We start from the raw sequence: 560,376 nt of genomic DNA on the forward strand, positions 1-560,376 counted from the left end.
ATTTGGGCCATCCTCCACTGCTTACCCGGCGCATTAGCAGGGAGCTGGATTGGAAGTGGAGCAGCCGAGATTCAAACTGGCACCCATATTGGATACTGGCACTGCATGAGAGGCTTAACCTTCTACACCACAGTGCTGGCCCCCAGCTTTTATTTTTTTAAAGAATTTTATTTTCAGAGGTATGTAGCAGGTAAAGTTGCTGCCTGCAGTGCTGGCATCACACATGGCCACCGGTTTGAGCTCCAGCTGCTCTACTTCCGATCCAGCTCTCTGATAATGCATCTGGGAAAGCAGTGAAGGATGGCCCAAGTCCTTCAGCCCCTGCATGTGGGAAACCCAGATGAAGCTCCTGGCTTTGGCCTGGCCCAGCTCTGGCTGTTGCAGCCATTTGGGGAGTAAACCAGCAGATGGAAGATCTTTCTCTTCCTCTCTCTCTCCCTCCTTCCCTCTCTTCCTCCCTCCCTCCCACCTTCCCTCCTTGCCTCTGCCTCTCCTCTTTCTCTGTAACTCTGACTTTCAAATACATAATAAATCATTTTTAAAAAATAACCACAAAACAATTTCTTGTTCAAATCTTTAAAAAAATATTTATTTATTTGAAAGCCAGAATGACAGAGAGAGGGAGACATAAAGAGAGATCTTCTATCCACTGGTTCACTCCCCAAATGTCCACAGCAGCCAGGGGTGAGCTAAGCTGAAGCCAGGACCCTGGAACCTGGAACTCCATCCGGGTCTGCTACATGGATAGCAGAGGTCCAAGCACTTGGGCTATCATCTGCTGCTTTCCCAGGAACATTAGCAGGGACGTGTATTGTATTTGGGACACTTTGCCATCATCCAGCATATATTAGCATGTTAGTATATTATTTGTTTTGTTCTCTGATTTTGTTTATTTGAGAGGCAGAGAGAGCTCGCCTCAGACATTCTGCATAAGCTTACAACAGGGCTAGGTCAGGGCTATAGCAAGGAGCTGGTGACTCAATCCAGGCCTGCCAGGTCTGCATTGGTGGGGAGCTGGAGTCAGGAGCGAGAGCCAGTCCACTGTGGGATGCAGATGTCTTAACCCCCAGACAAAATGCCCACTCCTCAGTTGAGTCCTCTCCATTTCTGTATTTCCTCTCAACTTTTATCCTACAGAGTTGCTCTCTAGAACACAATGGCTTTGAGTAGAAGTTTTGCCCGGCGTATGTGTCTGGACATTCCACACTGAGGAGGGAATGGGCCCACAGCGTGTATAGTCCCCACACTCTAAGGAGTTTTTTATATATTCAAGGATTTCAAAAAATAAAAATAAATTAAGGTGAGAATGTGACACCTATATCCTTCAAAGGCTAAAATGTTTACCATCTGGCCTTTATAGAGTTTGTAGACCCCTACTGGATATAGATTTGGGATTTAACTTAAAAAAATCGTGGCAGTCTTGTATTTTTTTCATTTTACAGGTTAATAATGCTTTAGGCAAAATGCTTGGGACCAGGCTTTTCAGATTTTTTTCTTTTTTTTTTTTTTTTTTTTTTTTAAGATTTACTTATCTTTATTTGAACGGCAAAGTTAGATCTACAGATCTGCTGTTTGCTCGTTCATGCTCCAGATGGCCACAATGGCTAGGGCTGAGCCAGGCCAAAGCCAGAAGTTTCTTCCAGGTCTCCCATGTGGGTGGCAGGGGCCCAGCTGCTTGGACCATCTTCTGCTGCTTTCTCAGGTGCATTAACAGGGAGCTTGGTTGGAAGTGGAGCAGCCGGGACTCGAACCAGCATCCATATGGGATGGCAGTGTCACAGGTGGTGGCTTAACCTGCTGTGCCACAATGCTGACCCCATGAAGGTAATTTTTTAAAGTTTTATTTATTTTCATTTTATTTGAAAGGCAGAGAAAAAGATCTTCTATTTGCTGGTTTATTCCCCAAATGTCAGCAATAGCTGGGGCTGGGCCAGACCAAAGCCAGGAGCTGGAACCACAATCCAGATTGTCCTTGTAGGTGTCAGGGACCCAAGTCCTTGAGCTGCTGTCTCCTAGGGTGCACATTAGCAGGTAGCTGGGTCTGAAGCAGATGCCCAGACTCAAACAAGGCACTCTGACGTAGGATGCAGGCTTCCCAGGTGGCATCCTAACTGCTGTGCCAAAGCCCACTCCCTGAAAGTAATTTTTTTGATTATTTATTTACTTGAAAGGCAGTGTGACACAGAGAGCTTCTGTCTCCTAACTTACTTCCAAAATGCAACAGCTATGTCTGGGCTAAGCCAAAGCCAGGAGCCTAGAACTCCATGCAGGTCTCCTACATGAATGGTATAGGTCCAACTACTAGCCATCTTCTGCTTCCATGGCACATTGGCAAGAAGCTGGATTAGAAGCAGAGCAACTGGGACTTGAACCGGGCACTCTGATGTGGGTGTGGGTGTCGGTGTCTCAAACAGCAGCCTAACCCACTGTGCCACAAAACCCACCGCCTGATGGTAACTTCATATGGTATTCTCAGTGCACATGTATGTGCAACCTCTCACATGAGGTCAGTGTAGAATTTCCCACTTGTAGCATCATGTCATGTCTATACTCAAAAAGCTTTGAAATTTTGGAACATTTTGAATTTAAGATTTTTGTACTAAGGATTACACATTCTCTAAGGGTACTTCAAAATATGGGAACATGGAATTTTGGCACAGAAAATGAAATCCAGAGAGCTTTTTAATATACATTTCCCATGAATGTTTTGAAGCCCCCTCATATTGTATACGTTTTAGTTTTCATGGATAAAGCAGATTTCCCTGGTCATGTTTTAGGGTAGGGGACAGTGCTGTGCCAGCCACAGATCTTACTCCCCAGTCTCTGAGCTGCCCACGTCCTGCACGCAGACGCCCCCTCAGATGGCCTCACTCCTCATCTCTGCTCCTCCTTTGCCGGCTGTGAAATCGTAGGTGACTGATCTCACGCCCCGAGTCCTCCGTGTCCCCATTTAGAAGATAACGATGGCTGTTGTGAGGATTAAACTAGGACCCAGCTCTCCCTGCTTCCCTCTGCTCCGTGGAAGACAAGAGAAGAGGCGAGCACATTCTAGTGACGTATGACCTTTTATTAGTGAAGGTGTCCGGAAGTACAATTGGGTGCACATAAGACAGTGGACCGTCCCTGTTCTCATCCATGGAACAGTGTCTCCTTTTTTACTTCTTGTGACTACAGAAGGCACTTGGGCGGGGTGAACTGTGCATGTCTGAGGTGTGGTAGCCAGGAGAGGGAGAAGGGATTCTCAAACCAGGGCCTTACTCAGGGGCTTGGAAGGGCACAGAGGTTAGGGAATGAACTGGGAGTGGGAGTGGGGCAGCGGCACCCATCGTGGTGAACTTCACCCCATGTCATGTAAACGAAGTTACCAGTGACCGGTTACTGTGGCTGTATCTTCCCAAAAAAACTTAACATCTCTGCCTGATCGGTAGAGCAGGAGGGTGTTTTTGTTCCTGTTGGGCTTTTTCCTCTGCCACATCATAAAAACTTGGAATTCTGTACCCTGACTCAGGGCAGTGGTTTTTATGTTCTGGGGTTGTCCGTGATGTTTGAAACTTGAAGACAGGGTTGGACGATGCTAAGTAGGGTTTGCTGGGTTGGGTTTGGTTGATCTGTTCTTTGGTGGGATCTTCTGCTGTGGTGCAAAACTCGAAGTCGTTCATTCACTGGATTTGGTTCCATTGAAGTCTGCGTCGCGAGCGTCCACTTCCTCCTCAGAGCCATCTGCGTTTTCAATAACTCTACGCCCTCCAGACCTTCTGGTAGGAACGAACGAGGTCTCGTTTCCTCGCCTGTGGGGTTTAATAAGAAAGCACGTATTTCTTTAGTAAAGAAGCATCTGTGGAGTTGCAACGGCTTTGTATTGGGGCAGTGGGGGCAGACAACATGGACACCCTAGGCACAAATGAGACGCAGACATGGGCTGGCATCAACAAATCCTGGCGGTCTTAGGGTTGGGTCTGGTTGGTTACATCTCAGCTGCAATGGGGGCAGAGCAGGGATTTTTCAGAACAATATTGCTTTAAAAAAAAAATGCCTAGCTTGGTCCTTGGATGACCCACGGGGTCTACTGCAGTCTTTGGTTTAGGAGAAAGACCCCAGTGGGGCAGGAAGGAGAGAGAACATAGTGTGTTCTCCAAATGTTCTCACCTCCCCATCCAGAAGGAAAAAGGGGGAGGGGTTTAGGGTTTCCAGTGGGAAGGAGGTGAAAATGGATGCCCAGGACAGCTTTGACACAGAAACGGGCTCCCTGGTGAAAGGGTGAGACAGCGCCCTCTGCTGGTATGGGGGCTTCCTGGGCCGGGTCTTCCCCCTCCCTGCCCTCATGCATGTTTTTTGATCCCCATGTGTGGCATGAAATAAATGTACAAGGCTTGCTTGTGAGGAAAGTCAATAACGCGTGTTGATCCAATGTGGGTTTTGGCCCCAGCAGGCAGGGCACTCCTCACTTCTCTGGTGCTGCCATGTACTCTTTACAGTTATCACTGGGGGTGGCCCTGATGGCACAGGAAGGGCAGGTCTTGGGTGCGAGAGAAGGGCGGGCAGAAGGACAAGGAGCCACCTGCAGTTGGCCTCCAGTGTCTGGAGGAAGCGCTTCTCTGTACTGTGACAAATCATCAGGTTGGCCCTGGAAGACCTGAGTCAGAGCACAGGTCTTCAGGGGACACCTGAGAAGAATTTGCAGACTTTTGGTAGTAAAATCGGCCGGCTCACCCTACAGAGACTGGAGGGATCCATGAGTGCGAGCCCGCCCCAGTTTCCCAGTCTTTAATCAAAAGGAACAACTCAGGTGAGACGGGAGGCAGCATTGAGGCCCAGAGGTTCAGGATCGCTGGGAAGGGGAATCCAACCTGAGCCTTTTGAGGCTCAGAGGATGGGACTTCCCAACAAGCAGGGATCAGAAGTACTCGGGGTCGCTAACGCCTCCCAGGCCATCTTCCACTCCCTTAGAACTGACTCTTCATCCCTCTCCGTGTAGAAGAGGCCTCCCCGTGGTGTCTTCTCCCTCGTATCGCTGTATTGTCCAGGTACCAGGGTCACAGAGGAGGCCCCAGAGTATCCGCAGCCACTGTGGCTGTCACCATGGGTCCCTGACCAGCCTTCCGTGGAACAGGATGACCTGGGGCCAAGGGGTGGCCTCTAAGCTCCACTTGGAGGCGCCACTCTCCTTGCCTCCTGGAGGAATCTGCATTTGCCAACCGGCAGATAAATGTGCTCCTGTATGTAGATCGAGCCCTGGGCCATTTGTAAGAGCCCTGCCAGAGAGTCTGTTCCGACCCAGGCACCGTTCTTGAAGGAACTGGTTTCAAAATCCTGACCTAGACAGAGGTTGATACCAACCATATCTGTACAGGAAGAAAAGGAACCTTGCTAAAGATCTTAAAGAGTCTGACCCTGGGGAGTTTGGATTCTTCTCATGAGCTCCAAGGACTAATCCAAGCCACTGTGGGCAGACCAGAGCCAGCGCGCGGGCGGAAGCCCCTGCTGCTGTGCCGTTGCCCCGGGGAGCAGCTTCTAGAGATCAGCAGGGAGAGGCTGCAGGCGTCCTGCATGCTCACCTGCTCCCCTGCGAAAGCCCCTGCCAAGACCTCACCCAGCTTCAGGTATTCGGGTAGCGGCAGCGAAGCCGAGGTTCACCAAAAGAGCAGGCAGACTCGAGCCAGGGCTTGTCTGGCCTCTTAGCGGGGGCTAGAGAGAACGGTCAGGCCCCCTCGTACGGAAAGGTTGCTGAAGTCCCAGGAGGCCTCTTCGCTCTCTTGGGAAGGGCCCTGTGTATTTCCTCAAGTCTTGGCTGTCCACTCCCCGGTCCTTGAACGCGCACATGCCCTTGAGGCCTCCGGAAAAGGCCCCTGGCAGGACCACGCGTGGCTCTGCAGTGGCCACGTTCCACCCCCATGCACCAGAAACGCAGTTAGCAGCCAGCCCGTGCTCAAGCCACGTGCAGCCCTGGCATGGGTGAGACACGGCGCTGACAGCACACGCCCTTCGCAGCCAAGTCTGTGGAAGCTCCGTCGTGCGAAGACGAGCGGCTGCGCTGCGGCCGCCGTGAACCTGTGCTTGGTTATCTCCGATTTGTGACCCAGACCAGCTAGATGGTAGCCAAGTGCACTCTCGAGGAGTGAACCAGCCCGTGGGATGGTGGTGGTCACGCAGAGGGGAGGGGAGGGCAGCTCTGCCTGCCGCACCTCCTCACAGTGCAGAGTGGCCCTCAGCACACAGGTAAGAGAACTCTCAGCCCCTAACACACAGCCTCTCAGCTGTCATCAAACACGCGGTGATGAGGCTGCGTGGCAGGTGCACGCGTGGCATCTCCCATAGCACCGCCGGAAGGAGGGAAGGGAACCGGGTCAGGAGCTGGGGTCTACTCGAGTTGGTCTTTTTTTTTTTTTTTTTTTTTGACAGGCAGAGTGGACAGTGAGAGAGAGAGAGAGAGAGAGAAAGGTCTTCCTTTTGCTGTTGGTTCACCCTCCAATGGCCGCCACGGCTGGCGCGCTGTGGCTGGCGCACTGCACTGATCTGAAGGCAGGAGCCAGGTGCTTCTCCTGGTCTCCCATGGGGTGCAGGGCCCAAGCACTTGGGCCATCCTCCACTGCACTCCCGGGCCACAGCAGAGAGCTGGACTGGAAGAGGGGCAACCGGGACAGAATCCGGCGCCCCGACCGGGACTAGAACCCGGTGTGCTGGCGCCACAAGGTGGAGGATTAGCCTAGTGAGCCGTGGCGCCGGCCTCCTGGTTTTTCATATGAGAGCATTTGGAACTAAGACATCCAAGCCTTCCAATTTCGTAGGAATCTCACGGGAATTTGCGGGGGGCGTGGGGGGTGGAGGGCGCTGGGCAGAAACGGGGACTGAGCATGACACACAGGAGTGGCGAAGCCGGAGGCATGATACCTGCTGAGTCACTGCGAAGTTTCCTGTGGGGGGGGCCCTCTGAAACAGAGAGAGAGAGGCCCCGGTGGTTACGCGGGAAGGAGCCAGGTCAAGTACCTTTTTAATCCTTTAAAGGCAATAATTGCTTCAATTAAGTTGTTAAAGGCACTTTACAGTGCTCTCAGAAGCTGACACCCTCAAGGACCAGCAGGGTCATAAATGGCAGAGAAAACTTCTGTCCTCCTGTGAAGGACTTTGTACGAATCCCAGCATCGCACACCTGTTCTGGAAGGTACAGGCCTTGGAGGAAGCCGAGTCTACAAGCTCAGTGCTGGAACAGAAGCAGAGGCGCCCCAGGCAGGGACCCCCACAGCCACATCGCACGTGATGACTGGGATGGGGGAGCCTTCGTGGCTTTTCTCGGGGCTGACCAGTGATGTGGCAGACGCCAGGGATGCGGGTCAGGCCCAGAAGGGCTGCATTGAGATTGATGCAGCCCAGAAAACCACGTGGGACCAACTGGGCCATTCCTTGGTCAGTGAGGTTGGGTTTGCCGGCCTTGTGCAACACTGCGGGAGCCAAATGTGCTTCTGCTCATCTGGGAGAGGCAGAAGAGGGCTGACATGCGGTCAGCCTGTGCAAGGGGTAGGGTGGGGTGTGTGTGTGCATGTGCACACACCAGCCTGTGCTGCCTAGAGAGGGCCAGGTGCCTGGGGCAGCACCCCCGGGGCATGCCCAGCGTGGGATAAAGGAATCACTGGGCCTGAGAAAAAGGGAGCAGAGAGCTGCAGTAGCTGGGACCCCAGTCCTCTGCCCAGCCTCACAGCTGGGGCATGCTGTCCGGTCACAGCAGGGCACATTTGAGGGTCTCTAGTGACCTCTCAACCTCAGGACTGGTTGGGTGGGTTTGGTTTCCATTCCACCAAGGGGGGACCCATAGGTCCCTTACCTTGCAGGGATCTGGGTATCCTCCAAGCCTGGGTACCCTGAACCAGCCACCATCTTCCCCCTTCTCAGAGGGCTTTGGGCTTGGTTCATACAGTGGCTCCCAGAGAGTGGATTGGAGACGTCAGTGACTGACACAGCTGCTGAGTAACCTAACTGCACAGTGAGGAAGGCATGCCCTCGGCAACTCGTCGGAGGGTCTGTGTGGTGCTCATGTCTGCCGTCACTTCTTCCCTTTTTAACTAAGAAGTAGGCCTTCCTGCCGTCGGCACCAGTTTGTGATCACAGTGACTAGAACCCAACGCACTGTACTGAATTTCATTCTGATCTGTTAATGCAGGTGATCTGGTTTAGAGGTTCAGGGGTTGTAATAAGTTTTATTTGCAAATAAATACAGGTGTGATTAAAATTAATTTCAAAGACAAGACCCCATGAGCTAAGAGGCTGATGCAGACGACAGGGGTGGCGTGAGAATTACTGAGGGTGGAGAAATGTCCCCTAGGACTCAATGTTGCAGAGTTTCCACGAGCCCAGCACTGGCCCGGACACTGGGGATGAGTAGACAGATATGGGACTTGCAGGATGAGATACATTCCAGAGTTGAGTAAGCGAAGTAAGTACCAGGCAACGTGTCAGTGAAAGGAAATAAAGAGGTGGGGTTGGAGATCTCACAGAGGGTGACTGTGGAGTAAGGATCTGAAGGAAAAGAGTGTAGGCACCAGCTCTGCAGAGCCTGGGGGGAAGCCTTCCTGGCAGAGGGAGCAGCCGGTGCAAAGGCCCAGTGTGTGACGAGGTCAAAGGGTAAGTTAGGGGCAGCAGACGGCAGTCATAGAGGGCCTGGCCACACCAACCCTGATAAAGGCTTTGGCTCTGAATGAGGCAGAAGCCATCCCAGCTTCTGAGCGAGAGGAACAACAGGTTCTCTCTGGTTGCTGTGTTGAGCACTGGCTAGCGGGGGGCCCATCCTAGAAGCAGGGAGCCAAGAAAGTTGTCTTGATGAGGAGCACGGGTGGCTTGGACGAGGGTGGCAAGTATTCTTAAGGTAAAGGTGACCAGGTTTTCTAACAGCTGAGATGTGGAGTGTAAGGGGGCAAAAAGAATGACCACAAGGTTTGTGGTCTGAGTTGATGGCAACTCCATGCTTCCAGGGGCTGAGCTGGGGGAGGAGCGTGAGAAGAGGTTTGAGGGTAAAGGGGTTTGATCGGGGCTCAGGGTGGGGCACGTGAGATGTGAGCCACCTGCCCATGTCTGAGCAGGACGGTCAAGCAGACGTGGAATTCCAGAAGTTTGGGCCATAGGTATAAGCCAGGGAGTGGTTGGGCAGAGAGGGACTTTTAAAGCTCCAAGACTGGTCGAGATCCCCCAGGGAGTGAGAGAGAGATGAAAAGAGGACGTTGACGGGCTGGGGAACCAGCCGAGGTGGTGGTAGGAGGACATGCAGATGAGGGCAAGGCCCGGGAAGCCCAGGGAAGGAAGCTCATGGAGCATGGGGAGGGAGACACAAAAGACATCGTGCAAAGGACGCTGAGGATTTTGGGAGGAAGGGCTAGAGCCAGAGGAGGGTGGGTGTGGTAGAGACATTGGCCGTGGCCAGGACAGGAGAAAAAATGGGTACAGGTGGAGGGAGGTGGGCAGTGGGGTGGGGGTGGGGTGGGGGCAGCATGTCCGCATGCCCTGACATCACCTTTCAGGTAAACAGGAAGTGGGGCGTGGTGGAGGCTTGCGGAGCTGCAGACCAGACCTAGCGCTCAGAGTGGGCAGCAAGGCCTGGGTGAGCGCTGTCTAGCTTCTGAGTGACGAGGAGCCGTGACTGACGATGGTGGCACGTTTGGGCTGTGCTTTAACTGCATGAGTACAGCCAAGCAAGAGGCAGACCGGGGGCCAGGGGAGGACCTGAAGCTGGGTCAGTCAGAGCGAGGACTCCGGGGAGACAGAGGTAAAGGCAGAATGCCCGGTGGAGGCTCAGAGGTTCTGCTTGTGCCTGAGGAAGTGGACGAGCCTTCCAAATCTCCCCAGAGAAGAACATGGCGTGGTGTGGGGACAACTAAAACCTCCAGGCAGTGGAGGGGAGTCGCTGCCCCCCCACTTCAGGCCCCCCGCTGGGAGGGGAGAGGAGGAAAGACAGTGAGCCCACAGTGTCAGCGGCGCTGAGGCGGAGAAACCCAGAGCAGGGCACGAAGGGACAGAGAAGGTTTGGGAAGGAAAATAAGGGGAGAGGGGGCCTCTGCAGTTGTCAGCGATGCAACAGAGGGAGGGGGGACATCGCTCTCTTCTCCTCAGCGGGGCGGGCCGGGAAGTTGTGAGAGCAACAGGACACATCCCGGCCGGCCGCCCTGCTGGGCCACCCTAGTGCTTGCCGCACACCCTGGGGCAGGGAGCAGTCACAGGCGGCCGCCTGGCCCGGCGCGGACTCTCACCTGAGCTTGCTCTTGAGCGCGTTCACCTCGCGGCCCATGGCCTCGTTGCTCTCCGTGGCCTCATCCAGCTCCCGCTGCAGCTTCCTGCGGTTGGCGTTGATGCGCTGCGACTCCTCCTCGGCCTCCTCCAGCTGCCTCTTGAGCTGCTTGACCTTGGCGTTTCCTTTCTCTGCCTGTCAAGGAGAGGGCGGTGGGTGCGGGGCGCGGGGCCCGGGGCCCGGGAGCTGGGGTCCTGGGGCAGGCCGGGGGCTGGGGCTACCTGCTCTTTGTACTGCTCAGCCATCTTGCGCTCGTCTTCCACCTGCAGCAGCATCTCCTTCAGCTTCTTGTCCCTCTGCTTCAGCGCCTTGGCGGCCGCCTGCTTCTCTCTGCAGGGAGGGAAGCCAGAGGTGGGTTCAGACACAGCTGGCTGCCCTGACAGTGTGTCAGCCGGACATGCATCCCGCCCCCGAAGCCCCTGGTCGGCAAGGAAGGGTCAGGTGGGAGAGGGGGAACCCTGACAGCAGCGCTAAGTCAAAGCCGGACACAGGTTGGGCGCTTCCATTTCTGTGTCCAGACGCTGTTCTGGGGAAACAGCAAATCCATTAATCCATTTGTGCTTCTGTAAGGGTGGGGTGTCAGGAGCAGTTGATGGTTAAAGTGCTGGATTTCTTGAGGTGTGGAGCATGTCCTCAGCTGGACGCTGGTGACCATTTCACACGTGAAAGCCACTGAAGTGGCCGCTTTTGAGGGGTGAACTGCAGGGTGTGTGAGTTATTAGTTGAGCTGGTACTAAGGAATCTAATGGACCCGATGTCTCGGCGGACCCCTAACTTTTTGAAAGTATTTATATATTTGAAAGGCAGAGTTACAGAGAGATCTTCCTTCCGCTGGTTCTCTCCCCAGATGGATGCAGGGGCCCAGGCACATGGGCCATCATCTGCTGCCTTCCCAGGCACACTAGCAGGGAGCTGGATCGGCGGTCGAGCAGCGGGGACTAGAACTGCCATTCATGTGGGATGCTGGCGTTGTAGGCAGGGGCTTATCCCGTTGTGCCACAGCTCTGACCTGGACCCCTACTTGGCCGTTTTCACTCACTTCCCACAACCCCTGCAGTGTGGGCACCACCGAGCCAGCTCCTCAGTTCAGAGCGGATGCTCAGAGGCTCCTCAACCCCCTTCCCATGCCCCTCCAGTCACCTGCAAGCAAGCTGGGGTTGGAACTCCAGGTCCCCCATACCTGGCCTCCTGCTCAACCTGCTCCTCCAGCTGCGCAATCTTGGCCTCCAGCGCCGCGATAGTGGACTTGAACTTGGACTTGACTGCCCCCTCCATCTCCTGCAGCTTGCTCTTGAGCTCCTTGTTCTGCCGCTCGAGCTGCTGCCGTGCGCTCTCATTCTTCTGGGCTGTGCTGCGCTCTGTGGCCAGCTCGTTGCTGAGCTGCTCGGCCTGGGGTGGAGGGTGACAGGTCGTGGGGTAGAAGGCAAGGAAGCCAGGGTGGTGCCCGAGACACAAACCTTGCTGTCTCCAGCCGTGGTCGACTTCTGCACAAGGCCCTGGGGCCCAGGCACCCAGCCAGTCAACTCCAGATCAGCCCCAGACTCAGCGCCTGAGCCGTCCTTCCCAGAAGCACCCCAAGCCAAGTGAGGGCCTGTCCTCGGCTGCTATATGCTATCCGTATACTGGGGCCCAGTCCCATGTCTTTTCTTTTTTTTTTTTTTTTTGGACAGAGTGGACAGTGAGAGACAGAAAGAAAGGTCTTCCTTTGCCACTGGTTTACCCTCCAATGGCTGCCACGGCTGGCGCACCACGCTGTTCCGATGGCAGGAGCCAGGTGCTTCTCCTGGTCTCCCATGGGGTGCAGGGCCCAAGCACTTGGGCCATCCTCCACTGCACACCCCGGCCACAGCACAGCTGGCCTGGAAGAGGGGCAACCGGGACAGAATCCGGCACCCCGACCGGGACTAGAACCCGGTGTGCTGGCGCCACAAGGCGGAGGATTAGCCTATTGAGCCACACCGCCGGCCCCATGTCTGTTTTCTACACAGACTGTGAGGGGCTTTGGGTCACATCCTGGGCCCCAGTGCTCATCAGAAAGTAGATGCATTTTCACTGTAACACTGCTCAGGACGTGCCACCCAGTGGAGGGAACCACACACGCACTGGCCACAACAGACCCTGCAGCGTGGCTCTCCATGTTCCAAAGGCAGCAGGCAGGTCCCAGCCTGGTGACACCCACCAGAAGAGGAGACCAAAGTCCCTACACTCAGGTCTTCCAGTGTCCTCCTTTGCCACTCAGGGCGTGCACACAGCAGGCCTGTGATGCTTGTCACAGAACCAGTGCTGGACCTCAGAACTATTTACAAGAGACATGCAGAGCGACATGACACTCTGACACCAGTGGCCTTGCCCGCCCTGCTATGGCCGTCTTGTGCTCTGAGGGCAGTGGCCCAATGTCTGACAACAGAGCCCTGCCCAGGGCAGAGGACAGCCATGGATGGCTCAGTGTGGGTGGGAAGCACCCAAGGGCCCAAATAGGCCTGCTTCCTGGAGCCTTCCGCCACTGGCTCGCCCGGCCGGGGACAGACCCGGGGCTGGGCGCCCACCCACCTGCTGCGTAGCCTTGCGGACGCGGTCGCTCATTGCCTCCATGTTGCCCTGTTCCTCCTCCAGCTCCTCCTCCAGCTGTGCGATCCGGGCCTCCAGGCGGCGCTTCTCATCCTGCAGCGCGTTCCTGAGGGCGACGTACCCGTGTTGGGGGGCTCTACCCTCCCCCAGATCCCCTCACTGTGTAACTGAGGCTTGGGAAAGAGTTAGAGGCCCCAGACCCACACCCTGGGCCTGTGTCAGCACAGCCGGGATGGGGTAGGGACAGCTCTCCTCCATGACCCTTCCCAGCAACCCCTTATCCACACCTCACTACTCCCTCAGGATGAATGCAACTCGCCACGCACCCAAATAAAGTCCTGAAACCCCGGAGGGTAAAACCTCTCGTCCCATGGATCTGGCCCCCTCACAGGCCCAGACCATGCGCTCATGGCCTCCCCTTTCCTCAGGCAGCTCCGTACCTTCCGGACAAGCTGCTGGCCAGCTCCTCGGCCAGCTCCTCCTTCTCCAGGTCTGCCTGTTTGCGAGCCCTCTCTGCCGCGGCCAGATCCTGGAGGCGGGAGGGGAGCTGCTGTCTGCCCCGGAGAAGGCCGAGTCCCAGCCCAGAGCCCACCCTGCTCCTGGCCCCAGGCCCCTGCGGTGTCTAGGGTGACGTTTTACATGAACACCGCTCCTCTGAGCTTGGGGAACACCCCACACACGTAAAAGCTCCTGTCTTCCCATGTTTAAATGAATCTGGGCTGTGGAACAAGGGACAGATTGTGGGGACCCAGGGCTGCCACCCCAAGGTCCTCGTGCGAGGCTCTCGTGGCCAAAAGAAGGCTTCACCTCTTGTAGCTGCATGAGGTCTGCCTCCAGACTCTTGGCTTTCTTCTCGTTCTCCTTGGCTGTGGCAAAGATCTCGTCTCTGGAGGCACGGGCATCTTCCAGTTCTCTCTGGAAGTCCTTCATCTGAGCCTGCATGATGTGACAGGGAGAGCAAACTAAGAAGCCCTTAATCACCCAGGTTCCGCCACCCAGCTCATCTCTGCCTGCCAGCCCCACTTAACCACACGGGCTCTGCCCTGGGCCCCAGGTGGACGTGTGGCTGTTTGGGACACCCCCCCACACACACACCGTGCTGGCTGGGCTCAGCAGACCTAAGCCACTGAGACTCTGATGTAGTCTGAGGGGAGGGGCTGAGTTCCTGATGACTGCTCCCTCCACGCAGAGTGGGGAAAGCAGCCACCGGAGACTAAATGGAAAACTGAACTGGCGCCGACAGCCTCTGCTGTTAACCTCTGAGGCAGGGGACTGGGGCGGGGGCAGGGGGAGGGATGGGGAGCTGCCCTCTCCCTCCACCTGCGCCCTGACCTCGAGGCATCACCCACCTGCAGTTTTCGAAGCTGCTTGATGGCTTCCTCCCGCCCTTTGATGGCGGAGTCTGCCTGAAGCTCCAGGTCTTTCAGGTCCCCCTCCAGCTTCTTCTTGGCTGCCGCCGCCAGGGCCCGCTGCTTGCGCTCGTCTTCCAGTTCCGTCTCGTACTCGTGCAGCTGAGCGAGAAGCAGAGACAGCGTGCTGCCCGGCTGCCTCCCCTCCCCGGCTCCCTGGCACAGCAGGCGATCCCGCCCTGGCACAGCCACCCGCGGGGCGGCCTTCTCCTCCCGCCTTCCCCTAGGGGACGCACCTGCCTCTGCAGCTGCCTCCTCTTCTCCTCGTTCTGCTCATCCCGGGCCTGGAGATCCCGCTCGAACTGGACTTTGAGGGCCTGCATGTTGACCTCCAGCCGCAGCTTGGCGTCCTCGGTGGCCTGCAGCTCGTCCTCTAGCTCTTCCAGCTGCGTCTTCATCTCCTCCATCTGTGTCTCCAGGGCCCGCTTGGACTTCTCCAGCTCATGGACCTGGAGGCAGAGCGGCCCCTCTGACCTGAGATTGCACTCCATGAAGATGGCCCAGAAACCCACCCGGGGAGGCAGCGCGTTAGGCTGCAGAGCCAGCTCCAGCCCCCCCTCAAGGAGCAGGAGCAAGAACAGGGACAGCCCCTGAGAGTGCAGACCCCACCTGCCCATACCAGCCCGAGGGCCCGCCCTCCATTCCTGACGAGCACCAGAGACTAAAGAAGCCCAGAGCCCGCCCCCGCCCCCACAGGCTGGTAAACCCTAGAGAGCCGGGTGGGCAGGGATGGTCACCGGCCACTCACGTTCTTGCCCACGTCGTCCTTGGAGCTGACGAGGTCTTCCATCTCGGCCTTGAGCATTTTGTTGGTTCTCTCGAGCTCCTCTTTGGCCTCCAAGGCCTCCTCGAGGGCCCGAGCCAGGGACAAGGCCTTGGTTTCCTTTTCCCTGGCTTCAGCCTCGGCTCGGTCCCTTTCATCCGCATACTTGGAAGAGATGTTCTTTTCCTCGGCTAACAACTAGAACACAACAGAAGACTCAGGCTCACCGAGCTTCCAGAATGGGGCAGAACCGTCTGACAGCCCAGTCATTTAGGAGTCTACAAGGGAGCAGATCATGCTCTTGCTCCGGCTTGTAGATCAGTCTCACATATAACCCGAAGTCAGCTGGATCCTTGGGCTCTGAAACACTTAAGGCTGCCCGTGTTGGCTAGAACATAACCGCTACTGAGACCACAGTGACGTTCATCCTGCCAGGAGCCAATTACTCTCTGGTTGTTTCTCTGCCACATATACTTATCTCACAAAAGGGCCCCAGGAGCCTTAGTAGGAAAATGTTAAGTGCAGATGGACCTGTCCATGCTTAGCCCTTTGCTCAGAGAACCAAAGAACATTCCATGCTGGCATGACTCTGAGCTTCAGTGCTTCATACATTGTCACCTCCAAAGACCAGAACTCCAACCAGAGTGAAACAGGGACCACAGCACAGTCAACACAAAAAACTCACGCAGAGTTTGATAATAATGACAGCAACCTCAGACCTGGGACAGGTAAGGGAGCAATAATGACATTGACAGCACAGAGAAGGGAAGGCTGATGGGTGAGGGGAAAAAGCGAGATATCATCTGGAAGCCTTTGACTTGGGGGCCAACTGGGGCACCCCTCCATCTGTGGCACACGATCCCACGGTAGAGTTCCCAGGTGACTTTCAGAATAGCATGGGAACGGAACCATCTTTATTCAATGCAGGTGACACATTCAAAGTTGGTACAAGTTGGACATGCCTCATCTGAAATGCTTTGAAATCCAGATGTTCTTGAGGACCAGCGTGAGGTTCAAAAAGTTTCAGGCTTTGGAACATTGCAGATTTCAGATGAGAGATGCTCAGCTGGTAAAGTGCATGCATGGGTTCAAAAAAAAAAAAAAAAAACTGGAAAACCAAAATGCTTCTGGTCCCAACCATTTCAGAAAAGGGGTGTTCAACCTGTATTTAGGAATTTCAATTATATAAGTGCACACACTTAACTCAGCGAGTCTATGCTTAAAGTGATATATGATGAAATGCACAAATCTTATCTAAAAAGCAACAAAATTGTTTATGAATGAGCTCGAGTTAATATGCAAGGCTGGGTGTCGCAGGTGAAGTGTATGGATGCCCCGACCTTGCTCTGAACTGCATGTGAAAGATAAGCTATGACTAATAGATATGATTCACCCTTACAAATAAGTGTGTGACAAAAGTGAATCCATCTGTATGTTTGGAATGCTTTCCACTTTGCTGTGTGCTTGGGATTTTACATAATCAAGCGGCAAGGAGCCGTGGTATTTCAAGGGTAGCAACTCTGAATTACTTGGAATACTCAATAGGCACTGAGTAAATGGTGAGTGAATAAAACAGATAAGCCTGGCCTCTTAGCAGGGCTGGAATCGCAAGCGGAGCTGTGTTTGCACATGGCCCTTGCAGCGCTGGTACCCGCCGGTGTCCTCGCTCTGACCTAGCAGCTCTCCTGCTTGTGGTCTCCCAAAGCCAGGGAGGACGGCTTTCCAGAGGTCGGCATTTTGGCGCAGCAGTGAGGATGCTGCTTGCGACACCCACATCCCGTATCGGCGTGCCAGGGTTGGAGTCCCATCTTCCTACTAATGGGCACCTTAGGAGGCAGCAGTGATGGCTCAAGGAGTCCCAGGTAGAGTTCCTGGCTCCTGACTGCTTCTCTCTGCCTTCTAGAAGAAGCTTCCCCATGCTTCCCATGAAGTAGGGATGGGACACTGCCACACCCAGTGCCACGCAACCCTGGCTCCCACACCAGTGTCCCAGCATGGAGTAGAGGCCACTGCAGCCCCTACCTGATCGAACTTCTTCTGCTTCTTTTCCAGGTTGGACACCAGTTGCCGCTGGTTATCCAAGTCTACGACCAGGTCGTCCAGCTCCTGCTGAAGCCTGTTCTTGGTCTTTTCCAGTTTATCGTAAGCAGCTGCTTTCTCTTCGTACTGCTGGGTGAGGCTCTCAATTTCCTTCTGGAACCTCTTCTTGCCTTCCTCCAAGGACTCCACGGTGCTGGCAAAGTCCTGCAGCTTCTTCTTTGAGTCGGAGAGCTGCAATGGAACCAGACGAGGGCCTTGAGCGACCCACCCTGTCTACGTCCCCCAGACCCTGAGAAGCAAGGACCACCTTGAGCGCATTGAAAAATTCCAAACAGCAGGGGGAGGCAGTGAGCAAAGCAAAATGGCCCTAGTGCTCAACCGTTCACAAAGCCCCAGAAGCAAAGGCGGGAGGCGGCACCTGGATGTTCAGGGTGGAGATGTGGCGCTCCAGGTTCTGCTTGGCCTCCATCTCCTCGTCCAGCTGCTCCTGCAGGCTGTTCCTCTCGTCCTCCAGCTGCCGCAGCTTGGTGGACACGTTGAGCTTCTGCCGGGTTTCTTCTTGGAGCAGCTCCTGCACGGAGGACAGGTGGAGGTCCAGGGACCCACCCCCAGGAAGGCCACACCCATGCCCCCCCTGGACACCGTGGCAGGCAGGATCCTCACCTGGGTATCCTGGAGCTGGGACCCGAGGGACGCCACCTCCTTGGCCAGCTTGATGGCCTTCCCCTCGGCCTCGCTGAGCATGCCCGTGACGCTCTCCACTTCATTCTGAGGGAGGCCAGAGCCTGGTTAGCAGAAACCTCTGGAACCATAAGGAGGAACTGCCCGTTTTACTCAGCACACTTCATACACCCTCCTGGGGTCGTGTCCAGGGACGGAGAAAGTCCCCACGAAGAGTGGACCCGATGAGAGTAACTGTGGCTCCGAGGGCAAAGCTGTCACCTACAAGTTGGGATCCTTGGCCCAAGACTCTGTGGCTCTCAGAGTCTGTTAGGGCCCCAACTGTATGGACTTGGCCCTGATCCCACAGGTGGACCCTGGCTCCCCGCCGAGGTTAGCAATGAGAAGCAGCAGATCTGGGAGTCCAGGTGCCGGGGGCTGGCCTAGGCTGATCCACTTCCTGGAGCTGGAGAGGAGCATGGAGGAAGGCACTTGAACTTCCGAGGGGTCTTGTCCCACCTCTACCCTTTGCCCTTTCACTGACCCCCATGGCTAAAACCAGGGACACAGAGCCTAATTGTAAAAGCCCATTCCAGCAATGTTTGCCTTTCCCCACAGCTCCTGGGGACTGAGCGGCAGGGCCCTTAGGAGAGGGAGACCTGAGCCTGCCCCCGTCTCTCCCCATCGACAGTGAGGATGCGCGTGACCCTGACTCCACCCTTCCAGGACCTCGCCGTTACTAGGGCGGCAGAACTCCTGCTCTCAAGCACCTGTGGAAAAGAGTGTCACACTAAGTGCTTCCCCGTTGTCCCAGGCTGTAAGCACACTAAGTATTTATCAGAAGTCTGGCCGTGTCCTTGGAGGGGAAGGTCAGACCACACATCTCTGCAAAGTGAAATAAGACCAAAGAGAAGCAGCCCATGGCGTTCCTCAGCCTAAAACCCTCACAGGGCTTCCCATCACCCCGAGGAAAGACCAGCACACATGCAGCGGCGTCTCAGAGGCCCTGGGGTCCCCCGGCCATCGCCTGCCTCTGCAGTCCCACCCTGTACCGTGCTGCTCCTCCCAGCTCAGCACTCCTGCTCTGCTGGCCTAATCCAGTCACTTCCAGTTTTTCCTGCTTGCCCCTTGGGCCTCTGCACATGCCATCCCCTCTGCCTGGTAGACTGTAGGTCCTCCAAGGGCAGCCTTCCCTGACTCCTCCCCCTGGCGGGCCCATTGTGATTGACAGGGCATCAGGGCCTCCCCTGTCCTGTATAACCTCCATGCGTGGGATCCACTAGGGAGGAGTTCTGCAAGCACAGCATCTGGCCTCTTCCTTGCTGTCGCACCTTGGGACTAAGCTGCACCTGCACACAGCAGGGGCTCAGTGCGTGCTTGCCGGGTGAGCGGAGGGCAGCTTCCTCTGAAGGACTGAGCTGGACGGGAGGCCTGCGGGCCGGGGAGGCTGGCTCACCTGCAGCTTGTGGACCTTGTCGTTGAGCTCCGCCCGGGCCCGCTCCCCATCGCTGCACTTGGACTGCAGCTCCTGCAGCTGCACCTCCAGCTTCTTCTTCTTGTGCTCCACTTCCTGCTTGGCCTGGCCCAGGACCCGCAGCTCGCCGGCCAGGTCTGCGTTCTCCTTCTCTAGCGTCTGCTTGGTCTTGTCGAGGTTCGCCTTGGCCTGGGCAAGCAAGCAGAACGGGGAGAGGGGGTGTGAGCACCGTGGCTGCAAAGGCACCTGCAGGCGGGACCACAACTGCCTCTCCCCCTCCCCCTCCCCCAGGCAGGGCCAGGGACCCGTGCCCATCACCTCAGGGGAGGGCCACGCAGGGTGGGGGACACAGGCTCACCACAAGGACTCTGGGGAAAGTGGCACGGCACCCACAGGCTGCGCCCACCCTGCTGGCAGGTCCCAGCTGACCCTTTTAATACTTCTTTAAAAATAAGTTGCCAACGTTTTAATAAATTTTACATAAAAATCTGGAGTCTCAGCTTCTCTTTTAAACAAATCAAATGTTGGGGCTGGCGTTGTGGTGCAGCAGGTAAAACCACCACCTGCGACACCGGCATCCCAAATGGGCACGGTTTGAGTCCTGGCCGCTCCGCCTCCCATCCTGCTCCCTGCTAATGTGCCTGAGAAAGCAGTGGAGGATGGCACAACTGTTTGGGTCCCTATACCCATGTAGGAGGCAGATGAAACTCCCGGCTCCGGCTTAGCCCAATGCTGGGCATTGCAGCCATCTGGGGAGTGAACCAGTGGATGGAAGACCTCTCTCTAACTGTGACTTTTTTTTTTTTTTTTTTTTTTTTTGACAGGCAGAGTGGACAGTGAGAGAGAGAGACAGAGAGAAAGGTCTTCCTTTGCCGTTGGTTCACCCTCCAATGGCCGCCGCTGCAGCCGGCGCACCGCGCTGATCCGATGGCAGGAGCCAGGATCCAGGTGCTTTTCCTGGTCTCCCATGGGGTGCAGGGCCCAAGCACCTGGGCCATCCTCCACTGCACTCCCTGGCCATAGCAGAGAGCTGGCCTGGAAGAGGGGCAACCGGGACAGAATCCGGCGCCCCGACCGGGACTAGAACCCGGTGTGCCGGCACCGCAAGGTGGAGGATTAGCCTATTGAGCCACGGCGCCGGCCCTAACTGTGACTTTTAAAATAAATAAATCTTTTTTAAAAATCAAGCATTCTTGATCATGACTGGTGGTAGTTACACCAAGGTGGACATTTGTTAAAATTCACAAAGCATATTTCATTTCACTGGGCATATCTCAGTCATTCTTTCAGAAAACAAACTGAAGAGCTGGGAACCAGGGTCTTGCCTTCCTTTAAGGCAGTAATCAGTTGGATCAAAGTAGGGTGTGGCCCTGGAGATGGGGCAGTTGTACCCAGCTGGGCACCAGTCCCTACCACTCCCTAATATACTTCATTTTTATCATCAACTGTACCCTAACCAGCTCCTACAGACCTGTGAGTTGCTCTCAAGAAAAAAAAAAAAAGTGTTTTGGGCAAAAGCAGGGATGCAGAGGGGACTTCTGCCAGGGCTGCAGGGGAGGGGAAGGAGCACAGGGAGAAACATGTGGGGCCCAAGAATAGGCACGGGGAAGAGCAGTGTAGCACCCAGACAGCCTCAGAGGCGGCCCTGTGCCCCAGGCCTGACTGACAGCTGCTGCACCCCAGTGAGGACAGGGTAAGCAAGGACCCCAGGGGACCTCAGAGCGCAGCAAAGCTGCACAGGTATAAGGGCACCCAGGTGGAACAGGTCCCCCAGGGAGCTGATGGAACTGGGCTCCGAGCTGTGAAAGGTCAGATAGAGTCGTCAACTTTTCCTCTGCTCCTGAGCCGGGCAGAGGTCCCCGGCCTCCACCTGCTCCCTGCAGGCCAGCAGTGGACACCGTCTGCTGGAGCCATCCACGGCAGAGTCTTTCCAAAGAGGCCTGATGCGAATGCGGCGCGTGGCTTCCAGAACATTCTCTCCCCTGATGACCATCCAGCTTGAGGACTGTCCACACCCCATCTGGGACCCTGCTCTTCCACCATCCACATAAATGAAATGTAGACACTTCATTATTGCCTCAAGGGACAGTTATTTCAGATGGCAGGGGCAGCCCAGTTGGGTCCAATAAAAAAAAAAAAAAGCTAAAAGAGGCCAGTGCTGTGGCACATGGGGTTAACACCCTGGTCTGAAGCACCGGCATCCCCTATGGGAGCCAGTTCAAGACCCGGCTGCTCCACTTCCAGTCCAGCTCTCTGCTATGGCCTGGGAAAGCAGTAGAAGATGGCCCAAGTCCTTGGGCCCCTGCACCCACATGGGAGACCTGGAAGAAGCTCCTGGCTCCTGGCTTTGGATCGGCACAGCTCCGGCGGTTGTGACCATTTGGGGAGTGAACCATTGGATGGAAGACCTCTCTCTCTCTCTACCTCTCCTCTGTGTAACTCTGACTTTCGAATAAATAAATAAATAATAAAATAAAGTATTTTTAAAAAGCTAAAAAATAACTTTGGAACATAAAGAAGACCATGTTTTTGGGAAAATGTATATGTTACAGTCATAACTAGCAGTTGTCCTAAATAAGGTGAAGAACTGACGAGTGTTTCAGGCGAGTCTTTAAATCCCACTTGACAAGTAATCAGGGGACTTGACCAGTGCCAGCTTGTTGGTGTGGAGAGCAAGGGTCAGCCCAGCCTGGCACAGCGGTTTGCCATGTGTGCTCCCAGGTCCACCGTGACCAGGATCGGAGTGGGCCTGGGACTTTGCAGCCTTTTTTTTTTTTTTTTTAAGATTTATTTATTTTTATTTGAAAGGCAGAGTAACAGAGAGGTAGAGGCAGAGAGAGAGAGAGAGGTCTTCTGTCCGCTGGTTAATCACCCAGATGGATGCAATGGTCAGAGCTGGGCTGATACAAAGCCAGGAGCTGCTTGCAAGTCTCCCACACAGGTCCAGGGTCCAAGGACTTGGGCCATCTTCTGCTGCTTTCTCAGGTGCATTAGCAGAGTACTGGATTGGAGGTGGAGCAGCTGGGACTCAAACCAGCGCTCATATGGGATGCCAGCACTGCAGGTGGCGGCTTTACCCACTGTGCCACAGCGCTGGCCCCAGGACTTTGCATCTTTACAAGGGCCACGGGTGAAACGTGTCTGACACACACTAAACGTGACACAAGGGATGGTCACGGTTTGAAGACAACATGTTTTCGTGTGTAAAAGGGGTTCCATTGGGCCTGTCGGAGGGCGGTACTGAGGACCTGATGTAACACACAGCAAACAGTGAGCGTGAGCTGCTGTGGCTGCCATCAGCATCTTGTGCGACTTGTCACAGGGGGGAGGGCTTCTAAGATTCACGGAAAATGTGCAGTCTGAGGAAACTACGCAGGAATTTCAGTGGTGCACCCAAATGAGCATCCTTTTGTGTTCCACTTTGCACAGACATGTTGAAGAACCCCAGTGGGGTAGGCATTTGTTGTCATGGTTAAGATGCCACTTGGGGGCTGGCACTGTGGCATAGTAGGCTAAGTCTCTGCGGTGCTGGCATCCCATATGGGCACCAGTTCAAGTCCCAGCTGCTTCTCTTCTGATCCAGCTCTCTGCTTACGGCCTGGGAAGGCAGTGGAAGATGGCTCAGGTACTTGGGCCCCTGCACCCACGTGGAAGACCCAGAAGAAGCTCCAGGCTCCTGGCTTTGGATTGGCACAGCTCTGGCCGTTGCAACCATTTGGAGAAAGACCAAGTGGAAGACCTTTCTTTGTCTCTCCTTCTCTCTGTCTATAACTCTACCTCTCAAATAAATTTTTTTAAAAATTCTTAAAAAAAAAAAAAAAGATAACATTTGGAATGCCTGCATTCCATATCAGAGTGCCTGGGTTTGAGGACGAGCCCCACTGCAATTCCAGCTTCCTGCTAATGCACACCCCAGGAGGCAGCAGGTGAGGGCTCAAGGACTTGGGTCCCTGCCACCCACACAGCAGACGTGAATAGAGTTCTTGGCCCCTGGCTTCAGTCTAGCCCTGCCCCAGATGTTGCAGGCTTTGGGAGTGAATCAGAGGATGCAAGAGCGCTCTCTCAGCTGGCGCTGCGGCTCACTAGGCTAATCCTCCGCCTGTGGCACCAGCACCCCGGGTTCTAGTCCCGGTTGGGGTGCCGGATTCTGTCCCGGTTGCTCTTCTTCCAGTCGAGCTCTCTGCTGTGGCCTGGGAGTGCAGTGGAGGATGGCCCAGGTCTTTGGGCCTGGCACCCTCATGGGAGACCAAGAGGAAGCACCTGGCTCCTGGCTTCGGATTGGCACAGTGTGCTGGCCACAGCGCCACTTGGGGGATAAACCAATGGAAGGAAGACCTTTCTCTCTCTCTCTCTCACTGTCTAACTCTGCCTGTCAAAAAAAAAAAAAAAAATCTCTCTCTTTGACCTCCACCTCTCAAATAAATGAAATGAAAAATGTTAAAAGGAGCCTGATTTTGTCTTCACACAGACCCTGCCATGGATGGGCTGAGTGTCTGAAATGCTTGAAATCAGAAGTGAGTGAGAGTTCAGGTTATACTGGATTTTGGCATATTTGCATCTGCACAATGAGATACCCGAAATTCATTCCCATTTCACACACACCTTATCCGCAGAGCTTGAAGGGAAGTGCGCCCCGTGTTTTCAGCGCACCTGCACTTTGATGGGGGATTTTCCACTCACGGCATCACACTGCACAGTCAACATTTTTGATTTGGCGCATTATGATTTCAGTCTCCCGGATGAGGGATGCTTAACCCATCGCTACGTGAGGCTGCTGCTACAGCGTTATCGCCACGCGATCACAGGAAAGCAGCCACGTACCCTCTTGAACTGTTCCAGCTGCTCCGTGAGCTCCTCCACCACCTGTGTGTGTTTCTGCCTCATCTCCTGGACCTGGGCTTCATGGGACCGGGTCTCCTCGTCCAGGGCCTTCTTCAGCACCGTCACCTCCTGCTCCCGCTTGGCCCTGGGGGGAGGGACATAGTAGATGGCCAGTTGCAGACAGAGGTTCACACTGCATTCTTGCTGTGTTATCTTGGGTGATTCACCGAACCTCTCTGGACCTGGCATCTCCCCAGCTGCAAATATTAACACTGGCTCAGATTTGTGGAGCACTTACTATATGCCAGACCCTGCGCTAAGTCACACACTGCCCCCATGCAATCCGCAAGGCATCCCTTTTAAGAGGTCTATATGGTATTATTTACATTTTACATATGAACAAACTCAGGATGAAATGGAAATCCGTGGTGTCACAACCATTGTGTGATGGAGCCAGAACCTGAGCCCACACAGTCTGTCGTCAAGCCCACACTTTTAACCCGTGCACTGGGCTTACCTGGCCAGGTGGGACAGGAGAATACCCCCACTGGCCTCTAGGTACGTGTCAGTGAGGTAGCACAGACCCAAAGCCCGGGGAATGAGCCTCTGGGTTTGCAGTGTCAACACAGCTCCTGACAGAGACCCGCTCAAACAACAGCGTGTGGGCATTCGGCCCGACGGCTAAGATGCTGGTGAGGACGCCACGTCCCATAGAGTGCCTGGGTTTGATTCCCAGCTCTGCACCCTGACCCCAGCTTCCTGCTAATGCAGACCCTGGGAGGCAGCAGGGGGAGACCTGGATGGAGTTCCCAGCTCCTGGTTCCAGCCCAGTCCTGGACACTGCAGGCATTTGGGGAGTGAACCAGCGGATGGAAGATCTCTCTCTCTCTCTCCCTTTATTTCAAAGAAATAATTTTCGAAAGCTGAACGTTCGTTGAGTGTACAAATGACCCAGTTTCACTGGAGTCGGCACTCTTGATCCATAGGTCATTTACTGCGTCTGTTCACTTGCAGTGAACCTTAAACTGAGACCAATCCAATCCATATGATCTTAAAAATTTAACACGAAACTTATAAACACGCACTTGGAAACTGAAACTTGGGGATTTACTTACACACACATGAGGGCACATCAGAAAGTTCATGGGAAATAGAATTAAAAGAGAAGCTTACGGTGATGCAAAAACCCTTAGAAATCCAAACAGCATTTTCACATTTCCACGTTCCGTGAGCTTTTTGAAGGCCCTCGTGCCAGGGAGCACGTACGCACAAATGTTTACTGTGGTCAGGACTAGGGGTCATTTTTGTTCAGGGTCTACGTCCATAGTTCTCAAAGGTCTCTGGGTCTTACTACTGTCATGACACAAAATGATGCCAAGTACCATTGGCCCCCGAGTGTAAGGGCTCCACATCCACAGATTCAATCTGCCAGGATCAAAGATATTCCCACAAAACACTGGGTCTACACTGCACACAAACGGACTTCTTCCCTCATCCTTAGCCCCTAAATCGCATGGGGGCACGTCCGGCCCATGGACCAAATGAGGCCCCAAAGAATCACTTGGTCCGGCCCTGCCAAGGCAACCGCAGGTGGGACTTGGAATCCAACATGTCTACCCAGGCTGATCTTGAAGCGGATGATTTTACATGGCCTGGGAAAGATGTGAATATCCAGGTGGCCCTGGGCGTAATTAAAGTTGCCCAGCTGTGCCAAGAGGATACTGACCAGCCACATGGCATTTATGCTGTGTTCGCTACTGCAGGTCATCTAGGATCACTTAGGCAATTGGGAGGGCCTGGGTGGGTTACCTGGGCACCTGGGGCTCATGGTGTGCACGGGGCCGGGGCGACCTGGTACCAAGCACTCTCGGGTGCAGAGGGGTGACTGTATGCTATCAGCCATGGCAGAGCGACCGGGAAGGTAACCCTGAGTGATCCCGGACTGCCGGTCAGCTTGGCTCCGCCCCCTGGGGCGGCCCCTCCCCGCAGCGCGGTGGGCTGCTCACCGGAGCTCCTGCTGGGTGGCCGTGGTGTCCAGCGTGTCCTCCAGCTCCGTCTTCAGCGCCTCCAGCTCCTCCCCCAGGTCTCGCTTCTGCTTCTCGGCCTTGTTCCTGGCGGCCCGCTCCGAGTCCAGGTCCTCCTGCAGGTCGGAGATGTGCCCCTCCAGCTCCCGGATCTTCTTCAGGGCGTTGTTCTTCTGAGACGTTTCGTCCTCCAGCCTGCAGGGAATGGGCGGCGCCACCAGACGTGAGGGCCCAGGGCGCCTGGCTCTCCGCTTTCTGGGCCCAGGCACTGGTGCGCCGTGGGGATTGAGACACGTCCCACCCACACCCCAAGACCTGGGTTGCTGCTCCTCACTGGGCTGCACAGCTTGGCACTTCCATAGGATGTGAAGGCCAAGGTCACGTGTAAGCGTGCGTGCGTGTGTGTGCAAGAATGCAAAGTGCTGGGTCCAACATTGCAGTGCACTGGGTTAAGCCCCTGTCTATGATGCTGGTGTCCCCTGTGAGCACCAGCTAGAGACCCATGATGCTCCACTTATGATCCAACGCTCTGCTAATGCACCTGGGAAGGCAGTGGAGGACGGCCTGAGTGTATGTATGGACCCCTGCCACCCACGTGGAAAACCCAGATAGAGTTCCAGGCTCCGGGCTCCAGCCTGACCCAGCCCCTGTCTCTCCACTCAAGCAGTGATGCAAAGCCTGATGGGTGCAATGTACTTAGCCAGGCCCTGCTAGGGGACCCCCCCGGCCAGCGGAGGCAATGATCATGGATCAAGGAGACGTGACAAGCACCGTTCTGGGGGCGGAGCTCTGTACGGACTTCATGGACAGAGAGCTCCCTGCCAGCACTGATGTCTGGGACAGCAAGGAACAGCACACGGGGGAACGGAAGGGCTCTGACTTAACACCTCTTGTGCATGGGCACCAACAAGAGAGAAGTGAAACGGGCGAGTGAGGGCGAGATTGTGGAGAGCAAGTGGGCTCTGAGGTCAGGCTAAGGGACTCAGCTTTGCTCCATAAGCCAGCGACATCTCTGGAGCAGGTCCATGGATTCCCCTAACAACACTGCAGCCCACAGTTGAAGCCAAAAGAACTGGACTGGGGGGTTGGCCAGGAGGCTACAGCTTTCATGAGCAGTGGGACAGGCACCTGCTCCTACCCGTCCAGGAGACTCAGTCCTCCACGGTGCCGTGCAGAGGACAGCGTGCACCTGGCCAGGTACTGGGGAAGAGGATGCCCGAGAAGAACCCGGCAGAGTGGGCAGCTCAGCCACCAAGGGTCCCCAGAGCGAGGCCTCCAGTGTGAAGCCAGCCCAGAGCCAGGAAGTGGGAAAAACAGGGACGGGGTAGGGCCAGGATCAGGGCTGCCATGTGCTGCAGGAGGCGCACAAAGCCAGGCAGGAGACTGACGTTTATGAAAGGAAGGAACTCCGAGAGAGGGGCCCTGGGGGGAGGAAGGGTGTCCCAGCCTTGGATGTGTGACATCTGAGAAGCCAACGGAAGTGAGCTCAGGGGGCAACCGGAAGTTCAGCACAGGAGCATGGGTGATAAAGGCCCAGGCGCCAGAGAGCTGGCAGCAGCATAGAGGGGAGACTGCAGGAAGAGGAAGCTAACAAGCCAAAGGTGAGGCTGCAGGGGTGTGGGCAGGATCGTGGAGGCCTGTAGGAGGCCCGGCCTGGGAGACAGTCTATGCCAAGGGCCTGGGGCCGCCTGGGCCAAGGTAGCTGCTGCAGACGGGCAGGGGCCCACAGGAACCCGTGCGCCAGAGCCCACTCTGGTCCTGCTACCTGGCCAGGGCCGCCTGCAGCTCCTCTTCCTTCTTGGCCAGCTGCATCTTGAGCTCTGCGATCTGTGCCTGGAGGTCGGCGATCTGCTCGTGGAGGTCACTGGCCTCGCCGTCCATCTTCCGCTTCAGCTTCTCCAGCTCCTGCCGGCTCTTCTCCTCCTTCTTCAGCCGCACTGCAGTGAGGCAGGAAGACGCCGGAAGTGAGCCCTGTGCTTGGGCATTTTACACGGTGGGAACTCACACACACACGCACACACACACACATGCACACACATACTGTGTGTGCTTGGGCATTTCACAGGGTGGAAACTCATGTATGCACACAAACATGCATACACACACATGCACAGACACACACACACACACACTGAGCCCCTGTGCTTAGGCATTTTGCAGGGGGGAAACTCACATACACACAAACATGTACGCACAGACACACACACACACACGTATGCACGTGCACCAGGAATCACTGCCTGGGTCCTGATCTTGCAGCAGGAAAATCAGTCCTGACAAAAAGCTCCGTTTACTCCTGGTGTGTTTGTTGACTGACTGAGGGTGACGTGGGGCGCAGGGACAGAGCTGCCCCTCTCAGAAAAACCTGTCAAACCTCCCGTCTGCAGTTCCGGCTTTCCGAGCAGCCGCCGGAAGCCCCTGCCGTGGCCGCCTTACCTTCCAGTTCTGAGATCATGGATTCATGCTTGTTCTTCAGCTTGGTCAGGTTCTTGGCCTTCTCTTCCTCCTCGGCAAGATTTGTTGTTAAATCACTAATCCTCTCTTCCAGGAGTTTTCGCTCCTTTTGGGCAAAGAGAAAGACACACGGTGAGCTTTTCTCCTCCCCCGGGAATTGGCATCTTCACTTTTAGTGGCTGTGTGTGAAGAATTGCAAAGAAAAGCCATGTGATGACCAAATACAACCTACAGTCCTAACTGGCAGAGGGCGGCTTGCTGATCACGTCCAGCAGGTGGCGCTGTGGTGCAGCCGGTGAAGCCGCTGCCCGCGCTGCCCACACCCCGTATGGGAGTGGCTCACTTCCCATTCAGCTCCCAGCTCCTGTGCCTGGGAGAGCCGCGGAAGATGACCCAGGTGTTTGAGCCCCTGACCCCCATGTGGGAGACCCAGAGGAAGGTCCTGGTTTCAGCCTGGCCCAGCCCCGCCCAGTGCGGCCATTTGGGGAATGATCCAGCCAGTGAGAGAGCTCTTTATCTCTGTCTCCTATTTTCTGTCACTTTGCCTTTCAAATAAATAAAAATAAATACATCTTAAGATTTCCAACATTGGCCCGGTCTCACCTCAGTCTGTCCCTCACTCTTCATGCTTAAGGCGAAACCCTTCCCTGCCTCAGGGCCCTTGCACAGTGGGCCAAGCAGCTGGGCTGCTCTCCTGCTCCCCTGTTTCTAAGTGCACCCCACTCTACAGGTTTCCCCTCAAATGTCGCCTCCTCTAGGAAGCCTGCCCTGAACACCCCGCCTTCCTGCTTCACTCTTAGAGCCTTGTTCACGGTGGCCATTGGCTGACGCACGAGAGAATAAACCCCACGAGGGGGCAGGGTCTTTCCCACCGCACACGCCTTGCAGCCAGCATGGGACCTGGCGACAATTAGCTCCAAGAACTACAAGGAGCCCAGGCTCAGTGGGGCTGGCTAGCGACCACTAGCTAGGCTGCCCAGCGTGTCCATACTGTGGCTCTAGAAGCCTCTGGAGACCCTGGGCCCCCACCAGCCCGTGGACTCTGACGCCCAGGCCCAAGCCCACGCTCACTTTTGAGAGCTTGTTGTTCTGATCGTCCATGACCAGGATGTCGTCCTCCAGCTTCTTGATCTTGGCCTCGGCCGTGACCTTTTCGAGCTGTAGCTTCTGCCTGGCAGCTTCCTCCTCCTCCAGTTGCTCTTCCAGGTCCTTGGTGGGGGAGGGAGAAGAACCAGAGTCACGGACCTCAGGGACTAACGGCTACACGGACTGAGCCCGCCGGTGCCCTGCGCGCTGCAGCCTCCTTCCCGGAGGAGGAGGAAATCAAAGGCTTGGGGAGCCTCAGTACCCTCATCTGCAAAACGGAGACAGCAGGCACCCTGGTGGCTTTCAAATGCACCTACAAAATCTTTGAGATGCTTCGTGTCACAAGGCAGAGGCCGATCCCCTGTCCTGGAGTGCTGGCTGAGCCTTGTGACTCCCTTCTCATCAATGGGATCGGGAGAAGTGTGGCTGTGTGAGCTCGGGGGCCAGGCTATGGAGGGCACCCAGGCACCGGCACTGTGCATCCCATCCGGCACTAGTCCGTGTCCCGGCTGCTCCACTTCCAAACCAGCTCCCTGCCAATGGACTGGGGGAAAGGAGTGGAAAGACAGCCTAAGTCCCTGGGCCCCTGCACCCGCATGGGAGACCTGGAGGAAGCACCTGGCTCCTGGCTTCAGTTTGGCCCAACCCTGGCCGTTGTTGCCATCTGGGGAGTGACCCAGTGGGTGGAAGATCTCATTCTCCTTCTCTCCCTCTCTCTCTCTCTCTCTCTCTCTCTCGGATCATCCGTCTTGGTGACAGCCACCACGCTGTGGTGAGGACACTCAAGCAGCCCCTGGAGTGGAACTGAGGCCTCCACCAGCATCCACGTGAGCGTGCCACAGGAAGTGGGCTACAGCCCGGGCCACGCCCCTGGACGCAGCCCCAACCGCCATTTGACTACAACCTCACGGGATCCCTGAGCCGGAGCCTGGCAAAGCCACTCTGAAAATCTCGACCACGTGAGACAGGTGTTTACTGTCACACGCTGCTGAGCTTGGGACATCTTGTTACCCGGCCACAGCTAGCTGACACAATCACCCTGCACACAGAAAAGGCGTCACCACACGGAAGCCGGGGCAGGAGCACAGAGCGGGCTCCCCAGGACACCCATGTGCAAACCCCAGCTCTCGCTCTGTGGCCTGGGGCAGAAGGCCGCGCCCCTCCAAACCTCGCTCTTCACCTGTGCAGCCGGGACGCGCACCATTGGATGCACCTCACAGGTGGGCAGTGAGGCTCAGTGACCTGCTACCCTCCACGGCGGCCCCTTACCAGCATCTGCTGGGCCATCTTCTTCCTCTCGGCCTGCAGCTGCTGGCCCCGGTCTTCCTCCTCCTCCAGGCGGGCCTCCATCTCATGCAGGATTTCCTCCAGCTCCTGCTTCTTGGCCGCCAGCCGGACGCGCATCTCCTCGGCCTCCGCGTACAGCTCCGTCTCCGCCTGCAGCTGCTCCTGCAGCAGGTTCTTCTCCTCGGACAGCTGCGTGCAGCGTGGGGAGCGGGCCAGTGAGCCACCCGGGGGCCCTGGCTGCCAGGGACACCCCTGCCACCCGGGGCACCGTCCCCAGCCCGCACCTGCGTGTGCTTCTGCTGCAGCTCCTGGAGCTCGCTCTCCGCCTTCTGCTGTCGCTCCTTGATCTTCTGCAGCTCATCCTCCTTGGCCTGCATCTCCTCCTCCTGCCGTGTCACCTGCAGCAGCGGCTTCACCTGTGTACACACAGTTAGCCCGTCAGCCACTTATTTCATTTGAGACACAAAGGAGGAGGGCTTCCATCTGCTGGCTCACTCCCAATTCGCCCACCAGGTCCAGGCCAGGAGCTGGGAGCTCAATGCAGGTCTCCCAGATGGGTGGCAAGAACCCAACTACGTGAGCCATCCCCTGTTGCCTCCCAGGGTCCGCATCAGCAGGAAGCTGGAATTGGGAGTGGTGTCGGGTATCGAACCCAGGCGCTCTCATGTGAAACGCAGGTCTCCCAATCAGAGTCTTAGCCACTGGGCCAAATCCCCACCAGCACCATTTGCTTTTGTGGCAAAGAAGAGACGTTCTTGTCCCAGATTAGATCGGCGGCTCTAAGCCAGGGCGATTTTGACCCTTGAACTCCACCCTGGGGGACATGGGGTGACATCCAGAGACACTGTTGGTTGTCACAGCTGGGGTGAGGGGTGCTACCAGCAGGTGCAGGCCAGGGATGGTGTTCATCATTCTGGAATGCACGGGATGAGCCCCCCAGTCTCCAGTGCAGAATTAACCAGCTCCAAATATTAATAGTGGCAAGTTGGAGAAACTCAAGGACAACAGAAACAGGTGCAAAGCCAAGGAGAAAGATGCCTGCCCCAGCACCACTTCACCACTTCAGAACCATCCCGGGGGACAGCTCCCGCTGTCCTGATGCTGCCTGCTAAGGAGAACAGGAAAGCAAATCCCTCCCTATCGAAATCACTTCGAGCGTGGTTTCCCCTTCTTTCTCATCTTTTGTCCTAAATATACACCCGAGATCACACTGCCTGCGTGCATACATTGCTTTTCTACTTTAAAACGACAAGATATTTCTTGTTCCACGTCGTCACATCATTTTTGCAACTTATTTTTAGATGACCATGGTCTTTAATCATTCACAAAAATATTTCACCGGTGGACAAACCCACGCTTGGAAGTATCTGCCCGCGAGGGCTGGATGTGGAGATTTTGCTACTATAAGTGAGGCCACAAGGGCCGCCCTTAATTCCTGATTTTTCCTTTATTGAACGTGGTCTCCTCAGCCTCCTTAAGGTAGCTTTTTAGAATTTGGGTAAATGGGGACAGACATTTCCTCCCCATGGTCCTTTCACTGGCTGACTCCCCTCACTGCTTCTTCCCAAGCCCGTTCCTGGCAACTGGAGCACCTGCCTTGCATACGTGTGAAGTACCGCGGTTTGCCACCAGGGGGCGGGAACCTGTGTTCCTTCCCAGGGCTACGTGCCTATCTATCAACTTAAAGTTCGCCTGTCATAGGTGCACTGAATTTTGATTCCCACCTGCAATTGCCTTGGCAAGGCCAGACCACATGACTTCCCAGGCCTTATAAGGCCGGCAGGCTGGACATGCCCCGCCCTGACCCTGTGTTTCTTGTCTGCTGCCCTACTGGACTAGAATGCTTGTATTAGTGAGGACATGGGCCCTGACGGATGGCTGTGTCCACTGGCAGGCAGTAGACACACAGCAAATGCTGTTGGGTGAAAAGGGCTCGTGCCAACTGACCCAAGTTCAAGGGCACTAAGAGGAAGCCCAGTCGACGGCAGCAACCCAGGTCTTTGTGCAAACAGCGACAGTGCAGGAACCCATGGCTTTCCTCTACCAGCCAGAAAAAAAGAACCGGCGCTGATGTGTGCCATGATCGGGAGGTCTCTCCCGACAACGATATCAGCCAGTCCCAAAGAGGTACTGTGGGCTCCGTACCCTCGGCCTCCGGGGGATGACAACATTGTAGAAACGGAGAACAGGTTAGCGGTTGCCAGGGGCTGCCACGGGGAACTGGGCGTGGTTTTAAAAGGGCAGGGGAGGTCTTCGTCCCAAGGAGACGCCCTCCCTCTGTGGGAAGGTCACAGCTACGGCCCAAGTGCCAAAGAAGGAGGGGGCTTTTCAGGCCGGAGGCCCACGTGGGCAATGCTGCAGCGTGGGCCCTCGGTTCCAGGGGCCTCCAGCCGCACACCTGCAGCGAGCGGCGGGGGAGGAGCGGGCGTGGCCGGCGCTCACCTTGGTGAAGAGGCGCCACCACTGCCAGTTCCGCAGCTTCAGGTAGGCGGCGCAGTTCCTCTGGATCACCTTCATGGCGGTCAGCTGCTGCTGCCTCTTGGCGAAGGCCCTGGGGAGAAGGAGCGGGGCTGTGAGCAGGCAGGACCGGCCCAAGACGCTCCCATCCCAGTGGTCCCCACACCCTGAGCCCTGTTCTCCAGCCCAGGTTATGCCTGAAACTCTGAGAGTTGGCACAAGGTACTTTGAAAAGCTCGTGGGAAACAAGGTGGGTAAGGGTCGGTGCTGTCACAGAGGGCTAAGCCGCCCCTCCATCCCACAGGAGCACCAACTTGCGTTCTGGCTGCTCCACTTCCAATCCAGATCCCTGCTAATGCGCCTGGGAAAGCAGCAGAAGACGGCCCAAGTACTAGGGTCCCTGCACCCATGTGGGAGACCCAGAGGGAGTTCCTGGCTCTTTCCTGGCTTCAACCTGGCCCAGATCCAGCTGTTGCAGCCATTTAGGAAGTGACCCAGCAGATGGGAGAGCTCTCTCTGTCTCTCCCTCTAATTCTGCCTTTCAAATAAATAAATAAATAAATAAATCTTTTTTAAAAAATAAAAGTGTTATTTTGGAGACAGGGGATGGTGACTAAGAACGGATGGAGGAGACCTGGCAGGCGAGGTCTGTTGCTGCAACAAGAGCTCTGGATCCAGCCTTAACCCTGCACTTGGCCGTGACTCAGACACTGCTCGGAAGACCACCCTGTGGTCTACACCAACCATAAGAACTCCACGAGGAAGACATGATTGCACTCGTTTTCCAGGGGAGAACTCGGAGGCTCAGAGGGGCAGAGTAACTTGCCCAAGACTCATCAGCAGGTAAGTAGGGCAGCCAGGAAGAGAAGCCAGGTCTACACCCGCAGCGGGTAATGGCTTTAACATGCTCCCTCCCTGCACTCACACTGGCGCTTAGATTTCAGGTGCCAGCATTTTTTCCCCTTAAAGAAAAAGCTGTCATTCACCCAGTGGTGCCTCTTAGAACGCTGCTACCTCAGAATCAAGGCATCCAAGCGTGGGACCAGAAGGCCCCCTGGCCGTGTGTGTTCCTGGTCTGTGCCGTGGGCGGGAAACCGTGCTTACTTGCGGGCGAGGTAGCCACGACACATGGCCTGGAAGGCCATGATGACGTCGGTGATCTTCAAGTCCCGCTCCTCCTCCAGGTGGGCCAGCACGCCGGTGCGGAAGAAGATTTTGCTCTGCCCGATCCTGTACAAGTTGGGGTCCAGTTCCAGAGCTTTGATCTGCAGGAGGAGACAGAAGGACAAGGGCTCCCAGTTTCAGGCAGGTGGGAAGTGTGTTTAAAGAAAGGCAAGAGCCGGGGCAGCAACTGCAGCGTGACCCGAGGTTGCAAGGCCACGTGCGGACGGGCGGGTGGCGAGGGTCGGGGGGCTGGGCTCACCATGAGAATGCAGGCTTGCTTCCCATCCATGAAGCCCTTGGGGATGGCGTTGGCTGCCAGGATCTCGTAGCTTGAAACAGGGCACAAGTCACCTCACGTCCCCATCTTCTGTCCGCGACCCAGCCTCGCTCCCCCCCCCCCCGCCCCCCGGCGCCAGCCCCCGGGGGCTCACCGTTGGCGGAACTCCTGGAAGACGATCCTGTTGGGGAAGCCCTGGCGGCAGATTCGGATGCCTTCTAGCACCCCGTTGCACCGCAGCTGCTCCAGCACCAGGAACGCGTCCAGCTTGCCGGACTGCAGGGGCGGAAGAGGGCGGGGACTGCTGGGGTGGGACCGGGGCAGGGAGCGCTCACAGAGGCACAGGGGAGGGCCCAGCCAAGCGGCCAGGTGCAACACGGTGCACTCTCTCTGACCTTTCGGCCCCTAGCTCAGGTCCTGTTAGTCCCATGACCTCGCCTGGCACGGCCCCTACCTCCCAGTTCATTGCCACCACCTCCTGCCTGCACAGCCGCGCCAACCGTCCACCTGCTCATCAGCCTCCAACCCTGCCTCTCCCCTCCACCCCCTCATTTCACCGGAAATGTCCATCTGATCACAAGCTACCCCTTAAATACGCACGATGACCTCGTAGAGAGGGCCACGCTCCAGCCAACACACTGGATCTGATTCCACGCCTCACACGCAGCCTCACCCTTCCCCAACCCCTGCCCCACACCATCACGTGCCAGCAATATGAAACAGCCTACTGTGCGCGTGCCCGGACCGTTCCTCACCTCTACACTTTGGCCCACCGTGGGCCCTCTGCCTAGGAGGTCCTTCCCACCCCATCCCCACCCACTAAATGGATGCCTATTCGTTCTTCAAGTTCATGGTCTTGAAGAAGTTTGCTGTGAGCTCAGAGGCTGGGGAGGAGCCCTGGGTCTTTGGTGTTCTGCTACCAACCACATCCTCTCATTGGATCGCCCACATCAGCACTACAACGTCAGCTCCCACTGACACCTGGGCTGGACCAGCAGCCCTGGTCTCCCCCTAACAGATGCCAACAGCACACCTCACTCTCAGCTGTGACAACCAAGACCCGGCCCGGTGTCCCCAGCTGAGAACACCTGCACTAGGGCGCAAGACTACAGACGAGACCCGTTCTGTATTCAGCGCTGCATCGCGAGCACTGGGCACAGACGGGAGCGGGGTACACGTTCAGAGGCATCGTGCAGGCACAGTGGCTTTGTGCCCCGTCCACTGCTCGGTGTCTGGCAAGCCCAAGGACGTTCTCCCTTCCTCCCTTCCTTTCTTGGCCTCCGGAGATGGGGAACGGAACGGGTCCGGGTCCGGGGCTGACGGAGCCCGCGGGGTTGCTTCCCGCCCAGCCTCACCCGCTTCTCGTGGTTGGGGATGATGCAGCGCACGAAGTTGGGCGTGGTGTTGCGCAGTGTGGTCATCAGCTTCCCCAGCTGCTCCTTGTACAGCTGCCCCACCGTGCGGAACATGCCCTTCTTGGTCTTGGAGGCACTGGGCAGTGAGCTCTCTGTCATCTTGGCCATCTGGTCCAGCCCCACGATGCGGTCCACTGCGGGGCACATGCACGGTGGTGTCAGGCTCCGGCCCACCCACTGGCCCCACGACAGGCCAGGGGCCCCCATGCCGAGGGTCGTGGGTGAGGACGGGCTTTTGTGAGGGGTCTCTGGCAGCCCCAGGTCCCTCTGATGGGCACCGCCTTTGCCCACAGCAGTGGGTAAGCACGTGGGCCTCCACGTCCCATCTATCCGGGGACTCCGGACAATGCCTGGGTGACAATGAACCAATTCCTTCTGCTGCTGCCACAGTGCCCTGGGAATCAGACCTGCTCTTGCTGCTATCTCGCTGAGGAGTCTTAGCCTGGTGCCATAGTGTGCCTCAGTTTCTCTTTCTCCAAAATGGGGGCAACCAGAGCATCTACCTCCTAGGACAGGAATAGTAAGCGAGGCTTCATGCTTATCTCCCCCACCAGCCCTCAACGCTTCCTCCACCGACAAACACTCATGAAAACCTACTATGTTGGGGGACAGGTCATGAGTGCACTGAGCTTTGCATCGGATGCAAGGAGACAGGCCGCGATCGCATCAGTATGGAATATTCCAGGAGAGGAGGTGTGCTCAGAGAAGCAAAGCGGAGTTAAGGGGAGGAAGGGTTGTACTCTAGGCTAAAGTGGGGGCAGGGGCCTGTCTGATGAGCAGGGACCAGAAACAAACCCCCCAAGGCAGGAGCCCAGACGTTAGAACGTGCTGGGCAGAGTAGGCGGCAGTGGTGGTGGTATGCTCATCATCATTATTATTATTAAGACTTTTTCTTTCAGGACAGAGCGACAGATCTCACCAGCCCAGCAGGTGCACCATGTACCTATGCCCACCCTCCTGGCCGCGGGCTGCACCATGTCTGCCCTCGGACTCTCTCAGGTCCCATGTCGTCATCTCTTGGCTTGCCTATCTCTCCCACAAGCCCTGTGGACTCCTCACGAGTCCCAGGGGTGAAGTAGACCCAGGCACTCAGTAAACCCTGGCACAGCTGGCCTCTCCATGGAGTACTCTGCACCATGCTCAAAACAAAGGAGACTCTGTGCCAAGAGGCAGGAATGGAAGCAGCAGAGCCCACACCAGGCACCAGCCTGTCACATGCCTCACCTATGCACTGGCTTGCAAAGGAACCAAGCAAGGCTCCCAGCCCAGCAGCCCAGCAGCCCCTGGGAGCTTGTTGGAAACGCAGCTTCTCAGGCCCTCCCAGGCCTACTGACCTAGGATGTCAGGGAGTTGGGCCAGACACACAACCCACCACCACCGCCACCCCCAGGGCCTCCCCGCCAGGGGCAGGTGTGCAGTCATGGGCAGCTGGAAGAGGTGGCAGACTTGGGTGTTCAGTCCTCCAGCTCAGAGCAGCTCCAGGACAGGGAGGGCCTTACCGTCCTTCCATAGGTCGGCCACGAACTTGTCCGAGGAGGCGTTGAGGAGGGAGGTCACGTTGTCATTCAGGGGGTCCATGTTCTTGGTCAGCCAGGCACTCGCGTTGTAGTCCACCTGCCGAAGATGAGCCCACCGGTCAGTTTCCCTCCTTTCAATTAGAAACCAAGGCCAGGGCCATGCTTGCCCACTCCCCTCCCAGGTTTCTGACATCAAGAGAGGAAGTGACATTGGTGGCTGCTGTGATGGGACCCCACAGCCACCAAGGAAAAGACCAGCAGGGCAGTCTTAGAAGAGGGGCCAAGGAAGGGACTTGATGGCAGCTAACACCCTCCCCTCGGCGGGCGCTTGGCCTGGTGGTTAAGGCCCACTTTGGAGTGCCCGAGTTTGACGTCCAGCTCTGGCTCCTGATTCCAGCTTTCTGCTAGTGTGCACTTGGGTGGCTCAGCAGGTTAAACCCCCAGCCCGCAGTGCCAGCATCCATATGGGTGCCAGTTCTAGTGCTGGCTGTTCCTCTTCCAATCCAGCTCTTTGTTATGGCCTGGGAAAGCAGTAGAGGATGGCTCAAGTCCTTGGGCCCCTGCACCTGCGTGGGAGACCAGGAAAAAGCTCTTGGCTTTGGATTGGTGCAGCTCCAGCCATTGTGACCAATTTGGGAGTGAACCAGAGGATGGAAGACCTCTCTCTCTCTCTCTACCTTTCCTTCTCTCTCTGTATAACTCTGACTTTCAAATAAATCTTTAAAAGAAAAACAAGTGAAACTTAACTAATTGGCTTCCTGCCACCCACCAGGGAGACCTGAATTGTGTCCTTGGCTCCCAGATTCAGCTGAGTTCCTGAGGCATTTGGGGAGTGGACCAGAGGAAGGGAGCACTCTATCCCACAAATACATAAAACTTTTTACAAAATTTAAAATTCTTCCCTCATATAGAAAAGGCTTGACGACGGTCCCAGTCTAACTTAAGAGTAGGTTCCTACTCACTGATGAACATACTTCTTGTAACTTGCAGATCTTGATATGTGACTGCACGGAAAATGACATATAAAGTTTCTTTTCTTTTCTTTTTTTTTCTTTTTTTTTTTTTTTGACAGGCAGAGTGGACAGTGAGAGAGAAAGACAGAGAGAAAGGTCTTCCTTTGCCGTTGGTTCACCCTCCAATGGCAGCTGCTGCCGGCGCACCGCGCTGATCCGATGGCAGGAGCCAGGTGCTTCTCCTGGTCTCCCATGGGGTGCAGGGCCCAAGCACCTGGGCCATCCTCCACTGCACTCCCTGGCCACAGCAGAGGGCTGGCCTGGAAGAGGGGCAACCGGGACAGAATCCGGCGCCCTGACTGGGACTAGAACCCAGTGTGCTGGCACCGCAAGGCAGAGGATTAGCCTAGTGAGCCACGGCGCCGGCCATAAAGTTTCTTAAATCCAGCTGGCCAGAATGTTGACCACACCCAAAGCCTTAATTTTATTATTATTATGAGTGTAAAGTGAAAAGAACCAATAGTTTGGCTCTGGTGGCTTACTATGGGATGTGGGTTTTAATAATGGCTAGGCCTGATCTGAGAGGGGACTGAAAACAATAAAACACAAATAAAGTGGGGAAAATAAAAGTGCTACCACTGTATGGTTAAAGGAACATATACTCCCTTGAGTATAGGTTAGAAGCTGGGAAACACTTTGGGTGAAGGGCCCAGGTAACAATTCCAGCTTGGCGAGCCGTGCAGGAGTCTCTATCATGGCATTCGCTTCTGCCACTGTAATGCAAAAGCGGCCACAGGCAATGGGTAGACAGATGGGCATGACTGTGTTCCAATAAAGCTTTATTTACAAAAAAATAAAAAAAGCTCTGGGCCAGATTTGGCCCATGGGCTGTCGTTTGCCAACCCCTAGTGTGGGGCATTCCCTGTTCCCAGGATGAAATGAGGAGATGGAGGAGTTGGCAGAACACTCTAGCTTTGCAAGGCAGTCTGAGTATGTCTTTTCTGTGTCTCCTAGGACCCCTGGGAGACAGAGGTGGGTTCTGCACATCACAGCCAAGACATGGTGATGGGGACAATGATAAAGATGACAATTGGTATAGATTTCAACTGGAGCAGTCTGGGACTGGCAAACCCAAGGCCATGATAAGAAAGACTTTTGTTGAACCCAAGAGTGTGTTTATTGGCCACCCCACCCCAGTTTTTCTTTCATGTTGGGTTGACCTTGTAGCAGGAAGGGTTTGGAGCCTGTGTAAGAAAGAAGAGCCTGGGTACCAGGGCTGGGAAGCATCATAGAGATGAGGGCTCATCCCTACAGATACTGTGATGAGTCATTCCCAGGACGTGGTTGGGGTTTGATGTACCAGGTACTCTGGGGCCCAGCCAGTCCAAGGATTTGGCCACACCCAAACAGTTCCTGCTCTGAGCATCCAGGTCCCCTGGGGACAGAGGGCACTGGGACTGTGGCTGATACCTTCCCAGCGTAATGGATGATGGAGAACTCCGTTTTGTCCTTGAGCTGCTTGGGCTTCTGGAACTTGGGGTGGTTGCCTTGCTCTGTGCACAGCTTCTCCACAAAAGACTTATCTGTGGCTTTGGGGAACCAGCACTCCTCATCCAGCAGGGCCAGCACACCTGGAGGGTTGTTCTGTGGAAGACAAGCGGGGCAGAGTCACAGGGAGGCAGGAATGTTCTCAGGCTTCAGCCCTGCACCCCGCTACTGTAACCACCTACATAAAGGTGAACTTGAACTCCCAAGCCCCCTGCCCAATCTATCCTCAAATTACCCACATGCAAAGTAGGCACCAACAACACAACACCTGTGTGTTGCTGCACCCTAGTCAGCAACATACACCCAACAGCTCACAGATTTTCCCATTCTTGCCAGAGAATCCTTTGCTTATTTATTAAATTTTTAAATTTACTTGAAAGGCAGAGAAAGAATGATCCCAACTACTGGTTCCTTCTCCAGGTGCCCACAATTCCCAGGGATGGGCCAGGCTGAAGCCCAGGAACTGGGAACTCAATCCAGGTGTCCCAGGTGGGAGGCAGGAACCCAGTCGCTTGATGGGGAAGTGTGCACATGGAGAGAGGGCGGGACCCACCGGCCGCTCAATGAGCTCAATGCAGGGCTGCAGGTCGAGCCCGAAGTCGATGAAGTTCCACTCGATGCCCTCGCGCTGGTACTCCTCCTGCTCCAGGATGAACATGGTGTGGTTGAACAGCTGCTGCAGCTTCTCGTTGGTGTAGTTGATGCACAGCTGCTCGAAGGAGTTCACCTGAGCACACAACACGGGGCACACACTGAGCACCTTCGGAGGAAGTCCCAGGACCGGGAGCCCTGGGGGAGCTCCACCCACGGAGCTTGGGAAGAAGGTGCCTCCCTCGGGCTATGTGGGTCCCATGGCCTGGACATCCTATCCACAAGAACCTGTTCTGCCACCTTGGCAACCAACCATGGTTTAGACCTCAGCAAACGCTGTCTAGAGTTCACTAGGGCTGGTGAGGGCCACACACTCCCATCTCACGTGCCTGCACACATCTTGTTAGAAGGACGCTTGCTTCTTGCATCTACACAGTCTCTGTGCACAACCTTAGAAGGCACGTTCCCATGCCCGATAACAGATACAGAGACTGAGGCTGAGAGCAGCAGTAATACTGCAGCAGACATCTTTTGGAACATTTGCCAATCTCAAGACCTACTCCTTCTCTAAGAACTTTTCTCCAATGCTGGGGGATGGGAGCCAGGGTGCAGGTTTATAGTACCCGCAGTGCTGGCAGATCCTGAAAACACTTCTTGGCTTGAAAGGGACCACGTGGCCCAACTCAGGCGAGTAGGAGCCAGGGAGACTCAGTCCCAAGATTTTGGTTAGGATTATTAGAAAGAGCTATGCTCTTTTCTGCCAGTGTTTCTGAGAGCTCTGGCAGCCACTTTGCCCCCAGGAGGGAGAGCCCCATTTGAGAACAGAGCTGACACATAGGAAGGTGGAGAGAGAGTTGGCAGGGGATCAGGTCCTACCTATTGGATGCAGATGTATCTCTGGTCTGTTTCACAAACTGAAAGGTCTCTGATGGATTTACCGTTTCTCATGTGCTAAAGGACGTAACCTTACCCAGGCAAATTCCCACCCTGCAGTGGCCATCCACACGCCTTCCCCCACAACCATGATGAGGGGAAGCCTCATTGCAAAGAAGTAAGAGCACAGTTGCGCGGTCCCAGCAGCCCGCACCTCAAAGATCTCAAATCCAGCGATGTCCAGGATCCCCAGGAAGGAAGCCCCCTGCCGATGGGTCTTGTCCAGGGCTTTGTTCACACGGCTGAGGATCCAGCGGAAAAGGCGTTCATACGTGGCCTTGGCCAAAGCCTCGACAGCGAAGTCTGCCTGCGGGGCGGAACATGGGGGAACATGGTTATTCCCGAAGCACTGCATCCACCCCATATTTTTGCACCCCCACCTCCATCACCTATCATCAGTCCTTAAACAATAAACAGAGAGAGAGAGAGAGAGAGAGGAAATTTGCCACCTCTACAACCAACAGGAACGTGTAGTCAGAGCTAGAGAGGTCAGACCTAAGGAGTGACTGCATGGATAATTAAAGACTTCCCGTTCCACTCCCGAGCTCATTTTGACATAGTCAGCTCTGCCTCTAGGAAAGGAGACCATCATTTCCACAGATGAGTCTCTCAGATCAACCCCTGAACCTGCAACTCAGGGATCAAGATAAGGTCACAGGGACGAGAAGTCGCTGCTCCTGTTTAGGCGTTGTGTCTTCAGAACCTAACATAGCACTGGATGGATAAGGGATAAAGAGATGGATAGGCAGGTGGGTGGGCAGATGGATAGGTTGAGTGGGTGGGTGAGTGGGGAGGTGGGTGATGGATGGATGGATGAGTGGGTGACTAGACAGTTGGCTGGACAAGTGAGTGTGGGTGAATAGATGGTTGGGTGGGTAGACAGGTGGATGGATAGATAGATGGATAGATGGTTGGGTGGATGGATAGATGAGTGTGTGGGCAGACAGATGGATGGATAGCTAAGTAGATGAATGGATGATTGGTTGGTTGGATGGATGAATGTGTGGGTGGATAGATGGTTGAGTGGATAGGTAGATGGTTAGGTAAGTAAGTGTATGGATGGCTGGTTAGGTGGGTAAGTAACATATGGAAGATTCTTCAGGAATAAATAGCAAATACATAATTACCTGTTCTTTTGTCTGAGCTTTCTGCACTACGTCCCGTCCAACTTTGATACGCGGGGTCAGGATGGATCTGGTGAAATCTGTCACGTTAATTCCCATGAGGTGGCAAACTTTCTGGGCAGCTGGAGAAAAGAGGCGTCTTGAGTGCATTGAAAGAGAGGAGGCTGGGAAGGGGAGGTGCGTCCACGGGAACGCGGTCTGTGTGCACACAGGCTTCTCAGGGAGAAAGGCAGGCTGATGGTCATAACCACAGCATGCATGAGCCCTAACAAGGGCCACCACTGCTGACCTCACCCCTAGCGTTTTGCTCAGAGGCAGTGATGGGGGGCGGGGCTCAGGGTCAGGTGGTTCTGGGCTCAGGTCCTCGCCTCTCTTCCACTTCTAAGTCATATGACTTTGCACAAGCTATGTAACCACCCAGCCTTGCTTTCCACGGCTTCCAAAAGGATCAACCCTTGGGTACCTTGTTGGGTTACCAACAAGATTAAGTGAGGTAAAAGACAAAGGCCTGACATGCAGTAAACAGTACGTACTGGCTCCCCCATTCCAGGACACGTGTCGCAGCACGGTCTGCCGTAGCAAAATGTTGGAAACAGCCTAAACGTCCACTCGTATGGGAGCAAACACACTGTGGCATTTTCAGAAGATGAGATATCATCCCATAAAGTTCTTTCTCTTTCTCTCTAGACCAGTGGTTCTCAGCCAGGGATACTTGGCCTCATCTGGAGACACCCTTGGCTGTCACACTAGAGGGCGCTACTACCTAGAAATGGTCTAGACAATGGCGAGTACCGGATGGAAAAACCCTCAGGTGCACAGTGACGCCTAGAGTGTGATGTGATTTACATAATGACACATGCACGCACAAAGCCACACCCCCAGAGTATGCTGTTGGGACACACGTGTGATCGTGTAGAAGTTGACTGGCAGGGGAGGTACACGGGAGCCAGCTGGGAGAATGAAGGACTCTCTGCTGCTTTACTTCCTCTTCGAGACAAAGAAATACAATATGTCCACGGACATCAATTCCAGATAGGAACGCTGTGGGTTGTTCTATCCTCGTGTGTATTTCTGCATTTAAATCTATCTAAGTTTTAAATCTATCATTAGCTGTTTCCTTAACAGGCAGACTGGTGCCACCCAGTGGTTTGCATGTGCAAGATGCAGGATAGGTGCAATGATTTTTGGATTCTTTCTCTCAACTCTTTGTAAGGAAGCTTCGTGTCTTCTTTCCCTGATGGTTGGTGCTGGGAACGAGGATTCCATGAACTTGCCCTGTGTGATGAGTGGGGTACGGGTTCCAGGGAGCTGGGAAAACAGCTCAGTATCAGAGCAGTCTTAGCTTGTACACGGCCACACTCTGCGATGTTCACATGACAATGAAACCGACTAACAGCCCAATTCTCAGTCCATGTCCCCGTCACTTAGACACCGAAGTGCCCAAACTGGGGTGGGGCTGCTCAGGAGCAGGTGGACCCGAGCTGGAGAACTGGAAAGCAAAGTTGTGCTCTCAGGGCAGGCACAGCAAGCAGGCATGGTGGCAGCCGGGTTACCCCCTTGAGAATCGAAATCCTGAGGTGGATGATGGGCCCAACAGCCACGATGCTGCTTGGGCATCCCTTCTCAGAGCGGCTGGATCAAGTCCCAGCTTCACTTCCGATTCCAGCTCCCTGCTCAAGTGCACCAGGAGGCTGCAGGACATAGCTCTAGAATTTGGGTTCCTGCCACCCACATGGGAGACCTGAATTCAGAGTTCGGGGTCCCTGGGTTCAGCCCGGCACAGCCTTGGCTGTTGAGGGCTTTTGAGGGGTGAACCAGCAGATTAAGCCTCTTTTTTAATCTCTCTGCCTCTCAAATAAATAAAAATAAATACTTTAAAACAAACAAAATACTGCTTCTCTAGGGGTAGGATTGTCTAATTGAAGGGGAAAATCCCAGAATATCCAGTTTACCTGAATATCAGATCTACAAGGACACTTCTTAGTATAGTTATGTTCAAATATTCTATCAAACTTACTTATCATAAAAGTGTTCACTGTTTATCTGAAATTCACATTTAGTTCTTTTATCTGACACTTGGCAGTGAAACTTGGGCTCTGTCTCCCAAGCAAGACCTTCCATGTCATGAGAAGGGCTACTCCTGTTTTGTTTCCTGTGGCGTCCCAGTGCCTCGCACACAGCAGGTGCTCAAGAAATAACTACTTAACAAAACAGGTAAGCAGAGGGTTTTAGAAGAGAGGACCCCAGGGTCCTTTCTGATCTAAAACTATGGGATCCATCCCCACCCGCCATCCACAAATACTCTGATTTGAGAGCTTTCCTCCTTAGGGTCTTCCGCATTGAAGCTTAAAAAAAAAAAAAAAAAAGAGGAAAGCCAGGATAATAACGAGCTGCTGTTAAATCCTAGAAGTGCGATTACCCCCACTTATCCATGCATCCCAAGACCACCAGCAGGGAGCACCAAGTGCTCTATGTACCACGTCTTTTCCGACACATCCACGCCTAGGGTAAGGTTTAATTTCTAAGTTGGGCCCAGTGAGAGGTCAACAGTAACCAAGAAGAAAGTAATGATAAATGTACCTGCGATAAAGTTACACTCCCTCTCTCAAATACCTTATTTTGTGCACCTGTTGTGATTCGGGGCTGTGGGTGACTATAGTAACTGGATCCATAGAAAGCAAAGCCACAGACAAGGGAGATTCCTGCACCACCAATGCCTGACAGTGACCCCCCCACCCCCCCCAAGCTGCCAGTCCCTGGAGAAGGGGCAGGTACCTGTGTTGTCCGGCATGGACGCCTGGTCTGTGTTTCTTTCCTTCTTGAAGACGATGTTTCCAAGCTGCAGGACTGAAGACACCACCTTCAACACAGCTGCGGTGAACAGAGAAGCGCGGATCAGACAGATGTCAACACCCAGGTGCTCGGGGACCCACAGCCACCCTATGTGTCTCCTCTGGGAAGACTCAGCTCTGAGCTTCTGAATGCAGGAGGGAGCCCCACCCTCTAACTCTCTGCTGAAGACTGCAGAATTACAGTCCATGGACCACATCTGGCCACTGACTGCTGTTACAAATAAAGTTTTATTGGAACACAGCCACACCCACTCATTTACATACAATCTCTGGATATCAGCATGCCACAATAGAAGAGTTGAACAGTTTCAACAGAGATCATGTGGCCCCCGGAGGCTAAAATACTTACTATCTGACCCTTCCAGGAAATGTTAGTCTATCTCTGCTACAGAGCAGTGGGAATGTCTAATCTGCATCCATAAACTCCGAAACTGATGGATCTCAGACATGGATGAACAGAAGATGCCAGATGCAAATGAGAGCATACGGGATAAGTCCATTTATAGAAAGTTCAAGACCAGGAGAAACTAACCCATGTGTCTAGAAGCCAGGATAATGTTGTCTTTAGGGAAGCTATATACAGGGTGTGTCTGGGGGTGCTGATTGGTGTTCCTTTACTTACAACAGGTACTACTCACATAGGTGTGTTCAGTTTATAAAAACTCATCACACTGAACCCTTATGACTGATACAATTTTCTAAATGTAAATAATGTCAATAAAAAATTAAAAAAACCTCATGCTGTTCAATATATTCTGCTGCGTGTTGGGTGTACAAGATGCTCAGGTTAGGGGAAAGAAAGTGGAAGTATTTTCTCCTTGCTGTCCAGGAGTCTCCAAACTAAAACAGTGTGTGTTCCCAGACAACCTGGAACCCTCCTGACTCCATATTCAGCCTGTATTATTGTTAACATAGCTTCTGGATCTGAAAGGAGGGTGGGACTTGCCCAACTAATCTTTGAGTTCCCAAAGCCTGGTCTAGAAACACTGGAGATGGAGAGAAGCACAGACAGATGATGGGTAGATGCAGGGTGGATGGATGGAGTAGGGTAGGTAGACAGATGAATGGAGAATAGGTGGATGGAGGATGGATGGATAAATGGATGGATAGATGGATAAATGTATTTATGTATGTGTATAGGGATGGATAGGGTTGGATGGATGGACAGATAAGAATGGACAGTGATGGATGGAGAATGAATGGGTGGAAGATGGAGGGTAGATGGATAAATGGGTGGTGGATGAATAAATGTATGTATGTATATGTATAGGGATGGGTAGAGATGGATAATGATGGGTGGAAGATGGATGGGTAGATGGGTGGAGGATGGATGGAGGATGCATGAGTGGAGGTGGATAGGGATGGATAATGATGGATGGAGGATGATGGATAGAGGTGGATGGGTAGATACATGGATGACTTATTAACACAAAGGCTTGACTCAGTTTCACTCAGACACAAGTTGCCAAGAGTTTGACTTCTCAGAAGTCACCATGGGGCTGGCACTGTGACGTAGTGGGTTAAAGTCCTGGCCTGAAGCACCGGCATCCCATATGGGCGCTGGTTTGAGACCCAGCTGCTCCATTTCCAATCCAGCTCTCTGCTATGGCCTGGGAAAGCAGTAGAAGACGGCCCAAGTCCTTGGGCCCCTGTACCCACATGGGAGACCCGGAAGAAGCTCCTGGCTCCCGGCCAGCTGGGGAGTGAACCAGCGAATGGAAGACTCCCCTCTCTCTTTCTGCCTCTCCTTCTCTCTCTGCAACTCTGACTTTCAAGTAAATAAATAAATCTTTTTTTTTTTTTTAAAAAGAAGTCATCATGTTCCAGGAACAAAGCCTCAAGAAGCCTTACAGAGAGAACATGGGCGTGGCATTGAGGGGTGGAACATGAATCTAGGCAATCCCTGGGAGAGTTTGAGTGTGTGGGTGCTGGAGCTAGACACAGGGCTCGCACTACGATGCTGTCCTTAACAGCTGTGTGACTTCATAGAAGGGATTAGCCTCTCTTGCACCATCTGAAGACCCACAGAAACATTCACACCAGAGGGCTGTCATGAGGACTAAAGAACATAGCACCTAAACACAGCAGGTGCTCAATAAACCTGAGTTGCCACTGTTATTACTCCAGTCCCACATGGAGAGGGGCTCTCTGTGTGACCGACCCAGGGTGAGTCCTGTTTTCTAGATGAGCTCCAGGAGATGCAGGAGGCTGGACTGACCATCTCTGAGGACCTTTTTGGCTGCTTCTCTCTTGGACTTGGGTGATCTGCAGTTCCTCCAAGCGAGTAGAACTCAATGTAGTGGGGACAACCCTGGCCATCCGGAGTCTCATGAAGCCCTAGCCTGGGGTCCGACTCCTTTTCCTCTGGCCCCTTGCCAGAAAGTTTGGGAGTTAGCTCTGGACTCAGCCAGGGCGCACACGCTGGTCCATGTCTGCGTCCTGTGCCCACTGACCATTTGCACACCAGCATCTTTTTTTTTTTTTTATTTTATTTTATTTTTTTTTATTTTTTGACAGGCAGAGTGGACAGTGAGAGAGAGAGAGACAGAGAGAAAGGTCTTCCTTTTTGCCGTTGGTTCACCCTCCAATGGCCGCCGCGGCCGGCGCGCTGCGGCCGGCGCACCGCGCTGATCCGATGGCAGGAGCCAGGTGCTTTTCCTGGTCTCCCATGGGGTGCAGGGCCCAAGCACCTGGGCCATCCTCCACTGCACTCCCTGGCCACAGCAGAGAGCTGGCCTGGAAGAGGGGCAACCGGGACAGAATCCGGAGCCCCGACCGGGACTAGAACCCGGTGTGCCGGCGCCGCTAGGCGGAGGATTAGCCTAGTGAGCCGCGGCGCCGGCCTGCACACCAGCATCTTAATGCTTGCTCTGTGGACTGTCTGCTCAATTATTTACTTTGCTTTTTCTTTAAATTCACTTTCTTCTCTTGCCTCCAATTGATTTTATGGGAAACTTTATCTTAAGTGAAAAACCAGCTACACTGGCCATAAATTGGTGATAACTACAAAAATAAATACAAGGAAACCAGTATTATTAAATTCTAGCTAGATGCTTGGGCCTGCCCTCTGCATTTAAAATGGGGATGTGCAAGGACCAGAGAGGAGATGAAGACTTACTAAGTACCAAACTGCCACTTTCTGTTTTTGCAGTCAGCAGAAGAACTGAAGGAGAGCAGAGAGGGGAACAATGGCCCAAGGGCGGGTGTGGTGGAATGAGAAGGCCATGCCAAGATGGCTGCTGGCAAGCAAGTGTCAGTTATTCAGGAATGGCTTTGAAACCTACCTGGCAACAGATACTGCTTGGCAACAGTCTGTGATTGATTAGGGCATAGACCGCCCCTTGACTGGATTGGTTGCCTCCCTATATAAGCTGCTGTACCAACTGAAATAAACGAGTCTGCAGGCTGCTCGCCTCTGGCCCGCTTTCACCTGACTCCCAGGGTCTGTGTGGTGACTCCGTACCTCTTGCCCCCACCACGCTCCTCCTCTCAGAACAAATCCACAGCAACAGGCGGGATTTGGCATCGTCTACTGCCCAGCGACATGAGGCCTCAGTCTCGGCTCTTTCTTGCCTTAGTTTCAGTCTGAGGCTTTATACAGATTTTTAAAGAATTTTAAAGGCAAAAAATACCCCCCATCCCGACAATAGAGGGGCTTGGGAGATCCCTGGGACTTCAGAGTGAGTCCCGTCCTTGCTGTGTATCCTGGGGTCAAGTCCTCACTTTTCTGCACCCCTGTTTCCCCGTCTGCAAGCTGAGGATAGCAACAGCTAACACATACGGTGGCTGTGATGTTAAATAATGCATATAAAGCACTTATTTTGCTTTGTTGCTGATGTCTTCACTTTACATATACTCTAAGAATTTCCACATGTCAGTATTTTTCTAAAACACAATTTCAACAGCTTATTTGGTTTTTTCCCCCGACAAGGATGATAATTAATCCTCTACCAATCAAATTTTAGTCTGTTGCAATTTTTAAATATTCAAAATAAAACTACCCTGAACATCTTGGTATATTTGAAGGGAAAATAATTTATCAAGTGCCTGGCACACAGCAACCACTTAATCATTATTTGTACTTTTTTAAAAGCAAGATTAGAAGCAAAACTGACCTACGTCCAAACTACAGTGAATCAGTCTTGGAGAGCCCAGGTTACTCAGGCAGGGACCCTGAGGTGGGGCCCTTTGCCAAAACCCACAGACCCACCGGCCTGTCCTCCTACCCGCACAACCTTTCCTGGACACCATGGTCTCTGCAGAGGAGTCGCTGCTCGCTGCATACCGCCAGTTGGCGACCTGAGTGCTATTCTCCCGTTCCACCAGGGCGTGGGTGTGGGCCCCAGGGGAAATTTTCCACAGCGTGGCCCTTGTGTTCCCAAAAGAGATTAACCTGGAACCCGGGGCACGTCCAACCCAGGACAGGAAGTGTTTCCAGAAGCCCAGCACCGAGAGCAGAGCATCCCTCCGAGCCGTCCTCTGTGTGGCCCAGGACCACAGGTGTCTTGGCCATTGGCTGGTCCATCGCCAGGGCTGCCCTTCCAGGAGGAGCCCCAGTAGTCCCAGTAGTCTCTACCCCTTCCCTCCCCACATCCTGCCCACATGGTCCTGATGAGGGTGGCCCCTCTGCCTCAAGCTCCCAGAATCTGTTTTTGGAGACCGCAACCTCACCTGTCCAGAGTTAGGCTATCAAGGTCAAGGTCAGGGGTACACACATCAACCTCAGCCAGCCAGCCAGACCCAGGGAGACCCTAGATACCACCTGACTCCAGAATCCTTGGACTTTTCAACATTTGGGAGTCGATCACTGTCCTTTTGGCTTAGGCCAATCTGGGCCAGTTGGCCCTGATACAGCCCCATCTTCCACACCTACTAAACCAATACACCATCTGCAGCAAAATCCACTGTCCTTCCTTTTCTAGGAGGTGGAGAGTTCAGAAATGCAGCCTGACAGAGAAGGCACCCCACTGAGCCCCAGTGGTACCAGGACCACGAGCCCAGCCCTGGTGCTCAAGGTACGGAAACTCACACAGCTGCTCCTCTTCACTGAAGCCCATGATGGACATGGCCTCCACCGTTTCCTGGAACATCTCGTCATCCTGGGCGGCTGGGATGGGCACAAAGCCATTGGAGAGGAATGTGTAGTTGTTGAAGCCCTCCAAGAGCAAGTCATCTGGAAAGAGAAGAAGAGGGGCTGGTGCTCGAGACTGGGCCATCAGAACGGACAGTTTAAAACCTTCTCCTGCGTCGTCATGCAAATGGCCTCAACAGCTACCACTGGCCATAGACAGTGGCACAGGCTGTGCACTGCTCCAGAGTGCCCAGCCACCGATATCCAGCATAGGCTCTGCTGGCTAAGCCACAGCTCCTCACTCGGGATTGCCACCTACCAGGAAGACAGGGCACCTTTATCTCAAGTGCCCAAGAACAGCCTGCCCTCAGCCACAAAGCTGCCTGAAGAGGTAGCTCGCTCTTCATTTACCCGCTTGGTCCATCTTATCCATGCATATGAATTTTAAATATCAATCGCTACCATAAGGTTTATAATGCAAAATATCATTGCCTGTCATTCGCCTTCTCCAACTCCTACCTTAATTCTGTAACTCTTTATTTCTTTTAGCTAATTCTTCTAGTAGTTACCAGTATGTCTACATACACCATGGCATATACACTAATATAAATACATATTATAACATTACAATGTAATGATAAATATGTAAGCTATTTCTGAATGTCAAGTTTAGGTAGTAGTAGCTATAGACTTCCTGATATAGTAGAAGAAAACTTAGCTCTCTCACATCATCTTCCCTGTCCTTCGATTACCGCTAGTTAATCAATAGATAGGACTTATATCAGGGGTTGGTGAATCTGGCGCTCTGGTTGTCTCTGTAAATAAAGTTTTACTGAAACAGCCGCCCCGATTTCCTTTTCTGTTTTCTATGTTGCTAGAATGGCAGAGCTGAGTCACTGCCACAGACACTGTATGGGCCCCAAAATCTAAAATGCTTATTATCTGGTCTTTGAGCAAAAATATTTGTCACCCGCTTGTTCATATGGCTGCATCTATTAAAGATTGGTTTCTGTAAAGCCATATTCTGCAGTATATTTCCTCCGTTATTATTCACTCTCTTTCCTCCCCTAAATTTGTAATTTCTTTTCTTTCTCTTGCCCTCTTTGCTTTTATTTATTTTTTTAGTCTTTTTTTTTTTTTTTTTTTTTTTTGACAGGCAGAGTGGACAGTGAGAGAGAGAGACAGAGAGAAAGGTTTTCCTTTGCCGTTGGTTCACCCTCCAATGGCCGCCGCAGTCGACGCGCTATGGCCAGCGCACCACGCTGATCCGATGGCAGGAGCCAGGTGCTTCTCCTGGTCTCCCATGGGGTGCAGGGCCCAAGCACTTGGGCCACCCTCCACTGCACTCCCTGGCCATAGCAGAGAGCTGGCCTGGAAGAGGGGCAACCAGGACAGAATCTGGCGCCCCGACCGGGACTAGAACCCGGTGTGCCGGCGCCACAAGGCAGAGGATTAGCCTAGTGAGCCGCGGCGCCAGCCTCTTTGCTTTTAAAACACCCTCCAGTGTATCAAGTGTGCGCTTCCAAACCAACCTCTAATTGGGCTGGAGCTGCTTAGCTTTTTGGAAAGACTTCAGGGTGATACTTTTCTTTAGAAACAAAGTTCTTTCATGGGTCAAATCCCTTGGAAGCTACTTGACAAACTCGAGGTTAAATCGCCTCAAGACACCATTTAACTCGAGCTTTGGGATTAAATGAAATGCCCAATGAAAGTCACAAGGATATAGGCCTTTGCCAAGACCTCACCAGGGTAGGATAAATGGACGGATGTCTGATTTTCTCTAAGCCTGACTTCTTCTCAGCTCTATCATCAAGAATATAAATGATCCCAAGGAATTTTAGTAGTCAGCCTTCTCCACGTGCAATTTTTGGAGGGCCAGAGACACAACACAAAACCAGAACCCATTGCCAGAGCACCAAGCAGGTGACCGTGGGAGAACATAGGGACGAGGGATGTTAACATTTTGTCCTGGGCTTCTACACGGCAGAGCGCCCCACCCTCTAACTGCCAAGGTACCGTATTCACGGGGTGCACCATCCACTGGGCATCCCTTGCTGCAGTCCAAGCACCATGGAGATTTAAATAGCGAACAGTGCCCCCCAGTGGCAGAGTCCTGCAATACACCCCATCACAGCCATCATAGTAACCCAAACAAATGCAGAATCACAACAGTGCGTCCCGTCTGCATTGGGATTAGAGCACAATCTCTACCTGTATTCCCTGACACGTCCCTTCTTTCATTTATGAGATTTGTATTTTTAATGAAGACTCAGTAGATGATTGCGTGGAGAACCAGTTACTCACTACTGAGTCTGCTCCACAGAACACTGGATCCGCATGAAAAAATGTCTTCCCTACAGGAGCGCTCAGAGAACTCCAGCTGCTGCCTGTTCATGTAAACACAGTTTTCTGGGGACGTGGTGGTAGCGCAGTTGGCTGACGCAGCGGCAGAGTTGAGTGTTTGCCACCCAGAACAGGTGGGCCACAAGTCTAAATGGTTCACTCTCTGGCCTCTTGTCAACCTCACAAAGTGTCCTACAAAGACCACCAGAGTCACTTTCAGCACCTGTGCTGGTGCAGGGGCTTAAACTGTCACTTGGGACACCAGCATCCCATATCAGAATGCCTGGTTCAAGTCCCAGCCGCGGATCTGCTTCTGATCCAGCTCCCTGCTAATGTGCCTGGGGAGGCAGCAGAAGATGGTCCTTCCAGGGCTTGTGTCCTTGCCACCCACGTGGGAGACCTGGGTAGAGTTCCAGGTTCCTGGCTTCAGCCTGGCCCAGCCCCAGCCATTGTGGCCATCTGGGGAGTAACCAGTAGATGGAAGATCTCTGTCCCTCTCTGTAACTCTGCCTTTCAAATAAATAAAACAAATATTTTTCTAAAAAAGAAAGTGCAATGAGAAGTGCTTAGCCCAACTGCCTCTCCAAATCCCAGAATGCATCTTATACATGTGCAAGTTGGATACACTGATACCGAAGGCAAGGATCTTTCTACCATCTACCTGGACATGACTCACGAGTGACCTAATGTCTCCTTGGAGCTGATGTGCACAAGGTAACATGGTGGGCACGCAACAAATGAGATGATGGAACCAAAGCCACACTCACTCACTGAAGATGAGAACTTGTACGTGTGCCGCCCAAAGACATCTCCCGGTCTCTGCTCCGGTCACCCATCACTCTCAAGCGCCAACACTGGACCCCAGGCAGCCAACCTCACCAGTCACTTACTTCTCATCTTCTCCTTGGCCCCAGCAATCAGGTAGTAAAAGATGTGGAAGGTCCTCTCCTCTCGGGCTTGGCGGATGGCTCGTGACTTTTCCAGCAGATCTGGTTTGGGAGGAGTTAAGGACTTTGGGGTTGCTCCAGGTGTCTGCTCACAAAATCCGTCTTCCCCTGTGTCCCCAGCCCCAATGCCTGTCAAAGCAGCTGCTGGTGGAGGAATCTCCAGGGCCTGGGAGAGACTCCTTGGAGAGTTCTGGAGAGCTGAAGAGCTTCACCCAGGCTCATGGTCCAAGTCTGTCCCAAGGACCAGGGATCTCAGACTTTGGTCATCACCCCTATGGACAGATGGGAACACTGGGTGTTGCTGGCAGACCCCAGTCATAGAAGGAAAGGAGGTGAACAGAGCCAAGAGGAAAAGCACAGACAGGACTACAGGGCACTGTGGGAGGAAGGGTGGTAGTGGGGTCACAGCCATTGCTATGCCCCCAGTGTCATCACCAGATCCTATTCCTGAAAACGAGCTGTCACCTGCTCTGACTTGTTCATCCTGAGGCTGAGTACCTGGCACGCACTTTCTCACAGACCAGCTGGGAGCCCAATGCCAATGTTGTGTGCATTTCCAAGATAGGGAAATGGAGGCTTGGATCACATAGCCAAGAAGTAGCCCCCATTCCAAAAGAGGTTCTGGGGGACTGAGGGGAGGGAGACCCCACACACAACCCAGGAAATAAACAGCAGAGTGCCACAGCACGGGCGAGGGCAAGAGCCTGGGCAAGGGCAGGAGCCTGGGCGGCTGCAGCAGGTGCATCTCCCCCAGCCCAGGCGGGATGTGGCAGGATGGCAGGCAGGCCCGCCTGTGCCTTATTGGGCTAGCTGACTTTGTCCTCTCTGAGCCCCCAAACCAGCTAAGAGCTTGGGCCATCTGCAGCCATCAGACCCCGGTTCTCAGGGGTTCCCGCGGGGCCTCTCTGGAGAGAGCTTGCCGCAGCTCTGCCCCCTAGTACAGGACCCCACAGGTCTGGGATGGGGCCAGAGAACGGCTTTTCTTAGGAGCCTGGCGAGACCTGGGAAGACACGCGGGGGAGCATGCAGTGGAGGCCCCAGGCTCGGCGCCATGCCTAGGACGTGCTGTCTACCCAGGAAAGGAAGCATGGAGGAGCCAGCCCAGCTCTGGGACAGGAAGGCAGGTTGGGTGGGCTCTGCAGCCCCAGGATGGGGGTCTCAGCCAGCACAGGGTACCTGGCCTCGCGGGGCATCAGGAGCCTGCCCGTGCTGAGCAAGCTAAGCCTCTACGTCTCAAGTCAGCTTTTACCTACTCACCATGCAGCCCCCAACCCTGGCTCTGCAGCAGCTCCGGAGGGGCTTGGGACGCAGCTGGAGCCACTGAGAAGGAGCCATCTGCACCTCCCAGAGCCCAGACCCGAATTAGCTGAGATAGTGTGTGCCAAGGGCGCACAGGGCGCCCCCTACAGACGCCTCATCAAGTGCTAGTGGTTACTAAAGAGCAGCAAGGCTTCTCCAAGTCTCCCTCCCAACCCTTGGGCCAGAGTTGTTCCAGAACTTTCCAGATTTTGGAGACGGCACTGTGCTTGGATTGCAAACGAGGGTGCCTCCCCTAGGGAGCAGAAACAGAGTTAAGAGGGAAGTGCATTTTGGTGCCAAAAGAGTTTTGAAATCTACATCAACAAGGGATCTTGAAAATGTTCATTAAAAATGTGTATTGAGCGAAAAAGAAGGTTTTAAAAAAATTTTAGCACCAAAGTATTCATTGCCTTTAATTCCACTTTCCATGAATTTTCTGAAGCGCCTGGCGGCACCCTCAGGGTGTCTGGGGCAGCCCTTGAGCCTCACTCGGCCATCAGAGTCTCAGAAGAGGGCTCTGCCAGTTCTCTGGGGCTGCTCTGGGAGAGTGCTGCTTCCGCCGACTTCCCAGCTACAAAGTGCTGCTGCTCACAGACTCGCCATTTGGCCTTGGACAGCGGCTCCATAAGAATGGGGTGATGGGGCCGGTGCTGTGGCACAGTGGGGAAAGCCGCCTTCTGCAGTGCCCGCATCCCATATGGGCACTGGTTCAAGTCCTGGCTGCTCCACTTCTGATCCAGCTCTCTGCTAAAGCCTGGGAAAGCAGTGGAAGATGGCCCAAGTCCTTGGGCCCTTGCACCCATGTGGGAGACCCAGATGAACCTCCTGGCTTTGGTCTGGTCCAAGCCTGTCCATTGTGGTCATTTGGGGAGTGAACCAGCAGATGGAAGACGTGTCTCTCTCTAACTTTGTCTTTCTCATTTAAAAAAATTATTTTATTTATTTGAAGGGCAGAGTTATAGAGAAGGGGAGAGAGAGAGAGAGAGATCTTTCATCCACTGGTTCGCTCCTCAAATGGCCACAATGGCCAGGGCTGGGTCAGGTTGAAGCCAGGAGCCAGGAGGTTCATCCGAGTCTCCTACATGGGGGTGTAGGGGACAGGGACTTGAGCCATCTTCTGCTGCTTTCCCAGGTGCATTAGCAGGGAGCAGAAGTAGAGCAGCTGGGATTCACCCATATGGGATGCCAGCATTGCAGGTGGCAGCTTAACCTGTTATGCCACAGCGCTGGCTCCTAACTTTGCCTTTCAAATAAAAATATACACTTTAAAAAAAAATAATGAGCTCACAAAGACCCTATCACAGCCAATGCTCATCCAGTCCTTACTCTATCCCTGGTGTGGCACTAAGAGCTTATGTGAATAAATTCAATTTATTCTCACAACATCTAATGAGGTACTGTTATCATGCCCATTTAACTGAGGAAACAGAGAGGCTGAGTTACCGGCATGTGGTCACTCAGCTGGGGACAGTCAATCCAGAATCAAACACAGACAGTTGGGGGGTGCTGGCCGGGGACCCCACAAGGCCTGCTGGAGAGGGTCAGCCAGCACAAGGACAGTTTGTTTGGAAGGAACCCAAGGGCCTAGGCAGGGGGTGCAGGGGGTTGGCCCAAGTGGCCCAGGCCCAGGCAAAGGATACAGGTCTCAATGTTGGCGCCCACGATGTAACCAGTGACGTCAAAGTTGATGCGGATGAACTTGCCCTGGCAATGGGAAAACAGAAGTTGCAATGCGCCACCCCGCCCCAGACCCCAGACCCCGGCCCCACACCGCGGGGCATGCTGGCCGGGGGGAGCAAGGTTCTCGCAGGCCAGCTTGACAGAGGAAACCCAGACTGCTCGTCTCAGATGCCCCCAGGCCTCGGAGCAACATGAGTACTTGTAAAGCACTTTGGTAGGGCAACTCCATTTGGGTCTTGCAACGGCTCTGCGTCCCATGTGGCCATGCCCATTTTCAAGGTGGGAATACTGAGTCTGAGAGAGACCTTCCCAGGGATCTACGGCTCCTAAGAGGTAGAGCTATAACTAGAAGGCTGGGGGGTCGCTCCCTGCCCCTGGCTGCTTCGCTTCTGACCCCGCTCTCTGCTAAAGCACCTGGGAGTCCTTGGGCTCCTGGCACCTGCGTGAGCAACCCAGATGGAATTCCTGGCTCCTGACTTCTGTCTTTGGCCTAGTGTAGACCTGGCCATTGTTGGGGGGTAAGCCAGGGAATAGATCTGTCACTCTTTAAAATAAATCTTTTTAAAAAAAGAAAAAAGAATGTCACCCCCCGCCCCCATCACAACTCTGAGCTTCACCGAGTCGGCCCCTAAGCTGGCAGCCAGCCTCCTGGTGGCACCGGGCCCCCAGTTCCCGGCCCCTTGTATCTGTGACAGTCACAGAATTCTGGGCACAGACCCAAGTGACCAACTCTGCTATTGTGTCCTCCGGCCTAAGCACCTATGTGCTGAAAAGCGCATTTATAGCCCGAATTATTTTCTTTCTCCTTCCTGTTCTAACGAGGGCGTTAGGCTGATTTGCAATAATCCGGTAAGCGTAGTAGGCGACACCATCTGTGACCTAACTTCACTGGGGTTCCCAGGGCAGTGTGAAGACCCTCGGCCCCCAGCGCTGAAGATGGGATGCACACCTTGGTTCCCCTGCATGCCTGGGCAGGCCCGGGGGTTGGTGGGAGACGCCAGGGGGCCCTCAGCTGCGCCAGAACCCGCCACGGCTTTGCTACTTACGAATCGCGAGGAGTTGTCATTCTTGACCGTCTTGGCGTTGCCAAAGGCCTCCAGGATGGGGTTTGCTTGCAGAAGCTGCTTCTCCAGCTCCCCCTAAAACCCATCCACATCTCGTTATTGGAGAAAGCAACCCGGGTTCTGCCCTGGACGATGTGGCTACGAGACTCTGCCCTTAACCCGGGTATTCTCTCCTGCCTCCATCCCTCTCCTTAGACTGACGGCAGCTTCCAGACTGACTGGGGAATTTCAGAAGAGAAGAAAGTGGCCAAGCTTTCGGAGAGTCCGGCTGTCTGTCTCCTGGGAAGACTCCTTTTTCAAAAAGCAAGACCTGCTCATCTATGTAACGTCACTGCCACTTAGAGTCGCCACACTGCGCATCTCCAAGGTCAGCATTCACCTCGCGGCAAATGCAGCCCCAAGGCGTTGCACAGTGCACGACCCGCCCTGCTGTCCTTGGGGGTCCTGCTATAGGAATCATCACAACGCTTCTCCTGATTGTACAGTTTTTAAGTCATCCCTTGTCCTTGGTTTTCTGAAGTCTCCTATGGAAGACAAGTAAGGGAGACACAAAATCCACCCGGAATTCTTCCTCCCCTCCCCCCACCCAACTGCAGAACAAAGCTTCGAAGCATTTGCCTGAGCTCCATTCATCAGGTTAAATGCAGCTGAGGCTGCACACAGCCCGCCAGCCCCGTCTGCAGGGGCTCCTGCGCACGAGGGCAGTCACGTGATTAATGGTGGCAGGGAAGGCCCAACAGGTAAGGCATGCCGGGAAAGCCATGAGCCGCGCCGAGCTCAGCCCTGGGCATGGCAGCTGCAGCCTGGCCCCAAGCCCGCCCCCGGGAAGCTCCTCCTTCTCCCTTCTGCCTGCCTGTGCTTTTCCGTGTTTCCAGGCGGCGGGGCGGGGTGGGCGAAGCGTCTAGGAGGGAAGACGGGGGGGGGGGGGGGGGGGGGGTGCGCCCAGCTCTCTCCTTCTTGCCCTGGACCCCAGGTGGGCAGTGAGCACAGCTGCCCCCAGAGGGAAGGCAGGAGGCCACAATTCCTTCCTGGTTTTATGACACTGTCCTCCTCCTCCACGGCTCCCAGAGCATGATGAAGCCAAGGCCAAGGCCAAGGCGGAGCTCAAGTGCCAGCCATGGCTGGAATTTGTGGAAATTTACAGCAGGAGCCATGGATTTCCCTGGCCACGGGGAGGATGAATGAAGCTTTCAGCACACCCTGGGGTCCTCACGTCTCCCCCAAAAGGCTCTTTTCCTGGCCTGGGATTCTAGCAGATGGAGTCTACAGGTCCTCTCGGGAGAGCTTTAACCATGAGGACCTGGTCCAAACTCTTCACTTTATGGGTGCCTGTGGCCCAGGCAGGCTAAGTGACTTAGCCAACATCACACAGGAATAGATCCCAAGCAGGAATCCAGACTCTCCTTCTGACCCACAATGCTGCTGCCCTGAACCTAAGGAAGACGGACTGAGTGGGACTCTTCTGTGGAAGAGTCAGGGTGTTTACTGGGCTGGGACCCATACACTAGCCCTGCCCGTCCCCTCCCGCCCGGCCCCAAGCTCTGTGTTAGAGAGGGCTTTCTGTATGCGGAGGTCCGAACAGGACCAGGTCGTGTGTCGCATAGCTGGGGCCTTACCGTGCCACCAAAGCTAGTGCACCACGAACCCCAAGACTGACTGGAGCCTTGGGCCAAGCCACCAGCATGCAGGAGACAGACACACACAGCACACGCATGCACAAGGACACACAGGTGCATGGGGGCAGGGAGGCATGCCACAGCTGTGCCCTTGACTGACTGGCCATCAAGCCGGCAAGCTCCTAACACGCTCAACCAGACAGGACGGACGTCTCCAGGTCGCTGTGGTCAGGGGCACCGCTAGGGGACACGTGTCGGAGGGCAAGGTGTGGGGGTTCATCTAGAGCTGCACGAACCCCTTCCGGGCCGGGGGGCAGAACCCTGGGCGTTCTCGCGGGAGCCCGGCCGGCCGGCGGCAAGTGCACCCCCACACCCTGCCCTGGCATCAGACACCACACATCTCAGTGCGATCATTGGTTTTGGCTCGTGGCCCTCGGGGTGGGGGTCTACCCCATTCGACCACGAGCTAGGGGAACGGGCGGGTGCAACAGGGACATGCAGATCTAATGACACTCCGTGCCGCCCGCACACACGGGGAAAACACTCTCAGTTACTCACGTAGGCAAGAGATGGACCTTGCTGTGGTTGAATGATACAGTACGAAACAAACGTCAGTGTCATTGCTGTCACACGTGCGCCAGAGGCAGGAGAACAAATGACGTCACCCCCCACCCCCAAACAGCCTGGATGCCCCGAGGTCACGGGGGCAGCAGCTCCGTTTCCTTCCTTTGCTTTCCTTTCCCTGGGCTCAGTTCTCTCCCTTTTCTCGTTTTTGGAGACTCAGGCATGGTGAAGGGTGTTTGTCACCACTGGCACCACAGAGCGCGCCGAGCCCGGGTCTGTGCTTGGTTACGCAGCGGCCCTTGCTGGCAATGCGTTGCTGTGGGTCAGGTGGCTCCTCCGTGTGACAGTGCAGGGACAGGGAGAGTGTGGAGAAGCCCCACAGACTTTGGGGCCACGTGGCCGGCTAGAAGCCAGTTGCCCAGGTCTCTTCGGAAAGGCTGGGCTCGGGGCCGTGGGGTAAGCCGCTGCCTGCGACACTGGCATCCCAGATGAATGCCAGTTTGAATCCCGGCTGCTCCACTTCTGAGCCAGCTCCCTGCTAACACGCCTGGGGAAGCAGTGGGGGCCAGCCCAAGTCCCTGGGCCCCTACATCCATGTGGGAGACCTGGATGGAGCTCCAGGCTCCTGGTTTCAGCATGGCCAAACCCTGGCTGTTGAGACCATTTGGGGAGTGAACCAGCGGATGGAAGACTTCTGTCTCTCCCTTTATGTAACTCTGCCTTTCAAACAAATACATATTAAAAACAGCTGCCACCTCCCCTCCATCCCCTAGAAAAAAAGAAACCAAGGAAATGCTGGGCCTGGGGTTTGAGGAAGGAAAGTTCCTTGTAGCTACGATGGGCGCCCACCCTGGGTCTCCGAGCACCCCCTGGGCAAGAGGGCCTTGGTGACACACCAGGTGCCCGAGGCCCTGAGGCCAGAGCTGGAATGTCAGGGTCCAGTGACAGCCGTCATCATCAGAGCTCCTGGTTCCTACCTGCCCCAACCCTTCAAGGCAGTGGTGCCAGCAACATCCGGTTGCCCACTGCTTGTCCCTCCCCCGGGACAGATGAGGTAGGGCTGCAGCAGAGCCAGAGGAAGAGGACAGACCCAGCAAGGGAAGATTCTAGAATATCGCCCTTCATCACGCCGTGCCGACATTTCCTTATGTGTGGGATGATGTGACGGCTCTCTCTCTTTTCCGTTTGTCTAGAAGCATCTCTTGGACTCATTACTGGAGCATTGTTCCAGTGGTGCGCGGCACATAGTAGGTGCTTGGCCACTAGGTGCTGGATGGCAGGCGTGGGACAAGAGGCCACAGGCCGAGCCAACTCCGCAGCCCCCAAGCGATGGGACACATGGAGGCAAGGGTGACTCAAGCCCGCTCTCAATGCGGGAGCAATCATGCTCTATCCCAGGGACGCCCAACAACGTCTGGGGACAATGGGGGTTGTCACAACCAGGGAGCAGAGTTTGCCATCAGCCTCTAGTGGACAGGAGCTAGGGACAGGGTGAAACTCGCCACAAAGCACGGAACAGCCCGAGATGCGGAACGGGCTCAACCGAACCGGCAGCTGGGCAGCACCTCCCACCCGCTCTGTGACACAGACCCCTGGGGACAGACCCCAACAGGTCCCCGCCTGGCGCCCCTGGGAGGCGGCACAAAACCCCGGGGCCCACGAGCTCCCGACACGGCTCCCATGTCCCACCCGTCACTCACCGTGATGCTCGTGTCCTTCTTGCCCTTGTGCGAGGAGGCCACCACGGCCAGGTACTGGATGACTTTCTTGGTGTTCTCCGTCTTCCCGGCTCCAGACTCGCCTCTGAAAAACACGGGGGGAACAGCGTTCACGGGGCTCCGTGGCTTGGGTGGGGAAACTGAGGCTTGCCCACGGTCACGTGGCTGCAAGGGGGAGCTGAGCGGGGCCTCAGGTGTGGCCGCTGATCCACGCCTCCAAAGGTGACGATGGCAAGGATTCAGATGAAAAGAGTGAGCGAGAGTTCTCCCCGGGAGGGTCCACGCACAGCGCTGTCTGGATTTGCTTGCATTGAGGATGTCTCCAGCACTGTTAGAAGCGGAAAGACAGGCAAGAGGCAGCCTCCAGGGACGGGTCTAAGCAGCTCTTGGAGGACCAAGGCCACCAGCAAAAGCTTTGAAGTTGGCTCCCTGGAAGGGGCCCCCTGAGGATCTAGTACCTAGCGAATGCCCTCAGGCAAGACCCAAAGGAGAACCCTGGCTGGAGTCACTCCTGCTAAGGTGTAAATGGCTGATAGGTTTCCACCCCGCAGGGCATTGCTTGTCGAGAGTCCTCCTAGGGGGCTGCGCTGTGGTATAGCAGGTAAAACCGCCCCCCCCCCCCCCCGCAGTGCCAGCATCCCATATGGATGCCGGTTCAAGTCCTGGCTGCTCTACTTTCAATCCAGCTCCCTGCTGTGGCCTGGGAAAGCAGTGGAAGATGGCCCAAGTCCTTGGGCCCCTATACCCGCGTGGGAGACCCAGGAGAAGCTCCTGGCTCCTGGCTTCGAATCTGCTCAGCTCCAGCCATTACGGCCAATTAGGGAGTGAACCAGCAGATGGAAGACCTCTCTCTCTCTCTCTCTCTCTCTCTCTCCTTCTCTCTGTGTGTAACTCTGACTTACAAATAAATAAATAAATAAATCTTTTTTAAAAATAAATAAAATAAAACAAAAGAGGCCTCCTAGATAGGCGGCTTCTGGCCCAGCTGCCTCTTGGAGCCCCCGGATGTCACCATCACCACGGTGGGACCGAGACTGTTCCTTCTGAGACTCCCAGACGCTGCCTCTGGCTCTCAGAGGAGGGCAAGGAGCCGGCCTCTCCCATCTCCCCCTTCTCTCCACGACACCTCCTCTAGGCTGCAGTTGCTCCTGCCTTCGCTGGACTCTCCCTCTCAGAGCTCCCTTCAGGTTCGAAAGTCTAGGAGCCTTATCTCCAGCCTGGAAAAGAAATCTCCCAGCCTGAGGTCGGTCAAGGTTCCCTGAGCTAGCACAGGCTCTGTTCTTCTTCCTAATTAGGAAATGCAGCAATTAATTTCCCCTGCCCAGAGCCCATGAATAACTTTGCTCATAGCTTTAAAAAAAAAAAAAAAAAGGAGGTGGAGTGTGGGGAGAAAGGAAGAGACAGGTGCCCTGGATTTCTGGAACCCACGCCGTGAGTCCCCGGGGCTGATGGCCGTGGGCAGGAAGCGTCTCACACCTCCTTTGCCACGTGATTTCAGCCAGCCACAGAGGCAGCTCTGCAAAATGGGAGCCTTGGAGGCACTGTACCCGTCTTCCCCCAGGAAGAAAAACTAAGCCCCCCCCAAAAGGGATGCTTCATTTTGAAGAGGAGACTTGTCCTTTGGGGAGTGGGAGGGGCCCCTTGGGGATTGTTCTACGTGTACCGTCCCCTTTCTCCTCTCCTGGCCCACGCTCCTGAACAGAGGACTGAAGAGGAAATCTAGCCCAGAGAGGGTCAGCCACGTGCCCCAGCTCACACAGCACAGCCAGGGCACAGCCAGAAGCCAACGTCAGGCCTCTGCTTCCACCACGCAGGGACCCCTTCCTCCCCGTTTGACCGAGTCGCTCCTGGAAGCGAGCCCAGCTCCCTGGGAACTCGCTCTCTGGGCGACAGGAAGATACGGGGAAAGGGAACAGGCCTGCTCTGTGCCAGGCACTGCGCACTGAGCGCATCCATCTTCTCATGAACTGTCCCTGTCACCCACTGGGGAAACAGAGGCGCAGAGAGATGGCAGTAAATCACTCCAGGTCACACAGGTGGGAAACGAGGAGGAGCGGGATTTGAATTCACAGCCACTGAACACCAGGGCCTGTGTGCTGCCTTCTGCACTACCGTTTGGTAAGAAAGAGGGAAGACAGAGAGAAATCCCAGCCCCAGTCCTTCAGAGTTCTCCGTGTTCTAGGAGTCTTCACTTGTCTTAGTAGGGCTCCTTGAAAACAGTCATTTACACCTTAGTATGAATCACCTCCGACAGGTGCCGAGCCCACATAGAGGAAGAAGCAGGAGAGCAAACTCTGAGCGTGGGAACCCATCGACATGGGTGGTCCTGAGCCAAGAGGGACCCCAGATAGGAGTCAGGACAGCAAGACCAGTACCCGCTCACACAGAACCACGACAGACCAGCGACAGCGGCAGTGCCGCCCCCTCCCTTCCCCACAGTTTCCCACCCTGGCCTCCCTGCCTCCTGCCTGTCCCCCTCCATGGCCCTGCTCAGCCTTGCCAGGGAGAGGAAGGGACACAGACGTTGGGAACCTGCTCCTCGCCTCCTTGGACTGCTCAGAACGGTTTCCAAGTTTTGTTGATAAAAATAAGCAGTCCCAGGAGTCCTGCCAAGGAAAACAGCCTGAGCTCCGGGACTGTGGGCGTCTGGGACGGATGTGCCCCCGGCTGCATCAGCACATTCGTAGCTCTGGCCTTCCAGATGTGCCAACTTGGGGGTGCCTTCCCGGCCCGAGCGCCCCAGTCCTCCATCCTGGCTCTTAGGGAAATGGGCGCCCAGCTCCAGCTTCCTGGAGGCTGACCTGGACACGAGCAGCGAGGGCCTCCTGGCTTTGGAATCATCCCAGTCGCTGGACGGGACCACCAGTGGTGGCTTAGTCCCCGGGCGTGCAACCTGCACAGACTTACAGGGACCACCCAGAAGGAGGCCCCTTCCCCGGGCTCAGGCTCTGATGCTGCTGTGTCGAGATTCCTAGCGGTTCCAGAACAAGGGGTACCTCCATTTGCATAATCGCATGCTCCATGCAGCTGGTCCCGCCTCCCAGGACTGAGCACATCTTCAAGTCCATCACAGCCCTCCGTCTCCCCTTGGCAGGAAAGCCAAACTGAACCTCAGAGCTCTCCAGCCCCAGGCCTCACTTGGCTCCCAGGCCTACAGCCAGCAAAGACCCCTGGCCTTTGTGCTGGCCAACTCCTACACATTCCACAAAGCCCAATCAGGCACTGCCTTTACTCTGAAGATTGCTCTCGGCAAGTCTCCCTCCCCTACAGCACCAGTTGGCAGAATAGCACAGGGGTTCCTGGGCTACACTGAGTCAAATCCCTGCTCTGCCAGTTACCTAAGTGTCCTTAGGCAAGTCATTTAACCACCTGGGCCTCAGTTTTCTGATCTATAAAATGGGCATAATAAAATCTTACCTTGTATCATTGTCATGAGGATTAAGTAAGTGACTATATTAAAAACACTTGGAACAACATCAGGTACACTAAAATACCAGCAATTATGATTTCTATGGCTCTACTTCCCTAGTGATTCTATATTTTTTGTATCATGATCGTCAACATTCCCATATCGTGAAAATATAATCATATCAGATGTTTCCAATTTGTTTTTCTTTTTATTTGACAGTCAGAGTTAGACAGTGAGAGAGAGAGAGAGAAAGGTCTTCCTTCCATTGGTTCACCCCCCAAATGGCCACTACAGCCGGAGCTATGCCGATCCAAAGCCAGGAGCCAGGTGCTTCCCCCTGGAATCCCATGCAGGTGCAGGGCCATGTACTTGGGCCATCCTTCACTGCCTTCCTGGGCCACAGCAGAGAGCTGGACTGGAAGAGGGGCAACCGGGACTAGAACCCAGCACCCATATGGGATACCAGCGCTGCAGGTAGAGGATTAACCAAGTGAGCCATGGTGCCGGCCCCGAGATGTTTCCAATTTGTAAGCTAGGAGTCAGCAAACCAATTCTGGAAAGAGCCAGAGAGTAAATATTGTCGGCTTTGTGGGTGATGCACTCTCTGTCACAAACACTCAGCTCTCCTGTTGTAGCACTAAAGCAAATGGCTGTGCACCACTAAAACTTTATTTATAAAAAGCAGACAGGAATTGGGCACGGCCCGCCAGCCATAGTTTGCCAATTCCTGGCTTCAGTTCTTTGTGTATTACCATCTGATTTTATTTTTCTAAAGATTAATTTGAAAGGCAGAATTACAAAGAGAGAGAGAGAGAGAGAGAGAGAGAGAGAGAGAGAGAGAGAGAAAGAGAAAGAGAGAAAGAGCGAGAGAGAGAGAGTGAGAGCGCAATCTTCTACTCACTCATTCACTCCCTAAATGGTCACACCAACCAGGGCTGATACAGGCTGAAGTCAGGAACTCCATCTGGGTCTCCCACTTGAGTGCAGGGGCCCAAGCTCTTGTGCCATCTTTCCTTGCTTTCCCAGGTGCATTAGCAGGGAGCTGGATTGGAAGTGGAGCAGCTGGGATGCACCCCTATGGATGCCAGCATTGCATCCGTGGAGCAGAACGGGAGGGAGCCGGCGGGGAGGGGACAGCAGGGAGCGAGGCTGGGTCAGACGGCGGACAGCTGTGCCAATGACCGTCACAGTAAGGTCTTCAGGTTTTACTGCAATGCCACAGGACACTGCTTCGGTAGGGGTTGGGAGTTCAGCATTGGAGGAGAGAATTTTCAAGGCGCCTGAACACAGGAGGGATTTTTAAAAGATAGCAGTGGTTGCTATAGCAACGTGCTTAACTTTGAGACAATGGCATTGTCCTGAGTCCTTGTAATGTAATAACTTGTCTAGTCCTGCCAACCACTCAACTGTGGGGTGCTGACTGGGCCCATCTCACAGATGGGGAAGCTGAGACTCAGAGAGGCTGAGTGACGAGTGGAGAGCAGATAGCTCGTCTGAGATGAAGGCGGAATCGAGGCCAGGAGGCCGCGCTCACCACACCACGCCACTTCTCATAGTGAACACGCAAGGAATAAACAGTCACAGGTGCAGGAGGCAGGGAGCCTCCCTGGGGCTGCTGCAGTGCCCAGAGAAGTGGTGACAGTACCCTGAGTGAGTGGACTGAACAGTGGACAGAGACAGATGAAAACAACGAAGCAGTAACAGGTCCCCTCTTGGTTGTACCAGCCACGTGTCAAGTACTCAACGGCCATGGTCACAGGAAGTCTGTACGAGAGAGAGCAGAACCTGCTCCTGGGGTGGGTGGTGGGGATGAAGGCGGAGGCAGGAGCAGCATCGTCCTCACAGCCTCGCTCAGACTCAGGTCAGAGAGGTCAAGTGCACGGTGCAGGGTCACAGAGCCTGGAGCCAGCTCCAAGGCACCTCCTGCCTGTTCCCCTCTGTTCCACGTAGAATCCACTCGCCCCACACACGCTCACTGAACAATAGTTTGGCTCTGTGCAGGTGACACGTGGCTCACACACGGCCTCCACGCATCCTGGGGTTGGCTGAAAAGTGCGGCCTGCAAAGACGCCCAGCTGTAGCGAATAGGTTCTCGTCCAGGGAGGGCCAGAGCAGGGCTTGCAGGTGTGATGAAGCAGAGGGTCTTGAGACGGAGGACTTCTTGGACCGTCCAGAAGGACCCAATAAAATCACAAGGGTCCTTACCAAAGGGAGGCAGAAGGGCCAGAGGAAGACAGAGGTTTGAAGATGCTATACTGCAGGCTTTGAAAATGGAGGATGGACCACGAGCCAAGGAATGTAGGCGGCTCTGGCAAGTGGCAGGGCTCAGAGTCTCCTCCGCAGGTGGCTTCACCTTTCACACCTGCACAGCAGGTGGCATTAGGTCACCAGCTCTTGACTGTTCACTGTGAAACAGCACATATATTCATCTTCCGCCACTGAAGATGGAGGTTCTGCTCCCATTCAGTCCTCACCCCTTTCCCCACAGAGCAAACTGCTGGTGCAGTTGTCCCTTGGTATCCACCAGGGATTGGTTCCCAGGTCGCCCTGGATACCAGAATCTGTGGATGCTCAATACATTACATAGGAGCCAGTGTTGTGGCACAGCGGGCTAAGCCGCCGCCTGCAACATCAGCATCTCTCCCTGGAGAGCCAGTTCCAGTCCTGGCTGCTCTGCTTCCAATCCAGCTCCCTGCTAATGGGCCCGGGAAGGCAGCAGATGACAACCCAAAAGCTTAGGCCCCTGCCACCTACGTGGGAGACCCGGATGGAGTTCCTGGCTCCTGACTTAAGCCTGGTCTAGTTCCAGCCATTGAGGTCATTTGGGGAGTGAACCAGTTGGTGGAAGATCTCTCTCTGCCACTCTTTCAAATATACAAAATAGGGGCCAGCATTGTGGCATAGAAAGTTAGGCCTCTGCCTGCAGTGCTGGCATCCCATGTGAGCACCAGTTCAACTCCCAGCTGCTCCACTTCTGATCCAGCTCCCTGCGAATGCGCCAGGGAAAGCAGTGGAAGATGGCCACATGAGTGCTTGGGCCTCTGCACCCACGTGGGAGACCTGGAAGAAGCTCCTGGTTCCTGGTTTTGGCCTGGCCCAGCCCCAGCTGTTGTGGCCATGTGGTTGAGTGAACCAGCAAATGGAAGATTTCTCTCTCTCCTCTCTGTAACTCTGCCTTTCAAATAAAATAAATCTTAAAAACCCAATAGACAAAATAAATCTCTTAAATTAAAAAAGTCCCTTATATAAAATGGCATAGTATTTACATAGAAACTACCCACATCCTCCCAGATATAATCTTCTCTAAATTATGTATAATATCAATGCAAATGTTATGTAGTTATTATTTCATATGGCTTAAACAATGGTGATTAAAAGAAGACTGTACGTGTTCAATACAGACAATTCTTCCCCAGGTATTTCTAAAATGTGATTGGCTATGGCCCCAGTGGATACAGAGGTCTAGGGTGGTTACCGTGCCTCCGGGTTTGCGTCATGGGGTGGATGAAGATGCCATGCACCGGGGTGAGCCCTTGGTGCAGCAGCTAAGATGCTGCCTGGGACGGCCCATATCCTGTATCAGAGCACCTGGGTTTGAGGTGCAGCTCCCTCCCGGCTCCAGCTTCCTGCTAACGCACACTGGGTGGCAGCAGGTAGTCAGGTCTCTGCCACTCATGTGGGAGTCCAGCACTGAGCTCCCGGCTCCTGGCTTCGGCCCCTTCTGGGCTCTCAGGGGCATTTGGGCACTTGGAATGATGAACATATAAAAAAAATGGCTGTTTCCTTTCATTGGTGAGACCTCAGATACAGATAAAACACAGCTCCACTTACGTGCACAGAATGGACTGGTCCTCCCGATCTGTAGACAGAAACAAAGCAGAAGCCGGAATCAGAATTCGCTTAGAACTGAGAGTGTGCACTCGGCTCTTCCCAGACCCTCCCCCTGTGGGGCTTCTGCACATGAGTTCCACTGTGGGTGGGCTGGGCTCACTGCCCAGGGGACAGGGGGCCAAGACAAAAGATCAGAGACAGCCCAGGTAGATGCGGGAGCCTGCCTCACCCTGGAGGCTGTGAGCAGCAGCCACACCAGCGCTGGGAGCTCCCAGGAGACCACCCTGCCCAGAGTGGAGCGATGGGCAGAGCACGGGCTTGGATCCAGACACACTGGCTGGCTACTTCCCAGCTCTGTGGCCTTGGACAAATGTTCTTAGACTTCTCCATGCCTCAGTTCCCTCTCCTGTAACATGGTGTGGGGACACTTTCGGGTTTTGGAAATCCAGGGTCCATTCCCTCTGCAGCTGAGTTCTTTTAGGAGACTTCCCCACGGTGGCACCCTGCCACTGTGTACATGGAAGGACTGCCCTCCAAGCTCTCCCGGTCCCCAGTGGAGAAGTAAGAATGTACCCTGGGCCACATCCATCAGATTCTCTGGCTTCCAACTCAGAGCTCAATCAAGGACGGGGAGCACAGCAGGTGGACAGAGTTCTGAGGGGCCTCACTTCCTGCCCCCAGAGCCTGAGCAGTTTCTGCTTGGATGGATGGATGGATGGATGGATGGGTGGGTGGATACCCAGGCAGATGTAAAGATGGATGGATAGTTGGATGGGTAGATGGATGGTTGGGAGGATGGATGGATGGGTGGGTAGGTAGATGGGTAGATGGGTGGATGGATGGATGGGTGGATACCCAGGCAGACGTAAAGATGGGTGGATGGTTGGATGGGTAGGTGGATGGTTGGGAGGATGGATGGGTGGGTGGGTAGATGGGTGGATGGGTGGGTGGGTGGAGAAGTTGGGTGTATGGGTGGACAGTTAAGTGGATAGGTGGGGCCTATGCCTCTCTGGCTCCCATAGAGGCCAGCAGTGACCACGCCTAGCAGTCAGGGGAGATTCAGGCCACACAGAGGAGGTCTGGCCTACCACAGAGCAATTCTTTCCGCCTTCAGACCACAGACGGATGTTCAGGGCGCCCGACTGAACCACATCCCTAGGACACAAAGCCGAAGAGCCAATAGGATATTTAATTCCCGTTTCTCGCTCTCTGCACACCCATATGGAAGCTAGGGCCAGGGCTGCCAGCAGGGCCACAGGCACGGGCTATGAGGAGGCTGCCACTCAGACTGGCCTCTGAGCAGAGGCAAAGTGAGACCTGTGGGAAGATGGGCTCCAGGACAGTCGGGGAAGAAGGCCCTCATGGTCCTACCCATGTCCTGTTCCATCTCTTCCCATGAGACCTACAACCTGCACCTTTGTGTGGCTTCCTGGGCTGTAACCTCTCAAGAATACTCTGGAAACACAAAGACTCAACCCACGTTCTTCTCCACAACAGTGCCTGCAAGAGCAAAAGACCAGAGGCTGGCGCTGTGGCAAAGGGGGTTAAAGCCACCACCTGCGGTGCTGGCGTCCCCAGTGGGCAGCAGTTCCAGTCCCAGCTGCTCCACTTCTGATCCAGCTGCCTGCTAGTGTGCCTGGGAAAGCAACAAGTGATAGGCAAGGTTCTTGGGCCCCTGTACCCATGTGGGAGACCCTGGCTTCAGCCTGGCCCAGCCCCAGTCATTTTGGTGGGTGAACCAGTGGATGGTTCCACACCAGCAAAGCCAACCACCCACAGAACGACAATATTCAGGAAAGAAGAGTACAGACTTTTGTCCTTGTCCCTCTCCCCTAAACAACCCTGTCTGGCCACTGTTCACCCCACATTTGCATTGCATTAGGGAGGAGAGGTCAGCTAGGGATGACCTCAGGTCTGCAGGAGGATGGGCGTGGCTCATATGCAGGCTCCTCCCTGTTTTACATAAGGGACCTGCAGGGGGTCTTGGAGCGGCTCTGCCTGGGATACCAGGGCTGGTTGTACAAGTGTACACTCCCTTCCACACTTGCACTTGCAATGAGAATACTGTCAAACCACTGAGAATACTGCCCACAATGGCTGTGGCCGGGGATCAGGTCCGAGGGACCACAGATGAGGACGGAGGCAATGTCCTCTCCCTCCGTCTCCTCCTTTTTGGTTTCCTGTGTGTGATAAACACAGAGAACCTTTCCTTGTCCCACCAAAAACAGTCAGGGGGAAGTCTGAAGCCAGCCTGACCACACAGCAAAGAGAAACGGTTGCCCAGCTGCTGCCCTGCGGCAGGGGCGTGGCTGGGGGGCCTCCATGCCCACGTGACCCCTTTTCATCCTGGGCGCTGGCTTCACCTCCATCTCACAGACTCGTGGAGCTCAGAGGGGAGGGGACACACGTCCAAGGTCACTGTGCAGGGGATCCCCATCGTGGCCCCCAAAAGATGTCTTCTTCGGACATCAGAACGTGGCATTATTTAGAATGAGGGTCTTGCAGATGAACTGTGGCACAAGGTGAGATCGCCCTGGGTTAGGGGGACAACTGCACCACTGACTGGTCTCCTTGCTTCCAAGAAAAAGGACAGGGAGATCAGAGACCGGAGAGAAGCCCAGTGAAGGAGGCAGAGGAGACTGGATTTGCCCACCAGCAGAACGGGGCCAGGCAGGGTGGGGATGGGAGTGAGGGGTAGGGAAGGTGTGGGCAGGGCCTCCCTCCCGGCTTCCTCCAGGATCCACCCTGATGACACCTTGATGTCACCTGATCACAGCCAAGAGGCTGAGAAGCAATCACACCCTGATTTCAGACCTCTGACCTCCAGAACTGCTCAAGGACTTCGTAAACCACCAAGTTCAGGGTCATTTGCTGCAGCAGCCACAGGAAACTAATAGGGTCACACAGCTGGTGCAGGGCAGGCGGGGACTCCAAGCCAGTGTCTGACTTCACACAGCTTGCATTTCACCCCTGCGCTATTTCACCTTCTCACAAAACCTCTCCCTGCACCGTGTCACCTTACAGGATGAAGATGGGGAGGACACAAGAGAACTTGTATATCGCCAGCACACCCCCCGAGACAGACACAAATCAGCAGCCCCCACTCCTGCGGATGGGAAACACATAGAGGGGGCATCCCGCCTTGGGGCAAGCAGCTGCTTGTGCCATCAACGTCCACCCAGAGGGGAAGACCGCGTGGAAATGGACTGCGCTTTCCCAGTGCTGCAGAGAGGCACACAATGCCCAGCCCCCACCCCCAGGAGAGGGAGCGGGCTCCAGAGGAGGGCTTGGGAGCTCGGGGTGGGGTGGGGAGCTCTGTGCTGGGGGCTGCTAGGAGACCTCTGGCCTGGGACGGTCCCAGCGGAGAGGCAATCGTGGGAAGCAGAGAGGGCTGGTGACGGGCAGAAGCTGGCTCCGTGACCCACATGGAGCACAGGGACCACCACCGCCTGGGGCCCTGGGATTCCTTCCCCTGCTCCCTGCATGTACAAAGCAGCCCAGTCCCTCCTACGTGAATAGTAGCTGTTTCTTCTGCCCTGAGCCCTGCCACCTCTTCTCCTGCCTCTTCCACACGCTCTCTTCTGAATGGAAATGAACCTCACCTAACATGAAAATCAGCCACTTTTGAAGCCCATCATTCAACACCACCATGGCTCAAGCACCACTTCTTGAGTTCCACACCACGCGCCCTTGGCAGTGACCCACTTGCTTTCCGTCTCTGTGGTGCCCCCCTTCCAGCTGGCTCTCATGAACAGGATCACGCAGTGCGTGGTTTTCTGGGTCCAGCTTCCTTCACTTAGCAGAATGTTTTCTTTGTAAGAGAGACTTTATTCCTGACATTTTTATTTGAAAGGCAAGGAGAGAGGAAAAAGAGAGAGCAAGTGCCCATCTGCTGGTTCATTCCCCAAATGGCCACAGTGGACAGGACGGCGCAGGCTAAAACCAGGAATTGAAAACTCAGTCTGGGGGCCTGCAGTGCCGGCATCCCATAGGGGTGCTGGTTCAAGTCCCAGCTGCTCCACTTCCAATCCAGCTCCCTGCTATGCCCTGGGACAGCCATAGAAGACGGTCCAAGTCCTTGGGCCCCTGCACCTGCGTGGGAGATCCAGAAGAAGCTCCTGGCTCCTGGCTTCGGATCAGCTCAGCTCTGGCCATTGTGGCCAACTGGGGAGTGAATGAGCTGAATGGAAGACCTCTCTCTCTCTCCCTCTCCGCTTCTCCTAACTCTTTCAAATAAATAAATAAATCTTTTTTTTTTTTTGACAGGCAGAGTGGACAGTGAGAGAGAGAGACAGAGAGAAAGGTCTTCCTTTGCCGTTGGTTCACCCTCCAATGGCCGCCGCGGCCGGCGCGCTGCGGCCGGCGCACCGCGCTGATCCGATGGCAGGAACCAGGAGTCAGGTGCTTTTCCTGGTCTCCCATGGGGTGCAGGGCCCAAGCACCTGGGCCATCCTCCACTGCACTCCCTGGCCACAGCAGAGAGCTGGCCTGGAAGAGGGGCAACCGGGACAGAATCCGGCGCCCCGACCGGGACTAGAACCCGGTGTGCCGGCGCCGCTAGGCGGAGGATTAGCCTAGTGAGCCGCGGCGCCGGCCCTATAAATCTTAAAAAAACACCTCTGTCTGGGTCTCCCTCCCATGTGGGCAGCAGGGACCCAACGACTTGAGCCCTCATCTGCTGCCTCCCAGGGTCAGTTTTGGCAGGAAGCTGTCATTGGGAGCAGAGCTGGGACCTGAACCCAAGCGCCCCGATATGGGGCTCAGGGATCCCAAGTGGAATCTTGAGCTCTGTGCCCAACTCCCACCCACAGCTGAAGGGGTCTGAGCCCCATCCGCTTTGAGGCAGGCACCAGACTTCATCCCGTCTATGGCTACAGAACATTCCACTGTATCAATGAACCACGCTTGACTGACACATTCGCCCACGGATTGTTGCTTCCACATTTAGCTATTGCAATCAGTACTGCCATGAACATTCACATGCAATGTTTTCTTAATACCTGTTTTCAACCTTTTGGGCATATACCCTAATCCATCCCTGAAATGTCACCTTGGGAGCCACCTCCTCCGTGATGCCTTCTCTGACGCTACAGCTCTCCAGAGCAGAATCAAAGACCTCTCCACTGCATTTTCTACCTGCAGGGCTTCCGTAGACAGTGGTACAGGTTGCACACTGCATAATTCTAGGAGGAGCTACTCCCTTTGGTTGGTCAGTGTAGGTTTTATTACAACAAACTTCCAGCAGATGGAGGAAAAATGTCTGGAGAAAGAGGTACATTTCTCTCATGCCTTAAAGATGCCACAAGGCCCAGTGGGAGCCCTGACTCCTGCAATCCAAATTAACCTCACTACGAGCGTAATCTAACTGTGTACATCTCAGTACTCTTAGGGAGAAAGATACAGGCACATGGAATGATAATGGGACCTCCCAGCGGTGATACAGCAGGTGGAGTCCACGATGATTCTCCTCCAGATTGGTATAAACTATGCAACCTCCCATTGTCAACAATAGCCCCAAAACACAAACAAGCAAAATGTCCATCAACTTATGAATGGACAGACGAATCCACAGGGTAGCACTGAGTCGCAAAGAGGCGTAAAGTAGCGACGCTCCAACATGGATGGGACCTTGAAAGCACCACGTGCCCAAGGCCACACAGCTGATTCCATCCCAGGACACGTCCGGCACGGGAAGACCAGGTAGTGAGAGGGGGCTGGGACTGGGACCGCGCAGTGACTGCAAACAGCACAGGGTACACGACACACTTAGAAACGGGTTAACTCACGACACCAAATTACAGCACACTAAAGCTTTTTTGTAAAAAATATAGTTAATTTTATACAACCTGACTTCTTACACTTCAGACAAGCCTGCAAGGTCCCAACAGTTAGGAAACCCTTTCTAATGCTACTCCCACCTGCCCGTGAACCCCTGAAGGTCAAGGCCTGTGGTGCCTGACTTGGCGCCACAATGAACTTGGGTGCACAGCAGGTGCTGAGCAAACCCTTGTTGCCCCCTTCCTCTCCATTCACCCCCTCCTTGTCTGTCTGTCTCTCTGAGAGACAGTCAAGGCAGAAGCCATGGTAAGTACAGGTTCATACACTCACAGATTCACTCAGCACCCGAGTCCTAGGCCCCTGCTATGTGCCAAGCACTACAAACACTCAAGTCGATCAGGATCCACCAAGCCTTGTCCCAGGATGGCAGTCAGGCCAGGAGAGGACCCACAGCTGGGGGGTGCAATGGACACCCCCCTCCCCCAAGAGACCAGGACACTGTCCCCACAGAGGGGGCACCTGAGCTGTCTTGGGAAGGACATGTAGGGGTCCCCGGGGGAAATCAAGGCAGAGCAGCCCCAGCAGGAAGCTTAAAGACCAGCAGGGCGCCCCCTGGCTGAGCTGCCCCAAGGCTCACGTTACGGGCAAAGGGTCCTGCCTTGCACAAGGGAGTTGGGTCTCTGGGGTGCGCTTTTGAGAACAAAAAGGGGCTTCCATGGTGCCCCCCCCTGCAGAGCAGCCGCCTGAGGCTCTCAGGAGGTGCCTGGCTCCCTGTAGACCAGCTATTTTGGCCCTGATTCCAAACACAAGCTCCTGGTTCCTGGCTGGGGAGCCGAAGGCCTGCAGGCTGACCATAAAAGGAGAAAACAGAGCTAGGCTGAGAACGGGGCAGGCTCGCTGCTTCTCCTCCTCCTGGTGCCAGGCTGCGGTGGGACTGGGGACAGGGAGGTGGCCATGTCCCTGCAGGGCCACCAACACCCTTGGGGCCAAACAAGAGGGAGGACACAGCCTCCAACGCACACAGAATGTGGCTCTCTACCTAACGCTCCACACGGAGGTGGCCAGAGGGTTCCAGACCCCCTGGGAGCCAAATGGGAGCATGACCAATTCGCGGTCCTTGACAGTGGCTGAACCTGTCCCCTCCAGGCACGGTGCTCCCATGCACTGTCCAGATCAAGCCTCACTACAGGTGCAGCCGGCACGGGACCAACAAGGAAGCTGAGGCCTGGGGAAATGGCACTGGCAGAAGCGGGTTTTGAATCCAGGTCCAGCACCCACACGCTAAACCATTGCTCTCTCTACCGGCCAGAGCCCTCCTCTCTGCCCAGCCTCCTCTCTGCACCATTCTTCCCCAGAGCTGGGGAGGGAGCGCTACTCTGGGGCTTGTGCTGGGCCCCAGGGGGCATGTTCCAGCCCTCTCCCTCACCCTGAAAAGAGATGGCAATTTAAAAGTAGAACCTGTGAGCAGATGGGCCTGCAGTACAGGAAAACCAGGCTTCTCCCTCTGGCACCTCAACTCCCACCTCCCACACTCTCTGCTCCAACCTGCCAGCCTCAAAGATCCAGGTCAAGTTCACGAGTCACCTCCCAAGGGGGCTGCCCCTGCCCTCCCAGCCTGCAGTAGGTCCCTGCGGCTGCACCTGGCAGCTCCCTGGATTCTGTCTCTGTCACACATTTGTTCCCGGAATGACTTGATTAATCACCTGTGCCTCCCTGGACACACAGTGCCCAGGGCAGCGCCGGGCACACAGTAGGGCCTCAGCAGGTGTTGTGGACTGAACTGGGGAACTGGCGTCAGGAACCCACGCCGAGGACCAGCAGCACTGTCCCCGTCACTCCTGCACGTGTCTGCGTCCTCAGCTCAATGCTCCCTGACGTTTTTCAGAATTTTTATAAAAATGTATTTGAAAGGGGGAGAGAGGGGGAGAGAGAGAGAGAGAGAGAGAGAGAGAGAGAGAGAGAGAGAAATCTTCCATCTGCTGATTCACTCCCCAAATGGCCACAATGGCTGGAGCTGGGCCAGCAGTCTCTTCTAGTCTCCCCTGTGGGTACAGGGGCCCAAGCACTTGGGCCATCTTCCACAGCTTTCCCAGGCATATTAGCAGAGAGCTGGATTGGAAGAGGAGCAGCCGGGACTTGAACTGGGGCCCATATGGGATGCTGGCCCTGCAGGTGAAAGCTTAGCCCACCATGCCACAGCACTGGCCCCTTCCTGATTATTTTTTAAGAATTTTCCTGTGCTCTCTCCCATTCCTGCAAGGAATCATGGACACCAAAGACAGGCTTGTGAGAGAAATCAGTGCAGCAGTGGTCAGGATGTCCGTCCATGTCCCACACACCTCCAAATTCACCAGTGGTCAGAAGGGGGGCGGGATTAGGGGAGTCGCTGGGCACAGAGGCCCCACCCTCCATGAACGAACGGAGTCAGTACTCTTACCAAAGAGGCTGCTGAAGGGGGGTGTTTGTGCACAGGTTGTTAAGCCACTGTTTGGGGTCCTGGGGGTCACCCACAAAACTCCTGAGTTCAAGTCCCAACTCCACCTCCATGCCAGCTTCCTGCTAGGGCACACCCTGGGAGGCAGTAGGCAATGGCTCCAGTACTTGGGTCCTGCCACCCACATGAGCGATCTGGATGGAGTTCTAGGCTCCTGGCTTTGGCCTGTCCAGCCCTGGCTGTTGTGGTCATTTGGAGAATGAACCAGCAGATCACTCTCTCCCTCTGTCTGTCACTCTGCCTTTCAAATAGGCAAATAACTTTTTAAAATTACTCAAGCCACCTGAGTGCTCAGAACCTGCTATTAACATCTTTTTGTCAGCACCAAACCTAACACGGGATCCAGGGCAGCGGTGATGGACAGCAGTGATTCCGGATGGGGAGCACCTGTGTCAGGCCAAGTCCAACCCTCTCTAATGGACACAAGCACTTCCGGAGGCGGGGCCAAGTGCAGGCACCACCTGCGGCTTCGTGCCTCCAGCAAACACAGAGGTTTGACATCCACACACCCAGGGCAATGCTACTGGGACTTGGAGTGTGTCCTGCACGAAGAGGTCCCAGGGAGCTTGCTCACCCCTCCCACCCCAGGAGAACGCAGAAGGTGCCGATCTGTAAACCAGGAACTGGGCCCTAACCAGGCACTCACTCTGACCTTGCACTTCCCAGCCCCCAGATTACAGGACTCTGTTATAGTAGCCTGTACAGACTGACACCTAAGGCCTAAGGCAGCCTCAGTTCTCTCTTCTGTGCGATGGCCCCAGCTGCCACACTGCCTCCAGGGAAGAGAAAATTGCTCCAAGGGCTGCAGAAGGTGGATCTCCAGATCAGACTCTTGGTCGCGGGGCCTTGTCACTTGGTGCGCTGAGCCTCGATGGGGAGGTGCCACCACTCTGCAGAGCACAAGTGAGGGCTACATGCGGTGTGGTTCATGGAGCAGCGAGTGTGGGGCCTGCCGGTGCCCTTCCTGCATGCCTGGCTCCCAGGGCGGCCTCTGTGGGATCAGGAGAGCAGGAACCAGTGCCCCAGGGCCTCCCAGCCACAGACAGAGGGGCCCAGCTAAGTGGCGCCTTTGCCAGTTCCAGGACACAATGTGGAGTCTCTGGTCAAAGCCTCTGGTCAAAGTCGCCCTCAGCCTGGAGCCAGTGCCAGTCAGGGCTGGCTGTGGTTCCCCCCCTCCTTTTTTTTTTTTTTTTTTTTTTGACAGGCAGAGTGGACAGTGAGAGAGAGAGACAGAGAGAAAGGTCTTCCTTTGCCGTTGGTTCACCCTCCAATGGCTGCCGTGGCCAGCGCATTGCGCTGATCCGAAGCCAGGAGCCAGGTGCTTTTTCCTGGTCTCCCATGGGGTGCAGGGCCCAAACATCTGGGCATCCTCCACTGCACTCCCTGGCCACAGCAGAGAGCTGGCCTGGAAGAGGGGCAACCGGGACTAGAACCCGGTGTGCCGGTGCCGCAAGGCGGAGGATTAGCCTAGTGAGCCACAGCGCCGGCCTGTGGTCTCCCTTTCAATCCTAGGGGTCACTTGGTGCTCACGAGCACTTCCGGAGGCGGGGCCAAGTGCAGGCACCACCTGCGGCTCCTCCCAGCAGGCTACAGTGACAGCCTATCATGCTCCTTCTCACCCTAGGGACCCGGTTCTTATCTGGCCAGCTTCAGTGGACCTGTCCTCACGTCCATCTTGTTAACTCACTAACTCACTGCAGACTGCCGGAGCAGGTGCCCACCCATGAGAGAGAGGGGTCCACAGAGCAGCTCAGCACCAAGGCTAAGGCTCCGGAGTAAGGAACCCAAATTCAAATCCAATCTGACACTTGCTGGACCTTCACCAATTCCTCAGGTTTCTGTGCCTCAGTTTCCCCTTCGTGTTGGATCACCCAGGAAGCCATGTAAGCGTGTGCTCAGGACACACGTGAAGGAAGAACTTGATGTTCATGATCCAGGTCAAGGTCATGGGAAAAACGCCAGCCCGGCATACTTTATCATTTAGTATCATTTTTATTTTAGGTCACATATGAGAGTCCTCCAAAATCTTCATGGAAAATGAAAAGTTAAGTTTATTTCTGTGTTAAAAAAATAGAAACCCGCATATAGTTTTTCACAATGCATGTTTTCCATGAACTTGTTGAAGACCCTTCAGATGTGGGCACTATCGTTGTTTCAGGTGAAAAGCTCTCGTATGATTCTGCCTACCTCGCAGGTTTGATCAGGATTCATTAATATTCTCAGAAAGCCCTGAACATATAGGACACACATAATAAAAGTCTATTACCAAACAAACAAAAAAACACCAAAGTCCTTTACCACCATTATTGCTTCTTTGGGAAAGAGGGTAGAGGAGGGGAGGAACTGCCCCCAGAGAGTGGTGGTGTGAACCCACAGACTTAGTTCTCCTCCCTCCCCACACCTCACTGGAGTGACCTTGAAGGGTTTTCAAAATCCCATGCCCAGTCTAAAAAGAACTGGAGAGGACAGAATAGCAACATGACCTTGGGAGGCAGAAAGCGGGAGGGGTGGCCCCAGCCCGGAGGAAGAAGAAAACGAAACAGGAGTGGAGGGAGCCGGGAAGCAGCCTAGCCTCACCCCAGAATCTCCTGTTCCTCCCCCAGACCCCAGAACCCGGCAGGGCCTGCACGAGGGGAGGTAGGAACGTAAGGATGTGGTGACCATCTGCCTGCTGGGAATTTCTTACACTCTCTGGAGTCCGTGACCACCCTGGCCACTCCCCCGCAGGGTTCCCGACTTAACGTCCAGGGAGGTCTGTAAGGAGAATACGCAAATCCCATCCTGAACTTCGAAACCTTCAATCTCTTTTCAACAGGGGCTCAAAATGATGAGAGACGGTTAACTCCCAGGCGGAAGCTCAGACAAGCCTTACTGAAGAATCAGATCAGCCTGAGAAAAACAGAAGGAACCATCAGCAGTGCCCCCAGTGCAACAGCACAGCTCCTTCCTGCTCTAGCCAGCTCATCCTCGGCGCAAGCCCCACCTACCAGCCCTGAGCACCCACCACGTCTTTGCTGCCCCGTGCGCTGAAGCAGCCCCTGGATGGATGGACAGGTAGGAATTGCCAGGCATCTATGGAGAGCCACCAGTGTGATGGCAGAAGTCAAACGAGACACATAGGAAATGCACATTGTGGAGGAGACAGAGACTATCAGTGAAGAAGTGGCCTCCAGAAATGAGCTCTCTCATCCACGGAAGAATCATTCTTCTATACAAAAGAAACAGAAGTGTATTTCTTATCAATTAAAAAAAAGTCAGTAATTAAAGACTCAATGGAAAGGTTAGCAAATAAAACTAAAAGGGCCGGCGCTGTGGCGCAGCGGGTTAACCTCCCTGACCTGAAGCGCCGGCATCCCATATGGGCACCAGTTGGAGACCTGGCTGCTCCACTTCTGATCCAGCTCTCTGCTATGGCCTGGGAGAGCAGTAGAAGATGACCCAAGTCCTTGGGCCCCTGCACCCACGTGAGAGACTGGGAAGAAGCTCCTGGCTCCTGGCTTCAGACTGGCGCAGCTCTGGCCATTGTGGCCATTTGGGGAGTGAACCAACACGTGGAAGACCTCTCTCTCTCTCTCTGCCTCTCCTCTCTGTGTGCAACTCTGACTTTCAAATAAATAAATAAATCTTTAAAAAAAAAAAAAGAAAACAAAACTGAAGATACAGAATGAAAAATATAAAAAAGCATGGGCATTATGGAACAGTGGGTTAAGCCATGGCTTAGGATGCCGGCATCCCATATCAGAGTGCTGCTCTGAGTTCTGGCTGCTCAACTTCCAATCCAGCTTCCTGCTAATGCAACTGGGAGGCAGAAGATTATGCTCAAGTACTTGGGCTCCTGTCACTCACATGGAATAACTGAATGGAGTCCCAGGCTCCTGGCTTCAGCCTGGCCCAGCGCTGGCCATTGCAGCCACCTGGGAAGTGAACCAGCAGATGGAAGATTCTCTCTCTCTCTCTCTCTCTCTTTGTAACTCCGTCAAAATAAATAAATCTTAAAAAAAATTAGATTGAGTTTTATCTTTTCAAAAATGAAACCAAAGCTAGAAAGTAATAAAGTAGTACCTTAAAAATGTTGAAATAAAACTACTTTGGGCCTAAAATTTTAAATTCAGCTCAACTATCCTTTAAGTGTCAGAAAAGCATCAAGTCTTTCATATATGCATCTTTTTTAAGATTTACTTTATTTATTTGAAAGACAGTTACAGAGGGAGGTAGAGACAGAGAAAAAGGTCTTCCATCCACTCATTCACTCCCCAGATGGCCGCAACAGCCGGAGCTGCACTGATCCAAAGCCAGGAGCCAGGAGCTTCTTTTGGGTCTCCCACATGGGTGCAGGGGCCCAAGGACTTGGGCCATCTTCTACTGCTTTCCCAGGCCACAGTAGAGAGCTGGATTGGAAAAGGAGCAGCCGGGACTAGAACCAGTGCCCATATGGGATGTTGGTGCTTCAGGCCAAGGCTTTAACCTACTGCGCCACAGCACTGGCCCCTCATATATGCATCTTAACACATCGAAATACATCCTTTCTTTAGAGCCTGCTAGAGAAGGTGCTCCATTTAAACAGGAACATAAAGGAAGCAGAAGACATGGAAAATGGTAAACAAGGACTCCACCATGAGGACTTTCAAGGATGAGGAGAAAGATTCCAGATCTACCAGTCATAGATTGGGCCAAGACATGTTAGAAGGTTCTAGTAGAAATTTCCTCAAGGAAAGAATAGCAATGTGATCCCTAGTACATGTCTGGACATATTAAGAGGAGATCAACAAAGTTAGAAGGGGAAAGGATAATGATGAAGTACATGGAGAACCAGGTTGGAAAAACAAAGGCAATTACTAACTCCAGGAAAAATAACAAGTCATACAGGAAAAGAAATCAAAAGACAGTGCAGAACTCAGCTTCGAATAACACCCGTATAGTCTTAGTAATGAAGACTCTAAATAGTATTTACATAGTCATAATAATATAAACTTTGCATGTGATCTTATCAAAATTAATGTAAAAGCTGTATTCAAAGTCTATGAATAGGCATATATGTTGAGATAATGCAGTACCAGCAATTCAAGGGAGTAAACTAAACCTTTAGCTTTCATGGTGAGAAGTCAATATGCAAGGCCTAAAATTGAAGAAAAAAATCAAATCAAGGTATCTGCAATATAATCAAGTTTTTTAGATATAGATGTAAATATTATAAAAATTCTGTTAAAGTAGTAGATAATGATTTCTCCTGGTGAAGAAGTAGAGGAGAGCTATTTGACAACAAGGAATTATTGATTTGATTCTGATATATTTGCATGTATAATTTTAATGATAATTAAAACTTTAAAAACAGGGAAGGGGGCAGGACTTCCTATACACACTGACATGTAACACTCAAGCAAAGTACAGTGCAGTGCATATTGGATGTTACCATTTGCAGGGAGTATCTGCTAACACAGGCAACCCCTCCCCCACCGCCGCCACACACGTAATAAACCAGAAACCATGATTATCTCGGGAGAGGCGAACTAGGGGACTGACATCCAGGGCTGAACGTTATCTTTTAATTCAGAATATATCATCTTCAAAAAAAAAAAGAAAAAACACAGAAATAGGGGAAAATCTTCAGAGTAATGTGACATAATTTATACTTACACGTGTATAAGGTGTAGTTTTTTTTTTTTTTTATTTGACAGGTAGAGTTACAGTGAAAGAGAGAGACAGAGAGAAAGGTCTTCCTTCCATTGGTTCACTCCCAATGGCCTCTACGGCCAGCGCTGTGCTGATCCAAAGCCAGGAGCCAGGTGCTTCCTCCTGGTCTCCCATGCAGGTGCAGGGGCCCAAGCACTTGGGCCATCCTCCACTGCCCTCCCAGGCCACAGCAGAGAGCTGGACTGGAAGAGGAGCAACCGGGACTAGAACCTGGTGCCCATATGGGATGCCAGCGCCGCAGGTGGAGGATTAACCAAGTGAGCCACGGCGCCGGCCCTGTAAGGTATGGTTTTTAAATTCCTATTTCTCTTGACCCCTCCCCCAAGGGGCTTGGCTTGAATGACATCTCAGACAGTCCCTTTCGTAGGCCCAAATAACACTGGGTTGAGCTCCAAGCTCCCCATCACAGTCTTCTGATGGTCTCTCTGGACTGGCTCCTCCCGTACTCCTGACACCTGCTCCCCCCTCCACACTAGCCCTTCAATGAATCAGCCACAGCAGGAGCCAGAAGCCCCTGAAACACCCTTCCATGGTCTGCCCTGCGGTCACCCTCCCACTCAGTGGCTTCCCCTTGCTGGTCATGGGGTGTCCACATCCACCATCGGGATATGAACTCAGAATGCAATGGTAGTTTTGAGAAACAAGGCAGGCAGCGCTTCCCAAAGCCAGTGACGCTGGAAACAGAGTTCGAGGGATTCAGAACTGAGTATCAGAGAGTGCTCATGAATGCTCAGACAATGGGGGCTCAAATGATATGAACACCATCACTTTGTGATTTGCAGCTTCCCATAGAGGTGAACAAACCCCTTTCTAAATACTTGGCCATGGTGGGAGACCACACAGGGGAGATATAGTTAGAAACAGACATATGCTTGTGGAAAATGAGTTTATTTTTGATGCAAAAAAAAAATTTTGGGGGTCCCATGTTGTGGCAGTAACCAGTTAAGCCACCTCTTGCAAAGCAAGTTTCCCATATGGGCGCCAGTTTGAGTCTCAGCTGCTCCACTTCCGATCTAGCTCCCTGCTAATGGATCTGGGAAAGCAGTAGAAGATGGCCTAACTGCTTGGGCCCCTGTACTCACATGAGAGACCTTGATGAAGCTCCTGGCTTCAGCCTGGCCCAGCCCTGGACGTTGAGGCCATTTAGAGAGTGAACTAGTGATGGAAGACTTCTCTCGTTCTCTGTATCTCTACCCCCTCTCTAATTCTTTCAAATAAATAAAGATAAATCTTTTTAAAAAATTTTGGTGTAACCTTTTCATAGTATATGGAAAATGTGCTTTCTGAAAAAATACATAATTAAAAAATGTTTTACACCAAAATAAACCCATACTTCTAGTTTCATTTTTTCTATGAACTCGTGTGTGTGTGTGTGTGTGTGTGTGTGTATGTATCTGAAAAATTTTTTAAGATTTTCATTTTACTTGAAAGGCAGAGAGAAAGACACAAAAAGAGATCTCCCATCTGCCGGTTCACTTCCCAAGCACCTACCACAGCCAGGGCCAGGCCAGGCCAATGTCAGGAGCCTGGAAATCATCTGGTCTCCTACCTGGGTGTAGGATCAAACTGCTGGAGCCTCCCAGGTGCACGTGAGCAGGGAGCTGGACTCGGAGCAGGGCTGGAACAGGAACCCAGGACTCTGCTACGGGGCACCTGAAGTGCTCTGCCAAGTGCCCACATGAAGACCATCGCTGTACAGCCAAGACCTCACCCCGTGGTCGTCCTCACACGTCTCCATCTGCTGCTCTGTGCGGGTCGTGGTAGCCCCACGCCTGGACTGATCCACGGCAGAGCCTCTCCGTGGAGTCTGACTGCCTCTGGTAGTAACTCAGGGCACGTCCGCTTGAGCCCCTCTACCCTAGTTGGAGTGGGAAACTCCTGGGCATACCTGGATTCCTGCCCTTAGAACCTTCTAGAACCTGGCGACTTCCAATTCCTACCCTACTCCAGGGCTCAGCCACCCCTGTATGGGAGGCTGTGTTTCCTTGTTCCCTGCCATCCCCACCTGGCCCGGTGGACTTGTTCTGACTGCCTGGTCCTGTGTCGGGCTTGGGGGTGGCCGTTTTGGGGGATCTGAAACACATCCTGATAGAAGCCAGGAAGCAGCCCCACACTAACCAACGTCTCACTCTCAAGCCTTATCACGCCAGGCCTTGCTCAAGGCACAGTAAGTACCCCACATTCCACACACCCTGGAAGTGTGACGAGGTCATTTTAGGAGTGTCTAGATTAATAGTTCTTATTTTAACAGTTAAGTATTCTTCTCATCGAACACAAGAAAAATGCATAACTGGTTTCATGCATGATAACATGGGTTGAATGTCCCCGATCTGAAATGCTCGGGACCAGAGGTGTTTCATATTTGGAATATTTGAGTCTGCATAATGAGATATCTTGAGACTGGGACCCAAGACTAAACATGAAATTCATTTATGTTTCTTGTATACCTTACACATATAGTTTGTGAGTAACTGTACACAGGGTTTTAAATAATAATGAAATACAACAGGTGTTTAGCCTAACGGTTAAGACACCCATGTCCTGTATCAGAGTGCTTGGGTGCAGTTCCCAACTCTGCTTCCAACTCCAGCTTCCTGCTAATGCACACCCCAGGAGGCAGCAGTGATGTTTCAAGTAGTTGGATTCCTGCCACTCACATGGGAGACCCAAGTTGAATTCCTAATCCTGGCTTAAGCTCTAGCCCACCCTGGCCATTGAAGGCATTTGGGGAGCAAAACAGCAGATGGAGTCTATCTCTTTATCTATCTATATCTATAGTTAATCTATCTACCTGGGGCTGTAGCACTGTGACGTAGTAGGTAAAGCCACCACCTGTAGTGCCGGCATCCCATATGGGTGCAGGTTTGAGTCCTGGCTGCTCTACTTACAATTGGCCCCTGCACCCACATGGGAGATCCGGAAGAAGCACCTGGCTCCTGGCTTCAGATTAGCTCAGCTCCAGCTGTTGCGGCCAACTGGGGAGTGAACCAGCAGATGGAGGGTCTCTGTCTCTCTGCCTCTCAGACAGGTAAAACAGTACATTTAAAATAGTTTTTAAACTTAATTTCAAGCTGTACACTTTAGAAATTATGAACACACATTTTATACTCTACTCCATGTATCTCTTGCTCGATCTCAATCAAAATGTTTACTAACAGGGCCAATGTTGTGGTCTAGTGAGTAAAGTCACTGCCTGCAACGCTGACATCCATACGGGCACCAGTTCGAGTCCTTGGCTGCTCCACTTGTGATCCAGCTCCCTGCTAATGTGCCTGGGAAAACAGCAGAGGACGGCCCGTGTCCTTGGGCCCTTGCACCCATGCGGGAGGCCCGGATGGAGCTCCTGGCTTCAGTCTGGTTCAGCCCTGGCTGCTGCAGCCATCTGGGGAGTGAACCAGTGGATGGATGATCTGTCTCTCTCTGTAACTCTTTCAATAAATAAATCTTTTTAAAAATGTTTACTAACAGCAGTGATGATGCAGGTTGGGCATCTCTAATCTGAAAACTGAAATCCGAAACCATTTAAGGATGGTCATGATGTAAGTGGAATTCCCACATGACAAAACCTTGTTTTGTGCACAAAATTACTAAGATTATCAAAGAAAATTCCCTGCTGTGTATAAGGCGTATGGGAAACATGAATGAATTTTGTATTTAGACCTGGGTCTCACCCCCCAGGTACCTCACTACACAAATGCAAATTTTCCCAAATCCCAAATCTCGAACACTTCTGGTCCCAAGCATTTCGGCTAAGGATACTCTGCCTGTAATGCAACATCTGTGCGAGTGACAATCAAGGGTCTTAAATTGGGGAACAGGCATCGGTGACCTTGACAACAAGCTGTGATAGAAAACAGGCATCGGTGACCTTGACAACAAGCTGTGATAGGCAACAGGCATCGGTGACCTTGACAACAAGCTGTGAGATGACACTGTCACCCCCTTTTAGAGATGAGCAAACTGAGGCTGGAGAAGACAAGACATCTGTCCACAGTCCCATGAGAGTCGGGCACAGATGGGTACAAACTCAGGTCCCGCTGGGCTGTGATTCAAGCCCGTCCCTTCCTTTCCCGACAGGGGCCCGGCCGGAGAGCCGAGAGCCCCAGAGCCGGAGCAGGCCCATGCCCGTATTTGCCCAGGCCGTCTGCCCTCCTCCCTCTCCCAGGCCAGCTCAGCTGTTCCGTTGCTTTTTCCCTTTTTCAGTCACAGGCCTTGTGTCCCCCAGCAGCGCCTGCCAAACTCCGCATTCCTGGCAAGAGGCACAGGCGGGCGGGCGGACAGGAGGGGCCAGGCACAGCAGGCAGCTCCTTGGAGGTGGCTGGGTGTGGGAGGAAGGCCTTCGCAGCGCCCCACCCCGCGGGCTCCCTGTCGCCCCCAGGCCCACTCACCCTGCAGCATGCTCCTGTAGGCCGTGTCGGCGATGGCGTAGATGTGTGGTGGCATCTCGTGCCTCTTCTTGCCCTTGTACATGTCCACGATCTTCTCCGAGTAGATGGGCAGCTGCTTGTAGGGGTTGACCACCACGCAGAAGAGGCCGGAGTACGTCTGCAAATGAGAGCCGTGCTTACTTCCAGGCCCCGGTAACACCCACCGCGGCGCGAGCCACGGGCTCCATCTGCTCCTCTGAGAGATGGGGAAACCGAGGCACAGCGTCACACTGGGAAGCCCTTGGCCTGCCTAGGGCTCCAGGTAGAGGGAAGGAGGAACGAGTGGCAAGACCCAGATTTCTAGGCCAACCTCATAGCTCCCAGCTATGCAGTTTGAAATAGCTCCGAGTTCAAATCTCAGTGCCAGACCTATAGCTGAGCCTCACGTCTTAAATGACAGCTACCATCCATTAAGCACCGACTGTGTACCCGGCACCTAAACCGAGCACCTGGCAGGCCTCTCCTCACTGCATCCTCACAACTACCCATGGCACGGGGCTGGAGACCGAGGCCTGGCGAGGGTGCTGCCTGCCCGTGTGGCCAGAGGCATCGTGAGAGCTGACAACTCTCCCAACTGCCCACCCCAGAGCTCCCCTTCTGAGCCCGTCCTCATCTGTAAAATAGGTATCTATGCAGCTGTGCTTAGAGGGAAACCAAGTTCAGACACCTGCCGCACCAAGGCTGGGCCTTGAAGACACGCAGTGGAGCCACAGAGGCAGGCACCGAGGCCACGGTCCCTGTAGCCCACCTCCAGGGCAGGACAAACCACGGAGACAGAAAAAAACAGACCCAGGGCTTCCAGGGGCTGGAGAGCGGGGATGGGCAGCGAAGCCTCACAGGCGAGGGGTTTCCCCTTCGGGTTATTAACATCCTGGAGCTTGGGACTGGGGAGGTGCACGCTTGGTGACTACCGCGGCACCGTGGCCTTTAAAATGCTCACAGCAGTCAGCCGTATGTGACACGTGTGTCCCCCGATCTTTTAAAGCCTGGAGGCTCTGCCCTAGCATCGGAGCAGGTGCAGCTGACAGCGGCGGGAACAGGGCCGGGCCACCACGCCGGGCACTGCGCGCCATGTGGCGCCATCACCCTTGCTCCTGCCCCTTCTGTACGGCTCACTTTCCCGGAGGCTGAGCTCACTGCTCGGGATGCAGGCTCCGACCTGTCCCACTGGAACTGCTTTTCCAAAAGATAAAGATCAGTACTGCCAGGGCTGCCAGGCTCTCTACCCTCCCACCCCGCAGAGACGCAACCGAGGGAGGAGGAGCCGAGACCCCATCGCCGAGTTACGCTCAGGGCAAACCAAGCAGCAGGGTGAAGCGACGGAGCCAAGACACCAAGCCAGACCCTGGCAGCGCCGAGCCCAGCTCAGCCCACCCTCAGGTGTGAGCGCTGCCTATGAAGACATCCAGCCGGTGCCTGGGGGTCACTCACTCCGTCCGTCTGTCCTGGACACTGTGCCAGGTGCCTGCCCTCAGACGGCTTTTAGTCAAGAGCTGGAGCTGATTAGAGAGGGCAGGACTTCCAGGGTTCAACTTACTGAGGGACAACGATGTGTGACAACGGTCACTGCAGGAGCCTGGACAGCATTCTGCACAGTACAGCGTTGCTGGAAAGAAGAATCGAGTAAACTTTCCAGCTTTGCACCATTCCCCTAAAAAGGGCATAACTGCAGTCAACACACAACCATTTATTGGGCACCTACTGTATACCCAGTCTCTGTTAGCGGCTGGATATAAGTCAGTGAGTGATTTCTCTGGCCCTCACAGTACTTGTCAGTCACAAAGGGTCACAGGTGCATCTGGGAACTTGATAGAAACAGGGCCACGAGAGCATGGAGGAGAAGGCTGTGACCCATGCTGGGGGTGGGCAGGGAAGCTGCGCCCCACGTGGAGTGTCACAGGCGAGAAGCTGTGCAGCAGCTCCAGAGGTAGGGCAAGCACTGGAGACAGGGGCAGGGGAGGACGCCGAGAGGGCCTGCGGGGGTGAATTGCCAGCAGCCTGGCATCACCGGGGCTTCAAGGAGGACAGAAGCAGTGGTGATAGGCGTTGAAGCTTGCACAGGCAGGCAGGGCCCAGCCGAAGGGGCTGGGCCTCCGAGATGCTACCCCTCCCCCACATCCTGCCAACACCTGCCCTGATTAGTGCCCTGGGAGCCGGGAGGCCCCTCACTTCTTCCTCTTCAGCACAGCACATGCCAGCGGCATACAGTAGGCGATGCCCAGTTGCTTGCTAAATGCCTGAGGGGCAAAGCAAGGACAAGGCTTCCCCAGAACTGGTGGGGAACAGGCAGCCTGTCTTCATCTCTTGGCTGGAGGTCTTGCTCTGCACATGGCAGGTGCTCACCCCATTGTTGATGAATCAGAGCAAGGCCAGGTCCTGTTCATCTGTGTCCCACCCCCAGAAGAGGCCTCTCAGAGTGAGTGCCCCATCAGGAGTCATGGCAAGCCCTCTTCTTCAGGTCTCCACTCCACCTGCGGCTCCTGCGGGACCACGCCCACTGCCACAGCCCTGTTAGACTGTGGGTACTGCTTTAGCCCAAGGACACCATAGCCAATCCCTTGGGAGGGGAAGTGCTGAAGGGAACAGAGCAGGACACGGGGGGCCTGGACTGAGCCCTCGCTCGGTGGCTGCAGAGCTGTGTGGCCCTGGGCCAGTCTCTTCATCTCGCTGAGCCTCAGTTATCCTTAGGTGCAGAACAGGTGCGGGGCCGGGGGGGGGGGGGACAGACCAAAGCCCCTGCACCTGCACAGATCTGCCATGAGCCCACTCAAAGCACTCGGCACGGTGCCTGGTATGCCGTCAGCAGTCAGCCAACATCAGAGTCTCTTCATTTCACCACGACCAAAAGCTTCATTCCCGGGAGCCTTCACATCTGCTGTTGCCCGCACCTGGAACACTTTTCCCCGATGTGCCCAGAGCCACTCCCGTCTCCTCATTCAGTGCTCGGTCTCAACGCCACCTTCCGGGCCACGAGGTGCAGGCTGCCACATCCCCCAGCACCCAGCACCCAGCACCCAGCACCCAGCACCCAGCACCCAGCACCGTGCTGGGCACAGGGCAGGCCTGCAGCAAATATTTGCTAAATCAAACAAACACAAGAAAGCAGGAAGAACACCTGCCCCTCCCAGCTCCAGCCGTCCTCCTGGTTACCTACAACACCTCACTGCTGCCACGCACACAGCAAGCACTTAATCCATGCTTCTAGGCAGACCCGAATCTCTGCTGCTTCCGGACCAAGGGGAAGGCCCCTCTCCGCAAGGCCAGGGCTCTAGCATCTGCCTGTTCCATCTCTAACGCTCCACCTCGGTTCCCTCTGACCCCGGCCCAGCCCAGCCCCAGCTGGCCGTGTTTCTGTGCCTCTCCAGCTGGTTGCGTTCAGAGGTTTTGACATCCCCCACCTCCTGTCCCAGCCGGCATCTTATGGGCCTGGTGCCACCAGCAGGCCCGTATTAGGAAACAACTCGGGCTGTTCTCTGATGCTTTATATGGCCAGCTGCAGGGCCTCGAGCTGGGACAAGACACAGGCAACAGGCAGAGAAGGTGGAAGAAAAGTGAGCTTTCAGACCCGCGGGCCTGGGATTATCCCGGCTCTGTCTCTCATCAGCACCCGACCCTGAGCCTCCTCCACAAAGGCTGGTTAACCACACCTTCGTGCCCAGGTTGGATGATGGGGCCGGAGCTTTCCGAACAGCCACCCCGGAGACAGCCACGACCCACAAAGAATGCGCTGTTGTCACAGCCTTGATTTGACTGGCAAAGAGACCATGAACAACCTAAATATCCATGAGCAGGGCACGGGCTCACTAAGTATGGTTCACTCGCATTGCATGAGATGGCACTGCCTGGTGGGCACAGCGGCCCACCTCTACCCCCAACCGTGGGTCGAATATACAGATGCAAAGAGCAAGATGCACACCAGTGTGTGGCAGATACTGTCACGCTGGGCCCAGGAAGGGCTCTGTACTGCCTGCTTGTGTATAAGGCCTCACTGGAGGGCCACCTAAGACACTGGGGCCAGAGCTTATCTAAGGAGGGGAAGGATTGGCAGGGGCTGGGACGAGAAGGGAAAGTCCTACATACTCTTACTATTTAATTCAGCATTTGTACATACTACCTCCTGAAAACTGTGTTCATAACTACCTGTTATGAACACAGAGACAGTCAAAAATAAGGTGTAGGGGCTGCCTGCAGTGCCAGCATCCCATAAGGGCACTTGTTCAAATCTCAGCTGCTCCACTTCTGATCCAGCTCTCTGCTGTGGCCTGGGAAAGCAGCAGAAGATGGCCCAAGTCCTTGGGCCCCTACACCCACGTGGGAGACCTGCAAGAAGCTCCTGGCTCCTGGCTTTAGATCGGCCCAGCTCCAGCCATCACGATCATTTGGGGAGTGAACCAGCAGGTGGAAGCTCTCTCTGTCTGCCTCTCTGTAACTCTGCCATTCAAATAAATAACTCTTTTAAAAAATAAAGTGTAACGGAAAAACTCAGGGAAGAAAGCCACGGGAGTGATTTTTTTCTTCTCGTCATTGCAAATGTCGTGCAATTGTCCACATGGGCATTTGTACCCGTGTCCCTGTAAATCATGTTCGCCTCCAGGGAGGGGCTGGGGCCCAGAGGCGGAGGCAGGAACTCTGATTTGTGCTATGCTGACTTATTTTTAGATGTCCTCTTGGGGTCTTTGGGTGGAGATGCTTGAACAGGGCACTTCAAAACGTCTGTGGGAAAATGGAATGAAAAGAGAAATGTATTTGGGTGCAAACAAATTTCAATTCCACGCATGGTTTTTTCACAAGATGTGTTTTCCATGAACTTTTTGCACCCAAAAAATAAATAAGCAAGCAAGCAAACAAACCCAACAAGACCTTAGCCTTGAATTCTATTTTCCAGGCATTCCTTGAAGCCTAACAACTTAACGACCTCGGGGCTAATTTGGGGCTCAGCAAGGAGCAGCCTGCAGCCCCGTTTTCTTTCTACCCTGCAGGGCCCTGTGCAGTGACCAGCACCTCTGGCCCCCAGGGGGCACACACTCCTTGCAGGGACAGGGAAGAGGGCTGGGCCAGGTCACTAAGAAGGAAAAAGTTATCACTTGCAGAAGTGTGGCAGGAAGAGTGCTCCTGAACCCTGTTCTTGTGAGAACCGGAATGGGCACCAGAAAAAAAATGGTCCTTAGGCTCCGTGGGGGGCGGGGCCTTGTACCTAGAAGAGGCCAAGTCCACCCTGCTCAGGACCATGCTGTTTGCAGCCCGAGGCGGGGCTCAGAGGCAGAAGGGCCCAGTGTATGGGAGACCAAGCAGGTGAGGCGTGAGCAAGGCAGGCCAGGCGTGGATGAGAACAGGTGCAGGAGTCGGTGATGTCCAGCACACACTCCCAGGGCCCGGGAGACAACAGGGATGGAGGGGACTTGTGGACAAAGACCACACGGCCCCCTGACAGGGACTGTCACTCACACCCTGGCTCCTGGAGCGGCAGGTCCTCTGCTGTTTCAAACAATGCCAGAAACTAAGATTTTCTTTTTTCTGTTTCTCTCTTGCCACTACACACCCTCCCTTCTTAAAAAAAAAAAAAAAAATAGATATAGAAAATTAACTCAGTTTAAAAAAAAAAAAAACACTCTGTCTGAGCCAGCAGCTCACAGTCTCCAGCCTAGCACCTAGTAGGTGCTCAGGAAACCTTCCTAAAAGCTTAGAGTCCTTCCTGCTGTGCGCTGAAAACTGGTCCAACTCAAAGCCAGCGGCATGCCCAGCACTGTCCCCAGCTGCCCGGCCCTCAGCCATGATAAAATGTCAGCCTAAACTCTTAGCTGAGTACATTCTGGACCAATCGTGGGCGCTGACCTGGTGGGGGAGGGCAGCACGTGCTTTTGAGGGTCTAACAGAGAGCAGTCCCGTGTCCGCCCAGCAAGACTGCATGGACTCCCACTGCCCCGAAATCCTCCTGAGGCTGTCAGGCTCCCTGGCACCTACCCACGTGTGCTGGATTCACAGACTGGCATCAGGTCAGCTGTGGCTTGACCATCCAGCAGGCTCAGGGCAGCCCACAGCAGGGGAGGGAACACACGCTTTCACAGGCAGAAAGACCAGAGTCTGAAGCCAGCTCCCTCCTCAAGTGTGTGCCCTCTCTGCATTGGTCACCCTGGTCTGCAGTGCAGGATACCAGCTTCCCTATTACTGGTGTCACCAAGGAGCAAGTGGGCTGGGCAGGGCTCGGGACCACACCCAGAAAGAGTCAGGCCCACACATTCATCCGCATTCCCCAGTAAAATGCCAGGGACAGAGGCGGTCCCTGAAAAATTCTAGGCAGAGAAAAGCGCAGTCTACGACAGCATACGCGGGGGCAGGGAGCCTCGAGCCTGGCCTGAGAGCTACACCCCCAGCCCGCGTGCAAACCCAAGGACCTGTGGCACCCAGGCAAGTCACGGATGCCCCAAGTGTGCCCGACTAAAACAAGCAGACAGGCCCTCTGGCTTCTATGGGCGCTTCCAGATCCAAGAGGACAAGCGGTCGGCCAGGGCTTTCTCAAGGCCCCAGCCATGCAGGGGGCCTGCGGAACACAGAGGAAAATTCCCTCCCACTCTCCAAGGTCAAAGCCAGGTGTGGCCGGTTGCCTCTGCTGGGGACTTGGCATCACCGGCCACCGACCTGCTAACAGGAGCCCGTCATTCTATCATGAGGGGCTTATAGAGTAACTTCCTGTCCCCTTCTGTTCTCCGTCTTCTCCACCAAGCCCAATGGCGGGCACTAAGTGATGAAATTGACCAGAAAAGAACATGGCAGGAGCAGGCGCGTGGTCACAAGGCTGCTAGGGGTTTAATCTGATCTGTCCAGAGAAGCGTAAGCAGGAATTTAAAGCTTTGATTCAGGATTTAACTCCCTGTCAGAAGATGTTTTGCATCTTGGGACCTACCTAAGCCCCTCATTTTTTTCCTAATTTCTATTTTGAGCTCCAACCCTGTGTCGGAGGGCAACAGGTGAACCGGATACATGAGCCTGGCCCCAGCTTCCCGTCTCGATGGGAGACCTCAGCCCCAAGGAGCCCAAACGTGTCCTCAGAAATGTCCCAGGTATCAACATCCCCCTGGGGTCCATAATATTCCCCAACAAGGAAGGCCACGGACAAAAGGGATTCCCCCAGCTCAGTTAGGGAAATGAAGATGGAGTTGACCCCTCTGGGTCTCGGCTTGCTGACCTGTAAAATGGGACAAGCCTATTTAACATGGTGTTGACTAAATGAGTTAACGGTATGGTAATCAGGGCACAGTAGCAGGCTCGGAGGAGTTATTTCATAGGTCTGAGTCACTCACCGACCTACTTGGCTCTTAAAAAGCCATACAGGGGTCGGTGCTGTGGCCCAGCAAGTAAGCTGCCCTTTGCGACACCAGCATCTCCTATTGGAGTGTCAGATCTAGTCCTAGCTACTTTGCTTCCAATCCAGCTTGCTGCTCAAGTGCCTAGCAAGGCAGCAGGAAATGGACCAAGTGCTTGAATCCCTACTACCCATGTCGGAGACTCGGATGGAGTTTCTGGCTTCAGCCTGGCCCAGCCCTGGCTGTTAGGGCCATTTAGAGATTAAATCAGCAGATGGAAGATCTGTCTCCTCATCACTCTGCCTTTCAAATATTTTTTAAAAATCTTTCAAAAATAAATTTAAGATTTATTTGAAAGGCAGAGTTACAGAGAGGCAGAAGGAGAGAGAGAGAAAGGTCTTCTATCTGCTGGTTCACTCCTTAGCTGACCACAACAGCCAGAGCTGGGCCAATCCGAAGCCGGGAGCCAGGATCTTACTCCAGGTCTCCCACATGAGTGCAGGGGCCCAAGGACCTGGGCCATCTTCCACTGTTTCCCCAGGCCACAGAAAAGCTGGATCGGAAGTGGAGCATCTAGTCGAACCAGCACCCCTATGGGTTGCCGGCACTGCAGGCAGTTCACTCCTTAAGGAGAGTGAACAATGGCACAGTCCTGTGACAGACCGCACAGCCCTGCATGGGCACGCTGGGGGCCAAGATGGAGAAATGCCCAGCACCGACGCAGACTTGGGAACGAGGCAAAGTCGCTAGGGCCAGGCACGGCAGCCTCTCGATTGGCCAATACACTCCATTCTCAGCAAGTTCTCTGGGTAAGGACTGACTTCAGAGGGTGCTATGCGTCTCGGAGTTTGCCAGGTCTCCCATATGGGATGTGCCTCATTCTCCGGATTAGGAAAAAAATTAGTAGCCCGTGATTGGAGAAGGAAAGGGCTCCTTCTCTTGCGATAGGAAGGCAAGGCCCAAAGGACATGGTGATGGGGGCGGCAGCTGCCCTGATTTTGTGAAGGATCCCAGCACATCTTGGCTGTCGGGAACAGAAGTGCAGTTCAGGGACAGGAGGTTAACTTGCCCGACGGGGTAGGAGGTACTTTCAGAAATGAAAGGCAGACAAAGGCTGGGTTGTGGGACCTCCACCCCCATGTGACATCAGGGGTGACATTTATGTCCCTCTAGGGGCAATGGGGTGGGGAGCTGGTTCAAGCCATGAGAACCCGAGTCGCTGCTCTTCCCATCTTTCTGTCCAGGCCGTCCGACAGAACTGTGATGATGGAGCGTTCTAGACCTACGCTATCCAATACACCTGCTATCCACAGGTGGCTGTTGGGCACGTATGGCCAGCACAACTGAAAACAATGCATTTTTAAATGCTCAACAAGTGATTAAAATCTCAATGTAGTTGGCCCCAAGTGGCCAGCAGTTACCACATTGGATGGTACAGTTTTAGTTCTCTCCAACCAACACTGTCAACCCCGAGGTACCCAGGATGCCATCTGGGCGCTCCCACTGGGGACAGGAAAGGCCTCTGAGAAATCTGAGCAGATCCTCTTGTCTCCTGCCCACCAGGCTGCTGGGATGCACCAGCCCTTTTCCCAGGAGGCCATGGCGAGGAATGACATCATCAAGACCTGTTGAGTGTGTATCTCACTCCGTGGCACTCTGCCCATGAGGTTACTGTCAAAAGTTCATGGAAAATGAAACGAAAAGATAAGCTTGTTCGGGTGCCAAGAGCATTTCTGATATTTGCTACAGACCTGTTGTATTTGCTCACCGACTACACATCCCCTGTACCCGGCGACACCGATTGCTCCCATTGCAAAGACAGGAAGACTGAGGCTTCATGGGGGCAACATGGCTTGTTCTATGGAGACGAGAACCCATCCCCAGCATGCCATCTCATGCGATGGCACCTTCAGCCCCCAACCCCGAACTCCAAACAGATTTCTGAGCCCCTCCCTTCCGTACAGGTGCAGGTGGCCCGGAAAAGGGATCAGAGGCTGCAGATACTCACGTAGATGAGCCCAGAGAAGTACCTCTCCCTCAGGTTGTGCAGCACGGAAGCTTCGTTGAGACACGTCAGCTCCGCCATGTCTTCCACCTTGGAGAACTTGGGCGGGTTCATCTTCTGGATGTCATCCTTGCCCACCGTGACCTTCTTCCCATTCTCCACCAGCTCCACGACCACCTCATCCCCCTTCTCCTCCTTGATGCTGGCCGCCTCGAAGCCCTGCTTCTCCGAAGGGACCCACACCAGCCTCTTGGCCACCCAGTCGGCCTGGGCCACGGGGCTGTTGATGAAGTTCTTGTCCACAAAGAGGAACTTCTCATCGTCGCTGAGTTGGCCCTTCTGCGCCATGGTGCCTGGTTGGTCCCCTGCAGAATACGGCGACAGGGTCAGAATCGGGTGGAAACGGGCCTTAAAGACAGAGCAAGCTGTCCCCTAGCCACGTGGAGGGCTACAATCCACAGAAATGGCCCACAGATAAGCATGTTCCCAGCTGTGTCGTTTATGTTGTCAGAGAACAGAAACCCTGCAAAAGCCCTTGAGAAAAGGGTTTGCATTGGTGCCCATCATAGCAAAAACCAAGAAATAACCAGTATCCATCGACATAGGAGTGGATGTGTAATTGCTATTTTCACAGTGGCTAAGAAGCAAGAAGTGTAGACATGGGAAGACACCCATGCCTTACTGTTATTGCAAGAGTCAAAGGGAAGGCCTCCAGTGGTCAAGCACAGAACTACCATCCGATCCAGCAATTCCAGTCCTAGCGATAAACTCAACAGAAACAAAACTTGTACACACACGTTCACAGCAGCATGATTTAGAATAGCCCAGAAGTGCAAACAGCCAACATTCTCATGAATGGATAAAAGGACATATAAAAATGTGGTATATCCACGGGGTGGACTATTACTCAGTCATAAAAAGGAATGAAGTACTGATGCCTGCTATAATATGGCTGAGCCTTAGAAACATAATTATGCCGGGACTAGTACTGTGGCACAGTACGTTAAGCATCTGTCTGCAGTGCCAACATCCCATATGGGCATCGGTTCAAATCTCAGCTGCTCCACTTCCAATCCACTCCTGCTGTACCCACATGGGAGACCTGGAAGAAGCTCCCAACTCCTGGCTTCAGACCAGCCCAGCTCTGACCATTTGGGGAATGAACCAGCAGATGGAAGACCTCTCTCTGCCTATAACTCTGCCTCTTAAGTAAAAAATAAGTAAAACAAATGTTTAAAAAATAATAAAAATAAAAAAGAAACCTAATTATGCTAAGAAAAAGCAGCCACACACAAAGGACCACAGTGTACAATTCCATTTCTATGAAATACCCAGCAAATCCACAGAGACAGAAAGTGGATTGCAGACCTCCAGATGCCGGAGGGGAGTCAGAGGGGACAGTTAGGGCAGGTGCTGTGGCGCAGAACGTTAAGCTGCTGCTTGGATGCCCTCTTCCCACATCCGAGTGCCTGGTTCATGTCCTGGCTACTCTACTTCTGATCCAGCTTCCTGTTAATGTGCCTGGGAAAGCAGCAGATGATGGCTCAAGTGCTTGGGCCCCTGCACCCACGTGGGAGAACCAAATGGGGTTCCAGGCTCCCGGCTTCAGCCTGGCCCAGTCCCAGCAGTTGTGAGCATTTGAGGAGTGAACCACGGGATGGAAGATCTGTGTGTGTGTGTGTGTGTGTGTGTGTGTGTGTTTCTATCTCCCCCCTTCTGTTACTTTGCCTTTCAAATGAATAAACCTTCTTATAAAACAGGTGACAGTTAAAGGGTGTCTGGTCTGTTAAGGGGTGATAAAGGTACACTAGAATTTATTACAGTAATGGATACACCAATCTCTGAATATACTAAAAGCCACTCAATTGTATAATTTAAATAGGTAAACCGTATGGTACATAAATTCTATCTCAATTATACATTAAAAAAAAACAGAAGGGAGAACTGTGGAAGCGTGATGAAATAGCTCACTTTTTATTCACAATGATTTAGCATCACAGGGTGGGCAGTGTCCTAGGAGTTAAGACGCTGGTTAAGGTGCCAGCATCCCATAGTGGAACACCTGGCTTCGAAACCCATCTCCATCTCTTGACTGCAGCTTCTTGCTAGTGTGGACTCTGGAGGGTGGGGGTGGGGGTGGGGGTGGGGAGAGGGGCAGGCAGGGTGACGGCTCAAGTCATGGGGTTCCTGATGCCCTCACGGGAGACCTGGATGGAGTTCCTGCTCCTGGCTTCAGTCCAACCCAGTCCATTGGGAGCCGCCGGGAGGGGGTGTGAACCTCCCCACCTCTGCTTCTCAAATAAATAAAAATTGAAGGGGTGGGTGCTCGGCCCGGTGGTGAAGATGCCGGTTGGGACGCCTACATCCCACATCAGTGTTGTGTCCGAGTCCCAGCTCCACTCCCAGTCCCAGCTCCTGGGAGGCAGCAGGTGAGGGTGCAAGTCATTGGGTCCCTGCCACCCATGTAGGAGACTCGACTGAGTTCCAGGCTCCAGGCTTCAGCCTGGCCCAGCCCTGGCTCTTGTGGGTATTTGGGGAATGAACCAGCATACTGAAGATCTCTATCTCTCTGCCTTTCAAATAAATGAAAATGAAAAACACACACACACACACACACACACACACACAAAATAGAACACAACCTATGCTCACCCTTTGACCTGCAGTTTGATTTCTTGGCATTTAGCCTGGCAGAGGCACAGGTGCACACTGCAGCGCTGTGGGAGCAGCAGCACCCGCACGCAGCTGGGTGCCCGCCAGGGAGTGCCTTGTCAATCAGAACATCCACTCACCAGGACGCTGTAACCATGCAGGACTTCTATCGCACACAGAGCTCTCCAAGTGAACATACATATTCAAGTATGACAGACGCAGTGAAATTCTCCTACTCTGATTGTCAGCAAGTTTATGGAATTGTATATCTAGCACTATGATCAGTTCTGGCCCATTTCCATCACCCGAGAAAGTGTTTGTGGCCACCTTAGTCACTGCCCAGCTCCCAGCCCCGGCCCCTGGAAACCGCTCGTCTCCGTTCTGTCTCCAAAGGCTCACCTGTTTCAGATTTCATAGGATTAGAATCCTACAATAGGGACCTTTGGCCATGGAAAGATGTTTGTATTTTTAAATGAAAAACAACATGCCTATGTGGAATATTACTCAGCAATAAAAAGGAAAAAGCAATACAGACAAAGAGGCAAATGTGAAAAATGCTATGCTAAGTGCAAGAAGCCAGAGCCCAAAGATCAGGTGCAGTATGGTTCCAACGAGAAGGAAACCTTAACGGGCCCAGCTTTGGGGCAGGCACTGAAACAGCAGTTAAGTGCTACCCGGGACACCCGCCTCGTATCAGAGTGCCCATTTCCAGCGCTGATTAAAACTCTCACGAAAAAACCTTTCATATAACTTTATATTTACATATTTAAATGTGCCCATTTTTTTTTCAAAGTCTAGAAAACCTGAATAATAAAATGTTTACTACGGTTTTATCTGGTCCAATATGGGACAATTTGATAACCAATAAAAACAATAACATCAAGAGTTTAAAAAGATAAATATATTTAAATTCATGTGCTTATAAGGATTAAAAAGCTCTAAGCTATCCTTGCACGAGGCTGGGGAAACAACACAACAATTTGAAAACTGATAAAGAAAATATTCTGTTGTATACATAATATTAATATATTTATTATATATTTATATGATTTATATTAATATACTTATATATTACATATTAATTTATAATATTAATGATTTTGTTGTATATAATATTAATATAAATATAATTTCCTATAGAAAATATTGCTGAGGGTCCCTCAATAATTGCAAAGGAGAAGTCTGTCTCTGTGTAGGACTTCAGGTCCCTAACTGTTCTCTCAGCTGGGGGTCCCTCGGGGGACTGATTCTCCACCGTGTCATCCAGGTGAGTGCATGAGGATGTGGTGGGGGCAGCAAGCCCTGGGCCTGTCCAGTCTCCTGTTCTAGACCTCGGCACTGCCTGCGGGCACTGCCCCGCTGGGACTCTCACCTGGCTCCTCCAACCTGCGCCATCTCTCCCTGCTATGCCGCTGACACCCCTACGTCAGCACACAACAATCCCCAGCTCCTTTGAATTCACCAAGACGATGCCCCACAGGAAAGGACTAAACTTACAGCCTTTGCCTGGGCCCCCACAGCCAGACAGCCAGCCCCGGAGACAGGGACCTGTGCGTGACACAGGGTTTGAAAGAAAGGGGGTGGGGGAGGGGGCAGACACTCCAGTGCCTATTTCTCTCTCTCAAGGGTGAGAACAGCAACAACAAAAACCAGAAGCTCTGCTCCGAAGAGATGGTTATTTATTTATTTATTTATTTTTTGACAGGCAGAGTGGACAGTGGGAGAGAGAGAGAGAGAAACAGAGAGAAAGGTCTTCCTTTGCCGTTGGTTCACCCTCCAATGGCCGCCGCGGCCGGTGCACTGCGCTGATCTGAAGCCAGGAGCCAGGTGCTTCTCCTGGTCTCCCATGCGGGTGCAGGGCCCAAGCACCTGGGCCATCCTCCACTGCACTCCCAGTCCACAGCAGAGAGCTGGCCTGGAAGAGGGGCAACCGGGACAGAATCCAGCGCCCCGACCGAGACTAGAACCCGGTGTGCCGGCGCCGCTAGGTGGAGGATTAGCCTAGTGAGCTGCGGCGCCAGCCGAGATGGTTATTTCTCCCAGGAGACCTGACCTAGGTGCCGATTTGCTAGGAAGATGGACAGGCAGGTGTTTGGCACGGTAACTGAGATGCCACTGGGGATGCCTGCGTTCCAGATCAGAATGCCTGGGTTTGCACTCCAGCTCCGCTTCCGCTTCCAGTTCCTGCTAATGCCTGCCCTAGGAGGCAGCGGGCAATGGCTCAACTACTGGGATCCCTACCACCAATGTGGGAGACATGGATCTATTTCCTGATTCTCAGACGTAGCCTGGCCTCAGCCCTGGCTGTTGCAGGTATTTGCAGGAGTGAACCAGCGAATGGAAGACCTCTGTCTCTCCTTCTCTATGCCTTTTTTCCTTTCAAATAAACAAAGAGGGAAACATGAGTGAAGCATTCCCTAAATCTGAGTAATCACTCCATTCAAAAAGCAAAACAAAAAACTCTAAGGAGGGGCCGGCACTGTGGCGTAGTAGGTTAAACCTCTGCCTGTGATGCCAGCATCCCCTATGGGCATCGGTTCAAGTCTCAGCTGCTCCACTTCCAATGCAGCTCCCTGCCAGTGGCCTGGAAAAGGCAGTGAAAGACGGCCCAAGCATTCCCATGCCACCCACATGGGAGGCCCAGATGAAGCTCCTGGCTCCAGCCTAGCCCAGACCCAGCCATTGCAGCCATTTGAATCAGAGGGTGCAAGATTTCTCTCTGTCTCTAACTCTTTCCAATCAATAAAATAAATCTTTCATAAAATTAAAAATGTCAATAATGTAAGTAGAGTTAGAAGACAGTTTTATCTGAACTCACCCCTCTCCCGAAAACAGAATTACGAGATGAGCAGGAAAATGCAAACACTGCCTCCGTGTTTTCTCTCGGGGACATCACTATGCTCTTTGGCCTGAGGATGCTACGGCGGCTTTGCATACTTAGAGTCCTGGCCTTTCTGAGGTCCTGAGGAGGATTTACAAGGGAAACCAGACAGCCGGGGCTCACCGCCCACCATCAGGGCGGGGAGGAAGCAAACGGGGTCAAAGCGAAGCCAGCCTGGCCCTGGACTGAACGGTCACTGGGTGAGGGCTCCCCATGCGATGCCCCACTCTCTACTTCTGCAGGTGCCCGACAGTGCCCTCCGCAACAATAACCTAAGGGCACTTCCAAAAGCTCGTGGAGACACAGCGCTAAAGCCCAACTTTACTCCACTGCGAAAGTTTCTAAAATCCATGCCTAGCTTTTTTCATCCTGCACACACCCTGTTTCTGAAGACTGCCTGGATTATGACGTCAACCTGTGAGCCCCCCTTGTACTAGGAATGCATGCAGGTGTGGCATCGCCTCCCCCTGGGCCTCTGTCACATCCGGGATCCAGCTTTCTGCCCGCAGCAGTGCTGGGAGCTCAGAGCCAGCTGCACCTGCAGATACAGACACTGAGAGGAACAGACAGGTGAAGCAATCCCCCAGAGGTCACACAGCTAAGAGGTGGCAGAGCTGCCATCTAAACTCAAGTCTGTGGCATAACAAGTTGAGCCACTACCTGTGATGCCAGCATCCCATACGGGCGCTGGTTTGAGTCCCGGCTGCTCCACTTCTGATCCAGCTCCCTGCTAATGCGCCTGGGAAAGCAATGGAAGGTGGCCTGAGTGCTTGGGCCTCTGCACCCATGTGGGAGACCCAGGTAAAGCTTCTGGCTCCTGGCTTCAGCCTGGCCCAGCTATGGCTGTTGCAGCCATTTGGGGGGTGAACAGCAGATGGAAGATCTCTTTCTCTGTGCCCCTATCTCTAACTCTGCCTTCAAAGAAATAAATATTTTTAAAATCCTCTTTAAACTTGAGTCTGATTCTGGAGCCTCTCACCCAAGATGGATAGATCAGCTGGGTATCTGCCATGAATGAGAGGGCTGGGCAGAGGGAAGATGCCAGGTGGGCACCACATCGTCCATCAGCGCATGTCTGGGTTTGAAGCCGGGCTCCAGCTCCTGACTCCTGCTTCCTGCTGATGCAGACCCTGCTAATCACTGCTCAGGCAGTTGGCTCCCGGCTCTGACATGGAGACCTGCATTGAGCTCTTGGCTCCTGGTTTCAGTGTGGCCTAGTCTTGGCTGTCTTGGGCATTTGGGAAGTGACCCAGGGGTGGCTGCTCTCTCCGTCTCCATTCCTCCTGTACTTGGCGTTCATGCAAACAATGTGTCATCTCCCACAGGGTCTTGGTGTCACTCTCCCCACTCCCACAGAACAGTCTCACAGACACACTCCTGACTTGGGGGCAGGAGACACCACCAAGATGTGCCATGAGGTCCAAAACCAGCAAGACCAATCTATGGTGACAGAGACCAGAGGAGGGATGACCCTTAGGGACGCAGTGACTCGTGGGGTGGCATTCAGTTTCCTGGCCCGTGTGTTCCCACTGGGTACACTCACCGAGCTGCAGACCCACTGCCTATGAGCAAGACTGCCAAATGAAAGGTTTTGGTCTATTCTGGAAAACCATGCCTAAGAGGAATCTTCAAGAAGTTCATGAAAAATATGTGCTATGCAAGAACTATGCATGGACTTCAAAATTTTTTCCCTACCAAAATCAACTTATCATTAAGTTTTTCAAAATTAAATTTATTTGAGGGGCAGAGAGGCAACGAGAAAGACAGAGCTTCCACCCATGGGTTAACCCCCTACATACTTTCAAGGCCCAGAGCTGGAGCCAGGAATTCAAAACAGGCTTCCCAGGAGGGTGACAGGGACCCCGTTAGCTGGGCCGTCCCCTGCAGCTGCCCAGGCTGGGCATTTGTAGGGAGCAGGGTCAGAAGCTAGAGCTGGGGGTGGGATGCATATTAGGGGGAACTCAGGCATCTTATCTGCTAACGCCTAACGCCCATCCCCAAACTTATCTTTTAATTCCGTTTTCCCATGAGGTTTGTGAAGTCCTCTGTCCTTTGCTGGATATACAGTCACTTCATTTTTCTTGCCTTGTTTATCTGGAAATATGCTTAAAAATCCACCTCACATAGAATTTACCCCTTTCACTATTTGCACAGTGCAGGCGTGGCAAGTGTAGTTTAGCCTTTCTCACGCCATGCTCAGAAGTTGCCTTAAATGTCAGGAAAAAGCAGCACAAAACACAACCAAAAAATAAAGGGCCACATGGATCCCCACCGCCAGGCCCCCATCTAATCTAAGACTCGCAAACATAAACAAGTTCAAGTGCAAAGATTCGGTCTCTGTCCAAAAAAGGAGAGAGGCTCGCTGGCTCGCTCCCCACGGCTCGGAAGCCTCTGACAGTTACGACGTGTGAAGTCTGCTTTGGTCAAAGGCTTGAGGAGCTGGGGTTCATGCTAGAGCATTGTTTCCCAGAGTGGACTCCCGAGTCCCTGAAACATTTGGCAGCGGGGGGAGCAGGGAGGTAGAGAAGTTCCTACACACAGCTCTGCAGTCACACCCATTTGGAAGGGATGACACAGTGCCCACCCTCCATGCCATGAGGACATCCAAGTGAATCTGAGGCCCCCCCAAACGCCACGCGGCCACAGACCCATGCTTGAGAAAGCTCAGTGGGGCCAGCACACCAACAACCCAGGCTTCCCTGGGGAGCCACGGGTTCTGCATCAGTGGATCCAACCAATGCAGATGGGAAATATTTTTTAAAAGATCTCCTGTGTGCTGACCACGTAGACTTTTCCCACTCCCTCAATAATTTACTCCACAGCCAGCGCCACGGCTCACTAGGCTAATCCTCCACCTGCGGCACCAGCACACCGGGTTCTAGTCCCGGTCAGGGCACCGGGTTCTGTCCCAGTTGCTCCTCTTCCAGTCCAGCTCTCTGCTGTGGCCCGGGAGTGCAGTGGAGGATGGCTCAAGCACTGGGGCCCTGCACCCCATGGGAGACCAGGAGGAAGCGCCTGGCTCCTGGCTTCGGATTGGCGCAGTATGCCAGCGGTAGCAGCCATTTGGGAGGTGAACCAACGGAAAGAAGACCTTTCTCTCTGTCTCTAACTTTGCCTGTCCAAAAAAAAAAAAAAAAATTTTTTTTTACTCCAACAACTACTGAGACAGCATCCCACGGTACTGGGCCTGATAAGCAATCTGGAGAGGATGGTAAGTTACATGGAAACACTACAGCATTTTACAGAGGGACTGGCCCGTGCAGAAGGGGTCCTGGAACCATCTCACAGGTACCGGAGACAACTGGACTGCCCTGGGAATGATGATGGGCGGGGACAGGAAGGCAGACGGCGTCTGGTCAGGCCTCCAGAGAGGCACCCATGCCCATGGAGCCCAGCGCCAGCGCCAGCCCTGCCATGGCCGCTGCCCTCTCCTCATGAGGATGTCTCCCAACCTTGCCAGATGTCCCCTCATGGGGGCAAGAGGTTGGCCGAACGTTCCCGGTTGAGAATCCCAGCTTTGGCACACAAACAAGGGCCGTCTGGGACAAGGTGACGGAAGCTGAGGGCCATGGTCACCAGAGTGGCACATGAAGGCGCATGGGCAGACAGGTGGCCTGGGAGCGCAGCAGAGCAGAGACTGCCGTCCCAGAGGGGTTCCACTCAGCTCGCTCCCTCACTGCCCCCCCTCCGTCCTCCTCCTCCTCCTCTTCCTCCCACAGCCGGGGCCCAGCGGCAGCGCCGAGGGCCGAGAGGACATCTCAGGATTATCACCACACTGCCGGACACTGGCACGGGTCACCGTCCAGGCCGGCCCTGGAGTGCTTTGATCAAAGCCGAGGCGTCTGTCACCACCAGCGTTAGCAGCATCTGACGCCTCTGTGTGCCACAGCCACGGTGCCCGACCTGTCCTGGCTTCCTCACCAGGAGCTCACTGCTTCCCTCCTTGTGCACACACACGCCATGTTAGCTCTGGAAGACCACGGGGCCCTGGAACTCGCAGGCCGACTCCGGGAAGGTCGCTCTCCCCATCTCTGGGCCTTGCATTTCCCCTTTGGAAAAAGCCATGGTGGGCCGGCCTAGCTCTGTCACCTAAAGACACCTGTGATCCAAGACCAAAGGCTCGGGGCTGGCGCTGTGGCACAGCGGTTAAGCCACAGTCTGCAGGGCCGGCATTCCATATTGGACTCCAAATCAAGTCCCGGCTGTGCCACTTTTTTTTTTTAATTTTTATTTATTTATTTATTTGATAAGTAGAGTTACAGACAGAGAGAGACAGAGAGAAAGGTCTTCCTTCCGTTGGTTCACTCCCCAAATGGCCACTACGGCTGGCGAGCTGCGCCAATCCGAAGTCAGGAGCCAGGCACTTCCTCCTGGTCTCCCATGTGGGTGCAGGGACCCAAGTACTTGGGTCATCCTCCACTGCCTTCCCGGGCCACAGCAGAGAGCTGGCCTGGAAGAGGAGCAACTGGGACTAGAACCCGGTGCCCATATGGGATGCCAGCGCCACAGGCAGAGGATTAACCAAGTGTTCCACTTTCGATGCAGCTCCCTACTACTGTGCCTGGAAAAGCAGCCAAACATGGCCCAAGCTCCTGGGTCCCTGCACCCACATGGGTGACCCAGAAGAAGTTCCTGGCTTCAGCCTGACACAGCCCTGGCCAGTGTGGCCATTTGGGGAGTGAACCAGCTGATGAAAGATCTCTGTCTCTCCTTCTCTCTCTTATTCCACCTTTCAAATAAATTAATAAATCTTAAAAAAAAAAAAAGACCCAAATGTTTGACCCTGGGCTGAGGAAGTTGGCCCAGCTGCTTTCAATCCTTTTACCACCAGTTTTATTGACCCCAGAGGAACTCGGGGACCACAGAGCTCACGCTCTCTCCACCTCAGCACGGAGGACAAATGGACTAAGCCCCTCAGCACCCACGGAATTTGCACACCCTCCGGCCCAGTCCACAGCGGCCCTGCCAGAGCCCCTGGTGGAGACGCTGGCACAGACAGACAAATCCCAAGGCCACTGAGCAGCCGGTGAGTGAGCTCCTGGGGCACCACAAACCTGTGGGCAGGTGCTCTGCTGGGGGAAGACACCAAACTGTGCAGGAGGGAAAGGGTCCAGACACACTAAGCTCATAGGTTCTCCAGCCCCCAGCCCGCCCCGGGAGGCCGTCTGGACTCTGAATCTGCTGTCATTAACAGTCGCTGTATTTATCAGACAGTTTACCACTTACACCAACTCACGGTGTCCCACCAGGGTTCCAGGAGGTGGCACTGTCATCCCCATTTTCTTGCTCTAACTACCAAGGTCCTGAAAGGTAAACCACAGGCCCTTGCTTGTAAAAACTGGAGTCACGATTTGAACCCGGATCTGTCCAACACCCAGTTTACTCTTCACAGAAAGTAGCTTTCTTGCTCTGGGGCCCTGTCCCCGCTGCACCTGCCCCCGACATCCACACCTTTCTCGCCACATCCCAAGGGTGCGGTCCCCAGGAAGCCGGACCTCAAGAATGCACCTGCTGCTTCACTATTGCCAGGTAACACCTGCCTGCCTCCTTGGAAGACGGCTCGTTTTCCAGGTAACTCCAGAAGCAGATTCGTTCACTCAGTAACCTCGATCATCTTTCCTCCTAACCAAGAGGCCTTGGACATTAAGAGTTACAGCCGCCCCAGTGGCAGAAGCTTCTGGAAGACAGAAGACTGCTCTTTGCGGCCTTAAGAGCCCCACTGTGTTTGGAGTCTTGCACCTTCCACCCGGCACAGCGTAAGCTAAGTGCAGCTCACACCATGGCCGGGACCGTCGCAGGCTGGACTCGGCCACCTCTTCCGAGGACCGCGCAGCGACAGCTGTCAATTTTTGATGTGCAAGACTTCACCTTAGCAATCGCCATCGGCAACTTCACAGTATGGGACAAAAATCCACATTCAAGGTGAGCACCCCTCACGTGGAAATCTGAAATCCGCAACGCTCCAAAACCCAAAACTTTCTGAGGGCCAAGAGGACACCAGGAGTGGAAACTTCCACCCCCGACCTCCCGTGACCCACTGCACTTAAATGCAGGCACACCGGAGGCATGGTACAAAGTGGCTTTCAGGAGTGTGGAAAAGGCAGGATGAAACACAGATGGATTCCTTCTTTCGATTCGGGTCCCTTCCCAAAGATGTCTCATTACAAGGAGAGTCAGAAAGTTTATGGAAAACCTGTATTAATTTGTAATTCCTTTTTCCATGAAATTTTCTTCAACTACCTTCTTGTGTCCATGTTCTAAACCCTCTCCCTCCTAAAGTCTGAAACGTGAAACACTCTCATCCAAGATTTTCAGGTAAGGGATATTTGACTTGCGCAAGGACATATTCTGAAGCAAGACTTGTGAGAGGGGCCAGAGCTGTGGTGTAGTGGGTAAAGCCGCCACCTGCAGTGCTGGCATCCCATATGGGCACCGGTTCGAGTCCCGGCTGCTCCACTTCTGATCCAGCTCTCTGCTGTGGCCTGGGAAAGCAGTGGAAGATGGCCCTAGTGCTTGGGCCCCTGCACGGGCATGTGAGATCTGGAAGAAGCTCCTGGCTCCTGGCTTCAGATTGGCACAGCTCCAGCCATTGTGGCCAACTGGGGAGTGAACCAGTGGATGCAAGACTTCTCTCTCTCTCTCTGCCTCTCTGTAACTCTGTCTTTCAAATAAATAAATAAATCTTAAAAAAAAAAAAAGACTTGTGAAAAATTATGGCATGCACTGCTTTGTTTCAGAAAGGGGTTAAGCACCATGTTGTACGTCCATGTGACAGAGGGCTGGGAAGCAGACAAGAAAAAAGGTAGTCGGTGCCGCGGCTCACTAGGCTAATCCTCCACCTAGCGGCGCCGGCACACCGGGTTCTAGTCCCGGTCGGGGTGCTGGATTCTTTCCCGGTTGCCCCTCTTCCAGTCCAGCTCTCTGCTGTAGCCTGGGAGGGGCTGTAGCCCAGGAGGGCAGTGGATGATGGCCCAAGTGCTTGGGCCCTGCACCCGCATGGGAGACCAAGAGAAGCACCTGGCTCCTGGCTTCGGATCGGCGCAGCGCTGGCCATAGTGGCCATTTGGAGGGTGAACCAATGGAAGAAAGACCTTTCTCTGTCTCTAACTCTGCCTGTCAAAAAAAAAAAAAAGGCTAACATACGTTGACACAGAAGGGAGCGGAAGGCATGTAATGGAGTGGAAGAACCCAGTTCCCAGGATGGCAACAATTGGGCTAAACAGGAAGATTTCATTCAGAAAAAAAATCACCAAGATTGTAAGAGCATGAGGGGCCTGCACACATTCATGGAAAACAGAAGTGAAAACTGACCTGCTGCTGCTCCAAAAAATGTTGAAGCCCCTGGACATTTTCACACAATGCATTGCCATGAACTGAAGACTCAACACGCATGGATCTCAGTTAGCACTGAAATCTACCTAGTGGGGCAGGCGTCTGGCTTAGCGGTTACAGCACCTGCAGGACCAAGGTTCGATACCCAGCTCCTGCCCCTGACTCCAGCTGCCCGATAAGCAGAGCCTGGGAGGCAGTGGTGATGGCTCGGGGCGCTGGGTCCCTGCCACCCACGTGGGAGACCCAGATTGAGTTGCCAGCTCTCAGTTTTGGTCTCAGCACAGCCAGGACTTGGGAGGCATTTTAGGGAGTGAACCAGTGGATGGCAGCCTCCCTCTCTCTTTCTCTTTCTCCCTCTCTCTCTCTCTCCCCTGTTTCTCAAAGAAAAAAAAAAATTTTAAACAATCTTTTCACTCCATTTCCCACCAACTTCTTGAAACCCTCAGACTAATGGCGATCGTGGGTGGCGATGCGGAGGAGGGGAGCAGGTGGGGAGTGAGTCTCCATCCAAGCGGGCAATGCCTCCGGCGGCCCCCAGTGGCCTGAGACCCTGGGCCCCATGGACATTCTGCATTATCTACTGTTTCCCCAGGGGAGGGGGTCCTGGGCAGCGCTGGCCCTTGGTATCTGAGTGCAGTTGGTTGCAGGATCCCCAGAGGATACCAAACCCTGCCAGGTGCTCACGTCCCTTTCAGGAAAAGGGGCAGGATGTGCAGGGAGCCACAGCTGTTTTAATCACAGATGTGCAACTCACAGGGTACAGGGCCAACTGTGCCCTGAACACAGCCAGGCCAAGCGTGCATGAGGGAGCCGTAGGTCCCAGGGCCCTTTCCCGGTGACCTTGACGAGGGCTGCTCCTCGGAGAGGCAGGTCAGATACCTCCACGCCTTCTTGCTCCCCCCTCCCCAACACACACACTGGAGCTCCTTGCAATGCCCACCCGGCCTGCCCTCAGCCCTCTCCTTCCTCCTTCCTGTGGCCATGGTCACTTAAGGTCAAGGGCAGAGGGTGGAGCCCCTGGAGGTGAAAGGCCCACTAGGCCAGCCAACCAAATGGCTCCTGGGCAGATGTGCCCCTCCAGGTACGAGGGGGACCCACACGGATCCCAGATGTTATCAAAACCACAGGGAAAGATGCCTGGATGCAACTGAGCACAACTTTCTCAGCCTTGCTTAGAGCCCAGGTGTTGTAGGCTGGCATACAGGATAATTAGGTCTGCGAGCTGGAAGACCACGCCCTCATGCCCCTATCTGGCCACACCCGCGCGCCCACCTGCCAATCAGACTAATTAGCCACTCCCCTTTGGAAGTGGATTAAAGGCCTGGGACTTGGTGGGCCCAGCCTCGTGGCCTTTGCTGCCTTGCACCTCCCGGGCGCGCGGCCTTCGGGACACCCGCCCCATGCTTCCAGCCTGCGTGCTCCTTCACATGGCTGGCTCCTGATGCTCGCTGTGAATCCAGATTCTCTTTCTTAGACAGGGCCCTCACTCTAAGAGGCATTTCTCTCATTAAATAAAAAGCTTAAAATTTATCATGCTGCCTCATTTATTTGTGCCAGTATCCAGAATCCTTCTCTGAATATTAGGCAAGAACCCACAGCTTATTAATATTGCGAATTTATTAACATAAATGGCACGGCCGGCGCCGCGGCTCACTAGGCTAATCCTCTGCCTGTGGTGCCGGCACCCCAGGGTTCTAGTCCCGGTCAGGGCGCCAGGTTCTAGTCCTAGTTGCTCCTCTTCCAGTCCAGCTATTTGCTGTGGCCCAGGAGGGCAGTGGAGGATGGCCCAAGTGCTTGGGCCCTGCACCCCATGGGAGACCAGGAGGAAGCACCTGGCTCCTGGCTTGGGATCGGTGCAGCGTGCTGGCCGTAGTGGCCATCTGGGGAGTGAACCAACCGAAGGAAGACCTTTCTCTCTGTCTCTTACTGTCTAACTCTGTGTGTCCAAAAAAAAAAAAAAAAAAAAAAGGCATCGCATACTCCGGTATTACAGGTAGGGACTGGGCTAGGAAAAGAGAGGACTCTAAAGTCAAATTGGGAACAAGTCTCTCCTTTGTGCAGAGGTCACCCAAGAGCCTGTCTGGTTCCACCGAGTACTCGCTGCGCTGCCCCAAGCAAGCTCCTTGCCATCTCTGGTCATGTTGGAAGGTCGCCAGTGACCAGGCGCTGAGCTGAACCCTTCAGACAACTGATCTCCTCTAACTCTCCCCCAAGGGCAACCCTTCAGGCTCAGGAGGTAACAGAACGCAGTTTGTAGAACCCCGTCTTCCTTCGCTGCTGGTGGGTGCTATCTTAAGCCAGTCATTCAGACTCCACATCGCTACATGAGGTCCAGCAACAAGGCCATCCGCTCCACGGGGTCATCCTGAAGACTGAACGAGACAATGCCCACGAAGGGTTTAACATGTTCCTGGCAAGCATGCTCAGCCACCACCGGCTCTTCTCATTAACCCCATTCCTCAGAGGGGCAAACTGAGGTTAGGGGAAGGCAGCGTAGCTCATCCTGAAATTCACTGGTGCTCTTCCGTGATTCTAATGGGTTTAACATTGCACTTGGTTTTCCAGAAAAATCGGAAGCACATCCAGTCTCAGAACGAGCTGCAATGGTGCCAACAGCATACAATCCACCTGTTTGGGATCCAGTGCACTGTGGAAAGCAAGAGACAATTCTACCCCCACCTCCTCCATACACACCAAAAAATAATTTTTTTTCTCAAAAGAAGAGAAGGGTAGGAAAATGTAATTCCTGTTTCTTCCCGAATGTCCTCTCCTAGAGTCTCCTCCAGTGGTTCCAGCAGGGGCAGGGCCCATGGGGCTGCTGTGCAAGGCTGGGCAATGGTGAGGGCGGCCAGGATGGCCTCATGGAAAACACTACCATAAATGGGCATGTTTGCTCCATCTCCGCCCTCCCACAAGCAGAGTCACGATAAATCCCTGATAAATACCTTGTACGGAATAGCACGCCTATTTCAGACGTGACAATAAAAAAACATGGTGTTTACCAGGCCAGTCCTGGAGGCCAGCTGGCGCACCTTGGGGACTCTCTGGACGACAGCCCACCTAAGGTCGCCAGCCCCCAACCAGCTCATCATCCCCCACAAGGGACAAGCAGTGCACTTTATTTTACTTTTGCAAAAGGTCAGTTTATGTTTTCTTCAAAAAGACAACGATAAATATTTACTTCTCTGGGAGCACTGGGTCCCACCAGAAATCTGACTCCAGCAAGGAGCTTTTGTCCACGGTAAAGAAAAAAACAGGGTGGGTCAAGGGTGCAAGCTTGGCATGCAGCAGATGAGGGAGCGCATTTCACCACTTGGTAGCTGTGTGACCCTGGGCAAGTCGCTTAACTTCTCTGAACTTCAGCTGCCTTCTAGACCAAGCAGGCACGACAATTACCTCTCTCATGAGCAATTACGATTCCATGAGATCAGTGCTGCTATGGCGCCTGGCACACAAGCATCCATGAGCAGTAGCTATCTCCATGGGAAGGCATCTACCAAACACCGTGCTTCCTTGCGAGAACTCACAACTTATTTCACACCCTGCCACCCAACCGACTTTCAGCAAAGCCCCGTCCTGAAACAATTTGGAAACAGTATCTTTAAGCAAAGCAAACCAATGAAGAAGCCCTCACCAAAGGACAAATAACAGGTGCCGAAGAGTTTACTAACAGCTTCCCTTCCCTGTGCCGAATCCCGGCCAGTTTGCAGCCAATCTAAACTATGCTTCTTCATGCTAGAAGGAACCGCTTCCTGCCTTGGGGTTCTCAACATTTCTCTGCAAGCCAGGCTTTTCCTGGAGCGGCAGGATCCCCAGCAGCTCCCTGGATGAGGAGAAAGCTTCCAGCAGGCGAGGCCGGGCTCTGCAGGAAATCCCCACACTGTCTTAGCCGGTGCACCTGCAGCTCATGAACGCAAAGAGAGACGCTGGCATCCTCCCGACTAGCAGGGCTCTCAGCCTGCTTAAGGTTTTTTTTCATTTTTGTTTTTTAATTTGTAAGGGTCAGGAAGAAAAGTGGGCTGTCATCAACAAGCGGTGGCATAAGGGACCTTATCTCCCTTGGCTATCAACACACACAACCCCCAGACTGATGAAACACACGCCTCTCAGCAGGACACGCGCCCCTCAGCTTTTAACTGGTTTAACACATTATCAGCATAAGTAAGTGGTGCTTCCAGATCCACGTGGAGCCCGCCCTGCCTGCCTGTGTGATCCTGAAGCTCAGTGGCCCTCTTTCCCGTGTGTGTGTGTGTGTTCCTAGAATACAAGCATCAAGGCCAGATCAGCTGGAATTTGGAAGGCAGCGGATTTGCTGGATTCAACCGCTAACAAGAATCATCTGGGACCGCTGATTTTTTTTAAAGTGCGGTTTTTCTGCAAATTCTAGTGGAACTGGAGTTGGGCCCACGGTAGGATCTTTTAGAAGCATCCTCAAAGTGGTATTTCCCAGTGACAAGCACAGGAAATGCTGGGTTAGAGGGGAAGAGAGAGAGAGAGGGAGGGGGGAGAATGTCGAGCCCCACCCATCTCACCCCATCCTTGAGACAGACGTCCCAAGCACAGACCCTCAGAGCTCCCCAGCCCCTGGCGGACCCTCAGCCCCACCACCCCACCAGCCCCAGCAAGAGCTCCACAACTCACAGACCTCCAAGTGGGGGGCGCGCGGAGAAACTGGACGGGGAGCGCGGGTCTGGCACACCTCCCAGGCCGGGGCGTCCAAGGCTCCCTGCGCGCCTCGGACGCTGCTCTTTATACACCCGGAGCTGCCCGCGGGTGGGACGGGGGAGGCGGCCCACGGGGTGCGGTGGGGGAGGGTCTCGCGCCGCTCCCTCCGCAGCGCCCCCTGCAGGGCCCGAGGCGTGCGGCTTTGGCCCTGGCCCAGAGCGCTGTCCCCGGGGTGCTCCCGGACCCCGGGACAGCGGCGGTCTCTGGGGCTCCGAGTCCCTAGAGAACGGGGGTACTGGAGAAGTTCGCCCCGGAGTCGCACCCCAGGCTGCAACCTCCGGCTCCCCGCGCTGGGGGGACACTGGCGCACCTCCCTCCCGGGGCCTGCAGGGAAGAGTCGGGAAAGGGGATTTTCTGAACTTGGCCAAGTGCGAGGCCGGGCAGGGTGCGCACCGGGGCAGCGCCTGCCCTTCCCGACTTGCGGTCCGGCCGCCGCGACCTCGGCCCCACGCGAGACCTTGGCCGAGTCACTCTCCTTCCCGAGCCGCGGGGTCCGCACTGCTAAACAGAGGAGGGGGCGGGGATAACGCGGTCGCGTGCCAGGCGGGTCGTCCGGACCCCAGGACAGCGCGGGCGGGTCCCGCTGCCCGAGGGGGCGCTGCGGGCCTGGGGGACGCGGCCTCCCCCGCGCGCCTCCCTGGGCCCCGTGGGCGCCCCCGGGGGGTTCTCACTGCCTCGGTCACCATCGCGGCCCCTCGCTCTCCCGCTCGTGCCTCGGTCTCTGCGTCCCAGGGTCGTTCAGAAAGTTCACGGCCAGAAGGAATTAAAAGCTGACTTTATTTTAATGAGGGAAAAAGAACATTGAGATCCATGCACGCTTTTTCATAACATGCGTTTCCCATATGAACTTTTTGCAAGACCCCTCGGAGGCATGGATGTCAGGGGTTTTTTGCACCAAAATCATCCTTTCGCCAGGCTTCCCACGTCGGGTTTGGAAGGGTCCTCGGAAGACCCTCTGCACGGCGCTGTCGCTGTCTCTGGCCTCGGTCCCCGACTTCTCCCGGTCTCTCCCCTTGCGCTGTCCCACGCAAGCATACACAGGCCATAAAAGGAAGTCCAGGCTGGGGGCTGGCCCCTGGCCAGGCCGGGGACCCCGCTCCCCGCGCGGGCCGCCTCCGAGGTTCCCGGGCCGGTCCTCCCTCCCGGGGCGCGGCGGGCGCGGGGCGCGGGGCGGGAGACAGCCCAAAAAGGGCAGGCGCGGGCTCCTTCCTGCAGGAATTCCCAGCGCCGCATACCAGCCCGGGGCTGCCCGCTCCCGCTGACTAAATATGGTGCCTCGCGGCCTCTCGGCTCGGCCGGTGCGGGGGAGGGCACCCTGCACCCCGCGCGGGCCCGAACGGGGGACCCCCTGCGCTTGGGGCACCCCCCAGTCCCACGCCTTCCCGGCCGCTTCGGGCCAGAGCGTTTGGGGGAGTGGGTTCAGGGAGCTGGGAAGACCCTGGCCTGGCTCTGGACGCGGCTTACGGCTTACGTAGGTCCTTATTCCACAACTCCGCCCCCTGCAACCACGTGTGCGTGGGGTGTCTTATATTAATACCCCCAGGCGGCAGGTGGGAAGACTGAGTCCCTACAGGGGATCCCGGGGCCTGTGGGGGGTGGGTGCTGGGGCCTTCTGACACCCTGGCTCACTTCCAGAGGGGAGCCCTGAAAGAGAAAGGGCCAGGCCAAAGCCAGGGCTCTGGGGTGAGATGGCTGAGTGTGGATCTGCAGGGGCCTCTTGCAGCTGTTAGACCAAGGGCAAGTACCTCCGATTGTGTGTGCCCCGGTTTCCCGGCCTGTGAAAAGGCAAGGGCAATGGCTACTTCCTGGCTTTCGGGAAGCAGTCCTCCTGTCAAACACTGCCCATTTCATGTTAGCCAGCAAACCTGAGAGCCCAGCCTGGGAGGATGGAGAGCCTGCTGGGCTTAGTGTTGCCTGCAGGCTCCCAGGCCGGCTGGCTGCACAACTCCGCCCCACACACCCTCTCGGTCCCTTCTCCATCCCTCCCACACCAAGCTCAGCCTGGAGAACAGCCCAGCTCCTTCAGTCAAGCACGGGCGCACCGAGCTGGCTGGGGAAGAGGGGCAAGGCTCTGCAAGATGATGGATGAGCTGCTTCCCCACATGCCTTTTCGCATCGACACTGTAAAAGGAGTGGAAACTGTCCCTGCCTCCGCACAGAGCTGATGTGGAGCAGAGAAGTAGGTAGAGGATAAACTGGCGCTGATCATCGTCTTCCCGCCCTGGAAGCTAATCCAGAGCAGTGCTGGAATCCCACCCCCGGGCCGGGAAGCAAGGATCCCAAGGGGCTGCAGTGGCTTCTCCAGGATCTTGTTGGTAACTTTCCAAGGAGAATGCTTGTATTAGTGGAGACTTTGTAACGGTTTTCCCATGTTACTGTTGAAAATCCAGGTTCAATCATCTAGCCGAGGTAGGCAGATAATGCGGTGGTGCAGCAGGAACGCGACCCCCAATGCCTCCCACCTGCCCGACAGAGTTGAGTATGAGTCTGAGGGTCTTTAACCTGCAACCCTGCCAACAACCAGCCAAGCAGTTCCGATGCCGAACCTTCAAAACTGCAGATTAACTCAGAGGCCTCGGTTTCATTTCTCAAGGCTCAAAAGGTCGGTTATTTTGAGAAAAATGGTTTTTAAAAAATGTCACTTTGAGCGAGTGCTGTCGGACCATTCTCCTCAGCATGTCTTTTCTGAGGAGCTGTTGACGGGAGTTTCCAGGAACTTGTGAAACAAGGTGGCAGAGGGGAAATTTCTCTCTTGGGGTCTTTTATTTTCCTGAATCAAAGAGCTTTTTATTTTCTACTGGGTTAAAAAAGCCCCAACATGTGATCCCCTCCAGTTTTAAGTAACACCGAAGATTGGGGCCAGCTGTGTTTCCTTCTGTGCGTGTCAGGTGGACATGGCCCAAGATCTGCCTTCCTGTGAGTGTGGCGCAGCCCCTCTCCCGCGCGAGAGCACTTCTGCTTTACCCTGGTGGCCCCCATGCGTCTCCAGGCACGACACTGCACTGCAGACACCAGCCACGCTCTTGCCCTCACCACCAATCTCCACCTCCGGTGTTACAGGACGGCAATTCTCCACCTCTATCAGAGAATGTCCTGAAATCCCGAATTAAAGTAGCTTTAGGGTTTACAAAACCACCAAATGTGCTTACGATCCAGCAAATGACACTTCTTAGACTCTATATCCACACCCACACCCAAAAAGCTGCACACAGAGGTTAAGTTTTATTCATAACTGGCCAGACTTAGAAGCAATCAGGATGTCCTTCGGTGAGTGGATAAGTAACAGCAGGATAATATTCAGCACTGAAAGAAATGAGCTATCAAGTCGTGAAAGGAGACAGAGGAACTAAGTGAAAGAAGGCAGTCTGAAAAAGCCACATACTGAATATTCCAGCTACCGAACATTCTGGAACAGGTGAAGCAGGTGGAGAACACATTTGCCATACATGTGTCTAAAACACAGGAGTGCATGTGGGTGATAATGCTGTGGCTCGGTGTAGGTTCAGCCACTGTCACCCTCGTACTGCGCTGGTACAGGATGCTGGTGGTGGGAGAGGCCGTACCTGTGGGGGGCAGGGGGAGATGGGAGCTCCCTAAACTTTCCACTCAACTCAGCCATGAGTCTAAAACTGCTCAAAAAAATAAATAAAGTCTATTTTTAAAAAGGGAATTTTGTCTCACTTTCATTAAACAAAAATTCATGAAGACCACACAGTCCTTGCATAACAGTTGTTGTTAGAAAAATAAAATACCAATGGCTGGGAAGCAAGTGCCCTCAATGCCTTTAAAGGCACATTCTCACTCGTGGCAATCCTTCATGCACACTTGGCTTTAGGCTGGGGTGAGGAGCACACCAAGTTGACATAATCATACAGGCATGTGGGTCATACACAGATGTGTCCTTGCACATAATTATAAAGCCATTAGTTCATGCTATGCAACCATATAGATACACTTGTCACCTGCAGAGGCCACCTCGGCTCTGGCCAATTCTTAGACTACCCACGTTTTTGAAACTCACCTTCCCTAAATCCCTCTGCAGGTTCAACGCTGCTCCTATTTTTCCATTAGTCCAGGTTTTCTGCTAGAAGTGCTCCAGCGTTTCTGGAAGGTACCTTCTCCCAGTCACGCCGACAGCAGCCACCGGGGACTCCTGTACCCTTACTTCCTTCTCCTTCCACACCTTTCTTTACTTCTTCTTTTCGTCCTTTGAGTTTTTAAACTGCCTCAGCTCATGCACCTTTTAAGATTACTGGACTGTAAACTAATTGGCATCGTTCATTCAAAAATTTCAAGTTTAGGTACTTCTAGAGCAGATTTTCTCAGTTTGCAGGAACACAAAGTTCTCCTTTTTGGATAGTCGTAAAAATCTCATACTGTCTTAAAAACATATTTTTTCTTTTCCACATATAATACTAAATATATTTTCAAACCAAGCATGGCCCCTCAGGCTACTACTGCCCCCCAGAGACCGACACCATTCCTCCACGCTACCCTAAGCAGTCACTGTTCAAAGGTGACATGGCTGCTGTCAGAGGCACAAGAGGCTACTTCAAAAAGCTCAGAAAATGGAGGTGAAAGAGAACGCTGGTCCCCAGGAGCTTTCTGAAGAGCCCTCACACATCAGGACAAATCCCCCTCCCTCAACCCTTAATCGCTGCCTTCTAACAACCAAGTCTCGGAGGATCCCGCGAGAGGGTCCGGAGACCAGCCCGTCTCCCTTCTGCCTCTGGCACCTGGCTTCTGATGACATGGCAAAGAAACAGACACCCTCTGTGCAAAGGTGAGTGGATTCTTTTTTATTATTATTAAATGGTACATTAAAAGTATAAAAATTGTCTAGGTACAAATTACAGAATAATGCACACAAAAGCACTATGTGACAATCCACTTCACTTCCATTTGATGACTTTATGTCAGCATCCAAAATGATAAACTCCAGCATTTTTTCTGAATCTCATCCCACATGATTGTAATTCCTGAGGTAAACTTAGTGTCCACTGCCAATATCCTTGGATGTAAACCAAGTTCTCTGGAAGCATTCAGATATTTATATTCCCACATAAAACACAATGGAATTCATCACTGTAATCAGATATTACAGACTTAAAAATGGAAACTGGCCTTACAATACTTTGGCATCTATCTAGATATATTTATATGATTTTAAGACCCACAACAGGGCCTCTCAAAACCTGTGACTTGTGAAGTTTGGTATTAAAGGGGTTGCATTAATCAGTTTATGCATTTAGATAAAAATTCCTGGTTAACTTTTAGTGAGTGAAAGCTACATCACTAAATACAAAATCAAAAGTTTCAATAATTTTCAAAGCACAGGATCAATATCCTATAGAGAACGCCAATTTTGCCCACTGCACTTAGTGGAAAACATTTAAGCTAACTGGTGTCAGTGTACAGGTACGCAGGCCAAGTTCTATTCTGAAGACACCACATCGAAGGACCATTTTAGGGAATGCATCCTAACAGCTACTGTTTTTCTACCCTCAGAATCAAAACTGATGTTTAAAAGACTTTCAGGTCCCAGTGTGCATGGGCTGGTCCTTTTCCGACTCATCCATGTGCACAACTGACAGCCCCACGGAGGTGAACCAGGCCCACCTTTTAGAAGTCACTATGCTACTTCTTCCAAAGCCTGCCTCTTCAAGTGTATTTCACAGTCTTTATATAATAAAATAAGCTCTTTGTTTTACTTACAGCAAAATTAAAAATTATTTCATCCCTCTACCTTTTAATTAAACCTTCCAGTGCAAGCCAAATGGAAGGAGAAAAGTACATTGTTCTCTAGTTGAAAATTTCAACCTTAGATAGTAATTCAGACATTTAAGCCTATTTATAAATGGTTATGTGAAAAGAGCTGCTTTTAAAAAAATCAAACTATAGAAATTATAGGGTTTCTTTTTCTGGTTTTAAGTCATTTAAAATTTTTAAAACATGAATGAATTTTCTTACAAATTTTGCAGCTGACAGAAGTTTAATTAATGTGCCACGTCAAACAGCAGAGCCTACTTGTGTGGATACACAGACCTGTGTGTTTGTTTGGAAGAATGTACAAGGTACTGAAAAGCCCTTTCATGTCTCATCAACCTGAAGGCCTTTAAAATACTCCCTAAAACCCACATGTTTTCTTTCAAGTCGACTCCAGTAAGCTAGATGACAGAGTTAGCTTTTATTCACCAACGAAGGAAAACGTGAGGGGCAATGTGTTTTGTAGAAACTCAATTTCTACAACACTGGCAACACCAGGATAATAAATAAGTTACTGACTAGAATAATTTTAGGACAAAAGATACCCCGAAGGCCATGTCATCTCTTCACTGCTGGAGAGACACGAAGATCTTCAGCGTCGGCACTCTTCCCTCTCTCCTTTCTTAGGCAATCATCTGAAATGAACAGAAATCCACACCTATGTGAGGATGCAGTATGAGGGTGCTTCAGAAAGTTCATGGAAAAATGGAACTATGTAAGTTTATTTTGTTACAAAAATTTTTGAAATTTGTGCCTAGTTTTTGCATAAGGCACATGTTGGTACAGAAACAATTTTGAAATCCATCTATAGTTTGCGATTTTAAGTTTTATATATTTTATTTGAAAGAGAGAGAGAGAGGGAAAGACAGAGAGAGAGAGATCTTCCATCCACTGGTTCACTCCCCTAATGGTCACAACAGCTGGAGCTGGGTTGATCTGAAGCCACAAGCCAAGAGCTTCTTCCAGGATTCCCATGTGGGTGCAGGGGCCCAAGGATTTGTGCTGTCCCCTGCTGTTTTCCCAGGCCTGTTAGCAGGGAGCTGGATCAGAAGTAGAGCAGCCAGAACTCAAACAGGAGCCAGGTGGGATGCTGGCACCACAAGCAGCGGTTTTACCCGCTACACCACAGCGCCGGCCCTTCCCCCCATCTATAGTTTTTTGATAATACTCCTGAACTATCTGAAGACCTCTGGTATATTCCATGAATTCTTTACAAAATATATACAAAATATTCACTATTTTGTAGTACTACTGAAGTAATCAGAAATGCTTAGTAATAAAGGCCCTAGTTATTTAAAAAGATCTCTCATATGTAGAAATTCTGATTTGGAAAAAAAGACAGAACTTTAGAAAGATTCTTTAAAAATTTATCTATTTGAGAGAGATCTTTATTTCATCTTTCACTGACTTCTCCAATGCCTGCAATGTCCCAAGGCTGGATTGTGAGAAGCTGGGCGCTTGGTCTGGCTGACAGAGCTCTCAGGGTCTGCGTTAGCAGAAGCTGGAGTCAGGAGCAGGAACTGGGTACAAACCCAGGTACTGCAATGGGGGATGCAAGCATACTAACTGCTAGGCCAAATGCCCATCCCCTTGATTTTCTTTTTAAATTTATTTTAATTTATTTGAAAGAGAGAGAGAGAGATCAACCTTATATCCCCTGGCTCATTCCCTAAATGCTTACAATAGCCAGAGCTGGGCCAGGCAAAAGCCAGGAGCCTAGAACTCCATCCAGGTCTCCCACATGAGTAGTAGGGACCCAAGTACCTGAGCCATCACCTGTTGACTCCCGGGCTGTACATGAACTGAATAGGACTCAGAGCAGAAACTTGAACCCAGACACTCAGATATGGGATGTGCACACCTCTAGCAACATCTTAACCACTGCACCAAACACTTGAACTAGCCCTTGGCCTTATTTTTCAGTGATTAGATTAGAATCCATGTATAAGGGGCTACAGAATTCTCTCTCTTTTATTTAAGAAATGGAATTAGCAAGAAAGGACAAGGTGTCAGTCTTTTCAAGGATGCCAAAACTCTTCAATTTAAAACACTCTTCAAATGAAAACATCTCCTGGCAGCACCCCCTTAAGACAAGCAGAAAACTCGGCACTCACATGCTCCCTCCAAAATGTCAACTATCAGAAACTGTAGAACACAATTTTTTTTTTTTTTTTTTTTTTTTTGACAGAGCTAGACAGAGAGAGAGAGAAAGGTCTTCCTTCTGTTGGTTCACTCCCCAAATGGCCGCCACGGCTGGAGCTACGCTGATCTGAAGCCAGAAGCCAGGTACTTCCTCCTGGTCTCCCATGCGGGTGCAGGGCCCAAGCACTTGGGCCATCCTCCACTGCCTTCCTGGGCCACAGCAGAGAGCTAGACTGGAAGAGGGGCAACCAGGACTAGAACCCGGCACCCATATGGGATGCCGGCGCCGCAGGGGATTAGCCAAGTAAGCCATGGTGCCGGCCCCAGAAACTGTAGAACACATTCTTAAAAGCCAAAACTAAACAACAAAGTTGTTTAGAGCACTCAGAAGTACCCAGGGCCCTGTGGCCACTCTGCACTTTAGCAGTAGCAAAGACGGTGGTTTCCTCTCAACTTTTGTCATGGGGGTGAAATGGTAGAGGACAGAAGCTCTCTAGATTAAAAACTGAAGGGATTCAGTATTTAAAAGCAATGACAATGTAGGGGCCGGTGCTGTGGCGTAGTAGGCTAAGCCTACGCCTGTGGCGCTGGCGCCAGTTCAAGTTCCGGCTGTTCCTCTTCCGATCCAGCTCTCTGCTATGGCCTGGGAAACCAGAAGAAGATGACCCAACTACTTGGGCCCCTGTACCCGCAAGGGAGACCCGGAGGAAGCTCCTGGCTCTTGGCTTTGGATAGACCCAACTCCTGCTGTTGCAGAGTGAACCAGCAGATGGAAGACCTTTCTGTCCCTCCCTCCCTCTCTCTGTAACTCTCTCAAATGAATAAATAAAATCTTAAAAAAAAAAAAAAAAACACAAGGACAATGTCATGTAAAAACTAGATTTCTGAGAATATGTGGGCCTCCAATCCCCTAAGCAATTCTACAACTAACAAAACAAACCTTTCTTGTGGCATTTTGAGAACTGGAGAAAAATACAAATTTAGGCCAGCGCCGCGGCTCAATAGGCTAATCCTCTACCTTGCGGCGCCGGCACACCGGGTTCTAGTCCCGGTTGGGGTGCCGGATTCTGTCCCGGTTACCCCTCTTCCAGGCCAGCTCTCTGCTATGGCCAGGGAGTGCAGTGGAGGATGGCCCAAGTGCTTGGGCCCTGCACCCCATGGGAGACCAGGAGAAGCACCTGGCTCCTGCCTTCGGATCAGCACAGTGCGCCGGCCACAGTGCACCGGCCATGGCGGCCATTGGAGGGCGAACCAACGGCAAAGGAAGACCTTTCTCTCTCTCTCTCTCTCTGTCCACTCTGCCTGTCAAAAAAAAAAAAAAAAAAAAAAAAAAAAAAAAAAAAAATTTAGACAAGCTGTTAGAAAAAGGCAATATTAGCACCAGAACAGATAAAAGATTTTCAAAGCCCCTCCCTTTTAAATATTTATTTATTTAAAAGACAGTGTGACAGATCTTCCATCCCCAAATGGCTACAACAGCTAGGGCTGAGCCAGGCTGAAGCCAGGAGCCAAGAACTCCATTAGGGACTCCCACATGAATAGCAGGGATTTGGACCACCATCTGCTGCCTCCTCTGGAGCACATGAGCAGAGAGGTGAATAGGAAGTAGAATAGCCCAAAAGGGCCCAAGCACTTGGGCCATCTTCTGCTGCTTTCCCAGGCCATAGTAGAGAGCTGGATCGGAAGTGGAGCAGCTGGGACTTGAACCGGAGCCCATATGGGATGCCAGCACTGCAGGTGGAGGCTTTACCCGCTATGCACTGGCCCCACCAGCCCCCTAACTCGTAAGATGGTGAGATGTCCACACAGTTTTGTTAGTCCTCAGAAGATGATGAACCTCACTGTGAATTCCACTTTACAGGTCTAGATAACAGATGAAAATCTCACCCTCATTTTAGGCAACTTTGCCAGACGGAACAAAGTTAACAATTTCTAAGACATCACAATATTAGGTTTTCTAGAAAAGTCCCATAAAAAATGAAGTCTGTTACTTTTGTACGTGAGACAAATGTGTAAAACAGTTGAACTGGTAACGGTTTTCTCTATTATGAAATCTTGAATTTTGGGGGCAGGCACTATGGTGCGGTAGGTTAAACGTCCACTTGTAACGCCCTCAGCCCACCTCAGAGTGCCTGCTGAAAGTCCCAGCTATTCTGCTTCTGACCCAGCTTCCTGCTAATATGAAAGTGGAAGACAGCTCAAGGACTTAGGTCCCTGTCTCCCATGTTGGGAGACCAAGATGGAGTTCCAGGTACAGGCATTTGAGAAGTAAATCAGCAGAAGGCAGATCTCTCTCTTTCTCACTCTCTCTGTCACACTGCTTCTAAAATAAATAAATTAAAAATAAACCTCAATTTTTATTTAACAAAAAATTACTTAGAAGTATTAATAGCCAGCAGCACTACGAAGGATTATCTCAAAGGTAAGTATGCCTTATAAACCCCCTTCATTTTTTTTCAGTGCTTTGAACATTTTGATGAGAAATGCTTTCATCTTTGGACTTATTTTCAAGTAGATGTGAATTCAGTTTCAATGTTTTAAATTTCAGCTGGATGAGCTTTGATAAGGGCTGTGATCTGAAGAATAATTATTTTAACAGCTTCATAACCTTTTTAGTGCTGTCAAATAAGAGTTATGTAACCTTCAGATGGTAGGCTGGAGTTAAGAAAGCAAATGGAATTGTTTAAGTGTGTTACTGAAAGATGATGCAATTTTTGGCTAACAATTCTTCTCAAGTCTTTGTCCAAAGAAGTTACTATTGTGCCAAGAAAATTTCTGATGATCAAGAAAATAACATGCAAAGTCATTGTCGGCCTCCCCTGAGCTCCGGGGTGATCCTCATTTCTGAGCTTTCCACAGAACAGGCCCCCAAAGTGCTCTGCTGCTTCTGCCGCTCTCCATATAAAGATGTCTCTCAGCTGCCCGAGCTCCGCCAGTCACTGTCCTGCTTAAAAAGAGATCCAGCCCTACCAGCTGGAAACTCTGAGCTAAACAAAACCCATTCAAGTCAAATTAGCAAACTGAGGTCTTATTGCTGATGCAATCAGAACTGAAAGCTCATCTGAAAAGTGAGCATTCAAAAAGAAATATGGGCGATTCTCCTAAGACTCTGTTATTTACAAATAATTATCATTCCACCATGAAAAATATGGCGAGGGGCATGGGAGTTTAAATCACCATAGGTAATACTGGCCTCCCATGTCAGAGGACTAGTTTGAGCACAGCTGCTCTGCTTCCAATCCAGCTCTATGCTAATACACCTGGGAAAGCAGCAGAAGATGGCCTACGTGCTTGGACCCCTTGCCACCCACGTGGGAGACCTGCATGGAGTTCCTGGCTCTGGCTTCAGCCTGGCCCCGCCCCAGCTACTGTGGCTACTTGGGGAGTGAACCAGCAGATGGAAGACCCCTTTCTCCTTCTGTTACTTCTTCTTACTCTTTCTAGTTAATTTTTAAGAAGTATTCTGAAAATGTAATGGACATATACACTGAAACTTCTTTATCTGGATTCAGCAATCTTAACTTTTATTTTTCAGTCTTGAAGAGGAAAAAATAATCACTTGATAACAAGCTTTCTATTCAGTACATTAAGGACCTAAGCTTGGCCGGCGCCGGGGCTCAATAAGCTAATCCTCCACCTTGCGGCACTGGCACACCAGGTTCTAGTCCCGGTTGCCCCTCTTTCAGGCCAGCTCTCTGCTGTGGCCCGGGAGTGCAGTGGAGGATGGCCCAAGTGCTTGGGCCCTGCACCCCATGGGAGACCAGGAGAAGTACCTGGCTCCTGCCTTCGGATCAGTGCAGCGCGCCGGCCACGGCAGCCATTGGAGGGTGAACCAACGGCAAAGGGAGACCTTTCTCTCTGTCTCTCTCTCTCTCTCTCTCACTGTCCACTCTGCCTGTTAAAAAAAAAAGAAAAGAAAAAAGGACCTAAGCTGCTCCAAAGATTCTAAGTGTACGTGGACATCAGGCTTTACAACATTCTTGTATAGACATTACAGCTAAGGATCTGACCCAGGCACTCCTATCTCCCTCTCCCCTCGAGATTTCCTTTCCATGAGGCATTTTGTTTTTTGGAAGTTAAATAATACAAGTTTAGATACAAGCAGAAATAAACTATGATTCAACAGATCAGGAAAAACTCCACCAAAGGAAAAAATATATGGGAAGAAAATACACTTGCTAGAAAACGCATACCTACTGGCTTCCTTCCACTTGGCTGTCTGCCAATATTTGGGTTTGGAGGCTGAAGCGAAGACTCTTTCAGAAATGCATTTTGGATGCCATCCTTAGCTCCATGCAAGAAATGGGCTAAAATTCCATATAAAAGAGGTCTGTAGCAGGAAAGACACATTAGATTAAATCTGCATACATAATAGAAATTTAACACACTTTTTCTTTAAAAGGTAACCTTCTAACCCCAATGGACAAGCTTTTAACTAGATTTAAAAACTTGAATGGGGGCAAGCATTTGGCACAGTCGTTAAGATCCTGCTTAGACACCTGCATCCATATTGGAGTTCCTAATTCGCGTCCTGGCTCCACTTCTGATCCAGCTTCTTGCTAATGAGTACCCTTGGAGGCAGCAGGTAATGTCTCAAGTAGTTGGGTCCTTCCTACCCATCTGAGAGACCCTACTAGCTTTAGCCTGACCCAACCCTGGCTATTTGTGGGCATTTGGGGAATGAATCAGTGGATGGGAGGTGTCTGTCCTGACTTCCAAATAAATTTAAACAAAACTTTTGAGTTGCATTATTATTGAAATTGCACCTGTTCATACTCTTTTAAGAGTACCATGTAACTCGAATGGCAATTCAAAGATTTTATTTATCTATGAGGTAGAGTTATAGACAAAGAGAAGGAGAGACAGAAAGGTCTTCCATCCACTGGTTCACTCTCCATCCACTGGTTCACTCTCCAAATGGCCGCAATGGCCGGAGCTGGGCCGATCCAAAGCCAGGAGCCAGGAGCTTCTTCCAGGTCTCCCACATGGCCATCTTCCACTGCTCTCCTAGGCCATTGCAGAGAGCTGGAACGGAAGAGGAGGAGCCAGGACTCGAATCAGCACCCATATAGGATGCCAACTCCGCAGGTGGAGGCTTAGCCCATTGTGCCACAGTGCTAGCCACTTGAATGACAATTTTAAACCCAGAGAAAACATATTAACAAGTTAAATCTCTTCTAAAGGAAAACACAATTTTAATCAAGCCACAGTATTTAGCATTTAAATCCCAAAGTTCAGTATAACCCAGTACCTGACAGTGACACACAACAGGCACTGAATAAATGTCTGTTAAATGAATAGATCCTCATCCAAAGAAGGTCTTATGTCCTGAGCACCAAGCTGCTGGGTTTGTCCCTTACGCAAGATTCTTAACCTAGCCAGCCTCATACTCCTTCCTCTCTGCATGAGAAGCATGGGCCCTACCTCACAGGCTTAGTATGCACTAAATGAGTTCCTCAATGCCAGTGTTTAGAACTGCGCCAGGCACATATTAATGGCATATAAATGCAAGCTACACGGGAGCTGGACAATATTTTAAAGCTATCTCAAAGTTTACAAAACACTGTTATCTCTCTTCATTTTATGCTCATTTTGTGATGTCATAATCATTAGCTCATCAACTCCAGTTTATAAACAAGAAAACAAGTGGTAACTACAGAGATTAGGTCCAAATGGCCTCCTGCCCATGGGGAAAGTCAGATGTGTGAGATGCTCCAGCAAGCCCACAGAGAGGAACCAGGGGCAAGGAATCGAGGTTTCCTGCCAACAGCCCTGGCAATGAGCCCTCTGCAAACACATCCACCACAGCAGGGAGCCAGGGAGCAGGTGCTCGGCCGTCCTCTGCTGCCTTCCCAGTCACCACCGCAGGGAGCTGGACAATCCACCAGAGTAGGGAGCCAGGGACCAGGTGCTCGGCCGTCCTCTGCTGCCTTCCCAGTCACCACTGCAGGGAGCTGCATCAGAAGTGGAGCAGCCTGCACTTGAACTGGTGCTCATACGGGATGTAGGCATCACAGGAGGCGGTTTATCCTGCTGCAGCCACAATTCTGTCCCCGTCCAACTCATGTTAAGCCACCCTTAAGACTCCTCCAAATTATTTTTTCCTGTGTGAGAACAACTATCATTTTCAGACTTTTTAAAAATTGTCAACATGTATATTTTTTAAAGTGTTACCCACTCTTTTGTCTAACACTCATTCAAATGTAGTTACTTGCATCACCGCTTCTGGGCCTTTGGCTACGATCAAGTGTAGTAACTACTTGCATCCATGAACACTAGCTCCACAGAATGTGAAAAACTATGCCAAGAAAGAAAAAAAGATTCCTTAGTCAAGTGAGTTTGGAGAGCCTGAGTTAGATAAGCAGGATTCTCTTTACTGCAGGATTTCTTGGAGCAATTACTGTATTAGCATGCAAGATGGATCTCTAAGGGGACGTGTGCAGCGCCTTTCCCAGCAGAAAGCCTTGTGCGGTGAGAACACAGGACAAGCATTGCAAACTCTGTAGTCAGTAATGTGCACTGCTGCATCCCCAGGCCAACATCAGTGCCGGGCACTTAGCACGTCAGCAGATATTTTAAATGACCAATGTCTCCGACAATAGCAGGACACTAAAAACAAACTAAATGTCCATCGATAAGAGATTGTATAAATCAGTTATGATACAGGGAGCACTACTGAGTTGTTTAAAACACAAAGGAAAACATGGTCATGACAGAGAAGGATGGGGACAGGACAGGTGGTCTTCAAAGATACCCCTAACATTTTATGTAGTTAAACAACTCTGAGACAGAAAATAACATTCCAAATCTGAACGGCAGGAACACAGATGTCCATTAGGTCACTCTTTTTCTCTGTGTGCCTGAAGTAACTCATAACTTTAAAAACAAGAAAAATGAAGATGGGTGTAAGCTGCTATGAAAAACAAGTTACAGGAGTACAATTCCTTCTACATGTAGAAGAAAATATATACAGAGGTTTAAACAGATAGTGTTATGTTTGAATAAATGCAAGAGACAGTTGCCAGTGGTTATCTTTTGCTCCTTTAAAACTTGTTTATTTGAAAGGCAGAGTGACAGAGAGAAACAGATCTCCCATCTGCTTGTTCACTTCCCAAATGCCTGCAACACTAGGGCTAAGCCTGGCCAGATTCCACCTGGGTCTCCCACATGGGTGGCAGCAATCCAAGCACTTGGGCTTCCGAAGTGCACTGGCAGGAAGCTAGAATGGCAACCGAATAGCTGGGACTCAAACCTGCACTCCAACACGGGATACGGTCATCCCAAGCGGTGACTTAACTGTTCAGCCACACCCAGCCCACCAGTGGCCATCTGTGGGTAGTGAGACTGCATCTCAGTGGGCAGGGTGGCAAACAGTAAGTTTTTCTCTCCAATGAATACTCTTCCATGCTATCTCCACTTTTTACAATGTGTAATTGTCATTTTCACTACAAGTAAAACAAATTCTAACTACCCTACTCAAACGAGCTTTATCCTAACCATTCCTGCTACTGCTTTCTCTTGTCCATGGTCTTTCAAGTCAGTGCTTAATCGCAAGGCATGTGGACAAGTAGTCAGCTTGTTACACTCACCCATGTCTCAGGTTTACAAAACCTTTTGAGAGCACTTAGCTAGATGGCGCCTATATGCTCAATAAATACTAAAACTAAATGCTATTTTTTTAACAGTTTTATTTACTTGAAAGGCAGAGCATGAGAGAGAGAGAGAGAGCGCAAGAGCGAGAGCCTCCATCTGCTGGCTCATTCCCCCAAATGATTCCAACCATAGGGCCAGGCCATACTGCAACCAGGAGCCCGGAATTCCATCTAAGAAGATGGCCTAAGTCTTTGGGCCCCTGCATCCATGTGTGAGAGCCAGAGGAAGCTCCTGTCTCCCTGCTTAAGCCCGGCCCAGCCCTGGTTGTTGCAGCTATCTGGAGAGTTGAAAGATCTCTCTTTCTCTCTCTCTCTGTAACTCTGCCTTTAAAATAAATAAATATTAAAAAAAAAAAAAAAACCTGTAAGAATAAATGAAATACACATGTAATAAAAGTACAAATTAAATCATCCAAAAACTTGCAAGGGAGAAAGAAGCAAAAATGACACAGAGAGGAGTCGGTGCTGTGGCTCAGCGGGTAAAGCCACCACCTGAAGTGCCAGCATCCCATATGGGCACTGGTTAGAGTCCCGGCTGCTTCTCTTCTGATCCAGCTCCCTGCTGTGGCCTGGGAAAGCAGTGGAGGATGGTCCAAGTCCTTGGGCCCCTGCACCCGCATGGGAGACCCAGAAGAAGCTCCTGGCTCCTGGCTTCGGATCAGCACAGCTCCGGTTGTCATGGCCAATTGGGGAGTGAACCATAGGATGGAAGACCTCTCTCTCTCTCTCTCTGCCTCTCCTCTGTGTAACTCTGACTTTCAAATAAATAAATTAATTTTAAAAAAGACACAAAGAGTTAAAATCTGCACAGAGCCAATAAAGATAGAAGATGCTCAATGAGAATTTAGAGGGAGAAGAGGTGATCCAGGGCTTCTAGGCTGAGGAAACGGTTTGTACAAAGGCAAAAAAGCATCAAGTTGGAGGTGTCTGCAGGACACCATGATTCATCAGGTGTGAGGAAATGCACCTAGAAACAGGGCAAACAGGGACCCAAACTGCTGTGCTGAGGATATGGATTTCATCTACACACAGTGCAGTTACTAAATGATTTAGGCCAGCAATAGCTGTCTTCTAGACAGCTGGCAGTATGAAACACGAGCTGGAAAGCAAAGTGAGCGGCAATGAAGAAACTAGTCTGGGGACAGGTGCTGTGGCGCAACAGGTTGGGCCGAGCCTTGTGATGCCCACGTCCCATATGCAGGTTGAGTCCTGGCTCCTCCACTTCTGATTCAGCTCCCTGCTAATGTGCCTGGGAAGCAGGTATGATTGCAAAAATACATGAGTTCCTGCCACTCATGTGGGAGACCCAGATGGAGTTGCAGCCTCCTGGCTTTGGCCTGGCCCAGTCCCAGCTATTGCATCCATTTGAGGAGATGGAAGGAAAAACTCTGTCTTTCCCTCAATCTTTCACTCTGCCTTTCAAATAAGTAAGTAAATCTTAATAAATAAAAGCAAGAAGAGGACTTTAAAAAAATAAAGGAACTCAGAGGGAGACAATGAAGGAACTTCGAGCACTGCTAAGGAAGGGAAAGCCAAGACAGCAAAGGGTCCCAGGAAACAAGGAACACAAAGGCTTTTAAGGAGCAGGCGCGGCACCACAGGTTAAGCCACCACAGGGAATGCACACATCCCACACGGGAATATTCAGTTAGGGTCCTGGCTACTCCGTGCTTCTGATTCAGCTTTCTGCTAATGCACTTGGGAGGCAAGGAATGATGGCCAGTACTTGGGTTTCTGTTACCCATGTGGGAGGCCTGGATGAAGTTCCTGGCACCTGGCTCTTGCCTGTTCTTTTTTTTTTTTAAAGAGTTATCTATCTACCTACCTACCTACCTATTTATTTACTTATTTAAAAGACAGAGTTAAAGAGAGGCAGAGGCAGAGAAAGAGAGAGAGAGAAGTCTCCCATCTGCTGGTTCATTCCCCAGATGGCCGCAATGGCCAGAGCTGCGCCGATCAGGAGCCAGAGCTTCTTCCAGGTCTCCCACGTGGGTGTAGGGGCCCAAGGACTTTGGCCATCTTCTACTGCTTTCCCAGACCATAGCAGAGAGCTGGATCAGAAGTGGAGCAGCTGGGACTCAAAGCGGCGCTGATATGAGATGTCCGCACTGCAGGCGGCAGCTTTACCTGCTACACAACAGCGCCAGCTCCGTCTGGCCTGTTCTAACCCTGGCTATTGCAGAATTTGGGGAATGAATCAGCAGATAGAAGATCTCGCTCTTTCTACCTCTCCCCCTCTCACACTCTGCCTTTTAATAAATAAGTAAATCTTGAAAAAAAAAAAAAAGTCTGAAGAGTAGTCAATATATAAAACGCTGCAGACACTCTAGTAAAATTGAGCATCTCAAGTTAGAACCAAGTGTATGCACCTGCATTGGTGCAAAGAGCTTGGCACACAGTACAGGATAAACTTAACAAATGATCCTGGAACATTAATTTTACACTAAGACTTATGGGAGACTTAAATTTCACTGGCATATAATCTGAAACATGATTGTGCTAAACACAGTATATTATGAAGTAGAATGAAAAATTCCACGAACTTTTAGGAAGAGAAAACACAGCCTTCAGAGACATTTCTCATTGGGGGAAGGCTGCTTTGAATTCTGTACTACAGTTGTTTTTGAAATTTAGGGATCCTCCAGAAAAAGCTTTGGAAACACTGATCTACACAAAGAACTAAGAAACTACTAGAAAGTGGTCATTCTCCTTTTCCAAAACATAATTCAGTATAAACAGTGAGGCATGAATTAACACACACAAAGCTTAACACAGAAGGTAACAGAAACAGAAAGCATTGGGGTCAGTGATTAGCACAGGGGTAAGTCACTAACTGGGACACCTGCATTCCACACTGGAGATGCCTGGTTCAAGTCCCAGCTCCTCTGCTTCCAATCCAGCTTCCTGCTAATTCATGTCCTGGGAGGCAGCACACGATGCTCAAGTACTTGGGTCCCCGCTACCCACATGGAAGACCCGGACAGAGTCCTGGGCTCCCAGCTTTGGCCTGGCCCAACTTCTGCCTGTTGCAGGCATCTGGGGAGTAAACAAGCAGATGGAAGATCTGTCTTTCAAATAAAATGAAAATACATAAAAATTTAACAACAAGCAGAAAGGAAACAAAAATGGAAAGCAGAGGGTTGGTTCAGTAAGCATGGTGGTGAAAAGGCTATGGAGCAGGGACTAGGCGTTGGGAATTCACAGACAATTTTTTTTGTTTTTGTTTTTTAGTAGAGGGGAAATCTGAATACATTCCCAACTTCAAATGGAGGAAGCAGGAAGAGTTAAATATGAAGAAGAAAACAACTGACAGAGCAAAGCTTTAAAAGAAAAAAAAAAAAAGACCCAAAAGCCAAGAAGAGTAAACCTGAGAAAGAAGGAGAGTCTAACTCCCTGAAGCCCCCAGAATTTCCACTCCAGTGAGCAGAGCTGGCGACCGACTTGCTCACTGCTGCACGTCTGGGATTAGCACCTGCTTGACACACACTAGATCTCAATAAATACCTGCCAAAGTGAAACAGAACCACCTCCGTGCAGTTATGACTCCAGTAAAATAATATCTGAGAACCTACTTTAAAAAATTCTTACACTGTGTTATCCTTGGATTCTTCAAATGCGTTTAGTTCACGAATGAGAAATTGTCTGTCCAATGGAACTACAGGTTGGCCAGATTCTGGGGGGAGAAAGTCATGAAAACACTGAGTCTATAATTCTAAAAAGTTGATATGATTTTGATAAGAATCACACTTACCAGGTATACACATTTATCAGACTTGGGATGACAGTACATACCAAGACAGATCCAAGTGCATGTGACTGTGTGACTTCTAAAATACCTGCTTTTTGGGAGCTGGTGCTGATCATAGTGGGAAAAGCCACCACCTGCAGCTCTGGCATCCCATAAGGGCACCAGTTTGAGTCCTGGCTGCTCCACTTGCAATCTAGCTTCCCGCTAATGCACCTGGAAAAGCAGAAGAGGATAGCCCAAGTGTGCAGCCATGTGGGAGACCCAGAAGAAGCTCCCAGCTCCTGCCTGGCCCAGCCCTGGCTGTTGCGGCCATTTGGGGAGTGAACCAGTGGATGCAAGCTCTCTCTCTCTCTCTCTGCCTCTCTGCCTTTCAAATAAATAAATCTTTTTAAAAGATCTATTTTGTTGGCCAGCGCCATAGCTCAATAAGCTAATCCTCCGCCTGTGGCGCCGGCACACCAGGTTCTAGTCCCAGTCGGGGCGCCGGATTCTGTTCCGGTTGCTCCTCTTCCAGTCCAGCTCTCTGCTATGGCCAGGGAGTGCAGTGGAGGATGGCCTAGGTGCTTGGGCCCTGCACCCCATGGGAGACCAGGAGAAGCACCTGGCTCCTGGCTTCAGATCAGTGTGGTGTGCTGGCTGCAGTGGCCATTGGAGGGGTGAACCAACGGCAAAGGAAGACCTTCTCTCTGTCTCTCTCACTGTCCACTCTGCCTGTCAAAAAAAAAATCTATTTTGTCAAATTTGTGTAATTTAATAGTTTAACAAAGTCACTTTTTAAAGCCCCCAACTTTTGTTTGGAAAATTACTCTTCATGAGGTGGGTGTTTCGCCCAGAAGTTAAGACTAACACCCCACATCAGCCTGTGTTTGAAAACCGGATTTGCTCCCAATTCTGGCTTCCTACTAAATGCAGACCTGGGAGGCAGTGGTGATGGTTCAAGTAACTGGGTTCCTTCCACCCACATGAGACATGGATTGAGCTGCAGGTTCCTGGCTTCAGCGCTACCCAGAGGCTCTAAGTGGGCATTTGGGGAGTGAACCAGCAGATGAGAGCTCTTCTGTTTCTCCCTCTGTCTCTCTACCTCTCAAATAGATAAATTTTTAAGGTAGAAGTTATCTGTGGGCCTTAAATTGTGACCTACCCCCCCCCCAAATACTGTTTCTATATCTAAGCTACAATTCTAGACTTCAGCCTATTTTCTAAGAAGCCCGTGAATTTAACAGAGGACAATATCAATAACTTACTTTTTTTTTAAAGAATCCACTGATGGCAGTAATTCTAAAAGTTGCATTTAACGGGAAGGGCTGGCAAGGACATGGGGCAGCCAAAGCTCTCACACTTTGTTGGTGGAAAAGCAAAATGGTACAGCCATTTGGGGACTACTGAGCAATTTTCCTTTTTTTAAAAAATGTATTTATTTATTTGAAAGTCAGAGTTACACAGAGAGAGAAGGAAAGGCAGAGAGAGAGACAGAGAGAGAGAAAGTTTTCCATCCGCTGGTTCACTCCCCAGTTGGCCGCAATGGCCAGAGCTGCACCAATCTGAAGCCAGGAGCCAGGAGTTTCCTCCAGGTCTCCCATGTGGGTGCAGGGGCCCAAGGACTCGGGTCATCTTCTACTGCTTTCCCAGGCCATAGCAGAGAGCTGGATTGGAAGTGGAACAGCCGGAACTCGAACTGACACCCACATGGGATGCCGGCACTGCAGGCGGCAGCTTTATCCACTATGCCACAGCGCCGGCCCCTGAGCAATTTTCCTATAAAGGTAAGCATACACCGACCCCAGAGCCTGGCAACCCTATTCATAACTGTTCAGGAGAAACTTACATTCACACAAAGGCTTGCTTCATAACTGCCAAAAACTAGCAACAACCCACATGCCTATCAAGTGATAACAAATGTTCACAGTCATATCATGAAGTGCTGTTCCCAGAAACCAACCACCAGCACTCAACGGCCAATGGATTCGGCTAAGGGACAGGAGGCAGGCTCAAGGGTTACATCCTATATGACTCCTTCCAGGACACTCTGGGAAGGGCAAGTTACAGGCACAGACAGCAGCACCTCAGCTGCTGCCAGGGGCTGGAGTACATGAACAAGTTGACTACAAAGGGGCACGAAGAGTCTCTGGAGGTGACGGAAATGTCCTGTATCTGCACTGTGACTGTGGTAGTGGATACACAAGTGAATGGGTTTGACAAAATCTATACAACTGTATACTGAAAAAGGGAAATCACATTACATCTAAATTGTACCTCAGTTCTTTTTTTTTTTTTAACAAAAAGCCAAAACATTTAATATGAAACCATTATCACTACATTTTATCCTAGGGAAGCCCAAGTCCAAGACACTGATATTGTCATGATGCTTTTCTTTTCTTCGTGTTAATAGCATTATGTAGCCATCTACAACAAACTGAGGAAAGCAGATACTGACATCAAAGCTCTCTCTTGCTGTCATTCTGCCTTTCAATTAAATAAATAAATAATCTTTCATTTAAAAAATTAATTTATTTGAAAGGCAGAGTTACAGAGAGAGAGAGAGAGAGAAAGACAGAGAGAGAGCTTTCATCCACTGTTTCACTCCCCAGATGACCACAATGGCCAGGAGCTTCTTCCGGGCCTCCCACGTGGGTGCAGGGGCCTAAGCACTTGGGCATCCTCCACTGCTTTCCCAGGTGCTTTTGCAAGGAGCTAGATGGGAAGTAGAGCAGCTGGGACTGGAACTGGCAGCACTGCTACACCACAACGCCAGCCCCAGTAAATCTTTCTTAAAAAGTATTTAAACCAATACAAACATCGGTCTTTACACAAAAAGTTAAGAGGTACACTTAATATCAAGTGTAGGATCTGCAATGGAAAATTCTAGCTTCACAAATAAAGAACTCACTCCCTTCTAAAACCTAGTTTGTGGTTTCTTTTCTTCAGTGAGGCACATCTCAGAGGCATGAAACCAGATAAAACTTGACACAAGGAAGTCAAATGATGCACACACAGGTGCTCCTGACCACCCCTGACTGCAGTCCTCCCCCCAGCCGGGCGGGGCCCACAGGCTCGACTACCAGGTGTAGACTCTGCTCACTCTCCTGGGAGAAGACATCCACAAAGTCAGCAGAAGATGTGGAAAACACTCTCACGACCCCAGGTAATAACTGTTAGACTACAGAGTGTGTTTTTTAATATTTTCTTAAGAAATAAAAATTTAACAGATGAATGTCTCTTGAACTACTCACCCCCTTCTCCCAATACCATTGCTCTCCCTCCCATCACTAGGGTGTGCATTTGCAATTTCCCACCTCATGTTTTTTAAACACCAGTTTTCACTGGTATATATATCCTAAGGTATATATCCTTAACCAACACACAGCAATAATTTGATGTTCTTAGCTCCAACATTTTAAATACTTTTTAACAAAGATACGTGTAATCTTTACATGCTTTAAAAGCATATGCATCAGCAAACAGGGTAAGATGTCAACAGGAAATAAAGACGACTTTTTCAAAGCATACACCTGGTTTGGGTGCCTGTTTAAGTATCTACTTCCTGCACAGTGCAGCCTCATGAGAACTCCCAAGAGTCATAATTTCTATGCTCTGGGTGGAGCACAGAAAGGTTTGGTAATGGAATGACATTTCCAGGGTACACACTCCCCGAGGACTGGGGAGGGGAGCAAGCAGACGAAGTCCCAGGAATGAACGATGAGCACTCACCTGCCATGAGGACAGACGCTGTGTACTTGTATTTGTTGAATTCCAGATACTCCCGAATTAACTCATTAATGAGAAGGTTTTCATGGGACAACACCGGCCGGGGCTCACTGTCGTCATCCAGGGCGTTGAACACCTCAGCTCGGATTCTGGCTTTTAAATGTCCCAATACTCCCCTTTTTTCCAAAGTGTCCCTTAACACTGTCAAATATAAAATAGCAAGGATCCGGTTACAGAACAAATTTTGTCACTGTTAGGCATACCTTGAAGATGTTTAAGAGGTGAGGGGCACAAACCTACACTTCGTGACTGACTGAACAGTGGCATTAAGTACCATAGAGCACGTTTGTAATCAAAAATAAAGGTCCCAAGTTTCAGTGATTTACTTTTAACACTGGAGGAAATTCAAGTTCATCCTTACAGCATCTTCACTGTGTGGGACTACAGTATAAAATCTATTATTTAGCGAGGAGAAAGAGGAGAGGATGGAGATACAGTTAACTCGCCAGGACCTGACTTTAAACGCCAGTCTCTCATCCATCTTCAGGAGTGTCTGTCACCACAGACAGGTTCTGTGTGTCATTAACAACCTCTGATCCAGAAAGATGATTAAGGAAAACAGTACACTCCATACAAGAGAGGGATATGTCACCTTCCTGGTACAAAAACCACTGATATCTAGAACCCATTCTGAATAAACAAGTATTTAAAAAAAAAGTCAATCCTGGGTTAACTGCTTAAAATAGTAGGATTTTGAAAGTTTAAGTCTAGACAGAAATCTGCTATGTGCCTGTATGACATTTTAAGGAGTGAGAGGAGTGGATGGTAAATGTAACCCAACTTGATGGACCAAGGTCACCGTAACAAGTGTCAGTTCATGGAAACGGGATTGATCTCAAGAACTCAGTATAGGTAATCAAAGGCTGACCCGGCACCACCCCCTCTGGAACCTTCTTTTATCAAACAGTCCTGATGGCTAAATGACAATTCCACAAACCCACGCGTCTCATCCAGAGGGCTGAGAATACAGTAAGAGCTTGAGAAATGTTATCTAGGAGCTTTACAATCCAATGTTGTATTCCAGCAGTCAAATGCAGCTTACTACTGCATCAAAGGCACCAAGTAAGCATGCCACAATAAACAGAAAAGTGAAGTAAGATGTGAGAGTGCTTAAAAAACATAAAAGTCCACAAAACATACGATGATTGGTTGGCAAACAAGCCTTCACTGGGTTTCTCTTGAACACAAGGTACATTCAGAAATGGGGAATGCAGGAAAAAAAATAATTATATATACAGAAGTAGCCCTGGGGCCAGCGCTGTGGCGCAGTGGGTAACGCCGCCGCCTGCAGTGCCAGCATTCCACGTGAGTGCCGGTTCGACTCCCGGCTGCTCCACTTCCCATCCAGCTCTGCTATGGCCTAGGAAAGCAGTGGAAGCTGACCCAACTGGGACCTGGGGCTCAGACTCAACACACCTGTGCGCCCACCACCACCCCCACCCCCCGCCTCTAAATTAGTCTGGGCCCGTGAGTTCACCTCTCAGCGCCTCCGTTTCGCAGTCCATGAAACGGGCACAGAGTAGCCACAAGGAATCCATCAGGTAACTCCCGAGCTAGTGGCGCAATCGCTAACACCCCACCTGAGAGGCCGTCGTGAGGACGCGACGAAGATGACCACGGAACCGTGGCGGGCACTGACCATGGTCGTCAGCTCCGAGTGCGAGGCCCGCCCGGGTCCTCGGTCCCCTCCTCCTCCCCTCCGCCAGCCCACGGTGGGGTCTGGAAAGACGCAGGCCTGGAGACCGCCCGGCTACCTGCAGATTCCGGACTCCTGCTCCAACTAGCTTAGAGCGGGTCTGGAAACCAACCCTGGGCAACCACTTCCGGCCCCGAGCCGCCGCATCAGCCAGACGCTCCCAGCAGGCCCCGAGACCGCGCAGAACGAGCCCTCCAGAAACGAGGCCTTCCTCCCCATCCTTTTCATGAGCGGCAAGCCCGTAGATTCCCACCCGGTCACCTCCCCGCTCGCACTCACCGGCCTTGAGCTCGGCGACAGTCGCCATTTTTCAACGGCCGCCGGAAGCGCGCCTTGACAGGGCGCACGCGTATCCCCGCCCCCCTCTGCGGCGTGGCCTGTACCCAATAGGCTCTGTCTACATCCAGACCCGCCCCACTCAGATTCAGCTCTCTCCGTGGTTGGGCGAAAGGCCAACGCTCACGAGAGACTCCACCCATCAGCTGGTGTTCTAGGCAGGCCGTACAGAGGGGGGCGGGAGCAGGAGCAGGAACAGGAGAGACGCAATTCCTAGACGTTACCTGTGGGTGCTGCTAGTTTCTTACGGCTTAACCGGTAGCTGGCTGGTCCTTTCACCGCTGGCCCTCTGTTGAGCTCTGCGGCCTCAGGTTCCCACCGACGATTTCGCCACGTATCAAGCCTGTGGTTGGCAAACTTGAGCAGGAAGACTTTGACAAACAAGCCCTGAAGTTTGATTCCGTGTGGGATGAGACCTGAGAACGCGCATTTCTGTCGAGTTCCCAGGTGCTGCTCAGGTTGCTGGTCCGGAAATCCCATTTCGAGAACCGCTGTGTTAAGCACTTCGGACCTGCCGGCCGGTGGGCCACGTCTGTCACGCTTCTTAGCTCATTCGCCTGTGAGCCCCGTCCTAGACAGGTGGAAACGGCATCTCCCATGATGAAGAGACTAAGCTCACCCAAGCGGCGGCGGTGACACTCGAATCCAGGCTCCTTGCTCTTCCGCTCTCATTTAATACTGGTCACGTAAGGTGCCCACGAGCTGTTTGTACGAACAACTGATGGCGGAGCGAGCCAGTTCTAAGCATCCCAAGGAAATGAAGAAAAAAGGAACATGGGAATACTGTCCCCAAAGCTGGTGTGATGCCAGTTGTGTTGCCAGGAAGGTCAAAAGACTTAACGAAATAAGAGAGAGATTGTCCAACATTCTACAACAGTGCTCTTAAAACTGCTGGTCAACCAATGATAGAAATCTACTTTTCAGTGGAATCTCAATGGGTGCATTTTCCACGCAATGGAATGAAGTGAATAGAAGACATAGAAATACTATTTTTTTGAAATGTCTGTTTCAGGGGTTGGCGCTGTGTGGCAGTGGGTTAAAGCTGCGGCCTCCAGCGCCAGCATCCCATATGGGTGACGGTTCAAGTTCCGGTTGCTCCACTTTTTTTTTTTTTTTTAAGATTTTATTTATTTGACAGGCAGAGGGCCTGGGAAAGCAGTGGAAGATGGCCCAAGTCTTTGGGTCCCTGCACCTGCGTGGCAGACTGGGAAGAAGCACCTGGCTCCTGGCTTCAGATCAGCTCAGCTCTGGCCGTTGCAGTCATTTGGGGAGTGAACCAGTGGATGGAAGACCTCTCTCTCACACTCTCTCTAGCTCTACCTCTTTCTGTAACTCTGTCTCTTCCTCTTGCTGTGTAACTCTGCCTTTTAAATAAAATAAATAAATAAATCTTTAAAAAAAGAGAAGGGAAAGCACTGCTGATGTACTGATGTAGAGGCACATGGAGCTAGAGGCATATAATAACGGGATGAGTGAGTACAGAGCTCCTGCTTGTACGGTAACTAACACCCATCACTGCTCTGTGTGGCAGGTGCCGCTCCAGAAGCGTACAGTAAGTCTTCACCAACAACTTGAGGAGACAGATGCTCACACAGCAGTTGTCTAAAGAAAAATTTCATTTCAAAACTTGTGGTGTGGGCCTTTGACCACAAGTAAAGAGACCCACATCTCCTATCAGAGCGTCTCCACTCTTGACAACAAGCTTTTTACCAATGCAAGACCCTAGGAGGCAGCAGGTGATGGCTCAAGACCCTAGGAGGCACCCAGGTGGGATACCAGGATTGAGTTTCTGGCTCCTGGCTCTAGCCTTGGCCATTGTGGGCATTTGGGGAGTGAACCAGTCCATGGGAGCTCTCTTTGTCTTTTTCTGCCTCTCTGAAAGAAAAAAAAAGGTACTGAAATTGAGTCACTCTGTGTTGGTGAGGACAGGTGTGACCTTACCTACTGGGTAGCTGGACAGATTGGCAGCACCACCCAGAAGGCTGTTTGGCAATACCAAGTCAACCTTTCACACCCTTTGACACACCAACTCGAGTGCTACCAACATATCTCACAGATACACTCGTACCCAATTACAAGGGCGTTTCCAAAAGCTGGTGGAAAATGGAATAACAAGATGAGTTTGGGGAGCAGGTGTTCAGCCTAGTGTTTCTGACACCTGTGTCCCATATCACAGTGCGTAAGCTTGGTTCCCAGCTCCAGCTGACCACAGCTTCCCTCCAGTGCAGATCCTGGGAGACAGTGGTGACGGCTCAGGTACTTGGGTCCTTGTCACATGGAAGACTTGGATTGTGTTTGGGGCTCTAGGCTCTGGCGCAGCCCTAGCCCCAGCCCCAGCCCCAGCCCCAGGGCATTTGGGGAGTAGACCTGTAGCTGGGAGCTCTGCCTGTCTGTCTCTGTCTCTCTGCCTCTTTAAAAAAAGGAGGGGGGGGATAAATTTATTTTGGTACAAATTTTGAAATCTGTGCATACTTTTTCCATAATAGGCATTTTCTTGAACCTTTTGGAAATATCTGGGCTGTATAAGGCTATTCGTTGTATCACCCTGTATAGTAAACTAAAAGCTACACACACCTACCAGAAAGGCTACAAAAACAGCTGGCAAGCATGTATATGTTGCTGGTTGGAAATCAAAGTGGTATAGCCACTTGGAAAACAGTTTGCCAATGGCTTACTGATAATGGCTTATCATATGACCCAGTAATCCCAATCATGGAATTTACTCAAGAGAAACAAAAAGCTATGTCCACACATAAGCCAATACCCAGTAATAGCAGGTTTATTCATAACTGCCCCGTACTAGAAATGACCATGTGTTTTCTAATTGGTAAATGGATCAATAAACTACAACTTATCCCTCCCATGAGTCCCACACAGTGACAAAGAGCAAGTGACCACTGACACATGCCACAAAATGAGTCTTGAATGTTCTGTGCTCAGTGAGAGAAACCAGATCCAAAATGCAATATTTAAATTGTCGTTTCATGTAATTTGGAAGGCAGAGAGACAAACAGAGCTTCCACTCACTAAAAAAACTATTGGAAACATCAATATCATCAGTGGAAGCACAGGGTATGTAAATTACGGTACAACCACCAATCAAATACTACACAGGGCTGGCACTGTGGCGCAGTGGTTAACGCCCTGGCCTGAAGCGCCAGCATCCCATATGGGCACCGGTTCAAGACCCAGCTGCTTCTCTTCTGATCCAGCTCTCTGCTATGGCCTGGGATAGCAGTAGAAGGTGCCCCAAGTCCTTGGGCTCCTGTCCCGCGTGGGAGACCTGGAAGAAGCTCCTGGCTCCTGGCTTCGGATCAGCACAGCTCTGGCCGTTGTGACCAATCGGGGATTGAACCATCGGATGGAAGACCTGTCTCTCCCTCCCTCCCTCTCCCTCTCTCTCTGTTTCTCTCTCTCTCTCTGCCTTTCCTCTCCATGTGTAACTCTTTCAAATAAAAAAAAAATACTGTGCAGTCATTCCAAAGAATGGGGAGCTCTAAACACACCCAAACAGACTTCCAAAAGTTAATGGAAAACAGAATTAAGAGATAAATGTATTTTGGTACAATTTTTTAAAATTTATAACCATAATTTTTGAATTTTTTAAATATTTATTAATGGAGGAGAAAGAGAATTAAGTGTGTGAAAGAGCGAGGCTATATTTATGTAAAAAGCAGATTAGCAGAGAGAATGTAAGAGACAGAGAGAGAGGTTTTCCATCTGCCGGTTCACTCCCCAGACGGCTGCCATGGCCAGGGCTGGGCCAGGCTGAAGCCAGGAGCAAGGACCTTCTTCCAGTCTCCCACATGGGTACCAGGGGTGCAGGCACTTGGGTCATCTCCCGCTGCTTTTCCTGGGCCGTTTGCAGGCAGTTGGATCAGTAGGGGAGCAGCTGGGACTCGACTGAGCGACCATGGGGGATGCAGGCATTGCAGGCGGCGGCTTTACCAGCTGTGTCACAATGCTGGCCCCCTGGTTTTTTCATAGTAGGCATTTTCCATGAATCTTTGGAAGAGCCCTTGTATGTGTGGGTTTCAATAACTCTGCCCCTAAATAAACTCATTTTTTCATTCCATTTTTCTATGAACTTGGTATACAAACAAAAATTGCCCCTGGGGAGGAGGACCAGCTGACTAAAAGTCAGTGGTCATAAGACATTTTCTTTTGTCCACAGACTGTTGGTTTGCTTTAAATTTTTCATTAAGCACATGTATCAGTGTGTGCAGCCATCCGTGTACAAACGGATGATTTTATTTGTTTATTTGAGAGGTAGAGTTACAGCCAGAGAGAGGGAAAGACAGAGAGAAGGTCTTCTATTTGCTGGTTCACTCCCCAAATGGCCGCAATGGCTGGAGCTGGGGTATCCGAAGCCAGGAACCAAGAGCTTCTTATGGGTTTCCCACATGCATCCAGGGGCCCAAGGACTTGGGGCATCTTCTACTGCCTAACCAGGTCATGGCAGAGAGCTGGATCAGAAGAGGAGCTGCTGGGACTTGAACTGGCGCCCATATGGGCTGTGAGTGCCGTGGGCGGAAGCTTAACCCACTATGCCACAGCGCTGGCCCCTAGCACTTCCTCTTGACTGCCTTGAGAATCTCTGACTCAGTCCCGGGGCCTGCACAGTGCCATCCTCCAAAGGCTGCCTGCAGGCGTCCTCTCTGGAAATGGTCCCCTGAGCAGTGAGTGATGGGTGCCAGTGGAGAACCCCTGCCTCTAGAGGGCACTTGTGAGGCCTATTTTACGTAGTCCCTAGAGGGGCTGCAGCGGGACTGAGCCCTGGTTGCCTTGAGTGGTACCCAGTTCAATCACTCACCATTGCCAAGATGCTGTCTCCGGTTTTTCACTCTTCAATTCTCCTACTCCAGCTTCCCAGAACTCTTTTTCGAGCAGGCGTAGGAGTCCTGGTCGCAGGTTTGCTTTTTGGGCTAAGCTAAGCCAAGGCCATCGCTCTACTGTGCAGCTGTCAGTGCGCAAGGGGGATTGGTTCCAGGATCTCCCAAGCATACCAAAAGCCATGGGCACTCAAGGCCCTTACATAAGGTGATGTGGTATTTGCTTAGAACCTGGGTTCAACCCCAATGTATTTTTTTTTTTTTTTGACAGGCAGAGTGGACAGTGAGAGAGACAGAGAGAAAGGTCTTCCTTTGCCGTTGGTTCACCCTCCAATGGCCGCCGCCGGCGCGCTGCGGCCGGCGCACCGCGCTGATCCGATGGCAGGAGCCAGGTACTTCTCCTGGTCTCCCATGGGGTGCAGGGCCCAAGCACTTGGGCCATCCTCCACTGCACTCCCTGGCCACAGCAGAGAGCTGGCCTGGAAGAGGGGCAACCGGGACAGAATCTGGCGCCCCGACCGGGACTAGAACCCAGTGTGCTGGCGCCGCAAGGCGGAGGATTAGCCTAGTGAGCCGCGGCGCCGGCCTCCCAATATATTTTATTATTACTTGAAAGGCAGGGAGAGAGAGAGAGAAAGAGAGAGAGAGAGAGAGAGAGAGAGAGAGAGAGATGGAGATCTCATCTGGTGGTTTCCTCCCCAAAGACCTGCCATGGTTGGGATTGGGCCAGGCTGAAGCCAGGAGCTGGGACATCAGTCTGGTTCGCTCATGTGCATGGCAGGGATCTAATTACTTGAGCCAACACCTGCTGCCTCCTAGGGTGCACATTAGCTGGAAACTGGGATGGAAATGGACCTTGAACCAGGCTCTCCTACATGGGTTTCAGGCATCCCAAGCAGTGTTTTTAATCGCTGCACCGAATGCCCACCACCCCACCAGTTTATACTTTAAATCATCTCTAGACTACACATAATAGCCAATATAAATGCTATGTAAACAGTCATTGTACTGTATTGTTTATGGAATAATGACAAGCAAAAAAGTCTGTACATGTTCAGTTCAGATGCATGCAATTTTTTTCCAAATACTTTCGATCTGTGGTTGGTTGAACCCACTGATGCAGAACCAGCAGATACGGAGGGAGGTCTGTCTGTCTAAACAACAACTTTCATGGTGTGTCAGCTCCGTGCCAAGTCAAGGCAAGGCAGAGGGTGTCGACATGAAATCAGTCACCATTGTGATTCTTCATCACAGCAATTATGAGCTTTGGCCTCATTCATGAATTTCACAGAGTCTGAATTCATGAGTTTTCAGGATGACAAAATGGGAACTTTATTGGTGGTGTTTCACTTTGTTTTATTGTAATATGATCATGTAAGCTGTACAGACACACCTACCAGAGTGTTCAAAGGGTATTCCAAACAAGAGAGAAAAGCCTACCTACAGAAAGGACTTGAAATGACTTCTCAAATGACAGAGGCTGATTTTAATGTTCCAACGATCTTAGCTGGCAAATGGGAGTCCCACCTGTTTCTATAAATAAAGTGGTTTTTTTTGTTTTTTTTTTGTTTTTGTTTTTTTTTTTTTTTTTTTTTTTTTTTTTTTTTACAGGCATAGTGGACAGTGAGAGAGAGAGACAGAGAGAAAGGTCTTCCTTTGCCATTGGTTCACCTTCCAATGGCCGCCGCGGCTGGCGCGCTGCGGCTGCGCACCACGCTGATCTGATGGCAGGAGCCAGGTGTTTCTCCTGGTCTCCCATGGGGTGCAGGGCCCAAGCACTCGGGCCATCCTCCACTGCACTCCCTGGCCACAGCAGAGAGCTGACCTGGAAGAGGGGCAACCGGGACAGAATCTGGTGCCCTGGCCGGGACTAGAACCTGGTGTGCCGGCGCCGCAAGGCGGAGGATTAGCCTAGTGAGCCGCGGCGCTGGCTCAATAAAGTGTTCTTAGTGAACAGCCATGGGGCAGACATTTGGCTTGGTGGGTAAGACACCACACGAGATGCCCACATCCTACATCAGTGTGCCTTGGGTTCAAGTCCTGGCTCCACTGCCCATCCAGCTTCCTGCTAATGCACACCCTGGGAGGTAGCAGTGATGGCCCAAGTAGTTGGGTCTCTGTCACCCATGTGCAAGACCTGGATTGAGTGCCTGGCCCTGCTATTGCAGGTATATGGGGAATGAACAAGTGAATGGGATCTCTCTCTTCTCACCCCGCCCCGTCTCTTTGTGTCTGCCTAAAGAAAGAACATAGACATGCCTATTTTTTGGTGCCTTGCCTATGTCTGGTTCCAGAGAGCTCAGAAGCTTAAAATATTTTGGCTGCCACTAGAAGAAACAGCTTATTGACTTCTAAATTCTTGTTCCATATTTTTTTAGGCAAGGGGTATATTATTAACAAGTCAACCATTATTACTTTCTGAGCAATAGCCAGAAATAATAATAATAATAATAATAATAATAAAAGCAACTAACAGGTATGAAACCCTTACTGTCCTTTTTTCTTTAATCTTTTCAAAAAATATTTATTCTCATTTTTTTTTTTTTCTATTTGAAAGGCAGAGAGACAGAGACAGAAAGAGAGGGACAGAGAGATCTTTGATGTGTTGGTTCACTCCCCAAATGCACATAAAAGCTGGGACTGGGCCAGGCTGAAGCCAGAAGAGAATCCTATCTGGGTCTCCCACAGGGGTGGCTGCCTCCCAGGGTGTGTATGGGCAGGAAGCTAGAATTAGAAGTTGAATAGCTGACACTCAAACCCAGGCACTCCAACATGGGATGTGGGCATCCCAAGTGATACGGGATAGGCAGGTAACTAGCTAGATCTGCGAGGCTGGAAGCCATCGCCTCCCCCTCCCCCACTGTGCATCCTCCTACTTGTCAATCAAACCCTCCCAGGGATGCGTCTCCTTCATAGGAGGCCTGTGGGAGACACGCCCCCATCCCCCCGACCTCCTCAAAGAGGCCGACAACTGGGAGAGCCGTCTCTCCTGCTGGACACCACTGCTGGAGGAGGGGCTGAGGGGTCTTCTCTCTCTGTCCCCGCCCCATGCCCTCCTTCTCCTGGGCCCACTGCCCACTCCTGCTTGGGAATGTGTGGGGCAACCCCAAGCTTGTGTGTGTGTGTTTGTGTGTGTGTGTGTCTTACACATGCCAGCATTAAGGATTCCTCTCCATGCATGGCAGGAGCCTGGAATAAAAATAAAGGCCACTTGCCCCACTGCGTAAGCACCACCGCTCCTTTCACAGAGGTGCGGAGAGTTTGTCACTCCCGAGCCAGCGCTGGCCCCTATGTCGGCTGACTGCTGCCCTTGCACAGTTCCCTTCGGGTGTCTGGAACCTCTCGCGCTCGCTCGCTTGTCTCTGGGCCCTTCCCTTGGAAAATTCCTCCTGCTCTAGTTAATTTCCACTCACCCTTGGGGCCAGTGCTTTCTACGCCTTCCCTGGCTCCAGGAGCTTCCTCTTCTCCAGTCTCTTTCGGGAGTGGGAAGGGCTTCCAAGCCAACAGGCAGCACCAAGAAAGCCCCTTCCTGCAGGGTCCCTGGGGACTCTCACCCCAACTTGGGACAGTCCCATAGGAGGCAGGCTGAAGCCTTGTTGGGCCTTCCCAGGTTCTTCAAAAAGTTCCTGGAAAATAGTATTATAAAAAACAAAAAACAACCCCCCCACCAACACACACAGTTCACAGATTTCAACTTTTTCACTGAAATAAACTTAATTCCATTTCCCAGTGGAAATGTCTTAAGAACCCCTCCCCCTTCCCGACCACAAAGCCCCTTCCTAGGAGGAGGAGGTCTCCCCAGAAAATGTCCTGCCTTTTGTCACCCGACCACTCAGACCTGGAGCCTCCCAAAAGAGGCCGAGCCGCCTCTGGTGCTGTACCGGCCCCACCTCCACAGGTGCTCTGGGTGACTCAGCACTCAGCGATTCCCGAGCAGAGGGCGTGGCCCTTGCACCTGGAGCAGCTGGCAGGTTAAGGGCTCCCTCAGAACTCCCCCACCCATTACCGCTCTGCCTAGGTGGGGCTGTGACCCTCGGGGACCACGCGGGACTGCTTCTCGGAACAGATCCTCCTGTCTGATAGAAGATACTTGCAGAGTGACCGCAGGAAGTCCCGCAAGGCAACTCAGCTTAGAGAATACTTAACAGTGGCCAGAAGCACTCACACCGTGCGTGGTGGAGCCCAGATTCTGAACCGCATTTGGGCAAGTCCAAAAGTCCCTTTGCGTCCGTGGGGACTGAGAGCCTGGAACCCACTGGGATCAGAGCTGCCAAGTTCTGGACTGTGGCATATCCCTTGCACCTAGTCCTTGCATTTTGACGTTGTTGCAAGGGAGGTGGACATTTTGGTGGAGGGGAGGGGTGCATATTAACGTCAGAGTTTTAGAGGAAATTAAATGGAACCATTCAGGTAAAATGACACTCATTCAACAGTCAACAGGTCATTTTCAGGGATGAACAGTAAATTCATTCAATGCCTGTTTACCTAGAGGGTTTACCAAGAGGATTAGAGAGGAAGGAATTCTTTTTTAAAAGTTTATTTTATTTATTTCAAGGCAGAGTTGCAGAGAGAGGAGACACACACACACACACACACACACACACATAGATTTTCCATCTGCTGGTTCATTCCTCACATGGGTGTCACAGGTGGCAGCTTAACCTGTTACGGCACAACTCGGGCCCCAAGAAGAGAGAATTCCTGTGCTAACTCTTGCTGAAGTGGGTTTGGACACAGGAACCCAGGGGCAAAAAGTTGCCTGTTCAGTTAAAAAGAAATCATTGCTTCTTTCCTAATAGATTAGCCTTTTTCTTAGGAGCCACAGCAGATGGTATGGTCAATCAGGACAAAAAAAAACCCACAGGTGGAATTTTACAAATTGGAGACAGTTTCTTTATAGAAATGGCATCTTCTCATCCGACAAGTCAAGGCAGCTCCTAGAACTATGACACACCTCTACCTCAGCCACACACATCCCCTAAGACGATGGCAACCACATCCAAACCATGATTCAAAGGAATTGGATTGAATTCCTGACACATTCAAATTCTTTATGGATGTATTAAGCAGAAAAACAGCAACTGGTTTTTTTTTTTTAATTATTTATTTACTTGAAAGGCAGAGTTAGAGAGAGACAGACAGGGAGAGACAGAGAGAGATCTTCTATCCACTGGTTCACTCCCTAATTGGCCACAACAGTTAGAATTGGGCAGGTCCAAAGCCAGGAGCCAGGAGCTTCTTCTGGGTTTCCCATGTGGGTGCAGGGGCCTAAGCACTTGGGCCATCTTCCACTGCTTTCCAGGCCATAACACACAGCTGGATGGGAAGTAGAGCAGCCAGGACTCAAACCAGTGCCCATATGGAATGCCAGCACCACAGGCTGCAATTTTTTAAAATTTTAAATTTTTAAATTTTTATTTATTTGAAAGATGGAGTTACAGAGGGGTAGAGCCAGAGAGAGATCTTCCATTCTGCTGGTTCACTCCCCAAATGACCGCATCGGATAGAGCTGAGATGATCCGAAGCCAGGAGCCAGGAGTTTATTCCAGGTCTCCTACAGGGGTATGGGGCCCAGGGACTTGGGCCATCTTCCACTGCTTTCCCTGGCCATACCAGAGAGCTGGTCGGAAGAAGAGCAGCCAAGACTCAAACCGGCGTCCATATGGGATGCAGCTCTGCAGGCTGGGGCTTTAACCCGCCTCGCCACAGCACCAGCACCACAACTTTACCTTATATGCCACAGCCCCGGCCTACAGCAGCTGTCTTGATCTGCAGTCTTGTTGTACCATATCCAATCCTAAGAACAGAAATGGCTATTATTTTTTGAAGTACTCACCCATCTATTAGCCACTGCGTGAACTGTTGCCCACGCATCATTCCAGCTCAAGCTCACAAGATGGTGAGACACAGGTATGGTTGTTTCTGGAGGAAAGCAAGTGCAACTGAAGGGACACAAAGTGACTTCCTCAAGGTCAGACAGCTGGGAAGAGTCCTGGCCAGATGCCACGTCCAAGGTCTGGCCATTTTCTCTGCCCAGCAAGTGGACAGAATATTTGATACTCTGGCGGGATTAGATAAATCTGTTTTGTATGGTTTTTATAATGAAATCACGTGTCCACAGAACAAGGACTTTTTCACTCTTTTTTAAAAAGTTTACTTATTTTTATTTATGTGAAAGGCAGAGAGAAAGAGAGAGAGAGGGAGAGAGAGAGAGGCATCTTTCATCCACTGGTTCACTCTCCAGTTGTCTGCAACAGCCAGGACTGAGACAGGCTGAGCCGGGAGCCAAGACTCCATCAGGGTCTTCCACGTGGGTGACAGGGACCCAAGTACTTGAGCCATCATCTGCTGCCTCCCAGACTGTGCATTGGCAGGTAGCTGGATGTGAAGGTGAGGCAGGACTCAGTTCCAGACACTGTCATATGGGAAATGGACGTCCCAAGCAGTGGCATAACCTGCTGTACCACGACACCCATGCCAAAGACTTTCCCTTGTTGGAAAAGAGTGCAGAAGGGCAAGCATTTGGCTCATTCGTTAAGTTGCCACTTGGGATGCTGGCATCCCATATCAGAGTGCCTGGGTTTGGGTCCTGGCTCTGCTTTTCTTCCAGCTTCCTGCTAATGTGCACCCAGACCATTAGCAGGGAGCTGGATCAGACGTGGAACAGCCAAGACATGAACCAGTGCCCATATGGGATGTTGGCATCACAGGTAGTGGCTTTACCCATGCCAGCCCCCTCTTTCCTTTCTGATCTTCAGTCATTGTGAGGAAAATAGAACAAAAAACAGAGGCAGAGAAGGGTTAAGTACCTTGCTACAAGTCACACAGGTGAGCCGACCTTGAACTCAAGCAGGCAAGGTGGCACCTGGCTCCAGGCCTGGAACCTCCTTGCTGCACTGACCTTGGGGAACAGCCTTGTGAACACATCCTGGACCCTCTTGGAGCTCTGCTGTCTACTTGGAGCCTCCATGCAGAGACCATGTTATCTGCATGAGGTCTGTTACTACACAGAACCGAGTGCAAATCCTGGCTAGTTGTGTGGCCTTGGACAGATGGCTGTACCTCTTTGAGCCTCAATTTTTGCATCTATAAAAGAGAAGGCCATACTAGTACCTGTCTCCTGGAACCCTGATGTGGCCACAAATCAGCAGGTGCAGGAGAAACACATAGCTCAGAGTGGACAACATAGCGCACATTCAATGAACGGCTATTTCCTCATCATTCCCCACTTGGCAGGCTGTAGCTCAGCCTACTCCACACCTCCTCTGCCTCTTTCCCAGTCTCCAGGAGGCCAAACTGCCTGGAATAAGTGAGGAACACATTTCTCCTCTAGGCCTCTCTGATTTCCTTGGCAAATCCTCACCCCCATCCTCCTTTGCTAGGGTTTGAATGAGTCCCCCCAAATCCATGCATTGGCAGCTTCATCCTCAGTGGGACATGGTGGTCGGGCGGTCCTCAGGAGTGGATTCCTAAGTGGTTCCTGATGAAAGCATGAATTACGTGCAGCTTCCTTTCCTTTCTCTCTCTGTCGTGTCTCCGCCTCTCCATCTCTCTCTCCTCTGCCCTTCCACTTATTGTTGTAGGATGACACAGCAGAAACGGTCACTGGATGAGTTGACCTTGAACTTTGAAGCCTCCAGAGCTGTAAGAAATTAATCTCTGTTCTTTATAAATTACCCAGTTATAGCGGCAGAAAAAACATCATCCACTCCTGTCCACTCAGCTGTCACTATGACTCCTACTCAGTTAGGAAGGCCCGGTGATCCCTCCATTTCGACCCTAAATCTCTGTATCTTCTCTTCCCCTCCCTTCCTCTTCCTCTCTACCCTGTGTTAGGTGCTAAGGGTATTGTGATGAACAGAATAGACACGTTCTCTTCTTATACAGAGAGCAATGATTCATGGGGGAGGCAGCCATTCATCAAATAATTAATTATATATTGAGACGAGTACTATACTAACAAATGAGACACACCAGGCTCGGATCTGGACCGGGCTGGGAGCCAGGGGAGACATCTGCAGTATGAGGCTCTCGGGTCGTGGAGGACCCACTTTGTGACAGCTCAACCACATGGCTGTCGGTTGGGAATGAGGCCAGGGCGTGGGCAGTGGTCCCACTCCCTCTCTACGGGGCCCTTCATGGGCTTCTTGCACTCCCTTATGGCATGGTGGCGGGGTTCCAAGAGGGAGCACCCCAAGAGAACCAAGTGGAAGTGCTTCGTCTTTTACGACCTAGCTTCAGGTCACCAAGCATCACTCCCACAGCAACCTCACTTGGATTCCAGTGAAGAGAACAAGCCCCCTGTGTTAATGGGAGAGGTGTTAAAAGTCACCTTGTGATGAACAGGTGTGGCCCTATTTGGAAAATACAACGGCACAGTTTCCCTGAGGAAGCCACGTTTGAGCTGACACAGTAATGGACAAGGGACACGGAACCACGTGTGGAACGGGCTCGGGATGAATAATCAGCCATAGGCAGTGAAGCAGACCCCAGAGACAGGCAGGAAGAAGGACCATGAATCTGAAGGGCCTGATCATGCTGGACCCTGTCTGTCAGGTGCTGTCCACGGCTACTGTCTCCACTCAGCCATCATCACCCCTTCTTCCAGAAACAGCACCCTAACTCCCTACTATGGAACCACTCGGCCTCCCCACCCACCTCGCCACGCCTCTCAGTGGGGCTGCAAGAGTGGGTATAAGACACAGATCTAGCCATTCAGGTTATTCCACACCCCTTCACCAGCCTTGGTGATTGGTTCAGGAGTGCACATGTGACCCAGGCAGAACCAATGAGTTTCAAACATGAGACCTCCGCTGCAGCTATTGGACAAGGGATTGTCTCTCTCTTTGAGGGTTGCTAGGCAGGATAGAGAGGCGAAAGCTCGGTGTCACTGTTGCCTCTAAGTGAGAAGAATAACACCTGCTGAGCATGACACCAACAAGGAAAGCAGAACTGAGGGACAGATTCTGTGGAGCTCCCAGCCCGTGATTAAAGACAAATCTACGCCGGCGCGGCGGTTCACTAGGCTAATTCTCCGCCTTGCGGCGCCGGCACACCGGGTTCTAGTCCCGGTCAGGGCGCCGGATTCTGTCCCGATTGCCCCTCTTCCAGGCCAGCTCTCTGCTGTGGCCAGGGAGTGCAGTGGAGGATGGCCCAAGTGCTTGGGCCCTGCACCCCATGGGAGACCAGGAGAAGCACCTGGCTCCTGCCATCGGATCAGCGCGGTGCGCCGGCCGCAGTGTGCCAGCCACGGGGCCATTGGAGGGTGAACCAACAGCAAGGGAAGACCTTCCTCTCTCTCTCTCTCTCTCTCTCTCTCTCTCTCACTGTCCACTCTGCCTGTCAAAAAAAAAAAAAAAAAGCCACATCTACTGCTGGACATTTTGGTCACAAGGGACAGTCCCTGTGCCCCAGAGCACACCGCAGTAAGCCAGGAGGCCAGCCCTAAACCTGCTTTTCCTGCTTTTTCCAGGCATTAAAAGAAAAACTCACTCATACGTGGAAGCTAAAAAAGTTGACTACGGGGAAGTAGGGAGGAGCCTGGAGTGGGTATAGAGGGAAGTTGGGTAATGGGAACCAAAAATAATTACACAGATGGAATCAGTTCTATGTCTTATAGCATAATAGGGTGACCATAGTTCACAACGACTTCCTTATTTTATAAATAACTAAAAGAGAGGTGTTCAGAGATCTCTCCAAAACAAAGAAATGAAAAATGTTTAAGGAGCAGGAATGCTAATCATGATCTGATCATTGCACATTTTACCATCACACTGAAACCTCACCCTCTGCCCTATAAATATGGATAATTACTGCATCAATTAAAAATCATAGTAAATGAGTGAGCAGGCATCCTTGATCTTTCGCTGTTGAGTGTGATGTGGGTTTCTTGTATATGCCCTTCATCCTTTCAAAGTAGTTCCCTTCTGGTCCTAGTTGCTGAGAATTTTTATCATGAAAAACCACTGGAGTTTGTCCAATGCTCTTTTCAACAGCATCCCTTCATTCTATCAGCATGCCAGAGGACACTGAGAGGTGGCTAATTTTAACTGTCAACTTGATGGACTGACGGTTGCACGGATGGGAGGTGACGCCTTGTTTCTGGGTGTGTCTGCGAAAGTGTTTTCAGAGGAGACAGAGGCTGGAGAAAGAAGATACACCTCACCGTGGGTGGGCACCATCCAATTGGCTGAGGGCTGGGTGGGCCAGTGAGAGGGCACAGGTAGTCAGCCTTCTCTTCTGGTGGGGGGCGGTGCCTGTCTCTTCCTTGCACATCAGAATGTCAGGTTCTTGGGCCTTTGGATCACACTCGTGCCAGCAGGGACTTTCAGGCCTTTTGCTTCATGCACTCTGGGCTTCCCTGATTCTCCCAGACAGCCTGTCATGGGTCTTCTCAGGCTTTGCGATTGTGTTTGCCAATTTCCCTAGTTAATCCCCTCTCCTATATCCTCTTGGTTTTTCTTTCTGGAGAACCCTGATGAATACACAAGGATTCTTTCCTTATATTGAATTCCTTGTGCATTCTTGAGACAACGGCCATGTTATTGTGATGTAAAACCTGTTTATATGCTGCTAGATTAGACTTGTGAGTATTTTGCTGAGTATTTTTGCATCTATACTCACAAGGGACACTGGTCTATAGTTTTCTTGGTCTATAGTTTTTCTACAGGATTGGTGCTAATTATTTGAATCATTGGTGGAAGTCACCAGTGCAGCCATACGTTCCTGAGATTTTCTTTTTTCTTTCTTTCTTTTTTCAATCGCAAAGGTAGAGTTACAGAGAGGGACACACACACACACACATACACATTTTCCATCCACTGGTTCACCACCCAGTGGCCACAATGGTCAGGGCTGAGCCAGACGGAAGCCAGGAGCCAGGAGCTTCTTCTGGGTCTCCCATGTGGGTGGCAGGGGACCAAATACTTGGGTCATCTGCTGCTGCTTTCTCAGACACATTATCAGGGACCCAGATTGGAAGTGGAGTAGCCAGGACACAAACCAGTACCCATATGGGATGTCAGCATCGTAGGCAGCAGCTTAACCTACTATGCCACAATGTCAGCTTCTCCTGAGATTTCCTATATTGGAAATTTCCTTATCATTGGATCTCTCTACTTGCTATACATATACTAAGATTTTCTGTTTTTTTCTTGAGTTTGTTTTAATAATTTGTGTATTTCTAGGGATTTATTAATTTCATCCAGGTCTTCTAATTTGTTGACATATGATTGTTTATAGTATTCTCTTATAATCTCTTTGCTTTTTTTTTTTTTTTTTTTGACAGGCAGAGTGGACAGTGAGAGACAGAGACAGAGAGAAAGGTCTTCCTTTGCCATTGGTTCACCCTCCAATGGCCGCTGCGGCCGGCGCGCTGCGGCCGGCGCACCGCGCTGATCCAATGGCAGGAGCCAGGAGCCAGGTGCTTTTCCTGGTCTCCCATGGGGTGCAGGGCCCAAGCACCTGGGCCATCCTCCACTGCACTCCCTGGCCACAGCAGAGAGCTGGCCTGGAAGAGGGGCAACCGGGACAGAATCCGGCGCCCCAACCGGGACTAGAACCCGGTGTGCCGGCGCCGCTAGGCGGCGGATTAGCCTATTGAGCCGTGGCGCCGGCCTAATCTCTTTGCTTTTTAAGACAACATTTATTTATTTGAAAGAGAGACAGAGAGAGAGAGAGAGAGAGAGAGGAACTAGATCCTATCTATTGGTTCACACCCCAAATGCCAGAACAGCGAGGGCTGGGCTGGGGCTGAAGACAGAAGACAGAAACTCCATCCTCCACATAGATGGCAAAAAAAACAAAACAAACAAAAACAAACCCCAAAGCCTGAATTTGTTACATGCTGAGCGCTATGCTGAATCCTTTTTTTTTTCTTTTTCTTTTTAAAGATTTGTTTATTTATTTTTGACAGGCAGAGTGGACAGTGAGAGAGAGACAGAGAGAAAGGTCTTCCTTTACTGTTGGTTCACCCTCCAGTGGCCGGCGCACTGCGCTGATCCGATGGCAGGAGCCAGGTGCTTCTCCTGGTCTCCCATGGGGTGCAGGGCCCAAGCACTTGGGCCATCCTCCACTGCACTCCCTGGCCACAGCAGAGAGCTGGCCTGGAAGAGGGGCAACCTGGACAGAATCCGGTGCCCTGACTGGGACTAGAACCCGGTGTGCCGGCGCTGCAAGGCGGAGGATTAGGCTAGTGAGCTGCGGCGCTGGCCTGCTGAGTCCTATATATTCCATCACTTCATGTCACAGAGCCTCAGTTCCTCTCCAGCATTCGTTTGAGCATTTACCACTCAGGGCTCACTCATCTGCTAAGTAGTTAGGCATACGATGGCTGCACCTGTACTGAATATCCAGACTTCCTAGCATTATTCTTTAAAAATACAGGTAACAACTATCTGTAGCATTTATATTGCACTGAGTCTTAAGAGGCTCTACAAATGAGGAGTGAATTCGAGAACTCTGCAGTCTACATGGTGCTGCCATGCCTTGCATAGAAGGGACGAGAGCATCTGCGGATGTCGTCACTTATGCTGAGCCCCGAGGCAATGCTCTCCAGATACCAAGTGGTAGCTGTGGTGGGTTGTGTATTTCCATGCTGTCAATCTCAGTCTCTTATTTGGAGAATTGAACCCATTTCTATTTAACGTGATTACTCATAACCAATGACTTCCTTCTGCTAGTATGCTATTTGTCTTCTGTATGAAATATTTTTTCTGTTCCTCAATTCTTCCATTATTGCCCTCTTTTGTATTAAATATTTTCTAGTGTGCCATATATATATATATAAAATGTGTATATATACATGAATATATTCTGTTTCTTAATGGTTGCCCTGGTAATTATAACACCTTAATTTATAATGAACTAGTTTAAATTAATGCCTACTTAGCTTCAAAAGTATATAAAGTTTTATTCCTGTATAGCTCCTTTATCCCCATTATTCTATTATTGTAAAAAATTGCAGCTATATATACTGCACACCCATCAACATAGATTTTAATTATTGCTCTAAGGAATTTTTTAAAAATCTTTATATATTTATTTTTATTTGATAGGTAGAGTCATAGACAGTGAGAGAGAGAGAGACAGAGAGAAAGGTCTTCCTTCTGTTGGTTCACCCCCTAAATGGCCGCTACAGCAGGTGCGCTGTGCCCATCCGAAGCCAGAAGCCAGGTGCTTCTTCCTGGTCTCCCAAGAGGGTGCAGGGCCCAAGCACTTGGGCCATCCTCCACTGCTCTCCCGAGCCACAGCAGAGAGCTGGACTGGAAGAGGAGCAACCAGGACTAGAACACGGCGCCCATATGGGATGCCAGCGCCGCAGGCAGAGGATTAACCAAGTGAGCCACAGCACCAGCCCCAGGAGTTTTTTTTAAGAAGATTTATTTATTTATTTGAAAGTCAGAGTTACACAGAAAGAGAGGCAGAGAGAGAGAGAGAGAGGTATTCCATCCACTGGTTCACTCCCCAGTTGGCCGCAAAGACCTGAGCTACACCAATCCGAAGCCAGGAGCCAGAAGCTTCTTCCAGGTCTCCCATGTGGGTGGCATAGGCCCGAGTACCTGACTCATCATCCACTGCTTTCCCGGGAGCACTAGCAGGGAGCTGGGTCGGAAGCAGAGCAGATGGCACTCAAACTAGCACTCCGATATGGGAAGCCAGCATCACAAGCCGCAGCTTAACCTGCTGCGCTACAGTGTTCCTTCCCTGCCATCTGTAACTCCAGCCAGCACTGGGCACAGTGCGGGAATGGAAGAAAAGGCCCAGAGTACGTTCCAGAGAGAATCAACGAGACCAGGCCCAGTGACCAGGAGCTTGGGCTTGGGCCACTGGGAGGTTGTAGAATGAATTCAGCTGCTCTGCTGGGCAGGGGTGGGGTGGTGGGGGTGGTAGTGGAAGGTGTGGAAGACATTGGGCTATGTTTTTTCTCTAAGATACTCAAATGGAAGCTCTGAACAGGCAGTTATAAATGTGGCCCGGACAAGGGAAAACGAGGCAGCTTTACTTAGGAGTTGGACAGCACACAGAAGTCAATGGAATGGCTGGCACCACTGAGAGATGTGGGGAAGAGCGGCCAGTTGGTTCCTGCTCACCACCCCGCCCTTGCTTCTAGTAATGACATCTCAGTTTTCTCTGGGGGAGATACCCACTCCCTTCCTGTCGACCAAAATGCCATCACACTTCCATCCTAGGAGTTGGCTTGTGATCCAGTTCCTTTTCCTGGAATTTGTATACTGATCAAAAGTAGCATCAGGATTAAAAGAATTTGAGTCCACTTCATTCATTTTTTTTTTTTTTTTTTGACAGGCAGAGTTAGACAATGAGAGAGAGAGACAGAGAGAAAGGTCTTCCTTCCGTTGGTTCACCCACCAAAGCCGCTACGGTAGGCGCTGCACCGATCTGAAGCCAGGAGCCAGGTGCTTCTCCTGGTCTCCCATGTGGGTGCAGGGTCCAAGCACTTGGGCCATCCTCCACTGCCTTCCTGGGCCACAGCAGAGAGCTGGCCTGGAAGAGGAGCAACCGGGACAGAACCGGCGCCTCAACCGGGACTAGAACCCGGTGTGCCGGCGCCGCAGGCGGAGGATTAGCCTAGTGAGCCGCGGTGCTGGCTGAGTCCACTTCATTCTATCATCATTTCCATGCATGCACAAGATGACCTATGTGTCGTCTTGCCAAAACTGATTAACGTGGCTCTAACCCTGAGGAAACAATGAGTAAGTAGTGGACATCTAGGCGAGGGTCTGCACAAAAGTCATAAATGACACAAACAAAAAAAGCAAAAAGGGAGGGAGAATTCTTTTGGATCGAAAGAGATCAATGATACAAAATCAAAGGCATGCATAGCTTTGGATCCTGGATTGAGTAACAAAAAGTCAGCTGACAACAGAATTACTAAACAAAGACTTCAATCAACTTTTACATATTCGCAAAGAGTTAAAGAAAATCACGGATAAAGAGTGAAAGGAGATCATGAACACAATGTCTTATCAAATAGACATCAGCAAAAAGACAGAAATTATACAAGGAGCCAGATAGAAATTCTGTAGTCCGCTCAGTGACTAGGGGCAGGTGCTTGGTCCGCCAGCTAAGACACCAGTGAGGAAACCCGCATCCTGCATCGGGGTGCCTAGGTTCGCGGCTCAGCTGTTCCTCCTGTCTGCAGCCTCCTTGGAACACAGACCCTGGGAGGCAGCAAGGGATGGCTCAGACGGCTTCAGCCCTGACACTGCAGCCATCTGGGGAGGGAATCAGTGGATGGAAGATCTCTTTGTCTCTGTCTCTGTCTCTGTCTCTCTAACTTAGCCTTTCAAATAAAGAAAAATACGCCGGTGTCGCAGCTCACCAAGCCACTTCTGTCTCGGTTGCTCCTCTTCCAGGCCAGCTCTCTGCTGTGGCCCGGGAAGGCAGTGGAGGATGGCCCAAGTGCTTGGGCCCTGCACCCGCATGGGAGACCAGGAGGAAGCACCTGGCTCCTGGCTTCGGATTGGCGCAGCGCCTGCTGTAGCGGCATTTGGGGGGTGAACCAACGGAAGGAAGGAAGACCTTTCTCTGTCTCTCTCTGTGTCTAAATCTGCCTATCAAAAAAAAAAAAAAAAAAAAAAAAAAGAAAAAGAAAAGAAAAGAAAAGAAAGAGAGTATTTTTCTCTCTCAGATGGTCAGTTGGGAGAATGATGACACAAGTTTGAGAAACACTAGTCTATGTGATTTCAATAGACTTTTTTTTTTTTTCAATAGACTCTTAGCCACCACTACTATTACTGTAGCGGCAAATGCTTTTGGAATACTGACTACATCACATACGTATGTAAACGTTTTACATGCACATACCCATTGACTCCTTATAGTAACCATGTGAACAGATACTATTCTCATTTCCTCTCTGCATGTGGGGAAGCGGAGGCAGAGAGGGGTTGCTAAGAAACAGGGATGGCTTAAAGGCCATGAAGGCAATGCTGAAAGGCACCTACAGCCACAAAAAGATCTGTCTGTCTCCCACCTTCTGGCCGCCCAGACACCCTTGGAACAGGCCCCCAGGAGGGACAAACTTGGCCACTATGCTCCTGTCCCCGGAGCCTGCCCTGAAGAAAACAATGCCCTTGTGTTCCCTGTGAATGTCAAGGCCAACGAGCCTGGATCAAACAGGCTGTGAAGGAACTGCACACTTAAGGGGCCAAGGTCAACACTCCGGCCAGGCCTGAGGAGGGGAGGGAAGCATACGTTCCGCCAGCTCCCGACTGAGAAGCGTTGGATGCTGCCAATAAAATGGGATGTATATACGAGCCCAGCTGGCTAATTCAACGTTTATAGGTTTTTCCCACCAGTATCAAAAAATAAAAAGGGAAAGAAATAGAGCTGAAGTTTAATCTCAGAGTCCGATCTACTTACGGTGTTGCTATGCTGACCACAGCGCTGACGTCATGAGCACCAGAAGCCTCTGTTAGAAGGAAGATGCACGAGCCGCACCTCGGACCTGCTGATCCAGATATTCCAGGAATGGTTGTTTTACACAGTTCCTCCGGCTTCTGACGTGCACACAGCCTGGCGACTCCACCTCACTGATCCCAAGCCTTCCCCTCCAAACTCCGGCTGTCAGGGGCATGTGCACATCTTCGTCAGTTCCTTGTGGGTTAAGGAAACGATGATTCAACAGCGCGGTGAGGAACCAGGACTTGGGGGCAGGTGTTGTGGTACAGCAGGTTAAGCTGCCATTTAGGATACCTGAACCCTGTATCAGAGTGCTCTGCCTCTGATCTGGCTTCCTGGGAGGCACGAAACATACACTAAACTAAATAGGATGATGGCTCAAACATCTGGGTCCTTGCCACACCCAGATAGCGTTCCAGGCTCCTGGCTTTGGCCTGGCCCAGTGTAGGCTATATATAGCCTATAGGTGTTTGGAGAGTGAATCAGCAAATGGAAGCTCTCTCTCCCTTTCTCTGTGGCTCTGCCTTTTAGGTACATGAAAAATAAATAAATAAGCATAAATAAATAATTAGGACTTGGTCACTGCTGAATTTATGACTTGGTTCTATGCCTATCCAGCAGCATGTTGGCTTGTTGTTTGATTTAGTCATTTGTTTTATTTGAAAGGCAAAGTGATAGCGAGGGAGAGAAAGACTGTAGAAGACAGAGATCTCCCATCTACAGGTTCACTCCCCCGAAAGGCTACAATAGCCAGGCCTGGGCCAGGCTGAGGCTAGGAGCCCAAGACCTCATCCTGGTTTCCCACAGAGGCCCATGGACCATCATCCCCTTCTTTGGCAGGTGCATTAGCAAGGTGCTGAGTCAGAGCTGGAGCAGCCAGGACTCAAACCAGCACTCTGGAATGGAAAGCTGGCATTGCAAGCAGTGGCTTCACCCACTGCACCACAATGGTAGCCCAGCTCTATGGTTTTAAAGGAGGTATCTAGGGGCCGGTGCTGTGGCATAGCAGGTAAAGCCGCCACCTGTAGTGCTGGCATCCCATACGGGCACCAGTTCGAGTCCCGGCTGCTCCACTTCCGATCCAGCTCTCTGCTGTGGCCTGGGAAAGCAGTAGAAGATGGCCCAAGTGCTTGGGCCCCTGCACCCGAGTGGGAGACCCGGAGGAGGCTCCTGGCTTTGGATCGGCACAGATCTGGCCATTGTGGCCAATTGGGAGTGAACCAACAGATAGCAGACCTCTTTCTCTCTCTTTCTTCTCTCTCTCTCTACCTCTCCTTCTCTTTGTGTGTAACTCTTTCAAATAAATAAATCTTTAAAAAATAAATAAATAAAGGCAGCATCTGTTCTCCCCAAGCCTCAGCTTCCTTACCTGGGAAGTCAGAAGCGGGGGTGGAGCAGTGTGAAGAGGGGTGGACCGCCCGGGACGGTACCTGTGGCGGTGACATCGTACAAACCCCTCACCGACCCATGGGCTAATGAGCAACTGATTTCCATCTCCCCACCTGTAGGGTGGGGCTGCTGGGCCGTGCAGGCCACAGGGAGCAGAAGGTCTTTCCAAAGCGGCCAGCAGGGAAGTCAGCTATTCCTTTTAATCTTTTTCTTTATTTTGATGCCTCAGATAAAAGGAGACACTTAGAACAGCTTGACTAGGTCCAGAGTTTGCAGCCTCAGGGCCTTATACTTTGCTATGCCCGATGCCTAGGACACTACCCCAACTCCCAGAGGCCAAAACCCCAGTAGTCTCTCCTCCAGTCTCAGCACCAATATCCCTGGTGTGGGTGGAGCCCTCTCTGATCCCCTCAGCTGAGACTCTTCTCCCTCCTGGGACAGTCACTTGTGGCTTTGTATGCAAAGTTGCTGGTCCCACCCTCCTCAGAGCAGCACCGTCTCTGCTACCCCGGCTTGGATTCAAGGGATACAATAACTGATTCCTTTGGAACCTCCTGTTTTTTGTCATAATGACTCAGGATACCTGCACCGATAGGGACCGGTCTCCTTGGGTGAGGAGCTGCTGGCTGCCACCTTCCCGTGCAGGGGGGACCTCATCACTGCCCAATGGGAAAGGCCCCCATGGAACTTGACCAAGGACAAAGGGTGCCGAGTCACCCCCATGTGGTTACACTGATGGGAACACAGTGGGCAGGTGCACAGGGTGGGCAGGAAGGAGCCTTCCACTGGGACAAGATGTTTTGATTCCTTTCTAGGGAGGCAGATAAAAGAGTTACCAGAACTCAGTCCCTCCCCACGCCTTATTTGCAAACTGAGAGGCTTTCTAGACATCGTCCTTGGGTAGGCTGTGGGAGCTCTTGTTCATTTCAGAGCTAACATGAACAATAGCTACTGTCCTTCCAGGGCCAGCCGAGTGCCCGGCCAGGCACGGTCCGAGTCTCCCGGGGAACGGCCAACACAGAGCAGCTGGAAGTGGCAGGTGTCCTCTGCATAGTTTTTTTTTTTTTTTTTTTTTTTTTGACAGGCAGAGTGGACAGTGAGAGAGAGAGACAGAGAGAAAGGTCTTCCCCTTGCTGTTGGTTCACCCTCCAATGGCCGCCGCGGCCGGCGCACTGCGCTGATCTGATGGCAGGAGCCAGGTACTTCTCCTGGTCTCCCATGGGGTGCAGGGCCCAAGCACTTGGGCCATCCTCCACTGCACTCCCAGGCCACAGCAGAGAGCTGGCCTGGAAGAGGGGCAACCAGGACAGAATCCGGTGCCCTGACTGGGACTAGAACCTGGTGTGCTGGTGCCGCAGGCGGAGGATTAGCCTAGTGAGCTACAGTGCTGGCCTCTGCATGGTCTTCAGGTCTCTGCTCTGCTGTCGCCTTCTCAGGGACGCCCACCTTGGCCACCCCACTGAGAGCTGCAGCTGGACCCCCACCCGCTCTTGTCACTGTCCTTAGCATCTTCAGACATCTGTGTGACTTATTTACTCAAGATGGTTGCTTATGGCCCTGATATGCCCCGCCCACCACAAGGGGCGCATCCACAAGGGAGAGATCTTGTCCCATGCCCATTGGTGGGTTCCTGGGGCCTGCAACAGAGCCTGGCTCATGCTGACATCGAACAATCTATCAATCACAGGTGGCCTCCATGTCTGCGGGTTCCATAAGCCTGGATTCAATCCAGTGCCGACAGAAAACATTCAGGTGAAAAACTGTACTGGACACATGCAGACTTTTTTTCCTTTCATCACTACCTACACAATACAGCAGAGAGCTATCTACAGAGCATTTACATAATAGTTATTATAAGTAGCCTAGAGAGGATTCAGGTATACAGGAGAACAGGCATGGGTGTATGTCAATCCTGCAGTATTTTATTTATATTTTAAAGAGAGAGAGAGATGCCCGTAACAGCCACGGTCAGGCCAGGCTTAAGTTCAGGAGCTTGGAGCTCCACCCAGGATTCCCACATGGGTGCAGGGGCCCAAGCACTTGGGTCATCTTCTGCTGCCTTTCTAGGTGCATTAGCAGAGAGCTGGATTGGAAGTGGAGCGGCCGGGACTTGAACCACCGCTCTAGCATGGGCTCCGAAATTTCTTATATTTTGCCTGACTCCTCTCTGGCCTCTGTAAAGGGGGAGATGAGGCCAAAGAAACGGCCAAGAATTTGACACTTTTGCTCTCAATTCTCTAGGACTTTAATAACTTCACACAGAGAAATGGCAAAGGGTCAGGGGCCCCCTACATCCGAGACTTTGTCCCCCTCCGAGGTCATATATCCTTATTCCAAGTCCTCAGGCAGGAGAGAGGGCTGGAGCCTCCTCTGGAAGCCTTCCCCTTTCTCCACTCTAGCTCTTCCCTCAGGGAATAGGACCCTCCACTTGCCCTGTCCCCCTTGCTGACCCTCCCCCACCTCTCCCTTCAGTGGCAGCCACAACAGCCCCTCCCTCTCTTCCTGACCCCTCCTCCTCCACTCTGCCACTCTCTCCCCCTGGGTGCAGCACAGTGATTGCCTTGGAAAGCCCTGCACCTGGGGACGCTCCAAACTGCTAACACAATGGTCCGTACACTGCAACAAGGAGCCTTTGTCACATCTCCCACCCACCTCATCGGGGTCCCTGTGGAACTGTGCACCTCCCCCAACAAGCAACGTAAGGAAGGACTCCGCTCAAGTGGAACCAAGCCTGACTTCAACCCCCTGCCCTCTGTCCAGGCAGGCTCAACCCCACTCTCTTTATCCTCCCATTCTGCCCCCTAAAATAGTCTTCTCTACTTTAGCTGCTTCCTCTCCTTCTTTGAACCCTAAAATCCTAAAACCTAACATACCATGTGGGTGCAGGGGCCCAAGCACTTGGGTCATCTCCCACTGCTTTCCCAGGCACATTAGCAAGGAGCTGAATTGGAAGTGAACTGGTGTCTTGAACTAGTGCCCATATGGGATGCTGGCACTGCAGGCAATGGCCCAATATGCCATGACGCCAGCCCCTTAACATTTTAATTTATTTTTACTTTATTTGAAAGAGAGTGGCAGAGACAGAGATCTTCCTTCTGTTGGTTCATCCTCAAATGCCTGCAACAGGCAGGGCTGGGCCAGGCCAAACCTAGAAGCGCCGGACTCAATCTGGGTTTCCTGTGTGGGTGGCAGGAACCCAAGTTCCTGAGCCATCAGCTGCTGCCTCCCAGGGTGGCATTAGGGGAAGCTGGATCGGAGGCAGAGCCGCGACTCAGACCCAGGCACTCCGCTACGGGATGCAGGCTTCCCAAGCGTGTCCTAACTGCTGCACCAGTGCCCACCCCTGTTTAACCGGTCCTCTGACGGACGTTCAGACTGGCGCCAACCTTCGGCTAGTATAAACACGCTGCGGTGCACATCCCTGGGCAAACAGCTTCGCATAGCTGTGCACTTACATAGTAGGAAAGAGTCTTGCATGAAGACAGAATTGCTAAGGCAAAGGCTTTGGGGCACTGTAAATTTTCAGTTGATATTGCCAAGCCACTCTTCCCCCATGTCCACGGATACTCTCACCAGTGATACACAGAAGAGGGTTCACTAAGGATGAATGAAATTGGGTGTGGGGGGAGTCCCAACAACTCTCCTCTGCTGCTGGACTGTAGACACGCACAACAGTGGAATCTGAGTGTCGAAAAGGATGTGAGAACTCACTGCACTCTCTCCAACCCCCACCCCTGGCAGCAAAGCTTTGCCAAAATCTGTGTTTTGAATTCTTCCCCCCCACCTATGGATTTCAGAATACACTGCCATTGGCGGGGATCGTGTTTCTTCCAGGAAGTTTATTGTGTGTCTAGGGCAGAATCTCCCTGCCACCCACTCCGCCAGTCCTCGCCCTGTTCTCAGGAGCAGTACAAAAGGGCCGATCTTTTTCCACATGACAGCCCTCAAAATATCCCAAGTTTGCATTCAATGTCTCTGAGGCTTCTCCTTCCCGGATAAAGTTCCTCTGCTCCTGCCAAACACATCCCGCAGCTGTCAAAGTGCTGAGTCGGAGGCCGTGAGCTTGGGGGCTGCGGGCGTGAGCCTGAGGGTCCCCCAGGCTTGGGCTGAAGTCCCTGTTCTCACCCTTTCTAGCTGCCTGATGTCGGCCAAGTCCCTTCTCAGATTTCTGTCTCTTCCTTTGGATAAACTGTAGAACAGCCGTTTCCGCCTCCAATGGTTGTTGGCTGGGTCACGGATGACTTCTTCCCTAACAGAAAAACCTTCTACAATTGGATTCCATGATTACGTTGTTATAAAGAAAAAGATAATACAAGCAGGGCTATATGTATTTTTTTTTTCATCTGATTTGAAAAGAATCAGAACATGTTCATAGGGCCCTAGGGGTATTGTGGGCTTTAGGCACTGAACTTCCTGTAGTTGATGGATACGCAGGCCCTCGTTGTTGGAAGGAGGGCAAAGAAGAAATGACGCCACATTTGTAATGTGCTTGGCTCAACATGGAGCCTACCTCTTTTGTGACTTAGTAAGTGATGATCTAAAATACAAAAGGATGGTACTGTTACAAAACCCAACACATAGATCAATGGAACAGAAACGAATCCACTGGTTTTTGATGAAGGTGCCAGGAAGAGAGAGGAAAGTCTTTTCAATAAATGGTGCTAGCCGGGGACCGCATTGTGGGGCAGCAGGTTAAGCTGCAGCTTCTGGCATCCCATATCTGAGCCTGGGTGCTCTGCTTCCATGCAGCTTCCTACTTATGTACCTGGGAAGGCGGTATGATGGCTGGAGTATGTGGGCCACTGCCACCCATATGAGAGATCAGGATGAAGTTCCTGGCTGCTGGCTTCAGCCTGGTGTAGCCCTGGCTGTTGTGGCCATTAGGAAAGTGAACCAGTAGATGGAAGACCTCTCTCTCTCTCTCTCTTGTTCTGTCTTTCAAACAAATAAATCTTTATAAAAAATAAATATTTCTCCTTCTCACCCTAAACAAAAATCAACTCAAGATGGATCAAAGATCTAAATGTAAGATCTATGAAACTTATGAAATTGCTAGAAGAAACCATAGGGGAACATTTCAAGATATTGGGGTAGGCAACTATCTTTTTTAGATAAGACCCCAAAAATCATAGGCAACAAACACATAACCAGAGAAGTGGGGTTGTATCAAACCAAAAAGCTCTGCACAGCAAAGGAAACAACAGAGTGAAAGGCAAGACAGGGGGAGAAAGCATTCGCAAGCTCTTTACCTGACAATGAATCAATATCCAGGCTGCCTAAGGAACACAAGCAATTCAACTATAACGTCACAGCCAGTCCAGTTCAGAAATGGGCAAAGGATATGAACAGGCATTTCTAAGCAGAAGAAATACAAACGGCCCACAAACACACTAGAAATGCTCCATATCACTAGCCATCAGGAAACACAAATCAAAACCATAATGGCAGATCACCTCGCCCCCGGTAGAATGGCCAATATCCAAAAGACGAAATAACAAATTCTGACAAGGATGTGGAGCAAAGGCAACCCTCATCCACTCTGGGGGTGGGGGTGGGGGGAATGTAAATTAGCACAGCCACTATGGAAAACACTATGGAGATGCCGTAAAAAGCTAGAAAAAGAACTGCCATATGATCCATTAATTCCACTCCTGGGTACATATCCAAAAGACATGAAATCATGATATCAAAGAGCTGTGTGACCACACTTGTTGCAGCCCTAAGTACAATATCCAAGGGATGCAATCCACCAAGGTATCCCACACCAGAGGAGTGGATAAAAACAATGGTATGATGCCAACATTCACACACAGTGGAATGCTATTCAGCCACAGAAAGAAGGAAATGCTGTCATTTGCAGCAAAATGCATGAAACTGGAGGTCATTAAGTAAACAAACCAGACCCAGAAAAACAAATGCCACTTGTTCTCCCTGTTATGTGGAAGCTAAGGAAACTCACTCTGAAAATGCACTAGTAATTATTAGAGGCTGGCAAGGGTGGGGGAGGGGGCAGAGGAGGGTGGGATAACTGGTACCAAATCATAGTTAAATAGAAGGAAGAAGTTCCGGGGCTGGCACTGTGGCAGGGCAGTAAAGCTGCCGCCTATGATGTTAGCATCCCATATGGCTGCCAGTTGAGTCCCAGTTGTTCCACTTCGAACCCAGCTCCCTGCTAATGCACCTGGGAAAAGCAGTGGAAGATGGCCCAGGTGCTTAGGTCCCTGCCACCCACGTGGGAGATCTGGAAGAAGCTCCTGGCTCCTGTTTTTAGCCGGGCCCAGCCTTGGCTATTGCAGTCATCTGGGGGGTGAATCAGCAGATGGAAGACCTCTCTCTCTCTCTCTCTGGTCTCTCCCTCTCTCTGTGTAGCTCTGACTTTCAAATAATTAAATCAATCTTAAAAAACAACAGTAGGAAGAAGTACCTAGTGTTACACAGCACAGCAGGGTAACCACAATCCACAATAGCCTATTATGCATTTTCTGAGCAAACAGAAGGAAGGCACTCCAAAACTCCAATCATAAAATAACAACACAGAGAGGGAAATGTTCGTTACCCCAGCACACACTGAATACGTGGATGGAGACCTCACCCTGTACCCACTCAGTACATACTACCACTGTGACTCAAAATTGTAAAACTTTTTAAAAAGCAAACCCTTTAGAAAAAGAAGTAATTCAAAGGGGCTCAGAGAGTGGAGAGTGGTGCATTGGGGAGCGGGCCTGCAAAGGTGGGTTTACCTGCCTGTGCTGGGACTCACTGCCTCAGCCTCCCGGAACAGTGAGTGGAGAAATCTGCGGACGGAGCTGCACCTGCGGACAGAGCTGCACCTGCAGGGGATGCTGGTATAAAGTCACTAGAGGTTGTCAACAGGGGAGCTTACACAGGGGGAGGCGAAGCATGAGGTCAGGGAAACACAATGCAAACCTGCACCCATGTCGGCTTTGCTGGTATTCATCACCTTTGTCTCCTGACCTCTCTTATGTGTGAACTTCAGCACAGAGATTCTGACAGATGTGAGCCTGTGTTGTTAAATGCAGCAGGAGAGTGGCAACGACGAGGCCTCGGGTCTCGGCCGTGAGTTGGTCCTCTCCTGCTTCTCCCTGATGCTGGCTTTGGCAGGCTGCTCTCCCTCCCTGCGTGTGTCACCCTCATCTGCAGAATGGGTCATGACTGTCCCCACCCAGCATGCTGTGAGGAAGGCCAGCTTTTACAATGCTCGAAGCGCTGAAGTATCAAGTACTAGGGATAAAATGTGAGGGACATCAGAGTTTGTCCCCAATTTTACATGCTCGGGAGTCTTGTGCGGGAGACAGCTAATCTCATAACTGGTCACCCAAACACGCATCAGTGGCCACAGTCTTGAAGGATGAATGCAAGATACTGAGAAGGGGGATGGGAGCTGGCTGGGGAGAGTCTTTCATTTTCCTTTAAATAAATATTTATTTTTTTTAAGGGAAAGAGAAAAGCAAGATGTATTTAAGTCAGAGATTTCCTGGCAGAGTGGCCAGGAAGAGGGCTCCAAGAGAGGCAAAACCCATATATATATATATTTTTTTTTTTTTTTGACAGGCAGAGTGGACAGTGAGAGAGAGAGACAGAGAGAAAGGTCTTCCTTTGCTGTTGGTTCACCCTCCAATGGCCACCGTGACCTTATCCTGGTCTCCCATGGGGTGCAGGGCCCAAGCACTTGGGCCATCCTCCACTGCACTCCCTGGCCAGCAGAGAGCTGGCCTGGAAGAGGGGCAACCAGGACAGAATCTGGCGCCCCGACCGGGACTAGAACCCTGTGTGCCGGCGCCGCTAGGCGGAGGATTAGCCTAGTGAGCCGTCGTGCCGGCCTATTTTTAACGACATATAAAACTACACCTACTTATGGGGTCTCATAAATTCAGTACATGACCATTATCTATAGCCACTCTACTTTGCAAGAGAATTCTAGAACTTCTTCCTCCTATCTAACTGTAACGCAGAACCCATTAATCAATCATTCCCCATTCCTCCCTCCTACTCCACTTCCTCAGCCTCTGTAGCCACCACCATACTCTCACCTTCTACAAGGTCAAGTTCTTTAGATTCTACAAATGAGTGCTGGACTCTACTTATATCACTTAACATACTGACCATCCATGTTTTGCAAATAACAGAATTTTATTCTTTTTATGGCTGAATAACCTACTGTGCATATGCACATCACACCTTATTTATCCATTCATCCATTGATGGACATCTCAGTTGGTTCTGTACTTTGGTATTGTGAGTAGAGCTACAATAAATATGGAAGTGAGGATGTCTCTGACAGATTGTTTTCATTTCTGGATATATACCCAGTCGTGGTATGGGCAGCTCTATTTTTAAGGTTTTGAGGAACTTCCGTACTAGTTTTCATGACTGCAGTGGAGTGAGGTGGTATTTCATCATGGTTTTGATTTGCATTTCCTATGCTGATTAGTGACGTTGAGGATTTTCCCATGTATTTGTTGGCCATTTACATGTCTTCCATTAAGAAATGTCTGTTTAAATCTATTGTCCATTTAAAAATTAAATTTTTTTTTGCCAGGCAGAGTTAGACAGTGAGAGAGAGAGAGAGACAGAGAGAGCGTTATAGACAGTGAGAGAAAGACAGAGAGAAAGGTCTTCCTTCTGTTGGTTCACTCCCCTAATGGCCACTATGTCCAGTGCTGCGCTGATCCAAAGCCAGGAGCCGGGTGCTTCCTCCCAGTCTCCCATGCGGGTGCAGGGACCCAAGCACTTGGGCCATCCTCCACTGCCCTCTCAGGCCACAGCAGAGAGCTGGACTGGAAGAGGAGCAACCGGGACTAGTATCCAGCGCCTCAACTGGGACTAGAACCCGGGGTGCTGGCGCTGCAGGCAGAGGATTAGCCAAGTGAGCCACAGCACTGGCCCTAAAAATTAATTTTTTTGCAATACTGTTTGTTGAGTCTCTTATATATTCTGGCTATTAACTCCTGGTCAGATATTTAGTTTGCAAATATCTTCTCCCGTTCTGTAGGTTGTTTCTTCACTCAATTATTTCCTTTGCTGTGCAGAAGCTCTCTAGCTTTATGAAATTCTTTTTTTTTTAAAGATTTATTTATTTTTACTTGAAAGTTAGAGTCACATAGAGGAGAGGCAGAGAGGCAGAGAGAGAGAGAGAGAGAGAGAGAGAGAGAGAGGTCTTCCATCCACTGGTTCACTCCCCAGCTGGCTGCAATGGCTGAAGCTGTGCCGATCTGAAGCCAGGAGCCAGGAGCTTCCTCCTGGTCTCCCATGTGGATGCAGGGGCCCAAGGACTTGGGCCATCTTCTACTGCTTTCCCAGGCCACAGCAGAGAGCTGGACTGGAAGTGGAGCAACCGGAACTAGAACCTGGCGCCCATATGGGATGCCAGCCCTGCAGGCGGTGGCCCTACTTGCTACGCCACAACGCTGGTCCCTGATGAAATTATTTCTGACTACTTTTGCTTTTGGGGTCTGATCTAAGGAATTCTTGCCTATTCCAATGTCTCAAAGAATCTCGCCTAAGTTTTCTTCCATCAGTTCCAAAGTTTCAGGTCTTATGTTTAGTTTTTTAATCTATTTTTAAAAAGATTCTTATTTATTTGTTTGAAAGGCAGAGTGACAGAGAGAGAGGTAAAGACAGGGAGGGAGAGAGAAAGAGAGTGAGATATCCTCCATCTGCTGGTTCACTCCCCAAGTACCTTGAATAGCCAGGGCTAGGCCAGGCTGAAGCCAAGACCCAGGAACTCCAGCTGGTTCTCCCACGTGGGTAGCAGGAACTCAAGTATGTGGGTCAGCGTATACTGCCTCCCAAGTGCATTAGCTGGGACTCAAACTGAGTACAAAATAAGGGCTGTGGGAGCACCAAGCAGTGGCTTGCCTGTTGCAGCACAATGCCTACCACCTTGACCCCATTCAGAGTTGACGTTCGTGTATAAGAGATGGAAAGTGTGTGTCTAGTTTCATTCTGCCGTATGTGAATATCTAATTGTCTCAGCACCGTTTATTGAAGACTGTCCTTTTCCTTTTTTTATTGGAAGAAATTTTATTTTTTCCCAGAAAACTTTTATTTAAGGTACACAAATTTCATGCATTACATCAATACAACTTTAGGAACATAGTGATTCTTCCTACCTTACCCACCCTCCCACCCTTCTTTCCTCCCCCTCGCTTATTCCCATTCATATTTTTCACTAGGATCTATTTTCAATTAACTTTATACACATAAGATTAACTCGATACTAAGTAAAGAGTTCAATAAATAGTGTGGAAAAACAAAAACTATTCTTCAACAGTCAAGACAAGGGTTGTTCAAAATCATTGCATCTCAAAGTGTCATTTTCATTTCTATAGATTACCTTTTAGGGCTGTATTAGTTTCCACAGATCAGGGGGAACATATGGTATTTGTCCTTTTGGGACTGGCTTATTTCACTATGATGTTTTCTAGTTTCATCCATTTTGTTGCAAACAACAGGATTTCATTTTTAAAATTGCTTTGTGGTATTCTATGGTGTATGCATCCCATAAATTCTTTTTTAAAATATTTATTTATTTGAAAGTCAGAATTATACAGAGAGAAGTAGAGGCAGAGAGAGAGAGAGAGAGAGAAAGAGAGAGAGAGAGAGGTCTTCCATTTGCTGATTCACTCCCCAACTAGCTGCAATGGTTGGAGCTGTGCCTATCCGAAGTCAGGAGCCAGGAGCTTCATCCAGGTCTTTCATGTAGGTGCAGGGGCCCAAGGACTTGGGTCATCTTTCACTGCTTTCCTAGGCCACAGCAGAGATTGGAAGTGGAGCAGCCGTGACTCGAACCATCACCCATATGGGATGCTGGCACTGCAGGTGGTAGCTTTACCCGGTAAGCCACAGCACCATCTGCCCCCCCCCCCTTTTTAAGATTTACCCATAATTTCTTTTCTTTTTTCTTTTTTTTTTTATTATTTTTTGACAGGCAGAGTGGACAGTGAGAGAGAGAGACAGAGAGAAAGGTCTTCCTTTGCCATTGGTTCACCCTCCAATGGCCGCCGCTGCTGGCGCGCGGCGGCAGGCGCACCGCACTGATCCGATGGCAGGAGCCAAGTACTTACCCTGGTCTCCCATGGGGTGCAGGGCCCAAGCACTTGGGCCATCCTCCACTACACTCCCGGGCCACAGCAGAGAGCTGGCCTGGAAGAGGGGCAACCGGGACAGAATCCGGTGCCCCGACCGGGACTAGAACCTGGTGTGCCGGCACCGCAAGGCAGAGGATTAGCTTAGTGAGCTGCGGCGCCGGCCCCCATAATTTCTTTATCCAGTGTTCAGTTGACAGACATTTGGGTTGATTGCATATCTTAGCTATTGTGAATTGAGCTGCAGAAGATTTTTCCAGTGTGTGTTCCTGGCACCTTGTCAAAGACCAGTTGACTGTGGGTGTGTTCGTTTACTTCCAGGATCAAGCACACTCCATTAATCTGTGCGTTACTTTTAAGACAGTATCATGCTGTTTCAATTACTGTAGTATTGTAATATAAGTTAAAGTCAGGGAGTATAATGTCTCCCACTTTATTCTTTTGCTCAAGGTTGAGTTGGTTACCCTGGGTCTTTTGCGTTTCCACATACATCTTAGTAGTGGTTTTTCTACTTCCATGAAAACCATCGTTGGTATTTTGCATCGAATCTCTCCATCACTTTGGGCAGTATGCACATTTTAATGATTATTCTTTTTTTTATTTTTTATTTTTTTATTTTTTGACAGGCAGAGTGGACAGTGAGAGAGAGAGAGACAGAGAGAAAGGTCTTCCTTTGCCGCTGGTTCACCCTCCAATGGCCGCTGCGGCCGGCGCGCTGCGGCCGGCGCACCGCGCTGATCCGATGGCAGGAGCCAGGAGCCAGGTGCTTTTCCTGGTCTCCCCATGGGGTGCAGGGCCCAAGCACTTGGGCCATCCTCCACTGCACTCCCTGGCCACAGCAGAGAGCTGGCCTGGAAGAGGGGCAACCGGGACAGAATCCGGTGCCCCGACCGGGACTAGAACCTGGCGTGCTGGTGCCACTAGGCGGAGGATTAGCCTAGTGAGCCGCGGCGCCGGCCTTAATGATTATTCTAATCTATGAATTCTGAATGTCTTCATTTTTTGTGTTCCCTTCCATATCTTTCATCAGTGTTTTATATTTTTCATTGTAGAAATCTTTCATATAGTTGGTTAAATTTATTCCTTGGCATTTAATTTTTTTTTGGTAATTATTGGAATTGGGTTAGCTGTGTCGATTTTTTTTTAAAATAATTCACTATTGGTACATAACAATGTCAGTAATTTTTGTATACTGATTTTACATTTTGCAACATTGCTAAATTTGTTTATTATTTCTAATCTTGTTTTGTGGAGTCTTTATATAAGATAATGTCATCTGCAAACAGTGACAATTTGGCTTCCTCCTTTCTAATTCATTTCTTTCTCTTGTCTAATTGCTGGGACCCACATCTGTTTTTCATGTTGTCTTTTTATATTTTACATTTCTAGGATGTCTACAATGACGTCTCATTGTGATTTTCTGAAATAGTCAAAAGGAAGTCTTAGAGACCACAATCTATTACTTTATTTTATTTTATTTATTTTTTTGACAGGCAGAGTGGACAGTGAGAGAGAGAGACAGAGAGAAAGGTCTTCCTTTTTGCCGTTGGTTCACCCTCCAATGGCCACCGCAGCCGGCGCACCGCGCTGATCCGATGGCAGGAGCCAGGTGCTTCTCCTGGTCTCCCATGGGGTGCAGGGCCCAAGTACTTGGGCCATCCTCCACTGCACTCCCTGGCCACAGCAGAGCTGGCCTGGAAGAGGGGCAACCGGGACAGAATCCGGCGCCCCGACCAGGACTAGAACCTGGTGTGCCGGCACCGCAAGGTGGAGGATTAGCCTAGTGAGCCACGGCGCCCGCCCACAATCTATTACTTTAAATACCTCTGTATACATCTCTAAAGCAATGATCATAGCTATCTGTTGTTTAATTTTCTCATCTTTTTCTTTGATAATTTTCTTTTTTTCAGTTTTATTTTTCTGAAATTGTTATTATTTAGATGTCTGACTTTTTTGTGTGCTCTCCTAATATTCTCTCTGGAAGATTTCTGCATGTACTTCTCCCCACCCCAGCCTTCATCTCACATATTTTACTTCATAATTTCTTGTGTTTTAAGTTCACTGCTTGGCCCTTAAAAGGTGTCCTGTTTTTGTTCCAGAAACGCTGAATCATCTATGACTTCTCTAAGACACGCAGCTTTGTGGAAGGTTGTTTCCTTCCCCTGCGTGACTGTCTCTCCAATTCTCTGTTCCCTGATGGTCTGAGGTTTACATTAAAAGCATTTCCTGGGTGTCCAAGGCCTTTGGCTGCCGGTTTGGGTTTCAGAACGAGGCACACTGGACAACTCCAGGGTGGATTCCCTGCAGGGAGGTGGGAGGGGCCCAGCTCTAGCACACAGATCTCCGAATGTCAGCATCTCCAGGTCTTTTCTCCCGGGCTACTCAGTTTTCCGGGGAAAAATTCTGCCACCTCTGCTTTAAAGGTTGTAGAAGTCACTGGTACTGTTCTTTCTGGTCTCCTCTCTCCCACCATACTGGATTCCGTGAGGTTGGCTGGGATCATGTGAATACTTCTCACCAACACGGTATGAGTGAAAAGGACACGCATCCTGGCAATGAACAATCTGAGACGGAAACTGGGGTAATTGAGCTGACAGTTTCATTTGCAAGAACACCAAAAAGAATAAAATACTCGGGCGGCTGCTTGGCCTAGCAGGCAAGACACTGGTTGGTATGTCCATGTCCCACATGAGAATCCCTGGGTCCATCCCCAGCTCTCGCTCCTGATTCCAGCTTCCTGCTAATGCAGACCCTGGGAGGCAGTGGTGATGGTGGAGGAGGGAGTTAAGCTGCTGCCTGTGATGCCAGCATCTGATACGGGCACCGGTTCAAGTCCTGGCTGGGCTGCTCTACTTCTGATCCAGCTGCCTGCTAACGTGCCTGGGAAAGCAGCAGCAGATGGCTGACTTGTTAGGACCTCTGCCAGCTCCTGGCTTCTGCCTGGCCCGGCACTGGCCATTGTGGTCATTTCAGGTAGTGGCCCAGTGGATGGAAGATCTCTTTCTCCCTCTCTCTTCTCTCTCTCTCCATCTCCCTAACTCTGCCTTTCAAATAAATAACATTTTTACAAAAAGAAAAAAAAAAGTCCTTGTCAGACACACCTTTCCTGGAAGAATCCTTAATCACCTGAATCCAATCAAGTTTTTAGAGCTAAAGTCTACAGAAAACACTCAGCAAGTACAGGAACAAAGTAAACCAGTCCAATGAAGAAAAACAGAAAAAGCTAGAATGTAGGACGTTCTGTGGGTAACTAACTCGGTCTCTTCAATAAGACAACGTCTCAAAAAAAAAAAAAAAAAAGGCAGGAGATCATTCTAGATTAAAACAACCAAATGCAACCAACTGCAGTGCAGTGCATGGCCTTTGTGAGGAAAGAAAAATGGGACTGGACAAGGCCAGTTCTGCAGGCTGGGATCCCAGACAGAGATACAGGGAACAGGAAGTGATATTTCTGCCCAGGACATTCTGCAACCCCAAGTATCGCAGCGATCTATTGCCGAGAAACACTGTCCCCCCGAATTATAGGCGGTCAGAACACGTGCAGCTTGAACCTCTATCAGCACAGATGAAACACCCTCCAGGGCGCGGGGAAGGGGTTGGGGGGGTGGATCTAAGCCACATGGATGTCCCACCCACCTAGAGAGCTTCAGACAAGGGCTTCCGGGGTGAAACAGTCCACACTTAGTAACTTTGTCATCTCCACGGCAACAGCACACTGGGTTCTTTGAAACCTCGCCCTTCATTTGGACATTGGCCACTTTGTTTGCAGCCCTGCTTTGGTTTGAGTTGACCCAAACCCTTGACTGCTTCATTTAAATTTTACATAGCGGAGCAGGTGGGCCTTTGGCCTAGCAGTTTATTTGTTTATTTGAAAGGCAGAGTGATGGTGAAGGAGGGTGGGGGGGTGAAATTTTTTAATCCATCGGTTCACTCTCTAAATGGTCTCAGCAGCCAGGGCTGGGCCAGGCCAAAGCCAGGGGCCTGGTGCTCCACCCAGGTCTCCCATGTGGGTGGCCGGGGTCCTCTGCTGCCTCCCCAGGCACATTAGCAGGGAGGAATCTCAAGCAGAGCCGCCGGGGCTGAAACTGGCTCTCTGGGAGACGGACATGGCACGCATGAACTTTACCTGCTGCACCCAAACTAGGCCCTGGGCCTAGCAGTGTAGGTGCCAACCAAGACACCTGCATCGTCTCCTGTTGGAGTGCCTGGGTTAGAGCCCCAGCTCTGCTCCTGACTCTGGCTTCCTGTTCATGCAGACCCTGAGAAGCAGCAGGGATGGCTCAAGTGAGGGGGTTCCTGCCACCCACGTGGGAGACCTGGATTGAGTTACTGGCTTCCAGCTTTGGCTCTGGTCCCTGGGTGCTTGAAGGCATTTGAGGAGAGAACCGGCAGGTGGGGGCTCTATTTCTCTGTCTTTCTTAACCTGGCAAATAAATAAATTAGAACACAAATGTCACTTGAACTTGACCCACCCCTAAATCCTGTAATGACTTGGCTTTTCCTGTTTGCTAAGGTGTCCCGGAGCCGCCTCACTGTGCCCTCACCTGCTACAATGTTCATGTGACTACAGGTCTGTCCCTGCTGGCCTTTTGGCTATGAAAAATTCAGTCTTTTTTTTTTTTTAAGATTTATTTATTTGAAAGTCAGAGTTGCACAGAGAGAGAAGGAGAGGCAGAGAGAGGTCTTCCATCTGCTGGTTCACTCCCCAGTTGGCCACAACAGCTGGAGCTGTTCCGATCTGAAGCCAGGAGCCAGGAGCTTCTTTGGGTCTTCCACGCAGGTGCAGGGGTCCAAGGACCTGGGTCATCCTCTGCTGCTTTCCCAGGCCCTAGCAGAGAGCTGGATTGGAAGTGGAGCAGCCAGGATGTGAACTGGCGCCCATATAGCATGCTGGCACTGCTGGCGGCGGCTCTACCTGCTATGCCACAGTGCTGGCCCCCAGGCCTTCTTTGAAAGTCATAAATGGTACCAAAAGTATATTTTGGTGGAATGGGGAAATCTGAATGTGAACTGGCCATTAGGTGACCTTCTGGAACTTGGTGAGGTGTGATGCTGGTGTGGAGCCTACTGAATTATCTGCGCACAAAGCGGCATGAAGTCTAATTACTTGGAAATGGTTTTAAAAACAGTACTTTTATTTTTTTTAAAGATTTATGTATTTATTTGCAAGTCAGAGTTACAAAAGAGAGGAGAGGCAGAGAAAGACCTTCCATCTGCTTCACTCCACAGAAGCCTGCAACAGCTGGGGCTGGGCCAGGTCCCCAGTGTGTGTGACAGAGCCACCATCTGCTACCTCCCAGGTGCATTAGCAGGAAGCTGGGTAATGGGGACTCGATCCAGGCCCTCAGGTACGGGGTGTGCATGCCCAAAAGGTGGCTAACCCTGCAGCACCACAACACCCAGCCTCCGCCGTTATGTTTGAGGTGGTTACAATAGAGTTCAACAAAAGCAAAGCCAGAGCGCCATCTTCGCACCCGTCCCGTGGACATGCAGAAGTCCTGTTGGAAGGCTGCTGGTCGCAGCGTTCCAGCCCTTCTTGTGGCTTTCAGGAATTTGGTCCCGCCAAGGCAATCACAAACTCTCAGAGCTTCTGACCAGAGAAAAGCATAGTGGCGGGGCTGGAGCTGTGGCTCACTTGGTTAATCCTCCACCTGCGCGCCGGCATCCCATATGGGTCTAGTCCCAGTTGCTCCTCTTCCAGTTCCGCTCTCTGCTGTAGCCTGGGCCCTGCATCCGCATGGGAGACCAGGAGGAAGCACCTGGCTCCTGGCTTCGGATCGGCGCAGCACCGGCCATAGCAGCCATTTGGGAGGTGAACCAACTGAAGGAAGGAAGACCTTTCTCTCTGTCTCTCTCTCTCTCACTGTCTATAACTCTATCTGTCAAATTAAAAAAAAAAGCATAGTGGCTCCTGGGTTGAGTCGCACCATGCTACCCTCCAGGGATATGGGCGTGGGTCATTTCCTTCAGCTCTTTCAATCTCTACCTCTTCAGGGAAACCAGCACAATGACGAAGTGAGGGCACAGTGCCTGGCACAGAGCACAACTCCATGAGCGCTCAGTTACTTTCCTGTTGTGGCTGCAGGAAAGACCTGGAAACCCATCATGGATGGTCCAATACGGTGGCTTTCTCTGGTGTTTCCCTTCCATCCCTCAGGGTCTCCCTTCTCACTATGACTGTGGCTTGATGTAGGGGTTCTTAGTTGCTGTGGTGCTCAGCACACAGTAGGTCAGCCCGTGTGTGGCTGGAGACCCAGCCAGAGGGTGGCCGTGGGGAGCATGCATTGCAGCCAGGGTCGGGAAGCAGCAGCCTGGATCTTTGCTCTCGCCGAGTTCTGCCTCCTCTTCCTCATCCAGGGCTCTCACCTCTCCCGGTCTCAGCGCGTTGCCAGTTTCCTGACCCCTGTTCCTGTCCACACCACCTCCCCTTTCTCCCACGCCTGCCCCATTCTCCCCCTCGCAGCCCCTCTCTGCCATGTCCTCAGCAAAGCTCTCGGACAGGAAGGGACCCTGCTGTTCAGTTTCTGCCCTGTTTTCATGTCAGATACACCTGGGAACCCCGTCTCTCCCTTTCATTCGCTCGTTCATTCACTGGAAGTTTGCATCAAGAGCATTGTGTGAACTTGTGCTGGGCAGGTGCTTGGGAGACTGCAGGCTTCTGGGGGCCCAGGCCCAAAGCCCTGGACTCCTCCTTGGTGCCTGGATCTCTCAAACACCCCGAGTCTGATCTGATGGCAGATCCTGTTGGTTCCTCCGAGTAGACCGAGACGTTTCTCACCACCTCCATGCGTTGCCCTGGCCTGCACCCACGCCCGCTGGGACTCCTGCAGTGGTTTTAAAGCACTCTTGCTTCTGTCCACAGACCTCACTCCTGTCCACAGTCTTTCCTCCACCCAGTGGCCAGTGATGCAGTTAAAAACACAGCTGAGGGGCTGGCACTGTGGCACAGTGGGTTAACACCCTGGCCTGAAGCGCCGGTTCTAGTCTTGGCTGCTCCTCTTCCAATCCAGCTCTCTGCTATGGCCTGGGAAAGCAGTAGAAGATGGCCCAGTTCCTTGGGCCCCTGCACCCATGTAAGAGACCTGGAAGAATTTCCTGGCTCCTGACTTTGGATTGGCACAGCTCTGGCCATGTGGCCAATTGGGGAGTGAACTATCAAATGGAAGACCTCTCTCTCTCTCTCTGCCTCTTCTCTCTCTGTGTAACTCTTTCAAATAAATAAATAAATCTTTAAAAAAGAAAAACACAGCTCAAGTCATGTCGCTCCCTGGCTCAGTGCCTTCCCACGACTCCCCACAAAGCCCTCTCCATGGCCGACGAGGTCCTGTGTGATCCGGCTGCATCTCCCAACCCTTCGCTCCCAACACTCCAGCAGTGTCAGGCTCTCCACTGCTCCCCACGCTTGGCCTTCCCGCTCCAGTGCCAGCCTGGACATTGCTGTGCCCTCTGCTTGGAGTGCCCTCTCACCTAACCATGTGTCCTCTGCACCTTTGTTTACAGGTCACTGCCCACACACCCGGTTCTGTCATAGGCCCCCAAGGGCAGGTGTTCTGTGCGGTGGTCAAGACACTGCTTGGGATACCTCCACGTCCTATCAGAGCGCCTAGGAACAAGTGCCAGCTCTGTTTCCAATTCCAGACTCCTGCTAACGTGCACCCTGGGAGGCAGGAGCAGAGGGCTTAAGTAGCTGGGCCCCTGCTACCTACGTGGGAGACTTGGAGGGAGTTCAGGCTCCTGGCTTCAGCCTGGCCTTGCCTTGGCTCTTGTGAGCTTTAGGGGAATGAACCAGCCAATGGGAAAGCTCTGTCTCTAAGTCTTTCAAATAATAACAAATAAAAACGTAAAATATCTTTCTCTCATCACTCTCATACATCATATCCCTTTTCTTTCCTTTTGCACATTTAATTATCTCACACCATAGATACTCAAAAGCATGTATGTTTACCTTGTAAACATGCAAGTTCTTTCTCTTTCCCACTAGGACAGCAGTGCTGTGATGGGAGGATTTTGGTGTGATTTACTTGATGTACCCATGGCAACTAGACCAGGAGTTGGCAGAGTAGAGTCAAATCATAAATCTTCCAGGTTTTGCAAGACACCTGGTCTCTGCAGCACCTCTTGAGCTCTCTTGCTGTAACCTGAAACTATTCATAAGGAAAAAAAAAAAAAAAAAAAAGGATGGACATGGCTCGGGGCCAATAAAACTGTTATTTACAAACAGAGGTGGTTGGACACGGTTTACCAACTCTTGTCCAGAATACTGCCTGATATTCAAGCTTCGTTGATTGAATTTATGAAGGTAAATAAATCATTCTAGGAGGAGAGATAGGCAAATCAAACAACTTCAAACAGTGTTCAGTGCTAGGAAGAAATCCAAGTATGGGCAGGTGTGAAGCTTAGCAGTTCAATGCCAGCATCTTACATCAGAGGACCTGGGTTTGATGCCCAGCCCTGGCTCCTGACTCTGGCTTCCTGCTAATGCAGGCTCAAGTCATCAGGTTCCTGCCACCCATATGGAAGACCTGGATTGAATTCCTGGCTCCCAGCCTAGGTCCGGCCCAGTCTGAGACACTATAGGTCTTTAGGGAGTAAACTAGCAATTGCGAAGGCTCTTTTTTTTTTTATAAATAAAAAATTCATAATAAAGAAGGAGAATTTTTAAAAAGATTTATTTATTTGAAAGGCAGAGTTACAGAGAGAGGGAAAGAGAGAGAGAGAGAGTCTGCCATCCACTGGTTCATTCTCCAAAAGGCTCCAAAGGCTGGAGCTGGGCTAGTCTGAAGCCAGGAGCCAGCAGCTTCTTCCAGGTCTCCCATGTGGGTGTGGGAGCCGAAGGACTTGGGCCTTCCTTTGCTGCTTTCCCAGGGGCATTAGTAAGGGAGCTGGACAGGAAGTAGAGCAGCCAGGACTTGAACTGGTACCCTTATGGGACGGCAGTGTCGCAGGCAGCAGCATAATCCACTATACCACAATGCCTGCCCCCAAGAGAAATTAAAGCAGGTGACCAGATGGCAGGGATTGTGGTTATTCTGGGTAGATGACTTGGGGAGGGCCTCCCTCTTGGAGGAGATGGCATCTGAGCTGAGATCTGGCATGGGTTACTTGAAGGCCTGGGGGCCGAGGGTTCCAGGCAGAGGGACAGCAGGGGTTCAGGTCTGAGGGTGGGCACAAGCCTGGTGTGAGTCTAAGGCCATGGCTTCAGCACAGTGATGGAGACAAGAGGTACAAGGTGGCCAGAAGAGATGAGTCTCAGAAGCCCAAGAGGATTTTTCCCCCATGACTCTATTTTGATGACTTTATTTCAAGTTTACTTAAGTATTTTTTATTTTTATTTTTTGACAGGCAGAGTGGACAGTGAGAGAGAGAGACAGAGAGAAAAGTCTTCCTTTGCCATTGGTTCACCCTCCAATGGCCGCCGTGGCCAGCATGCCACGGCCGGCACACTGCGCCAATCTGATGTGGAGCCAGGTGCTTCTCCTGGTCTCCCATGGGGTGCAGGGCCCAAGCACTTGGGTCATCCTCCACTGCACTCCCTGGCCACAGCAGAGAGCTGGCCTAGAAGAGGGGCAACTGGGACAGAATCCGGCGCCCCGATCAGGACTAGAACCTGGTGTGCTGGCGCTGCAAGGCGGAGGATTAGCCTATTGAGCTGCGCACCAGCCCTACTTAAGTATTTTTATCTATTTGAAAGGCAGAGTTAGACACACTCACACACACACACACACACACACACAGAGAGAGAGAGAGAGAGAGAGAGAGAGAGAGAGGGGAAACAGATATAGTTTCCACCTACTGGTTCTCTCCCCAAATGCCTACAATAGCCAGAACTAGGTGAGGTCAAAATTAGGAGTTGACAACTCCAGCTGGGTCTCCCCACCAGGCGGCAGCGACCCAACAACTCAAGCCAGCACCAGCTGACTCCCAGGATACACAGGAGTGGGAAACTTGAATGGGGAGCTGAGCTGGGACTTGAACCCTGGCACCATGATACGGTACACAGGTGTCCCAACTGGTGGCTTCACCGCTATGCCAGATGCCTGCCCCGGTGATTAGTAGTTTTAATTTGCGGTAAAACATACAGAAAGCAGTGTGCTATTTAAAGCCTTTCTAAGCGTACAGACCTGGAACCGTGTCATCACCCCCAAGTGTACCTCTACCCCGGTTCCAGCACCTCTCCCCTAGCCGTCCGCAGCCCTGGGAACCACCGTCCTACTTGGCTACTCCAGGAACCTCATGGAAATGGCTGGTTGCACGCTCTGTCCTTCAGTGACTGGCCTATTGTGCTCAGCATAACGTCCTTGAGGATCACCATGCTGTAGTTTATACCAGAATTTTCTTTCTTCCGGAAGGCTGAAGAATATTCCCTGGTTCCTAAACACCACATCTGGTTTGTGTGCTCATCTACCCTGGAATCTTGGCTACTGCGAAGAATCTGTTGTGAGCACAAGTGCATAACTATCTGTTCCAGGGGCCGGCGTTGTGGCACAGTGGGGCAAGCCTGTCTGCAGTGCCGGCATCCCACACGGGTGCTGGCATTGTGGCACAGTGGGGCAAGCCTCCGTCTGCAGTGCTGGCATCCCACACGGGTGCTGGCGTTGTGGCACAGTGGGACAAGCCTGTCTGCAGTGCCGGCATCCCACACGGGTGCTGGCATTGTGGCACAGTGGGGCAAGCCTCTGCCTGTAGTGCCGGCATCCCACACAGGTGCTGGTGTTGTGGCACAGTGGGGCAAGCCTCTGCCTGTAGTGCCGGCATCCCACACAGGTACTGGCGTTGTGGCACAGTGGGACAAGCCCCCGTCTGCAGTGCTGGCATCCCACATGGGTGCTGGCGTTGTGGCACAGTGGGACAAGCCTGTCTGCAGTGCCGGCATCCCACACGGGTGCTGGCATTGTGGCACAGTGGGGCAAGCCTCTGCCTGTAGTGCCGGCATCCCACACAGGTGCTGGCGTTGTGGCACAGTGGGGCAAGCCTCTGCCTGTAGTGCCGGCATCCCACACAGGTGCTGGCGTTGTGGCACAGTGGGACAAGCCCCCGTCTGCAGTGCTGGCATCCCACACGGGTGCTGGCGTTGTGGCACAGTGGCACAAGCCTCCGTTTGCAGTGCCGGCATCCCACATGGGTGCTGGTTGAATTCCCAGCTGGTCTATTTCCGATCCAGCGCCCTGTGAACAAGCCTGGGAAAGCAGTAGAAGATGGCTCAAGGGCTTGGGTTCCTGCACCCACGTGGGAGACCCAGAAGCAGCTTATGACTCCTGGCTTCGGATCGGCCCAGCTCTGGGCGTTGCGGTCATTTGGGGAGTGAACCAGCGGATGGAAGACCTCTCTCTCCCCATCTCTGTCTCTAACTCTAATAAATAAAATCATTAAAAAATACATACCAGTTTCAGTCCCTGCTCTGTGTCCTGCATACAAGCCCGGAAGTGGAAGTGCTGAATCAGTTCCTGTAGGATTTTACAGCAAGGGCACTGGGCGGTGAGGGGGCCCTGGAAACCTGAGGCAGGGGATGGCATTCACACTTTACTCTGGCTGCTCTGAGTTTTAACTGCAGTGAGGATGGAGGCGGGATGAAGGGGACCCAGGAAACAGCAGGTGCAGGGGGCCAGCTCAGAGACAGCAGCAGCTGGATGCTTCCAACGTGGCTGGGGAGGCATATGGAGCTAAGAAATAAATGGATGACTACAGCGAGAAGTACTGTGAAAGAAATGTAGAGAAAGCGAGTGCTATGACCACAGGAAAAAAAGACCAAAATGCTCTCTCTGGCTTCCTTCTTCATCCCAGTCCACCAGGCTCCCACAGCTGCCATGCAAAGCCTGCATTTTCATACCGTATGACTGGGTGGGCGTGGCGGGGAGCCCGGAGCAGCATGATCTAAGGGTATTTGATACTGGACAGGAGCACTAGGTAGGGGTAAGGAGGATCCAGAGAAGGGACAGGGAGTGGTTTGTGTCTCAGATGGAGGCGTTGCACGAGAGGCTTACTGGCTAAGCACACACACGTCCTGGCCAAGGGATCGTGACAGAGGCAGGAGACCTCATCTGTTCTGACGCCCGGTTTCTGCTTTCACAAAACGGAAGGCTAAGTGGTCTGGTCTGCTTCCTTCTCAGGACTACATGGGGGGTCTTTGTTTTGTTCACTGCTGCATTTTTTTTTAAAAGATTTGTTTATTTATTTGAAAGTCAGAGTTACACAGAGAGGAGAAGCAGAGAGAGAGAGAGGTCTTCCATCTGCTGGTTCACGCCCCAATTGGCTGCAATGGCTGGAGCTGTGCCAATCCAAAGTCAGGAGCCAGGAGATTCTTCAGGGTGTCCCACGTGTGTGCAGGGAACCAAGGACTTAAGCCATCTTCTACTGCTTACCCAGGCCATAGCAGAGAGCTGGATCGGAAGAGGAGCAGCTGGGACTAGAACCGGCGCCCATATGGGATGCTGGTGCTTCAGGCCAGGGCATTAACCCGCTGCGCCACAGCGCTGGCCTCCACTGCTACATTTGTAACATGGAATGGGACAGGGTCTTCAGAAAGTCAATGGAATCAGATTATGAAAAAATTATGCATTGATTTTGAAATATTTGCACCAGGATAAACATCATTATTGTTACCTGTTTGAGAGACAGGGAGAGCTCCATCCACTGGTTCACTCCCTGAATGCCTGCAATGACTGGAGCTGGGCCAGGCAAAAGCTGGGAGGGAGCAAGGAATCTAATCCAGGTCTCCATGTGGGTGGCAGGGATCCAAGTACTTGAGCCATCACCTGCTGCATTAGTTGGGAGCTGGAAACAGGAGCGAAGCCAAGATTTGAACCCAGGCAGTCTGACATGGGACCTGGGTGTTCCAGGCAGTATTTTCACTGCTATGCCAAATGTCCACTTTCCACATGCTTTTTTGCAGTATCCTTATACATGAAGTTCAAGAACAGGCAACACTAACATATGTGGCTCAAAGTTAGAGCAACGTTATCACTGCAGGTGCTGCCTAGGAAGGGGCCCGGGAGAATCTGCTGGGGTGGTAAAAATGTTCTTGAACCTGACCTGGTAGTAGTTACACGGTTTTTCAAACATGAGGGCACTTCGAGTCCACGGAAAGTGTATAGTAGGAGAAAACTATGCAGGATTTCAAAATTCGGGGCAAAAAAGCACTTTTTTTTTTCCCCCATGAACTTTTTGAAGTACTCCTGTACCCTTAGGCAGGTGCAGGGAGCCAGGTGAGGGGGGCAGCTTGAGGCTTCCCCTCTGGCTGGGGAGACCGCACTTGATCATGAAAAATGTGTCCTTTCTGTCTGGCTTCTGTCTCTCCTCACTCTGTGTTGTGAGATCGGGGCCTACTGTCGCTGTTAAGAACTTTTTTTTGGAGATGCCTTTTGGTGGACCTCGCATTCCTGTCTCCTGGAGTGGAGAGGAAGTGCTGTGTCACCGTGTAATTGCATGTTTAGCTTTTGCAGAAATCGCCAGAGTTTTATCCCTAAGACATTTAATCTGTGTTTCCTTGATGACTAATGATCTTGGAGACCTTTTCATGTTTGCTAGTAAGTATCTGTTGAAACAATGAATGAACAAAGAGAATAAAAATGGAAAATACTCCGAGACCGGCGTCGTGGTTTAACAGATTAAGCTGTTGCCTGCAGCACCGGCATCCCATATGGTCACTGGTTCGAGTCCTGGCTGCTCCACTTCTGATCCAGCTCTCTGCTAATGGCCTGGAAAAGCAGTGGAAGATGGCTCAACTGCTTGGGCCCCTGAACCCTCAACAGCTCCTGTCTCTTGGCTTTAGCCTGGCTCAGCTCTGGCCTTTGCAGATATTTGGGGGAGTATACCAGTGGATGCAGAAAGATCTCTATCTTTCCCTGTCTTTCTGTAACTTTGCCTTTCAAATAAATAAAATAAATCTTAAACAAACAAACAAACAAACAAAAAAACCAGAAAGAAATCCTTGTCTCTTGTCCTACCTAGAACCATCAGTGGCTTCTCAGTATTCCTTTCCTGGCCAACAACATCCTGCCTACTCTGGCCCTGCCCACCTACCCCGTCTGCTCTTCTCTCTGGATTCCTGCCACCTGAGCCATCTTCAATACACTCCAAGGACTCTCTTGGCTTTGGGTTTTCCAGAAAAAAAATTTTTTTTAAGATTTTATTTATTTATTTGAAGAGATAGAAAGGTCTTCCTTTGTTGGTTCACTCCCCAAATGGCCACGATGGCTGGAGATGCGCCGATCTGAAGCCGGGAGCCAGGAGCTTCTTCTGGGTCTCCCATGCAGGTGCAGGGGCCCAAGCACTTGGGCCATCCTCCACTGCTTTCCCAGGCCATAGCAGAGAGCTGGATTGGAAGAGGAGTAGCCGGACCAGAACCGGCACCCATATGGGAGGCCAGCTCCGCAGGCAGAGGATTAATCACTGTGCCACGGCGCCGGCCCATAGCAAATGCTTTCTTCTGTCTGTAACACAAAGCAGGCCTTCAACCCAGACTTATGGCTCAGCTTAGAATCCCCTTCCTCCAGGAAGCCTTCCACGAATTCTACCCCCAGCAGGCCGGGACTCCTTTAGATCCTGAGGCTCATTTTTTTTTTCTTCCTAGGTCTTACCACACTTATTTTGTATCTTTACTTTTCAATTTTACTTTTAAAAAATATTATGTATTTGAAAGGCAGAACAACAGAGATGTTCAGAGATAAAGACAGAGACGGAGAGGTATCTCCTATCCGCAGGTTCACTCCCCAAATGGCCACAACAGCCAGGCCTGGGCCAGGCCGAAGACAAGTCTTCTGGGTCCCATGTGGGTGGTAGAGGCCCAGGCGGGGCCATCTTCTGTGGCCTTCCCAGGCACATCAGCAGGGAGCTGGATTTCAAGAGGAGCAGCTGGCCTTGGACCTGAACACAGATATGGGATGCCAGGGTCATAAGTGGAGGCTTAGCCTGCAGTGTTGCAAGCTGGCCCGTTTTTAAACTTCTGTATCTTCACTTTATTTTACCCTTTTCTTTATGCTATTACTTGTTATCAGCTGCCCCATCTGCCTTTCTCTCTGGATTCCTGCCACCTGGGCCATCTTCAATACACTCCAAGGACTCTCTTGGAGAGTCCCACCTCTTTAAGTTCTATAAGAACAACAATTTTGTCTTGCTGCTGGCAAGACCCTGACATATACTCAGTAAATACCTGTTGAATGTATACATGCGAAGCCCACTCAGCCTTAGGGGGACCTGGGCCAAGGAGACAAAACCACAGAAAATAGTAGCCCTGCGTGAGAGAGACTCGGATGCAGACCCTGGCCCCGTTTTTGTGTGGGGCACCAGACATCAGGCAGGGGATTGAGGAAGAGGGGAGGCAGGGAAGCAGGGGTCGGGGCAGGGCAGCCCCACCATTTGGCCTGGTCCGGGCAAGGTGGACTCGAAATTCAATACACCTGCAGCGGGCTGTTCTAAGTTGATCATTTTGTATGGCCTGGGAATAAAGTTATAAATATTCCAGATGGCCCTGGGAGACGCTCAGGACTCGGCCCCAGGCCTGGGTGTGTCTCTGGCTGCCTGTGTACTGAACAATCCTGACGCAATGACATAGGGGCATTGGCGTCACGGCTTCCTGAGACCCCCTCCCCATGCAGCTTCCCTGGGTTCAAAGTCTGGCTCAGCCCCCTTCATCTAACCAAGCTCCGACAAACGGCTCTGCCTCTCCAAGCCTTACAGTGTATCCGCCACGTGGGGATAACACCCTCACTTACCTGGGGGGGAGGGGGGAGCGCCGTGAGGAACCACACCCTTCTGCTCCTTTATTGCTGAGCTGAGGATCAACAACCAGCCCCTTCCCCCGTGGTGCTCAAAGAGGGCCCAGGAGCGGCGCAGGTGCTCTGAGCACAGGTGGGGTCAGCAGGTGTTTGGAGTGGCTTCGGGCAGAATCCTGTGTGACCTTGGCCACGTGGCTTCACCTCTCTGAGCCTCAGTGCCTCCCTGTGCAGCGCGTACACGAGTGAGAGCCTCCCCACTTCTCTGCCACGTTTGGGTACAAATCCCAGCCTCCCCGCAGTTGCCGGCCGGGAGACCCCCCCCACCCCCAGGAAAGGCGCTGCACCTGCTTCGCTTCCATCGGGGTGAGCGGCGAGGGTCAGCCCGCGACGCACGCGGCGCTTGGCACACGCTCCCAGAGGGTCTTTTCTCTGCTGGGCACGCACGGTGGGAGCCAGACAGGACTCCCAGCCCCCGGGGGACACGTAGATCCCAGCCGCCCCAGCGCGCCGGGCAGCGCCAAGGGTCCCGGCGCCGTCCGCGCTGCCCACGCCGGGCCGCGTGAGGTGAGCCGGGCGCCCGGGCGGGGCGGGGCGGGGCGGGGCCGCCGCATCCCCGTGACGCGCGGGCCAACCAGGCGGCGTTGCGGCTCCGGCTCCCTCCGCCGCCGCTGCCGCCCGCCTTCCCGCCGCCGCCAGCAGCAGCAGCAGCCGGGCCCGTCCGCCCGCCGCCCCGAGCCCGCCGCCTGCCGCCCGCCGCCCGCGCCGGCCGCATGGCGCTCCAGAGCTTCTGCAGCGCCGAGGGCTCGGACCCCTTCTGGGTACGTGCTGGGCGGCCGCGTGGGGCCGGCGGGCGGAGGGAGGCCGGCGGGCTGCGAGCGAGGCCGGCTGGCGAGGGGAAGCGCCGGGCCCGCGCCCTGCAGCCGGCCTGGGGGGCCCGGGCCCCTTCGGGGGCCGGGGACGGGGGGGAAACTTGGGCGACTCGGTTGCCAGGAAGCAGGGCTGGCGGGGTGGGGGTGCGGGCAGGCGTGAGCCCTATTTGGGGGGCAGGGCCTGGGCGGGAAGGAGGCTTGTGTGTTTTGGGGTTCCCTTCCAGGAGACTAGGGGTTACAAAGTCACCTTCCCAGGACGTGGTGGGGGGGACTCTGGAGACGGGGCAGTTAAAGGAGGTGTCCCCTGGCTCTGCTCGCCCATCTCTTTTGTGGGTGAGGGTCTCCCCTTTGAGCAGAATACCCCGGGGTGAGCCAGGCCGGGACGGTAGACAAGGACTTCCCACCGAGCGGGCTGGGGCTTGGCCTGTCACCCCCGGGTTTGACATCGCCCTGCTCCCCTGTGGTTTCATGTTGTCATCGTTTCTTTTCTGTCTCTGCTTACATACTGCCCGGGGAAGTTCAGGGCAGCAGGGGAAAAGGTGAGGGAAGAAGTGGGCTGCCTCGGGGTCAGGGTGCAGCCAGGGGGAGCCCGGCACGCGCCGCCCAGCCCTCTGGGCTTGACTCCCCCCAGGCGGGTTTCTCTGAGACCGGAGGCGCCGGGTCCTCTCAGTCCACTTGCTGTGGCTCGAGCCCCAGCGCTTGGAGCTTCCGTGTCCCTCTAATGCGATTTATTCCTCTGCTCCAGGAGGGGGCACTTGGGGCGTCAGGCTGTCTCGATTGTTGGTAAACACAGCAGGCCAAATCTGAACTTGGTCGTTTGTCTCCTTTTGCTTAGGAACCAGGGAGAACACGCTTGGCTCTTAGGAGTGGGTGGTTGGCACCCAGAAGTACCCTTTCCCCGCAGGCTGCGGGGGGTGGGCCAGGGTGCTCTCAGGACCTTGCTGGCAGGCTGTGTGTTTTTTTTGTTTTTTTTTTTTTGGGGGGGGGGGTGTCGTTTGGGCTGAGGCAGCTGCATGCCCTTGGCCACATCTGTTGTCCTGAAGGTAGCCAGGTTGCAGTTTGCTGCGGGGTTGGGAGCCAGCCGCATGCTGGTTTCGGGTTCCCGGTCTGGGTGTGTTGGGAGCTGTCTGCACGTGGGTTCTTGTTCGCAGACAGAGGCAGACCTGTGGATTGTGTCCTGCTTAGCTCAGGGGCCGTCACAGGGAGACCAGCTCTGCCAGGTCCCACATGGAGGTCTGATGGAGCCTGGCTGTGAATTCTGGTGTCCATTTTATGCCAAGTAAAAGGAAGAGGGAGAGCAGGTGGCCCTACGTGGCATTCTGTGTCAGGATTTGTTTTATTAGTGGCAACTGGCCGTCGATGGCGAGTGAGTCTCGTAGGGGGTGTCCCCTGTTTAGCTTAATGTGGTCATCCAAGAAATCCAGTTGTGTGTGTGTGCTTGAGATTTTATTTCTTTGAAAGGCAGTTAGAGGTCTTCCATCCACTGGTTTACTGCCCGCACTGGTGAGGGCTGGGCCAGGATGAAGCCAGGACCTTCATCCAGGTCTCCCACGTGGGTGCAGGGGCCCAGAGATCTGGGCCATCTTCTGCTGCTTTCCCAGGCACGTTAGTGGGGAGCAGGATCAGAAGTGGAACGGCTGGGGGTTGGGGGTGATTGTGTTTTTATTCTCTGGAGGACTTTGGCTAAAGAAGTTGACAGGTGTGGGGTTTTGTTTGCGGCTGAGTGGTAGCTGACCTTCAATCTGGCCGGTCCCCTCTCCTCCCCCAGTCTTTGGCCTTGCAGACTTGCTCTGCCTCCCTCCCTCGGAAGTCCTAGACTTCGTGAATGGCCCAGTTTCTGGAGGACCAGAGTTTGAGGGTAGGCAGCAGGGGAATCTAAGCCTCCTAGAAAGCAGGCGGCTTCTCTGTTTGTTCAAGGCCAGGAGGCATAACTGTGACCCGGAGCAAGCAGCCGGGCCTGGGTCTCGGTTTCCTTATCTATAAAATGGGCACAGCCTCTTAGGGTTGTTGTGAAGGGGACACGGGTTCGTGTGTCAGCGGCTCGGCTTTGCCTTCCTGAGAGATAAACGATGGTTGCCATCGTTCCAGGTCCGAAGATGAACTTGTGCCGAAGTCCTTGTCCTTCCCCGGGGACTCCCTCTCCCTTCAGCTGTGGGGCTGCGCACCTGCCCCCCACCCCCACCCCATGCATGCCTGACTCCTGTTAGAAATCAAGGGAGCTGGCCCCTGTGGGACTGTATCTACCGTGTCCCTGGGCCAGTATCTGCCACTGAGCCCTCAGGAAATGTCCAGAAAAACAAGTACAGAGAAATGGCCTTGCTGACTTACCACCTGCACAGCAGCAAAAGCCTGGGCGTGTGCGAGCAAAGAGGAACTTTGTTATGGAAATGGAAAGCCCTGGCTTGCTTTGTCCCTGGGTGGGTGGGGGTGATGGAGGGGCTTTGAGGCTGGTGTTCCAGTGATGGTTAGAAGAAGGTCCTGGGCTTTGGCTTGTGGAGTGAGTCGGTCCCAGGGCTGCTGGTTGCCTTGGAGGTGCCCCGGGACTTCCTCCAGCCCAGGAAGCCCCCGATCATTGGACTAAGCGGCCATGGTCTGGGGGAAGAAGACTGTCTTAGGAGTGATTAGAAATTCCTCTTGTGGTGACGCCTGCTCTTGCCTCGGGGCCTCCCAGCAGCCTGTGAAGGAGGGAAGGGACCTTGGCCCCTGCCTTGGACGGCTGTTGAGCCTGAGGCCCAGGGTCGTGTTCTGAGGGGAGGGGATTCGGGGTCCCCCAGGGGGTTGCCCTTGGCCACAGCTCGCCAACCTGTTGGGCTGAGACTCCTGGGAGGCCTCCAGCTCCTCTGTCATTAGTCCTGGAGGCGTCTCACCTCTGGAGCGTGCTGGTCGGGGACCAAAGCCCCTTTACAGGCATTTGTTGGCGGCGCTGATCCCTGGCAGCCCCAGCTTACTGTGTCCCTAAAGGACCCCGGGGCTCCCTCCCCCGGCCCTCCTAGACACAGGCCGACACTGGGGCGTGCTCCACTCCCATCTGCCCTCCCTTTCCGTATCTCATGGGTCAGCAAGTGCTGTCCTCCTTTCCTTCACAAAGTGTCCAACACTGCCTGCTTCTCAGGGCCGGAGCTCCCCGCAGCGGCCCCGGGCACTGTCAGCTGATCCCTGGATTTGAAGCCGGCCTTCCCTCCACCCTCGGGCCTCTGCAGTCTAGTCCCAGGGCAGCAGCTGGAGGGATGCTGTTGAGAAACAGGGCATATCTCTCCTGCTCAGGTGCCTGCCGGGGCTCCCCATCCCCTCGGGGTGAAAAAGGAAGCACTCACAGTGATCTCTGGCCATATCTTGTTTTCTGTCTTAATTTGCTCCAGCGATGACATTGGCTGCCCTGCCAGGCTCCTGCCTCAGGGCCTTTGCACTCGCTGTTTCCATTGCCTGGAATGTCTCCTTACCTTCAAGTCTTTAAAAAAAAAAAAAAAAGATTTATTTTTATTTGAAAGGTAGAGCGAGCAAGTGAGAGAGAGCGAGAGGTATCTCCCATCTGCTGGTTCATTCTCCAAATGGCCAAAATGTCTAGGGTTGGTCTAGGCCAAAGCCAGGAGCTCCCAGCACTGGGCCCGGTATCTGGTACTCAGTCTGCCCACGTTGAAGGAACGCATGGTTTTCGGGTGGGATCGGAGCCTCTTTGCAGAGGTCCTGAGGAGGAGGTGGGCGCTCATCTGTGGGGTGAGATGCTCAGAGTGCCAGTGCCCACGTGCAGCCGTTCAGTCTCATTGCAGCCCTGGTCACCTCCTGATAGGAGCTGAGGTCTGCGCTCCACACTGGGCAGTTAGATCTGGCCCTCCTGGGCGCTGGCCTAGCTTCATTTCAGTTCTGTGAATTCCCCGTATTTACTGATTGGAAGAGTTCGCAGAAACAGCTGGTGTCTGGCCTCAGTGAAAAACGCGAGGATCCGAGCTCTCCGGGGCTGCTTGGTGCTCAGTGGGGCCACCCCCGACAGAACAGGCCGCTGCAGGCCGCGGTCCTTGGCGTGGCAGCCTTCCTCGGGGCACCAAATAGTGCTTGGCCGGTTTGCCTCCTCCCTGACGGAGCCCCCCTGGCCCTGTTGGCCTTGGCCTCACAGCTCCTGCTTTGAAACCCACCCGTACTCCGCGTCACGACTGGGGCCTCTCTGCCTTGCTGGTTGGACGCCACCATGGCCGGGCTCCATGTGGTCGTGGTGGCAGGAGGGAATGGGTCAGCTCGTGGTCACTGCCTCCCTGCCCGAGGAGTTGGAAGCAGGCATCTTATTGGTAGGTTGGCTCTGAATCTTCCCGGCAGGGTGAGGCCTCGTTTTCCTGATCAGATTTTAATGGTCGATCAAATGGGAGTTCATGAAAGCTTGCCTGGCCCTGGCAACCGCAGCTGAAGGGGTTGGGGTCATGGGAAGAGCCCCAGGGGCCCGGGGCAGGTGCACCCAGCTTGGCAGGAAAACGGGGTGAGCTGCTGCTTCAGTGTGGAGGCTGCACAGGGAGGAGGCGGGCAGGGCTTTTGAGGAAGCCAGACTATGGGGCTAGGGGTGCGGCTGGGGCGGGACCCCCTTTCTCAGCTGAGCATTCCTGGGTCGGGGGTGTGGGTGCTGTCCTGGGGCTCAGGATTGTAACAGCATCCCTGGCTTCTGCCCCTCCAAGATTCCAGGAGCACCTCCTCTGTGACAGCTGAAGATGCCGCCAGACCTTGCCCCGGGTCCCCAGGGCAGGTGACACCACAGCTGTCGGTGCAGAGAAGGAATGTGGAGGACTTTCTGGCGAGACTTGTGTCTCGCATCCCTGCGTTTCCCTAGGAGACTAGGCTGTTGAACCTGTAGTCTAATTGGCTTACTGGGGTTGCCTTGGAGAAGCTTAATGAGGTTAAACTCCACTTAGCAAGGGCAGGAGCCGCTGCGCCTGTGTGACCGGTGGGTCTCGGCGGGCAAAGACTCTTTGAAGCCTTACCCCTGCATTTATGACTACCTCGCCCCCGCCCCCGCCCCGGACTAGAGCTCAATTAGAAAGTGGAGATGCTACTTAAGTGTCCCCTTGGCTTAATTGTGGGCTTCATCTCCTGGGGAGGTTGCCAAGGCCTGGCCAGTGGGTGTTGAGGCCCCGGGAGGGCAGCCCCAGGCTGGCCTCCTGGAACCTTCCAGCGACTTCCCCCTCCTGGCTCCGAGTCTCTGGGAGAGCTTGGCTGTGTTTTGTGTTGCCCTCAAGGTAGCTCCTTGCTGGGGAAGGCCCCTCATGGGAGGGCTCTTAGCAAGTGCCCGAGTTTCCCAGGGAGGAGAACCTTAGTGTGGTGGTTCAAGACCGTGGTCCACGCCTGCACATTGTGGTCAGTGCTGTGAAGACCTAGCTGGGGAGCACCAGGTCAGGTGGCGAGCCACATGGAGGACATGTATGCTGAAGGCCTTTCGGAGGGTGTCACATTGACCCGAAGCCTCAGAGGCAAAGCTGGCCGCGGCAGGACCGGGGACAAGGAACAGTCCTCGAGGTGCGGTGTGGTCAGAGCATCATGGGATTGAACTCCCAGGAACCACAGAGCCTGAGCCTGGTCTCATAAAAATCTTGGCTGGAGTGCTCGGCACAACCCATAGGGCTCTGGCACAGGGATTTGGGGGCCTGGCAGGGCAGAGTCCTTGGATCCATTTATGTTTGAATGACTTGCCTTTTTTTTTTTTTAAAGATTTATTTATTTGCAAGAGTTTGAGAGACAGAGGAGAGACAGAGAGATCATCTATCTTCATTCCCCAAATGGCTGTGATGACCAATGGGCCAGGCAGAATCCAGGAGCCTGGATGCTTCATCCGGGTCTCCCATGAGGGTGCAGGGGCCCAAACACTGGGTCCATCTTCCACTGCTTTTGCAAGTGCATTAGCAGGAAGCTGGATGGGAAGTGGAGCGGTGGGGACCTGAATCTGCGCCCACAGGGGATGCCGATGTTGCAGGCGACAGCTTAACCCTCTGCACCACAATGCCGGCCCCGAGTCTTTGCTTTTTAAGGTGAAGTGTATCAGAGTCTCATCTCTGAGAACTGTAGGGCGAGCTTCCTGGGTGGTTCCGTGGGATTCCCCGCGCCCCGGGGGCCTTGGCTTCTCACAGCCCGGAAGACGATAAACTGCCTTCTTTCGAGTTTGCGATGATTTTCTGCAGATTACTAGACAACTCTCTTAAAAATAGTTGTTACTGAATTAATTGATCTGACTGATTTGCATGAGGAAAGCCTTGCACTCCGACTTTTTGATAGTTGCTGTTACTTCGGAAAGGGTGAGCAGGGAGCAGGTGTTTTGCCTAACCGTGAGGACGCCCACGCGCCTGGGTTGAAGAACCAGCTCTGGCTCCTGACCTGCTAATGTAGACTGTGGGAGGCAGCCCTGTGGCTCACAGGGTTGGGTTCCTGGGTTGCATTTCAGGCCTCCCAGCTTTGGCCCTGTCTGTTGTGGGCATCTGGGGAGAGAACCAAGGGCCAGGAGAGCTCACTCTGTCTCCCTCGCTGCCTCTCGAGTAAATGAAATAAAAAATGGTGAACACTCTAGGAGAATATAAAAGGGAAGCTGAACATTCGAAAACTTCCTGCCTCTGCCCTCCGTCTGCAGTAGACTTTAACGATGATCCTTCTAGAAAAACAGTCAAGTGCATAAAAATCTGTAAATATGCACACGGATGTGTGTGTACCTATAATCTCACTTCCCTCTCAGATGGGTTCCTATTCTACATACTGTTTGGTATCTTGTGCTCTTCACTCAAAAAACCAGTCTTGATTTTTCTATGTCTATGCAAATCGAAAGAAGAAAGAAAGCCTTTTTTTTTTTTTTTTTTTTTTGCAAGCCACAGTTTGCCTGTTCACCAGGCCCCTCTTGGTTGTTTAGAGGCTTTTTTTGGCGTGATTGAACATGCTGCAGTGACATGTTCTTGGATGCTGTGTGTACATGTATATAAACAGATGTAACTGACCCAGCAGGATGAGCCTCCACGGGGCACGGGTCTGCGATGAGAGATCCCTGTTTTCAGTTTGATAGTTAACTGCCAGGTCCACTGGACCCACCAGCATTTATTAAGCACCTGTTGGGTTCCTGGGCCAGCAGCGCACAGAGCTTCCCTCTGAGAGGGATTTTGCCCAGTTAAACCTTACATTCCAGAGGGCTTTAGTCAGAAGACCTAAGTAGTGGTTTTGTTACAATTTTTAAAATATGTGCTTAAATTTTAAACATTTTTTTCACTTCCCTATTTTAAAAAATGCTTTAAAGTCAATGATTTAACAATGTGTAAACACTTTACTCATTATCTTGCTATTCTGATTCAATTTTTCCACATAAACTTTTACTTGAGTCATGTAGAGTGTTCTGACTACAAAAAGGACACAAGCAGTATAGAGAGATCTAAATTAAACTTGGACCTACTGCTTTTGGGGCTAAGCAGTAACCACAGTATTCTTGCATTCCTCTCTGTAATCATCTTGTTTGAATCAAAGTGGATGATAATCATGACTGTGCTGTTTTCACTCGCCATGCCCTTGTCGTCACTCCCCCAGAATCTCAGGACTCCTTGGTAATAGTTGTCTAAGACACTCAGTCGGAGACCGGCTGGCGTTAATTCAGCTACTTCCTGTCAATGACCGTTGGTGGCGTTGAATTTTATATTTTGTTCCACTAGCAATGTTCTAGTAAACATTTCTTGTACACGGGCCAAAATGATACCAGTTTTTATTCTTAATACCCGTGGGCTGGTTATGCTCCCAAAAGGTGGTGGCAAATCCTTTCCCAGCCCCTCCCGGCACTGACCTCGGCTGAATCTTGTTGAGTTCATGGTGACGAATCTTTTTTCGTTTGCATTTCCCCTGTGGTTAGAGGCTGAGCAGCCTGCAGCACCTTCCCCCATGGCTTGTGTCTTTTGCGCGTGTCTCTCTGTGTCCTCCTGGGCTGTACATAGAAGGGTTTGTCTCCTTCCTGTTGATCCGCAGGCTGTCGGTCTATAGGGGTCCTTTGTCTATCACGTTTTACTGCAAATACTTTTTTCTTAAAATCAAATATGAACACATGAACTTTAACATAAAGAAAAAAATCAAAGGTCGTGTGTGCGGATACACTGGAGCAAACCAGCTCCAGGACATGTGTTGGGAGGACTGGAGAAAAACTGTCTCACCACGGAGTTCAGTCATTTACAAATCAGTGCATTTCTGGAGTGGACGAATCCTCAGTCATTTCTTAGATGGAATTACATGTAAAACTTCCCCTTGCCTCCTCCCTTTAAAGAGGCTTCTTAAAGGTTTATTTGAAAGGCAGAGAAAGGGAGCGAGAGAGATCAATCTTCTGTCCACTGGTTCACTCCCCAAATGGCCACAGTGGCTGGAGATGAGCCAGGCTGAAGCCAGGAACTCCATCCAGGTCTCCCATGGGAGTGACTTGGACAAGCACTTGGGCCTCTTCTGCTGCTTTCCCAGGGAGCTGGAATAGCTGGGACTATCTGGTGTTCCACGTGACGGCTCGAGCCACTGTGCCGTGACACCAGCCCGAGTCTCCTGTTCTCCACACAGGATGAATTCTTTGTGTCTGGCAATGCTCAGTGGAGGGGCAGCCAGCGCACCACCATCTCCCTGGACAGAGAGCCTCGGGACGCTCTGTCTCATGGGTCTGTGTATTGCTTCATACGCTTCTCCGCCAGTTCCGATGGTAGTCTCAGCTACACCCCCCAGCATCAAACTTACATGCTGGTGGGAAGCGTGCAGTCTGCGTCAGGGCTCTCCATCTCTCCCCACTCCCACCTGAATTCGCTCATCCTGGCCACTCCTGTGTGGCACTGGTCGTTCCTGGCTGGTCTGCGCTGGCCGTCATGTTCCCCCCCCGCCCGCTTTCCTGCCTTGCAGAACAGGTGAGCATCTCCGGTCTCCAGGCTGCGGGTACTTGCTTCACGGGCTCTCTCCTGTCCGTTGCCGTGTTAATATTCCAGTCTGGTCCACGTTTGCGTGTCGTTCGGCAGGGCTGTGTTTATAGATCACAGACCCCCTCATAACTTTGTGTCTGTATTTACTGCTGTAGGAACTTTCCCAGGTTCCTCCTAGAACCTTGGTGATTACACATTTAAATGTCGATCAACCTGCCCGCGTGTTGGTGGACTGTAATTGGGACCTGTGGTTTGACCTTTGCGTGGTCATGGGTTTTTCCATTTTAGGATAATCATTGCAATGGCCATGTCATGGCGACAGCACCTGCTGGCTTATTTCCTTAGAATATATTCTCAGGAGTGGCTTGCGTAGTTCAGAGCATTTGAAAAGCTTCCGCTCTAGCTGTTGCCTTGTGTGTTTCTCCAAAAAGGGTTGGCCCTACTCTCTCTCCTAGCAGCGTCTGAGGATGCCTGGTGTCTCTGGGATGGTGCGTGTTGGTGACAGGCCCATCTCGGTTCCCTCTGGATGGCCTGTGGAGGCTGGAGGTATCCGGCACTGGGGAAGGTGACCTGGTGCTTGTAATTAGGGTGGCTTATCTGGGAGCCCTTTGCTAAGGCCTCTCTAATTTGTTAACCCACGGTCTGTAGGAAAGGCATGTGTTAGATCGGATCCCTGTGTGGAACTATGGTAGGGTGTTTTTTTTTTTTTTTTTAAATGCTTTAAATTTTTCTTTTATGTATTTGGAAGAGAGAGACTGCAGTGCAGTTCAGCAGGGCCACCTTTTTTTTTTTTTTTTTTTTTTTTTTTTTTTGGAAGATGTATTTATTTGAAAGGCAGAGTTACAGAGAGGCGGGGGGGTGGGGGGTCTTTGCTGCTTTACTCCCCAGTTGGCTGCAAAGGCTGGAACAGCGCCAGTCCGAAGCCAGGAGCCAGATACTTCTTCTGGGTCTCCCATGTGGGTGCAGGGGCCCAGGGACTTGGGCCATCTTCCACTGCTTTCCCAGGCATAGCAGAGAGCTGGATTGGAAGTGGAGCAGCCGGGACTCAAACCAGCGTCCATATGGGATGCAGGCGGTGGCCTCACTTGCTATGCCACAGCGCTGTGGGGCCGCCCTTTACTTTTGTCACCCCTGAGATTTGATGTTGGAGGCAGAGCCCTGCCCATGCCTGGGTCACTGCCCTTGGTGTGGGCAGGGACTGGAGAGAGGACTCGCCTCAGGGTGGCCTGATTCATCCGGGTGTCCCCACGGCAGGGCACCTGTGGCAGTTTAGGTTCATCCAAGCTGTGGCTGCAGGGGGTCTCTCTGTAGAGAGTGCCCCGGTCTGGATGCAGCAAGCCCAGGAGGGTTTTGGACAAAATGAGTATCTAGGGTCAGCTCTGAAGTGGGATTGACATGTGGGGAAATTCACACTGTGGGTTTATCTGCACTTGAGAATTAGGGAAGCTTGCTTCGCCACCCAAATCATGGCACACACACGAAGCTGGGCTGTGACAACCACGTGCTTCGGAAGTTCCAGGGTTTCTGTTACTACAAGCACGGTGGTGAGTGAGTTAGCCAGCAGGACTTTTTCTCCGTCTCTAATGTGGTCGAGGTACAGTATGGCGTGGTGAGGTGTGGATCTAAGCACAGGAAAAGCTGAGGATTCTCCACCTTCCCACTCCGCTCGGGTTGATCTTGCTGGCAGGTGCTGTCACGCTCAGTCTGGCTTCCCCACCGATCCTGCATGCGTAGCACCCTGTGAAGACGTGAACAGGACCCCATGAGCACACGTTCCTCACCCTGTCTCCCAGGGCTCACATATCTTGGATCCGACCCATTTTTCTGAATCAACAGATAGTTTACTTGGAGATGAAACGCAGACGGGAACCTAGTGAAGTACTTGGGCTAATAATTGTTCCCTCTTGAGGGGGCTGCTCCCAGCCTTGTTTGTTCACCTCTGAGTGCACGGAGGTCCCAGGGAGAAGCTGAGGCCGGGCTTGGGTGAGTGGACATCCTCATCCCGCCAGATCCCCCGCCGGGTCAGTACCTGGGCCGGGGCCCGTCCTGTCCACAGCCTCGGAGGATCCCCCAGGTTTCCTGTAATTGGCCTTGGTGCTGGGAATCCAGAGGCGTGCAGTGTCTGGTTCACTGCCCTCCTTGAGTGGGCAAATAGGCAGAAAGTCAGAACCGTGGAGTGCAGTGGGAGGGGCCGGGTGGCGCACTGCGGTGGACGGTTTGGGGTGGCTGGATGGAGAAGAGGGCCCCTTGAGTGGGGGAGGCTATGTTATGATCAGGGATTGTCTGGATGTGGCGATGTGACACAGTGGCTTAAGGTGTATGAGCTAACTTCTCTGTCGTGACATTGTGGTCCTCGAGATGGTTATAGGCTCAGGCTCTTCCCATCTCTTTGCTCTGCTGTCCTGGGGTGCTGCCCTCTACAGACCAAGATGGTGCACCCCCACGTGCCCCTGTGAACCGCTGGGAGGGGGAAGGAGGGTCATGACCCGGAGGTGGCCCACAGTTCTGTTCTTCACATCCCATTGGCTGATAGCCGGTCACCTGACTGCATGTACCTGCAAAGGAGACTGGGAAATGTAGTTTCCTTTCTGGACAGCTGCGTGCCCAGCTGATTATGTTACTAGTGGCTGAGGGAGAATGGATATTGGAGTGCAGCCAGCAGTTTCTGCTACATAGGCGAAAGCAGAAGGTGAGCGTGTTCTAGGCAGTGCATAAAGGACGTGCAGATGCCCCAGCCTGACAGCAAAGGCCAGCGTGGCTGCGAGCTCAGATGGAAGCGGGCAGGAGGACAATGGACCTGTGGAGCTTGGCTCCTCCAGGACGTTTTGGTTGCTCCCCCTCCCCGCCTACCTGCCTAGCCAGGAATTCTGACAGGGGCGTTGGAAGCACCGTAGAAAGGACCAGTGACTAAACCAATTCTAGTTTCTGCTTTATGCGTGTCGTACTGTGTCACTTTGGTAAGAGGTTTTGGGTTTTTATGTTTTTATTTTTATTTTGTTTGAAAGGCACAGAGGGAGAGAGAGAATATGGGAACTTACACGCAGGGGCTGGTGCCGTGGTGCAGAGGTTTAAAGCCCCTGTCTGCAGAGCCAGCATCCCACATGGGCACCGGTTCAAGTCCTGGCTGCTCTGCTTCTGATCCAGCTCCCTGCTATGGCCTGAGAAAGCAGCGTAGGATGGCCCAAGTCCTTGGGCCCCTCACCCACATGGGAGACCCGGAAGAAGCTCCTGGCTTCAGGTCGGCTTAGCTCCAGCCACTGCGGCCTTTTGGGGAGAGAACCAGTGGATGGAAGACCTCTCTTTCTGTCTCTACCTCTCTCTGTAACTCTTTAAAATAAATAAATCTTAAACACACACACACAGAAATCTCCCATCTGCTGATTCACTCTGCAAATGCCCACAAAAGCCAGGACTGGGCCAGGCCAAGGCCAGGGGCCAGAAACTGCACCTGGGTCTCCCACATGGGTGACAAGGACCCAACCACTGGAGCCATCACTGCTGCCTCGCAGGATGCGTCAGCAGCAGGGCGCTGGGCTGGCAGTGGAGGAGCCAGGTCCTGAACCAGATGCCCAGCTACGGAAGGTGGAGTCCCCAGCAGTGTCCTAACATTTGGCGTCAAGAAATAGAAATCCTGGGGCTGGGGCTGGGGCTGTATTGCTGGCATCTCATGGGGCACCCATTCGAGTCCCAGCTGCCCCACCTCTGATCCAACTCTCTGCTGATGTGCTTGGGAAAGCAGTGAAAGATGGCCTGAGGGCTTGGGCCCCTGCACACCTGTGTGGGAGACCCGGATGCAGCTCCTGGCTGTGGCCTGACCCAGCCCTGGCTGTTGGGGCCATCTGGGGAGTATACCAGTGTGTGGATCTGTCTGTCTCTCTGCCATTCAAATAAGTAAAATAAACTTTTTTTTTTTTTTGATAACAGAAAGCCTGACATCCCCCTCCTCTGTGAACTAAACATAATGATTTAAAAAAGAAAATGTTGGGAGTTGGATTACTTCTGGTAGTTGCTGGCGTTGGCTTAGCGCTCCAGTGGCGTGAGGGCTGAGGTCTTCCTCAAGGCCTCATAATGGTTGCTGCAGCTCTGTCGATCGCATGTATGTTCAGGGCAGGAATGGGGAAGGATCACACCAGCCTCGTCCATAATTGGAGGAAGTCCAGTCGTTCCAGCCAGTCCTTATTCCTGAACTGCAGACTCATGTTTGGGTACAAGGCAGGCAGGAAAAGTGAGCACTGGCTTTTTGCTTCCCAAGTGGGAGTCAGAAATAGGGCTGCTGGGCAAGCTGTTGAGTAAGGCAGCAAGGGGTATCTACTTCTTAGTGGTCTTTAAGTTTTTAAACCTTAATAAATTTATACCCAGATTTATTTGGAATATCTGTGAAGCTGCAGATTGGTCACATTCACGTGTTCACCTGGTAGCTGTTAAAGAGAACAGAATGTCCCTCAGTGTCCGGGAGACTTGGTCCCAGCCGCCCGTTGGGTACCATGACCAGCAGGTGGTCAGGGCCCTTATGTAAAAATGGCATAATATTTGCATAATTAAGAACATCTCCCTATATGCTTTAAAACATTTCTGGGTTACTTACAATAACTAATACAGTGTCAGTGCTAAGGGAATAGTTGTTATACTGTGTTGTTTAGGGAGTGAGAAAGAAAAGAGTCTGTATGTGTTTGGCACAGTGTGTGTGTGTGTGTGTGTGTGTGTGTTTTATCTCTTCAGTCTGTGGTTGAATCCATGGCTGTGGAACCGATGAATGGCGAAGGCTGTTCAAAGAAACAAAGATCCTTTTTTTTTTTTTTTTTAAAGAGATTTTATTATTTATTTGAAAGCAGAATGACAGAGAGAGAAATACATCTTCCATCCGCTTGTTCACTTCCCAGATGGCCACAATGCCCGTGGCTGAGCCATGCCTAAGCCAGGAGGCTGGAACTCCAATCGGAGTCTCCCAAGTGGGTACAGGGGCCCAAGGACTTGGGACGTCTTCCATTGCTTTCCCAGGTGCATCAGCAGGGAGCTGGTTGGGAAGTGGAACAGCCGAGACTTGAACCGGTGTCCATATGGGATGCTGGCACTGTAGGCACCAGACCTAATCTGCTGTGCTACAATGCTGGGCCTTTCGTAGAGATACTTGCAAGTCCTGTAGATCGGGGGGGGGGAGGGTCTTACCCTGGGTAATGCTGTCCGCTTGCCAGTCGTCACAGCCAGGGGAGGGAGTTGGTGCTGACGGGTAGTGGGTAGAGGCCAGGGATGTGCTGAATGCCGTACAGTGCCCAGAATGGCCCCTCTCCCTGTCCCAAAGCAAAAGACCGGCAGGCCCCAAGCCTCAGTAGTCCTGCAGTTGAGAAACCTCGGCCTGGGCTGCAGCCTCCTCGTTTTAGCCAGTGCTGCTGTTTCCCAGTCCCTCGGCACTGTCTGTAATCGGGGGTCCCCCCGGGAGACTCGGCACCGCTGTCTAATCGGGGGTCCCCCCAGGAGACTCGGCACCGCTGTCTAATCGGGGGTCCCCCTGTGAGACTCAGCACCGTCTGTAATCGGGGGTCCCCCCAGGAGACTCGGCACCGTCTGTAATCGGGGGTCCCCCCAGGAGACTCGGCACCATCTGTAATCGGGGGTCCCCCCACGAGACTCAGCACCGTCTGTAATCGGGGGTCCCCCCAGGAGACTCGGTACCGTCTGTAATCGGGGGTCCCCCCAGGAGACTCGGTACCGTCTGTAATCGGGGGTCCCCCCCAGGAGACTCGGCACCGTCTGTAATCGGGGGTCCCCCCAGGAGACTCGGCACCGTCTGTAATCGGGGGTCCCCCCACGAGACTCAGCACCGTCTGTAATCGGGGGTCCCCCCATGAGACTCGGTACCGTCTGTAATCGGGGGTCCCCCTGTGAGACTCAGCACCGTCTATAATCGGGGGTCCCCCCACGAGACTCGGCACCGCTGTCTAATCGGGGTTCCCCCCACGAGACTCAGCACCGTCTGTAATCGGGGGTTCCCCCACGAGACTCGGCACCGCTGTCTAATCGGGGGTCCCCTCGGGAGACTCGGCACTGTCTGTAATCGGGGGTTCCCCTGCGAGACTGTACAGCAGCAGCGCCTGTGTCTGGTGGCGGCCAGCTGGCGGTCAATCTCTGTTCCCACAGATGATCCTCAGGTCTCCCACAGTCCTGTGCTTGTCCTCACGCCATCTCTGTGTGGGAGCAGGCATTTGGCGCGGCAGTTAAGATACTGCTTGGGATGCCCGCGTCTGAGTGCCGGGGTTCAAGTCCCGGCTCCGCTTCCACTTCTAGCTGCCTGTGAGTGTGCATGCTGGGAGGCAGCAGATCGTGGCTTAGCTGCCCCGGTCCCTGCCACCCACGTGGGAGACCTGGGTAAGCTCCTGGCTCTGGCCTGGTCCAGCCCTGGCTGCTGTGGGCATGTGGGCGAGTGAACCAGTGTGTAGATCTCTCTCTCTCTGCCTTTCGAGTGGATAGAAATACATTTGCAAATGTGGGTGTGAATTCCTGAGGTGCCCCTCGTGGCTGGTGAGGGGGCAGCTCCTGGGCCGTGAGGCTGCAGGGGTTGAAATCAGAGCCCCCTTTGCCAGGCGAGCCGAGTGCGAGTGCTTGACACAGAGAGGCCCGTGTCGTGGAGGGCGCTTCTCCCGAGGGCGGGAGGGGCCTGTGGCCTCCTGGTGAGCGTGGCCTTTGGAAAGGGCGATGCTTTGGCAAGGAGGAGGTGTTTCTGCCTCCTCTCTGCCTGGGTTTGGCAAAAACAACCCGGCCCAGGCATGCGCTCGATGGAGATGGGAAGGCAGCTGGCGGGCGGAGGGGATCAGAGGTCTGGTCTCTGGCAGCTTTGCCTGAGCTGGCCTGGCCAGGTAGTCTACCCTCCCTGACGGTTCCACTCGGCATCCTAGCGAAGGCAGTTGAGTTGCTGTGGAGGGGAGAGAGAGAGAGAGAGAGTGTGTGTGTGTGTGTGTGTGTGTGTGTAACAAGAGAAAGAGAGGGAGAGGGGTAGAGGGGGTGGGGGAGGACACGATTGCCTTTCTCCAGGGGTCAGCATGGCTTTTGACTTTCCTTCTGGGATCTGGAGACTTGGGAAGAAGCCGCGCATTCAGCTCGGAGAAGTCGGCCCAGCCACGTTTCATGGCATCCGAGAGGCCAGCAGCTGTGTGCTCCGTGCCCATCTTACAGATGTTTGCCTATGAAGATGAGGCCAGCAGTGTTTGCAGCGGGGGCTGCTGGCGGGACACAGACCCGTGTCAGTGACACGGAGACGGGAAGGAGCACAGTGCAGTGGTAGCTTCCTGCTCTTCCCTCCCTCCCACTTTCCTTCCTTCCTCTTCTGGATGCTGGTCCGGTATTGTTGCGCTAAGTGCTGGGGACGCGCACCATGGCGAGGGTGAAGTCCACTGTCCCTGAATCATGAGCACAGCTGTGTGCAGGTTTGCAGGAACAAAAGCAGTACAGAGCCAGGGCAGCGCTGCTGCAGATCCTGGCTCTGATGCCTGCGGGGTGTGTGTGACCTCAGACCAGTGCCTGCCTCTCTGGGCCCCCATCCTCTTGTGTGCAGAGTGGAGATACTAGCGGCATCTGCCTTCACTGAACGAGGTCGTAGCTCGGTGCACGGTGCACGCGCTGGTCCTTTCACTGCGCAGTGCCGTTGCTAACATCGCTAGAGCATTGCCTTGTGTAGTGATCAGCTTCGTCTCTGCTGTTACACGGCGGTCCCCGCCCTCATCCGTGGTGAACTCTGAGCATCAGGAAGCAGACTGTGGTGCCGAGAGCCCTGGATGTTGACGTAGTTCCAGCTTGGGCTCCGAAGTGGCCCTGGTTAGCTTCAAGTCCTCTGTGTGCCGTGGTCTCCTTGGCCTGGCTCAGGGAGTTTCCTATTGTGTAGCCAGGGGCGCAGGAGTGGCTCCTAACCGGGATTCAGTAAGCTGGTGCATGGAAGGCGTGAGTGCCTGAAAAGCCATCTGTGGACAAGGAGACGGACCCTCCCATTGTCTGCTTAAAGATTGGTTTCATTTATTTCTAAGGCAAAGCAACAGAGAGGTGGAAAGAGAGAGAGCGAGTTCGCTCTTCCGTCCTCTGGTTCACTCCCCAGGTGGCCACACTGACTGTAGCGGCTGGGGCTGGGCCAGGCCGAAGGCAGGAGCCAGGAGCTGCATCCCTGTCTCCCGTGGGGGTGGCAGGGACTGACATGCGTGAGCCATGACCTGCTGCCTCTCAGGGTGCGCATGAGCAGGAAGCTGGGTCAGAAGCAGAGTAGCCGCGAACCAGGCACTCCAATAGAGGAGGCGGGCGTCCCGCGGGGCGACTTAACCACTGTGCCCCACACTTGTCCGCTGCGTGTGGGCCAGAGAATGGGAGTCCCAGGTAGGTGGCCGGTGCCTGCACGTGGGCGTGAACAAGGAGGCCCCAGAATCGGGCTCCAGACCACTGACTCATTTTTTGACGAGATCCCTGGCCCAGTTCGCTTGGATCCTCTGGGCTTGGGAGTTGTTCTGGTTCTGCTGTCGCGAGCGGTCGAGCTTGTACTCCCAGTTCCTCTTGCTGCTGCTCGGGCTATTTTTGGTCTTGGCCTTTAAGCAGGGCTGGTTGGGTCAGAGGTGGGGGTGGATTCTCAGGCCTTACCCTGCAGGTGCTCTGGGTTGCTCCCGAGGTGGACTGGTGCGCCCCTTCTCTCATTGGCCGAGTCCCTCCCGTAGCAGCAGGTGCATTAGATGGGCTTTGGGGAAATTCCAGTGGACAGGAAGGAGAGACCCTGAGAAGTCTAGGGAGAGACGGTCACCAGTTGGGATTGTGCCTGGGACTGCTCTGAGCTCTCTCAGTGCCACCCTGGGAAGCAGCGGCCGTGGTAACAGGAGGCCACGAGAGACGTGAAGGCACCAGCTAGTTGGCGGCAGAAGCGGGTCAAACCTGGCCGTGTGGCTCTGTGCTGCCCCATGAGCACACAGGTGCTGAGGGGGATGGGCAGCTTTTGGTCATGGTGCCCGAGGGGGAGAGGGCCAGGCAGGAGCCCCCTCTCCTCCCCCTGGCGTTTGAGGCTGTCCTGTGGGGTAGGTGGGAAGGAGCCGCACGGGCCACAGGAGGTCCTGGGGCCGGGGAGGGCACAGCTGGGTGGGTCTGGAGGAGGCTGGGGAGAGAAGGGTCTTGTGAGGATTGGCATGACCGTGCCTCATAGGGCTTGGTGAGACTGCGGTGCTGGGAGCCGTGAGTGACCCTCGCGTGCTGGTGTTGGCCCCAGGCACTGTAAGCACCACTCGGATTTCACTCTCAGAGCGCCTCTGGTGCAGGGTTAGTTAAGCCACCACCTGGGACACTGGTGTCCCCTGTCAGCCTGGGTCCAGTCCAGGCTCTGCTCCAATTCCAGCTTCCTGCTGATGCACACCCTGAGAGGTCACAGATGATGGCCCAAGTAGCTGGGTCCCTGCCACCCACATGGCAGAACCAGATGGAGTTCCTGACTCCTGGCTTTGGCTTGGCCCAGCCCTGGCTCTTGTGGGTGTTTGGAGTGTGAACTAGCGGATGGAAGATCAATCAATCTCTCTCTCTGCCTCTTCAAATAAAATAAAAGAAATAAATTAAAATCCTAGCCCTATGATGTTGATAGTGTGTCATTCCCATTTTATAGCTGGGGAGAGGAGGCGCAGAGAGCTTGTGTGATTTGCCCTGGGGAAATGCAGTGGCGAAGCTGGCTCAGGTCTGGCTGTGCAGCACCTCCCTGCCATGGTGATTGGTGTGTCCACAGTGGCCACCATAATGACCTGTCCTACATCAGCTGTCATGAGTGCTTCCCGGGTCAGTGGCAACAATAGGAGGACCCAGGGGGCTGGGCCAGAGGGGTCTCTTGGCTGATCGTGGAGTGAGACAGATTAGATTGAAAAAATAGGTCTTCTGGGGGCTTCAGCATCTCGGCGTGTTGCTTCGTGGGCTGCTGACTGAGCGGTGATGGCCGGAGCAACAGTCACACCATGGTGGCAGTAGCAGCAGTGGACTCAACCCCCTGGCAACCACTGGTGAGAGCCGCTGGGAGACGGCGTTACTCTTTCCACCGGACACTGGGAGTCCGCGTGGTGGGGTGACTCTGCCAAGGCCACACAGCCAGGAAGTGGGAGTGCCCCTCCTCCCAGCACCGCCTCGCTCCCTGCCCGTGTCTGGAGGGCCGCAGTTGGAAGAGACCTCAGGATGGGAGAGGTGTGTGCCAGGCCACCCCTCGGGACAGGGGCACTGGGGCGTCCCCAAGGGGGTGCTTCAGGATGCCAGTGGTTTTTCTAGTCTCCTGTTCTTAGCTGTCTTCAAAGGAGAGTTAGAGAAATGTGCTCCCTGGGTTTCACAACACCCAGGAGCTTTTGCAACATGTGGGTGGTGCAGAATTTTCCGGGGAGCTCAAACAGTGTCCTGATGGGAACCCCTGAGGGAAGCTCTGTCCCCGGCACTTACAGCCTGGCCTTGGGCTGTACTTGTCACCTGGGCCTCCTTTCATTCTTTGTGGATCAGAGAAACAGGGAGAGACAGTGAGTGGGGAGTGAGCTCCCTTTTGCCGGTGCACCCCCTCCCTCCCCACGTGGCCACAGTGGCTGGAGTCTGGATCCAGGGACTCAGTCCAGGTGTCCTCTGTAGGGGAGCGACTCAGCCACTTGAGCCATCATGTGCTGTCTCAGGCTGTGCCTTGGCAGGAGCCGGAGCCAGGGATGGAACCCGGGTACTCGGGGGGGCGGTGGGCGTCCCGGCCCTTCGGTTCCACTTTGGAGTGTAATTGCCGCCCTGAGCACGCTGGCCGCTGTCTTCCTTCTCCATATTCCTGTCCTTCCCTCCTCTCCACGCCCACGCCCACGCCCACGCGTCTTAGCATCCTGACCCGTCAGCTTGCCTCGCGTTGGACGTCCTCCAGGAAGCCTGTGCTGACCTGCCAAGTGGCAATAAAGACCAGAGCTTCCGCTGGTGGAGCGGCCGCTGGCTGCCTGTAACACCTCTGGGCGGGGCCATCTCCCGCCCCCTTTACTCCCCCGAGCAGCTTCCTCCCCCAGCTGGAAGGGTTGGGGTGCAGTTGAGGTCATCGGATGTGTGCATTTCGTCTCAGCCTTATCTCTGGAAGGCAGGTGTCATCCCTGTCTCCACCCCACTTCCTCCTTTGCTTTGTGAATTAACCCCTTTCTCTTCTCTGGACATCTCCTGCCTTTAAAAAAAAAAAAAAGATTTATTAATTATTTGAAAGGAAGAGTTATGGAGAGGAAGAGACAGACCCTGTGTCCACTGGTTCACTCCCCAAATGGCTGCAATGGCTGGGGCTGGGCCAGCCCAAAGTCCGGAGCTTCATCTGGGTCTCCCACGTGTGTGGAAGGGGCCCGTCGTTTGCTTACATTCCCAGGTGCATTAGCAGGGATTGGAAGCAGAGCCACCCGGATTTGGACGGGCTCTCTAATTCAGGATGCCGGTGTCTCAGGTCGCGACATAACCTGTCACACCTTTTGTGCTTTTAAAATCTTCTGTGTTAGCTGTGTAGGTTCCTGTCCTGCCTCGCATTCAGGACCCCAGACTCCTTCAGGGTGGTGTCTGGCTGAAGTCCAGATACAAGCAGCAGGTACCTCAGGGTCAGTAGTTTGGGGAGCAGGAGGGGGGCCTGGGGAAGCGGTCAAGGCAGTGGCTCTCAGCTGGGAGAGCGCCCCAGGGGACATCTGGTAAAGTCTGGAGTCATTTTTGTTGTGGCAGCTGATGGGGTGGGGTTGGAGTGGAGGCCAGAGATGTCCCTAAGCTTTGTACAGTGAGCGCACAGGACAGAGTGATCGGCCTGAAGTGTCAGGGTGCTGGGCTGAGAAACCCTGGGTTGTGGGAATACGTAGTCAGGTTGTGGGCGACATGGCAATGGGAAAAGGCACTGCACTGACAGATTTTTAACAAATACAAAGGAATCCATGTCTGGATGATGTCTCATCTTACTGAAGTGATGGACTATTGTCTGTGTGCTTGTTGATTGTTTGGGGAAGTATTTCACAGCGAAGATGAAAATTGCTTCCTGTCAGAATGACCCTGGGTCTTAGAAAGATTGATCTATTTGAAAGAGTGACGCAGATACTGATCGACTGATCTTCCACCTGCTGGTTCACTCCCCAAATGGCTACAACACCCATTGCTGAGCCAGACTGAAGCCAGGAGTCAGGAACTCCCATCTGGGTCTCCCATGTGGGTGGCAGAGGCCCAGGCACTTGGACCATTGTCTGCTGCTTTCTCAGCCGCATTAGCCGGGAGCTGGATCAGGGGCAGAGCAGCCAGGACTGGAATTGGCGCTGGTCCGGATGCCAGTGTTGTAAGCAGGGGCTTAACCTGCAGTGCTGAGTGCCAGCTCCTCTGTGTTCGTGATGTACCATGTGCCGTGTGAGTGCACGTGTGCATCTTTTCCTGAGAGCCCTGCTGGGCCGTGATTCACATGCCCCGTGGTCCCCAAGGAAACTAACGGCTCTGAGGCCTGCAGCACATTTGGAGCTGTACCTGCATCCCTGTCGTCACTGTTGGCACGTTCTCATCCACCTGCTCGTCTCTATGTTCTTAACCCCGGGCAAAATACGGGCCCTGCACGGGGATCACAATGTTGTCTGCTCTTTGTGTGCCCATCAGCCGATTCTGCAGGTCTTTGCTGAGTGTCTACTTGGCCCTGGGTACTGTGCAGTGGGAGGGGAGTGGGATAGACGAGAGCCTTGGTTGCCAGAGTCGGGGCAGAGTAGCTGTGCAAGGTATAAAATACTTACCCTCGTCAGTTCCTGCTGTGGCTCCTGACTCCAGCTTCCTGACTTCCAGATCCTGGGAGGCAGTTGTCTCTCTGCCACTCACGGGAGACCTGGGCTGAATCCCCAGCCCTAGCCCTTGTGGACGTTTGGGGACTGGACCAGCAGATGGGAGCACTCTGTGTGTCTGTCCCTCTCTATCTGCATCTCTATCTCTTGAATAAGTTTTTTAGAAATTAAACAATTAGATCAAGCCATTGGAAACTGCCAGCATTCAATAACTGCTGATTACTTTCTTGGGCGGTGCACGTTTAGATACTTTTCCATTGTTTTATCAAAGTTTAAACAGTATATGGGGCCGGCGCTGTGTCACAGTGGGTTAGCGCCCTGGCTTGAAGCGCCGGCATCCCATATTGGCGCCGGTTCTAGTCCCAGCTGCTCCACTTCCCATCCAGCTCTCTGCTGTGGCCTGGGAAAGCAGTGGAAGATGGCCCAACTCCTTGGGCCCCTGTACCCGTGTGGGAGACCAGAAGAAGCTCCTGGCTCCTGGCTTCGGATTGGTGCAGCTCCACCCGTTGCAGCCATCTGGGCAGTGAACCATCGGATGTCTCTCCTCTCTCTGTATAACTCTGACTTTCAGATAAATAAATAAATCTTAAAAAAAAAAGTTTAAACAGTATACAGCAATGATAGCTACACAGTAATTTTTTCCGCAAGATTTATTTATTTATTAGAGAGGCAGAGATTAGTGTCTTTCATCTGCTGGTTCACTCTCCAGATGGCCTCAACTGCTGGAGCTGGGCCTTTCCAGAACCAAGAGCCTCTTCCTGGTCTCCCACACGGGTGCAGGGGCCCAAGGACTTGGGCCATCCTCTACTGCTTTCCCAGGCCACAGCAGAAAGCTGGATCAGAAGTGGAGCAGCCGGTACTTGGACCGACACCCATATGGGATGCCAGCGGCACAGCCAGCGGCTTTATCTGCTACGCCACAGTGCTGGCCCCACAGTAATGTTTATAGAGCTATAAACCCCTGGAAATGGGTCCACCTTCCTTTTGTGACACGTGAGAGACTAAATTCCCGTAGGATTTCCTGGGTGGGCACTGAGCCTTCTTTTTAAGGCTCTGCAGGTGATCAGACTGAACCAGGGCCTGTGTCCTTGTTTCCTGCCCCCTCCAGCTTAGCAGTCTTTAAGCCAAGCCCCCGATTAGAGATTAGATTAGCGTGTGTGAGTCAGGCTCTGACTGTGTTTCCTTTAGCTTAAGAAGCAGTTTCTAAGGGAATTCATTGTGTCATTGTTTGGAATAGCAGAATCCTGGCAGCTGCCCAGGTGGCGGCCGGTCCCCAGGGGCTGGGTGAGTGCAGGACCTTCCTGCTTGCACCAAGGGAGTGGGGAGAGAGGCTGTGCTTTGTGTACTGATGTGGAACAGCCTCTGAGGTCCAAGTGTTAAAAAATTCTTATTTGAGAAACAGAAACGAATGAGCGCACATGTGAGCTCCTAACTGTTGGTTCGCTCCTCAAATGCCCACGACAGCCGGGGCTGGGCCGGGCCAAAGCCAAGAGCCCAGAACTCAGTCTGGATCTCCCGCCTGGGAGGCAGGAACCTTGATCGGAAATGCAGCCGGAATTCGCACGAGGCACCTTGGTAGGGAATATGGGTGTCCCAAGAGGGACTGCCGTGCCTAACGCCTGTCCCCACGCTCCAAATTTGCAGTGACAACATCTAGATACAGTCGGCTGGCTTGTTTGGCGTGATACCGCTTGTGTGAAGAAGGAGACTGGTGAAAATGTTTTGGGATTGGCACAAAGACTTTGAGAAGGATCCATAAGAAATTCAGAAATGGGCTGTGTGTGGGGAAGGAGAGGGAGGCAGAGTGATTCACCTGTACATACACACCCACACACAGAAGGCATCCACGCATGCACACATAGAAGGTACATATGTATACACATATACATGCATACACATGCATACACACGTATAGACGGCACCCATGCATACACACGCATACACCCACACACACATTTTGTAATTCGAGTGAATTCCTATTTCCGTTGTCCGTGGCTCCCCTCTTCGGGCAGCATCTGCGGGGCAGCCCCCCGTCGGATGTGGACGGTGTTTCAGAAAGGGCTGGGAGTGCCCGGGGCGTCTGGTGCAGTGGTCAGGACCCTGCTTGGGACCTGCACACCCATCTCGGAGGGCCTGCTTCCAGCGCTGACTGCTCCGCTTCTGAGTCCTGCCTCCTACTGAGGCACAGCCTGGGAAGCAGCCGGTGACGGCTCAAGTGCACGAGTCCCTGCCGCCCACTTAGAAGACCCACATTGGAAGTTGTTGCACAGCTGTTTCCGGGGCGGTGTGAGGAGGAGTGGGACTCCCAGTGGGTGGCAGCCGCAGCCGCAGCCGCTCCCCGCGGAGGGAACGTAGGCGGTCCCGGTCCACATCCTGCGAGAGAGAACACCAGCGCCGGGCAAGGTCCCGGTCACGGGATAGAGACCGGAGAAGGAGCTGCTCCCAATTCCCGCACAGAAGACACTCCAGATTTCCAAGACGACATAGATCCACCTCTCCTTCCCCGTCTCGGCTCAAAGAAAGAAGAGATGAGGAAAAGAAGGAAACAACAGAAGCAAAGAGCAACGAACGTCAGAACGCTGAGGAGGACTTGGAAGGCAAAACAGAGGAAGAAATAGAAATGATGAAGTTAATGGGGTTTGCGTCCTTTGACTCCACCAAAGGGAAGAAGGTAGATGGTTCTGTAAATGCTTATGCCATAAATGTGTCTCAGAAGAGGAAGTACCGGCAGTATATGAACCGAAGAGGTGGATTCAACAGACCTTTGGATTTCATTGCATGAGAATTGAAAAATTGAAGACTGATTTTTTTTCTCATCTTGATCAGAGAGTGGATTTTATACATGTATTTATTTATTTTTTTTTTTATTTTTTTTTATTTTTTTATTTTTTTTTTTTGACAGGCAGAGTGGACAGTGAGAGAGAGAGACAGAGAGAAAGGTCTTCCTTTGCCGTTGGTTCACCCTCCAATGGCCGCCGCGGCCGGCGCGCTGCGGCCGGCGCACCGCGCTGATCCGATGGCAGGAGCCAGGAGTCAGGTGCTTTTCCTGGTCTCCCATGGGGTGCAGGGCCCAAGCACCTGGGCCATCCTCCACTGCACTCCCTGGCCACAGCAGAGGGCTGGCCTGGAAGAGGGGCAACCGGGACAGAATCCGGCGCCCCGACCGGGACTAGAACCCGGTGTGCCGGCGCCGCTAGGCGGAGGATTAGCCTAGTGAGCCGCGGCGCCGGCCATGATTTTATACATGTATTTAATATGCATCAAAAAGGAGATCTCAGTTCTTCTCCTTATAAAGTAAGCGAATCTTATTTATGATGTGTGGAATCTTATTTATGATGTGTGTAGCCCACTTACCGTGCCTCAGAAGAAGAAAGGCTGAATGTTAGTGTTTTTCTCTTAGGAAACACCATTTGGGGCAGTCATCACCCCATTTTCTTTGTCCTTATTCCTGTGGAAAGTGTATGTGCTTTCTTTTTGAATGCTCATTGGGACTTTTTTTTTAAAAAAAAAAACATGACAGTAGTTTTTTCCAATAAAGCAATATTTCTACCCCCCCCTTTAAAAAAAAAAAAAAAAAGAAGATCCACATTGAATTCCAGGCTCCTGGCTTTGGCCTGGCTCAGTGCTGGCTGTGGCAGGCATTTGGAGAGGTGGACCAGCAGGTGAGCGATTTCTGTCTCTGTGCCTTTCATCAAATCAGCAGAAAAATCAGGAGTGTCCATGGAGCGCAGAGCCTAGGGCTCACAGAGGGGTCTTGTCAGATGCAGACTGACCTTGAGGCTGGGACTCGGCCTGGGCAGGGCTGCAGGGGCGTGAACAGGTGTGAGTACCGGAAGCCAGCCTTGCTTCCCCGTCGGCTGTTTCTAGTGCCTGCCACATCCGTTTCTGTGGCTGCCATAGCAAACACAGAGCGTAGTGGCTTTGGCCAGCACACGTATGTTCTCTTCTGGACCTGGAAGCCAGAAGTCCAGAATGCTGGGCTGGTGTCCTTCCGGAATTTCTTGGGGCAGAGCCATTGTCTTGCTAGCCCAGCTGCGCTGTTTCTTGAGCCCCCCCTGGCTCTCCGACCTGCCTGTCTTTATCTTTCCCCAGGTGATACCCTGGAGAGTCCACGGGACACTTGTAGCTCATCCCAGCCTGTGTCCCCATCCCAAGACCCTTAGTGCCACCTTAATGTCCAGGTGCAGATCCCCCTGCCCTGGACAGTCCCACAGCCTGCTGCTGGGGACTGGGGCTGTGGGGCTGCTTGCCTGCCAGCCTGGTCCAGGGCACGCAGGAGGGACTCGGCCCACCTTCACTGAGTGGAAGAAGGGGTCACTTCTGAGGCTGGAGGCTGTGGGAGGGACAGAGCTTGGGGTGAAGAGCAGTGCTGTTTACTGAGTCCCTAAGGTGCGCTTTGGTCCGGGCCTCATGAAACACCTATTTGCATAGTCTTGAGTATTCCCACTTTACAGAGGTGGAAACTGAGGTTGCGTTGCTCACCCAGCATCCCATAATGAGGAACTGAAAGCTCAGTGCCTGAAAAGGAGTGTGTTTGGGGAGTGTGGACCGCACACTTGGCAGGGCGGGGCTCTGTGCTTATAGGGTCTCTCCACCCAGTAGCCGTTTGGGGGGCTGGGGAGAGACTATCCCATACATCCGTGGTTGCTTAGCCGTCTCCCTGGCCTCTGTGTCCGCAAAGGACCAGTAGCACAGCCCTCTGCCCACCTGTCGTGGGAACTTGAAAACATTTCCAACCGTTGTCAGATGTCCCCAGAACTGACCTGAAGCCCGAGTCCCGTCTGGGCCCATCAACTCCATGGTCTCTGTGTCACTCGGTGCAGAAGCGAAATCTCCTGCAATGGCCCGGGGGTCCCACACGGCCGCCCCTTCCCTGTGGCTCCTGGGCATGCTGGCCTCTCTGTTAGTGGTCAGAAGTGCCGAGTGCGGTCCTGCCCTGGGACCTCCGCACCCACTGTTGTCTCCGTTTGCCTCACGCCGCTGCCTCCTTCCATCCTTTATGCAAATCCCCTGCTCTGTGTACCTGCTGTTAGCACACACTGGCACTGTCTGCATCCCAACCTATTTCTGTGCCTCCATATCTGTTTTTACCATCTGTCTCCTCTCCCTAGGGGGTCAGAGGGCACAGCCTCTGTCCCCGTTCACTGCCGAGGCCGCAGCCCTGTGGGTGGATGGGTGCTGTCTGTCCTGTTTCTGCTGGGCCAGGCATGTGCCTGGTGCCCCCACAAGTCCCTGGGATGGGGCAGGAGGAGTTGAGGTAGCTCAAGAACGTGACAAGAAGCAAGACGTGGCTGGAGGGGACCCCCAGTCCAGAACGGCCGTGGTCCTTGAGGGGCGGGGCAGGGCAAGCCAGCTGCTGTGACATCTGGGCACCGCCAGTGGGCGGCCAGGCCTCTGAGGTCACTTCAGTGGCCGGAGCCCTGTTAGGAGGGGGGCCTCAGTGTCCTCTCCCTGTCTCACCAGGGTGCTCTGTTGTGGGTCTTGGGTGTGAGGATTTGGGTGGGACTCTCGCCTGGGCAGGGCCAGGAGCACCTTCGGCCATATCCCGTCACCAACGCAATGCTGGCATCGGCTGCCTTTGCGGGCGCCTCTCACCGGGTCCTGGCAGGGACCTTTGAATCTTCATCTCGCGTTTTTCAGGACTGCGGTGGAAAATGTCAGCCCCATGCTGCAAGCAGGGTTGGGGTCCCTGACCCGGCGGCCCCCGCTGTTCCTTTGCTTAGCTCTCCCGCCTTCTGGCTGCCCCTCGCCAACCACCTGTTGCTCTGCTCCACGGCGGGTCCCTTCCTTCGTTGTGCGCTGCAGGAGTGAAACAGAAACGTGCACCCGAGACCGGTACCTGGCTTGGAAAGAGCCGCCATCGTGTGACAGGCCGAGTGTCCCCTACGGAAGTCCTTGGGACCAGAAATGCTTCTGATTGGGGAAGTTTCTGGTTTTTGGCGCTTCTGCATACACACTCTTGGTTGAGCGTCTGAAACCTGAGACACTCCAAAATCTGCAGCTTGTGGGGTGTCCTGCTGGTTTGGGGTCAGGATGCCCAGCCTGTGCCACGGTGTGACTCTTCCTGGTTGAGTTAGATTCCCCGGCTTGGACTCCTGTCAGTCCTGGGTGTGGTCCCGTATGGCCGATGACAGGCTGCTGAGGTGGCCCGCCTGGCCTGGGCCCCTACTCTGCTCTGACCGATGTTCCTGTCCTTTCATTCCTTGGGTCTCTTTCTCCCCTCCCCTCCCCTCCCCTCCCCTCCCTCCCTCCCACCCTCCCACCTTCTTCCTGGCCTGTGTAAAGAGACACAATGTCCGCCAGGAGCCCTTTTCCCAGAAGTCACCATTGTGACCTCTTTCTAGGGCTTCTCTTCTCCTCCGCATCCGGGGTGTCCTTGGTGTGTGGGTGTTCCTTCTTTCCCCGCCTGTTTGACCTAAGGGGTATGCCTACACAGTGCACGCACCTGCCTTTGTTCCACGTGGCCCCACGTCAGCACGAGAACCGCTGAGCCTGCGTGGTCACCTTGCGGGGAGAGGCCCAGGTGTAGGAGTTAGGAACTGGGCCCCTGCCCCGGCACTGGTGGCGCCCCTTCCTCTGTCTGCGTCACTGTGTATTCACTGTGCAGCTTGGTGAGTGTAGACAGGTGCACATCTGTGAAACTGTCGCCCCGTCTATGCTTTAAACGTGTCCATCACCTCCAAAGTTTTCTTTCCGTGCTTGTGCCCTGCCTGCGTTTGGATCATTTCCTGCTTGGCTGTTGGGACTGCACTGTGGCTGGCAGGAGGGGGCTGTGCCAGCTCCATACCCTCTGCAGGTAACAGCCAGCCTGCCGCAGTGGAATCTGGGCGTCACGGGGTCTTGGAGCCCAGTGTGCTGGGGGGGATCTGTTGTCCCTGTCCTGGTTTTCCATTGGTGAGACCCCACCAGACCTTGCAGATGTAGGTACAAGTGCAGCTCCGTTCTGGGGTGTTAATCTGCGAGGCGGTGCCTACGTGCCTGGGCTGCACCCGGTGTCTCCAAATAGAATCCTGGCTGAGTGGCATCCGTGCAGAGACACGTGGACCGCGGGGGCTGAGCAGCGCCGGGTACTCGCCGTGCATGCCCCAGGAGAGGGACTCATATCCTTGGCTCCTGCCAACTGGCTGTGGGGACTTTCTGGGCCCTGGCTTACCAGGAGGAGGCAGTGTGCTCACACCGTGAGCCCTACCTCAGTGGTCCCTTTGTACAGCTTCTCCTGTGCTGCTTCTGCAGCCTCACCCCGGCTCCGATCTCCTGGCCTGACCCCGGAGGCTCCTCCCCGGGGTTACTTCAGTGTGAGTTAGGCAACGCCAGGCCCCTGCTCTGAGCTCACCCAGGAGGCCCATGGCACCAAGGACGGATGTCTCTAAAGTCATCCCTTGGGATCTGACAACTGCAGGTGCTCAGGCGAGGAATTTGCTTATAACCTAGGTACATCCTGCTGTGGTTACTCAGGGTACTGAGTGCTGTGTGCACAGCCATAATACTGTGCTGTTTATGGTGTGGTGAAGAGGAGGAGGTGCTGTCCGTTCAGTACAGATGCGGTTGTTTTTCTGTTTTTTGATCATGGACTGCTTGAGCCCTCAGATCCAGTGTGGAAAGCCCAGCCGTGGAGGGTTGAGTGTCCTCTCCTCACCATGGCTTCGAGACTGCCTGTGACCCCAGGCAACTGCTCCAGCCCCCCTCGTGGGTCCTGGGTTACCACTCTTGTCACTTCCTCTGCCGCCCCAGGGCCTTTGCATGTGCTGTCCCTTCTGCCTTACATGTGCTCCTCCCCGATCTCTGTGCAGTGTCAGTGTCGGCCGGATGTCCCTCACCCCCCCGCCTGTGTTTCCGGCACCCTCCCCCATCCTTCATGGCACATGTCACCCTTGAGCTTGTGTCTTCAATGGCTTCCAAGTCTTGGGAGGCAGAGACAGGGACTGATTTAGCCCTACGTCTCCAGGGCCGGGCAGGTAGGTGCCCAGGAAACACTCACTGTGTGGTTAGTGAACAGATGGCTGAATGACGGGAGCCCTGCACTTGGTTGCCAGGAGCAGAGACTGGGGCCGCGTGGGTCGTTTCCCCTAATCCTCCTGATTGCTCTAGAGTTAGTCTTGTTTCACTGTTGAACACGTGAAGGCCGGTGAGGCGGATGGACTTGGGCCCCATCGGGGACATCTGGCAGTATCTGGAGACATTTTTGGAGGAGGAGGAGGAATGTTCCTGGCACCTGGTAGGCAGGGGCGGGGATGCTGTGACATGCAGGAGGGTCCCCACATGGCTCAGGTGGCAGTGGTTCCAAGATGGAGCAGCTGTGCAGAAGGGCCCAGGCCAGGGAGCGGTGCACACAGGAGCCCAGAGCTGACCCTGTGCCCTTTACCACCTGTACTGCTCACGTCCAGCGGTGGCGGTGGTGGTGGCGGTGGCTGTGGCGGTGGTGGCAGTAGGAGATGTGGAGGGTAAAACATTCCTATGACCCTTATTTCCTTGTTCTGCGCAGAGGATCTTGGACCCCGTAAGGCCTGAGGGTGTTTAGTTGGTGACCTGCCGTGCGCAGCCTAGGGCTGGATGCTATGGCTGCCAACCTTGCCAAACCATTGCAGGTCCACACACACCTGGGTTAGAGGCACATGCCCATCTCCCCACAGGTTCAAATCCCAGCTCCGTCTCTCTGGTTCCTTCCTTCCTTCCTTCCTTCCTTCCTTCCTTCCTTCCTTCCTTCCTTCCTTCCTTCCTTCCTTCCTTCCTTCCTTCCTTCCTTCCTTCCTTCCTTCCTTCCCCTTCTTTCTTATTTATTTATTTACTTGAAAGTCAGAGTTACATGGAGAGAGGAGAGGCAGAGAGAGAAAGGTCTTCATCTGCTAGTTCACTCCCCAATTGGCCACAACTGCTGGAGCTGCGCCAATCTGAGGCCAGGAGTTTCTTCCGGGTCTCCCACATGGGTGCAGGGGCCCAAGGACTTGCGCCATCTTCTACTGCTTTCCCAGGCCATAGCAGAGAGCTGGATCAGAAGTGGGGCAGCCAGGACAGGAACTGGTGTCCTTATGGGATGCCGGCACTGCAGGCAGCGGCTTTACCTGCTACACCACAGCGCCAGCCCCTCTCCCTGGTTCTTGAGGCCGGGGAAGTGACATGAATTCTCTGGGCCTCGTCAGCCTCACCTGCTAAGGAGGGTGCTTTGATCCTCCTGACTTTGTAGGACTCGGGTGGACCCGCGCGTGCAGACGCGTGGCGCCGGGCCTGGCGTGGCACCGACAGCTGTTATTCCTGGCACCCAGTACGTATGTGCTGTCTGCTAGCTTCCAACTCGGCATTTAGATATCTTCTAGCCTGAGATTCCCGCTGCTGTTTGCTTACTCAAAGTGTGAACTGGTGTTATTCTTGTTCTTTCTGGGGTAGTGCATGCAGAGTAAAAAATAATCAACCGGGACAGAAGACAATAAACAAAAAACTAATAGTCGCCGTCCTGGCCCCGGCTTCCGGCCGGCCTCCTGCAGACCAGCTTCTCTTCTCTACTTTGTTAAATCCTTCTAAGAAAAGGTTCCTGCCTAGATGTCTGTGTGTGTGTGTGTGTGTGTGTGTACGTACATACGTGTGCATACGTAGATACCGCTGAACCTCTGTGTGTGTAGGTTCTGAACCCGTGATTCAGCCAGCTGTGAATTGAAAATACTGGCTCAAAAAAAAAAAAAAAAAAATTGCGAGGGAGGCATTGTGGAACAGCGAGGGAAGCTGCCACTTTGGACACAAGCATCCCATGTCCCAGAGCCTGGTCCCAGCCCCGGCTCCTTTGCTCCCCACCCCCCTTCCCACTAATGCACCTGGGAAGGTGGCTGATGCTGGCGCACGTACGTGGGTCCCTGCCCCCCAGGTGGGAGACCAATGGCATTCCTGGTTCCTGGATTTGGCCTGGGCCAGCCCTGACTGTTGCAGGCGTTTGGGGAGTGGACCAGTGCATGGAAGATCTCTCCCTGTCTTTCACTTTGCCTTTCAGATAAATGAATCCTTTTTTTTTTTTTTTAATTGCATCTGTATTGAGCAGGGACTGACTTTTTTTTCACTTGTCATTGTTCCCTGAGCAATACAGTGTAACAACTATTTGCATAGCATTTACGGTGTGTTAGATTATTGTGAATAATCTAGCGCTGCTTTCAAGTCCATGGGAAGATGTACTTAGGTTCTGTGAGAACACTGCCATCTCATCTAAGGGGCTTGATAGCCATGGATTTTGGTATCCGTGGGCTCCTGGAAGCAGCCCCCTGCGTATGCTTAGGAGGACAACCCTGTAAATGCGAGTGGTGGTACACGCAGAGGAGAGTAGTTCTTATTTTATTTATTTATTTGACAGGCAGAGTGGACAGTGAGAGAGACAGAGAGAAAGGTCTTCCCCTTGCCGTTGGTTCACCCTCCAATGGCCACTGTGGCCAGCGCGCTGATCCGATGGCAGGAGCCAGGTACTTATCCTGGTCTCCCATGGGGTGCAGGGCCCAAGTACTTGGGCCATCCTCCACTGCACTCCTGGGCCACAGCAGAGAGCTGGCCTGGAAGAGGGGCAACCGGGACCGAATCCGGCGCCCCGACCGGGACTAGAACCCGGTGTGCTGGCGCCGCAAGGCAGAGGATTAGCCTAATGAGCCACGACGCTGGCCTAGGAGTGTAATTCTTTGTGGCAATCAGCACTTGGATTCCGATTCCTGACTCTGCTGCTTGCAGAGTATGGGATGAGTTTTTGTGTCTGTGAAAGGGACTTAAGTATAGTTCCTTGGTCCTGGTGTTGTCTGTGAGGGGGAACTGTGATGCCAGGCACTTAGGACCACGTCTGTCACACGCCGCCAGTAACCTGAATGGACTTCACTCTTTTTTTATTTTTTTAAAGATTTATTTATTTTTTACTTGAGAGTCAGAATTACAGAGAGAGAGGAGAGGCAGAGAGGGAGAAGGAGAGGGAAAGGGAGAGGGGAAGAGAGAGGGGAGGGAAGTGGAGAGGAGGAGAGGGGAGGGAGGTCTTCCATCTGCTGGGTTCACTCCCCAATTGGCTGCAACAGCCGGAACTGCGCCCATCAGAAGCCAGGAGCCAGGAGCTTCTTCCGAGTCTCCCACGTCGGTACAGAGGCCCAAGGACTTGGGCCACCTTCTGCTGCTATCCCAGGCCATAGCAGAGAGCTGGATTGGAAGAGGAGCAGCTGGGACTAGAACCTGAGCCCATATGGATGCCAGCGCCTCAGGCCAGGGCTTTAACCCACTGCACCACCGCACCAGCCCCGAACTTCACTCTTAGCTTTTATGTTTTTAAAAAAACATTATTTGTTTGAAAGAGTGAGAAAGAGAGGGAGGGAGAGATCTTCCACCCACTAGTGCTCTCCCCAAATGCCTGCAGCAGCCATGACAAGGCAGGCAGGAGGAGGCCCGTGTTCATTTCTTTCCCGTCTCTGCTCAGAGGTCACCCTGGCCCGGAGGCCTTTTCTGCCTGCCCAGTATCAAGCCAGCTGCACCCAGCTGCCGTCACGCTCTGCCCCTTAGTTCCTCCGCAGGCCGTTGGCTGCTGTGGACGCACACTTAACTGCGGATTATCTCCTGGTGGTATCTGTGCATGCAAAAGGGTGAGCCTGTGCAAGGGTGGAGACGCTATCTGACTTCCCAAAGATCTTGGCGCGCAGTGATCTCCTGGGCCTGGTTGTCCACCGAGCGATGGACGCTCGGAGGGTGGATGTTCAAATATGGAGCACGTGGCTACGTTACTGCTGCTGGCGTGCTCTCGCCCCAGGCCTGGGTGACTGAGCAGCAGTTCAAGGTCACCATCACTGACCCCTGTCGTCTGCTCCGTCCTCTCTGTAGCTTTTCCCTCGCGTCCCTCAGTTGGCCTGCGGGTCCCGCAGAGGCCTGCTTCCCTCGTGCCCCCAGCCCTAGCCGAGAATCCCCTCTTGGGTGCTGTGTCTTGCAGATGGAGTGGTGGGGGTAGGGGAAGCCAGAGGGGAGACCTGGTACTTGGACATTCCCGTTACAAGTGCAGCTGAGCTGAGAGGGAGTCGGGGTGCCACTTCCTGCCTGTGTTCAGCAGGGCTGCGGTGGCAGTGCCTTGTGAGGGTGACCCCCTAGGAGAGAACCACGGTGGTGCTCCTGGGAGGTCCAAAGAGTGGCATCAGGAATGGGCTGGAATAAACCTATGGTGCTTAGTAGACAGAATGGTGGCCCAGCTGGGTCCCCGACCCACCCCCGCCTGCTCTGACCGTGTTTTGGTCTGTGGCAAAGAGGAGTTAAGGCCGAAGAGGGAAGGCAGGTTGCTGGTCTGCCGGCCCAGCGTGGTTGGTGATCGGGGGTATCCGGGGCAGGTCTGTAATCCGGAGAGCCCTTCTGAGTAGAAGGAGGAAGAAGACCGAGAACCAGAGAGGGCCGTGTGGGAAGTCAGCCTGGTGCCACTGACTGAAGATGGAGGAAGGGGCCGTGAGCCCAGGACGGTGGGTGGCCTTGGGAATTTGACATTGCATGGGAAGGCGGAGTCTCCTGTGGGGTGCCTGCGAGGGATGCTGCCCCACCCACGCCTTGGTAGTCACCCAGAGGGACCGTTTTGGGTCTCTGACCCCCAGAGCAGGTTAATGCAGGTACATGGTTGATTGTGAACTTGGCAGTATCTTCAGCTCTTCTACTAGGCCCGACCCAGAGTTCTCGTGGGTGAGATTTGTGAGTTACCTATGGCTAGGAACCCACGTGGAAGTGGGGGACTCCCTAGCAGTCAGCCCTCTGGGGTTGGCACCCCAGCCTCAGCCGGCTGTGAGACTTGTCTGTGCCTTCCTTTTCGTCATTTTCCGAGTGGGCATGAAGACTCCTCCGTGAGTTAGTTTCTGTAAAATGCAGGCATGTAGCTAATGCCAGGGACTGGGTTCTCGGTCTCAGTGGACCCTGATTATGTTAGCTGTGGATCAATACAGACCTTATTTGTTTTAATTCTAAGAGAATAGAGGTTACTGCCAATAGCCTTTTTTTTTTTTTTTTTTTTAATTTATTCTTAACTACTTTAGAAAGCAGAGTGATGGCGAGAGGGAGATACTCATCTGCCAGCTCCCCGCTGAAATGCCCGCAACAGCGAGGGCTGGCTGACCCCAGGAGCCCAGGACTCCATGTGGGTCCCTGACCGTAGATTTCAGGGGCCTGCTGCCTCCTAGGGGTCTCAGCAGGAGGCTGGATTGGAAGCAGGGAAGCCAGGACGTGAAGTGTGAGGCGGGGAGCCCTCTCCCGAGTGTGAGTGTACACCCAACACCGGCCAGGCTCTGCGTGCGTGCGATCGTAGGGTTTTAGGAGGGAGAGGCCAGCCTTGGTTCCAGAGGTTATGTAATTTGCATAATGTCATGCAGCTCCTGCCTATGAAAGTGGCTCAGAGACCACATGGAAAAATGGAATTAAAAGTATAGATTTATTTTGGTGCAAAAAAGTGGCTTTTTTTTCATAACAGGCATTTCCGTGTGGCTTTCAAAATTTTTTTGTACCAAAATAAACTCATACTTTTAATTTCACTTCCCACGCATGCTTTGAAGTCCCCGTGTGGAGAGGGGAGTGAGAGCTGTCAGGAATGGGCCTGGAGACAGAAACTCGGGGCTGGGGGGAAGCACAGGACAGGGCAGAGCGGAGGAAAGTCGGGGATTCAGGAGCAGCCAGTGCGGGGGCCTGGGGGCCTGGTGACAGCACTTAGGTGAGCCTCGGAGAGGGTCAGGGATGTCCTCGGGGCTGGGACATCGGATTCTGAGTTCTCCAGTGTATCCTCGTCTAGCGGATCAGAACTGGGATTGCTAGGGTGCTTCGTCTGGTGAGAGCAAATTCACGTCAGAGCTGTGTGAACAGTCAGGTGAGCTTACGGGAGAGGCTCACGCAGTAGGAGTCTGGGCTGCAGGTGCAGCTCCATCCAGCAGCCTGCAGAGACACCATCTCCACTTCCTTCATCTGCTCTTTTTGCCACGTCAGCTTCATTCTCAAAGCTGCTGCCGTGTAAGTTAGTGTTTTGATTTGTTTCTTTTTGTTACATCTTTTTAAAATTTTTAAAGATTTATTTATTTGAAAGAGTTACACAGAGGAGAGGCAGGGAGAGAGAGAGGTCTTCCATCTGCTGGTTCACTCCCCAATTGGCTGCAACGGCTGGAACTGCGCCCATCTGAAGCCAGGAGCTTCTTGCGGGTCTCCCAAGTGGTGCAGGGGCCCAAGGACTTGGGCCATCTTCTACTGCTTTCCCAGGCCATAGCAGAGAGCTGGATCAGAAGTGGAGCAGCCGGGACTTGAACCGGTGCCCATATGAGATGCTGGCACTGCAGGCGGCAGCTTTACCCATTACACCACAGCGCCAGCCCCATCCTCATCTGTTAAATGGGGGGAAGAGCATCCTGCATGCTTCTTGGCAGAACCGAGTGGGGTCTGTCCATGAGAGATGGGCGGATTGAGCGCCACAGCTGAGGGCAAGGGGACATAAAGAAGTGACTGAGGGTGCTGGCGTCATGGCACAGCGGTTAAGCCACCACCCACGATGCTGGCTTCCCATACTGGAGTGCCAATTCGAGTTCTGGCTGCTCCCTGCTAATGCACCTGGGAAGGCAGTGGAAGGTGACCCAAGTACTTGGGCCCCTGCCACCCATGTGGGAGACCTGGGTGGAGTTCCAGGCTCCTGGCTTCTGCCCGGCCTAGCCCAGGCCTTTGCAGCCATCTGAGGAGTGACCCAGTAGATGCAATATCCTTCCCTCCCCCTCCCCATCCCTCTCTCTCCATCTCTCTTGCTAGCTCTGCCTTTCAAATAAACTAATACATCTTGAGGATAAAGAAGGTGACCGAGCTGCCGGGCTCTCTGATAGGAGCAGCCTTGGCTGAGGTGCGCCTGGCCCCGACGTGCGGTACCTGGGCTGTGTGGTGGTATTCTCAGGACCTGTTCCTGTGGCTGAGCCTTGTGTCCAGACGGCTGGGTCCACGGACGCCCCTGAGCAGAAGCCAAGGCGGGCAGTCGGGCTGGCCTGACCCCCAGGGCTCCCTGGGTTCCTGCCCGCGGTGCCTGCAGCTGGGGCCACACGTGAGCAGCGTTCTTGAAGCAGAGGCCTCGCCGCCTCTCCCTTTGCAACCAGCCCCACATTTTTGTCCCCTAACAGGGAATGAGAGTCCCCCTCGGTGCCTCTTAGGGTTGAGGTCATTGTTTCTTTGGGTAAAGGACAGACCAGGGGCCCGACCAGTGAGGGTGGTGCTGGGCCCACTGTGACCGCGGCCACTGTGGCCAGGGGTGGCAGTGAAAGTTCACGTGCAGAGTCAGACTTCCCCATTTCACATCTGCCCTTCCTCCTCCCTCCCTCCGTCCCAGGGCTGCCATCTGGCTTGGAGCAGGAAGTTGGAAGCCCTTGGGTGTGCCGGCTGCAGAGGAAACACCCGGCCTCGCGGGGCGTTCCTGGCCTCTGCTTCCCGGGCCGCCCCTGGCCATCGTTGGGAGCTGGCTTCCAGGGCTCTGCTCCTAACAGCCCTCCTTGATCTGTTGCAATCCCACCTCATCTTAACCAGAACCCCTCTGTAAAGGGGGGCGTGCCGGGGAAGGGGTCAAGGAGCTGCTGAGGTTCACTGGGGGGCGAGGCGGGGGCAGAATCTGAATCCACATCTACCCGTCCAGGAGGCACGATGGGGTCACAGCTAAGCTCTTCTGGGATGGGTTGCTTTGTATAAAACAAAAGCAGGGCCAAACCAAAGAAGGAGATGGTGCCAGGAAGGGAAGGTGTAGTTTTGTTTTCTTTTTAATTTGAGAGAGAGAGAGAGAGACAAAACGCCCATCCTCCAGTTCACTCCCTCAGGGTGTGCAGCAGCCTGGGGCCAACGTGGGGAGCCAGGAGCGCAGCTGAGTTGCAGGTGGTGGGATCCCAGCGACTGTCGCCTTCCCCGCGTCTGCACCTGCAGGATGGCGGGAAGGTGGAGTCAGCCGTGGAGCTGGGAGTTAAACTCAGGTGCTCCGATGTGGGAAGCGCGCGCTCAGAAGGCGTGGTTTTAGATCAGAGGCGGGCTTAGTAATCCCCAGACACCTGTTGGGTGAGGAGGATCGGAGACAAAGGTAACTCCAGCGCTGAGGTCTGAGGTCCTTGGAGTGCAGAGGTGGTGACATGAGTAGGAATGTCACTGCCCAGGTGTGGGCAGGGAGCAGGAAGGCTTCTTAAGAGAGGAGTATCTCGGTTGGGTTTGGAGGTGTTCAAGCAGAAAGACATCACAGAGTGAGGGTCTAGCCCCAGCTGACTGAAGAACTGTCCCTTTCGCTGCCTTGTGTGTGGGGACCATGGCTCTCGGTCTCCTGCGCCGGGAACACTGTCCAACACAGACTCGCTAAAATGCACCTTTGAGGACGTGCCCGAGCTGAGTTGGCACGTGGAGGAATGGGCAGTCATAGAAGCCTCAGGGGCCGAGACCAGGATCGGGTCCTAAAAGGCAGTAGGGAGCTACTGCAAGTTGTCCCCCCCCCCCCCCCCCCGGGAGAGGCACAGTCAGGTCTGTCTCATTTGTTGATGTGCGTGTCCAAGTCCATGCCTTTTCCTCTCAGCGGGAGAAGCGGACTGCTTTTTTTTTTTTTTTTTGGACAGGCAGAGTGGACAGTGAGAGAGACAGAGAGAAAGGTCTTCCTTTGCCATTGGTTCACCCTCCAATGGCCGCCACGGCCAGTGCACCGCGCTGATCCAAAGGCAGGAGCCAGGTGCTTCTCCTGGTCTCCCACGGGGTGCAGGGCCCAAGCACTTGGGCCATCCTCCACTGCACTCCCTGGCCACAGCAGAGAGCTGGCGTGGAAGAGGGGCAACCGGGACAGAATCCGGCGCCCGGACCAGGACTAGAACCCGGTGTGCCGGCGCCTCTAGGTGGAGGATTAGCCTAGTGAGCTGCGGCGCCGGCCCAGCAGGCTGCTCTTAAACACACAGATATCTTGTACTCCACAGCGAGGCATTTTCTGCTGTCAGATGGGCAGGTGTAAGCGTGTTGTAGACGGTGGTGCTTGGCTCTGGCTATATGGAGTGTAAGCTACTGGTACCACCAGGGCAGAGCATTTATCTAAATCTAAAGTGCGTGTGCTCCATGCCCCAGCAGGCTCTCTTGTAGCAAGTGTTCTTACACACAGGCGCGCTTGTGCGTGAAACGAGGCACCTCCCCAGGTTATTTACCCAGTGCTGCCTTGTTTGCGAGAACAACCCAGGTGCCAAGGTAGCAGGGGACCGATTAAAGTCAGATGCACCTGTATGGTGGATTACAAGAATGAGGAAGCCGTTTTGTATGATTTAAAGTAAGGTACAGATGAAGCTGCCTTCCACTCCGTGTTTGTTTTTGTTACCTGCCATAGACTGTTTTCTGGAACGGCGCCCAAGAAGCCAGTAATGGTTGTTGCCTGGGGAGAGGACAGGGTTGGGTGAGGGCTAGGAAATGGGGTGGGAAGAAGGCTTGCCCCTTCTGCTCCTTGGTCCAGGAGAACAAGAATGAGGAAGGTCTGTGTTGCTGATAAAGATCGGTTTCCAACGCTATTGAATGAAGCAAGCTACAGAACCTAGTGCAGGTTGTGGTGCCTTTTGGGAAAGCAAAACAAGGTCTTTCAAATGGGTTGCGGAAAATGGAATGAAAAGACAAGCTTATTTTGATGCAAAAAGGTTTTGAGATCTATACATTTTTTTAAAAGGTTTATTTTTTATTTTTATCTGAAAGACAAAGCATGAGAGAGAGAGAGAAAACACTTCCATCTGCTAGTTCATTTCCCAAGTGGCTGCAACAGAAAGGGCTGGGCCAGGCTGAAGCCAGGAGCCAGGAACTCTATTTTGCCCTCCCCTATGTGGCAGGGACTGAAGCCCTTGGGCCACCATCCACTACCTTCCCAGGTGGATTAGCAGGAAGCAGGGCAGCCGGGACTTGAACCAGAAACTCCGACATGTCTTGCTGCACGGTGCTGGCCCTACCCAGCTTTTTTTTTTTTTTTTTTTTTTCATAATATGAATTGCCTTGAGCTTGAAGACCTCTTGTGTGTTTGAATGTGAGTTCCTGTGTGTAAGACATTAGCAATGGTAGCTTGCCTGTGAGTGGGGTGGGAGACTTTTCACTATATACCTTTCTGTGTAGTTTGAAAAGTTTTAGCATATACATGTGTTGTCTATTAAAAAATAACATAAAGAGAAAAAAAGAGACATAGATAAATGTGTAGGTAGATAGGTGGATAGGCAGGTAGATAGATGGGTGCATGGGTGGGCCCACGGATGCGTAGACACGTGGATGGGTGGATGGGTTTGTGGATGGGCAGGTGGCTACATAGGTGGATGGATGGGTGCACTCATGGGTAGGCAGGTGAGTGCTGCACAAGTGGATGGATGGGTGGGCAGACAGATCTGTGTGTGGGTGTGGGTTACTCTGGCTTTATACTCAGTGGGACCTGAGAGGGTGGAAGAGGAGGTATTGGGACGCTGTGGCAGAGGTCCAGACGAGGAGTAACTGGGGCCAGCTTCCATTACTGGAGCGTCTGCCATACGAGCTGTTGCTGTGTCTGTGACCGCGTGCAGTGAGCCCCAGAATTGTTTTCTCTCGAGAAGGGCAAATTCCTTTGGAATGAGCTTTTTCTGGCATCTGCTCAGAAACTCTTTAGCCCTTAATAACCACCCACAGTGTAACCTCTCTCAAGCATCACCTCCAGGATTACCAGTGGTGTGAAACCCACTCGGAGACTCGGTCTTTGATGGAGTTCTTACTTACAAGGCTGTCTTCCAGAAGGCGTGCACTTCGTCCTTTTGGGGTTTCTTTGTGTCTGAGTACTTCTGAGCTGAGTGTGTGTGTGTGTTGGCCTTGCGATGATTATTCATTAGTGAGTCTTTGTTCTTGGTTCTGGAGAAATAACTTTGTGTCGTAGAATAGTTGCGCTGGGGAACCTTTCTTCTGCCAAGGGCCATTTGGTTATTTATAACATTGTTTGCAGGCCACACAAAATTATCAGCTTAAAAATTAGCCTGCTAGAGACGTATTTGGATTTCGAGTGCTCCCTGCGGTTGCCTTGGCAGGGCCAGACCAGATGATTTCGAGGGCCTTGTGTGGCCATCTCTGCTCTAACAAAGTAGTTCAGGGACCTGCTTCCCTCTCCTTACCTCTTTAAAAAGTTTTTTAAATCAATTTATTCGAGAGACAGCTTAGCGAGTGAGTACTCCCTTCCACTGGTTCACTCTCCAAATGCCTGAGCCTGTAGCCCACAGCTGGGATGTGCATCCAGGTCTCCCACATGGGTGGCAGGGACCCGAGTACTTGAGCCGTCACCTGCTGCCTCCCAGGTGTGCCTGAGCAGGGGATTGCAGTCAGGAGCCAGGGGCAGGTATTTTTTTTTTCTAAAGATTTATTTATTTATTTGAAAGAGTTACACAGAGAGAGAGGAGAGGCAGAGAGAGAGAGAGGTCTTTCATCCACTGGTTCATTCCCCAACTGGCTGCAACGGCCGGAGCTGCGCCAATCAGAAGCCAGGATCTAGGAGCTTCTTCCAGGTCTCCCACATGGGTACAGGGGCCCGAGTGCTTGGGCCATCCTCTGCTGCTCTCCCAGGCCATAGCAGAGAGCTGGATCAGAAGTGGAGCAGCCGGGTCTCGAACTGGCACCCATATGGGATGTCGGTGCTTCAGGCCAGGGCGTTAACCCTCTGCATCACAGTGCCGGCCCCAAGGGGCAGGTATTACATCCAGACATTCATGGGGTGCTGGCATTTTAACTGCTATGCCAAATACTCACTTCTCCTTCTTGTTTTTAGAAGTCAGACTATTAAAAAAAAAAAAAAACCTGTACTGACCTTAACTGTTTTCAAGTTCACTGCTGGTCCATGTGTTTGTTTTTGTGTGTAACTAGATCCCTTTACTGGAATGCATGGCACATGTACTTGGATCACTTGTGTCATCTCTTTGCTTTTTTGCTTTTAAAGATTTATTTATTGGAGAGGCAGAGTTAGAGGGAGAAACAGAGATCTTCCATCTGCTGGTTCATTCCCTAAATGGCCACAATGGCTGGAGCTGAGCCAATCCGAAGCCAGGAGCTTCTTCTAGATCTCCCACGTGGGTGCAGGGCCCAGCTAACAGGGACATCCTCCTCTGCCTCCCAGGCACATTAGCAGGGAGCTGGGTCGGAGGCAGAGTAGCCAGGGCTGGAACGGGCGCTCCAGTATTGGATGCCAGAGTTGCAGGTGGCAGCTCAACCTGCTGGGCCATGACGCCAGCCCCCACTTTCCAGGTTTCAAAGAGAAGCCAAAAAATCCAGTTTTTATGACATGTTTTTAACTGTTGGCAGCTAATCTAATTTTTTTAAAGAATGCTTGAGGGGCTGGCGCTGTGGCATAGCAGGTAAAGCCACTGCCTGCAGTGGCGGCATCCCATATGGGCACCGGTTCATGTCCCAGCTGCTCCACTTCTGATCCAGCTCTCTGCTATGGCCTGGGAAAGCACTAGAAGATGGCCCAAGCCCTTGGGCCCTTGCACCCATGTGGGAGACCTGGAAGGAGCTCCTGGCTTCGGATTGGCACAGCTCCAGCTGTTGCGACCAATTGGGGAGAGAACCAATGGATGGAAGACCTTTCTCTCTCTCTCTCTCTCTCTCTCTCTCTCTCTCTCTGCCTCTCCTCCTCTCTCTGTGTAACTGTGACTGTCAAATAAAATAAATAACTCTTTAAAAAAAAAAAAAAGGCAGATTGTCAGAGGCGGTCGGGGAGGGGGCAGATCTTCCATGCACGATTCACTCCCTAAATGCCCAGAGAGAGAGATCTTGCGTCCACTAGTTTGCTCCCCAAATGCCCCCGACAACTGGGTCTGGCCCAGATGGAAGATGGGAGCCAGAAACTCCATCCTGGTCTCCAGTGTCGGTAGCAGGGACCCACGCACTTGTGCCGCCGTCTGCTGCAACACTTCTAGGACCTGGCCCTCAGGTGTTACCCACAGTGGTGGTGATGATGATGATGGTAGGGAACAAGGTGAGTCCTTGAGTGACAGCTAGGAAGGTAGGAGGCCGCATGCACCTAAAGGAAACCTTTGGTTTGCAAGAGAACATTCCTTGGGCTTCCTTTAAATGGGATTCCGTCTTTTGTGCCGCAGGCTCTGGGCCTTTGTCTGGTTGGGTCCCTCTGTCCCCCAGGACTTGTTTTCTCTGGGTTTCTGGCCAGCGCTCCGCAGAGTTCCCATGCTCCTCCTGAGAGGTGCTCACGGTGCGGGATCTCCTGTGTTTGTGCCTGCAGGACTGGAATGTCACGTGGTACACCAGCAACCCCGACTTCACCAAGTGCTTTCAGAACACGGTCCTCATGTGGGTGCCTTGTTTCTACCTCTGGGCCTGTTTCCCCTTCTACTTCCTCCACCTCTCCCAACATGACCGGGGCTACATTCAGATGACGCATCTCAACAAAGCCAAAACTGTAAGTCTCCGGGATGGGGGGTAAGGGGTCAGGGTGGGGCTTACTGGGGAGCTGGGCATGGCCCTAAGTTCCCTCTCCTCAGAGACAGGCGGAGAGTGCGGTGGGCGGAACCTGGACTCGAACCTCACCCCTGCCTCTGGCCACTGCGTCACCCCCAAGCAGATGCTCTCACCTCCCCCAGCCTTGGTTTCCCGAGTTGTGCCATGGGGATGGTAGGCTCTTTCTGGAGAGACTATCGGGAGACTATTGAAAAGGTCTTCCTTTTTGTTTGTTTTATGTTTTTATCTGAGAGACAGGCAGAGTGCCTGCCGTCCCCTGGTTCACTCCACAGATGCCCTCAGTGGCCAAGGCTGGGAACTGGGAGCTCGGTCCAGGTCTCCTGCGTGGGTTGGGGGGAGCCCATCACTCCTGCCACTCACCACTTGCTGCCTCCCGAGTCAGAGCCGTTGGAGCCCCGGGCACTCTGCTGCGGGATGCAGGTGTCTTTTATGCATTGACTTATTTATTTGAGAGGTAGAGTTACAGAGGGAGAGGGTGGGAGATCTTCCATCTGCTGGTTTACCTCACAAATGGCTGCAGTGGTCAGAGCTGAGTCGATCCAAAGCCAGGAGCCAGGAGCTTCCTCCGGGTCTCCCATGTGGGTTCAGGGGCCCACACTCTTGGGCCATCTTCTGCTGCTTTCTCAGGTGCACCAGCAGGGAGCTGGATCAGAAGTGGAGCAGCCAGGACTCCAGCCCAAGTGCATAGGGGATGCTGGTGCTGCAGGCAGAGGCTTAACCCACTGCGCCGCAGTGCCTGCCCCTTCTGCAGGCTTTAAATTCAACTTACAAATAAAGCTTGCAGTGTTTGATTCAAGAGCAACCCCTTTCACCGGCTCTTTCACAGGTTGCATGGAGTCAACCTGAATGTCCAGGCAATCCTGATGATCTCTGTTCTTTTGCTCTCTTTCTTTAAAAAGATTCATTTACTTATTTGAGAGGCATAGTTACAGAGGGAGAGAGAGAATAAGAGAAGCCTTTTGTCTGCTGGTTCACTCCTCAAATAGCCACGACAGCCGGAGCTGGGCGATCTGAAGCCAGGAGCCAGGAGCTTCTTCTGTGTCTCCCATGTGGGTGCAGAGGCCCAAGCACTGGGCCATTCTCCACTGCTTTCCCAGACCATAGCAGAGAGCTGGATTGGAAGTGGAGCAGCTGGGACTTGAACCAGCACCCATATGGGATGCTGGCACTGCAGGCAGTGGCTTTACCTGCTGTGCCATAGTGCCGGCCCCTGTTGGTTCTCTTTTTTTTTTTTTTTTTTTAATTTTTTTTAAAATTTATTTGAAAGAATTACAGAAAGAGGTAGAGACACAGAGAGATCTTCCATCCGCTGGTTCACTCCTCAGATGGCTGCAACAGCTGGAGCTGCACTGATCTGAAGCCAGGAGCCAGAAGCTTCTTCTAGGTTTCCCACACAGGTGCAGGGGCCCAAGGACTTGGGCCATCTTCTACTGCTATCCCAGGCCATAGCAGAGAGCTGGATGGGAAGTGGAGCAGCCGGGACTAGAACCGGCGCCCACATGGGATGCTAGCGCTTCAGGCCAGTGTGTGTTAACCCACAGTGCCATAGTGCCGGCCTCTGTTGGTTCTTTTTGAAGCCGTCGTCCGGGACTCATTTCCTTGCACCCTGCGGTGGTTGTGCCGAAGCCCTTCGCCTCTCATACACCTGCCCAAACCTGCCTGGTTCCTACTACAGTTCAAGCCTATCTTAAGACGTTATCTACCAGGCAGATGGAAGCAGCCTGAGACCCAGTGCACCCCAAGGGGAATGGCCCAAATCCAGAGCACAGGGGCGGCCTCCCAGCGCACGTGTCCAGTCCCAGCATGCCCGTGCCGGCGATGTGGTCGCCATCCTGGGCAGAGACGTAAGGCGAGACTGTGCAGTGCCAGAAGACACAGAGTAGCCGAGTGCTGCAGGGCCACGGGGACCTTTAAATGGGTGTCACCAAGTCAAAGAAGCCCATCAGAGCAGGCTCTGGGCTGTCCCCTTGGCTCCCACTGATGCCACCGTGGAAGAGGCCACGCTCTGGGCACCGCAGCAGCTGAGGACGGGGTGGGGGATGGGAACTGACAAGGTGGAGTGCAGGGACGGCCCGTGTCCTCGCGTGTGCGCCCCTGCCTGGTGATGACCATGCGACAGTGCGTGGTCACGCCCATGCTGCTGGAAGCTGGTGGGGAGAGGCCTGGGTAGGGGCAGGGCAGACGGGAGCTCTCACACCATCCCCTTGGTTGTTCTATGACCCCAAAGCTGCTTTTTGGCTTTTAAAAGAAATGTCCTCTCTCTTACTATCCGTGTAATGTCTTGCTCTCAGACCCGGGGAAGCTCTCGGTACGTTTCTTGGGCAGCAGTGTCTTCTCTAAGATGCAGATGGGGTGTTCCCCTCGCCTTGCTCAGATACTCTCCGGGAGCTTCCAGAGGTCCTCCCGCAGCCCCGCGCTGTCAGCTCCAGGCTGTCCGCCCACGCCTGTCGTCCACGCTCGTCGCTGATTCCACAGCAGCGACAAGCCCTCCGAGCGTGTTTCCGTCTGTCCCAGGACCTTTGCACTTCCCATTCCCTTTGCCTCAGTCGTTCCTCCCTCCAACCTCGCCTGCTCAGAGAGGCCTCCCCCACCCCTCCCTCTTACCCGGAGAGTCCTGTCTGCTCTCTGACATGGTCTTAGGTAATTTTCAGCGTGTTTCTTGCTGCTAGAATGTCGGCTCCAGGAAGGTGGGGACTCTGGTCGCTGTGGTGTCCCCGGCACCTTCCTGAGCATCGGTGGCATGAGCGTGGCTGGATGAGTGGTGGTTGTGTGGGGACCTCAGCGTGCAGGGGCTGCAGGCCGAGCTCTTGGGTTTGCAGCTGCTGCAGGAACAGCAGCCAGCCGGCCTGTGGGCATGGCTCGCTGCCTGCAGCCGGGCGAATGAATGCTCAGGTGTCTCCTCGCCCTGGGCCTTGGCCGTGTTCCAGGAGAGCTGTGGCGCACAGCTCCGAGGTGCAGCTGCTTCCCCGAGGACGGCTCCTCGCTGCCCCTCTGAGACCTCGTTTGCTTCCCTGCAGGCCTTGGGGTTCTTGCTGTGGATCATCTGCTGGGGAGACCTCTTCTATTCTTTCTGGGAAAGAAGTCAGGGCACGCTCCTGGCCCCGGTGTTGCTGGTCAGCCCAACCCTCCTGGGCATCACCATGGTAAGTAGGGGCCCCTCTCGGCCACCTGCCAGGCACCAAGGAGACCCACAGGAGTAGCTGGCATTTAGAAAGGAGAGGATCTCCCGGTAAAACCTGACTTCTCTTGAAAACCCTGAGATCTGGTGGTGCTGGACACAGTTTTTCAGGGCAGCCATCAGCCAAGGCATGGGCTGTCCACTTTTCCCTGGTCCCCACTGTGCCTTATTGCCCTCCCTGCCTCCGAGGCTGAATGGCAGGTGCCATCTCCAACCACACTTGTTGAGTACCTAAGGCATGTCTGGAAGCTTTCGGGCTGTGGGGTAGGACTGAGCAGGAGGGTCCCCGGTTGAGTGGGTCCCTCCAGACGGTGACGGCTGACGTGGGGCGAGTGGTCACCATGCGCCTGGCCAGGTTCTGAATGTTGTTAGCTCCAGAAGTTCATTGGCTTCTCGGGACAGCCCTGTCCCCATCTCACAGGCGAGGGAAGTAAGGCACATGAGCAAGGGTCACACAACCCCCAGGGACCCGGCGGTCATGCTCTTAGCTCCCGCCTTGTGCAGCCTTGGTCACAGGGCACTGTGGATTCAGGGCTGTCCCCGTGTCTGAGCTCTGAGCCTCCCTGAGGAACTGGGCAAGTTCTCGAGTGTTATTAAACAAGGTGGGAGGAAGCGGGAGGCGGCACCTTCTGAGCACCGAGAGCCGTTTATTTGTCCAAGGGAGGGGTGGTGATGAAAGGTGGAAGGGAGCGTGTGGGAAGGAGGACCAGTTGTGCTCTGGAGCCTCTGGGGGAGGCGGGGATGTGCCAGCGACGGGGGACTGGGCTGGCCGGGGGATGGGGGGGTGTCCCATGAGCCTTCACGCACCACACAGTGTCTGCAGTAGGCACCGTCCTTGTTTCTTACCCATGCACTCATCCCCCATGTTGGAGATAAGCCAGTCGTGGGTCAGAGAGGTGGAGGAGCTGGCCCAAGGCCACACAGCACATGTGGCACAGTGGAGGCTCAGGTCCTGTGACTGGCACGGGAGCTGGGCTGCCCGCAGGCAGCTCTTACACCCCCGAGCCAAGTTCTGTCCTTTCCCCAGCCTCCCGTGCTCCCAGGACCCTGGGACTGTGGGGGCTTGAGGGCCTCCCTCTAACAGCTGTGTGTCTGTGCCCGTCTCTTCCAGCTGCTTGCTACCTTCTTAATACAGCTCGAGAGAAGGAAGGGGGTTCAGTCCTCAGGGATCCTGCTCACATTCTGGCTCATAGCCCTGCTGTGTGCCCTGGCCATCCTGAGATCCAAAACCATGACTGCCTTAAAAGAGGTAAGTAGTGGCCTTCTCCTGGGTGGGCCGGATGCCGTGGGAGCCATGGGACGGCCCACCCAGTCCTCACCAGGTCAGCTCCAGCTTTGCTCTAGAACCTTCTTTCCTCCAAGCCCCACTTGGCAGGGCAGCTGTGAGGGACCCAGGGGCGACACAGCACTGTGCCCTGAGCCTCTGGCCGCAGAACGTGGCCAGGCCGGCTCCCGGGAAGGAGCCACGTTTGCAGAGTGGCCGTGTACCCAGGGCAGTCTGGACGTGTCCTCAGGTTACCTTTGTGCCGTCAGCCACCACTCTGGCTGGAGAAGTTGTTGACTTGGCTGCCGCGCGTGGCTCCTAGGAATTTGGATGTGTGTGCGCTTTGAGGATGCAGCCTGCTGTGCCCTGCGTGCCGGGGCTTATCAGGGGCTGGCAGGAGGCAGAGGAAGGGAGAGGAGCAAATGTTTCGTGAGCTGCGCGGTGTGCACAGCATAGCTGTCTTCAGTCGCCACGGCCGCTGGTGGCTGGTGTGGGCTGGGCCTGAGTGGTTTTATGAATAGGTCTTTCGACTTCTCACCAGTATTACTGCGATTTCTCAGCCTCAGCACTAATTGATGTTTTGGGCTAGAGATGTTTTTCGTCTTGTGTTTTTTGTTGTTGTTTTAAGATTCATTTTGTTTATTTAAAACAGAATTAGAGACAGAGAGGTCTTCCATCACTGGTTCATTCCCCAAATAGCTGCAATGGCCAGGACTTGGCCAGTCTGAAGCCAGAAACTTGGAACTCCATCTAGGACTCCCACGTGGGTGCAGGGGCCCAAACACTTGGGTTATCCTCCAGTGCTTTTCCAGATGCACTAGCAGGGAGCTGGATCGGGAGACTAGAGCCGGTGCCCATAGGGGATGCCGGCATTGCAGGTGCTTAACCCGCTGCACCAAGGTGCCGGCCCCTCGTCTTGTGCTCTGTGGGATGTCAGGCCCCTTCCTGGCCTCCGCCCCTGCCCCCAAGTTACCACAGAAGAGTCCCCTGACACTGCCACATGTTCCCAGGGAGGCAGAATCAGTTGAGGATGACTGGACTGTTTGTGGGTGGGGAAACTGAGGCAGGAAGAGGAGAAAGAAGGTGACACCAGGCCCCACAGCCGCTGCCAGCAGAGCAGAGCCAGGCCTTGCATGCAGCTGTCTCACTCCCCTTTCCTGACTCCCTTGCTCATCGCAGGGCACCCTCCATGGGCCATAGTGGGTGGTGCTGCCTGCTGTGATGTGGTGGCCTTTCTTCTGTCCCAGGGGAGGAGGCCAGATGGCCATGACTGGGGCTGCAGCCAGCCCTCCCAGCACTGGGATGACTGGGCAGTTCACAAAGCACCGAGGTTTGCTCAGGTCACGAGTCTGGAGTCCTTGAGGTCCAAGGTCAAGGGGCCGGCCCTGGACCCCGAGTCCCAAGGTAGCGAGACAGAGCATGGGTGCAGACTGGGGCTGCCCCGCCCTCTTGCCCTCCTCTACCAATGGCCTCCAGCCGCCATCCCCACGAGGCTCTGAGGGTCCAGCCTCTACAGGAGCTCTGGGGGGACAGACCATGGCCCAGCCCCCTCAGCCCACTCCCGGGACCCATCAGTTCTGCTTCCCTCATCCCCCCAGGACGCCCATGTGGACCTGTTCCGTGATGTCACCTTCTACATCTACTGTTGCCTCGTCCTGGCCCAGCTTGTACTGTCCTGTTTCTCAGACCGCTCACCCCTGTTCTCAGAAACCATCAATGACCCCGTAAGTAACCCCACGCTGCAGGGGGGTGGGAGCACTTGTCAGCTGCTGTCTCCCTGTCGCTCGCTGTGGGTGCGGAGAACGCTTGAGGTGCGTCGGCATTTGGGGCGGAGGGAGTTGGCGCCAGCTGGGAGAATTCAGAAACCCGAGTGCCAGTGTGGGCTCCTCCGGGAGGAACAGAGCCAGAGAAGTTCGCAGGCCATTGATGAGATCGCGTGTATCCGTGTGTGTGTGTATGTGTGCCCGTGTGTGTGCCCACGTGTGTGTGTGTGTGTGCATGCGTGTGTGCGCGCGCTCTGACTTCTGGCCTCCTGGTGTTGTCTGCCTTTTCCAGGGCTCGTTCTTCCCGTGGCCGGCAAGGGAGGGGAGTGGGCCATTAGGAGATGCCCACTGTGGTCCGGCTAAGAATCCCAGGGCTGTGCCTAGTGCTTCCTGCTCAGCCTGTCGTGTTCAATCCTCACACCAGCCCTGATAGAATTGGTGGAATTGCTTTTCCCATTTTAGACAAAGAAACTGAGTCACAGGGAGGAGAGTGCCTGGGGCAGGTGCAGGCGCAGATCTGAACGCGGGATTGGGTGATTGGCAGAGTCGGGTGGCTTCTCTTGGGTAAGACCTGCTCCAGGGCGGGCTCTGAGCTGAGTGACAGCTTTTTTTGTGTTGGGCTCTGAACCCCAGGAGGCAGAGACCACTCCACAACCTCTGTGCCTGCCCCAGGGCCTGGCATGTGGTGGCCCTCCTGCCCATTTGCTGCTGCTGTTGTGTTGTCGGGGAGGCACAGAGTAAACCTTCTCCTTCTCAGAGAAGGGAGAGGTCTGCCCGGGGCCTGGGATGGCAGGTGAAGCTCCCTGGCTGCCTTCAGCCTCCTCTCGTATTAACAGGGAAGAAGTGGGGAGATCACACTTGGAGACCTGCAGGACCACTGGCAAAACGCTAATGCTTTTTCTCTAAAAATTTTATCTGTTTATTATATATATTATTATATATAGAACGTAAGATTTCCCATCTTACCCATTTTTAAGTATACGCCTCGGTGTATTAGAAGCCTTTTATCTCGTTCAGACCCCCGTTACCCCAAGTGGGGCCCCTAGCTGGCAGTGTCGATGCCACCTGGGAGTGGGTTGCACACAAAAACGCTCGGCCGGAACCTGCACTTGCACATGGTCTCCAGGGGATTTGTGTGTGTGCTAAAGTGGGAGGCGCACCCATCTAACCTTGCAGTAGCCTTGAAAGGGAGATTTTTCTTTCTTAAGAAGAAGGGAGAGATTGTGCTGTTAGATCCTAACGCATACCCTAGATCTGACGGTGGAGGCAGCATAGTGTGATGGAAGAGGAGCCTCACGGTGCAGCTGGGCAGACCCTGGGCTCGTAGCCCGCGAGGTGCCTTGATGCCTTCAGTGGACATGCGCTAAGCACCTGTGGTTTCCATGTTTGATGCTGGGAGGGGGTGTGTGCAAAGTAGACATGGGTGGAGCTGAAAGGAGGAAACACCCTTCTGCTACCATCTTGGCCTCAGTGACTGGGGCCTGTGGATTAAACTGATAGAAGATTCATAGAAGAAAATGCTTGTGAGTGGACTCGGGAGCAGGCCTCACAGAAGAGAAGACAAAGCCTGGGGCAATGGTGAGGTCTGAGGACTTGGAGACAGTTTTTTTTTTTTTTAAAGATTTATTTATTTGAATGGCAGAGTGATAGAAAACAGAGAGAAAGAGAGATCTTCCATCCATTAGTTCACTCCCCCAATGACCACAACAGCTATCTTGCACCAATCCGAAGCCAGGAGCTTCTTCCTGGTCTCCCACGTGGGTGCAGGAGCCCAAAGACTTGGGCCATTTTCAGCTGCTTTCCCAGACCAGAGAGCTGGATCAGAAATGGAGCAGTCGGGACTCAAACCGGTGCCCGGGTGGGATGCTGGCAGTGCAGGTTGTGGCTTTACCCGCCATGCCACAGCACTAGCCCACTATATACCGTTTTAACAAAGGGTGATAAATTAGTGGAAAAAGAGACGGGACCCAGGGTAAGGGAGGGGGTGGGCTTCCAGAGGTGACAAATCATGAGACAGCAGATACATGTGGAACTAAGCGAGGGTGAGGATGGTTTACTATGGTAAGTCCATGTGGGCCCAGACTGGTGCCACCGTGGTAACAGTGGTTCTCCCATGCATGGGTGAGGAAGTGGAGAGGAGCTTTGAAATAGGGAAGTCAGTGTCCTGCTTTTGAGCAGGGCAGCAGTGCGGGGAGGGCAGCAGAGAGCTCTTTCTGTGTGTTGATTCTTACCTTCAGCCCCAAACGGGCTCAGTTGGCCAAAGTGGTGCGTTTTGGGGCGGCCTGTTCTGTGGGAGATTGGATTCTGTGATGGGTTAGAGTTGACCCCTCTGTACCCATGGGATCTGCAGCTGCGGATTCAACCAAGCAGATGGAAGATGGCCAGGGGCACCATCTGGCCTGCCCTGAGCACGTAGGGGCCCTTTCTCACTACCATGCTCTCAGCCGTGCCGCGTGGCAGTTGTCCCCACGGCGCTCACGTCGTGTTGGGCAGCCTGCGTCACGTAGCGAGGAGTCAAGGTCGGTACGAACAGTGCTGCCTTCTGCAGGAGGGCTTGGGCCTCTGTGCATGTGGGTGCCCCTGGGGGTTCCTGGGAGCCCGGGAGACCGAGGGACAGGTGCGTCTCTTACCCCATCACAGACCCTGAATGTACAGTAGTGTGAGGCGACTACAGTGGTGGATGACGGTGTCGGGTGGTCCTAGGGGCTGGCGGGTCCCTGCTGGGCTTGCTCAGTCTCTTCAGCAGTCACGTGGTGGCCGGGACTGCCCTGCTGTGGTGTCCAGGGGTGCATGCTGGCCCTTGGTGGGAGTCTCACCCAGAGCTGATGTGTGGCCCCAGCTTCCCCACAGCATGGCAGCTGGCGTCCTAGAGTGAGCGTTCCGAGGGAGAGACAGCACCAGGCGGAAGCTGCACCACTTGTTTATTTTCCAGAGACAGAGGTGGACAGGTGGACAAGAGTGAGCTGCCGTCCCCTGGTTCTTCCCCACAAATGCTTGTAACCACTGGGGCTGAGCCAGGCACCCCAGTATGGGATGTGGGTATCTTAGCCAGGAGCTCAACCGTCACAACAGACGCCCACTCCACTGTATGACTTCGTGACCGAGTTCCAGAAGTCGCACCGTGTCCCTGCAGCCACGCTCCGTGGTCAGGGCGGTCACACAGATCTGCCCGGTGTGATGGGGGAGGGGGAGACATAGACCCTGCCTCTAGAAGGGGGGCAGCCCGAGGTGGGTAGGTGGGGGGCAGTGGTAATGTTCTGGCCATCTTTGGGAAATAGATCATTCGCGTGTACCTGCTCAGGGGCTTGGGTCCCATTGGGAAACAGCCGCTAACCAAGCCGGCAGAGGAATAACCACACAGCTGCCGTGGGGATGCAGGCGGGGCAGGTGGGATCAGGTAAGGCGAGGTCAGCTAGATTGATGATTTGGGGCAAGTTGTTCTTCCTTTGGTGAAGCTCGGTGTCTGCTTCCTGAACGTGGGCTGCAGCTTTATTTGCTGTTGGCTGCACTGCATCTCCTGGCCCGGCCCAGAGGCCTGTGACTTGCCGAGGGGGTGCTGCGATGGGTATCTGTCACGCTCAGGGCTCAAGTCCCAGGGGAGCCCGGAAGGTTAGGGGTGTCCGGCTCCTGCTGCTGTCCCATCGGGCAGTCAGGTGGCGCCTGACCTCCGAGCGAGTGGTTGGCCTGGGCCTGGCGTGGCAGGGTCAGGTGGGGCCGCTGCCCTGTGCTGAGTCACCAAGTGGGCTGGCCGCCCCCGCTGGCCCTGCACCCACTGCGTGACTCAGACGGCTATTCTGGGCCTGGCCTGGCGTCTGGGTGGGGCTCCTCCCATCTGTCCTTCGGGGAGCCAGGCTATGGCTGGCTACGCCTCCCGGGGCTTTCCTGGGGCTCCTGTCAGCCCCAGCCTCCCATCCCTTTCTCTGGCCGATGCTGAGGCTGCTCCTCCTCCGAGGAGGTCGATGGATCAGGGGCACAGAGGCCACGTGAGGTCACTTGGTAGGTCCCTGCCATTCCAGGAGGTGTCCTTGGGCTAGCAGCGTGGGCTGGGCATCCCCCAGGGACTTGTTAGAAATGCAGCATCTTGGGCCCCACCTCAGACCTGCGGATACCCCTCCACCCCCGCCCCTGCAGATTCATGGTTCAAAACACTGATTGATTCAGTAGAAGCTGCTCAGCTCCTTGGCGTAAGAGGGGTTTTCCCACGAAAATCCAACACAGTAAGTCCTTGCAGCCTCAGTTAGCGCTGGTTCTGACCCACATCTGTCCGACGGGCCACCTGGCTAGTCTGACGTCTGAAACTTAGGCTGGGAAACGTGCTAGTGCCCTTCACCTCCTAAGTCGTGAGCCAGACTTCAGTGTCTCTCTACATCCTGTCTTTTCCCCTTACAACAAAAGGTCCATCCAGCGGCATTCCTGACCTCAGGTTACAGTGTGATGGGCTTTGATCTGTGACTCCCTAAAACCTCTGCCGGGATACAGAGCCTTACGGGGAAGGGAGGAAGTTCCCCGGGGTCTGTTCTCGGTTCCCCCTCCTCGGCTCACCCCCCACACCCTGCCCACAGAGAGCCTGGTCTTGGACCATGATTCAGGCTCCTCCCTGATCGTTCCTCCTCTCATTCATGGAGAATTCAAGGTCTTGCCAGGGGCTGAGCTGAGCTAGAGGTGAGGGACCTGGACCCTTGCCCTTGAGAGATGGGGAGGGGTGGGTGGCAGGCAGATAAGCGAACAAGTGCTGGAGGAGGCTGTGAAGGGGCTGAGCACTGGGGGGCCGTGGTGGCCAGCCTCCGGCCTGGTCCTCCGCTCAGCCTGGGGCTCCAGATGAGGAGGGAGAGACCAGGGTGGGGGGGAGGGCAGGAGGGTGCTCCTGGTTGAGGATCTGGCACGGACAAAGGCCCAGCAACAGGGTGGGACTTGGGGGAGCATGGGGGAACATGTCAGATTCTGCTGGACGGCCCAGGCATAAGTGGCAGGGTTGGGACAAGCCCGGGGGCCGAGGGTGAGCGGTCTGGGGAGAACAGTGCGTTGTTGTCATGTTTGGGGATGGGAACGCCCACCTGGCTGTGGTGGGAGCTGGTGAGAGATGGTGGGACACCGTGACACCCATGCCGTGGGCTGTGTGTTGGCGACTTCCTCGGGCCAGTTTGGTGGCCCTGAGAAAGCTGTGCAGGAACCCAGGCAGACTAGGACTCTGACTCTGTGCATAGCAAGAGGAAACGGACAGGTGCGTGGGAACAGGTTCGGGGTGTGTGCTGCAGCCCTGGGCGGGGAGGTGCCGTGCTCAGCTGGCTACCGACAGAGCAGGCTCTGGTGTTTCAGGGGCATCTGCTTGTTCTGGCCGCCCTGCCCAGTGCCGAGGATAGCAGGGCAGCAGCTCTGTGCCCCTGGCTTCTGTAGCCATTTATCTGATCCTCGCAGCAACCAGGTGAGGCAGGTGGCCAGGGCCCCCACCCCCGGGGAGCTTGAGAAGACCCTGCCGTTCCTGGTGCTCCTTGGGCCTTTGTGGTTCTGCTCTGGGGTCCTCCCCTGCCTGCCTTCCTGTGGCCCTGGGGCTGTGCAGAGTGGGAGCAGCCTGCAGAGAAGCAGAAGCAGGTTCCCATGCTGCCCTGTTGGGGTGGTGAACCAACACTTCCCAGAGTCCTGCCTGGGGCTCTTGTCCCAAATCACTTTAAACCACAGGGTTTCCGGCCCAGGCACCTGGTGCCTAACACAGATGTCAACATAGATGGGAAAGAACACGGCTCCTTCTGTTTACGTAAACAAGACAGGCGCCTTCCACCTCCCCGCCAGGACCTGCCTACATGTCTCATTTCTTTCTTTTTTTTTTTTTTTTTAAGATTTATTTTATTTATTTGAAAGTCAGAGTTATTCAGAGAGAGAAGGAGAGAGAAGGGGAGGGAGGGAGGGATCAGTCTTCCATCTGCTGGTTCACTCCCCAATTGGCTGCAATGGCCAGAGCTGCGCCGATCCGGAGCCAGGAGCCAGGAGCTTCTTCTGGGTCTCCCACATGGGTGCAGGGGCCCAAAGACTTGGGCCTTCTTCTACTGCTTTCCCAGGCCATAGCAGAGAGCTGGATCGGAAGTGGAGCAGCCGGGACTTGAACTGGTGCCCATGTGGGATGCCGGCACCGAAGGTGGTGGCTTTAACCGCTACACCACAGCGCCAGCTCCATACATGTTTCATTTCTAAATGAGACAGAGCAAGGGCCAGGCTTCCTTCATCCCACTTGAGGCCAATGTTGCTGCCTGTGTCTGAGGCTGGGAGTCGAAGCCATGTCTCATGCGCTTCGCGTGTGACCTCGGGACGTTGTCTGTGGCTTCAGTCAGTGGTGTGGAATCTGCCTGGATCCTTACCCCCGACCTCTGTCTTCCTCTTTTTTTTTTTTTTTTTTTTTTTTTTACTGTCGCTCCCTGACTACTTCAGAAGTCCGGTTATCTCTTATCAGACTTCCTGAACCCTGCCCCCACAACTGAGAGAGTGCTGTCTTGGCTGTGGGTGAGCATCTGTAACTTTAGATAATGGGAAAATCCGCGGCTGCCTGCGGGGGTGTGGCGGGGAGGCCGGAGCGGAGCTTGCCCAAGCTCGCGTTTTCTCCTGTGCCTGCGGCCCCGCTGTACGAGGGAGGGAGTTCAAGGTCTCCCGAGCTGCATGTCAGCCTGCCCGGGCTGTCTGCACCTTGCACGCTGATGCACAGGCAGAGGAAGACTGGACTTGGAGGCCCAAGAGCAGCCCACGAGTCCTGGTTCTGCACATGAGCAGTCACCAGGCCTCCGAGCGTTTGCTGCAAGGGTCCTTGTGAGCCAGGGCGGCCGAATGTTTCTGTCAAGGGCCAGCTGGTCGGTTTTTATTTTTAAAATATTTATTTTTCAGGTATTTTTCAAATATTTTCCGATGTCCCATTGGCTGAATCCGCAGACGGAGAGCCTGGGTCGGGAGGGCATGAGCCCCAGCTCTGCCAGTTGCCAGCCCTGGGACTGTGGGTGAGCTCCTTAGTGGCGAAGATGAAATAAACAGTAGGAGCTGGGGACGGTGCCTGCCCTGGAGTAGAAGCTGACTGCTGGAGGCGGAGGCAGCAGCAGCAGTGGTGACAGTCAGAATTGCAATCCACCTCCAGCAGCAGCAGTGGCTCCCGGGTCTCTGGAGACACCGAGGCGGAGACCTCAGATGCACACAGTGCTCACCTGGTGGGTTAAGTCGCTGCCTGCATCCCGTTTGGACTGCTGGACTGAGTCCCGGCTGCTCCGCTTCCCATCCAGCTCCCTGCTAACGTGACTGGGAAGGCAGTGGAAGATGGCTCAAGTGCTTGGGTGCCTGCACCCGTGCGGGAGACCTGGATGGTGTTCCAGGCTCCCAGCTTCTACCTGGCTCAGCACTGGCCATCTGGGGAGTGAACCAGTGGATGGAAGCATGTGCTTGCTCGCTCGCTCTAACTCTTCCTTTCAAATAAATCTTATTTAAAAATTACATTTGTACTGAACACGTACCAGACTTTAAAATTTTTTTAAAAAATATTTATTTATTTGAAAGGCAGAGTTACAGAGAGGCAGAGGCAGAGGTGGAGGAGGGGGCTGTCTTCCACCCACTTGTTAACTACCTAGATGGCCACAAGGGCCAGAGCTGGGCTGATCTGAAGCCAGGAGTCAGGAACTTCTTCTGCGTCTCCCACATGGGTGCAGGGGCCCAAGGATTTGGGCCATCTCTTACTGCTTTCCCAGGCCACAGGAAGCTGGATTGGAAATGGAGCAGCCAGGACTCAAACCAGAGCCCACATGGGATACTGGCACTGCAGGCAGTGGTCTTACGCGCTATGCCACAGCACTGGCCCATGTAGACTTTTACCTTGTCTCTGTGCCCTGCACTGCACGGTGTAACAATTACTTACTGTGCTCACATTGTGTTAGGTATCACAGGTCATTGCGAGACAATCTAAACCTCTTGGGAAAGTGCCTAGGTCCTGTGCAGGTGCCACAGTGTTTGATACGAGGGATGTGCATGTCCACAGTGTTTGATGCCCACAGGAGGTCCTCGACCCCAGCCCGCGTGGAGACCCCTGACGACAGTTCTGCCTCACCTTGAGACTGCCCTCCACCCTCCTCCCCGTCTCGCTCTGGTGCTGTTCTTGTCCCTTGTTGGCGCACTCACTGTTTCTAGTTCTGTGTTTGCATCTCAGTTTACTTACTGTCCCTCTCCCCTGCGGTGGAGAGCTACAGAGCTTGGGGACCTGGCTGTCTCGTCACAGTGCTGTCCCCAGCACTTCACCCTCAGCCCCACATTACAAGCAGGTCCCCCCTAAATGTTTGCCCGAGTAATCAGTGAGTCCCTGCAGCTGTGCACCTGCGCCGCCCCCCCCAGCCCCGCCAGCTGCCTCACGTTTCACCATGGGCAAGACTTGGGGGCTGCAGTTGAAGTGGGCTTGACTGATAACCCACCCGCCCACCGTGGCTGTGGGCATGGCTGCGGGCAGGACAGGGACAGCATTGACCGCCGCTGCCGTGAGACCTCGTCTAGCCGCCTCCTCCATGAGTGATGCCGTTGACTTGGGCTGGAAACGTGCCAGCTTGCAGCACAGATCCGTGGAACCCTGGTCCCGCACCCCACCTGGCCGTCCTGTGAGGGCAGCTGAGCAGTAGGAGCAGCCACACCCATTTCCCAGATGTGAAAATCAGCGCTGTGAGGTGCAGGGACTTGCCCAAGGCCCTTGAGTTAGAAAATAGCAGGGTCAGGATTTGAACCCAAGCTCACCTGGCCTTTGCTTGGTCTGGACTGCTAGTGTCTGCCTTCTCTTACTACAGATGCACTTGTGCCAGGGCCCTGCCCACCCGCAGGTTCCGACTGACATGGTCTGATGGGGACCTTGGGCATCCGTCCTAGGCACGAGCCCCCACGGACGTCTCACCTGGCATCACATGTGGAGACCTTTCTGTGTGTGTCTTTCAAGGATACAGATTTTTTTTTTTATTTGTAATAACTTTCTTGAAATGGTTTGACTCAGAAGAGTTGCAAAACGAGTAGAGTCCCTATGTGTCCTTTACCCAACTTTCTCCAGTGATAACATCTGAAAGATAAGGAGGTGTTGTTTCATTTGTTTTAAAAATTTATTTGTCTGAAGGACAGAGTCACAGAGAGGGAGAGAGAGAGCTTCCATCCGCTGTCATCCCCCGCCCCCTCTGCTCCAGTGGTCACAGGAGCCAGGAGCTCCATCCACGTGTCCATGGCAGAGACCCAAGTACTGGGGCCGTCTTCTGCTGCCTTCCCAGGCACAGCAGCAGGGAGCTGGATCAGAAGGGGAGCAGTCAGGACTCCAGCGGGCACTCCCGCTACGGGATGCTGGTGTCCTGAGCAGTGGCCTGACAGTGCTGGCCCCAGGATTTGAAAACGATAATTGTAGGGGCTGGTGTTGTGGTACAGTGGCTTAAACTGCTGTCTTTGATGCAGCGGATGGCCCACGTGCTTGGGCTGCTGCAGCTCGTGGGAGACCAGCAAGGAGTACCAGGCTGCTGGTTCCGGCTTGGCCCAGCCTCGGCTGTTGTGGCTGTCTGGGGAATGAACCAGTCTTTGAAAGATATTCTCACTCTTTCTTTTTCTCTGTAACTCTGCCTTTCAAATAAATACAAAATAAATCTTTGAAAAAAAAAATGAGCTGGCCTAAAAACTCTGCTAATTCTTTTAAAATCGCCAAATATTTTAATAATCCTCTGTGGCCACAGAGTGGCCCCTTAAGTCGTTATGCAGTGTTATATTATTCCTTTGTTCCTTATCTGGGCTTTCTCTATGAAAAGACATTTCCGCTCATCTCTCTGGTCACCCTGGGGTACAGCTCACTTAAGGAAGTGGGGGGGTGGTGTGGACAAGTGCTTCCTCCTTTCTTGTGTTTTCAAAGCAGTAACTTGGTTCATTTGCATCTTTTGAGTTATTTTAAAATTTTTTTGAGGTAATATTTTTAAAGATTTATTTGAAAGGCAGAGTTATGGGGGTGGAGTGGAGAGAGAACTTCCATTCACTGGCTCACTCCCCAAAGGGCTGCAATGGTCAGAGCTAGGCCTGTCCCAAGCTAGAAGCTTCTTCCAGGACTCTCATGAGGGTGCAGGGGCCCAACCACTTGGGCTGTCCTCCACTGCTTTCCCAGGTGCATTAACAGGGAGCTGGATCAGAAATGGAGCAGCTGGAACTTGACCCAGTGCACATACGGGATGCTAGCATCAAAGGCAGCAGTTAAACCACCAATATAGGATGCTGGTGTTGCAGGCGGCAGCTTTACCCGCCACGGCACAGTGCCGGCCTGGAGGGTACCATATGTTCAACTTAAATTTTTACTGGTATTAATGAAAGGCTTAATGGCTCCTCCGAGTATAGAGTTCAACATATAGAAAGTAGACTAGTGTCTTTGTACAGGTGATTGTGAGCTGGTTTTTGTTGCTTTCAATACAAACAGGAACAGGTGCGCTCAGGTGTTTGTGGTGTGATGTTGGCCTGTGGCCGGTGCACAGTCTGCTGGATGTGTTCTACTGAAGTGCACGTTGGCTGGCGTCCGGCCAGGGGAGCTGCTGTGGGTGGCCCCTGGGGCCTCTTGTCAGTCCTGCTTCTTGCTGGTTTCCTTGCTGGGGGGGTGGGACTAGGTGTTGGAGACCTAGCGAGTACTGTTCCCGCCCTGCAGCCTCTACGAATCTGAAACAAAACCAGTCTGCACGCCCTGGTTCCACACTGGACCTGCCTCGTGGGGCTCTGTGGGTAGGCAGAACCTGGGTGTAGAATTCACTGTACTTGCCGCCCGGGTAGAACCGCCTGTTTGGAGATGGCCAGCCGGCTCTGTGAGTGCACTCTCTGCGCAGGGGCCGGGACGCGGAGCAGCGTCCTGGGCCACAGATCTTGTCGCCCTACGGCAACCCTCCCTCCCCTCTGCTGACGCTGGTCTCTCAGGACAGCTCGGCGTGTGTCTGCTTTGTGTTCCTAGAGGCCGGGCTGTCGAGCTGGGAGTCATCTTAGGCCTCCGGGAAGGAGGTTCTTTGATGATTTGTGTAGAGCCAGTCAGTGACCTCCCACGGCCGTCAGATAAGACCAGGGTTCCTCACGTGCTGGCCCCACTTGGTTCCGGAGTCTGCAGCGCGTCCTTCCAGCCCGGGACCCTCGCACACACTGCGTGCTCCTGGGAAGACCTCGCTTCTCTGCACTGCCCCCCTACCCCGCCCCCTGCTCGCCTTTCTTAGGGAAGCTGTCTTTGACCCTGGAATCTAGTTCCGCCCCGTCCCTGGTGTGGGCTCCTTGCTAATACTCACCTGCCTTGCAGCGCACACCACAAAAGCAGTTTCGCCATTGTCTGTGTGTCTGTGTGACCCTGGGGTTCCTGGATCTCTCTGGAGCCTGTGTGAGGCTTCCATCCTGTCTTGGGCTGTGGGGCCTTGGGGAAGTTCCCTGACCTCTCTGTTCCTCATCGGGAACTGCTGCCTAAGGTGGTTACAAAGACCGGGTGAGACACCTGGGGTGGAGTGCCGGCAGCGGAGTTGCCTGGTTGGGAGCGCTGGCAGGTGGTGTTGTCGCCATCTCACAACGGACCCCACACTTTCCAGAGGCCGGGGGCCCATCTGTTCTGGTTCGTGTGCAGCAGGTGCTCAGGGAATCCTTGGTGGGTGAACGAGTTAACGAATGAAGTAGGGGTAACAGCGATTCCATGAGTTCTGTGGGGACACAAAGCAGTGCGGGCGTGCAGCTCGTGGCAGAGGGCCTGGCCCTCGGTAGGTGCTCAGGAAGTCCTTGTTCTGTGAATGGACGAGTGCGAGTGACACGGGTCTGTAGTGTGTTCCCCAGCTCGCCGTGGCAGAGTTCGGAGGAGCCCCCCTCCCCAGGCGGCTTTCCTCTGGGCTCGGGGGCGGAGTCCCGCGGGGCACGGATCAGCACGGGGCTGGCTGGTGGTCCCGAGCGAGGAGGTGCTGAGAGGTTGACTCACTTCCCTTGCTGCCCTCCCGCTGTGTTTTCTCTCCCGTAGAATCCTTGCCCGGAGTCTGGCGCCTCCTTCCTCTCCAGAATCACCTTCTGGTGGATCACGGGGTAAGGCGGGCCCTGGGCACTGAGTGGACGGTGGGCCTCCGCTCTCCCCGACCCTTCCTCGCTAGTCTGGGTCTGCCTGGGCTGCAGTGTGGTTGTACACGCTCCGTCCCCGTCCCCAAGTTCATGACCTTGAGTGGGAGAAATCGTGACCCCTGAGCACCTTCAGCTCTGCAAGGCCTGGCCTGGGACAGCCAGGAGCTGTGCTGTCTTGGCTTAGCTTTGGGTTTGGGTTTTTTCTCACATTCAGCATAAGATGACAATTACCCCTCGGTATCCTCATGGGAGCAGTTCCAGGAAACCCATGGACAGGAAGATCCCTGGGTACTCAAGTCCCGTAGAGAAAACGGTGTAGCATGTGCATGTGAGCCACATACACCCTCCTGTGTAGTGTGAATGATCCCCAGATTATTTATGATACTTAGTATAATGAACATGTTATACAGATAATGACAAAAAAAAAAGGTCCGTGCATGTTTAGTTTTATTTAAAAAAATTTTTTTTTATTTATTTGTTTTTGACAGGCAGAGTGGATAATGAGTGAGAGAGAGACAGGGAGAAAGGTCTTCCTTTTTCCGTTGGTTCACCCCTCAATGGCCGCAGCGCGCACCGCACTGATCCGAAGCCAGTAGCCAGGCGCCGCCTCTGGTCTCCCATGCAGGTGCAGGGCCCAAGCACCTGGGCCATCCTCCACTGCACTGCTGGGCCACAGCAGAGAGCCAGACAGGAAGAGAAGCGACCGGGACAGAATCCGGCGCCCTGACCGGGACTAGAACCCAGGGTGCCGGTGCCGCAGGTGGAGGATTAGCCTATTGAGCCATGGCGCCAGCCCCATGCATGTTTAGTACAGATGCATTTTTTTTTTTTTAATTTGAAAGGCAGAGTTATAAAGAGGTAGAGACAGAGACAGAGAGAGGTCTTTGATCTGCAGGTGGCTGCAGCAGCCAGAGCTGTGCCAATTTGAAGCCAGGAGCTTCTTCCAGGTCTCCCACGTGGGTGCAGGGGCCCAAGCACTTGGACCACCTTCTACTGCTTTTCCAGGACATAGCAGAGAGCTGGATCGGAACTGGAGCAGCTGGGACTCAAACCGGTGCCCACATGGGATGCCAGCACTGCAGGCAGCGGCTTTACCTGCTGTGCCACAGCACTGGCCCCCAGATGCAGTTTTTAAAATGATTTGAAAGGTAGAGCAACACACACACACACAGATTTTCCATCTGCTGGTTCACTCCTCAAATGGCAACAGCAACCAGGGCTGGGGTAGGACAAAGGCAGGAACTCCATCCAGGTCTCCCACATGGGTGGCAGGGGTGCAGGTGTGTTGGCAAGAAGCCAGATTGGAAGCGAAGTAGCCAGGGCTCAAATCAGTGCTCTGATAGGTGGTGCAGGCATGATGGTGGCTGCTGTACCATGACGCCCACCCCACTAATAACATTCTTGGTTTTAATCAGTGTGCTCCAGTTCCGGTCCGTGTGTCCGGGGCATCCACACTTGGGTTTAGGGCTAACAGTGTGTAGAGTCTCAGCTGACCAATGGGTCAGAAAAAGGCAGGAAGCATTGCCATCTGGTGTGCATGGATGGGAAGAGGCAGAGAACGGAACTGTGAATGTGGCAAAATACTCACCAGGTGAACCAAGTGAATTCTTTATGTGATCCTGCGGTTTTCCTGTTGCATTTGAAATTACTTCAAAGCAACACACGGAAATGCTTACTTTACTTTCTATTATGAAAGCACACAAACACGTGAATCAGGCTGAGTATCCCTAATCCGAAATCTTCAGAATCCTTACAACTTCTCGAGTGCCCAAGAGGTGCCCCGCGTGGACCATTCCACTCCTGACCGTATGCGGGTCACAGTGCAAATGCAGGTGCACTAAAAAGACTGTGAAACATTTCCCAGGGCCCATCCCTGCAGTACCTTACTTACCTACATGTACACGTTCCACAGTCTGGAAAAAAAGCAGTCTAAAACTGGAAACCCTTGGGGGCCTAAGCATTTCAGGGGAGGAATACCTGACACAGGTAGCAAAACTCAGCAGGTGGGGCTGGCACTGTGGCTAAGCCTCCGCCTGCAGTGCTGGCGTCCCATGTGGGCGCTGGTTCAAGTCCCGGCTGCTCCACTTTTGATCCAGCTCTCTGCTTTGGCCTGGGAAAGCAGTGGAAGGTGGCCCAAGTGCTTAGGCCCCTGCACCCACGTGGGAGACCTGGAAGAAGCTCCTGGTTTCAGATCAGCCCAGCTGCCGCCGTTGTGACCATTTGGGGATTGAACCAGCAGATGGAAGACCTCTCTCCTGAATACTTGGTCTACGTCTCTTAAGAATGCGAGCCCCTCCTTTGCCTTGGTGACCTAGCGGAGTGAGCAGCAGTTCTTCACGTGCCCTGATGTCCATCCCCGGGTGGGTTTTGCAGCGGGTGGCCGAGCGGCTCCAGCAGGTGTGGGAGTGAGCCCCGCCACCCTGCGCCTCCCTGCACTGTCCCTCACCACTGGCCCCTTGTGGTTTGGCCCCAGGTTGATGGTCCGGGGCTACCGCCAGCCCCTGACGAGCAATGACCTGTGGTCTCTGAACAAGGAGGACACGTCGGAGCAGGTGGTACCTGTTTTGGTAAAGAACTGGAAGAAGGAATGTGCCAAATCCAGGAGGTAAGTGTGTGTCTCTCGCACTCCTGGGGAAGCCAGATGCTCCCTGGGGTGACCTGGTCACCTCCCTCCCACCGCACGGCCCGGACCTGCCTGTGCCCTGGCCGTGCCATCTCCGTGATTTTCGTGGTCCCAGACGTGTTGCTTCACTCCTGCTGGCCCTGGTTTGCTTCTGTGCCAAATGGGGCAGAGTCTTGCGGCCAGTTAAGGCAGTGTGGTGGGAAAGGAGAGAGAGAAAGGCCCGGGGAACTGGCAGTGACGTCTGCTTGCCCGCACCCTGCTCGAGTGTGTGCCTGGGCCCCAGGGCTCTGCCCTCTCCAAGTCTACCTGGCGTTGTCTGCTCCTCTCGGAGCTCCCAGTGGCCTGAGCTTTCTGGATGTTTCCTGTGGTCAACAGAGCTACTCAGGGTTGGCTTTGATTATCCTAGAGTTTGTTTAATTTATAAAGATTTATTTATTTTATAAAGATTTATTTATTTATTTGAAAGGCAGAGTGGCAGAGAGAGAGGAAGGGGACCGAGAGAACTCCCACCCACTGATTCATTCCCCAAATGGCCACAACAGCGCAGGCAGGGCCAGTCCAAAGCCAGGAGCTCCATCTGGGTCTCCTACATGGATGGTACTGGCTTAGATACCTGGACCATCATCTGCTGCCTTCTCAGGCGCATTAGCAGGTAGCTGGACGGGAAACTGAGCAACCAGAATAAGCGATGCAGACTTTGTAAGTTGAGGCTTGACAGTCAGGCTGCGCCCCATCCTGGAGTTCAGCCTCTCCCATCCCCACCCCCATCCCCCTTGGCGCTGCATGACGCCGTGTGCCCACTAACGCCTGGTGGTTTCGGGGACCAGACCTGGACTTCCCCAGCACCTTGCTCGTGTCGTCAGATCTAAGATGCCGTCAGGTGCACGGGGCATCATTATTTTACTCCTGCTCCTTGTGACGCCGTAAGCCTATTACTCACCTCCCAGGGCCGCTGGGGCTGGCCTAACCCATGCCTGGGATTTGCCGCAGGCCCCCTCACCCCGACCGCAGGCTTCCCGGGTCACAGGCCCGAAGTCAGGCCCAGGCTCTGGGTGAGAATTGGGGACGTCTGTGGTGCTGGCCCTGGCATGTTCATAGAGGACCTTGTGACTACTGCGGGCCGCTAGAGGCCACAGCAGTGCGAGCGTGGGCCTCTGGTCAGCCCTTGGGAGGCAGGAGCCCTGGTTTGTGACCCAGTTGAAAGTCCTTTCTCAGATTTTTCATGGACTTGAAAGGCTGAGCCACCAAGGGAGGGAGAGATCCTCCATACGTTGGTTCACTCCCCAGCTGCCTTCAACAGCCAGGGCTGGGCCAGGCAGGGGCCAGGAGCTCGGCTGGAGTCGGGCCTCTGTGTGTGAGCCAGGCTGTCCAGAGAGACGGACGCCATAGCCTGGATGAATGGGAGAAGGCTAGGGGATTTCTCTGGTGAGCAGATTGATAGGATTAGGGTAGGTGAGAACGCCTCCAGGTAGACAGCAGCGAGGCTCCGCCCATGTCCCCAGGCCTTAGAACTGGGAGGCTGAGGGCCCTGGTGCTGGGCTGGGGAGCCTGGGGCTGTGATCTGAGGCAGATGCAGGGCGGGGTGCCGCTGTCCTTTGCCTGTTCTTTCCTGGCCCTCTGCCAGTGCCCGCCTGGAGAGCGAGGGCAGCGCCTCCCCAGGCCACCGACACAGATGCAGCAGTGGCCTTGCAGACCCCTGGAGATCCCCACAGCCCAGCCAGGTGGACCCCTCAAATCCCCCCCTGCAGCCTGGCCCTGCAGCACCTGCCCCGTTCGTGGCTGGGTTCCACCGCTCTCCCTGCCCGTGCCTCGCAGACTGCTCGGCCCAGCAGCGTACCACGGGTCAGTGGGTGTCGGAGACTGAGAGAGGCCGGCAGGGAAGCTTCCTGGAGGAGGAGGGGCTTTGAACCCAGAAACTCTCTCTCACACTGCTCTGGCCCTTAGCTGATGAATGCTGGTCTCGTTCCTGGTGCTGTCCAGGGCCTGGGGGTTCACAGTGGAGTGAGGCAGGCAGGCGCGTCGTCTGGTGCATTTGCATGCCGTGTGAGAGTCGGGACGAGGGGAGTAGGAGTAGTCCCACGGGCGCTGACGGAAACCTGGGACAGGAGTAGTCTCGGGGTGAGGCTGACACGGGGGAGCTGTTGTACACTCAGTGGTCAGGGCAGGCCTCCCAGAGGAGGTGGGGGAGGAGCTGTGTGAGTGCCTAGGGCACAGCTTTCCAGGTGGATTAGGAACAGCCAGCGCGAGGGTGCGCAGGTGCCTAGGGAGCGGCAGGCAGGCAATGTGGCTTGAGTGGGGGAGCGGGCAAGGAGCATTTGCAAGCGTCTTTCGTGCTGTGGGAGACAGACTTTTTTAAATTAAAAGTTTTTATTTTAATTGTATTTGAAAGGCAGAGAAAGAGACTTGACAGAGGTGGAGACTGACGGATCCTTCATCCTCTGGTTCATTCCCAAAGCCGGGCCAAAGTCAGGAGCCTGAGACTCCATCCGGGTCTTCCACGCGGGTGGCAGGGACCAAGGCCTTGCGCCATCACCTGCTGCCTCCCGGGGTGCGCATCAGCAGGACGCTGGGACTGGAAGCAGCCGTGGACGCAGGTGCTGCAGTGTGGAATGTGGATGTCCCAGGCGGCGACTGCCCGCCCTGAGGCTCTGGGTTTGAGAAGACAGGGGCAGGTTCCAGGCCATGAGTTCTGTGTTACAGCAGCCACCTGAGCTACCCTGGGGAAGGCAGGTCCTCAGGGCAGGGGTAGGTAGGGGCAGAGAGCATGATGGAGGCCTGAATGCCGTCCATCCGTCCATCCGAGTCCCTGGCTGTGCCGACCTGCGGCACAATGAACTGGGTTTCCTGAAACAGAAAGTGGGAATGCAGGGACAAGGACGCAAAGAATGGAGCCAAGACAAGTCCTGATCAAGGCTTGTTTGTTGACCAAATCCAGTAGTATTTAAACATGACCAGTTGTTTACAAGAAGGAGCACAAAAGATTTACATATCAAAAAGGCTTTTAAGGTTACAAAAGAGTTCCCGATAAGGTTCTTAATTATTGATTACAAGGGTACAGTAAAACACTTAGGTGATAAATGCAGGTTCCAGGTGTGACTGATTATCTGTTTCATCTCTTGTGAAAGGTTTAGGTTCTTCCTACCTCTTCCGGGAATCTCCCTAGCCCAATTGTCTGTGCCTGGGAAGTCTCCATTCATATGTTTGAGTGTAAACAAAGGGAGTGACTGCCTGTGGCTGCCCACACCTGGCGTTGCCCATGGAGCCCCTGAGCTCTTCGTGAGACAGATGCCAGAGCCCAGGCAGGTTGCGGTTGTGTTTATTCACTGGGTGTGGCCCTGGGCTGGAGGCGGTGAGCACAGGCTCCTGGGGCTGCTCCATTAACGCTCTGGACCCCAAGGGCTCCCTGCCTCAGGACATGGGCATGTGGGTCACTTGTGGGTCACTTGTTTATCCCAAACCTCCTTCCCAGGAGCCCTGAGGGCAAGGATGGGAGGAGGAGGAGGGTCCTCTTTGGGGTCGAGTTCCCCAGCATGGCCCCTTGCACCTGGGACTTTCTGGTTACCTGGAGAAAGGAGTGGGACCCCTGCTGCCTGGGGGATGCTGGGAGTCCCAGGCCTCTAGGGAGGAGGTGCACAAGCCCCGGGCAGGGGACCAGCTTGGGTTTCTTGGCCACTGTAACCCCTTTCAGAATCAAGTTAGTCTTGGATAGCATGTTTCCTGCCGGCCAGGATAAGCAATGGTTCTGTGGACCTGGATGGAGTTAGGTAATTTTTTGTGTGTGTGAGAAAAATGGAGTCAGCGTATCAGCAGCCGTTGCACTCCTAGGCACAGACCCGAGAGAGGCAAACTGGTGCGGACTTGCGGCTGCTGTGTGGGAGCCAGGGCCGGAGCTGCTCTGAGTGCAAGTCCAGGTGCTTCCGGATGGCAGGGTGCATCTCTGCGGGGCCCCGTCGTATGGTGACACCAAGTGAAGACCCTGGACCGAAGAGTCCACGCTGCTGCGATCATCTGGATGCAGTTATAGGGAGTGCAGGCAGGAGAACTGACGGAGGGTCCCAGCGGGCCAAGTTCACCGTCCTGGCCGTGCGGCTTTGTGGGTGTGCACAGATGTCGGCCTAAAGACGAAGGTACCCAAAACATTCGTGGAAAAATGGGATTAAAAGGCAAATTGATTTTGGTGCAAAAAGTTGTGAAACCCACGCCTGTGAGGGAGATCCTCAGTGTGCTGCTGGAGATGAGATGTTCAGTTTTCTTGGCAGCAAAATGGGCTTCCCTTTCCCGTGGCGTTTCTGAAGTGCCCGTGCGCACAAAAGCAGTCAGGGCGAGAGAAGGGCCGACCGTGTGCTACGGTTGTCTGTGTTTCATGAAGGAATGCAGACGGCAGAAAACCTGCAGAGACCCCCAAACAGCACTCACAGAAAAGACACGGGGAGAGTGGTTCCCAGGCCCCTGCGCAGATCTCCCGACACCCCGTCCTGGCCTCAAAGGCAGTGCGCACAGCGCTCGCCAGCTCCTGCGGGGTTGCGGTCAGCGGGGAGCTGTCCCCGGGCAGGGGAGGAAAGGCCAAAGGCGAGGCATTGACAGTAAAGTGACAGGCATTCCAGCGCGTTAACAACGCTGGCACCTCCTTGGGTCCCACCCCTCCCTCTGTGGTTCCCGGCACTGGAAGTACCATCGCCCCCAGCGATGACTTTTTCGAAATTTATTTTATTTATTTGAAAGGCGGAGCATCAGAGGGAGGGAGAGAGAGAGAGAGAGAACTTCCACCTGCTGGTTCACTTCCTAAATGACTGTAACAACCAGGGCCGGGTCAGGCAGAAGCCAGGAGCCTGGCACTCCATCCACGTCTCCCACTCAGGTGGCAGGGGCCCAAGCACTTGAGCCATCCTCCACTGCCTTCCCAGGCGCATGAGCAGGGAGCTGGATCGGGAGTGGCGCAGCTGGGACTTGACCATGGCGCTTTGATACAGGGTGCCAGCATTGCAGGCGGTGGGTTTACCCCCCTGCGCTGTGACACTGACCCCCAGGGAGGAGGTTTCAATAGGATTGTCCCGCAGTTTGCACAGTGGTTATAATAAAGTAAAGATCAAGGTATATTTAAGTATACAAAAACGTACACACCCCATATGGATTTTTTTTTTTGGTCTGGACCTGGAAGTAATTCAGACTTTGCACCTGCTCGGACACCTGCCGGGGTGTTTCTACTGGGAACTTCCTGCATGCAGGAGGGGACAGAAGGAGTCAGAGAGACAGGTACCTGCTGAGTCATGAGTCACCCCAGGGCAGTTGGCAAAACACCCCCCCCAACCCCTGTTTTTGAGGGACAAAAAGAATGAGGGAGAGAGCTCGCTCTGGAATCGTCTGTGTTTGTAAGCTGTGCGAGGCCCACCGACATCCAGCTGGCACCGTGCTCTCTCTGCAGGGTCTTAGGAGGCCCCGGGGGTCGGTACGCCCGCCCGACTCTGGGTTTCAGAAGTGTTCTCCTGACCGCCCATGGCCCGCCCTTCTGTATGTCCTGGAGTTCTGGTTCAAAGGTCAAGCTCCCAACACTCAGAAAATACAGAACTTTACAGTGGGGAGACCTTCTAAAGTTTAAGCTTTTGCCTTTGCAGATGCTTTATAAGGATCCCACTCCACAGGTGACAAAGCCAGCAACGGGAGGGGACTTCAGAACCTTCATGGGGAATGGGATTAAAGAATACGTGTGGTGCTGACGCGTTTGAAGTTCGCGCACGGTTTATTTGTAATACGGGCTTTTCTAAGATGCCTCGTAGCTCCTCCTTCCTCTTTGATGCAGGCGGAATTACGGTGAAGTTTCACCACCTGAATCGGCAACACTACTTTTCATAAAACAGGCGTTCCAACAAGCCCAGGGCTGCAGAGCAGAAACCGCAGACACAGGCGTCGGTCCTGTCGCTGGCTTTCCTCCTCCCGGGACCGGGAGGTAGAACGACAGGCATTCTTTCTGGTCCCCTGGTCTGTGTAAGCGGAGGGCGGGGGTATCTTCACGATCAGTCCTGTTTGGGGAGCCGGGCCGTTCTCTCTCTCCTCCTCATTCTTCAGGTCGGTTAAGCGGTTCTGAAACAGAGCTTGGCCCACTTATTCTGTTCACTCTGCCTGGAACACCCATCTCCTCCCCGGCCGGGTCTCCGCTTAAACGTCACCTCCTCTAGGCAGCCAAGAGGGAGCACATCTCCTGCAGCTCCTGAGGTCATGTTTGCTGTGCTGCCTCACGGGCTCTGGATGGTGGGCTGGCCCCTGTGCCTGACCACCTTTGACCTTTGCCCGTGCTGAAATGTGGTAACCTCTGCTCCCCCCGCCAGCACCTCTTCCCAGCCCACGTTTCTGCCTCGCCTGTCCGCCAGGTCTGGGCCTGCTGCAGCCCTTGCCTGTCCGGCCCAGAGTCCTCTCCCAGTGGTGCTTGCTGCTGGGGGCTCCCTCCTCCCTCTCCGTCTCCTCCTTGCTGGCGGTTGTCCTTTGGTGACTCGGCCGTGGCTGATCGCTCCCACTGTGCCTCTGCTGCCAGGATTTGGCCCTCGTTTCTGTCCTCCTTCCTGTCCATTCAGCGGCTGTCTGGGCCCTCCAAGAGCAGCCCAGGGTCGGGGCAGCCCTGGTGGAATGGGACCAGGGCCCCGTTCAGGAAGGGGTGCAGAGAACGCACAGGGCAGGTCTCTATAGGCGAAAAGAAAAAAGTCCGAGTGTGCAGCCCAGGCAGAAGCCTGGCTTCAGGGAGAGCGAGCGAGCGAGTGGCGAAAGACCCTGTGTGGGGCCTGTGATGCTGTGAAGAGCAGTCAGGTCTGGGGTCTGTGGTTCCTCCTCCTCCCCACGCCCACCAGGATGTCCACGTCCTTGAGGCTTGAGAAGTTAGGCTGCGGCTGTGCCACGCCGGACCCCCAATCCAGCAGAGATGGGGTTGTTTGCGGGGCTGGCTTGTGGGGAAAGCAGGCACCTGCGGTCTCTAACAGAGCCTTCCTGGTTCTCAGGTCTCTAAAGGAGAAAGGGAAGGTGGGGGAGGTCAGGGGTGACCTGGGCTCAGCTGATTATCAGGCAGATTCCCAGGGTCTGTTCAGATAAGGATCTTGACCCTGGCTAGGTAGAGGTTCCTTCACAGTTGGTACAAATTCCTCACCTGACTCTGATCCCTTAAGCCTTAGGATCACAGTCACAAATTCCTCCCTTATCGGAGATGTGGCAGTCCCAGGCTTTTCCCTGAGGTCAGTCCCGGAATTCCTCAGCAAGGATTTCCCACTGATGGACTGAGCTGCCCTTAACTTTTGGTAATGGATTGTGGAAAGGAGGATGTGTGTATCCTGGTCCCCGGTACCTGTGAATGCCGTCCCTCGAAGGGCACAGGTTTGCAGATGGCAGTAAGACTTCCCAGGGCCGCCTCCCAGGTGGCGGACCTGACTCCTGGCTTCAGCCCCACCCAGCCCTGGCTGTGATGGCTATGTGGGGAGTGAACCAGGGGATGGAAGTTCTAACTGCCTCTTTGTTGCTCTGCCTTTCAAATGTGTAAATAATTTTGTTTTTTTTTAATTTGAAGTGGGGAGAAAATTCTGGGTTATCCAGGCAGGGCTCGTAAAATTGCAAACTTCTTATAGGAGGGAGACGAGGTAAGAGAGGAAGAATGCACATGCCCATCCCTGGTTTTCTTCCCAAATGCCTGCGTGGCCAGCACTGGGCTGGGCTGGGCTGAAGCTGGGAGCCAGGAGCTCAGTCCGGGTCTCCCGTGTGGGTAAGAGAGAGCCCACTACTTGAGCCATCACCCCTGCCTTCCAGGGGGTGCGTCAGCAGGAAGCAGGACCCAGGAGCAGAGCTGGCCGGGTCTCAACCCCAGGCGCTCCAGTGTGAGATGTGTCTTTTGTAAAAGACGCGTTCATTATTGTTTGAGACAGTGTGACAAATGCAGGGGTGAGGTGGAGAGAAAATCTTCAGCTGTTGATTTACTCCCCAAGTGTCTGCAGAAGCTGGTGCGGGGCCAGGCCAAAGCCACTGGCCAGGGACTCTGCAGGTCCTGGGTGGGAGGAACCCAAACCCCTGGACATGACCTGCTGCCCCGGCACGTGAGTAGGAAGCTGGCTGGGAAGTGGAGGAGCCAGGACTCGATCCCAGGCACCTGATGTGTGATGTGGGCCTCCCAAGCAGCTGCTTGGGCCACTGTGCCGTAACACGTGCTGAGATGTGAGTGTCTTTACTGGTGTCTTAACCGCTAGGCTGCACACACTTCAGGTTTCCGACCTGCGGAACTGGGAGATGATTTGAGTGCATGAGGGTGTGTGCGTTTTGGGAGAGGAAAGCTGGGGTGTTTAGCAATATCTATTGCTGTGTAACCGATTACCCCAGAAGTACCTACTTAAAAATATGAACAAACATTCACTACCTCCATCCCTGTCTCGGGGCCAGGGGCCAGGGCACGGCTTGGCCGGGTGGATGTCCCGGCTTAGGGTCTCCTGTGAAGTCGCAGTCGCCTTGGCGGCCGGGGCTGCTGCCGTCTGCAGGCCCACTTGGAGCCATGGGATCTGCTTCTGGGTTGCACGCAACTGGCAAGTTAGTGCTGGCTGTCGGCAACGGCTCACCATGAGGGCTTCTCCAGGGCACCGCGTGGGGGTCCTCAGGACCTGTCCGTTGGCCATGTACAGGGCAGGTGACCCAGGAGGAGGCTAGAAGGAAGCCATATGTGTGCTGTAACCTGCCCGTGGAGTGAGGCTCTTGCTGCTCCCGTGCCGCGCAGGAGGGGCCCTGGGGCTTTGGAAGCTACCAGGAGTTATGGAGGTGGCAGCAGAGTTGGATCCTGGACCCATTTCACCACATCTCAGACCGTCCTTTCCCTGTTGAACAAATGTGGCACCCTTGTCCAAAACCAGTTGGGTTTATATCTGGACTTTTATTATTTTTAAAAGATTTTTTAAATTTTCTGAAGGGTAGAGAAAGATCTTCCATCCTCTAATTCACTCCCCAGATGGCCACAGCGGCTAAGGCTGAGCTGAGCCATGCCGAAGCCAGGAGCCTGGAACACCATCTGGGTCTCCCACATGTGTGACAGAGGCCCAAGCGCTTGTGCTATCTTCTTCTGCTTTCCCAGGCACTTTAGCAGGAGGAGCTGGATCGGAAGTGGAGCATCTAGGACTCGAACCGATGCTGCTTTGAGATGCTATTATTGTAGGCTGCAACTTAACGCACTGGGCAACCAGTGCCGACCCCACTGTGCTTGTCTTGATTACGATTGTTGTATAGTTAAGTTTTGAAATCAGCAAGTGTGAGCCCTCCAGCTTTAAAAAAAAAAAATGATTTTGTTTATTCAGTCCTTCCTTCAAAAGGCAGGGGGAGAGTGCTTCCATCCTCTGGTCCATTCCCCAACTGCCTACAATGACTGGGGCTGGACTGGGGCTGGGGCTGGGGCTGGGGCTGGGGCTGGGAACAGGAACTCAATCCAGGTCTCCCACGTGGGTGCCTGGGAACCATCACCTGCTGCCTCCTGGGCTCTGCATTAGCAGCAAGCTACAGGTCGGGGCTGGGGCTGGGTGTTGAATCCGGGTCCTCCAGTATGGGATGTGTGCATCTTAACCAGAGTCTTAACTGTTGGACCTAACGCTCACCTGGAGTCTTCCAACTTTATTCTCCTATCAAGATGGTTCTGGCTGTCTGGGTCCCTTGAGTTACCCTGTGAACATGAGAACTGGCTTGCGTGAGTTTCCACGGAGAAGCCAGAGATGTGGGGTTGGCATCCTTTAATGCACTCACTTTTCACAGCAACCCCATGAGGTAGGTCTTGCTTTGGTCCCATTTTACAGATGAGCACACCGAGGCCGACAGAAGTCCAAGATCTTGCCTAAATGCCACATCTGGGAGCTGCCCAAGCCCGGCTTTGACCCCGTGGCTCCTGAGGCTGCGTCCGTAGCCAGCATGCGAAGCGGTCTCTGGCTGTGTCTTCCCTCGCAGACCCCAGCACCGCCTTGCCCTCCTTGTGTTCCAGGCAGCCCGTGAAGATCATGTACTCCTCCTCCAAGGAGCCCACCAAGCCAAAAGGGGGTTCCAAGACTGACGTGAACGAGGAGGCAGAGGCCTTGATTGTCAAGTCCCCCCAGAAGGAGCGGCAGCCCTCCCTGTTCAAGGTCCTGTACAAGACCTTCGGGCCCTACTTCCTCATGAGCTTCTTCTTCAAGGCCGTGCACGACCTGATGATGTTTGCCGGCCCCGAGATCCTAAAGTAAGCCCCTGCCCTACCCGCGGCGCCCCTGCACCTCCTTGCCACGCTCATGACCGCCAGGGCTGGCGCGTGCTCACGGGGATTCGCAGCCGGGGGTCGGTCTGTCCTGGCTTTGCTCTGTGCTCTGCTCAGCTGCCGTCTGAATGAGGGCCGCGTGGGCTGCAAGCAGCTGGACCCCAGGCAGTGCCCCTGGAGCCAAGATGCAGAGGATGTAATTTGTCCTGGGACACGGGGAGCAAGAGAGAACCAGCATAAAAAAGGCATAGCCCAAAACCAGGCGTCAGGAAGGCTTGCCTACCACCTCTCTCCCTTCTTCCCCATCTCCCTGGGGTACCAGCTTCCCCCTCTCTCCCTTCCCCGTCTCCCTGGGGTACCACCTTCTCCCTCTCTCCTTTCTTCCCCGTCTCCTTGGGGTACCACTGTCTCCCTCTCTCCCTTCCTCTCCGTCTCTCTGGGGTGCCACCTCCTCCCTCTCTGCCTTCTTGCCACCATTGCCAGCGTCATCAGTTTGCTGGTGATGAGATGGGGCCCGTCGGTGCAGGAGCCCCAGGGCAGTCATCCTGGGCCCTCTGCCCGCTCCCCCACAGGCTGCTCATCAACTTCGTGAACGACAAGACGGCCCCGGACTGGCAGGGGTACTTCTACACGGCGCTGCTCTTCGTCAGCGCCTGCCTGCAGACCCTGGTCCTGCACCAGTACTTCCACATCTGCTTCGTGAGCGGCATGCGCATCAAGACCGCCGTCATCGGCGCCGTCTACCGCAAGGTAAGGGAGCGCCCCGCGGTCCCCGGGACGTCGAGGGAGAGTCACCTGCCGCCCTCACCTTCCTTGCCTCTGCTTCGTCCGGCAGGCGCTGGTGATCACAAACTCAGCCAGGAAGTCCTCGACGGTGGGCGAGATCGTGAACCTCATGTCTGTGGACGCGCAGCGGTTCATGGACCTGGCCACGTACATTAACATGATCTGGTCAGCCCCTCTGCAAGTCATCCTTGCTCTCTGCCTCCTGTGGCTGGTGTGTGTTTGACATCATTCCCCTTCGTGCGGCGGGAGGGACGTGGGGGCGGGGGCGGGAGTCGGAGCAGGCCGTAGCTCCGGGTGCTCCTCGCGTGGTTCCCGTTTGAGTTCCTGTCGCCTTAACCGGCTCCTGACGTCCTGCCCCTCCCTGGGCTCATTGGGTTGAGTTCTCTCTTCGTGCATGGCGCTTGTTTGCGTTTGTCTTTCCTTGGCGTCCTCTGTGACTAACAGCCCCACAGTGTGCACGCTGCCTCCTTCCCCTGTATCCTCGCCAGTGCTAACCCAGCCATTCATCACCGCTTCCTAACATTGTCGGGGAAGATGCTCTCAGTGGCGAGGCAAAGACATCCACCCGCAAGCAGCCTGAGCCAGTAAAGGGTGTCCAGGGGAGGTGCATACGGGAAAACCTTGGGCGCTGGCGGATCCAGGGGCTCCAGCACTGTCGTCACTGTCGGAAGGGCTCATTCTCACGCCTTTGGCATTTCTCAACCCTGTTTTCCTCAGTTGGCTTCGTTCTCGGTGGGATTTCCCCATGTGGCTTCCATGGCCTTCAGGTTCAGGTCATCTTTCCAGGGAGGAGAAGGCCGCACCTGTGTGCCCCAGCCAGTTGCAGGGAGCACACGAGTGCCCCAGGAGGCAGAGTTCTAAGCCTGGCCAGCTCTAGTCCCGTGTCCTATCCCACTGTAGAAGAGATGTGATTGACAGTCCTTTCATCCAATGAAATGATGATGGGCCAAGAGGCTTAGCGGGCACATGTGCCTTGTTCTTCCTCATCTGGGAGCTCTGCTCGTGCACTCCCTTCCTCCAGGAGGGGCCTTCCTTCCTTCCTCCCAGGGGTGTGGTCCTGCCCGTCCGCCAGGGCTGTGCCAGCGGCCGCTGCTGCTGGTTGTGCCCCTGTCAGTCACACGGGCTTCCTCTCTGGGTCTGATGGCTGGGGTATAAGAACTGGTGTGCTGTTGCCTTCCTTGGTCTGTGACTGTGTGCCCTCCTCACCTGAGAGCTGCCCGTACACACAGCATCTGACTGCTTTTGTATCCTCTCTGTGCTCAGAGCCGCAGCAGGGCTGGTGTACAGTAGGCACTCGGAGGACCTTTGATTTACTTACTTATTTGGAAGGCAGAGTGACAGACACACACTCCCTAAATGGCCGCAATGGCCAGGGCTAGGATAGACTGAAGCCAGGCACCTGGAACACCGTCCACATCTCCTGTGTGGGAGCAGGGGCCCAGGGAGTTGGGCAGTCACCTGCTACTTTCCCAGGCGCATTAGCAGAAGCTGGATCGGGAGAGGAGCATCCAGGAATCAAACTGGTGCCCACACGGGTTGCCGGCGCTGCAGGAGGCGGCTTAACCCGCTTGGCCTTAGCACTGTTCCTTCAGACTCTCTTGATTTGATTGCAGGTGATGTTTTGTTGTGTATTCAGAGAGCGTCAGTTGGATCCAGTGTTTATCATAATTGAACTTGGAAGGAGAAAGCCCACTAGAACTGAAACACCTGGACAGTGTCCAGCAGTGTCCGCTTCCCCAGCCAGGGCTGCCGTGGGTGAAAGTCTTCACACAGTGCTTCCTGCACAGCTGCCTCTGGGGTTGCTTCCTGAGCCGATAGGAACGTCGCTGAGCATTGCACTGGGCTCGGATGGTGGTGTGGTGTCCGAGGCGAGCTGGCTCCCCGTGGCGCGGGGCTGCGGGTGCACCCCTTGCTGCCCACCACGTGTTCACAGCCTGCCTCCTCTGGTTGTACCAACTGCACTTCCGCGTTTGACCAGGAGAAACACAGCCGAGGGGAGTGGATGACGGGGTAGGCCCATTGCCAACTCTGTGCCCTCGGACATGTCTCTGTGTCTGAGCCTTGATTGCCCCATAGTGAGGGTAGCGTGGTCAGGAAACCGGACAAGCAGATGAGTGACAGCAGGTCGCGTTCACAGAGCAGTGCCTGCTTGGTGTTTGAGTTCCTCGCTGTCGGAGTTGACCTGGGATGCCTTGGTGTTGGCTCGGCAGGGACAGTCGAGATGCCTGTTGGAGCGGCAGCAGCATCTTTGTGGTACTCCGAGCAGCATCCCCTAGGGCGACGATTTTGAAGGGTGAGCACGCCTGTTTTTCCGCATGTCTGTAGGTAGAAGGAAACAAATCCCATTATCTTCTAGTCTCGTGTGAGAGGGTGCTTCAGAACGTTCACGGAACGTGAACTTGAGCTCAGTTTATTTTGATGCAGAAATTTGTGAAATCCACGTGCATGAGGGTTTGCAGAAAGTTCACAGAAAATGCATGTTCTTAAAATAGAAAAGGCAATGGATTTGAACGTTTCTCCGCACCAGACTCGATCTTTCACTTCTGTTCTCCTGTGACCTCTTGGCGGTACCCTGGTGTGTTCACCAGTCACCCTCTTCAGGGGTCTGTTTCTGGGTGTGGCTTAGAAAGGAGGGCAAAACCGTGGGTCTCCCTCTTGTCTCGGCCCATCGGCACACGGGGCAGGAGAACAGGTCTGAACCTCTTACCCACGCGTCGCAGAGCCGGAGGCGTGAGCACCTAGGTTCCCTCGCTCCTCTGGCGGCGAGACGGAACCTGAGCTGAGGAGGCGTTTGCAGTCGGGGTGGTCTCTGTGCGATTACTGCTGTCGAAAGAGAAGTGTGTTGGATCTCGCAGCCCTGTGGCCGCCTGCACCGGCGGCAGCTCGTTACCCAGGGTCACGGCAGGTTCTGTGGCCCACCAGGACTCCCATGCTTACCTTAGGGTCGTACCCACGTCTGAGATTTTCACGAGCAGAGTTAGCAAAGGGTGAAGGTGCCGAGGCTCTCCCTGGCTGGAGTCACAAGGATGCGCTCAGTTCCCCAGCCACAAGCCAGCCTTCTACTCGTACGGTGTTGGCACCCAGCGAAGCCCAGTCGAGACTGGGTCACTCCCTGGGGGCTGGTCCCATAGGCATCCGTCGCCCCGTGTGTCAGAAGAAGAGGTGGTTCAGTGTGATGTTTGTATGTCCGTTGTGCACTTGGAGGAAGACCTCGTGAAGGCCACGTTCCCAGATGCCGCCAGGACCTGTACGCAGCCTGGAAGCTGGCTAAGCGGTCAGGCGGCTGCTGTGTTAACCTGTTTTCTACTCGGTGCCTGGCTGCCGTTCTCGGATGCTGAATCTCTAATTTGCAAACACTGTCCGTCTCCAGGGGCATCCGACAAGGGCTTGTGGGCATGCGTAGTCCTAGGAGGCTTGGGAGGACCCTGAGCTAGCAGACTCTTGAACGCCCCGCCGCCCCATGTCTGGGTGCGAGGAAGGCAGCCCCTGAGCGCTGGGCAGAGTGGGCGCGGGGAGGACCAGCCCCAGAAGCTGTTCAGGCCCTGTTCTCTCCCATCCGGTGGGGGATCGAGCGTCTCTTCTCTTCCGTAGAACCTGGGTCCTTCCGTGCTGGCCGGGGTGGCTGTCATGGTCCTCATGGTGCCCTTCAATGCTGTGATGGCGATGAAGACCAAGACCTACCAGGTGGGCTCCAAGCTGTACCCGCACGCCGCTGCCCCCCCCCCCCCAGCCCAGGGTCCTTCTGTGTAAACTCTGGGGGTTCTCAGCCCACCAGAATCACTTGAGGGGTTTTAACCAGGTCTGAAAGTCCAGGCCCGTTCCTGGGATTCTGGGTCACTGACCATGAGCGGGCCCAGGCATGGGGTTCGACTCGACTTCCTAGGTGGGGGCAACGGGTGGCCGGGCAGAGCACACCTGAGACATGGGCCTGCAGGAGTGAGAGCCTTGTGAGGTGGGGGGAGGGGGGACAGGGGTGTGGGGCTGCAGCTTTCACCCTTGATTCCCTGGGTGTTTCACCCTTGATTCCCTGGGCAGCGTTGAGTGTTCTCACCTGTGACTCAGGAATGACCACACCCCCGAGCAAAGGGTCCTTCTGAGCACCAGCCTGCAAATGCTTAGAAAGCTGCCCAGCAGGTGCAAGAGCGGGGTGGCGTTGATGCTCTCAATGGCTGGAGGGCCTGGACACGCCCCAGTCAGGACCAGCACCAGTCAGGGTAAGAGACACGGCAGTATTTCACAACCATGGATTGGCTGTGAGTCACTCAAGAAAATAAATAGAAAAGAACATTATCATCCTCTCTCCTCTCCCCCACAGTTGGAGCAGCAGGGTAGAGCCTGTGTCCCATCTTCCCTGACACATGAAGACTTTGTTTCTGTTCCTCGATTTTAAATTTAATAGGCTTCCCCAGTGTCCAGCCCAATGGGCTTGGATGTAGTTTTCTTTTCCTTGATTTTTTTTTTTTAAAAAAAGTTTTATTTGTTTATTTGACAGGCAGAGTTATATAGAGAGAGATCTTCAACTCGCTGGTTCACTCCCCAAATACCTGCTACAGCCAGGGCTGGCCAGGGCTGAAGCCAGGAGCTTCCTTCAGGTCTCCCACATGGGTGCAGGGGTCCAGGCACCTGGGCCATCTTCCTCTGCTTTCCCACCTGCAGAGCAGGGAGCTGGATCGGAAGTGGAGCATACGAAACTCGAACCAGTACTCATGTGGGATGCTGGGGTCTCAGGAGACGGCTTAACCCTCTGCACCACAACACCAGCCCCTCTTTTCCATGACAGGGGAGTCCTTCTGTGTGGTCACAAGGCCGAGAGTAGGATTTGTGGGATTTACAGATTCTACTCCCCCACCCCTGGGAAAGCCCATCTCTAATACAGATGGTGGTATTGGGACCAGTGCTGTGGCACAGCAGGTTAAGCCGCTGCCTGCCATGCACATCCCATATCCAAGTGCCAGGCCGAGTCCCGGCTGCTCCACTTCTGATCTAGCTCCCTGCCACTGCTCCTGAGAAGGCAGCAGAAGATGACCCAAGGTGCCTTTGCCACCCATGTGGGAGACCCAGATGGAGTTTGAGGTTCCTGGCTTTGGCATGGCCCAGTCCTGGCTGTTGTGACCATCTGAGGAGTAGACCAGTGGATGGAAGCTCCCCACCACCCCGGTCATACTTCCTTGCAAATAAACCTTAAAAAAGAGTTCATGGAACATGGAGTGAAGAGATGAGCTTAGGTGGTGAGCCCGAGCGACGGCGGATGCCGGCGCAGGTGTGGTGCTGATTGCCCCTGTCTTTGAAGGTGGCCCACATGAAGAGCAAAGACAACCGGATTAAGCTGATGAACGAGATCCTGAACGGGATCAAGGTGCTGAAGCTGTACGCCTGGGAGCTGGCCTTCAAGGAGAAGGTGATGGACATCCGGCAGGAGGAGCTAAAGGTGCTGAAGAAATCTGCCTACCTGGCGGCTGTGGGCACCTTCACCTGGGTCTGCACCCCCTTCCTGGTGAGCGAAGCCAGCCTCCGCCCTGGCCCATGCGCTTCCTGTGGTCCTCTTTTCATCCTTGAGTAGATTTTATTTTTTTTTTTTATTTTTTATTTTTTTGACAGGCAGAGTGGACAGTGAGAGAGAGAGACAGAGAGAAAGGTCTTCCTTTTGCCGTTGGTTCACCCTCCAATGGCCGCCGCTGCAGCCGGCGCACCGCGCTGATCCTGGCAGGAGCCAGGAGCCAGGTGCTTTTCCTGGTCTCCCATGGGGTGCAGGGCCCAAGCACCTGGGCCATCCTCCACTGCACTCCCTGGCCATAGCAGAGAGCTGGCCTGGAAGAGGGGCAACCGGGACAGAATCCGGCGCCCCAACCGGGACTAGAACCCGGTGTGCCGGCGCCGCAAGGTGGAGGATTAGCCTATTGAGCCACGGCGCCGGCGATTTTATTTTTTTTTTACTTGAGAGGCAGAGTTACAGATAGACATACGGAGAGACAGAGAGAACGGTCTTCCAAGTTCACTCCCTAAATGGCCACAATGGCTGGAGCTGAGCCGACCCGAAGCCGGGAGCCAGGAGCTTCTTCTAGGTCTCCCACGCGGGTGCAGGGGCCCAAGCACTTGAGCCGTCTTCTGCTGCTTTCTCAGACCACAGCAGAGAGCTGGATGGGAAGAGGAGGAGCTGGCACTTGAACCGGTGCCCATGTGGGATGCCGGCACCGCAAGTGGAGGCTTAGCCTACAACACCACGGCAGCATTCCCCGCCCCCCCCCCCCCCATTATTGTTTTTAAGCGTTGACTAAGTTTTTCAGGGAAGCTTTTTCCAACACTTTTTTGTTTTAAATTCCCACCCTAGTCCTGCCTCCTGTTTCCTTCATGGCACCTAGCAGCTTCGGGCCAGCCAGTTCAGGAGCTTGATCCAGGTTCTCCGTGAGATACGGAGTTGGCTGCACCAGGATATAAACCAGTGCTCTCCCTTCCTTCTGGAGAAAGTCTGGGAAGAAAGCAGGGTTAGCCGAAGCCATTGCTCGCCTGGTCTGGCCTTTTGGTCTCGTGGCCAGGTGGCCACAAAGGGAGTTGTCAGGGACTGGGGGACCACAGGCTGGGTGGCACCGCCCACACTCTGGAATTTACCTAGTTTGTCACCAGTGTCTCCACGGGAGTCTCAGCTCGAGGTGACGGTCTGTGTGTCTTTCCAGAAAGGAAGCATGCGTGCATACAGGTGTGCAGCCTTGCACACCATCAGGTGTTGTAAGTTCTCGAGAGATGGGTTTGAGGTGTGCAGGAGGTACGGCAGGCGCTCTGCAGACACCGCGCGTCATACACCAGGGGCTGGAGCCTCCGTGGGTGCTGGTGTCCTCGTGGGCCCCAGGACGCTGGGGGACGGCTGTGTGTTTTCTCTGGGAGGTGTCTGGGAGCGGAAATGGCGCATTCTGGCAAACGCTGGGCTTTCTGCTCGGACTCCTGCCTGCTCCGTCTCAGCCGGGCGGCAGCTTTGAGGTTTCAGGAAGCTGCTGTCGTTCCTGCGCCCGGGGACCTGTGCCTGCGTTCTGCCCCAGGTGCTGCTGGCCTCTCCACACGCCTCCTGGAGCCTGGGCCTCACAGGGGCTGCTGGGCCATGGCCATGGGGGTGGTCGGCATCAGAGCCCCTGGAGGCCTTGTTTAAACCCTGCCCGGGGCTTCCGATTCAACAGGTCTGGGCAGGCCTGGGAACTCGCATTTTGGTAGGGCCGCATTCCGGGTGCTCCTGGAATGGAGTTTGCTGATACCGGGTGTGGTCCACGGAGCCGCAGCATCGGCACCTCTGTGTTGCTGGTGGACAGAGACCCTCAGGCCTCAGCCCAGGCCAGCTGGGCCGGAGTCTGCGTTTGAGTCAGTACTCTTGCCGGGGAGGCTCCCAGGCACGGGGAGGTGTGGGAGACCTGGCAGACGGTGGGAGTCGGTGTGTGCTCTGCACAGGGCCGGCTAGTGCATGTTGTAGGTGTCCTGGGCTGACCGGTCTTGGTCCTGGTCTGAGAGAGGAGCCGGAGATGGTAGGTGAAGCAATGGTGGTGGCCGGGTTCCTGCAAGATTGGAATTTTATGTAATTTGCATACATCATGAGATCGGTGTTTGGATTTTCTCCCCCTAACCATTAAGAAATGTAAAATCAGTTCTGAGTTCATAAGCAGGTATGGGCCTCGCGGGGACTGCCTGTGGCTTTGTTGGTTTTTTTTTTTTTCCACATTTTTTTTTTTTTTTTATCTGCTTGAAAGGCAGCACAGATGGGAGATGGTGGGAGGCATGGGTGGAGAGAGAGGTCTTCCGTCTGCTGGTTCACTCCCCAAATGACGGCAGTAGCCAGGGCCAGGCCAAGCCAAAGCCAGGAGCCCAGAACTCCATTTGCTTCTCACATGGGTGGCAGGGGCCTAAGTGCTGAAGTCATCTCCCGCTGTCTCCCCAGAGCAGGAAGGTGTGAGTTGGAAGCAGAGGTGCCAGGACTTGAACTGGCACTCAGGTCGGATGTGCACATCCCCAGTGGCACCTGCACCACTGAGCCACAGGGCCCACCCCTGGCTTGTTCTGAGAGCTGGGACACCTGCTGTGTCCTGCTGCCAGTCCCAGGAGTGAGCTGAAGCCCATCTTGGTACCTCCCCGGCTGGGGATTTTCTCATGAAAACTGAAGGGGTTGGATCACAGGGGTGTCCAGTACTGGGCTGGCTCTGTGCCCCCGTGGGTCCTCCCCACCTGGTCACGAGCGGCAGGCCCCTGGGTGACCGCTGCCAGCATCCCCACATCGAGCCCTCTGGCCAGGCACCCCAACACGCGCTGATGCAGCCTTTGTGCACTTCCCAAAGCTCTCAGCTGTCCCCGAGGCCTTGACTCTTGACTTTTGAAAAGTGAAAGTTACGGCCGACCTGTGGTCCTGTAGAGGGAATATGCGTTTTCCTGGGAGGCCTTCGTCTCTGTGGTTAATAGAACTGTGCACTGGTCTCTGTTTTTCTGTGCGTGATGTGTACTGTTTTTAAGATGGGAAGTGACAGGCTCACGGCTTCAGCAGGGCCGAATGGTCTCCTCCCAGCAGGCTTGGTGCCCATGCACCTCTGGGGCCAGGTGACTCCTGTCTTTCGGGGGAGGGGGGCAGTCTGTGCCCCGACTCCACCCCTGCCTCATGGGCGGTACCTCCCCCTGCTCTTGCCACCAGCAGCGACCAGAAACGTCTCCAGATGTTGCAGACGTCACCGTGGGGACACCCCCTCCCCCAGCTGAGAGCCACAGGCCCCCAGTGTTCGGGTCCTGTGTTTTCAGGTGCAACAGTGGGTACAGCTGGGAACCAGGCACTTCAGCAAGGCCACGGGAAACAGCATTCAAGTTAATTTCAATGCAGCAGCTTTGGAAATCCAGGCCTACAAAGCTGTCGTCAGACGGTCCTGGAAAAGCGTGTCTCCCAAAGAAAGTACTTGGGATTTCAAAGTGTTTCTCTTGTACCCCCAGTCAGCTTATTTTTTTTTTTTTAAGGTTTATTTTATTTATTTGAAAGAGTTACAGAAAGAAGTACAGAGAGGTCTTCTATCCAATGGTTCACTCACCAATTGGCTGCAACAGCCAGAGCTGCACCAATCCAAAGCCAGGAGCCAGAAGCTTCTTCCAGGTCTCCTACGTGGGTGCAGGGGCCCAATGCTTGGGCCACTATCTACTGCTTTCCCAGGCCACAGCAGAGAGCTGGATCGAAAGTGGAGCAGCCGGGACTCGAACTGGCACCCATATGGGATGCTGGCACTCAGACGAAGGATCAACCTACTGTGCCACAGCACCAGCCCCTTAGTTGTCTCTTTCACCACACAGGCGACCTCAAGCCGTGTGTGTTTGTGACAGCTGGGACCCCTGTCTCAAGTGGGAGACTTGCAGTCCTGGGTGGGGGAGGTGGTGAGCAGTGGCACCTGAGGTGACCATGCTCAGGATGAGTCAGAGGCGTGGGGCGGGACGTGGGGACACTCTGTGCCTTGGCTCTGCTCGGCGGAGTTGCTGATCAAACCTGCGAGCTGCAGGGGCTCGCCCGGCCACGCTGGCCTTTCCTTCGCCCCCTCCCGCCCTGGGGGTGGTAGCCAGGGCCAGAGATGCCTCCGGGGAGGAGCTCTGAGTCCGCAGCTCCGCAGGCCTGGGGGCCCCGGCTGAGACACTCTGACTACATTAGGATAAAATATGTGGCCTTGGCAGGTGTCTGTGTCTTCTTTCCACTGGCGAATTCCTGTGCTTCAAGGATGGGGAGGTCCCCAGCCAGCGCGAGGTGTGATGGAAGACAGAGGCCCTGGGGGTTGGCCCCGGCTTGGGCTGCCGTCCTGCGGGGTGGATGGGGCTGTTTCTCTGGGGCACAGAGCCTGCACTGTCCTGTCCCGTAATGCACTGTCCTAAAACGGCCTCCCCAGGGAGCCGGCCATGCTCCGCCTTCCCCCTCTCAGTGACTGGGCAGCTGCTTGCCTGCGGCTTCACCTCCTGTCTCGCTGCATCAGGGTGGCGTTCCCTGTGGTAGGAAGCCGGCTGCAGGGCACGGTCCGGGACACACAGGCCTCGGCATGCTCCGCTTACGTGCTCGGAGCTCAGGAGACCAGGCAAACGACGCTTGTTCTGTAAATGCACACAGAGGAGAGGTTGACATAAACTGTCAGCCAGTCGTAGTCGTCTTGGCATGTGACAGAAACCTAGCTCAGATCAACTGGAGTCACGAAACCGAAAAGTCTGGGCAAGTATTTTTGTAGTTTAATTTTTTTTTTTTTTTTTTTTGACAGGCAGAGTGGACAGTGAGAGAGAGAGACAGAGAGAAAGGTCTTCCTTTTGCCGTTGGTTCACCCTCCAATGGCCGCCGCGGCCAGCGCAATGTGGCCGGCGCACCGCGCTGATCCGATGGCAGGAGCCAGGAGCCAGGTGCTTTTTCCTGGTCTCCCATGGGGTGCAGGGCCCAAGCACCTGGGCCATCCTCCACTGCACTCCCTGGCCACAGCAGAGAGCTGGCCTGGAAGAGGGACAACCGGGACAGAATCCAGCGCCCCGACCGGGACTAGAACCCGGTGTGCCGGCGCTGCTAGGCGGAGGATTAGCCTAGTGAGCCGCGGCGCCGGCCTGTAGTTTAATTTTTGTTGGAGAGGCAGAGAGCGAGCGGGAGTAAGCTCCCATCTGCTGGTTCATTCCCCAGATTGCCACAACAACTGGGGCTGGGCCAGGCTGAAGCCAGGAGCTTCTTGTACATCTCTCACGTGGGTGCAGGGGCCCAAGCGCTGGGGCCATCCTCCCCCGCTTTCCCAGGCACATCAGTAGGGAGCTGGGTGGGAAGTAGAACAGCTGGGATAGGAGCCAGCTCCCGTATGCGATGGCTTTCCCCACCAGCCCTGGTGTGGTTTCTTTGTGGGTGGGGGTTGGCAGTCCTGTGTCTCCTGTTCCCCCAGCAGCCCTGGAGGGTCCGGTTGGCAACCCTCCATCTTCTCATTCTCCAGCAGCCCTGGAGCTGCTGCTGCCTTGGGTCTCAGTGGTTACATTTGCTTACGTATTTATTTCTTAGCCAGCGTGGGTCCTGGCCTGGGTCCTGAGCCTGGAGTCAGAGACACCCCAGCTCTTGGGGCTCAGGGAGGTGCTTGGAAGGTCGGCACTCAGACCCCGGCTCCCACCCTCCTGCAGCCGCAGTCTCTGTGCCCACTTGAGAAGGTGACCCCTGAGTCAGGGCCAGTGTAGGGGAAGGAGCGTGTGCTACGGCCGTGTTAGGGGAGTGACCCCAGAGGCACACCGTGCCTTTCCCATGAGCCCCCTGCAGGCCCCTGGTTTGCGTAGGTTGAGGACCAGAGATGCGTCCCTTTTTGTGGGTGCCCTCGGACAGTTTCCGTGAAAGGTATTTCCGGATGAGAGGCCGGTGTGTCGCCCCCACCCAGTCACTGCATGTCAATGGCCTTGCGAGCGCCCCACCTCCCTCTTGCAGCATGGCCTGGAAAATCCCTGTCCCTGCTGCAGGGTCAGCGGGGTCGTTAGCGTCAGAAGCACAACAGGCACCTGGTTCATGGGAGGTGGGACCGAGTCCTGGGACGAGAATCAGAACCAGCTGGGCCTGTGCCCTCGGCCCAGCTCTCCCTTTAGTGCCTTAATCTCTTGTTGCCATCAGTGCTTGAAGGAGTCTCATGATGCCCATTTCATAGACGAGACAACAGAGTCCTGCTTAGGGAGGTGAAGTGAGGCCCCCAAGGGTTACCCCCCGAGACACAGCGAAATGTATGCCTTTTAAATTTTTTTTTAAAAAGATCTGTTTGTTTATTTGAGCGGTAGAGTTACAGAGAGAGAAAAGGAAAGACAGATCTTCCACCTGCTGGTCTGCACCCTAGATGGCCACAACGGCTGGGGCTGGGCCAGGCTGAAGCCAGAAGCCGGGGACTCTGTTCGGGTCTCCCCATGTCGGTTTCAGGGGCCCAAGCACTTGGGCCATTCTCCACTGCTTTCAGCAGGGAGCTGGATTGGAAGTGGAGCGACCGGGACTTGAACTGGCGCCCGGATGGGATGCCGGTGTTGCAGGTGGCAGTTTCACCCGCTGCACTGCAGCGCCAGTCCCTGCTTTTTCTTTTCGAGCCCTCTGACCTTCCTTGGTGGTGGTGGAAAGCTGTCGGTGAGACCCTGAGGATGCTCGGGTCCACAGCGGCACCAGAGTCGGGACTCGCGGATCTCCTGACCTCCGAGGCAGTGTGTCCCGAGCTTCGAGAGGCAGGAGCCTGGGGGTCTTACTGCACCCCAGCGAGAGGCTCTACTGCTCTAGGGCTGGGGGCTGCTATGGGGCAGGGACTTCTGTGCAGCCGCCAGGGTCCAACACTTTGCAAGTTGCTTGTGACCTGGTGTCACACTGATCTCATTGTCTGCCTTGCAGGGCAACCCCTGCACTGCTCCTGTCCCTGTCAGCTCCACCTGTCACCTTCACCTCCTCCCAAGCCACGCTGCCCGCCCTGCGTTGGGGAGGGCACCTGCCTTTCTCCTGCAGGGAGGCGGCTGACTTTGCACTAAGGCGCTGGCATCGCCACAGCCAAGCCCAAGTTCAAGTGGTCTCTGAGCCTGGGCTAGCAAAACCCTGGGACCCCCAGAGGGTCTTCCCAGGACCACAGACTGTCTGTTTGCCTTTATTTTTGGAGGCTTCCTTTCTTCGGGGCATCTGAGCACAGCTCAGAACTGGGAGAGAGGGGGCCTTGCCCAGGGCGGTCTCGAGGGCCCAGTGGTGCACAGAACAAAGGCCGTGCCTTGGCTGAGTTGACGTTTTGGCAAAGTAAATGCAAGGTGATGGTAGGTGCTGGGCAGAAAAGTAAGCCAGGGTCAGAGGGGAGAGGGCCTCAGGTCGTGTGGTGGGGGCTACCTCCTGCAGCGGGAGGGAGTCCCCGGCAGGGGAGGAGCCTGGCCGTCGGACCTCCAGGGTGCCTATCCGGTGGGTCGCTGAGAAGGCTGGGGGAAAGGACAGTGCTGGGACTTTGGCTGCCAGGCATTCGTTTACCCAAAGGATGAAATCTTCACGTGCTGATGAACTGTGCTGTGTTCCTGACCCCGCCCATGGCTGTCGCCGCCGGGCCTGGCATGGCCACGTGACACGGCCCCCGTCCCATCGGGCGGGACAGTCAGTGCCCGTGTTCCACCCGCAGGTGGCCCTGTCCACGTTTGCCGTCTATGTGATGGTCGACGAGAACAACATCCTGGACGCCCAGAAAGCCTTCGTGTCCTTGGCCTTGTTCAACATCCTCCGCTTCCCCCTGAACATTCTGCCCATGGTCATCAGCAGCATCGTGCAGGTACGGGCAGGGCCGGCGCCCTCTTCACCGAGGGGGCTCAGTGGCGGCGGCAGGGGCACGACGTAGAGGGGCCGGGGATCGCCCCGGACGCCTCCCTCTGCCTCAGCACGCTCCCTGCTGCGCCCTGGCCCAGGCCCGGGCGGCCCGGCCGTTCTGATCCTGCATTCTCCTTCTCACTGAGAAACTCGTGCTTGGATCTGTGGAGTGAGTCCACGCCCTGAGGCATTCTCGCAGGCTCTGCTCTGTTCCATTCGGTCCACTCTGCCCTGGCCAGTTGATTGATGGCACACCCTGCTGCTAGGTCCTGACCCTACCCCAGCCCCATGCCAGCAGCTGGCTGCGGATGGGGGCTTTGCGGAGATGTCCTGCTCAGTAGCCGGTTCCCCTCTGCACCCCTCTCTCTGGGCTGCCGCGTCCTCCCTGTGCCCCCTCCCAGCCCTGTGCATGTTCCTTTGCAGGGAGCGCCCCCTCTGCACCCTGGCAGCTGGCCTTTGCATGAGGGAGGCTTCCCAGAGTGCACAGAAGTGGGGCGAGCAGGGGAACAGGAGCCCCCCGACGGCCTGCAGCTTGGTCCTCGCCCGCCCCCATGGGGTGCTTTATCGCACCTGAGCAGATGAGCCGCGAGGTATCCCGGCGCTCTGCGGGGCCTGGCGTCCTGGCTGCTGATGTCTCTGAAGTCCCTCTCGGCGGTGGGCAGTCCCCCGCCTTCCTGTTTCGTGCCTTTCTGGAGGCTTCTGAGGGCCAACAAGCACCACAATGCATTTTACATCTTTTCTCTAAAGCCGCCGACAGCCAGCCTCGGCTCGTTGAGCTGAGCCGAGCTGCGTCTGAAAAGTAACCGTTCCCTGTCTCCGCTCTCCCTGCAGGCCAGCGTCTCCCTCAAGCGCCTCCGGATCTTCCTGTCCCACGAGGAGCTGGAGCCCGACAGCATCGAGCGGAGATCGGTCAAGGACGGTGCGTGCCTTGGCCCCGGCCGCGGGGGTGCCCGCCGTCTGCTGCCCTTGGCTTTGGCCCTGCTCAGCAGCTTGTCTGCGTGAGGCCCCACCGCTGGCCTGGCGAGGCCTCTCCAGGGCCGGCCCCCACCACCCACTGGCTGTGTCTATCCTAATCAGAGCCTTAGTATCCTCACCTGGGTATTGGGAATGACTGTACCTGCCTTTGGCAAGGTGTCGTCTGGATTGAGAGGTGGTCAGTTGGTGGGTTTGGTAGCGGGGTCTTTTGGCTGTGGCGACCATCCTGTGTGTGGCACACCTGGCCTCTACCCGCTGGGTATGGTGCTGTCTGCCCCCCATTGTGATGGTCAGAGGATCTGCAGTCATGGAGGTGTCCCTGTGTGTGTGTGTGTGTGTGTGAGGGTGGGGAGCACGGAGGGAGAACGCAGCGGCCCCCGTGAGAATCGCTGCAATGGAGGCTGGATTCCTCCTCCCAGCATCCCCGGCCTGCAGCTCCCTGGGTCTGCCGTGCTGGGGGACGCAGGCCCTTCACGGGGCGTGGGAGCAAAGCCGGGGCTCAGGGCGGAGTTTCTCTGCCCGGCTGGTACCTGGGGCGGCCCAGTCTGAAGCCTGGGGCAACTGAATTCTCCCTTTGACCATTAAAAAAAAAAAAAAAAAAAAGCCTGTCTCCTGGTTTTAAGGAAGTTCGGAAGTAGAGATAAGGAAGCCCCAGGTCCTGCGGAGGCAGGCGTGGGCACCGCTCGCCCCTCCCCCAACCTGATACCGCACTTCCTGTTCTCTCTCTTTTTTTGCATTGCTTGTGCCTGGTGTTTTAGAAAGGTTAAGGTTGACTTGCTGTGGGGTGTGCAAGGAGGTATGGCTAGAAAGAGAGGAGACAGGGGCCCACTACGGGAGACAGGAGGAGGAGGAGGAAGGGACCTGACCTTGACCTGGAAGGATGACCCCTGGGGGTGTGAGGAGGCTGACCTGAGGGGAGACAGGTCTGCAGGAGGCCCCACCAGTCCCCACTGACCTTGGCCGCGGCCTGGCCCTCCAGCCTGAGCAGCCTGCGTGGCCCAGCCTCCCGTCTCACTGGGCCAGCGTCTGAGGTTGCCACCAAATCTATAGGCTGAGACACTTCTGAACGACACGGTGGCTGAGCTCCCCAGTTAATGCCTAGTGCCGTTACGGTCCAGTGTTGGGGGTTAAATACTTGATGGGGACAAAAAATGAAAACAGGGGCCTCTGCCGACGCTGGGCTGCACCTGTGCCTCACGGGCTGTCTCTGGTGCCTTTCAGGTGGAGGCACCAACAGCATCACCGTGAAGAATGCCACATTCACCTGGGCCAGGGGCGAGCCCCCGACGCTGAACGGGTAAGGCAGGGCAGGGGTACCCATGGCGGGCTGAGTTCAGATGGGGACTCCAAGCCTGGCCATGCTCCAGCTCTTTGACCTTGAACCTTTGCACAGCTCGCTTTCCCATTCTGAGCCTCAGTTTACCCATCTGGAAAATGGGTCCAATCCCACGTGCTTGGGCTGCTGCAGGGGGTGGGTGTGAAAGTGGCCTAACCAGGAGAGAGAGAAACCTCGCGTGGCCAGGCCTGGGCAGCCAAGTGGGTGTGTTTGGCTCACAGTGCCCCGTGGCCCAGGCACTCAGACAGTGTCCTCAGAATTCTCTTTGTCCTTCCTGGCGCTGATTCGTCCTCAGCCACGACGGCAGGTGGCTCCCGGTAGCTGCAGGTGTGCGTCCCGGCTCTGACTGCCTCACACAGAGCCGCCTGCCCCTCCCTGAGCCGGTCACCGCGCCGGAGGAAGCAAGCACACTGGTTGGCCGGGCTCAGCCCAAGCGAGTGACGCTGCTTGACGCAGGCGTAGGTCAGCCACAAGGCTGTGTCCCCGCACTTCCCTTCAGGGAGGCGTTGTCCTCCGTCCTCGGCGGGGTCCCCTGGCTGCCTGGCCCACCCCCCAGGACCCTGCCCACCACAGTCCTTATCTTGCTAAAGCACGCTGCGTCCCAGAAAGTGACCTTGTTCCCCCAGACAGCCTGTTGGTGCCTCTTAGCTCTTTCCAACTGGGGGCGTGGCCTAGGGCCTCTGATGGGTTTCTTTACCAGAGCCCCAGAATGCTGGGCCAAGGGTCTGTTTTAGAGGCTCATTTTTTTTCCCCCCACAGGCAGAGTTAGACAGTGAGAGAGACAGAAAGGTCTTCCTTCCGTTGGTTCACCCCCCAAAATGGCCGTCATGGCCGGCCTGCGCCGATCCGAAGCCAGGAGCCAGGTGCTTCTCCTGGTCTCCCATGGGGTGCAGGGCCCAAGCACTTGGGCCATCCTCCACTGCACTCCCGGGCCACAGCAGAGAGCTAGGCTGGAAGAGGAGCAACCGGGACTAGAACCCGTGGTGCTGGCACCGCAGGCGGAGGATTAGCCTAGTGAGCCGCGATGCCGGCCTCCCCTGTGCTTCTAAACAGTTCCCGCCTCACCGGGTAGTCAGACCGATGCTGTGCTTTATCAGGCAGCGGATACACTCCAGAGAAAAAATTCTGTACCCTTTTGAAGAAGAGATCTGTTTATTTGAAAGGCAGAGTGACAGAGAAAGAAATCTGCCTGCTGCTTCCCTCCCCTAAATGACGGCGATGGCTGGGGTTGGGCCGGGCTGAAGCCAGGAGCTGGAAACTCCATCTGGGACTCCCACACGGGTGGCGTGGACCCAGGCACTTGGCCATCATCTGCTGCCTTCCCCGGTGCGTTAGCAGGGAGCTGGATCCGAGGCGGGGCAGCAGGGATTCAAACTGTGACTCTTAAGCGGGATACTGGCATCGGAGGTGGCAGCTTAACTTCTACAATGCTGACCCCAAATTTTGTACTTTTTTTTTTTTTTCTTTTTAAAAACCTTCTTTGAAAATTCCTGGTCGGATTGTATGTTTAGGAAGTTCTTTCTTACGTCTAACTTAACTCCTGCTTGCTTCAGGTGTCGCTGTTCTCTCTTATCTTCCTCCATAGCTAACCCGTGTGTGAGCCCTGCCCCTTCCTCCGCCCTTCCAGTGTCAGAGCCTTTCTGTTCTGGGCACACTCTGCCTCCCGGATCCCCCAAACCCTGTTTCCACTCTCAGCTTCCAGAAACAGGCCAGCGTAGGGGTGCGTTTGGCTGAGCAGTTGACACTCAGTCCCTGCCTCTGGCTCCAGACTCCGGCTTCCTGCTCGTGCATGCCCTGGGAGGCAATGGTGATGGCTCCAGTAACGGGGTTCCTGCCTCCCACATGGGAGACCTGGACTGAATTCCCAGCCCCCGGCCTCAGCCTCGCCCCAGCCACCGCTGGCATCTGGGAAGTGAACCAGTAGCTGGGAGTTAGTTCTTCCTGTTTCTCCAAAAAACTAATTTAAAAAAAATCCAGTCCTATCTGGAGGGTGGCAGGTGCTGCTCCCTGGGCTTTCGTCCACTCAGGCCCCCGTGGCCTGACCCCTTCGCAGTGCTCAGTGGGACTGCGTGGCGGCCTTCTGAGGATTCCACAGTCACTGCGAAGCGTGTGTGTGCTTCCACCAGCCTGGACGTTGCAGCAGTGGCCTGGGGCCGCCTCATGCCATGGGCCAGCATTCCTCCTGGTAGAATGAGGAGCTTATTTGAAGGCTCCCGCTGGCCGAGCGTGGGCGTCCCCGCATGGTGTCCCCCGAGGTCCTCCAGGGTCTGGCCCACCCAGCCCGGCAGCGCCCCCTTGGTCCCTGCGCCCTGTGACTCCACCCCTCCAGGCCGAGCCGTTCACAGACATCCGTCGGAGGCAGGCCTGCACTTTCCCACGGGGTCCCTGTTGCACGTCCTCTCCTTGGGAAAGTCACGTTGGTGCCCGTCTGGCCGACTGCCTTAGTGCCACGCCTGATGGCCCGGGTCACGCATGCATTTGCATCCTGGCACCCGCACCTGCAGCCCTCACTGGCCCCCCCCAGAGTGATTGCTGAGCCGAGCCCAGCAGTAGGAGGACAAGAGGACTGTCCAGGCATCCCTCTCCCCGCTGGGAGCGACCCCAGGCCCGGGGGGCAGGGGGTGGTGAGACCCGGGGGGCTGGCCCGATCGGGCAGGAGCGCGGCTGAGGGTGGCTGTGTCGTGTCCTTTCAGCATCACGTTCTCCATCCCGGAAGGTGCCCTGGTGGCCGTGGTGGGCCAGGTGGGCTGCGGGAAGTCGTCCCTGCTCTCAGCCCTCCTGGCTGAAATGGACAAGGTGGAGGGGCACGTGGCTCTCAAGGTAGGACAAAGGCCAGGGGGCCGGGGGCCGGGGGCGGAGTGCCGACGGCCTGGGAGGAGGTGGGAAGCAAGAGCAGAGGGGCTGTCTGTCTGTCTGTCTGCTCGCTCAGTGCCCTCCTGGTGTCAGCCGGTCCCTGCCGTATCCCAGCCCTCAGAGCAGGAGGCACTGGATAAACACCCCCATTGACTCGCTATCTCCTTCCCTCCCGGCCCTGCCCCTCGTACTGAGTCCTCTTGTAGTCTCTTCACGTGGGAGGCTTTCTGGGTGGTTCTTTTTCCCTTTCTAAGCTTGATTTATATATTTAGAAGTCAGAGTTACAGAGAGAGGGAGACACACACACACACACACACACACACACACAGATCTTCCATCCGCTGGTCCACTCCCCAGGTAGCTGCAACAGCCGGGGCTGCCTGGGCCAAAGCCAGGTGCCTGGAGCTCCCTCTGGGCCTGCCCGCCTGGGTGCAGGCGCCTTTTCCCACTGTATTCTCGGGTGCATGAGCAGGGGAGTGGAGCAGCCAAGCCCCGTGCTGGTGCTGACAGGAGACAGCGGCGTCACGGGCAGCAGCCTAGCCCGGCATCGTGGCCCCTCGCTGAGTTCTTCATGTGCGGCTACATGTCGCCTGCCATTTCAACACTGTCACCTCGGCAGAGAGCCCTGACCCTAGAGAAAGTCCCCAGAGCGCGCCGACGGGGCTGCCCAATGTCTTGGTGGCAGCCAAGGCCCTGGCTGCGCCCACAGTGAATTCCCCACCAAGGCCTTGTCCTGGGGTGCGGTCTGCCCGCTAGCTCGTGCCGCAGGCTCCCTTTGCAAACCGAGGCCCCAAACCCCTCTGATCCTCCCTCTCGGGGAATCCACAGTACACAGCTGGCAGAGTACAGGCGCTGAGAAGTCCCGCAAGGAGGAAAAGGGCGAGTTAGCGTGGGCTAACGCGGCCCGTGCGAGGCGTGTCCGCCCCTGCCTGTCCTCACCATCTGTACCCCCGCTGTCTCCATGCCCAGAGCCGGCGTCTGGGAGCCTGCGCGTTGGGAATGCAGCTTCGCGCCCAGGCTGTCCCTGGGGAGTGGCACCCCGATCTCGTGGGTTACATGGCGCCTGTCGTCAGTGCTTGGGCCCAACCCTGTGATGTTAGGTCAGGTTACCTAGTGGGGGAACGGCACCATGAGGTCAGTTCATGGAAGAACGTTCTAGACCACAGTGGGATCCACACTGCACGGTGGCCCGCGGCCGGCTCTGCCGCCCCGCTCGTGGATCCTGCCCGTCCTCCGCATGCCATCCACCCCCACTGGCCGCTCCCACTGGCCTCTGCCCGCCCTGACCTGAACGAGCCCAGCCCCCTGCATGCTGTTCCCTCCCCCGAGAATGCTCCTCCCTCTTCTCTTTGAGAAACTGACTTATTGTTTACCCTTGAGTCCTTGTTTTTTTCAAAAGGTTTTTTTAACAAATCTCAGCATTTCTTTTTTTCAAGAGTCTGAATTTTCAAAAAATGTCTATTTGAAGGGCAGAGACAGGGAGAGAGAAGCCTTTGTACACAGGCTCACCCCCCAGATGGCTGTGACGGCTGGTGCTGGGCCATCACCTGCTTCCCAGGGTGTGCAATAGGGAGCCGACAGGAAGCAGGGTAGCCGGGACTCAGATCAGGCGCTCTGACGTGGAGCCTGGCACCTCACGAAGCCACGTAACCTGCTGCACCACCTCGCCCTGGCGTTTTCATTTCTAAAGGATGGGAAACACATGTCCTTATGCCAGCCTTCAGTATCGTGCTATCTTTTTTATTTTTTTAATACTTATTTGGAAGGCAGAGTTAGAGAAACAGATCTTTCATCTGTTGATTAACTCCCAAGACAGCCACAACAGCCAGGGCTGAACCAGGCTAAAGCCAGGAGCCAGGGGCTTCTTCTGGGTCTCCCACATAGGTGCAGGGGCCCAAGGACTTGGGCCATCTGCTGCTGCTTTCCCAGGCCCGTTAGCAGGGCACCAGATGAGAAGTGGAGCAGCTGGGACTTAGCCCACTGCACCACAGGGCCAGCCCCTCATGCTATTCTTCATCCCTTAAGTTATTTGGAAATAAAATGATAATCACTGAAGTGCGCTCCTTTGATCCAGAAACTTCAGTTTAAATTTCCCCAGAGAATTCGTCCCCAGAGTTGCAGGAAGACTTCTTCTTTGTATCAGATTGACTGATGTATTTGAAAAGCAGAGTTACAGAAAGAGAAGGAGAGGGAGAGACAGAACACATGCTTCCGTCTGGTGGTACACTCCCCAAATGACCACAATGGCCGGGCCTGGGCCAGACCCAAGCCAGGAGCTTCTTCTGGGTCTCCCACGTGGCTGCAGGGGCCCAAGCACTTGGGTCATCCTCTGCTGCTTTCCCAGGCGCATCAGCAGAGAGCTGGATCGGAAGTGGAGCAGCCGGCTCTCAAACCGGCGCCCATGCGGGATGCTGGTGTCGCAGGCAGTGGCTTAACCCTCTGCACCACAGCACCAGCCCCGAACTTCTTAAAGGCCTCCCAGGTTCTGTTTCATCACTTTGACCATGACTGCACTTGGATGGTGTTTTGGCCACACCAGGGACGTCCACTCTTTAGAGGTGGGAGTTTTGTTCCAGCTGTAGAAAACACTTAGGAAGTCAGTCACTGCGGTTCGTCAGTGAGGGGTTGAACTCCCTAGCTCCTGTGACCTGGGCCCCCACTGACTCAGTTTCCCCCTTGTTGGAGCGGCATGTGGGGTGGCTCTGTCTGGCAGGCTGGCGGGCAAGCTGCCATCTCATCGACCAGGTCCGTCAGTCTGTGTGTCTCTGGTTGCCACGCAGGGCTCCGTGGCCTACGTGCCCCAGCAGGCCTGGATCCAGAACGACTCCCTACGAGAAAACATCCTCTTCGGCCGGCAGCTGCAGGAGCGCTACTACCAGGCCGTGCTGGAGGCCTGCGCCCTCCTCCCGGACCTGGAGATCCTGCCCAGCGGGGACCGCACGGAGATCGGGGAGAAGGTCAGTGCGGCGCCGACACGGCACAGGCCCACGTCGTGCCCTGGGCCGGGGGCTGGGCAGACTTGGCTTCCCCTGCAGGTGTGGCTCCCACCTGCCCCACAGGGGTTCTTGCTGGGGCCTGGGCTGAAGGCTACCTGAGAGGAGGCTCCTGGCGTGGTGGCGGCAGCTGAGAGCGAGCGAGTGAGAGCGCACGGCCCCTTGCAGCCACAAGGCACCTCAGACGCTTGGCCAGGCTCAGAGGCCTCTGTGGTCACATGACTGCCAAGTCACATGACCATGGTCACGATGCAGGGAGGCCGGGTGGCGTTCAAGTGTCTGCAGTCCCTGGCGACAGAGATAATAGAGTAACACAGGAGCTGTCACGTGCTGAGCATTTCTGTGGGCCTGTCGGGGCACTATCTGATGGGAACTGCACGCCCTGAGATGGGATTTGTTCTTATTTAATGGGTGAGCCGGGGAGGCACAGAGAGGCTAGGTGACTTCCCTGAGGACACACAGCCACAGAGAACACAGCCCCTGTGTGTCCTACCTGCTGTATTTTGTTCCAAGGAGGTTCTCTGTGCTCCCCCTAACCCCAGCCCCCTCCCACTGTATTCCAGCCCCCAGGGAGCTTCCTCCCCAGCACACCACCCCTTCCAGCTTCCCGGCCTTTGCAGGTGCCTTCCCCAGGCCTGGGACACTTGTCCTGGGCCACTTCTGTGTCTCGCGCTGGCGCCCCCTGGTGAATGCCTGCCTGCATGCCCTGTCATTGCTGTTAGCCAGAAGCCAGTTGCATCACCTGGGCTCTTATCTGGGAACGACTGGTTTTTACTGAGCTAAGTCTGCACCTCCTTGGAAAGAAGATGCCAATGACTGGCAGAGGTCTTTGGGCTTGCAAGAGAACTTGAGCTAGTGTGAGCTGAAAATGAGAATGGAGTTTAAGGAGACAGGTGCAGGGGAGGGATCTAAGGGCAGAGTGTGGACTCAGGGAGAGGTGAGTCCTGTTCCGCTCTGGCCGTCCCTTTCTTCCCATCAGCTCTGTCATCGTCTCAGAAGTGGCTGGCGTTTGGACACTCCTGACAGTCCCTGTCATGGTCACAGTGCCAAAACCTGGAGGGGGAAATTCTGATTGGTCTTGACTTGGGTCCCATTAGCTGTGGCCAGAGGGGCTGTCACAGAAGGAGAGCAGGCGTCTCCCAGGAGGGGGCTGGGCGCCTAACACCGTGGGTGTCCACTGCGATCGTGCAGCCACACGTGGAGGTGGCGTTGGGCTGCCTGCTGCTGAACCCTGGGCAGAGCATGCTGGTCGCTGTACGTGGCTGCCCTGGTGCGTGACAGATCCAGCGTAAGTGTGCGGAAATCATTAGCTGTTAACAATAATGACAGCAGAAGCGGCAGTAACAGCATCGTCACCACGTCTGCCGGTGCCGACCAGGAGACCAGGAGCTGCCCTGCAGCCATCGCCGTTGGTGCTGTCAGCTGCTCTTTGCTGAGCGCTCCCTACGTGCCAGGTGCCCTGCGCAACAGCCCGCAAGAGGCCTGGGTGCGTGGCCTTCTCCCATTTTGCAGGCAGAGGGGCACCCGAGCACACGGTCCTGTGCCCAGCTGTGCTGGAGCCGCGGGTCCCTGCGTCCTGAGCCGCCCCTTAGGTGGCTTTGCCCCATTTCTCGGGTCTCCAGTCTCCTGGGGTGACCCACCCTTCCCGTGTGTCTGTCCCCAGGGCGTGAACCTGTCCGGCGGCCAGAAGCAGCGCGTGAGCTTGGCGCGGGCCGTGTACTGCGACGCCGACATATACCTCTTCGACGACCCCCTCTCGGCGGTGGACGCCCACGTGGGCAAGCACATATTTGAAAGTGTGGTCGGCCCCAAGGGCATGCTGAAGCACAAGGTACCTGCCGAGGGGCGGGCGCTCCTGGGCGAAGCCGCGGGCTCCTTCACTTCCCAGGCCTCTCGGTCGGTTGGTTTACGCCGGGCTTTGAGCACGCAGCCTTTCGCATGCTTTCCTTGGAACTTTGCCAAGGCAGCCGTGTGGCACTTGTGTTTGTAGGCCTGGGCCCTGGTCTCTGGCTTGAAATCCTGGCCTCCCCAGCCGCAGGGGCCTGCCTCCACATCCCAGGGCTTCCCAGAGGGAAATCTCAGGCCACAAACTTCCTGCTCTTCCTTCCGGGCCCAGCTGGCCGTGGGGCGGAGCTTTAGGGCCAGAAAACTGGCACGGCACCTTCAATGACCAGAAGGAGTTCCTGCGCTTTTTTAAGATTGAGCAGAGAAAGAGAGAAAGGAGATCTCTCATCTGCTGGTTCACTCCCTAAATGGCTGCAATGACCCCATCTGGTCCAGGCTGGAGGCAGGGGTCAGGGACTCCATCGGGTCTCCCACGTGAGTGGCAGGTGCCCACGCACCTTGAGCCATTAGCAGAGAGCTGGGTCAGAAGCAGAGCAGCCGGCACTCAGCCTGGCACTCTGATATGGGATGCTGGTGTTGCAGGCTGCGGCTTAGCCCGCTGCACCACAGCCCCGGCCCGCTCATTGGTGCTGAGGGCACACACCTTCTTCTCTTGATCACAGGAGTAGTGTATGACCCTGAGTTGATCATCACACAAGGTGTGCGTGTTCCAGATATCTGTATCACACCCCATTGGCATGTGCAGAGCTTAGGTGTCAATGAAGTTTTAAAACCATGATGATGGAGGGAGAAAAAAACTCACACTTATACCTATTGGGAAAATAGTGAAAAAATACCTACAAAAGTAGGTATCAACACTTGGAGATTCTGGATTACTTTCGAGTTACCTTGCCTGGGCTTACCATGTCACACGTAATACCTGCTCCAAAAGGTTCATGCAAGGTGCACATCATGAACCACGGCGTAGATGTCAGATTTCTTTTGCACCAAAATGAACTTGCTTTTTAATTCCGTTTTTTACCATGAACTTGTGGAAGTCCCCTTGTGTGTACGCGCATATAGAGAATGCCATGTCACTTAACCTGTTAGACGCATCTCTACACACCACTGAAGGTCTGTGCAGAGCTGATGTTTAAACACTGAAGAATGTTTTTGAGTGTTCAAAGGAGTACGCACCCAAAATCCAGGAGCGCGAGGAGATGTAGAAACACGGATACAAGTGGTGCCCCTCATCTCGTGCCCCCTGCTGCTCTCTTGAGAGCAGGGGTCAGCGAACTAAGAATGGCTTTTAAATTTTTAAACATTGGAAGGTGGGGGGAATCTGAAGAATTACTTGTGACAAGCGAAACTTGTGTTAAACTTCCAGCGTGCGTAAGTGAAGCATTGGAATGCAGCCAGCCGTTCTGTGTGGCATTAGCTGTGGCTGCTTCCTGCTACAGCAGCCAGAGCTGAGCTGTTGCCACAGCGACCGCACCGCCCATGAAGCTGCAAATACCGATCACCTGGCCCTTTAAGAGGTGATCTCTGCTGACAGTTCGCTGAGTATCTTCCCAAACCTAACACGTTTTCTAACAGTGTTCGGGGATCAGAGGCCAGTGTTGCAGAGAAAGGACTGGGCCCTGGGTGTGAGTTGTTTCTCTGCCTCTTTCTGTTCTCCCACATGCTCGTGCCTCCTTCCTGCTTCTCTTGGGGGTTTTTATTTAAAAGTAGCCTTTCCATCCCCTTTGTTTAAAGAAACATTTATTTATGTGAAAGGCAGAGTTAGAGACAGAGAAGGAGAGATCTTCAATCTGCTGGTTCACTCCCCAAATCCCTGCAATAGCTGGGCCTGGACTAGTTTGAAGCCAGGAGCCAGGAACTTCATCTGTGTCTCCCACGTGGGTGGCAGGGGCCCAGGCACTTGAGCCAGCCTCTGCTGCTTTCCCAGGTGCATTAGCAGGGAGCTGGATTGGAAGCGGAGCAGTTGGGACTTGAACCAGTGCTCTGAGGTATGGGATGCCAGAGTTGCAGACAGCAGCTTAACCTGCTGTGGCACAAGGCCAGCCCTCCCCTCTGCCTTGGTCACATCACAGCCCCCTTCCTCTTGATGCCCCATCCCTTCCCTGCTGTCCCTGCGACTCAGGAGTCTGGGGCAGGGCCCTTGTTGGTTTTGTTCCCTGCTGGTCCTCAGCTGTTAGCGGTTCCTGGCACAGGTTCAGATCCCTGTGCATGCCTCTGCCATAGATGCATGCCCTAGCTTTGGACCTGGGCTCTGATCTGCAGGATCCCATGACTCCCGCCCTTAGCCACAGCTGTGCCAGGCTGTGTGCGCATGCACTGACCTGGCCGGGTTTTCCTTTGCCCGCAGACGCGGATCCTGGTCACACACAGCATCAGCTACCTGCCGCAGGTGGATGTCATCGTGGTCATGAGTGGCGGCAAGATCTCCGAGATGGGCTCTTACCAGGAGCTGCTGGCCCGGGACGGGGCCTTCGCTGAGTTCCTGCGCACCTACGCCAGCGCCGAGCAGGAGCAGGATACAGAGGATGAGGGTGAGGGCGGCCACAGGTGCCTCGCGGAGGGCTGAATGGAGAAGGTCTGGTCACAAGAGCACTCAGGTCCGGTCCCCCTGTGTCCGGAGCCGCAGCTGCATGCCTCCGGCTCCCAGGAGCCAGGGGCGCCCATGACACGTGGGGCAGGCATGACTGGAAGCAGCTGTGAGGGCCGGGAGATGTGGTGCTGGGCTGAGCTGGCGGCTGGAAGTTGGCAGGACCTGGATTTGGTCCCGGTTCCTGTGTGACCTCAGGCCTGTCCCTCAAACCCTCTGGGCCTCGGTTCCTCGCCGATTAAGCAGTGGATGGGCAGAAGCAACCCTCTCACACCGGGTGTGGGTTCAGTGTGGTGAGCTGCCAGGAGGTTTTGGCACGTGGTAACAGCCGCCGTCATAGGCCCCTGGGGGAGAGTGCCATCAGCCAGGCCACTACAGCCCTGCCCGCTTCCAGCTGCCTGGCCTGGCCTTGCCTGGCCTCCCGGGCCGGGCCCCTGAACGTGGGATCATCGTGGAGTGCCCTCTCAGTCCTCAGAACCTTGAGCTGGGACTGCGCCCTGACCTCATGGGCAGCAGGCTCGACTCCTAGGATCCTGTTCACACTTGCCTCCAAGTCCAAAGGGTCTGCTTGCAGCCTGGGTCCATCGGTCATGCTGGCTTCCTGGGGTGTCCTCCACTCGCCTCCTTTTGGGATCTCTGCCCCATGTCGACACGGAAGGGGACCCCACCCTTGGGGTGAGGGACGCTGCCTGGGCTCCAGCTGCTGCAGTAGGAGTAAAGGGCGCACACCGCGTCGCTTCTCAGCCTTTTGGCTGTCAAGTGTAGGGCGCGCACCTCCACGGACTGCCCTTTCTGAAGCCAAGTACGGGCTCGGCCTGCCCTCCAGGTGAGGCCGCAGGGCCGCCCCTCTGCACGGCTCCCAGCGCAAGTCAGTGTCACAGGCTGTGTGCTGCCGTCCCAGGGGCTTGGGGTGCTGAGGACGAGCTGTTTCCTGTTCGTGTATTGAGCTGCTCAGCGGGGAGTGTTCCGGCACCTGTTGGGGGTTAGGTTCGTGTGCAGATTATCTTCCTAAGGCCATCGCTGTGAGCGCCTCGACAACACACACTGGCTGGCTCCTGGTCCTGGAGGCTGAGGCCCGAGACCTGAGTGTGAGCCACGACTCCGTCCCGAGCCGCTCTCCCAGCTTCTGCTGGTTTCCTACAATCCGTAGCATTCCTGGGCTTGTTGGAGCATCACGCTGATGTCGCCTCGTCTGGGGGTGTTCCCGAGTGTCTGCGTGTGTGGGAGCGCGTGCACCTTTGTCTCTGCAGTTCTCTCTTAGGGAATCACGCTGTGTGCATTGTGTTAGCAAGGTCCAACCCCCTCCAGTGTGACTGCATCCTGACAGTTACACCTGCAGGGACCCAGTCTCCTGGGAGCTAAGACCTTGGGGGAATATAATCCAGCCCCAAGCAGCACTGTAGTAGGTTTTGGGGAAGCAGCAGTGACCAACGCACTAAACAAATCCATATCCTAGGGAGTCCGAACCCAGAGGGGGAGGAGGACACCGAATGGACCCACAGGCTAAGGATGCTTTCGTATACCATGGAGAGCCCCGAGGCGTGACGGAGTCACAGGGGACCTCTGGAGTGAGGTTGGCTCCAGAAGGGGCGGCAGCAGGGAGAAGATGTGGGGAACAGTGTTTTGGACACAGGGAAAAGCCAGTGCCAAGCCCTGTGGACCAACACGAGCTTGGCTGGAAAAGCCGATAGAGGCTGGTGTGGCCAGACTGTGGCCAGCAGGGGCCGGGGGCAGGAGGTGGGGTCAGCGAGGTGACCATCCTGCAGGGCCTTCCCGGTGGGGAGTTGTGGTTTTGGCCTAAGTGCAGTGGGGAGCCACTGAGTGTCAGAGGAAGCAGCTGGCCCGAGGACGCACAGTGGCCTCTTACATCTCCCGTCCTCTGCTCCTTTTGTGGTCGCTGGGTCTGCCCAGACTGGGCGCGCGTTCGCGGCTGAGCGGGCCCCCTGCGCTTCCCCGTGTGAGCCCTGCACCCAGCTATCCACAGTCTGCTCGTGGCGTTGTGCAGCCGTCGCAGTCTTTCCAAGTTCATCTGCTTTTTCCTCCCTTTTCCTCTTGTTGCTGCGTAGTACCCCTCTGTGTGGCTCCTCCTCTGCTTTCCCTACGCATTCATCTCTGCACGGGCATTTGGGTTTTTCTTCTTTCCTGGCCATCGTGAATAACACTGTTGTGAAGCCCTGTTGATTTTGAAAGGCTGATGTATGTATTTGACAGTGACGGAGAGATGGCCTTCATCTGCTGGTTCACTCTCCGCATGGCCACAACAGTCGGGGTTGGGCCAGGCCAAAGCCAGGGGTCAGGCACTTCATCCAGGTCTCCCAAATGGATTGCAGGGGCCCAAGCAGCACTTAAGCCACCTTCCACTGATTTCCCAGGAGCACTGACAGGAAGCTGGATGGAAGTGGAGCAGCCGGGACTCATACTAAAGCTACAATGTGGAGAGCCAGTATCACAAGTGGCGGCTTAACCCACAACGCTGGCCCCCATAGCGGGTTTGAGAGAGAAGCCATGGCCGGCACCGTGACTCACTAGGCTAATCCTCCGCCTGCGGCACTGGCACCCTGGGTTCTAGTCCCGGTTGGGGCGCCGGATTCTGTCCCGGTTGCTCCTCTTCCAGTCCAGCTCTCTGCTGTGGCCCGGGAGGGCAGTGGAGGATGGCCCAAGTGCTTGGGCCCTGCACCTGCACGGGAGACCAGGAGGAAGCACCTGGCTCCTGGCCTCAGACTGGTGCAGCGCGCCGGCCATGGCGGCCATTTGGGGGGTTAACCAACGGAAGGAAGACCTTTCTCTCTGTCTCTCTCTCTCTCACTGTCTAACTCTGCCTGTCCCCCCCCCCCCCCGCCCAAAAAAAAAAAAAAAAGAGAGAAGCCATGTTTATGCTTTTTTTTTTTTGGCCAGGGTTTGATCTCTGCGTTCCCTTAAGCTTTTAAAGTCTGAGTGTGGTGAGTTACTGCGCGTTCGTGCCTTGGGGGATGGAGAGTTCTCCCTCAAGTCTAGTCTGCTTCCTTCCTGCTGCTGCCGCTTTCCTGCCTGCCCTGAGCCAAGTCCCGGCAGCTTCTGGTTCACCAGCCAGCGTTTCCCTGGCCGCCAGGCGTGGGCTGCTCTCAGAGGAGGATAACGCCCTGTGCTTTCAGAATCCAAGTGCCAGGGATCCACTGAAGCCCCTTTCCTGTCCAGTGAGCACAGAATGTCCTTGAGCCCTGCTGGCCTCAGATGCCCCCAGGCACCTGTGTCTCCTCCAAGGCAGTTTACGCAGAACACAGGCGTGGCCAGTCGCCATATAATTTTGAGTGTCTTTTCAGCACTTAGGCAATGAAAATGACCCCCCCTCCCCACAGGAAGCCCCAGCCTGGTGGGTCTTAAATAAAACTTAGCAGGTGCACCCCACTCCCCCCTGGCTTTGGGGGAGTCCACTTGCATCTTGATGTCAGGGCCTGGTCTTGCTCAGCTGTAGCCAGTGCCAAGTGCCCATGACCTTGGATTTGTTGGAGCCCCATTTTTGGCCCCTCCTAAAGGGAAGCTGGATCCATCAGGTTTTTATTTATTTTTTAAACCCACACTGAAGGAGAGGGCCTTCCTGGGACGGGGGGAGGGGTTTCATTGTCATGAGGAGGGGGAGATGCCATCCCCCCAGGAGATACACTATTACATGCTATAGTGATCTCCAGGGAATGCGTTTTTATCCCTAAACGTCTTGACTGCCATAATGCTTTACATACTGGTTCCTGAGCCTGCATAGTCTCAGGTAGAAAACAGGTGGCTTCTTGTATGAGGACCCCAAATGAAAGCAGCCATTTTTGCGGGGAGGGAGCAGTTCTGCCCTGGGTGGGGGGGTCTCTGGCGGGGTCGGGGGACACCTGTGCTTGCCACGGCTGCAGCCACTTTGCTGCTGGAGTCCAGCGGGCGAGGGCCCTCAGTACCCCTGACCCTGCTGTGCCCAGGATGGCAGCGGGTGGGACCCCCGGCCATGCCTCGGCGCGGGAACAGGGCCCGCACTCCAGCACCGCGCCCAGTTTTCAAACCTCGCGATGAATGTTTCCCTCTTCAGTAGCTACTGTCGTTTCAAGCCCGATCCGAGGCGGGCCGTGGACCTGGAGTGGCGCGGTTAGGTTTCTCCTGCGTCCGGCCTCGGCGGCCCTCTCAGCCGGGGCCCGCACGTGCCTGCCCATCGGGCTACGCGTGAGGTCCCACGGCCGTAAACGCGCCTGCGCCATCACTGCGCTGTCGTAAACACCGCGCAGCTGCGGAGCGCTCGCCGCGCCCACGCGTGTTCCTGTGGGCTTCCCGCTGGCCCGCGAATCTGCGGCTGGAGGCTGCGGGTGGCTGCTGGCCCCGCTGAATCTCTTTCTGGTCCTAAGTGAGGCGTGGGGTGTAAAGCAGCACGTTGAAGTCTTCCCTCGAGGGAGGCCTGCCAGCTGGCGCTTGCCCGGGGAAAGTTCCAGAACCTGCGGGAGGAGCGCTGAGCCTTTGGAGGCCGGCTGAGGGGGGCGGCCGCGGAGCTGAGCCCAGGCTGCGCCGCTGTGGCTCCAGCACGGCCCGTGCGAGGCCCCGCAGCCTCCGAGACCCCGTGCCTGGCACCCACGGGAGGTCCAGGCGCATTCCCTGCCCTCGCGTTCTGCGTGTTTGCTTTAAACCCAAAGGGGCGGTTCTTCTGTCGCCTTCCCCAGCGGTGGTGGGTGTGGGTGTGGGTGGAGAACAGGGCCCGGCGCCCGGAGGCTCTCGTTAAATGTGTCCAGTAGGTGAGTGAACGGCACGGTGATGGCTGAGGGTGCCCTGTGTGCAGGCGCGGCACGGAGGGGCTTCTGACACCGACAGACGGGAGAAATATCCCAGATCAGGGGGACGCGTGAGCGTGTGGCCTCCCCCCACCCCCCACCCCGCCCGTTTCTCCCAGGGCCGATTTAGAAACTCGCTTCGCAGGTAGGGGTTGTGGGGTGGCCCCTGTGTGGCCACCGGAGTGCCACCTCCTGGCTCGGCTTGTTCTCTTGTCAGCCTGCCAGTCAAGTGAGTGCAGAGTGCCTGCCGTGTGCCACCAGGCCATCTGGCGCCAGGACCACCGTCTGGAATCCCCCCGCCCCAAGCAAAGTTGCGCAGTGTGCATCCTGTGTAACTGCACATGGCGCATGGCGAGTGCTGTGAGTGGAGTGGGAGTACTGCCCCAGAGAACTCACAGTCTGATGGGAAGAAAAACACCAGTCACTGGGACCTCAGAGTAGCAGACAGAGAGCCCGTGGGAGCCCAGAGGAGGGGCCCCCATTCCAGCCTGGGAAGATCCGGGGCAGAGTCTGAGCCGAGTCACTTTTCCTGGATCCCTGTGCCCTTGGCTCAGCCTGTGTTTCCATGGGACCCAAGCCCCGTCATTAGCAATGCCCTTGAACTAGAGCTGTGGACTGGAACAGAGCCGAGTCACACCTGCCCCGCCCCACTGTAAACTGTTTCCTTCTGCTGCCACACCGACAGACACAAAAGCGGAAGGCTGGCCTGTGTTACTTTTCCAGCTCTGTGTGTGTGTAAGCCAGAGGTGTGGCTTTTAGAGGAAAGCTGTTCACGCCCTCAGGGCGTTTAATGGGCACAGGGAAAGAGTTTCACCCTGGTTCTTAGCATTTTATTGGCTCTGGTGGGTCCCCAGGTGGCAGAGTGGCGGGTGAGGCGCGGGGTCAGGAGCTCCCGCCCGTGGCCGCAGTTGGCTGTGCTCCTACAGCGAGGCTGTGCGTGCGTGGCCTAGAACTGGTGCTGCCGGCCTGGGGAGGGCCCTGAATGTCCGTGCGTTTACACCCCCGCCCGTTCTCCATTTGTTCACTCAGCCGACATTGGTTAAGCACCTACTGTGTGCCAGGCTTTGTGGTCGGTGCTGGGGGATTCGGGTCAAGCTCGCAGACCTGTGACTGCTCACCTGGTACCCTCGGCAAAGCCTTAGCGCCCCGTAGGTCACATCTCCGTGTCCAGCATGCTTCCACGGAGAGCGTGCGTGTGAGTCCTGGCCTGCAGTAGGTGGACAGTAAACGCCAGCAGTCCCGCTGCTTACACACCACCCGTGCTTCCCGGGACGTGGGCAGGTGTGGACGGTGCACTCTGACCGGCACCTGACCGGGGTGCGGGTGGGAGGGTCAGGGAGCAGGGTGGGAGCAGGTTCCCCACACTGGACCAGCCCCATCCCCCTTGCCTCCCACCAGCAGTGGGTGTCTGAGAGCCCACACCAAGGGCTCTGTGTACGCAGTGCAAGCTCACTGCAGCCACCTGGGGAAAGGTGTGTATGGGAAAGATGGTGGGTGACCAGGACGTCAGGAAAGCTGCACGGAGCACCCAGGGAAGTAAGCCACTGAGGACAAAGCAACTGCCTCTGAGCCCTTGGGGCCACTGGACGTGGGTCACGTGGGGTGGGATGACCTTGGTGGGGCCCCCTGGGCTGGGACCCGAGGGAGTGCTCGGGGCAGGGATGCCCGTCCTGGTTGTGCCGGTCATTTATGTGACGTGCGGGAGGAGCCCCGAGCCCGCCCAGACCACGTGTGAGCGCAGCTTGGCCTCCCGCTCTGGAGGGGAGGGTTGGCTGATGTGCCGTCTGCAGATGTGCAGGTTGGGGCTCCGAGGGCTGGATTGCTGCCCCAGGGCACTCAGCTAGAAGTGCAAGAGTCTTTCCCCCGCCCTCATGGCCCTTGGTGTCACACGGGACCCATCCTTCGTAGAGCCCACTCTGAGGGCCCTTGCTGGGAGCGTCTCCCCGCCCCCTCTTGCAGTCCTGGCCAAAGTTCCCCAAGGCTGGTCTGAGGGCCTGTGCTGCTCAGACTTCACTGGTGTCCCCTGGGGCGTCAGCATGCTCCGAGGCCACCCCTACCTGCCTGCCCGCTGCACGTCTGTACCCTCATTCCTGCTCCTGGCCAGCTCTCTCCTGACACCCAGGAGCAGGATGCCAGCGTCCCGGGGGGAGATAGCGCCGTGAAGATGAAAGGAGCGGGCACCCACTGTGTCAGCTCTGCGGTCCCTTCTGGGATGGTTGCCGTGGATGGTGGCTGGGCTGTGTCTAAGGTTGGGGCTGGTGTCTGGCTGGTGTGTCCCAGGGTAGCTTGATTGGTTGTTAGGGTAAAAATGGCTTACTTGGGGCCGGTGCAGTGGGCTAAGCCTCTGCCATGGCTGCCGGTTTGTGTCCTGGCTGCTGCTCTTCTGATCCAGCTCTCTGTTACGGCCTGGGAAGGCATTGGAACATGGCCCAAATGCTTGAGCTCCTACACCCCCGTAGGAGACCTAGAAGAAGCTCCTGGCTCTGGATCAGCCCAGTTCTGGCCACTGTGGCCATTTGGGGAGTGAAGCAGCAGATGGAAGACCTCTCTCTCTGTCTTTCCCTCTCTCTGACTGTAACTCCACTTCTCAAGTTTTTTAAAAAAATGCATCCTTATTGGGGCACAGCCACTGCCCAAGGTACCCCCTTCCCTTACTACTTGCTTGTGATCTGGCAACTGAAGGGTTAACTCTCAGCACTGCAGGGCATCCTGTGGAGCTCTGCCCCGGGGCTGATGCCCTGGTCAAACCTGGTGATATTGGGGACTGGAGGCCTCCACCCTTCTCCCTGGTCAAACCTGGTGATACTTGGGGACTGGAGGCCTCAGACCTTCTCCCTGTGTGAGTCTCTGTGGCCAGGACCTGTGAGTAAAACCTGAAAGTGGTGAGCTGCTCTCACCTGAGCCTGGCCCGGGATCCTCAGCTGGTGGGGTCTTCTAGATTATGCCAAGCACTGTCCTTGTTGACAGGGCCCTAGCTCTGGGTGGCACCTGCGCCCTAGCCACGGGACTTGTGTGGAACCTCAGCAAAGCCGGGCTGCTTATCTTTCTCTCCTTCCTTCCTCCAGCCCTCCCTCCCTTTCCTGGCAGTGTGGAAGGGGAGACTCTCCACCTCTCCCTCCTTCCCTCTTCTCTCTCCCTCTCTCCCTCTCTCTCCCTCTCTCCCTCTCTCCCTCTCTCTCCCTCTCTCCCTCTCTCTCCCTCTCTCCCTCTCTCCCTCTCTCCCTCTCCCTCCCCCCCTTCCCTCTCTCCCCCTCTCAACAGAGATACGGGGGGAGAGAGAGATCTTCCATCCACTGGTTCTCCTCTGTATGACTGCAGTGGCCAGAGCTGGGCCAGGCTGAACCTCAGAGCCTTGAATTCCATCCCAAGGACCTGAGCCATCCTTCGCTGCCTTCCCAGGTGCATTAGCAGCGAGCTGGATTGGAAGCAGAGCAGCCGGGACTCGGACTGGCACTCATTTGGGATCCCAGTGTTGTAGAGGGCAGCTTAACCCCCTGCACCACAACGGCGGCTCTCGGCACCCTGAGTTCCTGGTGGCCAAGTTACTACTCTCTTTTCCCAGGAGGGACCTGTTTCCTCTGTGGTTTTGTCGTCGGCTCTTGAAACCCCACTTGCCACATTTTGTGTCTCCCTCTGCAGGGTTAACGGGCAGCAGCGGCCCTGGGAAGGAGACGAAGCAGATGGAGAACGGCATGCTGGTGACCGACGGCGGGGGGAAGCCGCTGCAGAGGTGAGGGCGCTGGGGGCCTGACGGGGGGCCGGCGAGACGAGGCGGCAGGCACAGGCAGGCTTCCGGGGCCCTCTTCCCGAATCCCCCAGGGGCCTTGATTTCCAGAGCGCAGAGGCTGGGGGAGGGGAGGCTGACCCTGTTCTGGCCAGGTGGCACGGCTCGCATAGGCGTCGGCGTCTGGCCGTAGGCCCTGCTTGCTGTGGCTCTTCAGTCGGCTCGCTCTGGGGGTCCAGGAGTGTTCAGGCCGTGAGAACCTGCGCTTGGTCACGAGGAGTCGTCAGGCAGGAGCGACTGCCTGGTTTGTGCTCCGCGAGGGGCTGCACAGCTGTTTCACAGGGAAGCAGACAGAGCTGTGCATGAGTCAGGCAGCTCGGGAGAGACCGGGCTGGGGTCTGCACCTCCGTCTGGTCTCCAAGCGCGTGTGCCTACGGGCCAGTATTAGCACTGCCTTAAGGGAGCTTTGCTTTCAGCGAGGTCCTTGGAGACCCAGTGGGCTTCGCTACCGGAATGCTTTGTGCCTTGGTCTTCTCCCTGTCAGATGGGGTTTATGGGGACACGTTTATTTCATGGCGGGCTCTGAGCTGCCCATGTCCCGTGCAATGGGGTTGCAGAAGAGGCTGTGTGTTCCAGTGTGGAGCCTTCCTCAGATCCCTGCGGTCACAATGCGTGAACCACAGAGGCCTCCTAAAGGTTGGTTGGTTTGAAAAGCAGAGCAGCAGAGAGAGAGCTTGCTTCCATCCGCTGGTTCACTCCCCAAGTGCCCATGACAGCCAGGGCTGGTCCAGGTGGAAGCTGGGAGCCAGGAACTCCATCTGGGTCTCCCACGTGGATGGCAGGCCTGCACGTAAGCTGTGAACTGAAAGGCTAGTTGATGGAGCCCTTGATATGAAAGTCAAGTATGTGTATCCTTAGGTACACACACTTTGGTAATGTGGTATAAAAGATTGAATTGGGCCTGGTGTTGTGGTACAGTGGGTTAGTGACCAGTTCAAGTGACCAGTTCAAGTCCTGGCCGCTCCACTTCTGATCCAGCTTCCTGCTAATACCCCTAGGAAAGCAGTGGAAGATGGCCCAAGCACTTGGGCCCTTGTCCGCCAAGGGGGAGACCCAGATGAAGTACCAGGCTCCTGTCTCTCCTCCTCTTTCTGTACCTTTCAAATAAATGAGTCTCCAAAAAATGGACAGGAAGGGAAGACAACTTGAGAACTGTGATTACCTCTGTGGCATTAGTACTTGGCTAATGCACTGAATTTTAAAGTTAAAGGAAATATACAGTGTGTTACCATTTGTTAATTCCTCATTGGTGGGTACGTGATCTCTCAGCTATTTTGAGGCTTTTATGTTTGATACATTTATCACATCAAAAATGAAATGATTAAAGATTCTGAAAAGTGATACATTTGTATTCAGAATGATGTGTATAATTATGGAGAGAGAGATGATAACATAGATGGGACAAAATGTGAAGAATTGGTGAATCTGGGCGCAGGACATGTAGTCTTTTCTTCTATACAACTTTTCTTTAGAAATTTCCATGCAGGTAAAGTTACCGAAAAACCTAGAAGTGACCTCCCTCTCCCACCAAAAAAGCCAAAGCACAAAAATATAAGTCCATAGGGCTGGTTTTTTTGTTTGTTTGTTTGTTTGTTTGTTTGTTTGTTTTTGACAGAGTTAGACAGTGAGAGAGAGAGAGGTCTTCCTTCCGTTGGTTCATCCCCCAAATGGCTGCCACAACTGGTGCTATGCCGATCCAAAGCCAGGAGCCAGGTGCTTCTCCTGGTCTCCCATGCGGGTGTGGGGGCCCAAGCACTTGGGCCATCCTCCACTGCCTTCCCGGACCACAGCAGAGAGCTGGACTGGAAGAGGAGCAACCGGGACTAGAACTGGTGCCCATATGGGATGCTGGCGCCGCAGGCAAAGGATTAGCCAAGTGAGCCACGGTGCCGGCCCATAGGGCTGGTCTTAAATCATCTTTCAAACAATAAAAAGAGCCAAAAAATAAAATGAGCAAAAGCAAAATGGGACAAAGTGCCACACCGGTTCCATCATTTCATGTTACAGAGGTGGCCCCGAGAGGGTGCCCTGGGAGAATGGTGCTTGTGTGCTGGTGTCACTCAGCAAGCACCCTCCAGCCCACGGTGGTCATCAGTTTCAAGCCGACCCCTCCCAGATGGCCACAGACCTTGTTGCTCCCGCTCTCGTTCCTCATGGTTGGTGGTTGTGTCCCTGGAGTGTGTGTGCCCTTTGTCACTGCAGCAGAACAGCTGGGACAAGCTACTTAGGAGGGAAAGGTCATTTAGCTCACAGGTTGGAGACTGACGGTCCAAAAGGCATGGCAAAGGTCCATAGCAGGTGACAGGTGGCAGAGCACATGGAAGAAGGCACACGTGCTGAGCGAGGATGGAGAGAGAAACAAAGGGATGGGGGTCCCACAGTTCCCTTGGAAGGCTTGTCCCAGTGACTTAAGGACCTCACTAGACTCTACCTCTTTTTTTTCTTTTTTTTTTTAAGATTTATTTGTTTATTTGAAAGAGTTACACAGAGAGAGGAGAGGCGGGGGGGGGCGGTCTTCCATCCAATGGTTCACTCCCCAAGTGGCCACAACAGCTGGAGCTGCACCGATCCGAAGCCAGGAGCCAGGAGCTTCTTCTGGGCCTCCCACATGGGTACAGGGGTCCAAGGACTTGGGCCATCTTCCACTGCTTTCCCAGGCCATAGCAGAGAGCTGGGTCGGAAGTGGAGCAGCCGGGTCTTGAACCAGCGCCCACATGGGATGCCAGCGCTTCGGGCCAGGACGTTAACCCACTGCGCCACAGCGCCAGCCTAGACTCCACCTCTTAAAGGTCCACAGCACCTCCCAATACTCCCACTCTGGGGACCAAGCCTCACATAGGCAGCTTTGGGGGACTCTGAAGATCCAAACCTTAGTGCCTGAAGGATGAAGGGTGTGTGCTTGGTCCTGCACATGTGGAAATATACTGTCTTGTAGCCATAGCTCAGGCGCACACAAGCGGCCCAGCCCAGGGGCCACTGCCCCTTGCCCTGAGCGTCCCTTTGGTTGATGCTCTTGCACTTTGCTTTTCCAGACAGCTCAGTAGCAGCTCCTCCTACAGCGGGGACATAAGCAGGCAGCACAACAGCACCACTGAGCTCCAGAAGCCTGGGGCCAAGGAGGAGGAGACCTGGAAGCTGATGGAGGCGGACAAGGCCCAGACGGGACAGGTAAGGCCCTCCTCCTCAGCAGGAGCCGTGGCCAGTGTTCCTGGAGCACCTGCTGTGTGCTGGGTGCCATGCAGAGTCTTTGAGTTTATAGTCAGGCCTGCATCTCTCCAAGCCTGGGGAGGTGTTGACATCATGGGAAACCAAGGCCACAGAAGCTAACTGCTATGCCTGCCCCAGGTTGCAGCTGCTGAGCCACAGAGCTGGGACTTGAACCCCGGCCATCAGACAGCATGGGGGCTGCTTGCAGTCTCTGCTGCCCTGACTACCACCTGCCTTGATCAGCTCGGGGCTCTCGGGAGTTCTGAGGGTAACCTCGGTGTGTTAACCCGGGGCTTCCCGTGGCTCAGGTGGCCTCCTTTATGTGGGGGTGGGTGGGGGGGGTGGGTTCAGGTTGCAAGCAGACCCAGTGCAGAAGAGCACCCGGTGACACAGTCGGAAAGACCCTTGTTGTCCTTGGTTTCCTTTCTCTTAGTGCACGTGGCTATATGTGTGAGAGTCTCGGCTGGGTGCTGGCCTCTCTGTAACAGGGAGAGCACCCGCGAGCTCTTGTTGTGTTACATTCTTTCAGAGATCATCTGTTTCGGGCAGAGGTCAATTTTCCATCCATGAGCATGATCCAAAGTGTATTTTACTTTTTAATTTTTTTAATGTTTCTTTTCATGAACTTGAAAGGCAGAGCGACAGAGAGAGACAGACAGAGATCCACCTTCCATCTACTGGTCTACTCCCCAAACACTTAAAACATTTAGGGATGGGTCAGGCCAGAGCCAGGAGCCTGGAGCTCTATCCAGTTCTCCCACATGGCTTACAGGGCCCAAGCATTTGAACCAACACCTGCTGCCTTGAGGATGCATTATCAGGGAGCTGGATTGATAGCAGAGTAGTTGGGACTTAAACCAGGCACTCTAATACGGGATGCAGGCATTCCAGGTGGGGCTTAACCCACTGTGCTACATTGCCCACCTTGAGAATTTATTTTTATTTCTTATTTTTTTTTTAAGATTTATTTATTTATTTGAAAGAGTTACACAGAGAGAGAAGGAGAGGTGGAGAGAGGTCTTCCATCCACTGGTTCACTCCCCAAATGGCCACAATGGCCAAAGCTATGCCAATCCGAAGCCAGGAGCTTCTTTCTGGTCTCCTATGTGGGTGCAGGGGCCCAAGGACTTGGGCCATCTTCCACTGCTTTCCCAGGCCATAGCAGAGAGCTGGATTGGAAGTGGAGCAGCCGGGACTAGAACCAGCGCCCATGTGGGATGCTGGCACTGCAGATGGTAGCTTTACCTGCTGCATCACAGCGCTGGCCCTGAGAATTTACTTTTAAAAACAAGTGCAGTTCTGTGTGTGCGCTCATTTATATACTTTTATATATGGATGTAATGGAGTTTTTTTTTTTTCTTAAGATTTATTTATTTATTTTGAAAGAGTTAGAGAAGGAGAGACAGAGATTTCTTCCATCTGATGATTTACTTCCCAGGGGGCCACAGTGGCCGACGCTGGGCTAGGCCAAAGTCAGGAGCTTCATCCACATCTCCCACGTGGTTGCAGGGGCCCAAACCCCATGCTCCTCTGCTTTCCCAGGCCAGTAGCAGGGAGCTGGATTTGAAGTGGAGCAGCCCGGACATGAACCGGTGCCCTTATGGGATGCTGGCGTCACAGGCAGCGGCTTTACCAGCTGTGCCATAATACGAGTCTCTAGAAAGGAGTTTTGAAAATACATAAAAACTATGAGAGAAAAACAGACACCCCTGGAAGGAGCCCTGCCGTAAGCACGGCGGAGGCGCAGGCTCTGAGCTGGGCCTGGCTGTGCAGGTGCGGCCGGGGCTGGGGCGCTGTGTGAGATGTCTTCTCCCGGGGCCTCCAGGTCAAGCTGTCCGTGTACTGGGACTACATGAAGGCCATTGGACTCTTCATCTCCTTCCTGAGCATCTTCCTCTTCTTGTGTAACCACGTCTCCTCCCTGGCTTCCAACTACTGGCTCAGTCTCTGGACGGATGACCCCGTCGTCAACGGAACCCAGGAGCACACCAAAGTCCGCCTGAGCGTGTATGGGGCCCTGGGCATTTCACAAGGTGGGTGCCCCCATTGCCACCCCGCCCCACCCTATTCTGGCCCCTGTAATCGCGTCATTCCATAGTTACCCTTGTAGTCCTTGTGGTTTTGTGGACGCTAGACCCAGGGCAAGCCCAGATGAACCACACCTGTCACATCACACACGCCCAGATCTTTATAGGATGGATGTTTCGGGAATGCTGTGTTTCCCATGGCCCTGGGAGCTAGAAGCGAGGGGAGCTCCAGTGAGCCCATTTTACAGATGAGGAACGTTGAGAACAGAGACTGCTGGGAGCAGTGCTGGCTGGAAAGACCTCCTTCCCCCTGTGGCAGTGTTGGGGTGAAGAGGTATCTGAAGTCCCATTGTGGCCCTTGACATGTTCTGTGCAGTGGAGATGCGTGTGTATTCCTGGTTCCCAATCATGGACACTGGTGTCCCCTAGGGGACTTTTTTTTATGATTTCATTTTTATTTATTTGAAAGGCAGTTACAGATAGAGGAGGAGAGCAGATCTTGAGAGAGAGAGAGAGAGAGAGAGAGAGAGAGAGAAAATCTTCCATCCCCTGATTCACTCCCCAGATGGCCATAACAGGCAGGGCTAGGAGGCCAAAGCCAGGAGCCAGAAGCTTCTTCTGGTCTCCCTCATGGATGCAGGGCCAAGTATTTGGGCCGTCTTCTTTTGCTTTCCCGAGCCACCAGCAGGGAGCTGGATCGGAAGTGGAGCAGCCAGGTCTTGAACTGGCATGATGTGGGATGCCGACGCTGCACCGGGGACATTTGATACCTGTGATGCTTTGGGTTGTTGAGGCTTGGCAGGGCGGGGGCTGTTGCTGATGATCTAGAGGCCAGAGGTACTGCTCACCATCCCACGGTGCCCAGCACAGGCCTCGGAGCGGTCATCTGGCCTCATCTGTCAACAGTGACGAGACTGAGGAGCCCTGCCCTACCCCTTCTGTGTGCTGCCTTGGGCCCCCAGCATGCCATCGTTGACAGAGTCTCTGCTTGGTGCCTGGCTCTTCTGGAAACACTTTCATATGCTTTGACTTCTGTGTCCCTGGCACAGAACGAGGCAGGTGTGGCCCGGGAGCCCCTGGCTGCTGTGCTGTGTGCTTTTATCCAGACGTGTCCGTTCAGTGTGTGTGATGCATGCACACAGTAGGAGCACACACTTCCCACATTTGCGCACTTCCTGTGTACCAGGCACACTGCAAGGTCAGTGCTGCACATTTGACCATGCTCAGAGCTAAGTGTCTCTGCCCCAGTTTTATAGATGAGGAAGCTGAGGTTCAGAGCGGTGAAATGACTTGTTGGAAGGTTCCACAGCTGCTAAGGGCAGAGACAGTTTGGGCAGTGTTGGCTTCAGGGCCTATTGTTTTGGCCTCTGCCTGTTGGATTTCTTTCTGATTAAGGGGGTGGAGGTGGGGCCCTCTATGTCCCTGTGAGATTGGCGCCAGTGCCATGCAACGTGACGAGTGTTGAGAGGATCCGGGAGGTGGCTTTGACGAAGCCGTTGGAACAGCAGATGGGGATTCTTGAGCCTATCCGTCCCTAACCTCTCCTCCCCCTGCCAGTAGGGAAAAGACTGTGGACTCCCAATTATAGCTGAGGGAAGGGAAAGCAGAGACCCAGGACGATGTGGTGCTCAGCTGAGGCCACACAGAGCAGCGTCTGATTAGAGCTGTGGTACCCAGTGTGGACACTGCAGGTGCAGGTAGCTGTGTGAACTGCAGTTAGTGAACGTGAGATCAGATTTAAAATGCGGGTACTGGGTTGGACTGGCCACCTGGCAGGTGCTCAGTGGCTGGCACGCAGGGCAGCACAGAGGCCGAGGAGTGCAGAATTCCACGGGACTGCGCTGGTGTAGAGGAAAGGGGCACACAGGGGACGAGCATGGCCCCGGGCAGGCTGCCTGGATTTCGGGCCGCGCTCTGCTTCCCGTGTGGGTTGAGGAGATCCAGGGCAAAGGAATTCACCGATGTGGGCCTGGTTTCTCCTTGTGAAAAGGGTAGTGATAGAACTCTCTCTCTGAAGCATCGTGAAGGTGAGACTCACTCACATCCCAGACTCAGAGCACCTCCCAGCTTAGCGCACAGTAAACGCTGAGTAATACTGGCCACTGTCATCTTTGTTGTGGCCGCCACTGTTGTTAGGAGGTTGGGATCTGGGCTGCTTTGTCCGCGCTGACCGCAGCCTGCCTGCAGGAATCGCCGTGTTTGGCTACTCCATGGCCGTGTCCATCGGGGGCATCTTCGCCTCCCGCCGTCTGCACCTGGACCTGCTGCACAATGTCCTGCGCTCACCCATGAGCTTCTTCGAGCGGACGCCCAGCGGGAACCTGGTGAACCGCTTCTCCAAGGAGCTGGACACGGTCGACTCCATGATCCCACAGGTCATCAAGATGTTCATGGGCTCCCTGTTCAGCGTCGTGGGCGCCTGCATCATCGTGCTGCTGGCCACGCCCATCGCCGCCGTCATCATCCCCCCGCTGGGCCTCGTCTACTTCTTTGTGCAGGTGAGAGGTGTGCTGCGGAAAACGGGGGTGGGTCTCCGTCCCGTGAGCCCTCAGTGGATTCTTGCCAGCTTTTTTGTGTGTGTTGTTCTTCTAGCTGTAAATTTGAAAAGAGAATGCTACCTTTAGCTATAAAGTCACTTTTATTATTAAAAGTGTCTTTCAGTATAAAGTCCTTAACTCCCTAATGCCTCCTCAGGTAGCAGAGACACAGGTAATAGTGGCTAAACAACATAGTGAGCATTCTTCCTGCTAATGTGCACCTGGGAGGCAGTGGAGGATGGCTGGAGTGCTTGGGTCCCTGTAACCATATGTGAGGCCTGGATGGGGTGCTTGGTTCCGAGCTTTGGCCTGGTCCAGCCCTAGCGATTGCAGGCATTTGGGCACTGAACCAGTGGATGGAAGATCCATCTTGCTGTCTTTCCAGCCTCCCACCATGATCACCTGCCTCTCACATAAATAAAAATAAACTCCCTGGGAATTAGTGTAACCATTTGTGCCTGCTGGGGGTTGGGAATTGTCAAGTTTGGGTCCCAGGGTTCTGGGGCCCCAGGGGCAAACCCACCTCCAGCTTGAAGCCTGAGTGGCCACCCAGAACAAAACTGCCAACCTTGTAAAAGCCATGGCTGTAACATCCAGTACCTGCTGTGGCCCATCTGGCCAGGGTGGGAGGCCAGGAGGGCTTGTTCCCTAACAACCTTCCAAGTCCTCCAGCTCTGCCATTAAGAAAGCAGCTGTGGGGCCAGTGTTGCCCTAGTGGTTACGACACCACTTTGCACTTTGGGCTGCCTGGGTTTGATGCCGACTCTGGGAGGCAGCAGATGAAACCCTGAGCCATTGGATCCTTCTCCCTCACATGGAAGACCTGGATTGCTTTCCCAGCTCTTGCTCAGCCTAGCCCTGGCCATGTGGTCGTCTAGGGAGTGAAGCAGTGCCGGGTGGTTGAGACCAGCCCTGCACTGGTCAGCATCGTGGCGCAGCAGGTGAAGCCGCCACTCACAACTCCAGCACCCACATCGGAGCACCTGCTTGAGTCCCGGCTGTCCTGCTTCCAGTCCAGCTTCCTGCTCCTGTACCGGGAAGCACTGAATGACGTGCCATGCACGTGGCAGCCTGCGTGCCGTTCCTGGCTTCTGGCTTTGGCCTGCCTCACCGCTGGCTGTTGCGACCATTTGGGGAGTGACCTAGTGGATCAATGATCTGTCTCCTTCTCTCTGTCACTCTGCCTTTTGAATAACTGAATAAATAAATTAAAATGCAGATAAATCTTTATTAAAAAAAAAGTCACCTCCAACATTTTGTCTTGGGGGTGGGGTGCAGGTGGATCGTAGTCACGTCCAGACTCCTCAAGCACGGCCCCAGGAGGATGGGGGGAGAGGTCCTTCCCTTCCCCCATCTCTGTCTCCCTGTCACACCCCATGCAGAGGTTCTACGTGGCCTCATCACGGCAGCTGAAGCGCCTGGAGTCGGTGAGCCGCTCCCCGGTGTACTCGCACTTCAACGAGACCCTGCTGGGCGTCAGCGTCATCCGCGCCTTCGAGGAGCAGGAGCGCTTCATCCGCCAGAGCGACCTGAAGGTGGACGAGAACCAGAAGGCCTACTACCCCAGCATCGTGGCCAACAGGTGCGCCGGCCTGTGGCAGCGGGCCCACCCCTGCGCCTCCACACGTTCCTCGTGCCTTCTTCCTGGGGGAGGGCAGGGACGGGAGTGTGGAGAGTACCAGCATTCCCCTGGAGCCAGAAACTCTGCAGCTCTCCCCCCTTAGCCAGTGTCCTGGTGACACCACATCATCGGGGTTAGGTGCTCTCCCGCGAGGCCTCATCTAGGGGTGCAAGGTGCGTCTGAAGCCGCATTGTATGAAACCGCCACTTTGTGGCTCCAGAGCGAGCAAGGAGCATCTGTCCATACAGGGGGTGCAGACAGAACTTCGCTATTTGCTGAAGTCCAGAGAGGCGTGTGGTTGAGCCCCGCTGGTCCATCTGCACCCTGATAGATGTTTGGGGAACAGAGGTAGAGAATGCCCTGGAGGGGGCCAGTGCCCACCCGGGAGCCCACCTGGTGCCATCTCGCCTCTCTGTGTGCAGCTGCGAGGGGAGACCATGCATCGCCGGGGGCCTTGGCTTCCTTACAGAAAGCAAGGAGTCCATCAGGGTCTGGCTCACACGAGGATGCGTGACGTGCAGCGCCAGGGCCATGATGGGAAAGAGCGAGGACACCGTCTCCCTGGGGACAGGGGCGCCACCTATGCGTCTCACGCTCTCGATCCTTCCAGAAGGCAGCTTCCAACAAGTGTCCGTGCATTTCAGAAGGGAAAATAATGTGTTAACGTTTCTGAAATCTTTGGGGACATGAAGGAGGCATTTAAAATGGGGGTTTGGGGGCGGGCATTTGGCCTTGCGGTTAAGCAGCCCCTGAGATGCCCACGTCCCATATAGGAGCGCTGGGTTCGGGTCCCAGCCTCCACCCCCAATTCCAGCTTCCTGCTAATGCACGCCCTGGGAGGCAGCAGGTAGTGGCCGTAGTCCCTGCGTCCCCACCACCACGCGAGAGACCTGGGCTGAACTTTGGGCTTCCGGCCGCTGCAGGCATTTAGGGAGTGAACCAGCAGATGGAAGAATCTCTCTGTTTCTCTCTTTCTCTGCCTCTCAAATTAAAAAGAAAAAGATAAAACTGAAAACGTAAAAATGAGTAAGATGGTAGTTAGCTTCTCCCCTCTCAATTTGTCTCTTGCCCAGAGTTCAGATCGCCGATGTCTCTTACAGTTGATGACTTCTTAGTATGTAGGCATTTCCATGACATCTGTTTTTTCTGTTTTGTTTTGTTTTTATTTGACAGGTAGAGATATAGATAGAGAGACAGAGAGGTCTTCCTTCTGCTGGTTCACTCCCCAGATGGCCGCCACGACCGGCACTGCGCTGATCCGAAGCCAGGAGCCAGGTGCTTCCTCCTGGTCTCCCATGTGGATGCAGGGCCCAAGCACTTGGGCCATCCTCCACTTCCTTCCAGAGCCACAGCAGAGAGCTGGACTGGAAGAGGAGCAAGCGGGACTAGAACCCGGTGCCCATATGGGATGCCAGCGCCACAGGCGGAGGATTAACCAAGTGATCCACGGTGCTGGCCCCCGTGACATCTGTTTTTAAAGATGTCTATAAGAATAATACTTTAAAGGCTTAGTGAGAAAGTGAGAAAACTTGGTCCTTAAAAAGGGAAGTTTTAGATTCCTGGAAGGCCGTTTCTGGAGAACTCAGCTTTATTCCCCGAGCTGGCCAGATGGTTAGAGACAGACGCCGTGTCCCCTGACCCTGCCCCCTCTGCCCAGGCTGCACATTCCAGATGAGCCGAGCTGGGAAGGCCTCTGTGTCGGTCACTTCAGTTAGCGGAGCCGGGGGCCACGTCCCCGGGAGACTGACTGCTTGCGTCTGCGTGCCCTCCCCCGTGTCCCTGCAGGTGGCTGGCCGTGCGGCTGGAGTGTGTGGGCAACTGTATCGTGCTGTTCGCCGCGCTGTTTGCCGTCATCTCCCGGCACAGCCTCAGCGCGGGCCTGGTGGGCCTCTCAGTGTCGTACTCGCTGCAGGTAGGAGGGCTGCTAGGCCGGATTGTCAGTCCCCTTGTACACTCCCCGGGCCTTTGCTTGGATTCCTGTGGGAGTGGAGTGGGGAGGAAAGGGGCTGAGTGGGGTTTGAGGAGTGGGCCCAAGGCTGGTGACCTGCCTGAGCTGGAGCAGTTTGACATGATGGATTCCCATCAGTCAGGGAGACTTTGTAGGCCCGAGAAGATGTTTCCATCTGTAAGGGAGGTACTTTTAAAGCCACACGTTTTCCCCAAGCACTCTGTTAGCTGCATCTTCCGAGTTAGCTACATTGTGTTTACTTACCACGACCTAGCTCACAATACTTGCTGATTTCCTTTTGGATTACTTGTGTGGCACGTGGTTTATTTGGAAGATGTGGTACTTGCTTAGTGTGGCAACTCTGCCTGTGGGCTGGCTGGTTTCTGTGCGTCTCCTACCTGGAAAGTTCATAGTGATTCAGTCCACTCGAGTAGCTCCTCGCGACTCTGGCATTCACAGGTCACCGCATACTTGAACTGGCTGGTTCGGATGTCGTCCGAGATGGAGACCAACATTGTGGCCGTGGAGAGACTCAAGGAGTATTCAGAAACTGAGAAGGAGGTAAAGCAAGGGCCTCGGCCCAGCCTTTCGGCCTCGGTCCGCGGTGGCTTTGCCCGAAAGAGACCTGAGCCGTGCCTTGTGTGTTCTCTGTGTCTGGGCAGTTGGGGTGTGTTGCTTGCCCCACCAGGTGGAAGTCCATCCTCCTATCGTCTCCTGTCCCGTTTAGATGGACAGGTGCTTCGTGTACCCCAGCTTCTCCCGCAGTGTGCAGTGCGCACGTCCAGGGTGATGGGGTGCTGTCAGGGCATTGGGACAGCCCATGTTCGTAGCAGAGCGAGGAGACATTTTCCCTTCCGATTCTGTGTCCTGCCTCATGGTGACACCCCAGAAACTCTGAATTCCGTGCTAGAGAAAGTCTTCCTGCAGCAGACCGCTGAGCAGCGGGCAGTCTCGATGCTGGAGCTTCGCCGGGCAGGCACCGTCTGAGTCACCTTCTCTCACGTGCTGCGTGCTTTTGTGGGGCTTTCTTTTATGGAACACGGTGTGGGTTTTCCACTTGTGGTGCTAGATGAATTTTCCTCTGAGATAAGCTGAGAAATGAAGGGTGAATGAGTTCACAGTATTAAGAGTTAGTACACAGATGTGGTGAGGCCTTGGCCAGAGTTTGGGAACCCCTGCAGTTACGTACCCCAAGTCCCTGATTTATAGATGGAGAAAAATGGACCCCGGGGCAGTGGCGGATCCAGGGTCACGTGTGGCTCAGCAGAGCAGCTGGGACCAGGACCCAGGGCTCCAGACTTTGCCGCCCGAGGCCTCGCACACCCCCGCCGGCAGTCCTGGCAGTGATGCTGGTGATGTGGCAGTGCCTGGTGATGCGTGCACACTGTGCCCTCGTGGTCCGCCAGGCCCTGCCCTAGACATTTGACGTAGTCTTTCATTCACTTTTCGTGCAGCCTTAGGACTCAGATGCCATTACTGTCCCATTTGACAGCTTGAGGCGGTTGCCCAGGCCCGCAGGGCTCTGCACCTTGTGCCACCCGTCCTCTAAAAAAAGGCCCCTTTTGCGGGTAAGACCAGGGCCGGCGCCCCAGCCTGCAGGAGTCTGGCTTGCCTCTCCTTCTCTCAGAGCTTTGCTCACAGTGGACGAGCACCCCCTGTGGGAACAAGCGTGTATTACACTAGGAGTTCTGCACCAAAAAAATTTATTTAGTTTTCAGATTTCTTCAGAAATCTTAAGGTTTAAAAAAAGTTTAATTTACTTTCATTTTATTTGAAAGGCAGAGAGAGAGATCTTCGATCTGCTAGTCCACTCCTCAGTTATCTGAAAAAGCCCAGGGAATTCGGTCCAGATCTCCCGCGGGGGTGGCAGGGACCCAAGCATTTGAGCCATCAGCTGTTGCCTCCCAGGGTGCGCACAAACAGGAAGCTGGGTTGGAAGCAGAGTGACCAGAACTCAAAGCAGGCATTCCGATACTGGAGGCACACAGCCCAAGTGGCCACTTCAGTGCTGCGCCAGACGCCTGCCTCTAGTTGGTTTTTTATAAAAGCTGAGTGACTATAGTGCACACATTAAAAGTACATGTTCCATTGAATTCAGCTTTTAAAAGTATTTTATTTGATTTTAACTTATTTTTACATTTTTATAGTAAGACTGTATTTGAAGAGTACAAGGGAAAATAAAGATCACTGTAGTCCTTATGAATATGCAAATCTACATTTTTTATAGCTGAAAAGTCCCACCCACTTCTCTCCAGATCCCTCTAATTACCCTCCTGCAGTGTTTTCTTAGTTCATATTATAAATTATAAATTACTGATACATTATAAATAAATTGTAAAATGGAGATATGCTAAAGGTCAAAAACACAGGAGCTTCTGGAGGGGAGGCTGCCCATCCGTCCTGGGAGGCGGCAGTGACCGTGAACGCGCCCGTCCTCGCAGAGGGTAGTGGGGCAGTCAGCGCTCTGAAGGGAAGTGAAGCAGGGGATGAGAGGGGGACTCGGGGCCAGCAGGTTCACGGGCACTGCTCTGAGGTGTGCAGCAGGGGAGCGAGCAGGCTGTTTGGGGAAGAGCATTCCAGAAAGAGGGAGGTACACGTGCAAAGGCCCTGGGGCAAGCATGTTTGGGAAGCGAGGGGGTCGGAGGGACCAGAGGGACTCGGTGGGCCAGGCTTCAGATTGCTTACCCTCCCATCCTGCCTGTCCCCCCGCCGTGATCCCAGGCTCCCTGGCAAATCCAGGAGACGGCTCCACCCAGCACCTGGCCCCAGGTGGGCCGAGTGGAATTCCGGGACTACGGGCTGCGGTACCGGGAGGACCTGGACCTGGTTCTCAAGCACATCAATGTCACCATCGACGGTGGTGAGAAGGTAGGTGCACGTCGTGTCCCTGCCTGTTCACCCTGTGCGTGGGCCACGGATCCACGGGTGAAGCCAGCTGCGTCACCTCCCCACACAGGCACGCCCCATCCCCTGGGCTCAGCGCACGGCGGGCACTGTCTGACAGGGCTGCGAGCTAGGGCATTTTGTGTAAAAATCCCACTTCCTGCTTGTCTGAACTATCAGAACTGCAGGCGGCACCGGGCCCTGCTCTCTGCCTGGCTCGGTGTGGACGCGGTGGGTGCCTCCCAGTTTCTCTCCGCTCGCTTCACGAGCTTGCTCCCCCGGGCCTCTGAGTTTGTGGCCTGGACCCCAGCGTGGCTGAGGGGTGCGTGAAGTCGTCAGGATGCTTGAACTTTCCCCTGGTTCCCAGCTATTCCTGGAAGATGTCCTTGCCCTGAGATCCTACGAATTTCCTCAGAAGTCAGGCTAAGGCCATTTGCATCTCCAAACATAAGGATTTGTTCAAGTGTGCCTGCCCCAAGGCTCTGAGTGTTCCGTTCCCACAGGATAATCTCTCCAGCTTGCACATGCGGCCTTGTGACAGTTGTCAGGCTGGGGCCCACCTCTCAGGAGCCCAGCCGAGGGGAGGGGAGGCTGTGATTGGAGGTCAGGAATGTCCGTCGTTGACTCTGTCCCGGATCCCTCAATCCCTCGAGGCGGGGCTGAGTGGAGACAGCTCAGGGTGGGAAAGTCACCAGCAGAGAAAAGGTGGGGAAAGACGTGATGGCTACCTAACGTTCTTGCGACTGAAAGTCACTGCTGATTTACAAGAGGGGCGATGAGTTCCCTGGGAAATCCCAGCAAGCCGACCTTTGACCTGAACCCAAAACAGCCCCTGAAGGGGTCCTTGAGAAGCTGCAGAGGGAGCGGGCAGTGGTGGGGGGAGTCAGGTTGACCAGATGACTGGACCACTGTGGGGCAAAGGTGTTGTCGGGCAGGGGTGACCCCCAGGGAGCAGCATTCCTTCCTGGCCCGCAGGTTGGCATCGTGGGGCGGACAGGAGCCGGCAAGTCCTCCCTGACGCTGGGCTTGTTCCGGATCAACGAGTCAGCAGAAGGCGAGATCATCATCGATGGCGTGAACATCGCCAAGATCGGCCTGCACGACCTGCGCTTCAAGATCACCATCATCCCCCAGGTGGGCTCCTGCCGCGGCCCACGGCCCCCTGTCCCCACCAGGACGGCACGGCCTCTCCTCCCACGCAGTCTCCTCGGGGCCACGTACGCCCAGCTGGGAGTTCACTGGGGACCGGCCCCTCCCCCGCCACACTGGAGGCGGTTGCCTGAGCATCACGAAGTCGTCTTTCTCTCCTGCCTGTCAGAGTCAGGATGAGAAAATCTGACCGCTCTCCTAGGCAGGGCAACAAGCAAGAGTGTTCTAGACTCATCCCCGCAGGTGGTGAGCGCTTCCTAGGTCTCCTTCAGGTGTAACTCTGCCCGGAGTGTCTGGGATTCTCTGTCCGAGGCGGGGAGAGGGCAGGAGCCCACCGCTTTCACAGCTGGCATCACCCTCTGGGGGCCCTAGTACATTTGCATAGCGAAGGCTCTGGGGGGCTCTGTCGGAAAGGAATCTGTGCTGTTCTGCTGAACCCGGGGTTGCTGGCGTTTCCCGCCCCACTAGGAGGGTCTCTGGAAAGAGTGGTTTTTGAGGGGCCCTGAGCCCCATCTTGCATGGTTCCATTCCCCCCAGGCCTGCTGTGAGGCTCTCATGCATCCACCCCTCTCCCTGGACAGGACCCCGTGTTGTTCTCCGGTTCCCTGCGCATGAACCTGGACCCATTCAGCCGCTACTCAGACGAGGAAGTGTGGACGTCCCTGGAGCTGGCTCACCTGAAGGAGTTCGTGTCCGCCCTCCCCGACAAGCTGAACCACGAGTGTGCGGAAGGCGGGGAGAACCTGAGGTAGGCGGGAAAGCGGTCTCGGTCAAGGCTCCTGTACGCTGCGGTATAACCCGCATGGCCAGCACGTTGCCTTTCTTAGCCAGCTGCAGCCAGCTAAGATCGGCTGACAGTTACTACGCTTACTGAGGGCTTCGATCCCAGTCAGCAGATAGCATGGCGGGAGTCCTCCAAGTCCACCCCTCCCCCCAGCCTGGACCCTTCTTTAAGGAATCCCAGCAGCCGCCCAGCGACTAGCAGGGGCGGGGAATGCCCAGCTCCGGAGTCACCCGGCCTGGCCCTGCCAGGTGACTGTAGACAGGACTCGAAATCCGGTATGTCTGCAGCAGGCTGGTCGTTCAGTCGCTCGGTCTCCGTGGCCTGTGGATGACGTTGTAAATGCCCACGCGGCTCCGGGCAGAAGAGCGGTTCCCCAGCACTGCACGGCGATGATGTGTGGCACAGCCAGGAACCTCTGTGGTCCTTCTTGGTGTCACCTCTCAGTGCCTGGTCAAGTTACCCATTGCTGTGGCATCCTGCCTGCGTGGTGGTCGAGAGCAGCAGCAGTGGGTGGGTTGTTCACCTGCCAGGGTGATCACCCGGGTGGCCCTGCTGCCCCTGCTGGCTCACTCGGGTGTCTGGAGATCACCTGGCTGCTGGCTGACTGCCTTGACCTTAGCTGAGGCCATGAGGGTGCGCTCAGGTTCCTGGTCCATGAGCAGATGGCCCAGGCGTGGTGTCCCAGGGAGCATTTCCACTTCAGGCTGCTGCTGGCCTTAGCTGTCCTGGTCAGCATCCCCTTGCCAAGTTCCGTGGCTGAGTCCAGAGTCAGCTGTGCAGGCCCTCCCCTGGGACAGGGCTGTTTTTGTGTCCCACACTACTCCCTGTGCCGCCCTGGACAAGGCTTTTGAATAGCACCTGAGCCCTGTGTTGAGTGATTCTTATCCTGCTTCTAAATCAACAGGAGGGGTGTTGTGATTGATTAGTGATGTCTGCTGTGGGCACAGACGTGGGCAATGGACGTGCTTTGCTATTTGAAGGGTCACCGAACGTTTCCTGTCCCTTAGCTCAGGCCTGCGTTCAGGGCCAGGGTTGGTTTGACACTTTATCTCCTGGCTGTTTCCTCCTGCTTAAGTGTCGGGCAGCGCCAGCTTGTGTGCCTGGCGCGGGCTCTGCTGAGGAAGACGAAGATCCTGGTGCTGGACGAGGCCACAGCGGCCGTGGACCTGGAGACGGACGACCTCATTCAGTCCACCATCCGGACGCAGTTTGACGACTGCACCGTGCTCACCATTGCCCACCGGCTCAACACCATCATGGACTACACCAGGTGAGGCCCCTACCCCCCATGGCCTGGGGCTTGCCCGAGTCGCTGACTCACCACTGTCCATATCCCCAGTAACAGCCCGGCCACGGGGCCCGTTCCGTCCCTGGGGCAGTACCAGGTATTCCTGGCATCCCACCGTCACCCAGCACACCTGCACAGAGGGCCCACCGTGCTGGCCCTCCACAAGGGTGCCTGCCTCAGGGACCGAGTACCTTAGTCAGGGGCCACAGACAATGGGCAGAGCAGCTGACAGCTGAGACCCCTGAGGGCGTCAGCACCAGAGGCCCCTAGGGGCTCACTAAAAGTGTTTGTTTTCTATTAAATATCAGAAGGAAAACAATACATGATGTCCAGGCTGGATTCCATTTGATTCCATAGTTTGTAAGATTATCTACAGAAAAAGCAGCCCATGTGGGCGTCACGTGGCCCTGGTGCTTTAAGCTGAGTGGGGGTGGTCAGGGAAGGCCCCTCCAAGGAGGCAACATTTGAGCTGAGCCCCAGCAGTGGGAAGGAGTTGGCTGTGGAAAGATCTAGAACAGGGGCCAGAGTGTCAACTTAGTGGCCGCATGCTGACTTGTGGCTACTCTACTCTGATGGGTTGTGTGGAGCAGCCATGTGCGTTACATAAAGGAGGGAATGTGGCTATGCTGATAAAGCTTTACTCATAAAAACTGGCACTGATGGCTGTTTGCTAAGCTTTGAGGTAAGGAAAGAACATTCTAGGACCCAGAGTAAGGGTCTGAAATGGGGGTGCATGTACTGACCAGGAGGAGCCTGGAGGTTAGGGCTGAGAGGGCTATAGTAGGGGACAGGGCCAAGAATCTGGACCATGGAGGGCCAAGTAACCACGGATGGAAGTGTGGGCGTGTTCCAGGGGCTCCATGAAGCAGTGGAGGGGTGGGGAGTTTGTAAACTACCCCTGCACACCTAATACATGCCAGGCACCATGATGTCACGTCCCAGCGCAACCGAGAGGTGGGATGTGTGGGGTCTCACAAGCACCTGGCCTCACAGCAAACTGTGGCCACAGGTCAGATCCAGCCCTGTGTTTTTCTAAATAGTTGTTTTTTTTTTTTTTTTTTTTTTAAGATTTATTTATTTTGGAAGTCAGAGTTACAGAGAGACAGAGATCTTCCATTCTCTGGATGGTTGCAAAGGCCAGCACTGGGCCAGGCCAAAGCCAGGAGCTTCTTCAGGGTCCTCCATGTGGGTGCAGGGGCCCAAGGACTTGGGTCATTTTCCACTGCTGTCCCAGGCCATAGCAGAGAGCTGGATCAGAAGTGGAGCAGCCGGGACTCGAACCGGTGCCCATATGGGATGCCGGTTTCGAAGGTGGCAGCTTTACCCACTATGCCTCGATGCCAGCCCCATGAGTAAGGTTGTATTGGCACACAGGCGCACCTGCTCGATGTCTTCGTATCTCCAGCTGTTTTCACCGCGTAACTGCAGCACGGAGGAGCGGTTGTGATAGGAGCGCCGGCCGCAGAGGCTGAAGTACTAACTCCGGCTGCTCCTCTGCGGAGGAGGCTGCCGTGCCTGTCGTAGACTGCCCTAGGAGCTGTGTGTTACCTTCTGAGTCCCGGAACACTGAATGTGAACACTTGATAGCATTGTGTCACCGTTACTCCTCCTTTAATTTTTAAAGCAATATCACATATATATTTGAGAAGCACAGTGACAGGGCTGGGGGCTGGGATGGCGAGGAAACACATCTTCCATCCGCTGGTTCACTCCCTAAATGACCACAAAGGCCAGGCCGAAGCCAGGAGCTGGAACTCCATCCAGGTCTCTCAGGTGTGTGGCAGGGGCCCCAGCGCTTGGGCCATCTCCACTGCTTTCCCAGGTGCCTTAGTAGGAAGCTGGCTCAGAAGCAGAGCAGTCCGCTCGCAAATGAGCCCTCATATGGGATGGCAGCGTCCCGGGCAGGGGCTTAACCTGCTGAGCCAACCGCCGGCCCCGTGTGACTGATGTGAGGGTGCAGATTGAGGAAGCCTCCTGGGAACGGGAGGTCCACGAGAAGTCGGGACCAAGGACGGGCGGGTAGATGAGGGCTACTGCAGCAGTGCTGGCAGAAGATGCCGGGGCCTGAGCGAAAGCCGGGACTCAGCCACGTGCTCCTCTCCCCCGCCCCCTCACATGTGCATCCCCCCCCCCCCCCCCCCCCGCAGGGTGATCGTCCTGGACAAAGGCGAAGTCAGGGAGTGCGGCTCGCCCTCCCAGCTGCTGCAGCGGAGGGGCCTCTTCTACAGCATGGCCAAGGACGCCGGCTTGGTGTGAGCCCCGGAGCTCAGAACTGCAGGGCCCATGAGCAGCGTCCCGGGCCAGACCTGCACCGAAACCAAACACACAAACCAAACCCAGAAAACCAAAACACACCCAGAGAGCAGCAGCCACCCTGCAGCCCTGTGCCTGAAGTCGGCCTTGTGGAAACAGGAGAGACAAGACACAGACGCCGCCGTCCCCAAAACACACACACCTGCTTCCTGTCTCCCTTGAGACACATGCCTTCACCGCCCCCAGGGAACGCGAGCCTGGCTCCCGGCGCAGGCAGGTGTGTAAAAGATGCTAGTGACCAAATCCAGCCACGCCTGAGATCTCTCCATCCAAAGTCTGGGGGTGCCGAGGCTTTGAGAAGCCCTCGGCCCCCTGCCCACTCTCCCCACTGCCTCCAGCATCCTTGCCTGGTTCCTCGAGGAAGGCTTCGTGTCATTGGGGCTGCAGTTTTGAGGTTGAGTACAGTGAACGTCACCACCATTGTCACCATTGTCCCAGGGACCCAGATAATGCTCTCACCAGCCGTCGGGCCTTCCAGGAGCTGGGGTGCTGGGAGGCGGCCTCCACCGGGACTTGCCGCAGTGGCCACAGGCAGTCTCCTGCCCCCACGCACCGACGAGCGGAGGGTCTGGACCCGAAGCCCCAGGGTCGGGGTCTCGTCTCTGAGCGCCGACCTCCCCGCTCGCTGGCCCTGCTGCCACCCCGGCTCTCCTTCTTGCTGCTCCTCACCTGTTGCCAGGGTGGCTTCGCCCCTGCTGGGGCCCTCAGGGGCTGAAGGGCTGCTCTGGTTAGGACGCATCCAAAGGACAGAGTGCCAGGCACCTCCTGGTGTGACCAGTCGGTACCCGAAGTCTCCCCGAGTCGCCTCCTGGTTTCCAGTCCTCAAGTCTCGCCCTTGGTGTCTGCTGGGCTGTCCAGGGTGGCGGTGCTGAGAACCCAGCGTTGGCTGCTCCTCTGCCCAGACAAGATTCTGCTCACGAGTATCAGAGAGTTTCTTTTTATTTTATTTTTTTTAACTGAAAAAAGTACTGCCCCCAGGAGAAAATCCGTCAGAAGCGTTTAATTCCTTGGGAAGAAGCATTGGACCGAGGACCAGCCTTCCCAGGGAGTCGCCAAAGCCGGCCTGCACTTGACCGTGGGGCTTGTGTTCCCGGAGGAGGATGGACCCGGAGCCCCTCTCAGCCTGTCCCGCGGGGGTCTCTGTTGCAAGCAAAGCCAGACCCCGGCCGCGGAGCGCGCTCGCTGCTGCCCTGGGTCGTACTTGCTACGAATTACGTTGCTGACTTCAAGCCAGAGAAAGCATCTTTCTTCTCTTAGGTGAAATATATATTTATTTTTTTGTAAGTTATACCATTCTCTCACGTTGAAGAAACCAAGTTTTTCTTGGGAATCTTTTTGTAATGACTTAACACTGGAAACGTGAATATTTGCAAATAATTTGCAGTAAAAAAAATTATTTCTTTCTAGACAAACGTTCCATTTTCTGTGGGGCATCAGCGGGCATGGCAGCCTCTCCAGCCGAGTCAGGACGCGGCAGATTGGTCATCTCCAGTGGGCGCCACTGTCGGGGTTTAGCCGGCAGGCCGGGGCCGGGCCTGAGTCCCACTCAGGCGTGAGTCCTGTGTTTGTCACTTGTTGGTCATGTGACCTGGGCAGGTGCCTGGGTGCTGCTTTGGGAGCTGTCAGCTCTTCCCCGTGAAGTCCCGGAGCTGAGTAGCAGTGCCCGTGTGTGTGTGGTGCGGGCCAGCGTCGCCCATAAACTTGGCGTGAGGGTAGGTGGGCCAGGCTGTGTAACCAGTGAGCCCCAAGTCGTCAGGAGGCAGTGTGTTTTTTGCCAGCCCAAGTCTTGGAGAGGATCGGGTGCCATCCCAGAGCAGCTGCCGGAAGGGAGCATGTGGACGACTCATGCCCACCTATCAGCGTCTCCCGAGGGAAGGGATACGTGTCACCTCCACTCACAGCCCATTGGCCAGAATCAGTCACGTGGCTCCAGCCAAACCAGAGGAAGCTGGGACGTGGGGGCGTGCCTATGGGAGAGAAGTGCTTCTCCCTGTCCTGATGTGGTTTCTGAGGTTTAAAAGTTGGGGTAGCGAGGTGGGGTGTCTGGTTTCCAGCTTTGAACCGGGGGAGCCTGGGTAGCGGGGTCCACACCTCTTTGCCATATCCTGAGATGGAACGTGCCAGCAGTGCCAGATGGCTCATGAGCATGACTGGCCTCAGAGATGCTGGATCGTGAGGGTGCACAGTGGGAGGGCCTGGTGTGGTCGGGACTGGCAGGGTGAGGAGGGGTTGGATCTGCCTGGCGCGGGGCCTTGGTGTCGGTTTGGAGTGTGCAGCTCAGAGCCTGACCTTGAGCACTGAGGTCCCAGGTCAGGTCCCAGCCACGTCTCCCAGGTGCAGCCCCATGTGGGGTGGGCAGCTTGCTGTTCTGGAGAAATCGGTGACGTTCACTGAATTTTCTTCATTTTCCTTTTATTTGCAAGGCAGAGCGACAGAGATCCTCCATTTGCTGGCTCGCTCCCTCAAATGCCCACAGCAGCCAGGGCCAGGCCAGGCCAGTGAGAGGAACGCAGCTGCCTGAGCCGTCCCCCTGCTGCCTCCCAGGGGCATTAACGGGGAGCTGGGAGTGGAAGCAGCGCCTGGGCTCGCTAGGGAGGCAGGCGTCTTCACTGGCTGTGGTATAGCAGCAGGACAAAGGGGAGGCAGGAGCAGTGGTGCGCACCTGCTACACACCCCACCCTGGCCTCGGTGTTTGCAAAAGTCCTCCCGGGAGGGGCCCTGGCCTGGACAGAGGCAGGACTGGGGCTGACGGGGTCAGTGATGAGCTGCCGGTCCAGTCTCGCTCCCTCCTGCTTCCAGGCCCCCAGGCCGTTCACTTAACTTTTCTCTCATCACCTGGACTCTGCCATGCATCCTCCTCTTGCTGCCGTGCTGGTCCCAGTCCAGAGCCTTCCTCGGTGGTCTCCAGGCTCCTGTCCTTTGCCACCTTCCCCCACCACCCCAGGTCTGTTGTTGATCCCGTCAGTGCCTGCGTCCGCTTGTGTGGCCACCCTGCCCTGGCCCCACCTCCCCGCGGCAGCCCGTCCTCGATGCTCTGCACAGCCTGGCTTCCTGTGGCCCCCCGTGCTCGGTGCCTCCCTCCTGCTGTCTCACCCTGGAGGGTGGGCAGCCTTGCTGGCTCCCCCTTGAGCCCCCGAAGATGGGGGGCTTCTGTCTTCCTGGCTGAATTCCTGCCTGTGGGGCACGGGCAGCTGCATGCACAGACTAAGTTCTTCTGCTAGGGACCCAAGCCATGCTGGCACTGGCATCCCCTCGTGGGTACCACAGGTCATCACCTGCCCAGGCCAGGAGGATGAACGCTGGCAGGAGAAGGGCCCAGCCCCCCGTGTGCTCTGAGGATGCCATCGGCTGTGGTGGTGTCACTCGCTCGTCCCTCTGCACACAGCATTCACGGAGCCCATGTGCCCTGTGCTGTGCTCGCTGCTGGGGAACAGCGTGGACCCGGTCAGGAAGGCAGGCAAGCCGGCTCCGGCCCTGTTGCCGAGGAGGGGTCCTCGTGTGGACGTCAGGTTGCCAGCGAGCTGGCGGCACTGCAGACAGAACGCCCAGGTGCAGAGACCCCGTCCTGTGCTGTTTCATCTGTCCACAGGTTCTAGGAAGGGGCCACACTGTGTTGCTTCCCCTGGCTAGGAGAGCTGTGTCTGCAGTGAGGTGGCAGGCGCAGGCCAGGTGGACCCTGTTGGGACATGCGTGGAGCAAGGCAGCCACGCAGTGACCTTGCTGGCTCTCGCCGGCGTCCCACCCTCCTGGCAGGTGTCCAGACACCCCCATGGCTCACCCTCTGCTCCCTGGCCAGGCTGGTCTGTGGCAAAGGCTCTGGGGCTCTGGAGGAGGCCTGGGCGAGTGCTGCCGGGAGCACTCCATGCACACGGGGGCTGTGAGGCCCCTTCAGCCTGACGGCAGGCTGGGCCACTGCAGAGTCCTAGCCACCTGGCAGGGGCGGAGCAGGTGTGGGTTCCTGGCCACTCCTGACTCCAACACAGCCGCTGCCCAATAATCAGTGGCTCCTGGGTGACAGCAGGTGGCCTAGACTGGGGAGTTTGAACTGGGTGGCTCGCCCCTCCCCCAGCCAAGGGGACTGATGGCAGATGTCTTGGTCACCACTCCCATGGGACCAAGGTGTGTGGGCGGAGCACTACCATTCAACGCCCAGGAGTCCCACGTGTCGTCTCCTCTGCTGCTCACCGGCTCTCTGCCACGCAGTGTCACCAGGCCACCCAGATCAGACCAACGCAGTCACCCAGCCTCACTCGCTGCCCTGCACACCTCTCTGCCAGTGGCCTTGGGCTTGGCCACTGTGGGTGTAGCTCTTTCCTCACTCCTGAAGTTGTGGGTTTGTTTTTAAACGTTTATTTATTTGAAAGGCAGAGTTAGAGAGAGGGGGCCAGACAGATCTTCCGTCCGCTGGTCCACTTCCCAAGTGGCTGCCAACAACCACATCTCCCACATGAGTGGCAGGGGCCCAAGGACTTGGCCCATCTTTGGCTGCTTTCCCAGACGCATTAACAGAGCTGGATCAGAAGTGGAACAGCCAGGACTCGAACTGGTGCTCTTGTGGGAAGCTGGCATTGCAGGTGGTGGCTTAACCTGCTATGCTACAATGCTGGCTCCCTGAAGCTGGTTTTGAGTCCAGTCTTGGAATTCTGGCCACTGTCAGAACCAGGCCTGAGCTGGGCCTTGTTGTCCTTGGTTCAGTCCAGTGCTTGGCCTTCACCTGGTGGACTTGGACGGTCAGCGGTGTCTGGTGCAGAAGCACCGGGTGCTCCCGGCGCAGCCAGGGCTCCCCGGGCAAGCTGGAGTTGGGTCCTTTGCAACCGTGTGTATCAAGTGTGCCAGGTCCCAGGCACATTCTCCCGACAGGACCCAGGAGTCCTGGCTCCTTGCATTTCCTCTAGGAACTGAAATTGCTGGGGCCTGGAAAGCCCTTTTTGGGGGGCAGTGGGGCACCTGGCTGTGTGTCCAGCTCAGGAGCACCCCGATGGGGGCAGAGGGGCAGTGGTTCCTGGCTGTGACTGCACACTGGCATCACAGGGGGCAGCCATGAAAACACAGCAGCAGGATGGAGCAGTGGTTGGGGCCGGAGAGGGGTTGGCTATGGCCAGGAAATGGCGGCAGGAGGGACCCAGGACAGCATAATACTAAACGCACCACCAGACACGATGAATGTGCGCGAGATGGGTGGGTCATCTCTACGCCAGCGTCATGGCGATTCTGGGTTCATTCGCCAGGATGGGGCCTGGGCTCAGTGCTGAGCCCCCAGATGAGTCCAGGCAGCCTGGCCCGCGTCGTCCTGTGGACAGGGCTGGGTCCTCAGGATCGGACGCTCTGGTCACCAGCCACACTGCCTCCTTCCTCTCAGGGAGGGGACGAGACTGGACATCACGGGGACAGCAACGCCAGGGGATGCTGCAGGCTCTGCAGTCTGGAGGTGGGGGGCAGGTGCAGGGCTCCACTCACACCAGGCCCGACTCCTGGGCCAGCCTGTAAAACAGGCCCTTCTGGGCCAGCAGCTGGGCTGGGCTGCCGCTCTCTGCCACCTGTCCCTGGTCCAGGACCAGCACCCTGTGGGAAGAGGGAGAAGGGGATGGGAGAGCCCAGCATGGCCTCCAGCTTTGCACCCACAAAACCTTTCTGTACAGCTTTCCGTCACTGGCAGCCGCACCGGCAGCCTGCAGCCCCACCCGAGCCTCGGCACCAGCCTTGGCATCTCTGTGAGGGGTGTTCATGGAACATGCGTATTTTGAAAACCGCATACAGGGGTGTGCCCTCTGTGGTGGCCCTTGGGAATCTGTCCTATGGCCTCCTATCCCTGCTCCCAGTCCCATCCCCTGCTGCCACTGGGGCGGCCCTGTGGGCCGGTGGGAGGGGCTGCTTACCTGGCGCAGTCCATCACGGACCGCAGGCGGTGGGCGATGAGCAGCACCGTGCACTGGGCAAACCAGCTCCCCAGGGCTTCCTGCATCTGCAGCTCGGTGCCGGGGTCCACGGCAGCCGTGGCCTCATCCAGGATGAGGATCTGGGTTTTCCGGAGAAGCGCACGTGCCAGACACAGGAGCTGCTTCTGGCCCAGGCTGGGAACCAGTGGTATAGTCAGGCGTGCCTGCCCCTGGACCTCTGGGACAGCCACAGAAGTGGGGTGCCTGTGTGTGCACGCGACTCCATGCCTGTGGTCCCCACCTGCCATCTTGGAGCGCAGGGGCGGGGGGCAGGGGGTGGCAGGCACAGCAAGCCAGTCTTTGCTGCCTCAGTTTCCCCACCTGTGAAATGGCTGTTTTCTATTTCTATTCCCGGCTGTTTCCAGCCTACAGCCTTCACCATGTCTGGGACGCATTCTAAGCACCTGTGCACACACAGGTTTGCATCTGATAGTGACCTCAAAGGACGCAATGTTCTGTCTTTCTGATGGGGAAACAGCTTAAGTGGCTTGTCCAAGGTCAAGGTGAGTGAGAGGCAGAGCCAGAAAGTGTTCCTAACAGGTCCTTCCTCACCCAGCCATGAAAACAGAGTCCCATAAAATCGCACGTGCTCATCACACAGCAGCCCCTTGGCATGCAACAGCTTCTCGGATTGCAGACAGGCAAGCGGGGTTCAAGGTCACATGGCCCATGACACCCCCACACCCCTGATGGGATCTGGCCCTGGGGACCCAGCGTGGCTCAGGCTGCCTCCTGCCATGCTCGGCTTCCTCTCCACAGGAAGTCACCCGGCACAGCAGCCGCTCTTCCGCAGTGAGCACCCACCAAGGCCCGGCCACAGGTCCCCCCATACCTCAGGTCATCACCCTGGTCGGCACACTCGTAGTGCAGCTGGCCAGGCAGGCTGGCCACCAGCGCGCTGAGCTGCACCGTGGCTAGGGCCGCCCAGATGGCTTCGTCCGTGTGTTCCTGCAGCAGGTCAAGGTTCATCCGAAGGGAGCCGGGGAACAGGGTGGGGTCCTGGCCGGGGTGGGAGGGGCGGCGGTGGTAAGGACAGGTGCCAGCCCTGCCTCCCGCCTCTGCTCTCCCTGCTCCGCAGGCTCACCTGGGGGATGATGGTGATCCTGGACCGCAGCTTGTGCAGGCCGACGTGGGCGATGGGGACCCCGTCGATCCAGATCCCGCCCTCCGCCGCCTCCTGGAGCCGCAGCAGGGCCCCGGCCAGGGAGGACTTCCCAGCCCCTGTCCTGCCCACGATGCCCACCTGCAGGGGATGGCAGGGCGATGCTTGCTCCAACCAGGCCTGGCCAGAGGAAAGCAGCCCAGAGGGTCTGTGGGCATCCATTGGGAGATGTTTTCTCCTATACCTGAGAATCACCCTTACCTGTCATCCTGGGAGCACCCACCCTGCCACCTGTCCATCACACCTTGCTCCTGTGTGTTTCCCCTGTTGCCCTCATCCTGGCGTCTCTGTCCTGTGTACCCATTTATCCCCTACAGCTTTGCCGTCACCACCCTTCTCCACCCTCCTAACTACACCCCTCCACCTCCCTTCATCTTCCTTCAACCCGGTCCCCACCCTGCATGGCCCCCATCCCCTCCCTCCTCACCTTTCCTTTCCTTCCTCCCATCACCACCTCCCTGGCCATCCGTCCCTCTTCCACCCGCCCACCCTCAACACCTGCCCCTCTCCCTCCCATCATCCGTCTGTCCATCCCTCCTTCAAACTGTCTAACGGAGAATGAAATACGTGGGTCGCCCACTGGGTGCCAGGTAACACTTTTCTGGGGCGAGAGATGCAGAAATTCCAGGGTCCTTCCTCCAAGGTGTGCACTATCTGCTCTTGAAATGGTGCAATGGTGTATTAAATAAACTTAATACAGCGGCACAGACGCGCTCTGACCTTACGTAACTGCCATTCGATGGAGAGCGCCCAGTCCAGTGTAGGGGGAGAGTCTGAAAGCCAGGGCCCGGCCTCTGGGAAGCTGCTCACCTTCTCTCCCGCGTGGATCTCGAAGGACACGCCGTGCACAGCCAGCGGGAGCTCAGGCCGGTGCCGAAGCCCGAAGCCCCGAAACTCGATCTCTCCTCCACGGGGCCAGGGGGGCCTGGCAGCACAGGCGGGCAGCCTCCAGGGGGCCTGGAGCAGGAGGGGACGGGGCGGGGGGTGTCAGAGGAACCTGCCACACCTCGCGGTCTGCTTCCTCTTCTGGATAAGGGGCATATTTACTGCTGTTGTACAGGGCCGTTACGGGAATTCCATCAGAGGCACGGAATACAGCAATGCTAGGAACTATATGACATACAAGTGACGCTGCCAGCTCCATTTTCTCTCTTTTATAGTAACTTAGTATCGGCCACTGTTTCTGGTCAAATCATCATCTCTTGTGGTAAGGGAGGACCCTCCCCTCGTAGAACGATGCAACGGGGAAGCCCTGTGCCCTTGAACAGCTCCTTCTATGCCCCCTCCCCCGACCCTTGGTTTCCACACCTGTGAGATGGGGCGAACAGGAGCACTGGACATACAGCGCGTGCTTGCAGTGGGCTGGGTGTCACGTGTCCCTCCAGGAAGCCCAGTGCTGGCCTGCTGTCCCTCATGGGTGACCTGCCTGGCTCTGTCTGGAAGCCGGATTTGTCCCCGCTCAAACCGCCCTAGCTGAGACTCCAGAGCCCACAGCACACTCGGCCTGGGCCCGCTGCTGCCCTGCACGTCCCAGCTGGGGCACCCCCGTCCCGCTTCCCCGTCACCTCCTTGGGGGTCCGGGCGTAGTCCGTCACCCGCTCCACCGACACAATGCTGCTCTCCAGGTCTGTCCAGCTGCGAACAGCCCACTGCAGCGTCTGTGTCACCTGGGGGGGGGTGGGGGGGGAGAAGACACATGGGCTTGCATCCATCCCTGCGACCCAAGGGAGGAAGGACAGGACACAGGAACAGGGCAGCCAAGGATGTGGGCCCAAGACTGACAGGCAGGAATGCACCCCTCCCAGGGAGCCCGAGAGTGCAGAGGGAACCCCGACATTGGCTGCGCCAGCCTCTTGCTGCAAGGGAGGCAGGACCAGAGAGGGTGCACAGCCCTCCCGTGGACACCCAGCAGCACCCATGCCCACCGACTCCATTCTGACAGCTTCCCCAGAGGGGCAGGGCCTCCACCCACTGCCCCCATGTCCCCTCCCTCTCCGCTTTCAGGCCACCGCTCCCCAGGCACCAGCACTTCCTCCTCTGAGGGCTGCCCTGCACTCCCGCCCCCGTACTTTGTCCTTAAACTTGCTATCTCCTAAGCTTTGTTGCCAGAGATGGCTCAGCTGTAATCCTGGGCCCGCGACAGCACCTCCCGACAGGAGCATTCCATGAGTTCCGTGTCTGAAGCTCTTGGAGCCAGGCCTCATGGGTAACACATGCTACTCACATACACACACACACATCTGTCCTGACCCAACATCACATGCTGTGATCAATACTCAAGGAAAAGCGAGCCGTGACCTGGAAAGGCGCTCCGTGTACTTAGTCTACAGTGCCGGTGGTGACGGGCAGCTAGCCCATTTTTCAGATGAGTACACTGAGACCAGGAGAAAGATTCTGTTCCAAGGTCTCCCGAGCCAAGCCTGCTCATATAGAGCTGTGACTCCCTCCTGTCAGGCAGCCGGGACTCGGGCTACTTGAAGGTCCCCCTGGCAGAGGTCTATCTGTCCCCCTTCTACTAAACCCAAGCCCAGGGCAGGGGGTCAGGGTACCTGGAGGGCGGCAGAGACAGAGAAGCCCACGAGGCCAGCACTGAGGTGGTCCTTGCTCAGCACGGCACACAAGGCAGCCGCAAACACCAGGCCATTCCCCAGGAGCTCCAGGTTGGTGGCCAGCCACCTGTGAAGGGAGGCAGGTGAGAGCAGGGTCAGTGGATGCCCTTGGGACCTGCTTCTCTGGACACTGGGATGGCAGCTCTCTACCCACAGGGGTCCCAGGCACGGTCTCGTCCCTTCCGAGCTCGGTGGGAGTCCTGTCTCGCCTCAGCCCAGTGCTGGGACTTGAACTTGTGTCTGTCTGGGTCACAGCTATGTTCTTGTTGAGAACTGGGAGGAGGCTGAGGACAATCGTGCATGTGCTCCGTCACCAAGGCAACAGCCTCTTCCAGTCGCCTGGCAACGGGGCTGCTTCCTGCACCCTCTTTTGGGGACCTTTTAGGCCGGGTTCCACCTGCTCAGCTGGTGAGCCGAGAGTGCCTGTGGGCTACAGCCCTCACCCAGGCCTCGGACTCTCTGGGTGACCATGGGCAGAACACTTGACCTCTCCAGCCACTCACTGGGGACACAGATGGATGACAAGGTCTTCTCTGCCCCAGCTCTTCCTACCTGTCCGCCACCAGCCGTGGGAAGCTGGCCCTCTGGCTCTCGTCCACACGTGCATCGCTCTCATCCACAAAGGGGCCCTGAGCTCGGAACGCCCGGACCACGGCGCCGCCCTGGAAGGTCTCAGCCATGTGGGAGCACACAGACGAGAAGCTGGCCGACTCCAGGCGTTTCAGCTGGCACATGCTGGCCACGTACAGGCTCTGAGGCAGGAGGGGTGGAGAAGCTATGGACACAGACAGGGAGCTTCTAGCAGCACAGGGAGCCCCCAGATGAACCCTAGACTGAGCTGTGCTACTAGCTTGCTGTGTGGCCTCGGGCCTGGCGCTTGCCCTCTCTGGGCTCTGATTTCCTTACAGCATCCTTGTCCCACAGTCCTTCTGAAAAATCACCTGGGGAGCTTCAGAAGCTACCAGTGCCCCACCCCTGACATCCCTGGTGAACACGTGTTGCTCTCTGGCCGGAGGTTGCAAGCTGTGTGCAGGCAGCAGGCGGGTGGGAACTGAGTGTGCCGAACATGCACGCCGTGTGCCAGGCTCTGTAGATGTGGGGTCTCGTTTGCTGTAGGATGGGCACGGCAGCATGCAGTTTGCAGGAGAGAGTGCCTGAGGGTCAGGGGCTTAGGCACTGGTCTGACAGGTCCCAGTGCCCAAATCCCAGTTTTCTCTGCTTGACGCCAAAGCTCGCAACAGAGAGGCATCCCTGGAGCCGGGAAGACTTTGAGATGGCCCAGAACGCGGTGGGTTTTGTGCAGCTACCCTGTTTTTCCTTCTACTTAACTTTGGTTTCCTTAGCGAGGGTCCTGGGAAGGGACAATCATGGGACCTGATCATGGAGGTGGTCCCATGCCCCAGCCTAGCCAATCAGAGCGCACTTTCCATTTGCTCACTGTGATTGGTGCATGAAAGGACCAATCAGAACCTTCCCTGGGCACACTATATGAACCCTGAGCTTGGAAGCTTTCTCTGTGCTGGGCTTGCTAAGATGGGAGGTGTGAGTACAGGTCAGCTAGCGACCATCAGACCTCCCTCCTGGAAAGACAGCCTGGGCAGCAGCAGGCCGAGCGGAGCTGTCCCAGTAGTTCTCAAACATCGGCACACGTCAGAAGTACTTGGGGTCTCAGGAGACATGTGACCAGGCTTGCGTGGGCCCATCCTTTGGGGAGCACTGAGAAGAACAGCATGTGCTAGGGTCACTCCCTCCACAAACCACCCAGTTCCACTGAGACAGGTCTCCGGCCCTGGCCACAGAGTCTAGCTGAACGCAATGGCCTTGGAAACCTAGCAACGCCCTCTTGGTTTCCAGACAACCAGCTGGCTGGGAACATCTGGGAGACAGGCACTCAGGCACTAGGGCGAAAGCTTGAAACATACAGTGGTGCCTCCACCTAGGGATCCCACTAGGGGCAACCCCAGATGCCCAGCTGGGCAGAATCTCTCATGCTCACTCCTGCCCAGAGACAGGGGACTGGCTGAGGTGCCCCCGGCTGACCTCCCCCTACCTGAAACCCAGCGTAGAGGAGCGCCAGCGGCAGGATGGCCACCATGGCCAGCGGCGTGGCCATTGTCACCACCAGGATGACCTCCAGGAGTCCGAAGGCGTAGGTCAGCAGGGACCGGAGCTTGTCTGGGATGTCCACGTCCACCGTGTCCGTCTCCTTGGAGAAGCGGTTCAGCAGGTTCCCCACAGGTGTCCACTCAAAGAAACCGATGGGAGATCGCGCCACGTCCCACAGGAGCCTCTGGAAGAGCAGCCTGGACGCCCGGACCCCACCCAGCAGCACCGTGGCCATGGAGGCAAACAGCCCGACAGCTGGGAAGGCAGAAGGAGTCAGACGGTGAGGACTGCAGCCCCCGGGAGCCTCGCCAGGGCCTGGGTGGGTCTCCCTATCACCCTGTGGTGGCCATCGTGTGGCTCGGCCACCCTGAGAGTCCCCTGATGGGCCCACCCTCTGTGGAGCTCAGTACTGCCTCTCTCCCAAGTCCACGGCCATCTGGAACCTCCGAATGTGACCTTATTTGGAAATAAGGTCTTGACAGATGTAAAGATCTTGAAGTCACCTTGGATTTAGGGCGAGTGCTAACTGCAATGACGTGTGTGTATGTATATATATACATATATAAAGTAATTTTATCTTACTTATTTCACAGAGACACCCCCCGACACACACACACACTCCAGTGAGTCGCTTCCCAAACCTAACAGCTGGGGCTGGGCCAGGCTAAAGCTGGGAGCTGGGAATCCCACCCAGGTCTCCCACGTGGGTGGCAGGGACCCAGCTACTAGAGGCGCCACCTGCTGCCTCTCCGAGTGTCTAGCAGGAAGCTGGAAGTGGAGCCAGGACCCCAACCCAGACACTTTGACGTGGGGTACGGGCACCCCAGGAAGCACTGTAACTGCAGCACCAGTGTCCACTCCTTTTTAAAAGGAGACACAGAGAAGGAGAAGTGAAGGTGGAGGCAGAGCCGGGAGCACACGTCCTCCCAGCAAGGAAGCCAAGGCTGGCCAAAGCCACCAGGAGGGGGCAGTGTCTCCCCCAGAGGCTCCGCAAGGGGCCGACCCCGCCAGCATCGTGACTTCAGGCCTCTGAACGGTGAGGGAACACATTTCTGTTGTCGTAGGCCATGAGCGTGTGGTCATTTGCTTTACGGCAGCCCCGGGGAGCCAACACACAGCCCTTCCTCGTGGTGCCCACCTCACCTAACTCGCCCCTTGGCTCCAGAGTGGGGAAAAGTTTATCCTTGGCCAACCCGAACTACTGCCATTGGCTCAGGGACGGAACCCGACTCAAGTCAGGCCAATCAGAACAAGGCTGCACTTCGCCAGAACATTTGTGAAAAGGACTTTTGCTGTTTTGAGCTGGACCTCCCTGGAGTGGTGGACACAGGAACCTGTGCAGGGGACAGAATTGCACGCAGGTGCACGTACAGCTGGGGAGAGCAGAGGGAGGCCTGTGGGTTGACCTAAGACAATATCCTGGCTGATACCATCCTAGCAACACGTTATCATTGGGAGAACGGGGCGGGGTGTACCAGAGAGCCTCTCCTTGCTTCTCACAGCTGATGCGAGTCTCTATGGAAGGCTTGCATTCAAACAAGGGAGAGGGAGCAAGCGCTGAGCCTAGCGGCGAGATGCCTGCATCTGACATGGCAGTGCCCGGCTTTGCTTCCCAGCTGTGGCTCCTGACCCCAGCTTCCTGCTAATGCAGACCCTGAGGGGCAGTGGTATTGGCTCAGGGATCGGGTCCTTCCTACTCTCCTCGGAGACCTGGACCGAGTTCCCAGCTCTGGCCCCTGCCCAGCCCTGGTTGTAGTGGGCATTTGTGGCATAACCCCGGGCAAGTCGAGATTTTAAAAGGTGAAAGAAGAAATGGGAGATGCTGGTGGCAGTGATGCACCTGTTGGGGAGGGTCCGGCTCTGGAGATGTGGTCCAAGCGGGGCAGGCAACCAACAGGCAGAGTGGGGGAGGGGCTGGGACAGACTCTCAGGGGTTCCAGGAAAGGAGGGATGGGCACTGGTGCTGTCTCTGCTCCCGCCAACCCCATCTTGGGAACCCAGGTCTGGGCTTGGGCCCAGGAGGGCATGCAGAGATCAGGGAAGACAGGCAAGCCTGGGGTAGGTGGGCAAGGGAGCCCTGAACCCCTCCCCACTCCATGGAGCTGGGATGATGAGGTTTGGGGGGAGGGGTACCTTGGAGGCAGCCAAGGAGCCCAAAGATGCAGCCGCGCAAGACTGCCTGCGCCTGCCTCCCGTCCACGGCGGGGTCGTCTGCCCACAGGCTCAGCCAGTAGCCCCGGCAGAAGGAGGCCGCTTGCTGGCACAGGAAGAGAAAGAGGATGTAGAGGCAGAATGGGCTGCTCATGGCCCGCAGGTAGGTCAGGTACATGGCGGCTTTCACCTGCAGCACACGTCGGGCAGAGGGTGGAAGAGAAGGGGGGGCGGGGTGAGTTGGGGCAAGGCCAGGGGAGGCTCCCAAAGCACAGACCAATCATAGGCTCTTCTCGGTGTCCCTACGCCAGCTGTAGCATCTCCCTACGCCCCCCCCCCCCCCAGCCTCAGGCCCCACCCCCACCCCCTGAAGGTGACGCTCTCTGGGTCTGCAGTTTTCTTGAACACCTACTACGGGCCGGGCACGCGTCCCTACCCTGGAGCTCACCTCCATCCCGCAGGGAAGGAAGCTGAGGCTCAAAGGGGCCGGGCCACGGGCTCCAGGTCCTGCTCCTCCCAGCCTGGGGCTCTCCACCTGCCGCAGCCAGGGGGAGCTCCGGAGCACATCAGCCCAGCCCCCTCATGCTGCGGCTGCCTGCTGGGGCTTCCTCTCGCTTCTCAACTTCTCAACTTCCCTGCCACTCGTTATCCTTATCGGCCAGCCTCACTGGACCCCCTTCTCTGCTCAGGCCCGGGGCTGTTCCCTCCGCCTCCTGCCTTCCACGGTAGCTTCCCCGGCACTCCCCGGGCAGCTCCGAGCAGCCTATCCCAGCCGACCCTGGCCCTCGCTGGGCTCCACCTGTCACCCTGCTCTGGCTTCTTTACAGAACCTACTGCTATCTGACACTAGCCTGCTCGCTGGCCCAGCTGTGCGCCCTCTCTCCACCCTCCCTGGCACCACCAGGCCAGAAATATCTGCTGGGTGGGTGACAGGATGGATGGGTGGGTGGAGGAGTGGGGGCTGGGGAGAGTAGCTATGGAGGTGAGTGGGCAGACAGATGAGCCAATGGGTGAATGGGTGGGTGGGTAGCTAAGTGAAGGGCCAATGGATAAACGGACAGAGAGATGGACAGGTGGGTTATGGCTGGGTGTGTGCTTAGGTGGAAGGACGAGTGGATAAATGAGTGGGTGGGTAGGTGGGCACATGGACAGGTGATGGAAGAGCGTGTGAACACAGCAAGAGGACTGGCACAAGCTCCATATTTGGACTGGCCCAGATTCGTGTCCCATGCCAGCTGTGAGAACACAGACGAGGCTTTAGGTCTCTAAGGTGTCTAAAATAGGGTTCTCATCGTCTACGCTTTAGAGAAGCTGTGCGGACTAGGAGACATGAGGGTCTAGAACTCCACTTGGCACACAGTAGGTAATCAATCAAGGTGAGCGTCACCCCGCCCTCCGTCTGCCTCCCGGGGCGGCAGCAGCGCGTGGGGCGGGCACAGGAGCCGCCAGTAGTTACCCTGCCAAACCGCACGCTGTCCTCTCCTGGCGGCCGTCCTGCCCCCTCGGGGTCATCGAGCAGGGCCCCTGTGTGGGCTGCAGATACGCTCCTGACCTTCTCCAGGGCTGGCCTGACGGGCCTGTCAGTCACGGGGAATGAAGGCAGATCAGCGTCTCTCCTTTGCCCGGGGTTTCATACCCAACCCTCAGGCCTGCCAGGAGCCCCTGGTGCATCCCTTGCCCACTCACACCTCCGTCCATTCGCTGGCACTGAGCACCGACCAGGTGCCTGAGGCCCCGCCTCCCTGGGCGGGGTCCAGCCACGCGAGTCAGGACGCCTGTTCCTCCAGCGGCGCCTCCCTCTATGAACCCACTTCTCCAGCTTTCGGGCTCTGCTTCCGAGTTTTCCTGCTGACCTGAGCTTAGCTACGATTGTTTGTCCCCGCCTTGCTGACCTCAGGTTTGTCTGTCCGACTTGGTGGAATAACAACTTTGCACGATTCTGACATGGACCGAGGACCAGCTCAGTTTTCCCGGCAGTAAAGATGGGGTTTCTCTTGGAACACATCAGCTATTACCTATCATGCATCACCCACTGATTTATTACCCATCTGCATGCTTGCGTGCACCTTAGCTGATCTTGGGATTCGTGTACACTACAAAGGCAGGCGCGTCTGCCCAGTGTGTGTTCTCAGAGTGGCCAGCTCGGGTGGAGAGGGAGGAACCATGCCAGCTTCAACATTTCCAAGCACCAACGTCCCTCGATGATGTGCCACACTCTATGACAGCTGCCACTCAAGCTCAAGCCATCCAGTGTCCACTGATCTGTTCTGTGAGGCCACCCGCCTCAGGAGCTGAGTGCCAGGTGGTCAGGTGGCAGGTAGCCCTGCCAAGAGGCCAGCTGTGCCCTGCCTCAAAGCAGCTGGGCGAAAAGGGGCCAGCAGGCCGGCTCTGGGTGACCCCTCGCCTGCACATCTGGGAAAGCACCAAGCGATGCCATGAGTGTGGACTCAAACCCCGAGTGACAGGGCCTGGAGGGACTGTGACCAGCTGTGTTCAAGATCTGCCTTTGGAACTGGTCCTGTCCACTCTAGCAAGAAACTCTAAGAAGCATTCATTAAAACATTCACCATGGAGAAGGGCAAATCCTTCATTCAGTGAGCTGGCCACGGGGGCTTAAGCACTTTGGCCAGCTGACCAAATCATCTTTGGTGAATTACGGCTGACCATTGGCGAATACATAGCAGGTGCTCTGTCCAAAATAGTTTTGCCCACCCTGCCTTCCTGCCTGAGATGCCGGTGGTCCTGCTGCAGACCTGTGCCCCCCATACCCCCGGGGACTCACCTCTCTGGCCTGGGCTCAGACCTGTCGCCTGCAGGGGAGCTCCCGGGGTCCTTGGCACTGGTCACACGTTCTGTCTCTGCAAGGCCAAGGGAGTCAGGTCACACCCTGGGGGTCACCCTAAGAGGTCTGAAGCCTCCACTTCCCCGATCATCTGTCTGTCCCAGACTCAATCCTGCTGCCCTTCCCAGCAATGTCTCTCCCCTCCCTGGGATCTTCTGAGAACACCATTCATTCATTCATTCATTCAGTAAATGGGTACCTTCAAAAGGTTCCTGGTAAATAGGATTGAAGGTTAAGACTGCAGGGCTGGCAATGTGCTGCAGTGAGCTAAGCCACCACCTGCAACACTACAGCCCCACGTTAGAGCACTGGCTCGAGTCTCGGCTGTTCTGTTTCTGATTGCTCTATGCTAATGCACCTGGGAAGGCAGAAGCTGGCCCAAGTGCTTGGGCCCCACCCAGCCACCAGTGGGGGAGACCCAGCTCCTGGCTCAGGCCTGATCAGGACCCCACTGTTGCAGTCAACTGGGCAGTAAGCCAGAAGATGCAAGATCTGTCTCTCCCTCTCTTACCACTCTGCCCTGCAAATAAATAAATCTTTATAGCAAGGGAAAAGGAAGGCTGGATAACTAAGATTTGTTCTAAAATTTTTCCACCCAAAGCACATTTTGATTTTTTCTTAGTCACTGAGTTAAAAATAATTTTTTCCTAACATGTAAAAATTTACATATATATAGGGCACAAAATGATATTTCTACAAGTGTATTCAGCATGCATGGATCAAATCAATGTATTAACAGTTCCATCTCCATATCATTTCTTTGTATTTGGAGACTTCAAACTCTCCTCTAGGTATTCACAAAGTATGTAAGGTTAGTGTCAACTTTAATCATCCTGCTATTCTATGGAACAATAGGAATTACTCTTTATATTTCTTGGATTTTTTTTTTTTTTTTTTTTTTGACAGAGTGGACAGTGAGAGAGAGAGAGAAAGGTCTTCCTTTACCGTTGGTTCACCCTCCAATGGCCGCCACGGCTGGCGCACTGCAGCCGGTGCAGCGCGCTGATCCGAAGGCAGGAGCCAGGTGCTTCTCCTGGTCTCCCATGGGGTGCAGGGCCCAAGGACTTGGGCCATCCTCCACTGCCTTCCCTGGCCACAGCAGAGAGCTGGCCTGGAAGAGGGGCAACCAGGACAGAATCCGGCGCCCTGACCGGGACTAGAACCCGGTGTGCTGGCACTGCAAGGTGGAGGATTAGCCTATTGAGCCGCAGCGCCGGCCTATATTTCTTGGATTTTTAAAAAGATTTATTTATTTGAAAGCCAGAGTTACACAGAGAGAGGAGAGGCAGAGAGAGAGAGAGAGAGAGAGAGGTCTTCCATCTGCTGGTTCACTCCCAAATTGGCCGCAACAGCTGGAGCTGCGCCAAAGCCAGGAGCTTCTTCTGGGTCTCCCACATGGGTGCAGGGGCCCAAGCACTTGGGCCATCTTCTACTGCTTTCCCAGGCCATAGCAGAGAGCTGGATTGCGAGTGGAACAGCTGGGTCTTGAACCGGCGTCCATATGGGATGCCAGTGCTTCAGGACAAGGCGTTAACCTGCTGCGCCACAACACTGGACCCTATTGGATTTTTTTTTTAAGATGTTTACTTTGGTGAAAAAAAACACACACACACAAGCAAATTGAAATCCATGCCTGTGAGGGATCTTTAAAAAGTGCATAGAAGGAGACAGCACTGCGGCATAGTAGGCTAAGCCTCCACCTGCAGCACCAGTAGCCCATATGAGTGCTGGTTCATGTCCCGGCTGCTTCATTTCTGATCCAGCTCCCTGCTAATGCACCTGGGAAAGCAATGGAAGACGGCCCAAGTGCTTGGGCCCCTACACCCACGTGGGAGACCTGGAAGAAGCTCCTGGCTCTGGATCGGCTCAGCTCCAGCCCTTGCAGCTCTATGGGGAGTGAACCAGCAGATGGAGGACTTTTCTGTCTCTTCCTCTGTCTATAACTCCACCTCTCAAACAAACATCTTTAGGGGAAAAAAGTCCATGGAAAACGGGCATTACAAAAAAAAAAAAAGCATGCAAGGGTCTGGATTCTTTTTGCACTAAAATAAACCTTTTCATTTCACTTTGTATGAGTTTTCTGAAGCTTCAAATTTGTAGAACTGAGCATCCACTATGAACTTGGAGTTGGTAAAACAGCAGTGAACATTGTTCAACATCAAGTGGCCTCTGCCTGCCCCCCCGACACTCCTTCGTACCTGTGAAGCTCTTTTCTGGCTAAGTTCCACCCAGCCTCGGTGGTCACCTCCCCAAGACAGGACCGCCCTCCCTGACCCACTGCTCTGCAGGCAGGCCAACGCCCAGAGACAGAGCTGCAGGAGCTTAACCACAGGTCTGTAAGCAAGAAACAGCCCATAAGCCACTTGCGGGTTGTTTGTTCTAATGTAACTGTCACAGCAAAAGCCGCCAACAGAAACAGGCAAGTTCTATGAGGCACCTCTTCTAGCTTGGGGGAAAATGCAGTTACAAATGTTAGCCCGTTGTGGTGCAAAAACGTTGCCATCTATGCCTTTTTGATAACATGCATTTCCCAAGAACTTGTTGACTATCCCTCAAATGCATGGATTTCAACATTTTCCTTTCCAAAAGAAATTTCTCATTTGATCCCATTTCCCAAGAGCTGCTGGAAGCACCCTCGTGGCTTTCAGCTCCATGACGGTGGCGCCGTGGCTCAGCACTAGGGTGGGGCTAAGCAGACGTTTTCAGAAGAGGCCGGGCTGTGAGTCCTGGCTTCGCCCTGGAGGGGCAGGGATGACATCACCATGTTCTCTAGAGTCAAGTTCAAGTCCCAACACTGCCACTTAGAAGCCAAGTCATGTGGGACCAGTGCCCCCACTTCCGGCACTCGGCTTCCCCACCTGTAAAAGGCAGATCACCTGGGCTCCAACCCCACAGGTGCACCGTGCTGTCTGTTGTCAGCTGTCACTCCCCATCATGACAGGTGAGCTCAGGGTGGTGACCGGGTGTCCAGCTGGCCGTGCGTTCTCTGTCCCTAGTGTGGCCTTCCTGGCTCCACAGATTTTCCCGCTCAGTGGAAGCTACGAGCATTGTTTCTGGACCAAAGTTCTAATCTCTGACCTTGGGCAAAATTTAACTCTTGGGACCAGTGTTAGGTGCAGCCGGTTAAGCCACCGTTTTTAAAACCCATATCCTGGTTCGAGTCCCAGCTGCTCCACTTCTGATTCACATCCCTGCTAATGCACCTGGGAAAGCAGTGGAAGGTGGCCCAAGTGCGCATGCCCCTGCCACCCACGTGGGAGACTTAGAGGAAGTTCTGGGCTCCTGACTTTGGCCTGAACCAGCGCTGGTCGTTGGGGCCATCTGGGGAGTGAACCAGCAGACAGCAGATTGCTCTCTCTCTCAAAAATATCTTTTAAAAATGAAGGAAAAAATTACTTAACTCTTTGTCCGGCTTGCTCATCTGTAAAACAAGCGAACTGAACAATGGGTGTTCAGAAAGGGATGTGGCACAGACCCTGCTGGCACACAGGAGGCGTCACCTGCCTGTGCTGGGGGAAGCGGTGGCCTTCTGGAAGAGCCATTTCCTGCTAGACCGGGGCCCACGGCGGGTGAGTGGGGTTTACCAGTGAATGCCCGTCGCGTCACTGCGACACCCAGAGCCTTCTCGACGGTGGCCTGAGTCAGACGCAGAGACTCCAACCCCAGCCAGTACCTCCTCCTCCTCTCTCCCCCGGCGGGCTGGCTCCCTCCAGGAGGCCCACCAGGGCACCCTTCCTGCGCAGCAGCTCCTGGTAGGAACCCATCTCCGCAATGGCCCCGTCTTCCAATACCACGATGCAATCAGCCTGGGGCAGCACGTGGAGCGCGTGGGTCACGAGAATCCGCGTCTGGGCAGTGGAGGGGTGCAAGTTACGCTGTGCGCTTGGCCAGTCCCCTGGAGCTGGGGGCGGGGCTGGTGCCCTAGATTCAGCACGGAGAGAACCCCACTCCTGCAGGGGACACCTTCAACCTGCGTCTTGGAAAATGGTCCTGGGGAGCTCATCTAACTCAGCTCAGAACTTGCAGTAGAGCCGTGCAATTGACCCTTGACCTCAGACAGGGTTACCCTGACAAACCCATGGTATGCTGGGAAGATCGTAAGTCAGAATGTGTTCAGCTGGAGCCGGCATTGTGGCATAACGGGTTAACCCATATGGGCACTGCTTCCAGTCCCAGCTGCTCTACTTCTGACCCAGCTCCCTGCTAACGCACCTGGGAAAGCAACAGAAGATGGCCCAGTGCTTGGGTCCCTGTCACCCACACGGGAGACCCCGAAGAAGCTCCTGGCTTTGGCTTGGCCTCAGCCCTGGCTGTTGTGGCCATCTGGGGAGTGAACCAGCAGGTGGAAGACCTCTGTATCTCCCTCTCTCTGTAACTCTTTCAAATAAAAAAACATGAATCTTAAAAATAAAAAATGACATGTATAATGCATGGCCTAGCTTAGTGACCTGGCGCACGCACCGCAGAGCCTCGGTCGGTGACCTCGGGGCTGGGCTGGGAGCCGTGGCTGCTCTCAGTGCACTGTGTGAGACTCTCCCAGCCCCAGCCCGGGCAAAGGGAACTGAAAAGGCCAAGTACGGCTTCCTGCTGAATGCGTGTCACTCTCGCAACATCAGTCAAAAGACAGTTAAGTCAAACCACCCAAGTCAAAGACCAGCTGGAGCGCTTTAACCAGAGGCCGCCACGCAAGAACCAGCAGCCGCGGTGAAGCCGCCAGGGGCTGGCGCAGGCTGTCACGCAGTGACTTCACAGGGACTCGAGGTGGGGCCTGCGAGGGACCTGGGTCAGGATCGGGCTCTACGGGCTCCCTCTGCACAGGTCCTGGGCCCTTGGAAGTCTCTCCCAAACTCACCGTTCCCCGCAGCAGCCCGGCGGGCCCGATGACCTGGTTGAAGACGTGCCGGCCCACGTGGGCGTCCAGTGCCGCCAGGGGGTCGTCCAGCAGGTACACGGCAGCCTTTCTATACACAGCCCGGGCCAGGCTCAGCCGCTGCTTCTGACCCCCAGAGAGATTCATACCCTGCGGCCACACGGAGGGGCAGGGACTGGAGTTGACATCTGCCAGGTGACAGAGGCCACCGGGCATATCGGGGGCAGTGCACCTCACAGTGACTGTCCCCAGGGCCACAATCAGCTCTAAGGAGTTGCTCCCAGGCCATCCTCCCATCAGTCTTTGCTTCTCCCCTTTCCAGGAAGGCTTCCCGGAGGAGGTATCTGTACCCCCCATATCTAGTCTCTCTTCCCACTTACTTCCTGTCCACTGTAGCTCCAGTTCCCATTTCTCCACCGACAGCGCCTTCCTGGGGGATACCAGCCATGTCCCTGAGGCTTAATCCAGAGCTGGCTTTTTAGGCCTCCTCTCTCTCCCTCTCTCCCTTCTCGTTCATGTACTGCTTACTGTTTGGCACTGGGCACCCAGCGATAAACCAAACCTGGACCTCTCATTCTAAGGAGGAGGGGAGGGGAGGGGAGGATGATCCATGACAAGAGAAGGTGACAGCGAAGCCGACGGCGTTCTGTGCTATGGAGAAAACCCAGCAGGGGAGGGGACGGGGCCGCCGAGCAGGGAGAACTGGGTAAGGCACTCAGGAAAGCCTCTCCGGTGGGTGACAGAAGGGAGGAATGAGCCGCAGGGGCTCCTGGCCAGGGCACCGGGGGCGGGGGGGGGGGGATCCTAGCAGATGGTAGATGCAAAGGCCCTGTGCATGTGGGAGCACCATGGAGACCCAGCTGGCTGCAGTGAGACAGCAAAGGGGGTACGTGACCAGAGGGCGGACGGAGAAGATGGGCGGATAGCGGGGACCTCGTGGGGGATTGTCAGGACTCTGGCTTTGACTCTGAGGAGCACAGGGAGCCCCTGGAGGGTTCCAAGCAGAGGGAGGAAGTGGCCCATGTTTGCCCATCCCCCTGGCTGCTATGCTGGCACTGGACTGCAGGGATGGACAACAGCAACCAGGGGGCGGGCGGGAGGCCCCAGCACGGAGAGCTGATGGCAGGGATGAGATGTGGGGGTGTGGGAGAACGAGAGGGACTGTAGGGACGCCCAGGGCTCGGACGCTGGCCTCCGGAAGGGTGGAGGTGGAGGTGGCAATGCCACAGATGGGCGTGGTGTGGGCGGAGGAGGTCCTGGGACCGCAGATGTCTGCACAGCATGGGAGGGTGGCAGGCGGCCCCCTTCTTGAAATAGTCGGCTCACCCCGCCCACCCTCAGCGCCCCCATCCTCCTTGCTGGCCCACCCTCTGCTCCTCAAGACCCTCCCCTGGGCCTGCCCCCTGCTCCCCTGGAACCCTCAACAGTCCCTTAAAGTTAATGCCACCTCCCGCTGAAAAGACCCAGCTCCAGGGTCAGCAAACTTCCTCTGGCAAGGGCCAGGTGGCAGCTCCCCAAAGCCTTGTGGGTCATGGTCTTGGTCACAGCTGCTCAGCTCTTCCTTTGAATGCCCCGACAGCGGGCATGGCCGGGCCCCAATAAAACTTTATTTATAAAAACAAGCAGTGGGCCGGATATGGCCCGTGGGCAGAACTGTCCGAGCGCTGCCCGATCCAAAGCTCCAGGTGCCCACATCCTGTTTGTTGGACACCTCCGCCCAGACCTTTTGATGAGACCCAGAGGGGGAAGGCACTTTGACCAGTGTCACCCAGCAGGGCCAGGCAGAGCAGGCCAGGATCGGACGGCCCCCATCGCCTGCAAGGGGTGCCTGTCCCACGGGGACCATGGGGCCCTCACCTGCTCTCCGACTGGGCTGTGCACCCCCGCGGGGAAACTGTCCACGTCCGGCCCCAGCGCACAGGCCTGCAGGACCTCTGCCAGCCACGGCAGGTCCGGCTCCTGCTGGAAACACACGTTCTCCAGCACGGAGCAGTTCTGGACCCAGGCCTCCTGCGGCACGTACGCCACGGGACCCTGCAACGCAACGCAGTTTGGTGGGTGGAAGCAGGAGTTATCCTGGGGTGGGGGGCAGGGGGCAGGGGGAGGTGGGGAATAACTGGGAAGGGGCTGGGTGGTGAGGTGGGGACCCTCAGGCTGGGGACGAGGGGACACTCCTAGCAGACGGGGGCCGGGGAGCTCACCCTGATGCTCACGGAGCCCTCCACCTTCCACAGCTCCCCAAGCAGGGCGGAAAGCAGGGAGGACTTCCCCGCCCCAACTGGGCCCACGACAGCCAGCAGACAGCCCTGTGGCACGGTGAGGTTCACCCTGCAAGCCAGGAGGGGACACACATCCCCAGTCAGGGCCTGGCCGGCCTCTGTGCACAGTGAGTGAGTTCACGCCCCCTTGGCCTTTCCTGCTGGTCACTCTGGGAGGTCGGGAGATGGCCACTGAGGACCTCAGAGGCCAGTGCTCCCCTTGTCCAGTCCTCATCAGGCAACCCAAGAGGCCATCCTGCCCATGTCTTTGCATGCACAGCTCACACACACACACACACACACACACACACACAAGCACACCACACACACCTGCATGCATTCGCATGCATGTGCCCAAATGCAAGCACACTCATGCCCTCATGGAAGCGTCCATGCATTTGTACCATACACGTGATGTGTGCACACACATCTACACACATGTAAGTGTGTGAGGGAATACGAGTACTCATACATGCATGCCCACATACAGGTGCACCACACACAGCCGCATCACACAGGTCCACTCTCACACGTGCACATGCACACAGCTGATGGTCGCACGAAGCCTTAACCACCATCACCTCCCACCTGAGCTCCCCTGGAGGTTTCCCATGGCTCTCGCTGCTCTGCCCCTGCCCGTGTCCCACAGCGCATCCTCCACCCAGCGGCCATAAGGACCTCTTTAAACCCAGCTTCAGCCCCTGACACTGCCTGGCTAAAGCCAGGTCACTTCCAGTGCTCCCATTTCGCTCAAGGTCAGAGCTAAGGTCCTCCTCCCACTCTGCCTCAGCCACACTGACCTCTTTCTTGAACACAAGAGGCCCATGGTTCTCAACAGAGGGGGAGTTCATCCCGCCAGGGGTCACTTGGCAAGGCCTAGAGATCTAGCTGTTACAACCGATAGCACTGCAACTGGTGGGCAGACTGGGGTCGATGCACAGGACAGCCCACAATAAAGGATTATCTGCTCCACATACCAGTAGTGCTGAAGCTGAGAAGCCTGGGTCTGGCACACTCCTGCCCCAGGACATTTGCACTCGCTACCCCCACTGTTTAGAGAGCTGCCCGCCATGGTTCCTGACACCGACCACTGCGCTCCACGCCCCACCCCACCTCCATCAGGACGTCACCCAAGACAGCGGGGCCCCGGCCTGTCTGCTCCACACTACCACCGGTGCCTGGAGCAGTCCTGACCCACAGCGAACGCTCAGTGAATCCTGCACGGGTGCCGCCCAGGGAACTCTCTTTCCCTTCTCTGGCAGCTTTGGGGCAGCTTTCACAAAGACCTTGCCATTGAATCGGGGGCCTCAGGGGACAGTGACCACAGGACTGACAGAGCACATGGAGACGCGCACAGCCGACTCCTCTTGGCGTCACCTGGCAGAGTCTGGAAGCAGGGGGACTTCTCGCACCCGACGTAGGAAGCTCACATGCCCCTATCCCCCCACCCACCAACCATAGGGGCTCTGGCTTCCCCCAGGGCGCTCTCAGTGGGGGCAGTACCAGGAACAGCCAGCCCTGCCCCGCCCCCTCTAGCCCCAGGCTGAACCCGGACCCGCAGGTCACCCAGGCAGGAGGCGGCGGAGCCCCCGCAGCTTCTCCCTGTGGCTGTGAAGGGTGTTCCCAGGGGAGTCCTCCGTACCTGTGGAGGCAGGGAGGCCCTTCCTGGGTCCACGAGAAGGTGCCGCTCTGCACAGTGATGCATTCCTTCCCAGGAGCTGCAGGACATAAGAGGCGGTTCTAGGAGACCCCTGCCTGGTGGGCACTCCCACCGGAGACACCCCCAAAGCTCTCCCACTGAACCAGACATGCTAGCTTGTGGGTGGCGACCCTGCAAGGGTCCTGTTCTCTCTATCTCCCCCTCTGGCTATTTAACTCTAGGCTAGGCAAGCCATGGCCAAGGCCAAATCCCACCTGCGGCCTACTTTTATAAATAAAGTTTTATTGGCACACAGCCACACTTGTGCCTGTATATTTTTTTATGGCTGCTTTGGTACAGTAACCGCAGAGCTGAGCAGCTGCAACAGGGACTGGGTGGCCCCCAAACCTCAAACAGGCACAAGCTGGCCCTTTGCAGAAAAAGTCAGAGAGCTTCTGAGATAATTATAGTCCTGCCCAGGGCTTCATGGCATGAAGGGAGCAGAGTTAGCCCCCCCCCCGGGGGGGGGATGACAGATGGAATTGGGCTGTGGTCTGCCCGTGTCTGTGGGTTTGGGATTTTTTCTCAGTGTAAGGAGGGAAGAATCCGATGAGTGGCTGTTCATTCTGAATGCATACTTGTCTTAAAAGATTGTCTTAAAAAGCAAAGCCCTCCATGGCTCGGGGCAAACAGGTAGCTCAGAATCTCTGGCTGGAGGTAGGGTGCTAAGCAAACACACTTCTCCATTATTTTAGTTACTTGGACAGTGTACAGGGAAGGCTGCAGGTAAAACACAGGGTGAATTTCAGATCAACAACGCGGCCGGTTTTTTTCTTACTAAAAAGCCGGGCCCAATGCTGCCTGGGCTATGCCTATATAAAAAATTACTCTCAGGGGCAGGCAGGATGGAGCAGGTAGGATGCCTGCATCCCACGTGAGTGCCTGGCCCGAGCCCCGGCTCTGCTCCTCATCCAGTTTCCTGCTGGTGTGCACCTGGGAGGCAGTGGGTGATAGTTCAAGTTCTTGGGGTCTCTCCTATCCACATGGAAGACCTAGGCTAAATGCCAGGCTCCCGGCTTGCAAGTATTCAGGGAGTGAACCAGCAGATGGGAGATGTCTCTCTCCCATGCCCCCTTTTCAAACAAAGTAAATTTAAATCTTAGAATTCCGTTTAGCTGAAATTCAAATGTAATGGCTGTGGGGAGCAACTGGGAGCAACTCGGACTAGACTAAGTTACTGGAATTAAGACTTATTCTATGCATCTGCTCTCCCACAATATGGCACTGAGAAGGGAGTAACAACTTCTACACAGCTGCCTCCAGTTCAACCAATAAACAGCAGGACCTGCTCCTGATTGGAGGAGAGCAGCGTACTCGGCGTGTGGGCAGCCGAGTTGGGATTGGTGGAAGAGGACTATAAAGGAGGAGAGAGACAACATGCACCAGGAACATCTATCTGAAGGAACACCTGAGCAGCCCCCGAGAGAGCCGGCCGGCGGTGTGCCGCTCCCCTGCGGAAGTGGGGAAAGTGTCAGGGGGAACCGCCCTTCCACGGAGGTGGAAGGGACGGTAGCCAACCCGGGAAGAACCAGCAGCAAACCTGGGGAGGGCCGAGCAGACAAAAGAACAACGCAGGGTCCTGTGTCGTTCCTCCATGAAGAGGGGGAGCGACAAATGGCGAGTCCCGTATTCTTGTTAATTTGGCCGCTCTGTTCTCAGGACTCGTCCTTTCTTAACCTGAAGTGTGGGGATTTTCCTCTGCCTCTGTCTCCCCATCTGTATAATGGGTAGGTGGCAGAGGCACCTCCCCATGTTGTACAAGGGTCGGTGAGTGTCTAAGGACACAGCTTTTATTGTTCTATGCCGGCACAGGGTGTGGTTGCTGTCAGCGTCCGCACCAACCTTGTTCTTACAAGCTTTGGTGCAGGTGAGTGGGGGCAGTGAATGAGTGTGGCAGGTGACCACGTGCATCCGACTCGCAGCTCAAACAACAACTGCGCCTCTGGTTGAGGATGCACATGGTCCCCCCATGGGGACAATGGCACAGCTGTCATGGACCCTCGGCTCCCAGGAGCCAGGCACTGGCTTTGTGTGGCCCTCAGGTTCTCTGGCACAGCTGGGCATGAGTCCCACTGGCAGGTGGGAACCCTGGGGACACAGGGGGCAAAGTCAGTGCCCAGGGCTGCCCCACATTTGGATGCAAGACCTGCCTGAGCCCCCGATCACAACAATGCAGCGGAACAAAGCCGTGCAGCTAAGAGGGTACCAGTTGTGAGCTTTCTCAGAAACACCAATTCTGGGTCACTTCAAGGCCGCTTTCCTGATATCTGGGTTTGTTTAATCCTTGATGACGACCATACTAACTAGCACACACTGAGAACCAGCTGTTTAGATCTTCCATCTGCTGGTTCACTCCTGGGATGGCTACAATAGCTGGTACTGGTCCAAGCTGAAGCCAGGAGCCCAGAACTCCATCTGGGTCTTTCACACGTTGGCAGGGGCTATCTCCCACTGTTTCCCCAGTTGCATTAGCAGGGAGCTGGATCAGAAGTGGAGCAGCAGGGTCATGAATGAGCACCCATATGGGATGCCAGTGTCACAAGCAGTGGCTTAACCTACTGTGCCATAATGCCAGCCCCAAGAAAATAATTTTATTTTAAAGACTGAAAGAGGCAGATGAACCTCCTGTCCACTGGTGTGCTCCCTAAATTCCTGCATCAAATGAGGAGCCTGGAACTCAATCTGGATCTCTCATGGGGCTAACAAGGACCTGAGCACTTGAGCCATCACCTGCTACCTCCCAGGGTGTGCAACAGCTGGAAGCTGGATTGGAAAGCAGAGCTAGGACTGGAATCCGAGCGCTCCCACACAGGATGCAGGTTGCTCAATGGCAGCCTAACCCACTGAGCCAGACCCCTGCTCTGTGTGTGGCACCTGTATGAACTCACCTAATCCTCACAACTCCAGGCAGCTGGTGCTGTGGGCTCACCATGCCCATCTTACAGACAGGAATACTGAGACTCAGGGAGAGGTGCTCTCCAAGGTCACTCAGCTTAGTCAATGCTAGGGCTGGCATATGGACCTGGGTCCTCCGCAGCTTCAGCCTGGGCATTTCAGCACTACCAGGTTGACCAGATGGCTCCATCACGAGGGGGCAGGTTTTGAGTCACTGGGGGTGGGAGGTGGGAGGTGGGGGTCCCACTGCAGCAGTCAGCACCACAGGGCCAGGGAAGAAGCCCAGCTAAGCAGCAACTGGTGCCCGCACTCGGTGAAGGGCCTGGGCTCCCCCGCCCGAGGGGAGAACATGCTGCCAGTATCCTGACAGCTGGGGAGCTCAGGACTTGCGGCCGCACTCACAGCCTCGCCCCCACGTCCCCGCCCCCCAGGCCACGCCTGCCAGACACTCACAGCACCGGGAGGGACTCAGGGCCACCGCACCAGGGTCCACTTCGCGCAGACACAGGAAGGCAGCCAGACGGTCAAGGGACACCCGGGCCTGGTGACACCAGAGGAACAAAGGACTGATGCTTTGGGAGCCTCGACGGCAGCTTCCCACCTCCGTGTTAGACAAGCAAAACTGCTCCAGCCCGCGCCCGCAGGGCCTCGTGATTGACAGCAGCTTAGCCCAGACCCCTGCCCCGCGGCGCCGCCCCCTTGGCAGACGGACTGACGGCGTGGGCGGAGCCCAGCGCACCCCGCCCTTCTCACCTGCATGACCGAGTGGGCGGAGAACGGCAGGAAGGCCTGGGCCTTGTTGAGGATGCTGAGGACGGTGAGGGTCACGAAGGCTTTCTCCGCGTCCATGGCGCTGTCCTCGGCCACCAGGGTGTGGACGGCGAACACGACCAGAGCCACCTGGGAGACACAGGGAGGGGACGGTGAGGCCAGGCCGGGAGGGCGTGGGTGCTCCTCCCTGTGCACCTCCCTCGGAGTGATGGCTGCCTGGTGCAGAGGTGACCCCCAGGATCCTTTCGGGGGGCCCTGCTGGTTCTAAGCCATGGCACTGGGGCCATCTGCAGTCACAGCCGGTGGCTCTGTGGTGTCAGATCCCTGTGCACACAGATGTGGCTTAAGGCCACGTGCCAGCGCCTCCAGAGCTAAGGGCAGAGACACTGTAGATGTGCTGACTGAGGCCAAAGCCGTGATGAGGGAGGCTCTGCTGGCAACCGACCGTGGGGCGAGTTGGAGGAGGTTGGGGCTGTGGGCTGCAACGCAGACCCCGCCTGGAGCTCCCCGCACTCCCAGCCCCGCCCCGTGGGTGGAAGCTCTGGTTTTAGATGCCCGAGCTCTAGGGAAGAGGCTTCCCTGCTGTCTTCCTTCCCGCGGGAACGGAGGCAGCAGCAGCAAACGCGACACGGGACGTGCTGATGGACGGGTGGTAGGATCAGGGCGCCCCCTCCCCCGGCCCGTGCTCAGCGGTCACCAGAAATGTGGACGCTTGGAAGGACACCAGGGACACGGAGAAGAGGAGGCCGGAGGTCCTGAGGGCGCCCAGCTCCTGGCCCCGGACGTGCAGGACGCGCTGCATGGAGGCCTCCTCCCAGCCCAGGAACTTGATGGTCCTGGCGTTCCTGAGCATGGCGCCCGTGAGCCGCGCCCGCGAGTCCTTGTGCCTCATCTGCTGCTCCTGGGGGAGGGGAGAAGGGGTAGAGGAGAGGACAGAGTCAAGCCTCGACTTCTCCTTCCCTGCACCCCCAACCCCATCCACGCTGCAGCGAACCCCGCCCCCAGGCTCATCCTGCATCTCTCTGCTCCCATCAGCCTCTCTGACCCACCGTCCTGATCCAAACCCAGGCCACCACCGATCTCCTGCCCAGGTGCTGCAGGAGCCTCCTCCTTCGGCCCCACCTCTGTCTTCATCACATGGGACAACACCCCCCACAGAGCTCCTAGGAGACAGAGGCCTGAGCCAGCCTTGGTGTGGTGCCACCAGGAAGGCTCCCTGGAGGTGGGGGTGATGCCTGAGCTGCGTCTTCAATGATGAGTTGGGTGCAGGTGGGAAAGTTGGGGTGGGGAACACTGGGGCAGGAAAGACCTAGACACAAGGTACAGTGTGAGAAGGCAGCACCCAGGGTGTGTGTGTGTGTGTGTGTGTGTGTGTGTTGCTGCTGAATCACACTGGGACTCAGGGTCAGGTGGGGAGACTGGGGTCTCCCGAGTTTCACCACTGAGGGGCACTGTCGGGGGACGGCCATGTGGAGAAGGCCCCACCGGGGGCTGCAGGAGAGGCTGGAGCAACAGCAGGTGACAGGTGGCTGGGGTGGCGAAGACAGCACCAATCACCTCCCTGTCATCTCCTGGGTTCAGATACACAGCGGGCTCCCCCTGGGCGCCAAGCGCTGCTCTAAACCCAGAGTCCGCCGCCGTGAGTGACTCCCACTGCCAGGAAGCTTCGGGTCTGGTGAGAACAAGACAGCTGTGCCCCAGTGCTCGGTGCCTGGCTGGCAAGACAGAACACCGCCATGGGCAAGATCAGACCAGGAGGGCGTGGGCAGCTTGCATCCCAGCTCTGAGTCCTGACTCCAACGTCCTGTGATGCAGACCCTGAGAGGCAGGGGTGATGGCTCAAGCAGTTGGGCCCCTGCCCCTCTATGTGGGAGACCTGGACAGGAGTTCCCAGCTCCTAGCCATCGTGGGCGTCTGGGGAGAGCCCTGGGAGAGGGAAGCCGTCTCTGTTCCTGTCTCCGAAACAGAAGCCAGCACAGGCAAAAGAAATGGAGCCCCTGGGCTGGAGGGGCAGGTGCTGCTGCTGCTGCACCGTCACCATGGCAGGGAGGGGGCGGGAAGGGGCAGGAGGGGACACGGGGGTGGGGGGTTCAGGGATGAGCGAGGTCCCAGTCGAGGGGACAGCGGGGATGAAGCCAGAGGTGGGAGCATCAGATGGCTGGAGGGTGACGGGGGCCCGTGCAGGGGGATGGGGCGGCCACGTGAGCACAAGGCCAGGACCCTGTGGTCATGGCCACTGCAGGGCTTTGGTATTGATGCTGGGAGGCGGGGGCTGCATGGCCTGAGCTCAGGAGGGGTGGGACCGGGTTGGTCTCCCAGGTCTGGATGTATCTGGATGGCGATGTTGGCCACATCTGCTGATGGACAGACAGATGGAAGCGGAGCTGGGTGGGCGGGCATTGGCTCAGCCCCGAGATCCTGCATCTGAGGCTTGGCCCTGTTCCGCATCCTAACTTCTAGACTTTGGGGGCAGTGGTGACAGCACAGGTAGTCAGGTCCTTGTCATCCACGTGGGAGACCTGGATGGAGTCCTGGGCTCACAACTTTGGCCCCGCCCAGCCCTGTCTGCTGCAGGCATTTGGGGAGTGAACCAGCAGATGGAAGATCTCTCCATCTCTGTCTCTCTGCCTTTCAAATACACACAAACTAAATACACTTTTCAACATTTAAAGAAAACTTTTTTTTTTAAAAAAAGAAGGTGGACCCTGGGTTGTGGCCTAAACGCTGGATTCAGGATGGAGGCGGCATCCCCAGAGGGGACTCAGGGCCCAAGCCGTGGGCAGACTCAGGCTGGCCCAGGCCTCCTGCCACCCATCCCCCCACCATCTCCAGCACAGCCCAGGCCCCGCGGGTTCCTCTGCACCCCTGGCCTGCAGTGCCCCTTCCCCCAACGCCAAACCTGATAGTGGTTCCTCTTCTTGGTGATGAGGAAATTTAGAGGCAGGAGGCCCAGGAAGACAGCAATGGCGCTGAGCGCAGAGGGGCCCAGAAGCTGGGGACAGAGGGCACAGGACATCATGAGGCGCCCGGGAGCCTGGCTGCCGAGCCCCAGGGACTAAGGCAGGGGTGCCAGGGAAGCTGATGAGGGCAGCCGCCAGGGGTCCCTCCACATCAGGGAGGGGTCCACATCCAAGGCGGGGCAGGGAGGGGTGTTCCTGGCCTCAATGGCCACATCAAGTCATCTGGGAGCAGCAGCCGGGTTCAAATCCCCACTGTCGCACTGTGGTATGGACTTGGGCACTGCACTGACCTTCCCTAAGCTGCAGCTCCCCACTCTGGGAAATAGGAATGCCCACAGAGCCATTCTGAGGGTCTGTTCCAGTCCCCACTGTGCCCCTCAGGAAGGGGTCTCACTCAGCAAGAGACCATATGGGGCACCCAGCTGACTTGGAACTTTAGGTAAGAAACGTATGGATTTTTAGTATAAGTATATCCCATGCAACTGGGGACATACTTATGCTAAGAAATGGCGAGGTCATGTGAAACTCACTATCAGTGGGTGTGCGGAGTCTTTTCCGGCACCTTCCCCCAGCTCTGTGACTTGGGGATAGTTTCTGTCCCTCTGCACTTTGGCTTTATTATCTGGGTGAAGTGACTTTGAGAATCCTCTCTAGAGGTCATCTAGACCCGTTCTGTAGATGAGCCCCACCCCATTTCCTGTCTGGGGGGCTTCAGTTTCCCCTCCCTGCCCCCAAGAACACAAACCTGAACCTGGGAACCGACCCAGCCAGTTTCATTTCTGCAGCTTTGGCGCCACCTAGTGGCCCAGAAGTGCTCAGAAGGGAAACACTGGCCAAAATACTCGAGGGCCACCCAAGGTAAGGGCAGGTAAGGGCGGGATCCTTTAACTGTAGCAACAATGCTGGGGTCTTCATCAGCAGAGATCTCACCGTGATGTTAGGGATCATCCTCCAAGAGGCGGGAAGGGGGCACAGCGAAAACCACCGGTGTTATCTGCAGGTACCTTATTAGCCTCATCTGATTTTAATCAACCTGGACCATGGGTCTACCTGCTCTACCGCCCTCAACTTCATCCTCCTTTCTCCCTCTTCCCAATAGCAGATTACATCTACGCATTACACATGAGGCACTGCTCGGACCCTGTGTCTACTTGCTAGCGCCAACTGCGTGCAAAGCCCTGGCACACCAGGCGAGTCACTGAAGCTCCCAGCCCCACGCACGATGCAGTAGCATGACAAGCACCCACACAAGACGGCACCTTGGAGTATCCAGTGCTCACTCCCGTCCGCGTGCCACCGACTCACCCACCCAGGGTCTGACAGCCACAGCCCGTGGGCGAGACCTGTCCGTCTTTCTGTACTGCCCACTGCTATGCAACGATTTTCAGTGGCTTCTGTATTTGAACTGTGAAGTTCAAAGTACAGTGTCTACACCTGCAGTTTTGTTGGAACGCTGTCGAGCCCGCTTGGTGTGGCCTCGGGCTGCTTCTATGCACCCAGGGCAGAGCTGAGTGACAGCAAGAGAGATCCCGATGCCCCGGATTCTAGCGTAGCCATCCTCTGGGCCTACATGGAGGACCCAGGGCCCCGCCCCTGGAGCATGGCTGCAGTGACCTCGCCCCCTGCACGATTCCCACTCATCCCAGCAAAGAGCAGAGCCCAGCTGTGTGCTGCCCGCTGCTCTCAGAGCTCCACGCGCACATGCTGACCTCCCTCCTCTGAAAACCTGAATGCCCCAAGACCCACAACTCCTTGAACCCCAAGTGGAAAGGTCACAGCCAAAACACCGACTCAGGGGGCTGGCATTGTGGCGTAGCCAGTAGAGCCTCTGCCCACATGGGCACCAGTTCAATGTCCCAGCTGCTCTATTTGTGATCCGGCTCTCTGCTAATGCACTGGGAAAGCAGCAGAAGATGGCCCAAGTGTTTGGGCCCCTGCACCCACGTGGGAGACCCAGAAGCCCCTGGCTTTAGCTTGGCTATTGCAGCCATCCGGGGGAGTGGACCAGAAGATGGAAGCTCTCGGTCTCTCCTCTCTTTTGAACTCTCTCAAGTAAAGCCATCTTTTTTTTTTTTTTTTTTTTTTTTTTGACAGGCAGAGTGGACAGTGAGAGAGAGAGACAGAGAGAAAGGTCTTCCTTTGCCGTTGGTTTACCCTCCAATGGCCGCCGCGGTCAGCGCGCTGCGGCCGGCGCACCGCGCTGATCCGATGGCAGGAGCCAGGAGCCAGGTGCTTTTCCTGGTCTCCCATGGGGTGCAGGGCCCAAGCACCTGGGCCATCCTCCACTGCACTCCCTGGCCACAGCAGAGGGCTGGCCTGGAAGAGGGGCAACCGGGACAGAATCCAGCGCCCCGACCGGGACTAGAACCCGGTGTGCCGGCGCCACAAGGCGGAGGATTAGCCTAGTGAGCCGCGGCGCCGGCCAGTAAAGCCATCTTTTAAAAACATACACAGGGCCGGCGCCGCGGCTCACTAGGCTAATCCTCCACCTTGTGGCGCCGGCACACCGGGTTCTAGTCCCGGTCGGGGCGACGGATTCTGTCCCGGTTGCCCCTCTTCCAGGCCAGCTCTCTGCTGTGGCCAGGGAGTGCAGTGGAGGGTGGCCCCAGTGCTTGGGCTCTGCACCCCATGGGAGACCAGGAGAAGCACCTGGCTCCTGCCTTTGGATCAGCGTGGTGCACCGGCTACAGCGTGCCAGCCGTGGCGGCCATTGGAGGGTGAACCAACGGCAAAGGAAGACCTTTCTCTCTCTCTCACTATCCACTCTGTCAAAAAAAAAAAAAAAAAAAAAAAAAAAAAAAACCATACACAGACCCACTTGAGAATCTTGTGTAGCACCCCCATCAGGCTATGCTCATCAAGAGTACAGGGAACACATGTGGATTTTGCATTCAGACTTGCAAATTCCATCCCTAGGATCTCTCACTACAGATATGTAGATACTGGGGGAAAAACTCCAGATGCTGGCTGCTCCTCTTCTGATCTAGCTCTCTGCTATGGCCTGGGAAAGCACTGGAAGATGGCCCAAGTCCTTGGGCCCCTGCACCCATGTGGGAGACCTGGAAAAAGCTCCTGGTTCCTGGCTTTGGATCAGCCCAGCTCTGGCCGGCACTGTGGCATAGCAGGTAAAGCCACCACCTGAAGTGCCAGCATTCCATATGGGCACCGGTTCGAGTCCCAGCTGCTCCACTTTCGATCCAGCTCTCTGCTATGGCCTGGGAAAGCAGTTGAAGATGGCCCAAGTCCTTGGGCCCCTGCACCCTTGTGGGAGACCTGGAAGAAGCTGCTGGCTTCGTATTGGCACATCTCTGGCCATTGTGGCCATCTGGGGAGTGAACCAGCAGATAAAAGACCTCTCTCTGCTTCTCCTCTAACTCTTTCAAATAAATAAATAAATACATCTTAAAACACACAGACGCACAACAATAACACTTAAATGCTTCAGATGTTGGGTGCCGGGGAGGGAGGGAGGAAGGGAGGGAGGAAGAGGCCTGCCTGGGGCCCGCCCCATGTGCCCAGTTCATCTCCGGCGGTACATAGGACCATCATGGGGAGCAATCACCATCTGACCACCTGTAAGTGGTCAGCGCAGGATCTGAATGCAGCGAGTCCTAAAACAGCGACTACCACTCAATAAGAACAGAAAATCCTGCCCACTGTCCATGGGACTTAGGACAAGTTCCAGGGTCCTGGCCTCACAGCCACCTTGGGCTTCTTGGACAGTCCGTGGCAATGTCTCCACCCCGCCCCCCCGGCTGTCCTTGGCTGGTTTTATGGTTGCTGTTGCTGCTGGTGCTGGCAATGCCTGCACACCCCTCAGCCTCAGCCAGGGCACCTGGAACATGCACCTGCCAAAAGCTAGCACCATCGTCATTCTATAGGGGAGAGATACTGAGGCCCAGGGGGCGAGCCTGTCGCCCAAGGTCTAGAAGTCATCCTAGTCTAGGCCTTTTCCTATGACACCAGCCCAGTGTGCAGGCAGGGACAGGACTATGGGAGGGGGAGCAGGAGGAGGTGCCCCCCAGGCGGGCCCCGCGTACCTGCCAGAGGTAGACAAAGCAGATGACGATCCAGACTAGCGGCAGCCACAGCCCGTTGAGGTAGAGGATGCTGTCGGTCAGCCGCTGCACGTCCACGGACACCAGATTGACCACGTCGCCCACTGCAGTGGCCTTTCTGGAGCCGCTGGACAGTGCCAGGACCTGGGCAGGGGGTGAAGGACAGCAGGAGCCCGGCTGAGAAAGGCCATTCAGTCTGCACCTCCGCGCGGTGGGCCAGGGGCTCTTCCGTGAGCCAATCTCTTGGGGCTGTCACGAGGGTCCTGGGAGAGGATGAGCAGGAGCCCCCGAAGCCCATGACACACCGCACTGGGACCAGTGCGAGGTCAGGCACTAGCCAGCTGCACATGACTGAACCTCACGTATGTGCTGGGGTCAGGGGCAGCGTCCTCCCGTGGCAACCATGATTCAGGCACTGCCACACACCTGTCGGTCTAATGCCCCATGGGGACAGCTCTGCCTCCATATGGCTAAGGAAACAGAGTCCGCATCCCAGACTCCTCCAGTGTAGGAGGCCCAGGCCCGCGTCTGTCCCCTTAGCCCCAGGTACCCTCACAGAACTGAGGGCGGGGTCCAGCAGGCCTAACTTCCAATCACCAGACTCGAGGTCTCCAAAAGAAACAACCCAGCTGGGGGTTATTCAGGGAAACCCATGTGTGGAGCAGAAGGCAATGACCACCTGGCGCCCCCCATCCCCGCCCCCACCTCCAGCCATCATAAAAATTCTCTTAACAAGCCTGGCACCCCCCAAGCAATCCCAGAAAGGTCACGGGCACCACTGACCAACCAGAAAGGTGGACACGAGCTGACCACACCCCTCCCAGCCACAGCTTCAATCGCTCTGAGCTTCACCTCTAACCCCTCTGGGAGTCTGGGAAGGAAGCCACAGCTGCCCGGCTCCTTGCTCTGCAGTAACACCTACTTCCTTCCGCCCCTCCTAGACATCTGTGATTGGCGTCCCGGGGGTTCTACACCCACACCCCCAGCTAGACTGGGGGTTGGTCTGCAGCAAGACTATCCTTCCCCAACTAAATTCAGACACAGAGACACACATCCCGATTTCAGAAGTGACCAAAGGTAGGAAAAACCAAGAGTGGAATCCGTGAACTACACAGTATTAACCCCATTTTACAGGGAAACAAACTGAGGCACAGAGGCATAAAGCAAGCGGTCCAAAGTCACAGGGCTCGGGAAGTGACAGCCAGGATTGGAATCCAGGACCACTGAGGCCTAGCATCGGCTACAGGGGGTGTCAGGCCCCCCCTCCCCTGGCCGTTTATGTGCCTGACAGCCTCACGTGGGGCTGGATCCTGGGGTCCCAGGGGACCCCTTCCAGCGGGTTGGATGCTATGCTGCATGTGTAGTTACTCTCTGTTGGTGAGAGGAGTGAGCTAGGAAGAGCTCAGTTACAAATTCCCCACTCAGCGAGTCCTTAAAAAGCTCCCACTGTGCGCTGAGCAGGCCGTGGGCACCCGAGAATCCACCGAGACTTCATAACGCCTCCTGCAGGGGCAGCTCAGCGAGGAGACAGACGCTGTGACTCCAACAGGAGGTCAAAGGCAGCCCCGGTGGGTGGGCCGAGCAATGGCCAGGGGTCCTCCTGTTAGAGGAGGCATTGGACTCCCAACACAGGATGAGCGCCCCTGGCCCGTCCCCGCTGTGCTGAGCCTGGGACAACAAGACAGTGGGTGATGAGGTCAGAGAGCAATCAGGGTCAGATCACGCAGGGCCTTACAGAAAAAATAAAGGCGGGCAGAGTGCCGTGTGAGTGTGTGTCCTCCCTGGCCTGCGGGCACCTTTAGCAGCCCAGGGACATCACCTCCAAGGCGAGGCAGGATAGGGCCTGCACCTGCTCCCGGGCCTCACCTTTCTGTAGACCAGGCCCGTGAGAGCCGTCCGTAGCCTCATCTGCAGCACCTTGACCTGGAACATGGAGTGCTGCTCGAACAGCGTCTGCAGGCAGGCGGCAAGGAACATCAGCACGGCGAGGACGTAGCCCTTCCAAGCCGGGAGCTCAGGCTCACCGACAAACTCCAGAAACAGGCTTGAGCGGAGAGAAGGGGGCGGGGGCAGAGAGCTCGAGCTGGTGGGAGGAGCCGCCCCCGGTGCTGCCAGGTGGGTGTCAGCTTTGCCCAAATGGCTGCAGTTGCGTCCCCCACCCCCACCCTGCTATCCCCTCTCCAATTCAATGGGACTTCCCACCCCTCTGATGGAGGGGTGGAGTTTTCATGCCCACAAAATTCCCCTACTGAAGCCCAGGCACCTGTGCGTGACCATTTGCACGAGGTAATTTAAGCTGAAGCTGTTACAGTGGCCACTACTTCTAGCTGGTGCTCTTAGCACAGGAGGAAATTCAGACACAGGAGGAGACCCCAGGGGTGCGCCGTGTGCACGCAGACAAGACCAGGAGAGGACACAGCGAGCAGGTGGCTGTCTGCAGGCCAGAGCCAGAGGCCTCAAAAGAACCTGGCCCCGCTGACACTGGGATCTTGGACCTCAGTCTCCAGGACTCTGAGGAAGCGAGTTTCTGTTGTACGCACTCCATGGTGCTGCATGGCAGGTGGATTCTCCACCCCCTGAATCTAGACTAGGCCATGCAACAGCTTTGGCCAGCTGGGCAGGGTGGAGGTAACCCCGGGCAGCTCTGAGCCCGGACTGCGAAACAAACTGCCGCTTCTGCCCCATCTCTCAGAAACCCTGCCGGGCGGCCTTGAGAGCCAGCTGAGCCGCCTTCTGGACTACGGGAGCCACGCACCACAGGGCCGGGCAGTCCAGGTGGAGACCACGTTGGGCGAGCCTGCCTCCAGCCAACCTGGCAGCAGGCCACAGACCCGGCAGCAACCCCGGCCGAGAGGCTAAGAGCCGCCCAGCTGAGCCCAGCCTGAACTGATGACCTCCCTTATCATGAGCTAAATAAACCCCCGTGGACATAAGCCTCTCACTCTGAGGGTGTTGTGTTGGGCAGCAAAAGCTAACTTACAGTCAGGCGAGGGCTCGCTCACCTGCCCTCCCCAGGGCTGGGCCCTCGCTCACCCACCCCTGGTGTCCTGAGCGTGGGGTACACAGGCTGAGGCAGAGACCCCCAGCCTCAGCAAGGCCTGCACTCACCTGAGGAGCTTGGGGACAGCAAATCTGAAGACGTCACTGATGACAAGGCTGAGGGTGCCCAGGAGGAAGGTGGAGTGGAACACCTGCCAGATGGCTCTGAGCAGCGGGCCCCGCGGGAGCCCTGCCGGCTGCAGCAAGGCCTCCGTCTCCGGGGCCTCCGCGCTGCTGCCCCCTTTCCCGCCGAGAGCCTTGGTGCGCCTTAGGAAAGAGAGACACGGCTCCAAGTCCTGCCTTAGGCTCTCAGCCACCTGGAGTGGGTGGGGACCCAGTCACCTCCCTCACCTGTTGCTTTTTATAGACCAGAGGGTCAGGGTGGGGGGAGGGGAGGCCAGAGGGCAGCCCTAGGCTTCATAGGCAATGGTAGGGATGCACACGCATTAGGCACCACTGTGTGCCACATGCCAGGGACTCCTCAGTCCTTCTAAGAACTCTGCAAGCCAAGTGTTGCTCCCATTTCACAGATGAGAAACCTGAGGCTCAGAGGGATGACATTGTCTAAGGGCACAGAGCTGAGAAGTCCAAGAAATGGGATTTGATCTCAACTCTCTGCCTCCAGAGCCCATGATCGGAGGGAGGGAGGGAGGGAGGGAGAGATCTTTCATCTGCTTGTTCACTCCCCAGTGCCCGCAGTAGCCAGGGTTGGGTTGGGCTGAACCTGGAGCCTAGAATTCAACTTGAATCTCTCATGTGAGTGGCAGGGACCCGACTACTTGAGCCGTGACCTGCTGCCTCTCAGGGTGCACACTAGCAGGAAGCTGGAATCCGGGGCACGGCTGGGACTGGAGCCTAGACACACACATATGGGATGTGGGCATCCCAAGTAGCTGCTCAGCCACCGAGCCGCATGCCTGCCCCCCCACCCCCCCACCCCCACCCCATGCAGTTTTTGGTCCATCGTGTTGCCTCCCTGGAGAGGGTCGGACCCCAGCTGGCCAACCCATCAGTGGTTTGAACCGGTGGAGAACTGGTTTAGAATCTCAGCTGATGTCCCTGGGCCCAGCACACCAGCCCTGGGTGAAACCACAGGTGGTAGCTCATGCCCAGATTTGGCCATAATTGGGGCCGAGGGCAGAGCTAAGGGAGGGAGAGGAGATTGGGGGAGGCTGGGGGAATGTGGTAGCTGTCGCCCCTGGTGCTGTGTGGCCCCAGGCAGGCGGTGCCCCCTCTGTGTGTGTGAGTCCCTTCTGGCTCTGACAGCCCTCGAGGTCCCCGATCATCTCGACCCCTGTTTACACATCTGTGGCCTGGGTTCCTGAACCTCCTGGCCAGGCAGGCACTGTGTGACCCAGTGTGACCCAGCAGGGCACTGAGGCCATTACAAGTGGGGACAGCTGTCAGGGCTCACACAGTGAGGGCAGGGCTGCTGAGCCCAGATCTGAACCCACAGCTCACACAGTGTCTCCTCGTGTACCAGGGACCCCCATCATAAAAAAAGAAAAAAAAAAAAAAGAAAAAGAAAAAGCTTTAGAGAGGTGAGGGGCCGCATGTAGTCAGCAAGGCCAAGGCCAGGGGCCCTGCCCCTCCTCCCTGGCTGGCTTGCTGTTTGGTTCAGCATCTGGGCAGGGCTGTACTCAGACTTGTGTCGCTGCACCCGTGTGGCTCGCCACTCACAAATGTTTCAGGATTTGGATCTCAAATGCCCAAAGGACGTCACTCCAGGCAGAGGCTATCCCTGGCCACTGTCCCTGTGTGGTCTGGCCTTTTGGTTTGTGGCCTTCTCAGCCACGCCATCTCTCCCCACACCTTCCTTGTTTGTCTCTTTAGCACTCCAGGTGGGTGGACACCTTGCTTCTGCCTCCTGAACACAGTAGGAGCTCAATAAATACCTGTGCAGTGAACAGGAGAAACAGATGGAGTAGGGCATGCACAGGGCCTAACAGGGACACTGGCACTGGGGCTGGCGTCAGTGGGTTAAGCCTCTACCTGCAACATGGGCATCCCATGTCGGAGCACCGTTTGACTCCCGGCTGCCCTGCTTCTGCTCCAGCTCCCTGCTAATGCACCTGGGAAGGCAGTGGAAGATGGCCCAAGTGCTTGGGTCTCTGCCACCCATTGGGGAGACCCGGATAAAGCTCCTGGCTTTGACCTGACCCAGCCCTGGCTACTGTGGCCATTTGAGGAGTGAACCAGCAAATGGAAGATCTCTCTGTCTCCTCTCTTCAGAGCCTCAGTGTTTGCATCTGCAACACGGGGCGAGGGAGGAGATGCCAGTGATGGCCTCTCTCAGGCTAGATGCGTTGCTCATGTCGGCTTCCATTGTTTGTCCCAGTCTGAGCCAGTGAGTGTCACCTCTGTAAGTTTTCCCTCTCCAGTGAGTCTGACTCCCATCCAGGAAAACCTCCAGTTTGGCATCTGCTTTTGGGATGGTAAGCCATTTAGTGCAGGGCCCACAAATGCTTAGCAGTGGAGAGCATGGCCCACCCGACAGCACATGTCCTGTCCAGTGGCCCAGCCTGCACCCAGCTCCTGTTGCATGCAGGGCTGTGCGGGGCTACCCGACCCACTTTCGGAGGGACCAGAGAGGCAGGCGTGGTGGCGTAGCAGGTTAAGCCACCACCTGCGGCAACAGCATCCCATGTTGGGGCACTGGTTTCGGTCCTGGCAGTTCTATTTCCATTCCAGTTCCCTGCTAATGCACCTGGGAAGGCAGTGGAAGATGGCCCAAGTCCTTGGGCCCCTGCAGCCTATGTGGGAGACCCAGATGGAGTTCCTGAATCTTGGCTTGAGCTTGGCCCAGTCCTGGCTGTTGCAGACATTTGGGGAGTGAACCAGCAGATGGAAGATCAATCTCTCTCTCTCTCTCTCTCCCCCCCTTTCTCTGTCACTCTGCTTTTCAAATAAATAACTAAATCAGAGCTAGAGAGAGTGAGAGAACAGAATTCCAGGGGTTTATGGGGTAGGTCCAAAGTTAGTTATGAACAACTCACTAAAACAAAGCAGGATGGGGCCAAGCCTACTATGTGACCCTCACTTGGCCAGCGGGCAGCTGGGCTGTGACCTCAGATGACCTCCTCTCTGCCCTGCAAGGGGTTGCACAATATATCAGACCAAAGTTCTCTCTCTCTCTCTCTCTCTCTCTCTCTCTCTCTCTCTCTCTCTCTGTAATCAGCTGGCTCTGAAAACCACTGTGGGTATGAGCCTACCTTTCCCATTCCCTTCTGTCCCTTGCCTTTAGTAGGTTCTCAAATTGCTCTGCATAAAGGCTCTGCCTTCGGGCCCCAGAGTTGGGGGACGTGTATTGATCACACCGGCCAGGCCGGGAGGCCAGGAGCTGGGAGAGGGTGGAGCAGCCCGCAGAGCCCTCTGGGTTGAGGCCTGCCCAGATTGCAGAGCTGTTGGCCCTGCTGTGAGTTGCCATTTGGGTTTGCCCCCATCACCTTCCCGTTTTAGAAAACCTTACCCTCTTCCTTGGGGGAGCAGCCCCCCTCTCCCTTCCCCTGTGAGGTTCTGAAGGAATGATCAATCATGGGACCAGCACCCTGGGCGTGGGATTGGCCCCTGATGGGGACGTGACTTGAGCCGCGCCAATCAGAAGCCTTCCCTGGGATTTTCTATCTGGACGTTGGAACCAGGGACAGGCCTTATAGAGAGATGAACCCACAGACCGTAGCTGAGCTTGGCAGGGGCAGGAGGGAATCTGATGTCGTGTCTGTCCCTAGGTCCGGCCACACTGAGGCTAGGCCAGCTCTGTCTGTCTCTGTCTGTCCTCAAGTGTGGGATTTGGCCATCTACGACCCCCACCACAGAAACCTGGAGTATGGAGAGCCTTGTTACCCTGCCCACCGCACTCCCTTGTGTCTGTTTGGACCCTGGAACGCTGAGGTGCAGTGAGTTGAGGCAACTGGCGTGAGGCCAATGAGGCCACAGCCTCTGCAGAATGCGCGCCCTCAGGGTCATGCTGTCAGATGGGACTTCCCAGGCCTCAAGGGCCCCGCCAAGGACAAGAGCGATGCAGCGCAGACAACTCCAGAGATCTGCACGTCCTGCAGTGAGCTCTTGCGTTTGTGATGAATGTGCTAAGTTCTTTTTCCTGATTCATCTTTTCTCATCCCTACTTTTCTCATTCTCCTACTAGTCCTGTGCTAGCGACAAATGACATCCCCACTGAACAGATGAGAAATGAGTTCCCACCCAACCCTGCACCCTGTCTTCAATTCCCCCGTCTCCTCCCCTGGGGGGCCTCCAGGAGCTCCTGCCCCTCAGTTGCCCTCTGGGGTCTGCAAAGCACTCTGGGAGGAACCGGATCTGACCAGTAGTTCTCCAGCAGTGAAGTCAGCAGCAAGCAGAGCCCAGACAGGGCCAGGGGCTGGATGGGGCCCCAGTGACGGGCGTGGATGGAGCTCTTGGCCGCCCCACACTCACCGCTGGGCCACGCTGCGGTGCCTCGTCCATTCCCTCTCCAGCCGGGAGACCAGTTCTTCCGAGGAGTTTTCTTTTCCAAGCGACCACAGGTCTTCTGGGCTCAGCAGCTTCCGGTAGCCCCTCCAGACCAGCCTGCAAGAGAGGGTCATGGGGCCCAGCTCCTCCTGCCGTGGGCCCTGCTGGGGCTCTGCCTGGTGGCCGTGGGACCCTGGGGAAGCCCATTTACCTCTCTGAACCTCTGCTGCACCCCTCCCCCGGGGTGGGGGGTGAGAACAATTAACTTAATCCCACCTAACATTCGAGGGACATCCCTCAGTTTACAAAGGATGTCTGTCTAAATCCCATGGAAACCCACGTAGATTATGACAGACCCATTTTACAGGTGGAAAACAGAGGCTTGGACAGGTTAAGCAAGGGATAAAGCTTGTGGCAGGGGAAATAGGCACGGTCTTCAAAAACTTCATGGAGAATGAGTATTGGGAACAAACTGCATGGATTGCTAACTTTTTGTGCTAAAATAAATTGATCTTTTACTTCCATTTCCCCCCCAAGTTGTTGGCAGCATTTCTGTAAATTTTCCTGGAAATCAGAAGTCCAGGGCCCAGTATTCTCAATGTGGAGGAACCTGAACGCCTCCTTCGGCCTTCCGTGTCCCCAGTCGGCTGCTGCTCCACGGCTCCAGCTGCCTGGCCTCAGGACCGCTGCTTGTGCCCTCCACACTGCTGGAAGCGCTTTCCCTGGGGCCCCTCGGCTGGCCCTAACTCATGCATCCTCCAGAGCTGAGCTCAGATGAGACACGCTGCCCTCTGCCCAGCCCAGGCGGATTCCACGCTGAGTGCGCGCGGCTTCCCTTAGGATGCTCGTCACAGTGATGTGTATTTACCGTTTGGGTCTCCGTCCATTCTCTTCTACTGCATGGCAGGCTCTGTGGGTGCCAGGGCAGGGCCTGCCTCACTTCCCCTCTTACACAGTTTCTTTTTTTAATTTGGAAGGCAGAGAGAAAGAGAAAGGGGGCTAGAGCAAGGTCGGGATAGAGAACAAACTACCTTCCATCTACTGCCCAGAACTCCATCAGGGTCTCCCAGGTTCACGGCAGGGATCGACCACTGCATCCACCACCTGCTTCTCCCCAGGTTGTGCATTAGCAGGAAGCTGGATGCCAAATGGAGCCAGGACTCAAACCCAGGCCCTCTGATAGCTGGTGCAGGTGACTTAACTGCTGCACCAAACACCGCCCCTCGTTTTCCCTCTCTTGTGTCCTCACCCGCTGGCACAGGAAGCAAGATGTGTCAGAGAGAGCCATCCTGCCCAAGCCTGTGTCCTTGGCCAAGTCCTTTCCCATCAACAGGCCTCAGTTTTCTCATCTTAGAATGGGCCAGTGTTGTGGTGTGGCGTATTGGGGAGCCAGTGTGAGTGCCGGCTGCTCCACTTCTGATCCAGCTCCCTACTAATGCACCTGGGAAAGCAGCAGCAGATGGCCCAAGTATCTGGGCCCCTGACACCCACATGGGAGATACAGAGGGGGTTCCAGGCTCCTGGCTTCAGCCTGGCCCAGCCCTGGCTGTTGTGGCCATTTGGGGAGTGAATCGGTAGATGGAAGATTGATCTCTCTCTCTGTCACACACACACTCTCTCTGTCTGTCACTATGCCATTCAAATAAATAAGTGAACAAATTTATTAAAAATGAGTATGCTTCCTAGCACAGGGCCTGGTGTGGATGACTATAGCTGGCACGAATGTGAGAAATTGAATTCCAGAGACTTCCATAGTCAGGGGTCAGGGCTCACTCCATGCTGGCCTTTGACCCCAGCTCCCTTTCCAACAGTCAGCAACAGGTCTGACCTAGAAATTATTAACATGTTTGCTTTTCCCTGAGATTACGGTGGCAACTGAGTCCATAGAAGTTTCCAATTCTGGCAGCAAACGGAAAGCTTCCTTTTTAAAAAAAAAGCTGATGAAAGTAAAAAAAAAAAAAGATTGATCTAACGAAAAACGTGTGTAAATAGAGTGACACCCCAATATGACAACAAAGCATAAAGAGGGATGCATAAATGCTGGGGAGCAGGGCCTGGACCCCAGGAGGGCTATCTGAAAAGTCCATGCTGCAGCCAGCATTGTGGGGTTAAATCACCACCTGCAACACTGGCATCTAGTACGAGCGCCGGTTCGAGTCCTGGCTGCTCCATTTCCAATCCAGCTCCCTGCTAATGTGCCTGGGAAAGCAGCAGAGGATGGCCTAGAAGCTTGGGCTCCTGCCACCCATGTCTCAGACCTGGATGAAGCTCCTGGCTTCTGGCTTTGGCTTTGCCCAGCCCTGGCCATTGTGGCCTTTTGGGGAGTGAAACAGCAGATAGAAGACTCTCTCTCTCTCTCTCTCTCTCTCTCTTTCTGTAATTCTGCGTTTCAAATACATGCATAAATCTTAAAAAAAAAAAAAAACCTTTTTTAAAAATGGGCAATTCCATGCTCTTCCTACCAACTCATTTCCCAGCCCCTTTCCCTAATGTCATTATGTACCAGATTCTGCTCTAGGTCCTTTACAAGCCTATTCATATTTAATCCTCACAGCCACAGCGCAGGCCCCACCATTGTCCCACTTTATGGGTGTGGAGACAGAGCCACAGAGAGGTTAAGCAGCTTGCCCAAGATTGCACAGCCAGGGAGTCGTGGGTCCTGGATTCAGGTCCGTGTCCCCCTGAGGTCTGACTGCACTGGAGCCAGAAGGGGCCCCCAAGGTGGGCACAGCCTCAGTGCCTGCCAGGCTGGTGCTAGAGAAAGAGTGAGTAGGGACTTACGCTCTCACCCCACCCCCCAATCCCTGGTGCTCAGCACACAGCCGGTGCTTATTAAGTGTTGGCGGAGTGACTAAAGCTGAACAAGGCACACTGTTATTGAGTACCTGCTATGTGCAAGCACCAGGCATCTTCCATTGAATGAAGACAGAGTTGTCCCCATTTCACAGAGGAAAAAACTGAGATGCGGGATGGCTGTGGCCTGGCTGCTAAGAGGCAGAGCCAGGATTCAAATCCAGATCTTACACCCGCAAGTGCCTGGGGACAGGATGTGGACAACAGGCTCAGAAAACTGAGAGGGAGGCGCTGAGGCTGGGACAGAGACAACCTGGCAGGCCCTCATCCACCTGATAGGAAACCCCTCGGAAGAGCTGTGTGGGGGCCCAAGAGCAGCAGCCCTGGTTCCCCCTCCCGCCAGTGCCACGCAGCCCCTTGCCTTCCACCTGACTTACCCAGAAACCCACCAGAACATGACCTTGGAGGGGAAGGAGGCCCCGGACTCTGGACACGGATTCTGCAGGAGGTGGGGGAGAGAGAGCTTCAGTCTCACAGCCGTGGCAAGTGTGTGTGGGGCACAGGGACACCAAGGACAGAGACACAGGGTGGCCTGACACTGGGCTCAGTCCCCGGGGACCCTGGCCTTTGGGGGAAGGTGCCCAGGGAGCTTGGCACATCCCCACAGCCAAGGGCCAGAGGGCTGACAGTGCACACAAGAACTAAGGTTTCCTGGAGGAACAATTCTACTTATACTGAGAGCTACAAGTTCTCTGCGCACGACAAACAGCCACGTCCCAGCGCGTGCTGTGGAGAAGGCCCTGGCCTGAGATTTTTGTCAGCTGCTCCAGAAAGCCCTCCTCAATTTCTCCTCTTTACCAATAAGCTGTGAAGGTACCCATTTCACCACATCTTTGCCACCACAGCTTGTTACCAACTTGGGAATGTTTTTGCCTTTCTCACAGGCAAACAAACAAAAAAGTCCTGTTAGGGTTTTAGCTAGCTTACTCAAGTGTGTGAGCATTTTATTATTATTATTATTATTTGAAAGGCAGAGTTACAGAGAGAGGTAGAGACAGAGAGAGAGGTCTTCCATCTGATGGTTCACTCCCCAGATGGCCGCAATGGCCAGAGCTGTGCCAATCTGAAGCCAGGAGCTTCTTCTGGGTCTCCCACATGGGTGCAGGGGCCTAAGGACTTGGACCATCTTCTACTGCTTTCCCAGGCCACAGCAGAGAGCTTGATGGGAAGAGGAGCAGCCGGGATAGAACCGGTGCCCATATGGGATGCCGGCACTTCAGGCCAGGGCATTAACCCACTGCACCACAGTGCTGGCCCCAATGCGAGCATTTTAAAAGATGATCTCTGATTGGTCTCTTCCTTGGAGAATTCACTCCTGATCTCACAGACCACTGTGGCGTTCCCTGTCATAAACTCCCAGGGTGCACCACCTTCTCCTGCTAAGCCGCTGGCTCAGGCGTGATCTCCCACACACCTGTGTGGTTCCATGGCTCAGGTCTAGCTCTCCTACTTGACTTTTAGCTGCATGAGCACAGGGGTTCTGTGTGTTCCCAGCAGCTCCTGCGTGCCCAGTGGGGCACATACAGTAGAGGCTAGCAAACAGTGGCCTCTGGACCAATCTGGCCCACTTCCTCCTTCTACAAATAAAGTTTTATTGGAACACAGCCATATTCATTTGCTGACGTATGTCTGTGGCTGCTTTTGTACTAAAATAGCAGAGTTGAGTGGTCTACATACCATACAAAGAGTATGGTATAGCTCACAAAAGTCTTCTTTTAGGGGTGAGTGTTTGGTGCAGTGGTTACGATGCTGCTGCTTGGGATACCTGCACCCCTTTGCAAAGGACCTGAGTTCATGTCTCAGCTCCACTCCCGATCCCAGCTCCTTGCTAATGCGCACTTGGGGGGCAGCAGGTACTTGGATCCCTGCCTCCCATGTAAGAGACCTGGATGGAGTTCCTGGCTCCTGACTTCATCCTGCCCAGCTCCAGCTCCTAAGGGCATTTGGGTAGGTGGAGGAACTGTTTCTGTCTCTTTGCTTTTCAAATAAATAAAAATAAATGAAAATTTAAAACATATTTTCTAACTTGCCCTGTACAGAGAAAGATGGCCAACTGTGCACAAATGCAATACATATTTGGCTGAATGAATAAAAATCTACAGAGGGGTCAGTGTCGTGGTGCAGTGAGTTAAGCCACCGCTCATGACAGTGGCAGCCCATATCAGAGTACTGGTTGGAGTCCAGCTGCTCCACTTCTGATCCAGCTCCCTGCTAGTGTGCCTGGGAAAGCAGTGGAAGATGGCCCAAGTGTTTGGGCCCCTGCACCCTCGAGGGAGACCCAGAAAAAGCTCCTGGTTCCCACATCTACCTGGCCAAGCCCTGGCCATTCTGACCATTTAGGGAGTGAACCAGCAGATGAAAGATATTTCTTTCTCTCTGTCTCTCCCTGTCTTGCTGCCTTTCAAATGAATAAAAATAAATCTTAAAAACTAAAGACCCATGCCCTAGTCCAACTCCTGCGGTTACCAGGAAGGCTGAGACCTGGAGTGGTGCAGGGACCAGAGAGGTACTGGGGTGGGGCCTGAGCGACTCACAGGCTGCTGGGGCTCTTTGGGGAAGAAAGGAGGCCGATCCACCAGGCAGGACAGCACAAACTGTGCCACAACCAGAGACAAGCACAGGTAGGTGGCCAGGTGGCGGATGGGATCGTTCTGGAAGCCCTGTGGGAGAGAGAGCACAAGTCCAGAAACAGTCAGTGCTGAGCCAGTAAGGAGCAGGGGTGAGGGTAGCGGCCCGGAGGGGACACAAGGTTGAGGCTGGACTGCGTTTCCCGGGCTGGGTACAGCACCACCGTGTTTTGCTGATTGTGGGAATTTCTGAATCCCCGATGTGCACATGCGCTGGTCTATAGAAGCGGTGTCCTGGGCTGTGTTGGGGGTGCCCCCACCACACAGCCCTGACTCCAGCTGGTGTTCACATGCTCTGTGTTAGTGGTGGGTGACCGAGGCTCAGAGAAACCACAGCACTGGTTTTCCTCCAGGGTACACAGCTGAGCTGAGTCAAGTGGTGAGCTTTTGCTGCCACACTGCTTTTGCATCTGCTGCCCTGTCTTCTGGTCTTAGCAGCCTCACTTTTCTCCCTCCATGCTCAGGCATGTGCTTGGTAAAGAACCGACTCTCCTCCAAGGGTAACAAGTGGTGGAGGCTTGGCCAAGGAGTACATTCTAGTGCCTTGGCTATGGAGATTGGAATAGGAATGGACAGAGGACCCAGTGAGAGCTGGAACCATTGAGAGACTCCACTGGGTTAAACCAGGAAGTCTGGAGCTACTGTTGGCTCTCCTTGCCATCTTATTGGCGAATGAGGCTACCATAGCAGAGCCACGAGACAGAGGTGGAGATCTGGCAGTATTATCTGAATGCCTGGCTGAGTTGAGTCTGGGAGGTCCTATGGATATGAGCCCAGAAATGAATGAGTTAATAAATTCCCCCAGAGTTTGCTTTTCCCTTAAGTTAGTGAGGTGAGTTTTGGGGGTACTTGAAACAAGAATCCTAGTTTTAAATCTAATTCCTGGGCCGGCGCCGTGGCTCAATAGGCTAATCCTCCACCTTGCGGCACCAGCACACCGGGTTCTAGTCCCGGTCGGGGCACCGGATTCTGTCCCGGTTGCCCCTCTTCCAGGCCAGCCCTCTGCTATGGCCAGGGAGTGCAGTGGAGGATGGCCCAGGTGCTTGGGCCCTGCACCCCATGGGAGACCAGGAAAAGCACCTGGATCCTGGCTCCTGCCATCGGATCAGCGCGGTGCGCCGGCTGCAGCGGCGGCCATTGGAGGGTGAACCAACGGCAAAGGAAGACCTTTCTCTCTGTCTCTCTCTCACTATCCACTCTGCCTGTCCAAAAAAAAAAAAATTAAAAAAAAAAATCTAATTCCTCTACTGGGTTTTCTATTCTTTTTTTTTTTTTTACATGGATTGTAGACAGTTTGATATTCCAACTACATCACAAGCCACCTCCCCCAAGTTGCCATGGTTACCACCATTCCTATCTGATAGTTTTTTCTGAATTTGGGTAAGATGGACTTGGACTCTGAACTCCCAAGCTGTGTGGCCCTGAGGAAGTCATTTCCTTCTCTTAGCCTCTGTTTCCTCATCTTTAAAATGGGACCGTTAGCCTCTACCACAGAGCACTGTAACAAGGACTGGCAAATTTTGCCACTGTGCCTGACCCGTGGCTGGGGCTCCAGCATGTCGATGGTTCCAGTGTTCCTGTGTCCATGCTGTGCCCCCAAACAGAAGACCCAAAAGTCAGCTGTGGGAAGCCACTCTTCATAGGGTAGTGGATGGCCTGTGCGATTTTCCCATTACCTATAGAAGTTGCTGGTCTTAAAAAAGAAATCTGTCCTCTCCCTTCCCCTCTGGGAGCAGGTGGAGCAACCACTTGGTTCAGGATCAAGTGATGTAATGAGGACCTGCAGCCTGCTGCAGCCTGAACATTCCCCCCGCTCCCAGAGCCTTGGCTGAGCACTGAGCCGAGGTAAATGGTTCTCCGTGAGGGGGTGACTTTACCCCCTGGGACACTGGGGTTCCATAGTTGGGGGGGCTGACCTGCTGGCAGTAGGTGGGTAGAGGCCGGTGATGCTGTGCCACACACTACAATGAACAGGGTAGCCCCGTCCCCAAAAGAGAATCATCCCCCCCCACCACACTTTCAAAAGAGGTGCAGTTCAGGAAACCTGGTCTAGACCACAGGTCCTTTTGTTTGCCAAGAAAAAGAACCAATGGGTTTCCTAATAGGGAAGCAGTCTGGAAATCTGCAATGCGGGGGGGTGTGAGGTCAGAGGCGCAGGTGCATGGGGCCGGGGTGCGTGTGAGAAGGAGTGGAAATGAACCTGGCTGGAGGGTCAGAGTGCACGCCTGTGTGCGTGTGTGTGTGTGTGTGTGTGTGTGAGTTATGCAAAAGGGGGCACCAAGTGCATCTCCATGGTGACAATGGAGTGTGCAATGTGGGGGAGACGATGGGAATTGGTGTTCATTAGAACTGTGTGAGGCGATGGGGAGTTGTGGGTGAGCAAGTGTACTTGTGTCTGGGATTTAAGGGTGTTTTTGTGCAGAAATTAAGTCATGTGTGCAAAGCCGGGGAGAAAGCAGGAAACTCAAGGTCCGAAACTGTGGTGTTGGTTTTCCCAGGGAGCTCAGAGCCCCACTTACCCCTCTTGAGGCCTGCTGGGCAGTGCTGAGAGCCGGCAGGAAAAGGCAGAGCAGCCAGTAGCCAAAGAGCACCCCAGACGCCTGCACCCCCTTCTTCCTCTCCGTGTGCATCAGGAACACGGCAAAGCTCTAAACAACAAAGTCCAGACAGTCCCCTTAGGTGGGGCAGGGCATGGGAGGGAAGGCCCACGTCCCCTCCTGGGGTGGGCAGCCAAAGCAGCAACCAGGAGCAAGCCAGGGCCCAGAGAGAGGGGGCATTACCATGGTGGTGAGCCACACCGTCGGGTGCATGAGCAACTCTGGGGCCTCGGGCACGCCGTGCTGGATTTTCCAAAGAGCGACAGCCACGCTGAGGGTGCACAGCACCACGAGGGCAAAGGCAAGCACCTGGGGAAACAGGCTTAGGTAAGGTTGGAGAAATTTGGTGGCAAACTGGAGGGCGACGCCATGTCCAGTGTGAACGTCCTCCATGGGCCCTGGAATGAGTCAAGGTCGTAGGTCACCCATGTGTCAGTGCGTAAGGAGCATTGCTAATTGATCCTATAATTGTCGTGTAAACAGTACCCAAGGACTCGAGCCCACCCGATGTTCTCCCAAATGCAGGAGGTGCTCTAGGTACACACAGGTGAGGTGACTACAGGTAGGAAGCATAAAATGAAATGTACTCACTGGGTGAAAAAGTCACAGCTTCTTCAAGTCATGGTCAATCCCTGCTACTCAAGGAAGGAAACTCTCTCTTGGGCTGGGAGGTTTTGATGGTCTCTCTAAAATGCGCTGGCCTCTTTTGAATAAGAGGAGGCCGGGAAGTGGGCGGGCAGTGGACACGCATACTTGGGAGACAAGGCCAGAGCCAGGTGCCTCGGAGGAGCTGGTGAGAATACAGGTGAGGGCAGAGGGCGTGGAACCTGGCAGTAAGAAGCCACATCTCACACTGGAGCACCCGGCTTTGTATTTCTTTTCTTTTTTTAAATATTTATTTATTTGAGAGGCAGAGTTACAGACAGAGAGGGAGAGACAGAGAGAAAGGTCTTCCATCTGCTGGTTTACTCTCTAAAAGACCACAATGACTGGAGCGGGGCCGATCTGAAGCCAGGAGCTTCTTCTAGGTCTCCCAGGTGGGTACAAGGACCCAAGGACTTAGGCCATAGCAGAGAGCTGGATGGGAAGTGGAGCAGCCAGGACTCGAACTGGTGCCCATATGGGATGCCGGTGCAGCAGGCGGAAGCTTAACCGACTAAGCCACAGCACTGGCCCCTACAGTTGATTCTAAACAATGCAGGGGTTAGGTATGCCAGCCCCCTGTGCAGCTGAACACCTGCCTCTGACTTCTGACTTCCTGCACTATCAATAGCAAGTGGCTGAGACTGTGGCAGTGGGGAACCCACACCCAGCAGTTCATGAGATGCAGTGAGGATTCGATCCTGCATCTTGGTGCTTGCTAACATTTCTGTTAACGGCAAATGGGGTCACGTATGGTCAGATGTGTGTAGATTCCGTGGTAGCCAATGACAAAATTAGACAGTCCTGTATGTCTGCTTTATGCTTTCATGACATGCCATTTTCTTCATTATTTTGATATGTCTAGGGTACATGACTCATCTCAAGCTTTTGAAAATTGGCATAAATCTCCAAAAAAAAAAATCTGCCAATAAGCGGACCCATGCAGTTCAAACCCATGTTGTTCAAGGCTCCACTCTACCTCAGTCAGCTTAAAGCAGAGGCTGACAAACAGCCACCTGCAGAGAGCCTGGCCTGCTTCCCGTTTTTGCAAGGCCTGTGAGCTAAGAGCAGTTATTGCATTTTTCAACCATTTTAAAAAAAGGTCAGAAGGGGCGGAATCTCTCATGACCCATGAAAATGACAGGAAATCCAAATTTCAGTGACTGCATATCAACGAAGTTTACTGAAACACAGTCACAGCTCTTTGTCTACCTTCTGTAGCACCTGCTTTTTTTGCTACCACGGCAGAATTGGACATTTGGAAGGGTCTCTGCCCCTTTTCTGCTAGAATGAAATGCCCAAAGCTGGGTAATTGTTAAACACAAGCGGTTTATGTAGCTCCCAGTTCTGGAAGCTGAATGATCAAACAGCACAGCACAGGCTCCTGCCTGTGGCACCTGCTAGCGTTTGGCATCGTGGTAGGAGCAAGAGGGAGAGTGAGAGTCCACAAGGTGAGTCTGGAGGCCAGAGCTCTAGGTTCAGGACTCTGGCTCCCTCTTTCATAACAACCCTGGAGAGACAGCTACCTTAAAAGGGCATGCCCCCAGTGACCTAACTACCTACCCTAGGCCCTACCTCTTAAAGGTCCCACAGCCTCTTAATACTATCGCCCTAATGACAAAGCTTCCAAGACACGATATATATTCAAGCCGCATCCAAGGCACAGCAAGAGAGATGGCACAGCCTGCAGAGCCTCAAACATACATGGTGTCTTTGAAAAAGTTCATGGAAAATGCATATGATTAAAAAAAAAAGCTATGCATGGCTTTTAAAATGTTTTTTCACCAAAAAAAAAAATTATCTTTTAATTCCATTTTCCAACGAACTTTTTTTTTTTTTTTTTGACAGGCAGAGTGGACAGTGAGAGAGGTAGAGACAGAGAGAAAGGTCTTCCTTTGCCGTTGGTTCACCCTCCAATGGCCGCCACGGCCGGCGCGCTGTGGCCAGCACACCGGGCTGATCCGAAGCCAGGAGCCAGGTGCTTCTCCTGGTCTCCCATGGGGTGCAGGGCCCAAGGACTTGGGCTATCCTCCACTGCACTCCCGGGCCACAGCAGAGAGCTGGCCTGGAAGAGGGGCAACCGGGACAGAATCCGGCGCCCTGACCGGGATTAGAACCCGGTGTGCCGGCACCACTAGGCGGAGAATTAGCCTGTTGAGCCACGGTGCCGGCCTTCCAACGAGCTTTTGAGGTGCTCTAGTACACTCTAATCGTTGAAATTCACCAGGTTCTGGATAGGTGGTAGGCCCTGGAGTAAAACTGAACAAAGTGGAGTGGGAATGGAAACTTTGAAGAGCATTCCTGTAGGAGTTTGGAGGAGAAAGGGGCAGCACAGCAGGGGATGGATGACTGGAGAGGCTCACGCTTAGAAGGTCAGTGTTTAAAGCACTAAAATACATGCAGAATAGCTTTCAAACCTGTCCCATAGCACAGCCAGTGGGGAAATTTCTGCTAGAATGCTAGAAAGGTTCACCCTAGTGTGGCTTCACACCACCTCGTGTGCACACCTTGGAAAATGCCCAAGTATGGTAGCTGTAGGTGTCCCGGGCTGGGTGCCTGTCTCTGTGTGTGTGTGTGTGTGTGTGCACTTTCAGAATTACAAAGTCTGCTTGGAAGAACCATGTCCCATCCAATTCACCTCTGTTGCCCCTTTAATACTGATCGATTTGATTAACAGGTTCCCTTCTTGGCAGGCTGCCCGGTGGAAGGGGCATCCACTTGGGGCTGTCTTCCAGGTTCCAGCCCCAGGTCTCCCCTTCCCCCTCAACCTGGTCCCAGGCTCCCCACAGTCCCAGTGGCTACCATTTTGGTTTTGAAGAGAGGAGACATCCGGAGGTAGCCCCTGCCATGGCGGTGGATGTAGAAGAGGTAGATGGGGCCGAGGACCCACAGGTATATGGGGGGGGCCCAGACCCCTGCTGTTCGCAGGAAGCACAAGTTTAGTAGGTAGGCGGCCACAGGCTGGGGCTCCGACTGGTTCCAGACCTGGGGAAACACCAAAGGGATGTTCAACAGGATAGGTCCACACTGGGGTCCCCAGCTCCCTGCCTAAGGGACCAGGTAACTTATTGGACCCCTTACATTTACATAAAAGCACTCTCTGGAATGCTGGCCCACAAAGGTGTATGCCCTTGTCCCACTGACTGGGGGAGATGAGAACACACAGCCCCAGAGAGACTGAATACTGTGGCTGATGACATCCAGCTGGGATTTGAACTCAGGGAGCTGGGTCCTGGAATCCGGGAGATTTGGGCTTTATGGGAAGTGCTAGGTGCAGTTTATCACTCCAACTTCATAACAACTCTGGGAGGTGGGTGCTACTTCCCCATTTCACAGCCCAGTAGACTGAGGTGCCGAGGGAACAGCCTCCTTCCCCGGGAAGTGGCTATCTGTCTTCTAAGGTTCTGACTCTACAGATGGTGCTACTGGGGGGTCTTGGCCTGTGGTTTCAATCTCAGGCCCCTTGCTGGCCCTCTTGAACCACAGAAGAGATTTAAATGGGGCCTTTAGAGGACACAGACATTTCCACTCTCCCGACTGATTTACCAGGCGGCCCACCACCCACACAGGTCATCTTCACCTTCCTCCCCCACTCACCAGCCTGTCTGTGCCTCAGCTTCCGTCTCTGCATAAGGGGGACAATAGACCCTACTGCCAAGGGTCCCTTGCTCAGCTGAGAGCCAGGCAGGGGGTCCAGAGAGGGAGAGAGGCTCTCTGCGGGTGGGAGGGGCCTGGGGGTGCACCAGCTCCAAGCTAATCAGCGCCAACGCCCTGCGTAGGTAGTGCTGGGCACTCGGGCTGGGGTCTCAGTCGCTGCTCTCTGAGAGCCTGGACGTTGGGGTGGGGGGTCTCTCCCCTCCCCAGGATCGCAGCCCGAGAGATCAGCCGGCAATCGAGAGCCCAGCAGGGTCGGCACTCACCCCCAGCCCCGCGCAGGGCTCGCCCGGTGGCGCGGCCATCGGGCACCCCGCGGTCCGTGGGTCCGAGCGTCCGTCTGGCGGCCAGTCCCGGGCTGCCTCCGTCGCGGCGCTCCGGGCGGGGAAGGGGCGGGCCGAGCGGGTCTGGCTGGGATTGGAGCTCCGGGGTCGGAGGCGCCGGGCAAGGTCCGGCCGGCCGCGCGGCAGGGGTGGGGCGGCTGGGGCTGAAAGGAGGGCAGGCGAGGCGAGGGGGACGCTCGCAGAGGGGGTTCCAGGACCCCCTATTTAGTGTGGTGATTCCCCCGTGTTCCTCCTCTTTCTGCCCCAAGTATGTTCCTCAGCTTCCCGAGCTCCATGGAGCCAGCAATCCCAGGAATTTATCCTGGGGGAAGAAGCCAAGAGGCGTGCGGGTGTTTGTAACAGGAGCAGCCGGCTCAGCCTGAGCAGTCAGGGATGGACGGTGTCCACCTGTAGGAGGGTGGGAAGAACTGAACGAGCTGATTAATAAAGAGCTTCGCACGGTTCCCGGAACACTGCAGGCGCTCATTACACATTAGCTGCTATCATTAGCGTTGGTAGGGTCACTTAGTCTCGGTCAGTGACTTAGCAATCAGAGGTTTAAAACGCCATTCAGAAACATATGGCTATGGAAATATGGTTGCTACAGGCTGTGAAAATGACATTATAACGCAAAAAGTCTATTTTTTTAAAGATTTATTTATTTGAAAGTCAGAGTTACACAGAGAAGAAGCAGAGAGACATCTTCCTTCCGTTGGTTCACTCCCGAGTTGGCTGCAATGGCCGGAGCTGCGCAGATCCGAAGCCGGGAGCCAGGAGCTTCTTCCAGGTCTCCCACATGGGTGCAGGGGTCCAAGGACTTGGACCATCTTCTACTGCTTTCCCAGGCCATAGCAGAGATCGGAAGTGGAGCAGCCGGGTCCCGAACTGGTGCCCATATGGAATGCTGGCACTGCAAGCGGTGGCTTTACACGCTATGCCACAGTGCAGACCCCTATAATATATATATATTTTTTGACAGGCAGAGTGGACAGTGAGAGAGAGAGACAGAGAGAAAGGTCTTCCTTTTGCCGTTGGTTCACCCTCCAATGGCTGCCGCGGCCGGCGCACCACGCTGATCCGAAGGCAGGAGCCAGGTGCTTCTCCTGGTCTCCCATGGGGTGCAGGGCCCAACCACTTGGGCCATCCTCCACTGCACTCCCTGGCCACAGCAGAGAGCTGGCCTGGAAGAGGGGCAACCGGGACAGAATCCGGCGCCCTGACCGGGACTAGAACCCGGTGTGCCGGCGCCGCAAGGCGGAGGATTAGCCTAGTGAGCCGCGGTGCCGGCCTCCCTATAATATATTTTTAAAAAAGAAGAAAGGGTTCTTCCTAAGTTTGGGAAAATGGAGAAAAAAATGCTGTTACTTGCTTGCCTCTCCTGGGGTATGTATGTATGTATTGTATTGGAAAGGCAGAGTGATAAAGAGATCTTCCATCTGCTGGTTTACTCCCCAAATGCCTGCAACAGCTGAGGCTGGGCCAGGCTGAAGCCGGGAGCCAAGAACTCCCTTTGGGTCTCCCACATGGATAGCAGGGACCCAAGAACTTGAGCTATCATTGCCTGGCTTCCCGGGTGCATTAGCAAGAAGCTTGATTGGAAACAGAACAGCTGGGACTGGGACCAGTGCTCTGACATCGGGTGCTCCCATAGGGGAAGTGGGGGCTTAACCCACCACACCACACGGCCTGTTCCCCTAGCACAGGCTGCTTTAGTCATGATGCTCTGTAACATAATTTATGCACAAAGAGTTGGAAGTGCACAGAAGCCAAGATCATGGGGAATCCTAATTCTCTTTTCTATTTTCTTTCTGGGATGAGTACATCTGCCTTCCAAGACCCACAGGTGTTCCGTTTGGGAGCAGAATAAGAACCAGCTGTACTGTGCACCTGGTCCTGCTTGCCTACAACAGAGTGGGTTCTTTAAGCTCTGTTTACCTGTGTCTTTTTTTTTTTTTTTTTTTTTTTTGAGTTTTCCCAACCGAGGTTGGGACCCTTTCAGCCAGATGGGCTGGGACACAGGAATCCACAGATGTGAGGTGAAGCTGCATGGGATTCTGCGTTTACATCGAAACCATGTCTGCTTATTTGAGGTGGCTTTCGTGGAGGCTGGAGCAATTCCTGCAAGCCCTCGTCACCCCCTGCTGGTGCGATTTCTTTCTCTGTGTGTTTGAAGTTGAATTGGAAGGAGTGGTCAGGAAGCAGCAGCACACGGAGCAAAGCAGCAGCTGAGCCAAGAGCAGGACCCGAGCTCCCCCAGTCTGCCCCTCCGCAGTGGGTCTCTGCCTGGGCTGAGCGGGGAGTCTCAGAGGAGCTCCTTTCCCTTCCTGGGCTTTGGTTTCTCATTCTGTAGGTGGAGAGGGTTCCCCAGGCCAGCACTTCCTAGCCGGTGGCTTTCAGCTCCCCAGGGGTCTGCTGAGGCAAACTCTGGAGTCATGGAAAGTGAAAGATATTGCTTTCCATGAAGGTTATAAATAGCCACCTCCAATAAATACTTACTTAAATTGCTTCTCTCCATAACCCTGTCGTGGAGAGTTTATTTGTATTTTAGGTGAGAAATCAGAAGCACTGGTGATTGTGATCCTTGATGTCCACGTATCATCTCCTCAAAGTCATAGTGGCAGTTTGACCACTGTGTTGTGGAAATGCAATGTGATTCTTAGTTGTACATTGCTTAAGTTTTACCCAGAATGGCAAATTGCAGTGGGAAATCTTTTGTCATTTAAACAAAATATAAAAATTATCAAAATAAAGCAAACATTAAAAATATATCCTATTTACTCAAAAAGCAGAGAGAGAGAAACAAACTTCTGATCTGCTACTTTAGTCCCCAGATGCCTGCAACAGCAGTTCCTGTGAACTCAACTCAGGTCTCCCATGTGGGTGACAAGAGCCCAACTACCTGAGCCACCACCTGCTGCTTCCCAGGGTATGGTGTTGACAGGAAGCAGGGAGCTGGAATTAGGAGTGGAGCTGGGACTAGAACCTGGGCGCTCCCAAATGGAATGTGAGCGTCTTAACTGCTATGCCAAATGGCTGCTGCAAAGAGCTTTTTTCCAAAGGAGCAAAATGGAAGAATTCCAGTATCAGGTGAGAAAAGTAATTTTTGTCTATTCTGATGCATGAAATTCTATCTACATTATATTATTCCTCCAAAATTCAGCATACTGATGTTTGAACTCACTTTCAGACACATCGTACTTCATCTCCGAGAACTGGCTCATAGTAAATTACACTACGTGCACCTCATGCTTGAGGGGAAAATCCTCAGAATGTGTTCTGCACCAATGTTACAGCAGGGGTTAAATGCATTTTAAATACCTTCTTTAATATTATGCTGAACTTAGCGTGTTTTTCTTCAGAAACTTGCGGATCATTTATCATGGAAAAAAGAACCAACTTACAACAGAGTCTCTTCCAGCTGTGACACTGAGTTCTAAAGCCGTATTCAGCTTTGGAGTTGGTGCCTGAACACGTGAGCGCACCTTGCGCAGCACCTGCCAGACGGTGCGCAGAGTCCTCCGGGCCTGCAGAGGGCGCAAGCAGCCGCGTTTCCTTGCTGAGCATGCGCCGTAGTTCTCCCTTCTGGGGGCGTGGGCGTGGGGCCGTAGTGCGCCTGCGCGGCGGGGCGGGGCCTGGCTGTCAGCCAGGCTGAGAGGAGGAAGGAACAGGCAGCGTGCGGTGTGAGGGGCGGGACCGGGCGGCCTGCGGAGGGTCTGGCGGGGGGCGGCTGGGCCATGCGGGCGGGCTGGGGCGCTGGGCCGCCGGGGCCCGCGGTGGTGGCCGCCGTTGCGGTGTTGCTGCTGAGCGGCGTGGGTCCGGCGCACGGCTCGGAGGACATCGTGGTGGGCTGCGGGGGCTTCGTGAAGTCGGACGTAGAGATCAACTACTCGCTTATCGAGGTGAGCGCCCGCCCTCGCGTGGGGACCGTGGGCCGCACCGGGCTCGCCTGCGACGCCGGCCCCCAGTGGTCGGAGTCCTTGCCTTCTGGCAGCGTCTGCTTTTCCAGACGCGTTGGAAGGGGAGGTTTTAGTCGTGGGGTCCGGCTACGGAGTAAGGGGGTGCCATGCCCCACATTCTTCAGAGTGCGCTCTGACAGATTTTCAGAACCCAAGCCCCACCATCCATACCCAAGATCCGCGGAGCCCGTACCCCACGCCCTCAAAATTCAGATCCCAAGTCGCCTGAGACGCAGACCCCACTTCTTGAAACCGTAGTCCCGGATCCCCTTGAACGGGACCCCCTGAAGCTCAGATCTCCGCAGACCATACTCCAAAACCTTAAAGGTCACGTGTCCAATCCAGTGCTCCTTCAGACCCCTGGGATGCTTTTAAAAGATTTAAATTGTCCTTTTCATTTTATTTGAAAGGAAGAGAGAGCAGAGAGAGAGAGAGATCCTCCATCTGCCGGTTCATTCCCTAAGTGCTCCCAGCAGCCCAGGTTGGGCCAGACTGAAGCTGGGGACCCAGAACTCAATCTGGGTCTCCCATATGGGTGGCACGGCCCCAGCTACTGCTGCCTTCAGGGTGCACTTGAACAGGAATCTGGACTGGGAAGCAGAGACGGGACTTGAGCCCAGGCACTCTTGACAAGAGCTGCAGGCATCCCAGGCTATGTCTTGACTGCTGGGCCGAATGCCAGCCCCAGCTGCTGATCCAGTATCCTGGGATCTTGGGGGCTGGCAGTCTGTATTTTTATGTCCTTGAAGACGGAGAGTGGTCCGCTGCCCCACTTGCCTTGCTGGGTGGTTATCAGTTACATTGGAGGTATTCGTGCCCTCTTCTGAGAGGATCAGCCCCGAGGGGTCATGACCCAGAAAGCTACAGAGGAGGGGGCATGGATGGAGGTAGGGGTTAGAGGTCACATGTCAGGGTAGATGGGAGGGAGGGTGGGCTGGGCCTCTTTTTTTGGGAGGGGAAGGGAAACGGAAGAGGCAAAGAACAGGTGCCTGGGAGGGGATTTGAGAGACCGCAGAGAGGCAGGGGATGCAGAGTGAGACCCCAGAAGCCTTCCCAGGGCACCTCTGAGCTGCCCCAGTGCTGTGGGGGAAGGTTTGAGCCACTGTGCTCTTGCATAGTTGCTGACTGGGAGGGAATGGGGGAAAGTTGATTCCAACTCCAGGAAGCCTTGGCCTTGGCCTTGCTCCAAATCCTCATTTTGTGCCTGTAAGATGGTGTGGGAACAGAAGCAGCAGAATCCAATGCTGTGTCTTCCCTGAGGGGGCCCCCGATCTCATTTCAGGGCCCCTCTGCTGCTCCCCTACCCTCTCTCTCTGTAAGAGGTTGAGTTCTTCAGCAGATCTGCCCACCGGCAGTGGCCGGGCTACTGGGCTGTGCCAGGTACATGTTGCCCGCTGCCTGGGCCACCCCCTAGGATGTGGGCCCAGGGCCTTTCAGAAGCTGCCTTGGGAAGCTTGCTGCTGCTTGTGGTTTCCTGGGGCTCTGGGAGGGAGGGAAAGGCAGGTGGGGGCACCCCTACCTGCAGTGCTCATAGTGACCTTGAGAGCAGAGAGCCAGGTTTGTGGCCAGGAACCAGGTGTGTTCCTTGATCCTAAGGGCTGCCTTTTCTCATGGGTTGAGACACTCATGCTTGCCTAATTTCTGCTTATGAAATCGGGCATTTCATACATGTAGTCTTGATGTGGGTTTGTATTGCCATCCCATGTCATGCTTGCTCCTTTATGAATGAAGTATAAATAATGAAGATATTTCCCACTTACTCCTCGATTGTGTTTTATGGCTCCAACATAACTGCCTTCACTCTTCAGCTTCCTTCCCTTTTGCATTTGGGGTATTTTGACATCACATTCTTCCAGGTAGCAACTCTTTTCTTAGAAACTTTTGCTCATTTTTGAAAATTGGTTTGGAAGAGAGTTGGAGGCAAGGAGAAGTGGATCTCCCATCTGCTGGTTCACTCTCCAAACACGAGGCTGAAGCTAGGAGCCAGCAACTCAATTTGAGTCTCCCCTGTGGGTGGCAGGCACCCAGGTTCTGGAGCCAGCATTGGGGATGTAGCAGTGCTGTGAACAGAGCAGACAAAAATCTCTGTTTCCTGGGACTGGCATTCTGTTCTTTGATAGTAACCTGTAAGTAAGAAAAATTATATTGCTTGCTAATAGTTTGAGAAACAGGAGACTTCAGATTAAAAACAGGAGCCCTGAGTTCTCTGGAGAGCCCTCTGTTCTTTAGGCTGTGGAACGTGGCTTGAGTTGCTGATGTATCCGAACCCCTTCAGATGAATGAACGTTGGCGCTGCCTCTGCAGCTCCTGGAAGCTGGTGATTTTCCAATCCCTGCTTGAAGTGCTTGCATAGCAAGTTCTTGATGGCTCGTGACAAATGCATTGAGGATCTATTGGATGTCTACAGTAAAGGAGACAGGGTCCCAGGCACTGTGGCGTGGACACTGTGGGTATTGCCCACAGAGAATTTAGTCTGTGTGTTATTCTACACAGGTGCGTATTGCTAGCTTGTTGCTTTATGCATGGGCTTAGCTGGGAAGGTTGGACTCGTCTTTTTTTTAAGGTTTATTTATTTGAAGGAGAGAGAGAGACAGAGATCTTCCACCTGCTGGCTTACTCCCCAAATGGCTGCATTGGCTAGGGCTGGTCCAGGTGGAAGTGAACTCCATCCCTGTCTCCCACATGGGTGGCAGGGACCTGAGCACTTGGGCCATTGTCCGCTACCTTCCCAGGTGCATTAGCAGGAAGCTGGATTGGAAGTGGAACAGCTGGGACTTGAACTGGCACTTAGATGTGGGAAGCCAGTGTTGCCGACGGCAGCTTATCTCACTTTGCCACAGCGCTAGTCCCCGACTCCTGTCATTTCTGAATCACGGTCACAGAGCCTTAATATTTTAGAGGTGAGGCTGTTAGACATCATCAGACCCAACTGCTCCCTTTTGCAGATGTAGAAACAGGCTTGTGTCCTTGAGTTGTGCTGGGGAGATCGGGGGTTTTCCTTGAACCCAGTCTGTGCCCTCCTGACCACCCTGTGTTGCTCTTTTCTTCAGAGCTACTGAATTGTTACACAAGCTGCCCTCTCTTCAGCCCTGTACTGCTATCATGAAGAGCAGTGGTGCTCTTTTTAGCCAGGAAGAAGGGGAACCTCAGGAGGTTAAGGGACTTAGCCAAGGGCACATAGTATGTGGAAGACCCAGATAACTGCTCGAGCTAATCTTAGTGGGTTAATTGCTTGTGTCTGGTGATGGTTCAAATGGGAGAGTTTTAGAGAGCCCTTGAGGAGAGGATGTCTATTAGATGCCCTCCTGATCTATTTTTTGCTCAGAGAATGAAAGTAAAAGAGAAAATTAGGTTTCTAGATGAATGTACCTCCAAGGATATGGAATCACTTGAGGTTCATCATGCATATCCGTGGCCCCCACCCCAGACTTCTAGCTGAGAAAATGAGGTGGGGTGCAGGAATCTGCATTGTAGCAAGCGCCCACTAACAGCAGAAATTGAAAATGTGCCTTAAGGGGCCGGTGCAGTGGAGTAGATGAAGCTGCCACCTATGATGCTGGCATCTCATGTGGTGCTGGTTTGAGTCCCGGCTGCTCCACTTCCTATCCAACTCCTTGCTTATGTGCCTGGAAAAGCAGTGGAAGATGGCCCAAGTGCCTGGGCCCCTACCACTCATGTGGGAGACCTGGATGGAGTGCCAGGCTCCTGGCTTTGGCCTGGCCAAGCCCCGACTGTTGTGGCCATTTGGGGAGCGAGCAATGGATGGAAGATCTGCCCCTTCCTACCCACCCCTCCCCTCACTGCCTTTCCAATGAATAAATAATTCTTTTAAGCATTTTTTTGCTTTAGGCCCAGAAACTTAAATGAACAGCAGACAGCCACTAAAGTAAACCAAAAAGTGTCTGGGATAGGCCTTAGATGGTTTGCAAGGTGAAAAAGCTGTGGTCACTTTATTTCTGGGAGACTTTGTCTGCTTCCCTCCATCCCTTAAGGCCAGTGTCGCTAGCCGGGATCTGGAAGGTCTTCAGCGAATGCGTCTTTTCTGAGTGCCTGCAGGAGTAGCGGACATGGTTGGTTCTCAAAGGCGATACCTGTGTAGGAGTATGACTCATGCATTCTTTCCTTCCTTTCCAGATAAAGTTGTACACCAAGCATGGGACTTTGAAATACCAGACAGACTGTGCCCCTAACAACGGTTACTTCATGATCCCCTTGTACGATAAGGTAAGGCGAGGGAGCGCTTGAGGTTTACCACCCTGCTTTTATGATGGGAAGTAGTCTGTGCACCCCGCAGGGCTGTGCGAAGCAGAATGGCCTTTCCCAGAGTAGCACACGTTCGTTTCTTTTGCAGACAATGAGTGGACTACGGCAGTGCCAGCCAAATTCTGGGGGAGATGACTCATCAGCCGCTTGTTTGGGCACAGTGGTCTCTGTGTCTCCAGGAACATGTGGCAGTGTCTAGAGACACTGTTGATCATTGTAGCTGTCTGGGGTGGGGGTGGGGGGGTGCTGCAGGTACCCAGTGAACCTAAGCACCCTGTGGTGCTGCCCAGAACAGCCCTGGTACCCATAGAGGCAGGGTTGAGAATTTGATTCAATAGAACCCTTTATTTGTGTGCAGCTAAAAATATTAGTAATATCGTTAGCATTAATGCGAGTAATAGGTAAACTCATGAGCTTTCTGGCAAAACAAAAACAAAAACCCAGGGTCTTTGGCAGTACCTGAGGTTACTTTGTACCCTTTCCCCCTAATCTCACTACCTCCCTCTGCAGTGATAACCTTTGAGAGCCATTAGAGTGTGTGCCCTAACGGGTTGCTTTCTATTTATAGTTATCCGGATGTCCACAAGTGCACATGCATTTGCATGTACACAAATAGGTGCACACACGCGCTCTTCTGAAACAGTATCACCCCCCCCCCCCACATATTAGCTTTTTAGTTGGAAATAGATTCATAGGAAGTTGCAGAGAGAGTCATTCTACATAGCTTTGAGTTTTTTTTTTTTTAAATACAAATGGACTCAAACTGTGGGTATCATTCGGATTTCCCCCCTGTGATAATGAAAGCATTCTCTAAGGTAAATTTCAGTTTTTCCCTTGCTTGCTTTCAGCATCCACAGCTATGCAGATCTGCTGCCTTTTTGAGGACTGCATTACATATCATCAAACCAAATCAGAATTTATTTACTTTTGTATTGATGGACATACAGCCTTTTCTCAAGCTTCAAATTATTATTATTTAAAAATATGTACTTATTTATTTGAAAGGCAGAGTCACCAAGAGGCAGAAGCAGAGAGAGACAGAGATAGAGAGGTCTTCCATTCGCTGGTGCACTCCCCAAATGGCCGCAATGGACAGCTGGGCTGATCCAAAGCCAGGAGCCAGGAGCTTCTTCTGGGTCTCCCATGTGGGTGCAGGGGCCCAAGCACTTGGGCCATCTTCTACTGCTTTCCCAGGCCAAAGCAGAGAGCTGAATCAGAAGTGGAGCAGCCAGGACTTGAACTGGCACCCATATGCGATGCGAGCACCGCAGGTGGTAGCTTTACCTGCTGTGCCACAGCTCTCCCCTTAAATTATTATTAATGACCACCATAAATATGGTGTATGGGATTGATTTCTAGAGGTAAACTAGCTAGGTCTCAATTTTTTTTTTTCTTTTAGATTTATTTATTTGAAAGGCCAAGTGACAGAGAGGGAGAGACAAAGGGAAAGAGATCTTCCATCCACCAGTTCACTCCATCTTCCATCTGCTGTTTCCCAGGCACATCAGCAGGAAATTGGATTGGAAGCATGGAGTAGCCAAGACTCAAACCAGGCACTCCAGTATGGAATGAGGGCATCCTACATGGTGGCTTAACCTGCTGTGCCATAGCACCCACCCCAATTTTGGTTTCTTGAGATTGATTTGTTTTTTAAAGATTTATGTATTTATTTGAAAGGCAGAGTTAAAGAGACGCAGAAGCAGAGAGAGAGAGAGAGAGAGGGAGAGCTAGAGAGAGAGAGAGGGAGGGAGGCAGGGAGGGAGGGAGAGAGGGAGACGGGGAGAGGTCTTCATCCACTGGTTCACTCCCCAGATGGCTGCAACGGCTGGAGCTGTGCTGATCTGAAGCCAGGAGCCAGGAGTTTCTTCTGGGTCTCCCACGTGGGTGCAGGGGCCTAAGGACTGCTTTCCCAGGCCATAACAGAGAGCTGGTTTGGAAGTGAGGCAGCTGGGACTCAAACCGGCACCTCTATGGGATCCCAGCACTTTAGGCAGTGGCTTTACCCACTATGCCACAGTGCCAGCCCCAAGATTGATGCATTTATAAAACATGAAGAGCCAGGCACTGTGGCACCCTGGGTTAAGCCACCCCTTGGGATATCTGCATTTTATATCAGAGTGCCTGAGTTTTAGTCCTGCCTCTGCTGCTAATTCCAGCTTCCTGCTATTGTGCACCCTGGAGGCAGCATATGATGGCTCAAGTACTTGGGCCAATGTCACCCCTGTGAGAGACCTGGATTGAGTTCTGGCCTCCTGGCTTTGACCTGGCCAAGCCCTGGTAGCTGCAATCATTTGGGGACTGAACCATGTGAATGGAAGGCCTTTCTCTTTATTGCTCTGCCTTTCAAATAAATACATAACAAAAAATAAATAAACTTTTGGAAAAAGAAGTCTTAACTGTAAAAAAAAAATGTTGCTGAGTACAATCTAGCTTTTAAGAACTATCTTTAATTTCTAAGGGTTTGCTCCAACCCTTGCAGCTATAGGCATGTGAGGCTCTCATGGTCTATTCAGTGTCAGAAGACGGTGGGTGTCTGTGCTTGGCCCCCACAGGTGCAGCTCAGCCCTGGGTGTTCTGGTTGGTTCAGCAGAATCTTCTGGTGCTTAGCTGCAGCTTAGGGTACCTGAAGGGCAGCGAGGTGCTCCCTGGTGTTCTGAACACCGCTTACTGGTAGAATTTCATTTCAGGTGGACAAGTTTTAGATTAAATGCGAGCACCAAACTAGATTAACCCAGGCTCACCAGTGCTCATTCTTTCAAATTCCACTTTTTTTTCTCCTTGTAGGGGGATTTCATCTTGAAGATCGAGCCCCCCCTGGGGTGGAGTTTTGGTGAGTTAACCGTGTTTTGGGAGGGGTTCCATCGATGCACAGTACTGACTCCGGCTGGCAGAGTGCACAGACTTGGCGTGGTGGGGATTCGGGCGTCGTGTGGGAGAGGGTTTTGTGGTTCTGCGTTTGCCATGCCACTTCAGTTGTGGTTTCCCTGAGATCCGCCTCACGGCTTCTGTCGTCCTTCTTCAAACAGGCATCTTCTCTCGTGCTCTACCTCTTCTTGGAAAGTCTGCCTTTGCCGTTCCTCTCATGACCTTGCGCTAGAACAGGGCAGAACCAGGAGAGGGGACTTTGTTCCTGTCCCAGGGTGCCTTCCTTTTTAGCTCTTTCAGTATTTTGGGTGTGTGTTTGATCTTTTTACTGAATTAATCGCAACGCGTAACAAATCCAGATTCACGTCTCTTAAGAGATCAGAAGTTCTGGCGGCCTTGCGCCTCACCGGCCACGCGCCGACCTCGGGCAGTTAACTTGTCCTGTAGCAGCCTCCGTCTCCTCACTGGGGAGTCAGGGTAGCTACAGAGCCTGCCCCACAGGGTACTTGGAGCGATCATGGGCCGATCATAAGTGTTCAGAACCTGTGGTGCGTTAATTAGCAAGCACTCGATGCTTAAAAACAGCCCCTTCTGCTCACATACAAACTCACGCTCCACACTGGCCTGAGGCACAGTTGGAGAAGTTGGGAATGGATTTGAGATCAGAGGAGAGGCTTCTGTTTGGAGGTGACTGATGTTTTTGAAGAGGAGGGACTTGGACTTGTCATTTCGGTAGAGTCAGTGGGTAATCCCAGCCCATAGCTTGTTGCGCAGTGGGGGGCGTGGAGGGAGGGCACAGTGGCTCCTATCAGGTTTGCCGTGCAACAGAGAAGGGAGGATTTAGTCCCTGCCATCTCAGAGGTCATGGGGAGCTCAGCCCACAGCTGAGCGGCTCCGTGAGGGAAGCTAGAGAAACTCCTTCTCAACTTGCAGTCGGGGGTGGCTGCCCGTACATTCTAGAAAGCTGAAGGAGAATCCAGCCAGTCAGTGGTGGAAGCAGAGGTTAGAGATCAGTGGCCTGTGGGAGTGTTTTGTGTCCCTCCCCCTTCTGCCTGATCAGCTTTCTCCTGGGGTTACACACACTTCCAGAGAAAGGCCCTCCGTGTAAGGGTATTGCCTGATTGGTTTTCACAAAGTGCACACACCCATGTCACCACCGCCCAGGTCCCAGATGCTCATTAGCCACGCCCTCTGCCAGTGCCCACCACCCTGACCTTCCTAAGTTATGAATTCTTTGTATAAGTGGAATCCCCAGGGTGCTGTTTTGAACCTGGTTTCTGTCTGTATTGTTTGTGTATTCGTCTGTATTATGTGTAGCTCTTGGTCATCCTCTTTGCTGCAGAAAACCCTGATGCAGCAATGTAAAAGGTCTCGGGCCATTCTGCTGTTGGTGGGCACTGGTACTGCTCCATGGTCTGGCCACCAAGGAAAGTGCTCAGGTGTGCACCCTTGACCATGCATTTGGGTGCATATATATTTACATTCTTTCAAAAAGCCTTATTTTATTTATTTAAAAGAGTTAGAGGGAGGGAGAGACAGAGAAAGAGAGATCTGCCATCCACTGTTTCGCCCCCCAAATTGCCACAATGGCCAGGGCTGGGCCAGGCCCAAGCCAGGAGCCCGGAGTTTCTTCCGGGTCTTCCACATGGGTGCAGGGTCACAAGCACTTGGGCCATCCTCTGCTGCTTTCCTAGGCCATTAGCAGGGAGCTGGATCAGAAGTAGAACAGCTGGATCTCGAACCAGCGCCCCCCAAGAGATGCCAGAGTTGCAGGCTGTGGCTTTACCTGCTACGCCACAGTGCCAGCCCCTGCATTTTTGTTGAGTAGGGGTTTAACATGTGTTGAACATGAATTCATGAGCTTGGTCAGGAGGCAGATCTGGGGCCAGCTTTGGAGGATCGGATTGGAGCTCTGTCACTCACTGTTCTGTGCCTCAGTTTACCCTCAGAACAGTCAGATCTCGAAGTTGTGCAGATTCAGTGAATATGGCTTGGTGCCCAGTCCAGGCCAAACATTCAGCAAACCTGTTTCGGTGCTTACTGAGCTTTCAGTGGGACTCTGAGCTGGAGGTCATCAGGAGGACTGGGCTCTGTTTGTACTCTCAACTCCGCTGCCTCTGAGTCAGGGAGAGCCCGGGGCCCGGGAGGCACAGGCGGGAGGGAGCCGTTGCTCTGGGTACCTTCAGACTTAAGCATTGAGATTTGAATCACATCCGTGTTCAAATGCAGAACGAAATGTGCTCTAGCTAGTTTGTCTGTGTCCTGGAATAAACGTTCCCCTGGTTTCTTGTACCCCGTTCCTGCCCCCTCCCCTGCTGCGTTCCCCAGAGCCGACGAACGTGGAGCTGTACGTGGATGGCGTCAACGACATCTGCACCAAGGGCGGGGACATCAACTTCGTCTTCACGGGCTTCTCTGTGAACGGAAAGGTGTGGCCTCAGACCCTTTATTGTTTCTGACGTGTGCTGCGTCGTGTGCACTGGGCCCTCTCTTAACCTGGAAAAATCTGGAGTGTTTTTTCCCCCGGGGGAGCCCACACGAGACCCGCAGAGCGAGCATGACGCTAGGTTGGCGTGTATCTAGGAGTCAGGATTAGGTTGCCGGCCCTCGCCCCCTGCCCTGGGCGTGTGACTGCCTGGAACGGGCTCCTGTGGGGGCGCGGAGCTGGCAGCGTGCGTCTCTCGGGCGCCTGGCCTGTTAGCACCTCTGCTGGTGGCCTGCCGGCAGCTCATGTCAGAGGGACTCGCATGTGCTTCTGCCACTCACCGGGCAGCCTTCTCGGTGCTGGAACGGGAAGCTCGGAGACCTCTTGGGCTCCTGGCAGCGTGAACGTAGGCTGCTGACTGGGAGTGAGTGCCAGCTCCTGGTTCAGGTTCTCGGGAGAGTTTTTCTCTCTCCCCTCCATGCGGTGCCCCGGGCTGAGAAGCTCAGATGTCCTGGCCATCGTTTTCTTCACGCTGGGTTCATTTCTTCACATGAAGATGAGGCCCATTCGGTCCCAGCTTTAGGTGTGGGTTTCTCGTTAGAGACGGGGGTCTTGGGTCTTTTTCTTTCTTGGTGGTCTATGAACTCAGGGTGTGTTTTCAGCTGAGGATATCTTAGATTCAGTGAAAGGAACTTGTATTTTCCTGTTAGCCTTCCCTCCTCCACCCCACCCTTGGACAGGGCATCCCTGATGAGCCCCTCTTGGCAAAGGGGTCCTAGACCCAAAGAAGGTTCCGGGCCCCTCCTGGGGAGGCGGGTCAGGACTGCCCACGTTTTTTGAGAGGAGAGAGCTTTGCTGCTGGCGGGAACTAACCACCATCTCCACACAGGTGCTCAGCAAAGGGCAGCCCTTGGGGCCCGCAGGCGTGCAGGTGTCTCTGAGGAGCACGGGCACTGAGGCGAAGATCCAGTCCACGGTGACGCAGCCCGGTGGAAAGTGAGTGGTGTCCTGTCGCCCCTGGTTGAGGGGGCTGTGGATTTAGAGAGACCTGGGTTCATGTCCTGGTTTGGGCCCAACTTCGAGCAAGTTCATATCCCTCAAAGCCCCCAAGTTTCCTTTGACTTTTTTATAAAAAGATTTATTTATTTATTTATTTGTACCTGAATGGCAGAGACAGAGATGGAGGGAGAGTTAGAGAGAGACCTGTCTACTGGTTCACTCAGCGGGTGGCTGGGCCAGGACAAAGCTAGGAGCACAAAACTCTACCTGGGTGTCCCACGTGGGTGGCAGGGGCCCAAGTACTTAGGTCATCACCTACAGCCTTCCCAGGTACATTAGCAGGGAGCTGGATTGCAAGTGGAGCAGCCAGAACTTGAATGACATTCTGAAGTGGGGTACACGCATTGCGAAGGGCAGCTTAACCCACTGTACCACAATGCCACCTCCCAGTGTCCTAGCTGCGAAATGGAAGTCATTGGCTCATAGCGCTTAGCATTGATGGGGTGATTTGATGTGAGCCAATGCCCATAGAGCACCTGGCACTTCATTTAAAGTAGGCCTTCATTTACCAGTTGGGCCTGGTTCTGGAGCACAGCAGTCTGATAGCTGTTTGACCTAGGGAAAGTTGTTTAATCTTCCCGTGCCTCAGTTTCCCCATATGCGAGTGAAGACAGCTGTAGAACGTATCTCCTAGGTTACTGGGAAGGTTAATGTTCCAAAACTGCCTGGCATGGCGTACTTGCTTCATAAATGTTTGTTCAGTGTAGGGCAGCTCAGTTATGATTTTAAAAAATCATTCTATAACTGTTACATCAAAACCATTTTGTTGTTAGAACTGATGATTACTTAATTAACTTTGCTGAGTGAAATTTAAAGCATTTATTTAATACGTTTAGATAGTTATGCCAAGATTAATGCTAGAATATTTCAAACGGATAATTTTGAAAGCATTCAAATCATTACTAATTCTGTCAGCATACAAACTGAATTGCAAAATAGAAGTGTATAATGAGACTGTCAGTAAGTCATCCAATTTTAAAGTTATTGTTGAAATGATTTTCATTTTTGAAATAACATTCACTCGAACTTGATGGGTGCCTTGTCAATCCAGGTCTGTAGGTGCTATGTGGAGCTGTGTTTTTCCTAGGTTGGTTAGTACAGGTTGAGTATCTCTTATCTCAGATACTTGGGACTAAAAGTGCAGAATGTTTGGAATTTTGGATATTTGCATTTTTTAAAGATTTATTTATTTATTTATTTGAAAATCAAAGTTGCAGAGAGAGAAAGGGATAGGCAGAGAGAGAGACAGAGGTCTTCCATCAGCTAGTTCACTCCCCAATTGGCCGCAACGGGTGGAGCTGTGCCGATCTGAAGCCAGGAGCCAGGAGCTTCTTCTGGATCTCCCATGCTGGTTCAGGGGCCCAAGCACTTGGGTCATCTTCTGCTGCTTTCCCAGGCCATAGCAGAGAGCTGGATCAGAGTATAGCAGCTGAGACTCGAACCGGCGCCCATATGGGATGATGGCAGTGTAGGCAGCGGCTTTACCCACTATGCCACAGAGCCAGCCCTGAACATTTGTATTTATTAGTGAGATATCTTAGGGATAAATATGAAATTTATTTGTGTTTCTTATACATTTTATCCATATTACTTGAAAGTAATTTTATAGGCTATTTTTAACAGTTCTGTGCATGAAGCAAAGCTCTGTGGTGTGGAATTTTCCACTTGTGACATCAGGAAGTTTGGGATTTTGGAGCACTTCAGATCTCACATTTTCTGATGAGAGGTGTTCACCCTGTCATTTGCTGTTGACCTTACCTGAAAGAGTGACTTGATCTTTCTCGATCCCTTCCATCTGCCTCGAGACAGTCACTTTCAGCACTGAGTGTACCGTGAGCAGGCAGTGGAACCTAAATCTTACCAAGACCAGAATCCAGGGCACAAGTGAATTGGAGCAAAGTGGTTTCCATGCCCTGTCCAGCTCTTATAGGCAGCGTCTGGAATCATGAAATGCCACCATAGAAGAAGCAGGGCAATGCCTCTTATGGTTCATTTCACTAGAATTAGCCCTCTGTGGTCCAGTGGCTTGCACCCTAGTAGCCTAGGCTTAAACGTGTCAGAATCCTGGCTGTGGCACTGGCCTCAGCCCGGCTCGGTCTGGTCCTGTTTACCTGTAGCTCTTAGACATTGACTAGCTGCTGTATGGTGCTTGCATGGGCCACTGGCTCATCACGATTGCTTTGCCCAAGAGCCCAGAATGGCTTGTGTTTGTTTCTCATATCAGATCTGAACACTTCGATGTAGGATTCAAAATCCGGTATCATTTGACCTGCCCTGATCACACGTAACGTCTTGTGTTGGCCTCCACCTCAGCCTAGGCATGTGTTCTCTCCCTGGCCTTCTCACCTCTGTTCCTCCAGGCACTTGTCTCCTCCTTGACCATCCATGCCCACCTCCTCTGCCAGCTCAGTTGAATGTTCCATGACCGATCCCTGCTAAACTACAGTGACTTGGTTTTAAGCCAGAAATCTTGCAATTAAGGAAAACATGAGCCTTTCTCCCTCCTGTCAGTATGCAAACAGCCCTTTGCATACAGTAAGTGCTCAGTCAGTGCTCTTTGATGTGGATTTGTACAGTGAAGGACTGAGTTTCATTCATGCTCCTGCAAGTAGTTAGTGGTAAGATGGTGATAATTCATACCTCATTTTTTGTGCTCCTCACCCTTGGACATGAAGTTAGAAATACTCACATTATTTGGAGAAACGCGAGCATCATGTTGTATTTTGCAGGTTTGCATTTTTTAAAGTTCTTCCTGGAGATTATGAAATCCTTGCAACTCATCCGACCTGGGCGTTGAAAGAGGTGAGCGTTTCCCTGTGCCTGTCCGTGCCATGATGAGCTTGCCTGGGGACTATGTTAGGGTGTTTGCAGCCGTAGATGAGAAGAGAGCGGTGCCCCTGACTGGTGAGATTTATAAGGTAGAACAGACGCGGCTTGTGTCGATTTCAGTTTAGGTGACAGCTTTGTCTCCCTGCTGTGAAAGAGGTCTGTTAGGAGCTGGCGCTATTTTAAGCTGATTCAACACCAGAAGGACCTGATGAGATGTGTTTGTTGTTCTTCTTGCAGTCTGCAACAGAAACCTATAAATACACCAAGCAGTGTAGACAGTGCTGTTCGCGTGTCCAGGGGTAGCGCACACTGGTGTTCATCGCAGCTTTGCTGTTACTAGCAGAATACCGCACCCATTACGCGATGTGTAGAGTGAACCAGAGCTGCACACACCAGTGCGACTACATGTAAAAGCAGAGTTGAAGGACGCATGATGAAAAACGTGTGTGATAATGCCATGGATGGGTACAGTCTCATGTAGGAAAACTGAAGACACGCACGGGAGTGACACACACCATGTCCATGCTGGTCCTGATGGAGGAGGGAGGAGGAGAGGGAGTTCGAGCATCTCAGGGTCCTGGCTTGTAGTTCTGCTCTTGTGTTTCTCATTTAGGTGCCCTTCAGGATATTCTTTATAACTTTTTGTTTGGCTGCAATAGTTTATAATAAAAATGAAAACAGGTCAGGTCCTGTAATAGCTGTTTGAAAAAATATCGACGACTTCAAGGACATCTTGACACATCAGCTTTTGTGTTAGCTCTGAGGCTGTCTCATTCTTGCTAAAGAACAGAGTGTGTTCTAGTGTTTCCTCTCTAGGTTTTACTCATGTAACACTGATGGCATAGCTTCTTTTTTGTGTTTTATTTAATTTGTGTGAAAGATAGAGAGGTCTTCTGTCTTCTGGTTTACTTCCCAAATGCGCGCAGATAGCTGGAGCTGGGCCTGGCTAAAGCTGGGAGCCAGGGACTTGATTTACATCTCTTGTGGGTGGCAGGGATCCAGGTACTTGAGCCACTACTTGCGGCCTTCCTGGGTGTGCATTAGCGGGAAACTGAGTAGGAAGTACATCCAGGATTTGAACCCAAGGCCTCTGATAGGGGATATGATGTCCCAAGCAGTGATTGAACCGCTGGCACAGTTTTATATCTGCATGGATCTATTTAATGTTTGTGACTTTAGGGTTTCAGGACTTTTCTCTTCTGGAGCAGTGCTTAAAAATCTTTTATTTAAAACTCAAGAACTTACATAATATTTGTAGAACAAATTTTAAGGTTTATCTTGTATTCTAATTACATGCATAAAGGACCTTGAGTTTATTAATAAAAATTGTGATTTTTTTGAAGATTTATTTTATTTATTTGAAAGAGTTACAGAGAGAGGTAGAGACAGAGAGAAAGGTCTTCCATTCAATGGTTCACTCCCCAGATGGCTGCAACGGCCGGAGCTGTGCCCATCCAAAGCCAGGAGCCAGGAGCTTCTTCCAGGTCTCCCACACGGGTGCAAGGGCCCAAGGACTTGGGCAGTCTTCTACTGCTATCCCAGGCCATAGCAGAGAGCTGGATTAGAAGAGGAGCAGCCAGGACTAGAACCGGTGCCCACATGGGATGCTAGCGCTTCAGGCCAGGGCATCAACCTGCTGCACCACAGTGCTGGCCCCTAAAATTGTGATTTTTAAAGTGAAGCATGCTGTTAGAAGTCAGAATAATGATGAGCCTTTGGGGTTAGTGACCAGAGGTGAGTGTGAGGTGGCTCTGAGGGTGCGGAGATGTTTGCTTTCAGGTGTTGGTTACCTGGAATAGTGTGTTTAGATTGTGCAAGTTCGTGCATTGCGTGCTTTTCTCTGTGAATTGTAGTTGAATGAGAAAGCTCAAAAATGAATGTATGTATATCTCATTAAACACAGAAAAAAAAAAAAAAAGAAAAGCATTCTTTTTAGAAAGCCATAACACAGGAATATAAAGGAGGAGAAGCAATTAGAAATTTTAGAAGGTGGAAAAGTTTCAAAGAAGTAAAACAGGACCATTATAGACAAAATGCAGACCCAAGTACTTGGGCCGGCTCCTGCTGCTGCCTCCCAGGGTGTGCATTAGCAGGAAGCTGGATAGGAACTGTGGTCTGGTGCGGACCCAGGGTCTCTGATAAAAGATGCGGTGTCCCACGTGGCAACTTTCCCTCAGTGCCGGACGCCCGCCCTGATGCAGAGGATGCCACTGCATAGACAAATCATTGGTATTTACCTTCTGCCACATCTCCTTTTGCTTCATTTTGAGCATTAAAAAATAGTTGGCTTATAGATGTGCTTTTATAGATTGAATCAGTCACTTTTCCTGGTCCTGGTTTTGGACACCTCGCGAGGGTTCTGTGCGCTGGGCGCTTCTTCTCGTGCAGGCGAGCACCACGGTGCGCGTGACCAACTCCAACGCCAACGCGGCCAGTCCCCTCGTCGTTGCTGGCTACAACGTGTCCGGCTCTGTCCGGAGCGACGGGGAGCCCATGAAAGGAGTGAAGTTTCTTCTCTTTTCTTCTCTAGTGACCAAAGAGGTAAGCAAAGCAAAGACCAGGAGAGACTGTGTGAGCAGGTGCGAGGGGGGGCTGACCGGCAGGAACAGATTGCTAGAGCGCAAAGGAAGGCAGAGGCTTCATCTCAGCTTTGAGAACAGCAGACTGGGTGCGTGCCCTGGTGGTGGACAGTCCCCGGGTTCAGTGCCCTCAGGCCAGTCACTTGGCCTGGTGGAGCCTCTGTCTCTGTATCTCGAGAACAGTGACCCATGGCAGAGAAAGACCAGCCGTGTCGCTTTTCCTAAGACCGTGTTGGTTTTTAACTCTTCAACCTGCCTGTGAAGACTTCAGTCCCTTTTATCTCTTTGAACTTGTGCTTGATTGCAGAAATACTTACATAGAGTGGCCTAAAACTTGGGAGGGTTGTCCCGTGCTGTGGCTCTTTGACAGTAACCGGGACGTGGAAGTGGGAAAGGCAGTCTTGTTTTTCTTTCTCCCCACGGCGTAGGATGTCCTGGGCTGCAGCGTCTCGCCAGTGCCCGGGTTCCAGCCCCCAGACGAGAGCCTGGTGTATCTGTGCTATGCGGTCTCCAAAGAGGACGGTTCCTTTTCCTTCTATTCCTTGCCCAGCGGGGACTACACTGTGGTGAGTGAAGCAGCTCTCCGTTCTGGGTGTGTCTGGGATGCTTTGGCCACAGTGGGTGTGGGTGCCGTTTGAGTGTTACAGGAAGCAGGGTTGGCCTGCTAGTTTGAGCATCCCCCACCCAAAAGCCTAAAGCCCAAAATATGCCAAAATCAGCAACTTTTTGAGTGCAGATAGCCGCAGATAGGATTTTCCACACCGTGAAATTTTGTTTCATGTACAAAATTTTTTGCCTGAAATTACCTTCAGAGTGTATGTATAAGGTGCATGTGAAACATGAATTAGTAGCAAAGTGGGATTCCATCCCCAAGACGTCTCATTATGGACATGCAAGTATTCCACCATCAGAAGAAACCCCGGTTCAGAAACCCTTCCCGTCCCAAGCATTTTGGACCCGGGACACTCGACCTGAAGGTACAGTGAGACTTTGACCCTTGCGTCGTAGCTGCACAGGGCGCACAGCTTCTGCTCTTGAAATCAGCAGCAGGGATGGCTGATGTTTCTCTTCGGCTTGTCCCGAGCCCCTGGTCCTCTGAGGGCCGCCAGCTGGGTGATTGATGTTGATGCTGATGGTGGCGTCAGGCTGTTGGTTCTTAGCAGTTGACATGCTGCCTTCCAGATCCCGTTCTACAGAGGGGAGAGGATTACTTTTGACGTGGCCCCTTCCAGGCTTGACTTCACCGTGGAACACGACAGCCTGAGGATCGAGGTACGGCCTCCCTCTCCTGGAGGGACAGCTGCTTGAGTTCCCATGCTTGGGCACAGGTGTCGCAAACATGCTAAAAAACAAATTAATATTTTCTATAGAAGGGCTGTTGAAGAAAAATGGATCTTGTACCATATTCCAGTTTAGCTTGGGATTCGTTAAATAACATCATGTCTCCCACGAGTTGGATTCAGAGTTGTGTCTATTTCATTGGAGGAAATAGATTTACTAGGTGCCGAAGATACACATTTCAGGCACTGTTCCGGGATACTTAAAGCCCTGGGAAGAGTATTCCAGGGGGAATAGCAGGTACAGCGGTCCCGGGCAGGAGTGTGACCAGAGGGTTGGGCCAGTGTGGCTGCAATTGGGGGTGGGGGGCATGAGGAAGGAAGGGGGAAGAAGAGGGGCAGAGAGATGATGGTGGAGTGTTCAGGGCCTGGTGAATACCCTGCCTGTTCTCTGGGTGAGGCTTGTAGCCCTGGAAGGTTCTGTGCAGGGCGTGGTGTGACACCCTGGCCGCAGTGCCAAGAGGGGTTTGCAGGGAGCCAGAGTGGAGGAGGGCAGCACTCAGGAGGCCAAGGCCGTGGCCGTGGCCAGGTTACAGCGGGCAGAGCTTTGGCCCTGGTGTTAGGGATAGACAGTGTGACTGGTGATGAAAATAGGTGATAAGCGTATTTTCCATCACAATCACATTGTCTTTAATTACAGAAATAGAAAATAGTTACGGAAGCCAATGTGTTAGATAAAGCAACCCCTCCCCCCCAAGAAAATAACAGTCTTTTTTAAATGGACCACCCAGTGGTGGAGTTACTGAAAACCTGATATTTTAATCCGTCTTCTTTTAATACTGCATTTGAAAGCTCTGTGGTAGGTGGTATCAACTGAGAGGAGCTGGCTTTTGGGTCTCGCACACAGTGGGGTGCTGCCTCTGCCTTTCTAAGACTCTGCAAAGCATTCGCCTGTTCTGTGCAATGAAGGGGGAGAGGAGGGGAAAAATGAAGTCTTCACTTTAGAGATGTGCACAGATGCCTGGGGGCAGGTGAGTGGGCAAGAACGTCTCCAGACCATGGCAAATGCAAGTTTTTAGCTAGAGCAATAAACGGACTTTCAGGGAGTGAAGGCCTGTAAGTTCTGTGAGGTCAGGAACCCTTACATCTTTGCTTTTTTTGAGACATGCACCTGCACGTGCATACACACACACACACACACACACACACACAGAATGCATTCCCCCACCTGCTGGGTCACGCCCCAAATGCCCACCACGGTGGAGGCCAGGCCAGGCCAAAGCTGGGAGCCAGGAACTCAGTCTGGGTCTCGTGTGTGTGGCAGGGACCCAACTACGTGAGTCATCACCTGCTGGCTCCCAGAGAAGCATTAGCAGGAGGCTGGAGTCAGCAGAGCCGGCACTCGGGCTCGGGGGCTGTGGCGTGCAGAGCAGACTGCCTGCTGCGCCAAATGCTCGCCCCAGGTCTTTTGTTCTTTGCTCTTTTCCTAAAGTGATGTAGTGCTTGGCACACAGCACTAATGAACACTCTCTTTGAGTACCTGTATGAATTACTAGGTGAGTAGGTGGTTTGCATCGACCGTGTCTTCTTGGAAGGATCTAGAAGGCCCACCTGAATGATAAGGAAGCCCCTGTGTTTTCCTGATGCTGCAGTCCAGATGCTGCATTCATTCAGCAATCATTACTCCACTGCTGCTCTGTACCATGGGCCTAGGGCAGACGGGGGCCCTGTTCTCACGGGCCTTACATTCCAGTGGCAGGGAACACAGCCTACGTCGTCAAGCAAGGGCCTTTCAGATGTTGGTTAAGTTTTTTTTTTTTTAAAGATTTATTTATTTTACTTGAAAGTCAGAGTTACATGGAGAGAGAGAGAGAGAGAGAGAGAGAGAGAGTGAGTCTTCCATCTGCTGGTTCACTCCCCAATTGGTCACAGTGGCTGAAGTTGCGCCAATCCGAAGCCAGGAGCCAGGAGCTTCCTCTGGCTCCCATGCGGGTGCAGGGGCCCAAGGACTTGGGCCATCTTCTACTGCTTTCCCAGGCCATAGCAGAGAGCTGGATCGGAAGAGGAGTAGGTCTCGAATCGGCACCCATATGGGATGCCTGCACTGCAGGCAATGGCTTTACCCGCTATGCCACAGTGCTGGCCCCGCTGGTTAAGTTTGATGGAGGAAATAACAGGTTGTTGTTGGTGGTGGTGAACTTGAGGAACCCAAGATCATGCAGCTGGAACTCCCACGGAGGGAGCACAGGTGTAATGCTCACAGCGAGTGGGGTGCAGAGACACAAGTGCAGGACCGTTTGGTGCATGTGGTAGCTGGGGTGGAGCCAGGTGGTCCAGGGGAAGCCGCTGAGGACCTGGGCTCAGGCTACAGTGGGGAGGTCAGAGACTGCCGTGAGAAACCTGCACAGGTGGAATCCTTAGGACTCACTGATGCCCGAGGGCCAGGAGGGCGCCTAAGGTGATGTTGGGGTTGTGCTTTGGAGGCCAGGGGGAGGCAGGGTTCCCTGAAGTGGGGGTGTCTGGAGGGGGAGCTTTCACAAGTCTGGGCTGGTGACCTTTAACTTGGGAGGGGAATCTGTGGGTTGCTTATGTGTGACAAGCATCGATGTGTGGGGAGTGCACCTGAGAGAACAGGTATTGGGAAAACGAGAAGGAGCCTGGCTGGGCCTGGGGGCCAGGAGGAGGCTGGTGCGGGTGGGTGGACGTGGTGGGCAGCGACACGTATGGCTCAAGCACGCCTCTCCTGTTCTTCCCTTCTAGCCCGTGTTCCACGTCATGGGGTTCTCCGTCACCGGGAGAGTCTTGAACGGACCTGAGGGAGAAGGGGTCCCTGAGGCCGTGGTCACTCTGAACAGCCAGATCAAAGGTGGGCAGGCACGCCGGTCCTTGGCACTGTGTGGTTTCAGATCAGAGTGAGAAATGGAAGGGAACGAAATCTTAACAGCCACAGTGTGACAGTCGGCCAGCCCTGGCCGCCAGTATTCCTGTGTACGTGGGAAGCTGCGTGGTTGGTTGATTTGGACTCCCGACTTGAGTGTGCGCTTTTGTTTCACAGTCAAAACCAAGGCCGACGGCTCCTTCCGCCTGGAGAACATCACTACGGGGACCTACACCATCCAGGCTCACAAAGACCACCTCTACTTCGACACAGTCACCATCAAAATCGCACCCAATACGCCACAGCTGGCAGACATCATCGCCACGGGGTGAGCTTGCCACGCATGGCCGGAAGTGCCAGTGCCCGTCTCAGACACCTGTTGGGAAATTCAGGCTGCCTTCTTTAGAAAGACTAGTGCTAAGTCTCATAAAAAAATTTTTTTCTTGCTTCATAGTTTTTTTTTAAAGATTTTTTATTTATTTATTTGAGAGGTAGAGTTATAGACAGAGGGAGAGACAGAAAGGTCTTCCGTCTGTTGGTTCACTCCCCAATGGCTGCAACTGCTGGAGCTGCGCCAATCGGAAGCCAGGAGCCAGGAGCTTCTTCCTGGTCTCCCATGCGAGTGCAGGGGCCTAAGCATTTGAGCCATCTTCTACGGCTTTCCTAGGCCACAGCAGAGAGCTGGATTGGAAGAGCAGCCAGGACTAGAACCAGCACCCATATGGGATGCCATCACCGCAGGCAGAGGATTAACCTACTGTGCCATGGCACCTGCCCCTAGCTTCAGAGTTAAAATGGGTTGGTTAAACTAGAAAAAGATCTTTCATGGTTGCCATCATCACAGCTCTGGGCCCCTTCTTTCTGGATCCTTGGGGACTTTGGGACACGGCATAGTTAGTTGGTTGAGAGAGTTAGTTGGAGTTCCAGCTTTGTAGGTACTGGCTGTAAGTATAGGAAGTGGCATTCTGTTGTTGAATTTGGACAGTTTTCTCGTCTGGAGTATGAAGAACCTGGGCTTGGGGTCGGATCTCTCTCTTGGACCTGTGCAGGGGGATGTGGCTCTTTCCTTCTGGAGAGCACGGGGCTCACAGCACAGCGGCTCCGAGGGAGAGGTGCAGGGGCCAGCTGGGAGGGAGCAGCCTGGGCAGAGGTGGGCAGGGCGTGGGTGGGAGTGTGAAGCTGGCATCACAGGAGTTGGACATGCCGGGCAGGCGAGGGGAGGAGGCAAGGCTGGAGAGACTGGAAGGGGCAGATCGCAGAGCCCCTGCACCTCCTTCTGGAAGACTGGGCTTTCTGCTCCAGGGGGGCTGCGGGGCCATGGATGGTGTTGAGCGTCCAGGTAATGTGGTTTTGTTTTTGTTGAGAGTATTTTAGCAGGGGCATAGAGGAGGGTCCCTTTGAAGGGGGTTAGGGTTTGGGGCCCAAAGACAGCCGATGAAGGAAGTCAAGGGCAGGTTGGAAAGACATTGAGGGGTCCCCAGCCGGTGAGGTGAGTGGCTGTGGGTGCTACCTGCTGAGGATAGGAAGAGGAACCAGGGGACGAGGGCTCAGGTTTGACTACGGGGGTCTGAAGGACCACTAGGTGGAGCTCTCTAACAGATGCTGGGATAGATAATAAATCCTGAGGATCAGCAGCAGGTGGCAGCCAGAGCGTTGAGTTTGTAAGAGTGAGTAGAGTTAGAGGAACAGTATGCCAGAAACGTAATGCCAGTGTCTGCAGGGCTGGGGAGCCTTTTTTCTGCCAAGGGCCATTTGGAGATTTATAACATCATTCGTGGGCTGTACAAAATGATCAAGTTAAAAACCAGACTGCTATGGATTTACTGAATTTTGAGTCCCTCCTGCGACTGCCTTGGCAGGGCCAGACCAAATGCTTTCTGAGGCCTCATACAGCCCATAGGCTGGACATCACCTGCCTCTGGTTTAAGGGGTGGCCGAAGGAGGGCTGCGGGCGGGGGTGGGATTGTGGGAACTGAGAAGCTAAGTTTTGGTTGTGAGGTGGCACCTGAACTTAGGGTCAGCTTCAAGCTGACCCTAGAAACATGATGGGACCCTTGGATTAGTCACCCACGATGCCCAGTGAGCATTCTGTGCAGACAGCTGGGGTTGAGTGGTGAAGGGGAGATAAGGAAGCGGATCACCCGGAGAAAGCAGTTCTCGATTTGAAGCCTGCCTCCCTCCCTCCCTCCCTCCCTCCTTCCTTCTCTCTCCCCAAACATCTCTGCGCACTGTGATAACTACCAGACAGTGAGCAAGGAACCCACTGGCATTCAGAGATCCTCTTGCTGAGGAGACAGAGGGAAGACAGATACATTGTAATTGTGTAGAGGGCAGAAACACAGATACATTGTAATTGTGTAGACTGTAGAAGCACAGTGGGCCCTCCCTCTCCATGGGCCCTGGGTCTGGCTGTGCAGCCCGCCAACCAACATCTAATTGAAAGTGTTTGAGAAAAATGGTGCATTGTTGCTGACGTTACTAAGTAGGCCTATGACAGTGGCTGAAGGCGTACAGACTTTTTATCCTTGTCATTTCCTAAACAGTACTGGTTAACAATTATTTACACGGCATGAAGTACTACAGGTAATCTAGGGACAATTTAAAGTATACAGGGAGATGCTTGCTCTTCTGGGCAAATGCTGTGCCATCCCATATAAGGGAGCTGAGCACCCGTGGGCGTTGGTGTCTGTGAGTGGCCCTGGGACACTCCCAAGGATCCTGAAGTTGATGGTATAGTGCAGGGAAGAGACCTGATGTCCTCGTGTCTCCTGGGAGCCCAGGAAGACCTCAGTGGGTGTCTGAGACCCTTGGCAAGACTGGAAGTTAGCTAAGTAAGGAGCTTCCCGGATGGGGGAGCAGCATGTCCCGAGGCCGGGAGGGGAGAGAGGAGCTGAGAGACAGCGGCAGGCCTGGCGGCCAGAGGGGAGTTCCGTGACCCTGTCTCCATGCCGTGGGGATGTGTGACCTCGGGAGTGGTCTGCTAGGGAGTGACATGGGTTGTGGCGTTTTGAAACGTGCCTTTTCTTTTCCTGGCTGCAGTGTGGGGCACGTGTGCAGGGAAGCCAGGGTGTTTGTGGAGAGACCAGATAGGAGGCGGGGCGGTTGTCTGGAGGAGGTGATACTGTGGTGGCGGAGACTCTGGGGCCCGCCCGGGTGGGAGCGAGAAGCAGGTGGATTTGATAGGTCGGATGGAGAGAGAATCCACAGGCCTGCGCTGTTGGAGTTCCAGGAATGGAGCGGATGGAAGAGATGGGGGAAATATATCTTTATTTGTTTTCTCCTTTAAAATGGAGTACTGGGGTCAGAGAAAGAAAAATAGCGGGTTGAACATCCTTGGAAAAACTCACTATTTTTCTTTTGGCCAGCATAGCACGTTTTTCTTCTTGACACCCTGATATTTCTTATGTTTTCTTTCCCAATTTATTATCATTCTTTTCTAAGTTAACTATTTAAGAGGCCAGTGCTGTGACACAGCAGGTTAAACCACCGCCTGTGTTGCTGGCATCCCATATGGGTGCCGGTTCAAGTCCCAGCTGCCCTACTTCCAATCTAGCTCCCTGCTGATGTGCCTGGGAAAGCAGCGAAGATGGCCCAAGTGCTTGGGGCCCTTGATTTTTAAATAAATATTAAAATTTATTTAAATTATTAAATTATGGCTGTTTAGGGAGGGAATCAGTGGATGGATGATCTCTTTCTATTGTTCTCCCTCTCTCTTGCAATTTTGCTTTTTAAATAAATTAATCTTTTTAGATTTATTTATTTGAAAGTCGGAGTTATAGAGAGAGGGAGAGACAGAGAGAGATCTTTCATCTACTGGTTTACTCCCCAGATGGTTGCAATGGCCAAGGCTGGGTTAAGCTGAAGCCAAGATCCAGGAGCTGCTTCTAGGTTTCCCATGTGGGTGGCAGGGACTAGCACTTTGGCCATCTTCTACTGCTTTCCCAGGTGCCTTAGTAGGGAGCTGAATCAGAAGTGGAGCATCTGGATCTCAAATTGGTGCCTATATGGACTGCTGGCATTGCAGGCAGTGGCTTTATCTGCTACATCACAATGCTGACCCCAAAATAAATCTTTTTAAAAAATAAACTTAAAAAATTTTATACTTAATTGAAAGCCAGAGAGGCAGAGAGAGATCGCCCGTCCACTGGTTCAGTCCCCCAATATTTACAACAGATGGAGCTGGGCCAGGCCAGAGCCAGGAGTTCAGAACTCAATCCAGGTCTCCCACATGGATGACCCAACTGCTGTGCCATCACCTGCTGCCTCCCAGGGTGTGCATTAGCAGGGAGCTAGACTTAGGAGCAGAGCTGATACTAGAACCAGCTCCCTGCTGATGTGCCTGGGAAGGCAGTGGAAGATTGCTCAAGTGCGTGGGCCCCAGCACCCATGTGGGAGACCCAGAAGATGCTCCTAGCTCCTGGCTTAGGCTTGGCCCAGCCTGCCTATTGTGGCCATTTGGGGAGTAAACCAGCGGATGGAAGATCTCAATCTCTCCCCCCGCCTACCCCGTCCTTCTCTGTGTTTCTGACTTTCAAATAAATAAAAAATGAGGAAAATTTATAGATTAGGAAGGCTAAGAGCCTCAGCTGGGAACAGAGAAGGCGGCATGTCCTGTGACAGGTGTGCACATCAAGGAAATAGGAACGGTTCTTAGGAATAATTCTATCAGTGTCTCCTTCCTTTGTCTTATTCTGAAAGCTTGCAGTAGGAGAGTGTATTCACCAAACACATGCCTCTGAACCTAGATCAGGAGTTGGCACACTCTCTGATGAGGGCTAGAGAGTAAATATTTTAGGTTTCACGGGCCATGTAGTTGCTATGTTGAAAGCTGTCATAGGCAATTTGTAAATAAATGAGGGGTGTGTTCCAATAAAAGTTAATTTGGGGGAACCACAATTATTTATTTATTTATTTTATTTATTTATTTATTTATTTATTTATTTATTTATGTTTATCTGAGAGGCAGAGAGAGAGGAAGAGGGAGGTAATTTGAGTCCCATCCTGTGGTTTGCTCCCCATATGTCTGTAACAGACCAGGCTGAAGCCAGCAACCAGGAACCAATCTGGGTCTCCCACGTGCGTAGCAGGGACCCAACTACTTGAACAGTCACCTCCTGCCTCACAGGGTGTACAGGAGCAGGGAACTGGAATAGGGAGCAGAGTCAGGACTTGAAGCCAACACTCTGATTGGGATGCAGACATCTTAAATGCTAGGCCAGATGGCTGCCTGTGAAATTTGCATTTCATGTAATTTTTACATGTCACCAAATATTGTTCTTTTGACTTTTTTTTCTCTCCTGTTAGCCACTTAAAAGTGTAAAAACCATTCTTGCCTTATGGTCCCTACAAAAATAAGGGATGGCCTGATTTGGCAAGTGGGCTGCAGCTGGTTGGGCCCTACTATTAATAGTGAGCTCGTGGGACTGGGGCATCGCTTCCTTCTGGAGAAATGCCCGTGCTTTCCATTGCTTGTTCTCCCTTCCCCTGTTCTTTATTTGAGGCAGTGGTCATTCCAGCATTCCGTGTACCCGCCAAGTGTCAGAATCCAGCATTCCTTATTTTCTTTCTGTCCAAAGTGGCAGCTGACTTCTATCCAAAATGATTGTTTGAGGTTAGAAAATGCAACCTTTAGAGAGTGGAAGGGACAGTTGCGGCCTCCAGCTGTGGTGGTCACACTTTAACACATCAGCTCAGGCATGAAGCACTCTGGTCTCTGCTGGTCTTTCTCAGGGAGCCCATGTGCTCTTCCCATGGTTCTCAGAGGAGCTCTGCTGCCCCTCACAAAGTGGGGTCTAGAATCTCAGATCTGAGTCATTATGCAAACAGTTGCTTCCGGGGCTCCTAGCTCCTAAGGACTCAGGGTTAGCTGTGCATTTTTAAACCTCATACCCTCTCTGTCCACCTCTCTCAGTTTGCTTTTATTCATGCATCAGATATCATCACCCGCAAGGCAGCTGTCTTTGATAACCCTAGCCTGGCCTAGGGCCTGGCTAGCGCTTCAGTTCCCGAGTCGGCTTACGGCTCTTGGGTTTTAAAGGATAGCCTGCAATCGCAGTGCACGGCCTGCTCCGCTGTCAGTGATCCAGTTACCCGAAGCATTTTTATTATGTGCAGATTTTCTGCCAACTGCTCCTGCGGCAGGGGACGGCGTCATCTGGAACACACAAACAGCCCCACCAGGGACCTGCTCCAGGATTTCCATGTCCCTTCCTAGGGCTGCTTTTTGAAAACTGCAGACATTTGAGGTGCATTCTGTCTGGTCATTAAGATGAGACGAACATCAGGGAGGAGCCCTGGGAGAGGGCTGCAAGTTATGCTTGGTGAGCACCTGTGCTGTCGTGATGGTGCTCATGCGGCGATGAACGGCCTCCTTTCTGCAGGTTCAGCGTCTGCGGTCAGATCTCCATCCTCCGCTTCCCCGACACCGTCAAGCAGATGAGTAAATACAAAGTCGTCCTGTCGTCGCAAGACAAGGACAAGTCTTTGGTCACCGTGGAGACGGATGCTCACGGGGCCTTTTGTTTCAAAGCCAAACCAGGCTCCTACAAAGTCCAGGTATGGTCAGTTTTGTTTTGTTGAAGGTATTTGAGAAGCAGTTGTGTTTTTGGGAAGGGGGCTGGGCTAGCATGGAATTGGGGAAGGAGCCTGGCTGTTTCTGGAGGTGTGACATTGCTGCAGCTTGTCGCCAGTCGTACAGATGCACGTCCAGGGTGAAGATGTGCACAGCAGGCCCCAGGTGTGATGTTTTGTGGGGGCTGGCGTCGGGCTGGCAGCCACACCTCCGCCTTTGCAGGCTTCTGCTGGCTGTCGGGCTTCCAGGAGTCCAAGAGGAGAGTGCATGAAGTCAAAAACACCCATGGTGCACAGCTTCTCGTTTCCTGTGCTGCCCTGAGGAGGGCTGGGCAGGCAACGTATGATTGATCCATCTAGACAGGTGCAGGAGTTGGGGAGCCCCTGGCCTTTGGTCTCATTGGAAGGGTGACAGCCTGAGCTTGATTGGACCCAGAGTAGCAGTTCAGGAAGGCTCCCTCGCCGCCTCTGCTGTCCTTTGGGGCAGAGTTGGGTCCCTCCCTCTGTAGGGAGACTGGGAGAGGTTCTCCCTGCTTCCCCTGTAGGGAGTGGCAGCTGCCTCTGTCCATAGCTCTAAGCCTGCCTCTTGCACAGGTGGCCATGTGGATGAGCCCTTGGGAGCCTTGTCCAGGGTGGCCACTGCCTCCTTCCCCGTCACCCTCCTTGGCCTGCAGGAGACAAGGAAGAAGCATTGACATGTCCATGCTGTGTCCTTGGCTTGTGTTGTGAGAGCCCAGAAGCCAGAGGAGGGGCCGGGGTTTGGACAGGTTTCCTGCGGCGCGTGGATGGTCAGTGTCAGCTGTGTGGGGAGCTCTGCGCGTCCCTGAGGCACGAGTTCTTTATGTCCTCCTCGCAGGAGTTACTTGCAGTCCATTGTGATCATAAAGCTAGGCCTGGAAACAAACCTTTGTCCTTGTCATCTGTTTCAACTCTGGCCCGGATGGACACTGCAGTGGCCTGCAGGCCCGGAGCAGAGCAGCCTTCGCCTCGTCTATGACCCGGGCCGTGTGTTTCTGTAGGTACTGGTTCCCGAGGCCGAGAGCAGAGCCGGGCTGACACTGAAACCCCACGTGTTTCCTCTGACTGTGACTGACAGGCCCGTGATGGATGTGGCCTTTGTGCAGTTTTTGGCCTCGGTGTCTGGGAAAGTCTCTTGTTTGGGTAAGGCGTGAGCAGAGGGATGCTGAGAAGCGGGTGGGCAGGGGTAGGGGTGGGTGTGGGTGAACGGGTCCTCGCTGGGTGGTGTCGCAGATGGGTGCAGCCCCCCTCCTGGTTGTGTAGTGGCCACGGTGAGTCCCCAGCACTGTCTCCTGCAGTGTTTCCTGACGGAGCACAGCTTCTTTTCTTCGTAAAATTTATTTATTTTCATTTTATTTGAGAGACACACACCGAGAAAGGGACAGACAGAGATTTCCCCCATCCTCTGGTTTACCCCCCAGTAGCAGGGACTGGGCCAGGTCGAAGCCAGTAGTCTTGAACTCTATCTGGATCTCCCACGTGGGTGGCAGGGACCCAAGTACTTGAGCCATCACCCTGCTGCCTCCCAGGGTGTGCACTAGCAGGAAGCTGTAATCAGAAATTGAGGCACTTGGAGACTGGATGCGGGCAACCCACACAGCCACTTAAGCTGCTGCACTACACATGGGTTTTGCCCCCAACACTCCCCCCACCCCGCTGTGGCTTTGGAAGAAGTTGGAAATCAGGCCCACATTTACATCCTGTGGTCTTAACAGTTGTGATGCTGGGAGCCTTTTACTTGTTCAGCCTCAGTTTTTCATCTATAAAGTGGGAATGCTGCCTCTCTGAAGGTTTTTAAAGAGGTAGTGCAGCATAGTGGTTAAGAGCCTGGACTCTGGAAACACGCCATGGGCTTGACCCCCAGCTATGTGACCTGGAGCAAGTGACTGACCCTCTTTGTGTGTTTGTGTCCCTCATCTGTGATAGGGAGATGATAACAAATCTACCTCAGAGGGCTGTGAGTATGTATTTTGCCTTTTAGGACATTCCTGTAACACAAGAAAGAGCCATGTACACCTCATTGCTATTATTTGTTTAAAAGATTTATGTATTTATTTGATAAGCAGAATCACACAGCGAGAGGGAGAATAAGAGAAAGAGACCTTCCACCTGCTGGTTCACTCCCCAGTTGGCTTTAACGGTCAGGCTGAAGCCAGGAGCTTCTTTCTGGTCTCCCATGTGGGTTTTAGGAGTCCAAGCACTTGGACCATCTTCCATTGCTCTCCCAGATGTACTAGCAGGGAGCTGGATCAGAAGTGGAACAGCTGTGACATGAACCAGCCAGCGTCCAAATAAGAAGCTGGCGTCACAGGCATTGGCTTCACCAACCATGCCACAACGCTGGCCCCATTGGGAATATTTTTAAAATTTTTGTTTATCTTCATTTATTTGAAAGGCAGAGACAGACAGACAGGCAGACAGATGGAACAGGATTTTCCCTGTGCTCATTGACTCCCCGATGTCCCCAGTAACAAGGGCTGCCAGGAAGCTGGACTTGGGCTCACAGCTGGGACTCAAACCCAGGGACTCCCATATGGGCTGTGGGCATCCGGGCTCCTGCCTCCAACACCCGCCCCTTACCGGTAATATCAGGATAAAGGGCCCAGGCCTGTGCTGGGTGTACATGGTGTTCAGTAGTGGCTTTACTGCCTTTCCCCTCTTTTCCTCTGGCTCTGTAAATGTTACTTCCCCAATTTGGTCCTGTCTCACTCAGAAGAGGCTCTGTCATTGTTGCTCTCCTTTCCTGCCCCACCCCCGTCTGGCTCAAGTGGGGGGTGTTCAGTACACCATGGTGGCCGCCTTCATGTGGGGGAGGCGTCTTGAAGCCCCCAGTGCTGCCCCTCGGGGCTCAGTGGTGGTAAGAAGCAGGTGGCCTTTGTTTGGATGTGTGCTCCTGGTTCATGAGGACAGTCACGTGAGGCCCTCTGTCCTTTCTCTGCAGACACCTGTGGGGACCTGCTGGTGACCCTGCAGGCCCTGAGCCGCCAGGGCGAGAAGCGGAGCCTCCAGCTGTCCGGCAAGGTCAACTCCATGACTTTCACCTTTGACAACGTGCTGCCCGGGAAATACAAAGGTAAGGACCGAATGTGCACCTGGTGGTCTTGGTCAGCTTTCCAAAACCCGGGTCATAGATCATGTCCCCGCTGTGTGCCTTTCCCCGTGACCTTGACTGCTGGACAGTGAGGCAGGAGTGGGGCTCTGGGCACTGCCTGTCCCATTGTCAGGGAGAGCCACTGCTGTATCTGTTCTGCTCATTTCTGAATGCCTGCGAAGAGCGGGTGGCATCATCTCACCCAGGCGTCCGCATCTGTGAGAGGACGGGCCAGAGCCGTCTGCAGGGCCTGGAACGTGTGACCGCGTTGGAGAAGCTGTTCCGTGGCCGCTGGCTCGGGGTGCTGGCAAACACTGGTGCCCCTTTTTCTGCCTGTCTCAGGGAGCCGCCTTCAACCCCGTGTTCCTGTGTTTTTGAAGATCGGCTTGGAGCTAGCTCCTGGATTTGCATGACTTATAAAGCAGACATCTTTTTCTGAGGAATTATATCTTCTGTCACGTCAAGAGTTGGCTGTGGCCTGAGGACCGGTTACCCAATTTTTTTTTATACAGTTTTCTGAGAACCCAGCCACGCCCATTTGGTCTCTGGCTGTTGTGAGCCGCCATGGCGGAGTTGAATCATAGAGGCCCAGTAAGCTGCAGATAACACTGGGAATGTTAGCTGAGCCTGAGTCTCTTCCTGGCGGCCTGCTCTTTAAGACCCAGTTGGGTTTCTTGGCGACGTTAATGACTGTTGGTTCCAGTTTTTCTTTAGCAGTAGCCTGTTGTCTGTATTTGCACGGTGCCCACACACACACACAGGTGGAGATGGTGAGTGTTGCAGTGTCCTCTGACTGTGAGCTGCGTGCCCACGTCTCTCTCTGTCTCTGTGCTGTTTGCCCTTGCAGTGAGCATCGTGCACGAAGACTGGTGCTGGAAGAACAAGAGCGTGGAGGTGGAGGCCGTGGAAGAGGACGTGGCAGCGGTGGAGTTCAGGCAGACGGGCTACATGCTGCGGTGCTCCCTGTCTCACGCCATCACGCTGGTAGGCGTGCCCGGCTGAGAGCCCCCCGATTTGGAAGAGCGTGTGCCCTGTGGAAGAGGAGAAAGACTGGCGTGCCAAGGATAGAACAGCCATTGCCATGTCAGCCTCTTCTGCCCTGGGACTCGGCCGCCTGTCAGGGCAAGCATGACCAGGGCGCTGTTAAACGCCCGTTGCGGATTTCCTTGACAGCTGCCTTGGCAAGGCTGTCGGTTTAGGGCTAAACATTCTGGCTTTTGTGCCTCAGGCAACTTCATTTCCTGTTTGAACTCGATTTTCTCCTCTAAAATTGGGATCATAATGGCCACTTCTGTGGGGCACTGAGGGAGGGGTTCGAGCGACCCTCTTAGTATTTCAAGTTCCCTCGGCATACCCTGCCACTGTTTATTGAGAGCTGCAGGCAAATTGGTTGTTCCTGTGGATTTGTTTCCGGTGTGGAAGGCACAGCTGTCCAGCAGGTGTTGCTCTTGAGTTGGCTGTGGTCCCTGTGGCCAACTGTGGACAGTGACCCGCCTGGGCCCCAGGCAGGGGAACACCTGTGCAGGTTCCTTCCTGAGCTTTCTGTGGACTTTGACGTCCAGCACTGGCGAATGTCATTGTCAGATCCCAGCAGAGAGACTGGGGCCAGTGGTACTCTTTAACTTCTTTGTTCTAGGAGATGGCTTAATTAGTATCCTGATGAAAAATAAGTGGATAGACATTTAGGAAACTGTCTTTTCCTTAAACCCCACAGTAGATTTCTCTGTTGTTTGAAGATTGAGATCTGATCTTAACGACGGCCAACAAGGCCCTCCTGAGCCCCACTGTCCTGCTCCCTTTCTGGGCCCCAACCACACTGGCTTTCTCTGGTTCCCCACCAAGCTGGGGACTGTGTCCTGGAATGTAGCACCTCCTCCAGTATTGCTCGTAGGCTGGTTTTTCTCTTGGTTCAGGCTGCAGCCCCAGGGCTGCCCACTGAGGGGTATGCTGTCCTCAGACTAGCCCCTCCCTGGCCCTCTTACCTCTCAACCGAAATCACTGATTGATTTGTTGATGCGTTTGACTTTCCTTCTGTGTTAGAAGGGAACAGGAGCCATGTCGGCCTCCCAGAGCCCAGCCCTGTGTCCGTCACATAGCAGGTGCTCAATAAATATCAGCCGATCAAAGGAAAAAGAGCACGTTTGTGTTGGGAGTTCTGGAAGGTTTTTAATTTTCCTCTGGCACCCAACTGCTCACATGATTAATGGGCAAAACAGATGACTGGTCCGGAAACAGAAATATTATTAATCATCCCAGTGTCTCCATCTCCCCTAGTAAGTCGCTGTATTGGCTCTGCTCCCCTAGGAATTTTATCAGGATGGAAATGGACCCGAGAATGTGGGAATTTATAACCTTTCCAAAGGAGTCAACCGATTCTGCCTGTCCAAGCCTGGTAAGCTCTGAAGGATTGATGCGCGCGTTAGGAAAATGGAGAGGCCCCGGAGGATGCTCTGCAAGGCAGCCCCCCCACCTTGGTTCTCTTTGCATCGAGCTGTCCGCTCCGGGTGTGTTCAGCACAGCCTCTTGTTTTCTCTTTCTTTCCTCTGGAGAGAGTGGTGTTGAAAAATGTCCGGCCGGCGCCGCGGCTCACTAGGCTAATCCTCCGCCTAGCGGCGCCGGCACACCGGGTTCGAGTCCCGGTCGGGGCGCCGGATTCTGTCCCGGTTGCCCCTCTTCCAGGCCAGCTCTCTGCTGTGGCCAGGGAGTGCAGTGGAGGATGGCCCAAGTGCTTGGGCCCTGCACCCCATGGGAGACCAGGAAAAGCACCTGGCTCCTGGCTCCTGCCATCTGATCAGCACGGTGCGCCGGCCGCGGCGGCCATTGGAGGGTGAACCAATGGCAAAGGAAGACCTTTCTCTCTGTCTCTCTCTCTCTCACTGTCCACTCTGCCTGTCAAAAAAAAAAAAAAAAAAAAAATGTCGGTGGTGTTTTGGGTTTGAGACAAGACCAGACCACTGGGCCCTCTGAGGTTTTACGAGTGTGTGCAGGCTGAGTGAGTGACCTTGCTGTTATGGCGCTGGGTAGGGTGTCTGCAGCTCACAGCAGGGCACCTGGGTTCCAGCCCTGGCCCAGGCCCGGTGTCAGCTTCCTGCTGAGGCAGCACTGATGGCTCCAGTGATTGTGTTCTTGCCACCCGTGTGGGAGGCCTGGACTGAATTCCCAGCATCCGGCCCACTCCCCTCGTCCCTTCCCCCACCACCCTGCCCCACTGAGTGTATTTGGAGAGTAAACCAGCGAATGAGAGCTCTGTCTCTCTCTCTCTGGCTATCGATAATAATAATAAAATTGTACCATTGGCCAGTGACCTCCCCTTCTGGTGATCCTTTAAAAAGTGGGTCATTTCCTGCCTTGCCCAAAGTCTTCAGTGACTTCTTTGTCCCTGGGTCACCTTGGAGTGAACCAGCAGATAGGAGCAGTATTTCTTTCTCTTTCTGCATTTCAAATAAAATGACAATAAATAAGTAAAACTTTTTCATGAAGAAGTCACCTGTGGTATGGTTCTGTCCAGCATGATAGAAAAAGCAGCTTCCTGGTGAAGAGGGTGGGGAAAATGTTTGCCAACCCCTCCCTGTCTTTCTGCCTGTCACATTACAGGTTTGGGACCAGCATTGTGGCGCCCTGACCTAAGCCTCCTCCAGTGACACTGCCACCCCATATCGGAGCATAGGTTCGAGTCCTGGCTGCTCTACTTCTTTTTTTTTTTTTTTTTTTTTTATTTGACAGGTAGAATTATAGACAGGAAGAGAGAGAGAGAGAGAAAGAGAGAGAGAAAGGTCTTCCTTCCGTTGGTTCACTCCCCAAATGGCTGCTATGGCTGGCGCTGCGCCAATCTGAAGCCAGGAGCCAGGTGCTTCTTCCTGGTCTCCCATGTGGTTGCAGGGGCCCAAGCACCTGGACCATCCTCCACTGCCTTCCTGAGCCACAGCAGAGAGCTGGACTGGAAGAGGAGCAACTGGGACTAGAACCGGCATCCCATATGGGATGCTGGTGCCGCAGGTGGAAGATTAACCAAGTGAGCCATGGCGCCAGACCTCTGCTCTGCTTCTGATCCAGCCACGATGAGGGGGAAAACCCTCAGATTTTCTTTCTATTCGACAAACATGGTCTTGTGGCCAGAACTCTCTCACATTGCCTGGAACCTCACAACACCACAGCCGCTGCCCTCAGAGGCAGCACGCCCAGCCCTGGGACCTTCCGTGACAGGCTGCCTTGCAAATTCTTTCTCTTCTATTGGTTCACTCCCCAAATGCCTGTAACAGCGGGGGCTGGGCTGGACTGAAGCCAGGAGCTGGGAACTCAGTATGGGTCTCCCACACGGGTGGCAGGAGCCCAAGCATCGGAGCCATCATCTGCTGCCTTTCAGTGTGCATATTAGCAGGAAGCCGAGCTGGTGATGGGTTGGGGGTATCCCAGGTGATGTTTTAACGCCTGCCCCAAATGCCTGCTCTGTAGGTGACTTCTAGCTGCAGGGGTGACTCTGGGACTCTTCGGTAGATTGCCCAAGGCTGGGTGCTTTGTCGCCCTAAGGAAGGGCAGCTTACTTGATGACAGAGAACAGAGGACTTGTTAAGGGAGCTGCCAGCCAGCCCAGGGATGTGGGTACTGTTTGTCGAAGTGTCCTCTATGCCTCCCTCCCCCTGCCCTCCTACCTCCCCCCACCAACACACACACCTTGGCGCCCTGTATCTGGCTTGTGCCTTGTTCCCCAGCACTTCATGGTTCAAATAGGACTTCCCTGGGAGGGGACGGCCCTCCAGGGTCACTTAGGCCTCCCTGTGGATGCTCCTGCCCACAGTGCTCAGTCTGTTCCCCTGGGGCTGCTTTGTGGCATCAACCGCCTCTCTCTCCAGGTGGAGCTCAGCGCCCCATGGAGGCAGAGCCCACATCTGTTGTGTTCCCCACCGGGAGCTGCACCAAGCTCACTACCAGGCTCTAGGGGGTGCTCTGTTCAGATCTGTTAAAGGAAAGAAAGGGAAAACAAACTGAATGGAGGCACCAAATTTTTTATTTTTTAATGGCAACGTGGGCTTTGCTCAGGCCTGTGAAAACAACAGGGCGGTTTGAACTCATTGTGGGTTTTTCTGGGAAATATGGCCCAGGTCTTGTTCACAGTCAGCTGGGGAATGAACTGTGACACTGTGCTCCCGCCTGAAGTTGACTATACCCTGAAGCCGAGCGTCCCTGTGCGCAGCCCAGGCGTGAACGCATTTTCCGCCACAGTTGCCAAGTTCTCGGGCCTTCCCTCACTCCCTAGGGGCTGCTTCCAGGAGGGGTTCAGGTGGTGGATGTCTTTTGGATTTTAGCAGAATTTCCCAAGTAGAACAGGGGTTCTGTAATTTACGGTGAGAGTGTCCTTTCTGTTCCTTTTCCCGTGCGTGCGTCTTTCCGCTTGGTCTCTGCAGACTTAACAGCAGTGGGTTGTTAAATTATGGAACGAGAAAAAGCTGCAACCGTGAGCGGGCTGGCAGGCGGGCGGGTCGGGAGGAAGCCGCTGCAGGCAGTGGAAGAGGTGCCTGCTCGCTACTTCTGATCCCATTGTCGCAGACGTGCGACAGCCTTGGGCTTGCAAATGTGAGAGGAGCTGCCTTTGGAGTTCACCTGCTGGAATTGCTTAGCATAACTGACGCCATTCTCTGAAAATTGCTTCTGATTTCCTGTCTGCAGGCGTTTACAAAGTGACCCCTCGTTCCTGCCACCGGTTCGAACAAGCCTTCTACACCTATGACACGTAAGCAGGCCGGCCCATCGAGAGCCTGGGGTGTGGTGTTCGCAGTGTGTTCTGTGCAGGCGGGCGAGCCATCATCTCTCGTCATTTCTTTCTGAGAACAAAAGGGAGAGGCAAGCTTAGGCATTAAATCAGAATTTCCACATGAGGGTCTTTTACACGTGGACTTGTTACCTTGGAAATGGAGACAAATTCTCCTTCCATGGCATTCTGCAGACCCAGGGGGAAAGCCTGTGGCTCTGAGGCGGCTTAGACAGGCTCTTGGCCGAGTCTCCCAGCCCTCGCTGCTGGGAGTGGCTCAAGCTCAAGGCTGCCTTTTTTTTTTTTTTTTTTTTTTTTTTGACAGGCAGAGTGGACAGTGAGAGAGAGAGACAGAGAGAAAGGTCTTCCTTTGCCATTGGTTCACCCTCCAATGGCCGCCGCGGCTGACGCGCTGCGGCCAGCGCACCACGCTGATCCGATGGCAGGAGCCAGGTGCTTCTCCTGGTCTCCCATGGGGTGCAGGGCCCAAGCACTTGGGCCATCCTCCACTGCACTCCCTGGCCACAGCAGAGAGCTGGCCTGGAAGAGGGGCAACCGGGACAGAATCCGGTGCCCCGACCGGGACTAGAACCCGGTGTGCCGGTGCCGCAAGCGGAGGATTAGCCTATTGAGCCACGGCGCCGGCCTCGAGGCTGCCTTTTTATATTTTTACAGATGTGTGTGGATTTCACTGGGAATTAGAAATGTAAAGTTTTGGAGTAGAGAATTAATTTGCCCTTAAGATATTTTGTATGTTTTTCCAGAGTCATTTTTCAGAAGATTTCTTTATTTGAAAGGCAGTGATGGGAGGGGTGGTTAGAGAGAGAGATATCTAGATATCTTGCATCCACTGCTTTACTTCCCAGATGGCTGCAATGGTCTGGGCTGGAACAGGCTGAAGCCAGGAGCCTAGAACTCCTTCCAGGTCTCCCAGGGGGTGGCAGGGCCCCTAGTACTTGAGCTGTCATCATGTGTTGCATTCCCAGGTGCATCAGCAGGCGGCTGCATTGGAAGTGGAGCACCTGGGCCTGGAACCGGTGCTCTGATACAGGAAGCCAGCTTCACAGGCGGCGGCTTAACCTCACTGCGCCACAACGCCACCCCCTCCAGACTTAGCTTGAGTGCAATTTCATGAATTCCAGGGTCAGGGAGGTCTCTGTAAAATGTGTCGCTGGTGCTCCTTTGGGAATGGCCGGGTCACGCTGCAGTGTTTTCTCTCCTCCTGTTTGATCTTCAGGTCTTCACCCAGCATCTTGACGTTAACAGCCATTCGCCACCATGTCCTTGGAACCATCACCACTGACAAAATGATGGATGTCACCGTGACCATCAAGTAAGACAAGTGTCTGGGGTGGGCGAGGCCTGGGGCTTTCTAACAGACTCTGGAAAGTGGCTTTGACTTCTTCTCTTCAGGCCTGCGTACAAATGGCCCTGCCTCTCTGACAGCCGTGTGGCGCGGCCATGCATTCACTGTAGCCTTTTATTTCTGATTCTAGAATTACCTGTGGGCGAGGGGGAGCCTTCCCAGCTGCCTCTGGTGCCTCTAGTTTCTTTTTGGACTCTCTACTTCTCATCTTTGCTGTGGGACGAAACGCATCCTTGGAGCTTGTCCCCTATTTCAGGTGTTTTATCAAGTAGCAAAAAAATTGCCCATTTTTCTTCAGACCTTGTCTTGAAGGCACGGGAAATAGAGATGGCCCCTGGTAGGAGAAGGGTCATGAGAGAGAGAGGATGTGACGGCAGCATCTCACACAGGCCACGGTGTTGCGCGGGCTGCCTCGGAGGGCGGTGTCGTGGTGTTGGTGAGGTTCCCCTGACACACTCATGTTCTCATGTGGCCGTGTGACCGTCTGTGTCAAATAGAATGGAAATCCGAGGAGCTTTCCCCCTTGTCACAATTGCCCTTCTGCTGCATTTCCTCCTGTCTGTCCGCCACCTGTTCGTCTGTCCATCACCCACGCAGAGAACGTTATGGAGAATCATGAGGTCGTGAGGCCACAGCCCTTGCCCTCCCAGAGCTGACAGTCTTCATGGGGGAGGCAGGCAGTGGTTGGAGAGACCCCCACGGAGCCGTGAGATGAGAACCCTGGTGGGGGCCACACTGTGTGCAGGGTCGCCATCCTTGTCCCATGGGCACCACTGACATGTTCAAAGCAGAGGGGTGACTTTTGCTTCAGGAGGGCCCTGCTGGCTTCTGAGAGAAGAACACAGAAGAGGCCCACGAGTGGAGCTGATGGAGATGGGGTCGGGGCAGGAGGCTCTCACAGAGGCCCCGCGAGCAGCGGGGTGGGCTTCAGCCAGACTGGCAGCGTGCAGGGCCAGGTGGCGATCTGAGTGGTCACTGGAATCAGGCAGGGTAGCCCTTGGTTTCTGTCTGGAGAGACTGGGTTCACAGGGAGCCGGGTTCTTAGCCAAGGGCTGGGAATTTGTTCAGGGTGTCCAACACAGGGCCCAGTGCTGGAGCCGTGCTGTTTACTGTCTTCTGTTTGGGAAGTATTCGTTCCTGGAATGACTGAAATCTATGTTCTTGCCAAGAGTGACTGCCTATTAGCTTGTTTTTATCTGGATGGGATTCATTTCTGTAGGTTCGCTGGGGGTTTTGGTGGCATTTGCTTGTTTGCATATCACGTGATACCCGTCCCGCGTATGTAGGCATTTGGATCTCTCCTGAGGTCTCCCGCTTGCCTGACCCACAGCAGCGCCTTGGTTATCACACCTCACCCACCTACTTTTAGGTCCTCCCTGGTTCAAATGGGGCTACTCCCTCTTTCTGGCTGTCCCTTGGTTCTTTTCTCTCTTGCCCAAGCAGTGTCTCAACTCAGACATGGCCATTCAGTCAGAACCTGTGCCTGATCCAGTCCCTGCCCAGCACTGTGCTGCCATCCTGTGCTCTGACCCACTGCCTCTGTTGCCCGAATAGTTGTCGCAGCTTCCTGTCCGGCCTTCCTCTTGCAGCCTCTGGACCGTGTTCTATGCATGGTAGCCAGAGTGCTTGTTTATTGCCAAGTTCCCATCACTTCTGTCCTTAAAACTCACGTGGCTTCCTGTCCCACTCAGAGTCAATTCCAGCATCCACACCGTGGCCTGTGGACCCCTTGTCTGACACCTGCTGCCCCGGAGCCTGTCTGACTCACGTGGCTCTTCTGCGGGTCACTCCACCCCATGCTACAGGGGTCTCCATGCCATCTCTTGAGTCTCCCAGGAAGCTCCCTCTCCAGGGACCTCGCATTTGCTGTGCCCTCACCTGAGCCACTCTAGCCCAGGGAGCCGTGCGCCTCTGCCCTCCCTTCCTGCAGGTCTGTGCTCAAGGTCACCTTGTCAGAAAGGCCTTGGCTGACCGCTGACGTAGAGTGTCAGTGTTTGCCCTCGGACCTCACTTTTCAGCTGCGTGGCTGCCCCCTCCCATTAGCACATGGATCCTGCAGGGTCACGGACAATTGCTGCTGTGTCCCTGTGCCCAGTGGATTCCGGGCTGGCCTGCAGAGCCTGTTCCCAGAGAAGAGTGAATGAGAGAGCAGAGACCTGGTCCTACAGAGGCAGAGGTGTTTTCATCAGCGTGTCATAGACTCAGTGCTGTTCTGTTCCAGCTCTGATCCAGCAACACCACTCTCCTTGCTGAGAAGTTTTTAATGTTTGTTCACTAATAGTTCATTTAAAACAGAACACTGTGCTGCTGTGGCGCCCTGGTCGGGTGTGCAGGCCTCACAGGTCCCCGCCTGTGGGAATGGCAGGTTGCCGCTGATGGCAGGGATGAGTCCATGATGGCATGGACTATGGGGCCCCCTCCCTCTCTCCCAGGTCTTCCATCGACAGTGAACCGGCCTTGGTCCTGGGCCCCCTGAAGTCCGTGCAGGAGCTGCGGAGGGAGCAGCAGCTGGCCCAGATTGAGACTCGCAGGCAGGAGAGGGAGAAGAATGGGAAAGAAGAGGGGGGAGAGGGAAGCACCAAGCCTCCTGTGCAAGAGATGGTGGAGGAGCTGCAAGGCCCCTTCTCCTACGACTTCTCCTACTGGGCCCGGTGAGCACTCGTGGGCCTGCCCTGCAACATCCCGGGTTCTGGAGAGACGGAACCCACCCAGCTCAAGTGTTCTGATGACTTTAGGTCTGGAGAGAAAATCACTGTCACTCCCTCGTCCAAAGAGCTGCTCTTTTACCCCCCGTCCATGGAAGCCGTGGTCAGTGGAGGTGAGTGTGCCACACCCTTGCCATCGTTACTGCGCCTGGATTTAAAACTTCCTGTCATTGTTCTCATGAATCATCTTTGCAAGCCACACCTTATGTCCTCGTGGGCACGTGGACCTTACTGTTTGACAGATGAGTGAATGAATGAGAGAATGGTCTCCATAAAGAAAGTAACTTCTGCTGTTAGGACTGTAGTAGTCTTTTTGGAAAAGGACTTGGTCATCTCTGACATTACCAGGTTGCTACCAGAAGGTAGCTACAAAGCAAAACCACCAGTTGCTGAAACTTGAGTGTTGTTTGTGAGCGTGAAGTCTTCATGGTTATTTTCTACTTTGTGGCTAGGTGTGGGGGGAGGGTGTTGTAAGGTGGATGGTGGAAGGGATGGCTTGGGGCAGCGTTTGACCTTTGCCTTCCAATGGTCTTTCACAGCATTTGGGGCTCCCGCAACTGTGGGTGTGATGCGGCTGGTGTTTTGGAGTGGAGCGTGTGGAGGGTGTGGCTCCAGTGGGCAGCCTGGCACACTGGGCCCTCTGGGGGCCAGGTAGCATAGCCCCGGTGTGCCGCGGAGGCTTCCCTCTTCATCCGTGGGGAGAACTGCAGAAGGGGAGTTAATGGAAAGTTGTCCATGGAAAGTTAAATACAGATGAAGCATCCCTTGTCTGAAATGCGTGGGACCAGAAGTGTTTCCGATTTGGGAGTTTTGGGATTTGGGAATCTGTGTAGACTCTAGCGGTTGAGCATCCATAATCCTACATCTGAAACGTCATGAGCACCAGGCACATTTGGAGCATTAGGAGTTTGGGCTTAGGGGTGCTCAGGCCGGAACCTCATTTGGAGCCAACGTCTAGCACCACAGGGCTGGGCCTGTCTCTGGTGGGTGGTGGGAGACCCCTCCCTGTGCAGCTGCGTCCCGTTCTTGTGTTGATTTCTTCCCTGCCCAGAAAGCTGTCCAGGGAAGCTGATTGAGATCCAGGGGAAGGCGGGATTGTTCCTAGAAGGCCAGATCCACCCCGAGCTGGAAGGAGTAGAGATCGTCATCAGCGAAAAGGGGGCGAGTTCGCCGCTGATCACGGTCTTCACGGACGACAGGGGTGCCTACAGGTGAGCCTGTGCATAGCGCCGGCTGGGGAGCCCGGCTTTCCTCGGGGCAGGTGGTGCCCCTCCAGCATGGGAAGCGGATCCATCTGTGGCACTTTGCTTTCTTCTGCTCAGCGTTGGGCCCCTGCACAGTGACCTGGAGTACACCGTGACCTCACAGAAGGAGGGCTACGTGCTGACGGCCGTGGAAGGGACCATCGGAGACTTCAAGGCCTATGCCTTGGCAGGCGTGAGCTTCGAGGTAACCCCACACATTCTCTAAAGGGAGTTCTGCTGCAGTGCAAGTTAGCATGACAATGTGCTGCACCACATTGTAGACCCTAGAAGAGCGGCCATGGGTGTGCACACGCGTGGGAACGCCGCCACTGGGGCAGTGACGTCCCCGCACCCCCGGTTCCCTGCTGACCCTTGCTGCCAGGCCGTCCTCACGGATCTGATCTGCTTTCTGTCACTGTGGATTAGTTTGCAAGTCTTCTGGAGTTTTTACTTACATGGAATTGTACAGGACGTACTCTTTTTTTGGTCTGGCTCCTTTCAAGCCGCGTAGGTTGGAGAGCTGTCAACTTTAGCACATTTGTGTACCTTTGAGAAGTGTTAAGCCTCTCATCCTTAACTGTTCTGTGATGAAGGACACAGAATGTTCCCTTGGGAGAGCTGTCTGTCTGTCTATCTCCACCCCCAGTCCTTCTTGGGAAGAGCCCACTGAGTATTGAGGTCCTGGAGGGCCTTGAACATGAACATTTATAAACTCCAGGCCAGAGGAGGAAAATGACAGGTTACAGAAAAATTTTAAATTTTATGTCACCAAATATATTTTAAACCAGATGAAAAGATACCCAAAAGTGAGAAGAAATATTTGTACCATAAGTAATATCTCTGGCTTGTAAGTTACTCATATGAGAAAAAGATAATGCCACTGGGAAAAAATGAACAAAGGATATATATATTTCTTTTTAAAAAGATTTGTTTATTAGAAAGGTAGTGTGGCAAAGAAAGAAAGAGAGAGATACCTTCCATCCACTGATTTACTCCAGGACTGAACCAGGCCAAAGCCAGGGTGGCAGGGACCTGAGTGCCTGGTCCATAATTGGCTGCCTTTTTAGGCATATTAGCCAGAAGATGGATCCGGAGTGGATGACCTGGGACTTGAGTGGGTGCTCTGATGTGGAATGTGGCTGTCTCAATTGGCAGCTGGACCCACCGTGCCACAGTGCCCACCCAGCACAGGATATGAGAGAGCGATTCATGGCAGTAATGTGAGTGACTGAAGACTGTGGGAGAAATGTCAGCCTTCGGGGTTTCTGAGGAAATCCCCCATGAAACACAGGCTTTGGGGGTTAGGTTTGACTAATGAAGACACTGCGCTTTTTTTTGTGAGTATGTGTCTTCACATGCATAGATCATTTATGGGAGTGTGAGTGGCACCACCACTTGGAAATACAGAATTCAAAGTGCGCATATTCAGGAATTTCTAGGAACTGAATGTATGAGGGCATTGAAAAAGTTCATGGAAAGTGGAAATAAAAAAGTTTATTTTGCTTTGAAGAAATCTTGAAATCAGGCCGGCACCGCGGCTCACTAGGCTAATCCTCCGCCTTGCGGCGCCGGCACACTGGGTTCTAGTCCCGATCGGGGTGCCGGATTCTGTCCCGGTTGCCCCTCTTCCAGGCCAGCTCTCTGCTGTGGCCAGGGAGTGCAGTGGAGGATGGCCCAAGTGCTTGGGCCCTGCACCCCATGGGAGACCAGGATAAGTACCTGGCTCCTGCCATCGGATCAGCGTGGTGTGCTGGCCGCAGCGCGCCGGCTGTGGCGGCCGTTGGAGGGTGAACCAATGGCAAAAGGAAGACCTTCCTCTCTGTCTCTCTCTCTCTTTCTCTCTCCACTCTACCTGTCAAAAAAAAAATCTTAATCTGTGTGTGACTTTTCATAGTACACATTTTTCACGAAGATCCTTTGTAGGCACAGATTTCAAAAGGTTTTTGCACCAAAATAAACTTACTCTTGAATTCCGTTGTCCACCAAGCTTTTGCCATCTTCTTGTGTGCGTGTTTGGGGTGCTTCATCGTCTCCTGTCGGGTGCTGCCTGGGTCCTGTGGTGGCTGAGATGGGGGAAGCAGCCCTCTAGGCAGTGGCAGGAGAGGCCCAGGGAAGCTGCCGAGGGGAGAGCAGGCTGGGGCATCTGTCCAGCTGGTGGCATTGGTGTAGGCACAGGGCAGGAGTCGTGGAAGGTTACAGCAGACAGCATGCCCCTCCCCTGCGTGGATAACAAGAAAGGAACAGAAAAGAGAAGACCCTTAGGAATGTCCTCTTGACTTAGGAAATACATCTTCCTGCTTAGTAGGAGTTTAACCTTGCTCTGGCCTTACTTCCTCATCGCAGATAAAAGCCGAAGACGACCAGCCCCTCCCCGGGGTCCTCTTATCCCTCAGCGGTGGCGTGTTCCGTTCCAACCTCCTGACCCAAGACAACGGCATCCTGACGTTCTCAAACCTGGTAACACATCCCTGGGCACTTCCCACCTGCCTGCTGGCCCCAGGAGAGAAGGACCGCGGTGCGTGTGGCTCGTGCGTTGCTTGACAGCGCGAGAACAGGAAACCTGGGGCGAGGGCTCTCGGTTCCTCGGGGGCCCAGGTCTAATTAGAGCAGTGCTCCTGCTAGAACTTGTGCTGGGGATTCATGTTCCCTCCCGCACACGCATCTTGTTTTCTGGTCACCACTTGTCAGCAAGGCAGTGTAATTAATTACCGCAGCCCTGGCGGCCCTCTATGTGACCACGGGATCGTGTTGCTTCTCACGGCAAGACGTGCTGGGCGGTTAGCTCCCGTTTGTTCTGCAAAGCACGTTCCGTGTGGTGGGAAGAAAGCACCAAGCGTGCATTTGAGATGTGGTCAGGGGCCCTGACGCGGGGGGAGTCGGGGATGTTAATTGTCCATCCCGTCAGTCAGGGAACCTAGTGGCTGCTGTGGGCGCTCACGGCCGGGGAGTGTGGGGTGTCCAAGGCGCACGGCTTTGCCATGATGTGCACCCAGCTTCAGGACTCCTGCTGCTTACAGGCTGTGTCATACGAAGCAGGTCACCTTCCCTCTCTGAGCCTCCCGTTCCTTCACGTCGGCTGCCCTTGGGTGGGTTGGACCTGCAGTCGCGTTGCTGTTACTGTTTATTGTGGAGATGGCGTTCCCCTTTGTCCATCTGGGCAGCTCCCCTGGCATCATTCCCGATGGTTCCGGCTTGGGGTCCCTTCTTCGAGCCAGAGCAAGTTGTGGCAGCTGAGGCTCAGGCCGCGCCGTCTCTCGGCAGAGCCCCGGCCAGTATTACTTCAAACCCATGATGAAGGAGTTCCGGTTTGAGCCGTCCTCACAGATGATCGAGGTGCAGGAGGGGCAGAACCTGAGGATCACCATCACCGGGTACCGGACGGCCTACAGGTAGCTGGCGCTCCCCTGCTTCCCCGCCCCCTTCCCTTCTCCGCAGGGCTGGGCGGGCGAGCCTAACTCCTGCACTCTAGAAACTCGGCCCCGTCTGCGGATTGATTTTGCTGGGGAGTCAAGGGAGACAGAGTACGAGGTCGGAGCCTCTGGCAGCTGCCTTTTCCTTCTGTCTTCTCAGCTTACTGTCTCAAGTCACACATTTCCTGTTTTGACATCGGCCTGAGTCTGTTGAATTGCTAAAAAAAAAAATCTATTTTATTTTTAAAAATGTTTTACACTTGAACTAACGCTTTCAAAGGAGAAAATGTTCACCTGAGTAAAACTTCCAAATGCTGAAGGGCACACAGTGTGAAATGTCCCAGCCGACTTATCCCCTGGTCACCTGAGTCCCCTCCAGGAGACAGCCGGTACTTCCAGTCTTTATGGCTATTTCCAGAGACAGCTGATGCAAATATGTACTACAGATGTATGGATGGATGGACAGAGAGACAGACACTAGCTATATAAGGGTATTTCAGAACACCATGGGACAGAGCATTCAAAAGTAAGTTGGTTTTAGTGTAAACATTTTGTGAAATCCATGCGTTCAAGGAGTCTTCAAAAAGTTCATAAAAATGTGTATTCTGAAACAACTCTGCATGGATTTCACAATTTTGTTGCACCAAAATGAAATTGTCTTTTCATTGCATTTTTCCACACCCTTTATGATGCATCCTCCTATATAGGTAGGGAGTTAGATTCATATATACATGCATAAACACCGATGAAAATATACATGGATTTTACACACAGGCAAAAATATTTATGTGCAGATTAGTTGGAAAGATTGGGTTTAGGAAAAATGGACCTTCAAATAAATTTATTTATTTATTTAGAAGCACACAGAGACAGATCTTCCATCTGTTGGTTCACTCCACACATGCCTGTGACAGCTGGGGCTGGGCCAGGCGGAAGCCAGGAGCCTAGGACTCCATCTGGGCCTTCCACGTGGGTGGCAAGGTCGCAAGTACTTGGGCCATCACCTGCCGCCTTCCTGGATGTGCATTAGCAGGAAGCCAGATTGAAAGTGCAGTAGCTGGGACTTGAACCAGGTCCTTCGATATGGGACATATCTGTCCCCGGGGCGGCTTCACCTGCCACAGCACAGCGCCTGCCCAGATGGACCATTTTCAACAACATGTGGAATGAAAGAGGAAGTGAGTCATTTCCATCTTATCAAACACTTCATTATTGAAAATAATGCTTAACAAGAATAAAATGAAGCTTAGTCTTTAGAAATTACCATTTTCCGGAGTGCCCCTCAAAGCATACGAGAGAGAAAATGCTGACAGCTTCCCCGCCTGGCAGGAAGGCTGGATCTGGGCGCGGCCCAGCTGCAGCTGAGCTGCCTGTCACTGGGGCTGCTGTGTGCCCGAGCTGCCTTGTGTGGCAATTGCTGGAAAGTGCACGGCCCTTCACGGGAGAGTCCGTGTGTGCTCCAGGAAGCTCCCAGCATGGCAGCTTCCACTTCCTCTCTGGTCGCCCTAGTTGCTACGGCACCGTGTCGTCTTTGAATGGAGAGCCGGAGCAGGGGGTCGCCGTGGAAGCCGTGGGACAGAAGGACTGTAGCATTTATGGAGAAGACACCGTGACTGACGAAGAGGGGAAGTTCAGGCTCCGTGGCTTGCTGGTGAGACTCTTGTTTTCCCCACCATGTCCAGAGGTGTCCCTTGGGGGCCCACAAGGGCTGAGGGGCTCCAGACCTCTCTCAATCCTTCGCTGACACAGTTTGCCTCGTGTCTAAACAACACATGGGAGTAGGGTTCTGTGGCCAAAGCTTGGAATCCATGGGTTTGGTGCAGTTCTTGCCCAGTGTGTTGGGAGGTTATGGCTCACACCAGGGCTCGCAAATCAAGTGCCTACAGGGCTGAAGGAGGCCAGGCAGACAGAGGACAGGGAGTGTGAGGAGTGTGGAGGGGGCGTGGCAGTGTCCAGGGGCAGCCTGCTCCTCAGCTCCAGCTCTTTAGAGTCACATGGAAAGACAGCCCTGGTGGTTTGCATTTTTAAAAGAGAAATGAGAAATTCAGACTTCTTTGTGGGACTCCCGATTTTTGGATATTTATAGCCAATTAAGAAAGAGAAACCCACAACTTCTATGTGCAGGCCAAATAAACAACTTTGTTGTTTTGGTTGCTAAATTGCAACATTTGGCTTTAGATTTGTAGTGCTTTTTGCCTTGATTTTTGTTTGTTAGTTGGCCCTAGAACCAGACGCTGAGTCTGTACCATAGCAGTCCCAAGGGACAGTATACTGAGAGCATCCAGTGGGCGGGGCACTGGCATCTGGAGTTGGGGCCCCAGCCTTTTAGGTGCACAGCCTGGGCATTCGTGGCTGACACTGGAGGTGGTGCTTGTATCTCAGTGACAGGCGTGTTATAACTGGCATGTTATCTTGCCAGTTGAGTTGCAGGTAGAGCATCCTTAATCCAAGCATCTGAAATCCCAAGTGCTTCAGAATCCAGGCCTTTCTGGCCACTGACATGAGGCCACAGTGGAAAATTTCATACCCTACCACTGTTTCCTGTACAAAATTACTAAAAATATTGTATAGAATTATCTTCAGGCCCCGTGTATAAAGTATATCTGTGAGACATGAGTGGTTTCGTGTTTAGACTTGGATCCCAGCCCCAGGGTAGCTCATTTTGTGATAGGCGGATTTTAGGAACTCCAGAGCCTGAAGTGCTGTGGTCCCAAGCGTTTCGGGCAGGGGCTGCCCAGCTTGAGTGTGTTAGGCTGACACCGTTGTTTTTTTTCCCCCAAGACAAGAATGCTCCTGTCCCATGTGCAGGGCGTCTCCACTCTCAGGGCTTGGGGTACCTGAAAGTTGGGGTTGGAAGTTTGCTGGGTGAGCACGGAGTGTTCAGGGTGAAGAGGCAGATGCATGTGGCGTGGCCACACTAGGACTGGCTACTTCGGTTCCTTGGCATAGCGGACCGAGCAGGCGCACAACTGCACTCAGGGCTGCTGTGCCCTGCTCTGCCTGCCACTCCCTCCTCAGGCCCATCATGGCGACACTTCCTTGCCATCCCCGTGAGCGTGGAGATGTTCCTTCTGGCCCCCCGGGGAGGGGTCCAGCCCCTGGGAAGCCACCACTGTGGGGACTCAGGTTCTCCAGGCGTGGGTGCACGCTCTCGTCTCTCCCGCAGCGTGGTGACAGGTCCAGAGTGGACAGAGGAGCACCAGGCAGGGAGCCTGTACGAGACAGGACAAAGACGGGTGTGTGAGGCCCGCTGCACAGGAGCAGGCAGCCGGGCTCCTGAGCCGGAGCGCAGTGTCTGTTCCAGCACTATCTTCCCTCCTTCAAAAGGTGCCTCCTGCTGTCTTTCCCCTGTGGAGGCGCAAATGGCTGTTTTGAACCAAACCCAGCGTTGCCAGTCCTAATTGAGCACATCTGTTGGTGATCATAAATTTGATTATTCTCACAGTTTTTTTTTTTTTTTTAAATAGTAACTTTGATGTCTGTAAAAGGACTGTGTGCTCACTGTAAAATTCGAGCAACAGCTAGGAACAGACAAGACCTCGAAAGGGAGAAAGCCCCTACAGCCAGTGCAGGGAAGGAGGCGTGGTCAGTGTTTAGTGACTGCCATTCCTGCACGGCTCTGCCTGCACGGAGGTGATCAAAGCAGATGGAGTCCTGGGGGCCGGAAATACGCCTCCCGGAACACAGCTTCCCTGTGCTGGTGTAAACTGAGCTGTGGAGTCTCAGGCTTTCCCCTGGAGATCCTGCTAGATCCCTTTGAACCACAGGGTGAGTCAGTGGGCCAGCGGTGGTATTGGTGAAGGGGAATCGGTGTCTTAAGTCTTTTTAGAACAGTGACTTTCAGTAGCCAGTGATATATGCCTGTAAAGAAGGCATTTTTTTTTTTTTAAAGGAAGAAAAACCTCAAATCCCACTCTCCAGAAATACGATCCATTGTAAACAGTTGAGACTCATTTGCAGCTGTCCCTTGGTGCATATAAATTTGCTCTCTGTATAGTCAGCCAACTGGAGATTGAAAATACTTGCGGGAAAAAAAAAAGGTCTGTCTGGACTGAGCATATATAGACTTTCGTCTTGTTGTAAATCCCTGAACAATACAGTTTAACAGCTGTTTACAGGGTTTATAATTTATCCGAAGGGCTGGCGTGTGGTGTCGCAGGTTAAGCTGTCTCCTGCAGCACCGGCATCCCATAGCAGAGTAGTGGTTTGAGTCCTGGCTGTTTTGCTCCTGACTCAGCTCCCTGCTAATGTGTCCGGAAAGGCACAGGTGATGGCGTGAGTGCTTAGGCCCCTGGCCCCCATGTGGGAGACCCAATTCCTGGCTTCAGCCTGGCCCAGCCTCAGCCATGGCGGCCATCTGAGGAGTGAACCAGCAGGTGGGGGATCTCTTTCTCTGCCTGGGTCTTTCTGATACTCTGCCTTTCATATAGACGAATCTTAAAAAAAACAAATAAACTTATGTAAAAGGCAGAGACAGAGAGAATACAGCAGAGGGACAGATGAAAGGAGAGCTCCCATCTGCTGGTTCACAGGCGCAGCGGCCAGTGCTGGGCCAGGCTGAAGCCAGGAACCCAGAACTCGGTCTAGATCTGCCGTGTGGAGGGCAGGGGCCCGAGTACTTGAGCCATTACCTGCTGCCTCCCGGGGTGCATGCTAGTAGAAGCTGGATCAGAAGTGGAGCTGGGACTTGATGCAGATACTCGAGTGTGGGATGCAAGCGGCGATTTAACTGCTCTGTCAAGCATCTGCCCCAGTTTCACAGCTGTTTGCCTAGCATTCATATCATATTAGGTATTGTAAGGAACCCAGAGATGATGCAGGTGTAATGGGGGATGTGCAGAGGTTCTGTGCAAATACTGCACCGTGTTATAAAGGCGCAGGGTGAATGGATTTTGGCGTGTACATGTGTGTGCGTGCACACGTGTGTGTGTCTGGGGGGGTCCTGTCACTGCTCCCCCACAAATCCCTGAGGGCTGACTGTATACAGACCAAGAGGAGAGGTGCACAGCGAGGAAAGAATAGCTTTAGAAGCTTAAGTGCATTTCTGCTTGTAATTTTGAAAGAAGAAACCAAATTTACTCTCCCTTTGGTAGTATAACGTGATGCTGGATTGGTGTTGGGGAACTGTGAACTCAAGGTGTTTCGTCCCCAGCAGTGCTGCGTGCAGGGGCCTGTGAGGACTGTTGCCTGCCCATTGGGAAATGTGACGGGACAGCTGTGCTCTGGTCCCAGGGAGCAGGGGTAACCTGCTCCAGTCAGGTCAGGTCAGGTGTGTGCTGCGACACCCACCCCATGTCCGCCCCCCCCCCCCGCCCCCGGCTTCCAGAGCCATGATCCCTGGGTCTGTTTGCAGCCAGGGTGTGTGTACCACGTTCAGCTCAAGGCAGAAGGCAACGACCACATCGAGCGCGCGCTGCCCCACCATCGGGTCATTGAGGTAAGGCACCGTTCCCCCGCTGCAGCCTGGGCCCGTTGCTTCCCTGACCACAGACCTTCCAGCGCCGCTCCGGCCGGGGAACGTGGAGGTCCTAATTGAGGGCCTTCCTAGAACAGAGTCCGCTTCGGAACAGGCCGCAGTTTACGTGGGGTTCTAACAGGCAGTGTTGCTGTCGCCTCCAGAAGGGAGACTGGCGCTGCTATGTCCCTGCTCCCCCGCGAGCTCGGCGCATTACTCTGTGAGTTAAGGGTCTTAGAGCACAAGCCACCTTTCAGGTCACAGCAGAGTCGTCGAGAGACGCTGGCTTTGGTGGCTCAGAGCCACCCAGGCACAGTTGATATTCAAGGTCCTGACCTAGTGACACTGATCCCTAAAGAGGCAGCCTCCGGGTCCCAGGGATTGGACACCAAACTTTTCTCTCATTGGCTGGTGGAGGGTTGGTGGGGGCGAGGGGCACAGCATCTGCCTCTCTCTGACTTTATTTTGGTGGCTTCATCAGGCATGAAGCCAGCGAGGCATTCAGAGGGAGGGTGGAGGTCCCCTCCGTTCAGGACTTTGCGACCTAGAGTATTGTCAGTGTCTCTGGCATTTATCTGGGGGGATAGCTGCGTCTCACTGCTAAACGCGGTATGGTTTGGTATTTCCCTGACCCGGTGACCTGGGCCATGGTCAGGCCGGTTACGCGCACTGTGGCCTGGCACGTGTGCAGGGCCCTCTGTGGTCTCAACAAAGCGCCTTTCTCCTTAGGCCAGAGAAGCCGAAAACTCTGGCTTCACCTGTGAAATAGCTTACTTTTTAAGATGTTGGCAAGTAATAGGGTATGGGGGGAAGTCCTGTGCTCATCAGGCAAGCTGCATGCACAGGCCGGGGGTGGCTGGGGCTCGGGCTCAGGCCGCCTCGGAGGCAGCCGGTGCTCCCTCGTGGAAGGAGGCAGCCGGTGCTCCCTCGTGGAAGGAGGGAGCCTCTCCAGGAAGCAGCTCGGGCCACCCAGCAGCTGCCTTCTCAGCGCCCGCCTCCCTTGTCCCCTCCAGGTCGGGAATAATGACATCGATGACGTGAACATCATCGTTTTCCGACAGATTAATCAGTTTGATTTGAGTGGAAATGTGATCACTTCCTCCGAGTATCTTCCTACGCTGTGGGTAAGCAGCTTTCTAAGACCAGTGTTAACTGTTTTCTTTCTGCCTTCGAGACGAGCAGGAGTGGGCGTGTGCATGCGGCTCACTGCTGTCCTGGCCGCTGCCTGCCCAGGCCCAGCTCGGAGGGAACGTGCCCCCCTTTCACGTGAACGTCTCCCGGCACTGGGATCTGGAGCGGGAAGACAGCTTTCTGCTTCTGTGCTTGGGCACATGGGTCATGGGCAGTGGCCTCGAATCTCTCGTCACCTAGTAGTTGCTCACCTTGCTGCCTTGGCCACATCACTTCATTTCCAGTTTGCTCCCTGTAAAACCAGGAGCTTGGAGCCGGTGACCTTCATGGGCTGTTGCAGTTCTAATAGAATCTCTGCACCTGCCACGAAGGGAGAAGTTCTGTAGAAAGACCCGAGACCCTTCCCTTACGAGATGTTGATGAATCATGGGGTGTGGTGTGTGTGTGGGCGTGAAGACACCCGTCATGTTAGGTGTGCTCAGGGACTGAGTTTGGGAGCCAACACAGTTTAGGTCTTAGCTCACCTCCCCACTCACCATCAGCCCAGGGATTGCGAGCGTGGGTGCCTGCAGGGCCGGGCAGGCCACCTGAAGGGGAGGATGGCAGAGTGTGCAAAATGGAGAGGCCCTTCCTGTCCGGGGTGGGAGGAGAGGTGTGGGGAGGGCTCCACCTGCTGGCCCCTTCCCATCCTTGCCTCCTTGGAATTCCTGCCCAGCATCAGTCTCACTTCCTGGAATCGAGGATGATGTGAGGCCACTTGCTTTTCTCACACCGACACTGAATTTGAATTAGTCGAGGTGCTGCACAGGACAGAAGGGCCCACGCGTCTGGGTGGGGATATGACCCACTTGCCTTCTAGGCTGTGACACTTGTGTGCCGTGTAGAAAGGTGTCAGCCTGGGCCCAGGGGGGTGGTCTCAGGCTGCCCTGTGGCAAGGGCAGGTGGAGCCCTCCCACCTGTGACGTCAGCCTGGTAGTGAGGCCTGGTAGAGGGTACTGAAGCTCTGAGTGGCTGTGTGTGGAGCAGCTTGGAGGAGCAGGTGTACAGAGCGCAGTGCAACGTGGGCAGGGCCCTCAGCGAGGTGGGCCTGTCCTCGGCCCTCCCGGGGCGTGAGCTATGTGACCTTAGCTGACTTCGGCTCTGGGAGTCCCCACAGGGGTAACCAACACGCCGGTTCTGCTGTCAGGCTGAGCGGTGCTGTTTGCTTAGCGCCCATTGCGAGCCTGGAGTATCACAGATGCCTGCCGTTATCACAAAATACGATTCCGACCCATCTTGGGCAATGGCCTCCCTGGTCAGAATCTGTGTTCAAGGCGCAGCTTCCTGTGCACTGCCAGCCCCAGGCTCGGGAGGGCGAGGCAGGTGCAGTGTGCGGCCCGTGGGGCACGGCCACGCGCTCTGCCCTGCCCAGCATGCCCCCCCCTCGTCCCGTGCGAGCCCCGCCCCACGCATGCCCAAGCGCACACGCATGCGCAGAGAGCCATCCTGGGTGCAGGAAGTGAACCCGCGCGTCGTATTGCCTTCTCACATGCGTGCGCCCCCTGCTTCCTCCCTCAGGTGAAGCTTTACAAAAGCGACAACCTGGACAATCCCATCCAGACGGTGTCCCTGGGCCAGTCCCTGTTCTTCCACTTCCCCCCGCTGCTGAGAGATGGCGAGGTAAGGCCGCGGCTGTCGGTGCCCTGATTGCGTTTGTACCGAGAGGAGGCAGACCCTAGGGCCACAGGGCTGTGGCCCCTCGGACGTTAGCGGCCTTGGCTGGCCGTGTGGACGTGGGGGTCCCCTGCGCGCGTGGCGCCGCCCCGCGCAGAAACGCCGTCTCCTTGCGTGTGCAGAACTACGTGGTGCTGCTGGACTCCACGCTGCCCAGATCCCAGTACGACTACGGCCTGCCTCAGGTGTCTTTCGCCGCCGTGGGCTACCACAAGCACGTCACGTTGATCTTCAACCCCACGGTGAGTGGAAGGGGTGTTGCCCACAGGGGCTGGCGAGAGAGGAGAGGGCGCCAGCCGGTGGCCCCGGCCGCTTGCCCGCGCTGGAGCCTGGATTTTCCCAGGTCCCCCTCTGTTCTCTCTGAGGGCGTGAGGAGTAGGGTGGCCTGGTGTGGCCCTGGCTCAGCCTGGCTTCGCAGGAGAGGGCACCCCTGCCCTGTGACTGGCAGTGTGTGTGCGTGTCCAGCAGGGGGCGTGAGATGCCTGACCCGCTCAGACCTCCAGGACCAGGTGATGGGAGTTGTGGGGGACTCCGGCTGTGCCCGCCGGCACCGCAAGGGTGCAGGACGACCACCCCAAAGCTGGTTTGCTCGAGGCCCTTTTCACTTTACTTATTGCAAGAGAGGAAGCGGACACGTGTGCAGGCCACCCGAGGTGGGAGGACTGACTCCTTTGTCTAGCACTTGGCAGCGCGTGGCCCTTACTGGGGCATGTTGTTTTCCACGCTGGTAACAGAGTGGCTTCCGTTAGTGAGCCTCCCACTCAGGGTCAGACGCAGCAGCCACAGGGAAAACGGGCTCTGGGGCCCAGGGTCAGGGCTGCTGATTCTGAGCTTGGGGGTAGGGGGTTGCAAGTGGAGCGCAGGAATCTGTATCAAAAAATAGAACGCCCCACGTAGCTGCTGTGTTGGCCATTGTTTCTTCATCTGTCCAGTGGGAAAAGTAAAAATTTAATAACAAAAAATAAGTGGCACAACAGCTATATATGGCCTTTATTCCTTTTTCGTAGCTGTGTAGTGTTCCTTTGTGTGGGCACCGTGTGTCCAGCTGCTGTGAAAGCCACCCTGGGCGGGGTGACCTGCGAACAAACCTTTGTTTCTTGTGGTTGGGAGGCGGGCAAGTCCAGGATCAGGTGCCGGCATGCTGGGTGTTGGCGAGGGCCCACCGTGTCTCACAGGTGGCGCCTCTAGGTGCGTCCTGTCAGGGCAGAGGGTGGATGCGCTCCTTCAGGCTGCTCTAAGGAGGGCACTCATCCCATTGAGGAAGGCCGGAACACCCCCCAGAGTGGTGTCCCGAAACCCCCTTTACCTGCCGTCTCACCGAGGGTTAGGTTTGGTCGTAGGAGTTTCGGGTGAGATGCACACACTCCGACCATGGCACTACGATGTGCTGCGTTAGTCCCCGACTGCCGGACACTTGGAGTCATGCTGGTTTGTTGTCACTGCAGACAGTCCTGGAGTGAGTTGCCTCCTTCCTGCACGTTCCTGAACGCTGGTCAGGCTGTCCCCGGAGAACGAAGGAGCTGGCTGCAAGGGTTAATGCAGCTGGGGTTTTTTCTTTTTCTTTTTTTTTTGACAGGCAGAGTGGACAGTGAGAGAGAGAGAGACAGAGAGAAAGGTCTTCCTTTGCCGTTGGTTCACCCTCCAATGGCCGCCGCAGCCGGTGCGCTGCAGCTAGCGCAGTGCACTGATCCGAAGCCGGGAGCCAGGTGCTTCTCCTGGTCTCCCATGGGGTGCAGGGCCCAAGCACTTGGGCCATCCTCCACTGCACTCCCTGGCCACAGCAGAGAGCTGGCCTGGAAGAGGGGCAACCGGGACAGAATCCGGCACCCCGGCCGGGACTAGAACCCGGTGTGCCGGCGCCACAAGGCAGAGGATTAGCCTAGTGAGCCGCGGCGCTGGCCGCAGCTGGGGTTTTGATTGACACTGCCACCCCCCCTCCACCTCCCCTCCTTTGGGGTTGCTTTTCTGTTGTGTTCCCGGCAGCAAGGGTGAGTCCCTTTTTCCCAGCAGTGTGTTGTCATCTTGAAGGTTTTGCAGTCTTAACAGGTGACAGTGGTATCTCAGTGTAGTGTAACTCGCACTTCTCACTTTTCATAGGGTTGGAGTCACTCCTGAGCTGTTTACTTCGTAATCCGTTCTTCTGGAGAGTCGTTGACCTTTTTCCTCTGCTTTAGAAACCCTTTGTGTGGTAGGGTATGGGCCCTTTTCTGTAGTGTACCCGTATATTGTACAAGGTTTTCCCAGCTCATTCTTTATCTTTTTTTTTTTTTTTTTTAAAGAGAGATTCACTTGTGTTTATCTGAAAGAGTGACACAGGGAGAGGGAGAGAGACAGAAATCTTCCCTAAATGGCCGTATCACAGCAGAGCCAGATCAGAACTGGGCGCTGAAACTCCATCTCTGTCTCCCGTGTGGGTGGCAGGGGCCCAAGTGCTCAGGCTGTCTTCAGCTGCTTTCCCAGCACAGTAGCAGGGAGCTGGATTGGAAGCGGAGCAGTCGGGACTTGAATTGGTGCTCTGATATGGGACGCCCATGTTGCATGCAGTGGCCTGGCGCACTGTGCCATGGGCTGGCCTCTCATTTATCTTTTCACTGAGCTCATGCAGATGTTTGTTTTTATGTTAAGTGCATTGCTGTTTTCCTTCCTGTTTCTGGATTTTGGGTCACAGTTAGCTTGCTTGCATGGTTGCCTTCACGCTCTGGTGCAGGGTGTGGAGAATGCTCAGTGTTTGTCCCCTCTCACATGCTGTCCTGTACAGAGCTCCAGGCTGGTTCCTGGGCTCCTCTGGGGGGGCGTCTTGTGCTCAGAGAGCTGGCAAATCTGATCTCACCTTGGGTAGAGTGTTTACAACCCTCCAGTTGTTCCTCACAGTCAGGACCGGCTAGGGACAGCAGGAGACGAGCACGTGTCTGAGTGGAGGCATGCGGCGACCCTGGGAGGCGGAGAGGGCAGCGGTGAGCCACCAGCTGGCATGGGCTGCCATGTTCCCAGGGCCTCTGTAGGAGCCTCACCTGCGTCCCAGCACGTACGTGGGCCGTGAGTGGTGGGCCTGCAGAGAAGCCAGGAGGGTTGTCGGTCACTTGTGAGTGTGAGGACTGTGATGAGCGATTCGGTCACACCCCCTTGGCCCGGGAGCCCAGCCACGACTCACATGAGGTGGTTTGTCTCAGGCAACGGAGTTCCCACCACGCCTCAGCCTTCCACGATGGGCGCTCAGCACGGTGCAGGCAGGGGGCTTGGTGAGCACTTGGGTTGCGCCTCTGCACAGTATGGCCGCCCACAGCCATGTGCACTGGCGCCTCACATGGTGCTCCATGTGCAGCTGAGCCTCTCTCGGGTCTCCTCACACACCCCCTTGAAGAAGGCCCAGTTCACAGTTGGATAAACGTGAGGTCCCCCAGTAAGACAGACCTTGACCAGTTACCCTCAAAGCTGAGTCTCACGATCAGTGTGCTAATTCCCATTGAATTAAGCTTTGAGTTCAGTGTTTGCTGTGAATGGTTTGGGCTCTAAGGTGTCAGGAAACACAGGAGCAGGCAGGTGGAGATGAAGTCTCCCTCCCACTGACTGAAGGAGGGTCCTGGGGCCCTCCGCTGTCCCAGGTGGAGTGGCTCGCGGCTCTCAGATGTCCTGGTGTCAGGGCTCATGTGTGTTGTCAGAAACAGGCGAAAATCCCAGAGACCTTGAGTGCACATGGATTGTGTCTCACCTTTCTCACCTGTGTCAGGTGAGAAAGTAAAGCTCAGAGATGTTGAGACTCCAGAGGCCGTGTGTTCCCTTAGCCGCCAGAGGGGTGGTGTCACCTGAAAAGGGGCCCTGACACGTGGGAGAACGAGAGTGGAAGGGCACCCTGCACCTGACAGCATCAGTATCAGCATCGGTATCAGCAAATGGTGCAGGAGCGCCAGTGCTCTGGCTCCAGTTCTTCTGAAAGCTCTCATTCAATTTGCTTGCTTCCTGTGTGGGAGTAGAGAGGGCTGCTTGGGGCACATGTTCATTTGACGTTACAGATAGCCACAGTTTCAGAGACTGTAGCAAGATAGGAGTTTCTGCCTCCTGTCAGTCTCCAGGAGCCAGCAGTCCAGGGATCATATGGAGACTCCCAAGGTGTTGGGGACGCAGGCCCCTTCTGTCTCGTTGCTCTCTTCTGACATGTTGCTCCTCTCCAAAGTGTGGCACCTGGCCAGATGCTGTCCCGCCAGCAGGAAGGGTGGGCATACCATTCCTCTTCAGGGTACAGCCAGGATGTTGTCCGTTACTTCGTGTCCTATTGGGCAGAGTTTCCATGGCTACATCTAAGCCGCAAGGGAGTCTGGAACTGCGTCCTCTATTCTGATGGACAAGTTGTGGGTTTCTCGTGCAAGAAAGGGAGAGAGAGGTGGCGTTCTCTGCTTCACTTCATTTGAGTAGCATCCCTGGGACTGGCTTGTTCATCCTTGAGTTCCGGTGCCTGGCCCGGTGGGATCTCCGTACACTCTCACAGGACAGAGTACCCGTGTGTACCAGGGATTCAACCAAATAGAGCCATTGACTTGTGGGCCGCAGGGCTCCCTGCTCACCGCATGGCCGGTTCCTCACTTTGGGTAGTGAGCGCTCAGAGAGGGAGGGCTGCCTTGCTCTTGGAGCCTCTCTGTGCCGGAGTTGCAGGAGGAAGCAGTGGATTCTTGGGGGGTGGGGGGACTTAGCCGAGTCACCCAAGCTTCTCCTTTGGATCGTGGGGTCCCTGGGTGTTGCAGGGCTGCCACCTTGAGGGCTGAACGCCAGGGCCGTGGGGCAGAGGGTGGCAGCAGGTGTGGGAACCGAGCGAGGACTGACGGTGCTCGTGCCGATTGCAGAGAAAGCTGCCCGAGCAAGACATCGCCCAGGGCTCCTACATCGCCCTGCCGCTGACGCTGCTCGTCCTGCTGGCTGGTTACAACCACGACAAGGTAGGGCCTGCAGAGACCTCAGGGGAAGGAGGGGAGAGCCAGTGTCCATGGGTGATGGTGGAGGCGTGTCCAGTGTTGGAAAGCCCTGAAGTCCAGGCCTCCATACGAGGCTCTGGACATCCAGTTACATCTATCCTGATCCTTGAGCCTGGAGTTCCTCCAGGGAGGCATTGCTCCTGACGGGCCAGCCCATCCCTGGGGACCGCAACCTCTGGCCACGGGCACGGGGTGGGTGCCAATGGTGCAGGACGAAGGAGGAGGAGGGGTTTGGCGAAGCCGCGTGCGGGCCTCCGCCACCTCCCCGTGTGTCACGCGCGCTCTCTTTCCAGCTCATTCCCTTGCTGCTGCAGTTGACAAGTCGGCTGCAGGGAGTGCGCGCGCTCGGCCAGGCAGCCTCTGATAACAGCGGCCCGGAAGACGTGAAGAGACAAGCCAAGAAACAGAAGACCAGGCGGACGTGAGGACCACGAGGGGCAGCTGCGCTCTGCCTCGGACGGGCCACAGCCAGGGGTCGCCGGCCCCGTGGGGCAAAGCATGCGCCAACAAGCTTCCCCCGGGCTGCGGGCCTGTGCCCCCTGCTGCCCGTCCTTGTCCCCGCGTGTGCCCCTGCCTTGGTGCACCGCAATGAATGGACCCTCCTGTCACTCTGCTGAACACAACTTATTTTCTGAGTTGGAGATAATTTATTATTATTATTTTTGTCAAAGAAGTATTTAAGCCGTGCTGGTGGCGTGAGAATGTGATTCTTAATCCTGAGTGTTGGTTTGCAGGAAGAGTGCGGTCAGCGCGGCCTTGGGTTCGCGAGGAAGCTTCCTTCCCTCCCCTCCCCTCCCCTCCTTCAGCGTTTGCCACCCGCACTGGCAGCCGCAGCAGCCGGTGCCCACCACTTGAGAGCATGTGTTAGGAGGAAGACGCAATAAAACTGCCCGTTCATTGTGTTGTAGCTCTCGCCGCGTGCGTTTCTTGGGTGATGTGGGCGGGCGGAATGCTGGGGTCGCAAGCCGAGGTACTCCGAGCAGGTGGGGGTCCAGGATACCACACACCAAGGGGCCCAGAGGAGAGCGAGAGTGCGGCCTATGGTGGGTTGAAGGGCCGCCTCCCCAGCTGAGGGGGGTTGGCTTTTACTCACCTCTCGCCCACCGTCGCCCTGCCCGAAGGTGCGTTCATTTTTCTGGAGAAGCCGGTAAGATGAAGTTTAATGTTCGTTCTTTCAGGTTTAAATTTAGTGATGCATTCAGTTGTTTTAAGAATCTGCAGTTTGGGCCAAACAAAACTTTGCCCATGCAGGAGGCTTCAAGGCTGTTTTATTCAATGAGATCCACGGGAATTCACAGCCTTCTAGTGGCATAGGCCTTATTCTTGTAGGAAGTCGTTAAGTTATGTTGAAGGAGGGACACATCCATCTCCCCCAGCTGGTTTTCTCAGAAGCAGGTCCATCTGCTGATGGCCCACTAAGGCAGCCACTGGGAACTCAGTGCAGGCCTCCCACGGGGGTGGCAGAAACCCAGCCGCTTGAGCCATCACCTCTGCCTCCAAGGTCTACATTGTCAGGAAGGCGGAGTCATAATTCGGAGGCCAAACACCCACCACCCCGTTTGACGTCCGTTAGGTACCACCTAAGACAGCCCCCGGGACTGTGAAGAGTGCAGCTGACCACACTCGCAAGGGAGTTGGAAGAGGATGAGGCCGTGTCTGCTTTTAACCTCGTGCTCCTGGTGCTCAGTAAGGAGAGAGTGGACGGATGGGTGGTCAGAAGCACCGGCCTTCACTGAGCTCCGGGCCCGTCGTTGGGTAGGAGACAAGCCAGTAAGTGAACAGGGCAGTACAGAGAGCCATGGGCAGAGGAAGCCCCAAGGGCCATGGGCACACCTTGGAATTCCACCTGAGGCCTCAGGACAGCTTCCTGGATAAGGAAGAGAGGAAAAGGAAGTGGGGGGGGGGCGGGTGTCTTTTGGATGCCCTTGAACAGTCTCAGCCCTGGGGGGCCACCCAGAGAACCCCTGTGCGTCCCACCTGGTGCTCTGGGGACCTGGGCCTCTCTTGGGTCTGCAGATTTGCTTCTCTGTGTAAGGCAGATGGGCCGCACTGGAGATCTGGGACAGATGTGATGACGACTCCCTTTCTTGGCCTGTTTTCTAACTCCTACTCCAGTGGACACCCAGAGACAACCCTTTTAAATGTTAATGGGGCTTTTCATTGACAAGGCATAAAGGTTAAGAGCTTGTGAAAGATACAGGAAATGTCAGGGCGCTCCGTGCAGTTCCGGATGCCGCCATGAAGTGGCAGTCTTTGCCCGTGGCTGCTGGTTTCAGGTCACTCTAGGCTTTGGCTGTTGGAAGTTTTTAAAAAAGACAATGAGATGAGAGAGAGAGCGAGATAGGCCGAGATCTCCCATCCAATGGTTCATCCCTAAATTCTTGGAACAGCGAGGAGCCAGGAATGCAGTCCAGGTCTCCCGTGTAGGTGCCAGGGACCAAAGTACTTGACCCATTACCTGCCGCCTCCCAAGCAGTTCCTTTGAGCAGGGGTCCTGTGTTACCCACTGGAACCTGTACCCCAGGTGGGCAAAGCCAATGGAAGTCCACTCTGCTTCCTTCAGAACCTCAATGACATTGCCTGGCCAGAGTCACCTGCCCACCATTTTCGATTTTATCTTTTCATTAGCAAAATGACCATGACCTTCTGACCATGACCATGATAGGCCCAGAGTAGAAGAAATGAATTCCGTTGGGGGGGGGTGGGGTGGGCGGGAGACTCATTCCAGCCCTGGGACTTGGTGAGGGGAGAAAGGTATGAAATGTCCTCCCAGCCCATTCTCAGTGGAGGTACGTGTTTATGCTTCGTGAGACATTGCTGGGGCTTTGGCTAGATCATGGACAGGACATTTTTGTAAAAAAATAATTCTTAGAAAAAGGGAGAGCGTGAGAATGCACTGTTACGTGCCGGTTTACTCTGCAAGTGCCCACACTTGGGCTGGCCGGGGGAAAAGCTGGGAGCTGGTCTCTCATATGAGTGGCAGCATTGGCAGGAAGCCTGAGTTGGGCACCTGAGCAGGGAATCAAACCCTGGTACATCGCCTCTTAGCCAGTATCTTAACCACTAGGCCAGACGCTCACCCCACGGACATTTTAATGACACCTGTTTTCTCATACTGCACTTAACACCCGCGATTGTTTAAGGTGCCACCAATGTGCATGTCCTTTTGGGTGAGTGAACATTTCACTGGCTGCATGTGCATGAAACAACAGGTCCTCTTGCGCTTGCTTTTCAGGGTTTTGAAAGTTTTGTAAAATAAAACAGACCTTGGAACGAGGGGTCCTCAGATCTGCACAGAATCCGTGCCTCTGGAGACTGAAGGCTGCCCCTCCCTGTCTAGTCTTCGTCAGGGATGTGGCTGGCAGGAGGCAGGAAGCTGACAGCTGCTGTGTTTTCATCCTGTGCCTGCCCTGCGAGCCGAGAGGAAGGCTGATTGGCCAGCGTGGGGAGCCGCCTGTCATCTGCTTCTCATAAGCTGGGTGGCAGGAAGCATTCTGCTGCCTGCTAAGGGGGCTTCCTGCTTCATCATTTCAAGGATGCCTCACCTGCGTGAGTTATTGATCCTCAGTGCACCTTTGTTGAGTGAACTGTCATGACGGCAAAGAACTGTTCAAGTGTGAACTGTTTGCCTGCACAGCTGAAGTCAGAGACCCAGGGGCTGGAGCTAGCCAGTGATGGCCCCCAGGCCCAGTCCGGCCCCCCGCTGTGTGAGTTAAGTGGGAGCACAGCCAGGCTTGCGCACTGACAGGTCGCCTGTGCCTACTGTTGCTTGGCAAGTGCAGAGCTGAGTCCTCGGGTGGCCCATATATCCCAGACAGTTATCATCTGGCCTCTTCCATAAAAAGGTTGTGCGCCGGGTCTAGGGGTGGTTTTCCCGTGGGGGTGTGGGGGTGTGCGTCCCCAGTGGGTTGATTCCAGGTTCTTATCCCATCGTGAGAGATGCAGTCAATGCAGAGATATAGATACAGTCTGAGAATGGGAGCAGGATTTGTTTAAAGAGACAGGACGCTCCCAGGAGTGTGGGCAGCCTTGCAGGTGGTGCTGAACAAAGAAAAATATCACCTGGGTGAGGGTATCTTGGAGGTACATAGGAGCCCACCAAAAGAGCCTTGGCAATCAAAGTTGAGAAAGCTTGAGTAATAATTAGTACAGGATTAGAAACCAAGGTATGAAATAAAACTCATAATTCTCTCCTTTCTGTTAAGTAATGGAATTTTTTTTAAGATTTTTTTTTTTACTTGAAAGAGTTGCACAGAGAGTGTGAGAGGCAGAGAGCTCTCCCATCCGCTGGTTCACTCCCCAAATGGCCACAATGGCCAGGGCTAGGCCAGGCTGAAGCCCAGAGCCTGGAATTCTATCGGGGTTTCCCACGTGGGTGGCAGGGGCTCAAGCACTTAGGCAATCCTCTGCTGCTTTCTCAGGTGCATTAGCAGGGAGATGGATCTGAAGTGGAGCAGCTGAGTCTCCAATTGATGCCCATGGGGGACGCCAGTGTCACAGGTAGAGGCTTAACCTGCTGTGCCAGAGCGCCGGTTCCCAAATGATGGAATCACCAGAAACCAGCCTCTGTGTGCAGAGGAATTCCAAGTAATTGAGGGGGCGACCCTGTCCTCACTGTAGTGTGGCTGTGGTTTGTCCCCTGAGGGTCATGTGCTGGAAGCTGGGTGCCCCGTGGTGTGGTGATGTCGGGGTGGTGGAGCTGTCAGTGGGTCCAGGAGGAGGGGATCAGGGATTGCTGCTGGCCCGGGGAGCGGGTTGGTCCTGGCCCCGCTGCAGTTTCCTGCTTCCTGTCTGTCCACGCAACCTCTTTGCTTCTTGAACATGCTCCCACCACAGTGCCGTCCATTGCAGGGCCCTCACCAGAGCCCAGCAGATGCCAGAGCTGGGCTCCTGGAGCTCCAGAATTAGGAGCTAAAGGAATCTCAACAGATGGCTCAGCTTCAGGCATTTTTGTGTAGTTACCAGAAGCGAACCAGGATGGTCCATGAAGAGGTGGGTTCAGCGTCACTCCCCACTCTGCACTCGTGGGCTCTGGCATGGCGGTGCAGGAACCTGACAGGAACCGCCTTAGCAACGGTCGAGGTGAGCACCTGCAGTGTTGGCCTTGTAGGGCCAGCTTCCTTGCTGTGACTAGAACTCAGGTCTTCTTCCTTAAAACACCCAAGTCCGGCCTCATTGTGAGAAAAACGAGAGAAATCCCAGTCGGGGTGCAGCACTTCTCAGCGCTCTCAGTCTGCTAGCCTTTCTGGGGCCTTTGAATAGAAAGAGGCCGTCAAGTCAAACTAAGGGAATCTGAATACCGTGCAGATGCAGCTAGTGATGATGGGGCACGTGGCAGATCTCCATGCTGTCCTTGCCAGAAAGCCATTCTAAAATAGCTGACGAGAATAGTTATTGTGAAAAGGGCTTCAGGACTCAGTGCCACCTGCTCAACCTGGGCCATCTAACTATGGCCACCCGACCTTCACCATAACCAATGCGAGTTTAATAGACTGAAGGCCCTAATGAGGGTTATGTCCTGTGGGCACCCCAACAGCCCTCCTTGGTACACCAGAAAAACCAAGGAATGGGATAGGCAGGAGTTGGCAAACTATAGACTGTGGCCTCAATCTGCTTGGCTGTCGGTTTTTATAAATAAGGTTTTATTGGAACACAGTTACCCATCCCTAAGGTAGTGTCTGTGACTACCTTGGAGTGCTATCAGCAGAGTTGAGCAGCCTTAGCAGAGATGTATAGGCCATAAAGTTTCCTCTCTGGCCCTGGGACAAGGGGCATAAGTTCTGTCATCGTATCCCTCAGCAGGATGGGACAGGAATTCCTGTCTAGGGCCAAGTTTGTTAAAAAATTAATTTCACCTGTTTTATTTATTTATTTATTTATTTATTTATTTTTTTGGCAGGCAGAGTGGACAGTGAGAGAGACAGAGAGAAAGGTCTTCCTTTGCTGTTGGTTCACCCTCCAATGGCCGCCGTGGCCGGCGCGCTGCGGCCGGCACACCACGCTGATCCGATGGCAGGAGCCAGGAGCCAGGTGCTTTTCCTGGTCTCCCATGGGGTGCAGGGCCCAAGCACTTGGGCCATCCTACACTGCCCTCCCTGGCCACAGCAGAGGGCTGGCCTGGAAGAGGGGCAACCGGGACAGAATCCGGCGCCCCGACCGGGACTCGAACCCGGTGTGCCGGCGCCGCTAGGCGGAGGATTAGCCTAGTGAGCCGCGGTGCCGGCCACCTGTTTTATTTTTTTTTAAGATTTATTTATTTATTTGAAAAGCAGAGTTACACAGGGAGAGGAGAGGCAGAGAGAGAGAGAGAGGGAGGAGTCTTCTGTCTCCTGGTTCACTCCGCAGATGGCCATGATGGCCGGAGCCATGCTGATCCAAAGCCAGGAGCCAGGAGCTTCTTCCAGGTCTCCCATGTGGGTGCAGGGGCCCAAGGACTTGGGCCATCTTCCACTGCTTTCCCAGGCCATAGCAGAGAGCTGGATTGGAAGTGGAGCATCCGGGACTCAAACTGGCACCCATATGGGATGCCAGCACTGCAGGCGGCGGCTTTACCTGCTACGCCACAGCGCCAGCCCCTTTGACTTTTTAAAAAAGTTGATTTGATGGCTCACTAGGCTAATCCTCCACCTGCGGCGCCGGTAACCCAGGTTCTAGTCCTGGTTGGGGCACTGGATTCTGTCCCCGTTGCTCCTCTTCCAGTCCAGCTCTGCTGTGGCCTGGGAGTGCAGTGGAGGATGGCCCAAGTGCTTGGGCCCTGCACCCGCATGGGAGACCAGGAGGAAGCACCTGGCTCCTGGCTTTGGATCAGCTCAGCGCACCAGCCGTGGCAGCCATTTTGGGGGTGAACCATCGGAAGGAAGACCTTTCTCTCTGTCTCTCTCTCACTGTCCAACTCTGCCTGTCAAAAAAAAAAAAAAAGTTTATTTGAAAAGCAGAGTAACAGAGCTACAGAGAGAGAGATAATCTTCTATCTGCTTGTTCACTCCCCAAATATCTGGGCCAGGCTGAAGCCAGGAGCCAAGAGCCAGGAACTCCATCTGGGTCTCCCACGTGGGTGGCAGAGGCCAAGTCCTTGAGTCATCACTTGTCTCCCTGGCTGTGCATTGGCAGGAGGCTGGGTCAGAAGAGGCAAGACTTGATCTCAGGATGTGGGTGTCCCAAGCGGCAGCTTAAACCACTGGGCCAAGCTGGACGACAGCTCAAGGCTGGACAGAGCGCTAGGCGCCCTCCTTTAGGTCTGGAATCGGAGATTGATACTGACGACAACCCACTTGCTGTGGACGATTCACTCTGTTTCCAGCGTGTCTGGCACCAGAGCTCCCTGAGTGAGGGTTGGGGCTGAACATCCCCACCGGCTGAGGCACATGGGTAGCTCTCTGAAAAGCTGTCTGCTGATGCAACAGCTGCCACTTGTTGATCGTCTTCTGTCCCTTTTACTGCCCTCTGAACGCAGTGAAGTGACCCAGCGTCACCCTGTGTCTCAGGAGCGGGACTTGTTTTGCTTGCTTTTATAATCTCTAATAAGCCCTCCCATCAATGGGGCTGTGTGACATTGGGAGGGCTGCCTAGTGTCCCTGAGACTTAGGGTGTCCAGCGTCACAGGGTGAGTGCCCCACGCCAGGGGCAGGGCTGACAGCTGGCAGCTCCCGTGTGGCCATGCCCATTGGTGACCGCCAGCCGGCGGGTTGGTCCCGGTGTCTGTTCTGTTTGATCAGGGCTTGTGTTGAGTCAGGCGTCCCACATTTTGAGAAACCATCCTCAGCTAGAGATGAATCTCCTTTCCCTCAGGTCTACACTGTTCCTGTCTATGGGAGCCATCTTGCCAGTGACCAGCCAGTAGAGCTATGTGAATGGCTGGCCCCTGCCCCACAGCCAGGATGACTTTGTGGTCAGTCCAGGCTCCAGGGCCTCTCAGGGGATGCAGGGTGAGGCTGGGCTCTGGGGCCACACTCAGTTAGCTCAAGCCCCCTCTGCATTCCCTGGCCCTCACTTTCCTTCTGCTGCAAGTCACAAAACCATGTCTGCCCGAGTCCCTCTCTCCTTGGAAAGCTGACCATGGGCCTCCAGCGTCCAGCTGTTCACAGATCTAGACCTTTCTGCAGGACAGCGGTCAGTCTAGGGATCCAGTGAAGAGGGAGCTGAGGCACCATCAGCGTGGAGATGTGCAGGCTGGCAGGGCCCCCACGGGGCATGTCATGCAAGAGCTTTTCAAATATCTTTATCCCTGTGGCGCATGCAAACAAGTTAGATCTGACTCGAGGGGCTCCTGTACACTGAGGCCCTGGTGTGTTGTGCTTTTAGTAGGAACTCAGTTTAGACGGATTGCCTGTGTCTGTGTTTACGTGTGCGTGTGTGTGAGCTCCCCTACAGGCCCAGGGCCCCTGCCTGGATGGCCCTGCCCTGGGCCCCCTCAGACGGTGGGCAGCTGGCAAACCAGGAGAGCACTGGGGTGCTTTATTTATCAGGACGCTGGCCCAGCCCTGCCATACTGGGCCTTTTGGCCCCTAGGACATGACTTGGCCTCTGCTGGCTTTGAGGGCCTGCCAGGGACGCCATCTGGTCTGGAGACTGTTATCAGTCTGGGCACAGGCCACTGACCACTGCCTGCATGTCTGACTTCTCTGTCCAGGAAAATGGCCCAGCCTGACCCGAGTGGGTGCTGAGGCTGGGGCCACGTCTTGAGAAAGGGTGGTTGAGAGTCCACCTGGCTTCTGACCTGGTTGTCATTGAGGATGGCGAGTCAGTAGTTGACCTCAGGCTCCATCCTCAGCCTGATTAGGGCAAAGCTAGCCTCCTCCTGGATTTGCCCAGGCTGGACCACTTCCACTTGGTTTATGGGTTGGGAGAATGTTAATATTTGGAGAAGCAACATACTAGAATTCTTGATTACAAGGGTTAGATACCCAGCTCAAACTGTTCTATGCTGATGTCTCTCTGACTCCAGGGTAGGGCTGTGATGATGCCGGGTTTCAGGAGAACTTGAACCACTATCTGAGCCCCTTCTCAGCTCAGGTGCAGTGCTATGGGCCATGCAGAATTTCTCTCATTTGATCCTCAAAAAAAAAAAAAAAAAAAGAAAAAAGAAAGAAAAAGGGCAAGGAATCCGAAGCAGTTCCCAAGGTCACATGCTACACGTCATCACCGGGACTTGAATGCAAGTCTTTCTGGCTGTCAAGTCTGAGAGTTTAGCCATTGCACAGAGTGTTGTCCCTGCCACACCTCCGTCGTTTCATTGTATCAGGGTGGGCCAAGCTGCTGTAACAAATAGACCCAAACCCAACAGTGCACATGGCAGGGGTTTGTCACTCATACTCCAGGTCGGGGTGGCGTCAGGGGAAGTACAGGGGAGGGACAAGTCTGTGTGCTGCGTAGGCGTGAAGGGCTCAGGTTTGCCATCTCTTTAGGGTCTCTGCCCTTGGCTGCTGCTGCTGCTGCTTTTTTTTTTTTTTTTTTTTTTTTTTTGACAGGCAGAGTGGATAGTGAGAAAGAGAGACAGAGAGAAAGGTCTTCCTTTTGCCGTTGGTTCAATCTCCAATGGCCGCCACGGCTGGCGCGCTGCGGCCAGCGCACCGCGCTGATCCGATGGCAGGAGCCAGGTGCTTCTCCTGGTCTCCATGGGGTGCAGGACCCAAGCACTTGGGCCATCCTCCTCTGCCTTCCCAGGCCACAGCAGAGCTGGCCTGGAAGAGGGGCAACCGGGAAAGAATCCAGCGCCCCGACCGGGACTAGAACCTGGTGTGCCGGCGCCGCTAGGTGGAGGATAAGCCTATGCCCTTGGCTTCTAAGATCACCCTGGAGACAACTTGGTGGAGCACATGGGGTAGGGTTTCATGGGCCAGAACAGGAAGTGGCCTGGTGCTTCCATCCCCGTTCCGTTGACCTGATCCTGGTCCCGAGGCCTCCAGTTGATGCAAGGGCTGCTGGGAAATCTGGTCCAGCTCTGTGTTCAGGAAAAGAGAAGGGGGTGGAGCTTATTGGGCAGCCAGCATTCTTCACCCCACATGGTAATATGTTCACTGTTTCTTACTCTTCTCCAGTCCTTGTTTGTAGGTCATTTTCTGAGTTGTAATGGTAACATATATTCCACGTTTTATTTGACTTCTTTGATTTGGCACAATTCTTTCCGTGTGTGGCTTTCTGTGTGTGGCTCAGTTGGTGGCAGTTCAGGCTGTGTGTGCCAACGGTTGGAGAGCTGATGTGTTCAGTTTTAGATAAAACAGTGAACACCTTTATGTGAAAAACCTTTGCTACTGTTGAATGATTTCTTTAAATACTCAGTCTAACGAGTGAACATTTTTATGGCTTTTTGACACTTCTTACCTTATTGCTTTCCAAAGGGTTTACAGCCATCCACAAAGATACAGTGAGATGAGCACTGGGTTCTCCATTTTTAAAACAACAATTTAGTTGTGAAATGGTTCATTGGTTTACGCTGATAGCCCTTTTTCAGCCTCCCCCTTTTAGGGGAAGAGGTGTTGGTACGTGTATGTCTGGCCTAAGTCACCTTTGCTGCAGGTTAGCCTCGTGCGGCTTCGGTGCGTGTGTGATGGACGTAACCATCCACTACATGACAACTGAGGGAGTGCCTGCTACGTGCCGGCAGTGATGTCGCTCTGGGGCGTCCAGTGAGTGAAGAAAGACTGCGTCCTGACTCGTGGAACTTTCTTTTCTAGTGAGAAATCAGACGTGGTCAGGTCAACACGTGAATTCGTGGGACCCTCTTGGTTCACAATAAATGTCGAGAGGCAGATAGAGCAGGGCGATGGGATGTTGACTGGGGGCTTTTCCAGTTTAGGGGACAGTGAGAAAATGCTTTGCGTGAAGATAGAGGGAAAGACGCAGAGACAGAGAAAGAGAGATCTTCAACCCACTGGTTCACTCCCCAAATGGCAGCAGTGACCCAAGCCAAAGCCGGGAGCCTGGAACGCGATCCGGGTCTCCCCTGGGAGTAGCAGTGGCCCATGTGCTTGTGCCATTCTCTGCAGGGAGCTGGATTGGAAGTGGAGCAGCTGGGACTTGAGCCACACCCCGATAGGGGATGTCGGTGTTGCAATCACAACGCCAGGGAGAGAAAGTGCCTTTCAAGTCCAAGAGCCTCTGTGAGAAGCAGCACTGAGCCGTCAGAAGGGAAGAGCATCCCAGACGGAGGGAACAGTGTTTCAGAGGCCCCCCAGGAAAGCACAAGAATGGGGGAGGCGTCGGGAAGGAGCGAAGGGGACAGTGTGGCAGAGCAGAGTGAGCGGGGAGAGAGCCATGAGACAAGGCTGGTGGAGTCCGCAGGGCAGACCGCACAACAACCCGGCCAGCTGGGATGGAGGCGAGAGGCTTTGCAAGGGCCGCTGAGGGGCCTGAAACGGGGCAGGGGAGTGTTTCTATCGGCATTCCAGAAAGCTGGCTGGGGCGAGAGAGGAGCCTTCCTGCACTAGTCCAGGCCTCGTGTGCCAGGTGCTGTCTGCTGTGGCTGCTCAGCTCTGCTACCAGCAGCACACACGTGAATGAACGTGACTGTGTTCCAATAAAACTTTATACAAACAGTTTGCCAACCCCTGCGGTAGGGGATGAAGATCCCCACCAGGGACATGGGCAAGGAGGTCTCTAGGTGAGCCCAGAGGGGAGAGACAGGAGGAGGGGTTTGACCCGGGTGGTGGAAGGGCTGCTCTGCAGAAGCAATGGCCCCGGGCTGGGCCTTGGAGGTCAGATCGTCAGGCACCGCTCTGCCTGGGGAGCCCTGTCTCCCTCAGTGGGGCCTCTCGGGGAGGTTCTGACCGTTTTCATGTGACAGCCACTAGGGGGCGATGAGGTCAGATGTGACCTCGGTGGATCTGGCTCTGGTGTCCTGGTCACAATCACCTCGTGACACCAACAAGGTCCTTGGATGGCGTCCTTGGATACTCGGTGATCCCAGGAATGGGGGCTGGGATGCTCACCCCTCTTCCAGTCTCCCCTCTCTCCTCAAAGTGGCTCCCAGCACTAGACCTTAGCCATGCATGCAGATCTGGGGGTCAGACAAGCCAGAACGCCATCATGTATTGGCAGTGTAACCCCAGCATGTTCCTAACTGAAAACCAGAGTGAGCGGGGAGTCCTGTTTCTGGAGGGGTTGGGAGGACTGAGTGCCCAGTGCTAGCCGGAGCTCACCAGGGATCCACTCTCGAGACAGGATGCTTACTGATGATCTCGTCAATCATGTCTACACCCTGTAGCTTGCAGTGCCGTCTTGCAGTCTTATGCTTTTACAGGGTCTGTGACTTTCCGTGATCTTTGTTCTCATCCATTACATGCTAGTTCTTTAAACATTATTTTTATGTATTTGAAAGGCAGAATGACAGAAGGATGAGGGAAGGGAGAGAGAGAGAGGGAGGGAGGGAGAGAGAGAGAGATCTGCTAGTTCACTCCTCAAATGCCCACAATAGCCAGAGCAGGGCCAGGAACTCCATCCAGGTCTCCCACGTGGTGGCAGGGATCTAGGTGCCTGAGTCATTACCTGCTGCTTCCCAGTGCACGTGAGCAAGAAGCTGAACCTAAAGCATGGAGTAGCTGGAACTCAAAACCAGGTACACTGGTATGGGATGTGAGCATCCCAAGTGGTGGCTTAACCTGAGGCACCACAACACCCAACCCAGATACTAGTTGTTGTTTTTTTCTTTTTTTTTTTTTTTTTTTTTTTGACAGGCAGAGTGGACAGTGAGAGAGAGAGAGAGACAGAAAGAAAGGTCTTCCTTTTTGCCGTTGGTTCACCCTTCAATGGCCGCCATGGCTGGCGCGCTGCGGCCAGCGCACCGCGCTGATCTGATGGCAGGAGCCAGGTACTTATCCTGGTCTCCCATGGGGTGCAGGGCCCAAGGACTTGGGCCATCCTCCACTGCACTCCCGGGCCACAGCAGAGAGCTGGCCTGGAAGAGGGGCAACCGGGACAGAATCCGGCGCCCTGACTGGGACTAGAACCTGGTGTGCCAGCGCCGCTAGGTGGAGGATTAGCCTGTTGGGCCGTGGCGCCAGCTCAGATAGTAGTTTTTATTGTGAACCCTTGGTGCAGGTTTAATTCCAGCTCTTGGTGGGGTGAGGAATCTGGGGAAGATCTCAAGCCCTTCCAGTGCAAAAGTCTGGCTTTTTGTTCTGCACCACTTGCCCAGGCCTAGCACATGGCCAGGCCCATGGGGTAGAGTGACTTGACTGTAACGGTCTCTGTTCACCTGTGGATTCCTCCAGGGCAGGCTTTGCCTTGTATATTGCATTCTAGCCCTCCCAATAGCTAGATGCTCAGGAAATAGGAGCTGAGCTATTTGAAGAGAATTCACATCTGCTTTTAAAAAGATTTATTTATTTATTCAAAAAGATGAATGAGAGAGAAAGAGAGAGAGAGAAAGAGAGAGCGATTGCTGTCTTCCACTTGCTGGTTCACTACCCAAATGAACACAAATGCCAGGGCTGGGCTGAGCCAAAGCCAGAAGCCAGGAGCGAGAACTCCATCTAGGTCTCTCATGTGGGTGGTGGCAGGGCCATCATCTGCTGCTTTCCCAGATGTGTTAGCAGGAAGCTGGATCAGAAGCAGAGTGCCCAGCACTCTGGTACAGGATCCTGGTGTCGCATGCAGGAACCTAACCTGCTGTGCCCCGATGCTGGCCCTGGAAGTATGTTCACATCCATACTTAGAGAAGCTAGACTGCCTGAGATCATTGCCTTTAATCCATTGCTGTTCCAGTATGGTTTGGGGGCAAGCAGCCAGAATTAGCGTGTAACTGTGGGGCTCCATGCACAATGAAAACAAGGTGCCCCTCATTAAAAAGGTGAGAATGTGGCCGGCGCTGCGGCTCACTAGGCTAATCCTCCGCCTAGCGGCGCCGGCATACCGGGTTCTAGTCCCGGTCGGGGCGCCGGATTCTGTCCCGGTTGCCCCTCTTCCAGGCCAGCTCTCTGCTGTGGCCCGGGAGTGCAGTGGAGGATGGCCCAGGTGCTTGGGCCCTGCACCCCATTGGAGACCAGGAAAAGCACCTGGCTCCTGGCTCCTGCCATCGGATCAGCGCGGTGCGCCGGCCGCAGCGCGCCGGCCGCAGCGCGCCGGCCGCAGCGGCCATTGGAGGGTGAACCAACGGCAAAGGAAGACCTTTCTCTCTGTCTGTCTCTCTCACTGTCCACTCTGCCTGTCAAAAAAAAAAAAAAAAAAAGGTGAGAATGTGAGGATGGGGGGAGTAGAGCAGTAAACCAAGCACGAGCCCCTGTCACACAGGCACACAACTGGGCCTGTGGGCGGCATCCTAGCTGCCTGGAGAGGAATGCAGATTCTCAGGCGGGGCCTCAGACCCGCGGAGTGGGGATCTCTGGGCTGGGGCTGAGGAAGCATCGTGTCTGCATCTTTTAGCCTGGGGGTGGGCGCCCTGAAGCCCTGAGCTTTGCCCGAGGAGCCCCATCTCCCTCAATGGGGCGTCTCACAGACCTGAGTGCCACACGCAATGCCTCATTGATCTGACCCAGGCCAGCGCCTGTCATGCCATAGTCTTGCGTTTGGTGAGTGGCTTTGACAAAAGGAGCCATTGCTTAGGTTGGTCTGGAACCAGGTGTTTCATTTGCAGCACACGTCCGATCCAACAGCTTGGTCATTCTTCAAGTGCCTTCTTCCAGCTCTGAATCCATCCATTGCCCCGGACCCAGTGAAATGAGTGCTCCCAACAGGTGGTTGGCTGTGGGAGGGTAGTGCACGCCCTGTCACAGACCTGCGCGAGGAGGGGCCGCGTGCTTACATGGGAGGGATGCTTGTGGAGTCCAGCACTCGGCGTGGGGTCAGACCGTGTGATTCTGGAAGCGCTTCTCGACATTCAGGAATCTCCCTGCCTGTTCTCTGTCACAGTCTATGCACAATCCTGGGCTGGGACAGAATTTGGATGAATGATACCTCCCATGGCGAAGTGTAAAAACCGTGAGTTTTAGAATCGTTTCCCCCGTGGAACTATCCCAGGTATCCCCTCAACAGTTGTGTGATTGGGGCCGGCGTTGTGGTGTAGCAGGTTAAGTCGAGTTCCAGCTGCTCCGTTTCCAGTCCAGCTCCCTGCTAGTGCTCCTGGGAAAGCAGAATGTGACCCAAGACCTTGGGCCTCTGCCACCCATGTGAGAGACCTGGATGGAGTTCTAGGCTCCTGACTCTGGCCTGGCCAGCTCCAGCTGTTTACAGCCATTTGGGGAGTGAACCAGTGGTCTCACTCTCTCTTTCTGTAACTCTGCCTTTCAAATAAATTAATATTTTAAAAAATAGCTGTGCGATCTTTGGCCTGCACAGTAGATGCTCTCATTGTGTCTATATCTCTCTGGCTTAGTGTTGTGCTGGAGTCAACTTGTATCGGATCACAAGAGCAGAAGGGAATTTTCAGGCAGTTGCCAGCCAGTTGACATCACGTTGCTTGAGACTGGCCATCCAGGGAGTATTTGCACCACAGGAATCAGCAAATACTACAAATCAAGACCTTTTTTGCCCTTTAATTTGGAGAGCTGGTTGTTAAACACTTAACCCCTACACCACTGCTCTGGCCTCAACTAACCAACTGCTGGCCCACTTCCAGCTTTGGCCTCTGCCTTTTCTTATCTGAGGGCTTTTTTGGGAAGCCATAGGATGCTACTCTGTCCTTGTTTGCGGCAGGCTGGAGTGTGTTCCTGTGAGTGTGCCTCCACCAGTGACTGACAGGCGGATACATACCCCTGCCCCTTGGTTGGGGTGGCTCCGAGGTGGGTGTTTCTCTGCCTGCAGCCAGAGCAGCCTTGAGAACACAGTCTGTTCTCTGCCTCCCCTTCCCCATCCACTTCCCCACTTCCCTGTAGGCATTTCCTGTACCTCTAAAAGAAAGCTACAGTCATGTGCCACATGGTCAGCTCTTGTGACCTGGTACCAGTCAACTCTAGCACAGCCCTAAGCTAGAGGGACATGGACACCACAGGGCCCAGCGACCGACCACATAGACCATGGTGGTCTCCTGAGATTACATGCTGGTGATGCTGCGGCTATCTTAACTTATGTAAGTGTCCTCTACGATGTTTGTGCAATGGTAAGATCCCCTGGTGGTGTGTTTCTGAGGATAGATCCCCATCGCATGTGACACACGACTGTCCTTGTCTTTGAATCCTTACCGCACGGCTGCCTCTGGGGAAGCCCGAACCAGGACTGCCTGTGACTTCACCTCCTTGGAGAAAAGGTGCTGTAGCTGACCTCGGGGAGAGGTGAAGTTCAACCCAGTGCAGGGGAGGATAAAACTGACCTTGAACAGAAATGGGCCCATTTTGAAACGCCCCGAACAGTGCCTGGGAGATGCTCAAAAAACGTGACTGGTAGAGCCTGCTCTATAGTAAGCGCTCTGCAAGTGGGCTACCAATGTCGCCTGCAGCTAATCTGGTTGCATCCCCTTTGGGTGCATCTCTTTCTTTTACAAGTGACTGAAGCCCACACCAAGCACTTGCAAGCAAAACTGGGACAGAGAGAGGAGCTGCATGGGCCAGGGCCCTGTGGCAGGGGCTCGGGACTCAGTGACACAACACTGCAACGCTTTGTGTGTCTGTCCATCTGACTCCTCAGCTGGCGCCAGCATCTCTTGGTGACTTGGCCTTGCTTTGTCCTACTGCAGAAGAGCTACTCTCAGGAACTAAGAAAAAAACTCTCGTTGCATTAAAGCCACTGATATTGAGGACTGGCTTGCTGTTGCCGCAGTCACCCTATCCTGACTGATGCAGAACCTTCCTGCCGTCACCTGTGACCCTCTTCACTGCCTCACCAGGTAGGTATAGTATCCCCACTCATCTGGTGGAAAAAAAGCTGAGGTTCAGAGAGATTGAATAACTTTCCCAAGGTCACCTGCTGGTCAGTAGCAAGTCCCAAAGTCTGGTCCTTGATTAAAGCCACACCTGCTCTTGCAAAGGAACTGGGCTCAGCAGCTGGACCGTTGTCAGAGGGCTAGAGCATCCTCAGTCCTCAGCTGACTGGCTCCTTCCCAAGGAAGTGCCCTGGCGTGTTTCCCTTGCTGTCAAACAAAATAAATGCGGGTGTCCCCAGCACACCTCCCATGTCCTGAGAACTGCTTGTGCTCCCTTTCTCATCCCCGCAATTTTGATCCCAGAGCAAGGTTCTGCCTCCACCTGCCACAGATTTTGTTTGTCCCAAAGCTCTGGAAGATGGAGCACACTGGCCCACCTGCCCTTGCAACCAAAAGTGTTGCCAGACTTTTGAGAGAGGAAAGAGTTCAGGAGGAGTCAATGGGGCTGATACCACAACCGACTCAGGCACTCATTGGGCGCCACATCTGACTGTCAGATATGCTCCACCAGTGACGTGTGGGTTGACAACTTCCTTCTGTACAGGAAGTGAAGGCTTCCTAGTAGGGAAACAGGAAGGCACAGGGCTTCTCCCTATGCTGCAGGAGAGAGATAAGGTGACTTCTGCAAGCTTGAGAAGGTTGAGTTGGGAGCCTTGGCATAGCCAGAACCAAAGGATCAAAAGCAGAGTCCCTGCGCAGGCTGGTCTGGACAAATGAAGCTAAATAGTGGGTGGGAGAAAAGTCCAAATGGGAGCTCCTGAGATACTTGGTTGTGGAGTGAGGTGAAAAGATCATATCAAGATGGCCACTGAGGTGAAAAGTTCATGCCCAGATGGCCGCTGAGGTGAAAAGGTCATGCCAAGATGGCCACTGACAACAGAAACTGCCTGGCAACAGGCCATGATTGGATGGTTTCGAAACCACGTGACAACAGAGGAAACCACATGACAACAGCCTGACTGACGGCAAGCCGTGATTGGATGGTTTCAGAAACTGCCTGGCGACAAGAGCCTGACTGGCAACAGGCTGTGACTGGATGGCTTTGGAAACTGCCTGGCAACAGACTGTGATTGGTTGGGGCATAGACCACCCCTTGACTGGATTGGCTGGTCTTGGTATATAAGCTGCTGTACTAACTCAAACGAGTCTGCCGGCTGCTTGTCTCAGGCCTGCTTTCACCCGACTCCCGGGGTCTGTGTGGTGCCCCCACCACGCTGCTCCTCTCAGAAATGAATCCACTGCAACATTGTTGAGAAATAAACTGTAACATCTGGTGTGCCAACTTGACTGAGATAAAGACAGCGGCAAGGTCCCCCTGGATTTCAGAAAGAAGGCCCCTCGATGTTTTGTGTGCTGTTCGGTTCTGTGAGGGTGAGCACAGAACCCCTTCCTACGCCCCTTTCCTTGTCCTTGTCTTCGGTCTAAGTGACCCCAGGTTAGGCATACACCGCCCAGAGGCGTACGTCGCTTCTCGGCTCCTCCTCTTACTTTTGGTTCACCCGGCGAATTCACAAAGGGACTGATCATCCCAGAATTCGGAACTAAGTCATCTTCCCTCACTCGAGAGAGGTGACGCTTCGGAGACACCGTGTGGGCATACGGCCTTGACCTAACGAATCGAGGAAGTCCCCCACTAAGCACAGGACATACGTACGATCTGATACACCACTGTCTGTTTGTCTAACGTAGGGAAACCTCCTGCATAATGCCATCAACAGCTGAGGTGCTAGGAATTTGCTTTGTTATGGCAGCAGTGCTGTGGGTGTCTTTCCTTTGGCTAGAGTTGGTGTGCCGTGCCGCTCTTAAGCGCTCAGACAGGGGAAAGATACCCCCCTCCCTCTCAGAATCCTGCGCAGATTATCAAACACAGTGAATCTGTGAGTGATAAGAGCCTGACACTTATCCGGACTCCCGGGGTCTGTGTGGTGACTCCACGCCTCTTGCCCCCACCACGCTCCTCCTCTCAGAAAGGAATCCACTACAACATTGCTGAGAAATCAACTGCAACACTTGGTCTTGCAGTCCCACGTAACTCCCTTTTCTTCCTGCTGGAGGCTAGAAGCCACCACAGGGTACCAGCAGGAAGGACACACAATCAAGAGAGAAGTTGACCCCAAAGTCATGTTTGAGCCCCTGAATCTGACCTTATCTTGAAGCTAGCTCTGCCCCTCACCTCTTGAGATACTGGAACCAAGGAATTCAAAATGGGCTTAACTGATCCCAATTGCCTTTCTGTCACTTTGCAACAGAAAGGGACCTGGCCCTTACTACCTCCAAAAAACATCAGGCAAGAGGCAGATGCTAGCTGTGCTGAGATGCCCAATCTGAGACCTACAAGGGAAAGAGAATCCCAGGGCTGTGGACCTGGAGCAGGTGTCGTTCTGGGGGACCCTTCCGGACCCGGGAGGAGCGTGTGCCGCCACACTGCATTCAGGAACCTCAGTGCAGAGCCAGGGCTGGGGCTCGGGTGGGGAGGGGGGGCCTTGTGCTACAGATGAGACATAAATCAAGGCTGCCATGCTGCTGCTTGTGTCTCCTTGGAGGGAGAAGACCAGCCCGCCCAGCACTCATAGTCGTGGAGGCATCAGCTTCAGGCTGAGGGGCTCTGATCGCTCGGGAGTGCTTTGTGTTATTTCTGGAATTCTCAAGAAGGTGGTGGAAGAGAAAAGGCAAGGAAACCAATTGGTTTCATTTTCCAGTTGGTTTCAGTACTACCCAGTTTTATGTGTTGAATGCCTACTATAAACCCTGCTTGCTTCTTTGAGTTGTGGTATCTACTTCCTCTAACCAGGGGTGCCATTACAGCTATCCATGTTGGGTGCAGAACAACTCCAGGGAAAAACAGTCACATCACAGTCTATTTGAATAGTGTCCCTCACAGTTGTCCAGTGCACAGTCTTTGCAGCAATATGGGCCAGGCCTGTTTCCAAGTAACTTCAAGATAGATGGTGTTATATCCCCCATTTTCACAAATGAGGGACTAGCCACACAGAGGGTAGGTGATTTGCCCAAGACTGCACAGCTAGGAGATGGGAGAGCCCTAACTTGAACCCAGGTCATATTAACTCATTGTCCATTGTATCGCCTGGCTCTCTGTGATTTAAAATACTCTCAAGGATATGTTCAGTTGTTTCTTGGATCTCAGAACTGCTTGGAAAGTGTCTGGACCAGGAAGCTCCTTGCAGTCTGTGAATCCGTATTACTGATATTGATACCTACAGCTCTCAGCACAGTCCCTGTATCCAGCGGGCCTTTGGTGACTGTTGACCTGGACTGGAAATGAACAGGGTGAAAAGAACAAGGAGAAAAACCTCATCTAGAGGGCTGACTAGAGAGGAAGGAAGCCTGGGGAGCAGTGGTGCTTTTTAGTTCCTGTTTGACCTAAGTCCAGAGATGCGTCTCAAAGTCGAAGATGGAAGAGGCTGATCGTGCAGACGTCTCCAAACCTTGCGAATGCTCCGGGAGCTGTCCAGCAACCTGATGGCGTGCATGGCCAGGCCTGGCTGGCTCCTTGGTGGAGACTTGTCACATCAGTGTGTCATTCACTGACCCTGAAACACAGCAGAGACCCAACACTGTATGTGGGATGGGATTTGGAAAGAATCATGTCTTTGTGAGACATCTTCATTTGAGGTACTTGGCTTGGTGAAGTCAGGATGGGGTGTGTGGTGGCAATTTAACCTGGAGATGCAAATCCATGCATAAGGCCCTAAAGGGATTGGCTGCTTCTTTGTGCGTTGACCTTCAGGTGGGGCTACTTTTCAAGCTGTTTTAAGTAAATTTGAATGAGAAGCAAATATTTAGAAGTTAAAAGAGTTTACATTAAAAATCCTGGTCCTGGACACCCGAGATGAGCAGCTCAGGTCCCATTGCTTCACAGCACAGCCTCCCTGTTGTTGATGCCCAGGCTGGAGGTGCACCGATCCGAAGCCAGGAGCTAGGAGCTTCTTCTAGGTCTCCCACTGGGTGCAGGGACCCAAGCACTTGGGCCATGCTCCATTGCTTTCCCAAGCCACAGCAGAGAGCTGGATTGGAAGTAGAGCAGCCAGGACTCGAACTGGTGCCCATATGGGATATTGGCACTGCAGGTAGTGGCTTTACCCACTATGCCACAGTGCCAGCCCCACACCCTTGGTTTTTGTTAGAGCTTTTCCCCTAAAGTGGAAGCCACACATTCAGTCACTTCTCATCTCTTTAAGTTGATTAAATCACCAATCTGGGGTCTCATGGCCCAACAGTACTGATTCTGGGGAGTGAAGTGTCTGTCTCTTTGTGGACGATGGGAATGTTTTCCACTGCTCTTTGTGACTTGGCCACCAGGAACCTCAGAGCCATGTTCTCAGATCCCATTTAGTGACTGACTTCCCGGCCCATATGTGTCTATCCTGTGTTCCCTTCTGGCCTGTTCCTCAGTCTTTGCCCCTCATACTAAATCATTTCTGTCTAGTCCCATTTTAAAACTTATATTTTGTACTTTTCTCATATGTATTTCTTAAAGTCTGCTATACGTTCTATGTGAGTAGTGAATGAATAAGTAAAATGCAGTGAGTTTTGTCTTAAAATGTATTTATTTGTGAGAGTCAGAGAGAGAGAAAGAGAGAGGGAGAGAGATGACACTCCTATTTGCTGGCTCACTCACTGGGCTAGGTAGAAGCCATGAGCCAGGAACTCAATCCAGGTCAACCATGTGAGTGACAGGAACGCATTTTCTTGAACCACCATCACTGTCTCTCAGGGCCTGCACTGGCCTGCATTGGCAGGAATCTGGAGTCAGGAGCTGGGGCCAAGAGCTGCAGCCACGCACTGCAGTATGGGACACAGGCTAATGCCCGCCCCTGCAAGGAATCTGAAAAGTTCCAGAAGGGCCCACGTCACACTGAACCCCATGGTGGGTGAGTTGTCCTTGACCCAGACGGTGGTCCTGTCCTTTCAACAGCTGGGACGTTGTGTTTAAACCTTTCACCAACAATGCATTTGCTTTCCTGGCACTGAAGTGTACAGGCTGATGGCTTCCAGTCTGTGGTGTCAGGAGGGAGTGGCAGACTCTGTCCTAAGACAAGCAGTGGGGGTGGGGCGGGGCAGGGCGGGGTGGGGGCCGCCTCACCACCTGCCTGGTTCTGCTGGCATCTGCTCTGTCTCTCTCTCCCCCAGTTCCCCTGCTGCAGTAGTGGCAGTGGTAGTGCTACAGAGTGGAATTCCCTGCTGGGGACCTCCGGCTAGTTTGATGCTGAGTGTGTTTTTGGCTATATGTGCCCCTCCCCCACCTCACTGCATCTGTGCTCTGTTATTTTTTATTTATTTATATATATTTTAGAGATTTATTTATTTATTTGTTTATTTATTTGAAGGGCAGTTACAGAGAGGCAGAGGCGGGGGTAGGGAGGAGAGAGAGAGAGGTCTTCCATCCACTGGTTCACTCCCCAGATGGCTGCAACGGCCAGAGCTGGGGCAACCCGAAGCCAGGAGACCTAATTTTTATATATATATATATATATATATATATATATACACACACACACACATATACATATATATATATTTTTTTGACAGGCAGAGTTAGACAGCAAGAGAGAGAGACAGAGAGAAAGGTCTTCCTTCCATTGGTTCAACCCCAAATGGCTACTACAGCCGGCGCACTGTGCCAACCCGAAGCCAGGAGCCAGGTGCTTCCTCCTGGTCTCCCATGCAGGTGCAGGGCCCAAGCACTTGGGCCATCCTCCACTGCACTCCCTGGGCCACAGCAGAGAGCTAGACTGGAAGAGGAGCAACCGGGACAGAATCCAGTGCCCCGACCAGGACTAGAACCTGGGGTACCGGAGCCGCAGCAGAGGATTAGCCTAGTGAGCCACGGCGCTGGCCTATTTTTATATATTTTTTTAAATAAGACCATTCTGAAGCAAAAACCACACCCACCGGACACAAGAGGGGCAGTTTCTGTTAATTTTAGATGTCCAGTGCCAGGTGGGGCTACAGTTCTGAGCTCTTGTTCTCCACTGCCCAAGGTGCTGTGTCTGCCGCTTGCGTACCTGCTTCTCGTTGACCTCAGAACAACTTGGAAATGGGGCATTGGGCCCTGCATGCTCTGATTCCAGGCTCTTCTCTGAGTCCGCCCGTCCTCGCTTCCTCCAGGGAACTGGCTTCCTTCGCCTCCCTCTGCAGAGTGCGGCCTCGGTGCCTCTGCACGTCCCCTTCCCTGTGCCGGGAAAACCCATCCTTTCCTAGTCGTGGCGCCGCTGGCTCCGTCGTGCTCCTGGGTCTCAGCTGGAAAGCCCTTTGAGGTCTCGGCCCACGTGGATGAATCCCTCAGAGACCCCCTCGCTTCTTTCACAGCACCCATCAACGCTTCTAATCATCGTAGACTTGATTGTTAACAAATGTGTTTCTTTCATGTACTAAGCTTATCCCTTCCAGGTATGTAAATTTCATGAGAGTAGAGCCCTATATGTCCCACTCACCTGTTGTCTCTCCAAGTAGGTATTCAGGGAAAACTAAAGCCTGAATGGGCAGTGGACCCATGACTTGAGGGCTGTGAGTGTTGCAGTTATTATCAGCAACAGCCACTTACTAGGCTCTGGCTGTGTGTGAACACCGTGTGCATGTTTGTATTAGTGGCAGAGAGAGCAGATAGGACAGACCTCAGTATAGATGTGGGCACATGGAGGGGACGTCTGAAGGGCACTGTGGGGTGATGGAGGCTGAGAAGTCCCAGGTGGACGGCCCTGGAACCCCTGGGGAGTGTGGCTCCGTCCAGGTCCCAAGGCCTCAGATCCAGGGACGCTGATGACGTGACTCTCAGTGCAAGGCTCAAGCCCGAGATGGTGGTGGCTGTGGGCTAAGTCCTGGAGTCCAAAGGCTGGGGATCCTGGGGTTCTGGGGTCCTGGGCAAGAGGAGAGGGGCACACCTGGCTGCAGGAGGCAGGGGACAAATCGCTTTCCTTCTGTTTGCTCTCTGTAGGGCCCCAGCCTGTGGACGGCGCCTGTGTTGTAGGCAGCTCTTCCCACTGGGCCACTGAGACCCACCTGCCAGTCTCCTCTCGAAACACCCTCACAGATACCTCTGACAACAGTCTTTTCCCAGGTCCCTAGGTATTCCCATATCTAGTCAAATCAGCTCCTGCAGTTAGCCATGGCATTTTAGATGCAGCATCTTCCTTCACGCCCGCCAGGATCCGAGGGGTGGGCTCTGCCAGCCCCGGCCTGCACTTAATGCCGGAGCTGGGATTCAAACTCACGTTTTCTAATTCCAAAGCTGTGCTCCTCCCACCCTGCCATTGTGCCACTGTCCTTGCCCTGCCATGACTCCTTGTTTGACAGATGTGGAGGGGTGTGACTGCTGTGGAGAAGAGCCAAGCGGGTCAGACGCCTGGGTTGGGGGTGGGGACCACTATGCTGCCTGTAGCTGGGCCTGGGGGTGAGGCGGGCGAGTGCAGTTGGACTCAGCCCCAGAGGACCTCAGAGGGGGCCCAAGCTTTGAGGTCAACAAACATGGCCTCAGATGCTGCCAGGTCACTTCCGGTCTGTTGGCGCCTGCTTTTCTGAGCGCCAGTTTCCTTACATGAGATTTGGACGCGCCCTCGTCTGTCCTGCCTGAGCAGATGGAAGAACAGATGTGAAACACCAGTTGTGTGGATTGCTGTTACCCACTGTCATTGTAATATCCCCGGTCAGGCAGGCAGCGATCTCTGTGTGTGTGTGTGTGTGTGTCCCATCCTTCCGTTGTTTGGAAGTTATTTTTGAAAGTCTTTGAGGAGTCCTCTTCTGTACTTGTCTAAAGCAAAATGGAAACGGATGGCGTTGTCCCCTCTGGCCTCGCCTCCCTCAGGCTGCCTGGCGGCAAACAGCTCCGGGCAAGAACAATGACAACAACTAAACACACAGAGTTCTGTTGAGGGCGAGGTTTCTATTGTCTGGACTTTTCCCGCTCTCTGCCCCAGCGTCTCCTGGCTCCCTTGTTTTTCCTCCTCTCCTCCTGCCAGGGCTGGGTCCTGCGGGCTGTGTCTGCGCTCGGGAGTCCGGGCCCCAGCAGTCGGATCCCAGCCTGTCCCTGGCAGCCACAAAGCCTCCAGCGGCTTCCCTGCAACCCAGGCTGACTACCAAGTTCTTTGCTTTTAATTTTTTTTTTAAGAAGATTTTCTTTTTACTTACTTGAGAGGCAGAGCACCAGAGAATGAGGAGGAGACAGAATGAGGGATCTTCCACCCACTGGTTCACTCCCCAAATGACTGCAACAAAGCCACAAGCTCAGAACTCCATCCGGGTCTCCCACCTGGTGGCGGGGGCCCAGGCACTTGGGCCATCCTCTGCTGCTTTCCCAGGCACATCAGCAAGGAGCTACCTCAGAAGTGGAGCAGGCCGGCGCCACGGCTCACTAGGCTAATCCTCCGCCTTGTGGCGCCGGCACACCGGGTTCTAGTCCCGGTCAGGGCACCGGATTCTGTCCCGGTTGCCCCTCTTCCAGGCCAGCTCTCTGCTGTGGCCCGGGAGTGCAGTGGAGGATGGCCCAAGTGCTTGGGCCCTGCACCCCATGGGAGACCAGGAGAAGTACCTGGCTCCTGCCATCGGATCAGCGTGGTGCGCCGGCCGCAGCGCGCCGGCCACGGCGGCCATTGGAAGGTGAGCCAACGGCAAAGGAAGACCTTTCTCTCTGTCTGTCTCTCTCACTGTCCACTCTGCCTGTCAAAAAAAAAAAAAAAAAAAAAAAAAAAAAAAAAAAAAAGTGGAGCAGCCAGGACTTGAACCAGTGTCCATATTGAGTGCTAGTGTCTGAGGCGGTGGATTACTCACTGGGCCACAACGCCAGCCCCAGCCTCTGACTGTGGGTCCTGTGACGTCTTCTCTCTTCACATTCACCTCCCTTACTCGCCTCCAAAAATGAGGCCTCCTTCTTCTCAAAATGCCCCACGTTGTTTCCTGCCCCAGGGCCTTTGCAAGCTCTCTGCCTGCAACCCCAGCCCCTGTGCTCGTCACCTGTGGCTCCGTCCCCTCTTCCGCATCTCTGCTCAAGGGTCACCCTCAGAGGCAGCCTCTGCCTTCCCCCAGTCAGAAATAACCCCAGTTCGTCTCTCGGTGTCGGTGTAGTTGACCTCATTAGGGTGCCAGATAAAAACAAGATCCCCAGTTAAATTCTAAATGAACATCAGACAGCTTTCTTTTCTTTTCTTTTCTTTTCTTTTCTTTTCTTTTCTTTTCTTTTCTTTTCTTTTCTTTTCTTTTCTTTTCTTTTCTTTTCTTTTCTTGACAGGAAGAGTGGACAGTGAGAGAGAGACAGAGAGAAAGGTCTTCCTTTTTTCTGTTGGTTCACCCTCCAATGGCCGCTGCAGCCGGTGCATCACGCTGATCCGAAGCCAGGAGCCAGGTGCTTCTCCTGGTCTCCCACACAGGTGCAGGGCCCAAGCACTTGGGCCATCCTCCACTGCACTCCCGGGCCCCAGCAGAGGGCTGGACTGGAAGAGGAGCAACCGGGACAGAATCCGGTGCCCTGACCGTGACTAGAACCTGGTGTGCCGGCGCCGCAGGCGGAGGATTAGCCTAGTGAGCCGTGGTGCCGGCCCAGGTAGCTTTCTAACATTGCGTGGGACATTCTAGTACTTAAAAAAAAAAAAAATCCCCACTCGCTGTTTATCTGAATTGAAAAATCTCCCTGGATGTCTTGGTCTGGATGCTCTCCCAAGTGATGCGTGTTGAATGAATAAGTGAACCCTTGGTGTAGACACAGCAGACACTAAATCAGTGTTAGCTGTCATCATCTTCCTCCTCTGCTGTCTCATCCGCTCCTAGTTGCTTCTTGGAGCTTCGGTCTCCCTGCTCCCTTTTGCCTCCCCGGAGATGGGGAAGGGAATGTATGCCAGCACAGGGCCATCACCCAGTGCTCCGCCTCGCATAAACTATTCACGCCGCAGCTTGGGGATGCGGTGGCGGCAGTGTTTGGCATGGAAGCAGCGTGAGTTATCGCAGAGCGTTCCCTGCAGTGCTGGGTCATGCAAATATTTATTGCGAGTGTTAAATAATAAATGGAACAGTCTGCCCAATGGTAAATCTGTCATGTTTGGTTTCAGCCAGGAGTTGTGATGCCTCTGAGGTCGCTGCCCATTCCGCTCCCTTGCCTGCCCTCCGAGGGACAAGGCAGGCAGCCGAGTCCTCCAGGGTGCAGTTGGCGGGCTGATGAGACACCATCAGCCAGAGGCGGGTGGCAGAGGACACTCAGCCGGCTGTGGAGACTGGCAGGTTGGGCAGTGCTGTGCCCAGGAAGCCAAGCCGATGGGGGTGCTGAGCAGGCCTGGACCCTCCCAGTCCCGCTGCCACCGCGATTCTCAGGCAGCGTGAGTGAACTTTAACCATGTCCCTTGGTGCTCATGTGGCCAACTGGCTGGAGCTGGCAAGCTTTGCAAGGTGGAGCCTGGTCCAGGCTGCGTGGGGGGTGATGGCGAGCAGGGGGACCATGGCTTAGACTCAGCTGGCCATGATCCCAGAGCCCCTGATGTTGGCTGAGGCCTCTTGCACACGTCCCTCCATTTAACCCTGCCACTGCCAGGTGGAACTTGGACACAGGAGCCAGATGCATCAAGAGGGAACCTGATCCCTGCCTTAGGGGCTCTGTGGCCTTGGGCCAGCCACTGAGTCTTTCTGAGCGTCTATTCTTTGAGATGTAAGGTGGGCAAAATGCCAGTGCCCACCTCACTGGGTCATTGTGAGCAAATAGGATCATGTCAGTGAAGACCATAACACAGGGCCTGGGGCCCAGTGGGTGTGGACAGCGGCTCCTGAGAGGAGAAAAACCCGGCCAGGTGTACCAAGACAGCTGCCTTGCTCAACCGTGCAGGCGTCAGCCACATTCTGGGTCTTAGTGGTGCCAGTGTTGAGAAATGCTGTGTTGGAGTAAGTTGGGTGGGGACAGAAGGTTGGGCTGCCTTGTTCACTTCTGAAGCCTCTTTGCCCAGCCTGGTCCTGGCACAGTGCGAATGCCCTGTAAATATTGGCTGAGCATTGAGCAAATGTGTGCCTCCAGACTCCAGGGTCAGCTGGCCATCGACTTGGAGGGCTGTGGTGCTGCAGGGGGCAGCGAGGAAGATGCCCTCTCCCAGTGGGCTCATCCGAGCCCTCACCTCCCTCTGCTTGCAAGAGGCCTGGGACAGACACGGTCTTCCATTTGCACTGCCTCAACCCGGCCTGTGCCCCCTCCCACTTGCAAAATGGGAGTGACTGATGGGTAGCAGCCAAGGTTGGTCACAAGCTCAACTCTGAGATCGTGGACATGGAGGGATTCAGTGAAGAAACACTTTCCTGAACACGCCCACTTCCAAGTGGACCAGCCACCAAGGAGGACACGCCGACTTATGTCTCACTGCCCTCTGTAGGCAGCAGCTGGAACTGCAGGGCACAGACAAGAAGAGTGCCCTGGCATCTGCCGAAGAGAGAGCCCAGGCTCGGGCAGGCTGGCTTGGAGGCCCAGGCTGCTCAGGCAAGTGTCTCTGTAGGACTGGGCTGGGCCTGCGGTGATCAATACTTATTTTATGATTGACCTGATGGCTTCCTCCCTGGAGGATCTGTGTCATGTAAAAAAAATGCAACATCCTGTAAGTGGCAGGCAAGACCGATCTTCTTCCTCCAGGAGCTCTGTTTTTGCAGCCCAGGAGAATTTACCCCAGATGGGCTCCTGGATTGGCACCGCGAGCAGAATCTGCATCACATTCTCACTAGCATTCTGGGATTATTCTCTCCACTTTGCAGGTGAGGGAACGGAGGCCAAGAAAGGTTAGGTCATGCAGACAGTAAGGGAAAGCAAGGATTTGTACCCAGGGCCGTCTGCCTACCCCTGCAGGCCACAAGTCCCCAAGTCTGCGGGTCTGCCTGGTCCTGCGGCCCGCACTGTTCTGTCTGCACGCTCTCACGGGCACCCGAGCCCCTTCTTCAAAGCCCTGGCTACTGCTGTGGACTGAATGTGCATAGAGCATCAGTGTGAGGTTTTCTTTTTTTGCGCGTTGTAATTCTGTGCCGTTATCCCAAGCCTTCAACACTAAGTCCTGGTGCTGAGAGACAGCGCTTCAGCCATGCTGGGGGCAGTGAAGGGGTTGGCTTGTGTGGAAGCAGCTCCTGAGCCAGACCTTCCCGAGGGGACAGGCGAGAACAGGAGAGACTGTGACCTGTGCAGACTTGTCCTAGGCTCACAGGGATGCAAAGGATCTCGATGCAAGGAGAGCTCCCCGCAGAGTGACAGGTGCACAGTGCCCGTTATTAGTATTTGACACTGAATCGGAAGGACTGAGAGGGAACCCCTTCAGGAGCCCCGGGAAGGAAAACGTGGTGGTGGTGGCAGGGGGGAGGGGTTCGTGGTAAAGCAGCTTGCAGGTGTCCCGAAGAGACTGGCAAAGCCTTGGACTTGTGGGTTGCAGTGGGTCTGCTTCTCAGGGTTGCAGTGAGGATAAAAGGGCCAGGTACGTGTTTGTTGTGCACATGTCGTGGCTTAACGCACAACAATGACTTATTTTGCTCACAAATCCACGGTGTGGGCAGGATGTCCAGGGACAGCTCATTTCTGCTCCACAAGGCGTCAATTGGAGCAGCTGCACGTGGGGCTGTGACATCTACCTCTGAGCTGGCTCCTCACAGGGCTGCTGTTTGCTGTTGGGAGGGAGCTCAGCTGGGCTGTAAGCCAGGGTCTTGGTTCCCGTGTGTGTGTTGGGGGGGGGGGGTGCTGGTGGTGGGAGTCAGCTCTCTGCAGGCTGCTTGGGCTTCCTCACGGCATGGTGGGTGGATTCTAAGGCCCAGTGTCCTGAGAGAACCCGGTGGAAGTCCTACCATACTTTATGCCTTTGACAACAGATAGCATTGTTTCTACCATGTTCTACTGGTCAAGCACCCACTACTTCTTTATGGGTCACAGAATTTGGGGATCCAAATCACTGACCTCAATCTAGGTCTCCCTCATGGGTGACAGGGACCCAGCTGCATGAACCACCACCTGCCTCCTCCCAGGTTGCACATCAGCAGAAAGCTAGAGTTGGAAATGGAGCCAGATTGGATCCTAGGCATTCTGACATGGGATGCAGGCATCCCAAGTGGTATCTTAACTCCTGGGCCCAAGGCTGCCCTAATCTTCCTTTCTGTGTCAATCAGTTTGAGTTGGTTTCTTGTCAATAGCAACCTTGTGTGTAGAACTGTAAATTGTTCTTTTAAATATGGCTTGGTTTTGATTGATCACCATCACTCCCTCTCAGGTGTGGCTCTAAAGTTTGCAAACTGGGGACCCCAAGGGCTATTTCTAGCACCCTAATGTATTTGGTTTGCTTGGTATGATTTTTTTAAATTCAGTTGCAATCATTTAACTGCTGGGGACTTGACCTTATATCTGGCTTTTAGCTCCCTTTACTGTACTGGAAGGGTCGGCAGCATGGCGCCGTGTTTCCCTGTGGAGACAGAGGGCGGGGACAAGATGAGAAGCAGCCTGCCCGCCCTTTGGTGAGGTGCTCACTCCGTTCTCTCTCACTTGCTTCTCATCTCTCCCTCTTTCTCCCTGTTTGTTTCCTCTTCATATGCAGCAGGCATTCTCACTTGTGGTTGCTATTTCATACCTACCTCTGGACCGCGTGGCCTCTCCTGACCCTGTCAAACCTTAGGTTCCCAGAGGTGGCCCCAGCAGATACTCCATGGTGTGGAAAGGATTCACTGGGGAACAGTGCGGGGTGGAGGTGGGGTGGGCGGATATCGGAGCTCCTGGAAAGCCCCCAGCCCTCTGAAATCACAAAGCTGTACAGAGGTGAATCATCATCATCATTTATTAATAACAACGGACAGGCCAGGAGACAACAAAGCCAGCTCCCACGGCATCCTCCACCCCCAAGTCCAGAGGGCCACGTGTGCCACTGTGATAGCATTTATCGTTGACATTGACAGTTGTTATTAAACTGTGTCAACTTCCACTGCAAAGTGTTTACCGAACGTGCTGGCAGAATCCTGCCTGGTCGTGGCCTGCCTTGCATTGCCCTTCCTGCAAGGAAAAACTGACTTGTCTGCTGTGTTGAAGGTGCGACCTGTTATGCCAGAGGGTACCGAGAATGTGCCCTCTGCCCCTGCTAAGGCGGCTCTTAGGTCGTGGAGCCTGTTCAGCGCTGGCCAACCATCTCCCCAAGCCAAGGTTATTAAAAAGAGGGGGGCACGTCTCTGCTTTTGCCTCTGTGCCTCCTGCAGATCGAAGCTGATGACTGTGCATTTTCACGCTCACTTCGCAGGGGAGGGCGGGTCCAGCACCTTGCAGTGACCTGCAGGTGAGCTGCCCCTTGAGTCACGTGTGCCTGTCACTCCCTTACTGCTCCCAGCTCCCCTGTCCTTGTGGCCTTGTTTACTGGCCCTCTAGGGGTCACTGTGGTCTGGCCCGCCTCTCTATGGGTCTCTTCACCTCTGCGATTCCCTCCCTGCCCTATTCATGGCTCCTGAGGGTTTGCTTCTCCAGGCTCTTTCTCTGTCTGAAATATCCTCTCCTGGGGTGGCGTTCTGCAAGCATCTTCGACAATGAAGGAGCTTGCAGGACCTGAATCTTATCATCTTGAAAATGGTCTCCAAGTTCCTAGGGCTGCAAGTGGGCCAGCGTGGCTCAAGGGAAGCAGAATGGCCTTGGGGGGAGAATCACACGGGCGAGAGCCCTGGCTCTGGCACTCGCTAGCTACAGATGTTTGGGGCAAGTTGTGGATTGCTCTGAACCTGTTTTCCCATCTGTGATACGGGGATAAGGATAGGACCCAAAGCTTGTTGTGAGGATTAAATGTGATCATGTATGTAAAGTATATATCGTCACAGAGCCCCGTGTGCAAGGAGTAATTAGTAGGAACAGTTAATGTGCTGCATGAGATGGGTCCAGGCAGACCCTGGAAATCTTCTGAAGTCCTGTCCACCTTATGTTTTTACTCCTAGGCCTCCTTTCCTTAAGACAAGAGAAGGATCTAGAAGTTTTTGGTAACCAAAGGCTTGCTATCCTTCAGTGGCTTCATGTTGATTTTAGGATAGAAACCAAAGTCCCCAGGGTGGCTTAGGAGGCCCTCCTTAGCCAGACTCTGTCCATCTGCCCAGCCTCGTATCCCACTTCTTATTCCGAGGCTTTGACACATGGCCACAGGGCCCTTGCACGTGCTGCTCCCTCTGCTGAACCACCTCAGTCCACGTTAAACACTGAACTCCTCTGCATCCTTCAGAGCCCAGCACTTCCTCTGGAAGCCTCTCACATGACCATGGGTCCCACACGCCATGCTAGTAATGTCCAGATCTGCCAACTGCCCATTGAGGTGTCCCCAGCAGCCGACTCCCCCAGTGGGCATTCACCAACTGCTGGTTTTTTGAATGCCTAGGTGGATAAATGCCTTCCTGTCTTAAGAATGCGTGCAGTTGAGATGTTTGCTTGGAATGACCAAGTCTTACTCTTGAAGAGAGAAGGACCAAGGGACAAGTCACTGCAGGACAGAAAGTGGCATGCCAGAGGCGGGTTACCCCAGGCTTCTGGGGAAGGACCCTGGGGAGGACTTGGGAAGGAAATGGCAGTGCTTAGTGTCGGTTGATGACCTTCCTCCTCGCTGGTTAAACTGGCATTGAACCTGGGGACTACATTTTATTTCATTATCTATCTATGTATCTATTCTATATCTATCTACTTATCTATCTATCTATCTATCTATCTATCATCTAAGTGTCTGTCTCCCTATCTATTGTCTATCAATCTCAGAGGAAGAGAGAGAGAGCATGCCCATTCGCTGGTTCACTCCCCAAATGCCTAATGTGATGGCTGGGGCTGAGCTGGGAATTAAACCCACGTACTCTGAAACGGGACACAAATGCCGTAACTGGCATCTTAAGCGTTAGGCCAAACACCTGCTTGTACGTTTTATCTGAGAACAGTGCTGCCGCTGGAGGGGCGGCTCCCTCTCCTGCCCAGCTCTGTGTAGGTGGAGTCGGTGAGTGGGTGGCTTAGCCCACTTGTGGGCTCTTACAGGGGAGGGGTTCAGGCGGAAGCCTTCCTCCTATATTCCTGATGTGCTAAGGCCCTTACATAAGCCAAATGTTTATTATGACAAAGCAACGCAAACCTGCTCTTGATAAAAACAAACTTGGGGGGAAAAAGGATGGAAAAAAGGAAATAAAAATGAACTAGCATCCTGCCACCTGAAGATAACAGTAGTAGTGTTTTGGTACATATGTTTCTGATTTCTTAGAAAAAGTATTTGTGTTTCTGTGTGTGTTCTATTTACGCCGTATTCTAACTTGACTGTCCCTCCCCCAGTTAGCCAATGGATCAGGAATAGGAAGTGTTTAGGAAAACAGGTATCTCCGTCTGACAGGCCTCACATTGTTCCAGAAAGCTGGGCGTGCTGCAGCTGCTGGGGGGTGAGTGGTGGCCTCTGGAAGGGATGGCTGTGGCAAGGCACTGGGGCACACAGAGGCTCGGCTGATGTGATGGCAGTTCATGTGAGATGCCCCCGGGACGCTCCCAAGAAAGACCAGGGGGAAGGGGAGTGTGTAGCGAGCCACCTCAAGGCAAGGTCCTGCTGTGGACTCTTTCGTCCGTTCACCCAATCAGTTCTTCTTGAGTGGCTCACTTGTGCCAGGTGCTGAACCGGGGGCGGGGCTCCTAAGTAACATGGAGGGGACCTCATTGGAGACATACACAATCGTGTTTACGTTTGTGAAGTGTGTGGCACCCAGAAGGAGCTTGGTACCCAGCAGCCTTAGAGATGAGCATACCTTGCTTTCCCAGAAATCCCCTCTGTGGCCGGTGAATATCCCAGGTCGCTGAGTCAGCAGAAGAGACAATGAGCTGAGTGTGTCCTTCTACATGGTCGCTGGACATACATGGCACCTCCCTTTAAGGCGCAGATAACTAACCGAAGGCAAGTGGTTTATGGTGAGGGATCAGGGAAACCCACTCTGCCAGCGCTAGCCCCGGCTCCGCTACGTTATTGAGAAAGTTTTCCGTAGGGCACTGGGGTAAGTGATTGCTTCTTCAGTCACATCTTGGTCCTTGGAGGCCCAGCCGCCAGGCCAGCTTTTATTACCCGTGGTCTTTTTTGTTCATCACAGCAGGGAAATGACGGGAAGGCGTTGGGAGGGGAGACTGTTCACATAAGATGAAATGAGGCAAGGTTGGAAGATGACACTTTTATTTCCTTACCAATGGAGTGGATACAGTGGCTTTGTGGATGGGAAGGACTCCACTGAGCTGCAAGCCCTGGCCGTTCACCCTGCACAGAGGCAGAGTCTGGGTTCTGGCGGAGTGAGCCGCCCCCGTTTTCCTGAGACCGGGCGTCTGGAGTAAGCTGCTGCCCACTTCGTGCCCAGTACCAATTCGTTTTGATTCCAGGCAACCTGTATGTTTTTGATGCATTAGGAATAAATTGGGTCTTTCTGGGACTTACGACTTCTTCAAGGGATCTACACAAAAACATTTGAGGCCTGAAAAAGAAAATGATTGGCTCCAAAATGCAAAAAAGAAAATGACAAAATTGAAATTAATGAATATTTAAAAATTACCTACAAACTGTGCTACTCTGTCAATATCGCTAATTGGTAAATTTAACGTTCATCGGGATTTCATTATATCTGAAGACGCACGTAGTTAGATTTTCTCACTTTCAAGAGCTTCCAAGTATGCATAATTGCCAAGAAATCACATCCAATCAAAAATTAAATAAGTCACTTATTGCCAAAGAATTTTGAGCAAAATTTTAAAATTTACTAAAAAAAAGCAAAAAATTTCACTTAATGTAGAGTGGAGGCAAAATCTACGGTTACCCCTTGGTATCATTGAGAATGGTTCCAGGATCCCCCATGGTTACCAAAATCCACTGATTTTGCTCAGTTCCCAAATATGAAATGATGTAGGATTTGCATAGAACCTGTGCACATCTGCCCATATGCTTTAAATCACTGCTAGATCAAGCATAATACATAATATAATGGAAATGGTATGTAAATAGTTTTTATATTGTATTGTTTAGGGAATAATAACAAGGAAAAAAGTCTGTTAATGTTTAGAATAGCTGTGATTTTAAAAATTTATTTATTTAAAAGGCAGAATGACAGAGAGAGAGAGAGAGGGAATGATAGTGAAAGAAAGAGATCTTCCATCTGCTGGTTCACTTCCCAAATGGCTACAACAGACAGCAGCCTGGGACTCTATCTGGGTCTCCCATGTGAATGGCAGGGGCCCTAGCACTCAGGTCATGTCCTGTTGCCTTCCCAGGTGTGTTAACAGGGAGCTGAGTTGGAAGTGGAGCAGCTGGGACTTGAGTGGGCAGTCTTATGGGATTCCAGCTTCACAGCTGGCAGCTCTACCTGGTGTACCACAACACTAGCTCCCAGATGCGATTTTTAAAAATATATTTTTAATCCAAGGTTGGTTGAATTTGTGAATGCAGAGCCCAGGAATAAGGAGGGCTGACTATAATATGTTTGAAATGCTGTCCAGGAGTCCCCCAAAGTAAAAGTGTCCAGGCAGCATAAAATTCCAAGGGCCTTGTTATCCTTCCAACCCACTCATAACATGGGTTAGATAGGAGCTATCACCAAGGGCGGCTCTTTTGTCAAGTGTTTGAGCTTTGTAATAGGATAGATGATTGTCCAGCAAATATTCCTGTCTTCCCCTGCTGCCTGGCTCTTGTCTGGCTGGGCCATGGGACTTGCTTTGCCCTGATGGTGGGTGCAGTGTACTTCCTCACTCTTGACTGTTGACTTGGCTGTGATGTTTTTCGGCCAATGGAGTATGAGAGGATGTATCGCACATGGGAGACTTGATGTATGCTTATGTGGTTAGGTTTGCCCCTGTCCTTGAGAGCAGCACACCTTAGCCACTGGTTCTAGAAGAAGATGTTTGAGGGGCAGAGCTACCCATAACGTTGCCAGCCTGCAGCCTCAGGCAGAGCTGCTACAGCCAACGCATACGTACGTGGCTGAGAATTTGTGGTGTTTGTTTCACATCATTATTGTGTCCGTGGCTAACTGCTACAAGGTCCTACACACAGGGGTGCTTACTCGAATTTATGTTTTCACTAATTTGAGAGAGAGGAAGAGGGCAGAGGGGAGAGGGGAGGGAATCTTCCATCTGCTGGTGTACTCCCCAAATGCCTGTAATAGCCAGGGCTGGGCCAGGTGGAAGCCAGGAACTGAGAACTCCATCTGGGTCTCCCCTGTGGGTAGTAGAGGTCCAACCACTTGAGCCATCACCTGCTATGTTCCAGCAGGTGTGAGCTCCGGAGTGGAGCCAGAGCTCAAACCCGCCTCTGAGCACGTGCATAAAGGCGTCCTAACCACTGTGGCACTCACCCCTCAAGTTGCTGCAGGAGTAGCAGTTTGTGATTTTCAACTGTAGCACTAGGATCATACCTGGGAGAACAAGTTCAGTGACCTTGAACACGCTGTCCCTCCACTCTCTGTCCTTCTGTACTTCCCATGGTGGGGTTTGAACTTGGCTCTGGCTTTAAACATCGCTTCCTTGGAGGACCTCTTGCGATTGACCAGTTAAGCATCATCTCTGGTAGAGCCTGCTTTTTATATATCGGCAGTCCATATTCCCTTTCCTTCTCTGACATAAAATCTTACTTTTTTATTTGTTTCTTTAGGGAAAAGCACCAAACTTAGAGAAAAGTTGAAAATGCAGTACAAAACACATTTCTCTCCCTGAATCATTGATAGGTTTCTGACACAATGCCCATCATCTCCCAGTACTGTAGGGTGTGTTTTTTTACAATGAAGGCATTTTCCTATAAAGCCACACTACAGCCATCAAAACTGGGAGATTACCACTGATACGTTACTACCATCGAATCCAAAGACGCCATCCAAGTTTATGGACTCCCCTCGTAATGCCTTTTATGCAGCTTTTAGATGCCATGGTTTATTTGGGAAGGGTTCTTCAGTGTCGTTGTTGCTAGCTTGACCTGGTTATTTCAGAAGCGTGCAGGCCACTTATTTTTCTTCGGCTCGCCTGGTTGTGGGATTTTCTGATGACGTTTCCTGGCTAGCTCCACTGTGGCTTTCTGGACCTCTGTCCTGTGCCCTTTCATGGATGCTAACCTCGTGGCGTTCCATTTCACAACCTTAAGCCTGAGATTTTGAGGAAAGGATACACTTAAAACCCTGATTTTAATTAGGATGACACAGCGCCTGCTAAAAATGACTCCACATTAGCCTGCTAAAAATGAAGCTAGCTGTGGGCATGGGCTTTACTTTGGGCCAATAATAAAACAAGAAGAGCAGTGAGTACCTTCTCTTAGAAGAAGACGTGTAGCTTTCTTTGTCCGTTCTTCCTATTGCTGTCTTTGTGTAGGCTGTGACGGCCGGATCTGACCACAAGGACAAGTGCAAGTGAGAAGGAATGGTGCCCAATCTGAGGCCATGGCTTAGGGAAGTAGATTAAAGAGCATGTGGCAGCTGGCTGAGTGCGGGGTGTGAGGGAAAAAGACTCAAAGGTGACGGTCAGGTTCTTGGCTGGAGCAGCTAGGTGGCTGCTGATACTCTTCACTGAGAAAGGGAGACCATAGGTGGGAGGAGAGTTATTTGGGAGGCAGGATGCAGTCATTTTTGGATAAGTTGCATTTGAGTCACCTTTAGACATCCAGTGGAGATGTCTGAGTTTGCAGGGACTGGAAACAGATTTCAGTATCAAGGCAGGAGACAGAGGGGTCAAATCACGATCATGCTGCTTGGGAGGGAGGCTGGAGGGGAGACCTTGAGCATCTTGGACTTCTTGACACCAGCCTGCTGAGCACTGACCATGCCACACACGGTAGACACTGAGCTGAAGGGCAGCAAGGGCTGGGGGCACTGGTACAAATAGCTGGAGTCCTCGTTTTCAATCCTGGCAGTGTTTCATAGTTCATAAAGAGCTTTCACAGAGAGAGAGGGAGAGAGAGGGAGAGAGATCAATCCTCCATCCACTGGTTCACTCTCTACCTGGCCGCCACAGCCAGGGCTGGGCCAGGCCAAAGCCAGGAGCCTGGAACTCCATCTGTATTTCCCATGTAGGTGGCAGCAGCCGAAGCACTTGAGCCATCCTCTGCTGCTTTCCCTGGATCCTTATTTTACGGACAGCGTAGTGGGAGCATAGAGAAATGAGGCCCTGCTTTTCACAGGCACACGAGGTAGTGGCCACAGCCAAGCGCATTTGTGTTTCCTCTCCTGAGGACTTTTGCTCCTTGCAAACCCTCTTTGTCTTGCTACAGGATAGCATGCCTCCCCTGGGGAGCAGTCCTGCCCCAGGATGTGGAGGGAACTGGTGGATACCCTCCCCAGCTCCCGCACCATCTACGTGAGATCATGATGAGGCATGGTCAGTGACATGCCTGAGCTGGCCAGGGGCACCTTTTCCCATGTCCTTGTTCAGGGGACAGACATCCAGGCGCTATGGTGCCATTGGCCATGGGAAGAGTTTCCACTGCAGAAGTGGGCAGACGCCATACACCTGGGCTTTTTAATGCTGTTCTGGAGAGTCACTCCTTACCCCTATCCCAGCATGCGTCTTTCCATGGTCTAGAGCATCCCAGTGGGCTTACGCTCTCCTTGTTCAGAGGGGTCACTTGTCTGCTAGCATGCCCTGTCCGACCAGCTTCCGCCACCTGTCTCATGGCCTCAGTCATCCACACGCTTCCCAAATAAGCTTGGGCTGGGGAAACCCAAGCTCAGGCACACAGCTGGCGAGGGAAGCAGGCATGTATGAGCAGGCCTGCCTGACTCCAAACCTGTGTGTGTTTTATGAACTCCCCTCAGCTTCTCGAGCCAGCCTTGCCCTGTCACCTCCTGCCAGGGTGACAGGAATCCTGTTGATATGGAGGGACCTCCAAGGAGTGAGGCAAATGTATTATATTGATGGGATTAGCTGGCAATTAAGAAATTATCTTTCACATGTCAAGGGCTAGATTAATTAGATAAAACATAAGGGAATCTAATTTACTTAGTAGATTATTCTTTATATATATATAAAAAAATCACACCCCAAATAGCCACAACGGCCAGGGATGGGCCAGGCTGAAGCCAAGAGCCAGGGGCTTCATCTGAGTCTCCCACATGGGTGGCAGGGACCCAAGCACTTGGGCCATCCTCTACTGCTTTCCCAGGTGCATCAGCAGGGAGCTGATTAGGAAGTAGAGCAGCTGGGACTCGAACTGGTGTCCATATAAGATGTTGGCATTGCAGGAAGGCAGCTCAACCCACACCACCACAGAGCCCACCTCTGTAACATTTGTTCAGAACACAGTCATGGTTTCTATAAGACGTGTAGGCACCAAGGCAGGTTTTATTGCTGTCTTGTGGAATGATCTGCAGCATGATTCTGTTTCACACTTATAATTTCCTGTTTCTCGTTTCTGAGTCTCTGTTCAAAGATTGGTTTGACTGTTCAAGGGCCTCAGCATGTGGCTGAACAGAATTGATGTGATGGTGGTGTTCTGTGCAGACTAAGTGGCGCCTCAGCGAGGCACTAGCTGCAGACTAATTGGCCCTGAGTCAAAAAGAGGCTGTGGAGAGAGGCTGTGGAGACTGGCGTCAGGACTCTTGTTCAGAAGGCAGAGAGACTCAGAAGCCTACACACACAAGAATGCTTCAGGAAATGCGGAAGTTCAAGGCTATGGTATGGACTTCAGGCACAGCTGGATCAGGGTTACTTGCTAGCGAAGTCTCCCTTCCTCGGGGACCCTGTCTGTCCTACTCATTGCATACTGCATCATCTAGAACAGGGCCTGGCACCTAGTAACAATAATCACAAATATTATATAGCAGTTTGTGTCCACATGGTGTTGTCCTAAAGGCTCTATGTCTATTAACTCTAATAACTCTCAACCCAAGTGAAGGTTAGAGGTACCTTTCTAGATGGGGAAACTGAGGAACTAAGTCACATAGCTACCAAGTGGGGGAGCTGAGATTTGAACCCTCTTGCTCCAGATCTGTGCTCATAAGGTGGCACCGTGTACACTCAGCGAGCAGTTGCAGGTTGAGTGAGTATTCGGTAACTACTCGGAGAACTGACATTTATTCGGGCCACCCTGGTCTTCTGTATTCCCTTAGTTTTAGGTACTGATATCTTCCATTTGCAGAATTCAGAGTATTCAGCCCTGGTCAGCAACATGTCAGAGGCGGGGCGGGGCGGGGTCCAAGATGAGTCTCGACCAAGGAAATGGGGCTGGAGGTATTTCGAGAATCGTTTTTCTACCACATCAGGAGTTCAGGGGGTCACGGATAGATAGGTCTTAGCCATGAACTTAAGGCTTTATCAAAAGTCTTTCTGAAGAGCCGTAGAGATGTGGCAAATCTCCCTTTCCCACCCTCATGACGGAGTATCAGGGGCTGAGGTGTCTGATGTTTCCTGGATGGGAATGACACAGGACGACACAAAGGCTTCCTGGTTCTCTGTCTCTGGGGCGCAGGTACCCCTTGTGGCCCCAGATGGAGAGCCGACCGCGTGACTTGTGTTGGTCAGCATCAGAAGCACAGGAGTGATACGCTGGCGAGATCCAGAGGGAACTTAAGGGCCAGCGTGTGGTCTGTCCCTTTCTCTGTGGCACATCCTGGCCACTCTGCAGACACTGGCTTCTCCGGAAGCCTGGGTCGTGGAGGGAGGTTGGGGCCGGGCACGGGAGTCTGGCCTGCAATGGGCCTGTTGTGTAAGAGAAGAAATGTTCCTGTCCACAGCTCCCAGACTCAGGGCATGTTTATTACTTGGCCTGTCCTGGGTACAAGCACTGACTCACACAGCAAATGGCCACTGGGGTCAGAGAACCGATGGGAGAGGCAGGAGCAGAGGCTTTGAAAACCAGAGGGCTGGTGCGGACTGTCCACTCCTGGGCTGTGTGACCCTGGGGAGAGTCAGCTGTTTACCCGCTGAGCCTCACCCTGCGTTCTCACCTGTGAGACTAGAGCCATAATAACTACTTTGTGGGATTACATTGAGTGTTTACATTATTTGAGGTGCAGACATGCACACGTACACACACAGATAGACACAGGTGGAGGGAGTTCCTCTCCACTAGCTCACTCCTCCAGTGACCACAAAGGCCGCTGGCCGGGGCTGAATCCAGGAGCTGAGAATGCAATCTGGGTTTCCCAGGTGGGTGTCAGGCAGGGAACCAACCACTTGAGTCAGGCGCTGCCTCTCTGGGTCCACGCATACAGGAAGCCGGAATCAGGAGCTGGAGCTGGTTAAAGGATTCAGGCTGAACATTCTAAGGGGTGGGTGTCTTAACCGCCAAGTTGAACAGCCACCCCTACTTTGAGAGCTAAAATAGGAATCCTCCTTCAAGGGCGTAGCATGGGAGGCGCCGATGGATGTTAGCGATTACTTTTGCTATTCTGAACTGACATGTAGATTATGCTATTTATTTTTAAATTGTTTTTCTCAATCAAGCAGCCTAATTCCAGGGATGGGATTTAATTCTCTTGCACTCTCCAATTTCTGCCCGGGGATTGGATGGTTATCCAAGGGCTAACATGAGGGCCAAGGCCTCTGCACGGAGAAATTAGCTTCTCCTGCTACTCTGTGCCCCAGGCTGGAGCCCTGAGAAGGGCCGGGCTTCTTCCACGCCTCTCTAACGTTAGACAAGGAGACGTTTCAAATTGCCTTGGTTCCAGAAAGTCTGAGAAGCCCAGAAATAACCAGGATTTCTCTATGGAGGCCACAAAGGACCCATCACTCTGGCAGAACTGGACCTAAGTTTTTGTGGGCCTGACGTTTACACAGCATGGGAATTTCTGTTTAAGAAAGCAAATAAAGAATTAGACACAAAAGGGAATCGTCCTGGGCCGTTAGGATCCTCACGTTGCGCTCTTCTGGGCCCGCCTCTGGGGCTTATCAGGTGCGGGCACCTGCAGGTGCGTCCCTCTGCCACCTGGCTTCCTTCTCGCCAAGAGCCCGCCTCGAGCTCAGCTGTTAAAGAGGGAGGGGCAAAGCAAAGACCCTGCAGCCCGAGCTTCGTTAGCTTTGTGGTAAATTCGCCCCTGCTCTGGAGCCCCGGACAGCAGAGGCCTCTTCTGAGTTTGGAGATGAGGCTGTGCGCACTCCTGTGCACCAGACCCGAGCTGAGCTGCGGCGGGACCTTCGCCCATTTTCCTCTAGGGTGAACCTGCAGCTTTGGGTTGCTACCCCTCAGGTCTTCTTCAGTCCCCGCGCCCCCCCCCCCCCTCCAGCGTGTGTCATTCTGTGTTGTGACACCCACCCCTGTTCCCAAAAGCCAAGGCCTGGAAATCCCCCTACCAGCAACTTAGCACCACTCTGCTCATCATCGGGCAGCTCTTCTGTTCCTCAGCTGGATTCCTTTTGTTGTTCTTTTTTTTCTTTTCTTTTGCCAAGACTCTAGTTAAAATGAGATACAGGATTTTTTTTAAATTTTTTTTTTGACAGGCAGAGTGGACAGTGAGAGAGAGAGAGAGACAGAGAGAAAGGTTTTCCTTTGCCGTTGGTTCACCCTCCAATGGCCGCTGTGGCCGGCGCACCGCGCTGATCCGAAGGCAGGAGCCACTGTGCTTCTCCTGGTCTCCCATGGGGTGCAGGGCCCAAGCACTTGGGCCATCCTCCACTGCACTCCCTGGCCACAGCAGAGAGCTGGCCTGGAAGAGGGGCAACCGGGACAGAATCCGGCGCCCCGACCGGGACTAGAACCCAGTGTGCCAGTGCTGCTAGGCGGAGGATTAGCCTGTTGAGCTGTGGCGCCGGCCCCTAGGATTTTATTTTCCCAAAGCAAAACATGGGCAGGGTGCCAGGTTGCCAGCACCCTGTCTGTGAGGGATGCCACAACTGTGCACTATCAGGGGCAAAGTGGTCCTGCACCGTGTTTTCCCTGCCGGTGGAGAGGAGCCCGGTGGGCCGGAAACCAGGACAGCAAACGATTCCTGGGCTGCACATCAGTCAGTCCGAAACTTGTTGCACAGAGTTGGGTTCACCCATCCCCTAATTTAAAGATGCATGTAGGGGTCAGTGTTGTAGCTGCTGCCTACGGCACTAGCATCCCATATGGGCGCCGGTTCAGCTCCAGGCACATTAGCAGGAAGTGGGATTGGAAGTGGAGCAGCCGGGACTCTAACCAGCACTTTGATATGGGATGCTGGCATCACAGGTGGTAGCTTAACCTGCTGTGTCACAATGCTGGCCCCCAGAAATCTGCCTCCTACCCTGTTATCTGTGTCTTCTAATGCTGCTAGTTATGCGGACATCCTTATAAAGGTCATCTGGACAAAAGCTGACGTAAGATGTGCAGACACGTGAGAGACACATAAAGTTTTTTTTTTTATTATTATTATTTTTTTTTTTGACAGGCAGAGTGGACAGTGAGAGAGAGAGACAGAGAGAAAGGTCTTCCTTTTGCCGTTGGTTCACCCTCCAATGGCCGCCGCGGTCGGCGCGCTGCGGCCGGCGCACCGCGCTGATCCGATGGCAGGAGCCAGGAGCCAGGTGCTTTTCCTGGTCTCCCATGGGGTGCAGGGCCCAAGCACCTGGGCCATCCTCCACTGCACTCCCTGGCCACAGCAGAGAGCTGGCCTGGAAGAGGGGCAACCGGGACAGAATCCGGCGCCCTGACCGGGACTAGAACCCGGTGTGCCGGCGCCGCTAGGCGGAGGATTAGCCTAGTGAGCCGCGGCGCCGGCCAGACACATAGAGTTTTATCACCCAACATAGAGAATCTCTCCCGAGAAAACCATATCTGAGACACAGGCAAGACATTTATTCCTGAAGCAACAAAAGCCCCACGTGAGGGGAAGAGGTGAATGAGGCTGCCGTTGGAAGATTCTGATGTTTCTAGAATTGTTGCTGTAGACCCTGGAGTGGCAAGTGGTAATGTTCAGCTTAGAACATAAAGGGGAAAGCACCAACTTACGCGATTTGCCTACATGTTTTTATTAACTCTGCAGACCGACTCGTAGGAAGCCATGGAAGGACTTTTGCTAAAATGTTGGTAGCCTTTCTCTGGGCAGAGTCTAGGGGCAATTGTTGTTCTTCCTTTTGCCCCGCCCCCACGCCCCCAGTTCTTCTATAATGAACATGTGTTACTTTTATAATAGGGAGAAAAGAAAAGCAAGATAAATTATTTTTTTGAAAGCAGTGCCCAGCATTCAGGATTTGGCAAAAACAAGAGACGAAAGCGTGAATTAAGCGGGGAAAAAAGGGTTTCAGTTAAATTAGATGTCCAATTAAGCGATTCGCTTGGCTGCAGAATATCTTTTTGACAGACAATTAGTTCGAGACAAGTCAAATGTTTCAACAGTGTATTCTTATGGGGCAATTAAAGTAATTCATATTTGATGTGCAAAAGTGTTGTGGTAAATTGGGGAACTTCCCTGAGTGGCAGCTGGAGCTGGGCTGGTTGTGTTATATGCTTCTGGAAGTTTTTTGATCAGAGAAGTTGTTGAGTTATTTCCTTGGCAAGCCACTTAGCTGGGCCTGGGAGGGGATCCCGGGGCTGGGAGGGATTTTCCATCTAGTGTAGACATTCATGCTGGGTTCAGAGGAGAAGGGTCAACAGTGACAACATTAACAAGGTTTATCACAATAGAAATTGGTAACAATAAACACTGCATGGATTTTGAGTGTCAAATGCTGCACTAAGCAGTTTATGTATTGTTAGTTTATACAACGATCCTATATCAGGGATATAGCTAAGGACTTTATGTTACCAGTGAGGAAACTGCTGGTCACAGGGGTCAGCCGACTTGTCCAAGGTCACACAGCCAGTGAATGATGGAGCTGGAGTCTGAACCTAGGCAGTCTGGCCCTAGAGTCCTTGTTCAGGTGCTCCCGGACTTATATGCTGGAATTTCTTTGAAAATAATAATGTTTGATGCCTTTCTCTGTCCTTTCCTGGATAAAGTCATCTGGCTCCCCTCGAAGGCAAGCAGGATCTATCATACCAATATTTGCTCCATTTGAGAGAGAAAAAAAGCCAAGGTTCAGAATGAATTAGGAATTTATCTAGACCATGCTGTCAAAAAGTAAGAAAGTTCTATTTTTAAAATAGAAAAAAATGTTTATATTAATGATTTCTATAAAACTTAACTGATAATGTCTTTTATAGCCCATGAAACCAAATGAGAGATGAGCTGGTTTATTAACCAAAAAGTCCTTCTCTTAAATCTTGTCCTGTGAACTTCAAATCCCACAGACAGGCAGGACTTCAAGTATGGCTGGATCTAGGTGCTTTAGTGATCCTCTTAGAAGTCTGATCTCCAGCTCTCAGCACTTTCTCATCCTTGCTGGCTTCATTTGTCCTGTGTCATCAGTGGCACTTGATTGGTCTCCTTCTAGCTCAGCAGACCCAGGGGAAAATGCACTTATAGTTGCCAAGAGCATTGGCAGGAGAAGCTGGGACTGACTCTTGTTGGAACAGCAGGGTCATGGGCCCATCTTGGAGGTCAGAGATGGTGATTGGTCAGTCCTGGTCACGTGCTCAGCCCTAGCTCCAGGAGGTGGTGTCAGCCCCATGCAGACTACATGAATGAACAATGAAGGAAGGCTCTTTGTCCAGAAGGAAACGGAAATCCCATCACTGGGAAAGCAGAGTAAGTCAGGTTTGTGTGTGTCCCCAAGGCTCATGTGTTGAACTTGAACCCTCAGTGTGAGGCACTAAGAGGGTGGACACTTAACCTGACCGCAGTGTTCAGAAGTGGGATGTGTGGAGCAGGTGGGGACTAGAGGGGGTCATCACGGTGGTTTCCCACACCCATGGGTGCTCCCTGGACCGACAGGAAGGCCCCTGGACCTTGCACCTCCAGAACAGTGATGGCGTAGACCTCCTTTCTTTACAAGGCAGTCCACCCGGGCCTTGTAGTAACAAAAAACAGACTGATGTGTATACTGACTAGATAAAAATAACTGTTGTGTCTACAACCTGCCATGAGTATTAGAAAGATCCATACACAAGGAGTCAGAAGACTTGGTGTCTACTGCTGGCTTTGCAGCAAGCTAGTTGTGTAGCTGCAGTCAATTACTCACCGTCCATGGGCCTCAGTTTCCCTATATGTAAAATAGGGTTGGCTCGGAGGTCTGGTGTGTAATATTATTTCACATCTGGGAATTCTGGGAATCTGGTCTTGATTGCAAGTAGCAAGCACTCAACGTGCAGGACATTCTCTTTGCTACCTTAGAGCTATCCCTAAATGTAATTGTTGCCAGCGTGGGTAAGAGTCACCTTAATATCTTCAAGGAACAGGTAAGGAAACTGTGTTCAGAGTTCTCAGGCTGCCAGCACATCACAGCCGTGTCTGGTGGATTCATGTCTCTTGTTGATATTCACTCAGTGACTGTCCATGAGGCTTGTACCACGTGCTACGCAGGATTCGATGTCCTGACACAAGAGTGATGGCACAGACACATTTCCTGAGCTCACAGAGATCGTGTATTAGTTGGGGAGGCAAATGACACATCAGTAAGTGTACAAGGACTTTCAAGAGTAAGAGGTGCCCTGAATGAAACACTGGTGGTCCAATAAGAATGTCCCAGGCGGGAGTGAATGAGACACTAGATGGGGTGATCGGAGGAGGCGTCCTGGAGAATTGGAGTGAAGACTTGAATGATGGGAAGCAGACATCTGGGGGAAGACGTCCAGGTGTAGGGAAGAGCAAATGCAAGGGCCCTGAGGCAGGAATACGCCTGGGACAGGAAGGAGGGCAGGGTGTCTGGATGACGTGGAGGAGGAGGGACCACAGGATCAGGAGACTCGGGAAGGGTTCGAGCCCGGAGCCCTGGGTTGGTGTGGTGAGGAGTGCACGAGAAGAGGTCAGCGTGAGTCTTTTGACTGCCTAGTTCTTCACCTGTTTTTAAGGTGTCGTTTACATTCTAGAACATTCACCCACTGTGCTTTTGTGTGGTTGTGTAGAGCTCTGTAATCATTGTCAAATGCTTCCATCACCCCAAAGGGTCCCCCACGTTCACAGCCATCATTACTCCTCCATTGTGTTGGCATCTAGTCTTTGAGTTCTAATTCTGAATTGCAGAAGAGCAGGTTAAATCCCATTGCGTTCTGAACAGGTCTTTTGGTTGACAATGGAAGGATCCATCTAAGAACCCCAGTCATGAAGTACTGTCACAGGATTCAGCTTGGGTCGCAAAGCCTCTCTGAGAAGCGACTGTGAGCCGCCCCAACTTACCAGTAGGGGGCGGTTGTTCAGAGAGGTTAAGTAACCTCCCTGAGGTCACAAAGCAGGTGGCTGAGAATCCAGAACTTCAACCTAGTGTACATCTCCTGGCTCCAAGTTCAGAGCTTACTGAATACGATTATTTTTTAAAGATTTTATTTTTACTTACTTGAAAGGCAGAATGACAGAGAGAAGTGGGTTGTGGAAGGGAGGGAGGGAGAGAGGGAGAGAGGGAGGGAGAGAGAAAGAGAGAGAGAAAGAGAGAGAGAGAGAGAGACAGACACCGATTCACTCCCCAAACCCAGGCTGAAGCCAGGAGTCATGAACTCCATCCAAGTCTCTCAGGTAGGTGGCAGGGGACCAGACACTTGGGCCATCTGCTGCTGCTTTCCCAGGTGCATTAGCAGAGAGGTGGATCAGAAGCAGAGTAGCTGGGCCTCGAACTGGTGCTGCCATGTGGGTTGCTGACACCGCAGGTGGTAACTGAACCCAACTCTGGCCTCTCAACCACTGTTTTTGATCCTCATAACTTAACCAAATGATTGCTGACAAAGCCACACCCTCTGTCCTCTCTCTCCCTGTGCTGGGGGCACAAGTGGACACCACTGGCTGCAGATGAAAACTGGAATTGCAGGGTTTGCTGAATGTCTCCATCAGTATCTGCACCTGGAGTAGAGAGCGAGGATGAGGTATTCAGAAAATAAATAGAAATGGGCCGCCCGTGAAGGCTCCTGTGTTCTCTGGGAGAGTTGGGAGGTTGGCTTCCATGACCTCTTTGGGGAAGAAGTTTGTAGGTGCTGGAGTTGTTTAAGGCCCTGTGTGGGGTTCTCAATCAGCATAGCGGCCAAGTTCATCAGCCCCCTGGAGCCCTGATTGGAATTCTTTAGGCTGAAGGCCCAGCCACATGTCCTGCTGGAGGGCAGTGTTGGGGTCCCCACTGGGGCTTCGTGGTAGGTGTAGGATTCAGGGAGTAGGAGCTGAGTATTCAAGTGGAATCTGCAAGCCGATGTGTTTGGCCCATTCCTCTGGAAAACCAGCTCCTCCGTGGGGTGAAGCACACAAAGTTTTAGCAGGAGAAAGCCTATGAGGGATATTAGGGAGGGTGCCAGAGGAGGCGGGGAGAGCCCAGGTGGAAAAGCAGGTCTGGCCCCAAGTGAAAGAGAGAGCAGGTTGCCGGAGTGGAAACGCTGTAGTGGAGACCTCAAGCCGAAGCAGGGGACAGAGGAATCCTGTCTTTTGGGAGGGGGTCTGTTCAGCATCCCCGCCACACTCAGTCCTCAGTGGCGTGCGCCTGTGGAAGCGGATGGATTTCAGAGCCCAGCAGCAGTGGCTGGGACACTTACGCCCCCTAGAGGGGGCAGTCAGAGAGGCCATCCCACGCTGACCCGTGCAGCACTCTTCTGGCAAGGCGGTGATTCGGCTCACACCTTATTCACATCTGAAAAGTTAGTTCCCAGCGGTCAACAATCTGTATATTTTACATCAAAAAATGCTGCACTTTTTTTTGCCTCTCTTTGCTTTTATTTAAACAAATTTTAAAAAGATGTATTTATTTGAGAGGCAAAGACACCCACACAGAAACAAATACAGACAGACACAGATCTTCCATCTGTTGGTTTACTCCCCAAGTGCCTACAACAATAGAGTTGGGCTAGGCCAAAGCCAGGAGCCTGGAACTCAATCCAAATATCGCACATGGACGGCAGAGACTCAAGCATATAAGCCATTACCTGCTTCCTCCCAGGGGGTGCGTCAGCAGGAAGCTGGGTGAGGCGCAGAGGCAGGATTCCAACCTAAGCACTCTGAAATGCAAGGCCAGCGTCCCAAAGGTCAGCTTGACCATGGCACCAGGTGCTCTCCTGAAGAATCACTTCTATGGCAACCGGGGCTCAGTCCCTTTGGTGCACTTTGGCTGATGGTATAGAGTGCCCCTCCTGAGTATAGACAAAGCTGAGATACTCATCTTCCATCTCCCATTTGACAACAACTAAGGGATGCTCCCAGGGGACTTTTACTTCTTAGACACTCAGGCCTGTCTTGCCCAGGCTGAGAACAAGCCTTCAGACGGATGACGTCAGGTGCCTGCTGTGGGATGCCTTCAGCTTGCACGGGATGAGGAAGGTCCGAGGACATGGAGGGGGTATTGCCAGTGTCTGCTGTGATGGGTAAGAGGCACAGATCTGGTCAAACACAGGGCTGCATCCATTCAGCAGTGCCAGACTGTGGGGCAGCACATGGCCTAAGCAGAGCTGTATTGCTCCATTTTCTGCTACTAGAACAAAATGCCCGAGACTGATTAACTTTGTACAGAAAAGAGGTGTATTGAGCTCACAGTGCTGGAGGGTCAAATGCCAGTGTGGCACTGGCATCGGCTACACTCTGGAGAGAACTTCATGGCTGACGGCATCACCATGGTGGAAGAATGTGTGAGACAGGAAACCAGAGAGCAGGGGTCAGGCTCACTCTCGTAACAACCCACTGCCTGAATCCCTTCTCAGGGCAGTGACCTCAGTGAACTAAGGACCTCTCAATAGGTCTCACCTCTCACAGGTCCCATTACCTGTTAACGTGGCCACACTGGGGACCAGGCTTCTAACACTTGAACTCCGGGGGGACACACCACATCCAAACCAAGGCAAAGACCCATCAGAATCTTTCCTTGGGCTGAATTTATCGTGGGTCCTCAATAAAATATGAATCTGGAGCTGTCAGCATCTACTTTTCCTCCTACAAGCATAGAGATGAAGAATGCGGCTGTGTAAAGACAAAGAGTTGGGGGTGGGAAGAGAGAGAGAGACAGAGAGTTGGTGTCCCGTGGTTTCGGTGAGTCCTGCACTTAGCCCCGGAGCTATGGTTGTTATCCTTCCCTTCCATGTAAACTGCCCCAGCTGGATGAGCCATTGTCTTCATTTCTTGATTAATTTACTTAGAGTCTGGTTTCTAGGCATGCAACCAGGAGCTCTTGCTAACAGTTATGACAGTGGGGTGGGAGGGGGATGAGAGGGAGAGGGAGATTGGGATTGAAAGAGATTGCCCTGGGCCTAAGAGCTTTCTCTCCTTATTAGCTTCCAGTGTCTGAGATTTAAGACGCAGGAAAGAAGATGAGTTTACGGTGGAAATTTGTAACCGACCATTAACCAGAATGGCACAGCTAAGCCCCTGTGCCTGACCAATTGTGAGGACTCAACGAAATGGCGATAAAGAGATTTTAGTTTCAGCGCTTAATTAGCCATCCTTCTCCTTCCTGACTTTTAGTTTTATGAATCTAGCTTCTAGGGTAGGGTTTTATGGGTCTCGAGTACAAACTGAGCCCAAACAAGGATTCTCCCCATGTTTTTGCTCCTTCAGTTTAAATTTGTTCCTTGTAGGGTGCCAGAAAGTACTACATTACATGTCATGTGTAAGGACTGTAAATATTTTTAAAAGAGAGACAGCAAGCATTTATCATTGTGATCTGTTTCCTTAAACACCAAGGCAACTCATGTTAATTTCAAGAAGAAGATAATGCTCTCCTTTGTTGCCTTAAAACATGGTAGGGGGTTTTATTTGAAGTGCTCCAAGAATTGGCACTCTAATATACTCGGTGGTGACATTAACAGTAGCTGTCATTTGTTGACAGTTCCCATGCTGGATCCTTGACATTCAGTATCTCCAAACACCCTGAGAACCTTTGAGGATGGTTGATCTACCAATTCTCATGTGAAGAAACAGTGGCTCAGAGAAGACTTTACCAATGTCTCAAATACAGAAAAGATGGGATTAGGGGACAATTCGCGTGAAGATCTTTTGAACTCCATAAAAGCCGTGTGCTTTCTGTTTGCAAAGTGTGTGTTTTGCATAGTGGGTAAGGGGGTGTTGGAGGTGGTAGTGTATGTACTGTATGTTTCAATGCTAGGCATTGTGCCAAGCCCTGCACATAGTAGGTACCCATTAGCATTTCTGTTCAGTGCATTTAGATGTGTAGGTAACGGGAATCTCATTAGACCTTAGACATTTCTATGATGTTTGAGTCAAAGGCATGTTAGGTAAAATAATTATATTTGTGTGACCCATAGAAACTATGTTTGTGTCCTTATAGAAAAATAAAGGTCCTTATTTATTTCCCTCTCGGAATTCAAAATAAAGAGCTTGGCTGACATCTACCCTAAATCCTCTCCTGTAACAAGGCAGACTCTAAGTGACTCAGTAAGAAGAGATGAAGGCTCTCGCATTTGCGCAGCAGTTGACAGTTGAGAAAGTGCTCAGTGGCTCATTTTTCATTCCTCCCAACAGATCCTCTCTCACCTCACTGTGAGGCGCCAAGGGGAGGTACTGCCACTCCCAGTCCCCTGGTGTGGACACAAAGGCTGGCTTCCTTGCCCTAAGGTGACACAACTGTGAAGTAGCAAAACTAGGACTTGAATGGGTATCTTAGTTTGGGCCATTATAACAGAAGACTATAAAGCAGCTGGCTTAAGCAACAGAAACCACTTTTCCCAGTGCGGGAGGCTAAGTTCCATGATCTGGGTGCCGCCTGATTTGGTTCTTGAGGAAGAGCTTCTTCCTGGTTGCAGATGGCTGCCTTCTGTCTGATCCTCACATGGTAGGGGTTTGGGGTTAGGGGAGCAGGGGAGAGGGAGAGGGAGAGGGAGAGCGAGCAAGAGAGCATGCTTTCTCTGCTGTCTCTCTCTCTCTTTCTCTCTCTCTTTTTTTTTTTTTTTTGACAGGCAGAGTTAGACAATGAGAGAGAGACACAGAGAGAAAGGTCTTCCTTACGTTGGTTCACCTCCCAAATGGCTGCTACGGCCGTTACACTGCACCGATCCGAAGCCAGGGACCAGGTGCTTCCTCCTGGTCTCCCATGTGGGTGCAGGGCCCAAGCACTTGGGCCATCCTCCACTGCCCCCCCCCCCCGGGCCACAGCAGAGAGTTGGACTGGAAGAGGAGCAACTGGGACAGACCCCGGTGCCCCAACCAGGACTGGAAACTGGGGTGCCAGTGCCACAGGCAGAGGATTAGCCTAGTGAGCCGCAGCATCAGCCCTCTGCTGTCTCCTTTTAAGGACAATAATCCCATCATGAAGCCACCCACCCCATTACCTCATCTAAACCTGTTTTCCAAAAGACTTGACTCATCTCCAAATACCATCACATTGGACAAGAGCATTGCGACATCAATTTTGAGGAAACACAACTCAGTCTGTAGCGGTGGGGTGTGTCTGATTACAGTTCATACTTTTTTTTTTTTTTTTGACAGAGTGTGCAGTGAGAGAGAGAGAGAGAGAGAGACAGAGAGAAAGGTCTTCCTTTTGCCATTGGTTCACCTTCCAATGGCCACTGCGGCTGGCGCGCTGCTGCCAGCGCACCGCGCTGATCTGAAGGCAGGAGCCAGGTACTTATCCTGGTCTCCCATGGGGTGCAGGGCCCAAGGACTTGGGCCATCCTCCACTGCACTCCCACTGCACTCCCTGGCCATAGCAGAGAGCTGGCCTGGAAGAGGAGCAACCGGGACAGAATCTGGTGCCCCGACCGGGACTAGAACCCGGTGTGCCGGCGCCGCTAGGTGGAGGATTAGCCTAGTGAGCCGTGACGCCGGCCCATAGTTCATGCTTTCTGAACAAGGTTTTGGAGGGGTGTAAATCTTCCTTCAGAAAAACAAATGTTTCCTCTTCCCTGACATTTATAGCTCACTTTTAGCAGCATCCAACTGCATGCCTCTGATCTATATGCTAATTTTGGATATGCCTTACCTCTTAAATAATCCAAGGGTACATGTGTGGATGTTCCTTGGGTGAAATCCTTATGTGCCTAGAACTACCGGGGTTGCAAAACATGCTTCAGAATTCACGGTTCTCTAATTCAGCCCAATTGCCCGAGTATGTCCACCCAGGCAGGCCTCTCACACCCACTGCTTCTGCTCGCGATTGTCAGAGTGAAGGCACAAAGCGAGCCCCTTACAGTTTCTCTCCAGAGTCTTGGAACCCAGAGTCTCTCGTGGTAAATAGTAGGGGACTTGAACTGGAGAAAACACGTTTTCGATTTTTCTCCTGTTCTCTTCAGCTTTAGGAAGTTATATGGAGAGTGTATCTCCGTATTGCTATTTATTTATTTTTTTTAAAAAAGCAAGACAAAACAGTGCTAAAGCACAGAACGAGTCTGTGTATGAATAGGGTTGGTGTGCTCTCAGCCAAAACAGATCTTAGTGGCCAATCGCTGGGGTGCAAGAAGACCAGGCTGAGAGCCGAGGCCAGCTTCATGACCAAAGCCTTCCTTGTCCATTAGAATTTGGAGTCTATGAGGGAAATCAAGAGCAAGAAAAGTGTAAAGTGATATCCACCTGTTGCCAGCCATTGGGTGGGTTGGTCAGAAGTCGTTCCTGTTACAGACTTTCATTGCTTAATGAAAATTAATTTATCAGAAGCTATTTCCTGGGGGGGGGGGGTTGCTGATATTTCTTGAATGGTGACTCCCTGCCGAGTTCTGGCTAAGTAAGAGCTTTGGGTATGTGGTCTCGTGCTTACTTTTATTTTCAGCATGAAGAAACAGGCACAGAAACGCTAAGAACGTATCCACAGTCACACAGCAGCTGAACGGGCAGCTAGAAGTTGGGTGCAAGTAGAACCCCGGAGTCCAGGGTCTCATCCCTTCTCCATCTTCATGTTGTTCACAGGCTAGTAAGATCCATTTGTGGTTTGAAGGGTTAGGACATGGGAGAAAAAGAAAAATAACACATGGGGAGACAGAGAGCAAGGAATGGAAACTGTTGGTAAGCTCCAGCTATATTAAAAACCCAAAGAGGTGCCGACACTGTGGCATAGCTGGTAAAGCCACCGCCTGCAGTGCCAACATCCTATATGGGCGCTGGTTTGAGTCCAGCTGCTCCACTTCTGATTGAGCTCTCTGCTATGGCCTGGCAAAGCATTAGAAGATGGTCCAAACGCTTGGGCCCCTGCACCCGCGTGGGAGACCCAGAAGAGTCTCCTAGCTCTGGACCTGCTCAGCTCCAGCCATTGCTGCCATTTGGGGAGTGAACTAGCACATGGAAGACCTCTCTCTCTCTGCCTCTGCCTCTCTGTAACTCTGCCTTTCAAATAAATAAATAAATCATAAAAAAAATAACAAAGCAAAGTTCACGGTTTCACTAGCATTGCCCTTCTCAATAGTCACTAGTGGAATACACGCCTTGTTCTGATGATGCTAAGAATCTGGGCAACTTCTCTTGATTGCAATCTTTTTTTAAAAAAATTTTTATTTATTTGAATTGCAGAGTTTCAGAGAGAGAGAGAGAGAGAGAGAGAGAGAGAGATCTTCCATCTGCTGGTTCACTCCCCAAATGGCTGTGATGGCTAGAGCTGGTCTGATTTGAAGCCAGGAACCAGGAGCTTCTTCCAGGTCTCTCATGTGGGTGCAGGGGCCCAAGTACTTGGACCATCTTCTGCTGCTTTTCAAGGCAAACTAGTAGGGAGCTGGGTCAGAAATGGAGCAGCCAGGACTTGAACCGGTGTCCATATGGGATGCTGGTGCCACAGATGGGGAGCTTTACCTGCTATGCCCCAGCACTGGCCGCTGACTACAATCTTTAGACTTAATAGTATGCTGGCTCTGTAAGGATGAACTAGATTTTTTTTTCTAACAGTTGGAAATCATATGTAGCCAAGTCAGGTGAAAATGGTGGATGATCAAGCGCCTTATTACAATTTTCATTGAGATGAAATTTATCTTTTAGTAATGAGATGGATCTTTTCTGTGCGACTCTGGAGGGCAATTTCCCCAGCGCAGTGGTTTTCAAACTTTTAGCAAACTGTCCCTACGAGGAAAGGAATTCAAACCCTGTGGAGTGTAGCTGAAACAGCCTCTGCAAGAGTGAACATTTCTTTGAAGTCTCATGTTCTTAGATATTTGTGAGTTCTGCATTCTACCTTGTATGGCATCTTTTTTTTTTTCAATTAATGCGACTTTTAGTAGAGTCCACTGATACTCCAATGAAGACTGTCATGTTTGTGCTGTGGATCTGTACGAACCAGGGTTGTAGTCGGGTTCCCCGGGATACCTGTTGCCCCAGTTTGAGAACCTTAGTTCTATTAGAGGGAGTCTTTTGTTTTTGAAAGATTTTTATTTATTGATTTGAAAGGCAGAATGGTGGGGGTGGGGATAGAGACGGATCCGTTTGCTAGTTCACTCCACAAACGGTGATGGCCAGGGCTGGGTCAGCTGAAACCAGGAATCTGGAGCTCCATCAGTCTTCTACATGAGTGGCACTTGGGCCTACCTTCCTCCACTGCCTTCCCAGGTGCATGAGCAGGGACTGGGACGGGCAGCAGAGCAGCCAGCACAGGGACCGCTGTTTGTTCTGATACGGGAAGCCGGTGTTGCAGGTGGCAGCTTAGCACACTGTGCTACAGGGACTCCCACAGGGAGACTAACACTATGATCTGGTTGCTGGTTGTTTGCGAGGATGTTTCTCTCTCTCTCTCTCTGTCTCTCTCCTTCTCTAATTCCAATATTTTGAGCAGGAAACAAAGTTCAAAAAGATACCGTGAAAGGGTCCACGCCTGTCATTGACCTCTGGCTGCCTGATACTCCGCTCAGGTAGGCGGCTTCCAAGGTGACACTCACTGCTGCCCCCAGTCCCGTGTAGTCCCTCCCATGCCGGCCCTGTGCTGCCAGTGGCATGCTGTGGGGGTTAGGGTGCGTCCCTTGGAGATTGTTATGAAGGGGGGCAGGTTTCTTTGGTTCTTCCTCTCCCTCTTTCCTGGATTGGTTGCTTTGAAGGCAGCTGTCACAGGGAATCGAGGGCTCTGGCTGACAGCCAGGGAGGCCCCAGGATTGCCAGCAACCATGGGAGTGAGCCTGGAAGCGCGTCCTTGAGCCCCTGACTGCCCGCAGATGGCTGCAGCCCTGGCTGACGTCTTACCTGACAGACCTGGGCCGGAAGCACCTGCGAAGCTTGCTTGTAGATTTCAGATCCAAAGACAACACCAGACGATGAATGTTTGTGGTTTCAGGTAATGGAGGGCACAGCAAGAGAGGACTGTTACCTCCCACCCTCCAGAGTTAATTGTGTTCTTTCCAGAATTTATATATGCAAATACAGGCAAATATAGATTATTCTCCCTTATTCAAAACACAGCTTGCTACACATAGTGTTCTAGGGTTTGTTTTTCTCAATCTGATATTTTGGAGAGATATTAGATATAGTACGTAGGAATCTTTCCTGCCATTTGTCATAGCTGAATAATACTCCATTGAATGGCTGTCCTATAATTTATTTAACGGATCTCTTGTTGATGGCGTTCCCAATGTTTTAATATTATGCTGTTTTATGAACAAGCAAGTACATTTGTACTATATATTTCCAGAGGTCACATTGCTGAGTTGGAAGGCCACATGTGTGTGTAATTCTGGAATTGGTAGCTCTCTGAAAGGATCGCACCAAGTCGTTTGCTTTCTACCCCCCTTCTCCCAGTGATGGATGAGAGTCCTGCTTCCCCAGGGGGGAGGGGAAAGCAAGCTGGGCTTGAATTGATCCAAAAAGGGAATTCCTCAGTTCTAGTGAACCTATGAAATGCATCTCCAAAGACTTGATTTTACTTGTGGCTAAGGCAGCCTTTCAAATTTAAATGTGTTCAACATCTTGGCTAATCCTCTGCCTGCGGCGCCGGCACCCCAGGTTCTAGTCCTGGCTTGGGTGCCGGTTTCGGTTTCAGTTGCTTCTCTTCCGGTCCAGCTCTCTTCTGTGGCCCGGGAAGGCAGTGGAGGATGGCCCAAGTGCTTGGGCCCTGCACCCACATGGGAGACCAGGAGAAGCACCTGGCTCCTGGCTTTGGATCGGCGCAGTGCGCCGGCTGTAGCAGCCATTTGGGGGATGAAACAAGGGAAAAGGAAGACCTTTCTCTCTGTCTCTCTCTCATTGTCTAACTCTGCCTGTCAAATAAATAAATAAATATATATATATATGATGTTGATGAGTGAAGCTAGTGTGTTCCCTGAGTTTGCAGAGGACTCCGGTTCTGTTTGTTTGTGAGTCTGGCTGCTCTGTGGAGTTTGTCGGCAGGTGCACACGCATGAGCGAGAGCAGGTGGAACATGGGGCTGTCTTTCCTACAGAAAAATGTGAGCTGCCAAATGTGGACTTTTGAGAAATGTCCTGCAACCGAAGATAAAAAAAAAAAAAAAAAAAAAAAAAAAAAAGATAGAGTGAGCTTCCTTGTCATGAACATTCAAGAAGAGTTCTGGAAGGCTCCAAAAGTGTTCTCCCCGATGGCTGCATCATTGTTGGGTAAGTAGACGTCTTCCAGGCTGACGACTTCTACCACATGAGTTTCTTTGTTTATAAGAGACCATTGATGTGTAAGTTAGATCCTTGATTTGATGATAGCTCTTTCAAGGGGGAAAGAAACATTACATTAAATGCTCACATTGCTTGTAAGATGGGTCTGTTTTGGAGATGATAACATACGAAAAAGCTCGTAGCTTAGAATTGTGGGACACCGTCACTCAATTCAGCTCTATTCAGTTCAGTCCCCTCAAGTGCAGGCCTATTTTTTTTTTTTTAGAAAACTTTTATTTAATAAATATAAGTTTCGAAAGTACAACTTTTGGATTATAGTGGTTGTTCCCCCCATAACCACCCTCCCACCCACAAACTATCCCATCTCCTACTCCCTTTCCCATCCCATTCTTTGGTAAGATTCATTTTAATTATCTTTATATATAGAAGATCAACTTAATGTATACTAAGTAAAGATTTCAACAGCTGTGCAGTCCCATTTTGTATCTCTCTCTCTCTCTCTCCCCTATTAAAAAAAATTCATTTCTCCTTTCCCTCTTTCTTGCTTTCTCATTGAGAGCATTGCACAGGAATAGGTCAGTGCAGATCTGAGGGAAATTTGATAGGACGCCTTTATTGGCATCCCTGAGCCCTGGGTTTGGATGCTGACTTTTCCCACTTACTACCTGGAAGATCTTGGGAAAACTACTTAATTTCCATTGTTGCAGCTGTGGGATTCAATCTAGAAAGTAGAGGTATTGATAATTGAATTAAAAATCTTTTTTTTTTTTTTTGACAGGCGGAGTGGACAGTGAGAGAGAGAGAGAGAAAGGTCTTCCTTTGCCATTGGTTCACCCTCCAATGGCCGCTGCGGCCGGCGCGCTGCAGCCGGCGCACCACGCCGATCCGATGGCAGGAGCCAGGTGCTTCTCCTGGTCTCCCATGGGTTATAGGGCCCAAGGACTTGGGCCATCCTCCACTGCACTCCCGGGCCACAGCAGAGAGCTGGCCTGGAAGGGGGGCAACTGGGACAGAATCCGGTGCCCCGACCGGGACTAGAACCCGGTGTGCCGGCGCCGCAAGGCGGAGGATTAGCCTAGTGAGCTGCGGCGCCGGCTGCATTAAAAATCTTGTATTGGGGCCAGCATTGTGGTTCAGTGGGTAAAGCCACTGCCTATGACACTGGCACCCCATATCGGAGCACTGGTTTGAGTCCTGGTTGCTCTGCTTTTTAAAAAGAGATTTATTTATATTTATTTGAAAGACAGAGTTACAGAGAAAGAGGGAGAGACAAGTGGGGCGGGGGGAGCCACAACAGCCGGAGCTGGATCAGGCCAAAGCCAGGAGCCAGGAGCCAGGAGCCAGGAGCCAGGAGCTTCTTCCACGTGTCCCACGTGTATGGTAGGGGCCCACGCACTACTTGGGCCGTCTTCCACTGCTTTCCCAAGCCATTAGTAGAGATCTGGGTTGCAAGTGGAGCAGCTGGAACTTGAACTTGCTCCCAAATGGGATGCTGGCAACATAGATGGTGGCTTTACCCACTATGCCACAATGCCAGCCTCTGTTCCACTTCTAATCTAGCTCCCTGTTAATACACCTTGTGTAGCAGTGGAAAATGGCCCAAGTTCTTGGGCCCCTGCACCCTCGTGAGAAGCAGCAGATAACAACCCAAGTGCTCAGGCCCCTACTACCCATTTAGAGACCCAGATGGAGTTCCTGGCTTCTGACTTTGGCCTGGCCCAGTCCCTGCTGTTTTGGGCACTTGGGGAGTGAACCAGTGGGTCTCTCTCTGTCTCTTCTCCTCTGTCTTTCAAGGTGGAGACAACAGAGCATTAAACCAACTGCAGGGCCATTGCGGGGAAAGGGCTGTGTGCACCTGCTTGGGTTCCAGCCTTGTAGCTGGCCGTCCTTGTGGGGCTGGCTGTGCAGCAAGTGCCAGCACAGTGGCAGTGCTGCCATGCAGGCAGTCTGGTGGTGGGGATGATGGCCAGTCTGTGGGCACCCAGAAAGTGACAAAGGAGAAAATGGAGCGTGTTGTTGAGAATGCTGAAGGACAAACCATGGAAAAGTAGCTCCAAGGGCTGGCTACACAGCAGCAGCTCTGTCCAGGGTGTGCGCTAGGGACAGGCTGGTCCCCACAGAGAACCCACAGACACCCAATAGGCCCCACGTCCTCGCATCACCAATCAAGTCCCAACAGAAGTTGTCTGACTAGCTGAGCCTGAGTGACATGGTTAGGGCACAAAAATCCCAAGGTCTGTAGGCACACAGATCAGAGCTAAGGCAGCTCCTTGCAGCTCTATTCTGGACAATTTCTTTTGGGCCCTCTCCAGTCCAGCTACCACCCTGGAGGCCACCAAGGGTCAGTTGTATCAGGAGCATCCCACACAAGGAAATAATTCAGAATCCACATATCTTTGTTAGCATGTAATAGAACTCAAATGGTATAAACACTATGGAGAATGAGCATCTTGTATAAAAAGGAATTTAGAGTCTGGGTGGCTCTGGGTTAGTTTAATCACATCATCAAAGATGTAGGCTCTTATTATTTTTTTGCTTGACTTACACAGAGAATGGACTTTTTGTTCTAGTTTTTTCCTCTAATGGTCACAAGATGGCTGCCCCAGCACCACACATCACATCCTCACACCTTAATGCCCCATGTCCAAAGATGAGAAAAGTTGTCTTCCTTATCTTTTCAGCTGCAAGGAGAAATATTCCATCAATTCTCATTGGTCAGAATTGGTCACATGCCTAGTCGTAATCAACTCTAGACAGGGGATCAGGATGACTAGGGTTTAGATCATTTCAGATCCACTCCCTGGAGCTCAGAAGGGGCCCAACTTCTCCTGAATCTGACCAGCCAGTACTTTAAAAGTTGGGGGTTCTCTTTGTAAAGAAGAAAGGGGGCTCTTTCTTAGACACACAATACTAGCACCCACCAAAGTATAGGAGAAGCTCCTATGAAGTGGTGGTGAGTGATGAGGTAGGAGAGGTTTCCAGAGTATAGCATTCTGGCAAGGTAGATAAGACCCAGCACTCTCAGAATACACTCTGCCAAGGTCACAGGAGCAGTTGTGGCAGAGGAATTAAGAGACCCCTGTCTTCTCCATAGAAGAGGAAGCGTTTTGTCCTCACAGTCTATCTGCTGATTTCAGTGGCCTCCAGCCCTAGACACAGCTTCATGGAATCAGTGGCAGCTGATTTCTAGTTGTCCCCACAGTGCCTACGGTGGTGCTGTTCCTGGTCTTGACGTCTGCAAAGCACTCAGCAATGTAACAAAGCATTTCCAAGATATTCCTTGCTTGTGGATTGGAAGAATCAACCTCATGAAAATGTCTGTTACTTAAAGCGGTCTGTAGATTTAATGCAATCCCTATCAAAATACCATTGGCATTCTTTACAGAATTAGAAAAAAAAGATCCTAAAATTCATGTGGAATCACAGAAGACCCAGAATAGCTAAGGTCATCCTGAGCAAGAAAAACTGAGCTGGAGGCATCACGATATCTGACTTCAAAGCATACTACAAAACTATAGTAATTTAAACAGTATGGTACTGGCATAAACACTGACACGTAGATCAATGGAACTGAACTGACAGCCCAGTAATTAATCCACATAGGTACAGCCAACTGATTTTTGACAGAAGTGCTCCGACCATGCAGTGGAATAAGGATAATCTCTTTAACAAATGGTGCTGGTAAAATTGGATGTATATATGCAGAAAGATGAAATTATATCCTCTCACCATATACGAAAATCAACTCAACATAGATCAAATACCTAAATTTAAGACCTGAGAGTATGAAGTTGCTTGAAGAAAATGTAGGGGAAACACTTCAAGATGTTGGTGTAGGGGACAACTTCTTGGACAAGACACCAAGCACAGGCAACAAAAGCAAAACTAAACAAATGGGGCCCTATCCAACTCAGAAGCTTTTGTATAGCAAAGGAAACAATAGAGTGAAGAGACATCCAACAGAACGGGAAAAAATATTTGCAAACATCCTATCCAACAAAGGATTAATATCCAGAATATACCAGCAAAGAATTCAACAAGTGGGGTAGGCACTGTGACGTGGCTGGTAAAGCCGCCGCCTGCAGAGCTGGCATCCCATATGGGCACCAGTTTGAGTCCCAGCTGCTCCACTTCCAATCTCTACTATGGCCTGGAAAAGCAGTAGAAGACGCTCCAGGTCCTTGGGCCCTTGCACCTACATGGGATACCCAGAAGAAGTTCTAGGCTCCTGGCTTTGGATTGGCACAGTTCCGGCTGTTGCATCCATTTGGGGAGTGAACCAGTGATGGGAGACCTCTCTGTCTCTCTGCCTCTGCCTCTCTGTAACTCTGCCTTTCAAATAAATAAATCAATCTTTTTTTTAAATTCAACAACAACAACAAAAAACAATCCAGTCTAGAAATGGCAATTTTTTAATAGACAATTCTCAAAAGAAGAAATACAAATGACCAACAAATATGTGAAAAAGTGCTCAACATCACTAGTCATCAGGGAAATGCGAATCAAAAGCACAATGAGATACCCCCTCACCCCTTTCAGAAAAAGACTAAAACCCAAAACAGAGAGTGGCAAATGCTGGAGAGGACGTGGACAAAGGGGAACTCTCACACACTGTTGGTGGGAATGTAAATTAGGGCAGCCACTGCGAAAAACAATGTGGAGATTTCTTAAAAAACTAGAAATAGATTTGACAAAACCCAAAGATGTGAACAGGTTGCATCAAAGAGATACCTGCGCCACCAAGTTCATAGCAGCACTGTTCACCATAGCTAAAATTTGGAATTGGCTGGAGTCGTGGCTCAATAGGCTAATCCTCCGCCTTGCGGTGCCGGCACACCGGGTTCTAGTCCCGGTCGGGGCACCAGATTCTGTCCCGGTTGCCCCTATTCCAGGCCAGCTCTCTGCTGTGGCCCGGAAGTGCAGTGGAGGATGGCCCAGGTGCTTGGGCCCTGCACCCCATGGGAGACCAGGAGAAGCACCTGGCTCCTGCCTTCAGATCAGCGCGGTGCGCCGGCCACGGCGGCCATTGGAGGGTGAGCCAACAGCAAAGGAAGATCTTTCTCTCTGTCTCTCTTTCTCACTGTCCATTCTGCCTGTCAAAAAAATAAAAATTTGGAACCAACCAAGGTGTCCATCATAAGATGAATGGATAAAGAAAACATGGTATATATGCACACAATGGAATATTATTCAGGTACAAAAAAAGAATGGAATTCTACCGTTTGCACCAAAATGGACACAACTGGAGAACATCATGTTGAGTGAAATAAGCCAGATCCAGAAAGACAAACACCACTTGTTCTCTCTTATACATGGGAGCTAAAATTTTAAAAAAATAATAAATAAAAGAAAAACAACTGAAAATAAGAGAAACAGCTGTATCAGTATTGCTGCAAATATAGTGTTGGAGAACTTTGTTTTTACCTTTGTCAGACCAACGGTTAAGAATGTTGCAGTGCTGTAGTTTTTTTTTTTTTTTTAAGATTTATTTATTTATTTGAAAGTCAGGGTTACACAGAAAGAGGAGAGGCAGAGAGAGAAAGGTCTTCCATCGATGGTTCATTCCCCTATTGGCCACAACAGCTGGAGCTGAGCCGATCCGAAGGCAGGAGCCAGGAGCCTCTTCTGGGTCTCCCATGTGGGTGCAGGGCCCCAAGGACTTGGGCTGTCTTCCACTGCTTTCCTAGGCCGTAGCAGAGAGCTGGATTAGAAGTGGAGCAGCTGGGACTCGATTTGGCACCCATATGGGATGCCGGCTCTTCAGGCCAGGGCATTAACCTACTGCGCCACAGTGCCGGCCCAGTGCTGTAGTTTTAATGATCTGTGCTTACTTTAAAATTTACTGCATGTGGTTGAAATGGTCATTGGTCCATTCAATTATTGTTTATAGCCATTGTCTACATTTCCACTAAATTAGGGTCTTTTTTGCTTTTTACCTGTTAGATTTCTTATTTGGTGAGGCATTAAGCCTTTATGCAGGAATGTTTACTTAAATATATTATCTCAAAAACTGAATAAAGAAAAGGTGAGAGGGAGGGAGGGTGGGAGGGAGAGAGAGGTGGAAGAGAGAGAGGGAAGGAGGAAGAGAATATCTTTTTCTTCTTAAAATTGTATCCATAAACTATATCAAATCTGTTATAAACTAATTAAAAATTAAAACAAAAAACAAAAACCACAAGGCATTGCAAGGCCATGGTCTTGCTTGCCCTCTAGCTCACCGTGGGGAATCTGAGCTTCCCTGTGGGGATGGGCCCTGCTCAGAGCCCCAGAGCTGCACAGCGGGAGCCTCCGCACGCCAGCTCAGATCTCCTACCTGAGGGCCCCTGTAAGTCTACCTCCTGGATGACTCCACATGGTCTTGCATGATGTCTTGGAAGTAGGAATGAGTGCAAAACACGTTAAAAGAAGTTGTGCGACGGAAAAAAGCCCAGTTATGCCTCCAGCTGTAGACCCATGAGTGAAGCCAGGTCACCAGGCAGAGACCCCGGAACTCTCAGGGCTGGGCCGGGCACCGCTGGCAACACCGGCGTCCACCCTCCAGACGCACGACCTCATTCTTTGTCCCAGACGCATCACGGGTGGATCAGGAGCTGCTTGCCTTCCTTGTTCGGCCCTGGGTTGCCTGTGCCCATTTGATTGTCTGCCTTTTGACTTGACACTGTTCTTCAGGGTTCCATGGTATGAAATGCATTTTGATAAACAATGCTGAAGTGACATATTTGGGCTTTCAATGAAATTGTGTTCTGTAAAGTGGGAGACAAAGGCTTCTAACTCGCCATCAGCTACAGACACTTCGGTGAAAATTATCTTTGCTGCTTTGATCTTCACTGTATCATTTCACTGAGTGGCCTCGCACGCGCCATCAATCAAACCCACTGAAGATGCACAGAATCACATTGAAAATCAGACACAAGGCGTGGATTCCTCTGCCCAGGAGGAAGGGAAGCGTGTCACAGATTCTCGTCTCAATCCTCTGTGATTACAACGGAATTAGTTTTTGAAAACCGCAGGGGACGAACCTTTCCACTTTCCAAATTTCATATTATGATTATTATTATTTTTGGAGGGAGGCGATGTTAGTTCAAGATAGAGGCAGAGTGAGATGATTCAGCTGTGGGATCACAGTCTTGCTGCCTTCCACCTACCTGTGGCTTAGGGCCTTTGATATTGCGAGGAGTTTTATTTATGTAGGAAAGGGTGTGCAAAAGAAAGATGTCTTCTCATAGGTTAACATTTAGGCAAAAGGAGATGATCACTCTCGCTCACTCTCAGCTGCTTTCTTTCTTTCTTTCTTTCTTTCTTTCTTTCTTTCTTTCTTTCTTTCCTTCCTTCCTTCCTTCCTTCCTTCCTTCCTTCCTTCCTTCCTTCTTCCTTCCTTTCTAAGATTTATTTATTTATTTGAAAGGCAGAGAGAGAAAAAGATAGGGATGGTCCATCCATTGGTTCACTCCCCAAATGGCCACAATGAGCTAAGATCCAGCAGCTTCTTCCGAATCTCCCATGTGCGTGTAGGGGCCCAAGGACTTGGGCTATCCTCAGATGCATTAGCATCTGAATCGGAAGTGGAGCAGCCGGGACTTGAACCAGTGCCCACATGGGATGCCGGCACTGCAGGCAGCGGCTTTACCTGCTATGCCACAGCACTGGTACCCCCAGCTGACTTGTTGGCATACGTGGGAAGTGAGAGTGAGCTTGCACAGCTTATGATTTGCTGATCTCTGTTCTCCATTTAAAGCACCATGTGCTGGTGGTTTCATTTGACAGCCACACGTCCATGTGAAGCAGCCAGTCCTGCTACAGAGGAGAGGAATTGAGGTCAAGGACATGTGGACCTGCAGCAACGTGCATGGAATGACAAGTACCACCCGGTCTCACGGCGATGTGGAACCTAACCAGGGTCTTGGAGAAGCTGAGAGGAGAGTGGTGGTGGTTCCCTTAGGCTGGGGAGGGTCGGGGCAGGGAGAGGTGGGGCAAAGCTTGTCAGACCTTCTGGTACTGTTCTCTCGCACAGCAGGGTGATTATAGGTGCCGATCATGTACTGCCTGTTTTGTTGATGAACAACTGGACAAGCTAGAAGACAGATTTCTGAATGTTTTCACTCTCAGGAAATGGTAAATGCTCTAGGAGATGGATATGTTTACCTTGATTTGGGCATTATGGCATTGTGGCATGGTGGCGCTGTGGTGCTGTGCTTAAGCCCCTACTTGCAACACTGGCATCTCGTATCAAAGCACTGGTTAACGTCCTGGCTGGCGACTCAGCTTCCGGTCCAGCTTCCTGCTGATGCACACCCTGCGAGACAACAGTGATGGCTGGAGTCCCTGAGTGCCTGCCGCCCACCGGGGCTACCTGCATGGAGCTTCTGGCTCTCAGCTTCATCCTGGCCCCGTCCTGGCTGTCATGATCCTCTGAGGGGAGTTAACTGCTGGGTGAGATCTCTCCTTCCTAATGAAATGAATAAGCAAAAATTTAAATTTTTTCCTAATCAATTCCTTTTATTTCTTGAAAAATTTATTTATTTATTTGTAAGGCAAAGTTACAGAGAGGCAGAGGCAGAGAGAGAGAGAGAGAGAGAGAGAGATATCTATCTATCTTTTATCTGCTGGTTCACTCCCCAGATGACCTCAATAGCGGGAGTTGTGCCAGTCCAAAGCCAGGAGCAGCTTTCCAGTCTCCCATGCGGGTGCAGGGGCCCAGGGACTTGAGCCATCTTCTACTGCTTTCCCAGGCCATAGCAGAGAGCTGGATCTGAAGTGGAGCACCTGGGACTTGAACAGGCGCCCATATGGAATGCCGGCACTGCAGGCAGTGGCTTTACCTGCTACACCACAGCGCTGGTCCCCCTCCCCCCTTTCATTTCATTTCTCCTTTTTATTATAAGTAGAACCCAGTAGTGGTTGGTTAAGGATAATGGTAGATAGGTTATATTATCAGTGAATTTCCTTTCAGGATGGAATAAAGGGCTTTTCTAAATATCGGTTCAAGCATGGGGACATTGGCTCTGATGGTGCTGAGACCCCTTGCTTTGTAATATTCCTTGAGCTGACGCACAGAGAACTGTTGTTAAATTACTTCTGGGTTGCTGGCATATTTCTTTGAACACAGAGATTGGGACATTGATTTATCTGGGACAAAAAAGCATCCATTGGAGGCACCTGGCAGAGAGAAATAAAGGGCTGCTTCCTCACCTCCTGTTTCCCTTTCGTTTGCAGGGTAAAGCTGAAGGCCTGGTACCTCCTGCATCAGTGTTGTTTGGGTAGAAGTGTTTCTTTTTAAATTAAACATTTATTTATTTATTTATTTGAAAGGCAGAGTTAGAGAGAAAGGGAGAGGCACACACAGAGTAATCTTCCATCCACTGATTCACTCCCCAAATGCCTGCCATGACCAGGGCTGGGCCAGGCTGAAGCCAGGAGCCTGGCACTCCATCCTGGTCTCCCATGTGGGTGGGTGGGTGGGTGGGTGGGGGAGCTCAAGTACTTGGCCCATTTCCAGGTGCATTATCAGAGAGTTGGATTGGAAGTGGGACAGCTGGGACATGAACTGGTGCCCATATGGGATCACAGGTGGTGGCTTAATCCACTGCACCACAATGCTGGACCCTGGGCAGAAGTTTTTAAGTGCTTCAACCTCTTCTTTAGCTCAGGTGGGAGTGAGTCTTCCCTTCCCAGTATAATTATGGTGGAACTGACCACCCCCTCATAGCATACTCAGCCCACAGCCTGTGAGCGAGCTAGCGGCTGAGACCCTGCCCCTTCTCTCTCCCTGCAAAGTGGCTGTTGTTAATTTTCTCTTTTAAGCAACCAGAAAGATCCTTCCCTTTGCCCTGCAGGACTCTGATGAGTGGGCATGTCCCGCCCTACCTTCCTTGAGTTGGTTTTTCTGCCCCAACGGGCCCAGAGGTGTTGTAAATAGCAGCTGGGCTGGAGCTGGACAGGCATTTTATCCTGATGGGGAATGCCACTTGGATAGAGTGTGGGTCCTTGGTCAAACCTTGCCTGCACCACTTAGGAGAGGCGCTGTGGCTTTGGGCAAGTGTCACTCCCCGTCTTCGTGGAGGAGCGACACATGACCCTGCGCTGTTCTTTTGTCTGCTCGGCCCTCCCCGGGTTTGCTGCTGGTTCTTCCCGGGTTGGCTACCGACCCTTCCACCTCCGTGGAAGGGCGGTTCCCTCTGGCCACTTTCCCCACTTCCGCGGGGGAGCGGCACACCGCCGGCCGGCTCTCTCGGGGGCTGCACAGGTGTTCCTTCAGATGTTCCCCTTAGATGTTCCTGGTGCATACCGTCTCTCTCCTCCTTTATAGTCCTCCTCCGCCAATCCCAACTCGGCTGCCCACACGCCGAGTACACTGCTCTCCTCCAATCAGGAGCAGGTCCTACAGTTTATTGGTTGAACTGGAGGCAGCTGTGTAGAAGCTGTTTTCTCCTCTCCCAGCGCCATATTGTGGGAGAGCAGATGCATAGAATAAGTCTTAATTCCAGCAACTTAGTCTAGTCCGAGTTGCTCCCCACAGGCAAGTGACGTAACCTCTCTGCATCTTACTTCTCTTATTTGTAAGGTAGAGGTGGCACGGTTGATTTTTTGCATCAGCTTGACCGGGCCATGGGGTGCTCAGCTCCTTGGTCAAGTGTTATTCCTGGAGTTCCTGGGAGAGTGCTTTTTTGGGGGGATAAGATTCACATTTAAATCAGCAGAATGAGTAATAGGTAGAGTGCTGTATTGGCCAGCTTTTTGTTACCTGAACTAAAGTCGCAGAGAAGAGCTTCTTGGGAATGAGAAGGTTTACTCTGGCTTCCAGTTTGGAGGCTTACAGTTCAAGGTCAGCGGTCCCATGCAGGCTGGCAGTGGTGCGACCAGTGTAGGGGAGCAGTCATGTGGGAGCCAGGAGGCGGGAGACACAAGAGCACCCTGGGCTTGACCATCAGTCCTCCGGGGAGAGCTGCCTTCCTCTGTGGTTCCCCACCAGGCCCCACCTCCTAGCCGCCATACTTAGATCAAGGCTGCACCCTAATCCTCCAACATTAGCATTAATCCATTAACTGTTAACCTAGGACTTTGTGATCTAAACCTCTGCATGAGCCAGGGGAGCCAGGTCCTGCTCCCTCCATGACACTGGCTGTGCACGGGTGGGTTTCACCCAACCAGTGAGGGCTGGAACCAAAGGCGGACTCTACCCCAAGGAGGAGAGGACTCCTGCTGCCCCACGGCCTTCACAGCCTTCCCTTGCCTTCTCGCCAAAGCCCTGGCGACTTTAAGACTGGAGCTCACAGCATGTGCTCTCCTGGGCCTCCAGTCTGCTGAGTCACCGTGCAGATGTGAGATTCTCACTCAGCATAACCACATGAGTTGTTTCCAGAACACAGTCACGCACCGCGTGGTGATGCTTAGGTCAGTGAGGGATGGCGTATGTGACAGTGGTACCCTAAGATTTTTTTTAAGATTTATTTATTTATTTGGAAGGTGGAATTACAGTGAGGCAGAGGCAGAGGCAAAGGCAGAGAGAGAGTTCTTCCTCTGCTGGTTCACTCCCCAAATGGCTGCAACAGCCAGAGCTGGGCCAATCTGAAGCCAGGAGCCAGGAGCTTCTTCCAAGTCTCCCACTTGGGCCGTCTCCTACTGCTTTCCCAGGCCATAGCAGAGAGCTGGATTGGAAGCGGTGCAGCCGAGTCTCGAACTGGAGTCCATATGGGATGCCAGTACTGCAGGCGATGGCTTTACCTGTTATGCCACAGTGCTGGCCCCTGCCTTAAGATTTTTAAGGGAGTTGCAAAATTTCTATCACTTGGTGGCTTTGTATTGCTGTAGAGCCAACACATTACTCACATGTCTGTGGTGATACTGGTGCCGACAAACCCACTGTGATATCAAGTGTTATAAGGGCATAGCACACGCAGTTATGAGCAGTACCTATGTAACACTTGATCGTGGTAGTAAGTGATGATCTAGGTTTAGGCATTTATAATATTATACTCTAATTATTATATATTATATATAATATATTTATATAATATATATAATATATTTATATAATACAATATTGATTATTAATAAAACCACAATATATATTTAATATTATATACTTATTACATATTTTAATTGTATTCTATATTATACTTTTATTGGTTTATGCATTTCTTCTACTTTTTATTACCTTATAAGTGGATTATTTTATAGTTATTTTGTAAGTGGATTCCTTCTACGTACAAGGTCGCTGTCAGACAGTAGGCCGTGTACGCCAGCTCGTGCTTACTGCACCAGGGAGCCACACTGGGTGACTGACCCACATCGTGCAGATGGGTGTAAGTGCGTTCTGTGCTGTTGGCACAATGCTGAGATCACCTGCAACGCATTTCCCCGAATGTTTCCCTGTCATTAATGAATGCATTAGCATAACAAATCCCTCTGTCTCTCCGGGTACACACACCCAGCCCAACAGTTCAGTCTCCCCAGAGAATTCTCACTGCTACAGGCCGTGATGATAGATGAAGACTAAATAAATCAGCTCCAAAAATCCCATTTCTGATAGCATTGGAGATCAGGGCTTCTGTGGGGGTACACAGCTATCACCTCATGGCACTTCCTTTTCTTTCTTTTCTCTTTTTATTTTCTTTGTTTAAAGATTTATTTGTTTATTTGAAAGGCAGAGTTACAGAGAGGTCTTCTATCCTCTGGTTGACTCCCCAGATGGCCACAATGGCCGGAGCTGCACTGATCCGAAGCCAGGAGCCAGGAGCTTCTTTTGGGTCTCCCACATGGGTGCAGGGGATCAAGGGCTTGGGCCATCTTCCACTGCTTTCCCAGGCAACAGCAGAGAGTGCGATCAGAAATGGAACAGCTGGGACTCGAACTGGCGCCCATATGGGATGCTAACACTGCAGGAGGCGGCTTTACCCGCTGTGTCACAGTGCTATGTCACCGTGCCAGCTCCGGCACTTCTTTTTCCCAAAGTCCCTCTTTCATGCTCCTTCTCATCCTTCCATCCTCATTTGACTGCCAAGGAAATGAAAACCCTTAGACCCACCCTGAGTGGTGCAGGGCTGTGCAGTTCTAAGTGCCGGTTGCCTGATTTATTGCATTCAGCTGCAGGAGCAGAACACTCCATCCAGGGACCCAAGAGCCCAGGGACAGGAGCAAAGCAGGGAGACCCTGCTGGGACCTAAGATGTGGCTGGGGTCAGATTCATTTGATCCGTGGATGTCTGACAAGTCCCATCCCCTGTGCTGCTCCTCAGGACATCCACCTGGCATCGGGAACAGTGGTGCCAGTGAGTGGTTTGGGTGGCACCGTCACCCCTCGGGGGGCTGACGTTGTAAGTGAGTGTTGTGTGTGTGCTGGGCATTGTTAGCTAAAAGGCACAATCAGGGCAAGTCTGGATTTCTTGTTTTTAAGTTATTTTTAATTAACAAATGATAGTTGTGTATATTTATGAGATCAATTGTGTGATGTTTTGCCTTTACAGTGTAGAATGAATTAGGCCGGCGCCGCGGCTCACTAGGCTAATCCTCCGCCTTGCGGCGCCGGCACACCGGGTTCTAGTCCCAGTTGGGGCGCCGGATTCTGTCCCGGTTGCCCCTCTTCCAGGCCAGCTCTCTGCTGTGGCCAGGGAGTACAGCAACGCGCCAGCCATGGCGGCCATTGGAGGGTGACCCAACGGCAAAGGAAGACCTTTCTCTCTGTCTCTCTCTCTCTCACTGTCGACTCTTCCTGTCAAAAAAAAAAAAAAAAAAAAAAAAGAAAAGAAAAGAAAACAAAATTTTTAAAAATTTGTTTATTTTTATTTGAAAGTCAAATTTACAGAGAGAGAAGGGAGGCAGAGAGAGAGAGAGAGAGAGAGAGGTCTTCCATCTGCTGGTTCACTCCCCAACTGGCCCCAATGGCTGGTGCTACACTGATCCAAAGCCAGGAGCCAGGAGATGGGAACTTCTTCTGTGTTTCCCATGTGGCTGCAAGGGCCCAAAGACCTGGGCCATCTTCTACTGCTTTCCCAGGCCATCGCAGAGAGCTGGATTGGAAGTGGAGCAGCCGGGACTAGAACCGGCACCCATATGGGATGCCAGCACTTCAGGCTGTGGCTTTACCTGCTACACCACAGCACCGGCCCTACGAAAACAATTTTTTATATCAAAATGTTTTTAAACCAAAAATAGACGCATACTTTTAATTCCATTTTCCTACAAACTTTTTGAGGTACCCTTGTCTGTATAGTTCCTTTCTGATTTTAAAAAATATAAGTGAGGCTGGTGCCGCAGCTCACTAGGCTAATCCTCCACCTGCGGCACCAGCACCCCAGGTTCTAGTCCTGGTCGGGGCGCCGGATTCTGTCCCGGTTGCTCCTCTTCCAGCCCAGCTCTCTGCTGTGGCCCAGGAAGGCAGTGGAGGATGGCCCAAGTCCTTGGGTCCTACACCCATATGGGAGACCAGGAGAAGCACCTGGCTCCTGCCTTCGGATCAACATGGTGTGCCAGCCACAGCGCGCCGGCCGCAGCGGCCATTGGAGGGTGAACCAACAGAAAAGGAAGACCTTTCTCTCTGTCTCTCTCTCTCTCACTGTCCACTCTGCCTGTCAAAAAATACATATATAAGTGATAGTACACTATTCCTATTATGCTGTATATTGATTTCTTTTTCTCACTTAACTGCATATACTTGGGGTTGTAGCATATCAGTCTGCAGAGAGATGCTTCATTCTTTTTGTTGGCTGTGTAGTACTCCAGTTTATGGATGAGTAGGTTGACTCGTCCTAGTCAACATCCAGGATGTTTTCTACTACAGTTTATGCTTGGATGTGCACCTTGATGCCTATGCGTGTGTTCACCATAGCATCCAGGTCTAGAAGTGGAACTGTCAGCGAGGCGGATATGCAGGTAAAATGTGACGTCTTCCAATGTCGAAGGGAGGTTTCCTTCTTCATCTCGGAGGGAGCAGGGCCGTCCAGGAGGGTCAGCCTGGGGAAGTGGGACCTCCACCAAGAGCTTAGTGACGTCCATAGGAGCTGTGGCGCCCTCTCTCACTGACCGCCCACAGGAGCTGTGGCCGCCCCTTTCTGCCCTGGCTTCTCCTTGAGGCCAGAGACAGGGAAAAACCAGGTCTGTTCTCACCTCTTCAGCCTTTGACTGTCCATGGCTCCCTGGAAGTGTTGAATGTCTGTGCAATCCTGTCCGAGCTTACCCACTCCGAGAAAGTCCCTGCCTGCCTCCCCAGCTCACCTCTCCTCATCTCCTCCCCACCCCTCACAACCTCTCATCTCCTCCAGCACACGACAGCCCTCCTCACCCGGGCCTTTGCACATACTGTCATCTCTGGTTGCTCTCCTCTTACTTTATACCTGGCTGACTCCCCCTTGTCCTTTTGATCCTGGCTTAAATGTCACAACCTCGGGGAAGCCTACCTGGATATCCCTCCCCCTTCCTCCTCACCAGTTGGATCAGCCATTATATATTACGGAGCATCCAATTCTCTTTCCCCAGAACTCCTCTCCCAGTCGTAGAACATAACCTTTCCTTTTGATTTCAGTCCTCATTCTGGGCGACTGGGCATCTGGATGTGTTGATTAACAGGATGAGTCATTTAGGCCAAGCGTTACAGCCTTCATCAAACTACAGGATCAGACCCCGATCTTGTCTGTCAGTGAGCCAAGCCACATTCTTCTCTGTGGGGATCTGAGCTCTCTAGGCCGGCTGCAACCAGCTCCCATGACTAGGCCAGCTTGCCCCTCCTGCTGCCCGGTGCCCCGCTCTGGGCCAGCTGTCAGGCGAGGTGATGAGACTTTGTAATGTCCCCTGGGTAGGGGCCTCTCAGCAGGCAGGGGACTCTGAACCAGCTCTCGGCAATTGGGACTTCTAATTTCAGGCCCAGAGAGGATGCTGATTTCTTTTTTTTTCTTTTTCTTTTTTTTTTGACAGGCAGAGTGGACAGTGAGAGAGACAGAGAGAAAGGTCTTCCTTTGCCGTTGGTTTACCCTCCAATGGCCGCCACGGCCAGCGCGCTGCGGCCGGTGCACCGCGCTGATCCGATGGCAGGAGCCAGGAGCCAGGAGCCAGGTGCTTTTCCTGGTCTCCCATGGGGTGCAGGGCCCAAGCACCTGGGCCATCCTCCACTGCACTCCCAGGCCACAGCAGAGAGCTGGCCTGGAAGAGGGGCAACCGGGACAGAATCCGGCACCCCGACCGGGACTAGAACCCGGTGTGCCGGCGCCGCAAGGCGGAGGATTAGCCTAGTGAGCCGCGGCGCTGGCCCAAGACGCTGATTTCTGTGATTAAAATGGCTGCATACTTTATCAAGGGCCAACTTAGCAGAAACTCCGAAGTGTACATGGAGCTGTGATAAGCCTGGGTTTTCTCTGTATTTATGCTAGGGGGCTACTTACTTACAAGTGTTTGCGGTGTGAGGGCATTGCGGTACTAGTGACAGAGGCACTGTAGTTCTCTAAAATGACAGCCACAGGCAGCACGGTGGTTAGGGCTTATGATGAGGGGTTGGTCCTTGGTGCCCACACTCCCGTGTTTATTGAAGCCTTATACGTGCAGATGCCACACATGTACCCAGGGGTAGGAGGCAGTGGAGTTGAACAGGGGCCACAGAGCAGCGTTCTGACTGTGCTGTCTGAAAGATTCTTTGCTTTCAGTCTTCTCCCGTGGTCTTGAGCATCCAGGAGTTTGCTTTGTGCTCTGGAACAGAGCGGCCTCTTACCTTGTCCAGCAGGAATATCGTCTGTGTCCCCAGTCCGTCATAGTCTCCCCACCCCCTGTCTCCTTCAGAGACTGGATCTTCCCAGGGCCCCGAAAGATTCAGAACTCCGTATTCTGGTGGTGGCCATGGCTTATTGGACCAGGGGTCACAGACAGGCCATGAGAGCTCTTTCGCAAGGACTTGGAGTTGAGAGTCCCTGAGCTCCTCTCTGGTGGGTTCGTGAAACCAGAGGGGATGGGGCTGACAACGACAGTGCAGCAGAAGAGAGGTGTGTGGCAGCCAGCCGTAGAGAGAACGAGATCCCGACATGTGCAGCACAGCGGGTGGAACTGGAATCGTTATGCTAATAGAAGTAAGCCATACCCAGAAAGACAGATTTCCCAAGTTTTCTCATTTGTGGAAGTTATAGGATATAAAATTCCCTCTCTCACTCTCTCTCTATATGTATATATAAATATGTAGGTATAAAATATATATAACTATGTATATATACATAAAGTTTTATATGTTTGCATACATACATAGTTACATGTATTTTATATAGATTATATGTATATATAGAGAGTGTATGTGAAAATTGGGTGGATGTCATATCGTTTGGCCTATAGTTACAACTGTTGTGTCATGAAATCATACTGTGTAAGTGACAATATACCCTTTTTATGTTCATTGTCTTAAATCCTTCACTTTGTGATATTAATTTGTTTTCAAGAAAAAAAGTATATATATGTATGTTTGTGTATATGATGTCTACATTCGAAGTGAATGTGTCAAAATGTTAAAAAATGTTAAATTTTAAAACTAAAGAACAGATGTGTGAACACACACCTTCCTCCAACAAAATGAACAGGAACGGACTAAGTGCTGTGTTAAACCACCAAGTTCATGGCCCTTGGTGATATCAGCCCTAGGAAACTAACACATACATTGCTTATCCTTGAGTGAGTTCTATGCCTTATACCAGGCTTATTCCAATCAAAGAATCCAGATTCGGCTGCCATTTTGTTGGAATGTATTCAGCCACGCCATGTGTGTGCCAGCAGCAGACTCAACACCGGAGATCGAAGCCACGCGTCTTGGGCTCTTCAGAGACCAATGGTAAGGTGAGGACAGAGACGGGAGGGAAGCACCTGGGCCCTCAGCAAGGAGCAGGACACCTCTGCTGCATTCTTCACAGAAAACCCAGAGCCCCAGTCTGGTCATGAAAACAAGAAGTCAAACTCAAGTGGAGGTATGTTCTGCAGAATCCCTACCAGCGCTCCTCAGAACCCCCAAGGTCATGAAAAACAAGGGGAGACAGGACAAGCTGCGTGTTGGTTCCCCATGACATCATCCCTCGGTGCTTGTGGAAGATCAGTTCCAGGGCCTGCCTCCTGCTCATGGGCTGGGCCCTTGCTTGCTGGTGGGCTGTCAGCTGGGACGCCTGTCAGCTTCCAGGGGCCACCGTACTCCTGAGCACGTGGCCCCCTCACCTCTCGGCAGCTGGCTTCTGTAAACCCGTCGAGGGGGCCTCTCTCTCCAGTCTGCTGAGATGGAATCCTACACAGTGAAACACACAACAGAGTGACATTGGACGCCTTTGCCATGACCTACTGGTCTCAAGCAAATCACAGCTTCTGTCCACACTCAGGCGAGAGGACCGTAGAAGATCGCCCTGGGTGAGACCACTGCAAATGGGAATCGCAATCAGAGCTAACTCCCAGGGGCCATGCTTGGCATATCCCAAGACCCTTAATAATACAGACAGGGATGGGTGTTTGTCAGAGACCAGCCCTTCCCATGCGAGCCCCTTTGGCTAAACCTCCTGTGACTTGGGACTCACTTTAGCTGTGACGACTGTTTTGGGAACTCACCAGCAAAAAAAAAAAAAAGAAAAAAAGAAAAAAAAAAAAAAAAAAGAAAAAACCCAAAACCGATAACCCAGAGAATCCAGGCAGCTGCTTGGCAGGCTCCAGGCAAATGATCTTGGTGCAGTCCTGCAGGCGGACTCATTTCCAAGGGATGATTTCCTCGCTCTGAATCTACCGGTAGCAGATGCTCCCATGCAGGACATGTGTCCACTCAGAGCAAGGTCGAGAGAATCAAATTAATTTCTTTTATGACCCAAGGCAAGCTTGGAATGGGCTCTTCTGAGATGAAAAAGCAAGGCAGGAGGCTGCCTACTCCCTTTGTCCTCCACTCCCACCCCCTCGGCCACCGGGCCTCCTGCAGTTTAATTGGGGTGGGATTCCAGCCCCAGCAGGGCAGCCTGCCTCCCGCGGCAGCCCGGGCTGTGCCAGGGATGATTTCTCCACACGGCACATGTTTGGGCAGCCCCACCAGGCTGGAGTGCCCCGGCTGATTTTAGTGACCTTGTGGTCATGGGCATCAGAGACTGTCAACGGCACCAGAGGTGGGAGGGGACAGATAGGGTTCAAAATAGGCCCAAATGTGGAAGTGCATCTTTGTGGACTTGTGATCAACAAGAGAGAGGGTGCAATGGGTACCCCTGAATCTCTGCCCCTAACAGTACAGTTTCACCTCATTTTTGGCCATTGTGTTGGGAGTGGAGCTACCATGTGCCCTTGTTGGCTGGGATAGTCCCAGTTACGCCTGGTTTTTTGGGTTTGGCCCATCTTAAAGCTATTCTTGCTTGGGTGATAAATTACATATATGGTCATCCTAATTCAGGGTTTCTCAACCTCAGCACTTTGACATTTTGGGATGGGTGATCCCTTGTGGTGGGGACTGTCCTGTGCAGTGTGGGGTGTTTAGCAACAACCCTGGCCTCTACCCACTAGAGGCCAGTAGCACCCTGAAACCCAGTCATTGTCAAGTGTCCCCTGGCTGAGGGAGGAGGCGGGGTGGGGCGGGGGTCACCACAGCCTAAGATCCATGGCCTTAGTAACAGGGCCCCGTGCAGTCCTTCCACCTGGCGCCACCTGGGGGTGATTTGGGTCCTTGTTTCAACTAGAGGGGAAAACCTCCCTGTGTGATTCTCTGTTGATTTCTCCTGCTTAGTCCCAACCGCCCCATCCTACTTTTGGGGGGAAGAAGGGAGAGATACTTTTTCCTTCTCATTCCCTGTCTGTGAAAACTCTTCCAAAAGTTCATGGAAAATGCCTGTTATGTAAAAAACTACTCATGGATTTCAAATAGTTTTGAGCCAAAAGAACCCCTCCGCCCCGCCCCCGCTTATCTTTTAATTCCATTTCTCCGTCAACTTTTTGACGTGTCCCTGTATGCTCTTTGTGTGACTCCACAGGAGGATGCCATTCCTCTGGCTGCAGAGATTGGGTCAGGGACAGGTGTTTAAGCTCGGACAGATGTGGGACTTCTGCTCAATGAAGAGGAGTAGAGGCCAGCGCTGCGGCTCACTAGGCTAATCCTCCGCCTTGCAGCACCGGCACACTGGGTTCTAGTCCCGGTCGGGGCACCGGATTCTGTCCCGGTTGCCCCTCTTCCAGGCCTGCTCTCTGCTGTGGCCGGGGAGTGCAGTGGAGGATGGCCCAAGTGCTTGGGCCCTGCACCCCATGGGAGACCAGGAGAAGCACCTGGGTCCTGCCATTGGATCAGCGCGGTGCGCCAGCCGCAGTGCTCCGGCCGCGGTGGCCATCGGAGGGTGAACCAACGGCAAAGGAAGACCTTTCTCTCTGTCTGTCTCTCTCACTGTCCACTCTGCCTGTCAAAAAAAAAAAAAAAAAAAAAAAAAAAAAAAAAAAAAAAAGAGGAGTAGAAGTTTGCTATTATGGCTGGGGACTGGGGCGGTGGAACTGGTTGGGTGGGAACCTGGAGCTGCTGGTGGCTGTCTCACCGTGAGGGATGAGCCTGTGCTGGAAGGAAGCATAGGGAGGCAGAGTTGAGAGAGGAGGAGAAGCTGAGCTCGCAGCCCGACAGCCTGCGCTCCACTGCATTTGAAGACAGACGTCAGGCATCACCTAGAGATCATTTCTCTTTAAAAAGAATTCTGTTTGTATATTCCAAAGGCTGAGTGGCAGGGAGTAACACACACACACACACACACACACACCTGCTTGTTTCCTCCCCAGATGCTGTAACAGAGCTTGGCCAGGATGGAACCAGGACTAGGAACTCCATCCAGGTCTCCCATGTGAGTAACAAGAACCCAGATACTTGGGCCATTTTCTGCTGCCTTCCCAGGTGAATTAGCAGGAAGCTGGATCAGAAGTGGAGCAGCCAGGACTCAAGCCAGCACTCCGATATGGGATATGGGCATTGCAAGCAGTGGTTTAACCCGCTACACCACAACATCTACCCCAAGGTTAAATTCTCAGTTCAGCCAGTTTGAGTTGAGCTTCTGTCAACTTGCAACAGGGTGGTTCTCCAGCCTTCTTCTGTAGCTTTAATTCTGCTAGCGATCAGTTTGTGACACAGAAGTGAAGATGAGACAAAGGCTCTGGTCTGACTGCCTCAGCTTTCCCCACCCCCTCTGGACTCAGCCAGCTTGCAGGGTGTCTCTTGCCTCCTGTTAAGCTCTCTCAAGACTTCTGGAAATATCTATTCTTTCTCTTCATTTCTCTCCCGAACAGTGCATCCCTCTTTAAAAAAAATTAGAGAGTGTGCAGCCACCTGCTGGTTTACTCTCCAAATGCCTGCAATGGCTGAGACTGGGCCAGAGCTGTCGTCTGGCATTGGTTGCTCCATCCAAGTCTCTCACATGGGTGGCAGGAGTCCAATTACTTGAGCCATCACTGCTGCCTCCCAGGGTCAGCAGCAAGTTGATGTCAGGAGCCAGAGCCTAGTGTAGAACCCAGGTGCCCTGAAGTGGGATGTGGGCATCTTAACGGCTGGGCTAGAAACCCATCCATGTATCTCTCTTTCAATGAATACCCACACTTAAAACAATGTTCTTGTAACTTAGTGGCATATACACTCAGAAAAATACCTTCCGTAGGTTAAATATCTAGTGTGCCACAGTCCCCTGCACTGATCCTACCCAGGATTCCCTGACGATAAAGATGGCTATTGAGGAAAATATGGAAAAATGCACAAGCCGGTAAGAAGTCCCATCTTGGGACCCAGAGCAGGTAATTTTTGGATCATTCTCTTCCATGCATCTTTGATAGGTTTACATAATTGAGTTCACAGTCTGCATGAAATTTTATATGTGTATTTTCTTCAAAAGTATAACATTATAGAATTTCCTAAATTAAAAGTTGTGATGATTTTGATAATTGCATAAGATTCCATGGATGAACATAACGTGATCTAAAAATGCTTTTGCTACTGGTTGAGACCTTGGTTTTTGTATGAAGTAATGTGATACCACCCATGAGCATGCACCTTTGTTCCCATACTGGATGACTTCCTTAAAATAAATTCCTGTTGTGGCAACACTGGCATTCTATATGGGTGCTGGTTCAAGTCCCGGGTGCTCCTCTTCCAATCCAGCTCCCTGCTAGTGTACCAGGGGAAGTGGCTGAAAATGATCCAAGTGCTTGGGTTCCTGGCATCCATATGTATAGAGTTCTAGGCTCCAAGCTTTGGGCTGGCATAGCCCTAGCTGCTGAAGCCAATTGAGAAGTGAATCAACAGATGGGAGATTCTCTCTCTCTTTCTGTGTGTGTGTGTGTGTGTGTGTGTGTGTGTCTGTCTGTCTGTCTGTCTCTCCCTCTCTCTCTGTAACTATGCCTTTCAAATAAATGATATTAAAAAATTCCTACCAACAGTATTTCTGGGTCAAAATGAGTACTTGTAAGGCTTGATTTATCTTTTCAGGAAGTGTTTTAGAAATATTGCACTTGTTTACATTCCCACTGGCTGTGTAGGCATGTCAGATGTTAGAATCATAATTGGAATTATTAATAGGAATTCAGCCAGTTCAGATGTTGTCAATCATACAGGGGTTCTGGAAAATGGAACTGAGGATACATTTAATTTGGTGCAAAACATTTTTGAAATCCACGCATTAAAGGAGTCTTCGCAAAGTTCACAGGGTATTGTGAAAATGCTATGCATGGCTTAAGGTTTATTTTGCACCAAAATAAGCACATCTTTTAATTCTACTTTTCCATGAACTCTTTGAAGGGCCCTTGCATTTTTTTAAAGATTTATTTTATTTATTTGAAAGAGATACAGAGAGAGGTCTTTCATCCACTGGTTCACTCCACAAATGGCCGCAATGGCCAGAGCTGAGCTGATACAAAGCCAGGAGCCAGGAGCTTCTTCCAGGTCTCCCACGTGGGTGCAGGGGCCCAAGCACTTGAGCCATCTTCTACTGCTTTCCCAGGCCACAGCAGAGAGCTGGATCAGAAAAGGAGCAGTCAGGATTTGAACCGGCGCCCATATGGGATGCCAGTGCTCCCAGCTCTGGGCCCTTGTATTTTAACACCACCTACACTTCCACCAGTAATAATACAACAACTTAAAAATTATGTGCTAAAATAGACTTATTGGGAGCTTAGAGTATTCCTACTGTTTTACTAAGAATTTTACATGTGTCCTCTCATTTACGTCTTTCAGTGAGGGGGCATTGCTATCCCTCATTCACAGATGAAGACCCGAAGATGGGGCCCAAAGAGGTAAAGTGCAGGCCAATGACCACAGTCGGTGAGTGGTGGAGTCTGGATTTGACACCTGGCAGTCTGACTTCTGAGTGTTTCCCTTTTGTTTTTTAGCAAGACAGGATGACTAGTTGAGGGTAACTCTACTTGGATGGTTAGCTATCCTGTGCACAGCTCACTGAAGATCTAACTTGAGTAAAAACACTGCTACACCTTGCAGATAGAAGTCTGGGCTCTGGCATTCATATTTTCCAGGCTCTCCCTGCTAAGGGTCACCTACCCAGCCAGGTATGTGGCTGAGAGAAGCCACACCCAGCTTAATTCGGGAATCCTAAAGAATTCTCACTAAGTACATTGGTTTCTTTAAAGATCTATTTATTTATTTGAAAGTTACAGAGAGAGAGAGAGAGAGAGAGAGAGAAAGAGAGAGAGAGGGAGGGAGAGGGAGAGGGAGAGAGGGAGGGAGAGAGAGAGAGGGAGAGAGGGAGAGAGGGAGGGAGAGGGAGAGAGGGAGAGAGGGAGGGAGAGGGAGAGGGAGGGAGGGAGGGAGGGAGGGAGAGAGATCTTCCATCGGTTGGTTCACTCCCCAAGTGCCCTCGGCGGCTGGGACTGAGCCAGGCTGATGCCAGGAGTCTGGAACTCCATCTGGATCTCCCACAAGGGTGGCAGGGGCCCAAGGACTTTCGCATACATAAATAATCCTTAAAAATAAAATGGTGGCATTCACAGCCATAGCGCTAGCAGGAGTAGTCAAAGTCGCATCTGCCTCTCTGAGAACAGGGAGGGTTTCCTGAGCTAAAGGATGTCCTTAGCTCTGTGCTTGCCTGCACTTGAGAAGTGGTGGCCAGCGTCGCCATCATTGAGCTCGTTCAGGGTTGCCGTTCTGACCCTGTGTTATTTTCCTTTGCCTTTTAACCCACTCCTTTCAGGAGCAGCCCTTCTCCTGCCCGTCTGGTGGGACTCGTGGGACAGCCAGATACAGTTTCCTACTCCCTTGTCCTCTGTCACGGTGCAACCAAGGCGCAGTGCAGCAAACGCTCATCTCCAGGGGCTTTGCATCCTCAGGGAGGTAGAGTGGTTAGAGTCAGGTCACTCCCCGAACCCCCAGTCTGGTGCTTCTCCACACTGAGCCCACTGAAGAGCACATTGGGGATGCTGGGGTGGCTCTGAGACTCTTCCCACGAGCTCCCAGGAGTTGATGACCGGGTACTCCTGGCTTGTGGGCACCATGTGGATCTCACTTGTAGCTTCACAATGGAATCACTTGAGAGAGTTTGGAAATGAGACAGACAGCCCCTCTGCGGGCCAGTTAATCCCAGTGTCTGAGGGGCAACAGTGGCTTTTCAAAGGCACTCTCTGACTCTCATCTGCAGCTAGAGCCGAGGACAGCCACAGAGATATGATCCAGCTGCAGCCCAGGAATGCTATTTTTTTAGATTTGTTTATTTTAAAGCAGAGTTAGAGAGAGAGAGAGAGAGAGAAAGAGAGAGAGTCAATCTTCTTTCTACTGGTTCATTCTCCAAATGGCTGCAACAACCAGGGCTGGGCCAAGCCAAAGCCAGGAGCCAGGAACTCCTTCCGGGGTCTCCCAGGTATGTTGCAGGGGCCTGAGTACTTGGGCCATCCTTTGCTGATTTCCCAGGTGCATTAGCAGGAAGCTGAATTGGAAGCAGAGCAGCCTGGCCTCACACCGGAGTTCAAATGGGATGCCGACGTCAGGGGCAGCAGCTTAACCTGCTGCACCACAACACCAGCCCCGGGAATGCTATTCTTGCTCTGATACCGTGAGTCCCTCCTTTAACCATCTGTTGTGCTGTTAGTTTTGTTGCTTGCAACAGAGAACATTAACTGTCGAATCCAGGCTCATGCTCATTGTCTCTGGCTTCTCCATCCACAGCCTTTCAGCAGCACTGCACATCTCCTGAGGTGGTTTTGATTTGGTTGCTGTATCCCCGGAGGGATGTGGGGCATTCCCTCTTCTCTTTGCCTGTCAGCCCATCTGAGGGGCTGCTGCTCGCTAGAACGGCATTGCTCGCTTCTCTGTCCCAGATTACAGTTTCACCAGGGTTTGATGAGCCACGCCAGCTGACGGGAGTGTGAACCAGCCATCTCACCTGTCAGGTGGTGATAATGAAAACGGATGGTCTGGGCCAGGCAGGGCAGCGGTGTAGGGCCTTACTCCTGTCTGGGGCATGGATACCTCTGCCACCAGGATTTAGCCAGGAGGTGGCAGTTTCCCAAAGCTGATTTCCTCTGGCTCCCAGCGGACTGGCCTTGACCTGGACCAGCTGACCGCGATCTGGAGATGCCGTTGCCAGGGAGACCCAGATGCAAGACAGGCGTCCTGGGTGCCGCGGCTCTACCTCTGCCCACAGGTCCAGATGTCTGGCTCTTCATCCTGTCTCTCTGCTTGGAAGGTTCCTCACCTCTGGAGTCCTTGTGAGCCTCTCACAAGCCCAGCCGATGCCCAGTGACACTCCCCAGGCTGGGAATACGTCCACACTGTGGCAGACAGCTGCTCCTCTGTCTGCTGCCCGTGCTGCTCACTCCCCTGCTGCCCAGCGGTGGAGGGTGGTGCCTGGCCTGCCAGAGGGGGTCTCGAGGACTTGGTCCTATGCCTTATTCTGGCCCCCAGTGCCCTGGCCGGAAGGTACCCTGCCTGAAGGCAGGCGGTACCGGGAACAGAGGGCGGGTGTGGCAGAGTGGGCCCAGAAAGAGCAGAGGCTGAGAAGCGCTGGAGCCGCCTGCCTCCTGGGAGAGGCACTCGGTGTGGGGAAGCGGGGAAGGGGAGGACCGGAGCGAGGGTTTGCTTCTGCTTTCAGACAGTTCGGATGAAGCTGCTTGCGTTGCTTTGATTAAAAGAAAACTTCAAATTCTTGAGAAAAACCACAAGGGGAGAAGAGCCTTTAGAGCAACAGGGATCGATGCCATGCACTAACTTCTATCAGTGTGCTGGGCTTTTCACCTGTCTCCCAGTTCACTTCTGATTCTCTCCACAGCCTCGGCGGGGGGGGGGGGGGGGGGGGGGCACTGATCTTGCCATTGGCACTTTGCCCAGGTAAGCACCCAGAGAACCATGGGCCTGGACCCCCTTGCATCCCAGGCAAGCCAAATGGGATGGTTGTTAGAGCAAGTTGGTGATAGACACAATCAGCAGTCGTGGAGCTAGTTGGTGGTAGGCGTGGCTAGTTAAGGTCACACAGCTGGTTGGTAGTAGGCGTGGTTAGTTAGGGGTATTGCAGCTAGTTGGTGTAGCACAGTTAGGAGTCACCCTGCTAGCCGGTGGTGGGCATGGCTAGTTAAAGTCACACAACTGGTTGGTGGTAGAGTGTGGGTTTGAGCCAGGCACTGTCTGATTGAGAATCTTCTGTTTCTTATTTATCATGCCCTTGACCGTGGACTAGCTTTAGAGTCATGATGTCCAACCTTCTTGTTTGCTGACGGGGAAATTTGACCCCAGAGTGGCAAAACGACCTTCCCAAGGTTACCCGGCGAGTGAGTTTTGTGCTTCCAAGGGACCGCTGGGCTGGAGGTCCAAGATTTATGCCACAGCAGGGACCCATTAGGAGGCCTGCCAGTCGGCTTTGACAGGAGCACATGTCGCCTCTCCCCAGAGGAGGAGGAGGATTGCTGTGGGCAGGGCAGGTGTCTGGGGCCAGGGCCCTGTGCCCAGGCCTGGGGCTGGAGCCGCAGTGGAGGGGAGAGGCTCCCTGTCTTTAATTTACACACACAGCAGCAACAGCCTGGGGAAAACAGCCCAAACAAACTCTCAGAGGATGTTTGGACTTAATCCCAGGGTCGGAAGCAGCTCGGTAAGATAAATAAGATCAAGTTGGTGCGCCTCTAAGGTTGAGCGATCGTATCACCATTGCATCTGAAATATTCATGAGGGGAAGGGAGGTATGAGAAACAGCTCCAGAAACATATTCGGCTTTGAAAAGGCAGAACTCAAAGGCATGAAAAATGAATCAGGGGAAATTAATGTTGGGGCGGAGGTGGGGGATGCTGAGCCAGTGATGGGGGGGGGGCAGTTATTGCCCCAAAGGAATAAGGAAAGAGATGTGGAGATGTTTCTGTCTGGGCTGTGATCAGAATTCTCTAGCCTGCCTGGCATATTTGAAATGTCAATCTTCTCGTTTATCATTTGAAGTCAACACTTGGACACAGAACGGATGATTCTGGCAAGGATTAAAAAGCAAGGTGGGCTGAGGGATTCAGGATGGGGAGGGTGGGATGGGGCGGGGCAGAAGAGAGGGAGAAAGATCGGTGAAGTGAACTAACACTTGTCAATGATGGATAAATTCCTTGTCTCTCAAAGAGCGATTTGTGGAAGGGCAGGATACCAAGAGGCAGGAATTTCTAAACCCGGCTCTGCTAAAAACTTTTGTGATTTCCTGCACATCTGTGGGCCTCCGTTTCCCCCTTTGTAAAGATGGAATGTTGGACCAAATATTCTCCTAGATCACCCCACCCCTGCATTTAGGGGCTTTGGTTTTGTGATGTACTTGAAGACTGAGGGCAGCTTACAGAGGAATGGTTGAGGGCATTGCCTGGTGGAGGGAGTATAGACATTATGCTTTTTGAAAGATTTATTTATTTATTTGAAAGGCAGAGTTTACAGAGAGAGAGAGGTCTTCCATCTGCTGGTTCACTCCCCAAATGGCTGCTGTGGTTGGAGCTGGGCTGATCTGAAGTCAGGAGTTTCTTCAGGGTCTCTTATGTGGGTGCAGGGTCCCAAGGACTTGGGCCATCTTCTGCTGCTTTCCCAGGCATCTTAGCAGGGAGCTGGATGGGAAGTGAAGCAGCTGGGTCTTAAACCAGTGTCCATATGGGATACTGGTGATGCAGGCGGTGAGATTTACCCGCTACGCCACATTACCTTTGTTTGGTGGTAGCTGTTGGTAGAGCCTCTCAAGTTTAGCCCACGTCATTGAGGCCAGTGGAGCTTGGCCCCTTTGAAAGGCAAGTCCTTGCGGTGTGGACCGGGGCAGCATGCACGAGAGGTCTGCTTCTAAAACAAAGGAAGTGTGCACAGAGGTCCTGACCAGCAGCACCGGCAGCCCCCGGAGCCTGTTTGGACTATATTCTTGCACCTCTCTCCAGAGCTCCCCAAGTCCTGCGCGGGTCGTGTGCACATTAATGTCTCAGAGGCAGCAATGGTGCTCCCAGACTTGCTCTAATCCGGGAGGAGGTTTGGTGGTGGCGTGGAGCTAGCGGCACTCAGGAAGTCCAGTGGAGGGGAAACAAAGTATGACGAATGCACGCCCTGGATCACGCCTGTGCAGCAGTGAGAGGAACAGATCTGCCGTGCCCACAGCAATGCGGGCTGATCTTACAGACACAACACCACGAAGGGAAACAACGAGAATCCACGCCGTAGCACCACACGGTTTTTTATCGGTGAACAAAGTGTTCTGTACAAACGGAGGCTCCAGGAGGACAGGAGCATTGCCTATTTTGTTCACTGCTGTAGCCTTGGCACAGAGTAATGAAAAACTCTCACTTGTATTTTCCTTCTGAGAAATGCTGGTTGGCCCAGGCTTCATTTTCGGAGTCTGCCTCACCCAGCGGCTGCTGGCACACTCTGCCTCTGGCCCCGTCCAAACAGCTCTTGGCTCCCTACCTTCCGCCCTGTCTCTAAGGCTTTAGTGAGTCTTCCTGTAGAGACAGAAGGGGAGTCTTGGCTTCCTGCAGAGTGCTTTGTGTACATAACCTCCTGCAGCCTCACAACGCTGCCTAGACTAGTGGTTCTCAACTGGGCACAGTTTTTGCCTCCACTGGGGACTTTTGCAGTGTCTGGAGACATTTCTGACCCAGCGTATAGAGGCCGGGGAGGCAGGTGAACATGCTGTGGTACACAGCAAAGAGCCATTAGGTCCGCAGTCCCCGTGGTGTGGAAGCCGAGAATCGCTGCTCTGGGCTGGAGTGCTCATTCGCTTTGTTCTTACAGGTGAGGGACACGAGGCATGGAGAAGTTGGGGAATCCTGCCTGACACCCCATAGCTGGTGAGCCGTGGGGGGTTGCTCAGGCCTGAGCAGTTTCCCAGATTGTGGGTCTTCGAGTGTTTAGGCTGGGAAAGACAGTCACCTCAATAGAAACCAGACTCTGTAGACACGTGAGTCCATGACTTCATTGTTATGTTCAACCTACTGAATTTATGGTATGAGCTAATGACTATCGATCTAGGGACCAAACCCATTTCCAAGTCCACCCACAGTGGTCGAGGCCATGGCCCAGCTTTTCCCCCACTTCTGGAAATGTTTATCTGTTAGGCCCTTGAGTTAAGACAGCAAGCCTCCAGGTAGATCAACATGTATCTTTAGCAGAGTTTTGTAGTTCCTTTAAGGGATAGATCAGTTGGGGATCACGTGGTAGGAGACCTCCCAAGGTTTGATGCCAAGGTCAGAGCGCACATCTGACCTTGAGTGAATCACTTATGCTGTCTGAGTGTGTCCTCCTTTATAAATGAGTTGATAATAAGAGCCACGATTATGAGCACCTTGTACTGGCTCTGTGCCACATGCTTTGCTTGCAGGTGTTCTACCTGCAAGGTGTTTTGAGGGTGTCTCACTTAATCCTCACAATGGGAGGGTTGCCTCCTGGGCTAAGTGGCTAGCCAAGGACACAGCTGGTGAGTGAGCGTCAGGATGCAAACCCAGATGGTCTTTGTCCAAACACCTCACTGTTAATGGCTTTGCGATGTGGTCTCTTGTGGCTGTGTCTAAGGAGACAGGAAAAGCAGGCCAATTACGGCCGAAAACCAGGAGTTGGGCTCAAGGGCAGTGCATTCAGTGGGTTTTCAAAGGCGCGTGTGCTTCTCCACCCCCTAACATCCCAGAAGGCACTGCTGACTGCAGACACCTGCCTGCACGGTTGTGGTCAGCTGACCTCGCCCTCCAGCTTCTGAGCCCCGCCGGCTCCCTCCTTCCCTCCCCTGGCAACACGTGTTTGATGTCGTCGGTGTGTTTGAAGCTGGACTCAGGCCCCAGGAACCGTCTTCTTTCGTGGAGAAGCAGGACTCGAGTCTGCTGGCTGTCTTTTTTCAGCCCTGCTGTAAGAGTCTGGCAGGCCCTGCGCTGTCAGCTCTGGGAACGCCGGCGGCTGCCTCCACCTGCTGGAGGCCCTTGATCTATGGCTGTAGTCTGCCAAGGGTTCCAAGGACAGGGATCTGCTAGGGACTGGAGAGACTGACTTTCTTTGTTTGTGGCTGGCTGATTCCCTTCTCACTGTAAATTAATCGTTCTGAGAATAAAAGTGGCTGTGGCTTAGTGAGTATTGTGTGCCAGGAGCTGTGTGCAACACTTCACACTGAACCCTTGCCTCCCGTGCCTGGCTCCTGGCTCTAGCTCCCAGCTCCCAGCTCCTGGCTCCTGGCTCTCCTTTCCTTGATTTTTTTATCCATAGCCAGTAAGTATTTCCAACACCTAGGAGAGGGCCTGGTAAATACAGTTGCTCAAGAAATTGTTTGTTGAGGGAATAAATTAGTGTGTGTTAGGCGCTATGCCAAACCTATTATGTGTATTATTTCACTTAGATCTCACAGTAATCCTGCAAGACAGGCATTGTTTTTTTCTTTCTAACCTTTAAAAATCTATTTATTTGAGAGGCAGAGAGGCAGAGAACTCCCATCTGCTGGTTCATGCCCCAAATGCCTGCAGTAGCTGAGGCTGGTCCCAGGCCAGAACTGGGAGCACAATCCAGGCTTCCCCATGTGGGTAGCGGGAACTCAGTTATTTGGATCTGCCTTAGCAGGAAGCCGAAGCCATGAATTGAACCGAGGTGCTGCTCTGGGGGATGTGGACATGTTAGCTGGTGTCTTCACGTGTAGGCTAAATGGCCACCACACTGTTACACAGGACCAATATACTCAGAGAGGTCAGGTCACTCCCCCCCAGACACACAGCCAGTACCTGTCAGAGCAAGGATGCAAATATAGCTCTGCTTTTCTCTAAGTCCCGTGTCGCTGTCTCATACTCTCTCCCATACATGGAGATGCACTCTCGGTATTTACATCTAAGTCTCCATGTGACACGTGCCAGGAGATGTGTCCTGTGCGGCTGTACATGTGTAACATGTACACGTGTCCGTCCAGGTGTAAACCTGCCAGTCACCTGCCCTTCTAAAAAGAAGCGTTTGTTTCTTGCCATAGATCTGCGGGTTGTGGGGACTCTGCTTCAGGCTGTAGGTCAAGTTCAGGTGTGTTTACTTCTGAGGCCCAGTGTGGAGAAACAGGGGCAACAGAAATAATCCATGCCCTGAAGGCCCGAGCTGGCAGCTGGTGCACCTGTGCCCCATTGGCCGAAACAAACCCAGAGGGAATGGGGAAGGGAGTGGGGGAGGGGAGGTAAATATTTGCTGAAAACAACACCCACCCACATAACGAGTTTTCCTGAGCTCTGGGTGGTGGATCAGCTTTCCATAACTGCGCGTTCCACGTCTGTGGATTGAACCAACCGCGAGTGGAAAATATTCAGGGAAAAGTTGCATGTGCATTGAGCACAGACAGACTTTTTTCCTTGTCACAATGCATTCAGCAACACAGGGTAACTATGTGCGATGTGCTTCTGTTGCCTTAGGTGTTGTAAGTTGTAAGATAATGTGTGCGGCTTGCAGTAAACGCCGTGCGGTCTCCTCAAAGGGACTTGAGCATCTGCAGATTTTGGCGTCTGTGGAAGGTTCTGGAACCCCCACCCCACCCCCCGCAGACTCGGAGTGACAGCTGTAACTCTACCTTTGTTTCTGTGAACACAGCTTCATTGAAGGCTTCTGTTCCATTCCTTATTTTCACGGGCATTAACTTCCTTGTTTGAAAAATGGGATAAAGATGATTAGCTCATGTTGAGAATTAACTTTTAGTCCTTATTTGATTGAGCTAACACACCCTGGAGCTCCCCACGTGTCATAAAGTCGCATGCTCGAGGTCATGAGCCCAGCAGCCACCAGTTTCCTGGGTTCTCGTGATTTCCTGGGTACCCTTGGGAGGTCTCTCGGAGCCTCAGTCGTCTTCTCTGTGAAATGGGCACAAAGCAGTACCTGCTTCCTAGAGCACCGTGAGGTTGCTGGTGATGGTTTAGCACAATGTCTGGCTCCAGAAGGCACCCGATAAATACTAGCTATTTTGTTTCGCTATGTGTGCGATTCTTACAGCACAGAACAGCAGCTGCGTTCTAACGCTGCTCAAAGCAATGACCCTAGACTTCTCCGTCTGTTGAACCCAATCTGTGTTCCTCTGAGCCAGTCTTCCTCCAACAGGAGAACGGGCACTGGGGGAGCCTTCAGATGCCCCCACACAGCAGCATGGCTGGACATGGGCTAGGGGTGGCATCCCCCAGAGTTCTCCGGGCGCCGTCAAGCCTGGAATCTTCCAGAATCTTTGCGATTTCGGCAGTCTGCTTGCAATGGTCTCAGGAAAAATCCATTCTGCCTACAAATGCGGTGACCTTTCATTTTTTTTTTTTTTTTCAGAATTTTCCAAGATGCACATTGACTTTTCCTGTCAACGTGGAAGGCTCTGATACCGCCTGGGGCATTTAGATTGCATTCGCCAATAGCTGACTGCTGTAGCCAATTTGTTCCTGATCTCAAGGTCGATTTTGAATAATTTTAGCTGGGCTAAGTCTCTTGCATTGAATAACTGGAAGGTAAAGTGTGTGGGTGAGGGAAGGTGGTGGGGGCAGGGGGCTATTACTCTTTGTTAGGAGTTTTTGGGTTTTGGTCAACAAGAAGGCTCCTAGCTCTGCTCTTAATGGACAAGGGAGAAGGGAGCAGATGCTTGCTGGGGACCCGGGGCCTGCTGGGCACCCATGCCTGCCATGGATCTGCTGTGTGAGGGCAGCACTGGGATCTGTGTGTGACACATAATGAGACCAAGGCTATGGGACTTGCCAGACTGGGTTGGGTCCGATCCCAAAACCCTCGTTTTTTTCCCTCACATCTTCCGAGGCCAGGCTCAGAAGCCCATTTTCTCTATGATGCAGCTTCAACTGTCCTTATCCAGGCACCTCGGCGACCCTCACTGGGGCGCAGCAGGTAGCCCAGGGCCCTGGGGCCGGCACCGTGCCGTAGCAGGTGAAGCCACCGCTTGTGCCGCCAACAACCCACATAAGAGCGCCTGTTAGAGTCCCGGCTGCTCCGCTTCCAATCCAGCTCCCTGCTAATGTGCTAGGGAAAGCAGCTGAAGACAACCTGAGCACTTGGGGCCCTGCTACACATGTGGGGAACTGGGATGGAGCTTCTGGTTCCTGGCTTTGGCCTGGCCCAGTCCTGACTGTTACAGCCATTCGGGGAGTGAACCAGTGGGTAGAAAATCAATCTCTCTCTCTCTCTCTCTCTCTCTCTCTCTCTCTCCTACAAATAAGTAATACGTCCAAACAAAGAATATTTTGCTCCCCCTCCATCGTTTCCTTCTTGGAGTGGCTCCTCTAGTCTGAGTTGGCGTCGGGTTCACTGTGTGTCCCCACCAGTGGGCTCAGGGCTGGCCTGGGGTTGGCATCAGCAGCTGCTCTGTGACCCCATGATGCTGACTTGGGGTTGAGCACAGTGAGCCTGGTGGCTTCACATGTGCCCTGTGGAGTGGGAATAGCTGGACTAGACCCCTGAAGGTTGTGAGGGAGTGAGGGACGGAGGGTGGCAAGGGGACAGAGCCAAGCAGGGCTCAGGGTACAAACCGCACTGCACAGCCGTGTCTTCCTCGAGCCAGAGGCTGGGCTTTTGCGCCACCCCTCCTCCTGCCCAACCGCAGCAGTCCCAGGGTGGGAAGGTGGGAGTATAACTCTCATGCGTGAGTTGCTTCTGTCAGTCAAGGGGCACTCTCTGGACACGGTGCTGGTGTAAGCCAGTAGGCCAGAGGTTGGGTCGGCTGTAAAGGGGGATGTGGCTGAGGCACTAGGAGTAGCTACAATGTTATACACCTGCTCTGTGCCTCAGTTTTCCTCAACTGTAAAATGGGGATGTTGACAAAAATCCATCTCTACGTGTTGATGCAAGGATTCAGCAGGACCCTTGCAGTCGTATTGCGGACACGAGGGGCCCGTCACTGGTCTTGCACAAAGTGAAATTTCCACAAAAGAATCAGCTGTGATCATTACTGGACACTGTAGAACAAACTCCAACACCACACTCACTTATTATCTCATTTAATTCTGATTAAATGCAAGTCAGGCAGTCCGGCCACAGCATCTCCAAGATATTCAAGATGGCAGTCTTTTGGGTGGACTCTTTTGACCTTGAGAAATCATTGCCAGTCTGGGTTTCTTGAAAGTATCTTCTCACTGGTCTCTGAGTCTCTGGGTGTTGCAGTCTCTCTGCTGGGAACACTTCCCCCACTGTAACTTGATGTGCTCTGGTTCATCCTTTGAACTTGAGTTTAGATTTGGCCTCTTCCAGGAAGCCCTTCAGGGTTCTTCCCTCAAGGAAGTTTTCCAGGTTCCATCTCCTTCCACAGACTCTAGTACTTTCCCTGATCAAATTGCCTGGTCACCGGTCTGCCACTCTCACTAATCTGTGTCTTTAAAGGTTCGATATTTTATCCGTCTTCTTTATCACCTAGACTTCTGGCTGGCACACAGTAGGTCCTTGTTAAATGCTTATTTAATGGCTGAATGATCATTCCAGGTTAAGAACCGATTACATCAGAGGCTATAAAAATTCTTGAGTTGAATTAAAATGACCTGGGCTGGATTCTTTCTGGGAAGGTTTTATGATCCAACATGCCAGTGTGATGGACTGGAATCTTCCAGAACCTGTGGGTGGAGTCCCCATCTGTAGATGGGGTGGGGGGGAGCTTGGAATTAAAACATGCTGCTAGTGCAGCAGGAGTTCATCAGAGATGCTTCTGACAGCTTTATTTAATCACTGCTTAGTTCATATAGTTAATGTAATGAATTTATTTCTGTTCAGTTTGAAAAATAAGAGGATCACATGGCTGAAAGTTTGGGAAACCTAGACAAGCAGAAGAATCCCATCCACTTCATTTGTAGGTATAGTTAAGAGCCTATGACTCGTAAATGAAAATCTAAAAAAAAAAAAAAAAAAAAAGCTTATATCTTTCTCTCTCCCACATTATTTTTTTTTAATTAAACATACTGTAACCATACTGTGAATAGAGTTTAGTATCTTGTTACTTTTCATTTAGCAAAATGAGATTTTTTTTCCTCCAGGTTTAATTATGTAGTTTTTAAAAGTAACCATCACTATTTCAATTTTTTCCCTTTTGCAGATTTTTAAATCACAGTACTAGGTGCACTTGGCATGCAGTGAGAAATGCAGGATTTCTAAGGAAGGCAGGAGCTCTGGCCCCTGCTCTCTCTCTCCTCCCCAAGCCCTGTTTCCTAGAGGCGACTGTTGTTTCCATGTGGGGGTTTCCTGGCCTTTCTCTCTGTAACTCCAAGTAAGATGCTTAGGCGGCTGTTTCTTGATTTATCAATTCAAGACATTTTCAACTGACTCTGCCATGGAAGGTGAGGATTTGGCTGGCAGACACGGCCCCTCCTCCTGTCTCTCTCTCTGTCCTTTCCCATTTTTTTGATTGGATAAAAGTAGTGCACGCACTAGGAACGCCATGGTGGGATGCTGATAGGACTCCTGCTACCTGCTGCCCCAGTCTTCACCCATGCCCCCTCCCAGGGTCTTGTGCATCTGCAGTAGGTTCAAGGTGACTGCAGGCTCTGGACTCACCTCGTCTTGAGAAGTAGAGTCTGTTTCCCCCTCTCTTGAACCCAAGCTGGCATGTGACTTTGACGCACGGAGCACTCTAGAAGCGACACCATAAGGGACCGTAAGGGAGCCTGCCATTTCTGCTTCCTGTCTCCAGGAACTCTGGATCATAGAGCTTTGTGTCACCACGGAAGAAATCTGTGGCCCCTGCTGCAGACACAGGTGGGAAGACCCCAGGAAGACACGGGCAGGGGGCCATGCTGTCTGGGACCCTTCAGAGTGGCCAAGAATCCAGCTGCATACCACTGAGTGATCGCAGCAGGTACTCTGCGTAGCACACTGGTCTGGCCGGGTGCTTCCGGAATACCAGGCAGTCAACACTGGCTGGTAGAAATAGGCTAATGATTTCCTGGGCTCCACAGTCTCAAGGAAGCAGGGATGAGGGCTACCCTATGCTGCTGAGTGATGTCACTCAGCTCCTCCCAGCAGCTGTCAGAGGCTCCGGAACCTCTGGAGTTGTTGGGTGTAATGGAAGCCTTTACCCTCATCCAGAGCAGGTTGAAAGATTTTATTTTTAACTCATTAATTTTTAAGGGTTTATTTTATTTACTTAAAAGGCAGAGTGTCAGAGGGAGAGGGAGAGAGAGAGAAAGAGGTTTTCCATCCACAGGTTCATCCCCCAAATAGCTAAAACAGGTGGGTCTGTGCCAGGCCAGGGTTAGGAGACTGGAGCTGTATCTGGGTTTCCCATGTAGGTGACAGGGTCCCAAGTACTTGGGCCATCTTCTGCTGCTTTCCCAGGCACATTAGCAGGGAGCTGGATTGGGAGTAGAACAGCTGGGACTCAAACTAGTGATCTGATATGGGATGCTGGCATTACAGATGGCAACTTAACGTGCTGTGCTACAACGCTGGCCCAATTCTTTCGCTTTTGGTGAGATGTCAGATATTGTAAGTTTGTCCTTGCAGGGTGCTGTTGGAGGTTCTGAAGATTCATCACCAAAGTGAGCAGATCCCTGCTCTTAGTGGACTTCCATGTAAGCACGGGGAGCCAGTCAGTATTCAATCAGCAAAATCCATGCTTCTGACTACCCTGCCACAGCTAAGTCGTCTGAATACTTACCACTAAGCAGCCATCGTGTTCAGTGGCTGCATAATATTTGACTGAATGGGTATGTCCTTGTTTAGGAGCTATTTCTCTATGGTTGGGTAACCACATTACTTTCTCCAACAGGAACCATCCAGAAGCTTGGAGGCTTAGGGTTTTTAAGATCAACAAACAGAGGTCAAGGGGCCACTCTGAAGTCCTCTGGGGGAGCAGTCACTCCTGCACTCGGGACCAGGGGTTGATCCTCCTTGAACGTGGGAACCAGAATTCCTCTGGATCAGACTGTGCTGCCAGGCAGGCCCTGGCCAGCAAAAGAGATGCCGGGCAGAGAGGTTGTCAGTCAGGCACGAAGCTCCCCAGATGTCTCCAGTGCCTTGACCAAAGCCTGTACCCCATCGTGCCGTCAGTCATCCAGCCTCTTGATCCTCCGTCTTCATCTGGACTCTCGTCACTTTTTCCTGGTGGCTTTGACTGGAACATCTTACCTCCTGTTCCATCGATCCCCAGTCTCAGCAAGAGTTATGGCTCTCGCATTGGAGGGTGCAGCAGATGCTGCCAGCGCCTTGCTCGCCTCCCCTCTGCGCTTCCATTCCTACCGCAAGCACCTGCAGCCATCATGCTCTGGGGCTTTTTCTGGCCCCCATAACATGCTAGGCTCTTGTGGAGCAGGTTGCAAATACAGAGAAATGGTCATTCAGGAGAGTCTTCCCTAACTGACCACTGGGGGCGGGGGTCCCACCTTCCTCACCTTGGGTGCAGCAGGCTCTGTGGTTTCTCCCAGGATTGGCCAGTGGGATTGAACTCCAGCAACCCACAGTAGCCACCTGCTCATCAGCATGACCTGGATCCGCTTCTTCCCCTTCTCCATCTCATTTCTCCATGGTTGCAGCAGGGTTTCCTGGAGTCGTTTTCCAGATCCTTCTCTTGGGATCTGCTTCTGGAGAAACCCAGCCTAAGACAATGAAGCTAGCCTTGACAAGGGACAAAGCATGACTTCCTGGGAGATGTGACTTTTTTTTTTTTTTCCACAGGCAGAGTGGACAGTGAGAGAGAGAGACAGAGAGAAAGGTCTTCCATTGCCGTTGGTTCACCCTCCAATGGCCACCGTGGCTGGCACACTGCGCTGATCTGATGGCAGGAGCCAGGTACTTCTCTTGGTCTCCCATGGGGTGCAGGGCCCAAGGACTTGGGCCATCCTCCACTGCACTTCCCTTGCCACAGCAGAGAGCTGGCCTGGAAGAGGGGCAACCGGGACAGAATCCGGCGCCCCGACCGGGACTAGAATCCGGTGTGCCGGCGCCACAAGGTGGAGGATTAGCCTAGTGAGCTGCGGCGCCGGCCAAGATGTGACTTTTAAGCTAAGACCCGAGACTACATAGGAATTAGCTAAGCAAAACAGAAATGGGAGAATCACAGAGCAGGAGCATTCTTGATGTAGGGAGCAGCATGTGTGAAGGTCCTGGGGCAGAGGTGCTGGCGTGGCTGGGGTGCAGAGGGGGAGGCAGTGCATGTGGGCACGGAGGAGGGTAGACAGCCTGAAAGTGAATTTGTCCTTACATTTCTTTCCCCTTCCGTTTGGTTCTCTGTCTGTATACTTTTTTTTTGAACCCCATTATGCTCTGGCTTCATTTAAATTCATCTGAAATGAAATCTCTAATGTTAACAGCCTTGTCAGACGTGAAGGCCCCATTTCTCTTTGGTTCTCTTTCACTGAATGCTATCTATGAATTTCTGGGGAGGATATGAGGATTTTGATTGTTTTGATAGTTTTTTTTTCTGGTATGACCACATTATGTTAATTTCCCTATTGTCTTAGGGTATGAGAACATAAAAGCAATAACTCATTTATATGAAGACTGAATGTGCTGAGAGGTTGTCATGGAAACCAGGGGGAAATATTCACGTTGGCTTGAGTAAATTGAATAACCCCCGTTAAAAGATTGAACACAGAACTTATTTACGCAATTGTGTGGTGTTCGAAAGAGATGAGAAAATCAACATGATAAATGAGATTTTTTTTTTCTTTTTTTGGTGGGGACTGGGGGTGGATGAAGAGGGCAAATGAATGCCAGGAGTGTATGATTTTTATTTAAATGGTTATTTCCCTTCCTCTCGCAAGGATTTTATTTTTGTTGCTAAATGGGGATGGAGTCGCGGGCTGGTAGGGAAAGAGTCTGGGGGAAATGATGACCCTGCTCCCGGGAAAGATGGGCTCAGGGTGCTCGCGGGTCCTGACGCTATAGCCACGAGCAGACTTCTTCCCTCCGAGTGTGCCCTCCAGTCCCGGTCAGAGCGGTGTAGGGGACAGGAACACCCTCCGCGTTTTCTGCTTTGCTGTTGGCAGGCTTGTTTACGGTATTGCAAGCTGACTTTGAAAAAATACTAGTTGTGCGGCTTTTTTGACTTTTTGAAGAAAATTGCTTCAGCTTTTCCCAAATAACTCCTTTGAAGAAAGGCCATAGAAGGCAGATGAGGAAGCAGACTTGGGGACAGAATGTTACACTCCCTGGGGAGCCCAGTGACGGGTGGGGCTCTACAGGCACCTTGAGCCAGGGCAGCCTCCCAGCAGGGGACTCTCTCAGGGCTTGTCTTAGGCCTGCAGCAGGCCAGCTTGGAGATCAGAGCCCCGGGGCCTGGGAGGCACTGATGGTGGCTACACCTCCATGTTGCGGCTATAGGTATCACCATGTGAGATATTTTTTTTAAAGGAAAGATGAGAAAGATTAATGAAAGGTAGCAGATAGTTTATTTATTTATTTTGACAGGCAGAGTTAGAGAGAGAGAGACAGAGAAAAAGGTCTTCCTTCCGTTGGTTCACCCCCCAAATGGCCGCTACGGCCAGCACACTGTGCCAATCCGAAGCCAGAAGCCAGGTGCTTCCTCCTGGTCTCCCATGTGGGTGCAGGGACCCAAGCACTTGGGCCATCCTCCACTGCCCTCCCAGGCCACAGCAGAGAGCTGGACTGGAAAAGGAGGAACCGGGACAGAACCAGTGCCCCAACCGGGACTAGAACCCGGGGTGCCAGTGCCGCAGGTGGAGGATTAGCTAAGTGAGCTGCGGTGCCGGACACGTGAGATGCTTTTGAGTGACAGATTTCCCATCCATGGCTTCCATCCCCAAACCTCACAGTCTTTCTTCCTTATTACAGCCCTTCCCTCTCAGTAGCTGCTCCTTGACCATTTGTGGGAGTGGATCATCCAGAGCCTCCCTGTGTCAGCTTGATTGAAAACACACCCCAGTTTCCTCCCTGCCTGGGGGGCCCACACCCTCCAGGACCTGACTTTGCGATTCCTCTTACTAAGCAATGGATCCAATTTCCTTAGGCCCTGAATCTGAGTCGATCCTGTAACGTTGGCCCACAGGACACAGGAGGGGATATGACATTGCACCCGTTTGGATCCTGGATCTCAAGATGCTTTGTGTGCATCCCCCTGTCCTCCTGGACCCCTGCCATGACACCTGAAAGTGCGAGATGTCTTGCAGGAAGAGGAGTGACCAGATAGAGGAGGACGCGTTTCTCCCTGTTAGTGTCCCACACACATGGTGCAGGGTCACCGGCCACCTGCCTCACTCACAGCTGACAAGTCATGTGGGTAAGTGTAGCTGGAACCAGAAGAACCACACAGCTGACCAGTCACAGAAGGACAGTTTTCTCATCGTACGCCACTGAAGGTTTGAGCCGTTTGTTATTCAACATTACTCTAGCATATGTACAGTGTCTTTCTCCTCTTCCTACGGCAGTGAGCCAAGGTATCTCCTGTTTCTTCCCATGTGGGACTCTACCGGTGGTGCTTTTGCCCTTGCTAGTGGGGTTGGTTTCCCTGGAGGCTACCTGGGACCCAGAGACACCTGCTGTTTATCACAGAAGTAATTGGACAATGCAGAAGGTTGGGTGTTGCATAAGGGCAGGGCTTTTCTTTCCTTGGGAAGCCGACACTGCAGCCCCCTGCCCGTCATCTCCATCTGGGAGCTGAAGAGGAACTTCAGGGCCACTGTGAGGTGGTTGCCCTCCCTCCAAGTGCTGTAGATGCTGCCTCTTTCTGGAAGATGCTGATTTCAAACACTGCCGTTGTGAAATGATGCAGGGTGAGCCCAGCTTCTTGCCGCTGCTGCCTACGTGGGCCCAAGCAGCTGTGATCTGAGTTCAGAGGGATGCCACGGGAGCCTCAGGGTGGCTCATGGCACATGGGGTTGGGGTCTGACTGCTTCCTAGGGACCCTTTGGGGTTGGACATTCAGGCTTGAACAAACCTGAAATTTGTGGCTCAGCAGCTCACTGCCTTCAGGATTTCATGGACTTTCCAGGCAAATAAGCTTGAGAAATGTTCCGTGCTCACTGTGGTCTGCACGCGTGCTGTAGGCAGTGGGATGGTATTTGGAGATGTAATAGCCATGGCTCTTGAGCTCTAGCCCAACTACTTGGCCAAAACTTCAAGAGTTTGGTAGCTTTTTCATTTATCCTAGTTCCACTGGCCATTGAGCCCTCCAGGCATAGTTTCAGCCTCAGGAAGCTAATACAAAGCCAAGTGATGACAAGAAAGGGTGAAAAGTATTGTAGGAGAGAGAGAAATGCACAGGAGAGACCTGAGACCCTGCTCAGAGAAGAGAAGGGAATGCTTCTTTAAATCATGGCTTTGCTAAATCTAGAAAGAGTGGTATGGTAGAGGTGGAGAGGAGAGCGCTGAAGCCACATTTCTGTGTTCTATTTTCTGTTTATTTATTTATTTATTTTTGACAGGTAGAGTTACACAGTGAGAGAGAGAGAGACAGACAGAAAGGTCCTCCTTCTGTTGGTTCACCCCCCAAATGGCCGCTACGGCCGGCACACTGCACCGATCCGAAGCCAGGTGGTTCCTCCTGGTCTCCCATGTGGGTGCAGGGACCCAAGCACTTGGGCCATCCTCCACTGCACTCCCGGGCCACAGCAGAGAGCTGCACTGGAAGAGGAGGAACCGGGACAGAACCGGCGCCCCAACCAGGACTACAACCCAGAGTACCGGCACCGTAGGCGGAGGATTAGCCTAGTGAGCCACGGTGCCAGCATATTTTCTGTTTCTGTTCTGCCACCTAGGAGGTGTGTTTTCAAGTGTTGTGAGGTTTCCATGAGTAAATAAAAGCTTGTACGAACATACAAGGGTACCTCAACAACTCTGGGAAAATGAAATTAAAAGATGAGTTTATTTTGGTGCCAATTTTTAAAAAAGATTTATTTGAAAGGCAGTGAGAGAGAGAGAGAGAGAGAGAGAGAGAAAGAGAGAGAAATTGATTTCATTCTATTGATCTACTCCCCAAATATTAGGCTGGGCTATGCTGAAACCAGGAGCCAGGAACTCCATCTGGGTGTCCCACATGGGTCTCAGGGACTCAAGGACTTGGACCATCACCTGATCCCTCCTAGGCATGTCAGTAGGAAGCTGGATTGGAAGTGAAGGAGTCTGGACTCAAACCAGATTCTTCAATATGGGATGTAACTGTCCCAAGTGGCAGCTTAACTGCTGTGACCCTCACCCCCCAATTTTTAAATCATGTCCACAGGAGCCTTCAAGAATTTGTGGCCAATGCATATCATAAAAAATTATGCATGGATTGCAAAGTTTTTTGCCACAAACTAACCTTATTTTTAAATTCAATTTTCATGAGTATGTTGAAGTACTCTTGTATATAGAAAGCAATAGATAGAAAGTAAAGATAATAATAATATTAATAAATAATAATTATTTTCTTTAGGATTTGGTGAAGGATATTGTTTTCCTGATGTAAAACATGGTTCCTCCTTTAGCATGCATCCATTTTTGGCTTCTGGATGTTTTTTTGTGACAGTCAAACTTTTCTATTTTTCTTTCAAGGGATCTTGTATTGCCCTAGGTTCCCGCAAGAGTATCTGCCCTTACATAAGAGAACCAAGTGATTGTCACTCAAGAGCTGACTCTCGGGCCATGCTCCTTATCTATTTTCCTGGTATTCTAGGCTTTATCTCTTGAGTTGTATTCTCAGAAATGCAAGCACATAGAGCATCAGTAAATCTCCCACTGAACACATCTTAATACTCCCTGGACTTCTGTTTATCTTTTGCAGTGAGTTGTGACACAGGAAGTATACAAATCATGAGGGTACAGCTTGGTAGAATTTTACATATGTGAAAATCTGGGTAGCCACCCTGTAGAGCGCTCCAGAAAGCTCACTTGAGCCGCTTCTCTCTCAGTGCTTCTCAGGAGTGTTCTGGCTTCCTTCACTAAATGAGCGTGCCCTTCATCACCTGCATGTATGTGAAGACAACCTCCGTGCACTTTGTTTTGGTATCTGGTGTCTTTTGTGCAGCTTCAGGTTCCTGATGTTTACTCAGGTGGTTATGGGTAGCCTTGCCTTATTTATTTTTTTTATTGATGTGTGTCATTCTGTATAAACAAACCACAGTGGATGGATATTTGGGTTGTTCCCAGTTTATAGCAATTATAACTAAAACTGCTATAATACTCTTATACAAGGCTGCTTCAGAAAGTTCATGGAAAATGGAATTGAGAAGTAAGTTTATTGTGATTCAACATATTTTGAAATCCATGTGTGCTTTTCTCATAATGTACGTTTTTTCCATGAACTTTTGGGAGCACCCTTACACCTTTTGGTGAATATGTGCATTAATTTCTCTTAGGCATTTATGCAGAGGTGAAATTGGCTGAGTCACAGGACATACATATGTTCAACTTTAGTAGGTAGGACAAAATAGCTTTTCAATGTGGTCATGCTAATTTGTATTCCCACAGTACTCTGTGGGAGTTCTGCCTGCCCTTTGTCACTGTTGACCAGTGACGGTCACTGATACCCAGCTGGTCCAGCATCACCTTTACCTACTGAATCACAGTCGTATCTTTGTCGTTAAATTCTGATCTTCCTCTTGCTGGTTCACTGTTTAGACTCAGGCTATTTTTGACCATATTTGTTATTTTAGCTTTGCAATAAGTGTCAATATTCAGTAGTATAAGTCTTTTTCTAAAGATTTATTTATTTATTTAAAAGGCAGAGTTACACAGAGAGAGAAGGAGAGGCAGAGATAAAGAGGTCTTCCATCTGCTGGTTCACTCCCCAATTGGATGCAACGGTTGGAGCTGCACCAAGCCGAAGCCAGGTGCCAAGAGCTTCTTCCAGGTCTCCCACGTGGGTGCAGGTGTCCAAGGACTGGGGCCATCTTCCACTGCTTTCCCAGGCCATAGCAGAGAACCAGATCAGAAGTGGAGCAGCCGGGACTTGAACCCACACCTATATGGGATGCTGGTGAGGCAGACTGGGGCTTTAACCCACTGGGCCACCACGCCAACCCAGTAGTATGTCTTGTAGCTTTGTTTTCTTTCAAGATTGCCTTGGCTGTTTTTGCTTTTTAGCATTTCCATAGAAATCTTAGAGTCATTTTGTCAATTTCACAAGCAAAACAACTCCGCTGGGGTTTTCTTTTTTATTTGAGAGAGAAGGGCAGGGAGGGAAAGACAGACAGAAGGAGAGAGAATGCTTCCATCTTTTGGTTCACTTTTCAAGTGCCCACAATGGTCAGAGCTAGGCCAGGCCAAAAGCTGAGAGTCAGGAACTCAGTCTAGGTCTCCCACATGTGTGGCAGACACCCAGCCACTTGAGCTGTTACTGACACCTCCCAAGGTGCCTGTTAGCAGGAAGCTGGATCTAGCATAAGAACTGGGACTTGAACCCAGGAACTCGGATATGGGATGCAGGTATCTTAAACACTAGGCCAAATGTCTGTCTCACCTGCTGGGTTTGGATTGGGGTGGCACTGATTCTTTAAACTGGGAAGAATTTCCACCTTAACAATATTGAGTTTTCCAATTCATGTTCTCTCTGTTACTTGCAGCCATTTATTTGAGTCTTTTCAGATTTCAATATTTCATAATTTTCAGCATGGAAGTTTTATACATGTTTAATTAGATTTCTTTAGTGCTAACACAGATGCTATTGCATCTTTAATTTAAAAAATCAAATTGTTTGTTGCTAGTATTTAGAAATATAATTTGTTTTTAGACTGACCTAGTACCCAGTGACTTTGCCAAACTCATTGTTCATTTTAATGGCTTGACTATGTATTTGTTTTAGCTATGGGTTGCTATAACAAAATGCTGAAGACTGGGTGACTCAAACAAGATGCATTTATTCCTTATGGTTCTGAAGGCTGGGAAGTGTAAGGTCAGACGAAGATTCAGTTCCCTGCTGAGGGCCCCCTTCCTGCCTTGGGGAGGGAATGCTTTGGTCTCTCTTCCCATTCTTATAATGACACTAATCTCATCATGGGAGCCCCATACTCACTGACACCATCTAAACCCAATACCTCCCAAAAGGCTCCCATCTGAATGCCATCACACCAGCATATGAATGTAGGGGGACACAGACTTTGAGTCCATAGCACCATTCCTTGGATTGTTGTGTGCATAGCCAAGTGTCCAGTGAGCAATGGCCATTTTGCTTCTTTCTTTCCAGGCCTTTTCCCCAGCAACTGCACGGCCTAGGATCTGCAGTACAGTGCTGGGTGGAAGTCACGCTTTTGCCTAGCATCCTGGCTTTGTCTCCATGCTCAGGGAGAAAGCCCTGCTTTTGTGAAAAGCCGATGATAAGGCACATCATTGGGAATGAGGATATTCTCTCATCTTCCACAGAGCCATCGTGGAAGACATTCGCCACCATTTGCTTACCGTCCTCTTGCGCAAGGACCTTGATAGAATTAGTTTTTTAATTCAATTCCAAGAAAAATCATTGTGAACAAGGTATATTTCCTTTTCTTGAGCAGTGATATTCATGTAATCTTTGCGATTTCTTTTTCTTCTTCCCTCGTGGCTATCAGGTATTTGCACCAGATGAGATTTCTGGTACATTTGACATACAAATAGAGTTATGTTTTTGGTTTCCATTTTGGTTTGTCTTTTGTGGAAAGCCATACCAAACCATTCTTTTTTTTTTTTTTTTCAAAGGCAGAGTTAGACAGTGAGAGAGAGAGAGAGAGACAGAGAGAAAGGTCTTCCTTCCGTTGGTTCACCCCCCCAATGGCTGCTACAGCTGGCACACTGCACCAATCCGAAGCCAGAAGCCAGGCACTTTTTCCTGGTCTCCCATGCGGGTGCAGGGCCCAAGCACTTGGGCCATCCTCCACTGCTTTCCCAGACCACAGCAGAGAGCTGGACTGGAAGAGGAGCAACCGGGACAGAACCGATGCCCCAACCAGGACTAGAACCCAGAGTACTAGCGCCGCAGGCGGAGGATTAGCCTAGTGAGCCGCGGCGCAGTCCCAAACCATTCATTTTTAAAAGTAAATGGGAATAGGCCGGCTCATTAGGCTAATCCTCTGCCTGCGGTGCTGGCACCCTGGGTTCTAGTCCCAGTTGGGGCGCTGGATTCTGTCCCGGTTGCTCCATTTCCAGTCCAGCTCTCTGCTGTGGCCCGGGAGAGCAGTGGAGGATGGTCCAAGTGCTTGGGCCCTGCACCCGCATGGGAGACCAGGAGGAAGCGCCTGGCTTCTGGCTTTGGATCGGTGCAGCGCACCAGCCATAGCGGCCATTTGTGGGGTGAACCAACAGAAGGAAGACCTTTCTCTCTCTCTCTCACTGTCTAATTCTGCCTATAAAAAAAAAAGAAAAAAGTAAATGGGAATAAAATTATTCCTAGTGACTAGTAGCTGACCTGGCTGTTAACTGGGTTTGTTTTGTGAACCACTTGAGGAGATTAAGGGATAAACATGAACTGTAAAAGGCTGTACCATTATCAGCTAGGAAGAGAAGGTGTTTGTATTTAACTTTAATGAGCACATGCTAAGTCCTTGCTAGTTTGCACTGATGATTCTTGAGTTACACACCCATGCCTCCTAAAGCCCCCAAGACCTCCCTTGAAGACCAGTCACCCTGGACTTATTCTATACCACCCTTGTGTCTATGATGAGCTTTTCTACTCCATTCTCCTTTAGAAAGTTGCCATCCCTTGCTGAAATCCAGTGATCCATGCATTCACTATAGAAAGAGCGTCTACTGGGTACCTACCCTAGGGTATGCATTGGTTACCAACCCAAAGGCCATTCCCCTTTCTCCTTTGATGACTCATCCTAATTTTGTCCATGCATCTATTGCCAATATAACCAGAGAAAATTGGCCATTGCTCCATTGCTCCAGGGCAGGAACCTCATTTGGACTAAGCCAGGTGTGCTCATCCTGTTTCCCTTCATCAGTGACTGGTTTACTTTTGAGCATGGACTTCTTGGCAATGAACTAGAAAGATCAGGAAAGCTCCAAAGATGTGACATGATTGAACTACCCTGCCTTGGCCATCTATGCTTGGACTTTTTATGGCAGATAAAATGAATCCATGTCAGTTAAATCACTTTTAGATCAACTTCATATCACTTGTAGACCACAGGTCCTAACCAACTATCTTCTTTTGGGTTTTCACAGTAGACTCTGAAGCAAGGCTCTGAGTGCAAATAATTTATTAGGTTGGGGAGGTAGGGGCTAGGGGTCATGCATGGAAGGGAAGATGGTGTTTTAGTTGGTTTTACATGACTACAGTGAAATACCTGAGGCAGCTACCTGATAAAGAAGTGTCTTTAGTTGACAAGTTTGGAGGTTCAAGTACAATGTTACTGGAATACAGGCAGCCAGTTCACTTATATACAGCCTGTGGCTGCTTTTGTGGAGTTGAGCAGCTGTGAGAGACTGTACAGCCCACAAAACCTAAAAAATGTACTTTCTGGTCCTTTATGTGAGACATTAGCTGCCCCTGGTGTTGAACACACCCCAGAGTCACCCCACCTGACGGAGCTGGGGTACTGACACATCCCTCCAGTCATGGTCAGTCCTAATCCTACGGTGTGTTAATCCCCTCAGTGCTTCTGTCCTGTGGTATGCATGGGCATGGTGGACCCTGGCCCCAGAGTGGGCACTGCATCAAAGCAAAGAGATGCAGTTGTTGGCTTTTGGGAGTTGGGCAAGCATGGACTCTACTGGTAAGGCCCAGGGTGGATGGTACATGAGAGACTATCTGGATAAAATGTAGGCAAATTCCTGCTAGTCTGGAGCAGGAGATATTCTCAGAGACCCTCTGCCTCTGGCTCAGGTGCCCCACGTGCTGTGTCCCACCCAGCATGAGCCCAAATGCAGAATCTGGCCTCTCCCCACTGCCTCCAGGAAACCCCCTCACAGCCTGTGAGCTCATAGGACTCCAGCAAAGACTGGAGGCTGTGAAAGGGGATGGTTTTCTGGCACATGCAGGCTTCTAGAACCTCCTATTCTCTCTCCAAACTTGCCCCTTCTCCTTTCTTAAAACCGCTTCAAAATCTTTCCTGTCTTGTTAGACAGAGTCTCTCTCTCCAGTATCAGCTTCCAAATTTCCTTCCCTACATGCTTCCAGTGCCTCAGCAGAACATGAAATTCATCACTGGTAAAATTATAAAAACCTAAAAAAAATAAATAAAAAGTTCTAAGAAACAAATGCTGTTATTTTTCCTCCCTGTAGACAAATCGTACATTTTCTTGGTGCTATCAGAAGAGATCTCTCTTTGGAAATGTTTTTCTGCATTCTGTGATTCTGCCGAACCTTCTAAGTGTCATCTCCTCCTTGGCCAGGTAGATTTCAGCACTCGTGCCGTCAAGGGCTTGGAACACACCGTGGCCATGCCCTGCTTCTGTTTGCCTTTCTAAAATAGAGACCATGTGTCTCCCCAGTGTGACTTCACAGCCGTGTTGCCTGCTCTCACGGCATGGAGGCGACTCCTTGGCAGTGCCATCTGTCTTGCTTTCCAGAGAGCTAATGAAATAAAGCATCTAAATGTGGCCTCCAAAGTTTCTTTCATAAAAATGTTTCTAGGAGTTTAGGTCTTTGCTTCAATTTGCGTCTCTTCTCTCTTTTTTAGGATGTAGTTGGAGTACATGTGAAAAATGATTAAAAATAAGAAACCTGAATCAGATTAAGCACATTCTGCAGCATGAGCTGTGCCTGGAAACTCTAACCAGCTAAGTGTCCACACTGGAGACCTGATTTTCCCTCTCACGCAAGGAAAAGTCCACATTCTGCTCATCTCCCGTGCCAAGCGAGTGAAGGGTTCAGGAATGTGATTTCAGTTTTAGAAAGATTGTTCTTTTCTGTTCCTCTCAAATGATCTGATTTTTCCCCCCTTATCTCATTTAGAAGTAAAAATGGAAAGGTCTGATCATTTAAATATTTTCATATTCATTTCTATGAAGTCACTAAATCCTCCTGTCTTCCAATCCATCTTGTGTCTCTGCTGTACGTTTGCTGGACTGACAATATGAGAGTTGACTTTTAATTGGAATTCCTGGGTACTGGGGAAAAATCTCTTCCTCCTTACTCCTCCTCCCTCCCTCCCTCCCCTTCTCCCTCCTTCCCTTCCCCTTCCTTCCTCCCTTCACCCTCCTCCCCCTCCCTCCCTCCCTCCCTCCCTCCCTCCCTTCCTTCCTTCCTCCTTTCCTTCCTTCCTTTCCTCTTTCTCTCTCCCTCCCTCCCTGCTTCTCATCTAGCTACATCTATCTATCTACCTACCTACCTACATCTATTATCTATCAATCATTTCCCTCTTCTCTATTGTTCCCCCTTTCACTTCCTTTAACTCTGAGAATCAAACTGGCTCTCGCAGACTTTGATATCAATCTGAACTGTTAAAAAGCAGTGGTATGCAAGAAGCAGTTTCAAACCCACACATCCTGGGCAGGACCAGGTATATCATTCTGCAGGGCCTAGTGCAAAATGAAACTGTGGGGCTCCTTGCTTTTTTTTTTTTTTTTTTTTTTTTTTTTTTTTGACAGGCAGAGTGGACAGTGAGAGAGAGAGACAGAGAGAAAGGTCTTCCTTTTGCCGTTGGTTCACTCTCCAATGGCCGCCACGGCTGATCCTATGGCAGGAGCCAGGTGCCAGGTGCTTCTCCTGGTCTCCCATGGGGTGCAGGGCCCAAGCACTTGGGCCATCCTCCACTGCACTCCCGGGCCACAGCAGAGAGCTGGCCTGGAAGAGGGGCAACCGGGACAGAATCCGGCACCCCGACCGGGACTAGAACTCAGTGTGCCGATGCCGCAAGGCAGAGGATTAGCCTAGTGAGCTGTGGCGGGGCTTCTTGCTTTTTAAAAAATGTGCTAGAAACGGCCGGCGCCATGACTCATTAGGCTAATCCTCCACCAGCGGTGCCGGCACCCCGGGTTCTGGTCCCGGTTGGGGCACTGGATTCTTTTTTTTTTTTTTTTTTTTTTTTGACAGGCAGAGTGGACAGTGAGAGAGAGACAGGGAGAAAGGTCTTCCTTTGCCATTGGTTCACCCTCCAATGGTCACCGCGGCCGGCGCACTGCAGCTGGCCCACCGCACTGATCCGATGGCAGGAGCCAGGTACTTATTCTGGTCTCCCATGGGGTGCAGGGCCCAAGTACTTGGGCCATCCTCCACTGCACTCCCTAGCCACAGCAGAGAGCTGGTCAGTTGGGGCACCGGATTCTGTCCTGGTTGCTCCTCTTCCAGTCCAGCTCTCTGCTGTGGCCCGGGAGGGCAGTGGAGGATGGCCCAAGTGCTTGGGCCCTGCACCCACATGGGAGACCAGGAGGAAGCACCTGGCTCCTGGCTTCTGATTGGCACAGCGTGCTGGCCGTAGCGGCCATTTGGGGGGTGAACCAACGGAAGGAAGACCTTTCTCTCTGTCTCTCTGTCTCTCTGTCTCTCTCTCTCTCTCTTACTGTCTAACTCTGCCTGTCAAAAGTAAAAAAAAAAAAGTGCTAGAAACATCAATATACCAGCAGCAGGGTGAGGTCCTCCACACAAGGAGCCATGTGAGACCCCACAGGGTACACCGTGAGCACCATGAAGCAATTATACGGTGATCCATGCTTTGAAAAATTCTGTCTCAAGTTCTCTGGCTGTGGTGTGGATGAGGTTATCAAGAGGTTACAACCAGTAACAAATTGGCGTGTTTGGTTTTGTTGCTAATGTGAATGTTGCAAGGAAAGTTTTTTTTTTTTTTTTTTTTTTTTGCATAGCATTATTCAATCTTATATATGTGATCTATCTGCTTATCACTGTACCCAAGTGATTTTGACCCCTAGGAACCATTGGCAACATGTAGAGATGCTTTTGGTTGTTATAGCTGGGGGTGGAGTGGGGCAGGTACTATTGACATCTCGTGGGTAGAGCCCAGAGAGGCCACTAAACACCCCATGGTACACAGGACAGCCCCACAGTGTAGAACCATCTGGCCCCAAATGTCCCTGGTGCCAAAGTTGAGAAATTCTGCCATCCTTACATCCTGGCTGTACCCACTCTCCAGATGTGGACAATGGCAACTCAGAGTGGCTAAACACTTTTATTTATTATTACTTTGCAGTTAGAAAGAAAAAAACCCAAACATCCATCTTAGTTCAGGAAAGAACAGTCAGTACAATTCTAAAGATAGGTTCAGTATGAAATAAAAATAACGAGGAAATCAGTGGAAATGCATTTTCAAGGGCACAATGTAGACTGAAGACAAATTTTCAAACTTAATTTTGTCCACTGAGGTTAGCGCTTGTGCGCTGGACCAAGTCAACATCCTTTTAGTGGTGTCTTGTCTCCTTCCTGATTTAGGAAAGGCAAACCCACCTGCCGTCATGAAAAATACCTTCTAGAAGCTACTGGGTAATTGGGTGATATTTCTGGATTTGTCTCCCTGTCTAATGTACATCAGTTAAACTTTTGACTCTTCAGTGCTTTCTGGAGAAAGTAATAATCGGAAACTAAATCGACTTGGTTTTTTCTCTCCCCCTTTGCCCCATATTTGTAAAGATTAATCTTCAGTATCTATGAGCACCGGGTGATTTGCAGAAACTGCAGCCACTTTATCAATATCAACCTGGCTTCCATTGATCAAACCCTCATTTAGGCATTCGCTGCTGTCTGCTGGAAACAGCTCAGGGATGAGGAAGGAAGGGAAAAGGCCATCTCGGGTGACCGCCTTGCCTGGGAGTTTCTGCTGATTTCTGAGATGGTCTTGTCCATCACTGTTCAGCACCGTCAATTAGAGAGACCTGGGGGTGGGCTCTGTGAGTGAGTCTGTGCAAGAACTCAGCCTGGTTGCGGCAAGTACCAGGTATTGGTTTCCCTGCCCCACCTGGGCTGTTTTTCTTCCTCTCCTCACTGTACTGCATTCCTTGCACATGTGTCTGTGACCTCTGGTAGACTTGCAGCTAAATGCGACGTCACTTCATTTTGTTGGGGGGTGTTTGTGTTTATTCAGAGGTCAAACGGTACAGTGCTTTTCATTTTGGTGGAACCCATTATACTGCTTCTCTAGTTTGATTTATCAAAATATTTCAAAAAACAGTTCCAGCATTCCTTGTTTGCCATCTTGATTTTTTAAAAATTTTACTTGAAAGGCAGAGAGAGAGAGAGAGAGAGAGAGAGAGATAGATGTCTTCCATCTGTTGGTTCACTCCCTAAGTACCCACAAGAACCAGGGCTGAAGCCAGGAGCCCTGAACTCTATCCAGTGTCCCACATGGGTGTCAGAGATCCCAGCAGTTGAGCCATCATCTGCTACCTCCAGGTATGCATTAATAGGAAGCTGAGTTGGAAGCAGTACAACTAGAAATTGAACCAGCACTGTCATATGTGATGCAGTGTCTCAGGAGGTGACGACTGCTGTGCCACACACCTACCTCTGATTTACCAAACCTTGATCAATGGAATCCCAATGGAAGCTGCAGACTCTTTACTTACCACCTTCTTTTCATGTACTCCATTCCCAATGCACTGAACTTTCTGTTGTCCTAGTTGACTTTGTTCACCTATGCCTCTGTACCTTGTGCATGTTGTATCCTTGGTGTAGAGAATTTCAGTGTCATTCCCTTACCTTCACCAACATCTTGCAAGGGATTACAGCTGTAATATCAGAAAAATCTACTAAAATGGCTGTAACAGTCAGGTTTCATTTAGCCTGAATGGTAGGAAGATTGGTGATAGGCAAGCCATGGTTGACGAAGCAAATCATAGATGCTGTCAAGGATTGCAGTGTCTTCATTTTGTCTCTCTGCTATGCAGTTTCTATCCTTATAGTTACAGAGTGACTGCTTCATCTCCATGTATCATGTCAGCAGGTGCGGAAGCTGAGGAAGGGCAGAGTCACAGGGCCAAAGGGCTAAAGGTACACCCTGTCTTCCTTTCTTTGGTCAACCATAGCTGCAAGAGATGCTAGTAGAGTACTGTTTTCATCTGGATACATTGCTGCCCTTATTGGGGGTGCAGAGGATTCTGTTAATAAGAAAGGAGGAAGAAATGGACATGGTAGATCCTCTCTATATCCATGATTTCATTTTCTCTGGTTTCAGTTATCCACTGTCAACTATGGCCTGAAAATATTTAATGTAGAATCCCAGAAATAAATAATTCACAAGTTTTAAATTGTGCACCATTCTGAGTAGCATGATGAAATCTCAGATTGTCCCACTTTGTCCCACCTGGAATGCAAATATTCCCTTGGTTCAGGGTATCTGTGCTCTCTATGCTAGCCATCCTTCAGTTAGCAACTGTCTTAGTGGTTGGAACACCTGTTGCAGTATTTAGTGATTGTGTTCCAGCACTTACTTGACTTAGTAACGGCCCCAAAGCACCAGAGTGGTGATGTTGGCAAGTTGGATACACCAAAGCAAGTCTATTATCATGAATATGATAGTGTGAGGGTGCAGCATAAAGTGTATGGAGAAATGGTATTTAAAGAATGGATATTTTCTATGAACTTTTAGGAGCCCCCTCATGCAAAGGATTGGGTACCACCCATTTCTGTAATTTCCTCCTCTCTCAGTTGGCAGGAACTACCGAATTGAGGGGGTACTTCTTTCACTTCCTTTGCTCTGAGTTTAGATGCCACTGAGCAGCTGAGTGGCTCTCTCTGGGCTCTCAGGGCTGACCTGGGACACAGAGATGTCAGTCGACCCCACGGATGGCACTGGAATTACATGTGAATGTAATTATGTTAATCCATATTCTCTGCCATATATGAGAAGGAACACCTGGTCTACCCTGATCACAGTTGTATCCCTGGGCTCCACGTGGGTCAGATATGTAGTAGGTGCTCCCATACTTGTAGGATAAATGAAATAACTACTATTTTTCTTTGCGGTTGATACACAGAACTTTAGGGAGATGAAATAACTCACCCGAAGTCACACAATTCATTAATTCATCATGTGATATTTATTATGCACCTTCTACATGCAGGAGCCTGTTCCAGACACTTGGGATGCATCAGTAATCAAAGCAAATAAAAGTCTTGCCTTTGGGAATGCTACCCCAACATTTTATTATTAAAAATTTCAAGCATATGTTGAAGCTAAAACAGTTTTGCAGGGACCACCTGTGCAGTTTACCATTCCTCAGAGGCTTTTATACTAGTTGAAGAAAGTGAACAATAAACCATAAATAAATTACAAGCATCCTTCAAAAAGTTCATGGGAAAATGGCATTAAAAGATGAATTTGTGCAAAATTTGGTAGAAATCCATGCATAGTGTTTTCATAATATGCATTTTCTGTGAACTTGTTGATGTCCACTCATGAGTCACTTTAGAAGCACAATAAGCATTTTAGAAGGTGGCAATGCTACGGAGAATGTAGAGCAGGTGAAGGAGTTTGGGGCATGCAGATGGAGGTGGTGATGGCCAGGATTGGCCTCATTGAGGTGGTGACATTTATGCAAGGACTTGAAGGAAGTGGAGGAGGTGTCATGTATGTATTTGAGAGCAAAACGTGTCCAGGCCAAGGGAGTGGTCAGTGTAAGGTCCTGTGGTGGGAATGTTTCATGTTCAAGGAAGCACAAGGAAGACAGTGGGGTTGGAGGAGAGGAAGTGGGGAGAAGAATTTCAGGTGGTGAGATCTGCAGTGGAGGACACAGTTGGGAGAAAGATGAGGAGCTCAGTTTTGAATGTGTTGGCTTGAACAACTTGAGGGTAGAGCCGGGATTTGGATCCCATAGATTTCCATGTTGCAGTTCTCCAGAGACAAAGAACCACTAGCATGTGTGAAGATCTCAGGAACTGGCTGACACAGTCATGCAGGCCTAGATGGTCCACGACCTGTTGTCCACAGAACTAGAAGAGCTGATGGTGCAAGTCCTCAAAGGTTCAAGAACAAGGAGCTGTGACGTCCAAGGGCAGGATAAGTGGAGGCCTCAGCTCAAACAGAGAGCAAGTTTACCCCTCCTCTGCTTTTTGTTCTGCATGGACTCAGCAGATTGGGTGGTGCCCTTGCATTGGTAAGGGAGCATCTTTACTCAGTCTGCTGATTCAAATGCTAATCCCTTAAAAAGTGTCCTCATGGTCACACTCAGGAATACAATATTTTGCTGACTTCTGGGCATCCTTCAGCCCTGTCATATTGACATATAAAATTAACCTCAGACCTTCCTATTCTGCCACATCTGTCTTCCGATCATTCAAAGACAGGGTGACCAGATGGCCGGGTGACAAGCGTGTCCAGGTGGAAATCCGAGGGGGTCGAGGAGAAATTTCAGATGTACAAGATTGTGAGGCAGCCACGTAGGCTAAAAGCTGAAGTGCTTTGAGTGGAACAGTTGTGACAATTGTCCTTGTCACCAGGAACGCAGAGACCTGCAAGAGCATGCATTGGGGACCTTGGTTCAAATCCCGACTGCCATGTGTTAGCTGAATTTAATACCCCTGAACCTCACTTTCTTGGTTTGTAAAATGGGGATAATCAAGGTATTTCCCCACCATGGTTGGACGACCTGATGCCTACATATGGTGTAGCACAGTACTGTCCCAAGAGTGGCTCTGAGAGGATCCTGGACTTTCTCAGAAAGTTACACCACCCCTGGGAGGCCAAGGAGTGAGTCCTCCCCAGCCCAGGGTGATTTTGCCACCGCATATCCTAATAGGACCTACATTTCTAGACACTGACCTTTGTTCCCGCCATGCCCTTCATCAGAAATGTCTTTCCTGCTCCTTGATGCCTGCACGTCTGTCCTTTAGGACACATCTAAGATTTCCCCTCCTTAAAGGTGACTTTTGTGAGTGGTCTAGGCGATAGGCTGAGATGTTCCATGATCTGTCTTCTCCAGATTCCTCTGCATTGCTGGCTGGGACTCTGGGCAAAGGGGTGGGGTTCATGCACCACACAGGGAACAGGGGCAGAGTTCATCACAAGGTGGCGCTATTGGGCCATCGCTATCAGTTGTGTTTGTGTTTTTTGTTTTCAGTTTCTTGAGAAATGTGTGATTTACAGTCTCAGAAGGGATAGAACCATTATTTTTTGTTCCACAGTTGAAAGGTGATTGTAGATACCCCTAATCATCCTGTTTTGTCACCCACCGTTTAACAAAATATTCCATCACCACACCCAGGGAGCATTTTCTATCACCCCCATCTATGCATTTAACTTGGGACTTGCTGTACACACTTACTGTATCCACATTTTTAAAAATTGTATTTTGTATATTGAGTGAGAATATAAAGCCCTTGAGAGCAGGACCTGGTGTCCATCCTAACCTCGTAGAAGCTCTGTAGAGTCTTAGTGATGGTGCTGACTTTCTGGAGGATGGGAGTCAAGCATGTCCTTGGAAAGCTGAAAACCCAGTGTTGATACAATGCTACTCTATTTCCATATTAGTGGGAAGGAGATCAGCAAATGCTTTATAGCCCAGAGTCAGTTCTCTTCATTTCTTCCTAGAAATGCTATTAATGGTGGCTGGAGAGCTCGTTGGTCTCCCTGTCTCACCCTGGGCAGGGTCTGACGACTTGCAGCCCTTTCTTTACATTCCCACAGTGCTGCAGGGCAGTGTTGAGAGGTCCAACATGTGTGCTAGGTGTATTACACAGAGGAGGAGTACAGTTGAAATAAAGAAAATTGGGTAGGCTAATCCTCCGCCTTGCGGCGCTGGCACACCAGGTTCTAGTCCCGGTCGGGGCGCCGGATTCTGTCCTGGTTGCCCCTCTTCCAGGCCAGCTCTCTGCTGTGGCCCAGGAAGGCAGTGGAGGATGGCCCAGGTGCTTGGGCCCTGCACCCCATGGGAGACCAGGAGAAGTACCTGGCTCCTGCCTTCAGATCAGCGCGGTGCAATGGCCAGAGTGGCCATTGGGGGGTGAACCAATGGCAAAGGAAGACCTTTCTGTCTCTCTCTCACACTGTCCACTCTGCCTGTCAAAAAAAAAAAAAAAAAAGAAAAGAAAAGAAAAGAAAAGAAAAGAAAATTGGATGGAGTCATGTGCCCAGGCCATAGCTCTGTTGTCCACACTCTTGTCTCCCACGGTGGATGTCTTTGAGTAGACTTTTGTGGGCAAACCTGGTAGTCAAGATGCTGTTTGCAAAACAACACATTATTGACATGTTTAACTTGAAATAATGAAAAGTTGCAATCATGTGTGTGCTGAGATGCACACATATTACATCAGATTTGTACACAGACAAGTAGAAGTTACTGCCAAGGCTTAAAAAATAATCAATGAGAAACATCAGTGTTTTTAACACTTAAAACCTATGCCTTTGTTTTTTACTTTTAGGATTTCTTCATTCTTTCTTCTACTTGTTAATACACATATCTTTTTAACAAAGACATTTGAAATGAGCTTTATATTGTTTTGTTGTTGTTAAGGTAGGTATTATACAATTGTCAACATTTGAAAGGAATGAAAGACTGTTTTGTAAAAGGGAGTTTCCACCTCCACCCTCGTCCTAGCTGCTCTGCCCTTTTGCAGGAATCACACCCCTTTTGACAGTTTCCTATGTCCCCTTAAAGACATATTATATACTTGTAAATACACATCTCCCACCCACCCACACTTCCATCCACACATCCATCCATCTATCTGTCCGTCCGTCCGTCCATCCATTCATCCATTCATTTACCCATGTGTCTCTCCATCCACCCATCCATCCATCCATCTACACTTTTCTTTTAAGAGTAAAGAAACAGCCATCATGATTTTAGGCCAACTTGCTTCCACGAATCCCCTGGAAAAGAGGCTGGGGCAGCTGCCATCATTGTTTCACCAGCTCCTCCAAGGCTGTGGTATTGAATCGTTAGAGATGTGTCAGGGAAGACTGAGCATTTTAAAAGCTGTTAGGTGTGGGTACTCAGACTTTATTCTGGTCCAATCCCATGGGCTTGTGTTAGATCTTGAATGAGGGGAAGACTTGCAATAAATAGGCAGAGAGAAATTAAAAGTGAGACAGGTGCTTTTGAAAGAGTGGGTAGAATCAGGCATTCTTGGTTCCATACTGCATTCCTGTCCCCATTAAGAGCTATGTGATGAAACTGTTTACTTTCTTAGAGCCTCATTTTTTCCATCTGTGAAATGGGAATAACTATATCTTCTTCTGCAATTTAAAGGCTAGTATAGTGCTTAAAAGTAGTAAATGCTTTTGCCGTGATAAATGGTTAACATTATTAAGCACATATGATGTTTCAAGACACAGTGTCACAGAAAGAGGGTTAGTGGTGAAAGGTACACCATGCAATGCAGGCACTTGGGGTATGGTGGTTAGGATGAAAAGACATCCTCCAGCTAGAGTGGGGTGGGTGCTGAGCTACCGAGCTGTGATGAACAGTGACCTCCTTCAGGGAGGTTGGTTTGGTGGCAGTGGTTGGCAAACACTGAGAATCCCAGCTCTTTTCTCATGGATTTTCCTCTCTCCAAGATGTAGACAGCATCATTGTATTTTAATTTCTTTTTAGCTTTGTCCTTTCCTTTTGTGTTTTCTGGGACTTTAAAAGAGATGATCAAAAAATAATTTTAGGATTAATTTTGTCCTCCTGTATGGACTTGGTGTTTTGTTTGTAGACCATCTCAAATTTATTATAGAAAAATTATTATTATTGTTATTTCATTTGACAGGTAGAGATATAGATAGTGAGAGAGACAGTGAGAAAGGTCTTCCTTCCACTGGTTCACCCTCCCAAAATGGACAGGAGCCAGGTGCTTCTTCCTGGTCTCTCATGCGGGTGCAGGAGCCCAAGCACTTGGGCCATCTTCCACTGCCCTCACAGCAGAGAGCTGGACTGGAAGAGGGGCAGCCGGGACTAGAACCCGGCACCCATATGGGATGCTGGCACCACAGGCGGAGGATTAACCAAATGAGCCATGGTGCCAGCCCCCCAAAAATGATTTTAATCAAACTATGAACAGGCCGGCGCTGCGGCTCACTAGGCTAATCCTCCGCCTTGCAGCGCTGGCACACCGGGTTCTAGTCCCGGTCGGGGCGCCGGATTCTGTCCCGGTTGCCCCTCTTCCAGGCCAGCTCTCTGCTGTGGCCAGGGAGTGCAGTGGAGGATGGCCCAGGTGCTTGGGCCCTGCACCCCATGGGAGACCAGGAAAAGCACCTGGCTCCTGGCTCTTGCCGTCGGATCAGCGCGGTGCGCCGGCCGCAGCGCGCTGGCCGCGGCGGCCATTGGAGGGTGAACCAACGGCAAAAGGAAGACCTTTCTCTCTGTCTCTCTCTCTCACTGTCCACTCTGCCTGTCAAAAACAAAACAAAACAAAACAAAAAAAACCTATGAATAATATATAAGGGGTCTTCAAAACATTAATGGAAAATGAATGTTAGAAAAAAACTGCATAGATAGCTAACAATTTTTTAGTAAATTTTTAAAAATTCTATTTAAGGAATACAAACTTCATTCATTTAATATATACAAATTTGGGAACATGGTGATTCTTCCCCTCTACCTCCCTCCCACTCATACTGTCATCCTATTCCTCCTTCCTCTCCCTTTCCCATTCTTATTTTTTACAGAGATCAGTTTACAGTTAAGTTTATACTCATAAGATTCATCCTACGTTAGGTAGAGATAAATTTTTAGTAAAATAAACTTAATTCCAGTTTTCTACCAAGGTTAAAGAATTATTTATTTGAGATAGATGGGTGGAGATGGAGCATGCTCCCATCTGCTGGTTCACTCCCCAAGTGCCTACAATAGCTGGAGCCGAGCAGGCTGAACCCTGGAGCCAGGAACTCAGCCCAGGCTTCCTGGCATGTGGCAGGGACCCAGTGACTGGAGTTGTCACCTGCTGCCTCTCAAGGTGCACATTAGCAGGAAGCTGGAATCCAGAGCAGAGCTGGGACTTGATTCTAGGCACTCTGAAAGGAGATGTAGAGGTCTTACCTGGTGTCTTAACTGCTAAGCCAAACTCCTGCCTCTCCACAAACCTTTTTTTTTTTTTTTAATTGATTTATTTATTTGAAAGTCAGAGTTACACAGAGAGAGGAGCGGCAGAGAGAGAGAGAGGTCTTCCATCCGCTCGCTCACTCCCCAGTTGGCTGCAATGGTCGGAGCTGTGCCAATCTGAAGCCAGGAGCCAGGAGCTTCCTCCAGGTCTCCCACATGGGTGCAGGAGCCCAAGGAGCTGGGCCATCTTCTGCTTTCCCAGGCCATAGCAGAGAGCTGGATCGGAAGTGGAGCAGCCGGGACTAGAACCGGCACCCATATGGGATGCCAGCGCTTCAGGCCAGGGCTAACCCGCTGTGCTGCAGCACCGACCCCTCCACAAACCTTTTGAAATACTCTTATACAGTGGAGAATTTTTTCTAGTTTCTAAAATTTTAAAAATTTTAAATTTTGCAATAATTTATATTATAAAAGAGTTGCTATGATTGTGTAGAGAGTGCCCACAGATTCACTACCTCATCTCCAGTTTCTTCCAGTGTTACCATCTTACATTCCTGTGGTACACTGGTCACAACTCAGACACTGGCTTTGGACCAAATCCAGATTTTATTTGGATTCCACCAAATTTTCTATTTTTTAAAAAATATTTATTTATTTATTTGAAAAGCAGAGTGACAGAGATAGACAAACACAGAGAGAGAGAGAGAGAGAGAGAGAGAGAGATCTTCCACCTACTCGTTCATTTCCCAAAAGGACACGATGAGTGGAGCTAGGTGGGTCCAAAGCCAGGAACCAGGAGCTTCTTCTGGTCTTGCAGGTAGGTGGCAGAGGAACTAGCACTTGGACCATCTTCTGCTGCTTTCCCAGGCACTTTAGCAGGGAACTGGACCAGAAGTGGAGCATCTGGGACTAGAACCAGAGCCCTTATGGGGCCTGATATGCCACAACGCTGGCCCCCAGGTTTTCTGTTAATGTCCCTTTTCAGTCCAAGATGCAAGCCAGCTTCCCATGTTGCATTTGTGCTTGTGTCTCCGTAAGTCCCCTTTGGTCTATGACAGTTTCTCAGTCTTTCCTTGTTTTTCACACTCTTGATAGTTTTGAGGAGTACTGGTCATAGATTTTGTAGAATTGGACTTGATGATAATGACCTAGGTTTGACCGCTCACCTATCACATCACCAAACACAGCCTCTCCTGAAAGTTACCAGCACATGCAAACTTCAGATGAGTTATCATCTTCAGAGCTCCTGGCTTGTGAGGGAGACCCAGCTTGGAGACGGAGATCTCAAAGGCAAGTACCTCCTCCGTGGGGGGTGGTTTTGTGTATAAGCAACTCACAAAGTTGGAGGAGACTTGGCCAAGAAAGCAGGATCCTGGCTAGAACGTTCCAGACTTACCTCCTCGCTACAGGAGGCTGAATTCCAAATCCCAGCCTGTGTGCAGCCTGCTTCCCCGAATGATGAGGCGCTGGGTGCTTTTTCAGGCAGCTGACCTTTGGAGCAAATTATCCAAGGAAATCTGATTAGCTAGTTCACTGGGTTCCTGCAAAATGGATCTTGGTGTATTCTTGCAGTAGAAATGTCAGCATAATTGGAGTTCCTGGAGCTCAAAGACTTTCTTATTGTTTCCATCCTCTGGAAAGAAACCAAAACCCCCAAACAAAACCCAAACCCTTGAAGAATTGTTCTTGAACTTAGATTCTTTGCTTTTTGCACGAGATTTGGAAGCGACTTCTGACTTTGTTTATGAGTTTATTAATCAGGGCAACAGCTTGAACATCATTTAAACAAACAAGCCAAAAGAAAAGAAAAAAAAAAATCCAGCCCCAAACAGATGATGTGAGCTTAATAGAGATGGCCTAGCCAAAGACCTTAAATAAATAAACTCACTTTAATTCACGGGAAAGAGCGTGGGGTGGTAATTACTCAAGGCTGTGTGCCATACGATGTAACCAGATTCAAAACTCGCTAATTTCATTATTTTAATGGAAGTGTGCATCCCATTCATTAGGCTGACATATGACTAGCCATTAGTAACAGTTCATTTCCAATGCTATGGTGGATAAAGGGTGATTGGAAATGAGCAAGGATCAGTCCCAGTGGAAGTTGACAATGCTCAGAAGGGAACCTTGGGTTGGGATTTGTGGAAGGGGCAGGGAGTATAACAAGGAAAATTTCGAGTGTGGATAGAGGCAGCAAAACCACAGAGTCAGTAGCCAGGCCTTGATGACCGACTTCAGATTCTGCTGCTGTCAACGTGCCAGTTGTGTTACAGCCCCACTCTCCACTTCAGTTCGCTGCTCTGTGAAATGGGAGTTCGGAAGGACTCAAAAGCCACTTGCCCTCCTTGCTGACACTACGGCTTATGCTGGGGGATGAGTCCAAAATCAGAGGCAGACGTTTGTCCTCAAACAAAGAAGAGTTACACTGCCCAACCTGCTGGACTGTCTGTTACAGTAGGCTCCATGGCTGCACGTGGTGACAGCTAGAATCTGGGAACAACAAGAATGCGGGAAAAGGGAAGCCCTCTGAGGACAGGCATTTATGTTTTGGTCGCTACTGTAGTTCCGATAGTTATGGAAACACACTGGTGTCATAGGGGACGCTCATGTTAAGTGGAAAGATGGATAACTACTTGGATTTAGGAGAAAGAGATAGAATTCCAAGAGATTGTACTGGCTTTGTTGAGACAGAAAATAGGTACCTTCCTAGCCCAGCAGGACGTCGGTTACAACTGTGTGGATGGGACAGGAGAGCACAGACAGGGCCGCTTTTCAGATGGGACGCTGTGTCGGGGGTGACGCAGAGAGAGGTGTGTTCCTGCTGTGCGAGGTCCTCGCTTGGGAAGACTCTGGCCGTTTATTTGTAAATGTGGGGGAATTTGAGATTCACTTAGACATCTTGGCGTGCAAGGCCAAATCTCCAAATTCTTGAATTTATTTACCAGCTAGGGGAAGCATATTTCCAACTATAATTTTATTTACAAAGGGCTCTAATCTGGTGTGAAGTCTGAAGGCATGTTTGTTTAACAAGTGACTCAATTAGCCAGCAAGATGAGAACAAAGGAAAGCCATTATGCAGATGAATACCCATTCAAAGCCCTGAGCCTTTGGAGGCTTCCTTCCCAGCAAGTGGGAGAGAGGCTTTGGTCTGCAAGTTGCCCATCCCTGCTGTGTTTACTGCTAATTCTCTCTTCTATTAGACCATGAGTGATTAATATGATTACATTTCAAAGCTCTCAGATTTGTCAATTTTTTTTCCATCTAACAGCCTATAATTATAGATTATTTTAAATCCAAGAAAAGGAACTCAAGCTCCAACTCATCTACAACTCCTTGCATATATTTCTTTCATTTTTAAAAAAGATTTATTTATTTACTTGAAAGGCAATTAGAGAAAGAGAAGGAAAGAGAGAGATCTTCCATCTGCTGGTTCACTCCCCAGATGCTGCAGTGGCCAGCGCTGAGTCAAGCTGAAGCCAGGATCCAGGAACTCCATCGGATCTCCCACTTGGGAGGCAGGGGCATGTTGTAATGTTTCCCAGTAGTATTAGCAGAGAGCTGGATTAGCAGGGAGCAGCCATACTGCCTGCAGTGTTGGCTTAAACCACTGCCACAACGCTGGCCGCCCTCATATTTATTTCCTTGAGTAGTTTTTGTATACATAGTTTTACACATGTGTAATGCTGGTACATGTACAATTGTGAGTATTGCCTTTTCTACCTATAACACATTGCATTATTTTGACTTAAAATATTAAACATTTAATTGACAGCAAGAGAGAGAGCTCCCTAAATGCCTGCAACAGTTGTGGCTGGGCCAGACCAAAAGCAGAAGTTGAACATTCAATTCTGATCTCCCTTGTGGGTGGCTGGGACCCAGGCACTTGAGCCGTCACCTGTCACCTGTTTTTCCTATGTGTGCATCCATGAGTGGGAAGCTGGAATTGGGGGTGGAGCTGGGATTCAAACCCAGACTCGCCCATGTGGGATGTGGACAGGCCAAGCAGCATCTTAGCCACTGTGCTGAAGCTGGCCCTGAGTCCTGGGCATTTGTCTGCTGTGATCTCCCTTCAGCCCCAGGAAATGTCAGCAACTGTCTCAGCTTCTGCCTCTCTGAGGACATCTTTATCTTCTTGAACTGAAGAACATTTTTTGCTACATAAATATTCTCTGATTCTGTTTTTTTCTTTCAGTATTTAAAAGACAGTATTCGATTGCTTCCTGGTTTCTTTGTTCTAGTCTGATGAGAAGTCATTCATCATTTGTTGTCCCCCTCTTTGTATAATGTGTCATGTTGTTCTCAGTGCTTTTTGCGTTTTCTTTTTACTGTGGGTTTTCATGACTTTGACTGTTACGTGTCTAGGTGTAGTTTTGTTTGTGTTTCTCTTGTTTGAGGTTCACTGAGCTTCTTAGATCTACAGGTCATCCATTTTAGAGTGCTTTTAGCAGTTACTTCTTCTTCTTTTTTTTTTTTTTTTTGACAGGCAGAGTGGACAGTGAGAGAGAGAGACAGACAGAAAGGTCTTCCTTTGCCGTTGGTTCACCCTCCAATGGCCACTGCGGCTGGTGCGCTGCGGCCAGTGCACCACGCTGATCCGATGGCAGGAGCCAGGTACTTATCCTGGTCTCCCATGGGGTACAGGGCCCAAGTACTTGGGCCATCCTCCACTGCACTCCCTGGTCACAGCAGAGAGCTGGCCTGGAAGAGGGGCAACCGGGACAGAATCCGGCGACCCGATTGGGACTAGAACCCAGTGTGCCTGCGCCACAAGGTGGAGGATTAGCCTAGTGAGCCGCGGTGCCAGCCAGCAGTTACTTCTTACAATGTTGTCTGTTCCATTCATCCTTCTGAGACTTTTGTCACATGACTTGTTATCAAGTTAGATCTTAAATATTCTGTTTATATAAAATATTTTGAATTTTTTCTTTCTTTTTTGAGTTTGGATTCTATTGATCTGCCTTTTAGTTCACAGATGATTTTCTCCTTTGTCTCCCAGTTTGCTGTTGAGGTAATCTAGTGACTTTTTCATTTCTAACATGGTATTTTTATTTCTAATTATTCCATTTGATTTTCTTCTAGCATGTCTAATATTTCATGCTGAACATATCTCTATGATATTTCCTAAATTTTTATGCATGTTCTCTACATTTCCATTTTATTTTTAGCATTTTTTTAGATTTATTTATTTATTTGAAAGAGTTACACAGAGAGGAGAAGCAGAGAAAGAGTCTTCCATCCGCTGGTTCACTCCCCAATTGGCCACAATGAGCAGAGCCGTGCTGATCTGAAGCCAGGAGCCAGGAGCTTCTTCCAGGTCTCCCACAAGGGTGCAGGGGCCCGAGGTCTTGGGCCATCTTCTACTGCTTTCCCAGGCCATAGCAGAGAGCTGGATTGGAAATGGAGCAGCCAGGACTCGAACCGACACTCATGTGAGATGCTGGCACTGCAGGCGATGACTTTACCCCCTACACCATGGCGCCTGCCTCGATTTTTAGAATTTTTATTGTAGTTATTTTCAAGTCTTTTAACAATTCTGACATTTTTTTAAAAAAGATCTAATTATTAATTTGAAATTCAGAATTACAGAGCGAGAGAGAGAGAGAGCGAGAGATCATCCATCTTCTGGTTCACTCCCCGAATGGCTAAAACGGCTGCGGCTGGGCCAGGATGAAGCCAAGAGCCAGGAGCCAGGAGCCAGGAAACTCAGGTTTCCTACATGCAAGGTCATAAGCACTTGGGCCATCTTCTGTTGCTTTCCCAGATACCTTAGCAGGGAGCTGGATTGGAAGTGGAACAGCTGGGACTCGAACTGCCTCCCATATGGGATGCCAGTGCTGACAGTGGCTTAATCCTCTACGCCACAGCACTGGCCCCAATTCTGACCTATTATATTTTTGGGTTTGTTTCTATTTATTATTTCCTCTCTTAACTGTGGGCTACATTTCTCTTCTTTTAAAATGTTAGTATATATTTAAAATATATTTATTTGAAAGGT

At 53.2% G+C, this 560,376-nt stretch overlaps 5 protein-coding genes, 1 long non-coding RNA gene and 1 pseudogene across 10 annotated transcripts; 3 read left to right on the plus strand and 4 right to left on the minus strand.

The window, feature by feature from the left end:
• Window positions 1-3,052: 3,052 nt before the first annotated feature.
• On the minus strand, window positions 3,053-114,511 carry MYH11 (myosin heavy chain 11; the record flags this gene model as incomplete). The annotated part of the gene is given in 41 exon segments (NM_001082308.1): window positions 3,053-3,788; window positions 10,230-10,402; window positions 10,489-10,597; window positions 11,448-11,656; window positions 12,818-12,941; window positions 13,276-13,364; window positions 13,643-13,771; window positions 14,185-14,346; window positions 14,481-14,693; window positions 14,993-15,205; window positions 17,030-17,278; window positions 17,466-17,618; window positions 17,711-17,815; window positions 19,164-19,370; window positions 24,003-24,147; window positions 26,009-26,221; window positions 27,792-27,963; window positions 28,463-28,586; window positions 29,552-29,689; window positions 30,836-31,042; window positions 31,138-31,269; window positions 33,296-33,404; window positions 34,415-34,575; window positions 34,734-34,803; window positions 34,906-35,027; window positions 36,107-36,300; window positions 37,666-37,780; window positions 40,107-40,280; window positions 40,738-40,911; window positions 41,863-42,015; window positions 42,836-42,954; window positions 45,608-45,703; window positions 50,714-50,857; window positions 53,989-54,087; window positions 56,985-57,048; window positions 58,071-58,163; window positions 61,969-62,071; window positions 69,227-69,254; window positions 87,578-87,734; window positions 96,926-97,287; window positions 114,433-114,511. Coding segments are annotated over 40 exon segments (5,919 nt in total). The 5' UTR covers window positions 97,271-97,287; window positions 114,433-114,511.
• Window positions 114,512-119,296: 4,785 nt separating this feature from the next.
• CEP20 (centrosomal protein 20) lies at window positions 119,297-139,673 on the minus strand. 3 transcript variants are annotated; one of them, XM_008257792.4, is made up of 5 exons: window positions 139,561-139,673; window positions 137,529-137,726; window positions 133,661-133,745; window positions 126,618-126,750; window positions 119,297-120,913 (listed from the first exon to the last, which is right to left on the minus strand). In XM_008257792.4, the coding sequence occupies exons 1-5, from the start codon at window positions 139,586-139,588 to the stop codon at window positions 120,902-120,904; spliced, it is 456 nt and encodes a 151-aa protein (XP_008256014.1). In that variant the 5' UTR covers window positions 139,589-139,673; the 3' UTR covers window positions 119,297-120,901. The 3 variants fall into 3 exon arrangements, with proteins under 3 accessions (XP_008256014.1, XP_002711787.1, XP_017197982.1); XM_002711741.5 differs by having other exon boundaries at window positions 126,614-126,750; XM_017342493.3 differs by lacking the exon at window positions 126,618-126,750.
• Window positions 139,674-149,534: 9,861 nt separating this feature from the next.
• On the minus strand, window positions 149,535-189,638 carry LOC103348573 (uncharacterized). 3 transcript variants are annotated; one of them, XR_011384670.1, is made up of 4 exons: window positions 189,426-189,638; window positions 160,833-161,066; window positions 150,179-150,246; window positions 149,535-149,765 (listed from the first exon to the last, which is right to left on the minus strand). It is a non-coding gene; the product is annotated as an uncharacterized lncRNA (long non-coding RNA). The 3 variants fall into 3 exon arrangements; XR_011384671.1 differs by lacking the exon at window positions 149,535-149,765 and having other exon boundaries at window positions 149,861-150,246; XR_001793485.3 differs by lacking the exons at window positions 149,535-149,765; window positions 150,179-150,246 and adding an exon at window positions 150,590-152,091.
• A 74-nt stretch (window positions 189,639-189,712) lies between these two features.
• ABCC1 (ATP binding cassette subfamily C member 1 (ABCC1 blood group)) lies at window positions 189,713-320,523 on the plus strand. Its single transcript, XM_051847486.2, has 31 exons — window positions 189,713-189,899; window positions 232,787-232,963; window positions 236,040-236,165; window positions 237,312-237,449; window positions 239,063-239,188; window positions 251,205-251,266; window positions 253,773-253,904; window positions 263,896-264,129; window positions 264,717-264,894; window positions 264,980-265,141; window positions 268,522-268,614; window positions 270,221-270,424; window positions 278,034-278,180; window positions 279,047-279,134; window positions 280,412-280,487; window positions 283,220-283,346; window positions 286,160-286,336; window positions 288,036-288,203; window positions 290,565-290,748; window positions 299,216-299,306; window positions 302,393-302,528; window positions 304,393-304,600; window positions 306,782-307,092; window positions 308,514-308,713; window positions 310,538-310,664; window positions 311,160-311,261; window positions 313,422-313,568; window positions 314,559-314,717; window positions 315,314-315,480; window positions 316,592-316,786; window positions 318,952-320,523. Exons 1-31 carry the CDS (start codon window positions 189,852-189,854, stop codon window positions 319,058-319,060), a joined length of 4,599 nt encoding a protein of 1,532 aa, XP_051703446.2. The 5' UTR covers window positions 189,713-189,851; the 3' UTR covers window positions 319,061-320,523.
• On the plus strand, window positions 191,310-215,629 carry LOC100346102 (U4/U6.U5 small nuclear ribonucleoprotein 27 kDa protein pseudogene; annotated as a pseudogene).
• Window positions 320,524-323,451: 2,928 nt separating the features above from the next.
• ABCC6 (ATP binding cassette subfamily C member 6) lies at window positions 323,452-375,714 on the minus strand. Its single transcript, XM_051847488.2, has 31 exons — window positions 375,559-375,714; window positions 374,441-374,623; window positions 371,180-371,305; window positions 370,919-371,047; window positions 368,307-368,432; window positions 366,150-366,211; window positions 362,905-363,036; window positions 358,543-358,740; window positions 357,301-357,478; window positions 355,417-355,578; window positions 351,316-351,408; window positions 349,114-349,317; window positions 348,399-348,545; window positions 348,099-348,186; window positions 344,694-344,769; window positions 342,995-343,121; window positions 342,651-342,827; window positions 340,776-340,943; window positions 339,597-339,771; window positions 335,864-335,939; window positions 334,538-334,658; window positions 333,064-333,271; window positions 330,875-331,185; window positions 329,377-329,576; window positions 328,765-328,891; window positions 327,781-327,882; window positions 327,026-327,172; window positions 326,138-326,296; window positions 325,886-326,052; window positions 324,994-325,188; window positions 323,452-324,679 (listed from the first exon to the last, which is right to left on the minus strand). The coding sequence occupies exons 1-31, from the start codon at window positions 375,595-375,597 to the stop codon at window positions 324,571-324,573; spliced, it is 4,512 nt and encodes a 1,503-aa protein (XP_051703448.2). The 5' UTR covers window positions 375,598-375,714; the 3' UTR covers window positions 323,452-324,570.
• Window positions 375,715-379,262: 3,548 nt separating this feature from the next.
• LOC100345328 (BOS complex subunit NOMO1) lies at window positions 379,263-438,066 on the plus strand. Its single transcript, XM_008257790.4, has 31 exons — window positions 379,263-379,514; window positions 383,706-383,795; window positions 386,619-386,664; window positions 389,028-389,128; window positions 390,014-390,120; window positions 392,913-392,985; window positions 395,401-395,553; window positions 396,020-396,157; window positions 396,774-396,863; window positions 399,629-399,734; window positions 399,924-400,074; window positions 406,127-406,301; window positions 407,336-407,477; window positions 409,276-409,407; window positions 410,273-410,409; window positions 411,730-411,817; window positions 415,090-415,153; window positions 416,409-416,504; window positions 418,970-419,188; window positions 419,273-419,355; window positions 420,294-420,453; window positions 420,565-420,691; window positions 422,830-422,943; window positions 423,748-423,875; window positions 425,406-425,547; window positions 429,250-429,333; window positions 430,365-430,475; window positions 432,040-432,141; window positions 432,318-432,437; window positions 437,031-437,123; window positions 437,453-438,066. Exons 1-31 carry the CDS (start codon window positions 379,350-379,352, stop codon window positions 437,582-437,584), a joined length of 3,669 nt encoding a protein of 1,222 aa, XP_008256012.3. The 5' UTR covers window positions 379,263-379,349; the 3' UTR covers window positions 437,585-438,066.
• Window positions 438,067-560,376: the final 122,310 nt, after the last annotated feature.

Source organism: Oryctolagus cuniculus, chromosome 19 (genome assembly GCF_964237555.1).
Source record: "Oryctolagus cuniculus chromosome 19, mOryCun1.1, whole genome shotgun sequence".
In the NCBI taxonomy this organism is placed as follows: domain Eukaryota; kingdom Metazoa; phylum Chordata; class Mammalia; order Lagomorpha; family Leporidae; genus Oryctolagus; species Oryctolagus cuniculus.

Excerpts from the sequence above, each read along its gene's own strand:
- ABCC6 (XM_051847488.2), bottom strand. The coding sequence starts at position 375,597 with ATGGCCGCGCCACCGGGCGAGCCCTGCGCGGGGCTGGGG. Across the intron at positions 351,409-355,416 it reads GCTTTGTCTACCTCTGGCAG|CTTCTGGGCCCCTCTGCGCT; the intron begins GTACGCGGGGCC and ends CTCTGTCCCCAG. Across the intron at positions 348,187-348,398 it reads CCGCCCACTCGGTCATGCAG|GCCCGGGTGTCCCTTGACCG; the intron begins GTGAGAAGGGCG and ends TGGTGTCACCAG.
- ABCC1 (XM_051847486.2), top strand. The coding sequence starts at position 189,852 with ATGGCGCTCCAGAGCTTCTGCAGCGCCGAGGGCTCGGACCCCTTCTGG. Across the intron at positions 283,347-286,159 it reads AGGGGCACGTGGCTCTCAAG|GGCTCCGTGGCCTACGTGCC; the intron begins GTAGGACAAAGG and ends GTTGCCACGCAG. Across the intron at positions 316,787-318,951 it reads ACCATCATGGACTACACCAG|GGTGATCGTCCTGGACAAAG; the intron begins GTGAGGCCCCTA and ends CCCCCCCCGCAG.
- LOC100345328 (XM_008257790.4), top strand. The coding sequence starts at position 379,350 with ATGCGGGCGGGCTGGGGCGCTGGGCCGCCGGGGCCCGCGGTGGTGGCC. Across the intron at positions 386,665-389,027 it reads CCCCCTGGGGTGGAGTTTTG|AGCCGACGAACGTGGAGCTG; the intron begins GTGAGTTAACCG and ends TGCGTTCCCCAG. Across the intron at positions 395,554-396,019 it reads CTTCTCTAGTGACCAAAGAG|GATGTCCTGGGCTGCAGCGT; the intron begins GTAAGCAAAGCA and ends CCCACGGCGTAG.
- CEP20 (XM_002711741.5), bottom strand. The coding sequence starts at position 139,588 with ATGGCGACTGTCGCCGAGCTCAAGGCCG. Across the intron at positions 137,727-139,560 it reads TGTCGCCGAGCTCAAGGCCG|TGTTAAGGGACACTTTGGAA; the intron begins GTGAGTGCGAGC and ends TATATTTGACAG. Across the intron at positions 120,914-126,613 it reads AAGTGGAAGGAAGCCAGTAG|ATGATTGCCTAAGAAAGGAG; the intron begins GTATGCGTTTTC and ends TGTTCATTTCAG.